The sequence below is a fragment of the Trachurus trachurus genome, assembly GCF_905171665.1.
Source record: "Trachurus trachurus genome assembly, chromosome: 14".
Classification (NCBI taxonomy): Eukaryota; Metazoa; Chordata; class Actinopteri; order Carangiformes; family Carangidae; genus Trachurus; species Trachurus trachurus.
Window position 1 is genome coordinate 15,472,541 of NC_139903.1, and position 556,309 is coordinate 16,028,849.

The 556,309-nt window shown below is 41.3% G+C and overlaps 37 protein-coding genes across 49 annotated transcripts; 19 read left to right on the forward strand and 18 right to left on the reverse strand.

Annotated features, from left to right (window-relative positions):
- Positions 1 to 26,625: 26,625 nt before the first annotated feature.
- Positions 26,626 to 32,370, forward strand: cdc23 (CDC23 (cell division cycle 23, yeast, homolog); the record flags this gene model as incomplete). Its single annotated transcript, XM_083987286.1, has 16 exons — positions 26,626 to 26,738; positions 27,347 to 27,419; positions 28,068 to 28,205; positions 28,295 to 28,337; positions 28,441 to 28,546; positions 28,663 to 28,795; positions 28,956 to 29,133; positions 29,223 to 29,320; positions 29,579 to 29,660; positions 29,995 to 30,148; positions 30,279 to 30,398; positions 30,525 to 30,600; positions 30,702 to 30,763; positions 30,925 to 31,003; positions 31,956 to 32,075; positions 32,166 to 32,370. The coding sequence occupies 16 exons, from the start codon at positions 26,626 to 26,628 to the stop codon at positions 32,316 to 32,318; spliced, it is 1,728 nt and encodes a 575-aa protein (XP_083843412.1). The 3' UTR covers positions 32,319 to 32,370.
- A 632-nt stretch (positions 32,371 to 33,002) lies between these two features.
- Positions 33,003 to 40,423, reverse strand: kif20a (kinesin family member 20A). The gene is made up of 19 exons (XM_083986733.1): positions 40,289 to 40,423; positions 39,406 to 39,579; positions 39,001 to 39,126; positions 38,752 to 38,871; positions 38,413 to 38,551; positions 38,145 to 38,320; positions 37,546 to 37,648; positions 37,222 to 37,434; positions 37,015 to 37,126; positions 36,455 to 36,529; positions 36,090 to 36,233; positions 35,815 to 35,983; positions 35,569 to 35,721; positions 35,275 to 35,414; positions 34,934 to 35,036; positions 34,597 to 34,786; positions 34,414 to 34,505; positions 34,184 to 34,321; positions 33,003 to 33,602 (listed from the first exon to the last, which is right to left on the reverse strand). Exons 2-19 carry the CDS (start codon positions 39,571 to 39,573, stop codon positions 33,204 to 33,206), a joined length of 2,760 nt encoding a protein of 919 aa, XP_083842859.1. The 5' UTR covers positions 39,574 to 39,579; positions 40,289 to 40,423; the 3' UTR covers positions 33,003 to 33,203.
- Positions 40,424 to 41,097: 674 nt separating this feature from the next.
- On the reverse strand, positions 41,098 to 45,369 carry LOC310997118 (cationic amino acid transporter 2; the record flags this gene model as incomplete). Its single annotated transcript, XM_083986734.1, has 11 exons — positions 41,098 to 41,240; positions 41,351 to 41,459; positions 41,615 to 41,781; positions 41,883 to 42,016; positions 42,626 to 42,728; positions 43,334 to 43,470; positions 43,676 to 43,898; positions 44,020 to 44,153; positions 44,365 to 44,521; positions 44,673 to 44,828; positions 45,000 to 45,369. 11 exons carry the CDS (start codon positions 45,367 to 45,369, stop codon positions 41,098 to 41,100), a joined length of 1,833 nt encoding a protein of 610 aa, XP_083842860.1.
- Positions 45,370 to 49,313: 3,944 nt separating this feature from the next.
- Positions 49,314 to 53,434, forward strand: casr (calcium-sensing receptor; the record flags this gene model as incomplete). Its single annotated transcript, XM_083986731.1, has 6 exons — positions 49,314 to 49,498; positions 49,586 to 49,892; positions 50,088 to 50,921; positions 51,010 to 51,240; positions 52,065 to 52,188; positions 52,299 to 53,434. 6 exons carry the CDS (start codon positions 49,314 to 49,316, stop codon positions 53,432 to 53,434), a joined length of 2,817 nt encoding a protein of 938 aa, XP_083842857.1.
- A 2,146-nt stretch (positions 53,435 to 55,580) lies between these two features.
- Positions 55,581 to 62,187, forward strand: b4galt4 (UDP-Gal:betaGlcNAc beta 1,4- galactosyltransferase, polypeptide 4). Its single transcript, XM_083986735.1, has 8 exons — positions 55,581 to 55,619; positions 55,904 to 56,009; positions 57,061 to 57,607; positions 58,136 to 58,368; positions 59,341 to 59,528; positions 59,681 to 59,803; positions 59,912 to 60,016; positions 60,129 to 62,187. Exons 3-8 carry the CDS (start codon positions 57,346 to 57,348, stop codon positions 60,262 to 60,264), a joined length of 1,047 nt encoding a protein of 348 aa, XP_083842861.1. The 5' UTR covers positions 55,581 to 55,619; positions 55,904 to 56,009; positions 57,061 to 57,345; the 3' UTR covers positions 60,265 to 62,187.
- Positions 62,188 to 71,881: 9,694 nt separating this feature from the next.
- On the forward strand, positions 71,882 to 84,383 carry arhgap31 (Rho GTPase activating protein 31). 2 transcript variants are annotated; one of them, XM_083986730.1, is made up of 13 exons: positions 71,882 to 72,322; positions 74,668 to 74,770; positions 75,376 to 75,520; positions 76,925 to 77,007; positions 77,120 to 77,227; positions 77,455 to 77,597; positions 77,687 to 77,894; positions 78,028 to 78,149; positions 78,678 to 78,734; positions 78,887 to 79,528; positions 79,628 to 79,776; positions 80,282 to 82,354; positions 83,493 to 84,383. In XM_083986730.1, the coding sequence occupies exons 1-12, from the start codon at positions 72,223 to 72,225 to the stop codon at positions 82,346 to 82,348; spliced, it is 3,927 nt and encodes a 1,308-aa protein (XP_083842856.1). In that variant the 5' UTR covers positions 71,882 to 72,222; the 3' UTR covers positions 82,349 to 82,354; positions 83,493 to 84,383. The 2 variants fall into 2 exon arrangements, with proteins under 2 accessions (XP_083842856.1, XP_083842855.1); XM_083986729.1 differs by having other exon boundaries at positions 80,282 to 84,383.
- Positions 84,384 to 89,957: 5,574 nt separating this feature from the next.
- Positions 89,958 to 90,971, reverse strand: gsx1 (GS homeobox 1; the record flags this gene model as incomplete). Its single annotated transcript, XM_083986330.1, is given in 4 exon segments — positions 89,958 to 90,310; positions 90,425 to 90,823; positions 90,826 to 90,880; positions 90,882 to 90,971. Coding segments are annotated over 4 exon segments (897 nt in total).
- A 33,002-nt stretch (positions 90,972 to 123,973) lies between these two features.
- On the forward strand, positions 123,974 to 128,168 carry LOC310996631 (actin-binding protein WASF3-like; the record flags this gene model as incomplete). The annotated part of the gene is made up of 8 exons (XM_083986062.1): positions 123,974 to 124,106; positions 125,588 to 125,722; positions 125,837 to 125,990; positions 126,076 to 126,193; positions 126,299 to 126,483; positions 127,083 to 127,298; positions 127,388 to 127,692; positions 128,011 to 128,168. The coding sequence occupies 8 exons, from the start codon at positions 123,974 to 123,976 to the stop codon at positions 128,166 to 128,168; spliced, it is 1,404 nt and encodes a 467-aa protein (XP_083842188.1).
- Positions 128,169 to 130,445: 2,277 nt separating this feature from the next.
- On the forward strand, positions 130,446 to 136,966 carry LOC310996984 (V-type proton ATPase catalytic subunit A-like). The gene is made up of 15 exons (XM_083986548.1): positions 130,446 to 130,553; positions 131,119 to 131,216; positions 131,795 to 131,923; positions 132,231 to 132,445; positions 132,537 to 132,674; positions 132,751 to 132,902; positions 132,986 to 133,148; positions 133,282 to 133,390; positions 133,611 to 133,733; positions 134,070 to 134,184; positions 134,578 to 134,641; positions 134,752 to 134,955; positions 135,752 to 135,846; positions 135,938 to 136,109; positions 136,196 to 136,966. The coding sequence occupies exons 2-15, from the start codon at positions 131,135 to 131,137 to the stop codon at positions 136,286 to 136,288; spliced, it is 1,854 nt and encodes a 617-aa protein (XP_083842674.1). The 5' UTR covers positions 130,446 to 130,553; positions 131,119 to 131,134; the 3' UTR covers positions 136,289 to 136,966.
- A 2,394-nt stretch (positions 136,967 to 139,360) lies between these two features.
- Positions 139,361 to 144,563, forward strand: zdhhc23a (zDHHC palmitoyltransferase 23a). Of its 2 annotated transcripts, XM_083986804.1 has the most exons (5): positions 139,361 to 139,546; positions 140,441 to 140,594; positions 141,945 to 142,586; positions 143,315 to 143,482; positions 143,955 to 144,563. In XM_083986804.1, exons 2-5 carry the CDS (start codon positions 140,476 to 140,478, stop codon positions 144,226 to 144,228), a joined length of 1,203 nt encoding a protein of 400 aa, XP_083842930.1. In that variant the 5' UTR covers positions 139,361 to 139,546; positions 140,441 to 140,475; the 3' UTR covers positions 144,229 to 144,563. The 2 variants fall into 2 exon arrangements, with proteins under 2 accessions (XP_083842930.1, XP_083842931.1); XM_083986805.1 differs by lacking the exon at positions 140,441 to 140,594 and having other exon boundaries at positions 139,362 to 139,546.
- Positions 144,564 to 150,524: 5,961 nt separating this feature from the next.
- Positions 150,525 to 152,237, forward strand: LOC310997377 (lipocalin; the record flags this gene model as incomplete). The annotated part of the gene is made up of 5 exons (XM_083987052.1): positions 150,525 to 150,656; positions 151,464 to 151,603; positions 151,703 to 151,782; positions 151,906 to 152,019; positions 152,122 to 152,237. The coding sequence occupies exons 1-5, from the start codon at positions 150,564 to 150,566 to the stop codon at positions 152,235 to 152,237; spliced, it is 543 nt and encodes a 180-aa protein (XP_083843178.1). The 5' UTR covers positions 150,525 to 150,563.
- Positions 152,238 to 153,174: 937 nt separating this feature from the next.
- LOC310997140 (zinc finger Y-chromosomal protein 1) lies at positions 153,175 to 163,005 on the reverse strand. Of its 2 annotated transcripts, XM_083986786.1 has the most exons (8): positions 162,531 to 163,005; positions 159,824 to 159,920; positions 159,330 to 159,644; positions 157,948 to 158,097; positions 157,552 to 157,680; positions 157,325 to 157,459; positions 157,012 to 157,155; positions 153,175 to 156,222 (listed from the first exon to the last, which is right to left on the reverse strand). In XM_083986786.1, exons 2-8 carry the CDS (start codon positions 159,888 to 159,890, stop codon positions 154,919 to 154,921), a joined length of 2,244 nt encoding a protein of 747 aa, XP_083842912.1. In that variant the 5' UTR covers positions 159,891 to 159,920; positions 162,531 to 163,005; the 3' UTR covers positions 153,175 to 154,918. The 2 variants fall into 2 exon arrangements, with proteins under 2 accessions (XP_083842912.1, XP_083842913.1); XM_083986787.1 differs by lacking the exon at positions 157,325 to 157,459 and having other exon boundaries at positions 153,176 to 156,222; positions 162,531 to 162,601.
- A 293-nt stretch (positions 163,006 to 163,298) lies between these two features.
- LOC310997111 (diamine acetyltransferase 1-like) lies at positions 163,299 to 165,508 on the reverse strand. The gene is made up of 6 exons (XM_083986724.1): positions 165,170 to 165,508; positions 164,999 to 165,050; positions 164,807 to 164,887; positions 164,609 to 164,710; positions 164,442 to 164,482; positions 163,299 to 164,352 (listed from the first exon to the last, which is right to left on the reverse strand). The coding sequence occupies exons 1-6, from the start codon at positions 165,233 to 165,235 to the stop codon at positions 164,185 to 164,187; spliced, it is 510 nt and encodes a 169-aa protein (XP_083842850.1). The 5' UTR covers positions 165,236 to 165,508; the 3' UTR covers positions 163,299 to 164,184.
- Positions 165,509 to 166,872: 1,364 nt separating this feature from the next.
- On the reverse strand, positions 166,873 to 170,385 carry prdx4 (peroxiredoxin 4). Its single transcript, XM_083985923.1, has 7 exons — positions 170,063 to 170,385; positions 168,549 to 168,666; positions 168,328 to 168,444; positions 168,026 to 168,148; positions 167,775 to 167,905; positions 167,606 to 167,640; positions 166,873 to 166,997 (listed from the first exon to the last, which is right to left on the reverse strand). Exons 1-7 carry the CDS (start codon positions 170,283 to 170,285, stop codon positions 166,947 to 166,949), a joined length of 798 nt encoding a protein of 265 aa, XP_083842049.1. The 5' UTR covers positions 170,286 to 170,385; the 3' UTR covers positions 166,873 to 166,946.
- Positions 170,386 to 171,586: 1,201 nt separating this feature from the next.
- On the reverse strand, positions 171,587 to 180,675 carry pdha1a (pyruvate dehydrogenase E1 subunit alpha 1a). The gene is made up of 11 exons (XM_083986762.1): positions 180,539 to 180,675; positions 179,503 to 179,571; positions 179,228 to 179,401; positions 178,902 to 179,028; positions 178,671 to 178,762; positions 177,497 to 177,589; positions 176,714 to 176,869; positions 176,281 to 176,352; positions 176,126 to 176,193; positions 175,432 to 175,540; positions 171,587 to 173,728 (listed from the first exon to the last, which is right to left on the reverse strand). Exons 1-11 carry the CDS (start codon positions 180,584 to 180,586, stop codon positions 173,564 to 173,566), a joined length of 1,173 nt encoding a protein of 390 aa, XP_083842888.1. The 5' UTR covers positions 180,587 to 180,675; the 3' UTR covers positions 171,587 to 173,563.
- Positions 180,676 to 181,845: 1,170 nt separating this feature from the next.
- Positions 181,846 to 192,752, forward strand: map7d2a (MAP7 domain containing 2a). Of its 5 annotated transcripts, none has more exons than XM_083986334.1 (17): positions 181,846 to 182,697; positions 184,172 to 184,264; positions 184,733 to 184,828; positions 184,941 to 185,018; positions 185,541 to 185,704; positions 185,919 to 186,015; positions 186,752 to 186,841; positions 188,640 to 188,746; positions 188,867 to 188,982; positions 189,101 to 189,492; positions 189,584 to 189,731; positions 189,826 to 189,988; positions 190,076 to 190,180; positions 190,305 to 190,355; positions 190,563 to 190,602; positions 191,272 to 191,965; positions 192,447 to 192,752. In XM_083986334.1, exons 1-17 carry the CDS (start codon positions 182,664 to 182,666, stop codon positions 192,703 to 192,705), a joined length of 2,727 nt encoding a protein of 908 aa, XP_083842460.1. In that variant the 5' UTR covers positions 181,846 to 182,663; the 3' UTR covers positions 192,706 to 192,752. The 5 variants fall into 5 exon arrangements, with proteins under 5 accessions (XP_083842460.1, XP_083842459.1, XP_083842461.1 ...); XM_083986333.1 differs by having other exon boundaries at positions 181,846 to 182,465; XM_083986335.1 differs by having other exon boundaries at positions 181,846 to 182,465; positions 184,733 to 184,819.
- A 4,644-nt stretch (positions 192,753 to 197,396) lies between these two features.
- LOC310997623 (uncharacterized protein) lies at positions 197,397 to 205,784 on the forward strand. Of its 2 annotated transcripts, none has more exons than XM_083987392.1 (10): positions 197,397 to 197,476; positions 199,061 to 199,122; positions 199,490 to 200,218; positions 200,542 to 201,186; positions 204,000 to 204,112; positions 204,246 to 204,357; positions 204,445 to 204,523; positions 204,828 to 204,893; positions 205,007 to 205,156; positions 205,272 to 205,784. In XM_083987392.1, the coding sequence occupies exons 2-9, from the start codon at positions 199,082 to 199,084 to the stop codon at positions 205,145 to 205,147; spliced, it is 1,926 nt and encodes a 641-aa protein (XP_083843518.1). In that variant the 5' UTR covers positions 197,397 to 197,476; positions 199,061 to 199,081; the 3' UTR covers positions 205,148 to 205,156; positions 205,272 to 205,784. The 2 variants fall into 2 exon arrangements, with proteins under 2 accessions (XP_083843518.1, XP_083843519.1); XM_083987393.1 differs by having other exon boundaries at positions 199,490 to 200,188.
- Positions 205,785 to 206,349: 565 nt separating this feature from the next.
- Positions 206,350 to 208,880, forward strand: LOC310996843 (SH3 domain-containing kinase-binding protein 1). The gene is made up of 5 exons (XM_083986341.1): positions 206,350 to 206,471; positions 207,621 to 207,731; positions 207,817 to 208,016; positions 208,153 to 208,216; positions 208,326 to 208,880. The coding sequence occupies exons 2-5, from the start codon at positions 207,630 to 207,632 to the stop codon at positions 208,362 to 208,364; spliced, it is 405 nt and encodes a 134-aa protein (XP_083842467.1). The 5' UTR covers positions 206,350 to 206,471; positions 207,621 to 207,629; the 3' UTR covers positions 208,365 to 208,880.
- A 174-nt stretch (positions 208,881 to 209,054) lies between these two features.
- Positions 209,055 to 215,440, reverse strand: LOC310997175 (lipase member H-like). 2 transcript variants are annotated; one of them, XM_083986836.1, is made up of 12 exons: positions 215,270 to 215,440; positions 214,872 to 215,094; positions 214,288 to 214,372; positions 213,315 to 213,685; positions 213,124 to 213,232; positions 211,675 to 211,776; positions 211,482 to 211,571; positions 211,229 to 211,396; positions 211,007 to 211,096; positions 210,118 to 210,226; positions 209,854 to 210,027; positions 209,055 to 209,770 (listed from the first exon to the last, which is right to left on the reverse strand). In XM_083986836.1, the coding sequence occupies exons 3-12, from the start codon at positions 214,343 to 214,345 to the stop codon at positions 209,686 to 209,688; spliced, it is 1,356 nt and encodes a 451-aa protein (XP_083842962.1). In that variant the 5' UTR covers positions 214,346 to 214,372; positions 214,872 to 215,094; positions 215,270 to 215,440; the 3' UTR covers positions 209,055 to 209,685. The 2 variants fall into 2 exon arrangements, with proteins under 2 accessions (XP_083842962.1, XP_083842963.1); XM_083986837.1 differs by lacking the exon at positions 214,288 to 214,372.
- Positions 215,441 to 216,448: 1,008 nt separating this feature from the next.
- Positions 216,449 to 222,499, reverse strand: LOC310997174 (lipase member H-like). The gene is made up of 11 exons (XM_083986835.1): positions 221,399 to 222,499; positions 220,808 to 220,892; positions 219,514 to 219,884; positions 219,312 to 219,420; positions 218,429 to 218,530; positions 218,225 to 218,314; positions 217,961 to 218,128; positions 217,740 to 217,829; positions 217,477 to 217,585; positions 217,218 to 217,391; positions 216,449 to 217,134 (listed from the first exon to the last, which is right to left on the reverse strand). Exons 2-11 carry the CDS (start codon positions 220,863 to 220,865, stop codon positions 217,050 to 217,052), a joined length of 1,356 nt encoding a protein of 451 aa, XP_083842961.1. The 5' UTR covers positions 220,866 to 220,892; positions 221,399 to 222,499; the 3' UTR covers positions 216,449 to 217,049.
- A 906-nt stretch (positions 222,500 to 223,405) lies between these two features.
- Positions 223,406 to 228,035, forward strand: LOC310997176 (choline-phosphate cytidylyltransferase B-like). The gene is made up of 8 exons (XM_083986838.1): positions 223,406 to 223,624; positions 224,778 to 224,886; positions 225,204 to 225,320; positions 225,543 to 225,694; positions 225,779 to 225,857; positions 225,950 to 226,092; positions 226,181 to 226,369; positions 227,619 to 228,035. The coding sequence occupies exons 1-8, from the start codon at positions 223,544 to 223,546 to the stop codon at positions 227,853 to 227,855; spliced, it is 1,107 nt and encodes a 368-aa protein (XP_083842964.1). The 5' UTR covers positions 223,406 to 223,543; the 3' UTR covers positions 227,856 to 228,035.
- A 2,298-nt stretch (positions 228,036 to 230,333) lies between these two features.
- Positions 230,334 to 236,539, forward strand: LOC310997628 (palmitoyltransferase ZDHHC20-A-like; the record flags this gene model as incomplete). Its single annotated transcript, XM_083987399.1, has 13 exons — positions 230,334 to 230,451; positions 231,607 to 231,633; positions 231,731 to 231,825; positions 231,913 to 232,033; positions 232,603 to 232,672; positions 232,791 to 232,823; positions 233,038 to 233,158; positions 233,649 to 233,781; positions 233,873 to 233,999; positions 234,086 to 234,172; positions 234,268 to 234,350; positions 234,486 to 234,532; positions 234,634 to 236,539. 12 exons carry the CDS (start codon positions 230,334 to 230,336, stop codon positions 234,527 to 234,529), a joined length of 1,059 nt encoding a protein of 352 aa, XP_083843525.1. The 3' UTR covers positions 234,530 to 234,532; positions 234,634 to 236,539.
- Positions 236,540 to 238,301: 1,762 nt separating this feature from the next.
- Positions 238,302 to 240,958, forward strand: LOC310997665 (organic solute transporter subunit alpha-like; the record flags this gene model as incomplete). Its single annotated transcript, XM_083987447.1, has 8 exons — positions 238,302 to 238,377; positions 238,649 to 238,800; positions 238,924 to 238,997; positions 239,490 to 239,648; positions 239,766 to 239,877; positions 239,986 to 240,132; positions 240,627 to 240,732; positions 240,813 to 240,958. 8 exons carry the CDS (start codon positions 238,302 to 238,304, stop codon positions 240,956 to 240,958), a joined length of 972 nt encoding a protein of 323 aa, XP_083843573.1.
- An 11,526-nt stretch (positions 240,959 to 252,484) lies between these two features.
- Positions 252,485 to 267,795, reverse strand: phldb2a (pleckstrin homology-like domain, family B, member 2a). The gene is made up of 17 exons (XM_083986088.1): positions 267,686 to 267,795; positions 265,188 to 265,311; positions 263,309 to 264,273; positions 262,708 to 263,046; positions 259,579 to 259,713; positions 259,210 to 259,347; positions 258,215 to 258,361; positions 257,379 to 257,489; positions 257,213 to 257,302; positions 256,947 to 257,075; positions 256,022 to 256,121; positions 255,145 to 255,340; positions 253,832 to 253,922; positions 253,600 to 253,746; positions 253,262 to 253,481; positions 253,027 to 253,112; positions 252,485 to 252,790 (listed from the first exon to the last, which is right to left on the reverse strand). Exons 2-17 carry the CDS (start codon positions 265,240 to 265,242, stop codon positions 252,650 to 252,652), a joined length of 3,090 nt encoding a protein of 1,029 aa, XP_083842214.1. The 5' UTR covers positions 265,243 to 265,311; positions 267,686 to 267,795; the 3' UTR covers positions 252,485 to 252,649.
- A 10,181-nt stretch (positions 267,796 to 277,976) lies between these two features.
- Positions 277,977 to 286,311, forward strand: gabrr3a (gamma-aminobutyric acid type A receptor subunit rho3a; the record flags this gene model as incomplete). Its single annotated transcript, XM_083986091.1, has 9 exons — positions 277,977 to 278,119; positions 278,788 to 278,900; positions 281,075 to 281,142; positions 281,234 to 281,457; positions 282,367 to 282,449; positions 283,154 to 283,291; positions 284,557 to 284,709; positions 285,048 to 285,241; positions 286,012 to 286,311. The coding sequence occupies 9 exons, from the start codon at positions 277,977 to 277,979 to the stop codon at positions 286,309 to 286,311; spliced, it is 1,416 nt and encodes a 471-aa protein (XP_083842217.1).
- Positions 286,312 to 288,954: 2,643 nt separating this feature from the next.
- Positions 288,955 to 300,764, forward strand: LOC310997378 (adhesion G-protein coupled receptor G2-like; the record flags this gene model as incomplete). Its single annotated transcript, XM_083987053.1, has 15 exons — positions 288,955 to 289,010; positions 291,172 to 291,258; positions 293,772 to 293,821; positions 296,490 to 296,691; positions 297,069 to 297,234; positions 297,325 to 297,489; positions 297,700 to 297,822; positions 297,925 to 297,970; positions 298,054 to 298,157; positions 298,257 to 298,381; positions 298,561 to 298,932; positions 299,072 to 299,355; positions 300,091 to 300,192; positions 300,357 to 300,497; positions 300,661 to 300,764. The coding sequence occupies 15 exons, from the start codon at positions 288,955 to 288,957 to the stop codon at positions 300,762 to 300,764; spliced, it is 2,127 nt and encodes a 708-aa protein (XP_083843179.1).
- An 879-nt stretch (positions 300,765 to 301,643) lies between these two features.
- sms (spermine synthase) lies at positions 301,644 to 308,319 on the reverse strand. The gene is made up of 11 exons (XM_083986098.1): positions 308,148 to 308,319; positions 307,013 to 307,133; positions 305,752 to 305,839; positions 305,580 to 305,644; positions 305,291 to 305,466; positions 304,959 to 305,115; positions 304,602 to 304,689; positions 303,866 to 303,980; positions 303,482 to 303,561; positions 303,136 to 303,251; positions 301,644 to 303,032 (listed from the first exon to the last, which is right to left on the reverse strand). The coding sequence occupies exons 1-11, from the start codon at positions 308,191 to 308,193 to the stop codon at positions 303,002 to 303,004; spliced, it is 1,083 nt and encodes a 360-aa protein (XP_083842224.1). The 5' UTR covers positions 308,194 to 308,319; the 3' UTR covers positions 301,644 to 303,001.
- A 7,793-nt stretch (positions 308,320 to 316,112) lies between these two features.
- On the reverse strand, positions 316,113 to 361,191 carry LOC310996666 (ryanodine receptor 1-like). Its single transcript, XM_083986107.1, has 106 exons — positions 360,998 to 361,191; positions 357,048 to 357,167; positions 356,866 to 356,964; positions 356,724 to 356,744; positions 356,494 to 356,568; positions 356,256 to 356,334; positions 356,062 to 356,174; positions 355,871 to 355,970; positions 355,685 to 355,781; positions 355,316 to 355,390; positions 355,055 to 355,211; positions 354,771 to 354,935; positions 354,508 to 354,629; positions 354,233 to 354,419; positions 354,006 to 354,141; positions 353,805 to 353,900; positions 353,570 to 353,688; positions 353,336 to 353,469; positions 352,963 to 353,204; positions 352,115 to 352,307; positions 351,797 to 352,013; positions 351,625 to 351,729; positions 351,381 to 351,484; positions 351,214 to 351,297; positions 350,962 to 351,121; positions 350,706 to 350,853; positions 350,412 to 350,617; positions 350,162 to 350,336; positions 349,867 to 350,075; positions 349,395 to 349,753; positions 349,169 to 349,298; positions 348,895 to 349,055; positions 348,644 to 348,806; positions 348,466 to 348,552; positions 348,126 to 348,352; positions 347,271 to 347,709; positions 346,619 to 347,191; positions 346,320 to 346,520; positions 345,784 to 345,895; positions 345,527 to 345,670; positions 345,095 to 345,368; positions 344,889 to 345,003; positions 344,647 to 344,779; positions 344,456 to 344,550; positions 344,243 to 344,378; positions 343,948 to 344,134; positions 343,732 to 343,843; positions 343,495 to 343,615; positions 343,077 to 343,246; positions 342,754 to 342,974; positions 342,579 to 342,669; positions 342,332 to 342,472; positions 342,080 to 342,243; positions 341,911 to 341,989; positions 341,625 to 341,714; positions 341,397 to 341,537; positions 341,237 to 341,314; positions 341,082 to 341,157; positions 340,856 to 340,979; positions 340,307 to 340,422; positions 340,117 to 340,184; positions 339,888 to 340,009; positions 339,684 to 339,733; positions 339,441 to 339,501; positions 339,204 to 339,330; positions 338,978 to 339,089; positions 338,807 to 338,888; positions 338,594 to 338,724; positions 338,183 to 338,503; positions 337,420 to 337,660; positions 337,192 to 337,279; positions 337,007 to 337,099; positions 336,391 to 336,405; positions 333,620 to 333,790; positions 333,427 to 333,486; positions 333,163 to 333,297; positions 332,881 to 332,993; positions 332,671 to 332,767; positions 332,451 to 332,560; positions 332,287 to 332,338; positions 332,110 to 332,184; positions 329,793 to 329,892; positions 329,619 to 329,698; positions 329,450 to 329,526; positions 329,267 to 329,340; positions 326,642 to 326,722; positions 326,452 to 326,540; positions 325,927 to 326,055; positions 325,744 to 325,848; positions 322,477 to 322,558; positions 321,057 to 322,375; positions 320,795 to 320,877; positions 320,348 to 320,507; positions 320,156 to 320,242; positions 319,750 to 320,019; positions 319,476 to 319,606; positions 319,286 to 319,328; positions 319,066 to 319,196; positions 318,907 to 318,967; positions 318,642 to 318,788; positions 318,426 to 318,560; positions 318,175 to 318,331; positions 318,012 to 318,076; positions 317,832 to 317,932; positions 317,657 to 317,708; positions 316,113 to 317,401 (listed from the first exon to the last, which is right to left on the reverse strand). Exons 1-106 carry the CDS (start codon positions 361,040 to 361,042, stop codon positions 317,306 to 317,308), a joined length of 15,222 nt encoding a protein of 5,073 aa, XP_083842233.1. The 5' UTR covers positions 361,043 to 361,191; the 3' UTR covers positions 316,113 to 317,305.
- A 2,103-nt stretch (positions 361,192 to 363,294) lies between these two features.
- nfrkb (nuclear factor related to kappaB binding protein) lies at positions 363,295 to 373,222 on the forward strand. The gene is made up of 25 exons (XM_083986108.1): positions 363,295 to 363,427; positions 363,551 to 363,752; positions 363,854 to 363,981; positions 364,067 to 364,238; positions 364,413 to 364,517; positions 364,617 to 364,690; positions 364,772 to 364,853; positions 364,952 to 365,147; positions 365,232 to 365,343; positions 365,432 to 365,558; positions 365,656 to 365,733; positions 365,818 to 365,894; positions 366,007 to 366,053; positions 366,933 to 366,993; positions 367,421 to 367,595; positions 367,690 to 367,796; positions 367,906 to 368,029; positions 368,217 to 368,296; positions 368,495 to 368,691; positions 369,218 to 369,488; positions 369,582 to 369,752; positions 370,394 to 371,122; positions 371,791 to 371,897; positions 372,151 to 372,286; positions 372,406 to 373,222. The coding sequence occupies exons 1-25, from the start codon at positions 363,302 to 363,304 to the stop codon at positions 372,544 to 372,546; spliced, it is 3,825 nt and encodes a 1,274-aa protein (XP_083842234.1). The 5' UTR covers positions 363,295 to 363,301; the 3' UTR covers positions 372,547 to 373,222.
- Positions 373,223 to 373,349: 127 nt separating this feature from the next.
- On the reverse strand, positions 373,350 to 375,404 carry tmem45b (transmembrane protein 45B; the record flags this gene model as incomplete). Its single annotated transcript, XM_083986104.1, has 5 exons — positions 373,350 to 373,461; positions 374,323 to 374,465; positions 374,622 to 374,806; positions 374,919 to 375,131; positions 375,215 to 375,404. The coding sequence occupies 5 exons, from the start codon at positions 375,402 to 375,404 to the stop codon at positions 373,350 to 373,352; spliced, it is 843 nt and encodes a 280-aa protein (XP_083842230.1).
- A 1,757-nt stretch (positions 375,405 to 377,161) lies between these two features.
- On the reverse strand, positions 377,162 to 377,795 carry gng8 (guanine nucleotide binding protein (G protein), gamma 8; the record flags this gene model as incomplete). Its single annotated transcript, XM_083986106.1, has 2 exons — positions 377,162 to 377,290; positions 377,712 to 377,795. 2 exons carry the CDS (start codon positions 377,793 to 377,795, stop codon positions 377,162 to 377,164), a joined length of 213 nt encoding a protein of 70 aa, XP_083842232.1.
- Positions 377,796 to 383,032: 5,237 nt separating this feature from the next.
- On the forward strand, positions 383,033 to 393,042 carry LOC310997380 (bromodomain-containing protein 8-like; the record flags this gene model as incomplete). Its single annotated transcript, XM_083987055.1, has 15 exons — positions 383,033 to 383,051; positions 383,592 to 383,688; positions 384,615 to 384,684; positions 384,822 to 384,871; positions 385,017 to 385,139; positions 385,900 to 386,038; positions 386,589 to 386,771; positions 387,487 to 387,511; positions 388,384 to 388,490; positions 389,135 to 389,461; positions 389,858 to 390,126; positions 390,805 to 390,897; positions 391,006 to 391,074; positions 391,276 to 391,558; positions 392,983 to 393,042. 15 exons carry the CDS (start codon positions 383,033 to 383,035, stop codon positions 393,040 to 393,042), a joined length of 1,914 nt encoding a protein of 637 aa, XP_083843181.1.
- Positions 393,043 to 395,841: 2,799 nt separating this feature from the next.
- Positions 395,842 to 402,816, reverse strand: dnajc18 (DnaJ (Hsp40) homolog, subfamily C, member 18). The gene is made up of 8 exons (XM_083986092.1): positions 402,305 to 402,816; positions 401,365 to 401,539; positions 400,732 to 400,877; positions 399,093 to 399,299; positions 398,866 to 398,978; positions 398,498 to 398,607; positions 398,215 to 398,387; positions 395,842 to 397,750 (listed from the first exon to the last, which is right to left on the reverse strand). The coding sequence occupies exons 1-8, from the start codon at positions 402,429 to 402,431 to the stop codon at positions 397,626 to 397,628; spliced, it is 1,176 nt and encodes a 391-aa protein (XP_083842218.1). The 5' UTR covers positions 402,432 to 402,816; the 3' UTR covers positions 395,842 to 397,625.
- A 3,537-nt stretch (positions 402,817 to 406,353) lies between these two features.
- ppp3ca (protein phosphatase 3, catalytic subunit, alpha isozyme) lies at positions 406,354 to 430,082 on the reverse strand (the record flags this gene model as incomplete). The annotated part of the gene is made up of 14 exons (XM_083986090.1): positions 406,354 to 406,532; positions 408,018 to 408,068; positions 409,155 to 409,252; positions 409,450 to 409,534; positions 410,213 to 410,290; positions 410,424 to 410,549; positions 412,076 to 412,170; positions 412,304 to 412,381; positions 418,331 to 418,470; positions 418,579 to 418,724; positions 419,161 to 419,272; positions 419,394 to 419,518; positions 423,489 to 423,689; positions 430,028 to 430,082. 14 exons carry the CDS (start codon positions 430,080 to 430,082, stop codon positions 406,354 to 406,356), a joined length of 1,569 nt encoding a protein of 522 aa, XP_083842216.1.
- Positions 430,083 to 439,477: 9,395 nt separating this feature from the next.
- On the forward strand, positions 439,478 to 457,726 carry cxxc5a (CXXC finger protein 5a). 2 transcript variants are annotated; one of them, XM_083986102.1, is made up of 5 exons: positions 439,478 to 439,672; positions 439,796 to 439,853; positions 447,206 to 447,301; positions 447,406 to 448,212; positions 456,998 to 457,726. In XM_083986102.1, exons 4-5 carry the CDS (start codon positions 447,424 to 447,426, stop codon positions 457,040 to 457,042), a joined length of 834 nt encoding a protein of 277 aa, XP_083842228.1. In that variant the 5' UTR covers positions 439,478 to 439,672; positions 439,796 to 439,853; positions 447,206 to 447,301; positions 447,406 to 447,423; the 3' UTR covers positions 457,043 to 457,726. The 2 variants fall into 2 exon arrangements, with proteins under 2 accessions (XP_083842228.1, XP_083842229.1); XM_083986103.1 differs by having other exon boundaries at positions 447,206 to 448,212; positions 457,001 to 457,726.
- Positions 457,727 to 504,165: 46,439 nt separating this feature from the next.
- Positions 504,166 to 520,987, reverse strand: LOC310996661 (uncharacterized protein). 3 transcript variants are annotated; one of them, XM_083986100.1, is made up of 8 exons: positions 520,903 to 520,987; positions 519,628 to 520,139; positions 516,459 to 516,603; positions 514,350 to 514,452; positions 513,440 to 513,478; positions 513,302 to 513,343; positions 511,568 to 511,850; positions 504,166 to 505,372 (listed from the first exon to the last, which is right to left on the reverse strand). In XM_083986100.1, exons 2-8 carry the CDS (start codon positions 519,812 to 519,814, stop codon positions 505,146 to 505,148), a joined length of 1,026 nt encoding a protein of 341 aa, XP_083842226.1. In that variant the 5' UTR covers positions 519,815 to 520,139; positions 520,903 to 520,987; the 3' UTR covers positions 504,166 to 505,145. The 3 variants fall into 3 exon arrangements, with proteins under 3 accessions (XP_083842226.1, XP_083842225.1, XP_083842227.1); XM_083986099.1 differs by lacking the exon at positions 520,903 to 520,987 and adding an exon at positions 520,221 to 520,331; XM_083986101.1 differs by lacking the exon at positions 520,903 to 520,987 and adding an exon at positions 520,261 to 520,314.
- Positions 520,988 to 523,720: 2,733 nt separating this feature from the next.
- puraa (purine-rich element binding protein Aa) lies at positions 523,721 to 527,906 on the reverse strand. Its single transcript, XM_083986105.1, has one exon. The coding sequence runs from the start codon at positions 527,868 to 527,870 to the stop codon at positions 527,013 to 527,015; it is 858 nt and encodes a 285-aa protein (XP_083842231.1). The 5' UTR covers positions 527,871 to 527,906; the 3' UTR covers positions 523,721 to 527,012.
- Positions 527,907 to 556,309: the final 28,403 nt, after the last annotated feature.

A 556,309-nucleotide genomic window follows, 5' to 3' on the forward strand; every position in this document is an offset into this window, starting at 1 on the left:
GTGGCCTTAATGATAAAACACTGCCAATGAATAAGTCTGCCAGTGGACAGGGCGGGCCTGTCAGCGTAAGCATAAAAGGTGATGAGTGAGAGCTTTGCTCTGTTAAACCTTCATGCTCCAGGATGCACAAGGCTCAAGAAGAGGTCTGTGAATATAAAACATTGCTCTGGGCTAATTAAGTGCTGGTATAAAAGCGGCCGTATACCCACTCCGTTTTGCAACAAATAATAAAAAAAATAATGAACGAAAATGATTTGCTCCTGAATCAGAAAGCTCAGTTTCAGTAAATTGTTTGCAGTTAAAGATGTGACTGGAATCAAAATGTCTGTCAAGAAAACTCGGCTTTTAATCTCTGCTTGTTATTTTACCAAATGAATATCAACTGTCTGGGAACAAGCAGAAGTTCAACGAAAATAACTCATGACTCAGCTGTGAACAGCTTTACATGGCAACAGCTTCAGAACCAGACATATTGGATTTGAAGTTACTGTATGAGTTTAGTGTCTCAACAATGTCACAAAGTTACATGAAAAATGCTAATGAGTCGTTAAGAGAACCGGAGTGGGTGAAAAAAACTAACATATAGGGCCCTAGTTTGCTGGCGCAGCGCAGGTGGCGCAAGGTAGCGCAGCCGGTCTAATGCAAGTTTCGACCAGCGCAGCCTAGCGCAAAGTCAGATTGGAAGATTGGCAGATCGCGCTGCGCTGAGATAGGCGTGGCCGCGCAGCAGGGGGAGGCGTCACAGATTCAGCTTGGTGCAGTGGAAGTTTCGTCCGAAAATGTCCCGCCGAAGTTGCGCTGAAAGCTCGCCACCTCCAACCAGGTCTAGTCTCAGCGCAGCGCGGAGCGCAGCAGGTGCAGTGCAAGTTTGGCTGACTGACCTGCAGTGCACACACGTCACCAAGACCTCACAGGCAGATTTCCACAGTTCCAGACACATTTCAATGCAATAAATATCCACAATAACCACTATTTAATGCAACTAATGGAATCAACACGTGAATTTATATCTATATAGATTGTCCCGTCACATCTGACGTCAGATCAAAGCAGAGATCAAAGGCTGTGGCACGCGTAATGGAAACTCCACCTGAATTAACACAGCAGGGACGAACTGGCACTGAAAAGCAGCTGTGGATGTCCCAAAAGCAGGACTGAGGGTGAATGACTGCATGTCGCTGCCGTGTTGAGATACCACTCTGCCCTTGTGATGATCGCTTTATTTATTTATTTATTTACTTATTAATTTATTAACGCCAGCGACCGCATCAGGCAGCCGTAATGAAAAACAAAACACAAATCTTCATCTCTCTTAGTCCACCACCACTGCCTCGGTATCAGATAGTCAGTATATAGCCTACTACAGTATACTCTCTATCACAGAAAAAAAGAGAAAAAAAGAGACGGACAGAGAGAGAGAGAGAGAGAGAGAGGGAGAGAGAGAGCGTCCTTTACGCGGATTTCATCCGTTACGCATGGTGTTTGTTTATCTTTGTCTCATCATCTTGCACAGGGTTTGAATAAATGTGAGTTTCTTTATTAGTTTATTAGTTGTTGTTTCTTATACTATTGGGCAGGGGTTCTCAGTGTATCAGATCAAACCTGATTAAGGATATTTGTATTATTATTAGTAAACTCATTGTTGGTCACTCTGAGCTCGGACCTCCGGGGAAACAGCTGTTTCCTCCGGGGAGAGGTTCGGCCTCTGGCGTCGCTGTTTCCTCCGTCCATGTCAAAGTATAAAATGACAAACTTGCAGCGCGCATCACCCGCCGCGCAGTTAAAAGTGAGGAGAGGAGCTCCTTTGATTGGTGAAGATCTGACTCGGCTGTGTCAAACCCACTCCACGCCTTTCTCTCCTCCTCCTGTCTCCCTTCCGCCCTCTCTCCTCCCTCTTTGCCGTTTGCGCCGGTGGGAGGGACGAGGGGAGGGATTGCGCTGGCGTAAGTCTGACTGCGCGGCCCACGAATCTTGCGAAATGGACCTGGGCCACACCCCGTTGGCGTGGCGAAGCTGCGCTGACGTTAGACTTCACCTGGTCGACGAAACTAGGGCCCATAAAGTCTTTTGTGGTTCCAGAGAATTCAGCAAGACTTCAAGTTCAACAACTGTAATATATATTGGTATATTTATGGAGGTTAACTAGACCTGTGCAGAATACTCCTCGTCTCTGCTTGGGGTTGTGTGGGCAGTTGTATTGCATTGTGGGTAATATAGGCACCAGGTTTAAGCAAATAAGAAGACTGAGTGGAATAAAAAGGGGGATATTGCTGATTCTGGTGCATTGATTTAGATCCTGTTAATGGTGAGTCCAGACGTGGAATATGAGTGTAATCCGCAGGTAGCAGTTACAGTACAGGCTGAAGAAAACCCTGAGGGACTGAATGGAAGTCAATTTAATGTCCTTTGGTTCTGTATCATAGGTTCAGTAAACTACAATGTTATTATAAACTACATTCCCTCTTCAAATTAATACGACTCCTGTTCACTACCAGCGTCCAATCCGCATCAGCTTGAAGCCACAGTGTCATAAACAGTTCAAATCAAAAGCTGGACCACTGGTGATGAGTAAGGATCTTCAGCCAAAAAAAAAAGAAAAAAAAAGGTGTGTGCACTATTCAACACTTCACACTCGCATGATTTTTATTCTGCACCACTGTTGCCATATCTGCAAGTTATCAAAACAAGTTCCACTTTTAGCCAACAGGCACTTTTATCAGATACTTGAAGACCTGCTTTGAATAGATTACCATGCATGATGAAGTCTGAGTTTTAGAAGTCTGAAGATAACTTGCTTTGCATTCGGTCTTAAATTCATTTTCTCTGCCTTGTAAACACCTGTTGGCAAAGAAAATCCCAAATTCTCCCTCAACAGCACATCAAAATATCTCCCATATCTCAGTAAATTTTAAAGTTTTATCAGTGTGTCTTTGCTTATACACTGTGTACTCTTACTGTTTCACCCTGAAACGTCATATTTTTGTGTGAGACATAGGCCTATAGAAATCTGCCAAGCTGTTGTGAAGCCTTTTGATAAAGCTCATTAAAACCTTGTCTCTTTGTTTTTTTAAATAGTGCATTTATTGTCATTGTGAGTGTCTCAGTATTAAGATTAAGATCCTATTATCTCATAGCGTGGTGAATGTGCAGGTCACAACTTGTCCACCACAGCGTTTTTGAGTTTTTTGGTTGTGTATTTGCTGAGTTTGATGAGCAAAACCAAGAAATTCCATTAGCCTCCGTAGTGTAGCTGCGCCGCTCGGTATTCTTCTCCCCCGATCTAAAAGCAGCTTGGACCAACAATTAAAGGTAACGAACCTACTGCTATTACTAGGGGGATTATGGCGATGGGCCAATTTTCAAAAATGTTGAACTATCCCTTTAAGTCCCTAAAGGTATTTTTAGAGCTTTTCTTATGTTACCTTCCCTTGAGGTGTTTTATGTCTCTCTTAAATGATTATGTGCCGGGGTTTTTTTGTTTTTTTTTTGCTCTTGATAGTTTAAATCATTCTGTCTGTTAATTCTCTTTGCTTTGAAATGTTTTGACTCTTGTAAGTCTTCTAGTAGTTTTGACTAAGTTTTTTGAAAAGCGGTCTCTGAATACAGATTATTTAAATACTATTATAAAAGTACATCTTCACAGAGCTGCTACCGTGTCTGTAAACTCTCAGTGACTCTTTGTAGTATTTCACCTTGAGCTTTTAAATCCACTTTGAGATTTGAAGCGCTTATATCCATACACTGTTTTACACACACACACACACACAGACACACACACAAACATGCACAGACACCACACTCCACTGTTACCTATGCATACACACAAAATGCAACTGTTATGACATTATAGTAAATGCCAGCCAGTGTGTGTGTGTGTGTGTGTGTGTGCGTGTGCGCGCGCGTCTGATGATGTCACTGCACTTAATTCTGTTAGTCATGACGGCTCTTTGTTCTTCCAAATATATTGGCGCAGTCACTTTACAATCAGATCCACACTGATATACTGTGAATAGACACAACCACTTACCAACATACCCCTGAAAAAAACCTATAAAGAAAGATACATTGAAGTGCATTTTATGTGTAGTGGTTTGTGAGTCTCTCATTTAATATTATAAAAGTCACTTGAGGGCAGATGTCAGCTGATTTCCAACTGGCTTTTTAGCCCTTTGAGTGGAGCGGGGCCAGTGGTCAGACTTTTAAAGCCTACAGTCTGGTAGGGTGAGGTTTACACAAAAGCACTTCCTCCCTATTGAAACATGTACAATGGCAGAGGCCCTTTTTTTGAGACTTTTGCTTTGCGGGTAAATTATGCAACTTAATGGATTCATCTGCTGAGATGGATCGGATGGAGAGAACACAGCGATGTCTGGGAATGTGGAGAATTACAGCAGGATGAAGGGATATAAAATGGGGGCAAAAGAGGGGAGAGAGAAGGGGAGATGGGATATCTCAGAGGTATGATATAACTGAGGGCTTTAAAACTGTAAATCCTCCCCTCTTGAGGAGATGTGCTTTTTTTTTCTCCCGCTCATCACAACTTAAGACTTACAGTTATAAACAGATGTAAAAATGATGCACTCCAACAGACATTACACTCTACTATATAAAAACTAAAACCACTTACAGTATATAGAATAGACTCTCTTATAAAAACATAAGAAAATACTGATGGCGAGTCAATGGTGTGGAGGGAACTCAGTTTTAATAACAGGAAATGATCATATGAATTACCTGTGAGCTAATGTCTTTCAGCCTCTGCGTCATTCAATTTCCTCGCTATTGATCTCCCCTCAGTGACAATGCTGCTTACATTATAAATGCTAATTCAAATATTTCCGGTCACTCGGAGAAAACTAATGTTCATCTCCCCCAAACGGCATGAACGTGTTTACAGACTTTACTATGCAACCCGACTATTCACACTTGCAAAGCTGAAGCACCCCCTGGCAGGGTCAGGATATCAGTTGTTATTTTCTATTAATATTAAGTTTCCTCATTCAATTTTTATGTTGTATTTTTACAGGTTGTGCTTCTACGACCCGTCTACTGCACCTGTAAAAAAAACAAACATGTTTTGTCGTCTGAGACTTGACTGTGTATCACACCCCAACATTATAGTGTAAGGCAGTGTAAGCATCTTGAGAGTTTTACCGACACTAAAAGATGAAGGTAAAGAAGATGTGGCTGCCAGACCAGCAGAGAACATGAGCAGAGCGTCAGAAAATAGAAAACTTTTTTCATCTTCCTTGTGAAAATGTCGCTTCAGGTTCAGCGGCTCTGTTGAATTCTTACTTTGTACATAAATGTGATGATGTTATTCAAATGCAAATTAGCACATGATGTAATTTGCTATAGCTGAAGAGCCAGTAGCTTACATCATTGGAAGACAGCTGGCAATTTGGTGGGGTGCAATCCTCTTGACAGTCGAGATGACAAAACAAATTTCGAACGATGAATAATATCAAAGTGAAATATTTCCAAAATAAACAAGCCAAGTAATCAAACCTAATGGCGGCAGCAACACTGATGTGAGGATATTAGACTAAATGATGTGCACGTAAATCAAGTGACATTGTGACTGTGTACTTTGTGTGTGTTCTACAAAATTGATATCATGTGAAAAAAATAACCTAAAAAAGAAAATAACAACCGTAAATCTGAAAGATGTAGAAGTCGCCATAAGGATAATAACTTTGTATCTGGACAGAAACATTTAAATCTGACAACCATGTCTGCAAACAGTGTTTGAAAACCGGAGGAGATTTGCTGAAACTTCTGTGGGACATGTTTGGTAAATAAAACGCAGCTGAACGTCAGTGAAGTGTTGTGACAATAACGAGCCCACAGAGCGGAGGTGAGGCGACGAGGGCGGACGTTAAAGGACGGAAAGACACGAGTCGCAGAAAGAAAGAGAAGTGACGGAAGAACGAGTGGTCAACCTGTCTTCTGTTTATTAAATGAAACCGGCGTTGGATCAAGACGTTGGGCGAGAGCAGATAGAGGGAGTTGCAGAGGATTAAGAGTGGTATTAATTCTGACCCATAATCTCTCTGCCTCTGTAATTGAGGTCGCACATCAGGGGAGGCTGAGTTTGGATAGCAACCGGCTTCCTGCTTTACTAAGCTCCAAGGAGGGAGCAAACAGACACAGAAATGAACTGAGGTGATGTGATCCCTCCCACACCTCCTGACTGCAGAGTTGGTGTTTAGAGACAAAGTGGAGGGAGACAGTCGGGGACACACCGAGGACGACCTCAGTAAAGTCCTTCAGACCTTTAGAAGAAGAAGTCTACTCAAATTAATCAGACGCTGAAGAGCAGCTTGGTCAAAGTTTTGACATTTTAAAAGATTATTAGAAGTGAATCATTATTTTTTCAAATATGATGTTAATGAAACTCAAGGGTGGTTTTTACTCTATAATACAGAAAGATCATCCAGGATTTTAATGATTAAAACTGTTTTCAAATTTAGTTTTGACCACAATCCCAAAGCAAAAACAAAAAGCCCAAAACAAGCAGACATACCATACAAATACTCCCCTCTGGATAAAACCGGCCTTGCAAGCCTTCCTCCCATAACAAAGAGGTCAAAACAAGAAATAAAGAAATGTATCCAAAGACACTTAACCTGTCTTGGTCTATTAAAGAAATATCAAACGCAGTTTAGCAAGTTCGTATGTGGCCCCAACCCGCTGATTCTCCTCGCTGCGTGCCTTCACTCTCTCTCTCAAGCCTGTGAAACTTCCCTCCTCTATTCACTCTGTTCTTCTGCATCTGTCTGAGATCAATATTGTAATAACTGGAGAGGAGGCAGCCCCATCATAATCAATAAGAGCAATGTATAGCTAGGCAGAGGTAGACAGAGAGAAATCATTCTGCCCAGCAGCAGAGCTGAATGTTTCTGACACCTCATTCATTACACTATTGAATAATCCATTGGCTCTGTCACAGCCACAGAAGAACAGTATAAGCTCCGGTGCGAACACATCTGCAGGCGCTCGCAGCGGGAGCAAACCTACAGAGAGCTTCATATTTCCTTTGATTACACAGAAGATCCATATGAGTTTAAGATGATATTAATGCATCAGCGGGGGCCGAGTCTCTGATAAGTCTCAAGACTGTCAGAACCAAGTCCCAAGTCAAGCCTCAAGTCTGGAAGTCAATGCTGCAAATATGTTTCAGCATTTTAAAGCAGCTGATAAAGTGAGGCACATCACAGTGATGTGCTGTCTTGTTTATCTCTCACTGTTTTGGGGATTTTAGCCTGAGACATGACTCTTGTCTCAAGTCCAATCTAGTAAAGCGAGACAAGTCTCAGAGCCGTCAAGTCCGATCAACTCTTTCCTCTGATTCAAGTCTCAAATCTCACGTCTACATCTCGGCAAGAAACTGTGATTGAAAACAGAGGACAAATAAATACTCTCTTCATATATGTGTGTGTGTGTGTGTGTGTTATTATTATCATTACAGTGACAAAATTGATACTTTCCATTTAAATAAATGTGTGTTTGGTTATCATCTATCACACAGCTACTTAATACAATAGTGACTGAGACTGTCCCCCGCTGATTAAAGTATTGCACATTTTCAACATTATAAACTGGAAAACTGTGGCGACATTCACAGAAAACACTCTTGCAATAAGTGGCTGCTAATAAAAACCAAACATTTCCCACTGCTGCAGCTTCACATTAAAAGCTTGTTTAAAAACTTGTTGATTTTCGTAATGAAGTTCTCACAGGAGTGCGGTGTGTACGTTAGAGGGCTCAGCACTCACCACTATTGTTGCATCCACAAAGCAACACAAGCGTGCTCCGACAGACAGTGGATCGGTTTGAAACATCCCAGCTGGCCTGCGATGGAAGAAGTGGGAGTTCCTCACAGCGAGCGGTTAGATGGAGAGCTGCAGGTGACAGGCTGCACACCTCCAACTTCTCACCCAGGTAACCAACTACTTTCACTGTGCCCTGCTGTTCCGCGGACTCACACTGTGTGTGCAGCATAAAATCACATCACAGTTGCTCACTGAATGATGGGAAAAGGCCAATTACTGCCTGGCTTCTTTATTAAAGCGACAATAATTTGTTTTGCTGCTCCTCGAATTCTGTGACCTGTAGTATTTAAATATATTTACTGTTGCCAATAGTAACCAGCCACTTCAGGATACAAGTGGTGTGGCAGAGTAATGTAAAACCTGACAACTAGTGCATTTTCTGTGTTCTCTGCATAATAAAGTCCAAACAGAGAGAAGATATGACACAATATTATTGATATTAACTGTTTTATTAATACCTCTAACTATCTCCTCACATTACTTTATCTTTCAGGTGCAGTAGCTGAGTCAAATGAAGGAAAAGGGGGGCACTTCAAGGTCAGCAAACCTCGATCTGTAACCCCCCCCCCCCCCCCCCCCCCCCACACACACACACACACACCCCTGCCCCCGCTCACCGCCCAACAACAACTCTGCAGATATTTGCTGTACTTCATCTTTTCAGTCTCCTCTCGCAGCTTGAGATGGCGGCAGCATGCTGAGGAGCCATAGCTTGGAGTTTCAGCTTTCAAAATAGCTATTTCATTCTTTACAACTTTATCCATTGACAGCGACATCAGTTCACTAAACCCCGAGGAGTGAAAAAATCCATGCACATTAGTGGCTTATTACTTGCCACCAAAACACTATAACCTGCCTCTATAGTTTCTGGGGACGAGCAGGACATTAACAGATGAGGTGATGTTATCAAAGTGGCTCTGGGAACATTTTTTTTTTTTTTTTTTGCTTGGTCTTCAGGTCTAATTTAGTCTTGCTGTCTTGCTTTGGTCGCAGGTCAAAATTATTGCATGCAGTCGACTCCCACCTCCACTGAAATCATTCCACCCTGAGCACAGACGCCGAGGTGGGAGGAGAAACACTTTTCACATAAGATGCAAAGTCACTAGCTCCAACCCACATGCATCTGACAGACAGGACGAAACTCTTCTTAAGCATTGCTCTTGGAGGGTCTGTCAGTTGACTTTGGTGTGCTTTAAACTCAGGGCTAATAAGAAAGTGCTGTTGGGAATTTGTGTGCATGACAGCTAAGCAGAATGAGAGGCTTTGATTAGCTACGGGGCCCATGCAAAGGACTCACAGCGCAGAGACCAGTGGTAGACCTGAAGTGAAGGGGAAGAAAGGTTCGGATGCCGCAGAGGTTCAAGAGGGTTTAAGCAAATCACAGCGTACGAGCCGCATCTTCTATACGACTACAGTACATGCGTAATTTGAGGTCAAATATCCATTAAAGGGATAGTTCACCCTAGAATTATATTTCGCTCATTATCTACTCACCCTCATGTTGACTAAGGGCTGGAAGAATTATCAGAGTCCACCGTCCCTTCTCTTAGTTACAGGGGGTCTCGGCGTAGCAGTGCATTTCAATGCAACGGTTGCAAAGGGACACCGGAGCTCTTCGTAAAAAAACACACACAAAAAAACATCCAAATACCTCCATGATGCTCGTATGTAATGTCCGTCTTGTGCTGAAGCCCCAAATTGCGTAATTGTCCCGAAAAAAAATTAAATAAGTCTATATTTTAAGCTTGTTTGTAGCGGAAGCTTCTCGTCTTCTTCTTCTTCTCCTCTTCCTGGTCCGTCCAAATATCGCGTGATTTGCGATTTTGCTTCAGCACAAGACGGACATTACATACGAGCATCATGGAGGTATTTGGATGTTTTTTTGTGTGTGTTTTTTTACGAAGAGCTCCGGTGTCCCTTTGCAACCGTTGCATTGAAATTCACTGCTACGCCGAGACCCCCTGTAACTCAGAGAAGGGACGGTGGACTCTGATAATTCTTCCAGCCCTTAGTCAACATGAGGGTGAGTAGATAATGAGCGAAATATAATTCTAGGGTGAACTATCCCTTTAAACGTCTCAAGGTCAAACATATTCCTCGTGTATCGCGGTGACATGCTGTAACAAACGCATCAGCAGCGCGATCGTGTCAAACACGACCGACACCTTAGCAACATTTCAGCCAATCACAACACGTGAAATCAATTGAGGATGTCAAACTGGACTGTGGTGCAGAACGAAACGCAAGTGATTATTGTCAGGGTAACATGGGATCGGCGTGTACTTCTCTCTCTGTAAACAAGCTTTGACAGTACAGAGGAGAGCGTCCTCACTTATAAAAACAACCTGAACATATGAAATGTGGCAGAGAATGATTAGAAAACATCAGGGAGCCTCAATAGGAGCCCGGTCTGGTCCGGTGGGTGTTGTTTTCAGTCTATTTCACACTAAGTGGAACTCATTAAGAGGCTGTGATTCATTTTGATTGGCTGGTGCAAAAAATTATACTGTGACCATTTGGAGAAATAAAAAATAAAGCAGCAATAACGGAAGTTCAGAAATCATCTAATCCATTCAGAACTGAGCACCAGCGGTTTTAGATTATTAATTGATACATAAACAATATTCATCTCTAAAGTTGCAGTTATGTGACACCTTTCTAAGCTTATTAATGATGAACTGTTGTCCTCATTGTGTTCACATCATCTTCAATCTATCTGCTTCCACAAAGATGATGATGACTTTAAGGCTCATCACAAATAACTGTGAGAAGTATCAACACACAGTATTGACTGAAACAATGAAAATAAGAGCAAACACATTATCACTTTTGTCACTGAGTTCAGAGTACTAATGCCCCAGCAATTATCATGCCCATAGCTTTGGTGGAAGAAAATGTTCTTATCTCTTTGAGCATGAAAATTGAGTTTTTCATTGTTTTGTTTTTTGTTTTTTTCCCCTCAGTCTGTCTCACTTGAAATGATAAATGGACTTCCAGAGATTTTCTCGTGTTACTGGTTACTCACAACACGTTACAATATGCCAAATCCACCCACTTACTCATACACACACTCATGGCAACGTGGGCTTCAGTATTTTACCCAAGGACACTTTGACACACAGCTTGCAGGAGTCGCTGACCCGCTAATTAGTGGACGACCTGCTCGACCTCCTGAGCCACAGCCGCCTTCAAGTTCCAGGATTACATTGCATCTGAGGTAATAATAAGTGCTAGTTTAGCATCATCCATACAGTCAGTGTTTAATTGAAATGGTTTCTCTTTAACTCTTTGATATGAACAGTGATTATTAATGTTTATTTTAGCATCAACACCTGTAGGCTGCAAGGATATGATATAAGCGGAACAAACTCTCTAGCTTTCCGATTTTATTAAGTATGAATACAAATATAATCAGCCACCCAGCTGAACTCCATCTTCTACAGATTCAACACGAATGACCTCAGGGGAGACTGGACCGCAGCCTCCTCCAATCACAGCACAGGTCAGAAGGATGGCCTTCGTCATGCCGCACTCACTGGCTGGGAGCTCGGGGAATGTGCAGCCCAGCAGGAGGATGTGTTGACACAGACACTCCAGCTGTTTGCAGACCCCAGATCCCCACTTAAGGGAAGCAGGTGACTGCATGCCTTAGTCATAATTGTGAAGGCTCCCTAAAACTCTTTTGTTTTTCTTCCTCTAACTATAAGCCATGGTGCCCTACTTGATTTTCAGCCAAAGTTAAAACTGTTTTTTTTCCCCCATTCACAGATATTTTTCTTTTTCTCATCAGTCTTCACCATATGGATTTACAACAGGGCGGGGTTTACTCGGAAAGGGGTGATGTCGCATATTGCATTAGCCAGTGAGGATTTAGCAACATCTGATTCAAAATGTGATGACGGTTGTCTGCTGATATTTCCAGACCATTGTCAGTCTAATCCAATCAAACCACACTAACACGGTTCTGCTGAAGCCGATAAGCTGAAGTTCTGAGTGTTAAACTATAACGTTATATGCCATAACATTCAGCCTCTAATACAGGAACGGAGCAATACTCCCCAATCTTCCAGACGGTCTAACTTGTCTCGTGGATTTCGAATTTCCAGACACCAATATATACAGTATATATATTTTATTATTATTATTTTTATGGAATGCTATAAATCATGAACCACCACTACTTTGCCTTTTCCTCCATTCACTTCTCTATTTATCAGATAATGTTTAGTCAAGTTAACATAATTAAACATTTCTTCTTCCTGGTGTGCTTGGGGGATCATTTCTTGAATTTGAATATACAAAAAAAAGATTTATCCATTCAATCTTTCTTAGAATGACTTACACTGAATCTAACAGGAGAATAAATTGTAGTTCCTAGATCACGATGCAGCATTTATGCCTTATTAGACAGTAGTGCAGAGAGCAGAGAGTGGGGAGGTTTGGGAGAGAATTAGGGTGGGGAGGAAGTGTTAGAAAGGTCATGTTTTGGATTTAAATCAATAGTTTGCACCTGGTTGATTTCTACTTTTTCCCCCCTCTCCCTTCCTCCTCCTCACATCTGTGTCAATTAATCTCACTAAAGAAAAGGTAATTTGTTTTTGCTGTTTTTTTTTCTTTCATGCATGCAGTCTAGCGTGACTTAAGAGCTCCTGACAGAGCAAGTGACAAGATGACAGTCTGGGAAAGGAGCGGAAAGGCAGTGAGAGATTCTTCTGGACAGCTTCATATTACTTGTTATTCCCCTAATGCATAATGATTCTCAAACTGTTTACTCCCTGAGCCTTAATTGGCACAGCTCATGTAGATGTGCAATGATTTACAATAAGGATCAAGAATGCAAATAAAGTCAGATGGGGACATATTTCAAAAGGCACTTTGTTCCTCTGACTCCCCACCACAGCTACCAGTGCCGAAATTTCATTAAAACTAAAAGCATACCCTGCAATTTTAAGGTTTTTTTCCCCCAACACTTCTCACATAGCAACAACGAATAACTGGCTCTATTGTCATGGAAAATATATTTTCAAGCAGCAGTCAATCAAAATCCTTTCTGTGACTTCCTGCTGTCCTCGGTCCGTTACCTTAAAAACAGCCAAAAAAAATTTCAATGTGCAAGAGAGATGAAGAAAAAGTCAGAGGAAAGAGAAATTTAGAGAGCAGCTGTGATTTGGCCCTACAAAATTGTGAGGAAGATGTACAAATAATACGAGATCAGCCAGGCCAGTGAGTGCAGACAGATTGCAACTTCTCAAGGCAAAGCAAAATGAGAGGAGGAAATATGAGTGCAAGTTCGCCAAAGAAAGATGATGCAATAAAGCTCTGACACTACAGAGAAAGATGGAAGGAGAAGAAGTAGATGGATGGACAGAGGGTGAAATAAACTAGAAATCTGTGGAGAAAAAAAAAAAAGTTTCTCAAAAAAATGGTATGCCGACTGTTCAAAACCACGCATTTACAGGAGATAGAAAAACGGAGCAGGAGAAATAGAGAAGTAGACGCAGAGAAGTGGGTGGGTGGCCATCAGTGCACAAGCCCGCAGCAATGAAACATTACGCTGGGATAATGAAGATGGTTCTGCTCGGTCACACTCCACATTAGCCCAGAGTCAGGCCGACCCCAAAGTGTCAACAAGTTAATAGACTGGGTATCACTGACTCTTTCGCACTGCTGCTCTCCACCACAAACTCCAATTATTTACAGGAATTTTGTGGATAAATAAACATAGATACCTCTATGGAAATTGATAACACGGCCTGAGGTACAGGCGAGTGTGTGAGCATTAATAAGTGTGTAGAATTGTTTATTACCATGTGGAGTGTGTGGCCACTGGTGTGATGACACTATTAGTGTTTTATGGTTTTTCTGTGAAGGCGAAAGGCAAAGGTGCAGATGATGTCAGCCGTGAGTCCGGGTACTTGTTTGTCAGAGTGGACAATAATTATTTGTTTATTGTCACAGTAGGAAGCGGAGTATAAAAAAAAGTGTGTTGTTATTTTGTTATCTTAATTTTATGTAAATTCTTTTGATGTTCAGGATGTTGTGGTAGGACATAATGTTGTGAGTTATTATTCTAAAATGAAAATCAGTGGGGTGTCATGTGGTGAAAGAAAGGCAATTTTGTTTGATGGGAGGATGTGACGCTTTGAAAGTGTCAGAAATATCTTTGATTTACTGATACTGGTGCAGCATGAACTCCAACCAAATCACACAGTTAGTAAAATAAAAAAAAATCTTTGATAAAAACAGACAGTCTTAGAATATTAAATATACATGTGAAAAATAGGTAAGTATGGCAAACAAGCTGTTTAAATTTTACATGAAATTAAAATCCAGGGAATAAAGAAAACAACAAAGGTAACAGCAGCAGTGAGTAATGGTTTTTAGTATGGTGGACACTGGACATGCATCAAGAACGTCAGACCACTGTTGAAGTGCGTTTTTTGTTTGTAAATAGGCAATATAGAGTCTGATCTATATTAGGCAGTGTAATGTTTTGTGTTTAAAAGAATGACTTATATGTTTTTGCTGTTGCTGTGCTGTTGTTGTTGTTGTTAGCCTTGGCAGTCTAGAGGAAACTCTGTGAACACAGGATCAGACTTAAATCCTTTACTCACCAAGTGCTGTTTCCAGAGGTGGAAACCATAGACTGTAAAAAGAAGGTGGAAACCCTGTTGTCTGGTTTTCTTGCCATCAGAAGTTAGCATGCTAACCAGCTAGCCTCAGCCCAGTCAATCATTTTCGATACCGTGTCAGAGTAGCATCCAGTCGGCCTTGTGCATTGTCCCATTCCTATAATGAAACAGCAATGTTGTCAATGCAACGCCTATAGTTATATTTTACATCAAATTAAACAGCAGCTGGCCTACAACATAAAAAACATGTTTATATGACCCAAACACAGCCCAAACACTACTCAAATAAACAACTAAACATCAAACTTCATGAAGCACCTCTGTGGACCCAGTCGCCACATTTCTGGCTCGTATACTACTGTACATTACACAAAACACCTCAGCTACCGCTCATATGAAAGAGCCGGCTACAAAGATTGGGACGTTACATAGCAACCGTGGCTAACACAGAAGCTACACAGCAGCACGGCAGAGAGAGAAGACATTAGACAACGAGCAAAGTCGAGCAAACACAGACACTGCTTGGTCAAAACATGGTTGTAACTCTTACCTTTGCTGTTTTGCCGTGAGAAGTTTGTTTTATGGGTAAATCCCATAGGCCTAATAGATCCATGGTAAATCCACAATATTTTCAGTTTGACCTTTGACCGGTGTTACATTTAAATCGGTCCGGGCGCGACGCGGACCTGTCGCACACAACAGCCTGCGCGTCACACATGTCAGGATTCTGCTGATTCTGATTGGCTGCCAGTACTGTCAATCACATCACTCGAATCAACCAATCCGCTGCAGAGATAGAGCCCGGCCGGCGTAACTGCATCCAAATAAGCAGGTCACTGCAGCTTTACACAGAAGGACACAGAGGGCCAAGTAGTTGTTATTAGTCCCGGTTGATTCTTTTTCATTTAGTGGCAGGTGGTTCCAAGTTGTGCCAAAAATGGGCATTTTGGAAAGCTCGCCTGAATATTTTGTAGTAAAATCTCAATAATTTTGTACTGCTTCACTTTATCAGAAATAACCACTGTAGACTGTTCGTACAATCATTTGATAGAGGTTTTGAGCTTTAGCTGCATCATTCTGAAGGACACTCATCCAAAATATGATTTTTTTTTTTTTACACATCTCAGCAATTTCTCAATTTTTCCCTGTACTATGACACCAAAAGTATTTACTACAAATCTACAAATAGACCTTGAGATATACTCAAAGCTCTGTTGGCACACTACACCTGAGCCTCATGACATGACTTATGATTGATTTAGGCCTTTTTGGTCAAGAACCATATTTTGGGGAAAAAATGTGTTGGTGGCCAGTGGAAAAGGGATCACTAAAGTTATTAAATTTTATATCTCTACAAATCAAAATTATAAGACAATCATAAGTCATGAGATGTCATTGAACTTGAAGTCTGTTGCATGTCCTCTGTGAGCTTATGTTTTAGCCGTTGGTGACTCCGACCAGAGGAAATAGTCATTCCTTTTTTTGGGCTGAACATTACTTCCCCAATAATGTGCCATGATTCAGTGCTCGACTCTGTACACAATACGGGCGATTTATTGTGATGCATTCCAATGACATTACGATGAATACTAGCCCGACTAGCGCTGTCCTTTATACGGCACTTTTAACCCAACGCCTTGAAGCCATGAATTTTAATTCAAATCAATGATGAATATACCATTCTTTTGGCCTGAATGCTTCAGACACCACACAACAAACACTCCAACAGTGTGTGATGTTGTACAAAGCTGGGAGCTATGTAACAGCCCCATGGCACATCTATGAATACTGAATTAGTCCTTATCAGGAAGTGTTTCCGTAATTTTTTAGTAAGATGTGCTTACAGTGAAATATGTCATGGTAAGATATAAAATCAAAGTGTAACTGCAAGTGAGTCTTACACTCACAAATACAAGGCACTCTAAATCTTTGTTTATTTTTGTTCACACTACAGTAAACATTGAAAGGAGGCAGCCATAAACAAACCAAGCATCTCCACGTTTTTATTTGAGCAAAATTAAATAGAGGGAGAGCTCTTTAAGACAATTTGCAACCCTCTATCTCAAGCAATTAGGTGAAGAAGGGATTGACAGCAGCCGAAAGCAGATGCAGAAATGTGACAGGCAGCCAGGCACTCTCCAGTGTGGTACACCCAATGCGCCTAATACGTTGGCTTGTAGATAACTTTACAGATCAGCTATGATTATGTTGCTTATTAATTCAATCAGTCAGCTCCGGCTGGCTGCTCTTTTATTAGTGCAGTCTTTTACTAATTTACTCTACAAAGGCAGATGTTGAGTGATGCAAGGAAAGGGAAAGAAAAAGAGAGAAAGAGAAAGAGGGAAGACAGAAGAGACCTTTGGCAAACTCTACAGTAATTGCCTCAAGTCATTTAAAAAAAAAAGGGTTTTGAGGATGAAAAATTGATCCATAGATCTATTTAATCAAGAGCTGACTCAAGAGTTGTCCTTTAGAGCAGACAAGACAGAAATAAAATGGGACGCTATAGGTTTCAGATTTTACATTTCTGACATTCAGAGCAGTTCCACATATCAGAGACCTTTGCCTCTCTCAGCAGGTTTCTATAAGGATTCTGCATCACCGTGTCATGAAGACTAAACACGTCCTCTGAAAGCCACCAGAGATCTAGCTGAGTATTCCTTTTTTCTTGTCTTTTTAGGCATAAGAGATTATAGTAAGATCAGGCTTGAATTATTTGCAGTATCAGACTTAAAGCCTAAATCTTAAAAACAACCTGAATCCTAAAATCATTTAAAAATCATAATTACATCACACGAGAAAAACCCTTTTGAAGCTGTGTAGTTCGAGGCTTTTAAGAAAATGAATTTATGTATCGCTTCGAGTTACATATTTCTATTTCCTTTGCTTCTGAGACATGAGAAAGACGCTGTAACCACATCCCAGTTGCATCAGAAAATGACAAGCTGCACAATACAGTGTTTGGACCATGTTGTGGAGTGTGTGTGTATGTGTGTGTGTTTGTCTGTGTGTCGATATGCAGTGCAATGTGCTGCTATGATATTCTGGTGTTCTTTCTTTTCATTGGTTTGTAAAACCACAACACCATAAAATAAACTCACTTCCCAGTGTTTACACATGAAATATGGATTTCTTGTCCTCTTGTCGTCCCTCTCTCCCAGTCTCCCTTTGTTAAGTGTGAATTTATCATATTAACTTACAATGGCATACCATGTTCTGTTAAAATGCACATCAATTTAAATAATATCCAAAAGACTGATTCATTGATTTGGCTGTTTTTTTTTCACACATATGGAGGTTTTACATGAATTCCATCAAATGTTTAGAAAACACTGTGAAGAAGCTTTTTATCTTTCCTCAGGAGAATCAATGTTTAATCATTTCTCGACATTGTTATGGTAAAGAAATTCAGATACGCTGCTCGATCCAGGTGGAATAATTCAACAACAGAGGCTGAGGCTCAAAAATGTGGCGTATCAAAAAAAATGTTCTGAATATTTAGGTGAATTTGTCAGCCGTTTGAATGACAGGTTCTGTATTAATATTGTAACTGTTGAATTCAAAGCCTCTGTCTGCACACCACCAAGGTCTATAAGCCATTCATGTAAAACAATTAAATCAAAGTTTGAAATAAAAGCTCATCCATATGCTGTTGTTTGAACTTCATTAACAATAACATAAGCCATCAGTCACAGAAAACAAAAACAGGAGAATATGACTTTCCCTCTCTCAAGGTAAAATACTGTATGTATCTTAAACTCCATAATTATGAAGAATAACTTTAAAGTTAGTTTTTCCTCACCTCATATATGAAGATGTCACTCAAAATGAAAATTATGACTTGATATGCAGTCGTACATTGCACAAAGCAGTGAGTCTTTTTTGAAATTAGCTGTCTAACCATCTTAATGATTCTTTTGTCCTTGTTCAACATCGTTTTTTTAATTATTCTGCCTGGTTGTTAATTAATTTTGTTTCAAGGCCACTGTGTGCATTTAAAAAGCTTGAAACAAAGAGTGAGACAGAGAGAGAAGGAGCGGGGGAAGTATTTTGGTTTTCCAACGAATCTATCTTCCTCAGCTTTTTAAAGCTCAAAGTGTTTCGCCATGTACGAGCATGAATAACGCCAACAGCAGTCTGAATCGGGGGGATAAAATAGTGGCATAATGGGGACTCAGTGATGTTTCGCATCTCTTCGAGGCTTGATGAGGTCTCCAACACGCGGCTTCTTTTGGGCCTTGCCCTTGATCTAAAAAAAAAAGGAAAAAAAGAGCAGTCAAGATGGTGCACACATCTCCACTAATACGACATATAATGTGATGTCCTCATGTCAGAGAGTTCATCAAAAGTGTCCCAAGCTGCAGGGAACATTGCTCAGTTTGTGTTCTTGAAGCTCTCCCTGAGAGGAGCAGCATGACATGGTCATACAGTCCCAGCACAGCCTGTGGAGGCAGGAGCTAAACGTCAGGGCTTGACATGACACTCTGCTGTTTTGTCCACAGGGGCATGTCATCTGTCGCTTGTTGTTTTGGAGCTCAAACAGCAGCAGCTCGGTGTGGTTAATGGTACCAAACACAGGGCGAAGTGTGGGAACCTTCCACTGGAGAGATGAGGTGATCCAGTCCACAAAAGAAGGCTGTGGCCGTCTATCAGGATACTGTTCGCTACAATGGGACTGAAGAAGAATGAACTGTGTATGAGCTGCCGCCGAGGCGAAGGATCTGTTAAATGCTGCAGTACATAACCATGAAGCAAGCAACCTCACCTTTAGATTTAAAGGGTATTTCAGTTCAACTGTCAGCATGAAAAATAGAGCAGTCTTGAGGGGTCATTTCAAGCTCCGGCACAGTTCACAAGAATTTATTTTACAGCTGAATAGTAAAACCTTGAAACATACAGACCTCCTTTTTAGGTCCTGGACATATTTATATTTAAATATACATATTATTACATAAAGATGCACACAGATTAAATTAGCTGAAACATTTGGACTAGCTTGTTACCTGGAGAAAGCATAGGAAATAGGAGATAATAATAAGGAATCCAAAGGGTTAAATAAATTAAATGAATAGATAGGAGGATTCAAACTCTTTATTAAGATAATCTGTACAGTAGATGTAAAATATGTTTTACTTTCCTCTTGTAAGAAATTTGGTCATACATTTTTTTTGTATCTTAATTTATTGTTTTGTTGATTTATGTTTGTTACTATCTGCAAAACAGGAGTTATATATATGTATTTTGATAATAATGTTAAAACAACGTGACATTATGAAACGGGTAGCTTGAACTGAACAACTGCTAGAGCTTTGGAGCAAGTTTCATTTAATTGTTTAGCTGTCTGATCGTCAGCTTTGCTGTTCTGGTTAACTCTCGGGATTGTTTCCTGCTGCAGCAGACCACTGTATCCAGTTTTTTTTCTTCTTCTTCTTTAGAAAAACCTCAGTACACACTACCTGCTCAGCACCAAACAGCTGACAGACACAGTGAGCAACTATCTGGTGAACACAGTGGAGCAGTTAGCAGCTAAAGAAGAAGATATTTCCCTCAGGAGTAGGAGGAGACCATAAAAAGAGCTAAAAGAGAGCGAACACTGGATTTATGTTGCACAGATCAGCTGAAAAAGTGGCGACATGTCACATCACAGCTTCTGCACAATTACATCAGACAGATAGTTTTTAATAATTTTAAACACAATGCGTGATGTTCAGCCTGACAGAGTTGATACTTTTAGAAACTTTGGTAACAAAATTTGAATTCTGACATTGTTTGGCTCCATAGCATGGGTTCGTTATATGTTTTTTTTTATTAATATATACTGTATATATCTATGAGTGACCCACCAGCAGGTCAACCCAGCAGTGCCAGTTACTGAAGCTAGAAGGGTCAAAACTTTAACCTCAGTGTTGATTTCTGGAGTTTTGGACGTCTTGGAGGGGAGGTGGTCTTAAAACCTCATATATACACGTTGTCACTGATGTTTAGGAGATCCAAATAAGCTGTTATGACAAGTTGGTTGGTTCATCATATTTCCATTGATCTTGGATGCCATCATCATCTGTCTCTGTTCCAGCAGTGGCCAAGAAACACTTTGTTATCTACCACTAATAAAACCATGGAGCTATTCCATTAGAAATGACCTGTCTCACAATACAAGATCAGCTGGGAAAGGAATAACAGCAACACGCACTGTTGATCCATTTGATTAATTACCTGAGAGCACTGCACCAGTTGTTTGAGAGAGCAGAGAACATGCAGCTGGGTTATAAATTCGTAACCTTTCTCAGGAGAAGAATTGATATCAGAATTCATGTATAAAGCCATGAATCATAAAATATTAATAATGTATTTACATTTCCTTGAGTGCAGGAGCCTAGCATTCCCTTCCGAGCACCGTGCTGCCATTTCTGACCTGGCCTGAACTACAGCTGTTGCTAATGATGTTTATGACTGGCTTATTACACGTCTGAATTCATCTATGCTCTGCAACTTCTGGAGTTGACCATGCAGGGGCCCTGTGATGTGAATTGGTGACTCTGAGTGATTTACTATAATTTGTTATGAGCAGCTGGCTACATGAGTGCAACCAGCAAAATCCATATCGCTCACAGAAAACCAAGAGTATGAAGGGTATCGTGTTACAGGAAATGATAACAGCAGTGTAAAAGCGTGTTGCTGACAGAGATTTTCCATATGAAATAGACGGTTATACTGTATGTTCCCAGTGTCCTGTGGAGTTAGGTAGAGGGTTGGGGGATGGCAGGGGGCTGCATGTAACATTAGATTTATTGTGTCTGCTCCCACTCCTTTCAGCACCTGTCCCAAAAGGCAAATTAATCCCATACCTCTCTCCCCCTCAGTGCACTGACATGACACATCTGTCTCAGCCATTATCCACTGCTTGACATGTTTCTGGGACACATCACATGCCACCTTGACATGGAGGATGTGGTTACTGCACGGCTCTGCCTGAGAACAACTTAAATGTTGCGCTTTTTTCTGTTTCCTTTCTTTATTTCTTGTTTTTTTGCAAACCTCCCCCGCCCCATCCTCTCTTCCTCTCCTCTCTCCTCATATAACCTCAATCAAAACACTTTCTTCATGGTAGAGAACAGACAACAGTTGAGTAGAAAAATGTCAGATTACCCTGCAGGGGACAGCCTATCTCTACACATTGAGGTGGAAAGAAAAGATAAATTGCTTCGGCATCATGTCTTGATTCGCATGCTTTCCTTTCTCTTTGGAGAATATATACATTTTATGTCGTGATGATACAAAAAAAGGCCGCCAAATACAATCCAGCACAGACCAGTGCGTGACTGTGTCCCTGTGAAGGCAGTGTGGTGCAGTGCCCAGTGCTCAGGTGGTGGCTGCCCTGATGAGACATGGCTGTTGGCTGTTCTCAGTTCAAGTAAACAACGTCATCAACAGCCAATCCCAGGGTCGTGCACAGGGCCCTGATCAAGACCACAGGGACCGGGCCTGCCCGTAAAAGCCACATTTTCACGCTTACTTACACAAATGTAACAGATGTACAGAGATGTTTGAGAATATTGCTTTTTTTGTCGTTGTTGTTGTTGTTGCTGCTGCTCTGAAACAAGTTTGCAATTCCAGCCTTTTCAGCTTATGTTATTTTCAAATTCTGTGGTTCTGTCTTCCCCGGCCATTCAGCAGGATGCTAACCTACTCCACTGTCTAATGTTGCTTTGATATGCAACTGCAAAGAGAAAATAGAAAAGGATAAAAAAAAAAAAAAAAAAAAAACAGAAAGTAACACTATCCAGGCTTTTTTATTCTAGTAATGAGTGGGTAGTGAGACATATGAAAACTCAATACATTAAGCTGATTGGAACCTTTGATCTCCACCTTTGAAGAGATAAATTGAGCAGTAGTCTATTTACTTGTATTATTTATACACAGAGAACCTGCACTTATCACATGCACACACTTTAGGTATTACCGGAGTATTTGGGTAATAAAAGAACACAGCAAATCAAAATGACATACACTCGGTGAAATGATCATGCACTATATTGACTCAGCTTTGAGTCCCCACTACCACCACCCCATACACACACACACACATACACATAATCTAGCACATTGTTGGCACATTTTCTCTTTCAATTACACAGCTGTCTCAAAATTCTGTCTCAGCAGCTCCATCACGCACTTTACTGCCCCATACCTGCAGGAGGTGCATGTGTGTGTGTGTGTGGGTGTGTGTGTGTGCGTGTGTCGGTCGTTTAAGTGAAGAAACTACAGAGGCAAGGAGAAAAAAAGACATCAGAAATGCGTGTGTATGCGGCTGTGTATGTGTAAGGAAGAGAGGAAGGGCTGAGTGAATGGGATGGACTATATGGCCCATCTCTGCGCCTCTTTCAACCTGCTCAGTGAGCCATGTGCCTGGCCTTGTAAACTGCACTGCTACTTGATTACTTTGTCAGTCTTCTTAAGTGGCTTTTGCTCTGTGGAGAAAATAGGGAGACATGTCCGACAGAGGATGTCCAACCACGATGTGGGGGAGGAGAGTGGAAACACTGCTGCATCCAAATGAAGGGAAATTATATTCTGCTATATCTTCTAAAAAAAAATAAAAAAAAGAGGCGTCATCGACCACATCAAGATTTTATTTTTGACATAGTGGATCTTATGTGTCGTATCAAGCCAAACAAGCAGAACCTCAATATCAGGCAGCACTCCAGTAGAGGACCCGTCCTCTCTCTCTCTCTCTCTCTTGAAAACTATTCTGTGTCATCCTCACTTCCTCTTAAGAAGACCCTGGGGGACCAGAGACAATTAATTTCTCCTCCCAAATTCCCAGTTCAGTTCTTTGGATAAAATTCAGGCAATTAAGAAGGACATTTCAAACACACCACTCCTAGGGTAACTTTCAGAGAGGGAAGGAAGGATGTGGATGGTCAACTTTGTTGTCAGATTTGTAGGGGAATTGTGATGATGCTGCAGGTTATTGTAGTCCTGCATTTTCAAGGAGAACACATTATCTAAATGACTCCTGTTTGTGCTGATGATACGTTAAAAAGTTTTTAATGATAGGTTTTAATCTGTCACACCCTTAATACATTAGGCTGGGTATAGACTGTCTTGTGCCGTGGTGAATCCAGTTAGACAGTGCCACCCTGTGGCAATACTAGGTAATCAGTTATATTATAATTATACATTATATATCTCTACAACACATCCCCTTATGCTTAATGCCTGCTCACTGAATGTGGTTCCTGCCCACCAAAGTATTAGAAGAAATAAGAGGAACTCAACAAATGTGCACACTACACACCAGTTGAATAACTAAAGTGACACATGCTGCAGAAAAGTGAAAAACAAAATAAAAAATACATAAGTTTGACAAAGTTACTTTATGAAAACATCCTGAATCTTACAGTTGAATTTGTTCAGAATAACTCGGGTTTTAGACAGATTTGCTGCATCACTGATACATTTGTTAACAGGCGGAATTAAAGTCATGCTCCACTTTCATTGAAGGAATGTGGCTTCATTATCTGAATGAATGAGAAATCTACACCCCTCTGTGTATCCTGGAAAAACATTACTGCTGTAAAAACCTCTTTATGTTTCACTGAGACTTTTACTCTCTACAGCATGCATGAATAGATCTGAAGAGGACATTATTAAACACTAGATAAAGACTGTACAGACCAGTCTTTTGAAATGAACATTATGCTCCCATGTAGTTTCTTGTGATGAATAAATGTGGCAAGGGTAGGCTATATTTAAAAAAAAAAAAAAGGCACTGCATGCTATTTCTTCTCAGATTTCAAAGCTCATGTGTCAGTGACATGTGAGAGTCTAGTGAGCTTGCATTGCCCACTTGCATTCCTTTTGTTCTGTTGCTCTATTGATGGATAAGGCAACTGTGGACGTCACTCAGTAGGAGGTCTGTGAATGAAAAACACTTTGTGGTATCTGCAGTCTCTGTGTACATGAAAGAGATGACATGTTTCTGGCTCAAGGCTCACAAGAGAAGCATCTCGGCCAAACAATACTTAAAGAGCGTGCGTGCGTTCTACCAGGATCAAAGTTCAGTTCCCAGTTGCCATTTTGGTTTTAGTGCCACTGCCAGCTCAGCATGTGAGCACCTGTTAGTCTACTGTTTCAATGATGCGTGCTGGTCCGGGCTGTAGCCTATTTATCAGGCTCAACACATTGTTTTATTTGAGTCTTTGGAGGAGTTGGGGTTATAAAGCTCCAGTCTGAACCTTATGCTATTTTCATTTCACAAAGGCCTGTGTTGCTTTAACTCAAATGGGACATATGAATCACTATTGTACCAAGAGAAAAAGTGAGGATTTGAATACAGCACGTAAAGAAGCTGTACTTGTACCTCTATGCAGTGCTGCTGATTTTGACGGACAGGAACATGATGAGTCCTGTCATCTCTGCACCAGTGAAGCACGGCCAAGCATAGAGGCCAGTGGCAGGAGTTGGGCAGGCAATCAACTAAGACACGTTACTGTACAAGAGAGAATCATAATGTCCCTGCTCTTTCACAACTCACTACCGAGTTGGATATTGATGAAATAATTTACCGCTATTTCTGTCCAAGCAAATGCAGATAATATTGACAGAACATGGGCTGGGTTTAGCAGAGCAATAAAGAGCCTTTCTAAAGACATAAATAATGACCGACTGTTCAGCAGCTCTGATAATATAGTGCATTTTCTGACCTCAGCCTTACATCATCAAGGCGTTTGTCATCACTTGTCTTTAATGGGTATGGACTACGTCAAGCACCACGGCCTCTGGATCTGTTTTATCACCCTACTTATATACAACTGACATCTCATACCACAAACCTGATGATCTGCATGTTACTATCTGTAATGTTTGACAAAATCTGATGAACCCACTCTATCCTTCACTAAGTTGTGGAGTTTGTGGACAAATTATGCAGCATTAAATCACCAAAGAGCAGCCCAAGAATAGATTGTGGGTTAGGTTTCTGTTTGTGTAAATACAATAGGAGCACAATATTTTTTATTATTATTATTATTATTATTGCAGTGCAAATACCATAGGGCCTACCTCCACTGTGCATAGTGAGTTTACAGCTACCAGAGAAGTTAATTTGTTTGTAATAATTGCTCCAAAAATATATTCAAACTAAAGTTTTTCATATCAAGATGTACAGGAAACACAAAACACTTGACTTGGTTTGAACGCAGACATAAAACAATAATATGATTGAAAATGAAATTCCTATTGACTTGTTCAGTTCCAGCCCACCACTTCTGTTGTTTTAACCCTGATCCTTTGGGTCTAACCTCAGAAAGCCAGGGATAACCCCACTCCACAGTAGGGATAAGCCCTGGGGTAATAGTGGGGATTTCCCACATTTGAAGTTATGAGTGTGAAATAACTGTAAGCTCAGGGCTAAAAGAGCTGTAAGCCCTGAGCTAACAGAGGTCGCAGCCTGGGGCTAAATATAGAGGGTGATGTTTCATGTCTTTATGAACTAGCCTATATGATTTCAGGTAGAGAAAAAAGCAGTAGCCTAGCCTACCATAGCTGTTTTAAAAGGACACAGTTATGTCTATACACACACACACACACACACACACACACACACACACACACACACACTAATTCTCCGTGGGATAAAGTCATTTCCTGTTCTCCCCTCCTTGAAGAGTTTCAATGGTTGAGCGCTGAAAGAAAACTGGGCCTTCTTCATTAAAACCAGACACACCATCAGCTTGTTACTGCAATGTATTTAATGTATTTATTTAATGACAAAGAACAGGACCTTGATATTGTGTTCATTATAGTGGCTGAGAGATGTGCAATACCTCTGTGCTTATAGCATGATTTTTCACATTATATGTTTTTATTGAAAATTGTGTTCTTCTACAGCCCATGTTTGATAATGACATCTATAGGAAAGATACAAAACTTGTATAATATATTAAAAGACATGGATATACGTAGCTGCGACAGAAATGCTGGTTTGTATGCGAAGGTAATGAGAAGTTAGCTTTATGCTGTCCTTAAAAAATATATACTAGCCTACCTGTAACCTTGACGCTTTTATTTTGATAGGACCAGGAAGTGATGTCACCCCCGGTGGGCGGGTCTACCGCTTTGTAACATCCACCAATAACAGAGCTGCTTGATAAAATATGAAAATGGCGGCTCTCTGTATTGAGTTTGGAGATCTGGTGCAGATCAAGAAACAGCTCATATCTGTGATATCCCTCTGTAAAGAAAGAGGACTGCTGCACAGCGCCAAGTGGTGAGACTGACCGTCGCTAATGTGGCACAAGCCGGCTGTCTGTCTGCTTTGTTACCGTGGTAACGAACAGCGAACGTTGCCAGGTTACCCTGTTGTGTTAGCAACGTTAGCAGCGCTGTTGACAAGTGTCGCTTCACCAGTTTAGCTAACGCTGTTTGCTGAATGATAACAATTAAAACACCGATTATTAGCGCCATGTTTCAGCTAAGTGCGTCAACAAGTGATTACTTTAGTTTTAAATTCAACAATGTGTTCGCTGTCAAGTGTAAGCAGGGAGTAAAACACTGTGAAATAACGTATAACATTGCTGACTATGTATCACACAGATGTAACTTTACAGAGCTGTTGTTACCACTCCACATTATTTATTATTTCAAAATCATCACTTGGCTCAACTTCAGCCTGTCATTGATTTTTGTAGATAAACAACCACAAACTGGACGAAAGCTGAGTCAAAAAGAAAGCTACTTAGTGGTGGTGTTTTGTTTTACAGCTGCAAGGAACATGCTGGTGTGGAAACACTAAAACCTTTAATCTAAAAATTAACCTAATAAACCTAATTATAATGTCACAGTTATGTCACGTGCTTTTCTGTGTTTACACCTCAGGGCTTCTGAGTTGGCATTTGCTTTGGCTCCTCTTCCCAAGGATGAATTACCCCCATCAGCTCCTTTTACTGAGGTTAGTGCACTCTCATGGGAAGAGGACTTTTCTGAGTTGTTTTCATTATATCACTGTGTGCGTGTGTATTACTTTGCAGAAATATGTATGCTGCAGTTCCTACAAACCAGCTGTATAATAAGAGTCACTTTCATGCTGCACAATTCATTTTGAATTGACCTCTTTATTCAAGCTGTATCATATGAAATATTTAAACTCAATCACATGGCTGGCAATATCCTAAATGTAGTGTTTTTTATTTTATTTAATGCACTTTTTCCCAAATCCATCCTTGTCCTCTGCTAATTTTTTTAATCGGATGGATCACAAATATGTACCATCTTAAAAAATCTGAGTAGCTCCCAAGAACAGCTTAGGCATCAGTCAAGAGGTGGATTCACTGGGGTCATTTTGACATAGGAGGGTGTGTCAGCTTGTTTGGGTCAACTGTGTGAATTGTGATAATTGCAAAAAGTTCTGTTGCTTATCTGTCCACCAGATGTCATTTGGACACAGACGTTACTTAGTGTTAGGATCAATACACTGTTGGTTTGATCTTTTTTTATGGGAATTAACAACAGTTTAAAAAGGTAGCCTATCAACTGAACATGTTCAAATGTTTTTCTGGTTTGGATGACTTTTCTTGTCCATTGTTTGTCCAAAACACAGGAAGATGCACAAGACCTGGATGCACTTACACTGGCCAAATCCTACTTTGACCTGAAAGAGTATGACCGCTCTGCTTACTTCCTGAAAGGGTGCTGCAGTCAGAAGGCTTATTTTCTCTATATGTATTCTCGCTATCTGGTAAGAGCCTGCATATATCTGACATGCTCATATTCAGTAAATGACAGAAAACTTGAACCACTTTAAAAAGTATTATTCTTTGTCTCCAGTCAGGGGAGAAAAAGAAAGACGACGAGACAGTGGACAGCCTAGGTGAGGACTTGACTTTTAGGAGCAAAAAAAAGGAGAATACAAATATTTTTGTGACTCTTTAATACTAAACCTGTTTGTGTTTTTTTTTTGTGTATGGTCCTAGGTCCCCTGGAGAAGGGTCAGGTCCGCAATGAGGCCTTGAGAGAACTGAGGGTTGAGCTCAGTAAGAAGCATAACGCAGGAGAGCTGGACGGCTTCACCCTTTACCTGTAAGAACATTTCCTCTGGTGTGTGCACACTTTCACAGATTATGCAGAAGAGTAGACAGAGGACTCAAACTATACGATGTGTGTGTGTGTGTGTGTGTGTGTGTGTGGGAGCACAGGTATGGGGTGGTGCTACGAAAGCTGGATCTGCTGAAGGAGGCTGTGGAGGTGTTTGTTGAGGCGATTCACGCACTTCCTCTTCACTGGGGAGCCTGGCTGGAGCTCAGTAACCTTGTCACCAATATTGAAATGGTAACAAGCTCTGTCTTTACACATTTTAAAATAATTTTTACATTCTGTAGTGTCATTGTCATCTTCACTTTCATGAGCCGAGGAACTCACTGTTTTGAAACTAAACGTAGCATTTCAGAGCAAACTTGAGACAATCTTGTCCTCTATGTTTTCTCCTCAGCTGAAGTCACTGTCTCTACCAGACAGCTGGATTAAAGACTTCTTCATGGCCCACATGTACACAGAGCTGCAGATGATCAAAGAAGCGTTGCAGAAATACCAGAATCTCATCGAGGCCGGCTTTTCTAAGAGCACTTACATCATCTCCCAGATTGCCGTGGCCTACCACAACATTAGAGGTTTAACTTCTACCTCCTCAATAAACCTTTAGAAGAATATCATGTTGGTGGGTTAAGTCTTACAGTCTCGTGACTTTCCTTCATTCCAGATATTGACCAAGCTTTGGCTCTGTTCAACGAGTTGAGGGACCAGGATCCGTATCGCATTGACAACATGGACACATTCTCCAACCTCCTTTATGTTAAGGTGAGTTCACTGCTTGTCATGTGATACCACGGTAGACGTTGACAGTTGTCTTGTTCCCTCAGCTGACGGGGTGACTTGGAGCTTTAAATATCCAGTAGGTGTACGGTGTCAAACACAAGGACACATTTTCACTCGCCCTTCATTTTACCTTTGAATCATGTCTAGGGTTCACAAATATTCAGCCTTCAATCTATGTGAAATAAGGTTATGATTAATAGACAGTTTGGTTCTGTGGCTCATGGTAACATGTTTCCACAGAGCATGAAGCCAGAGTTGAGCTACTTGGCCCACAATCTGGTGGAGATCGACAAGTACAGAGTGGAGACGTGTTGTGTCATTGGTAGGTATCAGCTCATCGGATCAAATGCCACTCCTCCTCACTATTCACAAATCATTCACAAAAAATGATCAGAATTCACTTTATACATAAACTGCATCATAATTTATATAACCTGATATTTCTCTTTTAAAGTAGTTAAATATTTAGTTACTACAGTACTAAGCTTGTTTTTCTCTGATGTAAATCCACATTTCTTTCAATAGAACAATAAGGCTGCATAAATACAAAATTACTTTTCTTTATTCTTCTTCGTTTTGAGGGCTGTAGCCTTTAGATACTGTGAACAAAACCAACTGCTGCAGCAACAAGTGCTAATGATGTGCCTTATTCACAGGTAACTATTACAGCCTGCGCTCTCAGCATGAGAAAGCAGCTCTCTACTTCCAGCGAGCTCTCAAACTGAACCCTCGCTGCCTCGGTGCCTGGACCCTCATGGGCCATGAATACATGGAAATGAAGAACACTTCAGCCGCCATACAGGCCTACAGGTCAGACTGAAGGTGGTGTGTGTCTGGTTGAGGTTTTATTTATCACCAGAGAGTGGAGTTCAGATCAGTTGAATTCATATCAGGAGCATTGTTCCCTCATGTTTTCTGTTGTTGTTTTCTGTTCTATCAGACATGCTATTGAAGTGAACAAGCGGGACTACCGAGCCTGGTACGGCTTAGGTCAGACGTATGAGATCCTCAAGATGCCTTTTTACTGTTTGTACTATTACCGAAAGGCTCACCAGCTCAGGTACGGATTTTATAAGTGTTTCCCTTAATCAAAGTATTTTCTGAAAAAAAAAAAGTTAACACATGCAACAATCATAAACCGTAACAGGCACTGTTTGCTTTGACATGAGATGTTTTTCTGTGGTAGACCTAATGACTCGCGCATGTTGGTCGCACTGGGTGAAAGCTACGAAAAACTGTCACAGCAAGTGGAAGGCAAGAAGGTCTGAATTTTACAAGTCTCCTGGTTTGTGTAACAACATCCACCAAGGTCTCTTTATTGTTTTGATTCAGACCATGACACACTTTCTTGTCTTTTATCTAGTGCTACTGGAGGGCGTACTCTGTTGGAGATGTGGAGAAAATGGCTCTACTCAAACTGGCGAAGTAATTGTCTTTTTGTGGTTTAAAAACATAGCATTGATCACATTTTAGTTTCAAGTTTAAGAACCAAATGAAGATCTGATCTGCAGCTTCTTGCATCGTCTTATTTGTGCAAGCGACAGAAAAAGGTGTAAGATGTGAAATCTGCTTGTTTGTTTGTTTAGGCTCCATGAACAGCTGAACGAGTCTGATGATGCTGCGCAGTGTTACATGCTTTACATCCAGGACATTTTCTCCTGTGGGGTAAGAATCTTAAGCTCCATGAATACATGTGACAATTTAAACACTGAGATATTTGAGACAACATTTGTTTTCTAACTTCTGGGTGAATGTTGGAGAAGGTTTTTTTTGTCCTCTTTGAACAGGACAGTTACTCTGTGCACAAAGTCAGGTCTATTTAAAAAAAAAGAAGAAAAAAAAGGTTTTATTGTGGGTGGAAGAAGTTGACTCACTTGCACAGAACATCTAATCATCTCATCTATAGCCTGAGGGACAAATTAACTCTGAACTCATCCAACTTGACTAATGCTCTTACTGCTCATAGCAGTGATTCCCAGACTGTGGGCAGCGCCCCCTGGTGGGTGATAAAACTACTGCAGGTTGGCTGTGAGCAGCTAATTTACAATAAATACAGGGTTCCCAGTGTCCTGGGAAACATGGAAACCCGGAAAATGATTGACCAATTTTCCAGTTATGGAAAACACATGGAAAATGAGAAAAAAGTTGGGTGAACATGTTTTTGAGTTGTTCTATGATGTCATAATTTCTAAGCATGTAAGAGATTATTTCATAGATAAGTTAGAGCCATAGCCATGCACATCTTTAAATCAGACTTCTGGAGGTGAGAGAGGAACAAACATAGAAACAACACAGCACAGCAAAGAACACTTCTCCAAAGCATGAATGGGACGGGGGATGTATTGGTATATGGTGTAATAACATCTTTGTCAGACTGTAGCAGCTCAAAGTGTCCTGGAAAAGTTCTGGAAAAGTATTTCAAGAAAAGAGTGCGAACCCTGAAATAGCCTACATAAAGTTTTTTATCTACATAGAGTTCAGATTTATAACAAGTTGGGTCATGGCATTCATGAGTCTGGGAACAGCGGATTAATGTCTGTGGTTTTGGAATGAGATGGTTAACAATCAAAAATATATTCATTTGTCCACATACTATGATGAAATCTGGTCATTACAGGAACAGCTGGAGCATGCTGAGGTGAGCACAGCCCTCAGGTACCTGGGTCAGTACTATTTCAAGAACAAGTGCTACGACGAGGCGTCCCTCTGTGCTCAGCGCTGCTGTGACTACAACGATGTAAGTGTGACCGTTTAATCTGAGTTCCCTGTTGTTAAAGTAAAACCAGTAACTAGTACAACTAACAGTGTTGGTGGTCTTTGTCTTTAGGCCCGTGAAGAGGGGAAGGCTCTGCTGAGGCAGATCTCACAGGTCAGAGATCAGATTGACACGTCGTCGGCCGATCTGTTCGCTCAGCTCTCGAACAACAACACACCAGTCAGGAGGGTTTCTCCTCTGAACCTCATCTCCTTCACTCCCTGACGTTCAACGGCCATGAAATGGACAATTTGTGTATTCTGAGACATGAAACTTGTTGGAGGTTTGATAGACATTAAAATCACGTTTGTTTGTAAAATTTGTAATTCTCATCTTTTGTCCAGGATAAGGTAAGATTTTTACTGCAAATATAAACAAAACAATTTTAATAAATGCAGGTTATTATAGCCTGATTTCATACTTTTAAAAGACAGATTGAAATACAGATGCTGTGTTTATCATTTATTGCTTGGTTAATGCAAAAAGCACAACTGAAAAGGATCCTTCATAGCACAGACAGCGAGTACAAACAGGAGACGCTTTGAACTATTTACACAGACAGACACAACATATAGAAGGAAAGCACATGAACAAGGCACAGTCCCTGCCATAACAATGCCATATATAGTTGAAATAAAGCAAACCACATATGATAAGATTGTTTGTATTTTGTACAGGACATAAAGGATGTAGTGACTTAAATGCAGACATGACTATTAAAAGTAAAAGGAAAAAAAAGGAAAACAATTTAAAAATGTTTCTTGTTTTTATTGTAAAAACAACAGCACTTGCAGCAAAGGCATGTTGAGGTGTTGCAGAAAATGTTAATTACACACACACACACACATGCATCAATACCATGCCCATAAATATAACTCTGAGAAACTTAAATAACTCAAGAGCACCTAACTGACCTTAGTAGTATAAAGCACACTCATTTAAAGCATTAACTGTTTAACTGGCATGAACACTATAACTGTATTATTTGGCATTACAGCACTGCAAACAGTGAGCGTATAAAAAAAACAGTATAAAATACTATAAAGTTACCAGCGAGTGTGACTTCTGCTTTTGCATAATATCTGGATAGAGACAGAGTCCATGTGAAGCTCAGTACTTCCCCCTGAGAGTGCGCGGGGTGGGGGCCGGGCTGCGAGGTGGAGACTGCTGACGAGACCTCAGGATCCGTGTGTAGGGGGTAACGTTCGCCTCCTCCACAGCCCGAGCGTTGTGTTTACGTGTCGGAGTACGCGTCGGGAAGAGAGACTGGAAAAACTGCCGCTTCTGTGGAGGCCGGTTTTCTGCATCGCCTGTGGTGGCGGCGGCAGCAGCCCCGGCCCCGCAGCCCCTCTTCTTACAGTAATCTGGTGCGGTGGAGGTGGGGGCAAAAAAGCCAGACGGGGGCAGCTGGGGCTGGACGGCCTGCATCTCAGCCAGCGTCTCCCCCTTCCGCCTCAAGTCGGCTTTGACCAGCATCAGGCTGGTCAGGAGCTCCGCCAGGATCTGGTCCTGAGAAGAAGTCAGTGAACAGGGTTAGACCAGACCAGAGAGGGGGAGGTGGAGGACCAGGGGGGAAGAGACAGAGTGAAGCAAAATGCAGCTCTTGAACGTGCTTCAGCACAAAACACCAGGTGCAGATGTTAGGAACCAAGATTTAGTTTAAAAGCTGGATGTGCATCAAGATTGTTAGTGAAGTGTTGAGAGGGAGAAAAACAAAGAATTTTAAATTGAGATTCAGACTTTAGACAGATGCCGCTTTAAAATGATGATAATGAAAATTATATTTATGCAACTGAGAAAAATAAACCTTTATTGGGTAAATTACATTTCAAGCTGGGGGTATTTAAAATAAACTGATGAAAACGATCATCCACAAAATAAATAGTTTGTTAATCAAGTTTTACAGTTGCATTATTTAAGTTAATGAGTGCCAAACTTTTCCCTCATCACATTTATTGTTTGTTAATTTATAACTGTTCTGTCTTATTGACTATTTGTTGTTCCTGCTCCCAGGACACAGAAGATAAAGCTCCTCACATGACGATCTATGTCTATAAAACGATTATACGGTGTTAAACGTGTGGTTGTACCTGTTTGGCCAGTGTGTCATCTGCAGCGCTTAACGCCTGCCGCAGTCGCTCCCCTCCTGTGTTGCGACAGCAGGCCCGTTCTCCGGACTGCAGGTCGACGCCCAGTCTCTGCAGGTCCAGACGCAGCTGACGCAGGTTCTGTTCAGAAAGAGTCAGAGCTTCAGTCTCTGAGGTTGGAGACTCGCATGCAGAAAAATAAAACGGTTTGTCATGGTGCAGCAGCAACTGACCCGTTGACCCTCCTCAAGTTTGCGATCAGCTGCGGCGGTGACGGCGCTCGATGAGCCCGGTACTTCCAGCTGCATCCTGAGCTTCGTCAGCTCTGCACAGACAACAGAACCGGACAGTCAGATGCCAGCACCGGTATGTTATCATGAACACGTCATCAGAGCAGTTTTTCCGTCTTAACGCACCTTGTGTTTTGGTGAGGAGCTCGGCGCGGCACTGGTCAAGCTCAGCATGTAGTTTACCGACATCCGTCTGAGCAGTGAGACGCTCAGAGCGTCGAGGGGCGTCTCCCTGTGGCACCAACACGGAGGTCGATTGAGCTTCTTTGTTTTTTTCAAGAGCAGCAGACAGAGCCTCAATCTCCTGGTCGCGCTCCTGAGAGGAATGAAGGAAATAGATCAGTGAAACACACATGGATACTCTAAGATGACACTGTGGACGCTAACTGCATTTGGAAAATATTGTAGATATTACAGACGATGTGAAAACGATGCAAACTTGAGGCTGATCATGAACGCCCACCTTCAGCTCCTGGCTGTAAAATATTTTCAGATGTTTCTGCAGGTTGGTTATCTTGTCCTCGTATCTCTCTTCGATCAGAGCCCGCTCTGCCTCCAAGGTCTCACTGTGAGGTTGAAAACATCACGGCTTAGCAGTTTACATACTGACCTCAAACTTCAACATCTTTTGTCATTAAAGATTTAATGATCTTCCAATTCCACGTTCTTCTCTAATTATTTTACTAAAACTAAAATCAACTTCGTTCAAGAAAGAATTGCTGGTTCCACATTGAAAACATTGTTAGAAAGGATTCTAACACACGTCCTCAATGCAACAAAGTACACACACACACACACACACACCTGAAGCCTTCTTGCATCCCATTGATGACCTCCATCATCTCAGAAACCACCTGCTCTCTCACGTTGGCTTCAAGAGCCTCTTTCTCCTCCCGCTGACGCTGCACCTCTCTCTTCAGGACATCGATGGCCTGCAGCAGAGCCTACAGGACACGCAGTCATCATCAAGATGTTCATCTCATACGCACAACACTGCTGCGGCAACATTTTATCATTGTTTTACAGATGAATATGTTCTGCCAAATAATGAAAAAGTGGTTGTGCAGATAAAAACTGTAAATTTGTAGGAAACGTTACATCAGTGTTCAACATGGTGATATCTCCGTCTTCGGTATCACTCTCGTCCTCGTCCTCCTCCAGCACCGTGCTGTCGTTACCGGCTCCTGGCGGCTCACGCAGCAGGGACAGGATGTAGGCCACCCTGGTCTTTGTGGACGGGCCATGGACGAGCTGAAATAGTGAGAGGGATATTTTTACTTGATCTCATCCCTGAAATCGATCACTGCCTGTCACTGAAGTCCAATGTACAGCAGCGTTTCTTACTTGGGTGGCAATGGCAGAGAATTTGAGGGCTTGCAGGGTCTCGTCATAGATGGAGGCACATGGGTTGATGTTGACGACCATGCAGGAGGTTCCTCGGCCGCAGAAGAAACCCTGCAGCACCCGGGTCAGTTTGCTGTCCCTGAAGGGAACCACCTGGGGGGCCCTTGATCTGTGGAGACATGAGAAAGAAATATGTTATAATCCAAATAACTGTAACCAGTCAGATCCGTCTCTTGGCCTCTTGCCTTCATTCAGACTTCCACTTAAACACGTACTTGTTGTTCTGGTTTTGTCTCAGAGCAGCGATGCAGCGGCCCAGTGTCAAGAGGGACGTGTTGATGTTGCTGGCCTCCTTCATCCGTTCACCATTACGCTGCTCTTTACAGCGCTCAGACCCGGCCAGATCACACACAGTCAGTCTGAGGAAAGAGATACACCTTACTTTTAAAAACTCCACATATACCAAAATCAATGATGAAGTCCATGAATATCACAGTTCTGTCAGTGCCTCAATTTAATAATTCCTAATATACTTTATCAAACATTCAACATGACACAGCCTTGAACAAGCAAGAAAATTGTGAATTAAAAGAAAATAATTGATCGCTTATGTCAGGTGGGAGAACATTAGATGACGTACTCGCTGATGTGCATGGTCTGGCTGGACTCTGCCTCTGGGCGGACGTGCAGGACACGGATGGAGAAGATGCTGTGGCTGTGTAGGTGATAAATTTAAGAGATGATCAGATCACGATGGTCCGTTTGGTTGAAGAGATCAAAACACGTTTTCAAGTCAAAGTCAAAAGTCAAAATCATTTATTGGTCTCCCGAAGGAGAAATTTCTCTCGGACAGAGAGCAGTGCTGCGTCACAACAAAGACAAAGACAGTACAGGGGAAAAGCAGCAGAGAAGTACTAAAAACATACAATAAAATCATTAAAGTGCAATATGCCCCAGAAAAGTACTAGTGGCAGATGTGTGGACACGCAAACATACATACATATCATCACACAAACTGCTCATTCATAAAGTTAATGGACAGAGGGATGAACGAATTTTGAGGCGATTATACCTGCAAACATTCATACATATCATCACACGAGCTGCTCATTCATAAATTTAATGGACAGAGGGATGAATGAACGAGTTTTTGAGGCGATTGTGCCTGCAAAAGGTACACGACGTGGAACGCACTCCTACCTGCGGCTGGAGTTCTGGTTGAGATGAGTGCTGGCGAAGCTCTGGTTACGACGTCCGGCCCTCAGAACCCTCCACGCTTCCTCGGCACTGCGGACCTGGATCCAGCTCAGATCTGACATGGAGGCGGAAAAAAAAAAGGGGTTTTATTATGTTCATTTCAAGTAGCGCTTAAACTATTTCAAATGTAGAATTACTCCTGTGAACAACCTTTCACGTAGGGGTTGCCCAGCTTGTCGTCACTGAGCCGCAGCGTGACTCTCTTCCTCGGCTGCAGCGAGGGAGAAGCATCCAGCAGATCGTACAGGAACTCGTTGTAGATCTCATAGAAGGACACCCAGATGGAGAACTGCACCCCCTCCTCCAGGTTGTCCTCTCCACTGTGTGACAGGCTGTCCGGCTCCAGACAAACGCTGTCTGTGTCTGGAGAGACAGAGAAAGTCGGGATCAACATTCAATTACTGAACTGTGATATGAATTTTAATAAAAGCCTATTTTGACAATGCCCAGCTCGACATCGGCGGTCGCCCTCACCTTCCAGCTGGCTGGCGATGTTACTTGTAGTAGAGGAGAGTCCTCCGATGCCGCTGTCCCAGGTCGAAGTGGTGCCACCACGACGAGATGTCAAATTCTCGTCCTGTAACACAAACAAGGTCTCATGAGATGGCAGCAGCTGAAACTGTTTTCCCACACTGTTTGATGTCCAAATCGTTTCTTTAAAAGGTTTTTTTTATTAAATTTTGTTTTTTAAGATTTCAGAAGTTGACGGGACAAATAATTGCAGATTAGACACAGACAGCATTTTCAATAAGATAATTATTTCCATTATTTCCATACTGGACTGATACAAAGGTTCAGCTCAGTCAATTTCAGATGGATTAAAAAAAAGAAGAAGAAAAAACATAATCAAAGCTATGCTCACTATTGCTGAGCTGAGGTTTAATGAGAGAGAATCTGTATCATTTTCTAAGTTCAGTTGAAAATATAAAAAAACAAAAACAAAGCAGAAATATAACAAAAGAAATCATTATGTGTATATACACTTGGCAAGACACCACAGAAACAGTCTGGGACACATTGGAACAAGGAAACAGCATTTTTCATCTCATAATAAAAGAGTTTCTTCTGTTTACCTCTTTGAGCAGAGAGTTTCTGCGGATTTCCTCCACTCTGACCTCATTGGGTTCAAGCTGTCTCACATCCTGATACATGACAGGCTTCAGGTCCATGGCACCGTAGAGACGACCCTGCAGCTTCCTGAACAGAGATGCCAATGCTCGGGGCAGGAGTCCTGCCTGGTGACCAGTGCCTGGAAGTCAAAGCAAAAACAAGCTCATTTCATTAACAACAAACAACAAAATCAAATAATGATGTGTTATTGGCGTGAGAATGAAATCTTACCCTGAATGGTGTACGTCTTTCCAGAGTTGGTGACACCATAAGTGTAGAGGAGCCGGTTTTCTCCATGAAGAACGTCTTTCACCATCTTTTTCATTATGGACTCATAAAACTGCTGCTGTGTGGTCTCTGGCCCAAGGATCTATGAAAGACAGATCATGAAAATGTAAATACAGAAATCGTCTTGTTTTCACCATCACTCGTTGCTATTCACACACATCGGCCCATATTTACCATCAATATTTTCAGCCATATTAAAAAAAGAAGAAGACAGGATCCAATATGATTTCAGGTTGAAATCTAATTGTATATACGTTATTTAGAGACAATGCAGAAGTGTACCTTGGAGAAACTGAACTTGTGCATGCTCTGGGTGATGCCTCTCTCCGCAGTCCTCATGTTCTGAGAGTCCTTCGGTGCTTTGAGAAGCAGAGTCTCTTCATCTTGAACAGCCACACAACCCTGACAGAGGAGTGAGGAACGAGTCAACACAGCTGCTACTAAAACCAGCTAATGTGTTCAGGTATTCATGACCGCAGTGGTCATGAATACCTGAACAATGACGTCTGATCCTGCAGTCGAAGGTCTTACCTGTTCTTCTCCTTTCTCTCTCTCCATCTCAGTGAGTGGACGGATGCGCAGATACACCTTCACCTTCTCAGTGTTTCCGTCATCACCACTTCCTTGTCTCACCAATCCAGGTTTTGTTGATAGTTTCTAAGCACACAGATTCAAAGCGGTTCAGTGGCTTGACTTTAAAGTATCATGTTAATGTGTTCATACTTAGCCAGTAAATGGATGGAAGAAAACAGCAAGACACTGTAAAAATCATAGGGTCAAAACATTCAAACACCAGAGCTTTGCAAATGTTGGCTGAATGTTTTGTTACATCAGAATATACACAGTGTGTACATAAACCTCATACGTTTACATTGGAGCTTTCACTCGATACACTACAGAGACATTATCACTAAGCATACACCTGTCAGCTCTCACCGGTCCTGCAAGGAAAGGTCGTGGGTCCAGTCCTGGAGAAATGACAGAGATCTCAGGCAGACCTGGTCTGCTCAGGCCTCCGTGCTCTGCTGCTGTAGACTCGAACACAGCCATTTCCTCTTCCTCGTCTGAGGGGCATCCACATGGAGAGGACAGAGACAGCGCCATGGTTACCTGTCGCAAAGGGACAATGTTATTTAATATGACAACATCAAAGGATCTGTGAGCAATCAAAAGTCAATTTGTGATTAGGATACAATGTGAGGAAAATAGTACTTAAAGACTATATAGGCAGCACCTCCCATAGGAGACTATGGGAGGAGGGGATTAGCACAGATCAGGGTGTGTCAAACTGAATGAAGCCCTCTTTGACCTTTAGAGCCAAACAAAACACCTGATCGAGCAGTCAAACAGGAAACTATTAAACAAGCCATCACCTGTCCAGACAGGTTTAACACCAGTGCAAAATTAATCACATTATTGAAACCTATCAATCATTGATAGTTAAAATGGGATACATATACGCTGCACATTATGTAGGACACTGCCTGCACGTTTTAGAAACAACAATGACAACTGTAACACGTGCAGGTTTGTTGAGACTGTTTGTCCTGCAGCTACTTTGAACATGATAAATAAAATAGTGAATGCACACGATACAACACGAGGCAAGAGCGTGAATACATGAAATTAAAAGTTTTACATAAACGTACATGAGTGGCTGTAACGTTATTATTTCACCAAAATTAACATTAACTGGATTAATTTACAGAAACAAAAATTTCTATAACTATGTTACAACCGCATTTTCACTGCGACATGAATCTTTATTGTTGTTTAGCCTGAAGCGACTAACCTGAAAGCGAAGGTAAATCAAACTTACCTCGAAGGTTTCGAAGTTTCCGGTGAAAAAAAATCCTTTTAAAGCTCTTCAGTTGTTGAGAAAAATCTCCAAAACTCAAGAACTCGACCTAAACTCGAGTCCCTGGGTCGAAATTGGACCAAACGCAGCTACCTGGCTCTAACGTAACTACCTCTCTCAGCTGAGCTGCTTCTCCAGGCTGCGTTTGGTTTTTTGAACGATGCCCTCCGCTGCAGGGCAGGTCTCTGATTGGCTGGAGCGTCCTGCCGTCTGCGCTCTGATTGGCTGACACCGCCTCACAGGGTGCGCTGTGTAAACTGTCCCTCCTTAAACTAGGACGCCTTTCGTAAGTTCCTATCACATGTTTTGAATAAAAGTGGTGGCACCTTTTAAAAAATACAGTACGTGGGCCAGGTCTGGGTCGACAACGTTGACTGGATTTAAAACACGAATAATACAATTAGGAATACCTGAAAGAGGGCGAAACGGTTTTTATTTTGTGTCGAGGGTAAAAAAAAAAAAAAAAAGGGAACAGGAAAGAGGGTGGAGATTTTCTTACCCAAAATGTTCAATGTCATATTTACTTCAAATGCATATCAAAAAAGTATTATAATGAATAATAGGATAATAAAAAGTCATACAAATACAGCACTAGGTCACATTGGGTTTTACAAGAAATCCCTGCAACTATAGGTAGTAGGCTATATGAGAAACTGCTAATTTGCATAAATGTGTAATAACTATGAACCATGTCACCTTTAATGAACTGAAAGCATTTTGTTGTCTGTCAGCTACATGTTTTCATTAGTCCATCAATCAGGTCACGTTGTTTAACCATTGTAATCCTGCCCAGGTTCAGTGTTTTGCACTATATTTGTGGTGATGCTGTGGATGCTGACTCGGTTCTGTAAATTTTGAAGCCTTTGTTTCTGCACACTGTGCTTAACACCATAGCAAAAGTAGATGATTAATCCTGTAGAGAGAAAAATGAAAATCAGCTCTGGTTACACTCCCATTGTTTGATATTGTGGCACATTTTGTTTAAATTAAAGTGTGTATTTTGTATGTATATTGATCACATACCTACTGCCATCCACACTGCATAGCGAATCCATGTGTCTGATCCAAGTTGAACCATAAGATAGACATTCACAAAGGTGCTGAAAGCAGGAAGCAATGGCACCAAAGGAACCTGTTCATATACAAAAAAAAAGCAAAGAAAAATAACCCAGTATCCCTATTTGGCACTTCACATTTGCAGGAAATATATTAAATGGCACCAGTTTGCCATTTCACTTTATACCTTCAGGGCTGACATATAAGATATGTAAGATAAATGAGTTATACCATGAAAGCAGCTTCCGTTGTAGATTGTGGTTGTCTCCAGATGATCAGGACACTGAGGACCAGAATCAGTACAATCACAGAGACGCACAGTAAACTCCACCACTCGAGGGCCTGCAGGGACTCTACAGCTCCAGATAGGAGGAGGCTCAGGATGACAGCTAAAAAGACTGAGGAGAACAAAGTAAGTTCCACAGCTTATTAATCAGCTATATCCAGTGTGCAGAATCGAATACAATAGTTGAGAGTGATGTTGAAAAAAATCACTTACTAATTAAAATGGTGAAAACAGACACATTTTTTGATGTCCGTGCGGTGGCCTCTGAAGGAGGATACAATACTCCACTGACTGTGAAGGGCTCTGGTTTGCTGCAGCTTGAATCCTCACTGAGGTTTGTTTGGTATCTGGAAAAGTGAGATATAAATGTACCCTGTATATAGCATATTGACATAACAATGACTTCAACAGGGGGTTTTAATCTTGTTCCTCGGTTATTTCCCGGTTGTAATGTAATGTAATGTTCCCAACACCCACCTGGCCAGTGTCGTCTTATCTAATAACCTTTTGTAATTATCAGCCACTGAGGGCAGGTAATGAAATAAACAGCTTGCTGCACAATATCAGCAAACTGTTATGGTGACAGTTCATTCAACTACAGTGTACAATTACTAATACAGTCTGATAATAACACAGAGAAATGTCAATGGTCCATTTATCTATTTTTCTCATATTAAACACACTGGCATTTTAATTTTACAGCACTTAGTTACTTTATAGGATTATAATTACAATCTGTATTAATACTCAACTGTAAACCTGTTACAAAATGAGGAACATCTTTTAGAGTTTCTAGTGTCACAGTTTCACCTACAGATGCCACAGAGCCCTATTTACATCATAGAGCAACATACTGTATCGCAAAAAAGAGCTCTATCACTAACATTCATAGCAAATATCAAGATTACTGTGACAATTGTATTACTATAAAAACTTGATGATATCTCATACTGTACCTTAAAATGAGGATACATATGGCAACAAGTGTGTAAGCAAAGAGGGTTCCTATCGACATCATGTCAACCAGCGCCTTCAGGTCAAACAGTAATGCCATGATAGCTGAAAAGACACAAATACAGTAAGTTGTATTAACTCAAATCATGTCATCTTATACTCATCCCAATGAATGATATTTAAACCACAACTTCAACCGAGAGTTGGTCCAAAATCCCTAATTGGACATTTAATTCTCAGAATTAATGTAAAGAAGGACATACATATACAGTTATACAGTGATTTACATTTATTATTTTGCAACTATAACTGGAGAATATACTGTGTTTGCTGCTGCTGTTGGTTTTGGACGTGGCTAACACACAAAGACAGGGATTACAGAGACACTGCATTTACAGTCAGTGACTGACTGTAAGGTGTTTGAAGTCATGAGTTCACACATAGTGTTTGTTCTTCTTTACTCAGCCTTGTACTGTAAAGCCTGAAATGGAAAAATGTCCCGTTTGCCAAATATTGTCTCTCAACTAAACACACACATTTAGACGTTTAGAATCAGTGTAGTGTCAGTGAGCGATTCAGCAGTGAGCATGAGGATGAACAACACCCAAGGTCAAAACAGGAAGAGATTTATATAACAAAACAAATTGGGGAGTAAGTAACATTTCCACAAAAATATGGAGAAATGTATAGACTTGTGTTGGAGATTTTACCTGCTACAACCCCTGAAGCCAGAGTCGCTATGACAGGACTTTGTCTGTCACTCATTTTACTGAGAGGCCTGAAGAGAAGGCCGTCCCTGGCCATGGCAAAGAGGACACGAGGCATCGGGAACATTGATCCTAGGAGGCTGCGGGAAAGAAACTCAAATAAATTAATAAATGCAGCAACAACAAATGGGTTGTTTGTCCCAAATCTTCTTGACCTCTATGTAATGGAAAGGTTTTGCTGATAAATTTAAAATACAAATGAACAAACCCAGAGTGAAATAAAAAGATGATTTGACTGGTGGAAGAGTGGGATTTGTACTGTATGTTACACACTGTGTTTCTTACCTTGTTGACAAAGCACAGAGAGATCCCACAGCCACTACATACTTTGCAGGGCCCCAACCGATGTATGTAAAGGCCACAGGCAGTGGGCTGTGAACACTGAGCAAATAGTACGGCATCATAAGAGTCAGGGCGGCAGAGACACCGAAATAAGCCAAGAAGCAGATGAGAAGCGACGCCACAATGCCAAGTGGGATCGACTTCTGAGGGTTTTGAACTTCTTCTCCTAAAGAAAAAAACACACACATTCTAAGTTACTTTAATACAATACTACTGTGTAGCCTACTCTGCCATTACAGTGTATTGCAAATTGAATTTACTGCTTTTATGGACCTCCTTTAAATCACCTGTTGTAGCGATGCAGTCAAATCCGACAAAGGCGTAGAAGCAGGTGGCTGCTCCTGCTAATGTTCCCTCAAAGCCAAAAGGGAAAAATCCTCCACTGCCATATCTGGTGGTGTCATTCAGCAAAGTCTGGTTTCTGCAAAGAGAGTACAAGTTGGCTGATAATAATAATTAGAGCTCATATTTATCCAGGAAAGTGACTTGAATATTTCTAATCACGGAAAATACATTTTACTAAACACAGTGCTTCAAAAAGCTTCAACAACAGTACTGAGTCAGTTCTTGGTTTGGCTTCTGATATTGGGGAAGGTTGTTTTTTTTTTGTTTTTTTTAATAATGAAACATACTCATATCCACTCAGGAGAGAATCTTCACTGATGTACCAGTTGTTGGTGTCGCCCTTTATGAAGCCAGAGAGAATAACAAACAGCAACACCAGGATGTTCACTGCTGTAAAAACCTTATTTACAATGGCAGACTCCTTCACACCAAATGCAAGAATCCCTAGAGACACACATACACAAAAATATATGAAGTTCAATGTGACCTTGAATATATTGTGTATCAAAAATGTATCTAAGCTAACTGTCATATCCACATTTTTTTTCTCAATTTTACACACAAATTACAACACACAGTTAGATCCTAAACTAACCTGCCAAGAGCATAATGAGACCAGCTGCAAAGAAGTCTGGGTAGGGAGCTAATCCAGGTAAATCCATGGCAGCCTGTTTGCCCAGAGAGTTGGTGATGACATTTCCAATCAGGTCGTCGAATGTCCCACTCCACGCTCTGGCTACACTCGATGTCCCTTAAAAACAGAGGAGATCCTGGATGTTCATAAATCTTTTTCTTTTCCTCTCCGTCTTTATTTTAGACTTGAGACTCATAGGACGTATTCACTTCAAAGATTCTTCAAAGATGACAATTAAACATCCATTACATAGTACAAACATATTCAGAGAAACATTATCACTGTCACCTATGACATAAGACAGCAGCAGGTTCCAGCCCGTGATAAAAGCCCATATCTCTCCCACAGTCACGTAGCTGTAGAGATAGGCCGAGCCAGTCTTGGGAACACGGGCTCCAAATTCAGCATAACACAGTCCTGCAAAGACGGAGGCAACCGCTGCTATCAGGAAGGAGATTATGATACTCGGCCCAGCCACGGCTCTGGCCACCTCTCCCGACAGCACGTACACACCGGCCCCCAGTGTGCTGCCGACCCCGAGGGCCACCAGGTCGAGGGTGGTGAGGCACCGCCGAAAGTTTGACACCTCACCCTCAGGCTCTAGAGGTTTCCTACGAGACAGACTCTGCAGGAACATCAGGATCTTTGCACCAGACATCCTATTGATCGAGACAGTTTGTGTTCAGTATTAGGATTTCTCAAAAGAAAGCAGAGTCCACAGACAAACCAGACAAAGTCCCAGTAGTCAGCCTGTGATATTTCATTAAATGAAAGCAGTCCACATTATTTCATAAGAGACTCAACAAACAACTTTCAAAACTTTTTCTGTTCTTTGTTTGGAAAATGTAATTACTTTAAAACCAATTGCTACTATTGATAACTTTAGACACAAAATCTTTTATGGATAAAAACTACATTAGACTGTGTCTTTAGAACTGCATTGCTGGGATTTGAATTGAAGTTTATTTCCAAATATGTATTGATATTAGCAAAGGTCCTTTTCACACCATGTACATGAGATTTTTACAATTTGTGGTATAAAATTGATGCAGTTGCTGGCAGTTTTTGAGCCTCGAGGTCACTGGGAAATTAACAAGATCACCTTTCACACCACATTAACTACACACACAGTGCCTATACTGGTCAAATATCACCTATAAATATAGGCATTTATGGTGTTCATTCCCTACACAGTGTAACTACAGAAATATTGTTGGAAAATAACAAAAAAGAAATAGTTTCTTCTCCTACATTTGTTATTGCTTGTAATTATTTCATGTCATCAGTCAGCTATTTACTGATTCATTATCTTCATATTTAATTTTTTTCAAATTTCATGGTGTATCAGTGATTCATGAATCAGTTAATATCTTTGTATTTAAAGGAAACAGCAAAACCTTTAACTTTGAACTTACTTTTTATTCTAGCTGATCACAACCAATAGACAATAGAAAGGATATTTAGGCAATGATAAATAAAGATATTCTTACCTTTTCAGCAGAAAGCAGCAGTGTGTGTGACCGTGTTTTGATCTGCTCCAGACCAAACTATATGTGAGGATAAACCCAGTCACCATGAACTCCTCACAGCTCAACATTTTTGACACATTATGTTACATTTCAGACATACGTGCTATTTCTGAAAAAGACAAGATCTGAATGATTTGTGAGAGGACACTGCCGGGGCTTGTCAAACAATGTTTTACATTTCACGGGACGACTGATCAAACATTTAGTTGGTTTCCTCATTTATGAGGAGATGAGCATCAAAACTTGTGAAGCTTTTTGAAATGGTTGGTCGCCTCTGCAGGACACTCCTGTATGATTTTTTGGGAAAAATGTGATCATTTTCTAACATTTGACATAAAAAGATTTCCGTCCTATACACAATCAAATGAAAAAATATGCAAACTAAACCTGAAACTCATTTAAATCAAATCATCATGACCTGTATTTCTGTCACATTGAGTCAGTTTTGTCATTTGTAATTTATGCTTCATCGTTTTATTTTTTGCTCCAAACAAAAACACATTAAAATGGTCCATTAATTGCACTTTTAAAATAACTCAAGCCTGAAGCCAGTCCAGACCCAATGTAAAGAAAATACATCTCTCTGTCTCTATAGGCTTGTCAGATAATATGTTTCTGTTTGAATTAAAATTACTTTATAAAGTACAACAATATGGGAACTGCAATATCTGGAAATATCTATCAGTAATAGTTGAATACATATATTAAACCCCTCATCAAAATCCTGCTTTTTTGTGTTTGTTCACTGGACTTATCCTCCACATGAGGGCAGTGTTTTCAGCTCTGTGAATACAAGCTCTGGAAACTTTAAATACTTTCTCCTGTTGCTGATCAAGCAGCTCTAACATACAGTACTGCAGTCTGTAGCATTCATGATGAGCTTTTCTCTATTTAATCAAACCCCTGTTATTTCCACTAGAGAGTTTTCGTCTAGGCGCTAGACATAAAATAGCTCATCGAAAACAAATAGTAAAACTGAAAAGAAAATTTAGAGGTCAGACTTTTATCTTTAACCTCACAGGATCTCATACGTGTGTGATGTCATCATGTCTCGTCTACATATTGTTGGGTTGGGACACGGGTGAGTCAACACGCTGTAAACCAAAATTGTTTCCGTTGGAGACATCTGCTCAGCAACAAATTGAAGACTCGTCCATCTGAGCATGAGGAGACAACTAATTGTTTGAGGAACATAATGGTGCAGACCGTTGCTTCCAGAGGCTCCTGGTAACATGCTGCTGCTGCTCTGCTGGTCAACGCCAGATTGAACCTGCCTGGAAAACTGAGCAGTGGACGTTAAGCACATGTGGCCTCAAGAACGACTTAGTGAAACTACACATGTCCCAAGAGCAATAAGAGCCATGTTTAGATTTCATTGATGAAATGAACATGGTTATGTTCAACTGTGGATGTGTGATTGAAAAGAGATGAGTATATGAGTATATGTGCTTGAAATCATTGTTAAATTAACTTAAAGGCCCCCCAAATAGGAAAATGTAACATCTGTATAGATGAAGGCAGGTACATGGTTGTAACCCTGTAATGTTGTAGTAATAGTAGATCATTACTAGTGAAAGTCACTCTCCAAACTCACTCTCTGCCACTTTGGGTTGTGATGACTTTGGTTGAGGAGGAGTGAACTGTGCGTAGACTTCATTAGCTGAAGGAAATGGACTACCCCTCTCTCTGTTAATGATTCATCTGCAGAAAGGGGTTCAGAAAGAGAAGCTAAAACCATTGTCCAGTAAATTCATTCAGCGCCCTGGATTTTTTGAGAAAAGGCTCAAAAACCAGAGTATAACTGCAGATCGACTGCTTCAAGTGAATTTGAGAGACACCCAGAGCTCAGGTGGTGAGTTTGATCCTGTGTTATTGCCCATGTTTGATGCTTTAATAGTTTTACTGTGGGAGTTGGAAAGCACTAAAAAACAATCATAGAGAACTCCAAAATAGTCAAATAACATTTTAATTCAGTCTATAATTTAAAACAGATGATAATATTACAGTCTTTGATTGTACTTTGTGAGAAAATTGTGAAATGTCATCTATTTTTATTAATTTGGAAGTTGTGTGATGTGATTTGTATTTTCTATTGTTAAGAAGACTCACTTAATTCTGTAACTGGACACTGGATATTACATTATTGTATTCTCCACTATAACTTAATCAAACAACTTTAAGATTTTTTTTAATGCTTTCCATCAAAAATACTGGCAATTAATTTTATTTTATTTTTTACAGTTGTGTCTTGAACATCTCTCAATAATGGTTAATGTAGCAAACAGTGGCTCTTACAGGCATTAGTAACTTCATTATCACAGCTCTGCCCCAGCATTTTTCCAGCAGTATTAGCCAGATGCAGCGAGGCTGCTATGGCTTTTCTCCATGGCGACTTGGTTCGCTGGCCACAGCGTGAGACCAAGCATTTGCAGGAAGGAGGGTCATTAGAGTGTGACTTCACTCTCAGCTCATGTAAATCCTGCTTCTATTTTAGGTACAGATGGATATTTCAAGCAACATGACCGCCCCCGTTACTGAGGCGTTAAATGTTCAAATTCATCTCTTTTTAGAAACAGTGCAAGAAAAGTCACATCAAAAAACAAACAATCCAAACTCTTACAAGATTTAGGTAACTGAGTAGTCTTGCTGGGTAATAACAGCCTTAGGTCATGTTGGTTTCTAAAAACCAATCTGACCTAATTTAAATAGAAAAAGGAGCTCAGTGATTGGAGTTTCACACTACAACAACACAAGAATTATTTAAATTGTGAAAATAATTAAAATATCTTGAATGATCAAGAAAATTCAAAGGAGTCTAGATTATTGTTAACCAAATTAAAATTGTTTAATGTTATAATTAAATGCCCTTTTGATGTGATTGTGGCCATTTTGATTAAATGTCATAACATGTTTGTTTTTTTCATTTCTTTCGACAGGTAGTCATTGTTATCAGTGCAAACATGACTTACACAAAACAGTGCATCAGGCAGATTGGTGGGACAAGATAATACTGAGAATATCTTCACTCTGAGAAGTTGTGAAAAATATTTCTACCCATTTGAAAAAAAGAAAAATGAAGCTGGTTCTGTATTATCTGATACTCTTGGGATCCAGTTATGTCATTTCAAGTTATGGGCCACATCAACGAGCACAGATGACTGGTGATATTTTACTCGGAGGCCTTTTTCCCATCCACTTCGGTATTTCATCCAAAGACCAGGATCTTGCTGCCCGGCCAGAATCTACACAATGTGTCAGGTAATATTTGAGTCTGGTTTGTGTGTTGACAGAAAAATATGACTGTGTTCAGCTCTTTTGAATTCATGCCATGTCATTTTTTTGCAGGTTCAATTTCCGCGGTTTCCGTTGGCTTCAGGCCATGATTTTTGCAATTGACGAGATTAACAACAGCAGCACTCTCCTGCCCAACATAACTCTGGGCTACAGGATATTTGACACGTGCAACACCGTGTCGAAAGCCCTGGAAGCCACTCTTAGTTTCGTGGCCCAAAATAAGATTGACTCCCTGAATTTAGATGAATTCTGTAACTGCACTGATCACATCCCATCAACCATTGCAGTAGTAGGAGCCGCTGGATCTGCTGTCTCCACAGCAGTTGCAAACCTACTGGGTCTTTTTTATATTCCTCAGGTAAGTGACTAAACAGCATCTCTGCCAGTGGACAGAAATTATGTTTGCATTCAATTAACTAGAACATTACACTTCCTGGATGATTTATCATCAACACAATGAAACAAAACCTTGGAGTTGACCAAAGATTAATTAACACCAATGAACGAGACACAATGAAAACCTGATAAATTAACTCTGTCCTTCCTGTTTCAGATCAGCTACGCCTCATCTAGCCGTTTATTGAGCAACAAGAATCAGTACAAGTCCTTCATGAGAACCATTCCTACAGATGAGTACCAGGCCACAGCCATGGCTGACATCATCGAGCACTTTGAGTGGAACTGGGTCATCGCTGTGGCCTCTGATGACGACTATGGACGCCCAGGGGTCGAGAAGTTTGAGAAGGAAATGGAAGAGCGAGACATCTGCATTCACCTAAATGAACTTATTTCTCAGTACTTTCAGGATCATGAAATCCAAGCTCTGGCCGACAGGATTGAGAACTCCACCGCCAAAGTGATTGTCGTATTTGCCAGCGGACCAGATATTGAGCCTTTGATCAAAGAGATGGTCAGAAGGAACATCACAGATCGTATTTGGTTAGCCAGCGAAGCGTGGTCAGGCTCCTCCCTTATCGCTAAGCCAGAGTATCTTGATGTTGTGGCAGGGACCATTGGCTTTGCTCTGAAGGCAGGGAGGATACCTGGCTTCAAAGAGTTCTTACAACAGGTCCAACCAAAGAAAGACAGCCACAATGAATTTGTCCGGGAGTTTTGGGAGGAAACCTTCAATTGTTATTTGGAAGACAGCCCGAGACTGCAAGAAAGTGACAGCACTAGCTTCAGGCCTTTGTGTACTGGTGAGGAAGACATCACAAATGTGGAGACGCCATACCTGGACTACACCCACTTTCGAATATCCTACAATGTGTATGTTGCAGTGTATTCCATTGCACAGGCCCTGCAGGACATACTCACCTGTACACCTGGACATGGACTTTTTGCCAATAATTCCTGTGCTGATATAAAGAAAATGGAAGCATGGCAGGTAAAATACTGCATTTCCTATATGAAAGCAATTTTATACCTAATTTCTTCATAGGCCAATCATTCAAATGTGTTATTCCACCTCTCAGGTCCTGAAGCAGCTCAGACATCTGAACTACACCACCAGTATGGGGGTAAAGATGCACTTTGATGAGAACGCAGATTTGTCAGCCAACTACACCATAATCAACTGGCACAGGTCTGCTGAAGATGGCTCTGTGGTGTTTGAAGAGGTTGGATACTACAACATGCATGCTAAAAGAGGAGCCAAACTGTTCATTGACAAGACAAAGATCCTGTGGAACGGCTACAGCTCAGAGGTCAGTCACACTGGTTTGTTGCGGGTGTTCTCGTCAGTGTGCATTCCTGTGTTTCCTGTTATTTAGAGTGTGTTTTTTCACTCTCCTGGTCTGATATCCTTAGAACAGTCAGCAGGTAATCATAGCAAGGAAGGAAAACATTGAAAGCAGCAGATAAAACTAACATACTTTTTTGTTTGTTTCCATGACTCCCCTTTTTTCCGGGAAAGCATCTTACAGCTAAGATTATCATAGTACAAAGGCCTGAGGTTGTCTTAGCCTTTCGGTTCCATCAACAGATTTTTCTGGCTACTTGGGGCTGTAGAACAAGCAGCAAACACAGCAGTGAAATATCACCGCCTTATGAAATTGTTCTGGTGAGCATGTTTGCAATCAGTTACAAATCTGACAGGAATGGAACAACATTACCAATCAACTGGGGTCGTGTTTGTGTCCACCTGGTGATTGAAAGTCCAATATTCACTCTCTTTATAGCCCTATTTCTTTTCCACCAACTCCTGAGAGAAATTATCTGGCCTTTTAGATGCTAAATGCTCCCATGTGTTCATTAGCTACTTGCTAGCTTTGTTTGGGCAGGTTGCATACAGCTATGTTTAATCACCACCAAAAAGACCATTAAGGGAAATGATAATGAACCTAACCATATATTTGAGGGATTTTAAACCAAAACATTGAAATTCAAAATGCTAAAACTCTTTGTGGCGCTCGATGAAATTACAAAGTTGACACTTTGGGTTCATCGCTACAAGTTATGTGAAGCTTTAAATTGTACATTACTTCCATTTAAATCACTTTTCTGCTTTTTGTCATTTCACATCCTACAGGTGCCGTTCTCTAACTGCAGTGAGGACTGTGACCCTGGCACAAGAAAGGGGATCATAGACAGCATGCCAACGTGCTGCTTTGAATGCACCGAGTGCTCAGATGGAGAGTACAGTAATCATCGAGGTAAATAAAAAAAATCAAACATTAACACTCTCACTCCATGTTATGTTGCACCCTGCTGCTATTACAGTTTTAATACACTATTTTTTTTTTCATTATTATTATTTACACAGATGCCAGTGTTTGCACCAAGTGTCCAAATAACTCCTGGTCCAACGGGAACCACACGTTCTGCTTCCTGAAGGAAATTGAGTTTCTCTCCTGGACAGAACCTTTCGGCATAGCTTTGGCCATATGTGCAGTGGTGGGTGTTGTCTTGACAGCCTTCGTGATGGCAGTCTTTGTCAGATTCCGCAACACCCCAATAGTGAAGGCCACAAACCGAGAACTGTCCTACGTCCTCCTGTTCTCACTCATCTGTTGCTTCTCCAGCTCTCTCATCTTCATCGGCGAGCCGCAGGACTGGACGTGCCGTCTACGTCAACCTGCCTTTGGGATCAGTTTTGTTCTGTGTATCTCCTGCATCCTCGTGAAAACGAACAGAGTACTTTTAGTATTTGAAGCCAAGATCCCGACAAGTCTCCATCGTAAATGGTGGGGATTGAACCTGCAGTTTCTCTTGGTGTTTCTGTGCACTTTTGTCCAAGTCATGATATGCGTGGTTTGGCTTTACAATGCCCCTCCTTCCAGTTACAAGAATCACGACATAGATGAGATCATTTTTATCACCTGTAACGAGGGCTCTGTGATGGCTCTTGGGTTTCTTATTGGCTATACATGCCTCCTGGCAGCTATATGTTTCTTCTTTGCATTTAAATCACGGAAGCTTCCAGAAAACTTCACAGAAGCTAAGTTCATCACCTTTAGTATGTTAATATTCTTTATTGTTTGGATCTCTTTTATCCCTGCCTACTTTAGTACTTATGGCAAGTTTGTTTCAGCTGTGGAGGTCATTGCTATACTGGCATCCAGTTTTGGTATGCTGGCCTGTATCTTCTTCAACAAGGTCTACATCATCCTCTTCAAACCGTCCAGGAACACCATTGAGGAGGTCAGATGCAGCACTGCAGCGCACGCTTTCAAAGTGGCCGCCAAAGCTACACTAAAACATAGCTCAGCTTCAAGGAAAAAGTCCAGCAGCATCGGTGGATCCTCTGCCTCGACTCCATCCTCATCTATCAGCCTCAAGACCAACGGCAATGACTGTGACACAACTTCAGGAAAGCACAGGCCAAGGGTGAGCTTTGGCAGCGGAACAGTTACTCTGTCCTTGAGCTTCGAGGAGTCGAGGAGGAGTTCTCTGATGTGATAGCTTATGGAGTGGATGATGTGTCCAATTTTAGCTTTATCACTCCCATTAATACAGTGTGTTTTGGACTTTATTTTTAAATGTATTTACATGTAGACTTATTCATCTCCCTGTTTTCTTAATATATTTTGTCATAAAGATGTTTCACTAGAGAACAACATCACTCCTGCTATAGACTGTAATGTACCTGAACCCTGTGAATCACCTACAGTATGTAAACTAAGCCTGCTGATAAGAAGAGAACATTTTGTACAATTAAAAATATCACATCTCTTAGTTGTTGAGTTTTTTTCCTTTGAGGAGCTGAGCGTCACTGACTAATTGACTGTGGAGGTACAGTCACTCTGTGTCCAGCACAAAGACCTGGCTGGTGGCACAGAACAGCACTGAACCAGTGGACAGCACATGCTCTTCAGTCGGGTGAGCGAGACCACAGGAAGCATGAGTCACGCTGTAAATACACAATTACTGGATGTCGACTAAATGTTCCATACTTGGTGATTACGTCCTACTGTGGTCAATCACAAGACTACAAAAGAAATGGAAGTGCAATCCCCTCAACATAACACTGTAAAATCCATACCAGCTGAAGAAAACAATGAACACGCTGGTTGGTAGAGGTCTGCAGGACATTTTTAGTGTTTTTTCAGAGAAGTGTCTTTGTTTGCTTTTCACAAGTATCTAACAACTGTAAATAGTGCAGGCCTATCTCACATGTTAATGTCAGTCTTACTATCGGCCCACACCACACAGACATGTCTTCACAGTAGTGAGGAGGTATGGGGAGGCAAGAGGAGGAGATTATTTATTCTACCCCTCCGATTGTTACTGTAACTGTGAAGCTTTTAAGCTTTTAGTATTTCCTGGGTAAAATAGACTTCAGGTGAATTGAGTGATATATAAGAATACAAATAATAAACCTATTGTAACAGTATGAAAGGGGCTGATGATGTTTCTGTTTGAAAAATAAATTCAAATTTTGAACATTTAACTTTTACTTGTTATATTTGTCCATAGGCTATTGTGTGATCATGCTCTAAAAATATAGGTGAAGGATTTGAATTTGGCCAAAGCTTGGACATTTATAGCTCAACAACGCCACCCTAGGATTTGAAACAAAGGAAAGTTAACCAAGGAAACATCTGTAGCAAATTCCACATCAAAGATCTTTCCAAAATGTGGGCCTAATGTCTCCATATATGAAGGAAACTGTTTAAAATAAAAACTGGGTAAAAAGGCATTGGAGGACTGCAGCACCTCCCACATTGTTTAACAAGATGACATGCTGAGACATTCACAATCATGGCTGACCACCTGAGCAGGCTGGAGCAGCTGCACAACTACATCTCCTCTGTTTTGCAGGAGGAAGACGTTTATCCTCAGAGCCTGTGGAGTCCAGCAGAGACCAGCATGATGTCAGTCTGAACTGCAGTAAACAGTGAGACAAGATTTTGGAATAAGTCACCAGGAAGGAAGTACTGAGTGATGGGAACGTGTTAGTGCAGCCACGGTGCTGAGGAAGAGGAGTCAATTTCCTACAAGGGCTCTGTCCTGTAGTTTTTCAGATGAAAAACCACAAGTGAACACACACAAAAATAATTATTTTCCATGTTTTTGTTTCAAATTCCTCTACTTCTTCTTTAAAAGAGCAACTTATGTTAAAACACAAATAGCCTAGTTTTAAAGGGCCTGCACCAGTGATGATGATGGTGATTTTAGCCCCACCGTGGACATATTTAGCAGTGGTTGTTCGAGTAGTAGCGACAATTATTTTGAAACCTATTAAGCGGAAGTACCCGTACAACACATGCTGCATGTTTTTTGATCTTAAACAAGCCATCCTAAAAAATAACATTGACTTCCTGTTTATTTCTGCCGCCTTCAAAATAAAAGCTTTAAAATAAACGACCATGAACGGTGGTCACGGCTAAATGGGAGATACGCATAATCATTTTACATGTTGTCAGATACTTAACATTTATTCTTATGAATACATATTACTATTACTTTTTGCTCCCCTTCGTCAGAGACGTTGTATTGCCTAGATTGGACTTTGCCTTCGTTCACTGTCTAAGCTTTTACTTTGAAATACATCCAGCAGATGTGCGCGTGTGTTTATGTCGCTTGACGGTGTGTTGTCGTTTGGTGCTGGGTTGACAAGCTGTAAAATTTGCTTTTGTATGAGGTAAGCCAAACCACACCTCTGAGTGATGAGGACAGTTCACGCTTTCCACTGAATCAAAGTTGTACTGTGTTTAGCCTCCATCATAGGCGTCCCGCTAAAGCTCATACTTATTTTTTTGATAATTTTTTTATTTTTCATGCAGCACTTTACAGTAACTTAACGGCGCTATTTCCGCATTTGTCAGCAAGCTAACAGCTCGGTAAAAAAAAATCTGAAGTCTATGGGGTAAAAACAAGCGAGTTTATATGGGCACATTAACAGCTGGTTCACGGTGCAAATTACAGCTCGGACAGCCAGGACAGTTTGGAGGAGAAGGAAGGGGAAGGAGGTCGAGTCCTGCCCGGAGTGTGTGCACCAACAACGGCGGAGGGAGGCTGAGCGCTAGCTAAGGTTAGCACGACACTGTCCCCCCAGATAACGTTACAGTATTATCAGCAGCAGCAGCACAGGGCGATGGAGACCAGAGAGGGAAAATATATGGACATGTAAAAGCTTTAACATTATTATTAAAACGTTTTCTTGGTAGAGAAAGCAGCCAAGACATTCAGCCATTAAGTTACTAGTTAAATGTGAGTACAGTAACGGGTGTTATCATAACGGTTATTATAACGATTATAACGGTTCTCAATTAATCTGCCTTCAGATAGGGAGCAGTTTAAGACTATTATTATTATTATTATTATTATTATTATTATTATTATTATTATTATTAGTAGTAGTAGTAGTAGTAGTAGTAATAGCCTGCTGTTCACATAAGTTTTGTTTCATGTTTTGTCACTGTTGATGTTCAAAGCTCAGTTTTGTGCCATTATGATAGTGGTGAAACTACTAGCTAATCGATAGCCTACTTTAAAAAAAAAACTGCTAGTAACTTAGGCCTATTAGTTAGTGGTCGATAACTGATTATCAGTCATTACCATGCATGGGAGAATATAGTAGATGATCTGTTTTTGTGGTTTCATTTAAGTTGATTCATTTGGATTATTGACAGATGTTTTGATAACATTAATAGCCATGAGGCTTAGTTAAAAGCTTCATCAGCTGAAAGCCCTGTGAGATAATAGTAGTTACGTGAGAAGGTTTTAGTTTCATAGAGGACGAGAGAGGAGAAAAGTGAGACTAACCAGCCAGGTGTGTGATACTGCACTTTGTTTAGTGGAACGGAAGAAGACAGGTGTACAGTTACTGAGTATAAAATTACTTTTCAGAAAGGTCCTATCAGCGCTGTGTAAGAGAATGAGTGTCTCTCGACAAAGTTGAAATAAAGACACTTAACCCTGTGTCTTTGTTTGTTTTCTGGGGTAAAGTCTTATCTGGTGCTTTGTTGTTGTTGTTTAAACCTGTTCTGTCAGGGTGTAGTTGCACAAGAGAATGTGGAAGTAGGCTTATCAGATCAAGATCAATGGTTTGTAACACGTCCTCTCTGTTAATCAATTCACAGGGCTCAGAGAACGACAGTTTTTGGCCTCATCACCTGAACCTGGATTTGGAGGATTCAGCGATGGATTTCCACCAATAAGTTTTTGTTACTTCACAGGGATCATTTCATTGATTGACTGTCCAGATCAGCATCATGTTTCATCGCCATGGGATGACTGGTCATTGTGTCTGTGGCTGTCAGTATATTTGCTGAAATGTCCCACATGGAGGAAATATCTTAACTATAGCTCAACAGTGTCTATAGTTTTCATTTTTCACTGTTTCACATTAGCAAAGTCAAGCAGCAATGGGCTTCTGTTCGCCTGTGTGCAAGGTTTTGCGAAGGGGGAAGTATTTTTTCGTGCTCCTCCTCTCGCTCTCGTTGCTGGCTTGGATAGCTACGTTTTCAGGTGAAACAGTGAAATCCGTTCAGGTGTCCTCCGCAACAACCCAAACTTCAGTCAAAGACGACAGCCTGAGGGATAAACTCAACTCTTGGACTGCAGCACCTGCTCGCTTAGATACTCCACCACCAAAAGGCGAATGCCCTCAGGAGTCACCACTGCTACGTAAGTGCACTAACATGCAGAGTGTTATGGTGTGTTACACCAATACACAGAGAGGTTTATTTGAATCATTAACCTGTGAAGTCACGTCAGTTAATAAAGCGAAGAGGTCAGTTTCTCAAAATCGTTGCTGGGACATTGTGCCACTCATGATTGTAAATGATTGAACAACATTTAAAGGTTAGAAAATAATTGTAATTAAAACTGGCAAACCTGTCAAAAAAATGCCGTTTCATCGTGACTGTTGTTTTCTGTGATAAAGAGTTTGATTTATTACTTGCTTAATACTTGCAAATTGGATTTGCAGCTGCGGCACGTTGTCTGTTCTGAATGGGCTCAACAACAAAGCAAAAGAAATAGTTTGAAATTACACAGTTGCGAAGAATGTTTCAAATTGTGTATTCAGCAAAGCCCCATTTAAATGTGTTTTGCTCCGGACTTTATCTGCTTACTGTGTATTGAATCACAAATAGCACAACGATCACATAAGACTCAGATTTCTGTTTATATCTGTTAATTCAATTTCTACAGAGGGAGCAGTGAAGCTGTCCTTTGAGTCCTCTCTGAAACTGAAGGATGTGGAGAGCGAGAACAAAGGAGTGACTGATGGCGAGTATGAGCCCAAAGACTGTGAAGCGAGGCAGAGCGTAGCGATCCTCATCCCTCATCGCAACAGAGAGAGACACCTCCTCTACCTCCTGCACCACCTGCACCCCTTTCTGCAGAGGCAGCAACTACATTACGCTATTTATGTCATCCAGCAGGTACTACTCCGCATTAAGCACATATGAAATCAAATGATCATGTCAGGAGTTGAATCCATAATCATTACAGATATTAGCGGTTGTTTTAGCTTTAGTCAAACAGATACTAATATCAGAGACGTTCTAGGTCAAGGCCACATTCTTAATAATTAATATAATAATTGATTACAGAGAAAACTATGAGAAAAGAAGGGAAATCTTATTTTTAAGAGGTGGGAAGCTCAGGGAGAGCGAGCCTCAGGGTGGTGACCATCTGGACAGGAAGGAGGAGAAAGGCAGAAAGAGGCTCAGCCTGGCTGCTCATGTGCTTGACAGAATAAACAAACAGTCAGACTGGTGCAAAGACCAACATGGCTACAGTGTATATGCTGGTAGAATGGTAACTGTTATGAAGCCTGAAATTGTGAAAGAAAAGGGAGCTGAGTGAAAGTTAAGGTGTGGCTCTGCCAACAGAAAGTTTTTTTCCTCTAAATAATCGACCTATCTGTCAGGCAGCTGTTCTCATATGGGTGTGTTGCTACTGGTGACATCGACTTCCAATGATGCAACAAGTGATGCACAAGGAAACAAGTCAGGAAAAAACTTGTTCACATGCTAAAGGAAAATCATTTGCCTACTGAAAAATGTTCTTAGTAATCCAACGGCAAATGATTATTATCAATCGGCAAACCACAGAGCAGGTAAATGCAGGATTACATGAGAACAAGTTTGTTTAAAAGAGACACATAAAAGCAAATAAATAAATGTATTTATTTATTTTTTGACTTAGTTGTGTACAATATCTAGTTATGTTTTATTTTCTGTGTGGTCGTCTGGTTTCATGGTGCTTTGAAAATAGAATCATTAAATTACTTCAGATTCAATTGGCAGGAATTATATAATTTCTCTGAGCTGCAGCTGTTCTGTACTGTACTGCTGTTCATAAAGGACTATATCAGATGGTGATTTTATTCTGTTTTCTGTTTTTTACAGGCTGGCAGTGCAACCTTTAACCGTGCCAAGTTACTAAACGTTGGGTATCTGGAGGCTCTGAAGGACTACAGCTGGGAGTGTTTCATCTTCCATGATGTGGACCTGGTCCCAGAGAACGATCACAATTTATACGTCTGCGACAAGCAGCCCAAACACTTGGTAGTGGGCCGCAATGCAACAGGATACAAGTGAGTATATGAGTAAATGAGACTGAATTCCTGTCGGTTGAGTCAGCAGTTAAACAATGTGACGTTAATGGACTCTGGCTGCTCAGGCATGATTTAACTTTGATATCATCTTTATACTAAACCATTTTTTCCGTCTGGTCTTCAACTCTCAGGCTGCGTTACAAAGGCTACTTTGGAGGAGTCACAGCCATGACCAAAGAGCAGTTTCTTCAAGTGAACGGATTCTCAAACATTTACTGGGGTTGGGGGGGTGAAGATGACGACCTTCGCATCAGGTACAGTAAGATGGACACAAGTGTAGACAGTGTTTAAGACGATTGGTAGACTGGTGGTGGTGCATAATCCTTCACTCATTCTCTGGTGCTTGTTTCCGTGTCCCGCAGGGTTGAGCTGCAGAAAATGAAAATTGTGCGGCCGCCGGCTGATGTAGCTCGCTACACCATGGTGTTTCATAAACGGGATAGTGGCAATGAAATAAACAAGGACAGGTCTGTAAATACACGGCTGCATCAGCATATTTTAAAGTCAAATAAATGTGTGGATTTTGATTTGTGCTGTAATTTGAATCTTCACCGTGAACCTTTTTTTTTTTCCACTCAGGATGAGGTTGTTAGGACGAACACCACAGGTATGGAGAAAGGATGGACTGAACAGCTGCTCCTATAAGACTCTGTCGGTGGAGAGACTGCCTCTGTATGTGAATGTTACTGTGGACATTGGTAAGCCACAGAGTTGAGATTTCAAACAGAAAGCTGTGACCAAAAATATTTTATGATGTGTTTTCCACAGTATGCCAGGCCTCTGAGTGCAGACGAGCACAAAGTAGGCACACAAAATGCACATTGCTTGGATTAGTTTACATGATTAAAATTAGATTCAAATGGCAACCTCCTTAGCTGGTACATATTTGCACATTTTTGCATATCCTTCCTTATTTCTTTATACTATTACCAATGTTGTCTGAGCAGCTTTCAAAGAACAAAAAGTTTTATTTTTCTTTCAAGGAATGAGCGGCTTAGTTGAAATAACGAAGTCAGCCACAAATATTCCTGGTATTTAAAATAAGTTGCTAAAACATCCAGCTGTTAGACTTTCGTTTATTTATGCATATGCCTTATTATTTGCCTGTGTGATATTTTGCAGCATAAAACATGCTGTTTTATGAAGAGCCTGGAACATATGGACAGTGTGCATTTTGTGTGCTTCATCCTGTGGATACCTGGACCGCCTACAGTCCTTACACACACAGGTGTTGTCACTTACTTTACCTGAGCAGAGGATTTATAAGCCAGATAACAGAGCACCAGTGTAGGTTTGCAAGTCGATACTGTTGATTCCTTTAACTGAAGGCAGTGAGCGACGAGTAGTGATGTTTTATTCAAAATGACATTCAATGAGTAATATGATATAAAGTAAACACTGGATCTGTTCACAAGAATAATATAATAATAAAAATATTATATTTTAGTGCTACTATAATTTATTCAAAATTACAGCAACAGATTTTTACAAGACGTAGACAAGTAGTTACCCCCTCTTAAGGACTTGGATGTAATTAAGCTTTTATTTTCCCTTGACAAAAATAATACAAACAGATTCACTTTTTTAAAGTTTGGTCTAAATTCTGGTGCTCATTCTTAGAGGACAAAGTGAACATGAGTGAAATTGAGTTACATTTAATAATGCTAGATGTCCGCGGCCATCCTCATCTAACACTTGCCGTTAATATTACTGAAAGTGAGTCAGAAATACAACATACTTTTTATGAGTATCTGGGACAACATACAGTTTTACATCAGTCCTTCAGTGGACAATTAATGAACCTTGGGTAGAAAAACTCAAGGATGACTAAAAAGCAATAACAATACATGAAAGAATGATTATATTAGGTGATATTCAATTTCAATATGATATATAGGAATTAGTTATTGATATTGGTTAACTATAGGTTAACTAATAGGTTCACATTCACAGCAGACCTTTTACTTGTGACAGCAGGAAATACAGGTCAAAAAGCTGAAATGGGCTCAGTTACATGACATGCTGCCTTGTTGTTGTTACATATGCATTTCATGCTATCACATTTCAAAATGTCAGCTGTGAAAAAGCTCTAGTAGAAGGCTTAAATTGTTTCTGCTCCTAAATCTCTGGCTGCTCTACAGTAAACCTAAATAATTGTTGCCGTTTAAGCATTACTAACTTGGGCTGCCTTGAGCCAAATGGCTTTAATTACAGAGCATGAGAACTTAAACTCCTTTGACTGAACAATGTTTTTGTGTTAAAAAATAGTTCTTTGAGCCATAATATCAAGATCATTTCTCATACTGCATGTTTATTTTTTATATTAGGCCTTACATGCTTAATTTTTAAGCAGAAATTAATGGGTGATGGGTTCCTATTTATTAATGTAACTTTTTTTATGGTAATTGCAGTCTTTTGAGACCATCGGTATAAATCCTTCTATTATTATATATGAAGAATTTTAGTTGAGAAAAATCTGCATACTTACTTTTTGATCATTGCATGCTGCTTAGAAATGTGTGTCTGATACACTCATATCAAATTTGTTAACATTTATATGCATATATGTTTATGGTAGCTAGCTACTGGTGTGTTACAACTACAATGTTGTGTCTTATTTCCGTCCAACTTACTTCAAGACTGAGCAATACTACAGTATACTATACAGAAGCATAGGCCCAGTTCAGACCTCATATTAACATCTGTCTCAGGTGATCTGATTACAAGTAGTCAGGTCTAAGTACTCATTCAGATTCATTCAGAGATTCAGGAACCAAGATCCAGTCCCTCAGAGTTGGTCTGGACCACATGTGCTCAGATTTTTCCAGCACTGAGAATGCAAACGTGTCCTGGCCACATTGAAGGGCCACCTAGTCCACTGACTTCCGCTGACAGTCTAATTAGACCGAGCACAATTTCATCATGAACCATAAATATTTGTGTATCAGACTGGCTGAAAACAACAGTATGTACCTGTTTCTTTGTATATAACACGAGAAAGTGAGATGCATCGAAGTGAGCACTCATGATCGGATCACTGGAGACACATGTTAATGCCAAGTCTGAACAGGGCCATAGTTACATTTTATTTGAGCCATTCATTATATTTTCATTTTCATAACTTTTTAAACCAGACCTTCATAATAACTACAGGTTGCTCTTAAGAACAACATTTTGTGTGTGTGTGCTCTTAGCACTGTTATACATGTATATTATACCTGACCAACAGTTTTCTATATTGTTTGTGGCCTGACTGATTGTTACATGGCCGCATCTCCACTCATGACTGAACCTTTTGTTTTCTACTTGTTTAAAACTTTGATATGTGAAAATACTCTACATGCACAAGTTACAACTACAACTTCTTTTGTAAAATGATCAAAACAAAGAAAATTTGTGGTAGTGTTGTAGCATCAAACATTTGACTGACATTTTTTTTATTTGTAATTTATATGAATAATTGCATTATATTCAAAGTGATGCCGTATAAACCCGAGAATGTAACCTGGTGGATTCATTTTGAATGTTTGTATGTTGGGATGTGTCATGTTTTGTTTGTATTGAAGGGAGAAGCCTGATCATAATTGAGGAGATTATGCATTTCACTTCTAATAGGATTATTTTCTCTTTAGAAGACATTTAATAAATAGTATTTTTTCTTAGAAACTGTCCTGTGGTTTTTGTGTTTTCAAGGGGAAGCGTCTACAGTTTTGGCATTTAGCTTATCTGATGACAAAGGCACCTCGGTATAAACAGTTTGTTGTATTTATGTCGGTCTGAAGTGCAAAAGTAACAGGCCAGTTAAAGATATCCACTTGTAGCTTGTTACTACCTGTGTCACATCTGATTATTTGGTGGTATTAACTACACTGTATATATCTCATCAGCAGCTTTACATGTGCCCTTTCACATGGATGGCTTCAGGATACAATGAGCCCCCCTCTAAATATCTCCTCCTTGTTCATTTAGAATATATATATAGTATGTTGTATAACAAGCACAGTCCTAGAAAAATGGCAATAGCCTGCAGTGCATAGATTTGACCAGTAGAGGGCCTTGAGAGCACAACCCACTCTTGGAAAAACATCTTAGGTCTCATGTCCTTGTTAATTACAGAACAGTCAGTTTGATTGGCACACAATTTGTGCAACATTAGCTTTATTGAGTCATGGTGACAAACTGATTGTATGTTATTTGGTTAAAAAGTAGGAGGATGCTGAACACAGCATGAACCAGATTAAAGAAAAACAGCAAATTAAAGCTAGAGAAAGATTAATATATATATATACACACTAAAAACAGTTGGGTTAAAAATAACCCAATTTTAACCCAAATGTTGGGTTGAATAAGGACCAACCCAACATTTGGGTTATTTTAACCCAACAGGTTGAGTTATTTTTTTTAACCCAACTTTTGGGTTGAATTATTTAACCCAAGAGTTGGGTTATGTTAACTACAACATTGGGTTATTTTTAACCCAACTATTGGGTCGTGTAATAAGTGCTTGCTCAACCCAATAGTTGGGTTAAAAATAACCCAATGTTGTAGTTAACATAACCCAACTCTTGGGTTAAATAATTCAACCCAAAAGTTGGGTCAAAAAAAATAACTCAACCTGTTGGGTTAAAATAACCCAAATGTTGGGTTGGTCCTTATTCAACCCAACATTTGGGTTAATGTTGGGTTATTTTTTTTAACCCAAATGTTGGGTTGTTAAAAACTACAGAGAGTGCTCCAAACTTTTCTACCAAGTGACACCACTGTCACAGAAATAAATGGCAGTGGTGTCACTGGTTAACAAGTTTGGAGCGCTCCCTGCAGACGTAGATTGAAAAGTGGTTAAGTGGTCCTTCAAGTACAATTACTTATCATTAGTACCTCTTTAAAAGAGAAAGGAAACTTCCTCGATTGATTATCTTATGTTTTAATATAAACCTATTAAAAGTAAACGCTTGTAAAAAAAAAAAATAATAATAATAATAATATACACTTTTAACATAATTACAGTGTTTCTCAGTGAAAAAACAGGTAAAACAGTATGATATAGCACAGCACAGAATTTTATTGCAAAGTTCAACTTTACAGTAACTTACCAACAGCCGTGGTTGCCAGAATTTCACCATAACAAATATGGTACAACACATGAGGAATTACAGTTTGTCAGTATAGATTTAACAGGCAGCAACTCCTTAAATGATATCACAAACTAAGACCATTGTGAACCAGAGTAGAACATCATTGATAAACTGAAATAAACTCTTTTTGCATTTACACATTATGTGAAAAACAGGACTGCTCCAATACCTTGTCCAGTACACAGTGTTGAGATCTTGAAAAAACAGCATGTGTCCATATATGAAGGATAATCCATGGTGAAAGAAAATTAACATCATAATAAAATTAGCCACTTGCCCTTGGTTGATCAAGAGTAATGAGTCAATAGCGCAGTCTTGGCTGTAGGGTGCTTAACACGGTGTTCTGGGAAACTGGAACTTCAAGGATTTGCAGTCACCAACTCTGCATGAGACTCCTGTTGTTCATCAGGTGTTTGGACTGGCATGATCCTCTCTGCATTCAGAAAACAGAAACATAGCAAAAGTTAGATTGATGCAGTATCTTAGCATGATGCCCACACAGAGATAAACTCAGCAATCTGTTGCTCCAATGAGCTAGCTAAGCTAACCTAAATACAGATGCATCTCCTCAAACAATCAGACAGTCACCACATTTGGTTCAACACTGCTGTATAAACTTATTAAAAATGATTTTTTTGGCATTTGGCAACTAAACCACTGCTTACCTGTGATTAACCCTGACAAGACTGGTGTCAGAGTCATTGGTCCAGACTTGACTGAAGACAGGTGGGACAGTAGCATGGTGCGATGTTCAGGAAACTGTAACTTGAGCAGGTGGTGTCATTGTTTCTGCTGGAAGATTCCCAGGGTCTCAATCAGGTGTTTACTGTGGACTGGCATGATCCTCTGTATAAGCAGACAAAGAACAACGAGGAAGATTTTTATCAGTCATAACTCAATTTTATCTATTTAATGATTCAATTTACAAATGTACTCACTGCTTAGTGTTGATAATGCTGAAGACAAATCAGTTTGCTGGCCATGCCACATTCCTGCAAAGTTGGCTGCCTTGCATTCTCCAGCTGCACCATGCTGTGGAGAAGGTGAAATTATTTTGTAGTGTTAAAAAGGTGTACAAGGGATGGTACAAAATTGTATGTTCAAATAGACAGTGGTTGAAAACAAAATTGCGGTAACTCATGCTCTACTTCATGGATATCGGACCAAGGACATTTTTAGCCTGGTGTATTTTCCCTCTTCTCCATAAACAGAGTAACAAATACCTTTTACAGTAATGTGTGATGTTGGCCTCCGTTGGGAACTTCTGGAGGCCGCTCCTCCAAGAGAGCAAGGGTCCTCTTCAGACTGTCTCTCTCCATGTGCTAGCTTCCACATACTTTACTCTGATTAGAAAACACAAAACAGTATAACATTAGGCTACAGTACACACAGTTTACTCTCTGGTCTGGTCTCTCATGCTAGTTGGTAATACAGAGGTAGTAACATCCAGACATACACACAAAAAACTGCCTGTTTGCCAAACAAAAGCTGAACATAAAACAGGTTTTCTTTTAGCACAACATGCTAACCTGAGTGCAACAACAACACATAATGCTGGCAGCAGAGGACCAGCCATGAACGGTACTTCACCACCGGCTGTGAGCCACTGACCCACTCTCCACGGCAGGTGAGCCCCCGTGGGGTCAGTGGCTTATTCTGTGATTGAACATCAGTTGTGAACCCTGTTCGCATTTAGCATCAAACACAGGCTATTTTAGAAGAAGGATATCTCCACATCTAACGTTAATTGACTCCAAACTTATCCATGACTGCTGCTATGATAAACTACTAGCGTTGTTAACTCTTTTCTCTTTTTTTGCATTAACATGCGGCAGCAGCATGTAGCTCATCCTCACACATCCACTGTTAGCGTTAGCCTAGCTCATGCGCTAAAGGCCAAAGTAACACAAATATACTCATTTTAAAATACTTACAGTTTATCTGTAGCTTTGCCACGGACAGTTGGTATCGATCCAGCCTGAGAAAGTCCAGTCCAGCGGTGCATGGACCCTTGTAGCTGAAGCAGTCAGACTTTGCCGACTGAAGCTGGGGCAAATAAAATTAACCCATGTCTCTTTGGCTGGGGGCAATATGATGGAGCGTGAGGGTTTGTCTCCAACAGAGCAGCTTTCCGGTTGTGATAGCGCTCCGGCGTCACATAAAAAAAGAGTAAATAACGGATCTCCACAGGTAGCTGTGGTGGTGGGTGGAGACAGCATTTTTCAAATGAACCGGCCGGTTACGTCACAGAATAACCCAACCCTTAACCCAAAAAATGGGTTACTCACTGAAAAGTAACCCAATTACTTGAACAACCCAGGAATTGGGTTAAATTCATAGCCCTATAACCCAGAAAATGGGTTACACCCTGGAAAAATAACCCAACAATTTAACCCAACACCAATAACCCAGAAATTGGGTTACAGAAATAACCCAACATTTTTTAGTGTGTATATATATATATATATATATATATATATATATATATATATATATATATATATATATATATATATATATATATATATATATAGTACAGGCCAAAAGTTTGGACACACCTTCTCATTCAATGTGTTTCCTTTATTCTCACTGAAGGCACCAAAACTATGAATGAACACATGTGGAATTAACAAAAAAAGTGTGAAATAACTAAAAACATGTCTTGTCTTCTTTGTCTTATCTTTCTTCTTTTCTTCTTCCTCTCCTTCTTGCTCCCCCTCCTCTATATCTGACCCCTCCAATTCTAGTTTCTTCAAAGTAGCCACCCTTCGCTCTGATTACTGCTTTTTGCTCTTGGCATTCTCTTGATGAGCTTCAAGAGGTGAACCTGACCTGAACATGGTTTTCACTTCACATGTGTGCCTTGTCAGGGTTCATTAGTGGAATTTCAGTGAGAATCTACAATGTAAATAGTGATGAAAATAAAGGAAATGCATTGAGTGTGTCCAAACTTTTGGCCTGTACTATATATATACATGAGGAAGTTACTTTCCTCATAGAAGTGTATTTTGTCAACAGGACACAAGGGTAACACATCAATGGGAATAAATGGGTTACTGTGCTATTTTATTGTCCAGGATTTGAAAGTGGATTCACTGTTATTTAGGAGTGGTGCATTGTTATGGCTTAAATTGGGTTGAACATTTAGTTGGTGAATGAAATGTGTTCCTCACGTTCCCTCTGTGACACATTGTTGGCACTGTGTCATAGGCAATGGCATCCCAAACATGACCAGGCCAGAAACATACTCCAAATATGGTCAGAGGTGTCTCTTCTAAAGTCACACAGGCTGAGCTGCACAATGGTGGGACATATGTTATCTTATTGGCTTCCTGTACAGATTAGATTGTTACACACAAAATGATTTGTTGAGATAATTACGTCAAAGTAAATAAGAAGTCTAGAAAAGTTTGTGGGTTTAAAATTTGTTTCCAGATGTTTAGGGGTTAGGGGTAATCTTTCAGTTTTAATTTTTTTTTTGTTTTACATTGTAATGAGTTTGCTCATCTTTGAATTAAGTTGTTTATATTGACAGATGTTTAAATATATATATTTTTTACCTTCAAATCAAACAATCTTTCATATAAAGAGTAGCGTTTGTCTGTCTGCCTCTTTTGAAATGTCCACTTTCTCACACTAACAGAAGCTACAGTAAATTATGCTGCAGATCTACCAAGACATTTCAACCCTCTGAGGACATGTACTAAAAGTTAAGGACAAGAATAAACCCTTATTATTCTGATACAATGAAAAGTCTTCTCAGCACGAACAGACTTTTTTTCCCCTTTTAACCAGCGTGCAAAGAAAGAGCGGGATGGACAGAATGATGTCATCTCCTCTTCCTATGGTGCAGAAAGAACGCTTTGTCTTGTCGAGGCCAGACCAAGTCACTAGTTCACATGTGACATTCGCAAAACACTTTCAGCACAAAAATATCAACACTGCATGTCAGAGCGCTTCTATGTTACAAAACAGCCAGTGGTGTTTACCATCTGTACTGTATTGTTTCCTGCTTGTAAATATAGTAACCCTTGTATCTGAGAGTGTGAGAAGTCACTGGTGGGATGTTCATATCTATTTACAAGAGCAAGGGAGCATAATAATCATGAATGGAAAACCAAAATCTTACTGCTTTGGATTGCAAGTAATTTGCAAAGACAGAGAAAGATTTTTTTTCTTTACTTTTTAGACTGATTTAGCAAACCATGCCTGACAATGTCAAATTATTTCATGGCAGTATTGCAGGGCAGCACAGCAGCTCGGTGTGTTAACACTGCGCAGCAACAAGACCCGATCCTATCTCTGGGTGCTCCAGTTTTCTCCCAGAGCACAAAAACATGCAGGTCAGGTGAACTGGAAGCTCAACAGTATGACGCTTGTCTCTTTGCATGTCAGTGGCTTTTGGTCTGAGTCACTAAATGCTGTAGTGGGCTCATCTATTAACCTGAATAAGCACAAGCAGATACAGCAAATGGATGGAAGATGCGTTTTAAAATCAAAAATATTTTTCTGAAGGAAAACATAAAACCCAGGCACGGCCTTTAATTATAAATCTTACCCAGCATACTTAAAGCTGCTAAAATTAACCAATTAACATTTTCTATGAGCACTGGATCACATGACTGTTTACATCTGAGTGAGGCCACTTGTAGCGAACAGGCCACATACAGTCATTATAGACCCAACTGTGCAGCTTCTCTCAGCTGCACTGATCGTTCCAGCGTCTGTCAGCTCATTGTTTTGACTTTCCGGCCTGCGACCGCTGCTGTGGTTCAGTCACACGGCTCTCATCAGCATTGTGTTTTGGACCCAACAGTCAACAGCGACAGACACACACACACACACACACACACAGGTAACTAACAACTACCTGATGAATGTAGTCAAAGAGTCAAATGTTTCCCCTCAGGCGTCAGTGGAGAGCAAAACAGAGCTAAAAGAGAGTTAATACTGGACTTAGAGTCACAGAGTGAACAGAGATATGACTCCAGATGAATGTTAATGTTGTTGTGTTGCTGGGGCGTGGTATAGCTCATTGGTCCTCACTGCAGCGGCCCCTGTTCGATTCCTCCGGCAGCCCTTTGCTGCATGCCATTCCCCCTCTCTTTGTCTCCCCATTTCCATGTCTATCTCAGCTGTCCTGTCAATTAAAGGGATAGTTCAACATTTTGGCAAATTGGCCCACTGCCATTGTCGGTGCAAGCTATTTTTAGAACGGCGGAGCAGAGCCGCGAGCTGCTGAGAGCTACGCTATGGAGGCTCATGGGATTTCTTGGTTTCTCTCATCAAATACACAATCCAACAACTCCAGAACACTTTTGTGGACAAGTTGTGACCTGCACATTCACCACACCATGACATAATAACGGGACGTTACGAGACGCAGTTGTTTTCAAGGTAAATTCATGCAAAACCACTGATCCTGTCAGGGGCAGTTTTTTGGCAAGCAGTCTCTGCATTTGCCTCTAAAACAACTCTTCCGTTATTATCTCATAGCGTGGTGAATGTGCAGGTCATAACTTGTCCACGAAAGCGTTTTGGAGTTGTTGGATTGTGTATTTGATGAGGAAAACCAAGAAATCCCATCAGCCTCCGTAGCGTAGCTCTGAGCAGCTTGCGGCTCTGCTCGGCCATTCTAAAAAATAGCTTCCACCGACAAGGTAACGAACCTGCTGCTATGACTATAGGGATTATGGCAATGGGCCAGTTCGCCAAAATGTTGAACTATCGCTTTAATTGACAGGACAGCTGAGATAGACATGGAAATGGGGAGACAAAGAAAGTGTTGTGTTGCCGTTGGTTGTGTGTTAAGAACTTGTAGGTGATGATGCATCATTGTTTTGTTCAGCATCATCATCTGAGTTTGTGTTTGGGTCATTATTGTGATTCATTTTAGATCAGATGCACCTGCTTTCCACTTCTTGCTTCATCTTATGGGGGGAATCTGTGTCTTTGAAACAACAGCACGCGTATGTCAATGAGTTAATAACCAGCCTGGTTTAGTATTGTTTCACATTTGTGAACCAGAGTCTGCTGATATCTGACTTTGGTATCAAAAGTTTGCTCCAAAACCAAACCAGTTATTCAACAAACATATACTGTATTTGACAGGCTGTTTGTTGGCTGCTTACAGTAGGTTTACAGCCGACAGTTGTGGTGTGAAAATGTAATTAGATAAATGTTAACAACTCAGTAAATTACTGCAGCCTAGTTATGCAGCAGGAGTAGATGATTAGGTCTTAAAATATCACTTCTGGGAAAGTTGAGTTGGCGTCTGTCATGTTCCATGTGAAAAGGGAACATGGCTAAAAATAAGAGGAATATATATCATCACTACTCAGGGTGATCCTCCTCAGGCAGTGCACGACACTGCAGGGATGCAACTGGATCAGATTTGACTCAAACAGGAAGCAGAGACACAGTTACTCTGAGTTCTAAATGAAAAGATGAATTTCTCTCCCGAATGAACATCAACGCTTCACTCTCACTGCATTTACTGATGATGCGTTTGCGATTCAAGTTGCGGCCAAGTGTTAAAAAGAAATAGACGACATGCGTAGCTGTTAGTAACGAGAACCATGTGTCGTCCATCTCCTCATCCACCCACCCACAGCCGCCCCTCCACACACACAATTTCCCCCCATTTCCCATCTGTGCCCTTCAGGCCCTCACTTCAGTCACCTCCCACTTCCCTCTTCCTTCAGAACCCGTCTGTTTTTGTTTTCGAGCTGGGGCTCTTTGCACAGGAAATTGTATACATTGGGAGCATTCAGGAAGGGAGAGAGCAGCTTTCCCGCTAGCTCCGAGTTTGGGCACATGAAAAAAAAATGGATAAAAGAGGTCAGTAATTCCTAAAGTAGGAGAGAAACAGAAGTCAGCTGTTCTCCTCCCCTCACTTCACTTCCCTCCCCTTAACACAGCCTGGACATTTTCAAAAATCCTTGCCATACCGCTGCCACGAATCCAACTCTAAACACAGAATATTTGATAGATCTCACGAAGGGAAATCTGAATTAAAGTAAGAACTAATGTTCCTGTGGGGATCTGTCTCTCCTGATACGTGTCTGCCTCCTCGGCCACAGGGAAACCAGTGACACAGGGAGACTGTGTGGAATGAAGGAAAAGAGGAGGAGATAAAAAAGGAGCAGAGAGAGACTGGCTGGGGGTAAAAAACAACAGGAAACCAACCGATTCGAATGCTGTTTCTGCAAATCTTTCAGAGATAAAGCAGCGGACTGCCACGTCCCAGCCGAGCAAAAGGAACATTGGGTCTTTTTTGTCTGATCATCACTGGAAATAATGACAATCTAAAAGGACTTAAAGTTTAAAATGTGACGTCACTTCTGCTCTCAGCCTCCAACTGTGTGGTTAGTCAGAATGTGAGCGGATGCAGAGTTTTGGGAGCTGATTTCTGGGATTTCTATGTGGCTGCTTTTTTGACCCACAAACTCAACCTTTCCCTCTGGGTCATATGGATCAATCGCTGCGCTTTCAAGGATCGTTTTGTTTTAACCATCTGGACGACTAACTGGAGCCACATGAAGAATAAAGGGACTAAGCAGAAGACCAAAAAGAAAGGAAGTGAAAATGCGTTCGGCTGTGACCTAACAGAACATCTTCAGAACTCAGGACAAGATGGTAAAGTTTTCTCTTTTGCTTTCTTTGAAATCTAACACTTTTTTTTTTACAAGGTGCTATCATCAAACTACACATGATTTCCTCACCAGTTGTTAGACTTGTACTGACAGAGGATTACATTTATGTATGAAAATTGTGCTTTACTGGTCATTTCCCAGATTATCATGGTCATTATAAAGCTTTACTGGCAGATTATGTGGTGAAATTGAGACAAAAAAAAGACAAACTGTGCCTTTATGTAACCGGTAACAGGCTTTGTTCAAAGGTTACATATATGACTTGTCGGTGTACATATGTTTTACATTTAGGAAGGCCATTCATTCTCCCATTGGCTATATTAAATGGTCATTTGTGACTCTGGGTGTGGCTCTTGCATTTTTTGTGTTAATTTCCTACAATGACTATAGTTCCTATGACTATTTCTGTGTCTGACAAAAGGCTAGGCGGTGCTGTTGCTTAAAGTTGCGAGAGAAATAGTGAGACAAGAAAAAAAAATCAAACAAAACGTGTCCTAAAATATCCAAATATGTGGGGGCAGGTTTGTTTGAGAGGTTTCTACATATTCAACCCTTAATGATCCATTTACTTTCTTCTATGTCATCTGTCTTGTTCTTTTCTTTCAACCATCATGTGTGATTTTTTTTAGAAGCACAAAGATATGTAAAAAAGAAAAGGGAAAAAAAGTGAACACAATTCTCCCACGTGCAGAGGCATATGAATAGCTGCGTTGAGGATAACTTTAAGGATGACCTGGACACACACTAAGGCGGGGCGTCCAGGGCAGGAAGTGAGGGAGGAGGTATGAGTCGTACCCCTTTGTTATGAATGTCCAGCAGACATATTGTGTGGACAGGCTTTAATGAGAGCGGCTGAGAACCAATGAAAGCTGCTGACAGATTGACAGAGACAAAAAGTAGATGTTAAGCTTCATATGAGAAACTTTAAAAGTCATCATTAAAATACATATCTTAGCAGAGTATTAAAGTGAACCTGGTGTGTTCTCTACTCTGGTGGGTTTACAGTTAGAGTTGGGATAAATCCTTTTCTAGCATCTGAACCCATCTGAAAATCCAACTCAATGTTATGTTACGCTAATGTTTGTTTACTTTCAGGTTCATAGTGAAATATTGATCAGCGTAAGAGTCAAAAATCTGTGATGGACTTAATAAGGTCTGAACCTCAAACTTCCTGTCTCACACACAAAAAACTGATCATGACTGTGAAATGCTGAGGTCAACGTACAATAATGTTACTGTAAGGTCTGTTTACAAAACCTGACAAAAAGAGAAAGACTGCAGGGCTGTTCAAGTTTTTTTTTAAGCAAACCACTCAGCAGCAGCTGCAGTTTCAGCATTTAATGGAGCATTGAACATCGCAACAGAAACAAATGACTAAACGCCTCTGATCTGCTGACTATGTGTCACATTTCAAGTTGAAATCATTCTCACCTCACATTACCCATTGGTTTAAAACCATGCAATACCTTATAATATCTGTAAAAACCAGAGACCAACTATATTTCAGATAACTCAACCTTTTATGTTTCCTCATTTACAAGTGTCTGTAGTTAAAAGCCTGTTGATCTCATGCTTTTGAGAAAAAGTTACCTTAAAAAGAAAAAGTCAACTTACTGACAAATACAACAATGTCAGCTTTTGTGTTAGCGCTGCAGTTTTACACATCTCAATTTGCGTATCCAAGCATAAGCGCATCAAAAACTGCAGATGATAATGATGATTCAAATTTTTTTCCAAGTTAACCAATATTAAACCAATTGTAAGTTTCATTATTACCTAAAGGGAAGCTGTGGTCTGACCGAATCAGAGCATGTGAGTTAAGACACACAGCAAAGCCACAACTGACTCTACTGAGATGTTTTAAAAAGCGTGGCCAAACATGGTTGTTTACAGAAGGTGATGTACTGGAGCTGAGAAAGCTGTGTAGGTCAGTGGTAACATTTCAAAAGCCATTTTCTATTAGAGGAAATGTCGTAAGTAATACCAGCTACAAGGACTGGGTGTGTCAACCTTCCTTTGAAACAAACAAACCATTTTTAACTTCCTGTCAAAGTCCACCTACAATCAGCGGCCCTAAGGAATAGAAAAGAGCCATGGTGGAGCAAACCCATACCATGAAGTCAACCTTGTGTGCATTGTTCCCACTGGAGCGTTACATTTAAAACCATTTCCTTCTCCCCGTACTTTTAAGATTTCACATGATCCAGTGATCATGATCAAGTCCAACGTGCATAATGTGCAGAGTAAAGAGGCTGAAAAATTCATGTATGACGATTCTCTGACATGTTTCCCAAGCAGATAGTGACTAACACTATTCATTGTCTCCAGTTCCTCAGGTTCTGAAGAATTGTGCAGAGTTTATCGAGGAGCATGGGATTGTGGACGGGATCTACAGACTGTCGGGGGTCACCTCAAATATCCAGCGTCTCAGGTACTCGTGCAAGACGTTTGGTTGTTACTAGTCCATTCCCTCAGCTCCACACCAGTGGAAACTCCAGTAGCAGCTTCATGAGGCAGCAACCCCCCCCCCCCCCACCCCCCAGGTCATTGAAAGTATTATACACAGGATGATACTAATTAAAAAGAATGATTTTTGTAATGACGCATGTGGGTTTAAAATCCTGGACTACAATCTATGTATTGTATGTATGAACTCTGTACTGTACATCCTGTTTGGAGAATGGAGATGTTCCAGTTATTCAGTAAAAATTGATGCTCCGCTAAATCTAATACTGTTATCTCAAATTACGTCCATAAAATTGGTTCCATCTCATTATTCTTCCATGAAGACTAAATAAAATGTCATGGTATATTTAATTTATATATTATTGTTCTCTCAGACCAGGACTGAGCCTGTTTGGTGTCTTTATGCTGTTTATTTATTTCTTCACAATGTCAGCCAACCAGATAGCTTTCAATACTGCAACAGTAGTAGTTAGCAGGCGTTTTAAACAATCAAAGCATTCAGCTACGTGTGTGTGTGCGTGTGTGTTTTGTGTGTGTGTGTGTGTGTGTGTGTGTGTGCTGTGTGTGCAGGCAGGAATTCTGCTCTGAGGCGTGCCCTGACCTTACAAAGGAAGTGTACCTCCAGGACATCCACTGTGTGGGTTCCTTATGTAAGCTGTACTTCAGGGAGCTACCCAATCCTCTGCTCACGTATGAGCTATACAGCAAATTCACCGTGAGTACATTCAAGTCACCTTTGCAGTTTTGTGAAACATCTGATGGTTTTTACATCAGCCTGATTCTCAATCCTCAGTTACATGGAGAATAATAACCACAACATTAGAGGTCAATAAGCAGTATTTACTCCACATGACACCTCTGTATATTTGTGTCAGCACTATACAAACCACATGAGCGTGACTTCATCTCTCTGACTCACTATTGATCTACTGTTTTCATCTCTTCCCTGGAGACTAGAGTGCAATACATAAACAGAAAGTGTGATTTATTATCATTATATAAGATGAGCCTGCATATATTGTAACAGAAAGTCTTATGAAACTGAAAGACTGTTTATGTTTAAGCTTTCATGTGTGTTATGTTTGTGTTTTTTGTGGTCTAGCCTGTTGCAAGGCCGTCCTGACAAATAACAGTTTTGTTGCTCTGCATTATTCAACCGAGGAGCTTGATGTTAGGATGAAAACAGTTTATTTCCAGCCCTTCTGGATCACAGAGAGAGATTGTTACAAATCAAAAGCAAAACCTTCAGAGCACAATGAGATCCTATATGGCCTCCTGTGTGGCCAAAACTGGGATGACACATTATTTATTTAAATACCAAAGAGAAACCGTGTGTGGCTTCATTTTCTGGGTGAACTGCAGATGTGAGAGACTTTAAACAGGAGCAGGCCAGAGGGGAACAGGAATACCAAACTGTAAGACCTGGTTCATGCTCTCTGTGTAGCTTTCTGTGTACCTTGACGGGCCATTTGCATACCTTGGCATTCCTACATCTCTTACTGCTCACGCCCGAAAAACTCCAGCAGTCCAGTGTTTTCGGAAAACTCAGTTCCACAAATGGCACAAGATGAAGAAAAACAAAACTCCAGTTGCTTAATAGTAAAACTCCCTTGTTATCTCAGAGAGAATTAACTCATTCTTAAATCTCTAGATGCCTTGCACACTGAACGACCCCAATGTTTTCATTTCCACATCTATTAGATCTGACACTTTGCTGTAGATTGTGGCCTTTTTGGACAATAGCACAAGACCGCACACGAGCACATTTGGACGACCGCACACATGACTAACAAATGCAACAGCTGTTCGGGCCTCAAATCCATTAGTTTGACTGCACGCTCTCCAGCATGTCTGTCCACATTTGTTCTGCAGGGAAAGCTGGATGGTAGGTGGAGGTCAGAAGGACTATGCAGAGCAAACATGGCGTTACTCTGAAGTTCATCAATACATTGATTGTGAACTGATTTTCTTGTGGAAAGTTTCCTAAAACATGATGATGAACCCAAAATTAAATACTGATAAACATGCCTGTAGGGCACAGTGATCAATCATCCAAATTTTGAAATCCTTTTCACCGGCCTTAGATGTGAATATGGATATGTGTCTGTTTTACATGCAGGATGTGGTCTCAGTCCAGGGAGAACATGAGAGACTTTTATACGTTCAGAGGGTCATCAAAGAACTGCCAGTCCCTCACTTCAGGTGAACTTCTTTCCCTAAGCTCTTTTTATTCTCAACCACTGTCCAACCGACTATCCTGTTTGCTCATACTCACTATTAATGTCATAATAAAGTGTTTAACAACTGTCTTCAGGACTCTGGAGTACCTCACCAAGCACTTGGCCCACCTCGCCACCTTAAGCACAAAGACAAACATGCACACACGTAACCTGGCTCTGGTGTGGGCTCCAAATCTCCTAAGGTGAGTTTTGTTTAATGGACATACTTCAAATACTTCCCTCACATAAAAATATACATATTTTATCAGTTGTTGCTGAAAGAAAAGTGGAGATGTTTTTACAACACATGGGAATTAGTGACTTTTTATGCTATTTAATTCTTTTTCAATGGCTGTTTTGGGAAATATGCAAAGAAAAAGAAGAAGAAAAAGATTTCATCTTCTCTTATCTTCATCTCTTACTGTTTTAGATCTAAAAACATTGAATCTTCATCTGGTAATGGAGACATGGCTTTCCAGGAGGTTCGGATACAACAGTCTGTGGTTGAGTTTATTCTAAACCACACAGATCAGATCTTCAGCAGCGGTCCAGCACAAATCAAACCCAAAGAAGGTATGACATAAAAGTGGTGACATATGTCAAAATTATTACATCTTTTTATAACATCATGTATCTAAAACTGACTTATTCCACTTCTGCAGGACCAAGTCACATGTGTGGGGAGAAGTACGCCACTCTCCCTATCAGTGGCCAGTGTGGGCCGATGAAACTGATGAGTCTGGAAGAAGCTCAGGCTCGTTCCCTAAGTCCAAACCATCCTGTTCATAAAGAACGTCAGCGGGAGAACAGTCTTCCTGATACCAGCACTGCCACGCTCTACCACACTGTCATAGACATATCAGACAGCAAGTACGACAGGTTTAGAAATTAATCTATTGCCTCCCATTGAGTATAATTAACATGTGTTTGATGCACATATGACCACTGTATTCATTGCTGCCAGAACAAGCACTAGAGTTAACCACTGTTATTTGTTGTTTAGGAGAAAGTTTTCTGGAAAATCTAAGAAGTGGAAGTCCATCTTCAACCTGGGAAGGTCGGTGGACTCGAAGGGAAAACTGAGCCGGAACGGTAGTGTGTTCATAAGAGCACAGGGAATGACAGGTAAATGCTAAACAGGAAAGATCACCCATGCACAAGAGATCTCATAAGTGTACTATGTAGTTCCTGCAGATAGTCCACTGTGAATATGCACTCCAAATCCCCCCCAAAAAGAGAAACAGACTTGTTTCTCTTTTTCTCATCATTAAATGTCTGAAAGGGTTTTCTGCACTTATAGAAAAGGCTGCATGTTTCAGTGGCACAGACTATTTTAGATTAGTCACCCACCCAAGATGGTTTAAGAATAATGTAAAGAGTCCATAGGTGATTCCCAGGATTGGAAAACTAAAATTCTGCAGAGGTGGTTTCTTTCTTTCATATTTGCATTTTTCTTTTCTTTTGAGAAATACTACACAGTGCCACCTCTGCAGGTCAGTCAAGTTAGTGAAATTAAGCAAACTGAGGGTGAAATCAAACCTACTCAAGACCATTTCCATGTTATGAAGACTGTCATTCAGACTTCAGGACTTTATTCACTTTAATTGTTTGTTCTATGATTGTGAGATAAAATGACTGGAACTTTTTCCACAGAGAAGGCAGCTCTGCGTCCATCCAGGAGCATGGAGTCCCTGTGCTCCTTACCAACAGGTGGGGATGAAACCTTGATATATATAAATGTGCATGAAAAATGTCATTTAAGCATCGTCTTTGCTTGTTCTAAAATGGTTTTGTTGCATCTGCTACTATGAGCCGATGTTTTTCACATGTTTTATTCATCACCCGTTATATTTATCACACAGATGATGACAGAACAGGAAACAGTCCAGCTGGTGGACCCGGCGGCATTTTTGCTGCAGATGTAAAATCCAGAACACTGGGATCTGACTCGCTCTATGACCTGAGCGAACATGACCAAAGCTGGGAGTTTAAAGGGAAGAGAGATGGCGGGGCGGCAGGTGGTTGGAGCTCCAGCATGAACCAAAAGGAGTCACCAGGTGCTTCTGCAACCCCCCATAAAACACTGCCAGAGCAACTGAAGGTGTTCAAAGGTGATGACCTCAGTGGCTACAAACCCACGTCTCCTAAAAATAGGAGGATGTTGTACTCGGGCTCCTCCCACAACAGCTCGTCTCGGCCTTCCTTTCCTGGAAGCTTCTTCCCGCTGGAGTCTTCGCCGAGACATCAGCGTCGAGCCGTGAACATATCTGAGCCTTTTGCTGTGTCTGTACCCCTGCGGGTGTCAGCCGTTATCAGCTCTAACAGCACACCATGCAGAGGGCCTGCCAAAGAAAAAGCAGCAACTCTGAAACCCTGCAAAGAGACCTCGGAGCAGAGCAACAGCAGTGGAAAGAGCAACACTTTCCCTCAACTGGAACCAAAGAAGCAGGAAGGAGCAGAAAAGAAAAATACAGAGGAGCCAACTTCTAGAGCACCGCCGGAGGGTGACTACATCTCCCTTAATCACATTTTAAAACGCCTTGTTCAGATTAAACATGTTATCAGATGTACTGAAAACTATCTTAAATATGTTACTTTCTCAGATACAAGCAAAGAACCTTTGCCAGAGGGTCGAGCAGGGATGAACACTTCTGAACTGGAACCGCCGTCCCTTGCAAATGCAAGAGAAGGCAAAGATGCAGCGCCATCTCCTGGAAAAGAACCGCAAAAGCAGCCCATAGCTTTACAACTGGTAAATAATTTGCTGTTAAGCTGTTGGTACCACCACTGCCGCAGAATAAGACAGTTCAAAGACAAGTATGGGACAACGGATGGAAATTAGCCTGTGGCTACAATCCGGCTTGTTTACGATTTTATGTTTCGTTCATGAACTTGCACTGTCCCACTTCAAATAAATTGAATTGAATTGAATTGAATTGAAAGAACTTAAAACACCATAAGTAGAGTCAAAAACAAAGTCCACATCAATATTTGGTCAGTTGTTTATGACCTCGCTGGTCTGTCAAAGTCAAATTAAGTTGAATCATTGGAATTTACAGGTGCATAGTCTTCTGAATCCAAGTACTTTTGCTTTAGAGTGCGAAAACACACATTTGTTTGGACTTTCTGAGGTGTATATTATTCAAATTTCAAAAGGCAACACAAGGGTGAATACTGCTCATAGCACATCAGGATGATTATGTTGTAGAAATTATTTTGTTTATATTTAATCTTGTTTATTGTCTGTTCTTTCTCAGCACAAGGAAAGTTCTACTGGGAAAGAGCTGTGGCCTGACCTCCACCAAGAACTGAAGATAACTGAACCAGAAATAGACCTGCTGGACGAGACGTTTAGACCCGTTTTCAGCTCCCGGAGCATTTCTGAGGGCGCAAAGTTGACGATGGATGTTAAGTCAAAGCGAAGCCGCAGTTCTCCGTCCCTGTCTTTGTTATGTAGGGAGCAGTCTTCAAATACCTCTCTAAGTGATCACCTAATCACCACTGGATCAGGCGCTGCAAAGAAACAACCGTCAGAGTCAGATATCTTATTCTCTCTTCACAAAAACTTTGATGCAATCAATGGTGGAAGCACAGAAAAGGCCTGTCCTGCTGATATGGTGAATGAGAGAGGGGAAAAACTTCATCCAAAATTGACACCCTTGAACAAAGATGGACCAGCTTACACCAAGAGACTCCATCTCAATTTAAAGGAAACGTGTTTAGATCAAGTCATGGATCCTTTGGCAGCAGAGAATTCTCCAACTATCGGAGGCTTCTCAGGAGTAGATGATGCTAAGATGTCCCAGAAACATGAAATTCCTCAAGACAACAAAAAAATCTCCTGCGATGGAGCAAAGAAGAGTGCGATTCCTGAGCTGGAGGCCATTCAGAGGCTGTCGGTGTGTCTGCAGGAGCGACGTCGAGCCTTGGAGCTGCCACACCTTGACGACGAAGAAGGATGTGGAGGAAACTCAGAGGAGCTGGATTTGGTGGAGCCCTGGGAGGATCTTAGCTCCACCAAGCAGTGGGTTACCAGTCCTCTCCACTCACCTGACGTGGAGGAGTTGTTTAACCAGCTGTCACCCTTCGGCTCTCGTGTGGACACTTCGAGCCCAGAGGAGGGGAAGAATTTTTCTCCTCCTTCAGTTGATAATAACAAACAACCCGCCGTGAAGAGCACTGAACGCTTCTCCGGAAACATTCCTCAAACGTCTACTAAAGAAACTAAATGGATGTATCTGCCGTCTGCACCCACACGGGTCAACATGAGCAACAATAACACAACGCAACCTCACACAGGAAAATGCAATGCAACTAAACAGAAGAATACAGTGTCATCTCATAGGTTTCACAGACAGATGTCTTACGAGGCAGCTGGTCCAGAGAGAAGAGAGGAAAACTGCTTTTCTAAGCACAGGCCATATTCTCTGAACTTAGACCTGGGGTATAGATGCATCAGAGACATTTCCAATCAGCAAAACTGTAATTCGTCAGAGTTTTCGTCTTGTCAGAGAGGATTACTAACCTCTTCTGGGAAAGTGAACAACGGGCTGCCCTCAGAGTTGGAGTTGTTTCTGAGTGACAGGCAGGCACCTCTACGCCGGAATTCAGCCCCGGTGAGTGTGTCGTCGGTGCGAACGGCCTTCATGATAAAAACATGCCAGGCCAAAGCGGTGCCGGTCATCCCTCCAAAGGTGCAGTACAGTCAGATACCTCACTCCAGACACGAGAAGGATTTTGATGCAACGAAGGAACAAGAGAAGGAAAGTCCTAAACCGAGCACAGAGAAGAGCAACGCTGCACCTCCTCAGGTGATGTCAGACCTAAAGGAGGAGCTAGAGAATAAAGAGCCGGCCCCCAAACACCAAAAACACCCAAATGTTGAGAAATCTGCAGAGTCTGTGAAAACCACATCTACTCCAGAACTGCCAGTCATAACAAGGAGACACACTCCCAGTCTGGAAGTGTTTGTAGATTGTCCAAGACCCAACAGAGGGAACATTCTCCAAAGGCCGTCCTTTAGGAACAGGCAGAGACCTCAAAGTCTCATCCTGCTCAGTCCACCTTTTCCCATCATGGACTACCCACCATCAGGAGATGACGGCAAGCTCCTTTCATCCATCAAGAGCCTGAATGACACATCAGCTAATGTGTTTTCTAAAGAGATGGCGGAGAACTTCAGGACGGCGGAAGGGATCTCTCTTCAAAACAAAATGACTATTCCCAAAAGTGGACAGAGACTGGAAACATCGACCAGCTGCTTCTACCAACCGCAGAGGAGGTCGATGATATTTGACAGCAGGAGCCACAGGCAGATCGAGTGACTGGAGGTGCAGCAATTATAAGAATGGGTGTCCGTAAATAGATACAGAATATTAGGAAACTTGTTGTTGAAAGTAAAAGGAAGGTGATTTGATAGCCTGTTGGAAAAAAAGAGGCTTTTGTTTGCTATGATTCAAGCATTTCTTGAGGGATGAAGTCATGGTTGAAATACTGATTCTTTATGCAAAAATAATGAAGTATTTTAGAAAGAGTTTTGGAAGCCAGTGTTGTATGTGAGAGCCAATGGAGCAATTATTTTTTCACAGTTTTTTTTATTTTTTATTATCCATTGATTTGCTGATTGTTTAGTAGAGCTAATGATAGTAATAAAAATATATTGTTTCAGTTCAAACCCAAACATATTTAGGCTTTGTTTACCATTGTAGATGTAAAAACAACAGATATTCAAATATGAGAAGTTGGAACCAGTGACTGTCACGTTTTTGCACAAAATTTGTGTTAGTGAGTTAGACTACTGTATATCTGAGATATGAGATTCAAATGCGACCCTTTCATCCACTATATGTGGTACTACAGTGCATCACTGTCTGATCTTCTGAGAAATAAAACAAACAAATCAACTGCTGCCATTTGTGATAGAAGGAAAGACTGCCAGACTTTAAACTACATGTCAAAGAAAATGAAGTGTAGTAATAAAAAAATCTAAATCTTGCACTTAAGCCTCTTAATAGCTTTTGTTCAGAGGTTTAGGGTTCGGGTTAGTTAGGGTTTGGAATAGCTACACGTATAATGAGGTCAAGTTTAAAATGCAAAGAAAAAAAATTCAACAACACATGAAGAGGGTTTTCATATTTTGGGAATTTCTTCAATATGTGATGTTAACATACAAAGAAAGAACTAGCCACTGTCCAATAAATGTAGTGAAAAGTACAGTATTCCCCTCTAAAATGTAGTGGAGTGAAAATGTATGTAAATACTCAAGAAAACCTCAAATCCAGCTCTTGGGTAAATCTAGTTACTTTCCATCACTGGTCTCAACCATATCTCACACTTGTTTTGAATGAGGTTTAATCAGTTATCATGGATTAAGCAAGCTCCAATTACTGAAGATGACTGATATGTTGAATCAGTTCCAACTTTACACTGAACCTACTTTTTTTTCTTTTCTTTTTTTCTACACATCAGCAGCCAACACTCATACATTCATTCTGACTTCTTCACGTCTGAATGTTAAGACTTTGGATACAGGAAGTGTACAGTGAAGGTTAACAACAAGTAAAAAGCTGAAGATCTGACAATGAAACTGTTTAACAGCCCTGCATATGATCATGTAGATGAAGATGTTTATTTATCTCAATTACTAAAGTAAACTTGATACCTATGACGCATTATACTGTATGTATCTATTGCCTCTGTGATAAGCTGATGTCAGTGTATTTTTTTAAACTAATATTTAAAACAAAATCTTTCTGATTTGAGTATATCAGAAGCTTAATTAATAGTATTTACTCACAGAAGGACTTTAATGTATTTTATGGCAGTTTTCTACTTTGTTTTTTTTTGACAATAATGATAAGCCAGCATTGTACAAATGAGGAATGATGTTGTCAAAGGTAAAATCCTGGAGCTGCTTGTCTGACTATTCAGTAAGTTTGGACCTTGATGGTGCTTTGAGTCAAAGTCAGATCATAGATGGTATCTCCAGGTTTGTGTCTTTTTTCTTTGCATCTGATATAATTAACTTTTGTGCTAATTTTGGGTGAACATCCATGTAACATAGCTGGGCTGTTTAAAGGATATTACAGTATTTTGATACGGATGTCGCTGAAGTTTCAGTGTTTTATACTGTAGTTTGGATTGGATGAATGATTACAGTGTTAATCAGGAAATGTTTGGATGTTAATGGAGATTTCAATCGGTGTTTTTTATTATTTGTTTTGTAACTTTTGTATACATGTTGATAGTGAGAATGACTGAACAGTGTGTATTCTTTGGAAGAACACAGACATTGAGAATTACAAGACAAGAGTTTTGCCTTCATTGTGAGATGATGGAAGTTTGTCTGAAGTAATGTACATAAGACACTTGAGTTTTGTTACATCAAAAAGTTATGAGAATAAAAAGTTATGAAAGTCATTTTTCTCTGTTAAGATCTCCTTATACAGTATACAAATATACAAATTATTAAAATATACAGTCCCAAGCAGTAACATTCATACTAACTGTACTTGCTAGGTTTTATTTATATAATTACAGTTTCTACTTTGACGAAAAGATGTACAGCAGCTCTTTAGACCACTCTGTGTATTTATTACCAGGGTTTAGGGACCATGAGTCCAGCATCATCAGTGTCATCTATGTCCAAAATTAATATTACAGTGAGTTTGTCAGAATTATAATGGAAAAATCTATTGAGATATAGGTCTCATCAAATGTGGGTTTCCTTATTGATTATAGCGTTTTCCCTAAGTTCAGATCTCTGGCTGCCGATTTAGCAGTGTAACTTTAACTTGTAACGTGTGTGTGTCTAATTTCAGTCCTGGTCTGAGTGACTGTCTGTTGGTTAGTGCGTCTGTTACAAACCGTGGTGGAACCACTGGGGGGTATTTAAAATACTCGGTGAAAGCACTTATTGGCTATTTTTTTCCCCAGAGGACAGAGAATTTCAAAACTTCCATACAGTCCTTCAGCAGCTCACTGAGAGGGGCGAGATAAAAGAGGCCGTGGTGCCGTTGTGTGAATGAGGAGCATTCAAGGGGCCCCCCGAGAGGGTTGGGGCCCTTTTCGAGATCACATGTGATTCTGCACCCAAGTTGCATGTGGGACCTATAGCTGCACGCCTGCTACTTTGCTCTTGTTAATTTGATACAATATAGTAGTTTTAAGTGTAGAAATCTTATTTTAATTTGTAATTAATCAGGAAGTTCCACATAGCATGGCTGTGCAGCCCCATGGTGATGGACTACCTCTGTGTTTGCCACCAGATGACGCTCCTGCTCCACTCTGAGGGACGTGAACAAGCCACAGAACTGCGGTTTAAACAGAGACTCGCTGAAGACGCTCTGTGCTTCAGGTGCTTCAAGTGTGGCCGAGAAGCGACAGTAAACCTCTGAGTGTGTATATGTGAGTGTTTGGACGGAAACACTGCGGCTCTGTGCTGCGTGCTGCAGCGAGCCCATGCTGCTGCGTCTCTGTCTTTGTGTGCGTATATACGCGCAGCGCCCGCTTCCCTTCACTTGAGTGCATGTCTCCATGTTGCAAAGACACCGTCAAGTCCATCCACCACCTCAGAGCAGAGTGCTTCTGCTGCAGTTTGCATTTCAGACGCCTGCAGTTTCCCACAGGGAGGCTGCACCACAGTGATTAGTCTGCACAGTGGGAATCACAAGTCACGGTGCACAACACGTGTTTTTGTTTTAAATAGCCTGATACACACTTAACGCAAAGTGGAAGAATCCTGCATGCAATTATTCTACATTTAAATCTTTATTATACACCCTTATGATAAATGAATTTAAATTGTCTTTAGTTTACCTGCGCCTATCACCACATAAATCTCCATGTTTTCAGCCGTAACTGAGGTCCGTTCACATGTGGACAGCCTGCAGGTGACAGCAGTCAGAGGATGGTTAATAAAAACTCCACTGTGGACCAATTTCATCCAAATGTCGCATGCAGTATTTTGAGCAAAGTTCCCATTCAGAAGCATTCACTTTGGACCAGCCTCGGCGCTTGCAGAGGTTACTTCCATGTCTGCACAGTTCATTATTTCTCGACCTTTGACACTTGATTGTGTATGGGCCGAGAATTAAAAAGGCGTATTCTCAGCGGCACACTGAAAAAGGCAAGCAGAGCACGGTGCGCGCGTTGAATATTCAATTAGAGGAAAGGGGGGAACCGAGGCAAAGTGAAGCTGCGTGCCAGTCCTTCATCTTACATTACTGATTAGCTCTTAAACAGATTATATGCAGCTGAATGGGTTCAAATGTTGCAGCAGAAAACAGTCGCGGTTCAAGGCAATGACGAGTGGTTTCCTTCCCCGCCACTTGAGCAGGCTGAACACACTTCGTCAGCACTAACAGCTCCATAATGAGACATGTTGCTGTTCCACTTTTACCACTTTTTAAAAGGAGAAAAAAAAGAAAATGCAACAAACACACAGAGCAACTGAAACAGGTTCTGGTGCAGGTCGAGTTGTTGGGATAAATCTGGGATATAGGAGAAAAATATATGTTGTATACAGCAGACTGTGGATGTAATATGGAAAAATTGATGGAAAAATTAAATGTTAAAAGTTTGCCATGCTCAGATTTATGTATTTATGTCCATAAACTAGCTCCTTCCAACTGGCTGTACAGTTGAGGATTAAAGAAAAACTTCTTAACGCGACCACACATCATTAAGTCATGAAATGTAAAGTTAAAAGTTATTAAACCATACATTTCTTATTAAAAACATGTTCTTGAAAACTGAAAATACTTTGCCCTTTACCAACAACAACACAGTACTCTGTGTACAGGCGAGTGTGGAAGTCTGGAGCAGCAGCCACTTGTCCTTTCAAAAACGAGAAAACAAACACGTTATAAATGTGCTAAAGTGTTTAAAAGTTTATAAACTATTTTGTTAAAGTTGGTAGGTTAACATATCGGGTTTACTACACGCACTTATTAAGCGAGATAACTTTAAAGCAGTTGAATGTGCAGTGCCACAGCAAGCCACGCGGGTCCAAAAGAGCTCTCATTGAGAAGCCACGTGTCCGTTTCCAAAGCCTCTCCAACTTAACCACCTCCTTTGTACGACTAACCCACATCGGCAGCGTCCCTCCACATAAAGGGATTTGCAATTTCAAGATATTTCAGCTTAAATGTTTTTGACAGTTCCCTCGCTTTTACCTCGGCTTGGTTATTTTAACTGTGCCAAATGGGTCACCTTGGGTTGCTGTCTGCGCGCAAAGGGCTTTTGCGCGCATTCAGTCTGAATTTTTTCCAACTTTCCTTGACGGGGAAACCAGCTGCTGGTCGTGAAAAGACGGCTTATTAATTGTCCTTTGTCATGCAGAATTGCTTGATTTCTAAAGAAACGTACAAAGGCTCTTTTTCAGGATTCAAGTATTTTGTTTCGTGCGTATTTTCAAACCATCGAATCAGCTGCAGCGCCGCGCCGTCTACCAGACTCTCAGGTACTGACTGCCTGCTCCCTTTGTCCCCTTTTAATGCTGTTGTAAATCGTGCAGACTGATTTGTTACAAGCTGTTCTTTTAATCTGATAGATAAGAGACATGTCAAAGAAAAGCCGTAAATAAAAAATTAGCCAGAATAAAGACAAGGGCGAGTCTGCTAGATGGGCGCCTGTTGACTCAAGCGGCTCTCCAGCGTCAGGGGAGCCCTCTCCTCAGCTCCGTCAAGGTTACGTCCACAATTCCCTTTTCTTCTTTTTAAAAAGACACCGTAGTCCTTTTTGCTTCAATGAATTGATCGGCACAAAATTAAGAATAAATAAATTGAGCATTTGGAGCACCGAGCGTATAAGCTCCCCCAGGGCGCATACCCCCGGGCTATTGAATGGATAAAGGGCGCTTTGCAGAGGACGTTGTGAGCAAAATGGGGCTCTATGGTGCAATTAACAAAATGGTCTAATCCCATATCTTAACAAATGCAAATATTAGAGTTTTGTTAAAATGGTTAAGTGAACAATTAAATGAAAGTTTACAAGTGAAACTTCTCATCCAAAAAAGGCACACTGATGCAGATAATGTGCTCTACCCAATTTAAGAACAGTTTTTACTCCCTTTAAAAAAAGAAAGTCCACAGATACATTTCTAAGACGGGAAATACCATTTAAAGCCTGATCAAAAATAATAAATATAGTTTTGAGGGCCAAAGCTTCAGTCAGAGAGCAGCTGTAGCGGTGCGTAAAATAGGCGAACAAAAGTGGAACTATATGGTAAATTCATAGCTTGGTGTTTTTTGCACATGTTTTAGTAATCACTGACATATTTTTTGAACTGCAGTAAAATATAGATATGAACTCTTTTTATTCTATTTTTCACAAGAGGAGCCCAAAGAAGTATTTTTGCCTCACAGACTGAATTTATCTTTGAAAATGGTGTCTGATTTTTGACGTGGCATGCTATTTAATTTCGTAATTTTTTTTTTTTTTTACCATAAAAATCGAATTAAATGCTAATTAATAATCATGTTTTTCTATTTTAGAATAACACTGGCTGAGCTGAAGAGGCTTATATGAAGTACATAACGCACCTGGAGCTCATAAAACCGACAATAAACCTGATCACACTGGTGCGATAACAACGTGAACAATGTGGGTCATTGACACCAAACCAGCTCTTTTCCTCATTTATTTTCATGTTAGATCGATATCTTAAGATATGCACACTGCTGGTGCACCATTATCCACCCGGGGTGATTATTAACTCAGTCACACGAGACGGATCATTTCAGCTGGGATGGGACGTGAAAAGAGCTCCAGAGGACCAGGCAGTGATATGTGTGCTGAGTGTCCCCCGGGGAAAGCACATAAGAGGACCCCATAACAATGTCTTTATCACCCCAGAGTCATAAAGATTATTGAGCATTTGATTTACTCCCTCAGCGCATATGATATGGCCTAATGTGTCTAATGTGTCTAATGTGCTCTTTTGATGCACAAGCACATTTTGTTTGTCTGTACCGAACAGTGCAGGCTGGGAATAAAAAATATACACCTGTTCTTCCCTAATTCCTTTTGGCTCTTTGAGCAAAAAAATATGAAACTCACTCATTTTTCAGTCTTTTTCTCATAGCTTGAACAGCAGCTTTAACTGTATGTGCTAAATATTAAAATATAAATTTTGAATGGCAAAGAACTGAGTCTTAGGTCTGAAGTAACGCACTACACCTCCACGCACGTTCCCACATCCACAGCGCAGTTGGAGACAGTTGAAAGTCTGTGATGATGTAATTCATATGACCATTTTGACCAAACACTATCACACAGTATTTTACCATCATCTGATTCCCTCTCACAACATCCTTCTTTCAATTTTAGTCTCCGCACCGCGAATACGACCGTGCGCCACCGTGCGCACTCACCGTGCGCAAAGACCCAACACGTTCAACTCACACGACAACGTTTTCTGCCGCTCAGAAATATTTTTATTTAAGTATCAACATTTTTAAATAAATAAATATTTTTCAATTACACTGAAGATATAATTTCAGGGTGATCTCAGCAGTGTGACAGTGAGGGAGTTTGTCCCCAGCTTTCCATATTTAAGTCACAGTTCCATCCACATAGAATGAATCTAACCAGTATTCATCATGTATACAAAATACTGTCTTCCCCAAAATACCAATAAACAATGTTGCTATTGTTTTTTTTTTTAATCATTTGGGTTTCTCTTTACAAATATGCCTACCATACTCATCGGATTGGCAACAACAAATGGACCGTTTTCAGAAAAAAACTACATACAAAACGTACAACATGTATACAGCTATACAATAATTCAGGGGAACTCCCTGATTAAATATTCTCTGTCTATGTACAAACATCTGAACACAAGCGGATCAGTCTCTCTCTCTTTTTTTTTTGGCTGTATTCAAAATCATGAGGACCAAAGTCTTTCAGAGGTGAAGGCAGGGGGTGAGTTCAGGGGGAGACGGACAGGTCCACGTCCTCCTTTTCGGACGAGGATGGAGATATGGGAATGTCATCGTCTTCCTCCTCCGAGCATCTGGCCGTCGACAGGGATGAACATTTGCAGTTATGTGAGCCAGTCCTTTGGCCGCTGCTCTTTCCCTCCTTTTTGTGCTTCACTCTGCGGTTCTGGAACCAGATTTTCACCTGTTTCTCGGACAAGTTCAGGTATGTGGCGATCTCGATGCGCCTCAGTCTGGAGAGGTACATGTTGGAGGTGAACTCGCGCTCCAGCTCCAAAAGTTGTGTGCTCGTGAAGGCGGTGCGCATGCGCTTACTGCTCTGAAGTTTGCCACTGCTGTTTTCTGTGAAAATAAAATTGAAAGTCAGCCACTGTGGTTTTGTGAAAACATATTAAATGTGGCTTTGTGCACTGAATAAATCATCGGTAAAGCGGGGTGAAATCAGCCTCTACTTACCGATGGAGATGCAGTGGAACTGCCGCGGGTCTGGGACCGAGTACGCAGCTTGGTATATCCCCGGTGCGTGGCTGAGGTTGACGCTGTTGGACGAGTGTTGCCTCGACAGAGCTGAGTGGCAGTACTGTGAGCTGAAGGGAGGGAAGGACGCCTTGAGGAGCGGCAGCGTCGGTGGGGACGGATGGAGCTGGGACGCGGTCATGCACAGCGGGCAGAAGCACAGCAGCCCGGCTTTCCTGGAGTGGCAGGAGCCCGGCAGCCCGTGGTGCGGGTGGTGCGGCGAGTGCACGGCGTACGGGAATAAAGGTGGGTTGTTCTCATTTCCTTTGTCATTGGCCTCCCTTAAAATCAAGGAATCCACGAGAAAAGACCTCGGCATGTTTGCAAAAAAACTTGTTGCTCGGCTGTGGTTTCAGTGAAAGCCGTGCGCGTCGTTGTGTCGCTCGTGTTGTCAGCCTGCTGCTCTCCTCTGGACGGTGGACAGCGAAGTGGTGCTGAAGGCGCACAGCAGCTCCTTAAATAGTCGCCGTGGACTCGGTTCGGCCATGTGACGGTTACGCTGTAAGCGGCCGAGAGCTCTCAATAGGGTTTTGTGCCTTTCTCTCGGCATTCCCACTGCACGCTTCCCCATTATTTCACTTGTTAACTAAATGAACTGCATAATGTAGTCTATTCTTGTCAGCCCCACCCACGCCGCAAGAGGCGGCACTGCCCATTCTCCCTTTTATCATCACTCTCATTTTATCATAGAGCACAGCTTAAATTTGCGAGAGAAAACGTTTCTGTCACATTCAGAAAGCCAGCGTGCGCATTCAAGTTTTGTTTTAGACATTAAGCAGCCTATTAGGTGTAGAAGTTAGAGACTTAGCCGAGTGTGTGTTACCAGGGCGAGAGGCAGAAACACGCGTGGAAACTTTTAGAAAGATGCACAAGTGTTAATGTGCATAGGCTGCTTATAACAACAGGTAAATTAGAGAATCGTTTCCCAATTGAAAATATGAGAAGGTGCAACCATGTTATTTCTAAAGGGGCTGAATGTGGCGTTTTCCCTCTTTAACTAAACATGCGAATGCAAACTTGTTCATTTTTTTTGCTTTATGTAACTGTGTGTTTATTATTTGTGTGTTATCCATTACATCCCAACGTGCTCGTGTGGCCACTTCCCTGACCGCAAACACGAACGCAACAGCTGAATGTAAAGTTTATGCACAGATCCATTTTAAGGTTAATGTGTCATTTCTGGGCACAAAACAGGGACAAGTCATCGCCTGGAGGCAGCGCTGTTAAAGAGCAGTGATTAATTCCTTTGCTCGGGCCCCTGCCGAGTCGGGGGGAAAGAATATGTAAAAATAACCAGGTTTTCACTCTGCGGCCCTTATTGAATGTCATTGTGGAGGGTTTTCAATGAGAGAGAAAGAGAGTCGAATTAAAGTGTGTGACAGCGGCGGATAGACGCAACAAAGGCGACTCTGTCATAGAGGAGCCCAGTGCGCGGCGCGTGAAGCCCCCGCCTCGCGCTCTGATTGAATTAAGTAATAGGAAAACATTTTCTTTCACTTTAAGGCTTTCTGAACAAGACCTTCAAAGCGACGGGACCCGTAATGTGTGAGTAAATAGTGGAATGTGATTTCTCTTCCTCTTGGAGTTTCTTGTTTTCTCTTCCTATAACAGCAGCAGACAAACACGGAAGTGAGTTTGTTTATTAACTGGCTAACATCTTAAAATGAGCCAACACACACAGACACACACACACAGAGAGAGAGAGAGACCCAACTGGACCCAGTGTTAGAGAAATGACTGTCGAATGAGTTCTCAGTGAGGGTAACTGCACACACAACCTGCGTGTTGCTTTATAATTTAGGTGTGAAGTTTGGTTTTTATAGAAACCAACATGTACTTCTCCCATGTCTGTTTACTGTTAACATGTCATCTAGTTTTCAAGTAAATAAACTGTCCTCAGGCGAATTAGCTGCTGGGCTCCACATGTCCACATGACAGTGTGATGCTATCCGTGTTTGTGCTCATAAAATAGGCCCTAATGTGCTCAGCTTCACACCACTAATCTTCCATAAAGCCCGGACCTGTAATTAGCCTGCGCCATTAAAGTAGGCACAAATTAGGAGCAGTTAAACCCTTTGACGGGATCTAGTTATTCGGACAAAACCCTGTTAATATATCTGCCAGAGCCATTTTCATTTTCGTTTTTTGTGTCTATTAGTCTGTCTTTTCATTTCCTGCCAGGGGGATGAGCCATTAACTAGTCCGTCAATCTTGCTGCAATCTTGCTTTCTGCAACCTGTAAATACAAATCTATCGCTTTTATTCATATTCTTAATGAGGTAATAACTTAATGACATGTTTTCATCCTGCGTTAAAAGCACGGCTATTCACAGGAGGGTGGAACATGTGCAGTCTCAGATTTAAAAACGAATTATGTTTCAAACCTGCAGCTTTTTTTTCTTTTCTTTTTTTTTTACAGCGGTGGAGAGGCTGTGTGCGGTGGCAGCTTGATGCATTGCTCAACATAAAGATGTTATCAAAGGCCCTAATTTTCAAATTATGTATAGCAGTCACCCCGTGGATAGGAATAGAGGTTTCATGGGTCGTCACGCAGGGAGGCTCATCCTAATTTGCAATCCCAACTGGAGACTGACAAATAGTTTTGACCTCCCTCTGGAGGCGCGGGCCAGAAGTGCAAAGAATCTCATTCTCCATAATCACTTGTTACTGAGATAAATAATCGAGGGAAATAGCCCACTCACATTATAACAACTCTATTACATTTTTTTGCACTACTTTCAAGCTAAAAAAAAAAAAAAAAAATAGACATCTATAGCCACTTATAGGTTCATGCATCATCACATCCATATCTGTGTTTTTCTCTCACAAACCAATGACCCAGACTAATTCAGCATAGCTTCATGTGCTCAGTAACTAGCATACAGCTGTGGGTTGGCAAAGCTTCTTAACGTTACTGTTTGATAGGGGGGAAAGCATTGCCCCTGAAATAGTAAATTATTTATAAGATATTAAGTTGGAACAATTGCCATCACTCAAATTCATCCCTGATGATAACGCTGACCAGTGCCTGCTGTGCTGTTGGAGAAGCACATTTTCAGGGGCTTTTATGCAATTATACCCAAAGATCTCGTGCCTGATGACATAAAGAGAGCAGTCTGTTTATGGAGATGTAGTCAATATCTCCTTTTCTTTTTGGTATGAATAATTCATAGTTTAAGACACTATCCCCCCTCACTTAATATGTACACACACTTAAACACCCACACATCTCTAATACAAATGATGGTTTTAGCTGACAGTGTAACAGGATTTAAGGTCCCAGTGGGGTTTGGCCCAGCCGTGGATGGGCGCTGTGACTGTCAACGTGACACAGAGGGCCGGCTGCCCCTCCTAATCTCCCCCTGAGGCAACATCACAGACTGCAGATCCCGCTGCACCTCTATGGACGCACAAAGGCCTGATTATCATTCATATGCTCACCAGAAACACCAGTCCAATAGATAACAGATGACACATAAGTACCAGCTGAATGGTGCAATATGTTTAGGCTGCTGGAGTCTATAGGGACTAATGAATCCTTAAGAGAGAGGGAGGCTGACAAAGAGATGCAGTCAGTTGAGGTACCATAACGTGACAGATATAAGGTTCAACAGGTGAATTTGGACTTGAGCGAACCAGAGGAGTTATTATGCTAAACATTTGTTGAGGGAGGTGTAAATGTAAGAATTAAAAGACGCACCAGCTGCCTCGTGTGTTTTATCATGCTGATCAGTCACCGATAACATCTAGAGGCGTTTCACTGGTTATTTTGGGATGAGGAGATATTTAAGTTATCGTTTCAAGATGATAATTAAATAAAAGTAGCTACTTAACTCGGGGTTGCCTCAATTAAGCTAATCAAACTGCCTTTTTTATTTTACCTGCAGTTATATGGCATCAAGCAAATTTTAAATCAACTCTCCATCCATCTCTCAACACACATGTCTTGTGTTAAAAAAGAAAAGGTTCAATGATGTCATCAGGAGCTTTTCTATAATGTATCATATCAGCAGGTCTTTTGTTTATCATCTTGTTTTGGTTGATGCAACCTTGACAAATTATAGCTTGATTGAAAGCACTAAACTGATGAGTCAGGTTCTAATTACACTGATATCACATATCTATATTTATCTTTTAAAAATGAGTGCATACAAAACAAAACAGTACAATTCAAAAAGCAGTTTAGAAAAAGCCAAAATTTTCTACTACAGTATGTTTGCTCATCTGTAAATTTGAGTCCCTATTCCAAAGATTGATGTTGAGGCTTTGGACAGATCTTCAGAACAAACCAGTATCAGAGCTGCATTCAAAAGAGTTTAAGAGCAGATGCTATTTAGGAGATTATCATTTTCTAAATTGTGCATAAAAAAGGGGGATATTTGTCACATGGGCGACTTATAACGACTGATTTTAGACTGAACAGGGGTTACAGTAATGTCTTTAAAAGCTACACAGAGGATAGGAGGCATCTGGCCAATCACTGAGCTGTAAAGCCATGCACCATTTTTTTTACACCTTAAAGTTTATTTATTTAGTCATTATTATATTATTATGATGTGAGAAGCTACTTTTTATATTTCCCTGGAATTAAAGATCAACACAACAAATTGAGAATGTGGCTTTGCAAGCATGATGGTAGGTTGTACTGATTTTTTTTCTTTGACTAAACCTATTCATTTCAATCCAATCCAGGAACAGTGATGAGACTAGAAAAAAGAAAATACCGGCTAATGAGTAAGTAAACGAACTGTGGTTGATGGGGTTTACAAAATGCTTCAGTAATAACTGTGTCTCTATTTTCATAGATATGAGCCAACAAAGCATTCATGAATTTGATTGGTAGTAAAAATGTTAAATACTGTAACTATACAGTGCTAATGTTGTCTATTTCTCCTTCAAGTGTGTGTGTTTTTTTTAACTTGCTTTCTGATTTTCCTAAACTATGGCCATTTACACTACACTGCAACAGGCTCCCCATTCATAATACAAGAGCAGAGCCAGCCTCTAATCATCAGTGACCTGAGCACAACCATCCAGTCTGATACAGCAAGTCTAAGTGTGCCTCTGTTCACACACAGGCTTCAGTACACTACAACAATTTGTAGGATTAATTCTATGGGATATATTAAATTACATTTACCACACACTCAGCACACACACTTCACCTTAAAAACATGTCCACTAAAAAGCAAGAGCTACGGACTGAAACATCTCTGTGGCATGCGAATGTGACAAATGGCAATTAGAGAAAATAAATCATGGCTCTGCATTTTATACTGACCATACAGTAGGTACGAGCATATAAACATAACTCCTGCTGCATGGTGTTGAAAAACTCACCTTTAATATGATAAATTACTGGACCTAAATCTAGTGTTTCAAATGGAAATAATAATAAGAAAATGACCTGACACAAATTCAGGTTTTTATGCAAATAGAAATTTGTGAAATATAATGGAATAGATGTCAAAAGCAGCAGAGGAAACCTCACATAAAACATAAACGCAGCATGAACACAAAGGCCTTCATTTAGAAATCTGCACCTTGTAATGCCATAAATGACTAACAGGAAAATATCAATAATACAAAAAGAGTGCTGATGTGACAGAAAAGCATATGTTTGTCTTGTTTCACTATTTTACTTATCTTTCTCACCAGTTCTCCCCTGATTGCAAATCTGGTCGCTGAATTTATGCCTCCCTCTGCCGTGTAGTGCCTCTCTGATGTGGTTGAGTCCAGGTCAAGTGCTGTTGCTAGGTGCATCCTCGCAGCTATGCCTGACTCCATACAGCTGGCCACACTGACAGTCTCAGCAGCGACAGGCTCACCAAGGCTGTCAGGTCTGAAAACCAAAACAATAGAGTGTAGTCAATGAATAAGTAATAATCACAGAAAAACAGAGAACATGGGAAGGAGCAGTGCATCTATTCAGATGGAGTCTGAGAGGGAAGACTGGCTTTTAAAAAATAATGGCAAAGGCAAGTTGTTGCTCCTCGAGCTGTAAGTCTTTCTGTGGTAAAACAATAAGGTTTGACCGGCTCGACTTGACGTCACTGCCAAAAACAAATTAAACATATTCATGTTGTGATATGCAGGTTATAACCATTCCCCAGTCTTCTGCTGATAGTTTCATCATGAGCAGAAATCTGAGGTATCACAAATGTTTATGTAGATGGATATAGTAAATAGTAAATAATACTACTTTTATTTATAAAGCAAACCAAGCCACAAGTTTTGAATAGGTTTGAATATTACAGTACATTATTATTAATGTGCGGATGAAGTGGGGTGCGTTTCACCTTTGAGTTAGCCTCCACTATTACCGTTTAAACTTTATATTAGTAAAAGCACAAGAGCAGAGAACAGGTCTTGGAAAAGTTGGACAAAATTAAACTCAAACTGAACCCTGTCTACAACCTGAAAACATGGGCACAACCAACAGCTCAGACCACACATTAATGTCAATAATTATATATCTGTATTGTATTTTCAAATGTTACACAAAAGTTGTTTTCAAGAGAATGTGAAAAGCATTGAGTTCTCATACATGTCTGCACCTTGGAGTTATACTTTATCACCTTTTTAACTTCTAAATTATCCACTTACTCAGTTACTTCTTTGATTAGTGGTTGTAGATTTTCATACACTTTACTCCACGAATCATCATCTGGTAATATTAGCACTAAATTTTGGGCATTTGTGCTGCTACAATTCAAAATAAAGTCAGCTCTCCTCTGACTCACATTCATACTTGAGCTGAAACAATGCCTGCTGTGGACCCTGGCCCGTGTTTGACAAGAATAAATGGGAAATAGATGCAAACCTGATCGTCTGGCCTCTCTAATGAGCCTATTTACATCTAAATGTGATGGTGTTATGGGAACTGAAATGGTCAAGTATAGTTTTTCCCAGAACTTTTTGACTTCACAATGAGACAAATTGTGCAAACCACCACAATTTACTTTCCAATGGCCTCCACACATTCACACAGCAGAACAAAACATTGACTAATCAATGAAGTTTTCAACTGTGTCGTTTGAATGAAAAATAATTAGAAATTGGACTTTGCTCAAAATATTGTTAGGAAAACTCCACAGAGCCATTAGAGGTCTAAATATCTTTGGATGATTTCAAATTCCCTTTTGATGTAAATCCATTGGTTCTGCTATAGATATATCTCAAACTTCACCTTTGACCCCATTCATATAAAAGCCTTGAAATGCTCTTCAAAGGGGTTTGTTACCCTGCGGAGGTCAGTAGGCTATTACGTATGGCTGACTCACATTTTTCCAAATCAGCAGACTTTTGGCCTAGAAATAACAGGTCAAACCAATGAATTTAATGAACTCTCCCAGACACAATGAATGCCTCTTGCCATTTGAACCCCAATAAAGGGATATGGGCAGGTCAGCAAGGCCTTTCAAGGGGTTTGTACACAAATGTGACAGAATGCAGTTGCTTCAGTGTCTGGACTGACAAGTTGTTCAAAGTGCTGGGGATGTCAGTGATAGTGCCTTCATCCACACTACCTCCTTTGTTCCCTATTTTCTGTCTGTTGCTCTTTCATCAACAGTCCCACAAGTACAAAAGCGGAAAAAAAGAAAAAAAAGGCAAAGCGTCTTTTGCGATGTTCTGTTTGCCTCATTTCTCTCGGCCGAGCGTTGTGCTGCCGGCCAACATGTAGGAGAGTTTATTGTAGAGAAAACAAAGCAGAATTACGGCGGCGAACAACCTCTGATGGTGACTCGCTACTCCTCCCTCCTTTTCACCGCTTTACTTTTCTGATCCTCCCCTCTTTCCCTCCCCTCATTCACTTTTCCCTTCACTCATTGTCACTTCTTTCTCTGATTTTATTATTTTTTATTTTCGATGCTTTGATGTTTCCAGTGGGCTCTCTTAGACGGTTAATTTAAACAGGGAAGAAGGGAAGTTTTATCTCAAACTTTATGCAAAAGTACCTGCATCAAGCGTGTGTCCTTGGTGCAGCTGCTCAGCTGTTTTGTAGTCAGATGAGAAAAAAAAACATCTTAAAGCATATGGTATTTGTGTGTTCACTTAATTGAATCAATTGAAGGCCCATGGGAAACCACCGAGGGGGGTAAGGGTTAGAGAGGAGGGAGGTCAGAGAGTTAGAGCGGGTGAAAGGGGGGAGACAAACAGTCCAAAAACTCCTCATGGAGCCATTACTTACTCATTTTCAGCAGTTCATGATGAACTCCTTCTCAGTGTGTTTCTCTAAACAACAGGGTCAGGATGAGCTTCGGGAATACGTCTGAAAAGGAAGCAGAGACTGAAGCTGCTGTGATTCCTGTGAAAGTTTATGGTTTTCTCATTAATGACCTCCTGCAGTTTGGCCCATTTCCTCTCCATTCATCTCACATTAGCCTCTTCTCAGGAGTCACCATTGTTTTGGGATTGTTTTCATTTCTTAGGACAAATGTTTGACTGTCAGCACAAACATCTGAGCGGTTCGGGATTCCTAAACAAAACAGTTTGTTATTCACCCACGAATAACGATGAGACATCTGAACAAACACTTGCATAAAACCAAAAGAAACTAACTTAAAAGAATAAATGAAGACATTTAACTTTTGAATGTTGGCAGAGGCTAAAAATTTCACCATATATGACCTGCAACCACTCGTTCGGGACTGACTGCAGTCTGTTTCCTGGGTGAGAGCAACACTCTCAGGGTAATGAATGAGAAATTTAGGGGCATTTGCATGAGTAAGACCAGACCCCCTGTATGATTTTCATAACCCAATATCCCCTTTTCTTCTCAAATTTCTATTGCAGGCATTGTGATTTGGAGTCAGCTTTTGTTTGATTTGTTTCCCCCACTTTTTGTGTTTGTTGCATTTTACCCCCCTCCCTCCCCTCCCTCCTAATGACCTCTGCGACGGCTTTTTACTCCATCTCTCACTCCGCTTTTGACAAAAACGGGGAATATATGGCTCGGCCTCAACTTTCTCTCAAGAGTTATGACGTCAGCAGTGTGAAAAAGAGGTTTAGGCTAATTCAATGTCCATATATGACCATATATGTGAGTCGGTGTGATGACGGGTCACTGCCCATCTCACGGGGTCCCCCAGTTTTCTGCAGATGCGCTCTATTGAGGAGGCGACACGCGGCGGGACGCTGCTGGGAGGTAGTTACTATTTCTCCATTACCATAGAAACAAACACAGTGGCTTTCAGCTGGTCTAGGCCTGGGGTCCACTGACACCAACTTTCACACTACTCCAAGTCCTGACAAAACCCCAAATGGATCTCAGCACTGAATAATACTCTGAATAGTTCCCAGTTCACTTAGAAAATGAGCTGCCAGCAAAACGCTATGACAGCCCCGTCTGCACACATGACACCGAAACATAAAGAGGCCTCCTCTTTTTGTAATGAACACAAGATGAGAAAAACACTACGGCACTAATATGAAGTGAAGTAGGAAGAAAAGTAAATTAAATACACAGCTGGGAAATACAATCAGCAGTTTAGCAGTGACTAGATGAATGGTTATTTAGACCAAGAGCGGTGTAGCTTGTCGTTGTTGCAAGTTATTCCTCTCACTGCTTGGACTGTCCGCTCTCAGTGCAAAGTGTTTTTACAGGTTGTACAATATAAAAAACATCATATTGCAATTACATTTTGCAGAATTATTTTTGCTTTTTATTTTGACTTAAAAAATATATAAAATTGCTATTGTAACTTTTTGAAATGTTCCTTTAGATCTTGGGAAAAATAATTTCTTTCTAGGGCATCTCTGTAGCAACAAAACACTTGGCCATTTTGCAAAATTAATAATGATGTAATTAACTGTGCAGCCCCACAGGCACAAAAAAGAAAGATAAAAATTTGTCCCACCTAAAAGAAAAGTTTGACATTTTTCAGTCCACAGCCAGCACCTGATTAGCTCAGCGTAGCATTATGACTGGAAACAAGGGGATTGTGACTTTTGGTACAGGAACAAACTAACTTAAAAAACAAACAAACTGTAAACAAAACAAAGTTTTAAAAAAAACTGCAAGCAATGATGCAGCAACAGGTTTGAAATATCTAAATTAATGTTTATCATTTCTAATGGAGAAAACAGCAGGGGGTTAATTTGTCTCTCTGCTCGACTGAGTCCTTGTTTACATCTCACTCTCTGCAGCTGCTCAGATGTCAGTGCCAGAAAGCTGCATTTTTTTTTGGTCCATCCCTAAAGGTTCAGCGTGTAATAATTGGCAAAGTTTATTGGCAAAATCTGACTATACTTTGTATAAGTGTATAATCGCTATAAAATAAAATTTGTTTGGTTTTCGTAGCCTTGTAATTAACAAAAAATAATTATTTTATACATAGATATAGCAAGGGTCTTGCTTTAGAGAGTGTCGCCATCTTGCACCGCCATGTTTGTACGGCAGCCCAAACAGAAACTCCAGCCAGCCAGAGAGCACGTTTCACGAGTTTCAGACAAATTGTAAAATGGTTTGGATCTCCACCTCATCGCTCCATGCTCCTGAAATACCCCCAGTTGTGGTAAACAAGTTTTTTTGTCCTTGAAGGCCACCGTCACTTTGCCGACGAGAGGGGAGGAGCGCTGCAAACTAGAATCTGAACGCTAGATATCACGGTTTTACCCCCATATTGGACCTTTAATGTATGATGTATATATTACATGGTATTGGTAATAATTGGGCATTGTGGAAGGTACAAGGTCAGAGTTCACAATTGATCCCTTCACCCCTGGCAGGTGCAGCTCACAGGAGTGAGGGGAGGCGGCCCCTCATCTCTCCCACCTCTTCACGCTGCTCAGCGAGAGAAAGGGAGGAGTGTAAATGAGTGCTCTCCAAAAAGCCATCACCTGCTCCCTCCACCCTAAAATCCCCACTAACTCTGCCAGACAGAGATATCCTACCGTACAAGCCCAGCTCACATTTCTCCAACTCTGATTAATGAGAGAGACACAGAGAGAGAGAAAGAGAGGGAGAGAGACAGAAAGAGAGAAAGAGAGGGAAAGGGAGAAAGAGGCAGAAAGGCGAAGTCAAAAATTTTAACTATTAGCATCCATGCCGTGATTTTGTTTTTCGTCTGTTTTGTTGTTTGGAGTATGAACGCATTCATCGGCAGCAAAATGTACATTTGTCATGCCTATAGAGGGAATTGAATTGGACTGGAAGGGGCATTGAGTTTGTGTGCACAGAGAGCCCAAGGGTGAGGTTGTGTATTGATGGGTGCCCCTCCCAGCTTCTCCCAGATTCCCCCTCTATTGTGACTTTGAGTGAATGTATCCTCTTGCTAAGGGCACTGGAATGTGTCTTCTCAACTCGTGTGATGGATGGGGCCTTGTTTTGCACTCCTCCGCCCCTCCCTCTGAATCCCTCTTTCTCTCCCTCAGCCTTTGACTCTTTCATCACATCCTTTTATTCGGCACCAATAAAAGTCAGTGATTCTTCATCAGCCGTTGTGCAGATCTGAGGGCTGCTGTTATTTTTCATCAGGAGTGTGTCACACATCACCATTCAGCCCCTCCGTCACACAAATTCAGACACTGGCACAGAGGCAGAAGCAGGTGGAGATACACCATCAATGAATTATTCAAATGAGACACTGGGCATATCCTTTAAATTTAATTTAAATACTTGGTTAATGTTGTTTAGTGGCTCTCTGCTGCCATTTATGCACAAGGGTGATATACTGTTTTAGAACCAGTTACAATAGTGCGCAGCCTAGTAGCAAAATAAATAAATACACCTACTAAATAACACTTATTAGAAGTGTTATTTGCTGATTTAATTGTAGTAATAATGATTTTTTTTATGTCTTTCAAACTATGACAAAACATTGAATGAAAAGGTTGCTAGAATTTGGAAAAATAGTATTGAAAGCTCAAAATTCTGTTAGTTCCACCCCGGATGATGTTAATGATTAAGGATATTATCCTGATATTGATACTGCAAGAATTGTGTAACATAGTGGCAAATGTCAACAAAACCACAAATACAGATGAATCATCTGATGTTTGAGGCTGATGAGAGGTTTCAGGAGACTGACTGTGAATCACAATCTCACTGGTTTGATTCCTGAGTCAGGAGGATTTTTATTGGATGACACTTCCTGTGCCTCTTCTTGTTAAAAATTTAAGGCAGAAAATACAACATTTTCTTACAACTTCCCCTTAAGGCATTGACTTGGTTATTTGTGTTTACTGCACATTTCCTTTGCCATCATCATCATGATATTTATCTGCTGACAGATGTGCTTCAGTTAAGTACATTTACTCATGCTGCTCCACAACCATCCACAGGTTTTGTTGCACTGATTTCATGTCTGGTAACTGAAACAAAGCTATATTTAGCCTTTTCCATGTTGTGTTCCACTGTTAAAGTATACACTGTATGTAACAAGAGGTCATTCAAAAACCGTCTAACTTGTTTTGTTCCACCAACAAAGCTCAGGTTGTCTTTTCGCCTTAGGTCATGTGATTAGATCATGTGACTCATGCAATAACACAAGACGGACAAAAGCAAATACCAGAAAATAAAGTTCTAGACGGCTCTCAAAGGATGATGCCTGACATGTGATACTGTAGGTTTCACAGTATTTCAAGGTTTTGTATGCAGGTTTATCAATTAGACACCAAGCAGTACTTCCTGTTTTATCAATGCAAATTCACTCACCATTCACCAGAAAAGTTGAAAGGACCAAATCTTTTAAGAATACACCCATTATGACAAAGTATATTTTATATATAGAATATTATGTCATCAAATATGCTATTTTTGCACCCCTTGTTCCCATTACTGTCCCCCTTTTTTTTTTTCATCCCGGTTTGTATTGTAACATCCTAAGATACCTCACACTCAGACAACATTTCCCATCAGCAGCCTTGTGGAAAGTAAGAGTGTCTCTATTTAAAAAGTATTATTCAACAGAGTGTTACATAAAAGCTCCGAAAAGGAGTCAGGCCTCGCAAATGAATCATCAGCTCAGTCATCATGTCAAACAACGATCCTCTGGCACTTACAGCACTTTATGACATTTCCCACTATCCAAAAAGACTCATGCACACCTAAATACAGACAGAAGTATCACTTAGATGAATATTAACGCATTTTACTTTCAGCGTTAGTGTTTGGACACGTAGGAATGTCAACACTTACAGCGGTGATTGTAAGCAACCTATTGCAGCTGCTGTAAAGAAGAGAATTTATCAGGTTTAGATGCAGCTATGCTACACTGGTCCAGGTTATGCATTTAACTACTTCAACAAAAAGGTCGGAAGGGAAAACATTAACAGTGGGAAAAAATGTCCAACTCATTGACACAACACATTAAAGATCACAGACAAATACATCCTATTACTCTTATTTGTAATAATGTACCGAAGAGACTGTGATGATTTTAGAATAACTACACAAGTGGAATAAGATCCGAGAATCATATGTCATTTACTGCACTATTTGGTTAGTGCATAAATAAAAATATTTATAAAATGCAGGACAAAACTGCATTTGAACAGAATTTCATGCAGTAAATGTACATATTTCGGACCCTTCACCTGCTGTTTGAAAGGCATCTGCTGAATAAAATGTCAACAATTATGTCTATAAATGTTTGTAAGTCCAACTCAAGCTGATGCTATGTAAAAACTCTCTCCACGGACTTGCAGCTTTATTAGCTACACCTAAATCATTTTTGAAGACACTGGTATTAAGTCTGTAAGGTTTTGATCTCATTCAATCCAAAAAAATATGATGAAGACAGAAGTGTCTTTATGTCTAAAGTGGAGTTAATCTGACCAAAGCATTTATTTAAATCTGTGTCATATGAACCTGAACAACCTGGATGAAAAACAGCCACGTTTCCAGGTGTAATAAAACCGGGCTTTGGTGACAGAGCCGTGGTAAGAAAAGATTAAGTAATGTGGACATGTGGTTCTGACTTTTTCAACTTTGCACATTTCTGTATGTTGTAAAATTATAATAAAGGAAAACAGATACATCAAGTATTAAGAGCTGTTATTAAAGATGACAAAGTGGTAATTTCAGGAGTGACTGGGTACATTTGGGTCTTCATGTATCTACATTTACATGTATCAGATAATACAAGCCCACTACTGCTGCATGGAAACCCAGTCCACTGCCTCAGATGGTCATTAACTCAGTTCATACTGGATGATACTGCAGGTGAAAAATATCTCTGGCGATATTCCCTGAAATTCACAAACATATAATCTTAATGTCTAGTTAAAGTCTACTAATGGTGAAACAGTTTTTATTATTTGGATTAGGTGATGGGGATTTTAATTTGCTGTGGCAGCAGCTGAGTGACGACCAGCAGCTGGATCCTGTCTCTGGACAGACTTCAGGATTTGTCAGTGATCATGTACAGACAGTCATAACAAGAGGAAATTGCATATAGGTAAAAAAAATAACTCATAACAAAAGACATTTTATAATATGATCAGTTTTCACAGAAAACAACTATTAAAGGTCCCATTAGTCAGGTGAGTTTGACCTTTAGATGTTTTTCATCTAGTCATAACACCACATGCACATCTTCTTCGCTTAATATTGGGGTTCACTGAGTTACAATGTACTTTATTATTCAATATTAGTATAATAATAGACTGTACTGTATCTATTGTATGTAGACTTATATTGTAGATATGTAGATGTATTGTAGATATGCAGATTATAAAAAATCCTATGTGAAAGTGCTTCACTTGAACCATTTAATTTATTGTAATTAGAAGAAAGAGTGCAATTTAGTAATCAGTAATCACTCAGAATTCTACTTACTCTTTTACTCTATTTTATTCCTTTTTATTCTATTGTTTTACACTTGAAAAGTGCTGTATACTAATCTTTGAAAGTATGGTTAGCAACAATAAGCAACAACAAAAGCACACAATTGTAAAGAGTATTGGTCACTAACTAAACTATAATATTCTTCACTGGGGAATTGAAATAATTGTTAAAAGTATTTTCACATTCTACCATCACATTTATTTTGTTAATGGGTTTAGTCAACTACAAAACAAGTCAAACCATTTACATATTACTCGCATAATTTTCTGATAAGACTACATTTACTGTACAATGAAGTGATTGTGAACCAACACTGTAAATATCTAACTTACATCAGTATGTCATTTTATTTTTGCCAGCGCCCTCTGCAGGCTGCTGAAATCACCAGTGACGACAGATTTCTCAACACAATGAGCAGTGTCACCTACACACGGGAAAGAATGTTAATTTAGCTTTAGCACTATTTATAAGCTATTTATTGAAAATTGTCTGAGAAACAACATTTTGAGTATTTAAAATATTTTGTCCAGTGATATAAATAAATATATATAAGTTCAAAAGGCTGAGCTTCTTTGTTGAGTATTGTTGCCACAGTAAAATGTATTTTTTACTGTCTGATATTAAAATTCTTGTTCTCAGCTTTTAATTAAATTGACAGACATTTTTGTCACTAATTAGCCTACAGCTGTGGTCATTATTTTATTTTGTCAAACAGCTTTGCTATTTCCAAGTTTCATCCTCAAGTCAACACAAGGACTTCAGCATTTTAATTTGTGTTGGACGTAAGTTGTATTTACTGTGGTGTCACTATCTTTTCCCTCCTCCCTTCAAAACACTCCTCTGACAGTCAGGGTTATGAAGGAGGAGAGGGGGTGAGGGAGGAGCAGCTCCTCTCGCCGTCTCCCTTTCTGCCTCAGTGGACACTTTACTCTGCTCAAGTTCAGGATATTTGGTGTTGTTTTGTCCCACTGAAGCCTGAGGGTCACATGGAGGCAGGGAGCTGTCAACAGAGGCAGATTCAGTGTCGTCCCCCTGCAGCTGCCTCCATCGCCTGCAGCTGCATCACGAGTCCCACTCCCCAAACTTTACACACTTCATTTGGCTGTTTTATTTCAATTTGAAAGTATAATGATCATTTTGAGGGACAACCAGAAAAATATATCAGGAATAAGGAAACAGATTCATTATTCTATTTTTATCTGTCAAATTTACAAAATGAAACATTATTTATATTTTAAGATGTTTTTTATTGTTCACCTGTTCTGACTTTTTTTCTTTCTTTTTTTAATTACAACTTTTACAAAATTGGATCATGTACTTTATTTCTATAGGAACTTTGCCCTCAGTATGTTTTACCTAAAATAAAGGCATACATTAAAACTACATGCAAACACAAATGTTGAATGGTTGAGCTCTCATTGAACAGTTCATATTGTTTAATGTGCTTTAAATATGAATTTGTGGTTAGATATTTCTTAGTCTGCTATTTGATTGTCTCAGTGAGAGTAACAGAGCAAGTTGTTTTAAATGGTATAATAATAATAATAATCATTTATGGTAATTCTTATTTTTACTAAAGCTTATCTCCAATCAATCTTTGCAAGGTTACATACTGTTAACTATTTATTTGAAACATTTACAATCTTTTCTCTCAAAACAAACAGTATTGAAGCTCATATTATTAATATATAAGGAATATTATTATATGAATGAGCACTAGGATTACTCAGCCTTACACACAAAGCGTACTCTAAGATTAAACACCAATTCATATTGGTGAATTAACAAATGATCCTCTACAATGTAAAATGAAAGCAAGAAGCTTTTTTTTTTTAACCGATTATTTACAATTCTGTCATTTAAATGAGATATCATGAGTGATTTACAGAATGAATGTAACCCTCTTTCTGACAATGTGATTAATATTTCAGGCTTAACAGACACTCCAGTTGTTTAGGAGGACTGATGGCAGGCACATCTTACAGATGTTTTAGATGATGTGCGTGTTTATGTGTGTGTGCATGTGTGCCTGTGTGTACGAGGCAAAAGTCTAAATGTGCATTTTTTTAATCAGTCCTGGTCTAACCTCTTGAAGCACAGAAAAATGGCAGAGGCATTAAAAACATAAAAGGGAAAAAGGGCAGTAATGAATTTAGAGGAAAATGGACATTAATGGTATTAGCATTACTCATGTTCCATATAACAAATTATTGGAAATTTGACAAGCACACCAAATTATCTCCTCATGCCTGACGGGAGTGTGGTGAAGTCCTCTCTACCTGCTGAGGAAAGACAATTTCTGCTCATTTTACTATTTTTAACAATAGAACCAACCCATTAAGACAAATTAATGTCATTATCAAGTCTCTATGAAAATGACAAATACCACCGTTTCGAGCAGCTTTAGAGGCTATTGACAATAATGAAATTCGCTGTACAGGTACTGAAAAGAAACACTCCAAGTAATTATTTTCTAGTAGCTTGTTTGTCTGCCATCCGTTCATTTGCTTTCAGCTCAATTATCTGACTCTGTGAGCATGTGGAGGCGCATAGTGCTCTGCGGCCCACAGAGCGAGGGCCCTAATTGGGCAATTACCGTTCTGTTTCGGGGCTTTTAGCTCCAGTGGAGAGTGGAGGGAGACCACGGTGTGTAAAACCATGAGGACCTTACATGCACAAAACCACACATATACACTGTTTAAACAAAAACAAAACCCCACGTCCTCTATACACATAACACAGACCTATATGGTGCAGCTTTAGTGCAGCTTGTGCAACAAACACTAAAAACATAAAAAGTGACAGGAGCTACAGGCCAAAACACAGTCATTTCAGCCACACGTAATGCAGGTGCAACACTGAATTATGTGTATTGTAACTTTTCAAACATGCGATTATGTCATTATAGGGTAAGCTATCTCATGTGCATATGCATTCTTCCAGGTTTCCCTTTGAACACCATCTTACCCGCGTAACCACCAGCTATAAATAGCTGAGAGTACTTACAGTATAACCCTGCTGAGTTTTGGGGGGGGTGGGCCGAGGTAGCAGGGCTGCAGATGGTGTATAGTGACTACAGGGTCAACAGCGGGCACCACTTAAAAGTGTTGTGCATCATCAGAAAGCTGGAAACTAAAAGATTCATTTTGCTGTAAAGCCTTTGCTGTTTGTAGTCGTTTCAAACTGAAGGTAAAAAGTCAAGGAAGTTTGTGATGGATTCCTCAGTCGCCATGTCGATCCTACAGATACTTCAGAAAACACCACAGAAACAAATGAAAGAGAAAACCAGAATAAATGAGCAGAGAAACAAAACCAGTGGGCACTTTGATCCGGGTGAGGGTAACAGGGGTGAGTAAATGGGCTGATGAGTATGAAAATGATGTGAATTATACACTGTGGGCTTCACAGGCACCATATCTAAACCCAATTGAACAGCTATGGGAGACTTTAGCCCAGTTTGTAAAAGCTCTTCACTTCCATGAAGTCCTAATGAGGGAAAATAACTAACATCGCTCAAATAATGATCAACAGACTTCAAGAATGTGAGAATAAGACACGCTGCTCTCAGTCTGGCACCTGTTCATTGAAAATTAGATTCTTTCCAGTATTTCTTTTCAAGCTCGTTTGGTGTTTTCTTTATTTATTCCTTTGCACAGTCAGTCAGAGAAGACTAGCAGGGAGGATTAAAAATGGTCATTAATTGCCATAGACAGAAAAATGGCTAAATCTATGCGACACAACTTGATATTAAGTTGATATTAATTAACCTACAAGTAAAAAGTCTTAAATATCCTTTTTTTTCTTTTTTTTTTTACATAACTATCCATGTTGACAGGACTGATACAGCAGGAAAGACAATGGTGACCGAATAGATTCTGCAGATTTAGTTACAGAATCTTTTAACATCATCTGATGGAAAATCAATCAGCTGCTCCCTGGGCTGTTTCAGAGTGAAATTAAAAAACAAGAAGAAGAAATTAACAGATTTGTATTTGCATCAAACCTTTACAATAAATGATTACAGATGTTGCTGATGTTTGGGGTGTGCATGATCCTGCATCTGTAGTAATGTGCAAAAGAACAAAAAAAACAAGAGCTAATTCTAGACTTTAAACCTGTGAAATAAAAGTTGGCACCTCAACCCCCTTCCCTTCCCTTCCCATCTCACTCCTCGCTAATTTTCATATTATCCCTGCGCTGTGTGCTCTCCCCCTCACTTTAACATTCTGTCACGCGCTCCCCGGATCATGTAGCTTGTGTTAATTAAACCCTCTTTCAGATCATTTTCTTGCTCAAGTGGCCTCAGTGCAGCACCCATTAGGCAGAAAGCTCTGTTATCTGAATTTCCAAATGTAGCTCAACATTTATTAAAGTGAAATTCATCCAGTAATTGCCCGCCTCGGTATGCCCCATGTCTCCCTCTTACCTCCAGGGCCACCTGCTCAGAGACACCTCCAACTATTTACCAGCATGACGCAGGGTAATTAGACCTCTCTGACCCCGTCCACTAAGAGCCCCATAATTGCGTTAATAAAAAAATTAACAGCAGCAGCATGAGGATCATTATGTAAAAATACCCAGTAATGAAGCATTAGCCTTGATTTTATTTGGATTAAAAACAGCTATAGGTATTCAAAGGTTACAGTGTCTGCTAAAACAATATCAGAGGAGAAAGTTTTTTTTTTCTTTTTTCATTAAATCCTGTGGTAACTACAAGACTTGGAAAATGGTCGTTTTCCTGAACCCACCCCACACAAGCTCAGAAGTAAGACATCAGCTACAGACTTGCTTTCACTTGCTGCAATAAATGTTTTTCTTTTTACGAGACCTTGAATGCAACATGAAACCCAAGCTCAACAACAGGACTCTGTTGTTATGTGTAATATGTGGAGAATTATGTTGCTCCTGTCAAAACCTCAAAATATTTCAACTACCATGCCATTAATCACCACAAAGAACATCAGTGAAGGAAGTGCATCTACAAATGAAACAAAATATAACCCATCTTATATAATATTGAGATCATCATGTTTTACATTCAATCAGCTTTGAGGAGATAAAAAACATGAACAACATGATGTTCAAACATCAGGACTACATAGTATGTAACACAGTATAATGGAGCAGATAGAGGAATGAGCCAAGTTCAGGTGCTGGAGATTTTCTTGCCTGAATTTCTTCTTTACATACCGTAAGTAAAGAAAAATAAGTTCAATCAGCCAAATAAAATCCTACTGTGTCTTCATCTATAGTCATGTCAGTGTCAAACTGTGGCAACAGCTTCGTGTCCGCTTCAACCGGACAGAGACATTTGACAGAAAGTTCAGCATCCTTCAGTTTATGTGTCATGGAATCAAAGGGCTTGTTGAAACATTAGGTTTACTGGTGTTGGGTGTGCCTGCTTGTTCTGCATTCTGCAACATAATTTTTGTGACATTTCATGCAGGAAAAAAAGGGAAAAAACTTCATGTTCAGTTTCCAGTTTGTCAAATGTCAAAATTATCTCCGTTCACACAAAAAATCTGAAGATGCTGAGAAGTTATGACGGGCATTTTCTCACTATTTAACTACATTCAGCTCAACTAAACTCAATTAATTTATTCTATAAATCAGTCGACTTATTGTGTTTTATCTATTCATGAAAAACAATGAATTCAATAAGAACATGAAAACAATTGATGTCAGTTTTGGACTATTTTGTTTTGACTTTATTATAATATTAATGTCTGAATTTAATCTAAGTCAAGATCAAATGGTGTCATAAAGGCATTTTAATGTAACTGCTCCATGCTTTGAGATAATCATCTATACAGTGACATCCTATGGGCAAATAGTGCAACTGCAGTTAATTATTAACTCAAGTCTGCATACTCTATTTTGATGCTGCCTGATATTTTACATTTTTGGACTGCATATAGAATCTGTTATCGTCTCTGAGAAATAAAAATCTCTACAGATACCGTTCTGTCAAAGCTGTGGTGAAGATTTAAGATGAGCTGAAGCCAACACACTGAAGATAAACTGCTGATCAATAACAAGTTTGTTTGTCCTTTTATTTTTATTTTATTTTTTTAACTCACTGTGGGAGAGAGAGCTCCTTTTTGAATGTGTACTCACTGCATTAATCTCAGTCTGGACAAGACTAAGCTCCATGTCCTCCTGTTTAAATCCTGTTGTCTGCATGACCATCTAAGCTCTCCCTGGGTCTCTCCCAGAGGTTCAGTTGGGACGTGACTTTACTTTAAGTACTTTGCGTTGTATTTTCATTAGCAACCTGGTAACAAATACATACTTGCACCACTCTAAATACCAGCTAAACATCAAGACTATTTAATTGACATGTGAAGGTATTTTTTACATAATAATCTCTGCAGTTCAGTTACCTTCAGTCCTGCAGATCAGAAGACTTCCTGTGGTTTTCTCACAAACTGCAAAGCCAAGTCTTGCAAAGGTGTGAATACCCATCCGAGGAAGTCCGTCATCCCTTATTTGAAAAAAATGAAAAGAGTATAAAATGACTCAGGATTGACATGGGACAACAGCCACCAATCAGGAAAAAGTTGAAAAAGTCCAACATTTTCCATCCGTGCACTCTCTGCTATGAAATAATGAACAATCATGTTGTGCCCTCACTTTGCCCCTTTCTCTCTCTCACACTCGGCCGTCATGGTCAAGGAGAAACCAACACAGAGGGAGAGTTCACAAACACCAACTTTACAGTTTTTACATTGGTCGCCTATCAGTTGTCATAGTGTGCAAATTGTAGATTGTAAATCAGTTTAAGTTAAAAACAGTTTAACTGACCATCACATCAGGACGCAGTTTCTCTGAACAGGTGATGTTTTCTTTTTGCTGCTGCTGTTGTTTTAATTGGTTCTGGACAATGTGACATGTCATTAAAGATGATGATAATTTTACATACATCATAAACATCTGAAAAAACTGACACATTAAGACAGAGGACAACAGATCTAATTGTGATGAGATCATTAGGGCTGACCCAAAAAAATCGAAGCTTCAAAGCTTCGTTCGTTGCCATGATAATCAATCATGCAGTCCGTGATCGATTTGTTTTTTTTTTCCTTTTTTCCTTTTTGACACCTTTTTGTAACAATTGTCACATTGAAATGAGTAGGCTACTTGGCATCCTGGAAACCTGCCTGATTTTGGAGACATGCAGTGTTTGTTTGCCATACATCCTCGGGGTCTCTTTAAGTTCTAATAAAAAAAAATGCCAGCAGCTGAAGTAACAGACAAGATTAATGCGAGATCAATAACAATTTGTTTCTTGTTTTTTCTGTTGTAAATGTATCTCTCTTTATTTGTGTCTTTGTTCAAGAACAACACTGTTCCCTGTTCAGCGTCTTTAGTTAAAGGCTTGAATAGAGCGCTGGGCCGTGGCCTCACTCATTACCAACTGGTCCTGTTAGTATTTACAGCATCATGGTGGGTTGACCTCACAGTATTCATAGCTTCACACCTCACACCCCATTCACTGTTAGAAAATAAACACGGCTGCACTGGCCCCCGAAAAGGAACCGTTTCCTCTGAAAAGATACAGAAGGTTTTTGTGGCCTAACACAACTTTTTTGTCAGTTTGTCGTAACAATGCGGGATGCTGCACAAGGAAGCAGAATCCCAAACGCTAATGAGGAAATGAGGAACATCGGCCTTTCCCATCTTGAATGCTCTTTCGGGCATCTTTTTATTTCTGATCGGTCAACCATGCACAATCATCCACCTGCTACCTCTAAATGATGGACGTGTTTTTGTTCAGATTCCTCCAAAAAAGAATTTAAATGTGTTTTCAATCATGTGCACTTTGTCCCTGACAACATGGAAAGCACTGGCGGGCCACTGGGGTGCTGGATTGTTGTGTTTGGCAGCCTACAAATACTCGGCTTTGTAAATAATTTAGAGAGTGTTTTTAACATAAAGCTGCTTTACTGACGAGAATAAAAGCTCATAGAATAACACTGAACATGTCTATAGACTATTTTGGAACTGACACAGAGCAAATAAATGCATATTTCTTTAAGTCTTTAATAAAAACACATGCATGCCGTAACGACATAAACAGATTGGAAATGCATTGGTGCATTGTGTTGAATTTTTGTGGCTGCATGTTGATCCCAGTCTCGGGTCAGACTTCTGCAAACAACTCGCTGCTTTTTTATTCAAATGATGGAGTAAATACGTGAGAAGAAGCTCAGTGAGAGGACACCTGTGTGACGAGCAGGTGATGATGACGCTTTATTTAAAGCAGTTGTTTAAAAACACTCGAGTGAGCTGCCTGACGCTGAGGTTAAAGTCACACAAGAAAGCGAAGATTAGACTCTCTTTGTGCTGATCAGCATTAAACATATGAATCTTTTGCTGTTCATTTGACTGTGAAATCTCTGGAATCACCGTTTCTAAAGACCAATGAGTGAAGTTTCTCACTGAACCTGCCTCGGGGAAAGTTACCGACATGCAGAGTTCAACGGACGTGACAAAAAAATTGCAACCACGTGTTTTACAATCCGATTTAAATCAAGAAATAAGATACAGTTTCCGAAATGTTCAGTATTTCGAAACATCTAAGTTAAGCTAATGACAATAGCCTCTTCATTCAAGCCTCTAAAAGGGGCTTTTCCTTTGATGGCCAGACTGAGAGAAACAATTCTGTCAGACCCCCAGCCTCAGCAAAGGCCTACAAAGGGCCATTTCTCAAAGGACGAGGAGTCCTGAGAAATAATAGAAAAGCAAATGTTGAGAAATGAGAGCTTAGAAGACTAGAAAATTTTATAGAATGTGTAAGGATAGTATTAAATGCAATTCCCAGGAGAGAACAGGAAAACAAAGGCCGGCAGAGAGGGGTGTCGGCTGAGGTCAAATTGTGTCAACCTGAGTTACGTTCAGATGAGCGCACTGGAGTTGACCTGTGTACCAAGTGTAAGCCTGCACCGGCCTGTTTAAAAAGCCCGCTTTCATTCCAGCTCCTTGATGTCATTATATCTCCAGTGGGCCATGTGCCTTCAGTTGACAGCCTCCTGGTTTGACGACATTATTTTTTCACAGTCACCCATCGGTGAAAGCGTCCTGAAATGGGCCGCATTTGTGAAATGGCACATTTGTGATCTGGCAACAAATTAGGCTATTCATAAATTCAGAACAATGACAAGAATTCCTGTATTCAGAGTATAACTTTCAAAAGCCGGCTTCAGTGGAGCAGCACATGACTGTGACCCCCTAGGGCTTCAAATTGGTTTAGTTCATTACAATCATTTTTGATGTGATCCAAAAATTAACATCACATTTTGGTGTTTTATAAAACTGAATAAGGAAGAAAGTTTTTGCTGTTTAGCATGACATTCAGAAAGGAAAAGTTGGCAATAAGTGGATTTTAATTTCTTGTTTGTATAAAAAAGATCACTTCAAGTCACTCCTGCCGTTAATGCGCCACAGTTACAGTTTCAGCTTAGTCATCTGATTGTTGCAGTGTTCAAGAATTACATTAAGATTTCAGAGCAAAAAAGGGATTCATGTGCCAAAAATAGAGGACATCACACATACCATGCATACTGGAAGCACTGGATTGAAGACAAGGTTTAGGCCTGTGATGATTAGAAAGATGACATCTCATGACTCTAATGGTCATGCATAAAACACTAAACACTCAGCCGTTCTCATTTACTGTGCCTTGGCCCAAAGAGGATATGAAGGCAGGTCACAGATCTTATGAGAAACTGTGATGATGTTGGAGTGAAAGATCTTAGGAATAAAAAAAAATTGTTGATATCCTCTGTTATACTCAGTAAATTGAAAGATAGTTTAGTTTAGTATGTCATTTGAATAATCTTCCCTGCCTGGAAAATGCAAGTTGGATCTCAAAACATTAACTGTGCCTTTGATAAGATTTGATTTTCAGGCTATAGCCACAGATTTCTGAACTGACAGAAGGTGGTTTATATGTGGACAGAGCCAGGCAAGAACAAGCTTTGACTGTCAGGTACATGACAATTCATTGATAAGAGACTAAATATAAAGTGTAATAAAACTATAGTAAAATAATTGTATCAAAGACTCCACTGACCTATGTGTTACTGAATAAAAAGAGAATTTCTGTTACAAGAAGCCAAGAAATGGCTGGAAAAAAAGGAAATGTTTCAACTTGATAATGATGCTCATTTCATTTAGTTAGGTATCCACCTTGTGGTTGGACAGCAGTACTGCACCCTAGACTGTTTCAGAGAAGGTGCATGTGTCACTATGTTGAACAGTTTTGCAATAACTTCATCACTCTGAATTATTGGCGAACATTGCTGACAAAATATGTAATTAGTTTAATAGATGTTACACTTCAGAGACACACACCGCATTAGCATTGCAGTTAATTATCTGTCCAATTTGCTTTGGTGCTGCTTTTATTTGGCACCGTTTAGAATAAGCGAGGCAAAACACCACTGTGAATGTTGTGATTACTATTGTCTTTGGCTGCAAAAAGCCTCTTGGTGTTGCTTTCTAGGGGGGAAGTCATTTAATTTGTAAATGGTCCACATTAAATTCTGGCTCAGGAAACAAATGATTTCACACTCTGTCTGGAGACGGCGGCGGCGGTTGCTTTATATTCCTTAAGTCGACATTTTGATCTGATGGTGTGAATACAGCTTCAAATTTACCTGGCCGGAGCAATCGGCCACATAAAGTTGCCTGCTCATTTTCTTCTCTTTATATCTCCATTTGAATTGAAGTGCTTGAAACTCTTCATGGCCTCACGTGCCCCCTGAGGTCTTCAGTGATGATGGACTCTTTTTTTTCTTCTTCTTCTTCTTCTTCTTCTTCTTTCAGGCTGCACTTCATGGCCTCGTCTACTTTGCAGAGATATTGTCCTTTCTTCCTGCCACCCAGCACACACGATGAGATTCCTCGGCGCACACAGTCACACAGGCTTTTAGACACTCATTAGCCCCTACTAATACAATAAGTGTCACCTTCCATTACATGGTGCGGGGCTGGATATCAGGATTGGAAACCCACCAAATCTCCACACAAGGGCCACTACCCCCTCACGCACGGTATTGTCTTTCAACCACAATGTCGAATTGTCTTGTCTCTGCTCATTCACCAAAATATAAAACGCAAATATATCCACTAAATATTGATAAATGCGCACACTTAAGTTTTCTTAGGCGTGCGACCCATATTGCAGACTGTCTTTGACGGGTCTAACTGAAGTGCGACACATTCCTCCGTCGTGTGGATCTTTGTGTTAACTTGGGGGTTTTGTTTCAGAGCAGGCAGCTGTTTACAGATCCACCACACCCCACCCTATTCAAGCCTGTTGTCTCGCATATGAACAGCACATGCAGAGTTGTGAAAAATCTTAATTAAGACTCTTAATTCTCCGTGCCGTCGCCTGACCGAGGCTGTGCACTCACGTGAAGCACTGCTGAACACAGCATGAGAGTCGATGCTGTTGCATGGGGCCTGTTGTGTTGTGTTGTTTCAGATGACAGGGTACGAGGGAAATCTATTTGTAATCTTTAAAACTAAAGCAGGTTTAACTTAACTAAGCTTATATTTTATTTATATACATACTTGACTCTTTGACTGATTATTCCTGTGTTTGTTACTACAAACTCCCCACAAGTTTTCTTTTTTTTCCCCATCAATTTGAGTTTACACAATTATAGTTTATTTATTTTCATGTTTTTTATTTCTTGTGTGGAGTTTCTCTCCACACAGAAATAGTCTTTCACATCTTGAGTCTGCAGCTTTACCAAGAGGAGTCTGGTTTTGTTAACCGATAAACAGGATATATGCACATGTTAATTAATTTTCCCCGTTATGCAGGAGAGCTACTGTATGCGGTACATCACCACACACAGATAAAAATATGAAGTGACAAGTGTTTGCCAGTGTAGAGGTGATTTCAGCTCTGGGTTTTGTATGAAGCCCTTTGGTTCTGAGGCTTCTCCCTCTAAGCGGTGGCAAAGGGCATGTGGTCCTCTGCGTGCAGCAGATGCCCCGAAGAGGACTTGCGACAGATGAGTCGAAAATGAGCGTGACATGTGTTAAACAGGCGAAGCCCCGCAACACTGACATTTGACAAGATGATGGGCGTAGGCAATCATTATTGTCTCCACTTAAGCAAGCAGTAAATATTCAGTGCGGAATGCTTTGAAAAGCAAAAGCCACAATACAAATCAGCCTGAACAGATTTTCATTAATGACTGAGGTGTCTGGAGAGAACGAGCACAACAGGCTGGAAAATGAGACCTGGCTTCCACGTGTGCAAATCATGCATTGATATTCAAGATCCATTAGACGAGGCTTAATCTAATGTGATAATTTAAAAAAAAATAATATAATTAAAATTTCACTTCTACATGTCAGCGTCTATGGATTCTTTCTTCAGCCACTTGTACTTGTCTCTGCACCCTAACACACCTTCGACCTCGGTCCTTCCTGCCTGACAAGGATGCCAATGATGGTGAGTCAGGCATGGGGAGGAACATGCCAAGGAGGTGCCCCCCTCCTCGCCCTCCCCCCTTCCCTCCCCTCTACCCACCCTCCAGAACCATTTGGACCACAGGGAATGGGTTAATCACATTAGAGGCCCAGAAGAGAGATGGGAAGTAGACAGTACCGTGACAGCCGGGGTAGCACTGGCACGACTAATCCCGTTAGGCCAAGGAAAAAGGGGGACGCCATCGCGCCTACGAGGCTGAGAAAGAAAAAAACATTTTCCCAGGAATGAGTTCACCTGTATGGTAACACAGAGAAGTTGGTCTGTTGATGCCTATTAGAAGAAACAATCGCACTTGGCACATACAAATGTTTTTTTTCATGCTGGGCACCACTTTATTGTCAGCGCCTGAAAAAAATCGGCAGCAGACAGTGGCATTGCATGAGATCCTCTTTCATGCCACGGTGAAGCAGCCCCTTTCAACCCACTGCTATCAGTCTCCCAAACAGTGAGAAGATGGGGAGGGGTGCTGTAAGAAGGATAGAGCTTACTTCATCTGCCATTGTAAGTGCACCCGAGTTCAACCTTAATGTAAACCTTTGCAGGCAGGATATGAATAGGATGCTCTCTATAAAAATATATCCTGCTGGGTAATCCGGCAGATGGCCACAGCAGCGGACACTACAAGCGCGGCTGGCCACTGCGGGGATAACGGGGAATGTCCGATCAGCAGCCACTCTCCAGCCTGGGAGATGTGGAATCAAGATTCTTAACTCCCCCTGGCAACGCTGGGAAACAGAGCCGTCAGTTTGGATCCATCAAGTTTCCACTTAATCTAGCCCACCATTTTTTTCTCTCCATTTTCTCTTTTTTTGTATCTTCCCCCTTTGTTGCAGGGATTAAGCCAAGTGGTAAAACAGTGATTTAATGATCTTTCCATGGCTATGTGCACCACTTAAACCATGAGACAAACAAGCCAAGGCATTCGAAGAGTCACCCCCTCTAAAGGCGGCTGCTCAGGAACTGTGAGGCTTTTGATACAGCATTAAGCTCTGGCTGATTATTTTTCCCACTGTCGTGTGATGAGCTGCGCTTTGCTATGGGAAAATTTAAGGTTTTGTGTTTTGTAAAGGCCCATTGTAAACAAGAGGAGACGAAAACAGTTGGATAATCACTTGATGATAGCTTTATAATGATGACGTAAGGTGAATTTTAAGGGTTTGTTAAAAGAAGTGTTCCCTGTTACGGCATAAAATCATTCGAAAATTAGATACAAACTAAAACTAATGTTTTTCACATCAATAAAATTCCCTTGTAAAGATGAACCAAACAAACACTCAATGGATTAACATAAAATATTAATAAAATATGTAAATAATATATTTTTAAAGTCTGTTACCTGGGGGTTGCCTCAGTTCAGCAGAAGAGTCTGACTCAACAGGTGCTGCTCCTCTCCATCACAGTCTGGGCTGATCAGCAGATGGACCTATTCAATGAATAAAATGTTTATTTAAACATTTTCAAGATTTGGGTTTTTTGCAACACTCACAACCATTTTTCATAATTCAATAAAATAAATGCATAAAACTCCCAGATAGACAAACTCATGAAAAAGAAAAGAAAAGAAATACACACTTTAGGAAGAATATGAATACTGCTGGTCTGCAGTTCAAGACTGATTACAAATCTCTTGAGTGATGTATTTAGAAAATCTTAAATCATGTAAAAGAGGAGATAATTTAACTCACTGATGAAGTGATCTCTCACTTGTGCTACCACCATGAACCAACAGATGGCACCAAGTGAGAAGTGAAAGGCATCAGGGGACAGCTGTATGTATGGACAACAAATCTGATTTATTCAATTTCTTGAACGTGTTGAGAATTGACATACTTGAGGGTTAGCTTAGAAATATGTAATTTTAGCCTTAAATCCGGAGATTATGATCTGCTGGCTCTGTAACACCACCATGCCTATGGTGCCAACAGTGCAGAATAAAAATGACTTTAGTTTTTCAACACACCAGGATCCTAAATCACCTCCTAACCTGTGGGACCTGTTGCTTCACATTTATCACCATCAAAGGTCCCTTAAAGGTCCAGCGTGTAAAATGGGGGGGGGGGGCGTGACATCCAGCATTCAGAATCTAGTTTGCAGCGCTCGCTCACTCACTCGCACACACCCCTCCCATCGGCAAAGTGACGGTGACCTCCGAGGGAAAAAAAACGTTTTTACCACGTCTGGGAGTATTTCAAGAGCATGGAGCGATGAGGTGAAGATCTAAACCATTTTACGATCTGTCTGCTGTTTCCTACTCATTCTTCTTTCCTTCCACCTTAACGCGAAACATGCTCTCTGGCTAGCTGGATTTTCCGTTCGGGCTGCCGTTCAAACATGGCGGTGTAAGATGGCGACACTCTCTAAAAATTTGCAGGGACTGTGAACTATGTGGACAAGTGAATATTTAATCATTAATTAACTAAAATGATGCACTGAAGCTCATAACAGCTTGTGTGCATGTACTGTATGTACTGTATGTGTGTATGTGCATGTGTGGGTGGGTGGGTGGCACTCCCTCTCACTGGGTAATAACTGGCAAGGCATTGGCAGTGATCAATATAGAGTGAGAGTGGAAAGCCATAATGGGAGGACAAATATCAGGAAGAGCGGCAGGCTGGTGGTCGGTGTGTAATGGATGAGGGGTGTGAGTGAGGTGTGAGTGTTTGGCTGCTGTTTGGCTACACTGTGTGAAACCAGCAGGGTTAATGATGGCGATAATGGGGAGGGTAAGTACTGTATTGGGGTTAATACTTCTGAGCTGGCCAACAGATTATGGCACTGTCTAAAATGTGGAAGAACCCTCAGTAAAATGCTTGGCTCTCCTGCAACAAACCATGCCCTCAAGTGCACATGCACCTGAAGACACAAAGAGAAAACTGTTTTTAAATTACCCATCAAAAGGCCTGAGCATAACAATATTGGATGATCATTTAAAAATGAGGTGGGGATTATATAACATCATATTCCTCAGCATGAAATATAGTGTATTTAATTCCTAAATAATCTGACAGACAATCCGACATGTCATGCATCATTATTTACATGAGTCTGGCTGTTTGGATTTATGGAAATATTATCTGGTATTGTGAGGTGGCTGTTTATCCTGAAGCTGCAATATAAGCATTTTTGGAGAAATTATGGTGTGCCATGTTTTTCTGGTCAGTCAGGTCGATCAAAACCTGTGCATTACATTTTAATAGCCCTTTTCTTTCTGCATCCAAATAATTGTAATTTTTGACAATGTGAATCAATTTTGTAGCAGTAATTGTAGTGTAACTTGTCTTCTGTCATGTTAGCCATTTGCCTGCTTCAGTCAACAAAGCTTTGAGGTCAACAGGTCACAGTGTAATCCCGTGTGAGGCTACTCTGCTGTCTCTTCTTTCACTTACACCAACCTACCTGCATTAATGGATGACATATACAGCCTTCCCAATATGTCTTGTTTGTTTCACGCAGGCAAAAACAAAGACATGTTTTGTAAGTCGACCATGTAAATGGCATCAGAGTGAACAAGAGTATTTCTACATTCCTCATTTCAATTTAAAATCCATTTACTGTCTTTGGCTTTTTGATTTCAATACTCTGGGTTCTGAGGATTTGAGATTGACATTTTGTTCTCCCTATCTCTATCTTCCTTTCCTCTTTTCTTCTTCAAGGTTGTTTTCTTGCATAACATTCACACTTGGAACCTATGGGGAAAAAATGAGTTAACTTGCCTTTTAAACACATCATTGGGTCATGGTGTGCTACTTAATAAAGATTTAAGACCCATATCTGGGTTACACTACTCCCACCCACAATCCAGATGATGCCATCTGTGAGAAAAGAGCAGTGTGTGTGTGTAATCCAGGTCGTCCCCAGTGACATGGTAATGGACTGACTGTGACAGACATACTGTTGTTTATGCAGTGTCAAAAAAAGAATTGGGGGGGGGGGGGTGACTTAAGTTAAAGAGGGTTAAATTAACACACACACACACACACACACACACACACACACACACACACACACACACACACACACACACACACACACACTTCAGAGGATTAATGATGAGACTACAGGGGAGACACTAAAAGGCCTGAGAACAAGGTGTACTTTTGGACCAGATTTATTTAACCATAAGTTTTTGTAAATAGTAAATTAGTTGTTCTACATTGTTTACTGAATTGGATATTGAACATATTTCAGTTTGGGACCCCTCATCAGACAAAACATCAGATTTTATTTTAAGACTTACATTAGGCTGCAGGATGGGCATGTCCCACTGTTAATTCACTCAATGATTTATCAAATAAACAGCCTCTAATCATCACATTAATTGACAATCAAAGTATTCATTCATTGCATCCCTGATTTGATTTGTTGTTACGATAAATAATTATAAATTGCTATATTAATATCAAGTTCATAGAAGGCAGCTAATGACTTATAGTCCATTCAAACCGGACTAACACATCCTGAAATAAAACACTGGATGTCAAATGGCTGGCTTGACGACTGTGATTGGACGACTGGAGTAAATCTGCTGACTAAATCCCCTCCTGGCTCAAGCTGTGATTTGAGACCAGAGAGATTTGTTTTCAGAGTGAATTCTGTCCTGCAGCGATGACTACGGTCACTGCCCAGCTCAGGACTGCAGCAGGCCACCACAGAGTTTGTTTGATTTGGATGAGACAGCTTGGACTCTGGTGTCTCTGCTCCTCCCCGGCATGCTGACGTGAAAAAACCAAAACATACGTTGGAACCGAGGAACGAGCAAAAACCAACGGCAACTCCATGGTAGGACAGATATGCTATGTGTTTTTAAGCATCCGCTGGTACAGCTGTTATGTTATTGTATTACTTGTAGTTGCCTGTTAGAAGAGCGAGGTGCTACTCTGAAGACAGAGCTTGTGCATCTCTGTCTTGCTTAAGTTTCACAATCTCTTGTTACAAGTTTTATTGTGTAAACAACTTTTTAAAAAGATCAGATTTAAAGTTCCTACACTCAATTTATTATGATACTGTCCACACTCCTCACACAAAATGTAAATATGTCCTTCATGTTCAAACTTTTTCAAACCAAAAGGGCTGCAGTCACTGTAATTGTTGCTACACTGTCTGCAAATACATCCAGCTCTTTTTCTAAAAGGGAAAATCTAGTTTTTGTTTTGTGCAAAAAGAAGTTAAGTTCATGTGAAGTGAATCTGAAGGGTCAGACAAGACATAAGTTGTTACATTTTCTGTTTTGTCCAACTATCCAAACCCAAAAACATTTAGTTAACCATAGTGTGCAACAAAAAGTATAATAATATTCACTATTATTGCTTGAGAAATAGATTTGTTGATTATGGATGTAGTTGTATTTGTTTAAAATTGCTATAATTTGATCTTTATTTTGATGTTTCTGCAGCCAACCTGCAGTTTCTCTCTGACTTGTTTGCTTGTTTGGCGAAGAGAATCTAAAAATGATGGTAGTTAGAGTAAGTTGATCCTCTTATTGTTACCAGTGTGCTGGCTCATTCACCACTTAGAATTACTGTCTCTCTCACAATCCATTGCTTCAAGTCTATTTGATAAAAGGCGTGTAAAGTGACACGCAAATTCACTTCAAAAATGACCTCTTTTATCACGATAAGTTCGCTGATTTCAGCAGCTGTTAAAAATGGACAATAACATAATAGGTAGACCACTTTGACAGGTGGTGATGAAGTGTGACATCCACTAGCAAATGGCCCCAATGTACAACACAGCAGATGCGAATATAACAAAATCACAAAAGGTCTCATTTTGATTTTGATCCTGTCAATTACACACTTTTTAAACTTTGACGAATCCAGTGATTAATTACATCAAAAATACATACATTTTCTTATACTAACCAAGACAGGGCCTATGATTGATTGATTATCAGTATGAGTACAGCAAAAAGGTAGGTAAAATATATGTATCATTATCAAAATGAAATTATTATAAAAGTATATTAATGCTGGAAGTCATTATTCTAGTTGAATAATAATTCTGGAATAGACGTGATGTACAGGGTGGTGTGAGGCCATGTTGCATTACCACTGATGTTGCCTCGTGAATATGGATCAGTGTGTTGGTAGTTGTATGATGCCATTTATATTATCCAATGAGTTGTTGTGAGCACTGTCCTCTGTCTCCCAGCAGGTATACCGTGGTCGAGACGTGAGAAGGGGTCATGCCTCTGGTCAAGAGAAACATCGAGCCTCGTCACCTGTGCCACGGCACGGTGCCCGACGGGGTTGGCAACGAGCTGGAGTGTGTAACCAACAACACACTGTCGGCCATCATCCGCCAGCTCAGCAGTCTGAGTAAGAGTTGTTTATATTCAGGATGTTAGTATCCTCGCATGTTGAGAAGCATCTGTATGACCCAATATGACAATACAGCATCGTGTGAACTAATACTAATACTAGCCTCTTTTGCTCAAGCACAAGAACCCATCATAAGTCATGAAATAATCACAGCAGTCAAACAGTTTGTGCGTGTGTTGTCAGACCACGACATATTGACTTACATGTACTTTGCATTAGGAGTGCTTACATTTTCTTAATCCCTGAAAAGATGATTATCAGAAAACAACAACCAAATAACCAAGTGTCATGTCACTGGTCGGCTTTTAACAACTCATGGAGCACATTAAAAACAAACCAATTACAACCCAAGTGTCCGGGCGTGCCCATTTGTTAGTGTGCATCATTATCCATCACTGTAGTCTGTATCAGCATCAATCTACTGTACACTCTAGCCATCCAATTTGCACAGAACCAGAGTGGTTTAAAGTGTTCATTTAATGTGCTGATGTCTGTATAAGCATTTTTGTTGTGTAGGTACTACAGTTGTCACACTGAAATATGAGAGGCAGAGAGAAAAATGTAGTGGGTGAGACTATTTTTGGAAGCAAATTTACTCCTGGACATCTGGCCCTACGGATACTCTGATTAGTGCATGTGCATACGTGTGTGTGTGTGTGTTGTGTGCGTGCGTATGGATTTAGTGAAGTTACAGGAGCTTAGAGCTTACCGTGAAGCTTTGTATCACAGGCAGATAAGACGGAGAGTGAGTGGGCGGAGACACAAACACAGTCAGTCTAATGAGAGCTTCCACATTAAGTGGATCCGAGCCATTTGACGTGGGTCATTCATGCTGTTATGTGTAGGAACCAAACACTTAACGCTAGTGCATAATCCAGATAAATATAATGGATTCATATGCATAAATAAAGAATTCTCATGGTATAACATAGTTGAATATATCTGGCCTATATAGCTTTAAATTAAATGACCTTAGAACTTACTTATACATCCCTGTTTGGTTCTTCCATGATCACCCCCTCCTTTCTCATCCTAACCAACCAGTTTAATCATCTCATCTGAAAAACGAAATATAATTCAACTACCAAGATGTACGTGTACTGGACAAATATGAGTTTAATCCGAGCCTGACCTGGCATTCACTTAAGGGACAAATAGTTGAGGTCATAAATTGCATACCAAAAAAAAACGTACTGTTAACTTTAGCCTCTCTTGGGGAGATGTTCCAGCATTTGGGGAAATAACCACATAACATTTTTTGGTCTTGAGAGGCTGCAGTATTTATCAATTTACACAGTGCAGCCCATACTGTACATTTACTGCCATATTAACGATTTACTGCTAATTTTTCTACCTGGATTAGACACTCGTATCAGATAAAAAACAGATTTAATGTTTTCCTCCTCTTTTTAAAACACTTATTCACTGACATCTCATTTTCTTCCTTCCTGTCTTTTTCGTGTTTGCTCTATTTGCAGGTAAACATGCAGAAAATGTGTTTGGGGAGCTTTTCAATGAAGCCAATACCTTTTATGGGCGTGCAAACTCTCTCCAGGACCGTATCGACCGCTTGGCCATCAAAGTCACCCAGCTGGACTCCAGCGTGGAGGAGGGTCAGTTCACTGGAAATCATCTGCCTCTTGATTTAATATCTTGTTTTCTGCTCTGTCACTCATTCGCTCATGCTTTATATTAACCGTAAAACCTCTGCCTCTGCTGTTTCGCAGTCTCTCTTCAGGACATCAACATGAGGAAGGCATTCAAAAGCTCTACAGTCCAGGACCAGCAGGCTTTGTCCAAAGGCAGCATGCCTAGCTCTGTGGCTGACATACACAGCAGCAGTGACAGGCCTCCCCCCCTCAGCACCCTCACTGCCTACAGGTACAGTAGTACTACACTACATGTGTAGTGGTCGGGTTTCATGTTCAGTTCATTTGTTGAGATTGTTTTGCTTCTTAAACCACAGAGAGGACTCTACTGATGCCATGAAGTTCTACTCTGACCCGTCGTACTTTTTTGACTTGTGGAAGGAGAAAATGCTTCAGGACACGGAGGACAAGAGGAAAGAAAAGAGAAGGCAAAGGGTAAGTGCACACACACTCTGCCACCTTATTTGTTTTTATGCATTCATTTAGCAAAAGATTTTTCACTCTCGTGTTCACGTTCTCCACATCCACTACCTTCCCCAGGAGCAGAAGCGATGTGTGGAAAGCAGCACGCTTCAGCGAGAGGTGAAGAAGGTGAGGAAGGCTCGAAACCGCAGACAAGAGTGGAACATGATGGCGTTTGATAAAGAGCTTCGTCCAGACCACCACCATCCACAGACTCTCCGGCGAGGGGCGTCCTCTGAGGGCTCCCTCTCCCCAGATGGGAGGTCAGTACTTTTTGATGTATTTATTTATTATATAGGTTTTTAGTTCCTAATATTGGTTCTTAGGGTATTTATTGTCTTCTTTTATCTTTTTATCTCACTGGTCCTAAGAAACACTTTCGTTTCTCTGTGTTTTTTACATGTAAAATGACAAATAAAGAACCTGAATCTGAAAATGATGTGCAAATGATAAAAGTGGAGAAAACTCTAAACACTACAAAAACTAGATATTACAATGAGTGTCCTGTCATATTAAGCCTCCTGTAATTCTTCATCCATACGTTTTCTGTCACTTCTTACTTTAAAATATGTTGCAAAGACAATATTTACTGCACCTAAGATGAATAGTTGCATTATGCAGTAGTATGATGCTGCACTATACAAAATCTCTGGAAACATTACTGAAAATTAAAGAGAAAGATTTAGAGGAATAAAATATAACCTGAACTTTAGATCCCATTTTTATAAATAGCACCTAATAATTCAAACAGCTAAAGATGTTGTGTGGAAGCTTAAGTTTTGATTTTGCAACGACAAATCCGCCATCTGGATATGTGTAGGCATCTGCATGAGAAGCTCTCTGTCTTTCATTGTTTACCCAGACCTGACCTTCCAGACTACCCCGTCCCTCCGCTGCCTGCCCACGCCGCTTGTAACTATGCCAAGTCTCATGATTACGTCCCTGGGAACGCACACCCCTCACCACCTGTGGAGCATGAATACCACAGCATTGACATGAACTACAAGAGAGTAACCTACGCCACGGACCAAACTGCCCAACGGATGAACGGTTCAATGCGTCCGCCTGCAGATTACAAGTATGTTTGTTTCATTTGCATAAGAGAAAAGAATTCAATATGATATCACTTTTCCAACATAATTCCCTTTTTATTTCTCTGTCCACCAGCGCTGTCCCTCAGTCTCCTGCCCCGGGCCCCCCCATCCCGTCAGCACAAACAGCCTTCGGTTTCCCTCTGGGTGCTCTACCACCAACACCACATAATGGAGTTTTGCACGTGGGCCCCGGTTACACGCTCCCACCCGTGCCCCCTTCGGGACCTCGTATCATCCCTCCTCCCCCAGGTCCACCACCGCCACCTCTCCCTCCCCCACCTGCACCGTCACATCTACCAGGACACAGTGAAGGCAACAGAGCCGAGAATAAACCTGTGAGAGATGCAAGAAGCGACCTGCTGTCTGCCATCCGCATGGGTGAGTTGGTCTCACACATTAATTGGTCCACGCAAATTTCCGTCAATACGATAAATGGTAATGATGTGACAGTTTTTATAAATTAAATTCAACCATTATTCCCACACTGTACAGCCTACCTATGACACAATACATAAGTTTAGTGATTTGGCCGTTCAATAATATTATGTATTCTTCTATGTTAAATTCATCATGAAATTCTACCGACACTTTTGTTATCTACTGGTGAGGTGAAAGTAGCTATCCTGATTTATCCACAACCTTGTTCATGTTAGATAATAGATTATCTTTATTTAATATATCATATATGCTAATCAGGCATCCAGCTGAAGAAAGTCCAGGAGCAGCAGGAGCAGCAGAACAAAAGGGAACCAGTGGGAAACGATGTGGCCACCATCCTGTCCAGACGCATCGCTGTGGAGTACAGCGACTCTGATGACGACTCTGAGCTGGATGGAAACGAGTGGTCAGACTGACCGGACTCACTTTGTAGTGTAGCATCATGTTGGTAAAGGTTTTGCTATATATTAGATTACGTTTATTGCACATGATGAAGCACGATGTTGAATCACTCTCTGGCTCTATCTTGTGGGCTCTACACAGCATTATCAATATTATCTTGTACTATTAAGATTATCATGCCACATTCACTTTTTATCAGGAAATGCAGCAGTGGGTTTTAACTGCATTATGAATAATGTTTAGTTTTCTACCACTGATTAAATGTGAGCCATCATTAAAGATATTAGTAACTCCTGTGCTTTTCCTACCGAGTCAAATGCCTTCAGAGGAAGGAACATTATTCATGATTTATTTTAAAATAAAACTTGGTATTTGTTTTAATCATTTAAGGAACTACACATTCCTGATAATATTTTGGACTAAATGTACCCCTCCTGATATTAAGTGAGTGATTGATGAAGAACTCTGTTAGATATACAGTCATTTCTACCTCAATTTGTGGCATTTCACTGTCCCGCAGCATGTGTTCTAGCAATGACATTGTTGTTCTGCCATGAAATTATTTTGTCATGAATCGTTGAAAGTTTTGACATGTAATTAAATTTTTTAGTATTTACCATTCATGTTATCAGTGTCTCCCCGTTTACTATCCTTTTCCCTCTCAATCTGTATTCAACACACTCTGATACACTGGATATTATAATCATCTTAAGACTCGGAGCTATCGCATAACATACTGTAGTTGTTGTGGCCCAAACAACAATTCAGGTTTTGAACAGATTCTCAGCAGGTGCTTCTCTAATTGGAAACACCTGTGTGTGATGACCTGAAAGACAATATCAGCACCTGTAGATATATTCTGTCACAGGATTTACAACACTTGGTTTCAACAGTAGGCTACTCTCTCTCTGACCATCAATATGCAGCTGAGTGACACACAAGCACATATCACTCGGCCTCCATCAATACAACTCTGTTTAAGACTCTAGGCCTACTTCGTGGTAGGTAGACATATAACAAGTAGCCTAGCTAACAAATCATATCACACAGGATCTCCACTATGACGTTATCACTGACAGGCATAGAGACGTAACACACAACAGCCAAATTTGATACAAACCAATCCATACCAATGTGTGATCCTTCTGATATAAACAAACAAACAACTCTAAATGCTGTAAGCTTACTTACCTCATGAGTCCATCTTCTTTTTGGCCCATATCCTCGGAAACACCATCACATCACATTAGCAGGCTACAGTCAAGTCTTTGACAATTTGCGTCTCCATTGTCCAAATTGATTACGTTCACGCTTTACATCGTTGTCCTGCACTTCGCTTTTAAATCCGAGGTTAAATGGACGCTCCTCTTTAAAGCTAAGTTTTCACGTTGTTTTCCAGCCGATGAGACGTTAGCATCGTCCTCGCCGGGCTCTTCGCTGATGCTACGTTGCTAACCGACCTACCGACCAACCGTTGAGGGGGAAAAACGTCGAACTGTATCGTATGTTTTCCAAAGTTCAGTTTCTCTGACCTCCCGCATTTTTTCGTCCTCCTCTTTGTTGAGTTGAGCCATCATTTGTTTTTCTTTCTTTTCTTTTCTTTTCTTTTCTTTTTTAAAGACATGGCAAAGCCTCTTCCTAGATCCTGGCGGGCTTTGCCGCTAAATTCCCACGGTCACCTGACCTCACCTCACCTGACGTTACCGACGTTACTCGTCATCATCATACAAATTCTTGAAACGCACGTGACGTCACGTAACACGTACACGTTCATCTGTTAATTTATTTGATTCAATTTGTTGACTCTTTTTTTTCTTTCTTTTTTTGGGGGGTCGGACGTCCATAGGCGCTCTGGATAAACATATCGTTAGAATATGGCTCTAATTCATAGAAATGCTTCTCCGTAGTCAACTGGGTATTTGATTTACTCTTACTACTGTTTAGGCTACAATGTAGCACAAATGTATCAACTGTAGTTACAAAGGTGGTCATACTACACATAGCCTACAATCTAGGTCATATGTCTGACTAGACTGACCACAAAGAAACACTGCATAACAATAAAGAGATAGAACCTAAACAATCCCAAAACTATTCCAGTGTGTTGTTGAATTTTATTTACAGTATATAAAACGGTTTATGAAAACAACAGCAGAGGTCACTAGTGCGCCTGGAGACCGGCGGAACTTTTACTGTCACCTAGGAAACTGCTGCCCTATAGACGCCATGTTGGCTCCGCAGACAGCCAATCGGGTGAGAGCGGAGGAAGCCCGTGGAGCCACAATGGAGATGTTTTCTTCCTGTGACAGTCCGGTGCCTAGCAGGTGATTAGCACAGCGAAGCTCCTCCTCAGCCTGCTTCGCTAGAGACAATCCTGGACTACTGCACAGCAACATAAGGTAAGAAATGTTATGGCAGCGCTATAATACGATGTTTTGGGTTTGCAACAGTTTGAGATTTCGCTCTTGGACCAACGCTGTGTTGATAGTCGATAGTTTAGCTAAACCTGTACAAGGTGATGATGATGGTGATAATAATGGTGAGGACGGCTAGTGTTTGCTAGCTAGTCACCTGACTCATACGCGCACACGCACAAATCAGCTTTGCTGTTAACACTACGTGTGTGTGTAGTAACAAACATAAAGCTGCCATCTGGCTACACCACATATCCCCGTCGACTTTATGTAACCTTACTCCTTCGTGGGCACTGAAGTTACCTACAGCTGACTTCACTCTGCTGTACCTGGTCATTCATTTACCCACTGCACTGTGTTTGTTATGGTGCACAGTCAAATTCCTATTTGATCGGGGTGGTAAAATCGGTGTGTGTTTGAATCTGCACCTAAAGCCTGACCAGTGGCGACTGTCATTGCCATTAGCTGAGAGAAGGTTTGATAATGCGTGATGTGAATGGATTTTTGTTTGCTGATAGTCTTCAAAACATGTCTCTCATTCAATTTTCAGGACAGAAGCTATCAAGATGGATACCTCGAAACTTCCCAGGATCCAGGATGAGGAGCGAGAGAGCGAGTTTGGATATGTACATGGGGTTTCTGGACCAGGTCTGGTTTATTGCACCTCTCTGTAAATCACTAGTTATTATTTATTAGGTATTAGATTTGTCTAAAGCCACTGAACTGTAAATTACTTATTCTAGCTATCACAGGGAAGGAGAGGAATAATAAATGTGTGTATATATACATATATATATATAAATGTTTGTCTTTGGCCTTTTATGTTACTGTGCCGATATGGGCAAAATCATCTGTTGCTCTAAATGTTATTTTAAAGTGCTGCACAATGTGATGTTGAGAAGTAAAGTAACCAGATGCTTATATTTTTCTTTTTCGGAAAACCTGACAAATCAAAAAAAAATTCAAACTAAAATCTATAATTTATCCAATGATAAACAAATATAATATGACATACACATTTTTCTGAAATAGATTTTAGATTTCAACTTTATGCTTGGCCATTCTTATGTATTTTAAACAATTCAATTAATGGTTTTTGAATCAATAATTTTTCAAATCTGTTAAATTATGCCCAAATCCATCATATTACTTGCCCAGTCAATTCCTTGTTGTATTAACTGCTTTGTTTCTCTTTCCTTTTGTTTTCAAACTGGTCCAATCAACAGTGGTGACAGCGACTGCGATGGCAGGAGCAGCCATGTACGAGCTGGTTCGAGTCGGTCACAGTGAGCTAGTGGGAGAAATCATCCGTTTGGAGGGAGACATGGCAACGATTCAAGTCTATGAGGAGACTTGTATCCTTTCTGCTGCTATATTACACTTCTCTTCAAATAAACATGTTAGAAAACACATCAGCGTCCAACTGGTAGCAGCAAAGTCTGGTAGCTCTGAGTTTTTACCATTGCTTTATTTTTGTTGTGTTTTTGTCGTATTTGGTCTGGAGGATGCCACCCTGTTCTTTTTTGATTCTTCTGCAAAATGGTGATGAGCTGGCAGACAAATTAATTTTCCTTTGGGGATGAATGAAGTTATTCGTATTCGTAAGACTAGTGAGTCCAAGTGCTCTCAGTTTGTTTTGTTTTCCTTAACTTCCTGCCACAGCCGGTGTGTCTGTTGGCGACCCTGTCCTGCGAACAGGAAAGCCTCTCTCTGTAGAGTTGGGACCAGGAATCATGGGCTCCATCTTTGACGGTATCCAACGTCCACTAAAGGACATCAATGACCTCACTCAAAGTATCTATATCCCAAGAGGAGTAAACATCGGTGCTCTGAACAGAGACCTCAAATGGGAATTTACTCCCGCCCAGAATCTTAGGGTAAGAAAATGACATGTTCACTGTGGTGTGGACTTGGAGATGTCGCTCTTCTGCTGCTGTTCTGACTAATTTCACATGATTATTTCTCCAGGCTGGCAGTCACATCACGGGAGGTGACATCTATGGCATGGTGTATGAAAATTCCCTAATCAAACACAAGCTGATGTGTCCGCCTCGCAACAGAGGCACCGTCACCTATGTGGCCCCCCCTGGAAACTATGACATTTCTGTGAGTGAGTTAAAAACACTCGATTGTTTGATCACGGCGTCTGTGAAACTGATTTTTCTGATCTTATTGCATTCAGGATGTGGTCCTTGAGCTGGAATTTGAAGGCGTGAAGGAGAAGTTCACCATGGTGCAAGTGTGGCCAGTACGACAAATCCGCCCAGTAACAGAGAAACTACCTGCAAATCATCCGCTGCTGACCGGCCAAAGAGTTCTGGACGCGCTTTTCCCGTGAGTAATTCTCCTTCAAAAATGAAAAAGATGCATTCATTTATGCTGCGAGGGGAAATCTGTAAGGCTTCTGTGCTGTGTAGTTGCGTGCAGGGCGGCACCACTGCTATACCAGGAGCCTTCGGATGTGGAAAAACTGTGATCTCCCAGTCGTTGTCCAAGTACTCCAACAGTGACGTGATTATCTATGTCGGTTGCGGAGAGCGTGGAAACGAAATGTCTGAGGTGCTGCGCGATTTCCCTGAGGTTAGTGGATTCACGCTCAGTGTATAGCTGCACCCTGTTCTGAGACATGTTCACATGAATAAGAAAGGATTTCATGTTTAGCAGTTAAGCGCCATATTTCACGTGTAAAGTCGACATTGTTCTTGCCCAACAGCTTACTATGGAAGTCGACGGCAAGATTGAGAGCATCATGAAGAGAACAGCACTGGTCGCAAATACATCCAACATGCCTGTGGCTGCCAGAGAGGCCTCTATTTATACAGGTACCAACTATTCACACCACAGGGAACAGCCCAGATGTTGATTTAAAATGCTACAGCATTGATTGAACAAAATAAATGATCCCTTTCCTTAAAAATCTCATTTTGAAGGAGACAAAGGGATTCATTACTGCATTTAAGTCAATGCCTCTGTCTCCTTGCTATTTGCAGGTGTTTAGATAATCCATTAAATAAAATGTTTTCTATACGATCTCCTTTGCAGGTATCACATTGTCTGAATACTTCCGAGACATGGGTTACAATGTGAGCATGATGGCTGACTCGACATCCCGATGGGCTGAAGCTCTGAGAGAAATCTCTGGGAGATTGGCAGAAATGCCTGCTGGTATGTTCATCAGTTACATGTGATATTATTAATTTGTGAAGACTATGTTTCATTTCCTTGTGCGTATAAATTGTGTATAAACAGTACCAAACATTAAAAACACCAAATAGACAAACAGACTAGTCAGAATATACAAACAAAACAAAAAATAAAAAAGATCCAGTGCGAGGAGGGACAGAAAGCAAAGCTTATCATGTCCTGCCCCTACATTTACAGTCTCATAAAAGTATTAACATTTTTACATGTGTGTGTCAACAATCCTTAATAAAAAGTCAAGAAAGTATCTGTGACTATTCGCTACCAGCCAGTCACAGCTGTGTGTGTCGTCCTCTGTAGACAGCGGTTACCCTGCCTACCTGGGAGCCAGGCTCGCCTCCTTCTACGAGCGCGCCGGCCGCGTGACGTGCCTGGGAAACCCGGAGAGAGAGGGCAGCGTCAGCATCGTAGGAGCGTGAGTTCACTTCTGTATGAGCAGACATGTTGAAATCAGCTTCAGGTAGCAGTTGAAGTTGTTACCCACTTCTAAGTACACACAAGGCTCCTTCAGTATTCCAGTTACAAGCTTTAAACTTAAAACTCATAGGGTCATGTAACATAAAAACAAGAGGATGGGAGAAAACCATATGCACAAAAGAGACATGATGCATGTTGTAATTCTGAAGCTACGTTGATGGAAAAATAATTGATTCTGGATTTTTGTCCATGCATCATAAATTTCACATTTTTCTTTGAGGCTTTTCATAAGAACAACAGATGAAAGAACAGAACAAACCTAGGCATGCAGCGTAATTATTAATGCATTATTTGGCTCACATCTTCTTTTAACATGACAAATTCTTCATAGTGTGTCGCCCCCTGGTGGAGACTTCTCAGATCCTGTGACTTCAGCCACATTGGGAATCGTCCAGGTAAGCAATAAGCATCCTAAAATTTCACTTTCTTCCCTCATTGTCAGTGTCTCTTCCTTTGTGCTCAACTCTTGAGTGAGTGTCAGTATTTGTCATTTTCCTGTTTGCAGGTGTTCTGGGGCTTGGACAAAAAACTGGCTCAGAGAAAACACTTCCCCTCAGTGAACTGGCTGATCAGCTACAGCAAGTACACACGAGCTCTGGACGAGTATTACGACAAACACTTCCCCGAGTTTGTTCCCCTTCGCACAAAAGCCAAAGAGATTCTACAGGAGGAGGAGGACCTGGCTGAAATCGTGCAGCTTGTCGGCAAGGTAAGGTAGATCGAGAAGACAAGTGAACTGGGGGAAAAAACTCAAATCTGTGCCCTCAGACCTCAGATCCGGTGAAACTTATATAGGGACATTCCTGTTTAAGATCTCATTGACATTCAGTTGTGTGTGTGCTGGTGCCATTCGGTGGTACCAGATGTGTTTCACTGTTTTCAAACTTTACCTATAAAAAAAGAAAAGAAAAAAGAAATAGCCCAGAAATAACAATTAATTGCATCATAATTTCTAGAAATAGCGGTAAATTTCATAGTAATGTGGAGAAATATAGCCAAGAAATAACGATTGATTGCGTAGAAATAGCCCAGAAATATCAGTCAGTTGCAAGGACTTGGTGGAGAGAAATTCTGGCCTTTCCCAAAATATTCAAAGTATGAAAAGCATCTTTTACCTTTATTAAAAACATGACATTACTGTGAAATTAACTGTTATTTCTTGTAATTAATGGCCTGTAAATTAAAGAGTTACAGTTTGTTTGTTTTTTTAATCTTCCTTGACAGTTTGTTGTCATCTTATTTTTCCTTAAACTGAAAATACTAAATAAAAAGTTTTTTTTTTTTTTTTTTACTTTACCTGAGGATATTGACAGATTGAGGGTTGTAATGTCCCAGATTAAGTTAGTGACAATTATGTGTGTGCTCAAAACAGTAATATTTCTTTTCCAATTGTTTTTTGTGTTTTAGAGGCGAGGCTTCTGTCATAGCTGTTAAATTAATCATTTTAACTCAGTACCATGCCAACTGGTCAATCAGCTGCTCTGATCATCTTGTTTTGTTCACAGGCCTCCCTCGCTGAGACCGACAAGATCACTCTGGAAGTCGCTAAGCTCATTAAGGACGACTTCCTGCAGCAGAATGGCTACACACCCTACGACAGGTGAAAACCAAACTCCACAAAAAAATATTTCTCTCCACTGATTCTTGTGTGTAACTGTGAGCATCACACATTGATCTGTGCCCGCACACAGGTTCTGTCCCTTCTACAAAACTGTGGGCATCCTCTCCAACACCATCGCTTTCTATGACATGGCCCGCCACGCTGTCGAGTCCACGGCGCAGAGCGACAACAAAATCACCTGGGCCATGATCAGGGAGCACATGGGAGAGATCCTGTATAAGATCAGCTCCATGAAGTTCAAGGTACACGACGTGACTGTAACGTGACGAGGTAAATAACCTTTTTTTCCTGCTGTTGACCTAATCCCTGTTTATGCTTAATTCTTTAGGACCCTGTGAAGGATGGCGAAGCTAAGATCAAAGCAGACTTTGCTCAGCTGCTGGAGGACATGCAGAACTCCTTCAGGACCCTGGAGGAATGAGCGTCTCTTACCTCGAAGCTCCTCTCCCCAATACCCAACACCCCAGTGCAGTGCAACATATCGCAGATGTAACGGCCCGTGTTCTGAGTGTCTGCCTCTGTCATGTGATCTCCTTCCTTCCTTCCTTCCTTGGTGTTTACGTCCCTTTAAACATTCCACCGCCTGGACAAATTAGCATTTTGTTTTTGTCTTGACTCAGCTTCTGCAGAAACACAGCACTGGAAACCCCCCCGAGACACCTGAATATACGACCAGAGCGTCACTCAGCCCATAACAGAGCACTTACAGATTACTACACCATCATGTTGTGGTTATAATCAATGGGCCCCAATCAGGTGCTGCACTTGAACTCAACTACTAGCTGCAACAAAGAGTGGAAAGGGATGTTTGTTTTCCAACCAGATGTGCCAGTGATGCATACAAATGATTAATCCAGTGGGAACATGCACATGGGTAAAGGGACAGATACACTGTGTTACATCCGGGGGGTTAAAGCATTCTTCCACCTCTTACCTCTTCAGTGTGATAGTGACGTCGTGGATTATGTACTTGACACTATGTAAAAAAAAAAAAAAAAAGATTATGAGAATGAATGAGTCTGTTAGAGTTGTGTTGTAACAGATGTCTCACTGTTATATTCGTGGTTCATTACTGTCGTCTGAAATAAATGTCTGAAACAAGTAAGTTGGGCCAGGAAGTTTTTATTTTTCATGTGCAGAATGAAGTTTTCTTATTAAATCATTTATCATTTTATCTTCTTTGTTTTACATTTGAAGCAGATGAACATGAGTGTGAGACTCGACCTTTGACTGCTGCAACTTCATGAACACACAGATTCTGAGGGGTTGTCGCCTCTGGGTGGCGCTCGTGCTGCTTTAATGCCTTTACCTGTTGAAATTTAGTTTAGTCTATAAATGTATTTTTTGTAGCTGGTAAAATTTAAAGAAGAAGCAAATCAGAAGCAAATATTTTAATCGTTTTTACTTCTTTTTTTTTAACTTATGTCCCATTCCAACACATTTAGTCTGAAATCTTAAATTCCCAATATAATGTAACCAAGTCTGCCATGTTTAGGTTTTACTGTTTAATCAGTGAGGAATACATGTACATGCACAATAAAATCTTAAACTTGAAGAAAAGGGCAATTAAACAGAAGATCTTTTTATAACCTGAAAAAATGGATTTAATTGACTCGGTGTGCACACAAAAACAACACAACGTTGAGAAATGAGGCCTTTGTCAACCTTATCATAGGTGGATAACTTATTATTTTTTCATGGGTCCATGTGAGTGTTTCCTCATTCAGCGAAAACTGCTGTCCTACAGAAAAGCAACGACCACATTTACTCGTCAAGCTCACTTTGTTGCAAATGCAGCATCTCTGCAGTTTGCTGATGTGTAATCTCCATCGCACACCGTTGGCTCGGTCTTTCCTCTACAACTCAACGGCATTAATTCCTCCAAAATAGATTAGAGCCAGTATCTCAGGTTCCTGGCTCCATCAAGACTAATGGAGGCTCAACCCTCAGGAGCAAGAGCAGCAGCTTTTGTCTGCATTGATTCTGTCCATCCAGACAGGCTTCATTGGTCTCATAATATATCAGCCTACAGCTTATAATGCACCTGTCTCCCTCTTACTCTTCAGTCTGTAATGGCCGATGGATTGTGTGTGTGTGTGTGTGTGTGTGTGTGTGTGTGTGTGTGTGTGTGTGTGTGTGTGTGTGTGTGTGTGTGTGTGTGTGTGTGTGTGTGTGTGTGTGTGTGTGTGTGTGTGTGTGTGTTAAGAGCACATTAACACAACTTTATATGGCTTTAACTCGTGGAGGTGGGGGGGAAGGCCGGAGCCGTCACGCTCTCTCCGTGCACAGCATTCATGGCTGTCCTCAAACGCGCAGTCAACGCTGCTTTTGTGTCATCTGATCCATTGTATGCAGTGGCCCTTTGTGCGGCCATTGCTGTAGTTCACCTGTTGTGTGTCACAAGTGAACTCAGTCTGTCCACTTCAAAGGAAACAGACCGATAAAGTACTAATTTAATTATATTAAGTTGCAATTAAGGTTATTGGCAAATACGACATCAGTTCTCCTCTCTTAGAGTGACTTTTGACGACTTGTTTGCTCTCAGCTTTTCCACTTTTTTGTTTGTTTTCAACCAATAAATAAGGTGTGTTATTTTATTTTTAAAGACTGGATTCATGCACCTTGGCTTACAAGCTCCCTGCCGAAGTTCATTAGCAAGAATCTGAATCCAAGTTCCTGAGAGGTGCAGGGCAGCTGATATGTATTTGACCCCGGGCTCTGACCCTGCACAGGGGGTCAGGAGAAAAGAAAACTTCCTCGCAGGGATCACTTATCAAATCGTCACTGTGAATATCGAGTGTGGTCCCAAAGGTCACACAAAGAGATATATGGAAACACAGACTTGTATTAACAGCAACACATTATTTGTTTGTTATCTCCAGTCACACACACACACATAGACACACACACCCTTCCAGAGTTTTCTGTGTGTGAGCGGCAGGATCATGTTGCCAGTGGGTGGAAATATGATCCCGGAGGGTGGGGCTGCCCCGTGGATCATCGCTCGCTCTCTCATCTTTGAGTGCCTGTCATGTTTCTCGTGCACCCTTGTCCAGCTCAGTGTGGATTATCCAGGCTGCTGTTGCACCTCGACATAACCCCTCAGCTGTGGGAAGAGGTATGAAAGACTCCTGGCTCTCTGGCTCCCTCGGCCAATTGAGGTAGCGCCTATATTTACCAAGCATGCCTGAATTAAAGCCTAAAATGGTAAGTGAGAGGAGCTATAAAGCAGAAGTAGGCTGAGTATGCCGGAGGACGACTTGTGAACTATTCAATGATATGTGAGGAAGGTAGTCTTTGGAAAAGTGAGCTGGCAGATGCAACGCCATATCAAACCACTTGTCAGGAGGATTCCAAGTTGCCTTCTGTTGGGACACTTCCATCGTGGGAATCCGAGAAATGAAAACCATCTCACTGCACTGATTGGGTGTCACAGCAGCAGCAGCAGCACCAGAGCAGAAAACCTGCCAGTTTCCCTTTTCAACACAAATGACTGATGAGAAACGAAGCTCCTGTTTTCATTTTTCTCCCTCAGTCATTCACAGCAGGCGCTTGGTGACCAGCCGTCATGTTCTTTATTGTTTTTCTTGTGATGACGGTCACATAACTTCTGCCTGGAAAGAGTAAATCCACGAGTGTTGATGCTTTGGTATTTGTATTTCTGTTGCAGAGACAAAAGGTAAGTCAACAGAGGAATGGTTTATCTTTGCTTTGTGGAGACTGAGTTTACTGTTGACTGCTAATACATTTGAATAGAGTTATGTTTGTGAGAAACTGTGATTATTAAGCAGAAATTACCTGTTTAATTAGGAAACTATAATATGAACCAACGAAAAACTGACTGAAATGTAAAGTTTGTCTCCTTATCTTATAATATATTTCACTGTTGATTCCTGCACAGATGCAGGTCAGGCTCTCTACACTCAAGTTATAAACAGACTAAAATAATAACTCACACTGACAATAACTCAAGTGAATCTCAGAGTGTTGAGGACTTTGGGTTTGTTGGCCCAGATAGTTCGTCCCTGTGGACACAGTGGCCTTGTTTCAACAAATTACATTAGAAGCTCTTGGGGATGTAACAGGACTGAGAATCCTCTGATGATGGAAAAGATTATTTTATAACAAGGAGAAAATCTTTTAGTAACATACAGGTACAAATTGAGTCCATTAGTGGCACGTAGTGTTAACGTAGTGCTTTGTTTTCAGACAGAAAAGTTGGCTGTAGTTGGTTCAACATCTTGTTTATTCTGGATGCAACGTTTGAGACGTACATGTGTCTTTTAGCCATGGGTATGATGATGATCATTTAGATTTAGATTCAGATATACACAGTTTCCTGGATGTTAAGTTTTCTTTTACCATTTCTATCTTTTTTGCTGAAATGTAGAACTAATGTAGGGAGAGGTTAGTGAGTCGGGATCAGATGTTTTACGTGAATGTGTGTGTGCATGTTTAGATATTAATTGTGGATTGTTGTTGGTTGTTCTACTATATTTCTAAGTTGTGTTACACTAATGCTGTTTGAGAGAATAAGGTTTTTAAATGATGGCCTTCTGTGTTGAAATAACAGCGTGTACACTTCACAGTCATCTTTAGCAAGCCATAATGAAATGGGAGAAGTTAAAGCCTCCAGAGCCTGATGATCCTATGTGTTGCTGTGAGTGTGATATCTACCAGTACGGATGTTGCTGTGACTGTGAAGATCTGGATGAAGCCTTTAACAGGTATGAAGGGCTTGAGGGAAAAAGGGTCAGTACTGGAAAATGTTATCCACATGGAAATAGCACTTTTGTTACAATGACTTAAGTTCAGTGTCTCTTTTTAAAGTTTAAGTGATGTGTGATCATTGAGACAGAGTCAGTGATGACAAACCAGAGTGAACAAATGGTCCAGGACTCTTGACCTTCAGCAGGTCTGACAGCTCCATGTTGTGTTGTGATGACATGTGCAATGCAAACTTTGTCTGGCAGCCAAACAAAAGCACAGAATAAAGTGAAATCACAGCGTTAGATTGGCGTTCATCACAAGAAAAATAAATCTCTTGAAATAAAAAGGAGAGACCCTAAAATCTTCTCTTTCATGCCATCAATAATTACACTGAACATCAAGCAGAGTTAAAGGGATAGTTAAACATTTTGGCAAATTTGCCTATCGCCATAATCTTTATAGTCATAGGGGGTAGGTTCACCTTTAATTATCGGTGCATGTTGTTTTGAGAACCGCAGAGCAAAGACGCAAGCTGCTCAGCGAACACATTGGAGGTGAATGGTACAGGTCCCAAGTCTTTTCAAAAATGCAAGTAGTTCAGAGTATTTGCTTCATGTGTGGTAATGTTACATAATTATACATGATTATTTCATAGCGTGGTGAATGTGCAGGTCACAAGTTGTCCACGAGAGCGTTTTGGAGTTGTTGGATTGTGTATTTGATGAGTTTGATGAGGGACAGGGGACCTGTACCATTCACCTCCATTGTGTTAACTGAGCAGCTTGCGTCTCTGCTCCGCAGATCTCAAAACAACATGCACCGATAATTAAAGCAGAAGTAAGCGTAATGTTTGTGTTAATATAAGTCTTAAATGGTTATATCTTCCGACAGCAATCACTTATATAGAGTGTTTGGTCTGAAACACGGGTCTGTCAGTCACTCTGCTCTGCTGTAAGCCGAGGAGAAAACTTTCCTTGTATCCTACAACCTTTATCCAATGAGGAGAGAGAACGGCATAAAGGGGCGGTCCTCTCTGTGTGTGCAGCCAAGGGATGCGCATGAATGTGGTGACGTAGGGACGAGGGTGGGGACTGCTAACTCCATCGGCTGACAGAAAGTTAGCCAAAACGACCGGATCGCTTACTTCTGCTTTAAAACTAATAAACCTACTCCCTATGACTATAAAGATTATGGCAATAGGCAAATTTGCCAAAATGTTGATCTATCTTTTAAAAATAAAAATAAAAGCATCTTTCACTGTCCCTGGTTTTAGAGAGTAGCCTAGTATAACATCTACCTTTTTCAGCCAGTGTAAATACCTGATTGGTAATGACACGTTTGATTACTCTGACCCAATGACTCTGTAGATGGCTGAAAGACAAACCTCCTAAAAGTGGCTGTCAGTCTCCGGTCCTCGGGGCCATGATCGAGAGCCTGGAGATCTCCATGGTCCCGGCCCTGGTGCTGCTGCCCCTCCTGCTCCGGGTGGCGGCGCTGCACTACCTGCTGGGCGTCTCCATCCTCACCACGCTGCCCGCCCTGGTGCTCTGGTATTACTACGCCACGCACCGGAGGAAGAGACGCACCGTCTTCTTCCTCACGCTGGCGCTCTACTCCCTGGCCTACATGTACTTCCTCTTCATCACGGAGATTTTACCACGTGGGGACGTCAGCCAGCTGCAGGTGTGCACCGTGACCGCCGGGATGTTCCTCACCATCGGGTCTCTCATTAACACCAAGAGAGGCCCAGGGTTGGTGAAAGCCCCCCTGCTGCAGAGTACGGAGGCCGACAAGGAGTCCACACCGCTCCATGAGTCTGTCCAGTCGGCCTCCACCACCACCACCTCCACCTCCACCTCCTCCACCTCCTCTGCAGCGGAGTCACAGACAACAACAGTGACAACTAAATGGAGCAGGTGTGCCGTGTGTAAAATAATGCGACCCCCACGGGCTGGACACTGTCGGACCTGTGGATCCTGCGTCCAGCGTCTGGACCACCACTGTATCTGGTGGGTATATGTAAACACTGCTCCTCTGCATTGGGTTTACACAGACATGGAAGGTAATTGAGAAGGATTAAATAACTGCCCTGTAACAATTGGACCATTTAAAGTGCACACAAACACTCACAAAAATGAGTAGAAACTGACATGAATCAGTTGTTGTAGTTGCTAAACAGTAAATAAAAACACATTATTCTCACCGATAGTTTCATCCATCTGCTTCCACCTCTAAACTAAACACATGATGTCCATCTGACATGTCAGGATGAACCACCGATTTTACTTTGAGCACTTTAAAATGGGAACTGTTTTCTTACAAACATGACAAATAGTGAAAACTCAGCATCCTAAAAAGTGAGCTTCAGGAGGAGTTGAAGCAGGTGCACTGTGGTGTCAGGGAAACAAGGATGATAACGGCCTTAAACAGTTGTTTGTTTTAATAGCCATTTGTTTGTGTGCTCTGGGAGGCTGAGATGCCTTCCTGCAGTACACGCTGCCAAGACCATAAAATATTATATCACTTTTATATTAGAATACATCATTCTAAACATCATGCATAATCGTTGAGTTGCCTCTTATGTCAAGTTATTCTTCTTGTTTATTATTCGCTGCAGATGGATACTCCCAAACTGTGATATTATGAAATAATATGCCCAGGGCAGTTTGGTCTAAACTGTTATGTTGTCTTGCATGTGTGTGTGTATATTGTGTGTGTGTGTGTTGAGATGTTGTAGGATAAACAGCTGTGTTGGTCAGGCGAACCACCGTAGTTTCCTGTTGACCCTCTGTGTGTTCGTGTTGACCTCTCTGTATGGGATCTGTCTGGTGCTCTGCAGCCTCTGTCCTCGACAGTACCTCATGACGGCTCTCCTCTACTGCCCCGGCGTCTACGCTCAGTCCAGGTACAGCTCTCTTTACAAACTCCGCCACATGTGTGAGACTAAATGAGTAAATGAGAAGTTTGTATTGTAAAAGTTCCTGAAATAAGAATTAATATTTGTGAAACAGTCATATGTGAAACAATATAAAGATGGTTGCATTTTGAAATTACAGGGTCATTTCTATACAAGTCCCAGTCTTTTGACAATCTGACTTTACAACAAAACTCAAACTTTTTTGCTTGTGTCCTTATTAAACAGTTTTGATTATATTTCCTCATATTTCTGCAATTTTATTATCCATTTTCTTTGGATTGTCCCATGTTGGCTGTAAATTAAGATAATAAGAGAATATATAGTTTTAACTTGGATTGAGCTAACTGGACTCATGCAGGGAGAAAAGGTCCAGTGCTGTAAATGCACTGTGAATGCCTTTCAAACATTATATATATCACTTAACTAAGATGTTATTCTCATCCTCTGTTTCTGTTTACAGCACAGCACTTTGCTTCACCTGTGCCTGGTACAGCAGCATCGTCACAGGTGGTTTGCTTTACCTGTTGGTGGTGCAGGTGTTGAATATCAGCTTCAATGTGACGGAGCGAGAGGCTCAGCTGGCTCTGAGGAACAAAACGGGCCAGAGCCGCCTGTGGGGACTCGTCATCGACACGGGAGAGTATTCACGTGGCTTCTATCAGAACTGGGTTGAGTTTCTCACCATGACAGATGCCTCGGCATCTCCTCGCTCCAGCTTCACTGACTTGGTCTAGTTTCACTTTACACTTTCTAGTAACATCGTGATAACACACTACGGGTCACGTGTGAAGAATTTCATCCCATGTGTTTCTTAGGACATATCAGCTGCCGACATCCAGAGCTTACTGCATTCCAGCCTCTGAGATATGAAATATCAGAAACTGTTTTATCTAAAATAAGTTGCAGGGGAATATTTTTGAAAAGCACACACTCATCCTCGTTTTGAAGTTGTAGCACAACTGTGTACTCATGTAATAAAGCTGCAGGCACTGCCATGTTACTGTACACAATTTCTCTACCTGCACAAAGTGATTATAATTAATGCTGTGTGACTTATTTCAACTGAACAGAAAAAGAAATTAAAACATAAATTATTTAAAAATAAATGAGGAGAGATGTGAATGGTAATTGAATGATAGAAGGCTGAACTGCTGGGTAGATGAAATACCAACAAACTAAGATTTGACCGAGGGACGGTACCAGAGCAAAGTAAATCATGAGCACAACTGAGAGAGTTGGACATCTCAGCTTTACATTGTCAGTCGTTGTCAGAGGGCCCATGATACGAGATTATCACGATGTTGTGATACAATGTTTTTACAATTTAAAAAAATGTAACACTATCTTGAGTATTCTAATAACATGTTGTGATTAATTACATTTTTGAAACTGCATAATGTTCCAAAAGGAAAACTTTGTCAGCATCTGTTTTTATCAAATAAGATAAAGTTCTAGTCTGTTCATCTCGATCAAATTGATTTTATTCTTGCAAAATGGGATTGTTAAACAACCAACTGACCAACACAGTCATAAAAAGTTGCACCTCAGTACCAAAAATTTGAATTCATATTTACAATTTACAGGATAAAAGATTGATACTTAGCGTTCATGCATCAATACACTGTGTCACACAAAATATCACAATACTATGTTGTATTGTAACATTTGTTGTGTCTTCATGAGGAAACTGAGCTTTGTTTCCCACAGATGTATTTAATCAGGCTCAGCTCTGACTTGCATGTGGCAGCATGACTTCATTTTGACCCTGTCCCATTTAAATATGAACGTTTAGCAATCTAACATGTTATATAAAGCATGTTAACACAGGGCTACACATGTAACTGTCACCTTCCTCCTCCCTGACACGAAATTAAAGCATAAATTATTTTTTATGTTTTTTTTTTCAGATGCTGTTGTGGAGACTGTAGATCACATATTGACACTAATGCTGAGTATGTACAGCCATAACTTCCTGGAGCATCTGTACTGTTACCACTGATACAATCTGGTTTTCCTGTTGTATTTACTTAATATTTTTCTCCACAGTGCTCTGGGATATTGATTTTTTTATGGCGTTTGTGTGAATGCTGCTCCTCTCACACTGCCCAGACCTACAGAGTTAAAGACTTGCAGGAGCTGTTTATGTAAATAATCAAATACAGATGATACCTATTTCATTTTATGTACAATATTTACATTTATTTAAGTTTAATAATAACATGTATACTCTTCTCTGATGTCTGGGCTGCAGTGTTTCCCACCATACTCCCACTCATTATTTCTGTTTTTCTTTAAGTCTCATAATGCTCTGCTCTGCAATCGAACTGTTTAAATCAATACATTTCTTCCATTTAAATCACTTAACTGAAAAGGGTTATTTGGCGTCTCCACTCCTCCACAGCAGACTGCACAGAGTATGTTGGTTGGTGTGTATTGTCTTTCCTCTGGTGCCACCCTCAGGGCATTTTGTGCATTTTGCAACACGAGTACTGTCTTGATGTATGATGCTGTTCTGTAATCTCATATCATCTTACAATAATAACAGTTTTAGAAACATCTTACATTAGTGCCGAATGTTGGAGAATTGCAGCTTGATATTCAGCAACAGCAACATATTCTCCAACAAAACTTAATGGATAATAATTTCTATTCTTTTTCATTATATCAGTCCTAAAACATTTACAATAATATGATAGAATTGATTAAACATTGTACTATGTTTGTGTAATTACCACAGACAGTGACGATTACAGTTACATTTGCACAATGTGGTTAATATATGGACCTGTAGTTGATACAGTTGCTCAGAAGTGTTGTCTCTAAACTACCAGATACATGCAAACGCAAATCTGACATCATGTGGCACCTGCTGAGAATGCAAGTCTTTTTTTTTTTTTTTAATTCTAATAATGTCATGCAGGTCAATTGTGAATTGTCTCTGCCTCAAAATATATTAATTCCCCATTATTGTGTCTTGTATGAAAAACCTACAGTCAATTGTCATCACAATGCATACTTGTTTGTCCTGACAGTTCGTCAAAGATGTTTTTTTCTTGTCAAGGCAAAGTAATCCTGAAGACCATGATGACACATTAACATTTAATGTTGTTGTTGGATTGTCAGAGCCCAGTGGCTCTTCATGTTAAACTTTTACACTGTAAACATTACATTTTACACATACATAGCTCAAGAGGAAATTATTTTCATCCATGGCCTGTCCCCTAGCACCACCGTCAGGCCGACATATCAACCTTGAAATCATCTGCTGAATCAGGACTAGAAACTGTCATGTACTGTTGTAACCTCACCGTTAAAGCTGTGAGGACAAAAACATGTGTCATTTCATTCATTTATTTATCTTTTTCTCTTGCCGCCAGTGTGCATACTGTATACTGTATGCAGTATGTTCGTGTGTGTGTGTATGTGTGGCTTGAAGCTGATTTCCACACAGGTTAAATGTCTCAGCTTTAAGACGACAACCGCTTTAGGCAGTGAGCTGTTAACAAAATATTTGGTTCAACTTTGTCAGTGATGAATTACAGTGACTTTAATAGTTGAAGTTCAATAGAGCTACTCTTAAATCGGAGCAACTCTTACATCCACCTTTCCCCAGGTGCTAAGCTTAATTTACACATTTCAAAAATAAATGCCACTTTTATATGATAGCCTATCACTCATCGTATCATTCACATCAGGTCAGAGACACTTAAACTTTCTGTCAGCTCCAGTCGCCTGTGTCCCACTGAGAGAAAAGAACCAGTATAACACCTTAAAACTGCGGAAAAATGAATCGATGAGCCAGTTACACAGAAATAAAACTGTTTTCACCGAGAAAAGGCAACATTTTCTGTCATTATCTGGGGTTTGGTTGTAATTATCTGTTACAGATGTGTGACACTAAGCCTTTTTACACGGTGTGACTATAGGGAAGTGAAGATACAGTCCTGGATAATTAAATGCTCCTGAATAGAAATAACAGGATTCATCATTTTGCCAAATCAGCATGAACTCATTCTCACCCCAGAGTAACTTTAATCATTCTGCACAATCAGCACAATGTTTTAATGAAGGAGCTGCATGTGTGTTCTCTACAGGTCACATGCACACAGCACTTGCCAATGATCAAATGTAAAAGTAATATGTAACATTTCCCTGGCACATTACTTTAAATATTTGTTTTCTGAGTGCAAACCTGTTTAAACTGGTAAGGGTAAGGTATGTAGGTCGGAGAAATACTTGTACTGTAGCATGTGTCTGCCTGCACTGGTCTGTGTCCAACTCATTACACTAATTTATCTCATCAGCACATCTGGATTCATATTTGAATCTGTGCAACGGCGAGAAAGATCCTGCAGAAAGTCGACAGCTCAGCCTTGTATCCAAACCACTAAACCTAATTGGATTGAAAATGTTTGCAACTGTGCAGTTTAACTCAGGCTCCTTATCTTTGTAGAGAGCAGTTATTTTTACTCACTCCATCAGTCATGAAATCAAAACGTGTCAAAATATAATTAGAGCACCAAAATTAAAAATAATAATAATTATGAAACAGAAAGGTCAGTTTCAGAGTGAAATATGTTTTACTGTCTCTTCAGGTCTGTGCTCTTCCTCAGATTTCAGTCCAGAGTCCAGTTCCTCCGGTGGGCTTAGTCAGGCTGGTACGGTGGTGCAGCGGTTTGCAGTGTCACCTCACAGCGAGGGTTCAAACCCTGGGCCTGCATGAGGTCTCTCCATGTGGAGTTTGCATGATCTCCCTGTACCTCTGAGGCTTCCTCCCACAGTCCAAAGACATGCACACCAGGGGAGTGGTGACTCCCCCACCTTCACCCTGAGACCCAACACAAAAAAGTGGTATAAGACACTGAATGGATGGATGGATGGATGGGTGGACCCCAATCAAGGTACAAAAACATCTTTACAAGATACTCGAGAGAAATGGGAGGAACATGAGCTAAATTTCATATTGTATCATATAGCAGAGAGTGGGAATGTTTCTGTCATCTGAACACTCATAAAATACTGTTTAACTTTGTCATTATGGGGCACTGGATGTCGTCTGATGACTGCAGAGGCTTTATATAACAGATAAGAGACAGATTTACTCTGATAAATGATAACTGATACTGACGTCATGGTGGTTTAACACTAACGCAAATAAGTTCTGGGTTCGATTCCTGGGGACTTTCTGGGTGGAGTTTGCATGTTCTCCCCTGGGTACTCCGACTTCCTCCCACAGTCAAAACACATGCACATCAGGTTGAATTTGAATTTGAGTGTGTGCACGTTGTTCGTCTCTATATGTGTCGGCCCTCTCACAGACCGGTCCGAGGTGTTCCCGCCCTCATCTTGTGTCAGCTGACTGGCTCCAGCCCCACAGCGACCCTGCATGGATGTATAGATACTGGATGGATAACAAACCCAAACCTGTGGATGTTTCCACTACTACATGACTGTTGCTACATGCAGCTCATGACCTCTTAAGATTTAGATTAAGATGTACTTTATTTATCCCAGGCTGGAAAATTATTGTGTCACAGCAGCAAGCATTAACAAGTAAGATAAGAGGAAAATAGAATATAAAATATAAGCTACAAATGAGAAATGTACAAATGAATAAAAGGTAGTACGTACAAAAAGCTACATGTACAAAATGTACAACATACTTCATGTAATATACAACACACATACAGTGTTTTAGTTTGAAATGTGATAAACACTGAAACATTCAGACATGTTGCATTAACTCCAAATGAACATACAATACACCAAGTTTTTTTTGTAGTTTGACCAAACTGTTAACTCTCTAGGCTGAGAGATACCTGAGCCATCAAGGAACAGGGGGATGAAGACGGAGTTTAGTGCTAAGAAAAGGTCACAAGGTCAAACTCTATGATATGATTTTGGCTGTTAACCTCGGCCTGGCAGTCAGCAGCACTTACATAACACGGGTGGTATTTGGTTTGTGGCAGCAGAAAAATAGTGTTGTTGCTCTGGGAGATCAACACATTGAACCTTTGATGTTTCATCGGAGCAGTTGGGACTTGAGGCGATGTGATTAGGCGTTTGACAGATGAGTAAAATCATAAAGCAATTCTCTGTTGGCTCCTGCAGAGCCCGAAAAAAGCCGATAAAGCAGCGATGAAACAAACTTGCGTCAAGCTCCATTTAGCAGCTCGGCTGTTCTTGTGCTTTCAGTCATTTTTATCAGCACATGATGTAAAATAATACTCAAGTTTTACCTCCATTTTGTCAGCTGTCATAACCTACTACCCCAGTTTATCTCAATCTACTGATGAAGATCATGTGATGTTATGAAAAGTTCAAGAGCAGTGACTGTAGATGAGACTGTGATGTTGTTTGTTTGTTTGTCCTTTTATTAACTGGAGGTTTACACCAAGTTTTAATCGACTGTAAACCCATAAAAGAGACGCTGCAGTTTCCCAGGAGAGCGTTTCACTTCACCACATGGTGTTGCATGATTAGGAATCCAATCTGCAAGGGCATTTGTGTTGTCACTTGTTTTACTATCGCAACTGCTGACGGTTGAATTTGATTCTGTAGTCTGTGCCACAGAAAGCACTGGAGGGCAGCCACAGCTTTGTTTACCACTTTGGGTTCCTGCTCTTTTATTTTTTAAAGCACACGCTCACATGTGTGAAGCTGCATAATGAAACAGCATTATCAAAAAATCTGAGCTTTCCAACCCCGACGATGTGACAGGCATCGTTTCTCCTCTGTGCACTGTTATGTTGAGGTTATGTCATTTCTTGGCATGTTGCTCCTGCCCATCCACTCACATGCATTCCCCTTTCATACGGTTGATTGACTGCTACCCTGGCAGGACTAAAAGCTTACCTTGTGGCTGCGGGACTGTGTCTGTTTGTCTGAAGCTTCACGTGTTTGAACCCATCCCAGCTCCAGGGTGCGTGTGTGTGTGTGTGTGTGTGTGTATTGGCTGGGAGGGAAAAGGTAACGCCGTGCTCCCCTATATAAAGGGTTGTTCGACAACAGACCTCCAGATCTTCATCCACGCTCCTCTCCCTCATCCTGACTCTGCTCCTCAGTGACTATGACTCTGCTGCTGACAGTGCTGGGAGCTCTGCTCTGCTCCCTCACTGTTTCTTCTGAAATCATGCCGCAGGCAGACTTCAACTTACAGGCGGTAAGACACACTACCATGTAATTTTATATTAGTTAGAATATAGCTTTTTTTTTCTTTTTTTTTACGATTTAAACCTCACATTTGGGTCAGCTGCAGCCAGATGTGGCAGAAGAGAAGAGATTTTGTTGTTTGAGATTTCAGGATCTGTAGTAGCATGTGAAATATCCAAAATTCTTAATTAATTAATTAATTACGGTCGATGCTCATTTTTAATGATGTCAAGAGCACAAAGAAAAATTTAAAGATATTAAACACTTGAAGGCAAACGTAGAATTAGCTAAAAATAGGTAGATGTAAGATTATTTGACGTTGATTGATATATTTGTTTGGAATTCCATAATATTCCGTCACTTTAAGCAGTTGTCTACTTAAATTTGTTGTATATTTGCATCATTTTTGCATAAAGAAACATGGGATTAATGGTAAAAAAAAAAAAAAAAAAAAAGAAGTGAGAAATCAACTTTTTTAAAAAGATGAAATATAATTTCTTCTCAGGAAATGTTTGTAAAAATCTAAATGTGTTAATAGGATGGATGGCCACACTGGATTAAATAGATAAGAGAGCTTCAGTAGATCTGTCTCCTTTTTTAGTAACAGAGTGAGAAGCAGCAGGAACAGATTGATATACTGAACGGTGCAAACACACCACACACTGAGATTGAAGACATAAATTGATTATTAATATAAAACAAAGATCCTCAGGTCTTCATCCTCTGCACCTGCTCCTGGTTATTACCTGAAACATTGTGTAAAAGGAGGTCACAGTGTAAGTTAAACATGGCTTTATTCTGCCTTGTGTACCCGCAGGTGGCAGGAAAGTGGTACCTGATTGGATTTGCCACTAATGCCCAGTGGTTCACCCAGCGCAGAGCCAGCATGAAGATGGGCACCACCATGTTGAACCCGACTGCTGATGGGGACCTGGACATGTCATACGCCAGCCTCTCGTGAGTGCAAAAGGACACACAAGGAGAAAGGAGAGTAAACAAAAAAAAAAAAAAAGTGATGGAAGATGGAAAACTAATATTTGACGGATGTCTTTGCAGAAATGACGGCTCTTGCTGGAGGATGAACAACCTGGCCAAGAAGAGCGATGTGCCCGGGAAGTTCACATACGCAAGTGAGCGTGAGTCCACCTTTAAAGCGCAGACACCGTGCAACACACTCACAATTAAACCACGCGTGTGTGTGTGTGTGTGTTTTTCTGCTTTGACATGATCGCATCTCTCCTCCTCCTCCCTGTGGACAGGCTGGGGCAACATGAACGACATGCGCATGGTCGACGTCAAGTACGACGACTACGCTCTGATTCACACCATCAAGACCAAGGGCAGCGACGTCACCGTGGTCAACAAACTTTACGGTAAAGTCGAGACTTGTTGTGATGCGACAATTTGTTCAGTCCATGTTAAACTTGTGCAGCAGATTAACACAATGTGGTGTGTGTGTGTGCGTGTGACAACAGGTCGTGGAGAGGATCTCAGCGCTGATCTGATGGAGAAGTTCAGGCAGTTCTCCCTGGAGACAGGGATCCTGCCTGAAAATATCGCTGTCCTTCCAAAAAATGGTATTTTTTTCTGATTTAATTTTATTTTAAATAATTTAAAGGAGAAAAAAAAGTGTTAATACGAATATCATCTCTCACTTTAACTCCTCTCTTCTGTCCCATCTCTAGCCGAGTGTCCACCTGCCTAAGTCTCTTTCCTGGTCATCATGTCAGTGATGGCGTCTGAAGAGCTTCAGCATTATTGTGAATCCCTACATCTATCAACAACTGAGAAAATACCTTATGTTCACTTCTCTCTTTCAACTGTTGCATTAAGAAAATATCTGATGCCATTAAACATGATGTAATAGATGCAATACTTTGCTTTTGTACCTCAGCACCATCTTTAAAGATCCTCTGCAGACGTATCCTGTTCATATAAAACACTCTGCCTGGAAACACTGTGCCGGTGATAATTTTTCTGCAAAACAAAAAATCAACTACCTGGTTAAAAAAAACGTTTTCTTTTCTTGAAAAATCCAGGATCTATGAGTATACAATATTGTTTATTTCATAAAAAAGTTTAAGTGTGCGCGCACTGGAGGCTTCAAGTATCCACATTACACATTATACTGAACCACAACTGATATCACAAAACCATGCTTGTACATACTCGTCTCTGAGGTTCCCTGTGGCGTTTCTGTCCTGCAGTGTAGAAGCATGTGGAGTTGTTGTTTTTCTTTTCTCTCCATGTATGGGCTGCTGTTTCATCATCAGGCTCGTGCATGGAGACATGGACACAAGTCGGGTGTGACGTTCAAAGACATTCAGCTACACAGGCAGGAAATAAGAAGCTCCAACACATGGATGTAAACAATTCAGGTTTTGAGAATTTATGACTGGAGGAAAAAACCCTGAATATAAAACATTTGTCAGAACTTAAGGACATGAAATGTTGTTATTGTGTATCAAAACTCCACAGGGCACCTTTAAAACTCAGACTGAAGCTGTTCTGAGCTGAATGTGATCAACTAAAAGACAAAGAGCTAAAATACTTTGCTTTTATTACCTTTTTTAACAAATACGTTGAAGTACATCCATAACAACACAGTTCAGATTTCCTTTTTATCAAGTGTTTACATCTACACGCTTTGTACAGATTTGTATACAAAACAATAATTTACGTCCCATAGAAGTCTAGTTACACTTAACTATACAACAACTTGTAAATGAAATAAATATAAAAACAGAAATGATCACCGGTGATAACAAAAATGTAAAAAGCCATAGTACAAGTACACCACCAGCACCTGTCTTCTGAAGTTGCATCTAAAAAGATATACATTTTCCCTTCCTACTGGCAAAAGTACATCTGTGTTGGCCAAAGTAAAGAGTTCAGTCCATAGGTTGGTAACAGGAGCACCAGATATACTGTATGAGTCCTAATCAGGCCAGAGGGTTATAATGAGACACAGATTTTTTTTCTTTTAAAACCAGTCAGTATTGTTTCATACTGATGCTTATGGATTATTCTCAATTCATATGAAATACAGGTTTGTTCATAGATAAAGAAACCATCTGTACGAACAGCTTGTCATCAGTAATAAGGTCGAAAACTAAACATTTTTCTCCTCATCATCGCATAAATCACCGTTTCAAATTCATGGGATTTCACTCTGCAGGTAGCATTAGTAGATTTAAAAAAAATACTGTGAGCCAGTGTTTCACCTCTGCTGCTTCGGGCGGGGGTGGGGTGGGGGTATGTTCTGAGCAACTTACAGCAAAAAACACTGAGCAACTCAAAACGGAAACATCAGACACGACGTGTGTGTGTGTGTGTGTGTGTGTGTGAGATAATCCAGTGACGGTGTGTGATGACCGCAGTGTGACACAGGTGCATATGTGAACTTTTATTCACTACCATGACACAACCACTACTTTTACTGTGTATTCTGTGTTAATTCGACGTATGGCAGCCCCCTGCTGACAAAACTAAGAATGATTGTTTGTTTTTTTTGTTTTTCCCCTCTCCTCTCGGTGCTGTACGCCACCGTCCGTGTGTTTCTGTGTTTTTGTTAACACAACAAAAAGCATTATGTTACAGAGTGGTGGGGTTCAGAGCACCAGGAAGCACAACAGATGCTTTTTTTGTCACTCTCTCTTTGTCACCATCTCTCTCTCTTTCTCTTTCTCTCACACTCACGGTTACCATACATGAATTGAGTACTGCATTTATCATGATTTTTTTTTTTTAAACCAAGATGGCAAGTGCTACTGGGAAACAGGTTGCTAATCCTTAACTGCTGCATTTAGTACATTTCAACAAAATGATGCAAACGTTTTGCAAACTACACTTCAGTTTTTGAGACAAATAATTAGGACCATTGTGACTGAGAACTGATTGCTGCCTGCAAAAATCAAAAGAAATGTGTATCTACAAAGAGACATCCGCACAATCTGCCATGCACACTGTCACCAGCAAAGGGACATGCAGTTAAAAGTGCAAGTCTACAGAGGGGGTTCTGTTGCTAACTCTTGACGGAGCATTAATGTTATGTACATGTGTATACATTTCCGAACAAACATTAGGCTATCAAAAAAAAAAGAAAAGAAAAAAAAAAGAGCAAAACAACAGAACGGACTAAGTGCAGCACGAACACGCACCACGTTATTTCAGTGTGAGAGGTGCTGTGCTGAGGGGTGCAGTGATTGGGGGGTGTGATGGTTTGCTTCGACATTGTTCTTTGCTGTGGCACAGTATTTGGCTCGGTCAGAGTCACTCCGCCTGCACCACGTCCTTGTGGTGACGCATGATATGCTGGTTCTTCTCCGATGGTCGCCGGAAGCCTTTCGAACAAATCTCGCAGCGGTGCGGATAGTCTTTCGTGTGGATGGAGATCACGTGCCGCTTGAACCCCGAAGCGTCCCCGGTGCTGTAGTCACAGTACTGGCACTGGTAGATTCTCCGTTCTTTCTGTCCTTTGCCGATAACGACAGTCACGCTGCTGGCTAGGCTGGCTGCACTGACTCTAGCGGGAGGACCGGCGGCGGCCGACCCGCTGGGTGCAGACTTTTTAGGCGTCACTACGGGAGTGTGCGTCTCTGTCCTCTTACCCTCGCTCTTTTCGGGAGAAGAAGCCTGTTGCTCCTTTGTGTGGACAGACAAGATATGGCGACTGAGAACAAAAGGGTCTGCAATTTTAAAGTTGCAGTGCCGGCACTGGTGGAGTTTCTTGGTGCGGTGGGAGACCGAGTGCTTCTTGAGTTCAGACGGCCGGTGGAAGCCTTTCCCACAGACAGCACATTTGTGTGGGTAGTCCTTGGTGTGAACAGATATGATATGGCGTTTCAGGTCACTGGAGTTGGAACTTTTGTGATCACAGTGGGCACAATGGTGGGTCTTATTCTCCTCGTGAGTTAGTCCGTGCTGCATCAGCTCCTCCTCCTCGGCGAAGGTCTGGAAGCAGCGCTCGCATTTGTATGGCATCTCTTTGCTATGCTTGGTCTTGATGTGCGTCTTGAGATTGGAGGAATCGGCCGACTTGTAGTCGCAGTACAGGCAGGAGTACGGCTTCTCGCCCGTGTGCGTGCGCATGTGTTTCTTCAGCTCCGAAGGATGCCTGAAGCCTTTCCCGCATTCCACGCAGATGTGGGGGAAGCTTTTACTGTGGACAGCCAACAAGTGCCGATTGAGCAGCCCTTGCTCAGCAGTTTCATAATCGCAGAACTTGCATTTATGCATCTTGGTGGGCGGCGGGGGCGGCTGGTTCTTGGGCTCCCGGTGGTGGTGCTGCAGTCTGTGGGAGAACAGCGCCGACTGCTGGTGGAACTCCTTCCCGCACATTTCGCACTCGAAGGGAGCCTTGCTGCTCAGAGCGTGCATCTCCATGTGGTTGTGGAGGCTGGCTTTCTTGTTGGTGGTGAAGTCACAGTCTGTACATTGGTACTTTTTCCTGGTCAGAACGTCCTGGTGGTGGTTCTTGGTGTGGCGTTTCAGGAAGCCCCGTGACTTGAACTTCTTACCGCAGAGCATGCAGGGGTAAACTGTCAGTGGCTGACCATACGGACCGATGATGATGGCTGGAGAGGGAGGAGGAGATGACAGCTTCAATCACAGTGTTTAAATCCACATACCACATATTCAACACACAAAACAATCCTAATACAAACAACTGATATTAATGGTCGATTTAATCTAGATATTAATAATTATCACTGCTCACGTAATCAATTCTTGATCCTTGTAGGGAAACAAGGAAACAGTGAGGTTATCATTGTTCTGTAACTGCCATGGCTTCACATGTGGGAATAAAAATATCTTGAATGATATATAGATACCATGTAGGTTTAGGGAATCTAAAAAAAAACTAAAAACAGAAACATTTTAAATGTGCAGTGTGGCACAAAAACAAGTCCTCAATATTAGAAGCTTATGTTGATGTATAACATTAAAGTGGTAATTTATAAACAACTTGCCCACAAGATGCAACTGTCAGGGAGGTACAGACAATAAAGTGCTGATAAGCCTGTGCCAAGGACGTTAGATAAGTTTAACTGAGAGCGTCTGGAGAGAAACATCTGAACATGTTGTGCTGGTACGCAGCCTTGCTGACACACCACTACATGGTCACACTGTGTCAATACAGCCTCCTGTGTAATCAGCAGCGGGAAGTGGTACTGCTCGACAAAAGGGGCAAATAACCAAACAAATGGCAGCTGTTAATCTTTGACCACTCAGAAGAAAACACAAGTGAACTAAATTTTCTGTTTTTCTTTCAAATCATTTTGCACTGTGATCACACCTAGTGTTTATTTCCTCTTGATCTTGTTTCTTTTCCTCTTGTTCCCCATCCTCTGTGTTGCTCTTACCTGTCTGCACCTGCCGAGGCTCCGACCGTCTCTTGCTCTTGTTGCGTTGTCGGTTGATTTCGTCGACCCCGTCCGACTCGTCGATGTGCAGCAGTGCGCTGGCTGCACCGTTGCGATTTTCACAACTCTCGCTGTCCTCCGCACCTGTGAGAGGAACAACGATGTGTCTTTACCGCAAAAAACACAAAACAAAAACAAACAAACCAAAAGCAGCATCTTGCAAAGCTTAAAGCTGAGACACTCAGAGGCCTGGTTGCTGCACAGGCTTCAAGTGTTGTTTTTAAAAGCAATTTAATAGACAGGGGGTGCTGACCATAAGCAGCTGCCCAGGCCACAGGCATGAAGTCCTTGCTTAGAGACACACTGTCATACGAGCGGTCGTGAGTTACTGGCTCTTCGCCTCCTACCACCACCTCCATATAAACCTCATCAGTCACCTTCGACCCACCTGTAGATGAGCCCAACATGTACAAAACCAAAACACTTCTGACGTTTAGTTTCATGACAGTGGCCCCCGCTCGTCAGGCGTCGGCGACTCACCGTGGTTTCCTTGATTGTGATGAGAATCCCCGACGGACATGTAGACCATCTTCTCTCTGAGCGTTTGGCCTGAAGACTCCGTTAACGCCACGCTCTCCGTGTCTCCATCGCTGATGTCAACCGATTCTCCTGCAGAATTAAAGAAGAAAAAAAATTTAATCCTTACACCTTTGATGCAAATGTTAGCCCTCAAACTGCAAACAATGAACTACCACAACTTGTCAATGACCTTTAAAAAGAGACTGTTTTTCTAATCCGAAATGACCATTTACAAAAAAATGTTTTGCAAGATAAAAGAAATGATTATATGCACTTTGTGGTTGATGTAACAGAGACATCTAATAGAGGCAATCACTACTACTTGTAATTCAGGGCTGAAGGTTCACTGTGACTCACCCATATCATCCTCTCCTGAATCAGCCTTGAAGATGTACACCTTGATCACCTCCTGCCCATCCTCATCCTTCTCCACTTCCTGGTCCTCCACAGCTCCCTCCACTGTTACCTCCGTTCCGTCCTCAGACACCATTTTACCGGCTTCGTCCACTAGTGAGACACACACACACAAACATACAAACACCATATTTGATTCAAGGTGTTCGAGCTTGTGACAGTGTCAGTTCTGACATCAGGATGTACAACAGCAGCCTCAAATAAGTGAGGCCTTGGCTTCAAACACTATATCAATCTGCTTTTTTTTTTAACAACCGTGGTGTTTTTAATATTTGTATATAACTATTTATAACTTTAATTATTCTTTTGATTATATGCTTTTCTTTCTTTTATTATCTGCTTTTACTATCTGTTGTAACACCTGAATGTCCGATTAATAAAGTATTGTTATAACATGCCAACATGAGTGCTTCATGTATATTTATATTCAGTCTGGAATTAATTGTATAATTTCCCATACTACCGGTATATCTACACATATTGAGCCCAATCTCAGTTAATACATTTGTCTAAATACTCAGTAAATGTCAAATCAAAAGCCTGCGCACACCGACTCCAGATAATATTACCATGTTATTATATCACTAAATGGTAATGACAGTCGATTTCATTTCAGTAGCACTAGTGGAGCAGTCGGCACTGCTGCAGTTATTCCAAAAAGAAAGAGACTGACTTATTGTGCTAATTCTGTGTCCACTCATCACAGATGTTTCACATTCATTTGCTGAAGTAGCTTCACCACAGCAGCGAGGGGACTTGACAGTGTTACCAATGTGTCAACAACACTTCTTCACTGAAAAATACTGTAACCTCTCAACCTTCCCAGAAACTGAAGATGAGGTTCTGGCTAAATCTGACACCTTGACTTAACATTAATTAAAGATCGCTGCCCTTGATGTAAAAATAAAATACATTCATTAACTAACAAAACTTTAAGTGGAAAGACAAAAATCATCGTCTCTGACACAGTAACCTTATACCTTTATAAATCCAATACAAGCACTTTTTAAAATTGTGCCATGTAAACACAGTTCACACTCAAATCTGTCTATCCGTTCACATGTATTATTTTGAATCCATTTCAAGTTTAAGACACAACATGATCTCAGGTGATAATGCACCTGTGATCACTGCCAAGAACACCAGAGGAGGAACTAACTGCATTTCAGCAGCTTATTTACAACACTAACGGTCAGTGCCAGCTAGTGTGAGTGGGTAGCAATACACAACAAAACACAAAACACACGACTGAAGCAGGTCATTTCACAATAATTGCACATTTAACATTAAAATCCAATCCCAGCGCTGCAGAGAAGTAAACTTACAGGATATCATCAGATAATCTCCACAGCCGTCCTGGTCATCCTCCTGCTGCTCTGGGTCCAGCCCATCTTCAGGGATGTCTCCCATGGCAACACCTTCCTCCTCGCCCTCCAGAGCCATCACGCAGGTCTCTACGGCGACATCTTCGTCCTCGTCGCAGTGCACGTACTCAGACACCACATCCTCAACGGCATCCTGGATGACGAGCTCGTCTGGGGCAAATCTGTGAACCGCCATGCCTTCCCCCTCGCCTTCTGACACCAACACAGTCTCTTGAAGCTCCACAACAAACTCCTGCCCGCCGGCACCACCCTCATCTGGAAGAAGCAGGACAACCCGGTTAAACCTCGAGAGCATCTGTATCTGCACTGTGGCCTGATGTTGTTGCTCACATCTCAAAACCACGCTTATCACATCTCACCTACACCCACAATCATTCTTGATGTAATAAAAAAAAAAAAAAAAGAAGAAGCACGATATAAGGATGGCTAATTACCCGATCCGTGTAAGATTATTTTAGGCTCCTCAGAATGTATTGCAAGCCTGGTGACATCCTCATCCATTGTCCTTGCACTGCATTTGTTACTGGACAGCTGAAAGCAGAGGATGAAAGTCTGTGGTGAGCAAAGTTGTTAAATAAAAGAAGAATCATAAAACCCCAGCAATGTCAGACATTCATTGATTAGTTATTGACCATGTTACTGTTACAAATATATCACATCCTCTCACATTATGTCATGTAAATTAAGTGGTTCTTTTCTTTTGTGCTTACACAGTTGACTGGACAAATGCACTGCAGACCGTTTCCTCACACACACGATGTAGGCCTATTAGCAGTGTAGTAATATGTGTTGATATGTGTCTTGTGATGTGTGCACTAGAGCAATGAACCTCAAGTGAATTAATCCACCCCCACACAAGGAAATAAAAAAATAAAATAAATAAAAATCATGTGTTCAAGGTTATTATTGTGATTTAAAACTATATAATCTTTATGTGAATCACATCACACAAATCAACCTCTACTCAGTCAACCCACAGATAGTTAGGTACATTTATTTGTCGGATGCACCAAAGAAAAGCTACAATGAGCTTGTTTACTTTTGCTTATTAAAGAAACGCATGCAGTGTGTCTCAGTGTGGTCAATTTCATATAATGTGAATTACATGATGGAGAGAAAACTGGGATGATGTTGCACAACTACTGCTGCCTGAACAATTACTTCCTCCTATATATAAGAAACACAATGCTGCTTGAATGGACAGACTGCAAACCTCTGGCAACAGCAGGGCTATTAACACATGCCCAGAATAATTGTCATACAGATCCAAGTGTATGATCAAGATATTCTGTAAAATTTGGCCCCTATTCCTCCTGGATTATAGTGGTACTACACAAACAACCATTGTTGTATTTTGATTACATTTTGATTCACATTATTTGTTACTGGGATGCACTATTTATGATGGATAAGTGCTGAGGTGTAAATAATGTTGTGCAGTACAGACATACAACTTCTGGGAATGTCCTTTTGTTGTTGTTGTTGTTGTTGTGTATATTCTGTTTTCTGTGACATGGCCTCCCGCCTTTTTTTTCTAGATGAAATTGTTGGTTTGTTTGCGTTGATTCATATATTTGTGCATTTTGGCATGTGTGATGATGTTGTGCTGCATATGTGTGAAGAAGCAGAATTGTGAATTTGTCTTCCTTAGATGATGTGACAGACCGCTCTGCTTCTGTCGTGCATGGCACAGACTTCCCATCTGATGCCGCCTGGACTATGGTTGTTATATTGTTTGTGTGAAAACTAATAAAAGACACAGATCAATAAATAACACCTAACCATTATAACGTGCTATTCCTGAAGTCCAACAAACTGCTCCGTCTTACATGAAGCCGCAGAACCAGTTTCTCTGTGGTGGTTTTCACATTACATTACAAACTAGACAAGTTTACTTGACTGCACTCACTGTGAAGAAGTGACCAAAATGTTGGAGGGTAGATAAAGATCAGTAACCAAATTAAATCACTTATTACAGAATCAATGTATGCATTGTTGCCTTGTGTCTGCGGCAAAGGAAGTAAACTGATTAAATGACCAGTGGCACAACTGCCAAGACTGCATCATCACTACTTCAGCTACCTGTATCAAGTAACACATTTCCCCCCCAGACAACACAACACAGCACATCTATCACATGGATGCAGGGGAGACAATGTGCGACAGGAGCCTCGCTGTCATACAACCAGGTGGAGGGGGAGTGGGGGGCACAGAGATGTAAACAGTGGTGTGGACGATGCAGCCGGGGTGCCATTTAATTTCCACTGAGTGTACCATCCCCCACCTCTAGGTGAAAAAAAAAGAAGAAGCATAAGATGACAACGGTGTGTCTGTGTGGGGATGCGGGGATCATTCACTACACAGTAACACAAGCAGGCTGGAAACACACGTTTAAAAACCTCCGCGACCTAGCATCTCATTCATGCAACAACACTATACACAGCGTCAAAGCCGTCGGGATGATTAACGGCAATGTCTTCAACTGACCACTGAAGAACCGTTAGCGCCGAATAAACCGCAAAGCAAAGCCCGACTGCCCACACATGTAAATACCCAACAGATAAATGCACCGAGAGACGAGCAAGAGAGAGATTAAACGTAGTAAAGGGGAAAAAATAAAGGGGGGAGGTTGCGTTAGGTCTGCACTAATGTGGCTAAACCGGAGGAGGGCTACAAGCACACTCCTTCTCTACAACCGATTTTCATCACACCAGCATCCGCCATTTTGTTAGCATAGGTTCTGAACGGATGCTAATTCCAACACCAACTCAAAATCACCCCCCGTTGCTGAGAGACGTTACCTGCGCTGCCGCTGGAGCTAAACCGAGTTCCCGGCGTTCTAATCCGTTAGAAACGGCGGCCATCGGTGACGAGCAGCGGACACACAAAGCCCCTTTACCGGGCAGAGCTGGTTAGCTAACCGGACAGGCCCTGAATTGCCAATCACGGCCTCTATCAATAGAGGGCCTGGGCCTGAGAAGAAAAGGCCCAGCCCTTTGCGGCCTCTCTCGGTGAGAATAAAGAAATAAATTCAAACGCTACATTGCATGCAACAACAAAGAGCGGTGGACGAGCACAGATGCAAACATGGCTCTGCAAACGGGCGGAGCGAAAACTAAAAAAAAAAAAAGTCCCGCGTACCAGATTCGTGCTGCAGGGATGGCCTCCGTCCGCTCCTCGGCTTCCCAGGCCGCCTGTTCCCCCAGACTCGGGCAGGATTCAGTCGGGAATTTTGTGTTATTTGGGCGGGCCGGAGAGGAGCAGAGAAGGAGGGGTTAGGGGTTGTTTCTGGAGCTCCGCTGAAAGCAAAGCAGGACGTCTGGAGCCAGATCTTGTCATGCTACAGCCCCCCGCTCCTCCAGCTCCGAGGCCGCCGTCAGCACGACACGTCACAGCCCGAGAGCGGCAGGAAAATGCGGAAGAGTTGCGGTGGAAATCACACCGGCAGGAACCAACAGGCCATGATCTGAAGACTACTACTGTTCAACAGGGCTTTGTCAAACCGTGCCGCCGCCGCCGCTGCTGCAGTGTTAATTATAATTAGTTCATGCTCCGAGGATGGTGTGACTATAGTAAGAGGCAGAGGACTGCTTCAGTTCCCCCGCACACTGCAGACTCTCACAGGCAGCGGTGACTGAGGTGGTCAATGAAAGGTGATTAAACTATGACCTCCACTCGTAGCATCCAACATTTAAACAAACCGCCCACTAGTTATTAATGGAAGACACCATTACTGTATCACTGTCATTCAACCTCTGGATGCACAGACAATTGAGCTGCTTTGATTTATATAACTTTATCACAACTTTAACAAGCAAAAATAATTAGAAAGTTCTGAGGAAGATTATGAAAACTTTTGATGCAAGGGTAAAAATAAAAAAAATAATAAATCCACAGTTTTTTTTTAGGTACAAGAATATATTTACTCAAGCACAATTTGATTTTTCCACATCTCAGAGGAACATATCAATGTTATTTTGTGACTATATTAACTTCACTAATTCATATGTAAGCTATACAAAGTAATAGCTTTGTGATAACACACAATAGTACATATGTTTGATACTTTGATTAAATCAACTACATGTAAACAAGTTTGTTCCTGTTAAAATGTAACTTCAACATTAATGCATCAGCAGTAGCCTAATAATCCAGAATTTTATTACACACAACATTATAACAATTACAGGGACTGTTTTGCTGACAAACTTTAAAAATTAATTGAGGATCATTTTCAACACATGTGTTTTACTTGCGATACAGAGTAGGCTACCTTTACATATGGTCTTGCTACTTAATCAAAACATCTGAAAACTTTAGGGTAATGACTCTAGGGTAATGACTTTCTCTATACTACAATATGTATATATTTGCAATACTACAATCCAAGAGTCACTCTTTATTTCAGAAGTTATTTAATAATGCATTTGTTGTGATGACAATGCAAAACAAAAACACACCATCTGCAAACTTTAGTTACAAGATAAAAGTAAGAAAATCATGAAATAATATTTTTTTCATTTTTGTAACTTTTCTCAAATCTATGTAGAATTTTACATTTACAGGAGTGTAAAAAATCATTCAGATTAAACAATGTTTGCAGTAGTAAAAGCATAGCTATTCTCAAAGTTCAATTTTCATTCACTAATTAGTATAAATTTTAATTTTAGATTAACTGAAATTGGCAAACGCAGTTTATTATCAAAGGTAACAGCTGATTGATAAATCTGGGAGTCAAATCACTGGCCAAACAAAACATCACCAACAGTCAGTACACGTCAATTAGCTGCAAACTCTACTTGGCAGACATTTTCAGCAGATCGTCCTTTTCAATCTCAAAGAGACGCCAGCCCTCTTCAGAGGAGAGGTCAGCTGCTCCTCTTCGCTTGTAGAACTCAATGGACTTTGTGTTGTTTTCTGCTACGATGAAGTGCATGCTGCTGCACCGAGTCTTCACGGCCGTCTAGGGAGAGGAAAAACAAAATGAATTTTAATTACAGGACGATAACTGAACACAGCTGAAATTTCTCTGCAAAGAAGCTTTAACCGTACCTCACTTAAATCCTTCAGGATTTGTGATCCGATGCCAAGACCTGGTGCAAGATTAAATGTACAGGGTGCAATTAGTTTATATGAAATGACCCTCATTACGAAACCTTAAGGCTGCAACTTATTAACCTTTACCACCATCACATAACAGCACATGGCAACAGCCTTACCTCTGAAGTCCTGCATGACATAGAAGTCTTCCAAGTACAGCAGCTTTCCAATCCATGGGTCATATGTGAAGTAGTACATGGCAAAGCCAATCACAGTGTAGCCTGTTTGGAAACACAAAAAGTTGAGCTTTAAGGAAATTGGGGGGGAAATGTGACTCTCGGATTGTGAAGTGCTTTGTATCAGAGATTCGCTCTTACCATCTGAACTCTGCTCTTTTGGGACTTCCGCGACCAAGCAGTGGTAAAACGGATGATCTCCAAAACCATCTTCAAGTAGTTCTGTAAGTGGGATGTGACTTTTTAAGAATACATTAAAACCAAGAACATTTGTTATAAAGATCCAACCAAATACAAATGTAAAATAAGTGTAGACTAAACTGAGCTATGTACCTTTCTCCGTCAGCCTAACCTTCTCCTCCATTTCCTCAAATTTCGCAAGTTCCTTAAACGCAAAAACGAAAGAAAACCAACACATTTTGCTTTAAACTAGAACTACAATTACAGATAGTAGAACAGCAACAATATATTTGCTCAAATACCAGACTTGAACATTTGACCTACCTTTATGAGTCGCAAGATATCGGGCACATCTCTGGGTTCAGCTGTCCGTAATATAAAATTGGCCATTTTCTCTTTTTACCCCTTTTTCCTTTGCTTACAAGTCCTCTGAATGTGAACAAAAGCAAAATTTGTTTCTTCATCCGCTCCTCAGGAGTTCACCCCCCATAAATGAATTGGGAAAACCAGCAGAAAAACATTGGCTGTGTCGCACAGAGTGAAACAACAGCCTCGGTAACTTCTCTTTTATGTATCTCAAGGGGAGGCAAGCTTGCTCATTAATCCATATATGGTCAAAGAGCAACTTTACATCCTCTTTCTTTTCTTCTCAGTTGACTCCTTATCTCCCTGTCATGACTGTACTTCATTTGTATGTTGTTAAAAAGGTAAATATTAACCAGACCTGGAAAAAAACATGACCAGAGCACTTAACTCTCTGTGGACCGGAGTAAAGAAGAGCCCATACGTGAAAGAGGAAATTTAACATTTAAATCTTAACAAATTGCTCCTCAGTGATGCCACACAGATACAGTATATACTGTATATATATGCTTTTGCTCTGTAAACACAGGAGCAACGGTTTGCACTGCTGAGATTTAACAGAAAATCCTTTATTGCTCATTCGACATGGTGCTCATGCTGGATTGTACCTCAAGGAACAGAAAACAAGGAAAGTGAAGTTGGTATTGAGGTTATCAACTGTGCCAGGAACGAGACGGTGATAGATGAACTCCTGAATCGGCAGCTCAGAGTCTCGGCTGTGACTGGAGGACGTTTTAGTGTGACGGACCTTTCAGTTAAATGACATCAAACTTTGTCTGTGATTAACCTCGATAGTCTGCGATGAGTCACTGACCCTTGACTGTTTGGTGTGCAGCTGCGATGTCAACATATCTTTTAGTGACACAGATCAGAGTTGGTGTTTTCATGATGTTCTCTAAAGAGACTCTGTAACTGCATCTGATTGACCTGTTCAACAACATTTTTCAAGGACAAACCTCACTTGCAAACATTAGCTGCAGCTCTAGTACAACTCTAGATAGTCTGCCTGCATTTGCAAGGCCCTGTTACATAATATAGTCAATAAATATGTATCATATTATAAAAAGCAGATTGTTGATAACGTCAGTCATGCATTCTTTGCTAACAGTTCAGTGCTCATAATCAGTGTACCTGTGCTCAACCTGCAGAATTGTTTGATGCATTTCCCAGTGTTTATTTTACTGCACAGTCATTTCTCTATGTCTCTGTCATTTAGGACCAAGTAGGGATGTGATGTTAACTAACTTTTGTGAAGTGATGTTGCAGCATTTTCTCAGAATTTGCAGCTGCTTCTCACACAAACTCCAGTGCAAACTTATTTGATTCTTTCAGCAAATGCTTAAGGAGAGTCATGCGTGACGGGCAGAGCCTGGGGCGAGTTTCCAAGGTAAGACCGGTGAGACGTGTACTCTCTGTAAAGCACTCATTTTACCTTCTAGCAAAACTTAAAACAAACACTGTGACCAGTACAACAAATACTGTGACATTGATGATGATACTTACATTTCTTTCCTTCTTTATAATCAGCTGCTGTTCTAACCGTCTGGCAGCTGCTGGGTGAATTCACATCAATGACAGCTGTTCATTCCCAGTGTGATGCCATGTTTGAAACTTGCAGTGCTATAACTGAACCAAAACTGTCAAGGGAATCAACCAAACAAGCATTTTATGAAAACACATTTTATTTGGGCTTTCAGTAAGTGGTGGACTTCACAGACTGGGTAAACAGAGACGCAGATCAGTTCGATTTATCAAAATACTTCAGCTTGCCTGAAGGATCGGGAATGATCTGTGGGAAAGAGAGAATTGAATTAGTGCACTGGGAGTATTTGATGATAAGTATTTTGATGATAAGAATCACATTAGACAGCAGAAAATATACAACACACCAAAAAACACAATTTGATTAATGTAGAACCCTGACAACAAACGAGACAGATTGTGTGTATCCTGGTTATTGTTTAGTTTTCCATTTCACAATGTAAATTAGCCTGTGGCTACAATCCGGCGTGTTTACGATTGTTTTCGTCCATGAACTCGCATTGTCCCATTTTAAAAATAAATTGAATTGAATTGAATTGAATGTTTAAGAAGCAGTATTTGCCACTGCTCATGTATTTTGCCATAATGCCAGAAATAGCTCTTTTCTGCAGCTTGTTCTGAGACCTTTCATCCTAATTCAGGCAACACTCACAGCTCACTTAACTTCTGTCTTATATCTGCATCTGAAGTCTTTATTTTTATTTTATTTTTTACAAATCAGACAGCGTGTTGCTTACACAAGGGCAGAATGTGTTATTGCTATCTGGACAGAGGCAGACTGGTCTACAGATACATGGCACACTGAGATCTTCCATTATGTGCAGGACAGTAACCAAAGATCTATGTGATACTCACTGTGTCACTGCCTGGTTTCCATCCTGCTGGACACACTGTAAAAAATGACATAAAAACAGCTCAGATGAACAAAAAACAAAAACCCTGCTGCTGCATTACAACATTGTAGCCACAACAATGAATAGATTTCAGATGTTAAACTATAAATTAACCAATGAGCTTCTTGTACCTTCTCCGTGCTTGTCAGTGTACTGGAAGGCCTGGACAAGTCGCAGAGTCTCATCCACAGATCTTCCTACTGGAAGATCGTTCATGGTGATCTGCCTCAGGATGCCTTTGTTATCGATGATGAACAGTCCCCTGAGATGGACACATTTGGACAGGTCAGATTGAAGCAGGATGTAGAGTGTTAAGAGTTATACGTCATTGTGTGTTGTGCACCTCATATAACAAGACTGAATGGATGTAGTGAAAGTGTACCTAAGTGTGTGTCCCTGGTCCTCCAGATAGACTCCGTAGTCCTTCGCAATCTGGTGAGTGAGATCTGACAACAGAGGGATTTTCATTTGTCCAAGTCCACCCTGCTTCCTGGGCGTATTGATCCTGTTGAAAAAGAAGATTTAGAGTGAAGCTCTGAAACACAAAATAATTAAAACACTGGCAAAGAAAAATGTAAAAAAAAAATGTAAAAAAATCATGTAACACCATCTAAACCCTTCTGTAATTATTAGGTTTTGTCTGAAGCTTGACATCACGTAGGTTAATGGGGACAGCGCTCTTACCAGGCCAGGTGGGTGAACTGTGAATCCACTGAGCAGGCGACCACCTCTGTGTTGATGGCCTGAAACTCATGCACGCGATCGCTGAAGGCAATGATCTCAGTGGGGCAGACGAACGTGCTGCAAAAGAAACAGAAAATGTACCGGTGCTCTGTATCCTGTGCAGCATCCAACAATATAAATGATGAGGTGATTCAGTGGCGTGCGCCTCAGCTGTTACTCACAAATCCAGCGGGTAGAAGAAGAAGACGACATATTTGCCTTTGTAGTCCGACAGCTTCAGCTCCTTGAATTCACCGTTGATAACAGCTGTTCCTTCCCAGTGTGGAGCAGGCTTTGAAACTTGAATAGAAAGACACACAAATGTTTCATTGATAAACCTAGGATAAAAAAAAAACTGTAACTATAATATTATTACAGATCCAGTTGGACATACATTTTGAGACTGTTGTTTGTTTTGATTGTGATAATTTTTATGATCAGTGTTTGGTCAATAAAATGTCTGACTCTGAGCACAACACAGTAACTCATGGTCATAGAGTTGTTTTGCTAGGCCAACTATACAAAACCCCCAAAATATTAGAAAATAAATCATATAAAATAAAGAGTGGCAACAATTACACATTTTAAAAGCTGGAACCTGAGAATACATTTTTTTATTTGATTGTTTTTAATTAACTGTTTCAGCTCTATGTACTGCATTTAAAAAAAATAATGATTTCCTGTTTTTTGTTTTTTGTTTTTTTAATGTTTTATGTCAAACACTTGTTATTTCCAGCTTCTCAAATATAAATATTTAATGCTTCTCTTTCATGTCACACATGACAGTAAACTAAATATCTGAGGGGTTTGTTTGTCTGAAGACTTCCAGACCTCTGGCTGTGGGAATTTATAACCTGTTGTTTTCACCATCTACTGATGTTTTATGGCAAAAGTGAATAACACATTATGAATGTTGATCGATAAAGACAATAATTTAAATTGTGAATTTAAAGTTGTGATAAATAAAAGACATACATAATTAATATTTTACTTAAAAAAAAAAAAAAAAAAACTTAACCCTCTTTACCACATTTGGGATCATTCATTTTATGGCAATTCTTCTCCTGAGGTGGTTGGCTCAGTTTTTATTAGTAGCACAGTGAAACACTCAGGTACTGAAACATGGGCTTAATTCTCACACCTCATGACGACACGTGACAAACAGACAAACTGTGTGTTGACCTGAGGTACTACAAACTGACTCTGACTCTATTAGGTTTGTTTACAACACTTCATATCACATGACCTCACAGATGATGACTGGGTGAGGTTGGTGTGAGCCTGTGATAGTTTCTCACTTCTCAGTGTTTCTGTTATTTTAGTCCAACCCACTTTAATCTGTATGAACCAGTGTTGGAGCTGGGCCATGTGAGGGGAGAGGGGGAGGGAGAATGACGTGTCCTAGTAAGTCTGATACAGAGTAAAAGGCCTAAAGTGTTGAATATGAAGTCATATGGTTATGGATTAAACTACTGCACATGGGACACGGTAGAGAGCAGAAGCTGCACGCAGACACACACAGTCCTGCAGAGTTTGTCCTCCAGGCTGAGCTGAGCTGCATGAGGCTGCAGCAGCTGTCACCAAGAGGAGAGGAGAGGAGCCACAACAGGAAACCAGTGCACATTTAACATTAAGCAAACAATAAAGCAGCTGTGAGTGAAAACAAGAGGAAGAGGAGGAGAAGGAGGACACTCACTCTTGGCTTTGCTGAGGTGCAGGGAATGGTCAGACACAGGAACACGGAAAGCCTCCCCGGGATAGACGTGTCCTCCCGCGTAGTTGTGACACTGGGAGTTTTTCGCACCTTCCTCTGCAGATGTGACAGAGGAGGTGGCGAGGAGGAGAAGGAGCGGGAGGAGGAGAGAGGTGCACAGAAGAAGCTGCTGCTGCTTCAGACTCGTGTGGGAAAGAAACTCCATTGTGTCGTCCCTCTGCGAGCACGTAGCCACTGGCCGCCGCTGCGTTTGGTTTCAGCCTCTGGTCAGGAGGAGGATGTTGAGGAGGCTGCCTCTTCCTCCGCTGCTTCTTCTTCAGTCAAGTTGTGCAGCAGCTGGCGTCCTCGTGTTGTTGCATTACCGCCACCTCCTGGAGCTAATTAGCTGCTGATGCTCACTGCTTCACCAACTAGTCATAAATACAGCCAATAAGTAAATGCATGATTGCCACCTGCCATGAACTCCAGATATTTGCAGGTTCTCCTCAGTCTCTTCATGTACAGCGGGGTGTCAAACATGCGGCCCGTGGGCCAGAACCGGCCCTGCAGAGGGTCCAATCTGGCCCCCAGGATGAATTTGTCAAGTGTGAAAATTAGAAATTGCACATATTTTTTATCAAGAAATTTCAGGTGGTTTATAATGTGTTTGGTAAAAGGATAGTTCAGTAACTGTAAACATCTTATTAATGTACTAAAACAGAGGAAAATCTCAATTTTTAAAATATATTTTAAGGTTATTATTTTTCTGGTCCGGCCCACTTGAGATTAAATTGTGCTGTTTGTGGCCCCTGAACTAAATTGAGTTTAACATCCCCGATGTACAGGATCACTGTGGCTTCTTTTTTTTTGTTGTTGTTGCAATATTACCATCCTCATCCTCTTTTATGTTTGAGTCTCCCTTATTATTTTATGTCACAGAAGTTATTGCAGAGGTGCCAAGTCAACTCTATAATCATTTCATGAGAATAAAATTAAGAATAAAGTACACAACAAATCTGAATCTATTCATTCTTCATTCAAAACTACAGGGCTGTAATCATACAAACATCCAGGTGGAGTTACTTATGCAAAAAATGCACATCACATTGTTTATAAATGCTCAGAAATCACAATTATGATCCCTCTGTCTCTCTGTAGTTTCACCACTTCTAAAGCAGCAACATGTCTCGGTCTTTGTTAATTATACTTTGCAGCCTGATCTCAGATGTGCACTTAATTTAGACTCGAACAGACTTCCAAAGACAACTTTAGCAGCGTCCTCATGACCGGTGACTTGGATACTTTATTGAAGTCACTTGACTTGAGCCTTCACACCCTAAATGAGCCAGAACAACCTCATCTCATTGAGGATCAGAAAACGCAAATATTTATTTATCCAAAAAAGGCCAAATGATAATGAAGATAATGAATATGTATGAAAATGAAGAAGCTTTGATCACTATTCATTAAAGCACTTTGTGAGTTTACCAACAGCTTTATACAAACAAAGACGAGTGCACAGACACAGATATCTTACAGTCTTTATTTATTACAGCAGCTTACACATAAATCCAATGTTTCCATGGAGCGTTGCGCTGGGTCGTCTGCCCCCTTCAATGTAACAGTTCACAACAAACACTGTCGCCTTTTGTGTTGACATTTTAAGTTTTAGTCTGTTTTATTATTTAACTTACATTCTGATGTCTTTCAAAAGTACCCACAAGGATTGTTACAAAGCTTATGAATAATAACAACAAGAGAAAACTAACACGGTAGCTTGCTGCTTACAGTACAGACTGACGTACAGGTTGTTTGTATCCTGCTACCTGAGCTGTCACTGCAGTTCTGTCACATGGATGTGTTCAAGAACTTGATGAGAAAAAAACAAAAAAACAGACTGAAATTCAAAATGTCCATGTATCCCTGCACGTTTGAGCCAATAATGTTTCTCTGCTGATGTGTTGAAATACCACACAACACGCATATCGGCACAAAACTCTACAGATACGTCCTGAATAATCCTTAATAACCCAAATTCTCTCCTACATTTGGAAAATTGAAACAGTGAAGCGTCGCTGACTCAGACTTACATTCACCACTGGGTTTAGACTGTGGTCTCATCTGGAGTGTTCGTATTTAGGATAATACACCTCCCTCCATATATACACATCAGATATTGAATAAGAGCTTTTGTTAAGTAAATGAGCTGTTGATGATTGTGTCATGACCCTCAAAAGGTCACCTGAGTGTCTGCAACAGAACCATATGTATGTGATATAAACACACTCTGCATCTGTCCTCACACATCTTGACATGCAGATGTGCAGAGTCGCCTGCTCAGCTCGTAGAGTGCGACACAAACATGAGACGACACGTTCATCCTCTAAAACAACACAAGATCTGCCAGGCACGTGTTTGGTTTGGCGAGATTAATTTAAATATTTCACACCTTTCCCCTTGGTATCTGAACCCTTTCTTACAAACAGTATACAGAGAAGAAAAACATACAGAGACATGTGGTTTATGGCGTTGTTGTAACAAGGGATTAAATAAGAGTAAAAAGACAAAAACGTTTCAAATTGAATTATTTATCATGTACACTTTAGTATAAAGAGTACAAACCCAGATGAGATGAACAGTGACTGATGGACGATTAACACCTCAAATACGACCCGAGATAAACATCAAACAAGCACATTAAGAATCTGCGAAAAGTTTCCACACGAGGCCAAACTTACAAAACCTTCTGAGGTTCAAATGTTGAGTGCTTTATCTAGACAGACCCCTGCTTTGCTTTTCTTTAAATACAGTAGCTTAGATATTTTCTGAAGCTTCCCTCTAAAATCCAATTCTAACTTCCTGCATGTACTTCATACACGAGATGAAGACCTGAACTAACCCACCAACGCCTCTGGTAGTGATTTTAATTACTAGAAATAAAAGACCAGCGATCTGGTAAGTTATGGAAAAAATAAATACATGTGGGACCGAATTTCATGAGACTGGAGGAACTCTGTGATAAAGTAAAATGGCACTTGAGGTTCGACTTACTGCTGCGTCTGTGTGATATACAGTACATGTCCCACTGTAAGGCTTTGTGTTTATGGCCGTTCATGTAATAATTAAAGTAGCGATAAAAACCTTCAAGTCAATAGAAGCTTTTCAAACTGTATAAAAACAAAAAAAAAACTAATGGCTCCTCTACAGGTAGAATAATGACCTCTGATGTCTTTGACTTTGTCTGCAGATATAAACAGGAGCACTGTGAAGAGCAGGGACTGAAGGTTTTAATCATGTAGTGCTCTCAGAACAAATTTGGGAATATGGCCCCTGCTGTTGAAAGACACGGCTTTGAAATGTAATTACTTGATGATGCTTTAAGCTCTGGGTCTGAGGCATAACTTTATGGAGCATTAAATGATGTGTGTGTAAATGTGTGTGGGGGGGTGGGGGCGGTCAATATGTTTAATATGATCGAGAAAGGATGAGAAAAAAAAACAACCTTTAGCTAACAGACTTGAGCTTGGACCATGGGTTCGTGCCGCGCACCTCCACCGGCGGATTGTTGGAAAAGATGTGGTTGCACAGTTCTTCCAGAGGGGGTTCGGGATCTGTGGTGGCATACTGAGCTGCGTCTTCAATTTCCTTCCTCACCGCGATGTCGATCTCCTACAGACACAACGGCAGACAGAGAATTACAGTAATCTGCAGGAAACGTGCACAAAGGAAGAGATCACTTGAAACTAGAAAAAGAGCAGTAGGGAATAGGGATGTCATGATTATACATTTTCTTGGTGCGATTATTGTCAGAGAAATAATCATGGTGTTACTATTATCACGATTATTATGCATTAATTCATTTTACAACACTATGAATGTGTAAAATCAAATATAGTCAAAATATAATTATATTACTCATTGTTTACACAAAATATTTCAAGTATCTGTTATTATATGACCAATTATTTATCCCCCAGGGGAAGTGTTTGAAATAAATTGTCATCTATACCAAATGTTTACATTTATTTTAATCTTTTTTTTTTTTTTTTTTTTTAAATACAAATGACAGGCTAACATTTAATTTCCTACCAATTCAATGTTACGTTAGTTAAATGGACCAGTATCTGAGCATTTACCTTTATTTCGGTGCACATCTGCCGATATGGTTCCGACATAATCTTTTTTTCCGGAAGTAACGGTATTTAGGAAACTTTACAATTAATTAATTGTGGCTTTTAATACCAGGGTTAATTGTGAAAACAAGTAATTGTGACATCCCTAGTAGGGAACATTTTCACACACTGCACCGTGCACAAGTAGATTTTAGATAAATGTGTTCTGCAAAAGATTGATCTAAAAATGAATACCCACTCCTCTGTGTTTGCCTTTGGGCAACTTGCCCTCTACATTATTAGTGCAGTGCTGAGTTCAGCTGAGGCTGAATCCAGTGAGACCGGCTCTCTCCTGTGTTTAAACTATGCACTGCAGGTTTGCAGCTCACTGCAGCAGAAACCACCTCAGCTCCATGTTAAAGCAGAAGTGAGCGATATTTTTGTGTTGATATAAGTCTTAAATAGTTATATCTTCCGACAGCAATCACTTACATGTGTTCGGACCGAAACACGGGTCTGTCAGTCACTCTGCTCTGCTCTGAGCCGAGGAGAAAACTTTTCTCGTATCCTACAATTTTTATCCAACGAGGAGAGAGAACGGCATGCAGGGCTGTGTGTGCAGCCAAGGGATGCGCGTGAATGTGGTGACGTAGGGACGAGGACTGTTATGGTGCGTTCAAGGCAACTCGTAACTCGTGTTTTTCCGACCTGTGAACTCGTACCAGTTCGATCTGGTACGAGTTCACCGGGCGGAAGTTACGAGTGGCCGTTATAGTGCACGGTAAAACAGGTCGGAGAAACACAAGTGGGTTGCCTGGAACGCTACAAAGTCTTAAGTTGTGACTTGAAGCTGTAATTTACGGTTTCAAAAGCGTGCCTGGAACGCAGCATTAGCCGAAACGACCGGACCACTTACTTCTGCTTTAACAACTTTTTTTAAATGCAAAACTGTCACAAACTGGTTATATTTACTAACCAGTAGTAATCCAAATCTCATATAACATTTTAATTGGAAACAAATTGCCATTTATCCCTATATGTTTTTGTCATTTTATTCGCAATCCTTAAAATTACAATACCTAAATTGTGCATCTCACTTCCTCACATAATAACTGTTTCAAAATCTGACTATAACACAGAATATACTAAATTGAATTTCATAATTTTCTAGTTGGGTATACAAATTTTTAAACCTATGTGTCACTAATGTGGTTATCTGGATCCATTTACAATCTTTTATTATCTATATGCGTTTCCTACCTTGAGCTCCTCCACGCTGGCCATGTTGTTGCTGAGCATGCGGTCCTTCAGCATGGAGATGGGGTCACTCTTGCTGCGGACCTCCTGGATCTCCTCACGTGTGCGGTAGCTGAGATGGGGAGAGATTGGTGCAGGGACGTTGTAGGGATTTGCACTAATAGTCATTGTTTTTAGAGCTGACACCAAATTCAAGTGTTGCAGTCTAAGTGTTGGAAAAATCTTGATTGTCAGCATTACATCACTTCTACTGGCCCCTGTTAATGTAATGACGATTGATTTGGTTGCGCAGAATTATAATCCCCACTACACTCGATTGACTTTGCTGTGATTCGTGGTGTGTTATAATAAATATATTTCTTATCACAACATTGAGGAGTTAGTATCAGTTTGAACTCGTCTGTAGGAGCCAGTACCAGTATTAGTGTCTGTCTTCAGGACATTGCAAGGCCACTACAGCGGGGAGGAGAGTACATGAAGACTACTGTGGGACAGCGGCAGAAGCGAGGAGCAGCAGCACAGTGAGGATATTAACATACGTAGGTCAGACACATGTTGCTCATCTGTAAAGTACAGTACAGCACTATATACATCCTTAACTATTTAAAAGAAAAAGTGCCTTTAAAAATGATCCAGAAAGAGTAAAACTGTAACAAATTCAAATGAACAAAAGCCGACAGGAACTGTGATTATTTACCTGACACCGGGGTCACTCATACTGTGTCCATGGTAACGGTACGTCTGAAGCTCCATGAGAATGGGACCCTGGTGAAAAGTGGATGAAGAAAATTTTAGTTCATAAAAACGAAGAGCAAATTCTCAGCTGATCATGAGTCAGTGTTTTAAACTTGCCTTTCCGGACCGGCAGTGATCAGCTGCAAACCTGGTCGCTTCCCGAACACACAGCAGATCCATCCCATCCACCTGAACACAAGAACGATGGAAACACATTACAGTCATTAATGCACTAAACTGACAGGAAAAGAACAGCACTATTCACTATCAACGTGCTCATCACACATCGATTTAATTAGGTATATTAACGAATAACGTGACAAATTGATAAATTCACAAATTCACTTTAAATGAAATCGTGATTTTCTGGAGTGAAGTATCCATTAAATTACTTGTGCAGGATGATCTTATCATCATGAATGTCTCGGTTAGACTGACAGATTAAGACTGAGCTGTGCCACCATACTGTACGTGATTAAAATGAATTATTCTGTGCAGTGAGTTTTATCAGTGGAGAAAAAAGTTCAGAGAAAATGAGTAAGAGCCGTACCCTCAGACCAGGAATGAATTCTCCTCTCTTGAAGTAGTCGGTGCTGGCTGCAGCTCGCTCCACTGAGGTGCCCATGCCATACCTGTTGTTCTCACAGATGAAGATGAGGGGCAACTTCCAGAGGGCCGCCATGTTGTATGTTTCAAAGATCTGACCCTGAGAAGCACACAAAAGATCTTGGTTAAAGATGTTTTTTTAGTCTATTTCAAGTCTATTTATATGGACAGGATTAAAAAGTGTTTTATTTTGTCTTAGTTTAGTTTTCTGCACATTTGAACCATTTTCTCTCCTTAAAACAAACTTTATTTTTCTTTATTTTCTGCATTGAATTTGAAAGGGTGAAATGAGCAGCTGAGGTTGGCTCAGGTACAGGACGTCTATAAGATCAGTAACAGTTCTGATTCAGGAGTGAAACAGACTAAACTTAGAATATTAAACATTAAATATAAAATACCACCCCCAAACCAATCTGCTATTGTTTTGTATTCATAATGTTCAAGGTATCCATTTGTAAAGTTGCTAATACAATGTCTATTACAGGGACACACAACACTTCCCAAAAACCTTTTAAAACGTGTAATTGTTAAATCCACTCTTAGTGTGGTTCAACTACCTGCAACGGTGAAGGAGCCGAGCAGGTTGGAACACGATCATTACATATCAACCACTAACGGTCGTATTAATCCTTCATCTTTATTGAGAGACGATCCCCAACTTTTAAATGAAGCTGGATTTGATCCAAACCAGTAACTGAACAGAGCTGCACCGATTCCTGCACCGTACCTGGTTGGCAGCACCGTCGCCATAGAGACAGACACACAGCTGGTTGTTCTCTTGAAATTTGCAGGCCAGAGCCACACCAGCACCGAGAGGAACCTGAGGAGGATCAACATTATGTCTGGTTATATACACGTTATACTGAGCTTTAACCAGAGGTCCTACACATTTTAAATATCAAAATTCCATACTTTTTCAAGACCCTAATTTCCAATTAATTATTTGTTTTCATTATTCTGAATTTGTATGACATTATGTCACACAATAATTTCCAGAAGATTGTAGCTAATAGTGCATACAAAATATTTAACCCAAATAAATTCACATAAGGCCAAACCCAGATAAGTATTAAGATAAATATATTTCCATACATTAGTTTCCATTTTCCATACTTTTCCAGACCTGGAAATGTATCAATCAAATTCCATACTTTTCCATACTTGTTCGCTATAGTTAAACTATAAAATACAAGGAGCAGCTTCATGCAGCACTGTTAAACTTTGTATGATACAAACATGGTGCAACTTCAGTGGGCTCATCGGTCCAAAGGTTTTAACATTACAACATAAACTCACAAAAAAGTGACATTTGCATCACAGCAGGATCATATGAAACCACTTGGCTCACGTGTTTTGTACAAAGTCATTTTTCTATTTTAAGCCACTTGCCTCAGTCTACACAGTCACTGGACGGTTGTGCATGAACTTGTTGAATGAGTGCAGTTGATTGAACTTTCTGTTTGCAGCTAATGAATGTGGCATCCATGGGACTAATGAGACCAGATAAACGTGTTTATGACCAGTGTCCCATTCAGTTACTCTGGATTTCCACAATATCAGTAAAAAAAATATCAAACCCTGTTCTATTCTGGGTCAGATCTGGATAATTTATTGTAAATTAGATTTTTTTTGGTCTGTATGTTGGTTGACATTGGCCCCCGATAGACATTTATGTCTTTTTAGTTATCTTTGTTCACAGTCCCATCAAACTAACAACATACTGGTAGCACATGTCGACCCATATTTACACTAACTTCCCATCTGAGTCAGTAGTTTTCAAACGAATTATCACTCCTTTCTAAAACAGCGCAACACAGTGGAGGAATAATTGGTTTTAGAGACCAAAGGGGACAAGAAACTTAATGAAGGAACAGAACAAAAACTGGACTTTGGTGATTTACCTGAGCTCCGACAATCCCATTTCCTCCATAGAAGTTTTTACAGTACATGTGCATGGAGCCTCCTTTTCCCTTTGCAATTCCTCCTCTTCTGCCTGTTTATTGGAAACAAAAACACACAGAGTAGAAGATGGTGAGAAAGCTCAGGTATAATTTAAAAAAAATAAAAAATAATAATAATAAAAATGTTCAACTCGACATGACTGCAGCTTAAACTTAAACTTGTGGTCTCACCGGTGAGCTCAGCCATGATCTCCTTCACGGTGCCTCCTCTGGTTAAAGTGTAGCCGTGGGCGCGGTACGCAGTGATCAGGTGGTCTGACAAATTAATTGATGCTTCAATACCAACTGCACAGGCTTCCTATAAAGAGAAAACAAACAGCTTGAAATGTTTTTTATGGACCTATCTATGTATGTGGAGATGTGTGAGATCTAAGTATTGTTACTACTGTATGCATCTTTTCAACACAGACTTTGCTGCACATTATTACTCTGGTAGGGGTAAGAAAGAAACACTCCATCTATTTTCATTCTGTGGAGAAAACTTTAGTTCACTCAACCTGGCCGTCGTACAAGTGGCAAAACCCTCTGATGATCTTCTGCTTGTACAGCTGATCTGCCTTCAGCTCCATGCGCCTCATCGTCTGCATGATGCGGTAATACTGCAGACCCTCGTCACGGGTCAGGACCACCTGAGTGGCCGGGGCCTCGTCCAGCTTGAAGACGTCGCATTTCTAGAGGGAGGAGAAAACAAAACCCGAGGGCTCACAACACAAACCACCATGATGCGACTCATCAGTTTTGCACAACACACAACTCAGAGTCTGACGCTCACCTTTACTTCGAAGGTGGCCTGGGTTGTGAAGTCAGCGTATGAGCGCGCTGACATGACCGCCGCAGCCCCCTGACATGGGAGAGAGGATTATTTTAAAACGACAGATTAAGACAAGATCTCTAAGCAGCTATGTAAGTTAGTACACAAATTGTAAATATCAGTGAAACAAAAGCAGATGTAATCTTATTTTCTTTCCAATAAATTGTCTTAAATTGCAAAAAAAAAAAAAAAGTATATAATTTAGGAACAAATAGGTCAGACAATGTGTACAAAATCATAAAGGTGACCAAAAATTTGCTGGTAGCCTATTTTGTGTTGATTCCACAAGATATTGAGATTTGATACCCAGAACTAATTAGGTATAAGAGGATTCTGGCAGAATACATTCAAATATATATTTTTAGAGTCTCATAACATGTAATTAATATGTTTATTCACGACAGTCCATGTTAATCAATGCAAAAAACACAATGTCACTGTAAACTAAACAAATTGCATTCAAGTTTCATTTTTTTTAAGTGCAGCACAACAGAAAAACATCAGACCATTATTCCTGCTCGTGGAAATGATCATTATAAATAAAAGCAATAGAGTTATTTCAAGCTTAAATCAGTGCTATTCAGAGTAGAGGACCAGCCATGTAAATTTCCTTTAAAAAATGAACCAATTTTTTATTTTTTTAATTACTTTTTCCAGCACTTCACAGATTGGACTGCCTGGTTTCACATACATGACTAAAGCTGCCCGTTTTCTATCCTAACTGCATGAAGAGAAACAAAGGTTTCAACCAGGTGAAATGAAGGGACATGTAAAACTACTGAGGTCTTCACTGACTGGAGCTGTCAGAGTGGTTTTAGTGCAGTTTTCTCTGTGTTTTCTGTGTGTTTTCTGTGTGTTAGCCCGCAGAGCTACACTCGGCCTCACAAGGTCAGAGCCGCGCTCACTCTGCTGCTCTGTTGATTTGTTTCAGACGCGGACTCAAACCTCCTCTCTGGGTTTACACATCCACTCATTAAACTCTGTGTGGGCTACTTACATTTCTCTGGGCGCAGGCTCTGAGCACATTGGAGACGTTGGACAGCATCTTGTGTGAAGCAGCTCTCAGTAGCGCGGCTCGGCTCGGCTCCGTCCTTCTGTCAGACTCTGTCCTTCCGGCTCCGCTGCTCGGCTTCCTCGCTGCTGCAACAGCGGCAGAAAAAACCTCGCTGCTGCCCCCTCTGGTCTAAATGCGGCGTGACCACTGTGTAGGAAAGAAAAACTTTTTTACGCTTTTTAGTTATCTTTTTTTAAATAATAATAATAATTATTATTTTATCATAAAAAAATAATTATTAATTATTAATTATTTTTTTTTTAATAATTTTTTTTTTTTTACCTTTTTATTTTATTTTTTACGAATTCTTCTCCCCATCTTCATTTTCTCCCAGTGTATCGGACTTTACATGATTAATTGATATGGATGAATATCAATTAATGAAGCCCGAAGAGGTCTTTTTTTTTTTTTAAGCATGCTGATATCATCGGCATCTGTGTAAGAATCTACCCATTCAATTTGCATTGTAGTGGAGGAGACCAGAGATGGAATATGGAGTCAGAAATAGATTTGTCCACCATTTCAATCACTTATTTTTAGATGTGAATCTAAAATGTGAACATAGGCTACATTTGTTAAATTTTTAATAATTTAGGGTATTTTTATTGGGGGGGGGTAATGTTTTTCAGAAATTAGGGGGGACATGTCCCCCCCGTCCCCCCCGGGATCTGCACCCATGACATAGCCAATCCTATTTTTCTACATCTTTTCAGTGTGTCCTAAACCAAAAATATTTTTGCTATTCTACTTTTTATGACCTGAAAATGTCAAAGTAAGCTACTGAGTGGTTCCACCAATTCTGACTCAGTAGGGTAGGCCTTCACTAGGGATTTGTTTCAATGTTCATCCATTTTAAGATTTATGTTAGGCTACCGTGCTGCAAGAACTTTGGTTAGAGAACAACTTTTAAAATTAAAATCTGGGTTTAAAATCAGGCTGCATGCTTTTTATTTTATTCTTAGTATTAGCTACTATAATCGTTGTTGTAGTAATCAGGCTATGTGGCAACACACAACACAATAATAAATAAAACTGAATTCATTGAAAAAAATGTAGCTAAAAAGTCTGTGTCTTTGTTCTGTCTGCGATCTGCATTGCATTATTGTTGTTGGTCTACTGTTTTGTTCTGCCCCCTCTTCTTCCCACATAGGACCTTTAATGTTTTTATTTATTACTAGCCATGCTATCATTAGGCTATATCAGTAGTGGTATACTGATATAACAACAACAGGCCTACATTTGAAGTGGTCCTTGTGGTGCTATGGCCTATAGTGTAATAAACAAAGAAGGCTAAATGTATTGCACAGATTCATTATGGCAGATAATAATGTAGTTTGCATTGATCCTAATTGTCATTGCATCCAAGTCGTGGGTTAAATTGCAGAGAGGAAACCTGCATCACCGGTGTGTTAATGGCCTGTGGATCTGGGCGGGCTTACGCAGCGACGCACGGTGTGGTCGATCGGTTGTAAACTCGATTATGTGCGCACCATCATCTCCGCTTCAGTCCCATCAGCAGCAGCAGCGGCGGCAGCAGCATCTTCGTCCTCCTCCATCCATCCACACACACGCACACACACACTCACTCCAACCATCTGCCGTCCTCTCATCCATCTCCACTCCTCTTGAACGACCTGCGGACCGGAGCTGAGTGGTTATGTTGTCGTGTCTGTGCTCCGTGGCTGCATGCCGCTCAGACCGCTGCTGAGGAGAGAGGAGGAGCGGATACCTGCGCTGCAGCAGCATCGGCTTCACTGCAGAGTGTTTTGGGGGGTGATAACAGCCCGTCCATTCATTGATTTGGGCGCATTCTGCTTGTGACAGACAGACACCATGGCGAAAACAGTCACATCATCCGCCGCAGTAGCAGGTAAGAAGTCTGTCCGCCCTGGCACCGTCATCATGCTCCCGGGCTCTGTTGTTGTGTTTGCGCCGCGGTTTAAAGCAGACTCACGAATGACGCAACTGACATTTGCAGCGCTTTATGTGCTTGATGCTGGCTGCGCAGTGGAGATCCGGCTTCACTCCTCTGTCTGTCCGCTCATCTAAACAGTGCAGCTTGTTTTAAATGGACGCTTGTTTGCATGCTACAAGGTGTATAGGTAAATATAGGATTTGTATTTTTTATAAAGTAAAGCCAAACACATGGCCTAATGTTGTTGTTTTTTATTATCACCGAGCAAAACAGATGGTTTCCTCTTTGTGTGGCTCTGCCTCCTGCCATTGTGTGATCTATACGTTTTCTCATATAGATACTGACATTAAAGGTGTAATTTCAGGGTTTCATTTGAAAGCGAAATCAAAGTGTGTGTGTTGCCATTTTCTGCGATGACGCGACTCAATCGGATAAAAGGGTTCAAATGGGTGGAGGGAGGAGGATGGATTGATGCCTGTGCAGGACAGACCCATGGATTACACTGTATGGTTTGGGGGAAAAAACATCAGACCATTGTTTGATGACTTTGTTGGGGTGAAGACTGTTGCAGAGCAGGTTGAAGGTGATGATTTCACTTCACTGGTTTGGACCCTCCACGCCCTGAAAGAGGAGAAAGCAAATCTATGATACAGAGGAGTGACTGTACACTTGACCCTGTCACTAGTTCACTGCTTCATTGATGATATACTGGAAAAAGACGTAAGAAGTACTCACTGATAGAAATATTGGACCAAATCAAGTCAAAGGGAAATAATGAACTGAAAAATTCAGCATTTTACTTTGAATTTTGTTGCAGAAACGTGTGTTTTTATAGGTTTTAAGCTCAGCCGGACACAGAAATAAGATATGAGCAGAGTTCCCCTCACAGCTGTGAAAGCTATACTGTAAATACAGACCTGGATCATTAGAGGTGGACACTGTGGCTACAGAAAAATCAATACGATATGTTATCATGGAAAATTACAGATGCGACAAGTTGAACATGATGAATGAGTACAGTAATATAGTTAGTGAAGTCAAGTTGAGCATAAAAGTTGAGGTGAACGTGAACAAAGTGAAATACAGCAGCAGCAGCAGCACCAGCTCTCCTGACTGCCAAACCATATTTAAGTGGGAGTCAGGGTTGTCTGCCAGCCAGGTTTCAGTGCACAATAAAAGCCCTGACTGAAAAGAGAGTGATTCACTTGATCAAGTAAAGCGAGTGACTTTGTGTTGGCAGTCTAGCCTGACAGTGCACATACTGATTCAGTGAATTTTTTTGGAATTAAACTGTAAATTAAACTCTGTAGTTCACAGAGGTAGAAAGAGACAGCGTCAACATAGTAACTGGGCAACAATTGTCATCTCTCAGTATCTTTATTACATAATATTAATAATATAGCACTCACTTATTTAAAATTTAGTCTGCACTTACTTATTTTGTTGTTCTGAGAGTGACAGATGACAGATTTATTACAGTTCATGAGTAAACGTGTGATGTGTCACTGCCTGTCTCATCTCTGATTTCATACACACACATTCTGTGGCTGTAACGTCTTATAGTCCATTCACACTGTTCACAACCGTTTTATGATATTAAAGTGATATTAATGTGACAATAGAGGATTACAGCTTCTTCTTTTATTTGTTTTGTGTGCCAGGAGAAAAGATGGCACCCCCATCCATTACTCTACTTCCCGACAAGAGATCTCCGACAAACAGTCACAGCTCTCCGGCCCGAACTGGAAAAACTAGTGAGTATTCCCCCCTCCCACCTCCCACCCTCCTGGGTCTCTGTCACATAATTCACACTTTCCCTCCAGGTCGTTTCGTTTGGTTGAAAATCAGTTATTGCACAATCATTTTGGATTATTTCACAACTGCTAGAGAATCATTACAGTCTGCACAGTGCGAGTCTGTAGGCGTCAACGCTTTGCAACAATAAGCAAAAGCTACATTCAGCATATGTGGAGTGAGTATCACATCAAGGACACTTTCCTCTCCTCTCCTGCATACTGCTGCAGTTTGCCCTTGGCATGAGGGGGGGTGGGGGGGTACTTGGCATTTTGCAACACAATGCACTTAACACAGGGCAGAGGAGACGTTTCCCCCTGGTGGTCACAAAGCAGCGCTGCAGCTCAAAGCTGTGGTGCTGATGTCATGCCTCTTTTGGACAAAGCTGAGTGTGCTTCCTTCCTTTCCTTCTGTCGCCGTGTTTCCAGCTCCATCCAACACAGAGAGGAAGCCACAAATAAATGGGCACGCGTCCCCTTCACACTTAACAGCCAACAGCGGTAACAACCACGCAGGTAAACAAAGTAAGTCTCCCTGCTTGTTTGCATCTTTTTACACTGTCCCTTAGTTTGGGTTCATCATTGCCACCACCACAGCCTTTGTTTTTCCTCTGTGACATTTTCATTCATCTTCCAGTTGTGGAGGGTTACATGAAGACGGATGACAGGATGCGATTAGCCAAAGAGAGACGTGAGGAGAGGGAGAGAAGTCTGGGTAGGTGATGTCCTGGTTTTATTTGGCACGAGTGCAAGTAAAGACGCTGATCTCATGAAGGGAGAAGCTCTGATATGCCTGTAGGTCTCAGTTTCCCCCTGCAAAGTTTCTTTTTTGCCTCTACAGTTTAATTGGCTGCGGAGAGAGCTTTGCGAACCAATCGAGGATTCATTTTGAGTTCACTGAGCTGCTGATATGATGAGCATTGTCACATCAGAGAGTGTGGCAGCAACATAGAATAGTCTGCAAAAGTAGGTCTCACACTCAGAGTTAATCCTCTGGCTGCTGCGTTTGACTCATGGTGACAAGGATTTCTCTCTTCATGATCTGGTCTTGAGGTTTCGACTGAGATGAACTCAAATTCACTGCAGAAAAAAACTGGGAAATACATGCACCATTTTTAAAAAAGTAAAATATTGATCAGATTAATGTTGCAAAATTAAAAAAAAACAACTTTTATGTCTACTTTTTTATATATCCTGAGAACCCGTGTCAGAAATATGTGTGTGTGATCTGTGTCAGCGGCCAGGGAGCAGCTGATCAGGGAGAAGGAGCGCAGAGCTCGGCTTCAGTATGAACGCACGGTGGAGGAGCGCTGGAGGCGGCTGGAGGAGCAGAGGCAGAAAGAGGAGCTCCGCAGGGCTGCAGTGGAGGAGAAGAGGAGGCAGCAGCTGGAGGAGGAGAGGGTCAGTTCATTCAAAATGGTCGGTTGCAGGTTGTGACCATTCATGGAAGACATTTTATGAAATGTATCTGTTGCTATATAAAACGATCAGAGTCAGACTCTTCTATTGAAGCCTCCGAATATAAAAAAGTACCTGTGGCATCAGTGTCGTACAGAGACACAACAAAGCCAGTGGTGAAGGGACAGCATGTAAATCAAAGTGGTCTCTGCTTCAGGAGCGGTTGGAGGCCCTGATGAAACGATCTCTTGAGCGAAGCCTTCAGCTGGAGCAGAGGAACAAACGCTGGAGCCGGGGCTGCCCAACAGGAGCAGGTAAGGACCAAGCTTTGTGTTGGATCACATGGAAGGCAGAGGAGTTATACGTACATGTGAATGACCTCAAACACCATCTGTTTTTTTTTTCTCCAGAGGGACTGCATTGTGCTGTATTTTTGTGTGAGTGAGTGAATGCGTATGTGCATGTGTCCTGCAGGTATGGTGACCTAAATCTGTCCACAAAGTCACATTATCGGGACTTGAATTCCTCGTGGGGACACAAAGTCCCCGTAATGTACGGAACCAAATTTTAAGGTGGGAGAAGATGTTTTTTCGGGCCATGGTGAGGTTAGACTGTGAGGAGACGGTAATGTTAGGTTGGGGTTAAGGTTAGACAATGCAATGTCATGGAGAGACAACTATGACTCTGTGTGTGTGTGTGTGTGAACGAGAGCCTCTCTTCTGGCCTGATTACTGCTGACAGCCTGGCTGCTGAAGTACGCATGAGCAGAGACGAGTTCCTGGTTTCCCACAGAGTCAGGATGGAGTTACATACAGCGTCTGTGCCGGTGTCTCGACCACACAAACTAAACTACATGTTATTAACTATTGTGGATCTGTCACTCTGAACCTTTAGCTCTGACAACAAGTCTAAATCTCAGTGCATCCTGACACGGCTGCTGTCACTGTATGTGAACTCCCATCCAGGTCTCTACAGCCGGACGAGGAACTGCTCAGATCAACTGTTCATAATGCTCTGTCTGCTCTGCTCTGCTCCGCTTGCTGCCTATAGGTGACAGTGAGAATGCCCCACTCCCTTTCTCTGCTGCCTCCGCCTTTTCCCATGGCATTGCCTCCCCCCTTCCTGCTGTCAGCGAATCTGGTAAAGTTAAGCCCCCTGGTCCCCCCCTTGCCCTTCCCAACTGTATCTCCCTTCCTGTTCATCCAACAGTTTGACCGTGTTTGTGTTGGTTTGCCTTCGGGCAGGCTGAGACGTCAATTTAAGACCACAGGCAACATGTGTTGTCTCTCTGTGATGCATGTGTGTTGGACTTTAAATGCTTCTCTTTTTTTTAATATTCTATGCTTGTGAGAAATCTTTATGTACTTAAGGCTTTTTCATGTTTGCTGTGTTGTGCTCTACTGCATTGTTGTTGTTTTTGAAAAAAAAAACTGTGTCCATAATAATTGTAGCCTACTAACATTTGTCCTGAATGATCTTAACCTATTTTTTAACGCAAAACCAAGCCAAAACATCCCGATGTTGTTGCAGGACTTTTCATTATCTCCTCTCTTGTGGGGACGAACTCTGCAGTACGACTTCATTTGCAGCACCATGCAGAAAAGGACAGTTAAAACGCAGCAGCACAAGCTGTTTCATAGACCTCAGAGTCTTGCAGGCAGATTAAATCCTCGATGAAACACATCAACACATCAAGCCTCTGGATTAGTTGCCCCAGTAATTACAAAGAGGCCAAAGGGCACTGGATAAAATGACTTGAGAAACATAATGATCTCCGACACAGGGAAGTATTATAGTCACGCAGTGTGTCGACGTGCGAAGGAGTATCTGTGAGAGGCTCGATGTGTAAAAAGCAGCTAAGTGGTGCTGACTCCAGGTCTCAGGAGCCGACAGACAGTTTTGGAGATTAATCGCAAATGACCTAGAATCAAAATATGTTCACCAAAATAGACCCTGTCATCCCGATGAGATGGCTGCACTCTTCAGAGATTAGTCTTTACAGATGGTGACAGAGGGATGAGAAGTTACAAGAGGTGGAAAGAAAAGATGCAATCTGTGTTTAGGGCCTTCGCTTTTGTGATTGTGAGTTTGCACAGCATATCTGTGTGTGTGTGTGTGTGTGTGTGTGTACAGTATGTGGGTGTCTTCATTTGCTGTCGTCGTTGTGGGTGTGGCACACAGTGACAGTTGTTGTTGGGATTCACAGCCGTGGCATGTGCGTGCCTGCATCACACCGCACAGTCGTCTACAAACTCAGGGATTCACTTTTAGTAATGATTAAAAAAAAGACTGTGGCATGAACACACTGCACCATGTCTGACTGTTCAGCTGAATCAGGGACAAACATGTGCTCAATAGCCTGCACTGCCCAGTCAGGGCAAGTCTAATCAAGGGAAATCAATGATGTTGTTTCCTGGCAGAAACACAACAGAAAATCTTTCCCTTCATATCTGTTTGTCAGTGTCAGAAAGTCCAGCAGGGCAGAGCTGATCTGCACAAAGCTCATTGTTGTATTTTTTTATCTATTGCTGCAAAAAATAAACAGGAAAAAGTCCCAGTGTTGAAAGATTTTCTACATTTGAGCTCTTGGTTTGCAGCAAAACGAGGGCTAAGAAACCCAACTAGAGCCACAGAGGAGAAACTATAATCACACAATTAAACAGTGATGCTGATATCGCTAACGTAATTATACTGGAAATCTAATATTGTGGCTCAGAGTGCAGCCGGCTCTCATATTAATCTGTACTGCAGTATCATCTCTGCCAGCCTCAACAGTGAGTTTGTAAGCTTCAGCTGAATGCAACACACACTGTCTGGTCAAGCCCCCCCCCCCACCGCCACCACCACCACCACCCCCTGGCTACTGTATTTATATCCCTCTGTCACTGGTTATATATCAGTATTTGGTTTGATGAGCATCATGTTTGTCATCATGCAGCGCCCTGCAGCCCTCACAGGTCACCTTTCTGCAGCTCGCTCAACCCCGCAGATCACAACAGAGCCGGACTTCAGGGAGGCTCTCAGTCCACTCCCAACACCCCCAAGGTCAGTCCTCACACCTCACACACTGACGCACCAACAACATCACACCTCCAGGAATCAAATATGCAACAGAAACCAGATCTTATTGCCTGAAACGACTCACAACGACACTTGCTTTTACAGAAACAGCGGCTGCGCAGAGACAGAAGAACTGCATCACCAGGTTGTGGATCACCTGTGAGAAGATCTGAATCCCCTGCTAGTCTCACCAAGAACCTGGCTTCTCCTATTTCCTCTAAGTAAGACTACAGGTTTGATGTTTCAAAGGAAGCTGTCAGCTGGGAACAATACCTTGTTTGCACAGCACTATTTTCTGTCCTGTCATGAAAACTTAACATCTGTGTTATCTATGTGCAGGCTGGCAACTAAGATACGTGCCCAGTCTCCTAACAATGCACATCAGTACCATTACTCCCCTACAAGACATCGCCAGAATATATCCACTGATGACAGGAAAGCAGAAGAAAAGAAAGTGGAGAAACCCAGCGAACAATCCAAAGCTGAGACTGCAGGGAAGAAGAACACCGACGTCAACAGCACAAATCCATCTCCACAAGCCGACGGGAATGTGGTCAACGCTGAAAACACTAAAATAAGATCTCCAAAGGGGGAAACTTCTGATAAGCGCCTCAAAGGCGACACGTCTGAAAAGAATCAGTCGCCTGACAGAAAGGATCACATGTCTCCTAAAGTGGATCCGTCAGAGAAGAAGATTCAGAGCAGCGTTGAGAATGGAGACGTGAAAAAAGGTGATGATAGTGGAAGGTTTGTTTCCTTAATCTGCGTTTAGTTTTAAAACATTTGAATAATTCTTACATGCCATCTTTCTGTGTGTGACAGAATCAGCAACATGCACATCTACAGCGAAGGTGGCAGCTGGCACAACAAATGCAGAGGAGGCGACCAGGTTGTTGGCCGAGCGTAGGCGTCAGGCTCGAGCTCAGAAAGAACTGGAAGAGAAAAAACGTGAACATGAGGAAGAAGAAAGGTGGTTCATTGAATACATTGTCACTTAAATACTGTGTTTATAGAACGGCTATGTGTTTCAGTGTATGTAATGAGTGTATGTACCTGTCAATCAGACTAAAGGAAGAGCAGCTTAAGAAGAAACTGGCCCAGGAGCAGCAGCAGCAGAAGGAGGTGAAGGCTCAACAAGCAGAGCAAAAAGAAAAAGAGAAGAAGGAGGAAGATCCTCAAAGCGTGAAGAAGGAGGAGCAGGAGAAGGAGCTACAGACGGACCAAGAGGTCAGAGTGGTTTGTAGGTGAAGTTCTGTCAGTTCTGTTCTGTCTTCAGTTCTGGTTTTAAAACAGATTTTATCTCGAACTCGACAGAAAGACAAAGCCAAAGTCCAGGCTCAGGAAGACGCAGCTCGTCAACGACAAGACAGAGAACTGCTGACGCAGCAGGAGGAGGAGGAAAGGCAGCTGAGGAAAAAGGTAAATCCAAACAGAAAGGATCTCTCAAACACACAAACTGCAACCTGACTGCCATGTTTTAACCTCCTGAATCCTGTTTAGTTCACACAGTGATTACATGCTGGTATGATTTTTTTTTTTGCAGAGAATCGAAGAGATCATGAAGAGAACAAGAAAGGGTGAAGCTGACTTGAAGGTACTGTAAGAGACACCTTCTGCTCTCATACAGTTGACCTGCTGCCTTTACACACCTGCTAATTATGGGATTATTTTTCAATGTTAATATTCAAGCTTTGGCTTTCTGTTACTACCTTTATTAAATTCTTCTGTTGGTGATACTTTGGTTTTGTGTTTTGATTACCACAAACGTTGACTCGATCGTCTCTGTTCTGCATTGGCTCAGACGGAGGAGCAGGTGGAGACGAAGTCCGTCTCGCCCCCAGGTTAGTAAGTTATTCAGTCACGCTGCAGATACCTCAGTTTGCTTGCTGCTCGCGCTCACTCCGCCCCTCGCTCTTTGCCTGGCAGCTGTTGAAATGCAAATAGTAGGACACACACATGCAGTTTTTTTTTTATCTGAGCAATTTTGTATCTTATTTTGAGCATGCACAGCAGAGAGCTACGTTTTTATGAGTTGGCTTTTGTGAAATCTCAATAGGCGGCTGATGCCAATACATTCCCAGCTTTTTTATTATTGTCTTGTTATGTAATACTTCTGCTGCTTGAGGGTTATACAGCATTTTCTGGAATATGGAGCGGCAGCCAAGGACTATTGCTCTTGGTGCTGATAGAGATCCTTTTGCTTTAGAGCAGCATCATGGGAGATGGCTATAAAATTAGCTGCTCTTGAAAATGCCCTTGGAAGAATTATTCAGTCCCTCTCTCTCCAGGGGATTTGCTCTGTAGAGTGTGAGTGAACACTTTGTTTGAACTGTCCTGTGCTAGTACTCTCCTCATTTGGCTTCGTCCACAGTCAGCAGGAATAGACTAAGAGCTGAGTCTTCATTTCAGACAAATTAATTGTTTCTTCCACCGTGAAATTTCATCAATGTTAACACAGGACAGTCCAAATAAAGTGGAGCCCACTCTGATGTTGTTTTTATTCTCCACAGGGGATGTAAAGACGGTTCAAAGTAATGCTCAGGTGAACGAGCGAGCATCCAAAAATGTTGAGTTTCAGGTTAAAGAGCAGGTCACAGCCCAGGTCAACACGAAGGAGGGTGCAACGGTAAAGAAAGAATCAGCAGCAGCAGCAGCAGCAGCACAGGTCAACAGTCAGAAGAGTGTACAAGTTAAAAACAACACTCATCAGGTGATGCCGACACACAACGTCCCTGACAAGATGCTGGACGTCAAGCAAAGCAGTGAGGAGCACGGCAGCCAGAATAACAAAGAAACCAAAGCCTGTGTTCTTAAACAACAGGGGAAGGAGGTGGAGATGAATGTAAACAAGCAGCACAGAACAACTACTGTTAAAGCCACAGACCAAATAAAAACAGAGCCGACCAAGGTGAAAGCCGACGCCAAAGCGAGCCAAAAGGAGGGCGCTGTGATGAATGGAGAGGTGAAGAATAAAGGAAGTGCCTTGATGAAAAACCACGTGACCGATGAGGGAAGCAAACAACAACCAAACCTGCACGCGTCAGCAGCCGAGGAAAAGGTGAAAGGAGGGTCTCAGGTTGAGGTCATCAGAGCCTCGGTGACGCCTGCGCCGGTGGGACACCTCTCGCCGCCCGTCATCAAGCTGGAGCCGCTGGATGTGAAGGGCACAGGGTCAAGTGATGAAGTGCAGTCCATGGAGGTCAGGTGAGTCATCACATCAGGTAGCTCTGGACTGAGACGAGTTAACCCTCCTGTTGTCCTCAAGGAAGGAAGGAAGAAAGGCAGGAAGGACGAAGGGAAAGAAGGAAGGAAGGACAAAGTAAAAGATAGGAGGAAAGAAGGAAGGGGAAAAGGAAGGAAAGATAGATGGAGGGAGGAAACAGATTCATTCAAGGAAGGAAGAAGAAGGGAAAGAAAAAAGGAAAGAAGGAAGGAAAGAACGATGGAGGGAGGGAACAGATTAGGTCAATTGGATCAAAAGAGGAAGGAAGAAGTAAGGACGAAGGGAAGGAAGGAAGGAAAGAAGGAAGGATGGAGGAAGGGAACAGAAGGACAACAGGAGGGTTAAATGTGGTTATTGCTGTGCTTATTTTGAAAAATCAACCGGTGATTTTCAGTGACAAATGCGGTGAAATAGCCTGGATGTTATTAAAAGTCGCTGAGGTTTTTTATTGTTATATTTCAGCCCAGCTTCAAAGGAAGAACTGATCTCAATCCCAGAGTTTTCACCGGTCAACGAAACCCAGCACAGCGGCATGAGCAACACTCGCGCCCTGGAGGACCTGCTGGACCTGACGGGCAGCGTCACCTGCCCCAAACTGTCCACAGAGGGCAACATGGGCGACTGCAACAAGAACCTCATCGGGGGAGTTGTCAGTCCAATGACAGACTCAAAGCTCATTGGGGTGCCGTCCTCAACCTCAAATAAACTTAGCATCAAGTAGTTCACTAACTAACTCTGTCTTTCTCTTGCCCTCTCACTCCCACTCTCTCTCTCACACACTCACGAGGGTGTCGCTTTAGTATTATGCCCCCATTGTTGCTACGTTTATGGGAATAGAGCCATAGAGATTGACTTACAAAAAAAACAAAAAACCTGTAAACTGAAATAATAAATAAATAATGACATAATGGACTTAATATAATTTCATTATAGATATCTAGAAAACACACTATTGATAACATCCAGTAGCTTGGTAGGAATCTTAAATCTTCCCTGCACAGACTCCTTACTGGGTCCCAGTTCAGCCCCATTACTTACGTGATACTACTCAGAGCACCCATGTTTCTACTGAAGCCCTTCAGCCTAATTTATAATACTTATAATACTTCAAAAATGCTCTTCATGCATGAACTGATGACTGATTTGTGTGAAAGTCAGTGGATTTCAAGCGAGGTCTGATGGTAGGATTGTTAATGCACATTTTCTCCTCGAAGCGGTGACTCCCTTTTTTCCTTTTTATCTCTAACTGGGACTTTATAACTGCACGTGGGTGAGAAAGACGAGTGTAAAACTTGTGACTTGAATGTTATTGCACTTTTCTTTTCTTTTTTTTTAAGTGACATTAACACAAATTACATTACTAAACCTTTATTGCAGACTAGAGTGAATCGCTGACTTGAACTTTAGTGCAAAAATATAGTAACTGCATTCACAGAAATGTGTTTTACAGGCAAGAGGCCTTTTTTCAGTGATTCTGAATGGAGCTCTGATGACAAAAAGCTCATTTATGAAACGACTGGGACACGTTGGTCCCTGATGAGTTTCATGATGTTTTGCACTGTGTTTGAGTTGGTGTTTTTTGGTCGTGTCGTGTCGCACAGCCAGAAAGAGTTTGGCTGGGAACATGTGAGAAGGGATTTACAGGTAAATCTTCCTCCTGTTATTTGAGTGAGGAAGCTCTTCAGCCATAAAAGGACCTTGTGTCTGTGTGCTTTTTCTCTCACGCTCTTGTGTTTCTGCATGAAAACATAAACGGTCTTTATGTTTCTGTAGCCTGCACATGGTGAGTTGTGGGCCTGCATTGGCATCACCCTCCTGTAGTTTTAAAGCACCATGAGCGTAGGAGAAGTGAGCGAATGAGAAACATGGACCAGATGGTTGGAACCAAAGGAAATGTGGTTGGCAGCAACAATAGTGGAGCCGTTAATGCGTTGGAGGTGCAGCGGCTGTCTGAGCTCTAATGGTGGTCACCTAGGCACAGCTAATGGATGCATTAATCTATCGGACATAGAGTAACATACAATAGATTCCCATCAATAGATATATCTGGTTATTGACTTGTAAGAGTGAAGTGCACTCACGGGAATGTCTGCTAAACAATCAACTTTGAAATATACCCTGTAGCTATAAAGATGCTGTAGTCTCTTAAGTCTGTTTTGTTGTACCCTGTGGTCCTGTAATAGGAATCAGCCCCTTTAACTTGTTGAGCAATTCATTCAATTGATGACAACTGCAATTTTCATCATGTGTCATATTTAAATGTCATTTCAGTAGATGCCTTATAAGGGGCTGGTTAGTTTCTTCATTTTTGTGGTAAAACACCTGACGGTCTTCTGGCTGTGCGTGTTTATCCTCTCTGTTTGGACACTGGAGTTGTTGTGTGTGACCTGTAATACTTGAACCTTGATTTGAACGCATCATGTTGCAAACAGTTGTTCATGTTACCTTGTCACTTTATGAGGTGACGTTAAGAGTTATATATGTTTTTGAGTCAGTGCATAGCCTGGGCAGGCTTTCTGGATTGTTTCAAGTGAAGAAGCCATGTTGTAACAAACAATACTGAAATTTAGGATTTGCTGTATATTTTGCAACATTCAAAGTCCACTTGTACTCCAACTGCAAACACTCTCTCACAGCCAGACTAACTCTTTAAGTAATGTAATTTCTGTAGACATTGTGCATGGTAAGCATGGTCATGATAATGTTATCCGAAACAATAAAAATAAAAATAAAAAACAACCTCATAATTCTGTGTTTTTGTGTGTTAATCCATGTTTTTGGTGTTACACAGATAACCTGGATAATATGCATCACATATTTTAATCACAAGCATGACACTGCATAAAAGACAAAACAAATCACTCTAGATTTAAACTCAAATTCCAGTAAATGCAGTCTGATAAGATAGCCCTGCTGTCTTGGAGAGTTGCTGGCTCTCTGAAGACTTGGAGGATAATGGATCGAGCTTGTGCTATAGGTGGATATATAGGTGTAAATCTATAAGCAAAGAGGTTTCAGGAACCACATTACACACACATTACACATTACCACATTTACATCCTCTCCACTCCTCCAGGAAGAAAGACTGTGCCTTGTGAGCATGCGATCACCTGGTTGTTTACTTCTCCCCATCCTAACACCCATTTCATCACTATGAGTATATGGTCTGTGATCTTGACTGCTGTGCCAGTCAGCATCCTGCAAGCTGTCCCAGACACATCATATAAACAAGGGGCACGTTCCACGTATAAGTCAACGAATTAAACTATTTTAAGTTAAGTAAAACATCTGGGCTTCTTCAGGCACACACAAAATGAACACCTGAAATGTTTTTTCTCTGTCTTTTTGATTGTTGTAGGCTAAGAGTTGCACAGTTATGTTCAAAGGAAGCTACTTCAGTCTCAGCTGTGTGAAAACCTCTACATTTATTCTGTAGACTTGAAATCTGATCATTCATATAGGGTGAATTCAGGTATATTGGGACAATTTTTGTAAATTCATTTTCTGAGCCATTTTTTGTCATCAAGATTAATAAATAACCCAACAAATGAGATATGTCTGGATTCCTCTAGGTGTCTGCATTCTTTATGTGAAACAATTATGTGCTAAATTCTTTTGTGAGAGCACAGCACTCTATTTTAAAGGTTTTGACACAAAACTATTTTTTCGCAACTTGTTTGGTAAATTGGGACAGTAGGTTTGGTAATTTGGGACACAGGCTTGTGCAATGGGATAATGCATGGAGCTGCAATTACATTAAAAAAGACATGAATAGATTGCTTATTTATGTATATTAGGCCTATAGCCTATTATTTTTATGTTGTGTATTGTTTATAATCTCGTGATTTGTAACCAAATATACAAATTATTTCAACAAACAGCAGATTTAATAGCCTAAAACATATTGTGAGCAGACTATTGACCTCAAGAGAAGCAAGCATGTTTTTAAAAATACATTTATTTTTATATTTTGTTAAATATAAATATATAAAATAAAGATAACTCATCACATAATAAGAGATAAAACAATCTGACCTATTTTTGAACGTCACTTCACATATTCCACATTAACCGCTGATTTGATATTCTGAAATGTACAAAGGTACTTGTTTTCCCTGTATGTGTAAGAATTTCTCACTTTTAAGCATGTAAGATATGACTACACTATTGAAATATTTCAATATAAACCCAGAAACACTGTCCCAAATAACCTGAACACGCTGTCCCAAATTACCATACTACTATTGGTAATTTGGGACAGTAAGAAAATGTCCAAATTAAGAAAATGTAAACATCCTCACAAACCAATGTTTGTTTATTTTAGTACACCAATGCATCACACATCTTAATATAACTTTCATACCTACAGTAAATTAGTCATACAAATGTAATAGCCTTATATTAAATTCCAACAAAAGCACATGCCGTTTTGCTTACCTCCTGATATTTGGGGTCAGCGTCCTGTTTGATGCTGACCACACCCCCCTGTGTGATGTCACCCAAAATATTTAATGTGACTTTTAATGTAGACATCCAAAGGAATGTATTAGCACCTTTAACTTTGCCATAGCCCATTCAAGGCAAGTGGAAGCAGTGTTTTTCCTTATCTGTCCCAAATTACCTGATGTACCAATATACCTGAATTCACCCTAGGTAAACTCATTACACCACAGTGTAATAGATTAAACGACACAGTAGTATAAAAAATAGAATTAGCCTTACCTTAACCAGGAGGACGCCTTGGGCCCATGGATGTGTTATGTTGGGGAACTATGCAAGTCCTAACCCTCCTCCTGGCCATGCATGTGCATTATTGTTTACAACAAAGCAGGTGAGAAATCAATCCATGAAGTGGTGGATAACGTTATTTAAATTACCATATATGATATTACGATGTGTGTATTCGTGTAGTCGTATCTGTCATAAACCATTAGGTTACGGTACGCGTAGCCTATAGGCTACTTGTGTGGCGGTGCTGCAGAAACCGGGTTGGCGGCTCTGATCGTGTTCAGCCAAGAGACACTAGGTGGAAGACAGAGAGCCTCATTCTACTTCTAAAAAGTTACATGTCATTTATTTAACCATCACAATTATTCTTTTAAGATGTTTAAAGATTCTTTTAAGATGTTTTAACTCGGCCTCCAGACAGACGTGTAGTTCACACTCCGGGCCGCAGGTGGCGCTGGCTGCAGCCTCCTGTACATGAAGCTGCTGAGGACGAGCGACTAGCAACAGCTTTTTTTTGGTTTGTTTGTGTTGTTATTATGTATTATAATTATTGTTTATTATCATTATTATTGTTGTTGTTGTTATTATTATGGGAATAGGTGAGTCTGGCTCACACTCCAGCGCAGTAGGGGGCGGTAATGCGCCTTAACGCTGGTGCCGCCCGCCACAAATAACAAAGAGGAAGAAGAAGCCAAGGAGCAGCAGCAGCTGAGTAAAGTGTCGCAGTCGCCCGAAGCTGTGACGGACTCGACGCTTGGTTTTCGGTAAGTTGTTGGACAATCTTAATAATTACACGTAAGGGTCGATTAAGTTGACTCGTCTGTATTTATTTTGTCCAACCTGCCGCTAAGATGGTCCCAATGACTCTGGATGCCATTTTCTGAGAGCAGCGTTATTATTAGCAAAGGAAAACCCCAGGCTGGCTAGTTTAGCTTAGCTTAGCTTAGCTTAACGTAGATAAGACTGCTCGACCCAGTGGTGCTAAATATAAACCAAGCCAGAAAATGTAACCTCGAATCACTTTAAAACTGCTCACTACACACTTGCAGGGTTGTGTGTGCACAGAAAGGACAAAAATAATGTCTGCATCGTGTTGTTTGTCCAACTCGCTGCTGGTCGCTCGGACTAAAGATGGAGGCCGATGAAGGATCAGAGCTGAAACACAATCAGCGGCCTCCATTGAAAACACCCAAGTTAGATATGCTCTTCTCTCATTTGCATTTGCATTTCGTTTCATATGTCTCATAGACTGGTGGTGTTGCCTGGGTTATATTAAACATAACGAGACTGTACACGTCCCTGTATGGTAATGTGGTTGATAACCACCGAGATAAAAAGGAAGAAAGCGGATAAGTTACGCCACCATGTGCAGATAATGTTTTGTAAGTAACATTGAGTTTTTTCTGTCGTGGATTTCAGGCCAGCTGTGGTCTGCAAAAGGTAGCTATTAAAGTAGAGAAGAAAAATTAAGATATTTGGACGTAATGAGCAGATTTCCGGGTTTGCACAGTTCATTTTTTGTTCCTGGAAATTGTTGTTTGCCCAAGACAGACTTGAAGACTTGACTCAGCAATCATTTAAACAATTGAAAGTAGCAGCTGTAATGTAGTGTCAGCTGTTCTCCGAGACACAATTGATTAGATTAGACAGGTGGGCTATTATCTATGAGTAGTATATGCCTTGGGCTTGCTTTTTAGACCTTAACTGTTAAGGACATGCTGTTGTTTAACTTAGTGCTGCTTTTCAAAAACATTTATTAAACGTTTTGGTAATGCAAGGCAATTTATTGTTACATTTCTACTACAACATTGAAACAATGGTGTGTTTTTTTAAGGTAAATTTGAATGATGCGGCTTTTGTGTATTGTTTTCTGAGATTTATTTCTGTAGTTAGAAAAAAAAAAGGTATTTTTTGCCTTTATGTAGATAAGATACTGGAAGACAAGACAGGAAAGTCAGGGAGAAAGAGAGGGGGTGCCACAGCAAATGGCTACAGGTTTGAACTAAACCCATGGCTGCTGCAACAAGGACTATGCAGTACACACTTTGACCAGCATTTACATAAAAAAAAAAAAAAAAAAAGATTAAGCAAATTAACAGGCAGTATGGTAGAAGACTAAAAGAAACTTAATTGAAGGTGATGAGTTTGGTTCTTATTTTGAAATGGTTGTTCAAAAGACTCAAGTACGCAACCAACACCTGGCAAAGTGACTTAGCCTCAGACCATAAATTCCTCGTGTCAGCTGTGGAGTCAGGGCAAGTCGAAGTTTGTTGTCTGCTTCGAATCTACCGTTATATCTGCGTACGGCTGTAAAACTCTGGTGTCTTTTTTTTTGTTGTTGTTCATAGATAATTCACCCACTTCCAAAGATGGTCCGACCACAGTTTGGACCACCGCGCATGAAGCCAAGGTAATATATCTATTGATCATGTCAAATTGACATAATTGCTACATCTTTATGTGTATTTATAGTCGTATGAGACTGATATTACTTATTTTTATTATTATTATTATTATTATTATTATTACTACTATCATCTTTATAATTGTTGTACTATGCAGCTTTTCATATTATTTGGGAGTTTAGTCTTATTTCATGTGTGTTTGATTATTTTATGTGGCTTTTAATGGACCCCAGGAAGAGTAGCTGCTACCAGGTGTAGCAGCTAATGGGGATCTTAATCAAATCAAATCAAATATTGAAGCTTGCTTTTTTTTTTTTTTAATTATGGTGGCATGTGTTGTAATCTTGTCTGTTTTTTCTTTTATCCCATCAGACCATATGGAGATGGTCATGGCGGCATTGGGCGGAGTGAAGGGAATTACAACCCAAACTCCAGAGGCCGAAGAGATACCCAAGGCTACCCAGTGAAGGGGCCTTTTAACTGGAGAGAATCCAGAGGCAGAGGACGACCCCCGGTTGTCAAGAGAGTCCCCCTGATGGGAGAGCAAAGGGAGCCACATTTCAATCACTGGAATTCCCCAAAACAGGATTCATTTCCACCGTACCATCCCAAAATGGAACCACACCACAGCCAGAGGAGGCCGTCTCCATCGAGGCCAAACCGCTCCCCCCATGGTCACCATCAGTCATCCTCGCGCAGCCCTGCGCACGGATCCCCAGGTCAAAGAGGGCCGCCGTTCCACGGCCACCCCTCAGGTCACAGGTCCCCCTCCCCGAGACATTTTCGCGACCACCCAGTTGATAGGAGGCCAGGCGGCGGCGCTACACAGGCCTACCAGGGGTCTTTTAGAGGCCCCAAAAGGCAGACAGGTTCTCCCCATCAGGAGCAGCGGAATCGGGATCCTCGTGGGAATTACAGCCCCAGAGAAAGGCCCTTTGAGCACTCAGGTCATGGCATGAAGCGCTGGAACGAGGCTGGAGCCTTCTCTCATCCACACAATGGAGAGCACAGACCCTCTGGGTCACAGAGGAGCCCCAGAGAGATGCATGGGAGAGGCTCGTGTCCAGAGAGGTACAGGAGTGAAGCAACAATCCCAGCTGGGTAAAATTATTAAAGAGGAGGCCCGAAGCTGGCCCAGTCCTACCAGTCACAGGGGGTCGTAATGGTTACCTCTACTCTGCCCCAGTCCATAGTTATTAGAGGGGATTAATGGGGGTCTGATATAATTGTGGTTTCACCTGCCATTGACAGGAGTGTTACATCTGTAAATGCTCTTTGAAAATTTACTTCTCCTACCTGTTTCATTCTGACATGGCATTATGAAGGGGCAGCATTAAGATAAAAGTTAAAAGTTCCGCCTCCCACTTAACATGGCAATGGATCTCTCATTGTAATGATTTCTCTATTGTTTGATGGATGTGCAGGTGGTCATCTGAGCAAGACTCCAGACGGCAGCGCGGTCCGGTTGAGAGGCAGGGCAGCAGATCCCACAGTAGGGAGAGGGCACAAGATGTCCCTCACCCGCCCCCTTTCAGATCCCCCTCATGGAAAGGAGGCCCGCCACAGTCATCGTCCTACCACAGGGGTCCTCCGGAGAGGCAAGTGGCAGGACCCCGGAAGAGGAGGATGTCAGACATCAGCATGCCCTCCCCAGACCCTGATCTGGAGCATGGCAGTCCCAAACACCTTCGGAGAGAGAGACCTCAACTGCTCAATATCCCCAGGCCCTTTGGTGGTAAACCTTTGTCTCTTAGGGATAAAAGTTACATGGTTAAGAACAGACAAATCAGAGCAGAGTCTCTCATGAGGCTCAGAATACCTCCGTCTGTGAGACCCAGGCCTCGCTTCGGCGACTCCAACTCACGAGGAAATGTCAGCTCTGTTCTTGCTATCAGGAAGAAACGTTTCCAGTCAAATCCTGTTCCCCTGAAAAAGCTGGAGCCAACCAGGAGGGAAAGATCATCACAATCCCCCTCCAGAGAAGACGATGGCAATGGCAGCAAGTCTTCCCGAGATTCTGACACAGAGAAAGAACAGGTGGAGTCTCGCCGGTCCTTGAACGCACACAGGTACGGTATTTTCCTTGTAGCACTGTTCGCAGGGGCTTGATGATGATTAGGAGGTCAAGAAAGAATGTCTCAATGTGAAGGGGGTGCCAGCTGTGGAAAATGGAGATGTCGTGTCGGGCTAAATGTGCTACACTGATTCAGTTGATGAAAAGCTGCAAAAGCTCTGAAAAGCCTCCCTGTCTGCGCGCTGCCTGTGATTCAGATATCTTCCCATCACGTTGGCTGAAGAGAAGGTGCTAAGTTACACAGCATATCAATAAAACCAGCCTGTTATAAAACCTGACAAAATGTTAAAAGCCCTTGATGAGGGGAGTGGAGTGGTTGATCAGTTGATCTCGGCAGTTTAAAGGATTCAACAAGTTGTCAGCACTGAGTGTCTTAAAGAAAGAAATGGTCTACGTCACGTTGTGAAGACGCCTTCATCCACAGTAGAAAACAAAATCTGAAGTTACAGCATTTCGCGTAAAACGGTATACCTGTGTACACAAAACAAGGACACGAGGAAGACGGCATTTAACATGACCTAAACAGAAATCACCACACTGGGCCTTGTTAAAATTTTGACGACCTGTCAGCCATACATGGACCTTGGGAAAAGAGTTGCATCAAATGGATATCAATCACTGAATGATGATTGTACAAGGCACTAAGTAAAAACACGGGACAACAGTCAAGTCAAAGTCAAGCGGCATGTTTGATCGAGGAGTTTCCAAAAACAAAGTTAGTTTAAAATGTCATGTGTTGCACTAATCACGGCATGATCAAGATGGATGATGGTGATTAGTTCGGACAGAGATAATGAAAGCCATAAAACAATGAAGAGGAATTTCTCTTGCTGGATTTTACTAGTCACCATCAGCATTACAGAGCAACATGCATGTGCATTAATTCTCACTGAAACTAATACATAACTCATGCAGAGATTGACATTTCTGACTTCATTATGTATGCACATTAAATTACCAATAATTCAATTAATTTTCATAAAGTTCCACTGTTTTTATAATGGAAGTTAAATAACAAAAACAGTTAAAACCCAAGACAAAGCTTTTTAAAATTATATATTTTTTGGACTAATGGAGCACGCCAGTCACCATATACAGGAGTTTTTTGGTCATCACATTCACCATAGATCCTCATTAATCCGTGAGTCACTCTACCTGTGAGCAAAACCAATTAACATATACCAGAAGAATCGGCTCCTCTGAATGAAATGCACTCTGCACCAACGTGACGTCTCGTGGATAGTACTTCATCAACGAACGAAGAGGAGCCTGCTGCTATGCAGCACTTCATACAGGAGTTGTCTTCTGCACTGCAGTCAAAAGAAGTCTGCAGATGTTTTCCTACTGCTCCAACACACATCAATGTGTCACAGACAGGAAACTATCTTGAAGCAGTTTGATGAAAATCCCAGAGAACATGTCGCTGCTAGATGTCCAGCTCTGTTTCAGCGTTGATGTGAAAGTCTAAAAACGGGCCAAACACAAGTGGAGGAACAAAACAGAACCAAAGGAAAGGATTTGAAATAGATAACGAGATGAGAGGAGATATTGAAAGTGGACTTCATACTGTGTGGGGACAGAAGAAAGATCAGCCTGCTCTTTGAAGCCTTACTATACCACCTTGTTATATGCTTATCAGCATGAAATCATGACAGGCCAGCATGTATGGTGGTCAGTACCTGTGTCTACTGGTGTGTGACCTAATGTTAATAACCAGAAGTATGCATCCTCTGCCTGGGGGAAATCAAAATATACCATAGCTACTTTACACAGCCAATACAAACCTGTATGTCACCCTGAGAAGATGTTGTGATGGACAAATCTTGGCATTTTATCCGACTGTAACTTAAAGCTACTATACAAAGAGGAGAAGAGCACTGCACAGGCTCCTCGACCCTGTCTTTATCACAAGTACCAATGAGTCAGTCGTCAGTGTGACTTCCTTTTCCTAAAGCATGCCCAACGCCTAACATTTTAAAGAGCAGAAGATCTGAAGGAGTAGATGTCTCACTTGAAGGCTCTGCAAAGCCTTTTAAAATTGGCCTTGAAACCTGGACACGTCTGTGGGCAGACACCGGATCATCTCTTAAAACCACCGAGCAGCTTTCGAGAAGAAGCTGACGTAATCGCCTGCCCTCATGTGTTCACTTCAAAACTGCAGACATCTACCAAGGCCCAAATCTCCTCTTTCTCTCTGAGGTGCATGTTGTGAAACCCTGTGGATGATGAGCCCAATAAAGACAACTAAAGGAACAACTAAGAATAACGTGATGATAAGAACCTCTGAACGTCAGGCTGACAGTGAAAACCAGAGTATTGTCCTCCTGCGCTTCTGTGAGAGGGATGATAGAAGATTTGGTGATGTGATCTAGACCGATATCTTAAAAGTCCTCCAAGATTTGCCCACTCTAACAATCACTGAGTAAATGAAGACAGCTCAGATTGATTCAGGGTACAAAAATAGGAGTAAAGGAGCATGGACAGTCCATGGTTTTTGTAAGTACCTATGTGATGCGTGACTTTATGATCATTTATCTGCCTGCCAAACAATGCTGATCATTACTGGTTTAGATTGCATTTCGTCTAAAAGCTGACAGGTCGATTTGACGTAAAAACATTTCTGTACATTGTTTTATTTTTTACTTGCCTGTTCCTCTAAATACTGCGATGCCTTGAATGATTGATTATTGAATGAACTATTAATGTATCCAGAATGCATTAAAGATGTTTGTATACTGCTGATAACCTGATGTGATGCTAGGACAGGAATGCTGATGTCCTTAACACTTCCTTTGTGACACTCCACAGATCTTCTCCCATAGAGAAGCGTGACCTTGTCGTTTTGTCCCACTGGCCGCCCAGGCCGAGCTCGTCCAAGGACGGCTCACCTCCAAAAGAGCACAGCCCAAAGTCAAAGGCCGGTAAGTCAATCACGTTTGTAATCTTTTGTGTAATTGTTTTTGTAATCAATTTGTTTTCCTTTCTTGCTCTTAATGTTTAGGTTTTAATGTTTTAACTTGATGCTATGGGGATTATTTCCAAATTTTTTCTTAGACCGCAGCTCAGATGAAGAGGGTGCATCGAACAGTCGTCTCTCAAAGACAGATGATACCAGATCATCATTTGAAGACAGAAAACGGGGACAACTGGACAGGAGGATATTCAGGTTCATGTCTTTGCACTTTCTTTCAAACTATGGAATGGTTCAATGACTATCATTGTTAAATGCAGGCTTCTTTTTCTTTTTTTGCAGGCCATTTAATAATGTGATGCAGGAGAGCTACAGATCTGGGAGGCCCTTCAGGCGACCGGGACCTGGAGGACCCATGCAGGTGAGAGAAACATCATGTCTCAGTATGTGATGCATCAGTGGGTAGTGTGCAGCAAAGAAATTTGCCATGTTGCATTTTTGAAATGCTTCAAGGGTTTTGTAAATACAATGCATAAAGATGCAAGGAAGCAAACCATCGATAGAGGTTTGCAGCTAAAACATCAAGAACATTTTCTTAATTCAGTCTGTGGGCCACAAAGATCAACACTCAATCATTGTAAACGTATTTTTCGGGCTCCTCGACAGTATTGATTTAATTTAATCAGGAACAAATAAGAATACTAGCTTATTGTTTTGTTTTACAGAGACTCAGAGGTGGCCCAAGGAGGCCAGGTCCTGAACTGACGCCAAATGTGAGAAGACCACTCATGGTATGTATGAGTAACTCTTCAGAGTTTATTACTTCTTATGGAAAATATTAAATGTTTTTTTTTTCTTGATGATTAATTTGTGAATTTTGTATGTGTGTTTATTTTTTGTAAAGGAGAGCTTAGTGCCCCGGCCCTTCCCAAATCAGAGACCAGTGTTCAGAAAAAGTCACAGCATCATGTCCAAATACCGCAACATGAGAGTGCTGCGTCAGCGAGTGCCGTACAACCGAGGACCGAACCAACAACGCTGGTGATAATCTCTGGTGAGAAAACACACAGTGTATGTCAGTGTTATAACAGTGCTATAACAAAGCGTCAGCCTTTGTCAAGCTCTTCAAGAAATGTTGTACTGACAGTTTTGTCCTGATCTTGACACAGGTTCCTTCATCCTGCAGATGCAACACTGGAACACGCCGGGTGGCCTGCACAGCCCTGTCTCTCACTACAATCCCTACGTACCTGTAGATTATTGAAGTGAAGTGTTGTTGCTTACATTTGTTAAATTGCATCTTTGAAGTACTGCAGTCATTTGTTTTAGACTATTTGTAACATATGCCATTGTATTATATTCTACTACCAGCTTTTTTTCTGGTGTATTTTGGGAATTGCTGGTCGCAATCTTGGCAGTCTTCGTTTTACTTGCGTAGTCTTAGCATTATTTGTTTACCAGCACCGATCAATTTCAGGTTTGTTAAGTCCAAGAAATTTTTACTTTAACATCTCTCTTTTATTGTTTGCGATGACGTATCACAAGGTGTCATACTTGACTAGTCCTTGTTGTTCTATTTAGAAACATGTCTACTGACACCGACACTACTTGTAAAACTTGTATAATCACATGTTGAGTTTATTGTTTGAGACCTGAAGTAAAGTTGGATTTAACAAGCTCTATTTGAGAAGAGTCTGTGTTTGATTGTTGAGTTGGACAGAATCAGTCCTGAGTAGTATTTGTTTTTCTTTGTGTTTTGTTTAAGACATGGACTCAGAATCTAGTTTATTAAAATAATTTTGTCTGCCAGTAGAGTTAGATATGCAAATTATGATTAAAAAAAAAAATCCTTGCTACAAACAATATGACTCTTGACAGAAAGGGGTGTAACCTGTGAGAGTAAATCTTTATTGATTTACTCGATTTACCATCCTTCAATACAAATGAAAGAACTGATTTCCCTCTACTTAAGCAGTTTGGTATTTTATGTCCACTGGGTTCGGCTACACTGACAAAATGCTAAACCATGGTTAAAATTAAAGCTGCTAAGCCCCTCATATCCCAATTAAAGCAGCTCCTGAGCTTCCAGAAGAATCATCACCCTTTACTTTCTTTCTCGTGTCTAGTTCAAACATCACTTCTTGTGTAACTGCACCCCAGTTGTCCCTTTAAACACCTCTCTCGCCCTTCGCTCTGCCCCTGTGATATTTGTGAGCAGAGCTGCTCTCCGCTCTGTCCCGAGCTAAACTTAGCCCTGACAGTACCACTCGTCATCACAACATACTCCACAGACCACGCTGGGCTACAATGGATGGTGTCCAGTTACCGCAGATGCTGCTGTATCTCACCGGTGACACTGACAAAACAAGGTGAGTGCATGCACAAGATCCTTCACTGTAACTGACAATAATCTGGTAATTGGTTTAGTATGTTTACTAATGACCTTTCTGTGCATCGGTTCCAGCATGTGTTGCATATATGTTCACGGCTGTGGCCTGAGAGAAAACAGCTACCTCTAATGTAACACCCGAATTTAGTCTGATAAAGGAGTATCGCACTTTACAGACTCAAGTTGCTGAATCATTAATCACAGGAAATAGTTAAAGAACCGGCTCTATTCTTCAGTGGTTGAATCTCTAGAAGGTGTGGCATGAGGTTTGTAGTGAGATGACTGTTGATTTCTGCTCCACTGACTTGCTCCAATCTGTCATTTGTAGATGTAGACTTAAAGACTCTGCAGGTTTTTCTCTCTTTCACTCTCTACACTACACTGTATTCCTCTCTGTCACGATGGGCAGCTATAGCTCAGTCCTCATTCCTGGTAAGCCTTAAGCAACTGTTGCTGTTTGATGTGTCATTTGAAATACTACCACGCTTGAATTATTTATACATGTTATAAAAACAGAACAGAATGAAAGTTAATGCAGGCTCTGGAATTGAAAAAATATATTTTAACATTCATTCTCCGTTTCTCTCAAAGACACTGAAGAGTTTGACTCAATTGTGTCAGTGGCGGAGAAGCTGAATGAGCAGGCAGCTCGTGGCTCAGATGAGAGGTTACAGTCAGAGCTTCAGACTCTGGGAAGTATACAGTACATTTTTAATTAATAACAGTCATCTGACAGTCAAACCATTCCACCACTACTTCATCCAGTGAAATACTACTATACTACTACAATACTACTATAGCTTGGCTCGCATATAAAGACTGTGTGGTGTGGTCTATTTGTGTCCCATCTGTCCTTGGGATAAATTTAACTGCCTCATACACAAACAGCCACGTGCAGCAGCTGGAGATATCGACTTTGACTTGAGTGTCAGAAGGTACTCGCCCTGCATCAATATGAGCTTTAACTTAAATATTTTACTTTCAAGGGCCATCACTACAATCATTTGTTACTAACCTAACACCCATGTGAATTTTTTCATTGTGGGCTCCAAAAGCTGATTTTATTTTCACGCATTCGTAGGGTGAGGTACTGGTAGATCAGCTGTCTCAAACTAGACTGAATTTACAGGTAACACTGATGATGGAGGAGGAAAGAAAAGAAAATCAGAGTGAACACCTGGAAACTTCAACACCTCAGGAAAACTCTCAGGAGATGAGTCAAAATGAGTCGCCCCTGCCTGTAAGAAAAACTTCTTTGCACTAAAAACATTTCTATTGATATTTCAAGTTTTGCTCTGCCTTTAATGCTGGGTTATTCTCCACAGGCAGAAGTGCCCAAAAGTGAGACCTACTCCTCTCTGCTACCAAAGGCTCTGTCTGCAGTGCTACATTCAAACCCAGGCCTCAAATCGGACCCCCAGCCGAGCGGAAACCCAGCCAAACGTGCTTCATCCAACCTGGAACAGCTGCAGACAGAGCTGAGGGACCTGAGGGACCAGTTTGAACAGATGAAGAGTCAACACAAGTAAAAACTTTGTCTCTTTCATCCATGTTCAAATTGGATAAAATGTACTTGCCCAACCTCACATCTCTGCCTCTGCTGTGGTGTCCCACCGTGGAGTTTTCTTACTGTGCTAATTTGACCATATTTTGTGTTTCAGTAAAGAGATTAAACTGCTGATGAACGAGCTCGATGAGGAGAAGAGGATTCGCTTGACTTTACAGGTGTGAGACGCAGGATCTAAATACAATAGCATTATTAACCCATGTAAACTGGACAGAGCCACTGTGAGCTAAGGACAATACACTGATGATGAGTTTTGTTTTGTCACAGATGGAGATTCAGCGTATGAAGAAGCACATGTCGAAATGAGCGGAGTCCTGATTTGACAAAGAGTTCCCCTTGTTTCTGAGTCATCCTCGCTCCTTTTTGATGAAAACATCTCTTCTTTTTTCAAAAAAGCCTCTTTGTAATTTGTCCACTTTTTTTGTCGGAGAGCTGAAAGGCATAGAGGACTGAGTGTTTTTACCGAGTCTTTTCCGACAATGTAAAGATGAGGCACAGCAGGAGCAGACCTGAAATGAGAAAAAAAACTGCCTCATGATCCTGTCAGACCAAAATTATTGGCTGACGAATGTTACTTACACATTCAACGGTCTTGAGGTTTTCCATTAAGAGGAAAAACAGTTTTTTCTCTTTCCTGGGAGAACCCAGGTTTTGAATCACAGCTGATGTGGGAGTGAACATGCCAATTATTTGGTTTTCAGTCATTTTTTCCTTCATCCAGCTTTATAGGAAACACATGACAGTGACTCAGGCAGAGGCGTTTGGGAGTTAGTCCGCAAAGCCGAGGGCTGAGCTGTTATTTTCTAATAATGATGTGATGTAGCGGCACAAACATGAAACTTCTTTCATATTTAATGTGCACATAAGATGTATATATTTAAGAAAACAGTGTAATAGTTTGGCTGAGGTGTCAGTTGATTTATTGGCTGGTGATGTGTAAGATTATGATGTCATTAAAAATGCTGGATTTTGCCATTTGTAGACTTGTTTGTTTTATTATCAATAATTCATGACGGATTCTAAATAAATATAAAGATACTAATTACATTGTATTTTAAAGAAAAACCATGTGCCTGAGGTGACCTGTCATTTGAAAACATCTGGGATCCTTTTTCTAAATGTGTCAGCATTATAATTTTTTGAAACATGAATTAACAACCAATACAATCTGTTAGGCTATGTGATGTACAGCATGCCCTGTTTTAAATTATACTAACAACATAGAGACAGAACAAAACAAAACTTGAAACAGAAAGACCAAAAAACAGAAAGAAAAAACCACAGTAGGCCTAACGAAAAGACACAGTGAAAACTCCTCCAGCTCCCTCACCCCCGGCCCAGAGTCATGCTGCATGTGCAATTTATTATTTAGTGCACCTTTAATTCTTCATCTCTTTCCAAACAGGAAATCACTTGCCTCGATTGAGTAAAAGGCAAGTAGCTAGATATGTTTTCTGAAAAACAAATACATTATACAACACATGTCGCAGTCCAGAAAGACAAATGTTCACATTGTGTCAAATGTCTTCATTGTTTTCCTAGCTTAATTCCTGGAAGGTTAGACAGGTCAGCTGAACCTCTGCCAGAACAAATCAGGACATTTGGTGAAGCGGGGTCGGATTTTGCCTCAGAAGTTGGATTCTTCACAGGGAATGGGCCTGAAGGTGACCTCGGTGTTCTCCTCAAGAATAATATCATATCGACAGAGAGGCCTGTGGGGGACAAACTCCGTATTAATGTGACTCTTCAGCTGGGACAGTGAAGGATTATTAAGAAAGTGAGAATTGCTGCTCACCTCTCCTCGCGATCCAGGTGTGTGAGCTGGATTCGAAGAACACGGAGCTTATGTTTGGACAGGCATATTTTTCCACAGGTGAATGTGAGAGACACTTTGTCTACTGATTGGACATCTTTGTCGAACTGGGCGAACAACGTGGTCTCTTTGTACTGCTGGAACTCTCTGGATTTACTAGTATGAAAAAAAAAAAACATACACATCTCTGAGAAAGAGCAGCAACAGTGGGACAAAGAGAGTTCACAGTGAAATACTAAGACTTACTGGTCAATGGTAGCCACTGCTTCTGTACCGTCATGATGAAGTTTAACAGTAATGTAACCCCAGTGAACATCCTTGTTCCAAACCATCATGTCCACCCTGTAGCAGGACCCTATAGCAATAAACATGAACATTATTTGACATTTAACGTTACTTCCTCTGAGGACTGATACTCTCATGAAGGTAACCCAGCTGGAAATAGGTTCATAAGGGTTAAAATTTAAATAATAATGTTATAAATAGATGGGTATACAATTAGATTAATGTTTATTTCCCCCTGTTGTCATACTTGTGAGTGTGACAGTTAATTAAAATCTCTCATTTTTGCCTGCATAGAGTATAGGGGAGACCAGATTGCATAAAAAGCTGTGTAGCCAATCACAGGAGGGGACGCAGAAAGAGAAGAGGGATCCCGAGTCATCCCGAGTCGTGTCAAGTAGCCATGCAGAGTTGGACACAGAGCATTTCCACAAAGTAAAATGAGTGAAAACTTAGTTGTTGTAACAATTATAAAGTTGTACAGCTGTTAGAGAAACAGTGAAGCGGTGAACCATGTGAGACGCAGCACATCCCGGCTGACTGAGCCACAGTCCTCGTGTCTTGGTAAGATAGCTTTCCCGTGCTAGTCGGCTAGTTGCTGTGTATTAGCAAATATGGTTAGCATTGAAATGATCCCATGAGAGTTCAATATAACAACTCAGTAAACATCACATGTTTATTTGTGGTCTCGTATTTGATGTTTACACTTAATGTTCTGTGTATAATGAATAATTTTACTGCAGAAAAACCAAGTTGTGGCTGGATATTAAAGTGTAATTTCATTAGCCTATATTTAGCTACAAAGCACACTTTTATTTTAAAGGGCTCTGTCTGGTTATGATCTGTTACTTACTGCAGAATGGAGACTTTGGATTTGTGGTGAAGTAAGTTTGTGTTTGGCCCAGTTTTACCAGGATATCTTTCCACTGTATGACATCATAGCCTGAATTTCAGAAGAAGAAAAAAAACAAAACAGCTATGTCACATTTTATAGTAACAAATTAACCTCTGGAGAAATAGTAGATTCAATTTCTATATGTTTTTTTTCTTTTTGATAGATAATAAGGTTACCAACCAAAGACAGGACATCCAGCAGGACCGAACTGGTCACAGTTCATGCACTTCCCATCCAGAAAGTCACTGTAGGACGAGCAGGGGAAGACTCTGCTGGTACACGTTTGCTTCGCAGACTCAAGGTAAAGGCACATTGCTCTTTGGTGGTCACATTTAAAATAAGATCCGCCTGAACAGGGGAAAAATGGAAGGGGGGAACATCTCCATGTTGTTCATAACCTTACAACACAACACCAAGATTTTAAAGACCTTACCAGAAAAGATGGTCTTCGGGCAGCCAGGCTGGTCTGTTCCCCCATTTGCATAAAAGTCAATGTGACCTAGAGGTTCTCTGAAACCCAGGGCTTTGACATGAAGAATATGATAATATACAGTAAATCATCTGCATACTGTGTACCTTATCTAACATATTCAAAATGTATAATACAGAATTTCAGCCAAACTAACAGTCTATATCTGTATGCACGACGTCCACAAATTGGGCATCTGAGGAGTCCAGTCGGTTCTCTGGATGAGCATTTATGAACTGAGGCCCAGCAGGATCCAGAGCTGCAAACATCACATCAACAGATGTCAGTGAATCTTTCACTTTATTCTCAAACCCAAAATCAGCTGATAGGTGCTGGAAATAGCAGGCTTGGGCAGAGAAAAAAAGTAACCCTACTGTAAAAGATTTAGTTATCAATTGTTGTGTTTCCACAAAGTTGGACTTTGTCACAGGTATTAAAGGGATAGTTCACCCTAGAATGATATTTCGCTCATTATCTACTCACCCTCATGTTGACTAAGGGCTGGAAGAATTTTCAGAGTCCACCGTCCCTTCTCTGAGTTACAGGGGGTCTTGGCGTAGCAGTGCATTTCAATGCAACGGTTGCAAAGGGACACCAGAGCTCTTCGTAAAAAAACACGCACAAAAAAACATCCAAATACCTCCATGATGCTCGTATGTAATGTCCGTCTTGTGCTGAAGCCCCAAATTGCGTAATTGTCCCGAAAAAAATTAAATAAGTCTATATTTTAAGCTTGTTTGTAGCGGAAGCTTCTCGAAGCTCCTCTTCCTGGTCCGTCCAAATCTCGCGTGATTTGCGCCGGCGTCAGTGCGGTTACTGCGAATCACGCGAGATTTGGACGGACCAGGAAGAGGAGCTTCGAGAAGCTTCCGCTACAAACAAGCTTAAAATATAGACTTATTTAATTTTTTTCGGGACAATTACGCAATTTGGGGCTTCAGCACAAGACGGACATTACATACGAGCATCATGGAGGTATTTGGATGTTTTTTTGTGTGTGTTTTTTTACGAAGAGCTCTGGTGTCCCTTTGCAACCGTTGCATTGAAATGCACTGCTACGCCGAGACCCCCTGTAACTAAGAGAAGGGACGGTGGACTCTGAAAATTCTTCCAGCCCTTAGGGCCTCGATATACTTGCTGTAAAGTACGCGTACGCGAGCTGCCGCGCGTATCCTGCGTCCGTTTGATGCGTCGCCTGCGACCGAACGCACATATCGACGCGAGGTGACGCGACGCAGGATACGCGCGGCAGCTCGCGTACGCGTACTTTACAGCAAGTATATCTCGGCCCTTAGTCAACATGAGGGTGAGTAGATAATGAGCGAAATATCATTCTAGGGTGAACTATCCCTTTAAAGCTCATGCAGGTGTCACAGTCATAATAAAACATCCTTAACAAGTACAGCTCCAAGCTAAAACTGTAGAACACAAGTGTCCAAAGGTTTTGTAAGTGATTAAATTGTATTTTAGAAATATGTGCTGTATTTCTTCTCCTCATCTGCCAAATCTACAGTAGCCCTGAGAGCCAAGTGAAAAATATTTTTGAAGGCAATCAATTTTCAAGATTTTTTTCCAAAAGAAAAAACAAAAAAAAAATTATCCAGACCTGTAATTCTTCCAATTGACCCATTCAGGTTTGCGCCTACAAAACCTGATATATGAGCTCCCAGACTTTCTCCAATTAAGTGGACGGAGCTCAGAGAGGCACCATGTTCCTGAAAAGATCAGTCAGTTGTTAGTCTTGATAGTTACAACAATCTCCAGTGTTTCAATGACAGTAAAGGTCAGATCTCATACCTGCATCACTTTAATGAAAGCAGTGAGATTGGCTGCTACCTTGTGTGCGTTCTTCACTGCCTTTAAATAGTTCACAGTGGTAGCTCCGTAGTTCCAGTCCACAATTATGAGATTAAGGTCTTTTCTGGCCAACAGCAGCTCTGTGACATCACCTTTCCACACTGGTGGAGACCCCATGAGCTGAAACCCATGAATGACAAAGGTAGTTTGTCTGGACATATTGAATTGGGGATGGACACCAAGGTCGGTGTGGGACAGGAGCGTGCCACAGGTGACATTTTCTCTGGTGTACAGCAGCAGCCTAGTTTTGATGCTGGTGCCAATGAATGCATGACCTAAATTTAGATCCGTAAATTCGTCACAACACTTAGCTGGTGAGAAAAAAAAACAGGTAGAAAGAGATGTTAAGAAAAGTATCAGTTACATACATCTGATTAGATCTTGTTTTGCATAACCTCCAGAGTTTCTGCCCTTATCCTGCCCGTATCCAATTCAATTCTGGGGTGAAACTAGTTTCACTCTTGACCTCGCCCACTACAAAGAAACATCTCATACACTCTTTCTGGGAAAGCTAAAACTTAGGAAATACTGGGTATATCTGACTTGTAACAGCACCATCATGGTTGGTTGCCCAGTGGCCACAGACAAAGTGCAGACATTTTATAATATGTAAACCACTGACACATTTATGGTCATAGAGCCTTACAGAAAAAGAGGATGCGGTGTGTGCACCCACGCCATGTTACACCCAGTTACGACTGTTTGTGTCTGGAGGTTTAGTAATGTCATGGCAGTAATGACTAAATACAGTCCACAAAACCCCCCAAAAATAGTTCATTCAGTCTCAATAAACAACTTGATAATTCAGTTACCAGCTAACTACATGATAATGTAGAAAAACAACCAACAACAATTAAGTTATTCAAACACCTACGGCTACTTGTTTGAAGAGCAATCATATTTAGAGCCTCACCTTTGCATATTTGAACAGCTATCAGCAAGAGTGGTGGCAGATACTGCTTCAGGAACATGCTTCACTTTAGCAGTGGACAAATAATCTGCAGACAGCGTTATCTCAGTGAGACCATTACATGAAAATACAGATTCAGACACTAGCCTATATGGCCCATAATGTAATTAACAACAAACCATATGTCCACAAACACAATAAAAGACGCAGGAGAACAGTAATCTGACCCTTCAGATGTGTCTCTGATACTTTGTAGTTTACTGTAATATTCACTGACCCGTTTAAGTGGTTAGTTACTTATTCACCCTTCCAATGTAATAAAACTAAGGTCATAAATATGTTCAGAAAAACACTTTCCAATCCACTGAACGGCTCATTTTCTCTGGTTTCTTTAACTATTATCAATCTCAGGTAAACACACTGTGATTACAAGTGCAACTGAAGTCTTTGACCTGCTCAGACTCGTTCTTCTCACTGTCCCTTTCTTTAGCTACAGTAGACGCTGCCTCATGTTGACTAAATGGACAGCGTCTCCTCAGATTTAATCTGCACTAACCGGACAAGAATGAGAGAGAGGAAGTTTTTACCTTTGCTGAAGGATGATGATTTCTGGCTGCTCCGTTAAAGGTCCAGAATAATTGAGTGTTTTTCCCTCGACACATTTGGGCAGCGAGATCATAAAATGAAAGGAAGAGTAAAGCAATTCTCCGAGATTATTGTGTTCATAGGTGAAACATTCCTGTGGAGTCACTCCTGCTTTATGTGTCCTCAAACCGGTTAGGCAGCTGTTTCCTTTCATTTGACTTGCATCTGTAAAATAAGATAAACTCTGTTTATTGAGAGCGTTGTTGTACATGGGGCAGAAATAAAAGTGAAAGTAAAATATGTTGGGGGCTTTTCATTCTTACATCATAACAATAACAAGCAGAAATGGGACACAACAGCAGCACAACAGCCAACAAGTAAGGAAAGTAGTGATACTCACGGAGTATGGGCTCACTGGGCTCTCTCTGATGCCGGAGCTGGGAGATGCCACATGGCCACAGGCAGATGAGAAACAAGAAGTTGACAGGCGATACTCAGCGAAGACAATACAGATAAAGTTCTGGACAGAGAAACAGGAAGCTTCCTTCTAAGTGGCTAAGAGGAACTGGAACTCACAACAGACTGAAACGGGAAAAGGCTTGTGGCAAAGCTGGTCCGGGTGTTACGGGCGTACTTGACCTACAGCAGTTGCTCAGACCACAAGGACACCAAAGTAAGCTCCACAGTACAAGTTCATTGCTATTTTTAAGGTCCAAAATAAGTAACAAAGAACACTATTTGGTCAAACTAAAATAGCTTAGCTACCTCCGCTCCCTAACCCTGACACGGTGACACGGACGATCGTCTCTCGCACTAAAACTACTGTATTTGCCAGGAGCGCCATCATTTCATACCCTACATGTCCCTGCAATATTGAGACACTTTTGTTATCGCGATATTGCGGTATTGCCGATACCGTTACATCCCTGCAAGGAGTGAAGGACGGTTTTCATCTCCTGGTTCATTATCTTGGTCTGGCCATTGGATTGAGGGTGTAAACCAGATGACAGGCTGGATGTGGCACCCAGCTGGTTGCAGAACTTCTTCCAAAAGGCAGTAGAGAACTGGGGACCCCGGTCAGAGACGTCATCAGTTGGGATGCCATAAAGACGAAAAACATGCTGGAGAACCAGAAAGGCCGTGTCTGTGGCGACTGGGAGCTTGGAAAGTGGGATGAACCAGCAGCTGAGAGGATGACCTTGTGACCATTGGACGGAGGAAGGCCGGTGACAAAGTCCATGGAGATGTGTGGGTCCATGATAAACTTTGTCAGGTGGTAAAGTGGGACTTGAGGGACTCGAAGGCTTTGTTGGCGGTGTCGGAGCACTGGAAGGGAACCTTTGGGGATGTCAGGGAAGCAGCAATGGTGCCGAAGTTCCTCTGATGAACTTCTTTCATGCTTTATGTGCATGTATTTTTCAACCAGTGTAATAGTTTGACTATGGTGTTGTCAGTTAATTTATTGGCTGCTGATATGTGGGATTATGATATCATTAAAAATTCTGGAGCCATTGTTGAAATGATTCTTTTTTTATTATCAATAATTCATGATGACTTCTGAATAAATACTATATAGATACTAAAGACGTTGTTAAAACAGAAACAACAACAACAAAAAAACATAACTGGTGTGACCTGTCACTTAATCATATCTGAGATCCTTTTTACCAAAAGTGTGAGCATTATAATTTTCCTTCTTACTCTCAAATATCTTAATTGTGAAGCATGAATTAACAACCTGCTACAGTCTATTATGGGATGCATGCCATGCCTCATTTTACATTCCAGTATCAACATAACAACAAACACAACAAAAAACACTTGAAACAGAAAGACTGTACAAAGGACAGAAAGAAAACTTCACACACACGCACGCATGCACGCACACACACACCACCTAGATTCATGCTGCCAAAATCTTCTAAAAAATTTCCAGTCCGTCCTTCAAGTCTAGTTGAGTGCAAGGCAAGTACCAATATATTTTCTCTGAAAAGCAAATATATTATGCATCATACTGTATGTAGCATTGTATCACATTTTATTTCCAGAAACACAAATGTTCACATTGTGTCAGTAAATATTTGCTGTCTATTCAGTCTTTATTGGATTGGTTGGACGAATCAGCTGAATCTCTACCAGAACAAATCAGGACATTTGGGGAAGCGGGGTCGGATTTTGCCTCAGAAGTTGGATTCTTCACAGGGGATGGGTCTGAAGGTGACCTCGGTGTTCTCCTTAAGAACAATATCATATCGACAGAGAGGCCTGTGGGGGACAAACTCCTTATTAATGTGACTCTACAGCTGGGACAGTGAAGGATTATTTAGAAAGTGAGAATTGCTGCTCACCTCTCCTTGCGTTCTAGGTGTGTGAGCTGGATTCGGAGAACACGGAGCTTATGTTTGGATAGACTTATTTTTCCACTGGTGAATGTGAGCGACACCTTGTCCACTGATTGGATGTCTTTGTCGAACTGGGCGAGCAACGCGGTCTCTTTGTACTGCTTGAACTCTCTGGATTTACTAGTATGAAAAAAAGACATACATCTTTGAGAAAGAGCAGCAACAGTGGGACCAGGAGAGTTCACAGTGAAATACTAAGACTTACTGGTCAATGGTAGCCACTGCTTCTGTACCGTTATGATGAAGTTTAACAGTAATGTAACCCCAGTGAACATCCTTGTTCCAAACCATCATGTCCAACCTGTAGCATGACACTAGCAAAAAAACATAAACATTTTTATTTGACATTAAACGATACTTCCTCTGAGGACTGATACTCTCATCATGAAAGTACAATTTACAGAAGAGCATCACCATTCATTACTGAACTGAAATACTGAATCTGTCTACTTATGATCTGTTACTTACTGCAGAATGGAGACTCTCGATTTGTTTTGAAGTAAGTTTTTGTTTGGCCCAGTTTCACCAGGATATCTTTCCACTTAATGACGTCATAGCCTGAATTTTAGGAAAAAATCAAACAAACAAAAAAAAACAGCTGCATCAATACTAACAAACTAACCTCTACGGAAAGAATAGATCCAATTTTTACATGTTCTTTATTTCTGGTAGATAATCAGGTTACCAACCAAAGACAGGACATCCAGCAGCACCGAACTGGTCACAGTTCATGCACTTCCCATCCAGAAAGTCACTGTAGGACGAGCAGGGGAAGACTCTGCTGATACACGTTTGCTTCATAGACTCAAGGTAAAGGTACACTGATCTCTGGTGGTCACATTTGAAATAAGATCCGCCTGAACAGAGAAAAAATAGAAGGAGTCACATCACTATGGTGTTCATATCCTTAAAATACAACAGGAACACAAGTGCCAAGATTTTAAAGACCTTACCAGACAAGATGGTCTTTGGACAACCAGGCTGGTCTGTCCCTGCATTTGGATAGAAGTCAATGTGACCCAGAGGTTCTCTGAAGCCCAGGGCTGTGACATGAACAATATGAAAAAAAGTAAATCATCTGCATACTGTGTAAGAAAACCAGACCTCACATTTAAAACAAGTCAAAATGTATAATACAGAATTTTAGCCAATCTAACCGTCTATATCTGTGTGGAGGACGTCCACAAATTGGGCGTCTGAGGAGTCCAGTCGATCCTCTGGAAGAGTGCCGGTGTACTCAGGCCCAGCAGGATCCAGAGCTACAAACATCACATCAACAGAAGTCAGTGGAGGCAAGGCAAGGCAATTTTATTTGTATAGCCCGTTTTTACAAACAGCGGAGCTTTCCCTTTATTCTCAAATCCAAAATTAGATGACAGCTGCTGGAAATAGCAGGTTTGGGCAGAGAAAAAAAGACCTCGCTGTAAAAGATTTAGTTATCACTGCAAGACCCTGCAGTGTTTCTATCCCATTTCCTCTTAATCACCACTGCCCTGCACACAAACACTTGACCCATCTGACAAACCAGTGATGTTATTTTCCAAATATCTTTTCTTTGTTTCACACAGAAAAGTCCTGATACCAGCATGTTCATTTCCTTTCTTTCCTTTCTTTTAATTTCCTTTACTTTGCTGCCAAAAAAATGAGCTGTAATATGCTCCTGCAATTCCACAGCTCAATTCATTTTGATACATGTGACATAGTCAGACTTTATTAGTTGCAATATCTTTGGAAATTTCAAAGCCAAAACTATAAAACACAAATGTCCAGAGCTTTTGTGAGTTATTAAATTGTATGAAAGAAGCAGTATTTCTTTAACTCATATATTGTCAAACCCACAGAAACCAAAAAAAGGTTAGTGAAAAAATATTTTTGGCATACGATAATTCTGCAATTTAAAAAAAAGAAAGAGAGAAATTATTCTAAAAAATAATTTGTCCTGTAGGGCTTGTGTTCAATTACAACACCTACAGTAACTCCACTAAAACAGATCTTATAATTCTGACTCGGGTAGACAAAGTGAACACGTGCCACTCTTACCTGTTATTCTTCCAATTGACCCATTCAGGTTTGCGCCTACAAAACCTGATATATGAGCTCCCAGACTGACTCCAACCAAGTGGATGGAGCTCAGAGAGGCACCATGTTCCTGAAAAGGTAAGTCAGTCATTAGTCAACACAACTCTCTATGGTGTTTCAATGACACTGATGGCCAAAGATTAAGGTCAGATAACTTTCATACCTGCATCACTTTAATGAAAGCAGTGAGATTGGCTGCTGCCTTGTGTGTGTTCTCTACGACCTTAAAATAGTTCACATTGGTTGCTCCATAGTTCCAGTCCACCACTATAAGATTACAGTCTTTCCTTGCCAACAGCAGTTCTGTGATGTTGCTTAACCACACTGGTGGAGAACCTGTGGGCCTATACCCATGAATGACGAAGGTGGTTGGTCTGGACATATTGAATTGGGGGTGGACAGAAAGATTGGTGTGGGACAGGAGCGTGCCACAGGTGACATTTTCTCTGGTGTACAGCAGCAGCCGAGTCCTGATGCTGGTGCCAAGGAATGCATGACCCAAATTTAGATCCGTAAATTCATCACAACTCTTAGCTGGTGAAAAAGAAGAGAAAGAGATGTTAAGAAAACTGTAGCTACATTACACATTGTGTTTTGATCTTGTTTTGCATACGTTTCTGCCCTTATCCTAATTAAATTCTGGGGTGAAACTAGTTTCAGTCTGGACTTTGCCCACTAGAAAGAAACATGTAATGAAATACTCTTCCTGGGAAAGCTGACAATTAGGAAATACTGGGTATATCTGACTTGTAACAGCACCATCATGGTTGGTTTTCCAGTGGCCACTGACACATATATGGTCAGAAACAGAGGATGTGGTGTGTGCACCCACACCATGTTACACCCAACTACTGTTTGTGTCTGTTGTGTGACATTGGGTTTAGCAATGACACAGCAGTAATGACTAAATACAGTCCATAAACAAAGCCAACCCAAAATAGTTTAAGTTGCATTAACCAATGTGATAATTCAGTTACTACCCAACTACATTATAATATCACCAAACAATCAATAATAAGGTTATTCAAACACCTACAGATACTCGTCTGCAGAGTTTACAGTTTACAGTTACAGAAGTCTGCAACAAGATAATTTTAAGGAGGATCCTCACAAAAACAACTCACAGATGAACAAGGTTCATGTAAAAGAAAAGCCATCAGCTGCTCCGTGACTGTTACACAGTAAATCACATTGCATATAGCGTGGTGCATATGTATACGTATGTCTGTCAGCTGAGGTATGTCTGTACTGAACCAGTGATTTTTGCAAACCACAGAGAAGATCAATGGGCGACGCACTATTCCCTCAAAAAATGTCAGTTCCTCAAATATTACTTAACTGTTTCTAAGGAGCAAAGCTGTTATACACTTACAGGCAAAGATGACTATGTATGTGTGTGCGTGCACGTATTTGTATAAATACATTTACATCTTAGACAGTCATGTTTAGAGCCTCACCTTTGCATATGTGAACAGCTATCAGCAGGAGCAGTGGCAGATACTGCTTCAGGAACATGCTTCACACCAGCAGTGGACAAATAATCTGCAGACAGATTACATCACAAATACATAATTCAGACAATATATGGCCCATAATGTAATTAACAACAAACCATATGTCCACAAACACAATAAAAGATGCAGGAGAACAGTAATCTGACCCTTAGGCTGTGTCTGTCACACTTCACTTCAGCGACCTCGCTAGACTGAATTTACAACAAGAGGTTAGTTACTTGCCCACCAATCTCAAATGTTAGAAAACTAAGGTCATAAATATGTTGAGAAAAACACTCTCCATTCGACTGAACAGCTGCTTTTCTCTGGTTTCTCTTACTATTGTCATGTCAATTAAGGCACTGTGGTTTCAAGTGAAACTGAAATCCGCAGAATAGTAAGATAGTTTTTGACCTGCTTAGACTCGTTCTTCGCACTGTGACCTTCTTTGGCTACAGTAGACGCTGCCACATGTTTACTAAGTGGTCAGTATCTCCTCAGATTTAATCTGCACTAACTGGACAAGAATGAGAGAGAGAAAGTTGGCAGTCTTACCTTTGTTGTCGGATGATATTTCCTAACTTCACTGTCCAAGATCCAGAATATTTTAGTGCTGTCACTGTGCTTGTCACTGTGTTTGTCACTCCACATATTTGGGCAGTGTGTAGAGATCAGGAAGTGAGAGGAAAAACAGTAAAGCAATACTCCCACCCTGCATGCTCTCACATGGATAGCCACACCCCTTGCTCCAGGTTATTGTGCTCACAGGTGAAACATTCCTGTGAAGTCACTCCTCCTTCCTGCGTCCTCAAACCGGTTAGGCAGCTGTTTCCTATACGTCTCCACTGAACTTGACTCACATCTGTAAAATAACTTGATCTCTGTTCATTCAGAGCATTCTTATACATGGGCAGAAATAAGAATGAAAGCGAGTTCTCTTACAAAAATAGACACCCATGTCTCTTGAATTCCCCGAAAATTCAGCCTGGAGCTACTCATTCAAGACGACTCAGACATTTCCAAGAAGTTCAAAATCTCATTACTTCTCCTTAATGTTTATTTTCTGTTAAATTTTAAATTCTGTACGCCCTTACTTCCCGACCTCTCCTGTACAAGTTATTGTCTAAATTTAATAATGTACATTCAAATACATATACAGCAAGTCTGTATATATGTAAATGTATTATATGTATTATAACTGTGTTCTTAAATCTAAATCAAATAGAAATAAATTTAGTGTGTAGGCCTACTAAGGGTAAGGTGTTGTCTGAATAACTTCCAGCTCTCCCCAACTTTTAAGAGATTTGACTGATGTGTAAAGTGAGTGTAAATAAGATAAAAGAGAACACAGATGAGGATAAGATAAAACTGACAAACTTGAAACGTTGCCGGTAGTATATCTGCAAATGTCTTCGGAGGTTCTGTTAATGATCACACATCTGATTTCTGTAAGAAAATGAATTACTCGTGGCCTTAATGTTTGACCGTTATAAATATATCTATGACCATGTATCTGGTTAATGTTCAATGTATATGAAACAAGAACTAACACAACTTGCGGAGTTGTATTGAGGCTTAATGCTGAGTTCAGCAGCCCACATAAAGTTACAGTATTAGTCAGGGAGGGTTTGTCAGAAAAGGTGGGAGCATAGTCTGGCTTTTGGGAATAACGGGGAGGTCCCCCCCCCCCCTCAGATAAAGATTTCATTTCAGTCTTACTTACTCAGTGTGAATTATTTTTTATGGTTTTATTTTTTTCTTTAATGAAAAATCAGCTGCTGGTTCCTGTTTTCCTCATTTAGCTGCTACACTTCTACCTCAATAGCTTGCCTTGTACACTACATCACATAGTTTTGTGGTGTTGAGGGAGCTTAATACAAATATCAGTATCACAGCAAAATTATTAAACCACCATCTCCACCCCATTAATGTTTTTACATAATTAGCATGCTAACATGCTGATTTGCTCAGTTTTAGCATGCTAACATAGTAGTTTTAGCTGCTAGTGGCTAAAATGTCCATATGCATTTACTGTGTTTAAAATTGACTATAATTTTCTGACACTGTTTTAGACCGTACGTGTGTAGCCTACAACAGGATCAAACTTCAGCTGGTGCTACAGTGTAAACAATCCATAAAGCAGCAGCTGGTGTCCAAGACTAAATGTAACAAGTAGGCAGGGCAGCACACTATTGATTTTAAGACATACCCAAACTATACTTGCAACAGAAATTACATAATGTGTAGCATAGCACTGTGGGTAACTTGCTGGGACATATTGTCCTTCGGTGTTTGGTTCCAAAGGCTGACAGTGTAACAGCTGTGAGCACTTACCTTTAAAGTTACTGATGTATCACAGTCTGAGAGGAAATGTGAGAAATGCTACGAAACATGATTTTTTTTTTTTCACTTTTCACTTCAAGCTGGTGTCAGTGATACCAGATCACGAAAAGGGAAACTATTCACAAGCTCAATATTGATGACAAGCACAATCTACTCCCCTGGGAGCCATCGGCAGAGTAGGTTGAACTTTGCCCGCTGCATTTTCACGTCATCAGGATCAGGCAGGCCGATGGGATGTATACTTAAAATCACAGACAGGCTCAGGAATCGTCCCTGTGCAGCGGTCAAGCCAGCCGAGAGGAGAGGCAGGTGGGTACAGCTGGACTGTTAGAGGACAAGGCAGCAGAATAATCCAGGATGGCCGGAAAGAGACGGGGCAGAGGCAACAACGGTCACCAACAACAGACTCCACAGAGCCAGAGGGGAGGCCCTCGCAGGGTGAGTCCTGTTCTGTCAATACCAAACCACCAGCTTCCTTATCATTACACTTCAAATGGCAACCACATGCACATTGAGAGATTCTGAGTGTGCTGAGTCTTGTTTTTGTACATTATTTAAAGACTGTAAACAGGAATGTATTAGTCAGGCTTTTATTTTCTTTTATTGAATATAACAGAGGGGAATGTCTCCTCTTTGTTATTTGACTTGTGCCTGGGAGTGGGGCCGGTGACTAGCTGGGTGGAGTGATATAGAGATGACCTTGATTATTATTCTTAACTGATATTTAGCATTTGTTTGGTATGAAGTGGTGGAAAATGATGGTTAAAAACGGTTTCTATTGTTATTCATTTTCATTTTCTTTGATTGTGGAAACACAACATTTAAGATCTGCATGTTAATTTTTGGAGGGTGTCAAGTGGGGAATTAGTGGAAAGTGATAAGAACCAGGAGAAGAATATAAAACAAGCATTGAGGCATGCTAGTTAGTTGTTTTCATTGAGGATTTCTAAATACATTTTAAACAATCTTATACTTTAACATAAATGACATCACCCGTTTGCATAGAATCAAAGTTCAAAGTATGTTACAACACATCAGATAAAGCTGCGTATACTGTATGTATCTACACAAAGTCCATGACACATCAGGATGCTCATTAGAGTTCAGTGCTGAGACTGATCAGCGTTGTCCTAAAGATATCAAAGCTTATCTTGTTTTGAAAAATTTTCTTTATAAAATGTCATATCTAGAGGGACGTCCCAACCTGCGAATTATCTAATACTTTTTTTTATCAAAATAAACGTATATAACAACTCTGTTTATATAACATTAGTGTAGTTCTAACTCTGCTGCTGTATATTGTTTTCCTGCACTATTTTGTTCTTGAATGCAGTGACACCCTTTTCCTCCCACGTTACAAATACATGCCAGTCAGGTTTAGTGGAAATGTCGCAACTGCCCTGAATACAAGTATGGATATGTTTGATGGTATACTGACAGACTACTCAGTCTGTGCCGTTAGTCTGCACACAATGTGGCTGAAACTCTGAACACAATGGAACAGATTAAACATGTTTTTATTTCTTTGTTTATTTACATATTGATTAATTGGTTGATTGATTGATTTACTTTCTCTGTGTTCTCTGTTCAGTCTGTTCAGGCTCTCCGGGAGCCGGCTGCTTTTGCCAAGTCTACAGGTTGTGAATCAGAGACCCCCCATGAAAAGCTGACCATTGCCCAAGCCCGGAGAGGCACACCAGGTCATAGTCTTCATAGTTTCTGTTTGCATTGCTGATAAATTGTTGTTATTGTTGGTTTGGGTTTGGGTCTTTCCCAGCTAATGACAGCAATATTGTTTTATGGCTAGTTATCTAACTGATAGTTAGGTTGTTATTATTATGATCCTCCCCCAGGGATGTGTCACGCCATATGTATGACACATTAGCAATGAAATGAAAATATTAACATCTTTATTGGCTGTTATCAGTATCAGTATCTGTTTAAAAATTACATATAAGCAAATCCCTTTAAATAACAGTGGGAGTTAAAACTTGGTTTCACATGTCTCATCTTGCAGCTAATCGTCCGGTGCGAGTCTACGCTGATGGGATCTTTGATCTTTTCCACTCGGGGCACGCTCGAGCTCTGATGCAGGCCAAAAATGTGTTCCCCAACACTTACCTGATAGTAGGAGGTAAGATATGAATGTCGCTGCCCCTCTCCAAACCTCACAGTAAAATAACATAAACAGTTTCTCCTTGTGTTTACATGATATGATCCACAGAGCTGCAGTAGCTTTAGAGAGAAGAGTACTATTAACCCTAATCTTAGACTAATGACCGTTATAATAGGGTTAAAATCCTACATTTGTTTTAATCCCAGTTTAAAGGATCATATCACATTTCTGTTTTCCCAGTCTGCAGTGATGAACTCACCCATAAGTTTAAAGGCTACACAGTCATGACTGAGGATGAACGCTATGACGCCCTGAGGCACTGCCGCTACGTGGATGAGGTGGTGCGAGACGCTCCCTGGACACTGACTGAAGAGTTCCTCAAACAACACAAGGTCAAAGGTCACACAGTCAGTGGGACACACAGCTTCTAACAGTGACAACAATGTGTCTGAAACGCTGTCATGTTGCACTCACAGATTGACTTCGTGGCCCACGATGATATCCCCTACACTTCTGCTGGATCAGAGGACGTTTACAAACACATAAAGGAAGCAGGTGAAGATACCTTGTGATGAGTTCCACCTCTGTCATTTCCCATATGACTGAATGGATTTCATGTGCTTTAATTGTCTGTGTTCTCATGTCAGGGATGTTTGTGGCCACTGAGAGGACAGAAGGCATCTCCACATCTGATCTGATCACCCGCATCGTCCGAGACTATGACATCTATGTTCGACGCAACCTGCAGAGAGGATACACAGCCCGAGAGCTAAATGTTGGATTCATTAATGTAAGAGAAATCATTTTTAACCAAAGTAAATCTTGTCTGTACTTGCCTGCACAGGTGGTCATGACCTGTTGTGTGTTTATTCTGACAGGATAAAAAGTACCGGCTCCAGAACCAGGTGGACAAGATGAAAGAGACGGTGCGAACGGTGGAGGAGAAATCCAAACACTTTGTCTACAGAGTGGAGGAGAAGAGCCAGGACCTCATCCACAAGTGGGAAGAGAAGTCACGAGAATTCATCTGCAACTTCCTGGAGCTTTTTGGACCTGATGGAGCCTGGGTAAGTTCACTTTTACATTCATCCACACAACAAAAACACTCTAACAGATAAAGAAACATTCTAGGTTTATTATCTAGTTTATTTTTTAATGGTGTATCATGATGAATCTTGATTGATAAGAATAATGATGATGATTGCTAAATCAGCATTTATTGAGCTTTAGAGGGTCCAGTTACTGTATTTTGTTCACGTAGGACTAAGCTGAGCCAAGCTAATCTAACCAGTGGCTCATTTCAGTATTAGATACTGAAACAAAGCAGAAAGAAACCAAATAAGCACATTTTTCAATAACATGAAAGCAGTCCTTCAGACCCTTTACAATAAAAAAACAGATGCTTCACTCCAAACTAAAGTCATAGATCATGACGTGTGTAACATGTGTTTTCTGTTCATTCATGGTTTCATTGGAACTGGGAGGTTTGTCAAAAGCACCAAAAGCTCATGCATGGAAAACTGTAATAAAATGTTGAATCATTGTCTGTGTGTGCAGTGACAAAACCTGTGGTTGATGTGGGAAATAGTGAAACAATATGTGGTTGGGTTACTAAGAAATTACAATTAAACAGGTGACAGAACATTTAATATATGTATTATAACTTAAAGGGATAGTTCACCCAAAATTCAAATTTCACTCATTATCTACTCACCCTCATGTCGACTAAGAGCTGTGAGAATTTTCAGAGTCCTCCGTGCCTTCTCTGAGTTACGGCGGGGTCCGTGCAGCAGTGTTTGTCCATACAATGGTTGTGAATGGATACCAACTTTCTTCGTCCAAAAAGACACACCAAAAAACATCCAAATACCTCCATACTGCTCGTCTGTAATGTCCCTCTTGTATTAAAGCCCCGACATGAGAAATTGTTCCGAAAAAAATTAAATAAGTATATATTTTAAGCTTGTTTCACTGCTCTTCCTGCGAGATTTGCACTGACCGGAGGAACAATTTCTCATGTCGGGGCTTCAATACAAGAGGGACATTACAGACGAGCAGTATGGAGGTATTTGGATGTTTTTTGGTGTGTCTTTTTGGATGAAGAAAGTTGGTATCCATTCACAACCATTGTATGGACAAACACTGCTGCACGGACCCCGCCGTAACTCAGAGAAGGCACGGAGGACTCTGAAAATTCTCCCAGCCCTTAGTCGACATGAGGGTGAGTAGGTAATGAGTGAAATTTGAATTTTGGGTGAACTATCCTTTTAATAAAACAACATGGTGAACCTCTCTTCTGTCTCTGTCTTTATCCAGCATGCGATTCAGGAGCGGAGTGGCCGTATGCTCCAGGCCCTGTCGCCCTACTCCTCACCCCGAGGCTCCCCCAGCAGCAGTCCCACCAGACGACGACGCTCGATCTCTCCTGACTCCTCCCCGGCCTCTGCCTCCTCCTCTCCTTCCTCTCTCTCCCCTCCTTCCTCTCCATCCTCCCCCCGCAAACCTAAAAAGGGGACACGCTCCTCCCTCAAAAATGCCTCCTCACACAAGTAAAATGAGCTCCTCATGCATGGATCCTCTTGCCTGTGGCCATTAATCTGGTATGTCTAAGGAGGATATTAATAAAATTAGCAAATGAAAAGTAACTAATTTATTACTGGTTTATTCAAGTACAGGTGCAATATATTATGTACATAATGCTGAAAAGAAAATTTAAAGTTGTGCTTTGATGTATTTTGTTTCCTGTCATTTGTTACTCCTCCATATATCCTCATCCTTAAAGAGATGTTATATATTAGGACTCAGCAACTTTATGGAAATAAGAGAAAAGAGGGGCTTACAAGTATGAGGCCTTTATTTTTCTATTTCTACAGTTCCTCAGAGCAAGAGTGAGTTCTTGAGATGCACTATCATTTTTTAAATAAATTGATAATCGTATAATTATTATTATGTAATGTGAAAAGATAATTTGTTTTTACAATATGTTGCGCATAAAAAGAGATGATAAAAATTAATTTGCTTGTGCAAAGGTTGTGTCTTTAGTGTTGGCTTGTACCCAGTTCCCAATAAAACTCAGGGTGGAGCTCTTGTAATCTAATCCTGACCAGTGGGAGATGATCATGAACTCACACCACATCCTTTTTTTCTGTTGTCAATGTGAAACAACCCATAAACAGGATGACTAGACGATTGTGTCGTAACATGTGGTCTGATCTGTAAATGGAACAGGAGGGTACATTGAGAAAGCATTTTGGATTTCCTGGAAATTACTTACATATTGCCATTGCTCCAGAGGGAAGGAGAAACAGAACAGGTTTACTAGGAATTAAAAGACATAATGGATAAATGATACACTGACCTAATTAGAGTTTTAAGAGGTAACAGAAAAACAAAAACAATTGACCAAATAAATGATTGTTTCCACTGTACATGTAATTTGGTAGGCTACAATAGTAAAATGTCACTTTTTATAACTCCTGCACAAAAGTGTGATTTTATCTGTAGGCTACAACCTAAAATGACAACACAACTAGAGAATGCATTTCCTGAAGGAAATGCGGGTGAATGCTGAAAGCTGAATGAGCTGATAAATTGTTGAAACAATGCTGAATTAAAGCAGATATCAGTGGAATGTTTTTGTTAATATAAGTCCTAAATAGTCCTATTTTCCGTCAGCAATCACTTACATGAAGTATTTCAGCCTAAACACGAGTCTCTCCGTCACTCTGCTCTGCTGTAACCCGAGGAGAAAATTTTCCTTGTGGGATACAAGTGTTATCCAATGAGGAGAGAGAACGGCATGAAGGGCTGTGTGTGCAGCCAAGGGATGCGCGTGAATGTGGTGACGTAGCACGAGGACCAATTGATGCCTGACAAGGGCGGGGGCTGCTAACTCATGGTGCGTTCAAGGAAACTCGTACTTTGTGTTTTTCCTTCCTGTGAAGTGGTACCAGTTCGATCTGGTACGAGTTCACGGGTCAGAAGTTACGAGTGGCCGTTATAGGGAACTTTCACAGACAACAGGATGGTAAAAACACGAGCTACGGGTTACCTGGAACGCTACCAAGTCGTAGTTGTGACTTGAAGCTGTAACTTACGGTTTCAAAAGCCTGCCTTGAACGCAGCATTAGCCGAAACGGCCGTGAAGCTGATATCTGCTTTAAGTTAAAGGCCCCATGGCATGAAAAATGTGATTTTGGTTATTTTTTCGTGCTTGGGGAGGTCTTTGGGCCACGTATATACTGTCCCATGCATCAAACTGGTCATAATCGGAGAAACACACACCGCCCATTTGTAGGAACATTCTCTTTAAGACGAGCAGATAGCACTTCCTCCTTTCTGTGATGTCACACACAAGGTAACTCCGCCCACCGTGACCAGTTGTTTTTTTTTTTTGGATGAATGCAGCTTAGGTTTCAGTTACTTGCCTGTGATTGGCCCGACCACATGCCACTTAAAAACAGTCAGCCAATCAGAAGAGAGGTTCTCATTCTCTCTTCTGATTGGCCAAATGACCTGTGCCTGCTAGAGCTCCAGAAAGGGGCAGTATAAACGATATTAAGCAGATCACAGGTACTCAAAACCAATGATACATCTTGTTAGGGATATCAGCAGGTAAATAAACCCAGAGAAAAGTGCACAGCATAGGGCCTTTAAGAAACTGCTGAAGAAATCTTGACAAGATGAAATGATCTGAAGTAAAAAATAATAAAAGTAGAACCTACAAAGGAGGCTGTATGAAATGATTGGAAATTACTTGAATTGTTGAAGATTAGTATGAATTGAAAACCTGAAGTCTATGAAACAATATCTGATCAGACGTCTGAACTGCTCTGTGGTCAGATTGATGTATAGGTTACCATGGCTACCATAAACACACTACAGGTCCAGGAGCAGCTGCGGCTGCGCCGGACCGTCGGTGTCTGGGTGTTGTAGTCCTGTGTGTCTCTGGTTGTAGTCCTATCCTTGGCTCTGTCCCTTAAAACCGTGGATGTGACGTCGCCGTCAGCTAATATCCTGCACGGATTAAAGATGGCGCCCTCTCATGCGCTGAAGTGCTGTAAACGGGCTCTGAATTGGGTACCTGTCCTGTTTATTAACCTGGTCGTCGGCTGGTCATATTACGCTTATGTCGTGGAGCTGTGTGTGTGTAAGTACCGTCACTTTTCTTTATTAAATTTTTTGGACGTGTTTTCTTTCCTCCGGCGGGGTGCGACACCTGCCTCTGTTGACAGTTTCAGCGGTTGCCAAGTTTGATGAGCTTGTTGGAGTGAGATTTAAAATCATCCCCGAGGCTGCATGGATGAGCGGACAAACCTCAGTTTCTGACTGTGTGAAAGGTTCACATCCCCGCAGTCAGTCTCTTGTGTCACTCTCACAGTTCAACTTATTTTTCGATCAGATTTGCAGAGTCCGGGTGTTTTCCACCGCCGCAAATTAATGATTAATAACTTCATCGTGATACTTGTTATGCACCAGGTGACTTGACATAATGGTCTGAAGTTTAAAGAAGACTGTAAAACTGCCTGTGTTGCTGTGTTTTTGTCGGAGCTCTCAGATTTTTAAGTTGTACTTGTTAAAGATGCTTGCTGTTCAGCCTAATAACTGGTACTCTTGCACTGTAATAAAGTAATGCAAAGGGCTTATACCATGTAACAACGGCTTTCTGTACCTAAATTGCTTAATTTAAATGAATTAATTATTGGCAGTATTAGCAGACATTGAAATCACTTAAATGCAAGAACATCGAGTGAAATGATTGATTCAGATATTGATTTTTCAGTGAAATAATTAGTTATACATTCAACACATTCATAAGTCAGTAGTCAGTGAAATAATAAGAAGAATGCATTTGTTTCATATTTAAATTAGTGAATATTTAAATGCATATTCATTTAAGATGACCCTGACTCAGCTCAGCTGGTCTTAAAGAGCTTCAGTGGGCATGAGCATTGCATGTATTTTTTAGTAGATAGGCTAGATATTGATCAGGCACCATCCCCTCCCCTCACCCACAGTGGGTTTTCAGGCTGGTACTGACGTTGCTATTATAAGTGTGTAGACGTACAGCAGTTATGTCTGAAATTCAATGGCTGTGGTCAGGACAGGGACATCCCTGCTGCTAAGACAAAGCTCTCTGTTATGGGTGGGTCACTGCTGGCCGTGCCAGGCTGCTGCCACATGGTCCGAGAAAGGGCTGGTGTGTGTGTGTGTGTGTGTGTGTGTGTAGTGGGGGATGTGTAGCCATTCATTCTTCTGACATCCATTACTGCTCACTAATATATTTTTCCTCTGTTTTATGCAGATACAATCCCAAATAATGCAGAACGAAGTAAGTGATAATGCATAATGCACACTTTTGCACACACAACAAAGATTTTTCCACAGATACAAGTGTCACAAATCAGATGTGTCCTTTCTCTCAACAGTCAGCTACTTGGTCATCTTTCACATTTTCCTCTCCATGTTCATATGGTCTTACTGGAAGACTATATGGTCCAAACCAGAAGGCCCCTCAAAAGCGGTAAGGCAAGAGAGAAATGAAAGGAAGTGTAAACTTCTAAGTGTTATGCATTAGGTTTTCTCTCACTGTCTTTTCCTCTTTTGTCAGTTCTGTTTGCCCAGAGCAGAGAAGGAACTGTATGAGCGAGAGGAGCGAGCTGAGACGCAACAAGAGATCCTGAAGAAAGTGGCAAAGAATTTACCCGTATATACGCGAACAGCGGGCGGAGGTGAGGCCTGCACCACAGCAGCAAAAATATTATAATTCTCAGTAGTTCCTCAAAAGAGACCCACCGTGGGAAAACAATGTTAAGGAACGGTTTTACTGTTGTCACTGTTTGCTTTGGTAAAGTAGGAAGGATGGAGAGATACTGTCTTTGTTTGGCTCATGTTTGTAACTTGTTTTTGTAGAGGTGTTGCTACACCATGTTTTCCCCTTTTGGTTGAATGTGCAACTTCCTCAACAACTTCCTCCATGTTTCTAGAAGATTTGGTGTCTCTGCTGATGCATATCAGCCTGGTCTGTCTTTGTTTACAGAACTTCAGTTATGAGGAAGTGTAATTATTATTATCGCACCTGGCTTATCCATTCATCAACCTACTTAGCTTCACTGGCTCAATTGTAAGGATGGCATATAGACATTGGCAACATTTATTCAACTTACTAAAATATGAAAAGGGCAGTGTTAAAAATGCTGAATATACCTGAAATATTACTTATACAAAAAACAATATTCATAAGTAATAATATTAGTATGCATTGTATTTTAATAATTCTGCTTGTATTTTCTCTGAACAGCCATTCGATACTGTCACAGCTGCCAGGTAATCAAGCCTGACCGCTGCCATCACTGCTCAACCTGTGAAATGTGAGTGTTTTTCTAATTGTACACAAAGTATAATTAAAGCTTGTGTCTGTCATGTAAATACTGTATCTGCTATTTTCTACTAATAGGATGTACGTTGTCTTTATTCTCACCCTTTTAGGTGTGTGCTAAAAATGGACCATCACTGCCCCTGGTAGGATTTCCTCATACAACTCTGTATTTAAACTGTTCTTCAGTTCATCATTATCTAAGTTGTCTCTTTGTGCTGTCCTACAGCTCATTTATCACAGCTTTGTAGTAATATTAGTCAGCTTTTGTCATTTTGGTTACTTATATTTATTTATTTTAGAATCAAGAAACTATGGAGAGATATCGCTGTCTCATGTTTCTGTCATGTTTTCTTCCAGGGTTAATAACTGTGTTGGATTCTCAAATTACAAGTACTTTGTCCTGTTCTTGGCATACGCCTCGCTCTACTGTGTCGTAATTTGTGCTACAGTCGTCCAGTATTTCATCAAATTCTGGACTGTAAGTACCAAAACTTCCTCTTATAATTATTTTGTTAAACTGACATGTGCATACTTTCTGTGGTCTGATGCCTGGACTTGCATCCTCTGAAATACATAATTAATTATGAAACATGATCAATTATTGAATACAATTTAAAAGTGAAGTGGGCTGTGGCGAGGCATGTGATCAGCCACAACTGACTGTATTGTAAGATACAGTATTGACCACTCGGTTTACAAATGTCTCACTGTAGTGCACAAGTGTGTCATGTGATGGCTCATCAGTGGACTCTCTTCAGCATACAGCTTCTCATGAGACAATGGATCCTGTCACGTAGTCCAACAGTGGAGAGATATATTGTGTTAATGCAAAAAGAAAATAAATTAAATCAGACAGGAAACAGCTTGACATGGCCGGTGGTTAAGTAAATAAGGGTTAACATTAAATATTCATTATCACATACAGAGTGACCAGACAAACATTTTGTTCTCTTTTTCTGTCTCTGTAGAAACAGCTGCCCGACACGCACGCCAAATTCCACATCTTGTTTCTGTTTTTCGTGGCGGCCCTGTTCTTTATCAGCATCCTGTCGCTCCTCAGCTACCATCTGTGGCTTGTGGGAAAGAACAGGACCACTATCGGTATCTATAAATAAATATCCTATTGAATTCACCTGCTGATTGTATCTTTTTAAGTCACCACTAACTGTTTTGCTTTTCTATTCCTTCTCAGAGGCCTTTAGAGCTCCTGTCTTTGCAAATGGACCGGACAAAAATGGGTTCTCACTTGGCTTTAGTAGAAACGTAGCTGAGGTGTTTGGAGACCAAGCAAAGTACTGGATTTGTCCTGTTTTCTCAAGGTAAGTTCTACTCAGACCCGATGTAGCAGCAACATTAGCTCCAGATCTGACATGTTCACTAATGCTGACACTATCTGATCTATCAGTCTGGGGGATGGACATTCCTACGTCACCAGGCTGGTGCACATAGACCCTGAACAAGCAAACAGTATCCTCCAGCAAAATGGAAAAAGGCTGGTGTTTTTATTTATTTATTTTTTTAGATTGAATCTGCTTCCTGTCAGTTTTGGTCACAAGGTTATAATCTCTGATGTGATTTTAATTACAGCCTTGCTGATGGGCAGCCCAACCCCAGTGTTACCTCTGGTAACAACATACAACACACAGTGGACGACAGCAAAGAGAAAATTGGTGTGTTACTTGCTTGTGGTTTTTTCACACTATTTGTCATCTTTGCTTGTGTTTGTGGTTTTTACTTTTCTGCTCATCATACAACCTGCAACAGTTCCTGAAACATCTCTTGTGACCCCACTGGTTTCTTTTCAGATGGAGGTCAGATTGTCTCTGTGACAATGGAGAGTGAGCCATAGCCGGTATGTGTTACTAACATGAATACTGTTATGTAAAGTTAGTTTGTGTTCGTCCTGTGTTTTTATTTCTTTTTATTCTTTTATTTCTCTTCTGACCGGCACAGGTCATCAGTAAAGAGCTCATCAACTAAGATGCCTTAAATCAGGAGCATCAGCACCTCCACAGGAGCCGTCCTCCACCCTCATTCTGAGTTTGAACGTGCAGCCACAAGCCACATGTTTTTTTAAATGTCCATTTTAATCATCTACTGTGCTTTACACATAACTGCTACCATACCAACTGAGGGTGTTTTCACACAAACTGGTGCTGACCACGGGTGATGCATTATTTCATTTTTTAGCTACTACGGTTCATGTTCATACATGTTTGTTTTCACTCTGGTCCAAATGCTGCACCACTGGCAGAGCGTCATGTTTTCCTGATGACTCACCGAAAAAAGATGCGTGGTACGTCATGTTTACATGAGTCCAGATTATAAAAATGAAACTCAGAAGTAACGCTAGCGAGAAGTAACGCTAAACTTTAACAGTGAAGACACACATAAAGCAGTACACGAGTACACAGGTTATTTGTAGTGCTGGTCATTTCCTTTCATATTGTTTGTTTTTACCACTCTATATAATAGATTTTGAGAATGAAGCAGCTTTTTTTTTTTTTAAACTTGTGTCGTATACCAGGCAGGTTCATGTAACAAACCGCACCAAAGTTCAACTGAACTGGGTCAACGTAAACACTGCCTGTGTGAAAGCACCCTGAGACTGTACCGAGACTTCTGAACCCTCCAGATTCATCACAGGTTTTGTCTTTGTTTTGAGCCAAAGACATCTTAAAGATGTTTTGTTCCTTTTCTCCCTTGAGCCAATGTCTGATATTTATCCACATGGATTAATCATGTCATACATTTCAATAAAATAATCATCCTTCATCAGTATTAATCCAGCATTAATAACTAAGCCTCAAATCTGGTTATGTTAGATGTAGAGCAGTGGGAACCACTAAAGTGAGCTCTGTGGAACTCAACATACAAAACAGTGACACATATCAGTTCTGTGTGCAATATAATATGTCAGTTTTTCACTCCAAGCACAGTGCAATTATTACGACTGCTAGTCAGTAATCAAAGGATTCAATTTAGTTTACGTGATTGAAAAGATTTGTTTACACTTTTATGTTATTTTTCATTTTCAAGTTTTATACGATGGGTAAATATGCAAGTGATCTAAGCTTGAAATGTGAGGACCAAATCTAGTTTCACTGCATTTCATTCCAAATAATTAATGATACCTAACAGGCCATTGTCAATGACATTGCCATTTTCATTGCACTGTAAATATTTGTAATTTATTTTGCTATTACTTTTTTGTAAATTCATTGCATTGTTTTTCCTTGTATGTTGATTTTATTTATTTGTATTTATTTTCTTTAAAAAAAAAATTCCAGATGACAGATGTTCATGGTTGTCCTCTTACCTCTGTAAAACAGTTTTCTGCTTTTGATCAATCCTTTGCTTTACCCTAGTGTAATATGATTAGATCAAGGGTCAAGGCTTAAATCTGTGTTCTCTCCATTTGTTTTTCCACAACAATGATGATGATAAGATTTATTTGAAAGTTTGGAAAGCAAAGAGCACAAAATGAAAACACAATATAAAGTAATGTTTATACAGGGAAAATCTGCTGCACTGTGTCCATGAGCCTGAACCAGGAGAGCTGAGGTGGACTTTATTTACCAGGGTCGTTGCGATTGTTCCTCTCTGTGCTCCTGGCAGCTGTTTCATTACATTCCATTCACTTCAGTGGAAATGGTGCACAGTGTGGGATTCGCCTCCTGAGCGATCAGTTTTATAACAGTGATGTGTAGAGACTGAGTGGTAGCCCATTTGAATGTACTCACCGTAGTTTAATAACTAATTTCACTGACTGAACTTACTATCTTAGTACACCTTCAGGAAGCTACAGCTGCTATTTAGGCCTGTAAAGAACCGCTTTTTTATTGAGAGAAATATTACATGCAGGGTGATCTTCATTGTTCTATAACAACAAATGTAATGTATGAAAATACAGTATAAAGTGTGATTCTTCATCTTAAACACTTGTTCCCTGTGATTCTTAACACATGAGCAGAATGTAAAACAATATATATATATATATATATATATATATATATATGTATTTTTTTTTTTATTATTATTATATATTTTTTTTTCCAGATTCCAGTCAAACTGTCAAATTAATTTTGTTTGATGTGACTTATTTCTGACTGAGCAATTCATGAGATATCAAAAGTGCTTCCTCAGGTTGGATTCAACATATATATTTTTGTCCTGTGCCGTGGTTTACCAGCAGCTGCCACAGCTGTACTTTATTTTTAGCACTGATTATCAAAATCATGCAGAAACATGCATGAAGCAGAAACCACTGGTTTACTTAAACATGATGTCACAGACCCATTAATTTAACTGTAAAGTCTTTGGTTTCCTATATTTATGGTGGTCGTCAAAACAAAACCACTGCCACTGATATTTGCTGAGATATTAAATTAAATCCAGTGGTGGATCATCCATCCTTAAAGAATTCTAAGAGATGGCACAAGATGAAACAATACCCTCTTAGTTTTCTGTTTTTTTTTCTTCATGCTACATTATATCCATCATGAATGGCACTAGTGTCTAATCCTCAGAGTTCAAGTACAGTGCAGTAAGACAACTGGTGGTGCACAGAGAGTTCACCGTGACATTCGAGATCATTTAAAGCTTGGACTAAGTGTTCCGAGCTGATTTCTTCACTGGCACATAAACACAACCTGCCAGGAGCTACTACTCGTCTCGGTGGTGAAAGGTGAACGACCACAGTGTCATTCAACTCGTCATATCTGTGCAACAGGTTAAGTTGTAAGAGCCTCAACAATAAGGAAACCCATTGAACCTTTAGAGTTCATACTGTACCTTCCTTGAATGGGGTTATCCATGATTATCAAATTCTTAAATCTCTTAAATCCTCTTTGGCGTAATCCGGATATTATTTATTAATATCGGGTGGCCACCCAAAAATCTGAATATTGAGAACAAATGCATTTTCTTTTGCTTTTCTGACAAATGCACTGACATTTGAGGATCATTTCAGTATGAGAAAGAGATCAATATTTCCAAAAAAAAACATTTGTTTGGAATTGTCATTTTATCCAATCTCCAACCTCTGATGCTGACAACACTATTTGCAGTAAAGAGTTCTTTATAATTAGTAATAACATAAGGATTTACTGAGAACTGTGAGGAACACTACAACAAAAATTATAACATGAACACAATAATGTTATATAATTTAACTAAGAAACACTGCATGTCCGCTTACTGACACGTGTATCTCTTTATGTATCTTTATATTTACTGTAAAAGGAAACAACACACCCTGTCAAAGTTCAGCCTTTTAACTAAAACCCTGAACGTGGTGTCATCTTAATTACTGTGACTTCAGTCTGTGAATGAATGAATGAGCGACAGTTACTTATATGGAGAGGTTCTCATAAAGATTTAACCTCTGAACCTGTCATCTCACCTTCACTCCTTAAAAGTCAGCTACAGGGTAAAGTGCACGCTGTTGAATCTGCTACAAGAATCCAACGCTGGACACTGACATGTGGAGGGAAAGCAGATCATCTGAGTAAACCTTGTTGTACAGTCACCTACTGATCGACTTCTACTGAAGGAGATCCATTTATTTTTGTAAACTTCAGTCCATTAGTGAATTTCTCAAGAGGTAGCCTATACCAGCCATGGAGGAAGAACTGAACAGCACCATTGACCCGGCTTGTTTACAGGAGCCTCCGCTGGCCACGGACGTGATAAAGCGTAAGTGACCCACATTACTGCATCCTGCTGGCTGATAATATTTCCTTATCAGCCGCAGTCTGTGCTAATGACGTGAACACACACTCAGCACTTAGTGACTTGTTTGCATCTCTATGCCTGAGAGTCTTGAATGGATATTTCCTCTGTGATCCACACAATCTGATCTGATAGTACCTAAAATGCTACACGGTCATGGATACAAGTAGTCACGTGTCAGTAGTCATGGAATTAAATTAATTTGCACCTGATTTCTATGTATTTTTTTTATCAGAGCTGGATACATTTGGAATTTGCCTGTACTCCATGCTCACCGCCATGTCCTGCATGTCCCTGCTGCTCTACCTGGAGCAGTGTGTCTATATTTATAAAAAACTGTCCTACCCCAAGAAGACAACCATCATGTGGATAAACGGTGCAGCACCAGTAAGCATTCACACTTAATTTGATGGTACAAAATACAGTAGAAGTCCAGTAAGATACAACATTATAACAAAAATGTCACCTGAAAATCAAACCATGCTTTAACAAAATATTTCTCCATGTCAGGTCATTGCCACTATGGCGTGTTTTGGGATGTGGATCCCGAGGGCGGTCATGTTCACAGACATGACATCTAACTGGTAGGTTTTCTCTTAAATACACCTACATTAGTGAACAGGGCCAATTATTCTCATACAGCTGAGGGTTTCTGTCACTGGCTGTGATATGAAATTGAGATTTCTGTCCATAGTCTAGGATAAATGATGATGAGATGAATTGTAACACTTATTAAATTAAACTTTTGTCAAGGTAAAAGTGGATTCATGGACAAAGGATTAAATGCAAACAATCCCCCCTGCACTCACTATGTGATCTCTACTACTATAGTTTTTAGAGTAAGTTTAACCACCAAGGATGAATCATTACATGCACAGATCAAAGATCGTGCCACACCTCTAGCCACCATGTGCTTATTAAAACCAGCTCTCACATGCAAAGACAAGGTGTGTCAGGTGATAAATGAATGGGGGGGCACAGATTTCAGACTGTGAAGTGTGAAAATGAAGTCAATGCTCCATGAGGGTGATAATAACTAAGAATTATTGCACTGAATCTGAATCTTCTCTGTGTAGTTATTTTGCAGTGGTGGTGTATAAAGTCCTGGTTCTGATGATCGAGGAGTTGGGGGGCAAACATACTTTTCTGAAGCGGTTTTCTGGTCAAACCTTTAAGATCAGCACAGGACCCTGCTGCTGCTGCTGCCCCTGTTTACCCCGCGTCCCCATGTCACGGTATAAAACACTAATACACTTATTTATATCCTTTGTATGTCTTTTTATGGACCAGACATTGTCCCTTTTCCAGTAAAGATATCTAAAGTTGGTCTTTTTTTGGTTGGGATCATTCAGGAGAATGTTATTCTTACTCAAACTGGGCGCTCTTCAGTATGCCATCCTCAAGACTGTGCTCTCTGTCCTCTCCGTAATATTGTGGACAAATGGTTACTTTGACCTTTCTGATGTAAGTATTTCAAACACTTTGCTACATATCTGATTGTACAAAAGCCAAGACAGAACAGACAGGACCGAAATATGACAAAATATTAATATTTCTCTGTTTCTTCTCCAGTTAGAAATCACTGGTACAGCTATTTGGATTAACCCGTTCATTGGCGTTCTCACAATCACCTCCCTCTGGCCTGTAGCCATCATCTTCATGAACACCAATGGCCATCTACGCAACATTAATATTATTTGCAAGTACGCCATGTACCAAGTGAGTGACGAACAAACAGTGCTCAATCACAACCTCAATGATGAAAATCTCTAAATAATTTTACAAGAGATTAAAATAGATACTTTGTGTTGCAGTGGTTAAGAGGAAATGTCTTCACTCTCATGCAATGAATTGCTTGATTGCTTTATGACTCATGAAGAGTGGTGCTCTCATTTAGCCAACCTTTGTATCAACATTAGTATTTAGCATTTAGCACAAAGCACAGTCTCACAAAGCCACTATAGCAGCCCTCGCTGAGTCTTACTGTTTGTACACATTTCCTAGCAGTGTCTTATAATGAGTGGGTGAAATAATAAAACGGTTTATGGGGCAGTATCAATTTAAAGAAACATAAACCCACTCATCATGTCGACCAGTCTGCTTGGCTGTGGCTTCAACGCCTGCTCTAATACTGATTCTCAGAGATGCTACAGAGTGCATGTTTAACCTTTAACTGTCTGCATGCAACTGATGAGGAAATGTTTCCTCCTCAGCTAATACTTGTGTTAAGTCAGCTGCAGACATCAATCATTAACATCCTGGCCTTGGATGGGACCATTGCCTGTGCACCTCCCTTCTCTTCTCAAGCTCGAGGATCCAGTAAGAAAAATCTACAAGTATCTTCGTGCATCTCCACCTGATCCTGTGACCTGACCTGTCTCTCTCCTTCTTCCCTGCAGTGCTGAGTCAGCAAATGATGATCATGGAGATGTTCATCATCACTCTGATCACCCGGTTTTTGTACCGTCGCACATATGACACACTTCCCCCTGAGGCGCATGACAACGACTACAACGCTAAAGTTCTCGTGGAGCATGACGTCTGAAAAGAGTGTGAGAGCGTGGACGCCAACACTGCTTTTTTTAATGATCTATCAGGTTATTGAAGTTAAGAGACCATCATCAGTCCGACAAACCTTTTCAGCAGATAACATTTTACCTCATTCTGTCTCTCTAGTTTAAGGGGAGGAAGCTTTTTGTTTTATAATCAAAGGACTACTTAGGTGCCTTTCAACCCTGTTGTACATCTGCTGACATTGGTTTGTATCCTATAGATGACAAAAAAAACATTAATTCACCCAAATTACACAGATTCTAGAAACATGGTGTTAAAGTGTTTAGCCTACATGTTCTCCCCGTTTTAGCACCAGGAATGACATTTCTTTCTCTTATCTCTGGAGTGGAGGCAGAATTGTTAGAGACTGACATTTCTAAACTTGAGGAAGTGAACCATTGTTGTCTGATAGATAACAGATAGAGAGATATTCTTTGTTTTTGTGGAAGACAAAGAATACTCTCAGCAAGAACCACAGTTGAGAAGACAGATATGGTACAACAGTGTTGTCACTCCTTTGATCTTAAGTCTCTGCACAGCAAATGTGTCTCTCTAACAAAATGCTAAATTATTTCTTTAATCTTTAAAAGGTTTGGAAACTGAAAAATTATTAGAGATTTGTATGACAGTGTTTTTAATAGGTTGTCTGTCAGAGAGGACCAGTGCTGTAACTGGGACAAATGCAGAGCGGCCAAAAGGCCGAAAACTCACAAACTGGTCCTTTGGACTGAGATCATGGAGGTTTTTGAATATGTGTGCATGGGAGAACAACATTTTTTACATTTTCCTAGAAATAGTAAATAAAAGCACCTATTTATTTGTGTTAACTGAATCTCTCTCTGTGTGTGTATGCATCAAAACATCATCTGTGTATCCCTCTGATCATTTTATTTATTAAGATTTCAGTTCTAGTGTGCATCTCATGTCGACACATCTCTGTTGCAAATATCTCTGCACCCTGGCGATGTGCAAATGTGCCAAAGCCCTAGAAAGCAATTAAATCTGTACTTTATAGTCCGTTATGCGTACCAGTGTGACTCTATCTTTAAATCTCCCACTGTGTCTTAAGACAGTCTGGAGAAACAGCCAGATTTGTTCACAGATTGCTGACCCACTTACTCAGACTTTTTAGGGCCAGGGGATGCATGTGGATGAGACAGCAGCTTTATTCTCAGACTCCAAACACTTTAAATCTGTCTGCAGCCGAACTGTGACAAGCAACCACAAGAGGACGCACTTGTTCCACCTCAAATCCTCATCCACTAACCTGATAATAAAGAACGACCCCTCGCCTCTTTATGACTCACATGACCAATTTGTAAAAAACACACAGTAATTTAATTTGGGGGGAAACACGCAGACATTACACAAAATAAGTTCTGACAAGTATGGGCCCTGACAAAAAGTAAATTCACTCTTTATTAGGTCTTAGGTTGGACTTATTTCAAAATAGGTAATTTAAGTCATTTACCAATACCTGTGCAAGACAAGCAGAAAATCCATTAAACTAAAGGCCCTTGATGAGCATTAACATCTACTAACAAGATTCTCACAGCTACTCATGATTTAATTAAATTCAGAGCAGCTTCTCATTTAGTCTGTATACCAAAAACCTGAAAATGTGAAATGAATGAAAGTGAATGAAAAAAAAGAAAGCTAGAGCACTGTGTTGATTAGATGAGTGCATTTGACATTATAGACATTAAAAACAACAACATACAAACACACATTTCACAGTGACCGGATGCCTAAATCATAAAAATGCTCAAATTGATATTTACACAAAAGAAATATTGACTGAAAAATCATATCTATACTACCATACTCATCTTTCTTCCTTATCTTTAAAATAAATCAATTCATTCATTTATAATTATGCAATCAGCCTCAATGGCTTCATTGTCCTCAGGACTGTTGTTGACTCTGTGAAGATGTTCAAAAGGTCACGCCCTCCCACAAGACTTTGATAGAAATCATTTACACTTTGCAGGACGCCTTACATTTGTTTTATTTTTCATATTTTCTATAACAAATTTTAAAATTATGTTTTTTTTTAACATATGATGATGTAGGTCAATATGCTAATGATCTCCCAAACATGAACGCAATAAATTATGAGAATGCGGCAATAATTATTCATGAAATTTTGATTTTATGTTGTGTCAAGTTCGGATAGTTTGCCGGGACTAAATAGACTTGGGAAAAAAATGTATAAATGAGATGTTTATGTAAAAAAAAGGATCATTCAGAATTGAAAATCTTCCCCTGTTAATGGACTATTTGTCTTTGGTGTTTATGTAAACAGAGTCATCAGACAGAGAAGGAAGAGAGAGAGGAAGAGAAAGCTGCGTTCAGGGTGGGTTGATGACAGCCCCTGGCTCTGCATTGCTGACGAAAGCTGCTTAGCTCCTCAGTTGCTATGGCAACCGTGGAGAGCAGCCAGACAAAAAAAAAAAAGAGGCAAAGGGGAGGGGCTTTCAAGGGAGAAATAGAGGAGAAAGGGCTGGATGGGAAAGATAGGCTGAGGGAGGGATACAGACAAACGATAAAGAAACGCACTGAGAGACACTGAGGTAAAGCAAGGAGACAGACGGAGATAAAGAGGAGGTCTGGATGTAAATGCTCTCTCTCCACTGGCTGGAGAATAACAACAACTGCAGCAAGTGACTGGAGGATACAGAGAAAAGGGGGAAACAGAGAGAAGATGGATGTACAAACGGATAACATGGACCCCCCGCCTGGGGAATCACAGCCGAGTGGGAAAATCAGAAAAGGATTCAAGCTGTTCGGGAAACGCAAGCCAGGTAACATCTTTTCTATTAGAAGCAAAGGGGATGGGAACAACAAGTCACCTGTTAAGAGCAAAACCCTTGATGGATTATCAGAGAGCGCTGCACCAGATCTGGAGCAGGAGTCGGAGAAGGAGAAGGGACAGGAGGTGAGTCAGGCGGAGAGGGAGCAGGCAGAGGAGGAGCCGCTGGGTGAAGATGGCGTTATGGTTGCAGCTCCTGCTCGCACCTCCATTTCTTCAGCCAGCTCAGCCAAGTCCCTCAGCTTCCTGTCGTTACTGAGGGGCGGCCGGAGAGGAGTCGGGGACCGCAGAGTCCACACTGTGAGCCAGCCCGTGGGTCGGCAGCGTCGTGGGTTGAAGGGTCTCTTTGGCAATGTTAAGTTCCGCTCAAAGGATAAAGAGGACAAGGAGGATGCCCCTCCGAGCCCGCTCCTCATGTCGTCCCGTGCCAACAGCGTGGAAATCATCAAAGAGGATCTCACCCTCACCCCCAAATCCCAGCCTCGATCTCCAGACAGCCTTGAGAGCCAGAGTTGTAGGTCTTTCAAGAGCCTGTTCACCCCACAGAACAGCGCTCCCACGTCCCCGTCAAAGGCCATCACCCCCCAGGCGACAGCAGACAATGTGAGTAGAACTAATGAGTATTTGCCCCCTTTGCCCACCTCCGAGCCGCCGATGATTGGTGATAAGAGCCTGAGCTCCTTGCTGGCAGACATCTCCTCTCTCCTGACCTTTGACTCGATCTCAGGGGGGGGAGACATCATGGCTGATGTGGAGGCAGAGTGGGGTAAAGCCAGCAGCGCCATCAGCACTGGGCTGAGTGATATCTCTCCATCCTCCACATCTTTCTTCTCCAAACCCAGCATCTCCTCTCCGCTGACTTCTACCTTTGTCAGCACTGCAACTACAGCAAAAACCTCTTCTGTAGCCGCCCCCACGACTGCCTCAACTCAATCCTTTACTTCTTTCGCGAAGACAACAACAACTGCAGCCTCCTCTACTTTTGCCAAGCCGAGCACCATCATCACAACGCTGACCAAATCTTCCACTCTGACAACTCAGTCGGTCAAATTGAGCTCAGACTCCACAGCAGCTTCTGCCAGCAGTAAATTTAAATCGACTCCTACGTCCACCGCGACGAAGCTTTCAACTACCCCTGTAACTTTAGCAAGCCTCTCCGCTCCGATAACGTCTTCCTCTACGATAACGATTAAGTCCACCTCTGCTACCGCCACAGCTCCTCCAAACACCCCAGCCACTGTAGTCAAGGCCCCCTCCTCCATTAGTTCAACTCTTACCTCTACCGCCAGCAAGTTGGCATCAGAGATTACAGCACCTCCTCCAGTTACTGCTTCAGTAAGTAAGCCCAGCCCTGTCGCTACTCCTGCTCCGCCTCCTCCTGTGTCAGCTAAACCCCCTCCTCCTCCTGTGTCAGCTAAACCTCCACCTGTAAAACATAGCCCTCCCACCCCTGTTGCTTTTACCCACCCTCCATCATCGACTAAACTGGATTCAGCCACAAGTTTGAACCTGCAAACGTCCACTACCTACAAACCTTTCCTAAGTTCGGCTGCAGCAGAAGCTAAAGCCCCAGTGACGGTATCACCAGCCCCTGCTGTTACAACCAAACCCCCATCCCCTGCACCGGTCGTCTCCGCCAAGATGACGGTTCCTGTGTCATTTACAACCTCTGGCTCGGTATCTGCGGCCCTCTCCAAGCCTGTGGTCACCTCTAGTCCACTGGACCTTAACAAGACCCCCTCCTCCTTTGTTAGTAGTTCATTTTCTACCCCATCTGCAGCTAAAACCCAACCCAGCCCTGCATCTGCCCCTTCTCCGTCATCAGCTTCATTAGATAAGACTGCTCCTCCCACAACTAAACCCACTCCTGCACCCGTCTCTTTAGATAAGACGCCCCCTGCTCCCACACCAACTCCAGCCCCTACCTCTCATGCTGTTGTTTCTACAGCATCTCCTCTACCTCCTGCTCTGGGGCAGATCCCAGTCTCTCAATCTAAAGCTCCCCCTGCCCCTGCTCAAATCCCAATTTCTGTGTCTAAGGACCCCCCTGCTCCTGTTAAGATCCCAGTTTCTGCACCTAAAGTTCCTCTGGAGCCTGTTAAGATCCCAGTTTCTGTTCCTAAATTTCCTCCAGAGCCTGCTCAGATCCCAATTTCAGTATCTAAAGATCTCCCCGCTCCTGTTAAGATCCCAGATTCTTTATCTAAAGTTCCTCCAGAACTTGCTCAGATCCCAGTTTCTGTAGGCCTACCTAAAGTTCCTCTGGAGCCTGTTAAGATCCCAGTTTCTGTACCTAAAGCTTCTCCAGAACCTGTTAAGATCGCAGTTTCTGTACCTAAAGCTTCTCCAGAACCTGCTCAGATCCCAGTTTCTGTACCTAAAGCTTCTCCAGAACCTGTTAAGATCCCAGTTTCTGTACCTAAAGCTTCCCCAGAACCTGTTAAGATCCCAGTTTCTGTACCTAAAGCTTCTCCAGAACCTGCTCAGATCCCAGTTTCTGTACCTAAAGCTTCTCCAGAGCCTGTTAAGATCCCAGTTTCTGTACCTAAAGCTTCTCCAGAGCCTGTTAAGATCCCAGTTTCAGTACCTAAAGGACATCTGGCAGCCGCTGAGATTGCAGTTTCTGTATCTAAAGGCCCTCCAGCGGCTGCTCAGATCCCAGTTTCTGTGTCTAAATTGCCTTCCTCTCAGATCCCAGCATCTGTACCTAAAGGCCCACCTGCTCAGATCCCAGTTTCTGTACCTAAAGATCCACCAGCCACTGTTCAAATTCCAGTTTCTGTATCTAAAGCCCCTCCCGCACCCACCCCTGCTCCTGCTCCTTGCCCTGTCACTTCTCTTCCTTCGGCCCCTGCACCGAGTGAAGCCCAGGCCTCTGTTAAGATGAGAGGGAGCGGAGAAGCATCAATGGATTGGCAACTGACTAGTCCAAGTTGCACAGCTGCCCAGGGGGCCCAGACTGGGCCGTCCAAAACAGAAGAACTTCACAGCGAGTCACTAACGAGCCTCCAGGGCTCCTCCAAAGACAGGAGGACACCAACAGTAAAGGCATCGGGGCTTAGCAAAATACCTGTAGTTGGAGGGGGCAGAGCGGCCAAGCTACCTGTCCGGGAGAGCCAACATGTTGATGAGGAAGTGAGCAGAACCCCGACTACTCCTGTGCTAGAAGAAGAGAGGCCCCATTTCAACTCACATGATGCAGGGAGCAGAGATAAGATCAGTGATGTTGAGGGCAATGCACCCACCTTAAAACACACCCAGGAGGAGAGTCATCAGCCTCCCCAGCAGAAAGTCCTCACCAGTATACCGCGTGACTCAAAGATCCCTGTGAAACACGGCGCACAGTCTCACACTGCCTCCCAAATCCCTCAAGCTAAAGAACCCCCTCGCACCAAGATACCTGTATCCAAGGTTCCTGTCCGCAGGGTTGGAAATAAACCGGCAGCTGCAGGAGGCAGCAGCCAGATGAGAAAATAAAAGAATGGACTGAATCTGAATCAATCAAAGATTACAGATCACGGCTCTGACTGCAACTTTTTTTCCCCCACTATAACTACATGACCACCCGTTTTTAATTCATGTTTCTATACTGTAACTCTTGGCTCGTCTCTCTGTCATCTCTTGGCTTCACTACACCATAAGCAACAGTAACAGAGTCAAGAAGGCCGACAGCACGCAAGCACAAAACATCTCCACAGGGAGCTGGAGCAACAAGCCTGGCTCCTTGGTGCTGAGCCAACTGGACACGCACTCAGGAAAGGTTCAGGGTCACACCTGGACACACAGCAGCATCGGTGACTAAGGATAAGCAAAATATAAAAAAGGTCTTCTGGGAACACAGTCACACACAACATGGGCGAGTGCCTTTCTAAGGGTGCTTTTGCTACGGACTTTCAGAATTTATTCAGTCTTTTCTACAGTACTTTTAACTTTTGTTACTCCCACTTTTTGTAGGAAACCGTCAAATCTTTTTTGTCTTTTCTTTCCAGAAAGTCTCTTTGATAACAACCAGACCCTTTACCTTTGTTTTTTTTTTGTGTCAGGAGAAGAACAGCAGGAGCTCTATAAATAAATGCAACAACCAAATTTACATTCCACACCTATCTCTGGATGTATGTATGTAGCAGAAAACGTGCCATTAATTTTTGCACAAGATGTTGAACTGTACAGCGCCTGTGTCCGCCTGCTCATATGTAACTCAATCAGATCTCACTGTGAACTATGGGAGAGACTGTGGTTTGAAGGAAGAGGAGGGGGTTGTTGGTGGTGGTGGTGGTGTGGGGCAACTCCTTCCAGTGAAATGGACAGGCAGCAGCAGCCATTATGAATGGCACTGTGGACGTTTGAGCGAGACAGGGAGGATGCTGAGATGAGATCTCCAGCTCGTACACTGGCACATCCTTATCCCACTTATACTGTAAGATGAGAACAATATTTCTGTGTATAGTCTCTCATCTATGTTGTTCTGTTTCCTATTTAATCAATAAAACAATATGAGTACTTAGTGAGATGAGATCTGTTGAAGTTGTGAATTATATCCCGTGTTCCTTCCTGTGGCAGTTTGCAGGCAGATAAGACTTAAAAGGATTTACTCACTCCACATTTAGTAAGAATACATAATCTCTTAAGTTAATTTTATGCGGAAGGCAATTGCATAACCCTGTCATCTCTAGAAACAAATTCAAGGATCAGAGGGAAGAGAAATGTCAAACATTTTATATTTTCACTGACAAATCCACACAGAGGATCAACATCTTCCTGCAGCCTGGGCTCAGAGAGTCCTCGCAGGAACATCACTCCAGCATCATCCACCCTCCAAGCTCAGTGACCTGAATAGTGAGCACATGAATGTCAGCCGAGCCCGGCCAATCAGCTGCAAGGGAAACGCTTAACATGCATACCTTATTATCAGGAAAAAGGGTTCGGGAATGTGTGTCACTGCTATTCTTAGTGTCAAACGCACCCAATAGATCTGCTGAATAATTCCCCCCTCGGACTGAGTGGATCGTTTGATCTGGACATTTAATATCGGCTCAGTAGCTCTGCAGAAATGAATAAAATCCAGATTATTATTGGAATAAAAAAGCCGGAGTGAAAAGGAACTCCAATAGCTACTAGTGTTGAGAGTGAAACCTCAGGTTAAGGATAGGAAGCTGATTTGAGTCATGGGGTAACGTTAAGAGACTGGTGTTAGAAATAATGAGTAAAAGGACAAAGGGTAATTTTTTTTCCTGCTTTTTCGAAAAAGCCATTGCGGAGGTGACACAAAAAGACCTCTGTTTAGTTTAGGAAGCCAGAGGCTGCGAGCTGAGAAGAGAAGACCATAATATGCCCGAGAAGAGCACGAGGATTTCACCACATCAGGTGCTGATACAGGCTACACAGGGTGAAACCATCTCCCTGAGAAAAGAACAGTTTCCCCCCCAAGGTCCGACACAACACATGGTTTGCCTCTCGGTAACACCTGCAATTTGGAATTAGAAAGGTTTAAGAATTGGCTCAAACAGCTCGTCGCTTGATAACCATGTCTGTGAGGGCTGAGATTATGAGTGGCTCACATTGTGCCACGGTGTGGTGAATTACATTACGCTCTCCATTACAGGAAACTGCTGATGTGAATATGATTCCTGCAGTTTTAAAGCGGAAAGTGAAACAGACATACTCAGTGAATGCTGCCTTTTGTCAACACCCATTCACATGATTTCCCAGCTTTGTGGCTGTCATGCTTGTAAGTGATAGTGACAACAGCCTTGAGTGAAGTACAAGCAGGGAGCATGTCGGAATAAACTTTTGAATCATACTGCATTGGTATTCTCAGCGTACCTCTGTTTATAGATTGTTTGCGTGTTTCCCTGCAAACACAGTCGCACTGTCTCTGAGCCAGCCCCCTGCCCCAAGTGTGTTACACAAATTACAGCACCCATAATGCAACCAGGCCACCCTGGCTTTCTATGATCTGTTCGTGTTTATGTCTGCTGCTGCCTCTGGAGAGACGACGACGTGCCTCTTTTAGAAACCTAATTTAGCATGCTTCATTCTGCGTTTCCATGCCAACCTCACTAGGTCAACCAGCGAAAGGCTGCGATTGTCCGGAGGAGGAGCTTAGAAACATGAGTGCCTTAATGAGCACATGCACAGTATACATGCTAATAAGACATCATGCAGAGTTTTAATCTGAGAAATGATTTTTTTTTTACATTAATGTGTGTCAATAATAATAACTCTTTGCTGTTATTCTGAGGAAAACTTCACAATATTAGGCTACTATCATCAGTTTGTTGAGGAAACTTGACTCCAGCTGAACCAAAATAACCAGTGGAGCAACATAATTAGTTTATTTGCTCAAATGCTAAATATGTTTACTCAAGTGTCTCATTTAAATACTGCTTTGAGGGACTTGTATTTTACAAGTGTATTTTCATTTTTCCACTACTCATACAAATAGAAAAGCTAACAGCAAACAAAAAACAGAAGACAACTTTCTAATACAATTACAAACTCAATGACTAAAAGAGGTGCTTTTTATGTATATTTTTAAATATACCCTCGAAACACTGCAATGAAGTGTCTGAGCTCCTGTCTCTTCTGGGTGAGGCTGAAGCAACTTTTGAGAGTGTCACAGAAAATAGAGAAAAAGCTGGTGAATTGGTGATTTAACACAATTTAACACAATCTGACAAATAATGATAATACTGATAAATACCACTGCTACTACTAATAATAAAAAGGCTGATGAAAATGTGTGGCAGTGGCATTGTGCAGCTGTATATAATAAGGTCATTGATTCCCATGGCGATACATCACAGTGGTCTGGAAATAATTCCTTCATGCTGGGTTTTCACGGGAAGTTGGACTATTTTGTCATGTTGGGATTTATGAAGCTTCTTTTTTAAGTGGCACAGAAAAGACCTCACTTCTCTGCCTTCTGTTTAACACCAGCTGTTTTTTTTTTGTTTTTTTTACTGTCCTGTGAAATGAAATGTTCATGTTCAACACACAAAATAAGTAGCCATAACATTTCAGAGATATGATTCATAATCCAAATTATTTATTCATGACATGTGTTGAGTATAAAATGCTGTAGCATAGGGTCTACTTAAACCATTATTGTTCACATATGTTTAAATATTTATATAAAAATGTGGTAATTTCTTTGGTTGTGTCTCATTCAGACAGCTTGGAGTTCACCTGATACATACGTCTGTTTACTGAGAAACATCCAGCAAAGGCAACAACTCATCTGCAACACAGTCAGCTCTGCACTCTGAGTGAACCAACACTGATCCAGCACAGGGAAAACACTGAGCCCTGTCAACCAACCACTGCTCCCTCGACCACTGCGTAACTAGTCAGTGAAATATAACACATTCAAGACAAATTAAGCAAAATAATTCTGTGTTTCAGATCCCAGGCGATGATAATTTGCCTATTAAAAGCAACTCTCACAAATGTTCATATCTGATATATGAGCATGAGAGGATATGGATCGCCGAGGCTCCACTTTCACTAACTGCTCATTTATCTAAGTGAGTGTGGAGCAGCCAGTCAGTCTGAGCATTATGTCATACCAGTGCAACCACTCTGCACTGAGGACCTCTGCTGGTGAAAGAGCATAAAGAAACACTTGAGTGTGAGGAACATGCGGGTGATGCAGCACGAACAGCATCACTGCTGCACAACATGACCTCATTTTATCAGCAGCCTATGCTATAGGCTACATAGAGGGAGCTCCATTAGCTGCACAGTGGTAGGTATCAAACACAGCACCATTGTGATTTGGAAAAATTGTCTACTTTAATGAGTAGAGTATTTGGCAACAATTACAAATAATTAATTATAATAAAATGTAAAAAAAAAAATAATATAATAAAAAAGTGCCTGTAATAAACTCTCCTTCACAAATTATATTTGTATGTGTGAAGAAAAGCACAATTCAAGGCACGCTGGAATGAAAGTGATGCAAACAGAAGAAAACTAATAGTGGACATTCAGACCTGCTTTAAATAAAAAGACAAGAGCAGCTTATGCTGGTAGTCTGGCAGCAGCAATCAATATGCTTGAGTTTAACATGTGAAATAATACTCAAACTAATTACACAGGAATATTAATGACAATATAGCAATTATAGATCTGAGTTAACATACCGTACAAATGTGCATTCTTGAAACCACAAATACAGAAGTGGTGATCTAATCTGGGAAAAAGATCACCAGGAAGTTGTGAGTGACCCACCGATAAACTGATGTCGGACTAAGATACGGAAACTCAGACAGGAAATAGAGAGAAGAGAAGAAAAGGAAGGTAAAGAAACAGGCCGACCAACATCATAATCTTTGGTTTGAAAATTAGGGGAAAGGAAATGATATCAGACAGTTTACAGAAAGCCGTCTGTACAGATAAGAATCTGTTATAGAGAGGCAACATCCGTGAGCACAGCACTGTGTAGCAGACGTTCAGTTTCCGATCATTTGACAGCTTCCCTGATTCAGTTTTGCTGAATAAAACCTAAACATGACGTGCGAGCGTGTGAGTCGAGCAGAGATTGGAAAACGTAACAGCTAAAATGTTACAACATTTAATACTGATTCAGCCACTCATGCTATATAAACCAATAAAAAAATAACATACATAGCTTAAATATGAAACCTGTATATAAATCCTTTTCATTTGTTATACACGATTATAATATAAAATGTGCTTCTGAGCATGAATTGTCATCGCAGGCTACAAATACTACAAGTGTAAACAGAAGTTCAATTTTTTATGGACCTGATGATGAACGTCCATCTCAGATCAACGCAACATGTTCGCTAAACACAAAGTTTAGCCAAGAAAAAAAGTTGTGTGGACCCTGATCTGATGCGATAAAAGTTACACCATGAAATGCATATGTCCTTCAGCACCTGTGACAATAACGTCCATCCAGATTCGCATGGCCTCGGGGGACGGAGCCACCATGTAGTAAACCCGATCGTGGGTCTTCACGCTGAACGTCAGCGAGGGGTTGGGACTCTTGGGAAGTGGAAGTGAGTTTGAATTAGAGAGAAAAAAAAGTGAAATAGTAGCGGATAAAGTGGGGTGAGGGGGAGTGAGGTGACGCATGTGTGGAAGGGAGGAAGACAAATGGAGGGAGAGAAGGAGAAGACAAACAGATGTCATCATATTCCGAGGAAAATTGTGCTTAGTGTGGATGAGGCCACATGGTAACAATCATACACACAGACACACACACACATAAATAGACTTACTTTGTGTGCGTTCTTCAAATGGTCGTAATAAACCTCTTCTATGGCTTGGAAGTAAATGACTCCTTTCATCTTGGTCTCATGTTTGTCTGCAGCGGAGAACGTAAACACAAATGTGATCAAAGCCCTTTTTCTCTCTGCATCCTTAAGTGTCCCGGCATAGTTTAAACCTGACATCATGGTTGGAGTAACTTTCGTCTCACATTTTTAAAACTGCACATTTTTCAGACGTGCTCACCTGCAAAGTAGGTGAGCGTCCTGCGATTCTGGTCGAAGACAAACCAGCGTTTCTTCCAGGTCTTTATCTTGCCGCCCATTTTGACCAGGAAGCCTCGACAGGTTTTGTCGGTGATGGCCAGATGGAAGCAGGCGTCTGGGTTGTGTCCTGCGGCCTCGATGTGGCCGTGGAGATCAAAGTCGTCCTTTCTCACAGGGAGGTAACGTGTCAACAGCCGCGACTATGGAAACAAGCAATGAAATGAGATTACAGATGTAAAAAACACAGTGCACTGCTTTGAACCTGACGATGAAAATCAATCAGCTTGAAAAATCTTCGTGTTAGTTATTGTGAAGTACCTGCGATCTTTGTTTTTCCCTGAGCTTCACTTCTCTCTCCACAAGTTTCTGCCTCCTGTTCGTCTCCTCCTGCAGTCGTTTCTCCAGCTCCTCCCTCCTCCTTCGCTCCTCCAACAGCGCCTGCTTGCGCATCTCCATCTCACGCTCCTGCACATCACACAGAGTGAATTGCATCCATCAGTAAACACTCATGTCTGCTTACAGTAGGTGTCAGTGAAGTTTGACACGTTACCCGATGCTCGAGGAGTCTCTGCTTCTCGACCTGGGCCTCACGCAGTAAACGCTCCATCTCTTCAATCTTCACCATGTTGGAGGTACTGGCACTGATGGGAAATAGAAAACACAAATCTCTCATGTTCAAATAGCGCAGAACTCCGCAATCTATCACAACTATCTGACAAAATCTGTCTATTGCTCTCAAGTGCAGCTAATTATTTGTTTATTGTCTTTAATCTCTACACAAGACAGAGCTTTATTTATTTGCTGTTGTATAAAATAAAGATGTCAGCATGTTGGATACAGATGTAAGATGAAAACAGCTGGTACAATATGCACCATTAACAAATGATTAATTATGAGAACAACAGTATTTTCTTTCACCAGATGTGGATCTTGTGGTTTCGGATTATCTTCTCAATCTGCACCTTATTAAACAAACTCATACCACGAATATGTCTACGTTTTTCACTTTTTTCATCTAAACACTTTTTTCCTGATAAAGTGATAAAATGTCAAAAACAAATCCTGGATCTGGATCTTTCAACAGATCTACAGCCCTCCACAAAGTTTGCACTACGTAATCCAAATTACTAATAAATAAACAATCAATCAAACCAAGAAACAGGCACTGCCCTAAACATAACCTCATGGTGGAGGCATGAATACAGAGATTTTAGTTTCAGGTTCGCAGCCCAAAAAAAAAAGACTTTAACATCAGCATTAGGTGAGACTTCCCAAACATACATCAGAAAACATTGCATTATTTAATGTGCATGTGTCGTCTGAATGTCTTTCACCTGACAATGAATTACAGTACAGCCTCTTTAAAAGCCAAAAACATTTACTCTTTCTGCTCGCTCTTCTCTCTTAAAGGTCCAGTGTGTACAATGAGGGGAAAACAGTGACATCTAGCATCCAGATTCTATTATTTATCATTAAAATAGTTCTATTGTTTATTTATGAACATGAAACTCTTGAAACGTGCTCTCTGGTTGGCTGGATTTTCCATTCCGTACAAACATGGCGGCGCAAGATGGCGACACTTTGTAAGCAAGACCCTTGCTATATGTATATATAAAAGAATAATTGTAGGCTATGAAAACCAAACAGATTTTATTTTATAGCGATTATACACTTGTACAAATATATTAATTGGTAGTATATTCAGATTTTGCCAATAAACCTTGACAAATATTACACACTGTCCCTTTAAATACCCTCCTCAGCCTTTTTTTTCTCTATCCCTCAGTTATTTTCTAAACACAACTCCTCTTCATCTTCATGAGACATACAGTATTTACTCTGCACATGGGGTTCATCTCTGACCTGGAGATGTTGTCTGGCGAGCAGGCGGAGAAGCTGGTCTCCAGGCTGTCGGAGCTGTCCACGCTGACGGTGTCTGAGGTCTGGCTGGTGTCCGGGTAAGAGAAGGAGTCCAGGAACACGTTTGGCTCCGACACCATCCTGCTGCAGAAATCGCTCCTTCTCTGTCTGTCTTCGTTCATGTGTGCATGGCTGTTGCCTGCTGACAGAAGAAACATATTACAGCAACCAAGTGGGAATACCCCCCCCCCCCCCCCCCCCCCCCCCCCCGCATCAATAATCTAATATAACGCAAGCACCAAATCACAACAACAAAGCTGCAATTCATTAACTACGTAGTCGGCCAAGCATCTTGTAATCATAATTTTATATAATCTGTTTGCAATAAATGAGCCAAGTAACATCAATCCATCAAACTGGAGAGAGACAGAGGTTTTTAATGAGAACCAAGACAATGTCAACATGATTAGTCATTATACGCAAAACACGTCCAAAAATTGTATTATTAAAATTGTATTCCATTCAATAGAGATTTATTTTCATGGGTTACTTGTTTGCTGGGAAACGTCTATTTTTATCTGAAATGATATAAATTGCAGCACTTCTGTTGAGACAAACAGTCAGATTTGGACTATCTGCTGCCAATTATTGCACCACCACTTTAATCAAATCTTTGTAATTCATATTCAGTACATTTTCCATCAGAAGATCCCATAAAAAACTTTTATTTGACATCTCGCCCCAGCCTTTTTTTCTTTTTTTTTTAAATGACATTTTATGAGTTGCAACAAACATAATCTGTCCTGTTTATAGCCTGAAGTTTAAAGCTGGTCGATACTGTAAAGATAAGATGCAGGCAGCAGTCTCTGCTTTGACTCACTCTTTGGCAGGCGGCGGGTGTTCAGGTCCCGGGTGGAGAGGCTGAAGCCTTGTGGGATGACGCTGCCACAGCTGGAGCTTTGGGACAGAGGCAGGTGAGCCTGAGGGAGCAGCAGCACACCTGGTGGTCAGGACCAGACTCTACAACCTTTACACAACTGCAAACTTAGCTCACTCAAGATGCTGCTGCCTCATCATGAGCTGGATGGGTGTTGCAAGACTAAAACTTGGGCGGACCGTCCTCCGGGGACAAAAAGTTCAAATGTTTCTGGATGGAAATAATGAGGGCAACAAAATCCACTGCTGCTCTGCAGGCGAGGATCAGAACAAGCAGCGATTACAATGTGAGAGTAAACAGGGATAAACTATTAGAAAGAAATTATTTCTATTTAGGATATGTTCAGATCTTCATCCATGGTAACCAGTAGTTCACATATCAGTGAGTTAGTCGACGTACACTATTTCTAGTTCTCTGTGTAGATACATTTGAAAGTCATTTTTCAAGTTAGGGAGTTTTTCTTTTCTTTTCTTCTCAGAAACAGACATTGAGTCAAGCCTTGTTGTATTTAATGTGGTGATTTTACTTGGCACAACCATCATGCTCCTTTCTTCCTCATGTTTCAAGAATTATTGTTTCGAAACTTGTGTTTACTGGACAAACTGACTTGTTTTGTTGCACTTGTACTTTCCCTCCCTCGGTTCTTTGATTGTCATGTGTCAATGGGTGTTTTACACAAAAGAGGACATAAAAATCAGTCCAATCGGTAAAACAAGACACAAACTGCCTATAAATGGAGATGATTTAGATACAACTCTCTGTGGGCATCAATCTAAGACAACTCAAAAGAAACTGAAAAGTTGAGAGAAACAGTAAAAGTCTGAGAGGAATCATTAGAGCTGATTAACGTCTTTGATAAAGTATTAACCTTGGGAGGAAGCGTCCGTCCTAGCGATCTGCCGTAAGAGGCGGGGAGCTGCTGGCTCCTCTTATGAGGTAGGCTGTCAGTCGGGCTTTCTTTGCTGCTTCTTCTCCTTTCCTTCACAGAGTTCAAGTGCTGCAGTGGGCACAGAGATCAGAGGAATCACCCAGGGTAAAAACTCATCAAAACTCCTCATCAGAGACATTCAGACTCAGCGGTGCGCTCTGCTGGTGGAAATATGAACCAGCGCTGTGGCTGTAACCGGCTCCTACCTCTTTGAGGGCTACAGGGATGTTAGTGAACGTCTGCCCCTCAGACAACTCTGCGTACTTTCCTTCCAACGACACCAGTTTTTCTCTCTCCTGTTAAACATCAGCATATCATCAGTTAAATCAAATCAGATATCTATAACGTCAGCATTGCAGACGGTCCGCTCACCTTCTGCAGCATGACGAGCAAATTGTTCTTCTCTCTCTGGAAATTCTCTCGTTCCTGCTGAGCCTGTAAGGTGATCTGTGACGACTGTTTCTTCAGAGTCATGAGTCTTTCCTGCACGAACAGAGGAACACAGGCTCACTGCACAATATCTGGCAGTGCTGAGAAAAGTATGAAGAAAAGAGTTTGCAGTATCTGCTAAAGTCACAAAATACCAGAGGTGTTTTATTTTGAAGGGAAAGCAGAATGAGCAAACAACAAATTCTCATTCTGAATATGAAGGTTTTGTGAGATTTTTGTTTGTTAAAGTAACATCCTCACTGTTTTTTGTTTTCTCTCTCTCTCTCTCAGTGGTTTTGACCTCAACTGGAAAGTCAATAAATTCTTCAGGCCTCTGGTATTGCATGCTTACCATTGCTCGTATTGTTTTTGCTTTGTGCTGCAAATCTCACAATTTCACATCTTAATTTCATTCACAACCTGCAGTCAGATTAATGACAACAAACCAAGATGTCATGACTCATGACTGAAAAAAAGGCCAGAAAAATAAGAAATTTTAAAAGAAATCACCAAAAAGAAAAACCTTTTAAATGTTTTGCAGTGTGTAGATTACATAGATTAGATTGCCGTGTGTTCATAATCATACTGCAGTCCTATTGCTCTAACATTTTCATGTATTTGTTATGATATAAAAATGTATTTTATGAAATATAACTTGTAGCAAACGTCTAGTCACATTTAATTTTTTTTTAGGGTTAATTTTGGTGAAGACAAACAATCAAACAGCAGTAACTGCTCTACAAGCCAAATGCTCATTCATAAAAGCTGACTGGTCGTACCTTGCGTGTGACAGTGAGGCGTTGACACTCTGCTATCTCTCGCAGCAGCTCTTGGCTCTGATTCTCCTTTTCCTCGTCCTGATTGATTTCTCTCTCCAGCTTCTGAAACTCCAAATCCTCCAAACTTTTTGTCTGCTCCTTAGCTTCCTGAGAAACACCACACACACACAGTACATGAAAACACTACACAGAATACAGTAAGCCTTAAGTAACCTTAGGTACAAGGAATGAACTCCCTTAATCTAAAATGATTTGCGATTTTCAATTTGAATTAACTTTAAGTATCCAATTGACCAAAGTTAACACAAAGTTGAAACTATTTGTGTCACACTTTGTGTCTCTCCAAGTGATGTGAGGTTTCAGGTGATTTTAGTTTTTCCCAAATTGGAGTCAGATGCACTGACTTTCTTTTTCTTTTTTTCTTCTTTTTTTTTTTTTACACATGGCAACTATTTGGGTCATTTCCAAGATGTGGGTGTAAAGGATCACAGGGCTGAAACAGAAGTTGTGAATGACAAGAATGACACGTTCTGGGACAATACAAACAGGAATGGATCCGGGTTTACAGAAGAAAAATGTCAAGTAGGATCTAGAGGTGCGAAAAATAAACTTCTGTGAGTGCTGAAAACGTAAAATTACTAAATACAGAAACACATTATTTAAATCACTTCATCCAGATATTTGGTTTCGGTTGGGACGTTTTGGACACTCTTGGACAGTTATGGTGAGGGTCTTTTAAAAGGCCTCTGCAAAGCTCATTTGCAATGAACTCTCTCAGTCTGGGGTTATAAGGATTTCCCTCAGGAAACATAACTTGTTTGTTTTGTTTTAAAGGATAAGCAACTGGAGCCATTTTAGAGGAAGCTGAACTGAGAGTTTGAACTGTGGCCTGAGGAGCCGTGTCTAAATGCCCCTCAATCACCTCTGACCAATATGAGTATGTCCCTAGAGTTTATTATTTTGTAGTTTGACCATTTCACAATTGTTTCTCTTACCTGTGACTTCTCAGTGTGATTCGTCTTCTCAATGCTGTGAATCTTTTCCTTCAGCTGCTCCAGAAGCTCCTTGTCCCTCTGCAGCTGGCCCATCTCCGACTCCTGCTCCCCCTCCAGCAGAGCACACTCCACCTCCATCTGCAGCAGACAGAGGCACAGAGTAGAAAACCTGCCCCTGGATCCATTTAATTCAGAACAGTTAATGCATTTCTCATTTCTCGTGGCTGCATTTTTTAGGCAGCTTCAACTTCATTTCAGTAGCTTGAGGAACACATGCAGCGCTGCACACCACCCGCAAGCCATCAACAAGCCCTTAGTTAGCAGGTTGTTCAGTTGTGTTTATTCACTGCCGTGTGTCGTCTACTGTACCTCGCGGACAGACTCCTCCATCTGGTTGTCCAGGTCTTTGATCTTCTGCTCCAGCTCCTCTATGTTGTTTAGGACTTGAATCCTCTCTTCTTCTATATGCGTTACTTCCTGTTTCAGCTGCGCACTCTTCAAAGCCTGCAGTCACATCAGGAATTCATGTTAGTGCTTTGATCCACAGGAGATATATGTTGAATTAAAAGCTACAGAGACATTTTTTTAAACACAAAGAGCTGTTCATTCCCTTGTATTAACCACTGCCTGTGTTTATAATAATTCACCAGTCAGAGCAGCGTTGAATACGACGACAGCAGCTGCTGTTCTAACTCATCCAAAGTTGGATCGCTGACAACCGGATTCTTTTCTACTTGGCGTAATGGAAATCTCTATCGCTGCACTCGAGTCGTTGCCAGTCGTGCCAAAGCATTCCCTTCTTTTGCACCATCCAGCTCACATCCATTCATACTCTGAGTAGATCCTGTATTCTCAAGTATAGGAGTTTTTGTTTAATAGTTCATTTGGCAGCAGGTTTTGGATTTATAACTTCGCAGACTGGTCGAGAGCTTTCGGTCTTCCTGCTCTTAGGAATGTAAGAGATGGGATGGAGGGTATCTGGAGGCTGTAAACTTTTCTCACAACTGACACAGAGCAGAAATGTGGTTCTCTACTAGGGAATAAGTTTAGCTGTGTTTGAGAGTTGTATTGTTCATATAACGGAGAGGGGTCAGAGACCTGTGCTGATGTGTTAACTACATTTTTTGTTTTCACAGACTTCTTCCATACATTTCGGTTCAGTATCAAGTTGAAAACATCTGGAAAAACGCACCTTCTTAACCAGCCATACACACACACACACACACACACACACACACACACACACACACACACACACACACACACACACACACACACACACACACACACACACACACACACACACACACACACACACACACACACACACACACACACACACACACACACACACACACACACACACACACACTAATTCTCCGTGGGATAAAGTCATTTCCTGTTCTCCCCTCCTTGAAGAGTTTCAATGGTTGAGCGCTGAAAGAAAACTGGGCCTTCTTCATTAAAACCAGACACACCATCAGCTTGTTACTGCTCTAGAAAGGAAAAAAAGATTTTTTACAGAGACAGTAACCCAGTGGCACTCGGACTGAGGAGGAGGAGGAGGAGGAGGAGGAGGAGGAGGAGGAGGAGGAGCAGGAGGAGGAGGAGGAGGAGGAGGAGGAGGAGGCTGGGATCAGTATTTATTACATTTCATATTTGCTAATGAAACATGTTCATTGATTTCTCAGTGTGTGAAGTTAGGACTTCCTCCTGATATGTACAGATGTTATGAGCAGATGAGATCAAGTTGTGGTGACATCAAGGCTGTAAGGAGCTCTTAGGAAAGTCTGATTTCCCGTTTATGTGTCTGAACAACCCACATAAACAGGAAATGTACTAATTATCAGCTACACACGATTAACAGGACTTCAAAAAAGCCCATTCATTTGGGGGAATCTACCTCAGTCGAGTGTTTATGTGTTGAATAATGAAAAAAAAAGGGAAAACACACACGCTGTACGCAAGCTTCGCGTTATGGATGAGAGCTTCATGCGACACATGGTTTCACTTTTCATGTGGATGAATTTTGTTTGAGCCAAGTATATGACAAAATCCATCATGGTGCGTAGGATAATACATTAACCCCTTCAAGCTTGATGGTCGAGCTTTAAAAAATGTAGCTGAAGATGTTTGCACCAGTGTGTTGCATCTAAGATACAAAACATCATTTGTTTGTTTCCCCCACATAGTTCACAAACTGACTCATTTACAATCTTTGCTTCAGTATTCAAAATGAAGTTTTGTGAAAATGTGGAGAGGGAAATGAAAATAACTTAGAAATGGAATTCAAGAACTCATCTTGATATTACAACAGGTAAACAAACAGAGATAAACAAGCGATCAGCAGTCGGATAAACCGCATTCCACAGCTGGGGTGGGACCCATTAGTCCTTCACCACAGCTGGGTCCTCTCCTCACTCACTCACTTCAACACTCGCTCTGGAGCAGGAAGTAGCCGACACAAGTCAAGGACACGGGGCAGATCATTGAAAAGTTCAGCACAGGTTGTGTATGGATGACACAATAGTCATGATGACACATAAAAATGTAGTAGTAGAGGTGTTTTCACAGGTCTTCTTTACATATCACAGGGGTTAGTAATGTATAATGTTCAAACTCCATTTAGCTGCTTCATTGTGAGGGTCTCTGAGGCCAAAACTCATTCGCCCACTCACTCACAGTCATTATTCCCTGAACAACAGACACTGTAGTTTCCTCTAAACTGAGCAGTGAAGCGTTATTTTCATATCTACAGTAGAAAATGCAGCACATATGAAGGAGTGGATATATTTCAGACCACATGACAAACAGGATGTGATCTTGGATGCAGCCACTGTCAAGTCTCACTGGGACACCTGAATGGAGGATGACCATCACTGATGTTATTCATACCTGTGTGTTATTATACACCCTGACAAACAGAAGTAAAATGAGAAGCACAGTGAATATAAGTAGAAAAAAACAAATGAAAGCTGATGCTGCTCCCTGTCTGTTTGTTAACGCACTTATAAATATGTCAGCACTGTGTGTTTGTCATGTTGGCTTGGTTTATGCCTCTATAGCCCACTACTCTGTCATAGGATGTTGACCTACAATATGGACTGTAGTTTGTATTATCAGACATTTTTGTATGAAATTAATCCTTGGTACTATTTTTTGGTCACCTCTGTCTGATTTTTTACCATAAAACAGAAATATTACAGTACCAGCTACTGTATAAATGCATTTTCTGTGATTAAGATGCAACATGTCGGTTTATTTAACTAAATATTCTCGTTACTTCTAGTTTCTTTCATTTAATGTTTCTGTTTTATTCTGTGTGTTTAATTCTGTGTGATTAAAATTAAGTGATTCATGATTTGCTCTTCAAACGACCCATTTCTAACAAAATCCTCCCAGGAACAGTTTTTTCTTTCGTTTAATTCCCTGCTCTTTGCAGTTTCACCCTTCAGCCTCAATGTTTATGAAGATCTGCACGACTCTGGTGAGACTTACTTTGGCTCTGTGTTGGGTGGAGGGGGAGGGGGCGCTGCTGTTCATGCTGATGGCTGGTGAGTGGGACCTGGCCTCTCTGTCTCTGTAGCTGCTCTGCTGACACTGGCCGACCTGCTGCTCGTCTGAGAGTTGGAAATCTCTGGCTTTGGGCCCAAAGCAGCCGTCTGGAGCGGGGCTGCCGGGGGAGTCCGAGAACACCGACTCGTCGTCCGACACCTGCAGCTTCTCCAGCTCCTTGTTGATCTTCTGCAGGTCGGAGACAGCTGAACCTGCTGGTTCTCTCTCCACATGACCCATCTCAGTGCACAGGTTCAAGATGGTCTCCAGACGCTGGCATTCCTGAAAACCAGGATTCATAATTACCACTTAAACTATATATTACTTCACTGTGAAATTAGTTTTTCCTTCTTTCTTTCTTTCTTTCTTTCTTTCTTTCTTTCTTTCTTTCTTTCTTTCTTTCTATTCCAACCAAGGCAATTTCACAATTTGATAATATCATGGCAAATCACAACATTCTTTGATTGGTTGGAAGGGAGCAGGGAGAAGATTTAAAAAGTTATCAAATTAAAAGGGGGCAAACCAAAGTAACGGATAAACTCACCAGTCTCTGCACTTTCTGCTCCCTGAGTCGCTCATCTCTCTGGTGCAGGTGGTAGTCTCTCAGCTCCTCTTTACCATTCAAAGAGCTGATGCTGCCGACCCTCTGTCCTGGACTCAACCCGCCCTTCCCGAAGGACAATCTCCTCTCTCCGAAGCCCAGATCCAGGCCCGTCCCGTCCAGCTCTATGCCCAGAGAGCTCAGCGAGGCCAGACTGGCCCTCCTGGGAGTGCTGGGCATGCTGGCTGGTACCGTCACATCTGGCGGCTGCTCCAGGGAAGAGAGGCTGCGCCGCGCCCCCGCTGACCCCACTCCTCTGTGGGAACCCATTGAGTGGCGTGACGGGAGCGAGAGGGCGGGGGGGTCCGCTGCGTTGTGAAGCCTCGGCAGAGAGCGGCTGTGCATCCCGAGGCTGCTGAGGGAGCCGGTGGAGTACTTCCTTTGCCGGGAGTCGCCTCCAGCTTTGCCCTGAGAGTAGATCCTGCGGCCCATGCGCGGGCTGGACGGCACGCTGGCGGCTCCGCTTTTCATCCTGGGAGAACGAGGTAGCGGCTCGCCATAGGAGGACAGCAGGGGGCTTCCGTCGGCCGCGTTAGAGAGGAGCAGACTGTCCTGCGACTGGTGGCGAGCGTGGGGGTGGCGGAGCAGGCCGTTCGAGCTCAGCTGGCGTTCACCCTGGCGAGGCGACGGAGGCACGCTGCTGCTGGTCATGTAGAAGTTCCTGGAGGCGGACGGAGGCCGGTCGGCGCTGCTGAGGATGGACAGCGTCCTGGTGGACTGGGGGCCGACAGGCGAGGGCACGCTGAGGTACTTGCGGCTGCACTCGGCGGCCCTCAGGCTGGCCTCCAGGGCGCTCTTCCTGCGCTGCAGCGTCTCCATCAGATCCTGTAACTCTGCTTTAGAGCGGGAGCCTCTGAGCAGCGTCCCACCCACTGAGCCACCGCCGCTGTGCTCGATCTTCACACAGTCTGACGAAGAGAAATAGAGAGAAAGAGAGAGAGAGAGAGAGGAGACAGAGCATGACATCCCGTCCCTCTTTGGTCCTTATCACACACTCAGGTTTAATGTAACCTCTTTAATAAGCACCGGCTCAGCAAAGAGAAGCGGTGTCACACATGTGCTGAGTAAGTGGGGGTGGGGGACCGGGGAAGAATGTACGCTCGTACAGTTCTCAGCCCAATACAAACACTGGCTCAATCGGCGGTCAGGCTTCTTCTAAAAATGGAAGAATGCTGGTGGACCAGGACAAACCAGAATGCATCATAGTCTCGACTGCAAAAAAAAAAGCCAGAGGGCATCCAAATATCTTGGCAAACTTTGTGTAGACAGGGCCTTGAGTCATGGGTGACTGGTCAGTGAATAAATACATGATTACAGAGTTCATGTGATATTACAGGACCCCCCCACCCACCCACCCCTTGGCATAAAAGTCTCCATAGCGTATTTGTGTTTTATAAATTAATTCAAATTGCAAAATTTGACTTTCTAACTGCGATCTGGACTCTAGTCGTCTGTCATCACTGTAACAATAATGGAGTCAGACCTCTATTCTCCACTGTCTAGACACAAATAGTTGTAGCGTGACTCTGCTCTCAGCATTTTGGGAACTTTTTTTCCACTGATCATTATTGAAAACATCGGTCAGAGATCCTGTTCCAGCAGGCAAATTTACTGAATTACAGTATCTGTATAACTTTGATGACTAAAAACCTGGAAGCAATGAAAAGTCAACCATCGGACTGCATTGAATTGCAAATCGTGCCACCAGAAAAAAAAACAGAAGAGCGGTGTTGGTTTCTAGATTAAGGAAAATAACGCAACAGAGCAGCAATTTAATATAAATATAATATCAGCAAAAATAAAGTGTTGAATGTTGTCTTACCTGAGCCGTAGCCCAGTGTGGTGACCGCACTCCTCTGAGGAAGCATGCTGTTCATCACACTGACCTCCTCTCTGGTTCAGTCTCAGGATGCAGGATTCAGCTCTGGTCCTGCGTGCTTCGTTCCCTGAGAAGAAAAAATACATACAGTATAATAGCTTCTATGAAACAGATGCATCCTATTTTTATCTAGTGGAAAATAAATGCAGAGTTCAACTTTCACTCCTAACCCCCTGCACTGGTATTCCTGCAAAATCCCACGAACATCTGGATCGGACACAAGCAATGCAGACTTCACAGGAAGTTGAATCTATGCCTCGTGGTCCCTCGACTTATCCTTCAGTACTCGTAACAACAATGCCTCAATTCAAGCAGATATTTCAGATGTGCATATTTAAATGGAAAGAAAAAAAACTTTCCTAAAGACCTAAGTAGGAAAACAGATCCAGAGGAAAGTTTTTTTTTTAAATGCCTGGCTCAGTGTTACCAATAAAAACCCAGTCTTAAAACTCAACCATAATCAATCTCTTAGCCCCAAACTCATGCGTAGTCCCTGAAAGTATTCCCTCAGAGCCTCAGACTCATTGAAGCAGCAGCCAAAGTGTGAGGTTCGGGCTGGATAACTGCTACAGGAGCTGACATGTCCTGCAGCTCATGCTGAAATTATAAGTCCACTGACAGGAGATTGATCCCTGGTTTAGGTAATAACACTAAACAATACAGGGTAAATAGCAAAATACCAAATATTTGCAGGTCAGAGCTTCAATTGTTGCTTCATTTTGAAATCACTATTCAAATGTTTGCTTGAATCACTGAATTAAATACTTAAATACTACTTTTTTCACTGAGTAATTTAAAAAAAGAATTTCTTTCTTTCTTTTCTCTTTTTTTTTTTTTTTTTTTACAAAGAATTGCATAGTTGATTGATCTGGACTGATTATAAAAACAGAAGCCTTCAACCACCAGTTTTTCCAATGAAGATGTTGAATGGAAAGAACAGAAAGAGAACGTCGTACTCTCTCCTCTGAGAAGCTACAAGAAATACATACATGAAATGAATCTACAAAAATGCATCTTCACATTCCAGCACCGAAGGTCATAACACAGAAAAATCACACTGGGTGAAGAATATTAAAGGTTCAAGATTTAAAATAGAGCAATTTTAAAAGTCAAACATTACAGTTTCCTGAATTCACAGACAGCACACACACACACACACATGCACCACAAAGACAGAGACGACCGATCCAAGATTTTCTGCTGCTGCTGTCTGGAGAGAGGGCCTAACAGGAAGTAGGGTATCCTTTTACACAGTCACACAATCAATCAGCATGAGTTCATTCTCCAGCTCTCCTGAGAGAAGCGAGGGGGGATGAAACCCCAGGATCACGTCAGGAGCAGGAGTTTTTACTGCATCACCCAGACTGCAGGCCGACCGGCCGGCCGAGATCATAAACACACAGCGAGATGTAAACAGTGTGAGGGAACAGACACTGATATGTTGGCATCCATCTAATGTGTTACCACACTCTGCAGATAAATACTTTCACAGTGCATGAGGCTCAAGCTGTTGTTGCCTTACAAGTCGCTCATTGTCCAGACGGACACATAATTCATTCCCATGAAAAGACAAAAATCTGATAAGAAACCTCAGAGGTTAGAGAAGGAAAATCCATTAGGGCCGCAGCTAATGATCACTCACATTCTGGATCAAACTGTTCTGATTAATCTTTCAGTCGATGAGAGACAAGACAGTGAAAAGAGCTGTCCTAGTGTCCCACAGCCTGCAGCGATGTCCTCAGTTTGTCTAAATAATAGTCCACAACCAAATATTAAGTAAAGAGTGATATAAAAACAAAGAAAGGACGCAAACCTCCACTTGAGGGGAGTTGTTTCCTTTACTTAATAATGGTTTGGAAGTTTAATCGACCATTAATTTCAGCTTTAAAATCACTGTACTGCCTCATTAACATCAACAACTCAGTCCCTGCACACATTCATAGCCCTGACACACACACACACACACACACACACACACACACACACACACACACACACACACACACACACACACACACACACACACACACACACACACACACACACACAATCAACAGTTGATAACCAAACTTGGCTGTCACCCACTTTTTTTACTGGTTGTGTTTCCAGTCATGTTCAGTGAGTTGAGTTCAGCCTCTTAACAAAAACCACTCTGACAGCTCTGTATCACTACACACACTTTTTCTTCATTTTTTTTTTTTTTTTTTTTGCTTATCTCGTCTGCAGCAGCTCGACACATCAACTTAAACTGATTTCTTTCTGGTACTTCTGTTAACTGTGTGCTCCACATGCTGCACACTTCCCAACATGAAGATAATTCATTGAGGACTTACCTCAGGTCAGCTGCTCCGCTCTGACACAGCGGTGCGAGTTTAACAAAAAAAAAAAAAGAAGAAGAAGAAGCGGTAGAAACTGATGGAGCTGATCTGAGAGCGACTAACCTTTTGTTTTCTTTTTGTTTTTTTTGGTGCTGTCCCAGTCACATAGTTGCAGCGGAGGTTTCAGCCATGTGTTTGTGTGTGTGTAAAGCTGCTGAGGCTCAAGTCCGAGTAAAAACTGCAGAGCGAAGTCTTCCCATGACAAAGGAGCAGGCAGGAGAGTAGGAGACCCCCTCCCTCCCCACCCACCTCGGCTCCCAGCTCAGACTGTCCTCCCCTCCATGAGAGAGAGAGAGAGAGGGAGAGAGGGAGGAGGGAGGAGAGCGAGGCAATAGCGTGTGTTTACTTTTCAGCATCAGGAGCAGCTGCTGCCCCTCTCTGGTTGGGTCGAGAATTACTGTTATGTAAAGAGGCAAAAAAAAAAAAGGCGCAAATGAAGGAAGCATCATCATCATCATCATCATCATCATCATCATCACCTCATTAGCTATAATTATAAGTGTTTGTTGATGTGTTTAATCGCCTCTGGCTCCAGATGTTTGATTTTCCTGTAGTGTGTGACTCTGACCTCTGACCTCTGACCTGCAGCGATCAATAAGCCACAGTATCATGTTTTAATCATGTTTGTGAATGAGAATATCTGCAAGTCACATGACAGCGTCTCATCTCCTGTTTCTAATTGGCTGATTAAACCAAATCTGGTGGACTTGACTTCCTGAGTCTGTTCAATTTGTCCACAGAAAGACGAGACTGTTCTCACACAGGGAGGATGTGTGTGTGTGTGTGTACGGTGTGTGCATGTGTGCGTGTGGTGCTCACAGTTGTAAAAAAATGTTTTCTCTTAGCTTGCTGTTGTAGCAGTAGGCGAAGAGGAGGCGGGTGGAGGCCCCATCCATCGCTGTGTCTGAAACAGAGCCAAACTCACTCCCCCTCTTCACTATGAGGCCAGAGAGTAAAAAAACCCTCACGCTCCGAGACATTCACCGCAACACGGAGCACATCTATGGTCCGATCAGTGTTTGATCTGACATCTTTGGTGAAAAGTGGAAATCTGTAGATAGCCTATATCATGAGTAGATAACATGTGAAAAATGAATTGAGTTCAGACACAAGAATGAATGAAAACGTTTCTTTGGAAAAATCCCCTGATTTCCCAGTGAAAAATCCTGGACCATCATGCAAAAAGACTCCAATTACGTCATAGGGAGGGGGCTGTGGACGGGTTGATTGCTTCCAGACACAGAGCCGGGGTCTTTGTCATAAAAACACACACTAACACACACACATACATAGGAAAATGGTACCTATAAATCTCAGGAGAGTCTCATTTGAAAACTGGGACTTTAAATTTATTGCCAGCACAAACTTTAATTGTCATAAAGCGTTGGAATGTGACTCCGCTTCCTGTCTAAAAAAGAAACAAGGTAAGGGTTTTGAGTAACCACACCAGCGTCCACTGCAAACTGTTGCATGTGTATGCAGTTTTTTGAAAGTGTAGACAGAAACCATGTGTAGAGTGGCTCAGACTGTGGAAAAAGGAGGGAAGAAATGGGGGGAGCGATGGTGTCAGATTGTGGGAGTGGGTGTGTGATCAGCTCTGCTAATCGTTGGGAGGTCTGAGTCACAGCGTGAAAACTCTCAAGTGTCTCCTCCAATCACAAGACGCCGAAGTCGATTGGCAGGGTTTGGAGTTAGATGTGGTTCTCTAATGTTTGTTCTCCTCAGACTGCACTCTGGCCTCGTCTTTTTCTTCACTGTGTTATTGTAATATTATGTTTTAGCTGTTTCTCACCCTGGACTTGGATACTTGTGCTCTCTCCTGTGGCTCAGTGGCACAGAGTTCACACCTTCTCTCACCTGAACTGGTTCAACTGAAAGATGAGACGGTCATATAGCTGCACCTGCGACCACTAATGACAGAATGAGCCGGACTTAAACCCACAGAGTCTGTAGGTCGCCCCACAGTTCATCACCATAAAGAAGAAACATGATGTCGGCCTCATGGATTTTCTCTTTTTACAAATGTTTAAGCATGATTTGAGAACAAAGGTCTTTTTTTACAAACACAATTCACAAAACTAAACACACAAAGTACAAAACTGTTGAAATAATCTGCACTGCAGTCAAAACAAACTTATCAAAATCAAACTATTTTTGCATCAAAGGACAAATCCTTCATTCATAAAACATCAATCAATGATAATCAATGATAAACCAACTACACACTGTTGCATCTTTGCTGTCTTGTCATCGTTGTTCTGAATAAAAAGAGTTCTGCTGAGAGAAATAGTTCAACTCCACAAAGATATGCAGAAACACAAAAACTTTTATTTTTCTACGTAACAAATCAAATCATTTATTCAGTCAATTAATGTGTCAGATGCACATCCTACATTATGGTTGTAGGAACAAAAGAGCTTCCCAAATACATTGTACAGAAAATAAATCTAGAAGGAGAGCAGAAAAGATTACAGAAAGAAAAGGGGATATAAATGATTCAATCGTCCATAACTGAACCATATCCAGCTCTGGACAGAACGTACCTCAGTATCATCACTTGCCTCTTGATGGTCACACACTCACAAAACTCAGCTGGACTGAGAGATGAAGGGTTGAGGTGGAGAGCACTGAGAAACAGTGGGTGATCAACAAACATGTGAAAATTGGCTCAAAGTTCACAAAAAAAGAAAAGAGAGAAAAAAAAAAACACAAAACATGATGTTTGGTTCTTTGTCACGTCACTGAGCCTGTATTTATTGTCTGGTGGTGTGACGTGGCCAGATGTCAGGTTTCTGACCTTCAGTCCATCATCCATACAGACGTATTTTGGTTTTCTTATGGGCTATCAAATCTCAGTAACAGACCAGATCCATCATGGCTCCCTGTAAAACCACAGGTACCTCCAGGTGCATGCTGGTTCTATGCAAACTTACCTATATAAAACCTCGGGGGCCTGTAGCTGTGGACGCTACCATGAGATTTGTCCTTAATTCAGACAGGATGAATGAAAACACTAGTTGGGTTTCTCTGCAGGAGGTAGCTGATAAGTTTCCGTGCATTATCGTCCTCTGCTTATTGCTCATTTATAAACAGTTCAATTATCTGTTGCAGAAGTTCATGGTATATGAAGGCCGGGGTCTATGCATCCAAATCCCTCCATCTCCAGACCACTGGACTGCAGCTCATCACCATCATCATCTCCCTCCATGGTTCCTTCTCCTGGTTTCTCTTCTTCTTCTGGTTTAGCATCTTGTTGTGAAGTCACAGGAATGTTTTCTGCTGTTTCTGCTGAGCCACCTGCCTCTTCATCCTGCGCTTCAAACTGCAGGTGCAGTCTGTGGCATTCAGCTCCATGTTGCATGATTATGTATGAAGCTTTGTGAAGTGCACCCTCATTAAGTCCTGCTCCATTGCATCTGTGTGAAGCAGCTCTGCTCTCCATTGCTGTACCAGGGAGAAAAAAGTGACAGTTTATTCAACAGCCAAGAGATATTGCACACAACATTTCCTTAACTGTTATTTTACTTTTGTCGATACTGAAGCCGGGTTGTGCTGCTGGATCTGTATTTTAATTGCCTTAACTATTTTAGTCCCTCACTTAGTTGGATAGCTCAACATTGCTTTAAATTTCAGTGAATTTATCAAGAAACTAGTAAAATCCTGACTGTTTCAGCTGAGGACAGTGCCACCCTGTGGTCTTTAAACAAAGCAGTTAACTGTCCTACTTGTAACTCTTCCTTGGTTTCTAACTTAACAGAAGTTTCACCATTAAATTCTATGACTATAAACTCCTGCCCATCTGCATTTAATTTTCCATTTCCGGAATGACTAAAATTAAAAGCTGTCCTCCAAAATCGTACTTGTGTTTTGCTTTCACTAATAAAAGCTGCGGCAGAAACATAATCAGTTCAAATGGTCTGAGTGAGTCTGACCCACTTCAAATACAACACAGTTCACACTGAGGAGCACAAAGTCCTATCTTCCATAAATCAGGGTAATTAAGTATATTTTGATGCACATGCTGGATTCAGATGCAGATCCAGATGTTGTTTCATGCACTTTTAAACCCTAAACCCATTTTCTAGCGTTAAAAATACAAACTGATTATAGCGAAGCTTCGGCAGTGAGGGGGATTTGTGCTTCCCAAATGCTCTCTAATTCATACCATAAAATAAGAGCAGACTGTGCTACGAAAGTCAGAGAATTATTTTACAACGTGGACACGGAGGTTTTATTTTTTATTTTTTAAAAGGAAAAGAAAGAAAAAAAGAAAAGTTTTAATCCCTCAGGGACTAAATATGTCACGTACCTCTTTGCCTCACGCAATGAGGGAGGGCAACAATGATGGTGAACAAAACAAAGGCTGCAGAAGCTGCAGTGCACCACCATGACCTCTGCACACTCTGCTCATCCACACCTGCAGACCAAACAGTTTTTTTTTCCAGTTGTTTCTTTTATCCCTGTTACTTTGATTTACAGAGATCACAGAACAATACTCACTTATTGATACGACAGTGATGTTTACGTTGGTTTGAACGACGTGTCTGCTCTGCAGGCCAGAGACGGTGCAGGTGTACGTCCCAGAGTGCTCCTCACTGTCTGGTCTGTGGAGCAGAAGTGATCCATCTCCCCGCAGCAGCAGGTCCTGGTCCAGCTCAGCTTGGCCCTCCCACAGGTTGAAGGTGTGTCTGGTTCTGCTGTCATATCTCAAGATAACTGTGGGCTCACTGGCTGAGGTGAAGGTCCAGGTGAGGGAGAAATTCTGGAGACTGTTTGGTGCAATGCACGGGATGGATAGTGTGTGACCTTCCTCCTGTGTTATATCCTCTGAGAGAGAGTTCACAGACATTTTAAGTGTCAGAAATCGTCCTCTTTACTAAAACTATATCGCTGTATGACCAAAGTTTACCTTGGTTTTTCCGAGAGGCAGTCCACACCTGGGTCTTGTCGGCCGACATGAAAGAGCAGAAGTAAGTACGGTTGGAGATGTTACCCAGAATCCTCAGTGAGCTCTCCACTGTGAGAAGACCCTTGTGGTCTGTGGTTTTAACAGTAAAGTTTTCTGCAGCTTCCTGGGCAGAGGTGGGGTCCGTGGCCCATGTTACCTGAGGGACGGGGTAGATGTTGTGAGAGGAGCAGGTGACCATGTCGTCAAACATCTCCATTATTACAGACTGGATGAGAGCTAGAAGAAACAAAGGGAAAGAAGAAAGAAGGAGAAATAATCAACTCTGCTTGTCTGATTCTCATGTGTTTTGGAGTGAAAGGGATGCTAAAAAAAAAAAAAAAAAAAAAACTCAGGCAATGTGGGATTTGTGAAGCTCGTCACAGTCAAATCTCCTGCAGATGGAGCTTTTCTGCTGTACTTTAATGCCCCGGTGCACCGGCTACACTGTAGGTTAGTAGGGCAGACAGCTAACATGAGCTAAGCTAGTGAGGCTTATTATTATCACAACATTAATAGAATAGCTTTTATTTTGAAAATTGGACAGTGTCTTTACGTCTAAGACACTCCTGGGAGACAGGGACTTGATGTGCTCACAAATTCATGCTTTTTCTATTTGGATATTTTTGGCATCAGTCTCCTCTGAGGATTTGTTAGAAATTCTGCCAAAATTCAACAATCCTATAAATCTGTTATTTAATGCATCAACTCTCTTTCTGAAGAGAGTCCAGCTCACTTCCTGATGCCATAACATTTTTGTAATAAACAAAATGTCCTTCCTGTTTTTAAAAAATACACTCAGTTGCAACACAGAAACTACAACCTGTAATTTAATCATTGTGAGTTTGTATCAGTTTTTTTTTCTGTTGTGTTATTCTGGAAGAGTTATGTGCACCTAATGAATCGGGAATGAGTAATAAATTCATTCATTTATATATGACCTGATAATTAACCATTAAAGGTGTATGTGCCGTTCGCTCTCCAAATGCTTTGCCTCTGCTTACTGGGCAGTGGTGGAAAAAAAAGTGCCAAATGTTCCACCCTGTTGTCACGACCTTGAAAGTAATTTATGAACAGAGACACTTCCGCTACATCAGTTGCAGCCCGTAGGGGGAAACAACCTCAGACATGTAAGGTTAGTAAATTCTGAAATATAGCTGTAAAATCGTACTGACCTTTGACTTCCAGGTTGATAAAGATCTCTTGGTTGACCTTTCGCGTGCTGGTGTAACATTTGTACCTGCCCTTGTCTTGAACCTTGACCCTCCTGAGGAGCAGGGAGGCATTGCCATGAGGGATGTGCGAGTTGAACAAGCAGGTCCTTCCACTGAAGTGTTTGTTCTGGAGTCCAAACTGGTCCTTGTTGTAGTAGTAGCTGTGAACAGGGATCTGCTGCTTGTACCAGTGGATGACCACAGTGCTGGTGGGTCTGAAGCTGCAGGGCAGGATGCAGTCGTCGTGGATGATGCAGGTGACGTTGGTGTCTGGTAATATGACTGTGAGATGGTGAAATGACTGTTAAGATTCAAAGTCACTGTATATTTGGCATATTTCTGATTAAACATCACCAGCATGAAAAAGATCCAAAATGTGTATTCTCTCTGATTTAGGTTTAATAATTTGTATTTTAAATTTGATCATTTCTGGAAAAGTTAGCATCAGTTTGATTTAATTTATGATTTTAACAAGTCAAGAGCCTTCAGACTGACAAAACAAGTTTCATACAGTAAATGTCCAACTCTGAAATTATTACAGTAATTACAAAACCTCCATCAGTAAGAACCATATAACAGTGGCCCAGAGGGCTTAACACACTGCAACTTAAGAAAACACATGCATTCATCAGTTGGACGACACATAATCCAAATTCCAACAACAAAAACAGAAATGTTTCCAATGATGGACTTGTTGTTCAATGGCCAATTGTGACTTTTGTTTAAAGTACTGAATAAGAAGTTGTTTACAAAGATGTTTTCTGAATTTGCAGCACATTTGTGTATGTGTTGTCTTTAAGTTGCAGTGTGTTGCGCTCCCAGTGTCACCATGATATCCATTGACTTTAACACTATTCTATTAATGCAGACATCTCAGATATGTGACCACAGTTCGATGCTGTTTTGAAGAGAAATTCAAAACTCTGATCTGATCAATCTGATTTCCCTGTCTAATAAAGATCTGAGATGTTTGTTTTACTGGAATTGTTTTCTTTTTCACACCTCAACCCTGGTGCATGCTCTATGTTTTACCCAGATGTGCAGCTGTCACAGCTGGGTAACACTTGCAGGGCAGTGAGGACACAGTGCAGCTGTGTCTGCTCCTCAGGAGGTAAAAATGAAGGCAAACAACTTTTGTTTGTGACATTTTTTAAGGCTCCAGCTCATACAACAGCTTAAATACGTCCATATACAAAGTGACATTATTAGAGGTGCTGAGCTGTAACACCATGTCAGAAATAAGGTGCATTTCTTCTTTTGCAAAACACTGGATGAGTTCCAAAGTGGAGGAGACAACAAGCTAATTCACTGCAGGCAAACACATACGTAAGTCATCAGTCACACTGGAGTGATGTGTTTTCTAGGTTATTCATCATGTCAGTTTGGTTTAACACATCAGTATCTCCCATGAATCTCATCCATTAAAGTCCCTTTGGTTAGAACAAACTGTCCATGTGTGAATGTGAGCAGCAGAGGATGGTTGTTACGATACCTTTTGAGTTTGTCAGCAACAATCTCTCCAGGAGGATTAGAAGCACAATCACGGGTCCGTGTGTGTCGGCCATGTCAGACGGCCCGCGCTGAGGTGTTGGTCCTCCAACACTATTTGGCATGCATATGTGTGAAAGCACGCTGGTGTGCAGTGAGCTGAGTCTGTGCGATTCCACTTTACATCCTTCCTAACACTAATGAAACACTGACTAATTAACCAGGCAGGTAAAACTTTAACCATGCTGCTTGTGAATTCTCCACCACACAGCAACTGCACTGCAATAGTTCACAAAAGCACATGAAACGTGTAATGTTGATTTAAATTCACAAAATGAGAGCATGCCATCAGCACTGTTTAAAATATGCTACATAATTGAGCGCAGAAGAAAACAGGAGTAATTGGAAAAAGTTAAACACAACATGGAATGTTTATCTAAACAGGAGGCCTCTCTGTCTCTCTCATACTGAAGTTACAATCACCATACATGTGCTTTTTTTTATCAGGAGTGCTTCAATCTCTGCCCTCAAAGCTTTCCTTTTTTCTTTTCTTCTCTCTTTTCTCTCTCTTTTTTTGTCCTTTTATTCTGTGTCCTTGTCTTGTTTAGTATGATTGTTAGTTGTTTGGGGCTTTGTTGTCTATATGTCTGATTTGTCTGATTTGTATGGACTGTTTGGTAATTTTTAAACCAAATCAAATGAAAAAAAAAAAAAGTTGATCACAAAAAAAAAAATCAAAAACAGTATTGCACATCGAAAACAAGTGCAGCTTTCATTCACTTCTGTTGAAGAATGTCTGTGGTTAATAACATCAAATGTCACAAACAGCTGTAAATCACTATCTGTTACAGATGTTTCCGTTCCTTTGTGTTTAACACACAGCTGGATGAGACATCGGTCCCATGTGACCCTGCACAGACATTACAGTGCAGAAAACAGGTGGACGTGATGGTATTAGTGGTTTAGAGCACACAAACAATTTCAGTAATGCTGGAAAAACCACACTAAATTAGTCAGAAATATATCCATCCTGCTGTTATTATGTCAACAGAAGGTATAGCTGGTATTAAAATGCACTGTACATACTGTGGTCGACATATTTAAAGGACGGTGACCTCTAGAGGGCAATAGAGGAAGCAACACTTCACTTTGCCAATGGCCGCCTGCTGCAGCTGTGAGGTCACATGTCCAAGTGAACCAAGGTCCACGTGCACGACTCTTTAAGATGGCATTGCTCATGTCTGCCCTCAATCAACTTAAATCCCAGATTAAAGGGACAGTGCTACTAGAGTGGAGTCATGCTGTCAATGTTGTGATTTTACTATTGATTCACTGCATGTTTCTGTGTCCGTGCTTCATTCACTACGCATCCAGTGCATCATATGGACACACAAGGACCATTAGCATATTGGAGATTCATCATGTTGAATTTATATCCTACTGTATATGTGGATTGCATCTCTGTAACATCACAGCAGTTGTGAGTTTGTCTCAGTGGTGACAAACAGTTCAACTTCTAACTTATGTCAAGAGCAGCTTGAACTTTGTAGTAGAAGTTGCTCATGAGGAGAGCAACACTGGCTTTAGTCTGGGTGAGGAGGATGAAACCATAACGACAAAGATGGACGAAATAAGAGGAGACCTTATCATTAAAGTTCCTTTCGGGATACTATACTGTTGATCCAGCTGTGGTTTAGATCACGGTGTACTCTGCTGTTGGTCTGGTTTCCATTTTATGACAAAGCTTTTATTTTGTCCACAATGCAGAGGGCCCTGTGGTTTCTGGACTAGATCTAAACCACATGCTGAAAAAAAAGGGAAAAAAAGGAATCTGAACAAACAAAGGATGGTGCAGTTTTATGGCTCCATATCGTCCTGGGCATCATACCAGATACATCACTACAAACTAACACAAACACTGGCCTTGTTCTTCTTTCTAATATTTGATAAGGCTAAAAGTTCAAAGCTGCAGTTGAGAAGTCATATCCTCTTACAGCTGCTCAGGAGCCATAAGTGCTGTGCTTGCAGATGTGGCCCAGACATATGCTTGCATTTGTTTCTTCTCGATGGGATCATTTGCATCCTCCCACCACCGCGCACACTGCGCAACTCGAGGGAAAATCCTGCAGTGTGTAAAAGTAGGCTACAGGCTTTTTATTTTTATCTGGTCAGAATGATGATGAAACTGCTGGTTGTATTATCCCCCCCTCACCCTGCCCCTCCCTCTCTCTCTCTCTCTCCCTCCCTCCCCGCCCACTGCTGCCTCCAGTTTGTAGGTTACTGAAAGATTTCACCAACCACAGATAAGAAGATTAGAGAGGAATTAATGGTATTCCTTTGTCATTATAGGAATAAATTGATATTTGGTTTTAAATCAGAGGGTGGGGACAGTGGGGAGTCGGAGGAACATGTTGTGTCAGGAGATGTAAGCAGAGGGATGGCACAGTGACAAGCAAACTCAAGCCAGGGGGGATGCCTGTGCACTGGAGCTAAGCACTGGATATCTCAGCTGATGTTCACCATGTTACAGGAGATGAGAGAGCAGGATAACGCACAAGTAGCTGGGTGCGGGCGTGGCGGCGCAGAATGAGTGCTGCTGGGACATGGACGTAGAGGACGGGGACAGCTGTGGCATTCCCTGGGTAAGACACTGAGGCAGTGGGAGGAACGTTTGGGTTCCTCTCGTCTTTCCAGCCCCAGTTTAACCATGAGAGTGGCCCCTCTGGCCCTCAGACTGATGTGCTTGGCCTGGTTGTGGCCTCTCACCCAGCTCAACAGCAGCCACTTCCCGAACAAGAGGAGACACAAGGAAATGTATGTCGGCGGGAACACCAAGCAAAAGCAAGGAGGGTGAGCCAAAGTGGGATTTGTTTTTTCTTGTGTGACTTGTTGCTGTATGGTGAAATGATGCAGCCGCCTCTGACCTGTTCATACCTGGCGTCTGCGTTATTGTGGCTTTGTGGGAGGATTTTGAACCGTATGCTGCTTTACAATGTCACAGCAAGTACTGTATGGTTGCGTAATTAATCATGATGCTTTCCATTAATGTCACAGTGGATCAAGGTAAGAGCAGGTCACAGGATCATGTGAGGTGAGAGGTAAGGCAGATATTACGCAGTGATTTGCTGTTGACTGTTACTGAATGAAAAAAACAACAAAAAAACTCACGAATTCATCAATTTTTGGTTCACATCTGTTACTTTCATGTCAGATTTTTAGGAGGACAGTAGAAGTAGACAGATGGGTCAGGGGGGAAAAAAACAGGTGCGGTTTATGAGACAAACGCTAAACAGGCCACACAGTATCTGCAACTGCAACTGTGTCAGATCAGTGTCAACACGACGGAAGTCAAAGAACTCTGATTAGACTGAGGCCTGTGGTTTTAATCTGAGTGCTAAAAGTCCAATTAACATCGCTAACTCCCCCGACCAGATGTCAGCTCTGTTTCATGTCTGTGTCTGTGTCAGAAAGAGACAAAGTCTTTACACAAGCTGTCATGTTTTCTCTTTGGTTGTCAGACGAGTGGATCTTAAGATGAAAAAAATGGACAGCACCAAGTCTCTGCTAATTAAATCTGAGCAGCTGCTTCGGATTGAAGACCATGACTTTGCAATGCGACCAGGGTTTGGAGGTAAACAGAACAAACACACACACAAAAACACACCTCATCTATCTAAAAGAAATCAGTTGAATTTTACCTCTTCATATTTCTCTTGGTCTTTAATTTTCCCATCACATTTTTAATTACCATGTGGATTTTCAGCAATTCAGTAAGGAAAATGTAGGTTACTGTGCTGTTTTTGGGAATTACACCTCCCCCTCAAAAAAATAAAAAAATAGAAAACCCTCAGTGACCCAGATTGTCTGCGGTGTGAGACAATGACAGCAGACAGTAGTACAGATAAAATAATCTGAACTGCAAACCTAATTCTGTGGAGGGTGAAAAAAAAACTGTGTTAGAGGATATTCACTGCTCTAAGTTTTTTTAATAGTCTACAAGCTTATTTTAAATGTAGAATATTTAATAAATCTGGATAGTTTTATAATCATTACTGTATGTAATATATTCTATTCCAGTTTTTCAGAAAACCTTTTTGCTTTTTTTGTATATATTCTTGTACAAAAACCATAAAATAAAACACATTATTACATTGTGAGGGTGTTGGCCTGTGGCCCGTTTACAGACTTTATGTAATGGTGTTACAATGTTAAACAGTTTGCAAACAATAAGCAAAGTGCATGTAAACGGGTGCGTGTCTGGTCTTCCTTTTGCACATGTTTAAGCTCTTCTGTTTCCAGATTCAGGTGCACAAAAATAACAGTCAATGAAGCCACAGAGCTGATGCTGTAGATGTTTGACCCTTTCTGGTTTCTATTTACCAGCTGTTATTAAGATATGCGTGTAGATGTGGCTTAGCAGAAGAAGATGGGCAGACTGTTTTGGACTGCCTTCCTCTTTGTTGTTGTTGTTGTTGGTACATGTTCAGCCTTTGACATTTTGGTCAAAATTCTGTGTCAGATTATTTTTCACTTCACCTGCTCTTTGTTGCTAATGGTGAGTTTCATGCCTCAGCTGCAAGAAATTCAATAATGAAACACAGGACTTTGGCTGCGGGACCCCAGCTGCCTGATATAATCCCTCCCACCTCACTACTCTATTGTTATCATTGACTGATGGTCCTGAGTGCTCACCTTCATTAGATAATGGCACAGAGAGAACAGGATGTTTATAGTACGTTTACAGTATTCAGCCACTGGACAATGACATAAGCATCACTGCACTGACAGAGCATTGGTTATTTATACATTAGTGCAATATGAGGGTATTTAACCCAGTTTATCTGTTATTTAAACATTTGGGTTTATCCATCCAACAAGAAAGGCCCTGTGTTTTCCTCTTGCTCATGTGAACTGATAAACCCACCCACATAATTGTTAACATCAGTGATTGTTTGTTTTGCTGTTTTGCTTCAAACTCTTGCTGATTCAGGCAGTTAAAAAACCTAATAACAGAATATATTTGTTTCATTCGTCTACATAACACACAGGATATTAGATCTATGCAGGTTGTTGCTGCAGTGAGCGAGTTATTCCCAAAGGTCAGATTTCACAAATCAGCTTTGGATCTCTTGCCTGTATGCAAAAGTCTTATTTTGAAAGGATTTGTTTGTGTTTTGCCAAAGCTGAACTCGGATGTTTGCAGTAACACAAACACTGGTAAAATTACACGAATGGAAATATAAATGGTTTCATAAGGTGATTCGGTTGCTGCGAAATTAGTTATCTTCTCAAAATGTTTATGTAGTTTCCCTGAAATAGTGTTTCATAATAGTGTTATGATTCTTATGGCTCATCCAGAAAATGAAAAGCTGATTACAGGTTTGAAATGACAAACATCTCTAAACGCTTTGAGCGTTTTGTAGCATCTCATGTGCGTTTCCGTTTCCCGAGCGAGAAGCAGACTTGACGAGATGAGCATGCGGATTAGTGCTTCACTCAAGGTGTTGAGTATTAACTGTTATCTGTCTTCAAGTGATGCTGTAGCTGTTTAGTATTTTTTTTTTTTTAACTCAGAGATGACATGAAGAACAGCTCAAAGATGAGTCATTTTGATGAACCAGCATGAGTCAGAGGGCTTCACTTCCATTCATTGTTATCTATAAGATGTGGCTTGTATTTTATGGCTCAGCAGTGGGATTTACACATATACGTAATCTCTGGCAGATGTGCAGACAGATGTTTCATGGATGATGTGATCCAACTGTTGCTTCAAGCTGATCCATCACAAGGTTTTACCTTTTGCAGGTTCAGCCATTCCTGTGGGCATTGACGTCCAGGTGGAGAGCATTGACAGCATATCTGAAGTGAACATGGTCGGTATTGACAGTATTTACAGTGTCTTTATACACAGTGTATGTCTTCTTCTCTCTGTTGGGGCTTGAGCAACAATGTCTCTGTTCTCAGGACTTCACAATGACTTTGTACCTGAGACATTACTGGCAGGACGATCGTCTGGCCTTCCCCTCCAGCAACAACAAGAGTCGCACCTTCGATGCACGTCTTGTGAAGAAGATTTGGGTTCCTGACGTGTTCTTCGTCCACTCTAAACGCTCATTCATCCATGATACGACCATGGAGAACATCATGCTGAGGGTTTATCCTGACGGCAACATCCTCTACAGCGTCAGGTAAGTTACTCATGAGGAGATCATTAAACTTATTTATTAAAGTGAGGCCAAACAGTCAGAAAGCATGTCGCCATATATTCAAATTTTCAATTTTTGTTATCGATATATATTTTTAAAAAGATGTTTGAAAATTCACTGCAGTGGAAAAAACTGATGTTTTGAACAGTGTCAAACAGTAGATGGTAGTGTATAGAAACATTTTACTTAATTTTACTTGATTTGGAGAGTTAATTACAAACTTGAACTTAATCTGAATTCTTCTTTAGTCAGATAAGATGTTGTGCAGCAAAGTAACAAAGTAAACAAATTAAAGCCAGTACAATAGTAAAGTTAACACATGGCCACCACAAACTACTGGTCATTAAAGACCAAGTAGCCTACAATTAAAGCAACAAAATCCTTGTGTAATGAAACGTTGATTTTGATTTTACACATGAATTCGGCTTTAAGATCCTACTTTCCAAGGTTACATAGTCTCACTGTAGCCTCCTATATGTGGATGTAAATCTAATTCATTGCATCATGATTTAAACATTAGAAATTAAAATGCTTTGAAAATGTCACCAGTGAAGATATGAAACGTCCCAGTGGATGCTCGCTCCAGGGTTTAGAGAGAGAAACATGAGAGAGCTTATAGATGCTCCTATGAGACTATGACATACTATAAGCTTTCAAGCATCCATCAGATCACTTTCAGCCACAGATGTCGACAATACGACGTCATTCCCTAACAGCTTGTTGTGACCACAGACACTGTAGAGTTTGAGTAATTCACCATCAACTGTTAGAAATCAGTCAAGGTTTGTTTTCTATACTCAGATATAACAAATAGACAATTTTCTGTTAAACACATTTGCTGATGCTGATGATTCCTGTTGTGAGTTTCTTTAACTGTGAGCTGTGTTTTAGGATCACTGTGACTGCACTTTGCTCAATGGACTTCAGTAGTTTCCCTCTGGACACACAGAACTGCTCTCTGGAGCTGGAGAGCTGTGAGTATCAAAAACTACAGTTGTGACTTTGCTGCTTAAAAATATCCGACATGATATTGTCTGTAGGGAAATATGATTAATTTATGTGTTAAATATGCACAGTAATCTACTTTAAATCATTTGCTTGCTTGATATGTTTTACCAGTAAACATGTTACACAACCTTTAATACACTGTTTTGTAATTTAAAGGCGTTGGCTAAAGATAGCCTTTAGCCTATTTAATATCTAAGCAGCATTATGTTGCTGGTTATATGTGAGCATTACACTGATGGCACAGACACACACACACACACTCTATAATACAGTCGCTATTACCATTTTCTTGCATAGCGTAAATAAGACATAATCCTCAATTGGGTCACTGTCTGCCCATTATAAGTGCCTGTTTTTCTGATGTAGGATTTACAAAGGATTATTGTTTCACTTGTTTTTCGCTCTGCTCTGATCTTGAAGTTGGTCGTAACTGGGGACACATTTAGTCTTAGTTTCAATGTCAATTATTTTTATTTTTATCTCACTATTGTGAATAGATAAAGCATGGGTCCTTGTCTCAGAGGAGAGCCAGGGTCCCATTTCTGTGCACTGCCTCCTCTCCTCTGAGAAACATATCCATGATTCTTCTAAGAGAGGCAACATGTGAAGGTGTCCTATACCACTCCTCCCTCCTCCTCCTCCTCACCCCTCCTTCTCTGCTCTCTTGAAGATGCTTACAATGAGAACGACCTCATGCTCTACTGGAAGAACGGGAACGATTCATTAAGGACTGACGAGATCGTGCTCTCTCAGTTTTTTATTGAAGACTTCCAGCCTTCCTATGGGCTTGCCTTCTACAGCAGCACTGGTATGTCAGGTGTCTGTAGCTCTGGGGCCCTCTGAGCTGTGCCTGGTTTAGGGACAATCAGAGGGCTCCTGTTGTTATCACATCTGTCATCAGCCACAACAAAACACCTTTTTTAAACAGTAAAAGTTACACAGCATCTTCGCATATGCATAAACTCTGCTCAATGGATCAATTCTAACTGACATTAAACTATAAAAAAGTTTCTGTTCATAATCGGTAGCTACAGTACAGTGGTCCTGCAGATTTAGTTTAACATAGTGGGAAATATACTTAAAAAATACTTGGGAAATATATTAAATAAAATGATTGTTACCACTCTCACAACTGCAACCAACAGCTAATTAGCCTAGCTTAGCACAATGAATAGAAGCCAAGGGAAACAGTTAGCCTGACGCCGTCTGAAGCTTGCTAAATAGCACACGAGGGTCTGGCTGCAGACCTGAGCCAGAACCAGACTAGTTGAGAGTGTGACGCTGCTTGGTTTTCAAAGATTAAGCCACTGCATCTCAAAGACATAATCAAATTCATTTGTCATTTTTACATAGGCTATTTGTTTTTGCAAATAAATAAATAGATAAATAACAAAAAAGTAAATGAGCACAAACTGTTGAACTGTTCCCTTTAAATGCACGACCAAAGACCGAGGCACTGAATCACTGAGATTTGGTGACAGATGGTGTGTGTGTGCGTGTGTGTGCGTGTGTGTGTGTGTGCGTGTGTGTGTGTGTGTGTGTGTGTGTGTGTAGGCCTACTGTATCAAACAAATCACTTCTTAACTGTATTTCAGTGTCTTGTTTAAATCCTCTTTGAGAGTGTATTAAAACATCTCTAAGAAACACGGACATTCAAAACCTTAGTTTTACACTTCCTAATAACAATGTGTGAGAATCTCATCATGTGCCTTTTTCTACACAACACTAAATCTATTGAAGTATTGCCTCTGAAAAGCTTTTCAGAGTTGTATGATTAACAGATACATCCTGCCGACTTCTACGTCACAGTTTCGGTGGGAGAAAAACAGAAAGGGGCTGGGGAGATTTTCTTCTTCTCGGATCAGTCTCGTTCTGCTCTAAATGGATGTTATATAACTTCAGCTCTAGACAGATCTGGCCTAGAAATTTAATTACTTTCATGTCTGAGTTCTAGGTTCTTCTAGTTGTTTCATAAATGTGAATCTTTCACAATCTTGTGCAGGTGTTTTTCTTTTCGGTGCTCCTATGTCCTGCTCCCTACGTCCACTTTCTGTTTCTTTATCTCTTTTTCAGGTTGGTACAATCGGCTCTACATAAACTTCATTCTCAGGAGGCACATCTTCTTCTTCATGCTCCAGACGTACTTTCCCACAATGCTGATGGTGATGCTGTCCTGGGTCTCGTTCTGGATAGACAGGAGGGCGGTACCTGCCCGAGTCTCTCTGGGTACTGAGTCCAGATGTTAACACAGCCATTACACCAACACGTTGAACACACTGCCTCAAATACATCACGTTATACACAATTTAAAGCAAGATTTTTGTTTGAGAATAACATGAGTTTGCACAAAAAATGTCTCCAAACAAATTGTTTTCTTTTGATTTAAAGGGGTAGTTCACGTTTTATTGTTAAAAGTTTGATGCCTAGCCAGGAACGAGTTAGCTCAGCTTAGTACAAAGTCTGAATACAGGGGGAAACAGCTAGCGTGGACGTATAATCCATCCAAACAGTGGATGTTATTTGTGATGTGACTTTGTTAACTGCTCATGATGTTTTGCTCTCAGGCATCACCACGGTCCTGACAATGTCCACCATCATCACCGGTGTCTCGGCCTCTATGCCACAGGTGTCTTACGTTAAAGCTGTAGACATCTACCTGTGGGCGAGCTTCCTGTTCGTCTTCCTGTCCGTCATCGAGTACGCCGCTGTCAACTATTTCACCACCGTGGAGGAGATGAAGAGGGTCAAAGCGGCACAGGTCATTTATATCATTCATATTCTGCTTTTTACGACTTCTTAAATTTCACACCAGCTTGAGATTGATGACCTTAAAGGGATAGTTCAACATTTTGGCAAATTGGCCCATTGCCATAATCCCTATGGTTTTGGGAGTAGGTGCATTACCTTTAATTGCTGATGCGAGCTATTTTTAGAACGGTGGAGTAGTGCTCAGAGCTAAGCTACGGAGGCTAATGGGATTTCTTGGTTTCCCGCATCAAACTCATCAAATACACAATCCAACAACTCCAAAATGCTCTCATGGACAAGTTGTGACCTGCTCATTCACCACGCTATGAGATAATAGCGGAACGTTATGAGACCGAGTTGTTTTCGAGGCAAATGCAGAGACTGCTTGCCGAAAGACTGTCCCTGACAGGAACGAATATCAGCGGTTTTGCATGAATTTACCTCGAAAACAACCCTGTCTTGTAACGTTCCATTATTATCACGTAGCATGGTGAATGTGCAGGTCACAACTTGTCCATGAAAGCGTTTTGGAGTTGTTGGATTGTGTATTTGATGAGTTTGATGAGGGAAACCAAGAAATCCCAATAACCTTCGTAGCGTAGCTCTGAGCAGCTCACGGCTCTGCTCCGCCGTTCTAAAAATAGCTTGCACCAACAATTAAAGGTAATGAACCTACTGCTCTGACTATAGGGATTATTGCAATGGGCCAATTTGCCAAAATGTTGAACTATCCCTTTAAAAAAAAAGACTAATCCTCCTCTCCTCACTCTGTCCGTGTAGATACCCACCTTCAACACCACCCAGGCTATGGCCTTTGATGGCTGTTTCCATGACAATGACATTGACCTGACTCCTTTCCCAGAGGTCTCCAGCACCCCAAACACAGAGAGGAACACCCAGTCACGAAACTCCAACACCTCAGCGCCCACAGAGGGAACCAGGCTACGCCGCCAACACCCGTTCAGACAAAACCTCCGCTTTATAATGAGCAACAGCTACATGATCGACTCTTACTCCAGAGTCATATTTCCCCTGGCTTACCTGCTCTTTAACATCATTTACTGGAGTATGTATGCATAGTACATTTACTATGTGACAGAATAAATGCTATTTTTTTCTTACTATTTTCACAGTAATGTAACACATAGGCTGCAATAAACTTACAATACTCTGTTGGGGATACAACCTTAAGTGTTTTACATGATGTCTTTTTAAGAAAAAGAAGTGTTCAGTTGTAACTTGGCTGTTGCAATGAATGGACTGTTATTTTTGCAGATGTTTGTGTGTTTTTTTGGCATGCCTGTTTTATAAGAGAAAAAAGTTTTCAGCAAAGAAATATTTACATTTTTAGGACTTTGTTTTATGGTGTGATTACACACAAATCATGTAATTGTATAATCAATGTGTACAATGACAAATAAATGTATGTTCTTGAAGATATGAGTCAAGCTGAACAGAAGCAAAGTATTAAGCCAAAAAGATCAAACCACACTGATATTCAAAGAGTTTAGTAGCTACATGATGCTCTGAACCTTTCGTAATTGATTCTTTTGGCCACTTGGGGGCAGCAGAACATGTTTCGAAAACATCACTGATGTACAGTCTTATGACCTTTTACTGGTGTTGTTGACAAACTCACATCTGGAAGAAGTAGCACAACATTGGATTTTATTTGGAGTCATGTTCATGACTCATTTGGCAAATATTTGAACTTTAAGTTGTGTGTTAAGCTGCTATTAGCTCCCAAGTTAAATGTTCACTGCGGTTTGGGACACAGCAATACCAAACCCAGAAAATGAAAACAATGAGCTTAAAGATGCTGAAGTGAAAATCAGTTCCTTTCATGCACAATTAGTCATTTAGTCTTTCAATGTTAATATATAGGTCAATCTTGGTTTAAAGTTAAAGATTTAATATGTTCACTGACTTTGGAAACAGCTGTTTCAGCAATATTATCTTGCATGGTAAAAAAGATTTAGTAGTTTAGTAAATAGTTGGACAATATGCACGAAGCCTTGTCCTCACGATTACCTGCGATATACTACAGCACAAAAATAGACCACGTTTTAGACTAATTTACGTAAAACAGTGATTAGTAGATGAGGATTATAAAGAAGGGAAAATATGGAGAGAGGAGATTACATGCCTTAAAGTCAGTTATATTCAGTTGCATAACATGTTTCTGTGGTGCATGAAGCCAGCAGGACGTCAGACTCATTAGTGGTGATTGACTGATAATGCGATGAATGTTCGCCTGCTCATTGTCAATATGGAGTCATTGTTTCTAATCGCTATGTACTGTACAATAATGTTGAAGCAATGATTTCACATTTGGTAAATAATATATATAATATTTGCTATCTTTGTTAAAGGTTAGGTTAATTAAATTAAAGTTATAGAGTGAAGACTGGAAGCAGATTGTTTTACTTTGTTTAATCTGTTTGAAAACTGTGCCCTTGCTAGTAATCCGGGGCCCCTGAATCAATACTGAAGTGGGCCCCTGCCCCCTGACTTTTCATGCAACATGCAACTTTGACTAAACTGCAAAAGTGCATTGATGAGTTAATTGTTAAAAGTGCATAAAACCCATGGTGTCATATTTACAAAAACCAAAACAATATCCAGGTAAGTGCTCCTCGTTACACTGTGAGTGGATGAACTGATCCGATCTGGTGAAGCGCTGTGACAGTGTGAGATTAAAACATCACAGACAAATATCAGCAGCAGATAAAGACTGTCAGCGTTTCACATTTTAGAGCAGAGCAGGGACTTCAAAGTCTGTTGTTGATCCTCAAAGAAACTATTTGGATCTGTTCTACCATGTCAACATTTGTCCCAACCCTCAGCTGGAATGAATGGTAGGACATGACAATCTGAGTTATTTTTATCCTCTGGACCCCCTCTACTGTACAAATAAAGAACTACACCTCTAGAATTCAAATCATCGAATTCCACTATGCAAAAAGGTATAAAGTTTACATTTTTTACCCTAATTGCAAGTATAAAAATACAGAGACCAAGTATTAATGGATGAAACCTACCACGATAGTTTGTTTTCTCTTTTAATGCAGCTCTTTACTGCTTGTGTCTGACCTCTGACCTCCTGGAGGAGGGCTGGTGTTTCCTATTTTTGATTCAAATCTATTCAGTCTCTATTCTTAAACAGGTTGGACTTTGATTTGTTTACTATTACAGTGTTTCTTACATCGCAAAACCAGTTGAGCAACTTTGATCTTCTATCAGCCAGGTGAGTATGTGCATTCCTGAACAGCAGGTGTAAAAGACAACAGAGATACTGTACAGTGTCGTTGGAGTGTGACCTCTGCTGACGCAATGGTAAATGTCTTAATGACAGGATGCTTCTTTTCCTTCTTATAGTGTTACTATAGAGACTCTTGTTTACTGTCATGTCTGTCAGTGGGAACACTCACAGGGTTACTGTAGGACACACCCTGAGGCGTAGCTTTACTGTCAGACAGAAACAGACACAGATAAATCATTTGCCTCCAAAAACCTTCTCCACAGGGAAATCGCCAGTGCGCGCTCTCACATTATGGTGACAGTCCATCACAGCCCAGTTCCATTTTTGACTTTGTGTCATGTCAAATAATCATATGAAGTGAATAATCACAGAGACTTGGTCCCAGGTGAAGTGCAGGTTCGTCACGTCCACCTGCCCAGGCTGACGTTTCAGGGGCGTGACACATGTGTCAGCTATTGAACATGCACAAGAAAGTCACAGTGAACTCACACAGCAGCCTGCCAGCAACAATAGCCAGGTTTGTGTCTGTTAAAAGAAGAAAATGTTGATTTAATATTTGTGGCTTGGGTTTTGTTTTCGAGTTTGGATTTATTTTTTTTTTTTTTACCCATGGAAAGTTATGCTTTATGAGAAATTGAGATGAAGTCTGTCTGTTGTGGGGAATCTTCATGCTGCCACATGTTCAGGTAAAGGTGGTGGTGTTCATGTGTCTCCCTGTTCTCGATTTGGATGGACATCTCACTTCGGAAATCACAGTCAGCTCTGATTTGATTCAGGATTATTCTCCTCATACCTTATTTAATATTTTATCATCTATCTCTGTTGTTTGACTGTTTGAGGATGAGCTGTTTGATTTGATTTGTCAAGTGTTAACTCAAGTGATTGTTAATATTCAAAAGAACGTAAAAGCCTGATGATTCTGAGTTTGTCTGTACAAAAACAAGATATCTGGATTTGTTCAGAAAGGCAACACTTTTCCTCTCACACATAACTTGTTCCTAACTTGTCAAGAGTTCACTTCAGGAGTTGTTTGATCAGCTGTTTGCAAAGATTTACCACTCCCTCACTAGAGCTTTTTATTCTTATCCACTCTATTCTTCTATTCTCTCTTTCACAAACAAGGTCACTCCTAACCTTAACAGCTGCTCTGTGCCATAGCATCTCACAGTATCAAGTAGATGGATGGTTATTGTAATTAATTAATTAATATTATTCCTAATGATGTGTTTGGACAGTTTGTTTACATCTTCATTGATGACTTTTCATTTGTAGAATCAGTCTATTATTGTTAACTCCAGATCATGATTTTTTAATAAACATATACCATAAATATAGTATGAAAGCAGGTACTGTAGCAAGGTTCAGAGCGTCATCAGTGTAAATGTACTTTTATGTAATGCATGATAATAGCACAGCTCCAGCGCGGATGTCAACACATCTGAAAAGCTCTGACCTGAGCAAACATTCACCATGGGAACCTGATGTGTCTATAGAGCACAGCATTTACTTTTCTGAACACTTCCCAAAGCTGTGATAAAGCGAATGTGTTTGTTCTTTTGTTTAGTTTTCTCATTTAACTCTAAACTTCACTTAGCCTAATGCATTTAAGTGTTTGGTCTGGTGTTATTCATCTCTTCAAGTAATTACAAGATTATGGTAAAACGACATTGTGACCAGAACAAAAGAGAAACACTTTAACTCTAATGACAGGAAAGGGCCTGTGTTCATTAGCCGTAAGGGTGTGAGGTGTTGCTCAAGAATTTTTTTTCTTCCTGTGACTCATTGTGACTCTACAACAATAAGTTTTAAAAGATTCAAATTACGTCACAATGAAGTCAGATTTTGCCATGTCATGCAAGACAATACCAACTGGAGTTTACATGCTTTTGTTTGTTACGTTACAGGATGAAGAAACCAGACTCTCATGGCAGACACCTACACTGGTTTCAAATGTTACTTGTCCTCCTACTGGCAGGTAGGTTCTCACATCAGCTGTGACAGCTGGAGCCTACTATAGGGAAAAAAAGGAGACGGAAAAAAAAGACAGAAAAATAGTTTTCAGACAATGGAGCAGAGGCGTCTGTCATTCAGTGACCTTATCTGAAGCAACAACTCTGCACCTCTATTTATAAACTGCACTGTATGACACGTCTGACACGCACGTCATGTAACCATAGACTGTAACACACACATACACACATTTGAATTCCTTTCCAATCTATACCATGGCTCGATATTCTTGTTTGTTTCCTTTAAGTCAAAATTTCACAATGTTGCAGCTTTTTTCTCGAAGGAGGAAAACATGATGAACAGGAAGAAACTAAGAAAATTAGGCTACAGTAACAACTTTGCACAACCATCACATGACTGACACTGAGCTCCTTTTAAAGGAGATAAAGGTGTCAAATTTATTCACTTAATAAATACAGTGAATTTGATATTTCTGTTTGTTTTCTTCACTAATTATGAATTATTAATGTGGTCATGATGAACCAGTCACACAAGGGACTGAAATGCATGTTTGAGGAATTTAGATGTGAGCACATTCGAAACAAACCTCTACCATCCAGTATTAGAGCTATAGCTAGATCTCAATAATCAACATACAATCAAACTAATGAAGCTGGATTTTAAATGTCTCTGTGGAGACTGATGATGATTGTTTTTTCTCCCATCAGGTCAAACCTGTGGTCAAACATCTGCTGCTCCCACTTCCACCTCTCCTCTCCCACCATCCACAACAACAGCGACTGCACCAACCTCAGGTAAAAGGAGTCAGCCTACTTACTGCAACATCAGCTGACACATCTGTGAGAAAAGAAATGTCTCTCCTCTGTTTAATGTGTAGAGACAAGTTGGTCTCTTTCTCCCTGTCATCAGTGCTTATGCTAAGCTAAGCTAAGCTAAGCTAACTGGTTGTAGCATCATTGTTCATTTCTCCAAAAGAGCAAATGAGTGTTTAACCATTAAATAAAAGTCCTGCATTCAAAGATTTTACTTTAGTAAAAGTATAACTTTTTTTGGCACATGTGGTGGTAACCATGACCATCACGGTTACACCCCGCCTTTCCGAAGCCCCGCCTTTCCGACAATAGACTTCCATTCATCGTAATAGCGGGGTTTTCTATTTTTTCTAAAGACCCCGCTACTCCGAAAAGGCTATTGGGGGAAAACCCCAGTGCGCAGTGCGCATTGATCCTTTTTTCCTTTTTGGGGTCAAACGGATCATGTGCATAATTAACTGCAAAACAAGCAAATACTTAATATTAATGACATATAACGTTCATTCTGCTTCTAGCCTGTCTAGCCTCTACCTGGTCTTTTTACTAAACTTAACCAACTCCTTTCTGCATTGCCTAAGCCCAACCAAAGCATCTCCCTCAGTCAGCTGTCAGTGCGAGCGGCGGCTGCAGCAGCCTCGCGCCCGTGTGAGCTCAAGCCGGCTTCAGCCGCGCTCGAGCGGAGCAGGGGGGGAGAAAAAGAAAAAAAGTGTACCGGTATTTCTTTTACTGTGTGGGAGATCTCCAACAACGGAGTCGGGGAGAAAGCAAGTGGGACAGATCTGCCCAGTCTCTGAGCAGCGCACGTTTCACAGACAAGCCACAAAGCAGAATGTAAACAACGTCACGCGGTTCAGCACCTTGGACAGCTGCGGGGGGAGGGTGTCGGAGTAGCGGTGTTTCGAAGTGGGGGTATTTCAGAACAGCGGGGTGTCGAAGTGGAGGTGTGTCGGAATGGAGAGCTGTCCCCGACCATCACAGTGCAAATATAGATCCTTTCCTAAACAAAATCATAATAGACGGTTTGCATCGTCTAAATTAAAAATGTTGCTTGGATGCTGTAAATCAAGAATATCTCGGTCTGTGCTGCATTAACAACACTCGTCTCACACTCCTTCTTACAACAGTATACTACTTTCTCAACATTGCTGTGGATGTCGTTGGACCGAGCAAGAATGAATCAGATATTGAGGACTGGGTATGTTGGGAATTGGTCAGACAAGCTGCTAGTTAAAGTGCTGGATTTATGATGCCGTTGTCCTCAGTCCTGTAATTAAAACTAATGAGCATCTTCTGTTCTTTTGCAGCTCTACCAAGTGTTTCAAACCGAGCTGGAGAGCTGTGTCTCTCCAACAACCGCCTCTCCACAAACTACATCTGCAAGCACTGCAAATGAGACCACACCAACAACAACAGCAACAACAACTAACACAAGCACAACAATTTCAACAACACTAAAAAGCAACACAACTACAGCTGCAACATTAACAACAATGGAAAGTAACACAACCACAGCTAACAACACAACTACAGCTACCACCTTAACAACACTGGGAAACAACACAACTACCAGGTACCAAACATTTCTTTTTAAAATGAATGAATGAATCTTCACACGTTTGCATAAAGGAGCAAGTTCTTCATAATTTAGTTATTTCTCTCCTGTGGATCTAAATATATATGAGGAAACATACCTGTGCAGTGTTTTCTGACATGTGTAGGCTACTGTCAGTCTGTCATCCATGTTGTGCTGTTGTCATAGTGAACTCAGGCCTGCCTTTTACCTTTATCCCTTGTGATTTGTGGCTAGTGGCATTGATGAACAACAACCATGGTGGCCACAAAGTGTAGTTACTGTACAAAATGACAACGTATTGAAATGTTCTTACTAATCACCACATAATTTTTGTTTCACGTTCTTTATAAAAACATTCAAGTATTTTTTATGTGACATGCATTATGGTGAGGTATTGGGAGTAAGAGTAAAGCCTGAATAGCTGAAGCTCTAGCAAAACTAAGAGCTGTGAATATTTTCTATGCAGTGATATCATATGTTTGGCCACGATAAGCTCCTGGTAATACCTGACTAGAACATACGAGATCTCTTCTTTCAAAAGTGACATATTGTAGACTTGCTCAGTCTTGTTATTCATAAATGTCTCACTGTGTTTTTCAGCGGACTCAGTAACACAACTGACCTTTTCCAAGTAAGTTACTGTAACAATCAGATTTGTCTGTAAGTTATAGAACAGTAAAGAACGATCATGTGAATCAAGATTGATTTATGTTTTACAGGGACTTGAACTTTCATGCACAAGGAAAACTGCAATAGAGTAAGTAAAAACACATATTGTTGTTCAGTGACTGAATTTACTGTAAATCATCTCTTGGTTGGTGACGCTGACTTGATATTTCAGAAAGACAAATTGCTCTGTGACGTTGCGGCTGAGGAAGGAAGTACCTCTATGTTGTATCCTCCGTACTCTGTGTGTTGCCAGTAAAACGTCCCCCGACATCCACGTCGTGGGTCAAAGAGTCGATAGAACTGGTGAGTGATTAAAACTGAATACTAATGAAACACATCGAGCTCCCTGAAGAGTTCACATAATAAAAATGTACCTTCTGTCACTGAACAGGTCCACTGCTTAATGAGTGCAATAGCAATCCACCGGAGAATAGCAGCTGCATTCATGGCCTGGGTGGTTCATCATGGTAAGACTTTGGATATTTGATATTTTCCATGTTCTTTTGTTCAATGTCCAGACTTATTAAGTTAACAGCAACGCCTTTACATTTTTGTAACATTGCATGAGGTTGTTCACTGCTACGTGCAAAATTGCCATTGAGTGTGGTTATCTTTCAACAGTGAGCATGGGGAGATAGAAAGTGGAGACAACTCAACAGGCTGTAATCTAAGTGAGCGCTATTAATTTTTAACATAAATTTAAGCATAATCTTTTTACCATATGTCAATAATAACATATGCTAATGCTCGGTCTTGAAACAATTTCATTTAGACAAAATATTGTGTGTATATATTCAACCTTATCTTTGCTGTGGTTTCACTCTCACAGGTCTGAACAGGTGCAACTGCACTGGTTACTGCAATAAAACCGGTTAGTTTTAGTTTGTTTTTAATCAAGAAAACAAAGAGACACAATTATTATCAGATCCATGGTTTTAAGTCTTTGATGAGTTACTTTTGCTTCTTTTTTAGATGCATACTACACTCTTCACCTGTCAGTACATGATTCCAACGTAAACCTGTCATACGTCTTGTCCTTGGTAAGTTCTCATGGATACACAGAGTTACATAACTTATTATTGTGTGTGTGTGTTTATCTTGCAATATTCACTTTGCATCAATTCATTCTTCTGGTATAATCCAAATATGATATCTTTACAGATTTCAAAGTTAAGAGATCCACCACCTTGCTCTCCAAGCTCAGAAAGCACAAAGTGAGTTTTACCATTTTTCACCCAGTTACTCATCAGTTGATTTGTGTGGAAATGTTATAGTTTTGCCATGTTATTTTATTTGAGCTAATATGCTTCAATAAAACTTAAACCAACTTAACATGCTTTGTAATGTCCTCTTGTAGTTCATCGTGCCCTTTGTCCATCATTGCAAAAGAATACAAGGTAATCATCTGACATTTTGTCCATATGATCCAGAAATACTGTATGGGCAAATGCAGCTTTATGTCAGTCATCCACTTTGTCTCTTTTTGCACAGATATATCGTTTTATATATAAAACATACAAAGCATAACTTCACACTATGTGTTGATGTGTCATATGTTCACTTGAGAAAAATTGACTGAAATGTGCTTTTCTACTCAGGATGCGCGGGTGACCCGTGGGTACGGAGACACAGAGTGAGTCTGATCACATTAAGATTCACCATTTGTTTGCATTGACATTTTAACAGCGAGTGAAACACGTGCAACTCTGATTCTAGTCTAAACAGCTTCGGAGTGATTTTAGCCTTTTCCCATGAAGTTCCCATCTGCAACGTGTCGGCAGCTGTGGCTGAAGTGTTTCGGCCCGTTGCAGAGATCAGTTTTGACGGCCTGGTGACTCGAGCGGGTGTGTATGTTAACCACAGGGAAACATGTCAACATCAGTTCATACAGTCAAAAGAAAAAAAGAAAAGAACTGCTGGTGTGTCTTGTAAAGCGTCTCATTTGTGTCATGCAGCAATATGTGGAAATTCAGGAGGCGACAATCCACTGACTCCTCCGTTCACATGGATGAATCTGAACCTTCTCCCTGCCATGTTTTGTGCAGCAATAGACAATTCTACCATCCTCACCTGGTTTGTATGATCTTCTCTCTCCACCCTCTCCTCTAGCTACAATATCTTAAATCCATCTTCATAAACTCAGTATTCATGACAGTAACTTGTTAGACGGACCTGTTTGTATTTTACTAGATACACATTTCATTCCTGTTGTTTATTGATGTTCATGTGACCTTTTTTCTTTATAGTCAAAATGGAAAAAATGTGGTTGCCCAGCTGGCAGAGCAATGCCTGCTGAAGCCCTTTACAACTCCCATCCCGATTGTGCCAACCACACAACCCAACACCACCCCCGAGCCCCTCAACACCACCACCGCCGCCACCACCACCACCACCACCACCACCACCACCACCACACCTGTAAATGTAACTTCACCCCCAGTCAACACAACAGCCGAGCCCCTCAACACCACCACCACCGCCAGCACCCCGGCAACAACCACTGAAGCAGGTTTGTATTTGCTGTGGAAATTCTCAGTTGCTTGTTGTTGGTGAATAATGAAATAGAGACTTCTTCCGGCCGGTCGACAAGTTTTTATTTCCTTGCAAGGAAAGGTCAGTCCTCATCCGAGCGGTGATGGTGAAGGAAAGACTCCGGGCATGGGGAGATCTAAGCATTCATACTGTACCTGAGGAACGCCCCTAGAGTGGCAGCCCGTTTCGGGTGTGTTTCACTCTTGGTGTATCCTGCAGGGTTTTGTATCGAGGTGGGAAGTTACAGGGTCTAGGCATCACAATTCACAAATGGTTAAAACGCGAAAGGAAACCTGATATCTTGGTGGAGAAGCATGGTGTGGACACATCTCAAGTGGTTGAAACATTATATTACATTATCCCCTCAGTGTTGTGTGTATCTCTGTGGTATCATTATAGTCTCACTGCAGTGTCCCTTTTTACATGTTGTTGCCTGCAGCTGAGAGCCAGGCCAACGCTCTCCTTGAGCTGACCAGGAACGTGTCGGCACTGAACTCCAGCCAGGTGGATCAGCTGGTGTCTCAGCTGGAGAACCTTTTGTCCGGCCCGAACGTCAGTCTTGCTCTGGGAAACACCTCCGTCCACATTGTCAGTAATCTGCTGGGTGCACCTGCTGAGATTGTGGCCGACTCCTCCAACAGGTTACACACTCATTTATTTCATGTTCTCATAAATATTTTGTCCTTTTGCAGTGGTTTCCAACCTTTTTGGCAACTCAAACCATTTTTATAGTGCATGTTTGGTTACAGATTACCAAACTAGGGGGAGCATAGAGACTGAAATTGGAGCATAAATATGTTCTCTTCTCAAATATACATTTGGGCAGAGATTCTTCAGTTAGTCTCTTTTGTTTTGTTTTTTGAGTTTCATGTAGTGTTCAATACTGAAATTTTGTTATGACTTATTTTCTTTGTGAATTACATAATAACCTACTTTGCTTAGAAGTAGGGTCTGCAGGCAGGCAGGGGTTTGGGAACCAACAGTTGTGACTCATACCAATTAATTTATATTTTATCAGGATTATAAACATCGTCGAAACAGTTGGAGTTAAACTGGTTCTGAACGAGAGGCAACCAGAGGCTGAGACCCTCTTGTCCCCGGCTGTGGCTCTGTCAGTGAAGCCAGCAGATGGCGCTAACTTTCAGGAAACATTTTTTTCCATCTCAGACCCAAGCAATGTTCAGGTATGACATGAATGTTAGGGTTATATAATACAATATTATATGTTAACTTAACAATGCAATACGATATAATAGAATATGATATAATTGCAGGTCCGCGGAGATGCCAGGTTGAGGAGGAGTGTGAGAGCCGAGTCCTCCGTCCCTCAAGGCTCCATTAGACTTCCTCCCACTCTGACGCAGAACTTAACCACTGAGGAGCAACAGCTCGTCTCAAGAGTCCAGTTCAATTTCTACCAGAGGAGCACAGTGTTTCAGGTTCACACATTTAATGGGTGTCCTGTTCAGACTGAGATATACGTCATCATTAGCTGAGGAGAACATTTAGTCTCTTGGCTTTTGATTAGACACAGAAATTTGTAATGTCTGTGTTTTAATGTCACTGTTTCTTTCTTTCTTTTTTTTTTAATGCCAATGAAAACACTGTGTTGTGGTAAGTTGTGTTATGTCTTCATCATGACCATACAGGACAGGTCTCTGGGACAACGCAGACTTAACAGTGGCATCCTGGGAGCGAGTGTGGCCAACCTGTCAATCAGAGGACTGGCGGACGACGTCGTAATTCACCTGAGGAACATGGAGCCTGTTCCAGTGAGTCAGCTGTTTCCACTGAGACAAAATGCATCACGTCTAATCTAAGTCCAGTTAGAGATCCTAAACTGATCCTCTTGTTCCTTTTCCCCCTGACTACAGGCTAATTATGTGGCTACATGCGTTTTCTGGGACTTCACGATGAATGGTGAGTTTATTTGTATTTTTTTTGTCAACAATGTCGATGAGATCGGACAAAGAATAAAACAGGCTTTGTGTCTTTTCTGACAGATGAGTCGGGTGGTTGGAATCCAAATGGCTGTTCAGTCCGAAACAGCACACACAACGAGACAGTTTGTGGCTGCAACCATTTAACCAGTTTTGCAATCCTGCTGGTAAGGAGATCAGTTTCTCACGCTCCCTTATGTTTTACGATTATTAATCTAATCATATCTTAAATCCCAGTTTTAACCACTTCCTCTCTGCTGCACCAGGACCTCGCCAGGCAGCCTATAACCAGTCGTCTCCAGGCCACCATCCTCACCTTCATCACCTTCATTGGCTGTGGAGTCTCGGCCATCTTCCTTTCTATCACCCTCCTCACCTACCTGGCCTTTGGGTGAGTATTTCCTTCTATATGATACAACATCACACATATCTGATACATCTTTATCACAATTTAAGTGAATAAGAGACAACACATTTCATTTTTGGTGCAGACATTTTTATGACGATGATTCATTCTTTCATGTTCATTGTGTTTCATGTTGTTTACAAATCAAATCTTGAAACCTGCAGGAAGTTGCGTAAGGACATTCCCTCCAAAATCCTGATCCAGCTGTGTCTGGCTCTGCTGATGCTCAACCTGGTCTTCCTGCTGGACTCCTGGCTGGCGCTCTACCCGGACGCCGTGGGCCTCTGCATCGCCACCGCCTGGTTCCTTCACTACTTCCTGCTGGTTTCCTTCACCTGGATGGGACTGGAGGCCGTCCACATGTACCTGGCCCTCGTGAAAGTCTTCAACACCTACATATCACGCTACATGCTGAAGTTCTCGCTGGTCGGCTGGGGCGTCCCCATGGTCGTGGTCATTATAGTCATCGCGATTGACAAGGATAACTACGGTCTTGTCTCCTATGGAAGGTTTACGGATGGGACTAGTGATGAATTGTGAGTTTTTTCCTTGGATGCTGTATTTGTAGTTACATAGAAACTACAAACACTCCACAAATATTAAGATACAGTACAACTGAGTAAAACCAGAATAAAACTATATATAAAAAACTAACCCTTTAATTCTCTTCCTCAGCTGCTGGCTAAGAAATGACATTGCCTTCTACGTGGCTGTGGTGGCCTATTTCTGCGTCATCTTTCTCTTCAACGTCATCATGTTCATCCTGGTGCTGGTCCAGTTGTGTCGGATCAAGAGGCAGAACCCACACAACTCGCAGCACCGCTCCACGGTGCAGGATGTGCGCAGCGTGATGGGGATAACCCTCCTCCTGGGCCTCACCTGGGGCTTTGCCTTTTTCGCCTGGGGACCTGTGAACCTGGCGTTCATGTACCTCTTCGCCATCTTCAACAGCCTGCAAGGTCAGTTCACTCTTCACTCGATACGCATGATAATGGGAGCCATTAAAAGCCCAGAGGATGTGGTAACAATGTGTTTACCGGTTGTTTGAACCTGGCAACATGACATCACTGCTGTGAAAAGAGGGAAAAAGAGGCAGGGCAAAGATCCTAATCAGACCAGTTGTAAACATGCCAACATTTTGACCACATTGTCAAAACAAGGTGTGTGTGTACAGTAGATGTCGGCCTGGGAACTAGCTTATGTTGACAAAGGACACTGAATAATAAATAATTTTCTTATTTACTTTTATCTTGTACAACAAATTATGATACTACTTGTTAGCTCATCCTCTCATTAACACGATGAGTAGCCTACAATGTTATGGATAAAAAGAACGAAGAACAAAACTACTATATAACTTGAAGTTGTAATGTAATGGCACCTTTTAATAGGGTGCAGTTTCAGTCTGGTAATGCACAGTTAAGCCCTTAATGCAAGATAACTATACAAACATTTCTGTCAGTGTATCCATATAGAGTTGTGTTGTAATAGCAACAACAGTGCACAGTAAAAGGTGACTCACATTATATACAAATTAAATATGACCTTACCCAGACAGACTGTTCCTGCAGAACACAGGAAGTAGACATTTGTAAGACATAAAGCCTTTTTTTTTTTCGTGTCTCACATCTGTTAAATGCAAACTGATGACAACGTGCATTAAAAATGCTGTTTCTGTTCATTTTTCTTTGTAGGTTTCTTTATATTTATTTTCCACTGTGCGGTGAAGGAGAATGTGAGGAGGCAGTGGAGGACCTACCTGTGCTGTGGCAGAATGAGACTGGCAGAAAACTCAGGTTAGACATGTTCACCTTACATTTGTCTGAGCTTTACATCTTTTTGACCCCTGATTCCTTTTCCTGCCTTCAAAGTTCAACATCCAAGGCCACTATACTATAGATGCACAATGATGGTGACTATGTTACACACCGACTTCATCTTGTGGCGTTTGTTTTCACAGAGTGGAGTCGCACTGCAACACAGAAGACGAAGAAGTCATCCGTGACCAGACTGACATCGCTTCACTCCTCAAACTCCAACAACTCATCCTCCTTCTCTTCTTTTCTTGCCAGCGACTCTTCAGATCACATTAATGGCATCGGTAAGTGAAGACAGTCCAAGTTCTCAATGTCACTGAGACTTCGAACCAATAACTGACAATTAGATCACAAATTCATGGTCAATTTAATAAAGGTCTTGGCTTAAGTAGCAGAACTAGATCCAGTGACTTCCAGCATTGTCTTTTAACTCTGTTGGTGTTGTAGGTAACCCCATGGACGACAGAGCTATCACAGCTGATGAAGAGCCCAGTATGGACGTGATCCTCAACGAGGTCAACAGGCAACGGAGGAGCCGACTAACACACTGATCTAAAATGGGACTCTTATTTTGAAAAACCTGTACATAGTGTATATTAATAAGTAATTTATGAATTGTATAACTTAATGAAGAATGTAAACCTTTAATTATGTATTGCACTTGATTTTTAAACTGTATTCATACAGTACATTCACTTGATTCCAGCCTTTATTCCTGTGTAAAGTTATTTGACCACCATTGAGTGCACAACAGTGTTCACTTAAATACTTATGAGCAAGATGGTGATTAAGTTATCAAATCTCAGCTCCTGTAAACAAACACCCATATTCTGCAGGTAAATCTTACACCTACATCTACATTACATACACAGTAAATGTCAAACATGAAGTCAAGCTCAATAAATACCTCCAGTTCAAAATATTTACTGCTTGGGTTTAGTCAGGTTTAGTCATAAAATAAAATTTAAAAGAGGAGCCAAAGAGCACTTCTGTTTAATTCTGCTCAATGTTCATATTGTAAATGACTGAAGCGTCATCTAAAGGAAATAAATCACAATTACTGCAACTTTTTAGACAAAGGGGCATCATTCTGTTATTCGGTCAAGAAACAGCTGCTACTAATTATCACATCAATGATCAATCTGATATTGATTATTTTCATTCTATTACTTTATTGTTTGGACAATGAAGTGTTTTATTAAAATTTCATTCCGAACAAATTATCCACAACACTATTTATTTTCTTATCAATGAATCATTTCCATCTATTGAAACATTTTCATAACTCGTTGGTTTTAAAATATATAATATCACAACTGTTTTCCACCATTTTTCCTAACAAGTTGTCTTCAAGTAATTCAGTTGTCACTGATTCATATTGATGCTTTTCAAAAAAAAAAGTCAAGACAGTTTTCCCCAAAACATTTTAATTGCAGATGGTCACAAAACTTTTTTTTCAAGTGGGACAGAACAGCATTTGGTGAAATCATATAGAATAAATAAATGTAATTGAGTCCCACAGGGTTGATTGCGCGTAAACGTGCTGTGTACTGTGTATGCAAGCTACATTCACTGTCCGTTACATGCACCTAATACAGTCTTTAAAAAAATCTTTTTAAAATATATCAGGAGAAAGCAAGGTGCTAATAAAACATGACAAAAAACAGCACAAGCACAGAGGCGGCATTAAAGTGGTGGAATTGTTTCCCTTTTAAAACATATTTGGACTTCAACACTTCAGTCTCTCCGGGCGTGATCACATTGCCTTGATACAACCTGAAAGAATCAAATCACATTTGAGCGGCAGTAACAAAAATAGAGCTTAAAAGCGACTCACGTCAGCTGGGCTGAGTCTATAGATTGGCCTATCACACATTTGAGCTCATAACTCAAAAAAAAAAAAACCTAAAGAAAACGAGAGAGAACACACACGCACACTTGTTCTACGATGAGTTACACCTCATTATCAGTGTATCAAATCAGTGATCAACTAACAGCTCCTTCAGAGTACATGCAAATGGACAATCCAAATCAAGTAACACAAATGCTTACGAGTTGTAAGCTGCAACAATGGTAAATGGTAAACAACAGTAAAACACAACCAAAAGAGCAGGAAAGAGAAGGAAGATGAAGGTAGAACAGGATCAATAGATCGGGGATGATGTAACTGTCACTGTATCTCTGAAGATGTGCTCAGACTGAATGGAAAGTGAATTTCCATCTTCACTTATTCACACCAAGATGACCGCTGGAGTGTTTTACAGTCTGTGCCTATGATCCAAAACAATGATACAGATGTAGTCACAGCTGTAACTCACTGATCATATGCACAGACTGATCTTTGTATGTGTGTGTGTATAGTGGTGCTGTGTAAGTGTACAGACTACAGACTTCAAACCAAACTGATTTGACAATGCTGTATTTTTTCCCCTCTTATTTCTAAATAACGATGCATTTATGCAAACTTTTTGGAGAATGCTGTTGATGCTGCAGTGAAGAACCACTGTTAGTCCTCAGGGTCTCACACAAGCTCAAACGTGTCGGTCTAACAATTAAGCTCTTCTGTCAACTCAACGTCTACTCTTAAGACATTTAGTTTTCTTTCTCAATGCACCTTTGAAGTAGGTGAGGTTGCGACATAAACCTCAGCTTAGCTTTCCAAGTTCGTGTTACCTGTAATTTTCATGTCACGTTCAGTCTGAGCACACCTTTAAGGCTACAGCAGGAGCAGGAGATCTAGCGCTTTCACGTTCCAGCTGCTGAGGATTCAAGCAGAGAAAAATGGAGGCTACTTCTTCCATATGGTGTAGAAAACCCATCTGGTTTGGTACAATTAAGGACCGTAAACAACAAAAGTCTGACTGCAAAACTGTTAAATACTGTATGACTGTGTCCCTGTGTTTACACCTGATGAAAGGATACAGCTCCAAGTAGGAGGGCACACACACCACCTCTTTGGAGAAGCCCACGGGACACGAGAGCTTTCCCAGCTGTTCTTCATATAGACTCAGTGCCTCTGTCAGATTCACACTGTTACCCTGACGACAGGAAAAAAAACATATCAAGTTACGCAGTGAACTCAAACTGAATTTTACATAAAAACCCTGAACATAAAGCTAAACAAAAGGAAAATGTCATCCTTCCTGTTTGACACCACTGCAGTTTTCTCCTTCCTTTTAATTATTGCTCACTGAACAAATTTGTGATGAATATATTAACAATACCAATATTAACAGTTTGCAGTCATCACACTCAAGAGGACGCTCACCTGGGTGAAGTACTTCCCGGCTGGGTGCAGGACTTTTATTGACAGGTCTAAGATGAGACGCAGGAACTCCCATGTCGAGTCTTTAAAAACCAGTTCAGAGAGAAAGACATAGGTTGAGAACATCTCTCTGTATTTATGTAACTCATCCGGTTATGCAAGTACAACAAGAGTTCAGAAAGCACTCAGACACACTCGGATGTAATTTTTAAATTAATAAAAAGGTGCAATTTTTGCAGATTAAAGTCTAGTCTAGAAAAAAAATCTAATTGGATGTAAACTAACGGGCAAAGACAGTTTTTACACATCAAGTATGAAAAAGTGAGGGGGTCTGAATATCTTCTGAAGTCTTTCTACATAGGCACTTTATACTGAAAATACAGAAACCTTCTTCTGGCTCTGTGGATATTGGGACTGCAGTGAGGTCATTAATTACGTAGTCAAACATCCGTCCCTCCTGGACGTACTTCTTCAGAACAGGGACACAGTCCTCAACGAGTATCTGTTGATGCACAAGAGGAGGAAAATCCACTCAGCTTAAGTTTCTTTCATTTCATAATTGGTACCACCTTAGAAATCAGGCCAAACCACTTTAGAGGATCAAGTCAAATCTCGTTGACAGCCTGACTACTAACCAATCAGATGGCTGGAAAAACAAGCCATCATTATAGCATTAAAAGAACATTGATTGACAAGTAACAAAGAGCAGTAGAAATCCTTGAGAAGATCAGTAAAGTGCTGTGTTATCAGATTCAGACACTAAATACACAGTAACTGTATATATGTATAATGTATAATGGTCATGTTACATGTCTTCTGTTATGGGAAAATAATGCACACACTGTTGATTACCTCCCACGGTTATAAAAGCAACATTTTGCAGAGGCGTTAACTGCCTTTCTTCTCCTCTCCACTCCTCTGCACCGACAGCAGGAACAGTTTTAAATCACTTTTTAACTTTCTGCATCTTATTCTCGAAAATAAAATTAATCAACATCACTCGCTCTATACTAAAACACTTAGATGATCATAAAAAACATTTTTTCTACAGTCAGTCTGTAAAGCTTCTCGTTCTTCACAGAAACAGAGTTAACAAAGGCTGCTGTGAACCAGCTTCACTCACTTGGTAACAGTCTCCCTTCAGGTTGTCGAGGATATTGCCACAAGTCTTCCTCATGTGCGCTCTGCACCCGTCTATCACCTTCTGGTCGATGTAAACACTTTGTTAAGGAAATGTCAATCAGATGTCAAAATTAAACATTACAAAACTGGTGAACTGATGAGAAGCAAAACTACACTGCCTGATAAAGTTTAATTCTGCCGTCTGTGAGGGAATCATTATCAGATGACTCACTGATCGATGGCAGCAGCCCAACAGCAACAAAACCGATTCAGTAAGGTAAAGTCAACATTATGATGAAGAGATTAAAAAGAAAGAAAGAAAGAAAAACAAAAAAACAGTGCAGAGCCAATAAAGGATATCTCCACCATGGTGATCATCTTTGGCTTTTGTTTGACCACCTCAGCGAGGATGCCTCCATCGCCTCCTCCGAGTATCAGCACCTCTTTTCCAGCGTAATTCTCTTTTCCACTACCTATGATGGCCTGGGTGTAGGCCAGATCACTCTCTGCCAGGTCTGCGAGGCAAATGAGTCATTTCATAGCGATTAACAAACATTATCAGCATATTTAACCGAGGGATAGATCATGTAGCACATTAAATATGTCACATTAACGTTACTTAGAAAAAATGATTGGATCTTGTGACCTTTGTCTGAAATTACAGTGAAGTGTTGCATTGTTTACACTTACTGACGTCTCCATTGAGTACTAGGATATTTCCAAACTGCCGTGAGTGCAATATTTTTATGTTTTGGTATGCAGAATCTTCTTCATACACCACCCGGTCAATGTCATATTCAATCAGTCTGCCGTCAGCTGTGGGCCAGTATCGGTCAACTTTGGCCCCTCGCACAAGGGCTGGGAGCCTTTATGGGAGGTGAACAACACAGTTAATCAATATTACTGCAACATGCAAGGTGCATTAAAAACAATAATCACATTGTTTAAACATGAGAAAAGCCATAAAACAGATACTCACCTTTTAATCCGTGTAATATTGCCTTTTAAGAGAACCTTTAGCTTCTTTTCCAGTGCATTTAAAAGCTGTGAAGTAACAGTCGTCACACATACAGGTGTTATTTTGGCTCTGCAGAAAAGTACGTTAAGTATGTACTTGAGTTTTTTTTTTTTTTTTTTTAAATACCACTTACATTGTCTTGTTGTGCAGATTTATCGTCTTCATAACACTGCAGATCAATGGTGACCAACCCATGGGAGTGCACACGCAGAACAACAAGCCTGAGAAAAGGTAAAAGGTAAACAGATGGAGTGAGGAGGATGTTTCTTGTTTCCTCCTTTGCAAAAAAGTCTTTGCATGGTATGATTTATCCACTGCAGAAGTCTGTACACTCAGAGCTGCTGTGTGAACAACCTCCAACATGTTTGTGCTGCAGGTAAAAGGCGTCTCATCATGTCAGTGGAATAAAAAAAACTCCAACAGCAACAACTGAGACACCAAATCTCAGGTCACCGAGTTAACATTAACAGCAGAGGCCGGATAAATTTTCATTATCAACTCAATGTTTCACTTTGTCTCACATCTGTGATACATTTGATCTCTGCACTGCACATCTGAATGCTACTTTTGTTCCTCCTGCTCCTGTGTATTTCTGAATATCTTTATTTCACAACAAGTGTTGGTAAAACTCGATGAGGAAACTTCCAGGAAAGTGCTTAATTTAACAATTATCTTTGACCATTTCTGGTAATTAATCCGCACCACCCTTTCCCATAAGGGACTCTATCACTCTGATGAAGAAAGAAAGAAAGAAAAGGTCCTTTGTGAATAAGCATGGACACCTTTAGTGAATTGTAAGACATGTGTGATAGCTTTACACTCCAACAGCAAACAGTGGCTCTTTGTGAGTACTGCTGCTGCTGCTGCTGCTGCTGCTGCTGCTGAAGAACAACACCAAATCTTTGTGGTTCATTCAGACCAAACTACTCAAACATCTCACCCACACAGCTTCCTCTCCATGACAGTGCAGAGAGCTGTGGGTGAACTGATGAAGACATTTCCACCATAACAGTTTTCGGTCTTGTTTTGGCTCATCTTCATGTTTGACACACACAGAACATGTGAAATACTGTTATTCCGAGGGCCCTGTTTACCAGATCGTAACTGCAGCCAACTTTCCTTCATGCTCGTGTAACTCATCAGAGTCCGTGTCATGTGACGTGCATAATGTGTGTCATTTCACAGACAGGTCAGTCAGGGCTAGCTGGTTAGCATGCTGACTCTTGCTGAGGATACTTCACAATACATCACTATCTAAAGTGTATGTTTGTGCAATATGTTGAACTAATAGTATGTGAGGTATTCTGAAAATGTTTCATCCACAGTCTAGAGAACCACCGCAGAAAAAAACAAAGCATTAACAGTTAAAAAACGTGAACAAATGCTGATCTTACCGGCCATTCTTGCCTACAAAAGTAGCGAGGTATCCATGTCCATGTGTGTCATGAATAGTCTCTGTCATTTCCTGCTCATGAAATATGGACAGCAGGGCAGGGACCGTGGAAGCGGAGTCAACTGTGGAAAAGCACAGGGTGTGGAGAAAAAAAACTATTAATCCATCTGTTGACATATGGCTATAATATCAACACACCAGTGAGTGTTAACATGTTTAATTAGAAGTCAAGATTTATTGAACTATTCATAGAAATGCCTTCTTAACAATGTGTATTTAAAGTATGCAGGTAGAATGGTTCCTGACATTGTAATAGTGTCAGGAGTATTCTTGATCCTAGATAGATTGTAGCTTGTCAAGGCTGAGCTCATTTGAACATTTCATTTTCTATTAAAAAGAATTACCATCACTCAGAGTCAGAGGCTTAAACACAACACCACTAATAAAGTATTTATATACCACTTCAGACAACAATGAAATTACACACCTTAATATATTGTAGTATTTTGGCGTATTTTTTTTCTTACACAACTGCTTTTGTCACAATAAACATTTAAATAAATGTAGTAATAATTGCATTTAAAATATAACAATTTAACACAATTTAACATATTTAAAATTTAACATTCAACTCATGGTCAGTTTATGATGCTAACTGAATATGAATCACACTTGGGGTAAAAAAAAAAAAAAAAAAAAAAAAAAAACTACAAAAATGGCCAAAGATACGTCATTTCCCAAGCGACAACCACGGGTCGAAAGTAGCATTGAATGTACTTTATTCGCATTGTTAGCCGGAAAGATACTGAGGTAGTCCAGAGCAACGACACTGAACGCACCATAACTACATGTGTAACAACGCACGTCCATGTACAAGACATTAAAATTAAACATTTAACCACAAAGACGGCTTTTAAACCCCAGTATATCCAAAACAATTAAACATGTACGCGCCGTGATCTGCCATGTTTCTTCCAAATCGATAACAGCGGCTCTGGTTTGAAGGGCAATGACAGAGTAGCAGGGTGATGTTAGCAGGCTAGCCCCGTTAGCCAGCACCATAGCACGCAGCCGTGATGCAGTGAGTGCAACCAGGATGCACTGAGTGCAGCAGCGGCTCGTCGCGCTTTTCTTACCTGCCGTGGAGAGGCTGATGTCGAGAGTGTAATGTCGCAGTGCCATGTCTGTGTGCAACCGTCATCCATGCCTGGAATAGGCAGGCTGCGAATATTTATGTGCAGAGACAGAGGGAGGGCCCTGCTACCACTGCTGTAACCAACACGACCCACTGCACTTGCCAAACCAGGCGTGGCTACTGTCTGCGCTGCTAAAGGCGAATGCGGCGACCGAGAGCAGAGAGCAGCAGCTGAGTCGAGAGGGAAATCCTCCTCTGGGAGCTGTACCAGTCCTGTGGGGTCGGACAGTGGAAACAGCATTTGCACATAGGGTACTATACTATAGCTACTGTACATACTGTAAGGAGAATAGTGCAACTGTATTTCAGTCAAGTAGTGAATTGTGCACGAGAACCACATGTATAATAATAATAATAATAATAATAATAATAATAATAATAATAATAATAATAATAATAATAATAATAATAATAATAAGACTTTATTAAGGACACAATCAGAGGTCCATAGGGACTAAAAATACATAAAAGACAGACAATAAAAACATGGCAACAGTTAATGTAAAACAAGCATCGATCACAAACATAGCCATCAATATCAACCAGATACGGTCCCAGAGGGACAGACATCAGCCCTCACATACAGACTGGAGCGCCAGTGGCTCCACAGTCTTGAGGAGAACCTTAATGAGCTCTTCTCACCATCACACAGAAACAAAATGATATCATTTCTAGAGGCTAATAGCCTGCACATAAATTTATACATAAGATTGCGTATTACAGCAGAGCAGTTTGGCACTCCATTGAACATGTACTGTGATGCACTTAATCTATAATTTCCTTGCACCTTGCACATCACTCTTTATTGTTTCACTAATGCTGCCCGTGTGACCTTCAATCGTAAACTGCTGTGGACTTCTGTAAATGCAAAATAAGATTTGAGGAGGTGTAAACTAATCTGAGAACATGTAGCTACTTAAAGAAAAAAATGTTGAACTGAAAAAACAGGTTCCTCCACAACTCCCACCTACAGATAATAACTAGCCTATGTTTACAATGGTGTTTAATGCATCTCCATGGCAGTGTAGCTTAGAAATCATAGACGAGAGAGCACAAAAGAGAAAGAAAGAGAAAAAATATTTATTCACAATGATGTGTAGGCTACCGCTACCTACTGTATATCAATGCTAATGCATACAAATGCAGACAGAGGCTTTCTCAACAGGATGTTGTGTGTTGTTATTATTTGTGATCTGTAAAAGAAAACCTTCTGTAGGCCTGCGGTCAGACTATGTAATAAAATAAATTGACATGCATGACTTTATTGGCAACCACTCTTACTTAAAGTGGAAAGACAGAAATGATGAGACTAACTCAAGGTTCATCTTGCCAACAGCAAAGAGCAGGTATTTGAAGATGTTGTGACCTGTCATCAAGTCAACAGCATTAGTTCAGTAACCCACAAGGCCAAACAAGTCCAAACAGACCTGTCAGATTTAGATTATCTGCATCAAATTGCAGGGACGTCAACATCTACATGAAATCCAATCATTAATTCCTGAGTAATTCACAACGTTGATAGAAAAAGGCCCTACCTGTATGTTCCAATGTGAAAGAAAGTGATAAATAAAATTCCTGTGTCTGCCTCTGTAACTGAATCTGACTGACCCCCCCCCCCGTGCCAGAGTGGCTGAAATGGTGCTGAATATAATGTTTCTGTCATTTAAGTGGTAGAAAAACTTTGTAACCTTTCTGACCGGTGCCACCGTGGTCCTGGTACACCGGAGTTCTACTAAGCTTCAGAGTGTAACTGGTCTAGTGGAGCTGTGGCTGGTCTGCATGGACCTCTGTGGGCTTACATTTGAGTTTTCAACGGGCCAGAGAGACCCAACCAAACCGACCTGACGTGCTAGTTCAGCCCGAGAATGTAGAAATGACACGGTCAGGTCTGGCTGTGCCTTGGGCATCTTCTTCTTCTTTTGAACGGGTTAGGACCGTCGGTCTGACAAGGGGGGCTGCTATTGGCTGCCGGGGGCTGCAGAACTGGCGCGTCCGGTCAGGTTGGTTGGGCCGCTCTGGCCCGTTGAAAACTCAAATGTAAGCCCATAGAGGTCCTCGCAGACTTGGGAGCCCAAACAGCTGGGTCATAACATTAAAAACAGAAAAAAGACCAGCCACAGCTCCCCACAAGACCAGTTTCATACTCTCCATAATGCTTCATTTACCTGATATAATCACAAAATTTTTCTGGGGGGGGGTTGCATTCAGATGGCAGCCCCCCCTACTGAAAACATCTAACAGCGCGCCTGCACTGGTCCCCGCCCCATTCCTCCTGTCTGTGTAATCCTGCACAAACAAATGAGAATACTGAAGCAGACATGGGTAAAAACACAAACTCCTGTCCAAATGTAATGACTATGAATGTATTATTCATTGTGATTCATTACATCTTTGACAGGGCAGGTTTGACATGGAAATATTGTGAACACACCTTAACAAAAAGCAATGTGGATGCATTTATTCAATAACAATCAACAATGACAAAAACAAGTCTGTGCAAGTACAAAAGCACATACTAGCTACACAAACATGTGAGGGTTTGTGCAACGTAGTTAGCATCTTTTTTGTCCTTTTGTTTTGTTTTTATTCTTCCCCTTCACCTCTACTAATGTGCCATGCAGGGACAACAGTGAACCAGGGCTGCCACAACGAACTAGGGCCAACACTGCAACAGTCACCACACACAGGGGACAAGGGATTAGGGGTTGTGTTGTGGAATTGGGTTGATCACATGTGTGTGAGTGTGTCTGTGTGCCTGTCCATCTGTGTTTGAAAAGAGAAAAACACTAAAGATGGAATAATGAAAAGGGAAGATAAGGCTGCACTCGTTCAGAATTGGTAAGCAGCACGGTTGTCTTAGGGTTTACATGTCACACTCATCAACAAGGACATTATGTTTATTTTTTATGTTAAATATGAAGAGTAAAATTACTTTTTTTTCTCCACATGCTGATTTTATTCACAGGGGCTAAATGAGGTCAAATAGACATCACAACATATACAGTATGTTTTTTTAACAAAACGTATCGGCACATGACAGAGCTAGATACTTGAAAAGAAACACTGCACAAGCACAAAAGAGGATGATGCTTAGATTTAGACGAGCCCTAGTAGGTCAGTGTGTCTGTGAGTAAACAAAATATCTGATACAGATCCATTTCCATCCACTCAAAGTCAATTAAGGTGCCAAAGGCAAATTTCCACTGTGTTTTCAAACCATTGGACAATAAAGTCTTCTTATAAGAATAACGCTCCAAAGATATGTAGAAATGCTGCTCAAGTGTGTCATGTTGCAAATCTCACATTAGTAACCATGACATATTTAACATATATGATTTGTAACACATAGATAGAATAATTTTACATTTCACAAACCCTTATTCATAAACACTGATCGCGTCAATAGCTTTATCATTGTACCAGATGACCCATGAGGTGTGGTTTATTAAGTAGCAGATTCATCTAATCAGGCTTATAGGACACAAAACCTCACTGCAGGTTTGTATCTCACACAGGAAAGACACCATTTGAACTCTTAACACACTAACGTTACGGAGTTATTACGTTCTCATGTATACGACCGCCCATCACGGTGACATTGTGTTGCAGCCTGGTTTGACCCGACTACTGAATTGAACCTCAATTCAAAAATAACACCAGGATGGTGTCGGCTGCGTTTCTGAGGTGGTAAAGAGATCAATATTTTTTATGACAATGAATCAAAGGTGTGTTGAAGCTACAGAGAATTATCACTTGAATTTACAGTTCAACTTGAAACTGCTTATTGTGTAGATGTGTAGCTTCTGGTTCATCACTCTCACAGCTCCAATTGCATTGTTTTAGTGAAAAAACGCTAAAAAAAGAAACTAATTGTACACAAACACAAAGTTAGTGTTCACCTTTGTGAATCATTTTGCAGCTAAATAGACAAATGTTTCCTTCGGGAGCTGGTTGAAATCAAAGACAGAGCTAAAATATTTTAATACTGGACATAATGAATGATAATGTTGGTCCATCACTGATGACTATATTAATAATGTAGGTGACAGTTTGCAAACAAATTCACTATATCATCTAAATAGGTGGCATCTCTCCTAAAAAACACGCTTTATTGAAACCTTTGACATGATTCTGTCACAAATCACAACTGCAACATCAGGTAACGTTTCTCAGCATCATCAAAACTGTCCATATTCACAGCAGCAGCAGCAACAGCAGCAGCAGCAACACATCATTAGAAAGTAAACCCACCGCAATCAAAGGAATCAAAATCTGAGTCTGCCACTTCAAAGTCAAAGCTGTTGAAGTGAGGGGAGTCGAGCGCTGTGCTGCAGGTGTGGTAAGCTCCTGCTTGTCCCATGCCGGAGAAATCAGTGTTGAGTGGGAGGTCAGGAGCTTTGGCTTCCAGATTAGCAGATGAGCATGCACCCAGGTAACCCATCGCAGAGGACGCAGCAGCCCCTCCCATCAGTAGATAAACCGCCTTCACCGCCTGAGCGTTATTGATGCTGCCATGACGCAGGCAGCTTGACGAGCGCACACTTCCTCTGTAATTCCTGGTAAGGGGAGAATTCCTCCCTGTTGGGTTCAACGGTTAAAAAAACCAACACACATTGTGCAAGTTATTATTTACACAAACAAACAGACCAGATGAAAAAGAATTGCAATTTACAATTTAAAATTGTATCAATAAACTCTACAACTTGATAGAAAATGTTGGAGTGCACTCACCAGTCTCTCTTGGGGAGGGACAGGTCATGGGTCCTGGGGAGGGGGGCTCCCTGTCACTGATGGGGGGAGTCCCTGGATCTTTGTCAGGGATTTGCTCAGGCACCAGATCATGGAGAGTGATGTGTGGTGGTGGCGGCACCTGGTGTCTCTTACAGGAACTGAGAGGAGACGAAAGACTCTGTAGGAAATAAAATGATAATGACTTTTTTTTTTAAATCAAGGAGAGAATTTCACAGATCTCATCAATGAAATCTATAAATAATAAATATACACAGTGATTTTGCATTATTTTGTATTGTAATGGTCAGTTTTCAACCTTGCAAGCAGCAGACCTCAGAAACCGTGACTTAACTCAGCTGACTTTTCATCTGTGAAAAAGTTTACTATGTAAAATATCTAAACATGGATAAGATGCACTGGAACAAACTTTTATACTGACAGTCGAGGACACCCTGTCTTCTCTTCTAGTGTCATCATGTGGTTCTCATTTGTTATTATTGGATGGATCGGCACAGTGTTTAAAGATCCAACCCCTTCACCAAAAACGAATACATTATTAAGTAACACGTCTTAACTCACCGCTTTCACTTTTTTCAGCATGTTCAGCCATTGACTGAAAAGAAAAGAGGTAAGAGTGGTTATGTCATTACAGCCACGCATATGAAACCACTGATCCATCAATGCATCAAATGAAGTGCATGGCTGTGAAAGAACTGGAAAAACTGGTTGCAGGACTGGAATGAACAGTGTTAGCGTCTCTCAGAGATGCCTGCCCTGTCGAGCACACAACCTCCTACTCAGTTCTATTGTCAGTGGTGTGATTATTACACATTACATTATGGTTATGTGCAATGTGACAGGAGTAAATAAATTAGGGCTCCTTGCTAAGACTTAGATGAAGAGGTTGATACCAATCTCTTGTTTCTCCATTAAACATTAAGCCATGACCAGTTTAAGTTTGCATAACAATTAGAAAAAGGAAAATGAAACTACACCGAACAACCACCATATGAGTAAAAAGTGGTATCAGTCCTTTCATCTAACCCTGTCTAACAGATATTTGGTAATACTGTGACATTGCATCAGAAAACTATAAGATCTAGAGACTATATCCATCTGTAGGAACGAGAGAGAGAGGGAGAGAGAGCACAGTGAGAATCAGACCTGCAGTCTGCAGGAGTTTCAGCCAGCAGCAGCAGGTATTTGTAATGGGGCAGGATCAGGGCAAAGCAACAGTCCCTGCTGCCACCAGATGGTAACTTGGGCAGGTCTAGGATCTCCTTGCCCTCCACAATGGCCTCACAACTGCTCTGCAACAGCACCAGCTGGTCAGGGGGAGACAAGGCGTCGTGGCACACGAAGAGGGTGCCCTCAGCTGTGAGCTGCAGAAACCTCTTCTTCCATTGTTTGAAAATAAATCCACCTGGAAAGCAGGGGTAGGGAGGAGATGGCATGCAGGAGATGCTGCTGTGTAGTAATTAGGCTGTAACAAGCATTTCTAATCACAACCACACCCCCCCCACCCCAAAATAAAAAAACCCAAGCTTAGCGACAGTATTAGGCACGGTCACAGTGATCATTGCTGCAGCGCGAACAGTGTACAGCTGGATTAAAGCATGAACACTCTGTCACTCTGTCATCCCCACAGATTAAATGCAGTCAGATGGTTGGAGGATCAAAGGGCTGGGGTTGTGCGTCTGGACCAATCAGACGACCCGTGTGCACATGATCTAGCATGTTCACACGCAGACATCTGGATCTACACATATACTACGTGCATACTGTAAAAACACATTTTATTAAAGTTTATAAGAGAATTAAAAACCCAAGAGCTGATGAAAAAAAGATGGAGGAGATTGCTGAGGTTGTCTGGGCTACTGAGTGTATTTTTAGCTACAGTTTGAGATTATGTTTTCATCAGGGTGTAGATTATTTATCACTGCTCCATATTTACTTCTTAATATGCATCTGTATTATATACATATATATATATACTGTATATAAATCACTAAATTTAATAAAGTTTGTAATGGATCAATTAAGATTCTTTTATCAAAGTTGTATTTCATCTGAAAACCTCTGTGAACTCTGTAAACAACATCCAGCACTGCTCCAGTTTAAATGAGACCATATTTGTATTTCAATTCTAAGAAAAAATACAAATCAAATATAAGTATAAATATACATTTAAAAGTCAATCAGTATTTATACAATCTGGCAGTCATCAAATTTGGAAAGTAACAATCAGAGAACTGCAAAACTGCATTAAAAAGCTGACGATATGAAATAATTTTAACTCACAAAATGTCACCATGGATGTAACAATGGCCATTTAGTAAAGTAGAAAAGCAACTCACTGTACAACCTGAGTGTCCCACGGTGGATCCCAGCGAGGTTCATGTTAGCAGGCAACGTGTCCTGGTGTAACACAGGCTCAGAGAGAGACGTTTCAGGACCGGATGGGTGAAAAGCACCAGGCTCAATGTTTTAATGCTCAGTCTTAATCCTTATTCAGCTTTAATGCTCCAGAGATGCAGTTCAGCATTGCGCTATGAAAATGGGCTGTGATGATGCTGCACACACACACACACACACACACACACACACACACACACACACACACACACACACACACACACACACACACACACACACACACACACACACACACACACACACACACACACACACACACACACACACACACACACTGATGCTGTGAGAGCCACTGTGTGAAATGACATCAGCAGGATTCAACTGTTTTTGTTGAACATTTCTCTTTAATATAAATTCAGTTTATCATACACAGAATTAAAAGTTAAAAGTCTAAATCAATTTCATCTCTAATCTCTTGGGCTAATTTCCTCCTCTTCAAATCCAAACAGCACAGAAAACAATTCCAGTCACTTTTTATATGGTTGGCGTTTCCGCACGATTCTTGTGGACACAAGATCTCAGAAACATTTTGACTAAGCTTTTTAAAATTTTGGCAGAAACATTCAAAAGGACTCAAGACTTAAGGTGATAGGTCAAGGACGTGCTAACTTCACACAATAGTTTAGGGTTTGTGAATGTGATATTTCAGCATAAATGTCTATTTGGCTACAAGGATGAACTGACTGGATTTTGATGGTCAAAGGTCAAAGGTCAAGGTCACTGTGACCTCACAAAATCTGTTGGTTTTTTTTTGTTTGCCAGAATTCCTCCTGGGAATTCCTTCAGATTGTGCACATTATGAATAGACTTTTATAGGTCAAAGGTCAAAGGTCGACATTATCTGAAAACTTTTTTTTTGCCATTATGCAACTAATTACTATTTTACGACTCTGGATCGCAGGGTGGTAAGTTCTTCTCTTCCACAATGGTCATTAAAATACGAATCGGTCATGTTGAGTACTTTCCTGAACAATTTTATATCTTGTGATCATCTTGCATATTTAAATATCTTTAATCCAGTCAGATTACAACATCAGGGACTATTAATAAAACATATATCGTTACATATTGTGTTAACTTGAACAGACATTTAACTGTAAAAACTAGATATGTTAAAACACATGTAACTCAACTATAGATAAACCTGTGTGACTTTGCTTTATCAATGTCAAATTACAAAATTTTAAAATGTAACATTATCCCAGACTTTAAATTGTCTTGAAAAACAATAAATAACATACCGGTAATTCAAAATCAAATGTGTAAGGTTCACTATTACACAATGAGAGGAAAACAGAGGGAAGAACACAAACAACAACATCACAAAGGAAATACATAATGATCTGACATCTTGAATAAAACTGTTTGTATATAAAGACAGAAAGTGAAAAGTGGACTTCCCACACTACATTCTGTTGTGCACTGAATGCACCAAGTTGTGTTACTGCAAAGGAACTTAATCTCATTCTCACATGAAAAGTTTCATCCTCATCAAATTAAAACTAAATTATGGAAATACATTATGTTCCTGACCTGAACGGGTTATAAAAGCAACGTTTGTATGCAATTCAATATAAGATTAAATAAATGACTTCACCTTAAGAAATCTGTGATTTCCATTTGGACATAAAGATTATCTTTGCTTGCAATTTCTTACAACAACACATCAAAGGCACTGCCATTTTGTACCGTCTGTTGATGTGTTTTTACAGTATGTGATCAAACTGGCTCTGCTTGGAAGTTGCCAAAGCTTATCATTACCTTTCCATTCATCCATCTATCAGCCATACACCTTGCCCGTGCAGGGTCGCAGGTGCATTTTTCTAGACAAAATCAATTACTTGTGGTTTTGTGCTTATCAGGAATGATGGACACAAGTAGATGTTCAATAGGTGTTAAGTTTTCCTCGGTTCTGTGTGAAGTACTTGTTGTCTAGGAAAGTAGATCCTCATATTGTTTTCTGAAACAGTCCCCAGCTGGGAAGAAGTCCCAGCAACGCTCCTGGTACATCTTCCACACGTACGACTCCTAAAACAGCAGAGACAAGAATTCAAACGGGAAACTTAGCATTTTTCATTTATTACGGTCACAGTGGGAGAGAGAGAGAGAGATGGAAAAGAGAAGGAGGAAAAAGGATGGCATGCAGCAAGAGGTCACCAGGAATCTAAGCAGATTGTTAGACTATGTCTCAGCAGCAGTGCTGGTACTGTGCTAAAATGACTCAACAGGTCATCCTGCTGTTGGTGGTCCAGCCAACAATTGTACAAATGTTTTCAGACTGACCTGCCCAGTGTGCTCTGTCTCATCTTTGTTGATCAGGTACATTAAGAAGAACCTGGAAAAGATTCACACAATAATATTTTATCATGTACCTGCACATACAGTATATATAAAGGCACAGACTCGCATATTAAACCTGCACACACACTGTGACACACTGTGCAGAAGAAGTACTCACATGTAATTGGCGAGGTTGTGTTCATCAAAAGTGTGGGTCTCAAAGCCATGTGGCGTTGTGTCAAAGTAGTCACTTCCGATGCCACATATGAAGCATTTTGTCTGCACAAAAATCAGTGATGAGGTTTTTAAAGCATGTTGTGCACACATCAGGTAGAAGTGTAATCCTCAAGTATTTTACCTCCATGTCCTCCTTGACCTGCTCCTGTTGGTCTCTGAGTTCTCCAAAGGCATCAATGATCAGACCTACAGCACATGCACAGGTTATAAACAGTGTTAGTACCAAATAACATGACCTACAATATAACAAAGTGGTTTTTTTTTCAGACCAGCATCGTCTTTACCCTGAATAATAGCCAGCAGGATGACAATGACGAAGAAGAAGAAAGTGATATCAAAGACCACTCGATAAAGCTCGTATTCATCTCCAGCAGGATCCTCGATCTCGTCTCCAATGCCTCCACCAGCTCGTACACCCACGTACATGTGGAACAGGTAACACTGTAGTGAAGTAAAGAAATGACACATCATTTCAGGGGTAGTTCAGAAAAAGTAAAAAAGTGCACTTTTTGTTTTTCGATCAGCAGTGACGTACAGTCATCATGTCATCACATTTCATATCTGGCTCATCTTCGTCCTCACTCTTGTTGTAAAACTTGCGGAAGAAATTGAAGGCGACCACGGTGTAAAGATACACCACCACTGCCAGTAAGCCCACCGTCATCATCAGCTGGGAGAAAACAAGAAGGAAAACAGTTAGTACAATCAAACTGAAGCAAAATGAACACTACTGGATTTCTTCTGAACTTGCCTGTTTGCCATTGTGTGTGACTGAAGACAGGATTGTGCGCAGGGTCTTCACACCCATGGCAATATCCAGCAAGTGGCAGGCATAGAAGAAGTTGTTGTAATGCCCAAGCAAAGACATTATCGTGTACCAACAGAGATACAGGAAAGTCTATAAAGAGACAACAAGGAAGGTTAGTTCACTTCACAGCGGATATTAGAGTACAGTATTTTATTATAGACAGTGTAGAACAGTGTATAATACAGAAATTAAATATGGGTTTGCTTACACCGTCTGTGAACACAACACCAAATTTCCAGATCTGGTACTTAATGTCGATGGCAGTCACCCTAAAACCAAAGAAAATAATTTAATATCCATTTTTAATCAAGGGTTTGACTTTTGAAGAGTTACAGTATGTGACTGCATATTTTATTGTACTACCAACCAAGCAAAAGAGTTGTCAGGTTCTTCCTGTTTCTTCTCATGTTGTTGGCTCACATCCAGAGAGGCTAAATCAACACCCAAGAGTTCGGCGATTCTTTCTCTGCCATAAATGTCACCGTACTTATCCAGAACCTAGACACAGACATTAGATTATACATTAACATGCTCTAGAGAGCCCATTTCGCAACCTTCAAAGTAAAAAACAACTAAACATAACTCACCTTTCGCTTGACAAATTTATCCCAATAGTTGTTTGGGAAAGAGCTGCAAAAAAGAACACAATTTATTGATATATTAATCAAATCAAGGAAGACAATCTGTGGGTATTGGAAGACGTATTCTTGTGAGTCAACCTAATGTTCAGACTACAGCGTTTTGGTTAAGAATCAAATCATTCTTTTATCCACATACGGTGTATTGAGGACCAGTCTGTCCCACTGGCCCTTGATGTCATCATCCTCAGGTTGCTCAGTGATGTAGAGGCCATCAAACTCCAGCTTCCTGGCAAGTTCCTTCTCCCTTTTAAAGATCACCAGAGGAATCTGACAAAAACAATTGACAATACTGAGGCATGTGACAGGAATCAGTTTCTGGTATCAGACAGAACATTGTACAGTGAAACACTTCAAGAACTCTGTGATTTTTTTTTTTTTTTTAGCATCTGGCACTTTTGTGCCCATGATACCTTGAGGCAGTTGTATCCAATGATGCAGATGAATGAGATGACTGTGTGCAGGATGGCAAGGAAAGACAATGTGGGCTGCATGTAGCCAGTGCTCTCCTCTAAATAGAAATAAATTGGCACATCTTCTTCATCCTCGTCCCCTTCACCCATCCCAGATCCCTCAGCTTCTTCCCCTGAACCTTCAAACAACCCAGAGCCCTCGAACATCCCGCTTCCTTCCGACAGTCCAGATCCTTCCATGTCATCACCCTCAGGCGGGGTGTCAGACACCTAAACACAACGGAGCAATGTAGAGAAGAACAGCTTGGTAGTCTACATGAGGAAATCTCAGACAGTTCAAATGGTTATTTCCTTTGACAAATAACAAGCACAATATAATCATTCAAATGCAAAATAATGTTTTTACCTTGTAGAACAGCAGAATGAAATTCAGGGCAAATGCAAGGAACAGAGCCAAAAACCGCAGGTTGTAGAAGTTTCTGGAGAGGTAGTTCTGCAAAACAGAGATGGAAATTTTAATGAGTTGGTGAGTGGACAGTATTGTTGAAATTATGTCAACAAATGACATTTTGGAGAGAAATATGAGCAGCAGTGTCACCATGAATTTATTTCTTTGGGTTTCCAGCTCAGTCCAAATTTGAAAACCTCCTCCCGTTTTCGGCTTCTTCTCTTTTTTTGCTCGTGCTTTCTTTGGTTCTTTTGGTTGCTCTTCCTCTTTGGCCGGGGATTCTTTCTCTGCTTTCTCTCCAGTTTCAACACTAAAAACATCAAATATCAAAATCTGTGATATACAGTCATACTCCCACTGTATTGTACAGTATATACTGGCAATGATATCAATGATGCAGGATTTGGCAGTAGAAATAATCCAGGACATTTACCAAAACTGCAAATTGAAAAATCAATTGTGGATGTAAAATATTCTTATATCTTATGGGAGCCTTGATCAGTCCAGTCCAGTCTGTTATTTACAGTTATGACGGAGAGATAAGTGTTGAGAACATATAAATGTAGATGCAAAAACAGACAAACAAATCTTTCTTACTCGGCCTTTTCAGGCTCTGGAGGAGGCTCCTCAACAGGAACAGGTTCAGGAGGCTTCTGGCTGGCATCGGCCTCTTCAGGTGGCTGTAAAAAACACACCATAGCCATCATGATTTTATGTTTCCTTTTTTTTTAATTTTTTTTTTTACCTTATTTCTAATTTTGTTTGTTAAATATATTATACAACCCTTGATACTTTTCTTGAACTAATTATTACCATGCAAAAATAGTTAGTAATTGAAGTACCCAAGATGTAAGCTTACCATCTTTCTCTTTGTTATGGGAGTTCCTTCAGGAGTTGGAGGTTCAACAACTGCCTCTATACCCATGTCTCCAAGTCCACCTGGAGCATCAATGCCTGGTATCCTCCCACCCTCTTTTTCCTGGGTGTCTTCCTCTTCCTCCTCTCCACTCCCAGTCTCCCCAGTGTCTGTTACCCCTCCGGTGTCTTGTTCTTCCCCTGTCCCTTGCTCCCCAGGTCCATCTCCATGCACATCATCCTGAGTGGGATCTGGCATACTCGCTAAAATCTCAGTCACTGTGATATTCTTAGCTCCCTCCACCAAGCCACCACCAAACAGTGTTTGCCAGATGATCATAAAGAAGCCTTTGCACACGTTGTAAATGAAGTGTAGTATACCCATTAGGATGGTCCAGAAAAACGTGGACAAAGCCACCACGATTTCCTTGAAGGTCATCTTTCGAACTCTGCGATATTGTCTGCGAAGGTTACGGAAGGTGAAAATGCTGAAGAAACTGAACATGCTGTTTATAAAGTCTGCAAAGGCAGAGCTCGATTCAGGCTGCGCTTCCTCTCCACCATCCTCATCTCCTCCTCCATTTGCTCCCCCTGCTGCCACCGCCTCACCTCCACCTTCATCTCCTTCGTCATCTTCCTCTCCCTTTTCCTCTTCTTCCTGCTCTGAAATCTGAGAGGCTATATTCATCTCAAAGATGGTGTCCTCACAGAAGTTGACAAACATCTCCATCTTCTCCGATTCACCACCCTCATTGACCACATCAAAGATGAACTGTCGTTTGGACTCTCTGACCTGAGGCATCTCCCACTGTCGGCGGTTAACTTCACTGATTTCAAAGTAGATGCGCTCGATCTTCCTGCTAGCACCCATTATTTCAATCCGGCCCAGGAAGGGGCGGAAGTAGTTCAGCACACTCTCTGCTTGCTCAAGGAAGTTTTGTAGCCTGGTGTCATGGGGAACATGCTCAGAGAGGTTAGTGAGCAGCACCGCGATGTTGAAGCCAATGTCCTTGGCAGGTTCTTGGAAGCGATTGGCGAACTCCTCATAGTTGATCATGTCATTCTCATCTGCCTCTGAGCAGGACAGTAGGAACTGGATCTCAGAAGGGGAGTACTGTTTCTGACTGTCCATGGCCTTCTGGAAGTCCTTCTTGGAGATCAGTCCTCGCGGGTCTGTGACATAATCACGGTAAGCATCCGAGGCCACGATGTCTTTCAGTTTGAGGAACATGTCGAAGAACTTGAGGATCATCTCAACGTTGCTGGAGGACTCAACCAACATGTCTACCATCTGGCGGGCAATTGTACCATTTACTATGTTTCCTGAGTAATAAAGAGCAAAATTGGTGAATACGTTTGAACAGGACAAGATGGGATGAGATGAAAACTGTTGGGGATGATAAAATAAGACAAAAACGTGTTACCCTCTAAGAGTGACAGCAACATAACAACCATGTCTTTCTGTAGGTCAAGAAGCTCCTTCAGCAAACCAATCTGGCTTGAGTCCTGTGACAATAAAGAGATGCACAAGATCTTACAGTAATGGCGACAGATTATAAATCATTTGAAAATATTAGGGGTCAAATAGATTTATAGAGATGCAATAGTCATTGGTGAAATGGAAAACACAGGTGAAAAGTGTCAAGAGTTATCACACAAAATTATTTTAACATACCGTGAAGTAACCCAAATAACTGTTATGATATGAGGTGTATTACAATCAAAATAATGTGTGTTGAATACACTCAAATACACAACAAAGAGGGTGCTGCAAAAATAAGTTAATTAACAAACCCCTCATGCTGAGAGAATTAACCAAAATGTAAAATGGTTCAACAATCCAAGAATGTCAAAATGTAACTACGTAGTCTCCCCCATCTTAACATAAATCCTGGTTTCAGTGAATGTTAGTTAATTATTCCTGTCTGAATACCAATTACATCTTCACTATAGTAATTATTAAATTTAATAGCTGAACCCATCAATAAATGTCACATATTTTCTTCAATTCTTAATTCTTTTATCTAGAGAAACCCAGCTGATGTTGTCTTCTGTAAAAAAAAAAAACAGAATACATTTTGATTACCATCGGCCGATCTAATTCTCTTCATATGGTTTGTGTTTGGACATATAAAGCTGCGTAATTTGCTCCAGAAGTTTCTATAAGCAGTAGCAGAACTGGACAATAGACTACATTCCAACATATACTGTTATTTGATCAGTGCTTAGACAGTGTTATAGCCAAAGCAACACAGAAGCCACAAAGCAACACACTACAAATGAACAGCATAACTCAGGTTAATCATTAGTGAGTGACAATGGCAACCGAATCGTAACCCCTGTTAAATGTGGGCACACAAAGTGGATGTCACATTAAAATGTATATTTCAACACCAAATAATTTCATATTAAAGTGTAAACTCCAACAGTGGAGGTTAAAAGTCAGTCCCTCTTTCAGGATGTTTTGTAGTCACCATGTTTTCTTGAATAATGATTTCTCCATTTTCATTTGACATCTGTGCTAAAAGAATACAGCAATTTAATGAGCACTGGGATCCAACAACAGTAGAGCAGGGAAATGTTTGGGTCTCACATAATACTATATCTGGTGAGGTAAATCTGAACTTGGCAAAGCTGCTGCTGGAGTTACATCAACTTGATGCTTTTGCAATTTTACAATGCAGACTGTCTTCAGTTCAGTAGTAAGTTCAACCTGTTATGTTCAGTTCAGTTCAAAACCAGCCTATGCAAACACTAAACATACGGTTAATAGCTCAGTGGTCATTGATTTATGATTGATTTATCAAATTATGTTCTGTTTCGATGGCTTTCGGTCTTTAATATGCTTTTAATTAAGAAATAACATACTGGGAATTTGTCACTTAACTGAAAATGACACTTTCAGTCAGTTAGGAAATTCACTGCTGAAAGCTGTTCAATCAGTGACAATTGTAAATCGGTAAAGTCAGTTAATCTCTAATGAATAGTATGACAATACAGCATGTATTGCAATATACTTTTTTGACTCTTCCATGTATACAAAGCCCTGATTAAGACCTTTCAAATGGAGTCAAACCTTATTTCATCTTTAAAAACTGGTGGATATAAAACAACCCGATGAGGAAAACCAACACTTGATAAATTTCAAACTAGTAAACACAATATCACATCAATAGATAAATAAAATGGATACATACTTTACCCTGTATTGACCATGTGGAAAATAGTTTAAATAATGAATGAATAATTCAGTTGTTAAACATTTAAAACATAATTGCATTTTCAAATACTTTTGTGTAGGACAAATGCTTCCTTCCATTTCACAGTGAAACAATGTTTGGCTAGTATAAATTTACACACTAAGGGCCCTATTTTAAGCACAACAGCAAACCCAAGCTTATGCTATTATGACGGCGGATTTGCCAGGTGATATGAAAGGACGCTTCTCTGCAGATGAAATAATCTGCTCATGCACTGAGTGAAAAGCGTGTCTGTTTACTGTTTATTTTAAGAACTATTCCATCATTCCTTTGTGTCATGTATTTACTTTGCTCCTGTTGATAAAATCACCAATCCTCATCTAAAATACCCCCTGTTCGCTGGTGTACCATACCAAATATGGTTACTGCCAAAACAGAACAGCCAATAACAGATGGGATTATCAAAAACATATATATATATACATAAAAAAGAGCAGCACATGGAAAAGTAATTTGTGTTAAATGCCTCTTATGTGTTAGAGTATGCAGAGCTGGGAACGTATTTAAGTGTTCATGGCTTGGCTCTTAACTTGGATGTATGATTAAAGGGTTATGCATGCAAACACTTAACTTATAATAACAGTGTGCTATTAGCCTCAGTTCTCCACTGAGGGTGAGAGCACTATAGAGCAGAAAAGTCATGTGATTTCTCTCATTGACCATTCATAAAGATGCACCATATTGTCTGATATCAAAGTGATTCCACACTTTTGGTCAGGTTGGTTTGTTGAAGAATGAAATTACATTTAAATGCATTTGATATTTTAGGGAAAAGTACAGGTGATATTAGTTACATTAATAATGGCACTGTCGTTGTTTTGAAGCTGAAACTGCAGTGAAATTGGATTCGGCCATCATTAATTTCAACTCGTACACCTGTGATCCTCCATCATCCATTCGAATTAATATGAGGAACCACTTTCAAACCAGCCCATACAGTAAGCACAAATAAATGGTGGAAATCCAAAGTGACTTTACTCTAAAAATGTAATATTCAGGCATACATATGCATTGTATGAAGGCTACCTACTAAACAAAATTTTGCAAGCGTGTTTATTATGAGGCTTGTGACAGCATGCAACATGTAAGGAGCTGCAATATGGGTCACATTGTTTGAATATACATATTATACTTGTGCCCAGTGAGATAAAGTCCACTGAAATCAACAGAAAGATATTTCTGAAGGCTCTGTAATGATCGGATGATTAACTGCAATGTTAACCCTCATTTTCATTCCTCATAATAACCACAGAGAAACAGACAATGAGTCCCAGTTCACAACTGAAGCAACACGAGGCTCTATCACACCCAGTGAAAACCACGCCTGAAAATATCAGTGCACATCTGAAGATGCAGAGAGGCAACACAGTTTGTACAGAAAAGAAAGGGTGTTCATTTGGAAACTATGATCAACTGATTAGTTGGGCGTACCTGTGCCAGCTTCATCATCATGTGAGCAAAGACATGAAGGAACCCCACAATGGCGTCCCACAGCCTGCTGTGAGCCAGGGACTGCTGGTTGCCAGTACATGGGCCCTGAAGACAGAATCTGGGTGTTACACAGAAAACATCCAACCAGCAGGTGTTAAAGCCTGATTCGTTCCAAAATCTTACCTGAATATATTCAGTTAGACTGTTGAAAATCTGTTTTGCCACTGTCATAGCTTTGGAGAAATTCTTTTTGCCCGGATCATCGATAATGTCCTTCCCAGAGTAATACCAGTAGAAATCACTGATAGACTCCTAAATTGAAAAAAGGAGAGTTAAGTAAAATATGCCTATACTGTAGCATAAAAATGATTTATTCTCAAATAACTTGTTTTCAGAGTGAAAAGTTTAACTTTGCATGTACGTAAAACCCTTCTTAATCAGGTTAAAACACCAAATACAAAATACTTACAGTGCTGAAATCATGTGACTCTGGATTTTTTGAACGACCAAATAAAAAACCTTTGGGAACTAAAACATGACTTAAAATCTACGGCACAGTTGGAAGTGCACATCCACTTAATCATTATAAATGTAACTTTTGTGCCAAAACAATCACCAATGTGGTCTTTTTTCTTTTTTTTAATCTCAGACCTTTTGCTTTATCTTAACTAATTTCACTCTTAAGGCTGAATGACTGTGAAGCAGCACCTGGAGTCGGAGGAGGTAATCTACGGTACAGATGATGATGTTGATGGTAGTTGTGCTTCCTGTCTGCGTCCGCAAGTAGTTCTGAAAATCTGCAGCAACATAGAGATCATTGTGTAGTGATAGTAGGAGTAGTAATGCCGTTGGTTTGTATCTAATTTTAAGTGCAATTTGGATCATGAGTCTTTCTCACCGTTATTGTGACCCTCGCAAAGCAGCTGCAAGAAGCGGAAGAGGTCACAGGTGAACTCATCATCTGACATCACTTTCTCATCTACAAAAAAATAGGAAAAAAAGAGAAATGAATGAAAGTGTTAAATTTGTTTAGTTGAGATCAGAATAAATACCTTATTAAAAAGGGCTTACTGATAATCGCTTAAACTGATAATTACTTTGCCTTAGCAAAGCGTATCGGTAATAAAATTAACTTCTCGACTTACCATTGTCTCTAAATGGATTTTAGTAATGGACAGTGTAACTTGTGACAGAGCGTTGTGTTTTTACTAAAAACTAAAGAATGAGTCACAATAATTTGTTTAAATAGTATTAATGGAAGAACTACAAATGTCTAAAGTACAATCAAGTGTCAAACAGGGGCATAAGCATCACATGCAAACGGTTAATGTACAAACAAGCTGCAGTGAAAAATTAACAGTAATGAACAAACAGAATAACAACAGGTATACACTACGTAGACAATAAAAGTACACAAATACAATACAATAAGAATAAATACACAATAAGAAAGACAACATTAAAGTTAAAAAATTGCAGTACTTGGGGGTGAACTGGTCATCTGTAGTGTGTCAGCCCATTAATAAAATAAATTGATTAAAAAACTAAAAACTAAAAAAAAAAAAAACACCATTTTGAAATATACCAAAAAAAAACAAAATTGGGCTTTATACTGCCTATGAAGAATATAACCTGATGCCAATTCACCACTGGTGGTAATGAATACACACACGACAACACAAACACACAGAGACAGAAACATGCAGCGCAAATTAAGTTAAATGTCAGAGAGGTTGGGGCATTGTCCATCAAAATATGGAAGGGAATCCAGCTTCTTAGTCACATCAAAATTACATCTTGAGGAGCTATCTAACTATTTAATCCCTAAAATGAAGGCAGTTTACAAGATAGGAGAATACTACATTCTATTCTATTCTATTCTATTCTATTCATTTATTTATTTTAAATTGAGTAAAAAAAAATATGTGTGTATTGTATGTTCATACTTGATGCAGTGCAATAATTGAAAATGAGAACAACCTCTGAAAATGTGCCTGGAGTTCAAGGATATGGAATGAGGAGCTAAATCACTATTGATAGAAAATGTTTTTTATTTAAGTTTCAGTAGGGTTTCATGAATAGAAAAAGACCAGATTCCTTTCATTGTCTTTTGAGATGAACAAGAAATGTGAGGAGGAACACGAGCTATGAACATGAAAGATGGACAGAGGCATCCAATCCTCTCTTGGCAGAATTTTTATGTTAGGAAAAAGAAGTGATGGAGCCAGAGGGACAGGGGAGGCTGAGAGAGAGAGAGAAAGAGAGAGAGGAATGAGAGGAACAGAGAGGCAGATGGACAGAAACATGATTTACCCCGATCTAGGTTCAAGTCTGAGGACCATGAAAGAAGGGACAAGGGAGAGGTGGCAGTGATCGTGGGGAAGGGAGAGAGGATCAGTGTGTTGACAACAGAAGAGGACTAAGAGATGAGGAGGGGGAGATTAACAACATCCCATGGCAAATTCATTCAGGTAGAATTTCAAATGAACCTCCAGAATTAGATGAAAAAACGTCGGTAAAACAGTAGGTGAAGGCCAATCAACAAGTCAAACTACTAGACATACTAAAGACAAAAAAATACACCTACGTTAAAAAAAAAACACTTAAATCGATTTTTTTTTTTTTTTTTTTTTTACAATCATTCAAGTGTTAATAATATTTAATGTTAGGAAACGTATCATTCAGCTAAATTAAAGTTTGTGCAGTAAATACAACAGATGGAAAAATTTAGAGGAAGATGAATCAACAAATGAGGAATCATTGACTCATGTCTATTTTGGATTGATTGATTTCTTCATTTGATATGTTAATGATGATAATGTGAATACTTTATTTACAGAAAAAAACAAAACATTTCTGCAGTATACTGCAAAGTCTGATGAGGATGTCTCTGATCTACAATGCACACAAATGATTTATTTGGGATTTTTGGGACATATGCAGTCAAGTGAAGACACCCAGACCTCGAGCACACAGACATTTTTTAGTATGATTTTGATTTTCAGTTTATTTTGGTTAAACCTTCTGTGCACAGTTTCCAAACCTGTGTCAACAAATGGTGCACTTCTACATGGTACGAAATTGTAAAATGGGAATAAGTAGGAATTTTTGGGTCTCTGTAAATATGATCATGAAGGGAACGCCTTAATCTCCGCTATTTAAAGATTATCTTCTGTTGCGAACTGGCATGATTCAAATGAAACTGATGTTGAATGTAATCCTTGTTAGCACCTTGTCCTGCTGTCCAGTCAGAGAGGACATCTTTTAGCAGTCACTTCTCTGTAAACAACTTCAACTCTCATTGTTCTGTTTATAATTTCCACTTTCTCACATGGCTGGTGATTGTGCGTGATGTTGTGTAATGAGATGAGAGAGTTAAGTGTGTTCATTGTAATCTGTGCCTTCAAATGAAGCAGATTATCTATTACATGATAATGGCTGTGACGTGATGTTTTTCCTGCTCAGTCTTGGGCCCTAATAGGTGTGGAAATGTGATGGTGAAGAAAAGAGCATGGAGACTTACTCGTGCCCTCCTCTGACACCATGCCCAGCCCCTCAGCCTTGTTCTGCCTCTCAAAGGCATTTAGGTCCAGGACACTACAGAGACAAAAAACAAAAAAACAAAAACAAAAACAAACCCACACTCTAAATGTGAGCACTGTGGTAACTTTACTATTCAAAAGTTGAAACTTGCTTAAAAACTGACCAGCATGTCTGCATCAGTGCTTGGACACTCAAAAAGAAGCCCACATCCTTCTTATCCCTCAGGTACTCCAGCATTTTCTGACAAAAAAAGAAGGTACAATGCATAAAAAGTACTTTTAAAGTAGTTTTAAATTACAAAATGTAATTTGTGACAGTTACAGAGCACACACCTGTTGAACCTCACAGTTCCCACCATTAAGGATCGATATGCCCAGCTTGAGGGTTGTAGACACCATCGGTCCCGTCTCACCTAGAGCAAAAAATATAGTCATAAAGGTTAAGGTGAGGTTAAACAGAACCACAGTGAGGGCAGGGTTGTTGGACAGGATAAGGAGCTAGACTACCTTTGCAGGCACTGATCATTTGCAGGACCATTTCTGCAGCACCACGGTTATGAAGTCTAGCCTGCTGGTACAGAAGCCTTTGTTTCTCCATTTCTTTTTCCTGCGGTGAACACAAACATTATGAGCATCTGGTCTTTTCTACATATATATTTCAGAGAGAATTTAAATGGATAGAAAAGGACTCTTTTGGGCCAGAAATAGAAAATCACCAGATGTTTTAGTGTTTATTCAAAAAGTTGTCCTTTCTATCCATTCACATTCTCAATTTCAGTTCTCATTCACTCACCTTTCACTCAAATCCCTAACTTTTCTTCTCAAATGCTTCATAGAACATGAAGAGCCCAATCATTGAAAAAAACAACCTATTGATAAATCATATACTGTATCACATCATGCTTTTTCCTCTAAAACTTACCGATTCTTCTCTTTTCTGTGTGCAGTAATATTTCATTTTTACCAAAATTTGCATTCTAGGTTATAAATGTTCATCTAGAGTATCTATCTTACTCACACACTCTGTCATCCAACTTTATTAGTCATGGAGTTGTTATACTACTTCCTCACGTTTGCTGGCTGGAGCAAGCGTTAGACTACAGGAAACAGCCCAATGGCCTTAGGCTTTCAGCCGTGTAGCTTACCAAAGTGTCTTTAATGCAGTAGCCGTGCAAATAAGATACTTTGGACAAAAGCTGTATTCCCTCTGCATCGGAGATATTTCTTTGGCATTTCACAGTCATGTGCCTTTGCTTTGACTGAATGCAAAATTTAGAAAAACAAATACATTGCTGTGGCTTTAATAGCCTTTAATTGCTACCTGTGCAAATGCACACAACAATATAATTATACAGTATATTAATGAGTCAATATCTTTGAAATCTCAAATGAATATCTCTGAATTCAGAGAACAAATTTAACATTCCTCTGTTCAGCCACATCACAAATACACTTGTATCATCCCACATCCTGACCCTAAAAACACCCTCCACCCCTCCCTCCCCATGCCCACCCCCCCACCCACCCACCCACCCACATATGCCTCACACTATGTGTCGTGCAGTTGGACCTCACACTTGTGTTGCAGTCCCTGACTGTCCAATGAACCTGATTATGAACTGAATATGATGCATGTGAAATGTCTATGTGTCTGAATATGTAGCATTTAACATTGCATGTTCTACACTGGCTTTCACTGTAGTCTGTCAGTATGCTATGTGAGTGGGGGAAGGGAACATTGATCAGTAGCATGCAGTTATTAAAGACTGTTGTTATGAAGGTGAGAGGGATTACATGGAACAATGGGAAAATAAAGAAACAGAGAGAAAGACAAATGGGACAGAGATATAAAGTGGGAGGAATGAGTATGTGTTAAATAACATCCACAATCATTAACAACAGAGAACATGTTTTAAGTGAACACCTTCACTATCCTTACCTGAATATTTGTATATGTATCATCTTTTAGTATTTTTAACTCCCCACTTTGGTAGCGGGTATTGGCAAAGAACAAAATTGCTTATGTTCAAAAAACAAAAATCTTCAGTATTTTAGCTCCAGCTGCTTAAAACAGTAAAGTCAGCACTGTGTGTATCAATGAGTACAGTGTCTGAGACTCATAAACTTGACCCAAGGAATGCAGTCAAGGCCTGCACAGTGGCAGATGGTGCTGCTTTTCAGAGTAAACCATAAAGTATAACAAGCGCTGCCAACCCACTCCAATTCTATGAGCTGTACAATTTAAGGGATGGACAGTAAAACTTGAGGAATGGACAGTTTGAGCGACAGTTTTCTTACATAACTTCATCAAAAAATGGTTTGCATTGTCCATCAAGCCAAGTTGATACCTGCCCATTATTATTATTTGTTAAGGTCATGAATATTAGTTTGATTATCATTGTGGTTATTCTTGATGTTAATTCTACATTATTAATTGAATTTAATCTAATTAGACCCAATCCAGAATGAAGACACACAGAGACTAGTAGGTCTTTTGTAAATGGTATATGCAAATATTTGCATTGCTTGTTACTGGAGTACAATAACTTTTTGTCTCAAGTTGTTGTGGGGATTTGGGGAAAATATTTCACACGTAGCAATTCCAAAGCACATCTGGATTGGAGCTTTGAGCTTCTAAATCACAATGAATGAAGCACAAACAGAACAAACTGAGGTAATGAGACAACACAAACATAGAGAGAGAAAGAGGTGTGGATGTGAAATAATGTTGTGATGAGGCCACTCAATGCGTCGAGAGCTACCGCTCCTCTGTGTTCCTCGTCCCTAGCCCCTGGCCGCCCATTACCAGTTCTGACTGTCGCACCTCAAAGGACATCTCATCCTCAGCATTTTCCCCCATTTCCTCTCCTCCTTCTTCTTCCTCACCAATATGGCAACTCTAAACAAATGGAGAGATAAAGAAAAATGTTATTGGTATTATGAAGAACACTATCCACACATCAAACCTCAACTCATGGTCAAACCCTCTCATAAGACTCACCTTTGCCATAATATCTGCATAAGCCATATAGAGATGATCTGTGTCAAGTTTACTGAAATGGGAACAAGAGAAGACAACTGGTTAACTCGGAATAACTTATAACTGTGTTAAGTCATTGTAGCATTTCAGGGTCATTTCACTACATCAGCCAGGTTTTCTCAAACCTCTTCTCTGTTAGAGCGGTACGACTGAAATGCAAAATAAGCTGGTGGAGGGGGTCTGGCTTGGTTTCCCTCTCCTCCTCTTCATCTCCTTCCTCCTGCTCCATTGCTTTCTGGGAAGCACAAGGAGAGGACGGATGATTCCCAGCACAAAAAACAACAACAACACAAACAATTATTTTCTAAACAATTCATGATGAAACAGAAATGAGATGCCACTCACAGATAAGTCATCTATCATCCTGTCTTCAAACGAGTAACCCTCAGTATGAAGCCAGTTGCGTTTGTATCCCTCGAGGAACATATTTGAAGCTCTGTGCCTGTAATTCGAATAACAAAAGAACATCAAAGAAAATTACAGGAGACAAAATGGTTTTATACGTCTGCAATAATTATTTTTTCAACATCTCATACTATACATATTGGTTCTGACCTTGGAATATTGTACAGTGGTGTCATCCTGAAGCAGGCAACCACGGCTCTGCGTCTCTGCTTCGACAACAGTTTGTGCCACACCATCTTCTTGGATTTAAAAGGGTGCTCCGTCTTTTACCAGAGAAGGTAGGCATTTAGTAAGGGGGTAAAAAGAGGTCTTATTGTAACTTTTATTGTACAGCCTGAAGTTATTTTTGTGTTTTATGGTCACATCTCTGTGCTGGACACACAGTACTGTATGTGTCTGCTTTAGTTAAGTTGGTTGACAACATTCACTCACCACTTCGAGGTGGTAGAGGACAGCAGAAACCTCCTGCACTCTCTTGACAACTTTCACGGGAGCATCAGCATCTTCGGCCTTCCCTGCCATCTCCTTGTACAGAGCCATCTGCCAGCGCATGGACGGGTTGTCCACCTTCCCACGACACAAAGATACACAGAGATTTCTGAAATCTTTTGTGACAGATTATCTGTCATCTTATTTATATCTGATTCATTGAAAGTTAATAGATCATTGTTGGGACTAACAATTAAGGAATTATACCTTTCCCTGAAGATGAAGATTGTTCTGCAGGAACTCTCGTACTTCTTCATCAGTGTCTCTCTGCAAGATAAAAGGTTTTATCATTTTTCCTCAAGGTGCTGTTGGTTTGGGAGCTAAAACTGTTATGGAGTCGTTATTGTGTTATAGAAATTTAAGTGGATACAGATCAAATTCAGAGTCAGACGTAAACTACCAAAGAGTATCGGATCTTGGCCAAGTTGATCAGCTCCTGATCGGCGGGAGAGCACATGTTGAGACCTATGGGTAGCATCTTTTTCAAGGCAGCCACAATGAGTGAAGTCTGCACTGAGTAACGATCTCCCCGTCTCTTCTTCTTGGTGCGTTCGGCATCCGAGCCTCCACCCTGAGAAAAAGAGACAATAAACCAAAAAGCATTCACAGTATCTCATAAATGCCAGCGGTACGCACCCCAGTTAACACTGCTTTGTATCAGACACATTACAGCTCTGATCCAATCCCAGGCAACCAGGCCACATTAGTAACCGGCTATTTTTTCCTATGATGCTAGAGTGAAGGAAACAACACTAGAGCAAAAATGCAAAAAATTCTTTTGTACATCACAAAAAGTAAAAATAACAGAAGTTTGTCCATACAGTCTTCATTCCTTACATTTCATTTCAGTGGTTTTATTACTACCTGCTCAACATCATCCTACCTTTTTGTGATGACTGAGCTATAACTATACAGTGTTGCAAGCTGTTTATTATCCAGTAACAGTAGCTCTCTCATTGTTGACCTAACCAGCTACAGTTACTGGATGTTGTTATGACACTTGTCTGTCAACACACTGCAAATAAACAGTCCCTATGTTGGGATGGCTACATCTTGCAATTCCCCAAATATAAAAAAAATGATTGTTTCTCTGAGCTCAGACTGGTCAGTAGAGGGTATAGTGAAAATGTGAGGGCAAAGTGGGGATATAACTGGCTTCGGGAAAGGGAAGCTGAAAGGAATGGGTCTTATAAGAAAGTAAATCAGTGAAATTGCATTTTAAAAACATGCAAAAGAAACCCAGTTTTATTCAAGTGACAACCATTTGGCATTCCATGAATAGGATAAATGGCTAAAACAAACACGTGTTTTTCCCAAAGTGAAAACTACATTTTTGTAACAACAAACCTTTGGTGAAAATTTAAAATATTAGAAGTGTTATGGAACAAAATTCGAGAAATTAGAGTGAGACTTGTTAGTTGCAGGCTGTTAAAATCACACACCTACAGTAAAACAAACTGTCTACAGGATGCATCCCTGAACTCCTGCTCTGTCTCTGAGACAGTCCAGTCCTTCTGCTCTTTCTGGAGTCCTCCAAGATGTACAAATGCTGACAGCATAAAATGTGTAAATGGATTTTGTAAAATGAATTTGTAATATGAATGTTTAGTCTATGAACTGCATGCTCTATGAACAGGTCACAGGGTATTTTGGTTTGAGAGTTACTGTAAGCTAAACACTTACTAAACAACTATCAGTGATACTGATACTATTCAGTACTCCTCAGGTATCACATGTTGCTGCTACAGGTGCTTAATATGTTCACTGACTTTTATAAAGTGAGTAATTTTGGTTTTTATATACAGTGGCTCTGATGTATCAACTCTTAGATTCACTTGTAAAATCAGTTACTAGATTTTACAGGCCTGTTAGATAAATTCAGACACATAGACGTAAAGGCTAGAATGGAAAAAATAAAGAAGGGGAGTCACTTCTCTTTTTATTATAGGTGTTTGTTGGGGGGTGAATGAATCCTCGTTCAAGTTCAATAACTAACATCATCATTAAACTCAGTGCATCTGTTCTCTCTGCTTCTGTTTCAATTCAGAGCCAGACACAAGTGTGTTATAGTTTAGAGGAAACAGGGTGAAAAGCACTGTGGGGAATATTTTAGCTAGTAAGTTTGAATTAATGTAATGGTTAGGTTCATGGTCATATTGAGCACAATCTAAGGAGGGAACCCAACAAACACTTCAAGAAATCTCCTTCAGTGACATTAAACATCGAGTCACGTGTTAGTGTGGACACTAGGGAGTGTGAAGGAAACTAAACCATGATGTGCCATGGCATTTCCGGGGAGGAGAGAAGAAAGAGCACAGAGAAGACTAACATCATCCCCTAGTGGCAAAAAGCTGCATTACAAGAGCTACATGTCAACCATCCTTCAACGAAAAGAAACAAAAGACATACTAGAAGACTCCAACTCAACTATGATCAAAAAAAGGGCAAACTCAGTGACAGGATGATGGCACTGTGCTCTCACTGCCGCCGTGGGCTCGGTGTAAAGCCCAGTGCCATGAGCCCAACTCTACAGCTGAGTACTTTCATCAAGCGCCTCCAGACTCCCCCCCTAACACACTGGCAGGACTGGGCACAGCCCTTAGATGGGGTCTGCCTTTTTGTCCAATGATCCTTCGTGAGAATAATGTGTGTGTCTCTCTTAGTGCAGATTCATTACACTTTGTTAAGTCTGTGTGGACATAAATCAGTGGTTTTGTGTGTTTACTGCGTGTCAGTATGCATGTTTAGTCTTGTTGTTGTACAGCTATATTAATGAAAGTGTAAGTGGATCCAGACTCCATCTGTTGCTCCTTTGAAGACACTTCTGGCAAGGATTTTCACATTCTAATAATAAAAATAACTATATATTTATAGCAATGACAAGTTTTGTTCCACTCAGAATTGACTGCAAAGTATTCGTGACTAAGCAGGCACAGCTGCATGTACAGAAACAGCATTTGTCACAGGCACTGATTTAGTTATCTTGGGTCATGTTGCTCTGTGTGGAATGTTATGTGCCTGTGTGTGTGTGCATGAGGAAGTGTGTGACGTCTGTGTTTGTGAGTATATGTGGATCAGATGTGCCAGTGTGCTGGAGAGGTTGATGAAAAGCTCCCCCAAAGTGAGGTGCCATGCGGTCAGCACAGCGGTCGTGCAGGAACAAAGTCTAACCTCTGAGTCCCCGCCCTGGAAACCCAGCCGCAACCCAAAAGAAGAGGACAAGGGACAGCCAAAGAGAGAATATTGTTAACACAACTGCTATTGTTCTCAAAATTGCGAATGAAAATCAAACCTCCAAATGATGATAGCAGGCTTCACTACGTTTAACGAAGCCCAATGAGCAAAAACATAAAAAAAAGAGCAAATGCAAAGTTGGAAACTTTGAAATGCTGTACCTGGTAAAGACGGTGCATAAGTGTCTTTCTGTCTTAGATTACTTTGATGGATTATAATCAGTCATACAGTATTTATATATTTATATATATCTTAAAGTATTTCAGAGGATAATGCAGACTTCAATAAATGACCATTAATGAATGGCTGAAAATGGTTGGTAAATAATGAAATCTTAATATCATGGCCAGGAATTAGAAGGAAAAAAGACGAGAACACGCACAGTTGTACACTTACTTTAAAAATATGCCTGCAATAAAATTTAAAATAATCTAAAATAAAAATTAAATTAAATTAAATCTTTTCTTTATTTAATCTTTATCTGTAGCCTGAATTAGGATCTAACACTAAACGAGCCTCCTTGCAGCGCTGGCGCTGTCTCCCAAAGACTCACCTTGCTCATTTTGCTCTTGCTGTCGGCAGTGAGGAACGACATGTTATTGATCTCATTCATCACCACAAAGTTTTGTTCCTCTCGCTTGAAGTTCTACAATAGAGAGAGAAAAATCGGAAACATGTTGTGAATGATATGAGCTGCTCCAAATGACGGCATTCAAAGGTCAAAATGTACATACTCACATGAGATTTGGACCAGAAAATAAAGACTTCTCCAACCATTCTGAAGAGCTCCTCTGCATCTGGGTCTGGACACGTCAGCCACCTCGCCCTGTCGCAGAGAAAATTACTCAACTGTTCCCCAAAGTCACAACAACTTATTAAAAGTTACACGATCTATGTTGAAATTCTGCACCAGGTAGAATTTACAGTTCAGAAATTTTACAGTTACTGTTGTTGACTTGAGTTTACCTGTTGTTGTCAACATATCGTATAAGCAGAGGGTAGAGGGCATACAAGTCTCTGCAGAGGACAGCAAACTCATCACGTATTGTGCCGTCTTCTTCGTCCCCTTCTGATTTCCCCTCCATCCGCAAATGGTCCTCTTCCGCCACCACCTTGGAAGTGCGTTTCTTCAGCTTTTCCATTGTTGGGATGAAATGAGACTTGAGCATTTCTGGCTTTGCCCTACTGACAATGGGCTGTGAAAACACTAGGAGAGAAAACACGTGGAATCATCTCACTTGTTCAACAACTCGCGCACTTACACATTAAAGGGGACATTATGGAAATATCACTTTTTGAAGGCTCTTTAACATTTATTTGGGTGTTTGTCTTGCCTCTCCGCCCCCAAAATGTGAGAATTGACAAAAAAATCTGTAATTTTCAGGCTCCCTAGTTTGAAATCCACATAGTTTTACGAGCTGTTACCTCAGTTGTCTTCCAGTGATGTCACTAGGATTAGAATGTGCATAATACCACCCCTACCTGGGACCGGTAGAAGGGGCGGGGAAAGCAGTGGTTCATTTGCATTTAAAGGGACAGGCACTGAAACCAGCCGTTCTGAACAAGGCTGTTTTGGGAGTGTGAAAAGAGCTGTGATGTTTGATCCTAATATTTTGACCAAAGCATGTCACAGATATGTCTTTAAGACACCTGGGAACTATTTTAATTTGTGGACAGGGGGCATAATACTGTATGTCTCCTTTAACTCTAAGTTCAAATCGGTGCTCACCGGCCAACCTCTTCATCCAAGAGGCCTCGTCAATACCCAGGTTGTTGACTACAATTTTCATGATGCTGCCCAGCAGCTGATTGAGGTGTTCTGATGTGACATCAGTGCAGAGTCGGCCGTCCATCTCAGGGAAGTTCTCAGATCCTCTCTCCCACCAGCGAGGCAGGTAGTTACACAGCATGGGCAAAGTGATTTCAATCACATGAGGCATTTCAGTATAACGAGCCCCAGACTCTGCCAAGTCCCCTATGTCCTTTAGCAGATGATCCAGCTCTGGGATGTCTGGACATAACTCCTGGACCTCATTGGGAAGGCCCAAGACTGTGGTGGAGAGAAGTAGTGAATCAAAAGGGTGTTCAGAAAAAGGATTCTGTTAGAAAACAAACCCGAGGAAAACTATTTTGCACTCACTGGCTCTCTCTCTGGGCGTCTTTGTGGTGTAGACAGAGAAAGCATTGAATTCATTAAGATGTGGTTCTAAGTAGGCCACTGGCATAGCTGCAGCAAGGTGAGCCAGACACTCTCCAAGAGCTGGCCTCTGTCTGCAAATGTAAAGGGCAAATTAAGAAAAATGCTCCCAAGTTACTTAGACTGGGACTGTGATAAATGCAGATGTGTAGTTACCTCTCAACATGTGGATTCTTGACTGTGCCCAAGGAGTAGATGCTGCACATGATGCGGTAGCATGACATCTGTAGATCATCCACTGTATTCAATCAGTAGAGACAGGTACAGTGGTGTCAGGGTAGGTGATAAAAATAAACTAAATCATGTAAGAGATGTGGAAATACGTACACATGACATCATCTCCAAACTGGTGCTGAGCGACGTGATCGAACAGGGAAGTAAGCACCGGGAGCAAGGCGATGGTAGTGTAGTTAATGTTCTGGGACACGCCTTTAACTTGCTTTAGAGGAGAGAAGCAGAACATGATAATGGAAAAAAGTGTTTATTCAATTGTTTTCAGCAGTCAGTGATAGCTATGTGTTCAAAGTCAGTTCAAATGCTGCCCCTCTCTCACCTGATTGCCTTTGGATACTTTGCCCAGTTTGAGGTTCTCTACCATCTTCTCTATATCATCAGCTGCACTCTCAAAGAACGACCGAAGCCCTGCTTTCACAATCTCAGGCCCCGACTTCATCACTGTCCTGATAAAGTAAACAACAAAAAATAAAAACAAAAAACAAAAACTAAACTAAAAAAATATATTTATCAAAATAATGTTATGCATATGGTAAGAAATGTAAAAATAGTAAACCTTGCATCCAGTGAGCGTGCCAGGATGTGAAGGCAGTTAACAATTGCTGAAGCATCCGTTCCTGCACATAGAAATAAAGCTTTGCTGTTGTACTCTGCATATAATCCATTTCACCTAATACTGTACATGCATATAAAACTGGAGCAACCACACCTGCTCTGAACACAATGCAGTCACACATGAGAAACACAAAAAAGAGTGAAAGGATTCAGAAGGAATGACACTGAGAAACTGACATCTTACCAAACAGAGAAACTCTGTGTCTCACCAGAGCGGACATTTTACAGAAAATACTATGATGAGAAGAAAAGGAAAAGGAGGGAAAGGAAAGGGAAGGAAAGGAACATTTGAGAAAAGGGAAATACTGATAAAAGTGGGAAATTATAAATGTAAAGAAAACATAACAGAAGCTCTCTGAGTGTAATTTCTATATAAAAGAGAGATTACCTTGCAATCATTTCCTTCTCTTTATTGGAAGAATGGCCACCGCTACCCAGAACCTTTGCAGGTGTTGACAGGAAGTAGAGGCAGTGGTTTTTGAAATACTGGTTGATTAGAGGCATCAAGATCTAGGAGAGAGAGATTTCAGAGCAGGTGAGATTTTACAGTACAACAATGACAAGTTACAGTAGGTCCTTAAAAGTGCACCAACATTAGTTTCAATTGGTTGTCTCACCTTAGCAAAGAATTTGATTTCCTGTTCATGAGGTGACTTTTCCACTCGACCACTGCTCACCACAGCCTCTGTAAAACGGATTATGATAATGTTGTATTACCACTGGCAACACAGATCTACTTGAAGTTACACCAACACAACTCTCTGTTAGATGTCACAGTATCTGTTCTTCATCCCTGCCCCACAGTACCAAGATGAGCGATGAACTCCTGGGCAATTTCCATCCATTTCAACAGCTTCTGCAGGAAACCATAGGCAAACCTCTTCTCGATGGATGAGATGTCTGACTCCATGTCTTTCAGGCCCCTAAAGTACCACACAGAAAGTATTGCATAAAAGTTTACTGTACTAAGTACTAACTAAAGAAATAGGTTGCTTGCTAAATGTATATTTCTGTTCTTCTTTCTTGTTTCTTTGTTTTACAAATAAAGTAATTATTAACTTTTTTTATTTTAATTTTCAAGCATTGCTTTGGCAAGAAACTGTGACAGAATGGCAGATACCTTCATCCAGTGAGTGAGTGCTGCAGCATATTATTTTGATTATTAGACAGACACTTTAATATCAGTACAGTATATACGTAACCTGCTTTGCTTTTTTCATGTTCATATCATTTATATATGCGACCATGTGAGAATTATATCGATTAGGAACACACAAGTAACATAACTTGGTAAACAGAAAATGTCACAAAATGAATTTTAATTGTATGAAACAAATACAACTTGCTGATACTTACCTTGTGACAGCATATCCATTAAGCTGCAAGAACTTGAGCAGCTCATAGGCCTTTTCTCTGTCTCGTGCCTTTTCTTTTGCTGTCAGAGTATCATAGGGGACCAGTAGAGGATGTGTTCCACCTCCTACACAAACAGACGCAAAATTAAAACTCTTGAAGAGAGCGGGCAAAAACCAAGTCTCTCATTTTTCATGTGTAAGTTCCTGTCTCTAAAAAACGATCTGACCTTTGGCCTGCAGTTCCAACTTTTTCTTCCGTCCCCAGGTGTTGTGGTAATTTTCTGCTAGTTGCTCTGCCATTGACTGTGAACAGAAATAAATTCTGATTATTGACGAAATGCGAAGATTTAAGGTTATATGCCTCTAACCCCTACTGCCGTACCTGCAGGTCTCTAGAAAGCGCCATGTGTGAGATATCAATGGGCTGTGGACTGTAACCATGGCTTGGATCATAGGTTGCCTAGGACAAAAAGAGGATTTTATGAATTGTACAATAACCTCTCTGGAAAAAGTACGTGTGCATCCATCCAGTTGCTTTTTACCTGAGCAGTCTGTGAGATTTTTCGTGACGCTGCCTTCTTCTTCTCTGACTCTTCTTCCTCTCTAGCTTTATCTAGGTTCCACTCCCAGGCAAGCATGGCTTTGACTGACTCCTTGATTGGCCAACGGTAGATCTCTTTGTCCTGTCAAAAGGAAAATCAGAGCAATCTGATGAAGCGACAGATGAAATAAAAACATGGAAAGATTAACTGCACCATGTGGGAACCTACCTTCTCTGAGAAGGTTTTGTACGGTCGGAGCATGGGATGAGTTTTTGCATTTTCATCCAGCACCTCACCGTATGACCAGTTATTCTGGATCTGCAAACACAACATGTGTTAAGACTGTCGCTCATGCTTACAAATATAATTGCTTTGTTCTTATTTACAGCAAGTTTCTATCAATTTGGCATTATAACTATCCCGCATTTAATGTAAATTTGCTCTGGTCAAACTAACAAACAAGCAGTGTTAGACTATTATGAGTAATAACACTGAATGAACACAGAAGGTCTACCTTTTCAAAGGCCCATTTGTCATGCGTATATTCAGCATATTTGTTTATGAATGGATCCAGTCTCTCAGGGATGATAGTGCTGTGGATCAGAGTACACGTGGCTTTAATCATTGTACAGAGTGATAATGAAACAATGTCTTGAAAGAGACAATGACAAAAATCCTCTCACTTGGTGGTCTCTACCGGTTTTGGGTCAAAGTTTCCCTCTGCATCTACTGATGCCTTCTTCTCTGTTTTGGAGGAGTAGCTGGCATCTACATAGTCTGGAGGAATGGCTCCGGCAATGGCGCAGAGGCAAGGCATTGAAATCTTGAAAATCTCAGGGTCAAATTTCTGGAATCACAATAACAAGGTTTTATAATATGCACGTACACAGTTAATCATCTAGAACAAGAAAAAAATCATTTTGCAGGAGTTCCACCTTGTGTGCAAGTGATTCAAAGATCCCCCAAAACAGTTTGCGGGTCAGATGCAGCTCCTCTTCTGATGCAACTCCAAAGTTGGCCCAGCCATTGGGGAGGCAGTAATATTTCCAACAACGTTCATAGTGATTGGTCAAAAGCTGTAGGACACAAAAATATAAACGTGAAAAATGAAAAATATAATAGCAGAAGAACATCTGAAGTCAACGGGAAATTGGGGCTTTAATAGTTTGAAGGTTCTCATACCTTCAGTGGCATTTTTGCATACTCATTGAGGATGGGCACATCAAACACCAGCCGTCTCAGCAGGTGCTGAAGCATGGATGGACGTAGATGTCTAAAAGAAAAATAGTGAGACTCACTCTCCACTATGAATCAGGAAATAACTCACATTAAATGTTTGTCATGAGGTTAAACCCACTTGCACAAAGCCATGAGGCACTCCTCAATGATGTCTCTTTGGGCCTTTGTGAAGGCTCGGCCACGAGATAGCCGGTAGATTGTGTGCAACATGGAGTCTATCATTATGGCTCGGTGGTCACTTCCAGCAAAGAGCGGGGCGCACTTGGTAATGAGCGGTAACACGGCAGAGCACAGGTAGCGGTTTAATGCGAGAGCCATCTCTGTGGTGCTGAAGCTAACCTGCGGTGAGTTAAACCCAACAGTATGGTTATTATCCTGCTCTCCCCTCCAAGGATGTTATACGTAACACAAACGTATATTTGTTAATTGATTGTAGCTCACCGTGTCCAAAGAGGCAGCAGCCCTCATGTCAGGCAGGAAGCCCACCTCCAGCACATGGAGCAGGAAATCCTGGTTGTCAATACCATACACTCTGTCCAGGAACAGCACCATGGGAGCCTTGTGGTCTGGCACAAAGCTGGCAGACATCTTTGGTTCTATGATGCTGTTGTCTAAACATGACATGAAAAAACATATTGGAAAACAAATTACTAACAATATACTGTATTTAAAATGGACAGAAATTATCTGATCGTAAAACAAGCTTTCACCATACAGCTGTATCCAAGATATGGTGATGTTACACATAGCTTAAGCTTGAATAAGCACTTGTAAGGAAAATAACATTATACTCCATGTGCAGATAAAATGGATAAACATTGATTAGGGTGCAGATCAATATGGCCTCTCAGGTGTTCACCTTTTCCAAAAGAAGGAATCTGAACAGGAAGGCTGATGACTCCTACCAGATCCTCAAGAGGGACCAGAGATCTCAGAATGGCCCTGATCCTCAGAGCCTCTCCCTTACCAGCTTGAATCAACTGCAGAGACAAAAGCTCAGGTTTTCTATAATGGCATTTTCAATAAGATTTCCTTTTATCATAATTTTTCTCTCTTCCAATGCCTGCTTAATAAGTCCAGCTACTAAATAGCTTACATGCATCTCGGGAGCACAGCGTCCCAGCAAGTCAATAAGGGCAGAGTAGAAAGACATGATAGCATTTCCAAGGTGCACCCTGTTCTCCTCATGCTGCTCCTCTCCTCCAAACCTACCAGAAGAAGAGATGGTGGTTATAAATCTTTCTGCTACATGGACGAAATCACTAATTAAATACAATCACAAGACTTTTGAACCAAAACTCGGAGCGCTTACATGGGAAAACGTCTGTCTTTCTTAACACTAGGCCCATCCCTCGCAGGGTCCTCAGATATTTTAATGGCCTCCTCTATAGCAGCCAGTAGACCGTTGCCACCTTCCCCTCTCAGGGCCGGACCAAAGCACTCAGGCCTGCGAATGAGGAGACGAACCACCACGTTGGCATTCTCCTCTACGCTCTCGCCTGCAGTAAGGAAAGAGACACACTGTTATTAATAAGAGAGAAAAAACAGAACCAAATGCACACTAGAATTACCATACACTGCATTTTGTGACAGATTAAGAATCAGACCGTTGACAAATACAGCAAATCGCAGGAAGTCAAGGTATTTCTCTCCACCACATGGATTCCAGCCAATGTCAGGGTATCCTTTAGCCAGCAGCATTGGGCAGCTTTGCAGTCCACATCCAGCTAAATACTTCACCACCTAGAGAGAAATCAGTGTGTTAAAGTGATAAACAATTTTGTGCATTGCTTGTTTTGTGCATACTGACTATGCGTTACCATTTCTAGGTCCTGCTCTTGGAGAGCCAGTGCAAGCTCATTATTGTCGATACATGAGGCGGCAGCCACGTCCAAGGGGGTGGAGCCCCGCATTCCTACACAACAGCACATAATGTAACGTGAGCTTTATCACACTTTTTGCATCATGAATAACAAATCAAGAATTAATGGAATTTAACAAAGACAATCACCAAGTCCAATGCCACTGTTCTGGAGAAGGTAGCTGAGGTGGTCAAACATGGAGCGCTGATTCTGACGACTGATACGACAGAAGTAGCAGAGAAAGCGGCAGCAGTTTGTCACAACTCGAGGGAATCTGATCTCCTGTTGGAAGAAGGAAATGTTACAGATATGAAGTTAAGTAATATATAAAGTTGGTCTTATTGCCTTCTTTTGTCTTCCCCCTGGTGTGTGGAACAGAAAAAAAACATACCTTTGAGTCTCCACCGCCCAGTACGTTAACCATGACCTCCATGACAGTTTCATGCATTCCCAGAGCTCGCATCAAGTTGGGGTGCTGATAGAAAACTTTGTTACTCATGATGTTCCTGAAGAAGATGACAATTAAGTTACTGTACAGTTTCAAAGAATTCAGTTCAAGGTAAGGTGTTCAGAATATATTAATAATATTTGACTAACCCAATGCTTTGAATCATAAGCCTTTCTTCTTCTGGTCCCATCTGGACAATTAGCAGTGAGCGGATCTGGCCCAGGCACTCCAGCAGGTCCATGGTGTCCTGGATTGACACCGCATTGATGGTATAAGCTTTGGGAAGGGCACGCATGAGCTCACCCAGCCCATCATACTGCCTGTGAAGGAGGCTGAACATCATGCGCACAAGCTCAGGGTTCTGGATAAATGACTCCTGGGCCCAGTGGATCGTAGTGTGGGAAATCAGCTCCTGTAAAGTGCCTGGTAAACAGAGAACAAAAGGTGAAGCAGTGGTGCAAAAGATACTAAATCCAAACTATTTACACCAGTGGCTAGTTACTAGAAAGCAAGTTTCAGTTTCTGGGGATGACACAGCACTGCTCTGTCCAACAATCCCCCATTTATAACTTATAACTCACTTGGTTTTTTATCTTCCTGTGGCTCAGGCTCCACCTCGACCTTCTTCTCACGAAATTTCTTCACCTTTTCCAACATACGGAGCAGTCGTCCACGGACAGAATTATCCACTTCTTCCTCTTGTTCTTCTTCTTCAATATGAACACCTGAGAGTAAAGGTTTAAATACAAAATTGTAACGTATGCCTTAATCTGCAATCTGCTGTGTTCATTTTAAATGCTGATCTTGGCCAGACTTGATGATGTAGATGAAAACTGACCACAATGTGCCAGCAGAGCATTATGAAAAGCTGACATGGCTTCTCTGACTTCATCAGGGACAGGGCACTCTTCGTCCTCACTGCAATTCTTGAAATTCATCAGCATGTTGACCTGCGGAACAGCAACAGCAAGAAGCAAGTTATCTTATTTTCAAAGGCCAAAAGGGCTAATATTAACTCATATTAAGCAGATGAGTGAAATAATGAGAGGGATTTTTTCTTTCAGGGCTTTACTCTGTCTCAAAAACAAAAATGAAGTTCTTGCATATATGATCACTGGATGTGACGAGAAGTGATGGCAGGATACAGTGGATATGATGAAGATTTCATAGATATGCTCTGCATTGAATCCAGCTGCACTGACACTTAGGAATTTTGATTTTACTCCAGCTACAATTTGACAATTTTGTACCAGAAGAACAAAATGAAATACATCAATGAACGGAGAAGGCCCTGCAGAAAGGCAGGGCAGGTAACCCTTTTTGAGTATTTGTAACACAAATTGTTCTCGACTCTCTGCATTTGTCTGGGCATACCTGCTCCTGTGGCGGGGACCGAAATTCACGGGTCTTGCGGGCAGTCTCGGCAGCGGTCATGGTGAAGGCCAGCATGAGTTCATTGTAGCGCTGCCTCTGGTTGGACTGGATCTGGTTGACAAACTGGTCTGAAAAGGCGATGATGGCCTCCACTCTGTGACGTAGCTCACAGTCACAGAAATACTGCAGTAGAGTGCACATCTAAAGGGCGAATGCAGAGCGAATCATCTTTACTATGCAGTGTACATTTACAATATTATTGGAAAAGAAATGTGTATTCAAAAAAAGTCGAGAAATACCTGCAGTTTGACGGACTCTGGAAGCTTCATCTGGAAAAGCCCTTGATCCAGATGTTCTTCTTTAGGATCCCCAACTGTCTCTGCAGGTTTCATCTCTTTTTCTGTTTCCTCGGCACCTTTTTCACCATTTGTTGGCTCTGTCTTGTTCGTTTCTTCTTGTGGCATGATGGACTCTGGCTCCTCTAATTCTTCCTCTTCTTCCATTTCTTCCTCTTCCTCTTCACCCAATCCATCATCCTCATATTCTTCTTCTTCTTCAGCCACAGCTTCCCGCTCTTCCTCTATCACTGCTCCTACTTTTGTGACAGCTTTTTGCTCCTTCTCTTCCTTCACCTTGGCATTCTCCTCAGCAGGCTCCTCTGGCTTCTTCCCACTGAAGACTGTGGGCTCGATCATCTTCAGGATGTGTGTAACGTCCTCGTCGTCGAATACACCCATGATGAGGAGGGTGCTGATGAGCTTCAGGATTGGAACAAAATGAAATTCAACGCTGCCTCCTACGGGATCTCTCATGGCTTGACCTCCATCTTGCACAGCCTCAGTCAGCATGTTCAGGGCCTTGGTCTTCAGCACCTGGAGATACGAGCAAACAATGCAAATGATTAATAGTGACTCAAGAGTTTCCTAAAATGCCAAACCTGCTCCACCTCACCTCTAAGGGGATGAATGGACTGAGTGTGTAGATGTCTGGATCTGTTCCCACAAACCCAGTGGATGAGAAATGGAGTTTGGGGCGCAGACACGTAGTGAGGCCGACACCAGGTAAAGCATGGGATTTGATGGTGTACAAAGTGATACTGCGTGTTTGATCCGTCATCGGGACTATGAACTCCTTGTTGGTTCCCAGCCGGTTCCTCTTAGCAGACTCCAGATGCATGCTGATTAGCAGATCATAAAAGCCGCTCCTCATTGGCCCGGGTAGGTAGGTGTTCTCGATGGCGTAGAAGAGCTGAGATTCGTCCACGTGGCTGCACAGAGCGTGAGCCACACGGTTGTTTCCCAAAGCACACACTGAGCCGTACAGCTTCAGAGTATGATAGTGGAATTTCAGCAGGTCCATATGTTCAGACAGCTCCAGGATATCGATACACCTACAGGACATCAAGGGGTCAATTTAATAAGAAACATAAATGCAAATCTTAAAGGGATATTTCAACATTTTGGCAAATTGGCCCATTGCCATAATCCCTATAGTCATAGCAGTAGGTTCGTTACCTTTATTTGTCGGTGCAAGCTATTTTTAGAACAGCGGAGCTGAGCCGCAAGCTGCTCAGAGCTACGCTATGGAGGCTAATGGGATTTCTTGGTTTTCCTCATCAAACTCATCAAATACACAATCCAACAACTCCAAAACGCTCTCGTGGACAAATTGTGACCTGCACATTCACCACACTATGAGATAATAACAGAACGTTACGAGAGTTGTTTTTGAGGCATGGACCAATTTGCCAAAATGTTCAACTATCCCTTTAATCAAATCATAGATGCTGAGTGATGTAGCTCTGACTTGTTCTCCTCTGGGATGTGGAGCGCCATCATGGTCAGTGGCTCCATACACTGCACCACCCAGCCCAGCCTCTCACTGATACGCCCTGTCTCTGGAGCCAGGAAGTGGTTAGGCATGCGGCTCCAGATGACTGGGGTCAACATTTGGATCTCCAGTCTCGGAGGACACTGGGGGACAGGGTTCTTGCGTTCACTCCGAAACATGGCGGCAGAGATTGGCATAATGTTCTGGTGAGATAAAATAAGGAATAAGGAACATGAATTATCCTTTAAGCACGACAGTAAACATAGAAAGTCAGAAATACATGGGATTTGTCTTGATTGTGAGGACTGGTGCTGACCTTGAGTTTGCCAAGTTCAAACTGAATCATATTCTGATTGGAGGGAAGGACAAAGACGGCTGGGAACAGTTTTGTGTTGGGCTCCACCTGCAAGAAGGGAACATAACATGTTTGGTTGCATTAAATGATCAAAGCTTCATAAGAAACTGTATGAATACTTGATTAAAGCTTTCCTCACCTGGTAAAATGTGTTTATCTCTTTTCCATTTGCAGTGAAAGTCATGAGGCCTGTGTCCAAATCAATAAGACAGCCAATCACAAAATCCTCCTGACTGACACGGGTCTGCTGAGAACTGCTGAACTCCCCTCCCCACACCATGTAGCAGTTGCTGCGTTTGATACTGAGGAAGACAAAAAAAAAAACCATTACCCATTGCAATTTCACACTTTTAAATGATAACACACTGCTTTTTCTTCTCAGTAACATACCTGTCATGAATGTTGCCTTTGTCATCTCCCACAGTGACTGTTACATTTCTCACTTTGCTGATGTCAAAATGAAGGTCGTACTGGTGATAGTCAGGTGTGATCCAGCCCACCCACACACCACTGGGCTCCTGCCCCGCAAACACTCGCACTGAATAGTAGTACTGGGAAAGGAAGAGGGGGGTGTTGGGGAAATAAACATTAGTAGAGTCTAAGATGAAGACGATTCAACAAAAAAGGTTAAAAATAAAACATTGTGACTGAGTTATAGTCGTACTGTAGTGGTGTTGAGAATGATGTCCACGTCGTCCCTGTCATCTGGCACCACATCTTCCATTAAGCGGGGCATGGTGGGAACAACGGGTGGTGGTGTGATTAACGCTGCCTTTTTTGCCTTAAATAGGAATCTGTAAATAACAGCAACAATTAATCACAATAAAAGTGAAGACAGTGTCCCAGCTGCAGCCCTCTCACAAGTCGCTCTGCCATGAATCAATACGAACCCTTTCTTCTTGCTTTTCTCAGTTGAGGCATCCTTCTCGTTCTCTCCATTTTTGATGGCAGGGGTCTCTTTAGGCACAGACGACTCTTTCTTCTCCTCCTCCTGCTCTTTGCGACTGGCAGACTTTTTGAGTATTTCAAAGTCAGAGTCTGGGTCCACCTCTACCACCTCATCCTCAGGGATGGTCAGGGCACGAGTAAGAAGAGTGGTCCCGGCTGGGACTTTGAAGGTCTCGTGGAACTCGACTGGCATGCTGAGTCTGAAGAATATCAGATCTGTGTTTGCGTTCTGAGATCCAAATGTCTTGTGTGACACTTTGAGACAAGGGGCACTATCCACTGTCCCATCAACCCGGGAGATCTACAACGTAAACAAAAGAGAGAGAGACAAGGGGGTAACTCGGAGAGTAATGACTTCAGAAAGGGAACAAATACATATTTCATTAAAGCACAGTGATGAATTATGCACAATACCTCAATATGAGGATGATCAGTAGGAACAGCGATGTACTGAGGGAGGCTCTTGCTGAACCACATGGTAATGTCTCTTTTCATGTTGATAGCAAAGGGTTCGAATCCCTCCTGCAGGCCACAGATGGTAAAGTAACGAAGACTGCTGACGTTCTGACCCAAGTTGATCCTTCCGACCTGGGACAGGCCCAGACTGCACACAGGTATGAAGCCTATGGATGATCAATACATGCATGAACGTACATTAAAAACACAAACCTTAATGTCTCCTGCTTGGAACTTTTGTTTTTCCACTTACCTTCCCCGATCTCAATATCCTTAAAGGCCATCTCTGATCCTGAGTCGCTGATCAACATTTCTCCATTGAGTGTAAACATGATGTTCATCTCTAGGAGGTCGATCATACAACCCACCACATCACCAGATTGCCACTGACGACCAAAGGGCTCATTTCCCACATGCCAACGTTGGGCCTGAAAAAAGAAAATTGTTAATCTTAAACTTTGTCATCCTTTACAGGCATGAACAACTGTATGTCTTTCTCTCACCTTGAAACCATTGAAGACATATGCCAACTCATCCGCACCCAGTTCAGTGTCTGCACGGACACTGGGTCTGGCCCAGCCCACTCTCATCTCCCCAACCGTCACAGCCTCAAACTCAAAGTACCACTTCCCCTGTGTGACACCGTAACATTTCTCTGCTCTGAACACTCTGATCTTATCTCCACGGGAGCTGCCTGATCCATGCTCACCTACAGCAACACAGACACATTTGCATTTGGTAGAGCAAATTAATGATACATTTGTACATAACAAACTATACAAATGGTACAAACTTACTGCTCTCTTGGTCAGGTGGTTCTATGTTGTAACCATATCCAATGAGGGTGCGAACAGCTGCGCAAACTGTGTCTCTATTCGTCTTTTTAGTCTTTTCATCCAGTAGGTTGTAAGGAACCAGGCGGGGATTGCGTTTGTTCATTATATCCTACAAAAGAAAAGAAAATGAAACATATGACTGTCATGAAATAAATAACTTTCAAAACATATTTATTATTTATTATTATAGGATCTTCCTAAAAAAAAAAAGGTCTACCTGCACAATACTGTATGTCCAGCCCTGGCGAACTCTGTCTCTTGCCCACACATTGTGTCCGTTTTCTGCCAGTCTCTCCACAAGAGTGTTTTGATTAGGAGTCAGCTTGACATGGCTGAGGTCCAGTGGGGCTGGTTTATATGTATTACTCTGTATGTAACTAACAGAAAATTACAATTAACCACTAATAGTACATGATAAGAGAGGGGACATCACATAATAAATTGAAAAAATGAATATCTTGCAGCTCACGTTTTGGGGAGCTTGGTCCTTTTCAGATTCTCCTCTGCTTTCTCATCTCCCATTCCTACATGACAGCCTAGTGCCAGCAGAGTCCTTTGAAATGAATCATATGAGGCATGAGTCAAACGAGAGGACAAAAGTCCAGCTGTGTTAAGGAAGTGAAGGTACACACTTACTTAAGTGTCTCTCCTGACATGGCTAAATTGTAGTTCTTCTCTGGTTCAGGCAGACTCTGGAAATCTACCAGGCACGGGTGCAGCTTCTTGTTGTCATCACGAAACTTGACAATGATTTTAAAAAGTAGTTTTAAAAAGCAATTTCAGAAAAATGTAGTTTAAAAAACAAACAAATATTTGAAATAAATCGTAAGTGTACACATTATTTTCTACAGGAGAGGGAACCAACACTATAAACACTCACCGGTCCAAAGGTCCATCCTTGTTCAATGCGGGTAACAGCCCATAGCTCATGGCTGTTTTCTGCAAGCTTCTCTCGAATGCGCTCCAAATGAGGAGGAAGTACAATCTGGAAGGATAATAAACTCAGTGTACAGTAGTGGAGAAGGTGACAGAGAGATGGAAAAGGGTTTTACCTGTATAGTGTCCACAGGGCAAGGAGTAAAAGCCGTGTGCGAGAGGGACTGAGTCGGGCCCAACAGGTTGCGAATGCCATCAAAATCATGCTTATACTCCTTGATGGGTTCAATCCGCAAACGGTCCCGTGGCAGCACAGCTTCGTAGCAGGGAGCATAGCCTGGAGGCGGGAGGAACTTGAAATCCCCATGTCGCCCTCCGAGAAGAAACCGCAACCTTCAAGAGATATAAAGTGACATATGTCTCATATCGTGTCATAACTGTAATGTGCTGATTGAGAAAAGTAAATCATTTCATTTCATTTTCAGTCGTCCTACTTAATGCCTGCGGAGAAGCTGACGACGGGGAAGAACAGGCCATCCAGGTTGAAGTTCTCAAACATTCCCTGAACAGGATGCCCGTTGATGCGGAAGGAAATACTGGGCACGCTCAGGTCCAAGCAGCAGCTGACCACGTCCTCTGCTGCCAGGATGTGTTGATTGGGTGTGGCCACATGTCGAGGAACGCGACCTGCAGACACACAGAGCAAATTAACTCATATTTGTCAAAACACATTTGTATTTGTATTTGTATTTTTATTTAGCACATAAAAGATGTATAAAACAGCATATTAAAAAAGTGGAACGACAACGACAAGAGACATACAAAGTATACAGTAGATAAAGCAAATGTGCAGGAGAAACCAAAAAAACCCCTAAGGGCTTGTCAAGTGGTCCTCCATAAGACAAACATTCAACATAAATTTAGTTTACAGAATGAAAAAACAACATAAAACAATTAAAAAAGAGAAAATCAATATTGTGTGGATATTCAGGATAAACATTTGACATTCAGCGTAAGTTCAGTTTACCATCATGTGAAAAACAAAACAATTAGAAAAGGAGAGAGAGAAAAACAAAAATGATGTAAAAAGTATGTGGAATTATGAATCGCTCAATTGGGCCAATAGAAAGTGAATTATTTGTTTCTTAAATGAATTTATACTTGTGCAGTTTCTAAGGTGGATTGGTAGTGCATTCCAAAATGCACATGAAAACTGTAAATGTAAATGCAAAAGAAAAAAAAAGAATGAAAGATAATAAGTGTCCAAATATGAGCTGGCGGTGCTGCCGATGCAGGTCAAGTACATGCAAAAACTACATCAAACAGGTAAAGTGTTCACTACCTGACCAGAGGTGAAGCCCATCAAATCCGTAGGAATAGAGGTCATCCCCGACCCCGTTGCCCCCCCAGCCTTCCCCCCCACCAGGGTAAGGACTGTAGCCTTCTGTCAGAGCCCAACCCACACGCAGGTGATACGGCTGAGCTGTAAGGAATGGCTCCACCTGGTCCACCATCACCTCGAAATACCACTTCTTGTACTGAGTGGATCCTTCACAGGTGCCAAGGAAGATGTTGGGTCTCATGCTGAAAGAGGATAACAAAACCAAACATAAGTCAGAGCAGCTGTTTAGTTAAACCGAGCCTCAGGACACAAGACAACAGTACAGAAAGCATTTTGATCATGTACTGTTGTGACCTCACACAATCTTACCCACCTGGTTACATAATTGATAATGTTGGTTTGAAGCAGGAGGTCACGACCTGGAAGTAGATTCTCTGTGATGAGGTTCTGGTTTGACCTGACAGCCACTCCGTTACACACACACAGAGAACAGAGCACATCCAACACCTGGGAAAGCAACAGAGAAACAAAAATATGGCATTTCTTCCGGTGCTCACTTTTTTTCCCCCAACATACTGATCAAACATTGTTCAAATGTGTTCCTGACCTTGTGATTGCGTCCGTGCTTATCGAGCAGAGAGATGATTGACTTGATGTGATTCTCCTGGATGATATTCAACACCTCTGGACTCTCAATCAGTACACAATACAACACCTCCAGGATCCCTGTCATGAACATGTGACAATACACACATATATAAACACTCGAAGTACATATATTTCACATGGAACGGTAGAAAAGTCATTGAGCATTTAAATGAGTTCCTATTTGTCTTTGGTACCTGAAGACGCCTCCAGACGATCCAGTTTACTGACCAGCCAGTCAAGGTTGTCACAAAACAGGGCACAGTTTGCACGATTGCCTCTGATCAAAGAAGCTTCATTCAAGAGGAGAAGCAGGAGAAGATTGTCAGCACATTGTATTCACGGACAAAATAGATGATGGGATAGGGGAAACATGAATAAATCTAAAATCAAAGTACCTAGTAATTCATACAGTAAATTTACTATCTCCTTCCATGAGTCAGCGGCTTCCTCCCCAGCATACTCAGAGAAGTGGGCTGCCGTGTTGTAGACATTGAGCCGATCCACACAGTCCAGAACGAGAGTTATCATTCCCTGTTCAAAACAATTAACAATTATAACAAACCAGACAACAAATAAATTAACCAACAAACATTTATATTCAAACATGCAGCGGTGGACCAACCTCTTCCTGGAAGAGGTTCTGTCTGTTCTTGAGGGAACGAAGCTTGAACTGTTTCTCCTCGTGCTCCAGCTCCTCCTCCGGGGGGCGGAAGTAGAAAATGAGGTCCTGCAGGGACAGCACCACTGCATCCATGGGCAGAGATGCCGGATTGGCAGATTTGTTTTTCCCACTCAGTGCATCTAGACCTCTGAAGACATGAAAAAAAGCATGGTGTGAAAACAAAGCAAAAACAGTGATGATTTGAACAAAATATAACTGAAGTGGTACTACTATACTTGATGAACTGGTTGAAGAGGCCCGTTGTGCTGAAAATCATTCTAGCAGCTTGAGACTCTTCAGTCTGAGATCTGGCCACTGTCAGTGCATCATCCATGTGACCTTCTTTATGGAGTATGGCCTAAGAATTGAACACAGGATCTCGTAAAACACAAGTATATTCTAAACAGGAATACATTTACACTTGTAATGCTGACTTGTCAGATGTGATTGAGTCAAATTTATAATTTTCTGACCATCTTGATGTATATTTCTGCGTTACCTTTCTCTTTAGAGGACCCAGGCGGGCAGATTTAGCATCAACAGCAGCGTATGTGAGCCAGAGGCCTGATGAAACATGTTGTACGAAGCACAAGGACTCTCCATACTTAATCTCGGGTATGCCCATGCCCTCCACATCTCGCTTCTGGGTCACTTCGATTTTTTCCTGTAGTTTTGATTAAAAAAAAAAAAAGAGTGTGTTCCTCATTAAGCCTGCAAACAATCTCCATACAGAACAACGGAGTCTCAAACACTGTGGCACATCTGTCTTTACATGACACTGACCTTTGAAATTCTGAAGCAGAAAGCTGCCATCTTGGACGCTGCTTTCTCTGGGTCCACCAACAGCAGTCCTTTCTCTTCATCCAGACAAAGGTACCTGCCTGTTGTTATGTGACGAATCCTGAAAGACTGGCCCCATTTAATGTGACCTCCGCTCCAACTACCAACAGGCACAAATGAAATAGCATCATCATCTTGTTCAGTTCCTTGAAATGAATAATTGTGAAGCACATGTTGTTAAATGCAAGGAATCAAGACACTCACGCAATACGTAGCGGCTCAAGTCTCCATAAAGATCGGGCGTGGCTGCAAACGGCTCCTCCTTCATAATGAGCAACTCTGAGAGAAACAAAATAAAAAAAATGTCAAAAATATTTTAATTATTTTTGACTTTTCTCGCTGCCAAACACTTTCCACAGATGTGCTGCACATTGCACGTAACATTTGTCTGTTGCTCCATCATTATGTAGCAATGCAGAATGCAAGCAAGAGACCTAAAAAGAAACTCTATATTCAAATTCAATGGTGTGTTTAATGGCATAAAGTGGCAAAAAGCATAAAGCTGAATAAACAAAACCTGTACAGAGTTTCATTATGTTATAAAAAAGTGTATCAGGAACAGATGTTGCTCACCTGCGCTGGTCGTCCCCTTGGTCAGCTCCTGGCATTGCCAAGCACTCGTCCATGTGGCCATGGAACAGCCGCAGCACGTACCCTCCAGTCAGAAAACCTAGTGGACAAGAGACACATTGCTGAGAAAGAGTGGAGAGAGGCTTTTGTGAAATTTTTTTTTTTTTTTTTAACAGTAAAATTACAAACCTTCAGCTAGCTCACATCCAGACATCACAGGGGTCATGGTCCACAGTGTTTGCATGAAGGAAGCATCTACCATCAAATCCCCACTAGCATAGGACAGATGCTGAAAATAGTGTAGGTGGAAAAACTGGTCAGAGTCCAGTTTAGACAAGAAAATGTCAAGTTACAGTAAAAGTAAATAAAACCGTGGTTACCAGGTATCGCTCCGAAGAAACACTGACAAGAATGAGGTCATCTCCCACCCTGACCTTCTCGCCTTCTGACCTCTGTTTAGAGGCTGGATGGATGGTCCACCAACAGGCCTCTCCTGTGAGGGACACATGGTTTAGAATAAAGAAACCTACACCTATACTTGTTTTGGCAGCAGGGCAGTAAAACTCATAGCCACCTGTAGAATCCTCCTGCAAGCCCACATCAAAAGCCAGTTTGTCTGTCAGTGAGCGTGAGGTGGTCAGACAGCACAGGTACTGCAGCGTAAAGAGAGGGACAACAAATTAGGCTCATGATATGATACATACTCCAAACAATTTAGAGAATAATATTTACAAAAAAAAACTGCTGCTGCTTAAAGGGGGAAAACAGGTTAGAGCAGCGGAGGTCACGTGATTAGTTGCAGATGTGCTCACCATGCTGGAGTGAGTGTGTTTCAGGAGGATGGCATGTCCATAGAGCAGGGTTCGGTGACCTCCCCCTTGTGAGGACTGAGAGACGAGGTAGAGGCAAGTAGAGGGAGAGTCAATTAAATATAAAAAAAATTACATAGAAACAATGTTGTAGTCATGACACAAACTCTCAGACAGAACCAGTGGTCACACAATTCAAGGAACCGGGCAAAGGAAGAATTAATTTGACGTACCCATTTGTCCAGATCGACAGCCTGTGGTTGGGTGGTGAGAGAGTGAAGGAGAGCAAGGCATCAGAAAAAGAAACAAGGTGATGTTACATACATACCATGAAAAATGAGCCAAACCTTAAACCAAACTCTATCTGTTCTTTACCTCATCGACAGACGAGTTGGACAGCATCTCCTGTAACGCTCGCACAGACAGCGACTGCTCCAGAATGAAGCAGCAGATAGCAAGGTCTGGAGGGACATTCTGAAACACAGCACAACCAGTAAACCCGGAGCGTAGCAGCCATTAAAATAGTCTTAAATATGCAACAACTGTCCTTTCGCTACCTGTGCATTTGAGGTGGTCTCAAGGAAACATAAACGATTTCCAAACCCCTCACACGACAGACACAGCTTGATCTGTTCCTTCAGAATAGATGCAGTGCACTGCAACACAACTTGATCGTCCTGCAATGAAAAAACAAGTCCACAGTGAAGGGGCAGGGTTTTTCAAGAAACGATGGGAAGAGCACATGAGAGACTGTTGTTATCAGAAACCTCTTTTTTATTCTACAAGTTCTTCTTCTCCACAAAGTACCTTCAGTAGGACAAGGCCATACTTTCACTGTTTCTGAGCCACAAAAGGCCTCTGTGATCTTTTTTCACATTGCACCGTAGGACTAAACAAAAGTAAACAGATGTTTTTGTGTGGAATTTGCAGCCTTTCCCTTTATTGCATCAAATATTTCTGTTGTAGTAATGTTTCTAGTAAAATATAAACATGAACTACTGCTTTTCACAATGAAACAAATAAATCTTAGATCACATTATTGCAGTGTCAAGACAACAGTAAACTCTGAAACATCCCACTTAGGAAACAATAAGGATGCCCACCACAGCATCTTTGATGGAGTTGATTTCACCATTATGCCAAGTATACTATTACATCACATCAGTCAGTCAGGATGGAGGATGTCATGATTGAACTTGATGAGTTTCTGAAAAAAAATCTGGCTCGTTCAAGTGTTCAGATCATTTTTCCCAAGCTTAAGTTTGGAATTTACAACTGTCCTGAATGCATCGTAAGTCTCACATTTCATGGGATATCAAAATGTCCATTCATGGATTCGATTTTGCAAGCAGCTCATTTAGAGAGTTACAAAAATCTGGGACAATGCATAAATAAATAACCTGCCTTATGTAGCTTTTCCCTGACCTTCACATGTACTTTTTCTCTAACTGCATTTCTCTGGGCCTCCACTGGCCCAGCACTAATCTCCCCTCCTCTCTGGCTCCAAGACACCAGCCACCCCCCCACTGCTCTCTATTTCAGGCAGCTGCACCTGCTGTTCACACGTCCCTTTCTGGAGAGTAGCAGATAGTAAAGATCTGACAGCCAGGAGACAAATTGCCCCACATTCCTGATGTAAATAATGCAATTAGTCAATTTACTAAGGACAGGAATACTCACGATTTCAATTTGACTAAACTCAATTCAAAACTCCATTCTGAGATTTTTTTTTATTTATTTACACATCACACTAAGTAAAACATGTAGTTTTTGAAATAACAGTCAATTGGGTTTAAGATTTATGTTTTATTGTGTTTTAAAAGTTTTAGCTTAATATAGTTAAAGTTGTCTTAACATTTCTGTTGTAATATTTGTGAAGCTGTAAACTAGCAACTAGCAATTCTGCTGCTTTTCACAATAAGGACATGAAATTATTTTGGTACATAATGAACAGATGTTGAAAATTGAAATATGTAAAATTATATTTTTCATATTATGTACATATTCATATTGTGTTAAGTTAAGTCCAAAACTCAGTGGTGGAGTACTCTAAGTGCAACCACTGGCACAAAACAGGTTGCTGTCATCTTTAAAACTGGCATCAATGGGAAGTCAACATAAGAACAGAAGGAAACAAACTTAAGACAAATTTCACTACACAGACAAATTCACAGTCTCAACATTTGGTGGTTATTTGGTGATTTTGGCCTTTGTTTTGAGGCTAAAGCTGCAGTTCACTGAGGCAGCAGTTTTGTAAACCTTTTGTATTTGTATCATTCCCATGTTAGAGTTTGAGGCTGCAGTGTTGTTACAGGGGGATGGTGCAGTCAGATTTGTCGTCATCTGTCTCATGCCTGTAACTGATGGGCTAAAAATACATTTTTCAAAAATTACATGAAACACTACTCCACACAGCTGAAATACATGTCAAGTCAGGAGTTTGACAATAATTCACAAGACAAAAACAAAATCTTATAATAAAGGCACCTTAAAGAAAATCCAGTCAAATATTATGAGATTATAGCGTATGACGGACTGAGTATTATGTTTCTGTCATGTTCTCCAACACCAACAGACTGGCAGACTGACTGAGAGAATGACAGATGCCATCATGAGGCTGCAGCAGCTGAGTGTTTACACCAGTTTTCACCAGACGATTCGCTGTGTAAGAACCGACGACAAAATGTTTTCCTGCTAGCATCTGATAATAAAGACTGCTGGTACTACTTTAGAAGTAAAGGTCCTACATGGACTGAAGTAAGCAGGTGCTGAAATGGGCCAAGCTTTGAACTTGCTAATCCTCACACAGTAAATATAGACTCAGCTGAGTTCAGGGTGAAAGCAACAGACTGACAGTAACTTCAAAACACACAAGTTGACATATTTTTATTTTTGTGCTGTGTCTCAACCTTTGAGACAATGCAAACTAGAAATGTCTTTTTTTTTTTTTTTTAGATTAATTACCTCAAAGAAAGTTAATTTGAGCTATTTACATGTGTTAATGCTTGTGGCTTGTGTGGCTGTAAGGAAGTTTCAAGTGACACTTACAATGCGGCCCATAATCAGTGCCTGGCTTATACTAACATAGGAGCTAATGTTACCACAGTGTTGAGAAACTCAAGTGACACTATTTGGACCATCTACAATAGTTGAGTATCAGTGCTGACTATCCAAATAGCGTGTTACATATAGAAGTCTGCTTGCAAGGCCACAATGCCCTTCTGCAGCCTTTGGCACAGAGCTGTCAAGAGGAAATCTGATAGCTCAGCAGTGAGCAATGGAGCAAAAATAAACCAATTTAAACTGAATACTTTATCGCACACCCTGTATGATCGAGTACATCCAGACGTCAAAGCATAACTTCAATGTGCAACCAAACCTCCCTGTGTAAAATGTTTATATTAGAGGTGTGTGAATGATACCTGAAACACAAACTGTCGCTGCAGTAGAAGAAAAACTGACACCCTGTGGATTCACCTGATGCACCCATATTAAATTTTTCAGAGGGATGAGGTCACTGGCACAATGCACAGTCAGTCAGTGATGAGTTATGGCTTACAAATAGAAATATGAAATACTGTCATGTTAATCTCCATCTGTCGCAGTCGTTTATTTGCAAAGAGCAACAAAATGCAAATAAGTAAAATCAAACAAACACTCAACTTAAGTTCAAGGACGCTTTAATCTATCACATTTATTTTTGTTCAAGGTAGACACAGATATGGGTTAGTAGTCCCTGGGATAAATGGCTAATCTAGGTCAAAACGGTTCTTGACACAAATACAAATAATAGCACACCATCCATGATACTTAAGTTGCTCCTGTTTTCATTCTGAAACCAGTATCAGATCTGGAATCAGATCAAACAGATCAAACATGGTGATAATGCATTAACAGGAAGTTGTTATAGAGTTTCAAACCACAAGCCAAGAAAAAAAACATCCACATTCCCATAAAACCGCAGGGCATATTGCAATTGAGTCCAGGACTTCACACTGCACCCTGACGCCATTGTTGTCTGGCGCCATGCCTCAGCCACAGGTGCAACATTCTGCTACAAGCACCAGTGACCTGATTACAAACTGCAGAAAATGAAGCATGTAACTTCTGACTCAAAGGAAATGTATTATCCTGATGACTATCGATGTAACAACTTTAGTGCCAAAAAGTCCTGAATGAAAATGTTTAAAATTTGTGTTGAACTGCTTTTTTTTGTACAAGTCCATGTGTTAGCTGTCACCTGGCACCAGAGTTTTCTTCTGTGACAAAACAGTAACATGTGAACTACCCACTGGGATATAAATAGATAACAATGGCAACAAAACCAGCCACCTGTCCTTGTCAATCTGTGCTCCAAGTAAAGAGAGTTACCCTTCACAGGGAAAGTCCCTGTCTATTATCTGCTATGAAGTAACCGTTTAGTATACAAAAGTTATAGTACTGCACAACATTTACAGAATGAGTACATTTTAAAACCATTGGAAGAGAGGCAGACAGCATCACTTACTGTACGCAGGAACTGAATCTCTTCCTCATCTGCTCCTTCCGCCATCCTCCCAAGACATTAAAGGCAAAAACCTTGAGAGAAATGGGAAAAAGTTTGACTCAGACTTCTGCAACTCCTGGTGCCTGAACCGCCCGCCACATAAGACAATGTTGGTGAAGGTTTCTGAAGGGTACTGCTGGTGCTGTGCCCCTCTGTGGCTGTGTGATGAGGCAGAGGGATTGACTGTTCATTCCCATTCAGTGCAGCATCATAAAAGAGGTGGAGCAACAAAGCTGACAAAGCTGAGCCAGTTGCTTGAATGTTCCTATGTGAAGGTATCCAAAGTGTTGTCTTGCACTGAGATCTTACAATTATTGCATTAAAGTAAGATATTAACTTTCAACAAGTGAGTAGTACCATAATGCCAACAATTAAAGATTTTGAAAGAAAGCACAGGCAAAAAAAAGTAATGTTACTTTGTAGGTTGTGTTGTTAGTGTTTATCCATGAACCAAAAAATATTAAAGAAATGAAAAAAATAATAGGCTAATTGATAAGTTAGTATGAACCAAACAAACATTAACGTAGCAATTTGTATTCACAGACAAAACATGTCTCTTTATTATTTCTAATACTCATTTGGTATAAATATTTGTATTTATATTTTTTTTCTCACAACACCAGATTCCCTCCAGACACCCAGGGTTCAAGTTTATGTATTCAACTTGCTTTTGCTGCCTGACCAATGATCTACAAGATAAGGATGTGGAGTTTACTGTTGGTCACAGAAAACACATTTTTGCTATAAAAGTGAGAAGTAGGCTACATGAATATTACACAAGTACTGGCCCAGTCGACCGACAACATTAGGTAAGTGGTAAACCTCTGGTGGTCTTACATTACTGTAGAAGTGGTCAACGACGGCCCAGTTTCCTCCCGGGCGGTGTCAGGCCCCTCTCTGACAGCTCACCTGCAGAGTCCTTGATGCTCCACCATCTTCTATTCTGTCAAAGTATATAACATACAAACAGAAAATTAGTATTGTGGTACTCAAGAAAGGGCTTGAGACCACAGGTCTTGGTTTTGTCTTGACTCAGTCGAGATGGACTTTCTTCTCAAGACCAGTCAAGATCACAGCTGCAGTGACTTTAAAAAATCTACTTTTTACTTTTTACTGTCACTCGCTCATTTTTGTTCATGTAATGTATTCAATAATTTTAGGATAACTAAAATTACTCTACAAAAGAGTATGCCCAAGTAACCACCTGAAAAACTTGGTTGCACCAATGTCAAAAGTGGGAAAGACTGCTGCTGTGTTATTCAATTCAATTCTGTTCAATCCAAACTTTGTTTCAATTAAATATGGTATAGATTTTTTTTAAGTAGCCTAAAGTAAATATCAAGCCACATGATTATCATGAGTAATGGCACTGATAAAATGGTCTCACGTTGTTTTGGTCTTCGTCTTGTCTCGGCCACGACCCCCTCAAAGTCTTGGTTTTGTCTTGGTCTTGGTCTTGTCCATGGATCTATTATAATACATCCATGGTCTTGTCTCGGTCCCGGGTTAGGTGGTCTTGGTCTTGACCCCAACACTCACGTTACAGAAAATGTGGAGAAATCAGCTTCATGGCCCCACTAGTTACTAGCGTCAACGTTAACCATTAACCACAGACTGATTACACGAAGTAAGGATTATTATAACTCTTCTCTGGCCCAAAGTTGATATAAAAAAGAAGAAGAAGAAGTAATGGGGAGTTGCGTTAAAGGTTAAACGTTTAAGAAACGATTAATAAAATGTTTGAACTTACTCAATAATCTTCAGTAGAGGGCAGCAACCATAGCAACAGTCCGAGATGGCCGTTGTCCATTTCCCGTAGAAGAAGAAAACGGTGTGTCGGCAAAATAGTTCCCTCTTCATTTCCGAAACAGAAACAGTTGTCGGGTAAGAGCGATTATTAACACGTTTAACCAGCATTACCAGCTTAGTTTTGACGCGCACATTTGTACAATATGCCGTACAGACATAACATGTTTGTGTTGAATTCAGAAAGACGAATTGAAACGCTTTAACTGGCAGCTTTGCTAACTTAGCTGATAGCTTAGCTCGCTAAGTAACATTACGTTGCTGCACAAAGTGGCTAATGTTTTGACATTGGTGAGTGAGTGATTACTAATAGGACATTTGTGCCTGAAGTACAGTTTCTGCCATTGCAATGCTTTACATAAGACGACGTCTGTGAGTTTAAAGACTGGAGGGAAACTCCGCAGATTGAAAACGAGGCTTTACACTCGTCTTTTTCTGTGTGGACAGACTAGGAGAAGGATGGATGCCCTCACACACATGCTTACAGACGCTCTTGATCCAAAAGAGGAAAACGATGGACAGATCACAGAGGAGTGCATGCTGGGGAACTGCAGAGTGAGCCTTCCTGAGGATCTACTGGAGGATGTGAGTTGCCAGGCGCTCAGTTGTGTAATACCTGCTCCTTTCGACGTAAATGAGTGTGTACATGTTAAGACACAACATCGGATATGCATTTATTTTTGCCGTATACATTTTGTTTGTCAACAGCCTGAAATTTTCTTCTCTGTGATGAGCGAAAGCACCTGGAGTGAAGTCCTGACAGATTCTCAGAGGCAGCATCTTCGTCAGTTTTTGCCACAGTTTCCTGACAATAATGTTGTGGAGCAGGACAGCACCATCAGTGACCTGCTCAACAACAGAAACTTTAACTTTGGAAATCCCCTTCATCTTGCACAGAAGCTATTCAGAGGTGCAAACTATTAACCCACGTACTTACCACACAAGTATGTCATGCTGTGCAGATTTTCAAAACATTTTCTGATCATCATGACCCTTATTGTCCAAACCCAGATGGTTACTTCAATCCTGAGGTGGTCAAGTACAGACAATTGTGTGCCAAGTCCCAGAGAAAGCGGCAGTTGTACTCCATTCAGCAGTACTACCACAGGCTGTTGAAGCAGATCCTCGTTTCCAGAAAGGTATTTTTCGTACAAGATTGAAGTTCAGGGCACACGATCGGCCTCCTGCAGTCAGTAATAATAACCAATGTCCTTTCTGCTGTAGGAGCTGCTTGAGTTTGCTGTTCATAACGGTCTGGACATCCCACCAAAAAAAAAGGTACCGACCAAGACTCATGCTGAAATGCGGGAGCCGAGGGTGAGGAGAAGACTGAGCCGCATATTGAAGGAGGTCAAAACTGAGTGTGGAGACAGCAACGCTTCATCTGACGATGACGGTCAGTTTGTTATTTGTTCATTGCCCATACAGTAATAACCATTTATTTCTAAAGCACTTAGCAGGAAGCAGTTTCAATCTGGAGTATAATACGATAAATGTAAGATGAAGATGGAAGAAACAGTACAAGTTTATAAAACAATACAGATTCTTGTCCTTTTGCATTTGTTTGTAGACATATCAATGTGGACTCCAGCACCACAATCGCCTTCCTCGCCGACATCCACTGTTTCACTCAGAGTTCTTCCCAGCCTCTCAACCCAAGACATGAAGACTGCTGGTCAGTGATATCTGCAGTATTCACATGATGTTGTTGCTCTTACTGTATTTTTGAACACAAAACTAACTTTTATTTTAAAATCTTCTTTTTTCTGAACAGAAAAAGTAGAACTAGGCGAGCGGGACTTAAAAGTCATGCTGCAGAATCACCGTGAGAAGAGGAAGCGACAGCCAGTAAGTAAAAAAAAAAAACAAGTACAACTCAGATATATTTTATTTCTCGTATTATATATCACTAATGATTGATTTACTCAGGACCATCCAGACTTGACCACCTCCGATATTCACCTTGGAGACATACTTTCAAGAGCAAACTTTGGTCGTAAGGGGACAGCATGTGAGTAAATAAATAAAAAGCCAATTGATTGATTCTGCTGATTTCATTACTCAAATTATTATGTTCCCGTTTGTGATTCTTTCTATTTTATCTTCCAGCACTCTTTGATCTGTCTCTGCCAAAGAAGAAGATGAGAGATGAGAGAAGGAAGAAGAAAATGAGGACGATAAAAGTAGAATCTGAGGATCCCTTTGAATCTCTTGCAGCTGCAGACACGCCATCTGCTCCACCAGCGAATATCATCAACTCCTTGCCAGATACACCATCTACTCCAATGCCAAACATCAAGGAAGAGTGAGTGTATTCCCATAATTCTGTCAAAAAAAGATGTATTGATTTGTTACATTAGACTAATGTAATGAACCGTTGTTATTGCAGAATTGTAGAGGAGTGTCAGAGCAGCCCGGCTACAGTTGAGGAAATAGCTATCAGTTTCTTCAGCCTGTTGGAAAGCATCTTAAGGGCAGAAACCTTTACCAGCACTTCAATGGTACGCACTGAACACTGAGTCTCACATACACAGTATAGACCTGATCACAGTGCTGAATACAGTGTAACGCGTTGTTTTGTGTTGTCAGTTGGAGGAGAAAGTTCAAATGTGGCAGTCGTCTCCAGCCAGTTCCCTCAACGTGTGGTTTTCGTCTGCCTCCTGCTGGTCTGACTTGGTTCTTCAAGCTCTGCAGTTTCTTGCAGGAGAGACTAAAGGCAAGTGGCAGTGGTCACTCACACTTTAACAGTCAGACTTTATTTTCCACTCCAACTTCTCATGTTTTTGTTTTTTTCTCCTACGTTTGTTAATCAGATGGCATGATGGCACTCCCCAGTGGGTTTTCTCCATTTGTGGAGTTTTCTGATGAATCTCAGCAGTGGAGGTGGATTGGTAAGAACTCTCTGATTTGATGCAGGCCTTAGTGTTTATAGGATGACTCCAGCCATTCAGATTAACATCCATGACTTATTTTAGGTCCCACTCAGGACACAGAGAAAGATCTCAGTGCACTCTGTCAGTTGTGGCTGGACTCCAAGGATTTAGTCGTCAAGGTAATAGAGACTATTACTGTGACACAAACACTGTCTCAACACTCACTTTACAGTTCATCCACTGCAGCTATATACAGTATGTGGTCACAATGCTTTTTTTCTTCTTCCACAGACGGAGAATGACGACATGTTAGAGATGACCTCTCCTACACCAAGAGTGTAAGACTCACTATAAAAGACAAATGTGGCATCATTCTGAAAAATCACATAACAAAATATTTTTTTTAACTCTATTCAAAATATCATTAGCTTGATTGTAAGTGAAGGTGATAGTTATTTGAAGCCTTACATGAACATAATGAAGTACCTTGAGTTTCTGTGTCAAGGTTGTTGAGGTTAACTAATAACTATATATCAAAGGAGGTTAAATCGAAAGCAACTGGACTTAGTTATTTGTCTAGGAAGACGTTTCACCTCTCATCCAAGAGGCTTCATCAGTTCATGTACGCAGCTGACCAGGCTGGGACTGGTCCAACTATCTGGTGTGGAGACTCACTATTTAACCTCTTGTGTGGGCGTTTCACAAGGGTGATGATGTCACTGGTTCCCTTTTGTGCTCCAAGTGCCAACGACAGTAGTTGGAGTGACAGTCGTTGGTGGGAAGTTGGTTTCGACTTCGTTAGTGCCCTATTGTGTTATAACGACAGTCGTTGGAGTCACTTGCCACTTGTGAACAGTAGTTGTTCTTTGAGGCTAGATTGTTGAGTCTCCTGGGAAGGGATGAAAGGGCAGCATTGTAAATTGGGGATAGGTGGTGTCTCAGACCTCCTCCCCTGTTGAGGGTTGGTTTTTCTACTTTTACAAAAATGGCTTCTTTGACTCCTCTTTCAAACCATCTGTCCTCTCTGTCTAGGATTTGGACATTGCTGTCCTCAAAGGAGTGGGCTTTCTCCTTGAGATGTAAATGAACAGCAGAGTCCAGTCCTGAGGAGTTTGCTCTCCTGTGTTGGGCCATGCGTTTATGCAGTGGTTGTTTTGTTTCTCCAATGTAGAGGTCTTTGCATTCCTAATAACTATATAATGTCTCTGTAATGGCAGCTCGACTGATTACGTGGTGCGGCCCAGCACCGGAGATGAAAGACAAGTGTTTCAAGTTCAGGTTTGTTTGTGCTGCTGGAAAATTGTTCTACCACATTTTGTTCTTAAAGGGATAGTTCAACATTTTGGCAAATTGGGCCATTGCCATAATCCCTATAGTCTTAGCAGTAGGTTCGTTACCTTTATTGTCGGTGCAAGCTATTTTTAGAACGGTGGAGCAGAGCGTTTTGGGTAGTTGTTGGATTGTGTATTTGATGAGTTTGATGAGGGAAACCAAGAAATCCCATGAGCCTCCGTAGCATAGCTCTGACCAGCTCGCGTCTCTGCTCTGCCGTTCTAAAAATAGCTTGCACCGACAATTAAAGGTAACGAACCTACTCCTAAAACTACAGGGATTATGGCAATGGCCCAATTTGCCAAAATGTTGAACTATCCCTTTAACTTGGCACGGGCCCTCTGAGCCGACTTGCTTCTTGTTTGTTTTTTAGGAGCAGCAGCGATACAACCAGCCACATAAAGCCTTCACCTTCAGGATGCACGGCTTTGAGTCTGTTGTGGGCCCCGTTAAAGGAGTGTTTGATAAGGAGATGTCCCTCAACAAAGCCAGGGAGCACACACTGCTCCGCTCAGACCGACCGCCATACGTCACCATCCTCTCTCTGGGTTAGACCTTCTGTTTCAAGCTGTGGGCCAAATGAATGATTTAAGTTTGTGCAAAAGAAACCAGTCACACAAACCTGACTTGTTTTCTCTGCAGTGCGGGATGCAGCCGCCAGGTTACCGAATGGAGAGGGAACCAGGGCAGAGATCTGTGAACTGTTGAAGGACTCACAGTTTCTCGCTCCAGATGTCACTAGCGCCCAGGTGTGATTGAGTTTGCATGTTTTTTTGTTTATTTTTTATTACTAGGAGATTTGGGTATTTTGTTTGATGTCACATTTCCTGTGAGTAAGCAGCTTTCCTTTAAACACAGGTGAACACAGTTGTCAGCGGGGCTCTGGATAGACTTCACTATGAGAAAGATCCCTGTGTGAAGTACGACATTGGCCGCAAACTGTGGATTTACCTGCACCGCCATCGTAGTCAAGAGGAGTTTGGTGAGCAACAGTTTGCTTGATCAGAAATGAAAATACTGTCGTTCCAGATCTTGATGTGGAATTTTGGTTATTAGTTTGTGGTTTTTAAAAACATAATGTGTAAAACATCAAAACGTCTTGATCTTGATGATTAAACTGGGTCAAAAATCTTTATTCTTGTGTTCTCCTTTTCTTTCCCCCCATCCAGAGAGGATCCATCAGGCTCAAGCTGCTGCTGCAAAAGCAAGAAAAGCTCTACAGCAGAAACCCAAACCACCGTCTAAGCCTGTGAGTCCACTGCCTCCATTTTACTGCGCAGAGAAACACAGACTCGCTTTTGCTGTTTTCTTGTTTAGGAAACACTCCTGAAGTTGTGCCTCTATAGCCAAGGTTCCTGTTTTCCCGGTTGGAGTTAAATCATGCATGAAATCCAAAGATTAGTTGTTGATTGTGAATCTGAATCTCAATCTCTGTTTTGTGTTTTAGAAGTCTGGAAGTAAAGATGGAGGCAGTAAAACCCCTGGATGTCTGGAGACAGGACAGGATATAGGCTCCAACCCCATGTCACCAACTCCCACAACACCCACGCCAAACACACCTGGAACTCCCAAGTCACCTTTACCCTGCACGGCCACCACACCCACAAAAACCGGAGTCCCAGACACAATGAAAACCAGCCCGGGGTCAGTGTGATGCAAGATCGTACAATATAATAATGATGATAATAATCTTTATTTATAGAGCACCTTTCATGCACGAATGCAGCCCAAAGTGCTTGAACAAAGCAGAATCAGTAACAACAAAAACAACAACAGTTTAAAAAAAAACAACAACAAAACAAAGCAATAACAGTGATAAAAGATAAATCAATCGCTATTAAAAGCCAAATTAAAAAGATATGTTTTCAATTTCTTTTTAAAAATGGCCAATGAGTCTGCTATTCTCAGATCTAAAGGGAGAGTGTTCCAAAGTTTAGGGCCATTAAAACAAAAAGCAGCTTCACCGGTTTTCTTGTGGGACACCTTGGGAACAACTAAAAGACAGGCAGTGGAGGATCTGAGCGTTCTTGTTGGGGCATAAAAAGAAAGGCAATCGGCAATATAAGATGGTGCTAAGTTATAATAATATGAAAAACAAACCCATGTTGCAACTGTGCAATTTGAAATTTGAATGTTCTCTTGTTATTTCCTTCTGCCCCCCCCCCTCCAGTGTTCTTCTTGTGTCCCCTCCCTCGTTGCCCCAGCTGGGAACCATCTTACCCACCAGTCAGGCCGCTCCACCTTCTTCACAGCCGGTGACATCCCAGCATGCGGCTCGGATAGTGAGTCACCTGGCGGCAGGCTCCCTCCCTCAGGTGCGAGTGGTGTCTGCCCAGGCCGGTCTGGGCTCTTCGGCAGGAAGTCAGCAGGCGACGCTGGTACATCAGACCCCCCACCAGATCAGGATGCCAGTGTCAGTGGCAGCCAAAGGCATTTCACAGGTAGCCACAACAACGGTTAAACAGATGATATTTCTGTTTTTCCTTTGCTTATTGTGAATGTGTGATTGATTGTGTCTGTGTTTATGTCGATAGACGGTGGTTTCTGTGCCTCTGAGGACTCAAGCTGGGAGTAGTCCAGTTCAGGTGCCCACCACTCTGTCTGTGTCTGTGGCCAGACCTCAGACTGGATCACCTGGCAGTCCCGCCAACAACCCTGCTTCCCCTGCTGTGCTGCAAGGAGTTGGCAGCCCAAACATCAAACAGGTGAACTATTGACTTAAATGGGGATATTTAATCACTTAGGGCCTTTCTGAGCCGTCTGGGCCGTCTGATCTTCAATTACAAGAATGTCTTAAAGGTCCAGTGTGTAAAATGGGGGCAAAACCGTGACATCTAGCATTCAGATTATAGATTGCAGTGCTCGTGCTAACCCCTCCTGTTGGCAAAGTGGCGGTGGCCTCCGAGGCCAAAAAAAACTCGTCTTCCATGACTTGGGAGCATGAAGCGATGAGGTGTAGATCTAAACAATTTTACGATATGTCTGCTGTTTTCTCCTCCTTCTTCTTTCCTTCTGCCTTCTTTGTTGGTTTATTTATGCTCGCGAAACATGGTTGGATTTTCCGTTCGGGCTGCCAGATACAAACATGACGGTGCAAGATCGCAACGCTCTCTAAAGCAAGACTGTTGCTACATGTTTATATAAAAGAAGAATTATAAAGCTACGAAAACCAAACAAATTTTATTTTATAGCGATTATCCACTTATACTAATATATTCATGGGTAGTGTATTCGGATTTTGCCAGTAAACCTTGCCAATTATTACACACTGGACCTTTAACCAGGCTGAAAGTTTCTGCCATGTTGACAAGATTAATGTGTTGAAACGGTGCTCTGGTCTGTCAAGGTGTCCATCACAGGACAGCTGGGGATGAAGACGGCAGGAGGAGCAGGAATCCCAATAACAGCCACAAACCTGCGCATTCAGGGAAAAGATGTTCTACGTCTGCCACCGTCCTCCATCACCACCGACGCCAAAGGCCAGACGGTGCTGCGGATAACCCCCGACATGATGGCCACTCTCGCCAAATCCCCGGTCGCGACTGTCAAACTCACCCCCGACTTCCTGGGCTCCGCCGCCTCGGGCAGTAAGAGCATATCGGCCACTCTCCACGTGACGCCGCCCCACCCCTCGCCCTCCTCCGCCCCCAGCATCACGTCCTGCACGGGGGACGTACAGACCACTAAGACGGGGCCCGTCACCTCCACGCTGCTGAAGGCCGCGGGAGACACGGCCATACGCCTGATGCCAACGCTGGCCGTGACCACCGACCAAAAAACCAGGACCTTTACCAGCGTGAGCTCCCCCGACAAGAGCGGCCCCACCATCAGGATAATGCCGGGTCTTGGTGTTATTCCACAGAAACAGGGTCAGACCATCACCATGACAACCACCACCGGCAGTAAGACACTTACAGCGAGTACATGCGCTAATGTAGTGACCATGGCTGCCAGCGTCGTTGCGGGTGCCAAGGGGATCACGGTGGCTCCCGGAGTCTCGGGCTCTGCCCTGACGTTAGGAACAGCCACAGCGACTGTGCGACAAGTCCCTGCTACCGTCGTCACTACGCAGACGGTAGGAGATTTATTCACCTCGTGTTCAAGCACTGTCGGGTTATTTATCATATTGATGAGCGTTGTAAGTGTTATGTGTTGTTCTGCAGGTGCAGGGTCAAGCAAATGTTTCTTGAGGTCACTGACACAGAGTTGTTAGGTTTAGGGACAGCACTTGGTCCTAAAGTGATGCACGTAACTATGGTGCATAGTCAAATTTGCCCAAGCCAGGCACCAGGACAAAAAAAATGTATTTGTTTATTTGTGGTTTTGAGCTTTCACAGTTGGATGCAGGTGTGAACTGTGAACTTGTTATAGATGCGAAGTGAATCAGGAAGCAGGTATCTGAACACTGGCTATTAGGTTTGAATGGGAATTTTGACTTTGAACTGGATACTTCCTCACAAAAGCCTCCCTGAATAGTTCATTTATTGTATCACCCATGATTGCATTAGGTTAGGTTAGGTTTAGAAAATTAATTGGACTGTAAATTATGCATTTTAATAACTTGCAGTAAGTACTTATTAATGTGTGTAAGACCATTCACAGTGTGGATTTTGGCTTTGCCAGTTCATAATTAACTTCTCTAATGTGTATATTAATACGAACTGATAAATGACCATATCTCAGTATTGAACAACTCCTGAAAATCACGTGACTTGGGAACAATCTTCTTCTTTGACCCCACAGGGGAAGTTACCTGCACGGATCACTGTGCCCCTCTCTGTCCTCAACCAGCCGCTGAAGAGCAAGAGTGTAGTGACCACACCGATTGTGAAGGGAAGTCTTAATGCAAAGTAAGTCTGCATCTAAAATATATATATTTATGCATTTGCTCTCCCTTCTTGATATAGAATTTATATTGTTTTATTTTAGTATATTGAGATTGAGGGTTAACTTTTATCAGACTACCTTGTTAACTATTTATTTTTACATTTACTGTCCACTGTGGTGTCGGTAAACCTCTTTAGCACCTCATCTGTTTTTCTTTATTGTTTCTAGTAGCCTGACATGTTGAGGTCATTTCTCCATCTTTTTTTTTCTGAGCAGTATCAGCAGCCTGGGCAGGAACATCATCCTGACCACGATGCCTGCTGGAACGAAGCTGATCGCAGGGAACAAACCAGTCAGCTTTGTCACAGCGCAGCAGTTTCAGCAGCTTCAGCAGCAGGGACAGGCCACGCAGGTTTGTTAATGTTTCAGCTCCTTTGATTAGAAAAAAAAGGTAATAATGTCTGTTTCATAATATCTGTTCAATCAAAATATCACCATGAGCATCCCAACTGTTTCTCTGTCTTCCTTCAGGTTCGTATCCAGACGGTCCCAGCTCAGCAGCTCCAGCAGCACATGGCCACAGCTTCTCCCAAATCCGTCTCCACAGTCGTAGTCACAACAGCACCTTCGCCCAAATGTCCACCCGACCCTCCGCCTGCACCTCAGCAGTGATCCCATGTCGTCAGCCAGTAACGAATCATAGGTTCAGTACAAAAATACACGTGCCTGTGTTTGGTTTTCTTCCTACTTTGGATCGTTCTCAAGCTTTTTCTGGATCATTTGACTTCTTTCTGTTCTCACAAGTGAAGTTGTTTTTTTAATAACATTATTGTTACAGCGGGTAATGTGCCTTTATTTCTTCTCAATTTGGGTGATACCGACAAAAGGGAGAAACGCAGTTCTCTCTTGATCTCTGCTGATTTACAAATGTGGCCAGTACATTGGAAGATGTCATTGCTACTTAAATGAATTTAATCTCCTGCATTTTACTCCCCACTTTGTTATAACCAGGTTTCAGGCTTCCCATAGAAACTCTTTTTACTCTCGTTCATGTGTTGACAAATGTTTAAAAAAAAGCCAGTGCTTCGTTGGTATCGAACTTAAATATAACCTCAAAAGGCACAACTTGAAATCAATACTATCACGACCATTTCATTCTGTAGATTTATTTGTCATTTCTTTACATGTTTGATGTAAAACAATATTAACAAATGTGAAGTGAGTTGGACTTAGGTCTGATTTAGTTGAATGTTGTGACCTGTTTATTTGTGTCAATATACATTCTTTGTTCTGTTGCCATGTGTTTCATTTGACACACATGAACCATAACTTTTATCAAACCATAATAACGGATCATCTTTAAACAGATTTTTGTTTTAGATTTATTTACAAAAACAGCAAACAACAGTTTTAAGTCTTACGCACAGATATCAACATAGACAAATGAAATAAAAAATTGAACCAGTGGAAAGAATTCACTCTTCATCCGACTCTTCCAGCAAAGCTTTCTGGCAGTTCGCTTTGGAGGATGTGTTTCTCATTCCAATCTCTATGTCCCGTCCCTTTGTGGAGAATCGCTTCACTGTGCTGTTGGAACAGGAGAAGAAGCTTTTAGAAAAAACATGGAGAACGGACGCTATGCTTCATCCAACTCAAACCTTACTCATCTTTGATTTGTTTAAACTAGTCCTACATGATGCCACAAAACAGGATTCAAAACAAGGACAAATCCTAGTTAATATTTGAATATACAGTATTTACTAAGCCTAAGGGAAATGTGAGGTGAGACGGTTGACGCTACATATAAACAAATTACATGTCTGCTAAAAAACTGTCCATGCTAGAAAAAAAGTTGAGAGATCAGAATCGACTGAAAAGGTTTAGTGTTATCCATATTGCATCAGGAAGAAGGCTGATATAGTGAATAGAAAGCAAACACTTGCAAATTGTCTTTGTGGAGCAGATAATCTGATTGTGGGTAAACTTTTAACCCTTTGCCTGAATTCAATTTTGGTCCAGACTGAGAGTCTTCTTCTGTTCTTGAGTCAAGTCACAGAGCTCGTTCCTTCTTTTGGTGTTGTTGTATCTGCTTTGCCATGAGTCACACGAGCTCATGATTTCTGCATTCCTGCAGGTTAATGAGCTATTGTCTCCTGTTGCCCTTGAAACCTCCACATAGAAAGAACCTCAGCCACGGAGTTATTCTAACTAAAGGGAATTAACCTCTTTTGCCCAGAATATGTTGAGATCACCCATTGTTTCTTCTGCACAGTAAAGAATATGTAGCAGAAATAACAAGGGGAGCTTAATTTGAGTAAATTAGAGAAGATAAAATTACCCAAATGTCTACTGTATTGTCTCTATGTAAACCCTATTGCTATGACACATTCAATAACTATTTATTTTAGTTCTTGACCTTGAAGAAGAGATAATAGATGTAATACTTACAACCAAACCACAGCAGAGGTGCAGGCGACTGAAAGCAGGGCAACGGCTAAATGCCAGCAGAAGCACATTGTGACGAACATGATGTTGGTGTGCAGTTCTAAGTCCCACTGTGGTCCACTTAAAGGGTATAACACAAATCCAATCTGAAATGTAAAAAAACAAAAAAAACAAATTCAGTGTTGAGGAACAGAGATTGAGTATGAAAAGGAGATGTGTGTCAAAGAGTTTAAACTGGACAAGATGAAACTAAATTTATGGGAGTTTCACTAATCACGTTTATCAGGTTTGGGCCTTCTCACCTGGTAGAACCATGAGCCCTGCAGGATGAACATGCACGCCCCGAGCAGCTCCAGGATAATGTTGTCTCGTATGAAGACCTCCAACATGGAGCTGGCCGATCCTCCAAACACAGCCACCAGCAGCAGTGTGTGGATGTGGGCGTCCAGATGTGGCCGATTGTGCACGTGGTAATAGAACAGAAACCCTGGATGATACGGGAGAGGGCAACACACAACACGAGTCAAGCAAACACACACACACCAGGGGGCCGTATCTGTGATGTGAAGGAAACATGTTTGATTAACACTGCAGCTTACCTTCAACAAAAAGAGCCACGGACCGAGTGAGGCGGTCAATGCCAAGTGGCACCAGTTTGGATGCAGTATTGACGATCAGAGCTATTCCAGCGATGCCAAAGAACACATACATGGTGCTGTGCTGCCAGTTCATCAGCTTGACCCAGGAGTGGTTCTCCCTGTCGTAGAGACGAGCGTGAGGCCCGTCCACCACAAACTGTTCAACCATTGAACCTGCACCAGAAACAGAAACGTCAGAAAGATGAGTCTTGATCAGTTTTTAGGTTATGTGCAGATGGAGCGAAGGGATAACTGACCCACAAATGAAGCAAAGATTAGGAGTCCTCCCTCAAAGTAGTTCATTCTTTTGAAGGAAGGTGGAGGAATCTGTCTTCCCTTGGGCTGCGTTGTCCTCCAGTAATGATGGAGAATGTGTTTGACTGTCAACCAGAAGCCGTACAAGAGGAAAAAGGTGCCAGGAATGGCATGGCCACCAAAGTTGGCCATTGTTCGGTCTGAAAACAAAAGGAATGCATTTTAGTAATTAGAAACATGAGAGAAGCAATGTTAATTGTTTTAGCCTGAGGCTCTTACTCCATTGAATGTCAAGGGACTTAACTATGAGGACAAAGTGCGAGCTGATTGCTTTATTTTATGGCAATTTGAGTCAGATAAGGATTGAAAGCAGTCGCATGTCAACTAAATATAAGGAATGAAGAGCAGCTGAAAGTAATACCCTGTCTACCCTGTCTGTTGACTGCTTATACAGTATTTGACATTTATTGCAAAGTACCAAGAGTATTCTTACATCCTGTTATCACATAACCAGATAGAGGCTCTTAGGCTTCAGTATGAGGAAATATAAATTGCTTGGTACTGGATCCTTGATTTTATCTGCATAGTTCATAGAGCGTTTCTGTCCAGGCAACGGCCACACATTTGTCTTACAAAAATAAAATTCAAATCAGACAGAGCTGTTAGCTGCGTGAACATGCTGGCGCCCTGGCTACTGAAGCACTTTGTGTCTCTGTTTTGGAAATACTGTTTGCACTCACTGCAGTTCAACTTTTTAAAAAGGAAAAGTGGAGTAATATGTTTAACACATAATGTTGCCAGTGAGCCCATAACTGTATATGGATTATTATAACACGATGACCCATGATGTCCAGTGGGGACATATTTTCTTGGTTGGATCTGACCAAGTGCCTTTAGAACTGACCAACGAGAGCACAAGAGGCTTCCTGCTTCTTGTGCTCAGCGTCAGTGCGGTCGAGAGTCACAGGTGTGTTTAGCAGCAGCTTATTCAGTCAGACAAGTTTTTCTTGACTAGCCCTGTTTGACCTGGTCTGAGTACACATATCTTCTCTTCACACTTTCTACATATCACTGTCAAATATCAAATGGGACAGATGTGATGCTGATAGACATGGTAGTTTTCAGCAAATACATTGTAAAAAAAAAAAAAAATAGAGCAAATGTAATTTCTATATGTTAACTATTGCAGAACTCCACACACAACAGATACTACTTGTTAAATGTATCTCTGCCTTCACAATTACACTAGATGGGGTTAGGTAACAAAATGAACATACCTTGTTTAATTCCCAAATCCTCGATCAGGAGATACTGGTGAACCTTAGCAGCTGTCAGAGTGAGAGCACTCTGGTCTGTGTAAACTGTTCACACCTGTTGCCTGCACCTCCAACCGGTATTGCCATCATAACATAGCCCCACCCATCATTTGCATTGGTTTCTGACACTAAGGACCTCCCCCTGGCAACAGCTGAGACATTAGGAGGGAAAACAATACCTGGCCATAAGTCATGTTTTTTCAGGTATCAAATAAAAAAAGGTTTCCTGTCAAAGTAAAATGTAAGTAAAGAGTATTTTTTCACCATGTGTGAGCAAAAGATTTAGAATTTATTTAGATATAATCTAATCTATAAAATGCCTTTGTAATTGCTTTTAAAGTAATGTTTTAAACCACTGCAGTGAGAGCATAGGCATACCACTGAGTTAATATATAAACAGTAGTATGCACAGGGAGAGGCCGCAGGCAGCACAGGCATGTGAATGAACTTTGCACCCATGTTCGATAAGTCTTTATTGTGTCATTATCATGTTCACATAAGTCACTAATGTGCTGTTTTAATTACAAAAGTGAAAAAAAAGTGTTTGTTTTTTTTTATTTGCTATTGATTTGACACTGAATTCTCTTGTTAAAATAACAATAAGTGTTCACACGTAGTTGTTTTGTGTGTGAGTTATAGTATTTCACAGAATAATTTCTTCTCCCGAAACGGGTTCTCAGACGAAGGCACTGGGGTCACCAGGGGGTCCTCTTTGGCATGAGCTTCACAGTAGGCCATAAGCTCAGCTGCTGCTTTGGATACCTGCACAAAAATAAGGGGATGATAAGTTAATTAATTATATTAATCAATTTTTAAAACCAATGATTTAAAAACTCAAAACAACTGTCTTCCTCAATGTGACAAGTAGCCTCCTGAAACACAATGGTGGTTATGCAAAGGAGGCCAGTTTAAGTGGTTACTGGTTGGAGTGTTAATATTTGCTGATAAACTACTTGTTGAATATGCACTGCTTGTTGGTACTTGTTTGACAACGGCTCCCCATGTGACAGTAAATTACCTGTGATATGCAGAAAAAGTAAAAAAAGAAAGAAAAAAAAAAAGAAGCTCTTGCTGAATTTTTTAAATCTTCAATACTGAAACAAAGCATCTGTCTATCAGTCTAAAACACTACCAAACATTTCATACTGCTTTAGCTGTATACATCAGTAATGTGGCGACTCACCAGCATCCTCTCTATGTTGACCTCCAGTTTCAATTGTTCTACGGTCTTTCGAGCGTCTGCAATCTTGGCCATGTTGTTAGACATCCTGCCTCGTTCCACCAAACTCAGCCAGCCTGTAGCACAACGTCAAACGTTGAGTTATGAGGCAAGAAATAAGAAACAGTGCACATCACTGAAAGAAAAACCCAGTGGAAGAGACCACAGAAACAGTGGAAAGACAGTGTGTGACAAATTACTGAAGGTATCTCTGCAGTGGTTTCAGTCTGTTTCAATTTGCTTGTTAATTCTGCTCCCTGGGTCTCAGCTGCAAGTGGCGCAGAGAGGGTCTCAGAGGAGCAGCGCAGGGGAGGGGAGGCAGAGCAGTCATCCCCATGGGGGGGTATCCGCTGGCTGTGAATGTAAATACACCTAACACTAACATTAACTTATTGCTCTTGCACAGTTTATCTGTCACAAACTGGAGATGTGGAGCTGCTTTTTAATGTTATCTCCTCACTGCTATTATGTTGTTGTAGCTGCAATAGACTACTGCAAAGAGATTGATCATATTGAACTTATTATAGGCAGTAAATGAAAAACATCATTACAACCAAAGAATCAAGATTTATATGTTTGCTGATTTGTTAAAGTGATAGTAAGAAATTAATTTATCAATTCTATCAGAAAGATTATTTCGATTAGTTGCACTGATATGTAGATTTTTTTTCCCCCATGCATGTGTATAAAAGTCGATTCAAAACAAAATACGCATTTTCCAGTTTCTTAACATTTATCCCTAACCCATAATATATCTGAATTTTACTCACCTTATGGACCAATACACCAACCAACCGCTGAGCTCCTGGAGTGAAAACTCTGCTTGTCTTCAGTATAGGGTCCTCCTCACCAACTTACCGGAACAAATGAAGTGAGATTAATGGCAGGAAGATGAGGAAGGTTCCCTCCTTCAAATAATTAGCTGTGGTTCTGCCCCCAGGATGGGCTCAGTGCAGCAGTTACAGGCAACATGTGGTGTGACCTTCATCGCGCGTCTCCATCACTCCCTCACCTGAGCCGGTAGAGGAGCTTGTGTTCTGAGAGGGAACATTAAATATATATATCTTAAAGGAGATATTTCCAATACAAACTCACAATGATAGTGTATTATGATGTGTAGTGTAATATACAGGTGTGTGTTTTTTCCCTAACACTCAACAACAACTCGAGAAGCTCTCAAGAGAGTAGACAAGGTTGTTTTCCATGCCTATAATTAATTTTCCTGTTTTGAATGAATCCTTAGACGAATCAAATCTCTGATACTTGGGTCTTTTTTTTAATCAAGGAAATTCATTAGGCTCATTGGGCTTATGTCATCCTGAGAGCACAAAATAATGACTAAGCAGTATTTACCACACGTTTTCTATGTGTATCTGAATGTCCAAGATAAAAGTCACGGATTAGCACAGTTAAACCAAAATTCTCCTCATGTCTGTACGAAAAGATCAGACAAAGGATGGGGTATCAGTCTCAGTCTCTACAAAGGGACGGACACATTAACAAGGTGTGGTCTGACACAGGAGGAAAATAATCCTTGGATATACATGTATAGCTTAAACTTCAAAGAACTTTATTTTTCCGTAAGGAACTTGAATCCATCATGTTGTACTTGTTGTTGTTTTTTTTAAGGTTTTAGCGGCAAGTCAGACAGAGCTGAGTCCTGTTGGCAGCCCCCAGCCATCCCGTATAATACAGGATCATCCCGTATTGAAAAATAAAATGCACTGGGCCATACTAAATCAATACAGGGTGCTTAATGCAGCAAGTAGGAACAGGCGAAGAGTTGATTGAGTGTGATTATGTAAAAGAGTCTTGCAGTGGTGTCATGAGCTAATAAAAACAAAACAAACAAAAAAAAAACCTTAAGTTAATCAAAATGTGGGACAGTCTCAATATGCGTGACGTGGGACAAGGGATGAAAATGCTTTGCAATCCGACACAAAGCATGGCACTTGGTCACCTTAAGAGTGGGATTAGGAAGTTCATTAGGAAGTATTATCAGGAAGTGTGATGTAACAATGGTGGAGCTGACAGCTTGTTATTACACAGACATTACACAGGAATTGCCCAAAACATGATATGACACGATGAATAACCTGGTAATAACACTGGATCATCCTGTATAATACGAGATTGTCCTGTATTGAAAAATAAAATGCACTGTCCCTTACTGTGTCAATACAGGATGCTCACCCTACTCTAATGCTACACTATGTTTTCACATGCCTGGTATGACATTACAAACAAAAAAAACCCAAAAGTTTCATGAGACATAGCGGAGAAGTATTAAATCAGAATGACAAGCAAGTTGTCTGTTACTGTCCCTCATTGTCATCATCATAGTTATAAATAAGTAAAAAATGATAATTCATAGTCTATGAAAAAAAGTGGCAATAAAGAGAAAGGGGCCCACTGCAGTATTTTTTCGGAGGGCCCAGAATTTATAGCAACGGCCCTGTCGGTGGGCATTGTGCAGATTTACAATAGTAAGCAATAGCTCTATATGCAGAATGACGGTATCAAGAGGGTGTATGTTCACAAAACACTGGAAAATGTGCAGTAGCCTATGAAAAAAATATATTTTTGTTCAGGCGTGAGTTTCATGTGTTCAGTTATCTCATGTTGAAACAGTCCTCTACAAAGCTGCCAGTATCTCTTGATGAGCTGTCAGCTATTCCACACATCAGCAGGGGGCAAAGTGGCAGTGTTATGGTGTTAAATGTCAGGTGCCTCATTAACATTTGTTTCCCCGTAGTAATTGGTCTCTCTCTGTGGAAGAAGATTCAGGACCACCAGAGATTGCTGCCTCACCTAACCAGCCCCTGTTACCATGAGCCACTAAGTATAATTTGCATTGGTGCACATAATTCCCAGGGGGGATATCCAGAGTCTGCCCCTCTAAGTAAGATCTTTTATAAAGCTTGACAAATATAAACTCTGTCCAGCCAACCTGCTGTTTTTCTCCATTTTCATTTTTGACGGACGCTGCATCATAGGATCAATCAGCCAGAGAGGAGGGCAGAGTGCCTGCATATCCAATCAACAAGGGTCTGCAAGATCAAATATGTGCTATGTGGCCTGGCTCATGTTGTCTCCTTGTTCATTATAAATGTTTCTCATGAAATTCAATAAACAATATTCAAAATAGATAAGAACGGGCACATTTTTAATGGTTTAGAATATGTTATACTCAGCAGCAATAGCCTTATAACATTTAAGTGTCCCAAAACATTGCATACTGACACAAAATGTATATCTAAGCCCAATATATCACTGTTAAAATGTCCCAGAGCCCCTTGTTCTCCCAGATGCCCTGATGTTGTTTTTACTGTATACTGGTTACAAACCAGTTTTTCCAGTGTGAAGCTCCTGCTGCTGCTAAATGTGTGAACGTGTGAGCAGAATTCACAGACTAGGGGAAATATTGTTAGTTTCTGTGTGACTTGGAAATGTTGTTCCAAGGTGATAAAAATGTTTTTGATATTCTACAGATAATAAGTCAAATAGAGTATACTAATTACAACATGATGATCTGTATAGTATTTTGTTTATTTGTTTGAATTGTCTGGCATTTAAAGCTGCTACATAAAACTATCTCTGAATGTATAGGACTTGTACTGTATTTGCTGTATGTTTTGTTAATGCATTTATGCTAGTTATTAATTGGTAAATAGGTATGGTGAACAGATCAACAATTCGTTGGTCAACTTTCTTCAGTAAATAATTCTACAAAATAATTACGACATGATAATCTGTATTGTATTTCATTTATAGATAGATAGATAGATAGATAGATAGATAGATAGATAGATAGATAGATAGATAGATAGATAGATAGATAGATAGATAGATAGATAGATAGATAGATAGATAGATAGATAGATAGATAGACTCACTGAATTGTCTGGCATTTAACAGCTTCCATATAATTACACTACAGGCCAAAAGCTTGGAAGCAAGATAAAATTTGTGTAAAAAACATCATAGTTTCACTGGTATACCTACATAACAAAATAAACATGGTTATAAAGAGTGTAACGAGTCACTTTTCACGATACATACAGAATTAGCAGGTGTAATTAGGTGTAATCTCTCAATTAGAGAGAGGTCTGGAGACTGAGAAGGCCAAACCATTTTCCAAGGTACCCCTTCTCCCTTTTCTGACCTTTTTCTATCATCCTTCCTGTTTCTTCTAGTCTCTTCAGTGGACTTCTTTGTTGGACACCATTGGGCCTACACAATTGTTTCTTTACTCAGACGTTTCTGTCTAGCAATTTCTGTGGTAGTTTGTCGAGATATGAACACAGTTGACATTTATTTGGATTTTTCTATGCAAACTCTTAAAAGCCAAAGAGCTGAAGTGAATAATGCAAACTGTGATTGTTTTTTTTTTTATTATTGTTTTTTTTTTTACTTTTGCACTTAAGCTGCGACTCTTGCACATCTTCACAACCTTTTCTTTTGGCAGCATCAGCAATGGTATGGATCTAGGCTAATCTGTTTACAAGTAGCCTATTATCGACATTTGTGTTTTACAGTCACAAGAAAATGGTCACACAATAGATTTTTATAAATTAATTATATTTAGTTATGGAATAAAATAGCCTGAACACAAAAGTGGCATCACATTATCTTCCCTACATTCCCTACAAAAAAAAAGAAAAAAAGTCTGCTCTACGTATTATTATCGATGTTAGTCTTTTACAACCACAGGAAAATGTTCATATAGGCTACTTGTATTAGACACAAATGGCTAAGTTATCAGAGTTGATGATAATATTGAGCAGCAGCAGCAGCAGTCAGGGTTGTACCATCTCCACTGTGGTGGTGGTGGGCGTGTACCAACACTTCGCTGTTAGCTACACTGATGAATAACTACTGACTACATGAAGCTACATTTTCTCTCATGGCTGTTTGTTACCTGGTAGCTATACAGTCTGTAGAGAGGACAGAGCGAAATTTAACCATTTTTAGCAGCTTTTTTTTTTTTTTTTTTTTTTTTTTCAACAGAGAAAGCCCCATCTGCATCCTCCGAGCTAGCTGGTTAAAACCTTAAGTTACCAAAGACACATAATAATACTGTGACTTTAACGGAGCACGGTTGTCCGTGTGCTAGCTAGAAAGAGAGAGAGAGAGAGAAAAATCCTCAACATCCTCAACGTGACGATCACTGATGTACACGTCCATATTTTTATGTCTCGCCGTCGCTTTGGGACCTCGCCAGCTTCATTAACTGCTGGGTTTTCTATCCACCAAGATGTATGGGATGTCGGGATGACAGGAAGATGGCAAACGGGGTTGCAAGTGAGTAACATGGTCGGTACATGCATATAGCAAATGTCATGACATGCTATCGGTGTGTGTATGTGTGTGTGTGTGTGTGTGTGTGTATGTGTGTGTGTGTGTGTGTGTGTGTGTGTGTGTGAGTGTGTGTGTGTCGTTGTACTGTCCGTGTTAAAACCACTTCCTGCGTGGCAGACTCCTCCGCTCCCTGCGGGGAGCCTGCGAGGATTAATGGCTGTCATCACGAGTTGACAGCTCTGTTTACACAAGTGTCGGTGCTCACCAACAGTGTCGATGTGCTTCTCGTTGTGTGCAGCTACAAGCACTTGTGTGTGTCCACAGGCATGGTGGTGGTGGTGGTGGTGGTGGCAGCTGTAGGTGGCATGAACAAAAAAAAAAAAAAATGAAGCCCAGCACAGGAGATTAACAAAACTGTCGATAGGAAGGGCTGGGAGCTGTAGCAGACAATCAGATAAATAATGCATGACATGAAGGATTCATGAAACAATGTGAAACATGTGTCATGTTGTCTTGTCCCATTTCTCCACCACATCTGCACAGAACACAAGCTGCTTGTCATTGGACCAACAGAGCCATGGTCAGTGAGGGAGAAGCTGTGTTTGGCCACATCTGTCATGAAGAGTGGAGACCAGAACTGGTACTGGTTTTTATTGTATCCCCTTTTTACCATCGAAGTCTAAAACAGATGCCACTAACTCTTTGCTGTGTGCAAAATGACATGTCACAGGTCTATCAAATAGTCACATGCAGTCATTTGTAGCTGCAACATAGCTACATGGATGTGTTAAACTTGTCAGAAGTCACATGCTGCATTAGCTGATTGATATGCAAAACAAACAACATATTGCAGTTGTATTATATATCTTAAATTGCAATATGAGTCATATTTTAGTGCAAATGGTAATTTCTGGATAACCCTTTCATTTGCAGGCCGCTAATTACACAATAATGTCAACAAATAACAAGTAATTGCGTCATAATGTCTAGAAATAGCCCAGAAATAATCATGGTCAATTGCAAGGACTTTGTGGAGAAATATTCTGGCCTTTCCCAAAAAATTCATGCATGAAAAGCATGTGCAGTAACATGACATTACTATGAAATTGACCGTTACTTCTAGGCTATTGCTTGACATTACTACGCAAATTAATTGTTATTTCTTGGCTATTTCTTGACATTATCGCATAATTGTAGAGAATATGCTTTTTAAGCCAGAGCATCTCTGTAGCAGCACCTGGATCCAATGCTTCTATATATTACTATATTGGATATTGCACTTGGTCATAGGGCAATTTTGATATCATAGTGATTCATTGTTGCTATGTAGCAGTGTATTAAGAGTGTATTTGTGTAAATCCTATGATCTCTGACTATGATGCTGACATGCAGGCTTAAATTTTGTCTTTTGCATGAAATTACAACTAAAAGGCTTTCATCGAATAATTACAGACAAACTGACAAAATAGATTGATATGTATTAAGGCAGGGGATACAAATGATTTATGACAATAATTAACCAGGATCAGGACAGGATTACCTTTCAACGTTTCTCCATCTCTGCAGGGTATCTGTCAGCCGAGCCATCAAACCATTTGCAGAGCCTGGACGACCTCCTGACTGGTTTTCTCAAAAGGTATGACAGAATCTGAGCTCACTCAAGTGAAGAGGACAAAGAGCAAAATAACGATCACTGCAGTCGGTTTGCCACTTGATTATTTTCTCCTGTCGTGAAGCTGTTCTCAGTCTTGATTCTCTTCTGGCCTCTCACAGCACTGCGCCTCAAAGTACTCTGAGCTCCTGGAAACAACAGAGGCCCCGAAGTGAGCACATGAATGATTTTTAACCACAATGCACCATGCTTTTGTAGACTTGCAAGCTGTAATAGATTACGTAGCTGCATACTGTTTTACTCATGCATTACCAGTGTGCAGGAAAACAATGTCTGGTGTTTGTTATTAACCTCAGGAGGAAACGTGGTGAGAAAGGTGAAGTGGTGGAGACGGTGGAGGATGTGATAGTGCGCAGACTGACAGCAGAGAGGATTGATGAGCTGAAAAAGCTGATTAAAGAAACACAGGAGAAGCACAGGTACAGGAACATAGCTTCTTTCACCACCATTATGACAAAATAAATATAAACTGCATTAACGAGACTAAAACTGTGCTGTTTTCACAGGAAGCTGAGGAGAGAGGCTGAACTGATTAAATCAGGGCATTTAGATTCCAAACTACAGGAGTTATGGGAAGAAATTCTTCAGTAAGATGCAACAAACTCTGTCTGACCAGTTCACACAGCGATTCAGCATCTCTTTTCCTCTATGGAAAGCCTAGATATTACAAGCTATTTAATAAGAAGCTAAATGAAATGCTCTTGTTTGTGTCTTCAGGAAGAAGAAGCTGGAGGAGGAGGAAGCAGAGTTGAAAAGAAAAACCACGGATGCTGCTTATCAGGGTATTTTCTTCACTTCACTTTAAGTTGTATTATGAGGGAAACCATCAACATAGATTTATGTTTCAGTAATTTTATTGATTGAGCATAAACAGTTTCTTTATTTGAATAAAACAATTAGGATTCAAGTCAAATGGTTCACTTGAAATGTCTTGTTGAAAAGCTCTTTGATAGTCATTGTTGTGGCCTGCTCACTGTAGACATCCATTATTTACCCTAAACTGAATGTGTGACAGATTTTATTCTGTTACTCTAAAGAGATGTACTTGATGAACATTAAAAAAAATGTCCTAGTTGATGGGATGGGACACTCGCCTACTGAAACGGTGGAACGTCAGCTTTTTTTTCGTGTGACTGATAAGAAAATCCTCTCGGTGCTGCTTCTCCCTCCTCCAGCCAGACAGGTGGCAAAGAGCACACCGAAGCGAGCGTCCAGCGTCACCATGCATTCGCCCTCAGGCTGCAGCTCCCCAGGCCAGGACTTCTCACCAGGTGACTCACTCGAGAGCTTAACCCTGGATCATGCAGCTGCAAAAAATGTAAGTCTCTTAAGTTTCAACGGTACCGCCTGTGTTTCTGTTGAGATTACTGCAGCCAGCCGGTTAATTTTACTCGTTAAGAATAAGAATTACTTTATTAATCCCCTACAGGGAAATTCATTTGTCCCTCAGCTCATTTACCATTTGCAGAAGAATTATAAAGCCTGATGGCTGTACTGTAGGTACAAAGGATCTTCTATATATCTCTCCGTCCTGTTTTGAATTCTCTTTTATAGATTTGCTCAAGTAATTTGTGTTTTTCATGTCGTTGAAAAAAACTGAAATCTACATGACATTTTCATGACACACTTTGAAACATATGAGATATCCTGCATATTTATTCTAACTGATGCCAGCCCTCCAGGGATAAAAACAGAATTATGATATACAGTATACTTTTTAAAATGATGGTCTAATGTTGCTGATCGGTACCTCGGAGGAGAAGGAAACACGTCAGAGACACTTAACAGTTGATTATAGGTTAATCAATGAAAGTATTCCTGGATTGGTGGAACAGTATGGCTTCATGTTTCCCTCTCTTTGTATCTAGGCTTCCGGATCGGCCAAGTTAATGACATTTGCCGAGTCTTCTGGTGATGATATCAGCCACGGGTCACTTCTGGATGACCCCACCCAAAAGAAACTCCTGGGCCAGAAAGCCACACCACCACCATCTCCACTCCTGTCAGAGTTACTGAAGAAAGGCAGCATCTTGGCCTCAAATTCCAGACTGGTATGTCGAATGGATTTACCGTTATACCAACAGCGCCAAGCTCTGTAATTAATACGTTAAGTCTACAGGGGCATTCCTTCTTCATCTCATCACTTGTAAAGTTACTGTGCATTTAGGTATTTAATCAGTTCTCCTCTGGTTCTCTTTTGCAGTTTGCTGTGGTTTGTTTGTTTGCTGCAAATGTATTTATAAATCTAGAGCAAGCACAGGAATACTGTTAGATTTACAACACCCAGTCTGTTTTCACCTCAGGATGTCTGAGTGTTTAGGTCTAGACTCAGTTAAAAAAAAAAAGCTGTACACATGCTTCCTCTCAATTGTGAACAGTCATCAGTGGTTCCTGTAGGGCACGACTTTACACTGCAGCCAAGGAGCTGTCAGTCTGTCAGTCTAACAGGGCACTTCTTGAATAGTTACCTTATGGAGTGGCTTGTTTTATGTTTTTTTTTTTGTCTTGTCTCTTTGATGAAACTTGCGGAGCTCTTGTGGATTCCCAACATGTCAGGATAAGTTTATCTTTTACTAGATCTTTGCCTCCTCACATTTTCCCTGGAAATGCTTCTGTTCTGACTCTCAATGCTGTCTGTAAGGACTTCTCTATAAACATACACACAGGTGACATAAGGAATTATACTTAATGTTCACTTTACCTGCATGGAAACAGACCATTTATATGTAAAAAGGTTCAACATGTCTGTATGTTTTTCTCTGTCAGATTGGGGACAGTGATGTGTCCACCGGTAATATAACAGGGACACATGACTTGCAGCTGGCTCCACCTACTCAACCTCTTTCTCAGGCAACAGGTAGTCATTTATTATTTCTGACTGATTAAGTGTATTCTGCCCATTTGAGTCCTGTTATTACTATTTGTTTACAATCACAGTAACAATTCATTTCCCTGGTAAAAGTAAAAAACAGAATATCTGATTACATAAGATTCATTTCAATGAAGATATGATGTCCTCTGTTGATGTAGGAACATGTTTTGTATTTGTTGAATTTAGCAGTTGAATTGTCTATATCAGCTCGCCACTTTTGTCAAAGCTGTTTGTTTATATATTGTCTAGCTGAAAGCCTCCACTTCTTTGTCTGCACTCTCCACTATGATTGCAAATATGTGTGTGTATGTTTGCATGGCAGGTGCGCCGATGTTGTCTCGTCTGCTGGAGGCAGGTCCCACCCAGTTTTCTGCCCCATTAGGTTTCATGGTCAGTGCAGACTCAGCCTCCAGTGCCCCCCTCTCTACTGCCACTCCTCTTCCTGTCGACTCTACTGCTTCAGCAAACGCAGGTCTGCCCACTCTGACCCACATCCAAACCACTCAGCGTGCAATAATCCACAGGCTTCAGCCTCTCCACAACCTCAACATCACTCGCTTTGCTGCTGTAGAGTTTAATGTCAGACCCCGCTCCTCGGCCATTTCTTCTAAAAACCAGCAACTTGAAATGAAATGTTTAAACCGTGATCATTAAATATTCATGAAATAAGGATTAATGATGCTCATTTATGGATTAAAATATCCCCTGTTGTCAGAACAGTGGCACAAGGTCGAGTTTTTGTGTGAAAACCAGTAGAAGAGTTGTTGTGATGGTTCTGTCCGTCTCTGCAGAGGATAAGGTGTCAGGACTCAGTGAGGATGATGTGACTGTGTCCTACATGGGAGATGAGCTGGACCTGAAGACGGTGGGGGACATTATCGCCATCATTGAAGACAAGGTGCCATAGGACAATATATTATACAGTTTATTTTCATGGCACTGAGATTGATAAGAGTTAAAGGGATAGTTCACCCAAAATTCAAATTTCATCATTATCTACTCACCCTCATGTCGACTAAGGGCTGGGAGAAGTTTCAGAGTCCTCCGTGCCTTCTCTGAGTTACAGCAGGGCTCGGTGCAGCACTGCATGTCCATATGACGGTTACGAACGGGGCTCACTTTTCTTCGTCCAAAAAGACACACCAAAAAACATCCAAATACCTCCACACAGCTCATCTGTAATGTCCCTCTTGTATTGAAGCCCCGACATGAGAAATTGTTCCGAAAAAAATTATATAAGTCTATATTTTAAGCTTGTTTGTAGTGGAAGCTCCCAGTGTCTCAGTTCAGTGCTCTGCCTGTGTCAGTGCAAATCGCGTGTACTTAAGCCGGGTACACACATAAGTCGACATGAGGGTGAGTAGATAATGAGTGAAATTTGAATTTTGGGTGAACTATCCCTTTAATGAGATTTTACATGAGAGTAAATTTGACACAATAGTTTAACTTGCTGACATCACAGCCAGATTTTGGGGACATTTTGAGTGATCTGTGAAAGTGAATATTCTTTGAGCTGCAGAGTCATGTTTCTTCTTCCTGCAGGCTGATGAGGCAGCAGAGGCTTTGGATGCAGCTGCAGTTGAGGCCGCTCTGTCCCTGTGTGAGGAGAACGGCCACGCTCTGTCTGGTGCCTGGGAGGCCGTGCCTTTCCAGCCCCACCAGGCTCACCCCACAGGGCCCACAGGGGTCCCGCGGTCCTCGTCTCTTCACTGCAGCCTGGAGGGGAAGACAGCAGCGTTGGAAGTCCAGGATGAAACCTCAGCTTCGCTCTCGTCTCTGTGCAACAGTCAAGATAACTGTCTGGCAGCCTTCCCCATCGGACTAAGGAGTATTCCTCCCGCCTCCTCATCCTCATGCAACCTGAAGAGGGTGGAGCACTGCCACACTGGAGCACCTTCACGGCCTGGAGCAGCGAGAGAGACTGGAGTTGTTCACTCAAAGAGCCAAATTTCATTGGATCTTAGCATAAAATGTGAGAGGGAGAAGTGGGCACAGCAAAGACCAGTTAAATCCCACACAGGTATGCACACCGCCAGTGTAAATGTCACTATTCGGTTGCTTCGTAACATGCATTTTGTGTAATAATTCCCTTCTTATTGTTCATTTTTACTATCTTGGCAGACTCTGTATTAGAAGATAGCCCAGTGACAGAAAGGCATCGCAAGGTACCACACATAGAGCACGTATGATGCATGTGATTGCTGTACTGAACAGCAGTACTACTGCATCCTAACGCAGTTTTTGCATTTTTCTCCGTCTTTGTAGGGGATGAAGGCAGAGAATGGAATAAGTGTTGGGCGAAGAGAGAACGCCTCAGGGACTAAAGTGGACAATGAGGTCAACGGGTCCGAAGTGTGTGGAGAAGAGGAGGGCGACGGAGTGGAGGGATTCTTGTCAGAGCCCGACGGCGAGATGGAGCTTGAACCTGTGGCCAGCGAGAGCGAGGACGGATACAGCCTCCACACGGCTTCTTCGTCTCTGCAGCTGCACACAACCGCAGACTCCATCCCCAGCAGCCCCGCCTCATCACAGTTGTGAGTATCTGGTGCTAACACGGAGATTTCATTTTTTTTAAAGGGATAGTTCAACATTTTGGCAAATTGGCCCATTGCCATAATCCCTATAGTATAAGGAGTAGGTTCGTTACCTTTAATGGTCGGTGCGAGCTGTTTTTAGAACGGCGGACCACAGCCGCGAGCTGCTCAGAGCTACGCTACGGAGGCTCATGGGATTTCTTTGTATCCCTCATCAAACTCATCAAATACAAATGCAGAGACTGCTTGCTGAAAAACTGCCCCTGACAGGAACGCGCATCAGCGGTTTTGCATGAATTTACCTCGAAAACAACTCGGTCTCGTAACGTTCCGTTATTATCTCATAGCGTGGTGAATGTGCAGGTCACAACTTGTCCACCAGAGCGTTTTGGAGTTGTTGGATTTGTGTATTTGATGAGTTTGATGAAGGAAAGCAAGAAATCCCATGAGCCTCCATAGCGTAGCTCTGAGCAGCTCGTGGCTCTGCTCCGCCGTTCTAAAAATAGCTTGCACCGACAATTAAACGTAATGAACCTACTTCTAAAACTATAGGGGTTATGGCAATGGGCCGATATGCCAAAAGGTTGAACTATCCCTTTAAGTCCTGTTGACATGCTGCAGATCAAAATACTGATCATTTTTACTTTCTGTTTGTATTAATTCACAACTATTGTGCAGTTCTGTGTGCAGCGAGGACCTGGAGGCACTACAGGCTCACAAGATCTGGAAGAAAGCCATTATGTTGGTGTGGCGTGCAGCAGCCAATCACAGGTCATAACATGACTCGTAACTTTCTGGATCTCAGATTCTCAAATATTTTCATTATCATTATTTATTTATTTCTCTGTCAGAGATGTAATTTATGTCAACATGTTGTAGGTATGCAAATGTCTTCCTGCAGCCAGTAACAGATGAGATTGCACCTGGATATCACAGTATTGTGCACAGGTGAGCAAGGGGTGTTTTTGCTGTGGTCATATTTCCCTTTTATCATTTGTTTTTATAGTTATTGCTTGTCTTTTCACAAAAATATAAATTTAAATATAAACGTTTATGAGGGATGACACTGCAATATTTCAATTCGATTCAGTTCAATTCAATTCAGTTCAGTCCAATCAGAGTCCTTCTTTCCCCGTCTCTTTGCTACAGGCCCATGGACCTGGCCACTATAAAGAAGAACATTGAGACTGGTTTGATACGGACCACCGCTGAGTTCCAGAGGGACATCATGTTGATGTTTCAGAACGCTGTCATGTACAACAGCCTGGATCATGACGTCTACCACATGGCTCTGGAGATGCAGCGCGACGTCCTGGAGCAGATCCAGCAGTTTCTAGCTACCCAGCTCATCATGGAGACTTCAGAGTCTGGTATCAGCGCCAAGAGTCTGAGGGGCCGTGAGAGCACACGCAAACAGGACTCTACTGACAAGGTGCTTCACTAGAATTTTGACAAAAGCAGAGTACAGAAGAAGAGACAAGGGTGAGACAACAGGCTGACTTAAAGGTAGAAGAAAGTGATGCTAAACTAGATCTGCCAGCTATTTTCCAAAGCATGACGTCAGCTCCCAGGACATTATCCTTTTCAGGCATCAGTCATTTGAAGCCACTCAAATCACAGTGAATATTTTTCTGTCAGAAGTCAATTTAAAGACTTTTTTTCTTGCAAGAATCCATCAAATTCAGTTTTTCCTCAATGTCCACATGTTCATTATTGTTCATGGTCATTTAGTTTTATGATGTCAGTTTATCTTTGACGGCATCAACTAAACTAAAATAAAGACAAAACACTGTATTTCATGCTGGAAAGCAAGAAATCTGTTTTAAAACATGTGTTGTGCTTTGGAAAACGGTGGGCATTAATGTAATTATGCAATAATGTTAAGAACATTACTTAAAAATTATTTAACAAAGCATACAGTAAGTATTTACATTGATATTCTACCTTCAAGAAAGCTCTTGTTTTTTATTTTATTTATTATTTAATCACCTTCATGTTGTTTTGTGTATTATGTATTATTTTTGCATGATATTGTGACTGAGTGAAGAACTTCTAATGTTGATGTTGGAGATTTTGTGCTACAACATGCACAGAGAAACACACACAAGTGAAAAATTAGTCAGCAAGGGTTGCTCAATTATTTTTTGTCTCAGGCCTGTGAACCTTTTGCTTTGTTACTTGATCACTAAGTCGCCTGGTGAAGAAGCAGCAACATAAACCTAAACATGGTAGTAAATATTATTTATAACAAATGGACCATATGAAGCAGGGTTTCACAGTGAACTGATGTTAATTGAAGTCAGTTGTTGACTGGAAGGTAGGATCTGATTGTAAAACTTCATGTTATGCTTTGAAAAATGGTTGATATGTGTCTGTAGTATCGATTGTATGTAGTTTAAGAGCTTTACATGCTGGCATGTTTTTCATATTAAGTGCAATTGCAGTGCAGCAAGGAATTAAATAGTAATTGTTTGAAATGGACACAACAATTAACTGGTTTATTACTAAAATCTCATTTCAGCCTTTCCCTGCACTGAATATATTGTTTTCTATCTTCCTTGGCATTTGTTTGCTTCCCCTTAAGACTTTTGATGCACTTTTTCGTCACCGCTCTGATGCGCATCATTTCCTCTTACAGGACACTGTCTCCATGTCTTCTCCTGCCTTCCTCCTTTCTCTTTTTGTAAGTAACCGTCCTGCAGCCTCTAAAACCTTCTCTCTCTCTTTCTGATCTTTTTCCTCTGAAGCAAACTGAACAAAAAAAAAACATAGAAAAACACATCCACACAGAGTTAAGCTTATCACATACCTCAAGACTAAATATGGTCTAATGTTTTTCCCTTTGTCTAACTGTAGGATGGAGGCACCAGAGGGCGCCGTTGTGCCATAGAAGCTGACCTCAAGATGAAGAAATGACCATGCAGTATGCAAATGTTGTCAGACAGTGACTTCTGAGTCGAATTGACAGGTGTGATACCACAGGACTGAACTTATTCTCTCTCTCTCTGTCAATTGCACAGATTCTCACTCTGCATAATGTGCAGTGTAACCTTTATTTGCACTCTAGATTAAATGGGTAGACTGAAACGTGGAGGCCCATTTCTTCTGAGACAGCCATACAGACATGGATTACATACTGTATAATCCCAGATTACAATGGGACATTCAGAAAGACTAGGTCAGACCTTCCATAGACGTAGCTGCAGATCACTAAGACTTAGCCTGCTCTGAAACTCATCAGGTTGTATAAATGAACATAAACGTTACTCTCAGCCTGCAGATGTGCTGAATTCAAGACGACAGGGGCCTGGTTGAACTCCAGATTAGTTTAATTTTTATCATATGTTAAACCAGAGGCCAAAGACTGATTAAATCTCATTTCTGATAGTCTGAGCCCAAAAACTGAGCAATCAGGGGCAGTATACTAATTTCAGCATTTACATTTCTGGTATTATCTCATTTGAATTTTTTTTTTAGTTTTTCAATTTTAAAATGTTTGTGATGAATTGATTTTTATCTATGGTACCTTCATGCATACTCTCGTTTTCAGTGTTTTTGAAAAAAAAAATGTCATGTTCAAATTCTGTTTTGTGGATTTTAAAATGTTAGATCAATAAAACTGTATAAAGAGCCCCAAACATTTTATGTTTTAAAGCCTTACTTTGCACCAACGTTTTCACAGCACACCACAGCAGGAAGTCTAACTCTTACCAAGTTCAGATTTTTTTTGGCTGGTAATCTTTCCGTGCAGTGTAAATAAATAGTCTGCATTTTGTATTCTCTTTTTAGTCTAAAAGTCTGCTCTGGCTAATTAGGGATGTTGCTGTTAAATCCACCTTGTATCAATGGGGGAGCTTGCAGATGTTCTCAGGTTTATGTTTAGGAATCTGGTGAAAGTGCAGCAGCAACAACACACAAAGCTGTTGAGAGTAATTAGAGTACAACAAGAGAAATAAGTTACCACTGTGTAACATAACATCCTCCTCCACTTTGCTTATGTTCAGTGTTACTTTAATCGGGCTGATCGATAAATAATCAATATTTAGCTTGATGATGCCTCATTGTAACCACTGTCAACTACAACAGTGTCCTCACTCACTTGTGCAAAGTCCCATCTTTACCTTAAGGTTTACACATCATTGTTGAAAGAACTGGGAGATACAGGCCTTTCAATGCAACATGTCCAATTTGCAAGAGCTCTAAAGTGATTGGACACTTGGCTGCCAAATGACTATTGGGCAGCAGCTGCGAGCTGTTTTGTTAGTTCATGGTCTGAAGAGCTCACAAGTACCTCAGTGTTGACTGAGCTCTGTGGTGTCATTTTGAGCGGGAGTTTTCTGCCAGTGTGTGGAGGACAGAGGTGACAGATGTTGTTGGTTTGCCTGAATCAGTAGTCATTGATCATCAACTCACAGTTTTCACAAGCCTCAAACAAACAGGAAGCCCAGACTGTAGGTCGTAAAAATAGACAATACATATATATATATACAGCTCTGGAAAAAATTAAGAGATTGCTCCAAACACAAGCAAATGTCACTCTACTTAATGAGGCACTGATTGAAGAAAGTCTTATTCAGTGAGGAAGAGCATAAAAAACACTGTTGTGATTAAAATTGTGGTTATTCCACCAGTGTTGATTTCTGAAGTTTTCCTAAATTAAAAGAATGAGCGTTGTGTTGTTTTAAAATTAATACGAACATGTTTTCTTTGCATTATTCAAGGTCTGAAAACACTGCATGTTTTTTGTTATTTTGACCAGTTGTCATTTTCTGCAAGTAAATGCTATAAATGACAAGATTTTTATTTGGAATTTGGGACAAATGTTGTCAATAGTTTATAGAATAAAACACAAAAGTGTTGATTTTACCCAAACACATACCTACTGTATAAATAGTGCAGAGAGGTGGAACAAAGTTCAGTGGACTGATGAAACAAAAATCAGTTTCTCTGGACATTTCATCATTTAGCAGGACAATGATCGTAAACAAACGGGTGTGAGTCTGAGTTTGGTCGAGGACTTAGTAAAGACCAGACTAAAAGGTAGAGTGGTTTGAGGTGATGATGACCCCAGTGATGTGCTGACCTTACAGAACTTTTCCACAACATGTTAAACATGACTTTGTTTGACTTGATGTGTGTCTGTCCAATTACCTTTCAGCCCCTTCAGCTTTGAACACTGCTAACAGGGTTGCATCCATCTCAGTTCTTTCTACACTGATGTTAACTCACTGAAATGAAAGCTGAGACCTGGCACTTTGATGCAGCATCAATTATTTTATTTCAAGCTGAACGTGCTGAAGCCCAGAGCCCGAAGACCAAGACGTGTAGCCGCCCAAATACTCGTGGTCTAGACTTGTATTTCTATCCAGACGACTCTAATTGGGATCCAGAGGAAGTAAAGTTAGATTAGTTTGACAGCTCAACTGTTGACTATGTGCCGTCAGAAAAAGTTAGACACACTATCAAATATCTTAGACCAACTTAGGTACCTGATATTCACTCTGGTTTGGAGGCTCCAATAACCATAGGTGTGGGTGGAAGATAGGGCTATCTAAACCCTACATACCAATTAAAACATTATGATGTACAGTTTTCTAATTATATAAGCCTATAGGTTTTCTAACTATAATTTCCTAGCTTTATCATGTTAACAAACGCAAAACCCCAGACCCACCACAAATGAACCAATCAGACGACACAGACATGTTTCCTGGATACATCTTTAATTTTGGCTGAAGTGTAACTGCCACACCGACTTGATACCAAAACCTGATCTGTGTGTATCACAGTTAAAGTTATTATTTTTTTTTTTACATTTTGGTGAGTTACAGTGTGGCCCTGAATATTTTTAAGTAATATTTAGTGTGTCAGTAGTCATGAAGATGTGTTTGCTCAAAAAAATTAAATAAATACGTAACTAATAAAACACTCTCATTAGGGTGCATGCAACAGTTATGATATGGAACACAGGATTCAATATTAACTCAAAAGTGCATCGGATGAACCTGAATGTTTCACATGAGAACAAACAACTAAGGCAGTTTGGCAGACTTAGTGCACAGCAACAAATGGTAAAGACTGTATAGGGTTTGAATGAATCTGCGGTCGACTGTAACGAAATCAAACAGCTTCACAAGGTTAGAATCCGACTCAAGAGGAGACCTGACGAGTAAAAGTCACCAAACTGTCTGTGGGAGAAAAGGTCATGTCCATAGATATCTTAACAAAACAGACTGAAACAATTACTTCTTCATTAAATTTCAGATTTTTTTGAAACAAACTGTGTCTTCTATATAAAACGTTGTATAAATGAAAGTTGCAGGATTTATAAAACACTTACAAATTTGAGCTGAGAAGCATTTTTTTTCCTAGGACAAAAATGAAGCTTGCGTATGGTTTATGAAACAAAAGGTATTGCATGCCGTTTCAGCTCCACTAACCTTCTAGATGCTGCTCTCCAGTTTTATAGCAGGAAAACTGTGCAGGGTGGTGCATGGGCTTTTTGGTTGAACTGACCTCCCTGCTTAGGACAAATCGAAATTACTTCGTCAAAACACCTTTCCCTTTCCCTCCCCACAGTACATAACAGTCTTTTCTCACACTTAAACCTCAAGTGAATGGTTCCTGAACGGCAGCGGCTTAACGACCAATGCAACGTGCATCTAACACAAGCAGCGGTGGGAGCAGGAAGCTCTACTGGAGAGGAGCGCTCGCTTTTTGGCAAGTAAAACCATTCATGGTTAAGATTAAGAACATTATTCTGAAAAAACGTGGTCATATTTAGTAAAGTTTGTGCTGCCTAGTTCTATAGAGACCGAAGTCAGATTGCTTGATTAACCACAGTACAGGTTGTTAAGAGTTATTTCTATCATCTGATTTGTCTGTATGTATCTAATGTAAATAAAAAGGTACTCTGTCATTTCACAGTACAGAAGCTCCCAGATTTGTCCAAAGACTACAGTACTATTGCAGTCACGGTACGTTGTTACTTCAAAGAGAGAAAAGACCAGCCAAGAGGCTCAGGTAACATTCACTCTATTAACTATTAAATAAATACACCTAAGATTTAAGCAAGGACACAAAATCATTCAAGAAAATAAAAGACATAAACTATAAAACCTAAATAAATAAAACATGTATGTGTGAACATACAAGTGCCTTCAGAACCCCAAAGGGAAACCCTCGTATTGTCGTGCCATTTCTATAAGAAAGTTTAAAGGCTCGGACACATCGTACACACATCATACACACTTGCCACTGTGAGTTTGCACATGATGCTGCTACCACCGAAGCCGGCAGCTGACATGCAACTCTATTTTCTACCATCGAGGAGGAGAGAAGGCACATTGTCTCCAGTGGCATAATCTCCCGCCGACTGCGCTGCACCCACAGAGATTTTTCTTTACAAAAAAGTGGCCAGATTGGATAGATTACACACTTCAATAAAACGTATCATTGTGAAGTCTGTTAGAGAAACGAGTTCTCCTCTCAAACTGTCCTCATTTGCCCCTCTGACGCCCGACCAGCCGGTGCAGTTTCTCACAGTGGTCCAGCCTCATCGTCTCCGCCTTCTGCTTTAACCGCTCGTCTCGGTACAGCTGTCCCAGGTTCGCCAAGTCTGATTCTGGAGAGGAGAACGCAAGGACAAAAAGAACAAACCTATTTATCATAGTTACATTATAATAGTATTAATCTTAGTCACTTGCTGGCAGAGGCATCACACTCGTATCAGTTCGACAAATATGACGGCGCAGCCAGAAGCTATTCAAACAACTGGCCTGGCTCTGTCCACCTGCCAGCACCTCTACAGATCATGACGTGTGATATATATCCTGTTAGTTTAATGCCTGGAAACAATGAAGTGAAAATCCACTGGTTTACAGTTTATGTGCTGCAGTGTTTCTTGGGTGAGAGCGGCCAACAGGAAACTCGTGCAAACTCCAGATAAGAGAGTTGCAGATTTATATTCAAAGAACAGTGAATGCGATGTGAACTCGAGGGTCTGATTATCTCAAAAGTTTCCACATAAATCAAGACTTGGGCTTCGTGCACGGACGCTGAAACAGACACACACACACACACACTTACTCTGCTGCTTCTCCTTCCAGCAGCTGCTCTGCAGGTGTTCCATATAGTCGCTCTCGATTGATTTCTCTAGTTCATCCAGCGCAGCGCCGCGGTATTCCTTCTCAAAACTTTTATCCACATAGTACGGCACGCCCATGTGCTGCGTTTCCCTAGACACCACCAGCCCAATGGCCCTGAAATCCAAACACATGGTTCACTTTTATTTTATTCAGTCAGAAGTCCAGTGTCAATCACAGAGGAGCCGGGGGATTGGTAAATGTCACTGATGGTGCGACACACTCACGGCTTATAGAAGAGACTGTAGGGCGGGGTAGTGGCCATCATCTGAGTAAACACTGATATGAGGATTAGCACCAGCACGGGCAGGAGCTGCAGGAGCGCTGTGAAGGTATTCTGTGGGAAGACAGAACAAAGCATATAATAACTGTATGTAGGCTGCTCTCGCACTCTGTATTCATGCCAGTACAGAGTGTGTGTGTGTCTCAGTTAGGAGAGGAAATGAGTGACATTAAGGTAGCTGCAGCCATCATTTTTACTTTGTTTCTCCACTGCACAGTAATGGTTAGAGTAATGCATCTCCTCCAGAGGACCGCAGTATAACGCTGTGTTTGTTTCACAGGGATCTGTCTTTATGTTTTATGAGTCACTGACCTGACTCTGGTTTTCTTCCACCACCTCCTCGCGCCTCTCATAAACACGTCGACGACGAGGCTGGTAGAACTGAGAGTAGGAGGCTCCCTGGTTGGTGTACACGTGGACATTTCCTGTGGAGAGACACACGCAGTCCTGTTATATCTACTTTTTTAAATTAGACAGAAGATCCTACATCATATTTCTAAACAGTGTCTGTTTCCTTCACTAATGATACAGCTGCTCACCTGTGGGAAACCTTCCTCCAAAGAAAATGTTGAAGAGTTCCTCGGGGGAAATGTCAGCCTCAAAGTCTCTGTGGAAGCTCCGGTAGTGTCCATGGCGACCGTGGCTGGGGTGTTGAGGTGCGTTCGAGGCTGTAGACTGATCTCCATACTGATCGTACTGCTGCCTCTTCTCCGGATTGCTCAGTACTGCGTATGCATTGCCTATTGCTGTGGGGAGAGGAGGGAAACAAATGGTTGTGGCATTGAGTGCTATGCAGAATATACAGTATAACACACCATGATATAATTCAATACAATACAGTTAACTCTATTTGTCATCACAGGTCAAAAGGCACATAAAGCAGACATTATTAAAACACAAAAACTGCAAAACAAGTGCAAGACAAACTGTAAATACAGGGGGCAGTCTCTTAAAATAAGTCAGCAGTGTTGTGTTTGCAGTCACCACATCAAGAAAATACTATCATTACCCATAATGCAGGGGTTTCAAGGTCTAACACCACATCTTCCATCACTTTAGACAGAACATGCAGCTGATGGGGACGATGCAACTTAGCATGTTTCTAAAAGAAAGCAATGCTAATTCTCAACTCTTGTCCCTAGTTTGGCTTTTACATATATTATGTAATTTAAACAGCCAATAGCAAAAACTCCACAAAACAGACAACATGATAATATTGCTTATAATATCCTACAGTTGGCTAAAAATACACAGACATACAGTCTAAAAAAAGAGACAAAAAATGCACACTCCGTAGACAAGCAGCTCTTAAACTCAGTTTTAAAAGAAACTGTACGTATGTGTATTTCATTTGGTAATGTGCTGCTGAGTTGACAGGTCTTTATGTACAAAGCTGATTTTCGGAAATCATGTATGTACGAAGCAACATGTTTAAGTTCTTGAAGCTTTTCTTTGCCTAATTTTTGTGTGCACTCATATCCATAGTTTTGAGAAATTCAAATCAATTAAGTTTGATTTGAGTCCTGTTTTTTAAAAAACCTATATTTGTTTACATTTTGGCAAACTTGCTCCAATAAATACACACTGAATTAGTTTATTAGTTGTTCTTTACAGTGTACCCTAACAGGTTCAGACAGCTACCATTCAATTATTGCCGTCCTGAAGAAAATGAAACATTGAGCCTCTTTTTTTTCAGTTATTTCTAAGCAGATTTATGGACATTATTCTGAGTGGAAATCTGAGTTCATCCTTGGAAACATAAACTCATCCATCTAAAAAAGTATGGGTCACTTATGTGTAAGACCTTTGAGGAAAATTGTGAAAGGTTTTTAAACTACCTACACCGCCTCCTGTTTGTCACAACTATTACTACTCCCTTTCACATCTTCATCTCTCCCTCTGCACCTCCCTGTAACTCTCCTGCAGCTCCTTAGGGAGTCGGTAAAACTGGACGATCAGGCTTCTCCTCTGCCCTGCTGAAGTTTGTTTAAACGAGGCACTACTGTACCAGCATGAGGGTGCTGCTCTTAACCCTTAACCCGTCTATGATGACCTCAGCCTTTTGCTCAGACGTGGTATCTGAGCAAAACAATTTCCTTTGTGGATAAAACACAACATTAACTCTGTGTTCTCAGAGAAAGAGGCTAATTTTCCCGTCTCTTCTGCCAAGGCTCATACCTTTGAAAGCATCTGTAGCTCCTGGAGCGAAGTTCTTGTCGGGGTGAAACTTGAGGGCCAACTTCCTGTACGCTTTCTTTAAATCTTCATCGCTGGCATTTTTGGAGACACCAAGGATTTCATAAAAGTCTTTGCAGTTTTTAATCCTGCAAAAACAAAACATTAAAGATGTCAAAATATACTCTCTCTCTCTCTTTAACTAATATGAGGTTACTGAGTGTCCAATCTGCACACAGTTTTTAGTGACAATGTACATTTACATTTACAGAAACCTCAATGTTTTATCAATCAGTGTTTTATCAACATGCAAAGACAGAAGTGGTAACTTAAGGTATTTCCATGTCATGTTAAGAGTTCATTTTTATTTCAAAGACTGTGGTGAACAATACTTGCAATTACTATTACTGTAATTTTGTTCACTTTTATTGGGAAAAACATATTGCTCGGTCACAGAGGGCAGTCTGCAGCAACCTTTCACATACATTTCTGCTGGCAGAGTGTTGTAGCTGTGGGCAGGACACCACAGACAGTCAGGCAGAACATTTACCTACTGGCCAGTTATAAGGTCTAGCTGTCTATCACTCTGTAATTGTGTGAAAAACAAATGCAGGAGTAATAGTAGTCCCTGTGCACCTGTGAACACCCTGCCGTTGGTCGTCGGTGTAGCTCTTCTTGTCATCACTACTACTTGCAGCGTTACCAGTTTCACCGTTTCTGATGTCCTCGTCTCTCCAGCCTGTCGGCGGGGGTACGTGGTTTGCCTCTGGGGCAGCACTGCCTCCGTTCTTGGTGATGGCATCGATCAGCACTACAAACAACAAAGTCTGAGGTCAAGTGGAGGCACAGAGTAACAGGAAAACAGTCATTCAAAATCACATTTACAGGGCATTTATTAGCGGGGCGTCTGGTCAGCTCATTGCATTTTTATTAGGAGTATGCCTGTCTAGGAAAATGTCATTCAAAACTAGTAACCTGTTTGACAGACTGCTGCCAGGTATTGATATTGTACACACCTACTGTTATTATACTTGATATCATAAGTGTATAACAGGTTTTCCTTGACAGGTCTTCCTCGACACATGAGCTGAGTGATACTGACTGTGCATCCAAACTTTTTCACTTCTTGCACAATATATATGCAGCATAACACAAACAGCTGACAGTGATACTTCACTGCCCCACGCAACCTGTGTGCACTCGGATATCCATGTCAGCTCTTAATCATACTGGATGGTGTATGGTGGTACTGCTGCAGAGGCAACAAGGCAAGCAGTTGGAAACACACAATCAGATCTCAACACAGCGCTTCCACTCCGTCTGCGGTGCTGTCGGTGAACTGCAAGGGGGAAGGGAGACCCTAAAAAGCCCCATATTGCTGCATGCACCTTCAAATGCATTAAGTATTAATGCTGAAAAGCTTCTTTCTGCCCCTTTTTCTGAAAACAGCATTTCTCTGCATCCACCCTGACACCTGACAATGCATTTTCTACAGTTCACAGGCTGGGACAGCTGAGCACCGTTAGCTTGACATAACGTTACTGCCATTGCACTAATGTGCGTCAGCTAATTTTACCTCTGGCCCGGGTGCTGGGGTAAATATTCTGGGCTTCATATAACAGCTGCAGCGCCCGATCTTTCCGCCCCGACCGCAAACACAGCTTCGCCTTCTCTATCAGCCGGTCCGCTTCGTCTTTGTCCATTTCAGCGTCACGGGCTTGCTTCAGCCGATCCAGCCGCCGTCCGCAGAGCTGTGTCCCTGTGCAGCGGAGTGTGCGTCAGTCTCATATGGCGAAGAGGCGAAGCCGCTGCGGCGGACGGCTAGCGGCTAACAGCTAGCCGATTAGCTTCGGTTACACTCAGCTGCGTAACGTTACCGCGAGCTCCCGCTGCTCAGAGGTTGTTGTTGTTGTCTGGCTGGTGACAGGCCCGCAGCTGGGCCATGGCCTAGAAATGAAAGTCTCAAAATTTTACCTTGTTTCAATTCTTTTATCTTTTCTGTTTTTTGTTTTGTTTTTTTAAATCAACATTTAAAAGGCTACCGTGTTTAATTTGTCCGAGACCTGAAGCTGTGATGGACAGGAGGTGGAGGCGTTACGGGGTGACGTCATTTCCGGTGATATGAAAACTGTTGAAAATGTAAAAAAAAGAAAGAAAGAAAGAAAGAATATCTATCTATCTATCTATCTATCTATCTATCTATCTATCTATCTGTCTGTCTGTCTGTCTGTCTGTCTGTCTGTCTGTCTATCTATCTATCTATCTATCTATCAGTTTGGAGGTGAGCAGTCATGGTGTTGCCTTCAAGGTATTTTTCTTGTGATTCAAGTGCCCATGAAGGCAAAAAATGTACAAAATAGATAGGTAGGTCTTTTTTTTTTTTTTTTTTTTGCCAAAGCGGTGCACTGATTGTAGCAGCAAAGGGTGGTGGCTAATAGATATTTTAGAATAACTTCATCTTAAATACCCAATAAAACTGCATATTTATCTAATATGAATTATGGTAACATTACAGAAAATGGCAAATTATCTATCTTTCTGTATCGGGCTCATTATGATATGGTCCATTTTGACAACTGTGTAGATGTAAAATGTTCTTGTTGACTTCAGTGAATACAAGTAAGCCATTTATTTATTTTATTTATTGATGAGGTGTATTTGCATGTAAGTCAGGCTGAATGCTAAAATTACCATTAATAATTCCATCAATGGGTTAGAAACAATGCCAAACTTTTTTTTTTTGTTCATGCATATTTTATTCAAGAGTAAAAAAATGTGATTTGTCCCATAGGGCATGCTTACAATGTGTGTATTGTTTAAGAAGTCAAATGCCAAAACATATTTCCATAGATAATAAAAAATGCTGCAAGATAAAATCCATTATATCTGTTTGTTGAAATATGCATGTAGACCATACAAGAACCAGAAACAGAGGAAGGAAAGTAACCATAAGCTAAATTGTAACAATAATAATATCAGCAGTAAATATAACCAGAGTACAATGTTTCCTGTTAAATGTAAGTGCAACACATGATTTTCTTTGTGTCCAATTCATTTACATCTGAAAACCATGCTATCATGCTTTGGCAGCCTGAAAGTTGCTTTTCACTGAGATTATATTCATTCACACTATTGAACAATTTCTGTACATCAGTACAACAGAAAAAAAAAAAAATAAACACAAAGCTTCACACCTCTGCATACAATAAAACAATATAAAATTAAAAGCAGTGGTAATAAATAACAGAATGAAAAATTGACTAAAACAATCAAAGGAAGCCTATTTATAAAATGTATAAAACAAGACAAATAAAACAACAAATATAATTAAAAAATAAAATAATTCAAGTTTACTATTTGAAACACAACTATCACAATTATAATCTCACATAACAATTAGGAACTTTACTGCATGCATTGATGCGTTCCGTACCATAGATGCTGTGTTAAAAATCATTTGTCCATCCTTAATTGACATACCTTTATCATTAAATATAAAGATGGAATATAAGGTAGAAAAAATATGATGCAAGAAAGGAAATTCTAGAAATTCATGTGATAATATGTGCTGCTTGAGGTTGGTATTATTATTTTTTTTAATTTTAAAGAACCAGAGTGTTTCCTGTTTTGATTGTTTTGTTTTTCGGTCAAAAAGACCCCTACAGTGCAATATGGCATTTTCATTTCATCACTTTTCATTAAAGTATTTTGACACAATATTTATTTTAATGATGTGATTTTGTGTTATATTTGGATCACAGTGTGGGGTTCACTCGGCCAGTTTCTCACCTATACTCCACAGTAAAATTAAACTGGCCAAGAACAGTTGATTGAAATATAAGAAATGACACATGATTAAAACACTTAAGATGCGATAGACGCTCCCATGAGCTGTGTCTGTAAAGATTCACTTGAGTTCAGTTGAATAAAAACTGAATTGAATATGGGTGGATTCATTAAGTACATGCCTGGTCTAGACTGTGCTTAGTTGTTATGAGGCAGCAATTTTGATTACTTTAAATGATTCATAGGTTCAGGACGGATCTGAACCTGCTTGACACAATGATTTGTGGTTGTTGAATAGACTTAAAACAAAAAAGATTTTTAAGATGTATGCATTCACAAATTTGTAGAATTTCCTTCTCACTCTGATATAGTACTTTGTGTAGCTCTTAGGCATGAAATCTCATTGAATTTGCAGCAGAGCAAAAAGTGCAAAAACCCAAAGGACGCTAATGTATACTCGAGTGACTGCACATATTATTTTACTTTCTCTTTAGCAACAAGCAGGTGAGAAATAATCAGGTAGTGTGTGACAGCAGAGGACGTCCCAGAGTTCAAAATCACTTCTCGTCTTTTCCTCTGTGGTCCAGAAACAGGCATTAATGCTGCTTTGTTGCCAGTCATAGCAATGAAGAAGAGAAGAGAAAATCACGATCCAAAGCCTCCTTCAGTTGGATGATGCTCAAGAGTACATTTTCCAGAAAAGTGAATTGCATGGTTTTTTGGACGTATGAGGTATAGCTTGATCAAATGCCATGCTTTTCTGATGTGAAATGCTTGCACAATTGGCAGAGAGGAAGAAAATAACTCTGAGGGTGGTCAGGATAAAAATATAACCCTTTGAGATTCACCTACGGACGATTAAGTTGAAGTTGCATCTTTATATGGGATAATGTTGCTCCCTTTGGAGAAATTTTCAGATGTTAAATCCTGGCGTTTAATCTGTGATGCTGAGGTTCCTACAATAATCAGTGGATCCAAATTTTCGAAGTGCTCTTTTCATCCCCTCCCCTTTCTTCCCTCATCCCCTCCAAGGGACTTCTTGCTAGGAGATGACTGGCAACGAGGGAGGTGAGGAAAAGAGTGATGGGCTGGAGAGATGGAGTTTGATCTCAGACTGCAGTGGCTTTGGCGGTCGGGGCAGAGCTGTGAGCGCCCGGTCCTCTTTCCCTCGCAGGATGACGGCATCTTACAACAAGGTAAATCAATAAATTTAAGTCCACTGGTAAGATTGCACTGCAAGTTTAAAGAGGTATACAGTTTGCTTTCTTTCTTTTTGCTTCCTTTCGCACAAAAGTGGTGTGACATGTTAATACTAGCAAAACATGTAGGTAAACAAGATAATTTCCTCAGAAGTGAATTTGTGAGTGATTCATAATAAACACTTTATAAAATAGTAAAATGATTTGTGTGGTATGGATACTGCAATTATGTCTTCTGGCAGGCCCTGTAATGAAGGAGCAGACATTTGTCAGTGCTCAGAACGACACAGCCCCCAGCAATTCAGTCTGTACTGAACTGAGAAAAGGGAACAGCAGGCAGAGGTTTTCAATCTTACACTTTTTGTCAAGCTGCAGCCTACTGGTCTCACCTTACCCCTGCCCTCTGCTGTGAACCCCAGTCCCCTCCCCTCCACCCCCCACCCCCACTCCCCCCCAACCGTGCAATGACACTGTCATGAAAAAAATGACCTTTTTTGCCCGTTTTTTAGATTTTGCTGCAGATTTCATGTTCTGTCTGTGGGCCTGTTTGATTTCTATGTTGTGAGGCCTGAATTCAAGATTTGGCAATGTCTTGCTGCACAGCGCGACAGCGGCACAGTTCGAAGGCTCAGGCAGCAAATCACTGGACGTTGCTGTTGTCGTCTGTGCCGTTCGCCTCTGACATATTCATCTTTCCCATGGAGTGACCCACGTGGTTCACCCCGTCCTTGCGAGGTGGCATGCGCTCGTTGATGCGGTCCAGGCCCTTGGCCTCCTCAAAGCTTGTGATCTTGTGCTGAGGGGAGAACCCGCGGATAGCTGGAAAGAGACAACACATACACAGCGGTCAGACCGTGTAAAAGCACAATCTCATTATATTCCTGTTAATTCATATTTATGGGGCATTATATGAAACAAAAACACAATGTTTTAATTAGGAATAAATTATTCTATATAAATAACCAAACATATCAAATGATACACATATTAAATTATATTTCTTGTTTGTTTTGACCTGCACAAAGTTACATAGCAACATATGCTACTCAGTGATCTCTGCAGTTGACATTAGTGATAAAGCAGCAGCTGCTACAGTTTGACAGCTCATAGGTCCATGGTCCACACACTGTTGTGACAAACCAAGAGTGCAAAATTGTATGTACTGTATAATCTGGTAACTCCTTACTTTCCTACAGTACAGGTGTTGCAGGTTGATGTGTGAAGAATTTACCTGAAAATTTCATCAGATTGAATCCACCCCTTTCAACTGATATCCTCACCCTACATGTTGCACCCTCAATATCCAGTTTCAACAGAAAATACATCAAAATAAAGAAGAAAGTGTTTCTATTCCATGTTTTCCTATATCATCCATATTTGCAACAACGCAGCCAAGTTCAACCCTCATTGTGGTAAATTCAAACAAGATATACTGTACATATAAATAACTATACACCTTTATATGTGTGCGTGTGTATTCAGACTGGTGCTGTAATTTGCTGTCTCCTAGTGAATCTTCTTGCTTGGTGAGCAGTTATTACTTCAGACACATCACGACGACCTGAGGCTCGACGATGCATATTTGATGTTGACGCTACCGCCTGTTTCTTGTCCTCGTGCATGCAACACTTTTTAGAACCAGATGGAGGCCATTTACAAGCCAAACCCAAAACAAAGAGGTATTTTAGTCATGCATGTTTTAGCAGCACTTGACATTGCAGCGTCAAGTTTATTAGTAGTTTATTGCTGAACATGACTTGTTTTAAAAAGATATTCCTATTCTATTTTGCTTTTTGTCTTCTCTTTTCCTCTCAGGTTGTAACGGCTAACTCCAGATGTGAGCTATTGTCATTATTGGTGCTAAGCTTCTCCGTGTTCTTCTCTGAGTAGAGTTATACATATGGATAAGATACACATCTCATCTGTCAGCAAAGAACAGGAGTGAAAAAAGTGTCCAACAACTCATGTTGTCTTCTCTGCTCCTTCCTGCATCAGTGCACGATCCCTCACTCTGCAGACACCGGCGTCGACTATAAGTGGATTTTTCCTCTTCACGCACGTTAGAAACATTCAAAATCCTCACTTTTAAATTCTAAATGGACCCTCTTCCTCTAAGTGCAGCTACTTAGTTTTAATCAACCATACTGCAAAGTCAAGTGCCAACCATACCAGCATGAAACTGTTGTGTGAAATGTTGCTGTGATGAAGTTATTATTGTGTTAGCTGTTGTATGCATGAAGATGTCGGTGGCGGGAAACCCTGGTAATATGTTTCAGACGGGTGGGAGGGGGAGCGCGGGTTTACCTTCTCCGTCCTCATCATGCGGCTCGATGGCTTCAATGGCTTCAATGGTGGCTGAGAGGGGGAGGAGGGAGCAGGTTACTCCTGATAAAGCCATGCAAATGTATAATGCAGCTCCAGCGATAAGGCGGCTCGTGTTAGGCCAGATGAGATACACATGTTCAGTGGCAACGTAGCCAAACTCAGAGCCATGCATTAGTACCATGAGAATTCATGTCAATATGGTGTCACAAAGTTCACATGAACAAGAATGAAGACAGATCCGGAGAGAGACAGTGACAAAGATATTGAGATGGAGAGAAGCGAGGGCTGAGATTTTAGGTCAGAGGACAGAAATGACTTGTTCTGGTTTTGCAGCAGATATTTTAAAAGGATTTATTTCTGAGTCAAATTATCACAGTCTTCTGTGAGCTACATATTGTCATCACGGATATGAAAATACTGGTTGATTTGAACACTGAATCAACATAAGAGTCACAGAGCTGCTGTGGTGTGAGTTTGTTTTTCTTTTTTGGACCATTGTTGTCTGGTGCTCTGATGAGATGAGTTCTAGTTCTAGTGAACACTGTTATGCAGGTGTTAGAGCTTTTACCATGTGACAACTGTGTTACTGCAGACAGACAGACAGAGTTATGGTCCAGTCTGTCATGTTAATAACTTTTTAAAATCACTTCTTAAAACAGAAACTTTGATATGATGTGACCTTCTTAAATATTGTTTTTATTGTCTCCATATTGTCATTTTATTGCTTTTATTGTGTTTGCAGGAAAGCATGCTGTGTGTGTGTGTTTACATTATAGCTTCTCCCTGCAATTGTCTTTACTTATATATCTGCATATTGTTTGCCTCCCTCTATAACTTATTTCTGTCCTGCTTTTGACTTCTAGTGTGCTATATGAATAACGTTACTGTGATATTATTATTATATTATATTATCATACTATTATTATTAGCCCTCTTGTGATTAGAGCACTGATAAAGAGTCTAAAAAAAGCTTGTTGGCTGCTATTAGAGGAGGAGGAGGAGAAGGAGGAGGCGAAAGAAAAAGAGAAAGGTAGAACCCATGGTGGAACTTAAGAAACGTGACAAAATGATTGAGTAAATGATAGAGAGGAGGCTTATGCTGAGCCCTGTACTCACCACTCTGCAGTGTCTGTCTGCCGCCAGAGAGAACCCCACTCGGCAGCATGCCAGTGGGTGTCAGGCCCTTAAGCGTCAACACATTTTCACTCTCCTCTCTGCAGGAAACACAGAGACGCACAAACAGGTCGGAAAACTGCTGAACCCCTCATCAGAAGCAAAAAAACCCTCTTCGGTGTAAACATACGGTGTGCGGATACGATCCCCACTCACTCTACACGCATGTACACACAGAAAGACTTGGCTCTGTTTGGATGTTTGAAAACACACTCTTCTACACAAACGTAAAGTCTACCTGAGAACTGAGAACATTTTGGCCATTTTCCCAATGGCACGGATCTTGTTCTTGATCACCTCCTTGCGAGCTGCAGCTGCATTGGCTGCAAAGACACATTTATACATTGTGTTATGACTGTACATGGTTCAGTGATACAATAGATGCTCTCATTATAAACTCTATGACTCTTTGATGCATGAAATTATCTGATTTTATGTGTTTGTTGATAAGTGTACTAAAATAATATACCATACTACATCTATATATATTTGCATACATTGCATATGATGCAATACAATGCACACTGCTATTAGATGCTGTAACGCATGATTAGAGGATGATATTGTATTCATGTGACTGAGCCTATATCTAGTAAATCAGAAACGTTGTTCATCAGTGTCTCTGATGCAGTTTTAAAACATAAATCTTTATTTTTCTGATGGTTTATAAGCCATTGTCAAGAAGTACTCATTCAACATGCACTAAATGAATCCAGTATTTACAGATGAAGCACCTGTAAAAGGACTATCAAAACCAAAGCATTGTAAAACCTGATTTTCTACTGTGACTCTTGGTTAGAAAAACTTTCAATCTAATTCGGCGCGAGCAAATGGCGCCCTAAATCCTTAGTGTGAACAGTTCAGATGTGAACAGCTCAAGCGTGCAGATCTCATTTCATGAAAGACCTAGTTTAGATTATGCGGTCTGAACTGAACTCGTGATGCACTGATGATAAAAATAAATAATCAATTATTAAACTGTTATTTACAAGACGTCTCACCATCAAAGATCTCATCTTCCTCATTCATGAGTTCATCATCAGAGCAGATGCTCAGCACATTCACCAGCATTTCTGTGACTGGGGAAGAAATAACGAGCAGGAAAGAGGTTAAATCACTCAGCAGTAAACCAAAGAGATAACAGATGAGGATGAAGTCTTGTATTAAAAACACCTGAGCGATATTGGAACTGGATATTGGAAAACTTAATACCTTTCTCTCCAACGAATGGCAGAGACCAGGTGAAGACATCCATGAAGTTTGGCAGCCAGTAAGGATGAGGAGAGCAGTTGAACTGTCGGATGTTCATGACGTTGTTTTCATACTTCAGTACAGCAGCTGTGAAGCAGATGGTGAGACAGTGGAGTAAATTTTTCCTCTCAAATCTCACTTCCCTGTTTTATAACCTGGTGATGTAGTTTTGTTTGGGTTACCCGCGGTTTCTTACACTGTAAAAGTACATAATAAAGATAACACTCAAATGATGAATACTGCCAGCATGTCAGTCTAGATTGATTGATCCAGAGTCCCATAGCTGTATCTGATAAAGACAAAGATTAGAGCTCTGTAGAGCCAACGAGGGCATGAAAGCATCATGAAATATATAGTTCAAAGACACTCTGATGAATAGTGTCATTCTTTAAGAGAAGAAAACAACGACAAGTACATGTAATAATGTGCCGTATATAGTCACACTGCTTATATGCATTATTACAATATGAGACGTAGGGTTGGAAAGTGCCAGACCTTTATTAGCATGCTGCACAGAGGCACAAACACTGCATATTGAAATGCAGGGTTTATCAAAACATAATAACTGACAAACTGCTGTAGCATTTGTGATGAGCATGTTCAAGTGGGAACAAGCGTCACAGACCATCACTGAAAATAAACAGTCAAACAAATATTCAGTGTTATGTTTGGATCAAACTGGCACTGATATCATGACTAAGAAGATTTGGAACATTTTTGTCTTTAAAATAAATAGTGGTATTACTTAGTTGAGCTTGTATGAGTCTCATCAGCTACATGCACAGTTTGAATGACCAAAGCAGATACAGGTCTTTCATTAGCCTGCTAAATATTATCATTATTATGGTATTGATAGAAATGCTTAATATTAACATAGATGTTTTATGACATTTCCTCAACAGAGAGATAAAATACGTACATTAAAAACATTGAATGCAATGAATGGCAGACTACACACAGCACCAAACTGTCATGTTGTTCTACAGTGTCCACTTGCAGTACAAGCACAGGGGAAGAAAATGAGACATTCAACCACTAGATGGCCCAGCTGAGGCCAGGGATTGCTGACACTGTTACATCAAGAGGGATAAAGCCACATGGAGATAGTCAGCGATGCCGACAGTCCCTCCCACGCTCCCCATCTCCCATAGCCCATGGCAACCAAGACACAGATCTGAGAACACAAACAAACGAGGGCTCCCTGTTGCATTCTTATGCCTGCTCAAAGCTAAATGCAGTTACATAAACCCATACATTCCAGTTTGTGCTGTTAAAACCATTTTGATAGATAAGTCAGAGGAGAACACGGTCGTCATTTTATCTGATGCTTTGTTGTGGGTTTAAAATGGCAAAGGTCCCTCTAGTCCAACTCCATTAGGTGTCTGTTTGTTCAACAAGCTGGGCTTTTTTTCTGATTAGATATTCTTGTTTTTCAGGAAAATCAGACCCATATGCAGTTATTTATTTGTTTTTTTTGTTTTTTCAACAGGACTGCTTAATGTCACTTGGGCCTATTTCTGTTATTCTGTGCAAAAATATAACACAGATGCAAATAGAAACAAACTGCAGAACTGCAGATGAATCTGCAAACTGAAACAGAGAGATTTTCTCACCTTTGTTGTTGTAAACATCCAGGTAGTTTGGTGCTGAGAAGATGGTAATGAGGGATGGGAATCCAGTGGTCTGACTTTTGCGGTACATCCGGTAGCTTGAAGGCGGTCAGGTGGAGGTAAAGACAGAGAAAGACAAATCCTGTTCTTATATAAAGTATGTAAATATGTTTCTGTTTGTGTGAGCATGTGTATGTGTGTCTTATTTTGTGTGGTGTAGTGATAACATACCCAGCATCTTGTGCTTCATGCGCTCGAATAATTGATAATAGGTTATTGCTCTGTAGGAACTCGCACACAGCTGGATAACTGGAAAAGAGTAAATAAAAACTGGTTGACTGAAAACACAAGGACAGAGTTAGCAACAGAGTGTGAGTAAAAATCAATTAACAGTCTTACCATAACTTTGATAAGAGATTTTTTTTTTTTTTAAATGTCTATGGCATGACAGAACCAAATGTAAGCCCCAAGTTACTAATTTCATTTTCACTCACTGGAAAATGAGACAACAAAGATCTATCACTCATAAATGCATTTATGAAAGCCTCTGCTGAGGATGATGCAAGGCTGTGAAAAACCCACCGAACCCGCTACCTGTTGCAGTAAAAAACAAACTAACCAACCCAGTAAGCGGCAGTCGGAGCTTCCTGCCCCCTGGCTCCAACCTGACAGGAAATGTGCCCGGGAGCGAGTGAAGCCTGTGAGCTAGCTCAGTGGTCCTGCTTTGGATATACTCTGTATCCAGCACACCCTTTGCAATAAGGACGTCTATTTAAGAAGTCAGTGCTGCAGCTATTCATTTGATCTGCTTCACGCTGTAAACCTTTTGAAGGAATACTTCACTTTTCTGCTTTTCCACTGCTGCTCCCAAATTATACAACTTCAGGCGAGACATGGAGTTCCTTTGTCTGTGCTGCTGCTGACGGTTTTGGGAACACAGTGACTCTGATCAAAGGACTCGCTGCCCACTAACATGCTGGCAATCATTCATTCACTTCAGCTGGGTGAAGTCTGCATGTGCTCTACCTGTATGTCCACTAATCTCTGTTTCTATACAGTATTTTAAAATTCAGTCTTGCAGCGATTTAACTTTCTCAGCTATGGATTGGTTCATACATTGTACTGCTTTCATGCATTGTCATTCAATCATTCAATAGTACTGAGTTTAAGGGGCTGAATTGCTTTGCACATAGACATACTGTAATTCACCCTGTGTCTTTTGTTGTGATATTTTTGCAGTGTGTGCAGTACATTTAAACAAATGAGTGATTTTCGTGAGTCAAATCTGACGTTCAGCTGTTGAGATTCATTTTCCAAAGTAACCAATAACAACACCCAACAGGTCGCCATTTAAAAAGAAAAATGCATGTCAATATCACCTACTTGCTTCAAACACTGATTTAATTGTGATACCGATTGTAATCTTTGGTGCCGTTTATAACTGAATTATTTAATGAAGATGAATAAGCTGTTATCTCTCCACTGGCTGCAGTAGTTATCCATGTTTTTCTGTCCAAATGGACACAGAGGGCAATGGAGAAAGATGACCATATGACTTCCTGTTTGACACTTCAGGAGGATCAGATAGGGAGCAGAGGACTTGTTTCCCACAGAAAACATGAGACCTGTGTCACACAGGAGGGACAAATGATCAGAGCTGGTTGTGCTTCCAGCTGTGTGGATGTAGCTCACCATTCAGCAGCTCCAAAGACAGTTGTTATGTAATGCCTAGAAGGTTGTGTTATATCATTCAGAAACTGTATCATCTTCTCAAACTCCTGGGATAGAGAAAACGATTACAGACCAGAGTTTGATTAGCTCTTTTAAATTGGAACGATTAATGCCCTCAAGTCAACACCCCCTCATTCTGTCACTTACCTAAGTGTCAGGCCTCAACTGCATCCAGCTGCTCTATTCCAAACATGTACCTGACAAATACTATCCTTAGATCCATCAGTCATGGGTACCAACAAATTCAGAAAAGTTAAAAAGTAATTTCCTTTACAATAACTGGTAATGAGAATCAATCCAGTACCGAGGAAATGCCTCCAATACTGCCTACAACACTGTAACTGTGAATCAGCAACTATGTGAGTCTGTGCACACATCCAGATAAAAGAGGCAACAACCTACACAGGAAGTTGTGTTCGTTTGCAGTTAAGAAAATGTCAGCAGTTTGGTAACATGTTGCGCTGTAAAGGTCCAAAAGTGAAAAGGCAACATGTGCAATACGTGAGGCTATATAGTACAAAAAGTGACAAAATTGTAATTCATTCCCAGATTGTTTTTTTCTATGTCTGGGGCTTAAATTAGATCATGAGAGTTAAGATACTTTGGCGTTCATGCAGATGTTCATGTTTAACCATGTTTAACAACAATGGCAGCAGTCACATTATACCCACACAGGATTAGTAGTGTATGACCATTCATCCTTTTTTTATTCAATGCAATGGTATCAGATTGGTACTTGGAATCGGTATTGGAAAAAAAAAAGGCATTGGAACTTCTCTATTGATAATTGCTAGACAGAGCATGAAATACGTCCACCAATGGTTGTGTGTCCTGCCAAAAATAGTGCTGAATAAAGACGAAATGAAGACCACACTCACAGGTGCACTGGGCGAAAGCACTAGCCAAAAGCACCAAATGTAAATCAGACACGGCCTGACTTTGCAGCTGCACTCTATGAATTTGTCGATGCAAGCTTTTTCACTTGAAGTAGTTTAACAGATTGCTCCATAGGAAGTTGCTGGCTACTGGATTTGATGGTTGAAAAACGTTCCTATAGTCTTAATCTGCTAATTACTGTGTGCAATCATCCATATTGACTGTATTCTCAAATTCTGGCTCCAAGCTGTGCAATCCAAATCCAAACAACAGAGACACAGAGTGAACTATTAGCACAATAATAATTCCACTCCATTGTAACTTATTGTTTTTCTTATCAATTAACCAGCCAATTGTTTATTTTTTCCAATCATCTCTTATGTTTTTAGTTGATAAAATGTCAGACTATGCTGCAAATGTCTATCAAAATTTTCCGGAGCCTGAGGTAACATCACCTTGTTCTGTCTGTCCAACAGCGTCAAACCCAAGATATTTCATTTACAATAATGAACTCAAGAAAAATAGCATCTTTGAAAAGCTGACAGGATCGGTCTTTTCCTGATAAATAATCAAAACCTTCAGTAACACTCAGCAGATCCTCCCCAGCAACAATCCTCTTTTCCAGGACTTCCTTACAGTCACTGCCATCCACGGACCCATCAAACTTTCAGAAGTGTTTGAAATATTTAAGCGCTCAAAGGTTTGTGCCGGAAGAAAAACAATGAGCCTGTGGTGCCCTGTGCACCTGGCGAAACTGTGCCATCCTCATATATCTAGGTCACATGGCTATCATTCCCTTGGTGGCCGATATATATAAATGGCAGGAATAGCTGTGTTACACACTAACACGAATATGCTGCACTTTCCACACTATGACTGAGTGCACTCTAAACGCTGATCTCAAATTGTTATATAACCGTTTCTATCTACAGTGCATTCCTAACTTAAAAATAAGGACGATTTTCCATCGCACTTACTAAAAATTGTCTTTTTCATCGCTGCAAATACGTTTTTTTTTTTTTTGTATCTTGTGCATAACACTAGCACAAAAGTCAGGCGAAAGCATAAAAATAAAGATGCCAATGAACGCTGTGTACTAATTTATTTTTTGTCCATTGGAACGTTATGTATTGATTAGTCCGCAGGAACACAGTACACACACATTGCTCGCCTGCGGCTCACATTCCTTCTCTCTCCTTTGTGAAAACACACAATTATGTGTCGGTGAGCCTGTGAGTGAGAGAGAGAGAGCACGAGAAATCTGACAAGTGAGTATGAGTGAAAGAGACAGAGAGAGATGGAAGTGCTGCGCTGTAAGTGTGAAACTGAGAGTTTTTTTTCCCTTTCCCCAAAGAAAATCCATCTGTCAGGCTGCTGGTCATCATCTTAATTTGCCCCAATTTACTGTGTAGTAAAAACTCATTGCAGTGTAACCAGTGTTATGTTACACATATAATATTCAGTTAATACAAAGAATTGTAAGAAATTCAATATTATTGCATTGCATTACTGAAATGAATGAGGCTGCTGCTGTGCATGAATATTATATGTAGTATCATACATGTGTATCAAGCTATAGTGAAACTATACAATTCGTTTAGTATTCTGTGGGAGCTAATTTCATCATTTTATCAAAAGCGAGGTCACAAAAATATATATTCTAACTTGAGGGACGATATGTTCATTTGGCCACTGTTACCAAAACAACGATTTAATGTCATAGAAGATCCCTGAGCAGGTAAGTATGGTATTTAACTCTTTACAAAACACTGGATTCCCTGCAATGCTGCATCTATTCTAACACATTCTCCTCAGCGCTCAGGAGCGAGTGCTTATGTGGCTACTTGTGAAAAATGTTTAGTATTGATTTCAGGCAACATGATAAGCCAGTCAAATAACTCTGCCCAATACACCGGCATGTGTTTGCGTGAGCAGTTCATGTATTGCAACAATCCGTCATTGTCAATATGTAGCTTAAAGTCAAATAAGTCATTGAATTTTAATGCCCCCCCGGTTTTCTCTCAACCTGCTATATCTACTTCTATTTCAGATAGAGATTTCCCTACATTTTCCAGAAATCCCCCAGGAGGCTGTGGTTCTCTGTGCTGCATACATACTGTATAGTTGGCAAGAGTCATAATGATGGAGAGGTAAGTTTGAGAGTGAAGGCAGAACAAAGCCATGGGGAGATAGATGACTATTATAGCACCATCCTCCACACATCTACAGAATAATCCTCACTAAGCTCCTCTCTCACTGTGAATACTTGCTGCCTTATCGCTGACCATTTAACACTAGTGAAAGTAGGAGTGAAGACCCCTCACCTCCTTCTTTTTACCTACGCCAAAGAAGGTTATGTTTTCACCCGTGTCTATTTTTTCATCTGCATATTTACACAAAAAGTATTAAAGCGATTGGCACTGGACTTGGTGGAGGAATGTGGCATGGCCTGGGGAAGGATTTGTTCAAATCGAGGGCAGAACTGGATCAATTAATGAGAAATTAAATAATTTACATTGAGTAAATTGATACATAGATACAATGCAGACAGTGTGCATGGTGGAAGTGCACAGACTATGTACAGTACATGACTGTCAGGATGATCTCAGAGTTACATGCTGATCTTACCACTGTGGAGATAAAATGTTAAACAGGAACTTCTGCACTTGATGCTTGAGTGAAGTTGTTTCGTCTGATATCATTTGAAGCAAATGACACTTGACCATGTGCGTGCAAATACAGAGAAATAAGACTCGCAGTTGGCTTATAATGTGAATCTGAACTGCAATTATCCAGCACACACTGTCCAGAATGTCATTTCCTGTTCAGTGGAGGAATAAATCTTCCTGACTTCACTTTTTTGTGTGATTTGAGCAGAGCTGCAGCTCCCACTCAGGGGTCTGTACTGTTCTGAACCTTCATTAAGAAAACTCTCACCACAACTGCCACCTAATCTCCTCTCCTCACCACCACCTACTTCCACTGCTCTCTTCCTCCTCACAGCAATAAAAGGACAGTGCTCACTCCTCCTTCTTTTACATACTCCGTCATGGAGGTTGAGCAGTTGCGTAACACACCCATTCCCAATTTGCCTCGCTATTATGTTTTATGTTTTATTCGGTCCTCTCTCTTGTTCTATTTTTATTTGACTCCAGGTTCATCCAGCTAATCCCTTGTCTGTAACAATCTGTTCTGTGAGTCAAAAAGACAACCTCTTATGAAAAACAGTTGTTAACCACAAAGCAATATGAGACATTTACTCAGACACTATCTACTGTATACGCTCATGCATTCATTTTTCAGTGTCCTTAATCACAGCAGGCTTCCCATGTGCATCTATTGTTTGTTCTGTTTGTTTTTGGTTTCGTCAAGTAGCAATAAATGTTTGATAACTTTGAATAATTTATAATCTTACAATCTATTTTTGACATTAAGAGTTCTGTGGTTTCTGAATAACCTCAAATTTCACCCTAAACTTCAGCAATTTTCCTGAAATGAAATACGATATCATGAGATGCTGTATCCTTAAGGAAATGTGGATTTCAAAGCCTGGTAGTTATTTTCTTAAATATCCGAGGGCTCAACTTCTAATAACCCAGGAGGTCAAGTGGACTGAGGGGGAGAATGGGGAATGAGAAGAATAAAGCTCACCTGTAGAAGTAGGAGCACCCTCGCACTGTGTTGTGGCTGAAATATTCCTGGGTTTTCTCATTGCCAAAGTCTTCCAGAGGATCAGCCCACAGCAGGTCACACATGGGCCCAAAAGCTGGTGGCTCCTTGAACCGATCCAACTTAACACAAGGAAACCAGAATGCAGGTTGTAAAAAGTCACAAACGGCACAAACACACACAACAGATGTAGAGTAAGAGCTGGTAGAGCTGAGGCAGTAGTTTGTTACCTTTTTAATGTCATCTAAGGTGTGTATTTCAGGTGAGAGTCCGCCGTGGACGCACAGGAACTGTTGGTTCATGAGTGCAGCCAGGGGAAGGCAGTCAAACGCATCCATACACGTGTCATATACCTGCTCTGAGTACTTGATTTTACCTGGCAGAGGACAGGGATGTTATCAGTGACTGTTTCCTGGGGCGTTTTCATGTTAAATGTGTTTCTGTGAGTCCTGTGAAACATTTGAAATATGCACATTGAGGTAATGATTATTGTTTTGTGCATTTGTAAAAGGAGGTCTAAAGGTGATCAAAACACTATTCATGATCAGTAACAAGATAATTTGTTAATATATTTTTCTTCCTCTTATGTTTTTTTCATATATGCATGCGTGTGTTTTGATATCTGAAATTTCCAAAGTTTAAACGGTTCATAGATTCAATCCCATTTTGTGCTGTCATACAGAATTAACTTGACAGCCTCAGCAGACAGGTACATTACTTGAAATCTCTACAAAAAGTGCTCCAGGCTTCACATGACATTAGCAAGGCACAGAGAGAGAGACACAATATGATAAACGCTGACAGGTACTCACATTCTTGTTTGAAGGTGAAATATTCTGTCAAATGTCTACATTCATGATTTCCACGAAGTAAAAATAGAGTCTTTGGATAGAGGATTTTCAGTGACCAAAGGTATAAAACACACTGTCGACAACAAACATAAACAAAGCGTTAGTCCATGCAAAATGCTGGAGAAATATATTTTAAAATAACATTTTGCCGCCCTCCACAAACAACACTTTTAATGATATTCTGACAGTGATACCTCAATACTGAAATAGCCACGGTCAACGTAGTCTCCAAGGAACAGGTACCGTGTTGTGGCTGGTGATCCTCCCACTTCAAACAGCTTCATAAGATCAAAGAATTGCCCATGGATGTCCCCACACACTGGAAAACAACCAAAGGACAGCAAACGTTACAGAATCACAGAATCTCACTGAATATCTTTGTCTTCATCTTTTTTTTTTTACATTTTATTTTTGTGTGTGACGGACTTAAAGACACACACTCCTCATGCTCAGCTCATGTCTCTCTTACTGTTGGGTCATTTTGGCAAAGTACATTCAGTGAAACAATCACAGTGGTTGGAAAGGAAAGGAGACACACTCGAAAATTAATGGATATAGTAGTTGTAAATGTATCGTCACTAAAAGTTACAAAGATAAGCCTTTTTCACATCTATTGTGATGATTGTTGTTGCTACTACTAAGCTATCACAGTAAACTATTGACTTGTCATTGATAATAAAGTATGAAACCAAAATTAGTCACCAACACTAGCTCTAGCTAAGGCACTGGCTCTCTATAAAAAAAAAGCATAATATACTGTGTGCTATTTTACGTTTGCTACAACTAATTGTGCTTACTCATCTCTCTAAATCACAGTGCATTGTTCTATTAATCACCTGAAACAATCGGCAAAGCAGCAAAGAAGGCTGCGAGTTCCTGCATCAAGATTTGATATTAAATCTACAGTTACAGCCATACCTCCTGAATTAAAACCCAAAGTATTTTGTGCACTTTGATTTGAGAACATAATACGTTTTCCAAGGTTGTCCTCATAATGAGATGCAGTACCTCTGTGGTCTCTGGCTGAAAGGCCTCTGTCCTCCATAGAAAAATGAGAAGTTCTCATCTAAAGAGGTGAAGAAAGCTCAAGCCCACGGGGAGATACATACTTTTTCATAGTGAACGCTGTGGCTCTGGAGTGCAAACCTACATCTCATTTCCTCGCTGCCTTCAATTTTTCATTATCATCTTGCTCTGTCTCCTTCTCTCCTACTTATCCTCCATCTCCTCTCTCTTTTCTGTCTCCCCTATCAGCTCCACAGTGGCCTTCGCCCACTCAAAGCTTAGAGCAATGTGAGTGGGAGACTGCTTGTGTGACTAAAGCAATCAAACACACACATGCGCATGTACACACACACGTACGTACACAAACACCCGTAGAACAAATCCATGCAAGTAAAGATTCACAAGTGCATAAATGCCTCATAATATATCCAACACACATGCACGCACAACACAACACACACACACAGCTTCAGAGACATTCAAACACAACTCGAGCTCACGTAGATATAAAACAGACCTCCACACTCACAAATGCCCGTACACAACGCTCAGTCCATCATCTATATTTCATGTTTAATACATAAGGCCTCCATTTTCTTGATGGCAGTCAGGCCTGAGACTTCTGCTCCAGTCAATGTGCATTTCATCCATTTGTCACCTTTGTTTCGGCTAAACAATGTATTTGCTTTCAAGTAAGACAATTAGGCCAATGGTATGCTAATTACATGCGTAATTAAATGTATATTTAATGTCACACAGCTTTAGGTGACGCTGAACGACATGGTGAAGTAAACAGAACATCAGTGTGTGGGCTTACAATGCACCAATATCAAATGTTCACAGAGCAAAGGATTTATGGGTATTTCAAGAATTCATCAAAGGATACAAACATGGGGGTGGAGGCCCGATCCGATTCCAGGGTCTGAAGACAGACACTGTCATTAAATACAGCTTATAAAGTCATTTAAAGGGGTTATATGTCACTGACCAACCAAAAACTCGGGGTGTCCAACCTTCACAATATGCCATCTTTACTCCTTCCCCACTTTCCTTTCATTGTGCCAATGACGGACTGACCATAAGGCAAACTTGGACCAATCCTGTCTCTCAACAGGTTGTGCTCCGTACATGTTATGGGACTAGCCTGACTGGAGACCTGCAAACCTCATGTTGAGCTAATGTTAGCTTGGTCATCTGACCTCAGCATAGGGCAGTGGTTGACAGTGGGCCAAACCTGGGCGGATTGGAGAATTATATTTGGGTTCACCTTGCAATCGGATTATGTAACTGGTATTTTGTTTTCTTTGTTTGTTGTTAAGACTCATGACAACAATTTCACATTGATGTAGCGGCGGCAGGAGAACAGGACAAGCCATGAGAGGCTGAGGAACTGAGCAAGGGCAAGAACAGCTAAAGCAGCGACATCAGTAGCTGATAGGGGTGTAACGGTACACAAAAGTCACGGTTCGGTACATACCTCGGTTCAGGGGTCACGGTTCGGTACGGTTTCGGTACAACAGACACTAATTGAATGTAAAACTAAAATCTGTCTTGTGTTATAAAAGTTAAAAGAAAAAAGAATACAAAATAAAACAAGTGCATTAGGAGTGTTATAATGCCATTCATTAATTCTAGAGGAAAAAAAACGTGCACTTGACAACTGGCAACTATTATTCGAATTATTAAATTATTATTATTAAAAACAATATTATTAAAAAAGACAAAACAATAAACTGACACCAATGTTGGTTTACACAGTTAAATTAGACTAGCAGTTACTTTGGTGATGTTTCTGGTCCTGTCTGTGTTCATAAAACATATTAGGCAGCTACACGCACATCCCCCAAAAAACTGAAGACTAGGTGCTGGACCACCAAGAAAGACACAGGTAAGGAAAAAAGGAGACCGCACACTAGTTAAAAGCTCCCGTGACAGTTTAATGTCACTCACACGTTTCGGGCGTCAGCCCTTCATCAGACAAAATGTGTCTGATTATATAAAGTGTGCGGTCTCCTTTTCTCCTCACCTGTCCGTGTTCATGTCAAGAGGCTTAAAAGCTGCGGGATGAGTTGTTGCACACAACTAGTCTTTTTACTTGCACCAGTGATTGACATATCGGGGTGAACATGCGCTACGTGTTTGATGCGTTTCTAGCGACGCACCGCGCATCCGTGAAACATCGCCGACGGACTTTGTCCGGTGGACCAGTCGCGAGCATGGATGTATTATGGTCGCGAGCCGCCGCCGCCGTTTGTTTCATTGAGACGCCACAGTGACATGAATGAAGCAGACAGCTCTCCTCCTCTAACTTCACTCTCTCATCACTTCTCTTCTTCGTCTGCTATGACGGCTGCAGGCAGCTTCGAGGCTCATTACCGCCACCTGGATTCGAGTGAGGACTCAACTTTTTTTTTTTTTAATATTCATTCAGACGTATTCGTCGTGTGACTGTGTGCACCGAACCGTGACCCCCGTACCGTGACGGCACGGGACGAATACATATACCGTTACACCCCTAGTAGCTGAGTTTGAGGAAAGTGTTGAGGAATGAGGTTGAGGATGATTGCAACACAGGCTTATGGCTCTACTTGTTGTTGCTCTTTCTTCATCCTTTCATGTAGAACTGAGGGCAGAGTGGACACTGCATCACTTCTTGAGATATGAAGTGAATTTAGGTAGCAATAACGGCTGGAGCTAGCTGGTTTGCATGTTAACTTGAGCAGATATTTACGTCTTTCGCATAATGTCAAAAATGATGTGTCAAAAACGTTTCTTCGTGTTGTTAAGAATATAAATAAAGACCCAATACACTGTTCAGACTCTTCTGAAAGATATACCTAGTGTTTCTGACAATTCTTTGCTTGTTTCACTTATATGACAAGATAATGATGATTCCACCTGAAAGTGACAGTTTCCTGATGTAAGAACTGATATTTATTCCTCATTCGTGTTTCATCTTCGCTCTTGCTCCAGTCAGGTGCCTTGTTTATTTTTATTCTACAGGTAAAAAGAGTTGCATTGTCAGCCCACATTCTCTCACTCTCTAGCTTTATGCATCATTTTCCACAGTCCTCTTGCTCTCTACAGTCCTGCTCCACTGAAACAATGCTATAAAGAATAATCATTGTTGGTCCAGGTATTTACATCCAATCCTCTGAATTTTCATCTAATGCCACCATCAGTTCAAAGTCTTATGTTAACCAGTTATTTGATGTTCACCAGCAAGAACAACTTCACCTGGCATTAATTAGCAAATGTTAGCATGTCTGTGGTAGGTTTAATACCTGTGACTGGTGCCTCGATGTCCAGTATAGTTTTCTCCTGACGCAGGATTGCTGCTCCCTCACTGACGATACGAAGTGCCACAGCTTCCTCCACACGACCCTCCTTGGTGAGGTGGGCCTTCAGAAGATCCACGCGAGGTTTTCCTTCGCAGTCAAACACTTCCTTCAATGTAAGGCGGTGGCTCAGGGGGAAGGGGACAGCTGAGGACAGAGCACAGGCACATGGTGGCATTTAAGCAGAGCAACTATGGCCGCTGTTAATGCCATCAAGGACACAATTCTCGATTGTTTTTGCCAATGTGGTGAGAGAATAGTGGCAAACAGCATTCAAGGAATGACACAAACAACTTATCATCAAGGAATTCATGCAGAAATCCTATTTTTGAAAACCCCATCCATGTTTTGCCTGGAGGCAATAATGTGCTGCTGCTGTATCCGTCTTTGTTGACAGTATATGTGCATCCTTGGCATGAAAACCATCTTCATAAACATGGCTTTGCTTAGACATAAACAATGTAGCATTTGAAGCCATTAGCAGATCCACATTAAACAGGACAGGACACAGAAATATCTAAAAAAAAAAATTACAGTGCGTCAGTGTCACACACCATTATTCATATGTGCATTGCTGATGATTTATTTACTGTACATTTGTAAAGCAGATAATTAAACAGTGTATAAAGCTTTTACGATTTTAAACTATCGTTATACAGCAGCAAATAAATACTTAAAATATATTCTTAAGGCAGAGGTCTCACTGCTTCTCTGTTCTTTATTAGCATCTGGTGTAGCAGCATGAGTGCATGTTAGCGCGTACATGTGCGTGTTTGTGCATGTGAATTCCTCCAGTTCAACAGATGACCCTCCCTGAAGGTAACATATCCCGCCCACAGGTGAGATGGCGCTGTAACTTAATGTAACGTTACTGAAGAACAGTTCAAGTGAGGACTATCTTTTCCAACCACTTATCCACCTAACGGACCTCTGACAACGAAAGAAAGAAAGAAAGAAAGAAAAGGCACTTGTTAAATGACCATGGACTGGAGACTACTGGGCCATTGGAACACCTGTAAGGATGGATGTTTTTAACGTTACCGGTTCCATGATTGCCTTTCTTTCCGGTTCCTGACCTGCAGCTACAAGTCACGACAATGGCCGCCGTTCCCGAACAGTTAGCTCCATAGACGGCTCCAACTCTGAAGTTTCCTTCCCAGTCCAACCATGGAGCCAACACTGACGGTTAAACGGCTGCAGCTGGACTCGGAGTCGGAACCACCGGCCTTTCTCCTCTTCCATGTAAGTAACCCGACAGTTCAAAGTTGTTACCATCTTTGGTTGTTCCGTCATGTCTGTTTCCTTCATGTGTTTCCTTGGTGGCCGGCTACAGTTGGCATGGCAACGTTAGCTAACTTGCTGTTAGCGAAAGTGTTAGCAGAAGTTGCGTAGCATTGCTTTGAGGGCAGTGCTAGCGTGGGCTAACGGTTGTAGCTGTGTTGTTTTTTTCTGGTTTTTGTATTCACAGTCTGACCTCATCAGCTGTGCGGCTTGTTGTGTGTTTAGTGGCCTTTAGCTTCATGTTGACAGTGACACAAACGCGAAGTGGGAGTTGAAGTCTGAGGTTGGTGGTCCAATGCGATCCAAGTTACATCGCGATAGATAAATTGATTCAGGGATCAGTATGAGAAGATCCTCTGATTTAACACAATCATTTTCTAACACATTCATATCAAATCACAAAAAGGAACTAAAATATCCGTTGACATTTAATTTCTGAGCTCAACTACCATTGAAAAGTACAATAAAATCAGCCTGCTGTTCACTTTAAAGTGCCACACTCTCAATTGAGCGTTACAATTTTCAAATTTCCAAAAGGAAACCGGAAGAACAAAGTTCAAATCTATTTACATAATCAGGATTTTAATGTGAACGCTAATCCTATTTAGACTCTAGAGCCTAATTCTTAATAGTTTTTATATCTTAGTAATTAGCATCGATCAGACCTTTTACCTGTTTTTTACAGTCTATGCCTTTTACCAGGGAAATTTCAAAATAAAGGTCTCACAAAAGATGCCTGTAGCCTACCACTGTCTCAGATATTTTACTATTGGATAAATGCTATTGATTCTGAATTATGTATCAATGTAGATCCATGATTTTGTTACACGGCTAATAGGCTGCTATAGGCCTACAATTAATGGTGAATATTCATTTAGCCTATTCAATAGTGCAAGAATCAGAAAATAAAATCTTCTTTTAGCCTAAATCTAATGTTGGCTAAGTAAACGTTAGCTGGGAAGATCAGTAACTGTAAGAGACTGACACACAAAAAATGTGATTTAATAAGAGTTATTTCAGTACAGATGTGTGATTACTTGTTAAGTATTTTCTGAGTGCTGGATAAAACTCAGCGAACATCTAAGCTCACTATTCATCCAGCACTCTCCCTGGATTGCTAAAGCCCGTGGCCATTAAAATGCACCAGTCACCTACCCAACAGACTGCATGTGAAAGTGTGAAATCCAACCGCAGATCATTACTTCAGTGGCTCAAAGGTTATTCATTTGATCTGCTGCTGATCTCTGTGTACTGTGACTACACGCACTTTCAGGACCCCATGTATTGACGTTAATCTACAGATCATCTGGCTTAACACAGAAAACTCTTTCTAAGTGTCAGTGCTGTAAATAATTCACGTGAAAAGAAAAATAAGTCAGACGAGGTTCAGTTGCAAAATTCATTAGAATGGCTAGATGCACACATGTAGGTACACATAAGACAAGCAGTAGGGGTATGGCTTGCCAGATTTGTGCAGTGAATAGCAAACAGGGCCACTCAGCAGCACCAAATGAAGAGAAGACAAAGAAAAAGTCTCAAAGCTCAGGCTTAAACTGAACATGATCAACATGCTGTTTAATAATGAATGCTTGAATAGAAAAATCTCAAAGTCACTGCTCCTGGGATAATGAGGCAAACCCTAGCGATTGTATTTTAATGGGACTAACATTTTTCACAGTGTGCAGTCAGTGTATCCGTGACTGCGATGTGTGCACTGCTTTGACGCTTTACCAGCTAGTACAAACTCTGAGTCTGCACTGATGAATTTGCAATGTTTTCTTTGATTTGTGCATTAACATAAACAGTACAGTGGCAGTCTGAATGCTTGATAATAGACCTACAGCTTTGCAGCAATGAATTAAATTCACAAACTGATTTTTTTGTTTTCTTTTCTGGAATTGAGATATCTGTCAGAGCTGGCAGGCCAATTACCAGAAAGCAGAGTACGTACTATGGTACAGTTTCTAACAGGCTTAGAGCATCTGTCGAAATTAACTGAAATTTGTGAAGGCGTATAATTTATTTTTCATTATTTATATTAAAAAAAGTGGCTAAATGTGACGCAGACATCCAAATAAAACTTTTTCACACAGAAACCTCTTTTTTTTCTGGCACCGTTTTAACTGTGAAATAAAGAGAAGGAGCCATATGTAGGCTAGATGTTTAGAAGAGGACATTACACTTTTAAAGGCAGAGTGGACTAACAAAGGATTTAGACCAGTAATAACAAAAAATCCAGCAACCAACACATGACCTTAAACAATGTTTTTCCACATATAGCCACAGATCTTCAAGCACACTAGTGTATAGATGTTGGGTGGAGAGATGAAAAAAATGACTTCTGCTCAGCACCCGAGCAGAGTTGAACTATGAAATACTCTATGTTGCCGGGCAACAGCAGCAGCAGCTGACTGTTGGAGTACAGCCAGCGCTGCCACGGAAAACTGCAATTTGCATTGGTGGTTCGCATAGCCTACAGAGGATGCTGTTGGAAAAGCTCTTAGAGTAGAAGACGTATCAAATAGTCAGATCCGATGCCTCAGTCTCAGGATGAAGTATGACTTTACACTTTTCTATGCTAAAACACATTTTCCAACCTTTTCCCCATCCTCCATTCAACAAACAGCTTCGGGGTAACTTCTTCTGTTCGGCCAAGTGTGCATTTGTAATGGGTCTTGTTGTTAACACTCAGATGTCAAGCTTTGACATACTGTCATGACAGCATTGTTGCTTTTTTTTGTCACACACACCCTCCTTAGCTCCACCTGCTGTGATCTGCTTTATGTGATAGCCTACTTGAAGGGTCATGTGACTAATGTAAACCACGTAAGCAGATCTATTCTGCCAAATGCAACTACAGCTGCATCGTTACAATTCATAAATAATTTATGTCAACATAAGTGTGGTTGAATCTAATTTGCATGTTTACTACTGAAAGCCGGGGTAAATATTTTAGCCTGTCTCCTGAATTTAAAGCTGATATATAATGTGTCAGCGTGGTGCTTCTTATATTTTTGCATGATCATTTCAAACTGTTTTAAAAACTTCAAACAATGGATAAAACTGTAACATTTTTACATGCTGCGTTCCTGTCAAGTACACTGACTGTGACAGTCTGGAAAATCAGAACAAATGTTCTTAAAGTCAGTGATATGAATAAAATGATTCTCTACGGTGCTTAAGTAAAGTAAGATACTTCACATATACTTCACAGATCCAGTTAGGGCCACATCCCTGAAATAGCTGACCTGAATATGCCTCTTGATGCCCACAGCACAGTGGTGGTGACAGTGCTGTGGAAAACAAACTGAACACACCAGCACTTATTGTATCTCTTTAGATATGTTCTGTCAGGTTCTAGCATAAAACAGAAAAGATAAGCAGACAGAAACATGCACCTATGTGTGATTAAATGTAGCATGGAGCAACTTGCACTGTTAGCACTTTGCAGGAAATACTGACTGAATGCAAGAAATGTCCTCTTAACTCATCAACATTACCAATTTCTTGATGGCTCCTTTGATAACTTGGTGGATATGACTCAGTTTCTTGCTTTTCTTCTTTGTTTTTTTCCCCACTTTAAAATGTTTTGGAGATCTGGACTAAAAAAAGTAGAAAACAAAAGAGTGAGAGTGACTAGGAGTTAATACAACAATAGCAGCATCTGACCAACATGAAAAAAGGGTCGTTAATGGTGATAAATTCAATGGACTCAACGGTCAAGTGTGGATTTGAAATTTTGAAAAGTTTTCCAGATTACATTATCCTGAATGAAACACATTCATGTGATTTTTTTTTCCCAACCAAAGAAAAAATATTTGAGTGTGTAAAACTCTGTAAATCTCAAATGTTACCTGACCCGCGTTACAAAAGCAAGAAACTGAGTCAGAGTTCTTGGCTGTCCTGTGTTTGCCAACAAAAACCTTTTGTTTGATATATTTTTAAATATGTGAAGGCTTTGCCACAGGAATAACCACAATCGTTTATCTTGGCTGTGAATCCTCGCTCAAAAACCAATAAGTGTATAGTTTTCGACAGTTAGAGGCAGGCATATGATGAAATATGCCATGATATGGTATGAAACGATATGATAAAATGCAAAGTGTGTTTGAGTTTGTGAGAGGAAACTATTCAGATGTCTGTCACAGTGATTATGTGGTCCACTAAGAGTTATGGTCCTGCAGGAAGGACTTGGCCGATTTCTCTGATGATATACTGTCGTTCCTTTCTTGAGGGTCCATAATTGTTAAATAACACTTATTCAGTTCGAAGAGGTTACGCATACAGTAGATTTGTTGTGCCTGCAGTCATTTTCACATGCATTAAGTGCATCTCACTGTGCAGATAATGCTGTGTTTCTCCAGCTCTGTAGCCAAAAGTTGTTAGTGCTGACTGAGCTGCTCGGCCATTACAATAATATACTAAATGTGAATTTATTCATGCACAGTTCTGACTGTGAGCTGATCCATGGTCACAGGGAGCAGGGCTAAATGAGTTATGGCACAACTAAGGGCACTTCATCATCCTCCATTGATCCAAGTTGTATCCTCAGTAAATGCTCTGACAGAGCAGCCTCTAAAAGCCATGTCTACTGATGTGGCTTTTGGGAATCCTTGTAGACCTTTTCTAATGAAATTAAAACATGACTCACTCCTTGTAAAATATTCTCCATATGTCAATTCCATGCCTTCTTCTCCTTCTTCCTCCACTGGCCCTGTCAGAGCCTCTGAAATCCTGCTGCATCACTGCCCCAGCTTGCACAAGCACAGCAATTCAGCTGTTTTTTCCTTCTCTCCATACCCGAGCCGGAGCCAAGATACAGTCGAATCGTGACAGATAGGATTAAAACATAAATAAATCAGTGCAATTTAAAGAATATATATGCATATATGTTCCGTGTCTGCTTCTTCACTGCTGCTGAATCTAAGCTTTATGTCCGTTCTTCGCGGGGGCTGTGCTGTGCAGCAAAGAAAAACCGGACTGTTTATCAACATCAAAGCCTCAGCAGCCCACTACCATCACCATGAGCACAACTTGATGGCCACATACACACCGTCAATGCAGGATGTGAACATAAAGGCCATGTTCTGCTTAACCAGCAAGGAGCAGAAGAAAAAAAAACAATAACAAAAAAAAAACACTTGAGATGTTATGTAATATCTACAGCCATAACCAAGCCGAGAAGAAAATGTAGGCTAACTTACATTTCACCATCCGGTCGGTGGCGTTTAAGACGATGTCAGGGTTAGACATCTTCATGGGCAAGTGGCTGTCTTCGAGGCTGAAGTGTTTTTCTCTCCCTCCTTTTAGGATCTGCTCTCAGTATTTGTTGTCGAATGCGACTGATGCTGTGGCATCACTTGGATGCTGCGCCCCCTCCGTGCGTCGGTGCTGCGCCGGGTAGGACTGCTGCTCCCCAGGCAGGGAATGGGATGGATGCTGGATGCTGTGTAGGAGCTGCTGCTGCTGCTGCTGCTGCTGCTGCGGTGCTAAGCTGTTAATGTGGGGGAGGGTGCACAGAGAGAGAGGGAGAGAGAGGGAGAGAGAGAGATGTGCACTATCCCGACATGGCGGTGAAGGGAACTCCCACGCAAATGTTTCACGGGACTGCCTGATGCTGCCATCAGATGGACGCTGAGACAGGGTTGCCCCCACGCACGCACGAACGCACGCACGGCGCGCCATGTTTTGGTATTCTCGAAATTTTGGTACGCCCGAAAATGAGAAGCTATGATAGCTATAATGGGCCTCGGCTCAAAACGTCTGTAACATTCATAATATAACTAGGCAGGTTCGTTTTGATTGCGCGCGACACCCTTTCCACGTGCACGCGAGCGCCACAGGCAGTTGGATTATTGCGATGATAGCAGGGAAATTTCACTTGGTGGCGACAAACCACCAGAGTTTATGCAAACCCCACAAGTCTGTCACTGCTTTTTTTTTTTTTTTTTTTTTTTTTTTTTAAGTTCATGTAGCCTAATTTCTATTTAGTTTTTTGATAAATGATAGGCTATCATTTACAGGAAATCAATGTAAACATGTTGATGATTGTTGTAAGCCCACATGCAAATACTCATTCAAACTTGACTTGAAACCAAACATCTCTGTAATCATTTCAATTAAATCTATTGGTTGATTTGTGGTTCAGTGCTCGGAACATGTAATACCACAAAGAAAGGCTTATAATGATTTATCACCAACACTAGACCTAATGTAGAACTTAAAAACTTTTACTTTTCATCCCTGCATATTGATTGTAAGGCAACAAACTGCCTGACTTCTCCCACCTTCTGTGCCTCTGTGCACATTCAGTGATCCCAACATCTGGGGAACTCTTACAGGCTAGAGCCATAGTCCTTCATCTTATGTTATTTTCCAATATTTATTTTCCTGTTGAGGCAAATCATATCAACAAGAGTCATCACATTTCAATAGGTGGTCAATTTTAAGGTCCAGAAACATATCACAGCAGGAATCCACAGATTTTGTGGGGTTGCTTCCTGTTGCTGTTCCCCCAGATCATCAGTGGAGGCAGGTGACATCTGCCCTCTGCTCTTTTTCAACTTAAAAATATTTAAATTAGAATTTAAACACCAACAAAACCAAAGTTACAACCATGTCCTCTCCCTCATTGATTTGTGTCACCTGGTCCAGCATAAGTTTGGTGGCTCAGTCCATATTATGTCATGGTTTACACAAATGTAAACCTTTTAAAACCATCAGTGTGTGGAGGCACATGTAGAAATGTGCGGAAACTTCTACGTCTGCTGCTCATTTTTCAATATATCTCAGATAATTTTATGACCTGTAATTGTTTCATATTGAAATAAATGCTTTTTCATAATCAATATGACTAATAACCTAATGGCGTCACAGCATTGCTTACTATCGACTGAATGAGTGGATTTGTCATGGAGTCGTAACCTACTTATGATTATTGGTGTTATAGTCTCACTAGCATCTTTATTACAAGGTGATTCATCACTACTCTCAGCAACACTGATGACATCTGGTATGAAACATGTAGAGACAACTCATTTCAGTGCCTGTGATGCTAACTGGCTTTCACCTTCATCATTACTTCAGCTTTAATTGCGCTGCTCTTGTTTGAGGCTATATCATTTATTTATCTCGTCCTCTCTCCGTAGTTCATGGGCAGTGCTTTACAAATTGCAAGGCAATGAGTTTTGTCAGTAAGAAAATGTGTATCTTTTTTTTCTTAATTAAGATAGACCTCGGTCATGTGATGTAGGAATATTTACTCTTGACATCCGTTGTGTTAATAGCCTATATGCACATTAGTACTACTGATAGTTCGAAACTAGTTTCATTTCAGCTGCAAATGAAAAGCTGTTTTTGTGTCCTTTCCAGTAACATTCAGATTTGTTTAATGGTTCAAAATGATTCACTGGTGGCTGTTTCAATGTGTAATGTGGTGAGCACAGACCTGCGTCACTGCTGGGATTGGATTTCATCACTATTTTACAAATATATCCAACAAACAGATCTCAAGGGCTGCACACAGTTGGGAGGACGCATGCTGTTAAACCAGAATAAAGATGCAAACTGCTGCCAAATGTGTTCATTGAACATACCCTGGGTGATCAGACATGGAGCAGCAGGATAGCTGGTGTGATTTTTGGGTGCTTTGATTTTTCTTTGTGTGAGAAACAGTGACTTATACATGAAGGTGAAGTGCCCATAATGCTCACCGTAACTCTGTATTAGATACTTGATATAGCCAACACTATTTTATTTATTCTTAAGTCACACTCCCAGATGACAGTCTCTGTGACGACCAAACACTAGATGGCGCCCTAGCCCTGATTTTAAGGCTGGTTCTGCTACATGAGGGGCAATATTTAGATTTAGAGACATGATCATCTGAGAAGGCAGTGACACTACGTATTTAGTAGTGCAAGCTACACAGTTGTTGATGTAATTTTGCCATGGTTTTTTGTCCTCATACTGTCAGTCAAGACAATAGAACCACTTGCTTCCTGACAGATGAGGCTGTGCATGTGATTAGTGGCAGGATGAGTAATAAATCTCTAGAAATGGAGCCAGTGTTGCTCATCAGGCAGCGACTCGGCAGCGTGGAGCTGGGAGGCTCACACAAGGTGTGGTGTGACTGACTCAGGCCTGTTCAAGCTGGACGGGAAAGTGCTCCATAAAATCCATAACACCTCAGAGACTCGGTTGATCGCAGAGAGTCCAATACCTGTCCTATAGGTGCCTGTGGGATGTCCTTGAAGTTGCCAATAGTGCTGGGCCGCATAATGTAGGGAGTAATGATGAAAAACAAAGGGAACTGTGTTGAAGTTTGTGCTCTTCTCTTGTTCTCTGCTCAGTATTGGGACCGAATAACCAATGCTCATATGTTGTACACAAAAATAATGATGAATGATAATTCATATTTACAGCCTAAAAAGCCTCACATTGCTTTTGAAATGACAAAGTTTTGGAGGAGCCGATTGTCAACAGAAGGCCCTGTGTTTAAAAAGTGCCTTGAGATGACTTCTGTTGTGAATCGACACTACACAAATAACATTGATTGGAATGTGTGCAAACCAAATTTTAAATGAGGTTTAGTTAAAAAAAAAAAAAAGTGTGGTGTATGGTGTCAATGACCTGTTGGCAGCTACATTAGCTGACCCTCACGTTAAAGGCTGTTTTTGTTGGCATGCTGCTCTGGCACAACTGGAGCAGAAAATGGCACCAAGAAGTTCCCTTCTCCAACACACTGTGGCTTATCCAGCTGCACACTCCCACACAATTAACTCACAGTTATTTACTTTTCTTTTAGGCATATTTTTGGGGCTTTTTATTGCCTTTAATCGATAGCACAGTCGAGAGAGAGACAGGAAATGGGGAGGCAGAGAGGGGGAATGACATGCAGGAAAGGGCTGCCCGATGCGGGATTCGAACTGGGGCCGCCTGCAGTGTGCCTGCAGCTGCCCCATGTAGCCTCAACATGGGGCAGCAGCTCTACCAGGTGAGCTAAACGCCGCCCCCACTTGTAGCCCTGTCAACAATTACAGCCTGCACAGTTTTGTCTGTGATTCAATTTTATCATGAGCAAAATGTCTTGGTTTGAGAATACAAACAGTTCACCAGAGCAAAAGTCATTTTTTCATGGCGCCCTAACAACTCGTTTTCCAAGCTGTTACTTGTTTCTCATTCTGATTGATTAAATATGTTATAACCATTTCCATGACCCCTGTGACCCTGCTTATGTCAGGCCTGGAGGAAGAAAAATGTATTCAAATCTCCACACTTCCAGATAAGGTCATTTGGGTTTAATTGTGGACTAAGGAGTTAATTTTATTCTAAGTGTTAGGGTTAGGATTAGCATATAAATGTTAAAGATGTCCAATACCCACAAATAAATATTTTCACGGTTTTAAGCTATAATGTTAGTCAAATATATAGTTAGTTATTTGTGAATGCAGTAGCGTTTGACTTTCTGCGATATATGCTAATTAACTAACTATGGAGCAACAGCCAGGATGTGGTTAGCTTAGCTTAGCATAAAGACAGGAAGCTGTTAGACACAAGATGAGAAACAGTTCGCTCTAAAAAGGCTTGAAAATACACCTACCTAAGGCTTTGTTATGGTGGTGCTATGGCAGCTACTCAAGTGCAGAAATAAAGACCAGATTAGTTACTCTGCTCTTTATTAGTTAATAAAGAGTGCAGTTTTGTAAAATTGGTGATGAAGATTTCTCTGTGATTTTTTTAAAAACTAATTTTCCCTTGTTTGGCATTTTTGAAAAAATACATCATTTGCTTGGCTTGTGAAGGAAAGAAAACTGGGGGAGTTTGTGAAAAAAAAACAGCATCTGGAACACTCCTCCAACAGCTGGTTAGTTTTGGGGACAGATGATCTATGGCATTTTATAGGAAATGAACTCACCAGGCACCAAGGACCTGCCGAGAGGAGACAGTGGGAACCTTGTTTTCTGCCAGTATGTGATGTTTCACACATTTGTGCCTGGGATAACATGGGTTCATTTTGGAAATGTAATTTTGTTATTTATAACATGATTACATGTAGCTACCCCCTGGACTCCAATGACGACAGGCTTCTCTCTAGACAGTAAAATTGTCAGGAATTAGAAATCACATCTGATTCATGTAGATAAACAGAAACATGGAGGTGATTGTGGGAATGGGCTGATGATGATGTTTATGCACAATGAGAGAGAGCAAAACATTTCTAAGTGTAACCTGGAAAAGAGAGTGTAGAAACACACAAAGCCAGGCTCTCAGAAACATGGGGGAAGTAGAAAATGTGTTACAGTGATCAATTGGAGACTTTACAGGGCCGGCAGCATTCCTCACTATTGGAAAAGCTCATGTTCGTGTCTCGCCCTGCTTTCTTCATCCCTTACGTACCTCTTTTTGGGCCGTCTTCGGGGGCTTTCCTACGGTGCTGGTCATGTGTGCAGCTGGGGATGGAGGCCACGCAACGCTAATCCTCCTCCCCAGCTCAGGAAAGTACCCTGTCTCCCTGTGCAGAACGAAAACAACAAAGAGCCGAGTGTGGCTGCAGCCTCCGGGGTTCAGTGCACCCACCAGAACATGTCCAAGAGACACTGCTTGCTCCCTCCTACCCATCTACCCATGCATGACTCTCCTTCTCTCCCATGCTTTCTCTCTTTGACCCTCTTTTCAACCTATGAAAGACACGTACGATTGCAGACTACAGTGTAATATTCCTGCCTTTCCAGACGAGTGATAGAGGACTTTAGAAGGTCAAAAGAGAGGACACAGAACATAACAAAAGAGCAACCAAATGTGGTCGTGGTGGATTTTATAGAGGTGAATTTATTCCTGTTTGTTATATATTATTCCATGTGATATCGACGGTCTAAAACGCTGGAAGGAAACGTATAGAAAATGTAGAAACAGAAGTGAAACTTATGTCTCCAGTATAGCGGAGAGAAAGAAAAACACCTAGTCTCTGAGCCCAAATGTGAACAAGAACATGTCGTAAGCAAAACCCGGATTAGCAGTGAGGTAGCAGCATTGCATCCTGGGTTATTCCACGTGTTTACAGGTCAACTGTTTTTTTTTGCCTGTCACATTGGGTATAAACTGGTTTTAAAGGGACAACGAGGAGTTTCTATTCGGTTATAAAAAAGTCTCACGTTAATGTGGATGAATCTCCGCTACCCACACTTGTTAATGGGCCCATTTTCGATAAATATATCGTTCTGTCTCTATCGTTATTTTGTTATTATTAGTGGTGGCGGAGATGCTGGTCGATCCGACCAGCGTTTTTTACTTTCGGTTTCGCAACGAGTCATGAGAATAACGCAGCTGAATCGCCGTTTATGGTCGGAACTACGACGGTATGTGAACCTCTTTGAACCTCTGACTTTAATTATTGATGAATGAAAACATGAGTCCGTCTTGCGCCGGTCAAAAGAATTTTACGGTGCGCGCGGAGGCTCATAAATGTAGTGTGAAAACGCTTCGCTTTTCCAAAACTCCTCGTTGTCCCTTTAAGAATAGGCTGTAAAAATCCTCAATGTTGTCAGACTTTGACAATAACAAGTGCAAACCGCCCTGTGTATGGATGTTGCCAAAGGTACAGTATGTAAGAAATCTAAAGCAACTGGCCGTAAAATCCTCCTAATATGTCACAGAGACTCAGGAATAATGTTCATATAACATGATGAACTCACCAACAACAATAGTACAGCCAAAGTATTCGCATTAAAAATCTTTTTTTGCAGACTGCAAATCATGTTTATGTTTTGAATTTACGTGTTTACATGTTGCGCCACCTAGCCCTCTCTCCTAGTCACGGCGGCGTCAGTGGCATTTCAGCCTCCGGTCTGCTTCCACTGAGCTGCCGCTACAACTGGGAGAAAAAATGAGATTGCTGTGTTTTGAATTTGACTGCAGTAACCGTTTTTGGCCACATTCTTACATATGGCACCTTTAAATCAAATTTGACAATTAATTTTCATCTGGTAACGACAGTTTTGCCGGGTGACAACGCGGATTAGCGGTTGCATTTGCTGGTCAAACTTGATCCATAGCATCAACTGTGGATCAACTCAAACGCTCCAGAGTATAAAGAGACCTTGCTAGCATGATGAATATAGAACAGGTTAAAAGATCTCTTTAAAATGTTGACATGTGGTATCAACTAATAAATCCAGCCATGCGTCTACTCTCTCCACTTAATCTTGTTCATTTATGCGAGTCAGTGCCAGTTTTATGTGCAGCGTTTGACACAGTGTGATGTTTATATGCAACTAAAGGTACAGGTGCGAAGGCTGAGGGTGCATCTAGTTTAACACCGGAGTCACAGTGCAGCATTATCCACACCATTATTCACAGCTATTATTAACCGTCCAACCATCAACTCCTCATCCCTACATTTGAAAGAATAGGAACAGGCAGTTTAAATTCAACTCGGTGCCAAAGTGAACGTTAAGCTTATACTTTGTGCAACAGGAACATTTTGTCTGATGTGCTAAAAAACAACAACAGCAAAAAGGTACACAAATATAACATTTCCAACCAAAAATACATGGTGTAATCTCCATGTTCTCATGTGTTTGGAACATGGCAGTGAAACAGTGTCATTTTTATTCAACATTTCACATGGAAGTGCGCTGTTACATCAAGTTCACACCCCGAATTGTGTCTGTTATTTAGATGAGCTATCTGTTTTGAGACTGAAGAGATCACAAACAAAGTGTGAAAAAGACAGTGAACGCACAGGTGGTATGTGACGCTCAGTGTTGCTTTTTTTTTGAATAAGAAATGGATCCTATCTGCAGCATGGTTTTTCCTCTGCCGCTCTTGTTCGTACTGGCGTCCTCTATTGTTGCGGTGTTATTCCTCATCTTTGAGGTAAAAGTACCTCAAAGTACCACAGCAACATGTACACTTTACTGTCTGGGGAGGATTCATTTGAATTTTTAAACAACTGTGTCACCAGGGAGGTACGATCCTTAATGAGACACCCATCACTGTAATAAATGACACTCACTCTTTTATACTGACTGATGGAGTGAAGACAGAAGAACATCATTAATTGGTATTGGAAACAGATGTCATCTCAACACATTTCTTATGTTTGAGGACACAATTGATTATGTTTACTTGATATTTTTTATGATGGATTTGCTCCCAATAAATATAAATCACAATGTATATTAACCTGAAGCAAAATCATTAATCTGGGTGGTGAGTGTTGTACCACATGGGGTCTTTAAAGCATCATAAAATATTACAACCTGGTTTTCTCAACTTGAAAAGATTCTGGTGGTGAGAAGTTTCTAGTTCAGTGCAAAAACTCAGAGGCAAGTTAAGTACACAAGTAAGATATTTAAGATTTGAAGAAATTAATAATGACACTAATCTTAACAGTTTCACACTTAATAAAAGATGAAATGACTACTTTGGGTGCATATCTTTGTATTTACTATGTATGCGTTTGGAGCACAACCTGCGTAATTACGCGTTTGGTGGCTTTTTGACTTTAGTATTTACTAAGTAAGTGTCATGTTTATGAGAGCCAGAGCATATTTGTTTGCAGGGAGGTTGTTTGGCAACTGGCAGAGTTAGTAGAACACCCCCTCCTCTCTCTCTCTCCCTCTCTCTGTCTCTCTCTCTCTCTCTTCAGCTGCCGCGATATTTTCCAGCTCTGGAGCCTCAACCGCACAGCTCGATCGATTCGCATTGATTGTCCCTGACGAGCTGCTCCACTTTCTAGCCAATGTCAGCCAGTCTGCGATCGGGAAGGAGAGAAATGAAGGAAAATCTCTGCCGCCCTGGCGGTGTCATTTCCACACACTTGGCTTGGCCGCCTGCCAGCAGACAGGGCAGCCCAAAGAGGTGGAGTGGACTCTGGGGCTGAGGGAGAGGAGGAGGAGGAGCAGGGCTGATCTCTGTCAGCACCGCACGGCGGATAACCTCTGATCCCTGCATCCCCCCCGGACAAAGAAGCCACTCCTTAAAGCAAGCAAAATATAATATTTATTCCCTACTTATATGTATAGGTAAATCTAAAGCCTGTAACCTAACCTCCAAAAAATCAATGCCCAGACACTAAAAATACATGTAACACAATGTTATGTTGCTGTTTTTGTGCTCATGGCATCTAATCAGAGTCAGAATAGTATTACAATTGTGATGTTATGTGCTCCATTTCTCATATTCAAATAGAATAAAATAACAATAATAATGCAACAAATATTTTCATTTCATGTACCCTGTGATAGATAGATAGATAGATAGATAGATAGATAGATAGATAGATAGATAGATAGATAGATAGATAGATAGATAGATAACATGCCCCAACAGTATAAGTTTGAATTATGTACAGAATTGTTGTTGTTGTAATTATATTATTGCAGATGACTGTAATTGCACTGTAATTATCATCATCAGAGCTGCGTCATTATTAAGGACAGCTCGTGCAGGCAGAGTTCAGTCAGTTTTATTTTGAAGGCGTCCGTCTCTCTCTCTCTCTCTCTCTCTCTCTCTCTCTCTCTCTCTCTCTCTCTCTCTCTCTCTCTCTCTCTCTCTCTCTCTCTCTCTCTATCTCTCTCTCCCTCTCTCTCTCCCCCCTGCTGTCCTGAAACCACACTCAGCCCCGCGGCCTCTCGCGGGTTTATTATGGGCCCGAGCTGAAGCGCGCGCGCGCCGCAGAAAAGTCCAGTTCGGTTTTTCCGCGAAGCTCCAAAAATCTATGAAATGTGTTTGCATGTTCCTCTCTGCAAGCGGGGATGTAGAGGTGGGATTGCAAGGACCGAGAAAGCTGGGGGAACCCACGCGTTCAGCCTCTGAGAAAGTACGCTTTTCTGAAATAACTGACGGTGAATATTTTTTTTCTTTTCACATTTGTCATTAACAGACAGCCACTCTGTGGGATTGTGTTCTCGGAGAATAAGCTCTTTTTTCTGCCCTTTCTTTTTTTTTGTCACCATTCTGCACGGCAGGCTGAGAGACGGACCGCTCGGACTGTGGAAGCCCTCCCCTCTACTCGGATCTGCTTTGGTAGGTGCGAATAAAATGGGCCCGTGTTTGCAAATATGCAGATACATGGAAGAAGGAGGGGGGGGCGGAGGGGTTGGATGTGGTGGTGGTGGTGGTGGAGGGGGGGTCATACTTTGTTGAAGTCTGCTGAAAGTTGGCATGTCATCTTCTTATAGGATCAAGTTATAGCAGGGTGGACAGGGGCTCCTCTGTGTATCTGCAGACCATAGGCTGTGCTGGTACCGCAGAAAGGCGACCGTGCTCATAGATCACTGAGTCCAGACAAAAGACAGCTATTTGGATCTACTCGAAATAAGAATTTAAAAAATAAAATAAAATATAAAAACCTTTGCGTTATAAAGGCGGTGATTGCACTGGAGCGCTGTGCCGGGATGAGGGAGATATTTTACGCGCTGTATAGCAGTTTTTCAAGAACAAATCTTAATTTCTCTTTTATTTAATAAGTCGCCGCCAGCAGCGCTGATACTGATCGAGCTCAACGCTGAGGCAGAAGCTCCGGTGCTTTATTGTGAATCAGCTGTTGGTAATGTTAAACTTGACGCTGCCGGTTAATGAGGGGGAAAAGAAAGGAAAGATCAACGCGCATTAGAGTCGGATCATGCTCACATTTGACAACAGACTGTCTCTGATCGTCACCCTGTTACAGTCTATAATTGAAACTTTTATTTAATCCGCTGCCATCCTGAAATCTGCTAAAGGGATACTATCACAGACGTGAAGTATTCTTAGGCTTTTGGTGTTTATTTATTTTTATATTCCAAATGTCATATTCGTCTTATTTCCCTCCACCTAGCCTATCTCTCTCTCCCTCCCTCTCTCTCTCTATTTGTCTGCGGGCATCATTAGAAAGTTCACAGGTAGCTTTCACCGAGCTACCCGGAGATTTACAGCCAACCCTCCTCCTCCTCCTCCTCCTCCTCTTCCTCCTCCTCCTCCTCCTCCTTTCTGCAATCCGCCACCGGTATCACTGCTCCAAGTGTGTCCATATGTTTGGGAATAATTTGAAGTCACAATGTGCACACGACGTTGCCTGTTTTCCTCCCCTAACTTTTTCTGTGTACACACTCTAATTAGGGAGAATAAGACGCAGCGGGTTCTGGACAGTGGATGAAGCCTTGAGTCTAATTATTTGTCACCACGCTTTTTTAACTTCCTCTGCGTTTGTGCTGTGCTGAGTGTGTGCGCGCGTGCTCGCCTGCCTGCCTGCCTGCCTGCCTGTCCGCGTGCGCGCGCCAGTCGGCAGGAGGTGGGAGGAATAGAGAAGATGTGTTGCTCACCGTAGACAAGCGAACGGGTCCGCAGACAGACGGAGGCGCGTCTGCACACACCGAGAGAAAGAGAGAGGACTTAGTGCATTTGCATCGTGCGCGTGGCCCTGAACTTAACGCGTGAAGTCTTTCCCGCCTCTGCAAAGGTGTCGTCAGCTGCTCCGGAGTTGGTCCCTGACCAAACCGTCTCATAACTCTGCAGGAAATTAGACTATATTTCTTTTTTTCTCTCTCTCTCTCTCGCCGCCTCTAAAGAGATGGCAGCGATTACCTGGCACCTGCGCGTGCAGTGACGTCAGCGAGGGAAACTTATTCAAGAGTTGCGCTCGTGATTCACATGGATGCATGCAGCTGACAGCTCAAGGTGTCACTTTTCACGCCTTGAAATTTGCTCAATTATCAAGTCAGACTTGAGCGATGGTTTTCATTAATGCCACAATAATTAGCTCATTCAATTAAAAATGTAAATAATTCAGGGTTTTGTTTGTTTTTCTTTCGCTGTGGGACATTTAAACACCCACTGACCCTGAATGCTTTCCGCTTTCCCTCCATCACCTATTGATCAAACTAGGCAACGGGCTGAACCATCCAACCGTTCATCCATCAGTCACTGGTCATTGTATTGTAGACTGGCGTGGTGCATCTGTCTCGTGCTTCCTGGTAGAACAGCTGCTATGAAATCACGCACCGCTTTATAAAGATGTGTGTTCAAGGTATCTGTTAGAGTTAGGGACAATTATACACTGAGAGCTGCACGTGAGTGTTAAATGAGCTGTTCATGCTCATACAAGTATGATAACGCCATCAACGTTCACCCAGTAGCTCTGCTGCTGTCTGGAGCTCCTCGTCCTTTACAGTGCTGTGATCCAAACTCATTCACTAATGATTTAAGCTTAAGTTTCTGTAAACGTTCCACACTAAATGAAGACGTCTGCATCGTTTGTATAGCCTGCACCAGGTTTTGTCAATGATTCACATACTGAACATCTGACATATTTATCTGTGGTTGTGAATGGTTTTACAGTGTTTTGACACTCTGTTTACGTCTTATGACCAGCTTCCCTCCAGGTATACACACCACATACAGCAGCACTGACCATAAAAAGACAAATGCATTTTACCAACAGTTATATACCAGACTATGTCTTGGCCGGCACCACCTACTTCCTGAGTCTCTGCCAGTTGCCTGGCAGCTGGTCCTCAAGAAATAGTTTGGCACTTGACCCTTGTTAAATGGTGAATTGTTGTGTTTTTTTGTACATATTAAACAAACATGTTCATTATTGAGCCTCAGAGATGTTGGTGGGTGGATCTTGTTACTTTTTGACAGACCCATGTTAGTTATTTACCCCTGTTTCCACCCCTTTGTGTTCAGCTAAGCTAACCAGCCCCTGGCTGTAGCTCCACATTAAGCATAAAGACAGAGGAGTCGTATCTTTATTCACATCTACATCTCGGCAAGAAAGCAAATAAACACATTTCTCAAAATGCAAAACTTTGCCTTTGAGAGTTTGTCTCAGGTAGTTGATACTGAGCTGAATTTTTCGTGCAAATTATTAGAGTTAATCAATCTACACAAGCATGTTCTCAATAATTTTCTGACAGCATGGACAAGTAGCAAATAGACCGACAGCAAAAACAGAATTTTTCTCAATGGATCAATACAGTAGTCTGTAGAGCAGAGATATCTGGACACTTCTTTTTATCCAAATGCTACATTTCACACTCAAATGACAGTGTGACACTGATTTTTGTGAGGCTGTTTGCATAAAATGTGGGATACATGCTTAAAAGTGACTCTGGGTTCACACCTAGTGGCTGTTAACTGTGGATTTATCAAACCTCACACACTAAGTTGTAGTAATTTGTTATTCACATCTGTCTGAGTTCAGATGAGGTTTTGTTGACAAAGTGTCCACAAAGTTACTGAGCTGATATCAGCTGATTCATCAAAACATTAGTCCAATAAATTCAAAGACTTTCTGTCTGTGAGTGTCTTCACTCAACCAACAGCAACATTTATAATCACATTAAAAGCTTTGTGTTTTTCAGGCTAGTCAATATTCTGGCAGTTGTACCAAATAATTTATTGATCATTAAAACTGAAGCGATTCTCCTCCACTCAGATTTACTCTCCTTTAAGTGTAGAAACAACAAACAGATTCAGTTTGAGCCAGACTCAGCCATTAAAGAAACAGTTCAGAAAGTCATAACACATTCACAGTCCCTCTACAGTTTTGGCCACCAATTATTTTGTTCACCCCAGGCCTCTCAGGCCACACCCGCGCTCAGCAACCTCCAGCTGAGCTCATTGGTTGATCTGAAAAAGGCTTCACACACGTAGTTGTTGGACCATATTGATCACTGTGGCCATCTTTACCCAGATCTTTGGCTCTGGCTGCTAATCCTCTGCAGCAGGTTTGTGCAGATACATTAAAAAGAGGAAAGAAAAAAAAGACCCCGTTATTTGCACCTATTTATTTTCAGGCAGCTTGAGGTGTATGTGTCTTGTAATATGTGACAACTAATTACAGGCCACCCAGAGGAATCTGAGGTTTTGATGTGAACCACAGCATTAAAGCTGGAATATATAACTTTTCCTAATGTAAGTGTTTAAAAACAATCACACCTCTGTTAGAGATTTTTCAGTTCTGTACTTATATTATCCCAAATGTTTCCAGCAATTCCTCAAGCCTAGAGAAATTAATCATGGTTAACTTCATTTGGTTGCCTGTCAATGGCGTCATGCCCCCTCGACACATGTGTCAGTGTTGTGGTTGTCTGCCAGAAGAATTCAAAATTCACTTTTTCTCCATTTTTAAGATACACTTTTTTTTTTTACACCCTGGTCGTTTTCAGCTATGTATTTTAACCGGATGAAGGGTTTTAGTCATCGGATGTCTGGATCTTAAGTTATCAGAGAAAAAAGCCAAACAAATGTTAGACAGCTCAGCTCCCAGCCGCTGGAGACGAACAACATCAGTGAATCACTGATGTAAAACACAAATCTGGATATACGTGGTCTTCCTTCCCAACTAGTCTTCGTAACGGTCTCCTCTCTTCTCAGTGTCTGTCAGGCAAATACTAAAACAGTCGTTTCTCTATTGCAAATCAAATGAGAACAGCTGTCCTCAGTATCTGTCTCTTAATTTTTCTATAAACAAAGTGTAGGTTAGTGTCGCTGTAGTCTATTTATTCGAAAAATCCTCCAATTACTGAAGCCTTTTATCTCAAAGTGACTTCAGTCAGTGATAATAGATATAAATAGTAATTTGTCATATTGACTTCATATTTTGCAGCTGAAACAAAAGCGAGTGTGTATCACTGCGTTGCCATCATACAGTAGGTGTTGCTGGAATTGATAAAAAGCATATCTGTGAAAAGCATCATGTCACATCCGTTCTGTCAGTAATGAAAGCACAGCAGTTGAGATTCTCGTCATTTTATTCTGAAAGACCTGCCTTTTTTTATTTAAAACCCAGCGGTGTCATCAGCGAGGTCAGCTGTTGGCTGATGGGACAATGGTGTCCTGGCTGAATTATTATGTTACAGCTGATCAGTGATATTTTTGAAAGTGTTCATGAGCCGTGATTGCCAACTTCTCCGCTTTGTAGCAGACTTGAGAACTCATTTATTCTAGCTATTGATAATGTGCCAGTTCATTAATTATGTGGAATACTCAAGTCTTTTAGCACATTTACTGTATTTAGATCATTGATGAAGCAGTTGGATCAGAGCTGGATATTCTCCCAGGCCACGATTAATCAGAAAAAAGTGCTGTTGTACAAGTAGCTACTCAGATTTACTTTTGTAAACGCACAGTTTCCATAGAGTTCAATTAGGATCCGACTGGGGAAAAAAGCTCCTTTAGCAACATTAACGTGTTCATAACAGAAACCACTAAATACATTGTCCAGGTCTTATATTACATAAAAGCACACAAATCCTCCTGTATCCCTCGGTCGGTTTGCAGTGCTGTTACACATTCAGCTACAGCCGAGCAGAGATGCAGTAAGTGTTGAGATGCTTTTGGGAAACTGGACCCTGGTCAGTGCTGTAGTGGGAGAAACTGAAACTATGGGGCTGAGGGGCTGCGGAGCTGGCTCTGGTTCACTGGCGCCACATCCCCCTGAGCTGGTGAGAATGTGGGGGCTGTGCTCTTGCCTTTGAAGCTTTACCTCCCACTAATTCTGGCCTTCCAATTTCCACACACTGCACAGACACCCCCCACCCCCCCGCTCCATCCTCTTCCCCTCCCTTTCCCTTTGTTTCCCTTATAAGGACTGGCCCGGCCATTTCCTCAGCTTTTCTGTGGGAGGTGGTATGCTTGTTTGTGAACACGGACAGGTCAGGAGAACAGCAACATAGTTTTGTCTTTCATAGATGAGCAGTCACAGGGAATCTTACGCTTAAAGCCTGTGGATACATGCATCTCTTTTCAGTGGGGAGTCTGCCACTACTGGCCCAGTGAACCCTCTTCAGAAGCCTCACCGCACCATTTAATCCACTATTCCTCCAAAATATATTGTGCTAGAGGTTTGGTCTTTAAAACTAATTAGGTGGGAAATAATTGATTGACACAGTCAAATGGCAGCAACCAAAAGAAATCAAAAGTTAATCAAAGAAAATGAACTTCCTCAGTGCTGTTATGGGCTTTTGGAGAGATTTTCAGCAGCTTTCCAGATGGTTAGGGACTAATACACATTCTGTATCACGAGCTTATACACTTGGATCAATGACCATGTAATTGATGTGCTACATATATTAAGTGTATATGAATGGAGTTTATATGTACAGTGAAACATTCATAGCAGCCTTTTAAGCAGGCTCTACAGGTTATCTATAGAGACATTATTATTGATATCATGTATTGATGATTCAGGAGTTCAATAGGTCAAATACAGAAGTTCACCTGGCCATCATTTCAACACAGGTAGTAGTGATCACATGGTTCAGTGTTGTTGAATGACACAGCACAGCTTCAGGGACTTTTCTGTAATGACAACCACAATGACAACTGTTTGTTTATGTAATGTTGTGTGTGTGTACAGTATGTGTGTGTGTTTTAGCTTAAAGTGACAATGACAGTGGTCCTAACAGAGTCTTTTAGTTAAGAATATAAAACTAATATCAAACGTTAAAGGGCCTTTTAGTTACAATACTTGATAGTTTGTGATTCATGTAGTTTACCAAAGCGATTTCTGTCCTCAATACAACTTAATTAATTAGATTTTTTTCATACGCATAATTCCTTTTCTTTGCTAAGCAATCAGAGAAACACCAGGGGAGAAGGTGTTGATTCACCGGTCAGGAGTCTGTGAAGTCTGATTTGTAGATTGATGTGTTAAAAGACGAAGCAGAGAGGCAATTAAAACTTTTGATTTTCTGAGGTTGAATTATAATTTGCTATCAGCATATCTTGATCATTGGTTTTGGGGCTATAAATGAAAACACTGGGTGACCCCAGTCAAAGAATTAATTTTGAAAGACTAATTTCATTAAGCCTGAGCGTCACTAACTGAGAATGACTGAAAATTAATTTTCATCTCAGTGTCTAATTCGACTGTTTGCATTGTGAATATTACGAAACATCGTTTGACACCTCTCACATTGTCTGAAGACAAATGTGAGAGGTGTCACTTGTGGTGATAATATACTGTATCTATGGAGAATTGTCACATGGATATGATATGGATGTGTTTATATTGGGTTAACAGTTAACATTGTTTGTGGTAACTGCACTGTCAGTCACAAAAAGCAGCTGTTTTCAACCAAAAAACTCTAAAAACTCTGCTGTTAGTTGTTAGAAAATAGCTGGTGAACAAAAACCTTTGGTGGAGACCAAACGCAGAGCTAAAACTGAGTGAATTATGGACTTACATTCATCAGGTGGGCAGAGACACCACATCAACACGACACTCTCATAACATGCATGTTAACTGTCTGTTTAGCTCTTCTTGCACTGACCCAAACCCCAACAAAAAATGGAAAATGTTTCTCTTGAGTGTTTCACTGTTTTTGCTGCAGCGATCGCTAATGAGTAATTTACACACGTCTCTTCTCTCTCTTGTGTAACGTTTCCAGACGGCCCATGGAAGAGCGTGGATGAGGGCTGAGCTTTAGAGCGGGCAGAAGGCTCCGGGGCCTGTCTGTTGTCAGCCGGTTGATTGGTCCATTGAGGTGAGGCGCCACTCTCACCGGGGGCACAGAACGGACCGAGAAAAGGTCTTTGCTCCCCCTCCTCGCTCACCCCTGCCCCCTTTCCACCCTCACCCCCAACCCAGGCACGTACGCTCTGGACCATGTCTACCGGGCTGTCGGAGGGGGGCCGGACAGAGGACCGGAGCAGCTGCAAGCAGGACTCTCCTGTTACAGAGCGCAGGAACCGCAGTGGCATCATCAGCGAGCCCCTCAGCAAGAGCCTTAAGAACTCCCGTACCCTCTCCCAGTATACAGCGGTCTCCTCTGCCACCACCAATGGACACACGGACAATAGTGAGAGTAAGAGCCGCTCGGCCAAGCCTCAGCCGCCCCCGCAGCCCCAGCCCACTGTCTCCGCACTGACGGCAGCCAAGTTGGACCGAACCCTAGAACAGGTTCTGGAGGGACAGAATGGCCTGCTGCACTTTGCCCAGGCAGCAGCACTGTTAAAGCGGGCCGGTATGGAGCACATGCTCCTGCCTGGGGGCATGGGAGTGGGAGTTGGCGGCGGAGATGGAAGCTCGGGGGCTAGCGACTTGGAGGGTACGTCTGTCACGGACGCCGTAGGTGGTCCTGTTGACTTCCCATATGGAGTAGGGGGTGGCTTCCCCTTCAACCCGGGGCTTTTCATCATGACGCCGGCTGGAGTGTTTCTGGCAGACAGTGCACTACACATGGCCAGCCTGGCCGAGTACCCAGCGCAGAGTGAGCTGGCCTCTGCTATCAACTCCGGTAAAAAGAAGCGAAAACGTTGCGGCATGTGCCCACCTTGCCGACGGCGGATTAACTGCGAGCAATGCAGCAGCTGCCGGAATCGCAAAACAGGCCACCAGATCTGCAAGTTTCGCAAATGTGAGGAACTGAAGAAAAAGCCCTCTGCTGCTCTGGAGGTAAGAGAAGAGGATGGTGGTTATGATGTGTCTTTTGCTTTTGTGAGCCGTTCTTCAGGGGTCTCCTGAAATGAGCTGAAAGGGGTTTTGAGCCAAAGAGTCACTACAAAGCTTCAATTCATTTACAAAAAAAACGAACCAGACACCTAGGGGCGAAAAAACAAACAAATGAGCCACAAGTTTATCACCATGGGATCTAAAGTTTAGAGTCAGTCCACAATGAGGAACTGGAGAATTGTTTTCAAATTACCAGAGAGCTCTGCAAACCTCACAGACGAGTTTCTGCTTCACATCCGAAAACCTTTGCTTCATACCTGAATGTCATTCCCCTTTAAGGGAAGTAGTACAGGGGGGCTTGTTTATAGGGTGAGGGCTCCACAAGCAGGGAAATGACAGGTGGTGCGGAGTTCAGTGGATATGTGCAGGGTAAGCATGCACCATGGGGTCTCCTTAATCTGTTCGCCATAACCCCACCATCACCCTTCTCACACCTTTCAATCTAAAGAGAAAGATCTCTGCCCAAAACACCACATGGTTTGTGTTTTTCACACACAGTAGTTCCCCGGCAGCAGAGCCTTTTTGCACATCCTCCTTTGTGCCGACTTGTGCATATGCTGATTGTACAGAAATGTTCAACTGTGTTTGGATACAGGGTGGCAGTAATTGAGAATATGTGTACAGTATGTTTGAGCGCAAGTGTGCATGCGTGGGTATGTTTGTGTATGTTTGTGCATGTAACAAGGCCCATCTGGCTGCAGAGCTGTCATCTGGAGCACCAGGTGTCAGTGCGGCACATGCACCCCCCCCCCTCCCCCCTCCCCCCTCCCGCCCCCACCCCTTCGCCTTTCACTGCCTTTCGCTGTCCTTCTCTCCGGTGACACTCCTGCTCATCTAAATGTCCCTCCAAACTTCCTGTGTGTTACCTCCATCACACTCGGTGGCCTAACTAACCCCCGACCGCGGAGACAGAACGACCAATCATGAAATCAATTTCAGCAGATGTTCCATCTCAAAGGAAATAAACTTTTGGGATCGATGGATAATAGTGTCACTTTGACATTACATAATAAATTGATAGATACGTAACGCAGCGTGAACATGAACCAATGGAGAGGTCCCTGGTCTAATTGACACCAAACGGGATCGGTGCTTCAAACTGCTAATGGCTTTACTTCTTTCTCTTTCTGATGCTGATTGAGGGTGACAGCTTGGACTCTTGTTTGTAGGCTGAAAGGTTGGTTGTTCAATCTCCATGTGCTGACGAGGGCCATCCACACTGGAATGCTCCTTAAAGGGACAGTTTTGTTATTGGACAAACAAAGTGATGAAAACAATTCACAGCTTGCAGAGATTTATAATGTGCTTAAGTGAGATAATCCAGCAAACTGAAGATCATGTCTGGTTTTTATTGAGCAGTGACTGAGCCACAGTCTAGTGTGAAAAGTCTGTGTGTTCACCAACGCTCAACAGTAACAGAATATACAGGACTTGTATTTTGCTCTTGGCAGCAGTTATTATCCTGGAGTAGAAACATTTAGTCCAGTGATTGATTGGCCAATTGGAAGAAAAATAATTGACATCTGTTTTGATAATCAATGAAGTGCTTTGGCGATTCTTTTTTTCTTTTTTTTCAAGCAGAAATTATAAACCAGTGCCAAATAGTATCTGATTTCAGAATCTTAACTGAGAAGGTTTCCTGCTTTTCTTTGTCTTATTTGTCTCAGTGAAAATTTGATGGACATTTGTGACAATTGAATTAATATTTCAGAAGCTAGAAATAATAAGTAGATCAATCAATTTGGAAACAATTGTTAGCCACAGCCCAAATGGTGAGCAGCAATGAAAAGCATGCCTTAGTTGTTGTGCAGTGAATTAGCTACAACATTAACAGAATTGTGGCGTGGCCCTTTAATAGTGTGACGTTCAAGGATCACCACGTGTGAATCCGCCAGGCTTTCTGGCGCGTTTAGGATCAGACCGATGTGTCTGGATATCGGCATGTTGTTTTCCAGTGTTGTGTTCAGCAGCAAATTGATGAGAGGCTTCATTTGTCTCTGCTGATGATTCACCAAAGTGGGGAGATGTGTCAGCTTTGCAATGTAGGTGGTACGACTCGATGTCTGCAACAAAAAGGAATTTAATTCTAATTTATGATTCGCAACTGATGTTGGCATAGCTAGTTAGCCTAATACCAGACGTTCACACCATAGATGCCAAACCCAAGGGGGCTTGAATATTCATGAATGTTGATATAGGTCATCATGTTGCTTGTAACGTCACAGTCTGCTGATGAAAGAAACTCCAGGGTACCATAAACCTGCCAAGCCTCCAAGTACCAAGTATAATAGCAGTCTGATTATTGACTTTAGTAATTGTATGGGCTGTAATTACCTTGCACACAATTTTTACTCCTGACATTTGAGAAGCTCTACAACTCACTAATTTATTTAATGTGTCTGTCAAGCAATTTCCTCTTTTTCAGAGCAAAAATGAGAAGGCAAATCTCTGCTTACAACTAATTTTCACATTTACAGTTTAGTATAACAATATTAGGGTAATGAGTATTTTTAAAGGATAATATAAGTGTGTCTAAAAGGTTGCAGCTGTAGTGTGCGGCGCTGCACTCCTCTACCACACGAGTCCTGGTGGTGTCCACACAGCATCAGTGAAGCTGTCAAAGCAAACATTGTGGAAAAACAGTTTACAGACCAAAACACCTCAACCAGGCCACCAGACATCAATATAAAGGTACAAAGTTTTATTCTTTTTCACTGCACAAAAAACTGAGATTGTTACAAAGAAGTCGGTCCCTGCATTAAATAAAATAAAGGCAGTGGCGATATTAGTGGTTAGAGATCAGTTGCCAGAACAGCAGGTGTATTGAAGCCATTCAATAGATGAAATGTGACATTAAACCAACAAAGATGTGGCGCCTTCACGGAGGTCTGAAGGTTTCTACCGAGCCACAGATGTAGTGAAGGTCACGAGGCAGCGGAAGGGAAAGGCAAGAAACATTCAAACTATAGTGTGTAACTCCTGCACATGATGAACCCAAACCTTAACCTCAGTCACCTGACAACCTGCTGCGAGAAATGAAAGCTTTGTGACAAAATAATCCTCGTAATATTCCTCTGAAGTTGCCTTTAGAAACTGAATGGTCTTACACGCGCTCCTTACGGTATGTTTCAGACAACGAGTTGATTTTAAAGTTTATGACTTTACGCAGCTCATCGTGTTCATGCTGCAGCACTAGTGACAACTGGGCCTTAAGAGAAGACCACTATTCTCATTCAGTCTGCAACCTGTTCCCCCAGCAGCACAGTATCATCATTTTTCTCCCTGAACAGAGCTCTGACAGTTGTACAACGTTTTCAATTTTGCCTGTTTACTTTATTTGTCCTCATGCACTCATACATTTTCTATTAGCAGTCTAGCAGTTGTCTCCGATGGCTTTGTTATTAAGTCAACAGCTCTCGTTCAGGTGCAGGTGGCAGGTGATTAGATCAGAGGATACGGGCCGCGCCGTCAGCCGGCGTGATGTCATCAGTGTGAGTTTAAATGTCAGAGGACGAGATTCATGGATGATGTGCTGCGTCAGGAGGGAAAGTGGTTGAGTGGAGAGTCAGCAGTAAATCCCAAATGTCAATATTGAGTAGATGATGTAAGATTGTCAATTACAGCGTATGGTTTTTATTGCCTTTAAAACAAGGGGTTCTGCAAAAACGAAATTCTTGCTTCCCATCAGCTCCTTTAATGCATATTCAGGGTGACTTGGGCAGCACCTGTGCCAGCAGAGAAGATCCTCCTGGCTTTCTGAGTCCACAGTGAACTGCAGTGAGCCTCAGCTGTGGCTCAAACAGCCCCTGAGTGTCACATTCCCCTTCAATCAAAGGCAGGGCGGCACATCCCCGTCTGCTATGGCTGTTGCACTCAGTGTGCAGCCTCTAAAGGGGCATGACGTCTTATTTAACATGTGTCTTGCGGTCAGTTTGTCAGTTGGTTGTGACTGCTTTCTGGCCCGTCTACGTGTGCGCGCGCATGTGAGCACAAAAAAAGAAAGAAAGAAAGACTGGAAGAAATATATTGGCTTTGCTTTTTTTTTTTTTTTCTTACTGCGTTTGCATCGCGGGGTTACGCTTGTGTGTTTGTAGAAGCCTGTGAGCGTATACGGGTTGGTACACAAGTGCAGTCCAGCAGCAGTGTGCTTATTTTAAGGGTGTTGACGGTTTCCATTGAAAGCTCATGGCAGCTCAAAGAGGAGCGTAAAATTGGCAAGTGAGGGGGAGTTAGCATGCTGAGGCCTTTGCCACCTCATAGCTCACTGGCTGAAGATGTCTGGATTTATTCTGGGAATGCTACATTTGAGAGAAATAAGTGGGAAGGCAGTTCCTCTTTGCCTGTGTCTGAATACCCTCCAGTGGTGTCAGTCTCAGCGACGCTGTTCAACACAGAGCGACAGAAGGAGAGTCAGGATTAGGAAGTTGTAGTGTACCTTGTTTTTACTTGTATGTCACTGTATTACATTCAGGGTGTACTGTGTATGTGTGTGGGCTGTATTTGAAAATATTACAAGACAGGGGGATGAGCCTTTGTACCTTTGTCTACTTATAGAATAATATATTTTGTAATGAAATTCACAGGTTACGTGTTTGTCGTCAGGCTGGGCTAATACCTGAACTCACTCAGGGGCCACTTTGCCAGTATCATACATTGATATGGGAGCTGTGTATTCCCTCATGGTCTCTCCTGCCTCCCAGACACCGTACACCAGACAGTCAGGACAGAGGAGACTCATGCAAACTGACAGGCATGCAGACTGACACTGAGACACATGGATGTGTGGGCAAGTTGCTGGGCAGACAGAGGGACAAGTTGGAGTGGACAGAGGAGGCTGAGGAAGACGAGGAGAGAGAGAGAGAGAGAGAGAGAGAGAGAGAGAGAGCAGTGAGGTAGCCAGGGTGTCGTGCTGTGCACCGCTATCTTGATCAGGAATAGTTTTTACTCTGAAAGACACAGTCAGGTTATTTACAAAACCAAAACAGGCTGTCGTCGACCTAGTGTGCACAGGTTCTGTCATTGTCAAGTGGGGAAAAAACTGTATCTCAGTGAGAAAATGTAAACATTTTCAACATTTAAATGCTATTGAGAAAGAAAATCATTATCCAAAAAGCTGGATTTCCAAATATCTATTAATCTTTAACCAAATTAGCCCAACTCAAAGAGTATTGAGGGATGGTGTGAAAGATTTGGAGCCTTATCTGTAGGATCCATCGTTCATTTCCCAGCATCGTCTCTGGCGTATTTACAACCAGAGCTGGAACAGGAAAATCAATCTGCAAATGTTTAGATGATCGGCTAATCGTTACAGTCATTTTTCATGAGCGAAAACGCCAAACCGTCTTCACCACATACAGTAGTTACAGTAAGTGGAGTAACAGGAGACATCCCATCACTGTGGCCCAGAAGAAATGATGAATATGACTCCTCCACTATTTCTTCAAGTGATTGATTGATTAATCCATAAAAAAAATAATAATCACAGGATTCATAGGATCATATTTGTTAGTTGGAGATGTGTTTACACCGCTGTCATGTTTTAATTAACTAACTCAGGACTAATGGGTCCAGTGTTTTTGCCCCGGCGCACGTTAGAGTATGAATGTATTTACATATCAGTCATACCTGACACAGGAGGAGAGAGCAGGCTCAGGAAAACGCTTCACCTCTTCAGACAGAAACTGAGTGTTTATGCCAACTAGAGGTCACTGGTGTTTTCATTTGCTCATTTTAAAGGATTTTTCTCTGCTTCTTTGCACACAGGAGACAGTTTTACAGCCCACATACAATACAGGGGATGTGGAGATGCTTTGCGTTTATTGTGTCGGTTTGTGTTTTCAGTTTTTTGTTGTTGTTGTTGCTGTTTTTTTTCCTGTGGGTGTCCGTAAGGGAATCCTCACAACTGTGGATGATAAAAGCCATGAAAACAATAACCAGGCTGCTCATTGGTGCCCTGGGGCAAAAACTGAATTCGCGATGGCTTAAACTGGCAAGCGGGAATGTGCATCGGTTAACACCTAACAACATGCGCTGTGCTCTGAAAAGGCTGTTATATGAATGAAGGTGGATGTAAGTCACAGAAGAAGTGGTAAAGCCGCTTTTTTCTGTTTTCTACTTTTGCAGGTCGAGACACTCAAACTGTCGGCGCCATCGCTAAGACAAATGCGCTTTCCTCGTTTGAGAAAACATCCATCGATTATAGTGATTGGCCACTTCACACCCACAGATCCAATCTGTTTGAACCTGTGCAATCAGTGTTGGTGAACGAAGGTTTTTTTTTTTTTTTTTCTATTCCTGAGCGGCTGCCATTTTTTCCATTGATTGCACATGTTTGATAATGAGGAAAAAACAGCTTTTACAGTTCAACCAAGGGACGCCTTGATTTTCCTCCCCACGCATTACGTCACGGTCAGTCCGGCCTCTTCTGACATCTGTGGCAGCGCCAGATGTTGCTGTCCTCTGACTGTCTTCTGAACAGCTGAGTTGTGCTGCAGAAAGGTCATCACGGAGATGGATGAGGGGCTAACTATACTTAACACACAGACCATGAAATAATGTGGCAATATGCTGCCGTTAACCTCCAGGGCTGTGGTTCGTGTTAATATTCATTTCAGCCAAAAAGAGAGAATCTCCAAACATGTGGTACATCCTGCGCCATCTCCATGAAAGCCACAGAAAGATTAAGTGAGTCATGAAAAAAAAAATACGAGCAGCACCATAAACACATTCAATCTAAACTTTCCTCCATCAAACTACATTTACTACTTCTTTGAGAAACTGATAGGAAGTTGAGAAGCTGATGTGAACTGGCACTCACACATGTAGGCAACGAAACAGCACTGTGTTATTCAGTGTCTCTGCTGTCAGATTATTCCTGATTGAGTCAATTTAACAAATAAAGCACAGTGTGGGCTAAATTTGGCTGAGATCACCGGAGTAATTACCTTGTTTGAAGTCTTTTTACCCGAGCAAAAATGTTTCATTTTTGTCAGCAGGAGTTAACTTTCAAAATCAAAGTAAATGAAACCTGGGGAGCGCGAACCCTGCTGTCACTCAGTTTCATGTCCAGATATGAACAATAGCATTCAAAAGAACATTGTACTGCTGATTCAAGGGTAGAGGAATGGTTTAAGTGAGCCTAAAAAGTAATTAGGGCTGGTATTGTTTTTGAACAAACTTCTCTGGACTAATGGGCCATTTGCCTCTGAGTTTACTTTGTTGAGAAACTCATAATTTCAGTGCAGCTGTGCAAGAGAGCCACACAACGAGACACACTAAATGCTAAATCTGAGTATGTTCAGGTTACAAATAATATTTTCCATCAGAATTTTGGGGGGCAGCGTTTTATCTCTGCTGTAACGGCGATACGACTACACCACTGTCAGAGATGTATGACACATGCAGTACATCTTTTCTTTTCAATAAGAAAGGTGTGAGTGTGTTTTTGTGTTTGCACTCCCAGCGTGCATGATTCCTTATTAAACCTTCTGCTGTTGGGGGGAAAAAAAAGTGAATCTGAATCCATCGTGTATGAGAATTTTAGTTTAACAGTCTCACTGTTTGGTGTGATTTCGGGGGTGTATTGTGAGTGTCGGTTAATGTGCCACTGTGTGTGGAGGTGTGTGACTGTACTTGAATACATATTGGTTCGGTGTGAGAGTGTGTGTGGGTGCATAAATGTTTGCCGAGCTCCTCCTGCCTCGCTCCAGGCAGAGCTGGCTAACGGAAGAATCCGTGCTGCAGAATCGAGTTGCAAAAGGGACGCCAGCCGTGCAGCTCCGGGGACCCGAGTGGCTCCTCTATCTCCTGACTGGCAGGCCGCTGCCGAGCCCTGCAGCAGCATGCATGTGTGCCACTCCTGCTCAGTGCAATCACACACACAGATAACCACAGCGCGGGAGGGGAGGGGTAGGTTGGGGTGGGTTGGGGGGGGGGGGACGGAAAACGGCATCATCATTGATGATGGTGTGGGAGAGCAGCGCTGTGGTGGTGGTTAAATAATAAATGTGGCATATCGGGTTTTGTGTGAAGCCAGGACTGAAACCCGTTCCTGTGGTGGTGGTGGAGCTGTGGAGGGAGGGAGGGAGGGAGGGAGGGAGGGAGGGAGAGAGGGAGGGGGCAGCTGATGGACCAGACAATGTAGGACGTAGAGATTTCACACATATTACTCATCTAGGGATAAAGAGCTTGTGCTGCGTTGATTTGCTCTTAAATCAATTCCTTTAAGTCTTTTATCAGATAAAAATACCGAATATTCACCGTTGTGGCTCTTTGCACCTTTGTCTGTTGTGTCACAGTCCCAAATTGGAGATCTGCAGGTTTTGGCTCTTTGTTGTTGACTCTTTGAGCTCCTTGGCTTCTGATAGTGAATTCACCCAAAAAAAAAAAAAAAGCAATTGATTAATCAACAATGATTATTGTTAGTTTCCGCCCCAAATTAAAGAATCAGCAGAGGACGTAGGAGCAGCACAGCAGGATTACTGTATGCTGCTCTGTCAAGGTGTGAAGAAAATTGTAACTTTTGGGATTATGTTTGTGAGAGCTTTGAAAAATGTGCTGGTTTTCATTAACAACTCCAATCTCCTCTCCTCTCCTCCTCCTCCTCCTCCTCCTCCTCCTCCTCCTCCTCCTCCTCCTCCTCTCTTCCTCTTCCTCTTCCTCTTCCTCCTCCTCTTCCTCTTCCTCTTCCTCCTCCTCCCCCTCCCCCCTTGTCTTCTGTTTCTCCAAGAAGGTGATGCTTCCTACAGGAGCGGCGTTCCGGTGGTTCCAGTAGGACTCCTCCTCCTCCTCCTCCACTCCCTACCCAAAGCTCTGCCATCAAGTGCAATGCCAACTCCTGGATTGTCTCCGGAAAACAGACACTGGCTAATAAACAAACAAGCAACAAATAAAATTACAGGAAAAAAAACCAACAACAACAACTTTGAAAAAAACACAAAAAAAAACAACAACAAAAAAACAAAAAACAGAAATGAAGCAGAAAAAAAAAATCAATCGGGTAATGGATGCACCTACTTATTCCTTGAACCAAAAATGAAGCGTAAAGAAAAGCATCTATGGCAACTTTCATTCCCTTTTCTATGTTTCCATTTTGGTACCTTTTGTCCTTTTTCCAGCAGTTTTTTTTTCTGTTGCTTAAACATGGAACTGTTCATTACCAGAAACAGAAATGACGGACTGAGTGTGGACAATCAACTAATTTCTGTGTTTGGTGTTAATGTTGTTCATGTGTGGAAAGATACAGTACTTGTGTAGAGAATGTAAATTTACAGCTATATTTTAAAACTAGTGGCTAATGGCAAACATTATTGTAATTCTTCACCATTATGTTACTTAAACCCTTCGTCTGTTTCATTCATCGGTTTCCACGATTCCTTTCGTCCCAGCGGTTTTCAGACAGATCAGTGGTGCAGGCGAGGAAAAAAAAAACAAAAAAAAAAACAAGGAAGAAAGAAAATGTTTCAAATTGTGACGCCATTGATTTCAGACTGAAACGAACCTGAAAGAGTTGTGTTATTGGGCAGATCTCCAGAGACTCTTCACTGGGTTGAAGACGCTGTTTGCCAGAGCCGTCACTACTGTAATCTCCTCAATCAGCCCTCCTCTGCATTTCCAAACTTTTCCTTTTAGTGAAACTGGCAGCCTTATGTTACTGTGGCCCTACTGAGCATGTGCCAATACTGCTCAGGGCAATAGCACTAAGAGACAGCACTTGCTCTGAGTCAACCCTACTGAACGCACTGAGACAAGATTACATTTTTTTTTATTATTTGTTTGGTTATTTGTTATATTTTGTCATGATTTTGTTATGTTGCTGGGTAGCTACAGCTTTTAAAAATAACCAATCTTTGTATTCGTTTAGAAAATTGGACTGGTTTTGTGAATAAAAAGGAATGCATGTATTCGTGTCAAAATTTACCGTTCTGATGTTTGTCTACTTGTCTATTTGCATGTTTTATTTTGTTTTGTTTTTTGTTTTTGTTTTGTTTTTCAACAGCTGGTTTGGCAAAAACAAATATTGCGTATAAATTTTCCAAAAAATTGGAGAAACTGTTTCCTTTTTCTTTTTATAATTGGATGTTATAAAAAAAAAAAAAGAAATTCTGACAGGAGAAGAACTCATTAAAAGTAAATCAGGCGGTGGTGCAGATCATCGCGATGTCCTTGGTTTGACTGAGATATTTCTCTCACTGCCTATGTAATAACTTCCTATATAGTGGAATGACTGATGGAGCCTTGCTTTGCTAAAATGTAACCAAAATTATTTAAAAGATGTCTGAATAAGAACTATTTTGATTGCAGTGTTTCTTCAAAATGCATGAAACCTCCTGTAAGTCCTCCTAATATTTCTCTCTTTTTTTCTTTTCTTTTTTTTGTGTGGGGGGGCTCTTCTCCGAGATCTCTGTGACATCCACCTCCTCCATGACATGTTACAGCCTGAAAACACTAGCAGGAAATCATTCAGAGTCATGGATTACTAATGGGACGTTTTGTCGTCAGAGCCATAAAGCTCATGATAAAGAAGCCTGGATGGAGAGAGAGTGTGTGTTTAAGGCTGAGTGAGTTAAACATGCAGTGAGTGGAAGGGAAGTGAAGTTTGGATAAAGACTTGGATAAGTAGAAGCAGTGCTGATTTAAAAACCTTTCCAAAAAATGTGGTCAGTCTCACATGGGTCTTAATGTAATTACTGATTCTAATGCCTCAGGTCTGTGACACCAGAATGAATTTCCATTTCCTGCAAAGTGATGATTTTCAGTGATTTTTTTTTCTTCAGCTCCATAGTCACTCTTTCATATCCAGGTGGGGAAGTGGATGCAGATTTCTGCCGCAGCCGCAGCACTGAGTGTTTTTAATTAGTGGATATCCACAGTGGAAGGCCCAGTTTGGTGGGCTTGTGTACGAGCTCGTGATCAGCTTGGCGAGCGGAGGCTTGGAGAGTGTAGCTATATTCCCAGCTTCCCCCCCGGTGACAGTGCTGGGCTAGTGCCATCGCCATGGCGATGGGGGGAGTGTGTGCGTGAGTGCGAGCGAGTGTGTGTGTGTGTGTGTGTGTGTGTGTCTGTCTGGGGGGGGCGGCTGAGGCCTTTCATTATTAATGTGCACCGCGGCGTCCTTACCTCCTCTGAGCCCGCACAGCTCACTGCCTGACCTGCCATCCAAGGGAGAGGGAGTGGGGAGGGGGGACTGAGGAGGCAGAGATAAAGAAAAAGAAGTGAGCCAGAGAGAAAGAAAGAGACAGCACCACTAGCATACAGTGTGGAGGCAAACGGCTGTAAAGTAGAAACACATCCATGGACTTTTTCACATTTATTTCTTTACATTTTCACTTGAAACAATGAAAAAAAAAAAACTAATAAAAATAAGATGATGTGTCAGATTGAGATTTTCAGTTGGAGCCGGGGGGTTTTGGGGTGTGGTTGGAGGTTGAGTGCGGCTCCTGCCCGCTGAGGTGTAGCAGCACCGGGAGTGGAGGAGGTCAGGTGGTGATGGTGGTTTTGCGGTTGTCTCCGTGTGCAGAGGGGTGCACGGCTTGGTGAGCAGGCCTGTCACACTGGGAAAATCCTGGAATCTTATCACCGCCTCACAGACACTGAGCCGCACTGATCTACTCACCCTTGTTGCCAGCAGACATGCCCCCCCCCACCCCCCAACCCCCCCTCGTCTAAATGCCCCTGCACATGCTGGCCCCTTCGCAGCTCAGTTGCCACCTTCTTCCAACGAGGGTGGGTTGTGGGGAAGATAGCAGCAACTGATGCAGCCCACTTTGTTGAGGAGGGGAGGAATGCTGCTTGTAAAATGTGACTAACAGGAACAAAAACATGTGAGTATCCAGGCCAGGCTGCTGGAGAGGCGGCAGCAAGTGACCCCTGATTTACTGGCTCCGCCAAGTCACACACACAGGAACATAATGTGGTGCTAATGTTACAAAACAAAGTGCTATAGGAGTGAGTATAGCCTACACTCACCTCACTCACCTCTGTGTCCTGTGTGGGGATAGACAGCGTGAGGCCCCGTGAGTATGAACATAATCTGATATAGGATCAGATTATGTGGGAACGTTATTATGAGTAAATGAATAGTTGCTATTGAGGGATGCTCTTTTATGTCTGTGTAAGTGGATGAGAACGTTTGACTCATTAGGTTTCATATAATTGAACTTCCTGTTTCACTGCAAATACAAAGATCATATGATGCTACTGTTAAAATGTGTTCATGTTTTCATGTTGCATTATGTATATAGATTATTGATATACTACATTTTTATTCAGGTAAATGTTTTCAACATAAAAACGGTGGAACTTGTCATTGAGCCAGTCTGAAATCTTTCCTGTCAATTTTTTATTTAGATTATTAATGTCTAATTCATAATTAATAACTTTTTTTTTCATTACGACAGTAAACACTCTCGGATCTGCAGTTTTGTTTTTATGTGTTGTGCTCTGTTTGTGCGGACACAGGCTGAAAACAGTGAACCATAGAAATCAGAGCAGCCAATACCCCTGGTGAGTATTGATTATTTGAAATTCATGCATTCTCTATTCAGCTGATTTGATAACCAAGCATGAAAAAAACAAAAACATGAAATGTGGAGGAAGTGCGATGACACATGAGTTTGGAGGTTCACCCCCATGCTGCTGCCACACGGACAAACAAAAACAACAACCTATAGTGATAATAAAGTCAGATGAAATAAAGCGATACAAGAAAGGAGGCTGTCACCCGACTACAGCTTCAGTGCTACTTAGATGCCTTTATGTTTTCCTGTGCTCTATCTCACAAATCCTGTTTTGTTGTTGCAGGATTATTTGGGAGAGGAGCCGATCCCCCTCCTTCCACTACACTTTACCAGACTTCTATTAAAGCTCAGAAACAGCAGACATACAGACATGATGGATGCTGGGCCACTCACAGTATTAATGGTGTGTTATGAGAAAGCTGGCAACTAAAGAAACTGCAGCAAGTCTTTTTTTTCTTACCATGTTACAGATGTGTGTTTTTTCCCCCACAAAGCATCACCTTCAGTATTTATTTGGTTATTTATCGAAACAGTGCAAAGTACAAACAGGGTTTGTGTTGCTCTCTGTTATATGCACAATATAAGTCAGTAGTGTTGTTTGGAGGTCATTTAAAACGTTACACACCGATAAGACTATATATAACTAGATTTCCCCAGTGGGGTCATATTGAGGTAAACATGCTAAATAGCAAAGGATAAATCTCACTTTGGGTATGAATGAGGAAAATGTTTACTCTTCCAGCCGCCAACACCACAGCCCGCCCACACACACACACACACACACACACTCCTCTCCACACACATACAGTATGCCTGTTTGGGACAAAACTACTTTGAGCTTTCTCATATGCTCAAATGAACGTCTTAAACTCACTCATTTATGATAAAACACACAAAACTCTTGCCCGCACAAATCCAGCGTCTTCATCTTTCAAACAGTAGCATGTAGCTGACACATACTGTCGCTAACCTGTAAAGACCTACAGTACAGCCTCGACTCAGGCTGTGTAACCGAATAATATAAATGTCAAACGTGCCGTCTAAATGCTGCTTTAATGAATGCACGATCCATCTAAACCCACAGAGGAGTGTAGCGAGTGTCTGGGCGTTCAGAGTCACACTGAGCTCCCATTTGAAGATCTGTTGTACCTTTTTAACCTGAAGCACTAAACAGATGGAAGCAGGGAAACAGCTTTCTGTGGCTGTTTCTGCTAAAACGCCATTAAAAACATGACAATCTGTGACAATCTCTATTTAGTGGAGAGCTGTTCAGCTGTTTTTTTTAAACTTCTTGGTCTAAGTGGCAACTGTGACAAAAGATGAACATGCTGAGCTCTTAGTGCCGCGCGTGACACTGAAATTGGCGTTGCCGTGAGAAGCTGTAAAACTACTTCCTGTTCGAACCTTTGTTTCCACTTATAGCACATTGACTTCCATTCTTTTCTTCAAAGCGTCTGGCTTTAAATAGAGAAATGTAATGATAACAATTTGACTTTTTATTACAGCTCTTATACTGAAATACATCTAGTAACAATTAAAATGTTGAATTAAAGGTGAATCCACTACAACAGGAAATGATCTGACATTGCCTCTAGGATTTTATTTTATTATCACTATTATTTCTGCTTTAATTTGAAAACTGTACCACAGATTATTGTTAATTCGTATTCTGTCCACAACATGACAATGAAACACATAAAGGAAAAATATTTTAGTGCAGAGACAGTGAAACAAAAGTTGTATTTGTCAGACTTCTCTACTATTTAAATACATTAGTGGGAGGCAGCAGTGCTGTAGGGATGTCTGAGGGCACGATCTCCAGAAAAAAGAAGTGACCTTGCTCGGAGGGACCTTTAAGCCATTTAGTGCTTTTTTCTTTAACCGTGTCACAAAACCTAATCTTGACTCTCCAACATCTGATACAATCAAAACGACTCCCAGTTACTTATTGGGAAAATATTAATCAGCATGGAGACTCACTAAGTTTGTGCAGTTTAGAAAGTTGACAGAAAGCATCTTGTGAGCTGTTTAAAATGTTTATGCAACAATGTTTTATTGATGTTAGATCGGAACTTGTAAATGATCGTTAAAAAAAGTGTTGGTAATATTTATTTAAGCCAATTATAAAACTTCTAATCCAGTATTTGTAGACAAGTGCACCGGGATCTCAGCTTCTTACTCTGAGCGGATGGCTCACTGCCTTGGAGCAACCAGTTAGACAAGGTCATCACTGAATAGTAGCTTCAATATCTGATTTAATATCTATTTGTTTGTGTGTTCAGACGAGCTGAGACGCCCTCCTGTAACGCACACCGCCTAAATCTGCTCCAACCTCGGACAACGAGAGCCAAGGAGTCAGAGCCTGAGCTAAAACTGAATAAATCCATAAATCAGTTTCAAACACACAAGTGTTGACGTATCTCCTTGTCAGTCAATGAAAGACTTGGTGTGAAATGTAGATATGAAGCTTTTATTTTCAACCACTGACTGATTTGTTATTCACCATAGAAAAAAAATGATGAACTAAACAGAGAGTGATACTAAATACTGAAAATCCTGATTCAACTATAAAGCAACGGTCCATATTGGAGAGAGGGGATGCGAAGCTAAAACCAAATAAATGCACACACACACACACACACACACACACACACACACACACACACACACACACACACACACACACACACACACACACACACAATGGACAGAACAAGGGACAGGGTTTCAGATTCAGTCTTCCACTAAATCATGCACAAACAAAAACACTTCCAAACAGACAAAGACATGCACACTCTCCCTTCCCCTCTTTCTTCCTCTCTCTCTCTTTCTCTTTCTCTCTCTCTCTCTTACACACACACACACGCGCGCGCACACACGCACGAGGACACGTAGGAACAGATTAAGTCCAAATCAATGGCTGTGGCTGGACTGGGAGAGAGATTTCACCCAGGGTTCTCGTTAAGGTCTGACACATGCGGCAAATGCTCGGGGGAGTGTTATTACCAGGGTGATGGTTGATAAGACGCTCGTTTCTCCACGGTGCGTCCCGCGGGAAAATGCATCGTGCAGCCATGGAAACCATAAGGCTAGGTGTTATGCTATAATTGGGCCAGCTTTTTTAACGGTGCAGCTGCACTGCCAGGTATGCCACTGTCTTCAAATGAGAAATTATAGTGAAGCCACAGCAGAGAGGATGTGACCGATTTTCTGAAACGTTTTTCTCCCCGTGTGATTCCTGCTTGATCTGTTTGATCAAACAGACTTATACAAAGAGCATGTGACAAAAGGCAATTCTATCAGACAAGTTAAAACACTGCTAAAAAAAACAAAAAAAAACACACCTCGTCCACTAAATGAATTAACACAGCAGATGACAACCATCAACTTGCCCGTGTGACTGGGAGCTACAAAGCTGCACACCTGTCACTGTATGTTTTCAGGTGTTTATGCATCCCACAAAGTCTGCTTTTAATTGCCAGCAAACGTTTTGTCTTCAGTGTGGATCAGGAAGCTCAGTGTAAGATGGAGGGAGAAGACAAGAGAAGAGGAGGAGGAGGAGGAGGAGGAGGAGGAGAAGCAGGGGAAGAAGGTCGTCGGCCAATCCCTGCTCAGTCTCTGTAACTTGGTTGATTACGATCAATTTCCCTGGTATCGATGGCCTCCCCGGCCCTGAGCTACACTCCCTCCTGCACTTTGCATGGTACGTGCTTTGTGTACCATGACATGATTCACACTCCACCACACCTTCCCCAACCCCTGGCTCGCTCTCCCACCTGCAGCCCCCCCTCAACCCCCTCACCCACCCTCCCTTCAGCCCTGGCCTTGAGAAATATCAACAGCTGGGTAACTGTGTCTTCAACACGACGAGGGGCTCAGAACAAAAGTTTCCACGTCCGTGCTCTCAGAGTCAGTTTGAAGTCTGGGTTAATGCAGTATTTTTTTTTTTTTTTTTTTATCCAACTGGTGTAGTTGGTGTTTAAAAAAAGTTTGGGTGGTGTTACTGCAGTAGTGCAGGAAGATGGGAGGTTGATTTTTTTTTTTTTTTTTTTTTTTTTTGTCAGTGCTGCTTAAGGATTGAGCCCTCACCAAAAAACTCTGAGAGACAAGGTGGAAATGATGAGATGAAGTTTGGTCACGATGTGCTGGACCGAAAGCCCCAAATCTGTATTTGTTCTGGGGAATGCAAAACTGTCCTCCCTCCAGCATGTGCGAGGGCGCATCCCACTCGCTCTATCTCTGCACACTTGGCACGCTCTATCCGAATTAATTGCATCTCTGCAAGGGAGAGAGCAGAGATGGATAGAGAGAGAGGGAGAGAGGTTTAGCCCTTCTGTTGGGCTGGTCTTGCTACAAGGGGAGTCATTTAAAATTCTGCCTCCCATGTGGCTCCTGGTTTTCACTTTAATGACCCCCCTCCTTCCCCCTCCTGCTTTTTTACCCCATGACTTTCCTGGATGTGGAGCAGCGAGCTCAGTTTCCTATGGCTGCTCGGCGCCGATGCACATCTTATTTATGCATGTATACAAAATAAATAATGCTTGTTTATTGACCGGCGTCAAGGCCATTAGTGACCAAACACCAGACTCACCTTCGGACTCCTCTGCTCTGCCTTCCTCTTTGTCACTAGACAACAACCCCCCTCCACCTCCACCATCAACCATGCTGCCACGAACCAGCCAACTCTGCTGCTTGTGTTTCCTTGCCAATTACTACATGAGCTCCACCTTTATCTCTGGGAAAATGGCTGCAGCACCTGTTGTCAAGCTGAAGGATCTTTGAATTAGTCTCTCCACTTGATTGGGCCATAAAAGGAAAAAAAAAGATTTGTTCTGGAAAATATTAAAATCTGTTGTTTGTAGCATGAAAACACATCTACAGGGTGATAATAAGTATTATAAGAGATATATTGACTTATTCTGGTGGTTTTAGAGGACCAGCTCTACATGAGAAAGTGTGTGGGACTCTGTCTGTGTGTGTGTCTGTGTGTGTGTAGCAGAGGCAGCAGAAGGCCCTGTGGATGGTTAACTGCCGCAGTGTTTACCGGCGCTACAGTGAGGCGCGATAGGAAATGGCCTCAGTAAGATAAAGCTGAGCTTTCTGCACGGTTCTCTGCAGGGGTCTCTCTCTCTATTTCTCTCTCTCTCTCTCTCTCTCTCTCTCACACACACACACACACACATCTGCGTGCGAGTGTGAGGTGGGGGTTGAGTGGTGTAGGCTGTAGGACAGCGACGGCCCACAAGGTCAGAGTATGGCAGTGTATATGGTTGTTTTTCTCTGTTTTTTCTCTTTCTCAGTGGTGGAGCTGTGTGCTGCCTCCCCGGGTCTCTCATCTGGTCAATACCACCACGCAGCTTCTGACGATCAATGGAGGGTCAATACCTCTCAGACGCCTGCCTCTTTGTGCTCTCACTGATTTAGCTACCACCTACCCAGGCCATCTTTTTTTTTTTTTTTTTTACTTTTTCTTTTCTCCCTCCCTGTTTTTTTATGACCCGAGCTCTCACTTAAACATGTGAACCTGCTGAAATTAGCCGTAAATCTGACGGTCGAAGCACACGTTTTCTGCCAAACATCTTAAACCCCCAGCCTCCTCTTAGGTGTGCCGTATCACCTCTTGTCAGACAATGCGTAAATGTCTTTTCATGACTGAAAGGGAAACAAAAAAGTCTTTATTCTGGAGAGAAACACTGCATTTTGCTGGAATTAAGACTGTGTCTATACAAGCTGCCTCTGTGATAACATTAATGGTTCAGTCAGTTTCAGGGTGACACTAAAACGGGGTCTGCTCCACCTGTAGATGGGGCTAGGTTAAGTCTGAACAGCCCAGAGTCTGATATAATGGAGCTTGCAGCGGCTCATACGAGACAATCAGTCATGCATGCTATCAGCTGACCCATGAGCACACGAGTTACAATCAGACTGACAATAAGTCGGTCTGTTCAAGCCGGAGTGGCTCACACTCATTCCTGCAGCACATTCACAAGTCGCACTGCTGCTACTGGTGGTGATGATGATGATGATGATGATGGTGGTGGTGGTGGTGGTGGTGATGATGATGATAAGTGGTGTTTGTGAGGTTTTCCTGCACCATTCCCCCTCCTGTCTGCACTGCCTCTGCTTTTAACGCACAGAAAACAATCTCCCCTTCATACATGGTCATTTACAGATGTGTCGGTAAATATGTGAAGGTTTCAAGACTTTTTCCTTCTCTTTAAAGATTGTAGGAAAATGATTGCGATTGGGATGGGAGCTGGATTATAAAATTTTTTTTTTTTCCTTTTTTTTTTTAAAGAAAAATTAAAATGTGCTCGACAAGAACCTCCCCCACAATCTCTGAATAATATCCACCCAGCCATCCATTAGATACACCGCTTATCTGTACAGGGTCACAGGGGACGTTATTAGGTGAGGGCGGGTCACCAGTCTATCACAGGACCAACACATAGAGACAAACAACCTCACACACTCACATTCACACCTATGGACACTTTAGAGTTGCCAGTTAGCCTAATGTGCGTGTGTTTGGACTGTGGAAGGAAGCAGGACTGTGCCGCCGCTCTCAGAATAAAACATTTATGGCGAATAAAGGAGAATAAAAGTATAGTTATTCCATATTTGAATAAAGAGCTATCACTAATCTTTTATGGAGAAAAAAAGTTAGACTATCCTCCCTTGAGCAAAAATTAATAAGTCGTAACTCTCCACTCACCAACAGTTTTTGTCCCTTTAACACACATGAACTTGACTCTGAACTCAGATCTTTTATATTTCTATTAGCACTTGTTGCATTAAACCTTCTTCTTTATAAAAAGGCGCTGAGGTCAGGAGGTCAAATCCTACCTGCTTATACACACTGCTTGACATGAATATAGACACAAACTGTATGGAGTGAAAGATTAGACTAATATTGTTTTGGCCATTGTGCTCATTTTCAAAAGGCACACACTGGCACAATGCGGGACAAAGTATACTATTGAACGTTTGGAGAAGAAAATATATATATTATGCCTCCCTGCTGTCAAAAGCAGTCTGGCACTCCAACAATGTAACGAATCCTTGAAATGATTATACTACTGCAAGGCAATGCTCTGAAAAAATGAATGTTCTGCTGGTTTTCATTTAGAGCCGACCACCTCGCCGACAAAGTTAATATATTATCATCAGGGTACTTGCTTTAGGTGAGTGTTAATTCTCTGTCTTGAAATTACTATAGCCATTAAATAATAGTGCGTATCAGTATGTGGAGGAGGCCTCATGTCACCACAGAGGAACCAGAGGTGTTGTTGCTTGCTTGCTAATATGCGCTCCCCGCTATGGTCTTAATACTTTGGTCACGTTATTTAAAGAAATTTGTCAGTGAATTTCTTGAAAGAAATCATTAGCACTGGTGGTGCAGCTGTTATTAGAGTAAAATTGCTGCAGAAGAATGGCAGCGTGACATCTGTTGTTATTCCATTGTTAGGGTCCCAGTTTTCCCCACTGATCAACAAAACAACTCACGCTCCTCACACACTCCACCAAGAGAAACAGGAAAGGGAACGACGAAGAAAAAAAAAAGCGTGGTAAGACAAACAAGATCTTTGTTCCCCAGCAACTGTAGAAAATAGAGGCTTAACACCAGTGGAACTTATAGTTTTAAGTGCATTTATTCAAAACTAATGCGCTTCACTTCATTATTACAATAATCTGAATGAGCACGATGCAGAAAAGAAACATAGATTTTTCAGCAGCAACTATACCAAACTCCAGCCAACTCAGTATGCCATTAAAAACACCCACAGAGCCATTTGGCATTGTTCTACTGGAAACTCAATATTCTTCACTAAGAAAATTAAGTGGGAATAAAGCAGCAAACAAACAAACAAACTGTATGAAAAACTGTATCTGGACCAAATGTTGTCGCCGGCTCCAAAATTCATTCACTGCAAATTAGCAGAACAACATTAAGAGTAATGAAACCAAACAGGAGCTGTATGTGAACAATAGAGGTGGCATGTTATTTGAAATAAAGTGTGAGGGGTTATCAGGTGACGTGTGTGTGTGTGTGTGTGTGTGTGTGTGTGTGTGTGTGTGTGTGTGTGTGTGTGTGTGTGTGTGTGTGTGTGTGTGTGTGTGTGTGTGTGTGTGTGTGTGTGTGTGTGTGTGTGTGTGTGTGTGTGTGAGTGTGAGTGTGACAGTCACACTCGATAACCTCAGATCAATTTCACAACTTTTTGGGACAATCACTTCGCCGTCTGACACACGCTGAGGCACAGACTGAAGCTGCCGTGTAAATATGTGGAGACGACTAACTTCCTCTCTGATTCTGTCTATTCTGTCGTTTTTACAATCTGACAAAACCACGGAAACAACTACTTTTCAAACCCTGTGTCATCATTAACAGCGCATATTGATGTGCGTGGCATCGTGTGGTGTTAATGAGGCCAACAATTACACAATACTTTACATATTTGTCAAACTGAATCAGTGGTGGAGGCTACATATCTTTCTTTTTTTGCTGTGAAAATTGAGAGCAAAAGCAAAAACATCCAGATGATAATATTTAGTCACAGTAGATATTTTGTCCCTGTGCACCTTCAGCTGGGAACAAGCTAAAGCTGCAGATTTGAAATTTCTACTTGAGAAAAGTGTTTCTTTGTTTCTGAAAGAGGCAGATAAGTGTCAGTGTTGTGTCAGGAACATGAAGCCCTTTTCTTCACATGGTAAACTGTGTCCTAGTGGCCATGGCCGTGGCCGTCCACTGATCTGCTGGACTCCAGTCTGCATGTTGAAGTGACCTTGAGCAAGATACTGAACCTTTAACTGCCCACGAAGTATCACTGGTGTGTGTGTGGTTGAAAAGTGCCATATGGAAATAGTTGTTTTTAATCTCTGAGGACTAAAATGTTGTGTTCAATAAAAAAAAGTTTGAGTGGCAGAGTGCAGGATAAATATAAATGTAAGAGCAACTTCTGAGAAGGCGGATATTGTATTGCAGGAGCTAAAAGGCTGTTTACACTAAGGTTGAAAACACAGTTATCACCTAACAGAGTTTAAACCGACTTGTGTAACATGCATCCTGTAGCGGAGGTCTTGAACTGCCAATGAGTTTGATGAATGTACTTTAGGTACTTCAGGTGTTTGGCTGGGGTTGAATGAAGAGCAGAGCTGTTAATGTAAAGAATCAAAAAAACAAACACCTGCTGCAAGTTTTTTTTTTTTACATTTTCAATATTAAGAAACCAAAGAAAGAAAAATCTACATAGGCTATAATATTATAATGTATGATATTAATAATATGCTTTTGAAAATGATTTCTCATGAATGCTCTAAAACCTGCTGCACTACTGTTATGGTCCTTTAAGGCTGTTGAACCTTTAGCACAGAACGACACCTACACTATTGTCTCCTTCTCCTTGGTTTTTCTCCCTATTGAACGACCAACACAAACTGATCCATTAAAGTGAATCACTCATTATCACATCAGCCTGCCCGGTCTTACCTCCACCTCCTGACACACTCTTGACCTCACCTTTGCCACAGATGCAGCAGCTGTACTCAGCGTGGTGGTAAAATGCAGGTGTCAGAGCTACTGCTGCTGCAGCTGCTGAGGCCACTCGCCATAAAAGCATCACACTGCCCACATTAGTCAACACTTCAGTCAGTCAGTCAGTCAGCCAGTCGACCGTCCACCAGTCAGCCAGTGGAGCTAATGAAACCTCCTAGAGAAGAGGGGGGGGGGGGTCTGACAGCAAATTCAGTCATCTTTGGCCTTTGACCTTAAAGCTTGAGCTTGTTTACAGATGTTTTTAGTTGGATTTCTCCTTTGGTTGCCAACACCGTACGGCTGCTAAAACACAGCTGGTTGTTGTGGAAAGATTTATTAAAAATGTGCTTTGCTAACATGCAGGCAAATTCAGAGTCAAGTAGATAACAAATTACAGTAGAGTCTTTCGCAACAACAAAGAAAAAAATAAAATGGATATGTTTTATCTGAATCAGTCAAATCTTGGTGAATATCTGTGATGATTGTTATTGAATCTGTTCCAGCATGGTGGTTAAAAAAAAAACACAGTCATCAGTGTGAGACAGGTAATCAAATATGGTGTCGCACCCATTGAATCTCCAGCAGCAGTTGACTAACATCCCCTCTCCCAAAGTGACGGATGATTGGGAGGCCCCTGCGGAGCCCAGTGACATTATGGTAATTGTCATTACTGGGGTTGGAGTGCGTGCGTGACTGACGCCATTAGAGAAAGTGCAATTACAGTAGGCTTTGGTGACCTTGCTGACTAGTGGAGGTCAGGGCTTCTCATTAGAGTGTGGTGGAAGGCAGCCCAGTGTCTCCACTGTGCCAATCAATAAGAGCGTAGCTTGGTCGGCGCTAATCATAGCTTTGACGGAGCCTCACGCCCTGCCACCCCCCCACCCCCCTACCGCCGCACATCCCCACCTCTATGCCTCTGCTCCACTCTTATTACCAGAGGACTAGCACCTTTTATCACTCCACCACTTAATGACAAAACTGGCTTAAACTTGAATAAAATGCATACCTGGCAAAAAAAAAGAAGAAAAAATGCACATGCTAAGAAATGTATAGAAACCAGCACAGATTGATATCGTTTTACTGAAATAAACTCTGATGATTTTAATGTAAGTAATTTGCAGGTAACCTTTAAACACTTTCTACAGCAGCTGCTGAAACACTGGATTATGTTACACAAAGTTGAGAAACGTACGATTTGAGCTGTCAGAGGTGTGATTGGATCTCACCAGTGCGTTATGAAAAAACTTGGATTTCATTTCTATTGGCCCAGACCGTACGACCAGTGGGTGGTTTCAAAACGTCCTCTCAGATTAGTCTCAGTGTGCAGCTGTGAGTGATGTACATGAGGTGCTTAAGAAAAAAAGACAAAAAAGAATATGGTTTTGGAAAAAGTCTTTGAGTTTTAGAGAGTGAGGTGATGTAATCTATTGTGTGACGACCCTCCCACTGTCTTGGAGGTTGTCCTCGGAAACCCTAGTAGCCAGTTGAGACAGACATGAGGTCCTGTCGGTTGATGCAGTTCAGCTGGGCCCTCAATGCTATAAAAGCTGGGCCGTGCATTCATTTTCTCCCTCTACCTTCCATCTGCTGACATCCTTTTTCTTTCAAAAATATTTTTATGAAATTATTAAGAGATAAAACAAGAACACATATAACAAAACAAACATACATTTGGCTCACATATTCAAATTTGTACAGACGAGTGATTCAGGAGTCACATCTTATACAAATACTAAATTAATTTACTAATATAAAATAGAATTAAGGGTATATTGTTATGTATGATATATTTACATGTTAAAAACAAAAATAGAAAAATGTCATTTTTGAGGTAAACCCTCTTGCAAGAATGGTGGAAATATTAAGCCAAAGCTTCATCTTTACTGTGTAGTTTACACGTCGGATAGTCCAATGCAACATTCAAATGTTAATGCAGACACGACATCTTTATGGTTTTGCTTTTGCACATCCACACCTCCACAGCCAACAGACCACTCATCCATGCCTGGCGTTCACTGTAACTCCTGCAGACTTCCACATGTTTGTTTAATGTAGTTTAACTTTGTGCAGTCTCCCTGCCTGTCACATTCACTGAGCCAGTTTGTGACAGTTGGTATCAACGTATTATTCAGCCTTTAGATGCTCTCAGGTCTTATTATCAGAGAGACTTGGTAAACAGCACTATTTTTCTCTGTTTTTTTTAAAATAAGAGCAAGGTCTGGTCTGAACGAGGACATCTGTATTGATTTGTGTTTATTTATAAATCTCTTCACCAACATTTATAAGCATATTTGTCCCTCTTGAACTGAAGGGTTGGAACATATTAGAGAGGCTGATTCTTGAATCACTGCATACTCCCTTTGTTGCATGTTTTAGTCTGTGTGGCTATAAAGCATCTATCAAACTTAATCAACTGACACAATATATCAAATATTAGATGAAAATAATAATGTTTTTCTCCTATTTTGGAGATTAACATAAAAGTTACATGTGTCCTATTAAGACAGAGTAAAATTTGACCATGTCAGTTTTTGGAGTTTGTTGGGTAGGGGCTTTGTTGATATTATTTCAATACAGGTCATTTATTAGACTCCACTTCAGTTGAAACCACCAAAAGCAAATATCTAAAGTGCGTCATACAAGCTGTGTTTCAGTTCAGAGGCTGTATTTTAAAGACAGGTATCGTTACAGCGGCGCCACCCGGCTGTCCTACGCCAAACGCCCCTTGTTTTCTTGGTCGACGAAGAATCGACGAACTTATCCCAAGATTCACTGTGTGACGTTTATGAAAGACAGCAACATCAACAGACAATCCAACGACTGCACCTTTAGTGTTGAATTTCAGCAGCTACTATTGAAACTGTTTCAAGGACCTTAAAATATTACATTTCTATGAAAAATGTTTACATGTTGTCAAGGTTGCCAGGCGTCATCTATATCCATATTATGTTCTCCTTGATTGCACCGATTACATGATCTGGTGATTTCCTGCTTCAATTCTTAACCCCATAATAACTGTGTTTACATATTTTCTCTCAGTGTGTAACATGAGAGTGAGTGGGTCGGTTTGTGAATGTGAGACTTTTCCACCCTGCCTCCATATTCAGCTTCTGTCTGTCATTCATAGAAAGTGATGGGGAACGACCATACAGCTGCTGCCCACACAACACACACACAAACTGTAGATAATAGCAGGTATCACGCTCTGTATCTGATGAGGTTTCGGAGGGAGATTTATTTTTGTCACTCCTGCATCAGTGCTAAAGCGCAGCATTTACTTGCAGGGGATGACAGAGGAGTCACAGCCCTGACTAACACACCTCCTGTACCTCAGTGCAGTGGGACTGTACAATGTAGGCTACAACATTTATCCACTGCACACGTTGCAGTCAGGATGTCTATTTAAAGTGTCGAAATGTAGCTTTGTGCTGCTGCTGCTGCTGCTGCACGCATCGTTTCTTAAAATTGCTGCTGCAAACGTAAAACATTTCATAAGCAACACCTACGCACTGTTATTAACGTATATAGGATCTGTTTCTAATTCGGTCACGTCCTGTTTATCTAAACCTCAGCAGTCAGGACAGAGACACGGAGAGCTGACAGGACTGGTCGAAAAGGTTCAAACATCAGACTTGTCCCAGGACATGACTGACCCCAGCAGTTTTTTCCAGTCTGTCATTAGACCAGATGAAGCCTGAGTGAGTATGATGAGGAAATGATAATACCTCTGCATCGTGAGTGTGAGTGTGTGTGTGTGTGTGTGTGTGTGTGTGTGTGCAGCGGTGCGCTCTGTCCACGCTGGTGTGAGCTCTGCAGTGTGGCTCCAGGGCAAGCAGTCAGGCAGACAGGCTGTGAGCCGGTCGTCTACAGAGATGGAGGGGGAGGTGTCCCCACCCGGGTCTTGTCATTCTCTACTCTGTTTTATCTTCCTTCCACTCTTTTCTCTCTTGCTCCGTCTGACTTATTTTTCCAGGTCTGAGTCAGATGGGAAAACACTATGTTGCATCTATGGCCTCCTCCCGGTGTCTGTGCAACTCTCACTCGGCCCCTCTGAAGAATGAAGGAAGACCTATAAAGGTTTTTCTTGTTGTTGCTGTTGTTGTTCGGCAGTGGCGACTGGATTCGTAGCAAAGGTGTACAACTAGCATCCCATGGCTATTGTGGCTTTTAGTGCCTTGTTTGCTAAGAACTAGCTTGAATCATTTTGTGAACAAGAACAAGAGACAGTGGGATCATGATATTTTTTAGCCATTGCTCGCTCACACGCGGCTCCAGGGACGGCAGTGTTGGTCCGTCGATCCAACGCTTTGGTCCGGGCTCAAACAATTCAACAACTATTGGATGAGATTCATGAATCCAACTCACTTTGGTGACGCCTTTAACTTTTCACCTCAAAAAATGTAAATTGTTCCAGTATTTTGGTTTTAGCATGCTAGCACACCAGCGATAGATAGATAGATAGATAGATAGATAGATAGATAGATGCTAACTTGGCACAGTCCAGATATTGATTCCCTCCATTATGTCGGTGTGTTCGGTGGTGGTTCACAGTTGTTTTTCAAACTCTTTTTTTTATGAAAGCACCTTGAGATCGCCTCAAGCTCTTCTATCCCAACTCTCTCTCTCTATTACCCGCACACCCACACACACACTTTTCTAACTAATTTGTGTTCCTCTACCTCTATTGCTTCTACTACTAAAATGTTAATTTCCTAGATTAATATTTATGCATTGCCATTGATCACAGATTGTATTTGAAGCCACTGATTGATCAAAAGTGGTTTTGTGTCTCACCGTCGTAACTTCAGTAACCTCTTGTTTGGACTTCCAGCTCTGCTGTGGTTCAGTTATGGTTTTACAGGATGAGGATGGTGATGTGCTGTCAACAGTTTTATGAAAACACCAAAACCAACAACACTTTATTCTGCAGTACTTTCAGTACTTTCAGACTTCACCAACCAGTTTCTGGCTCTCGGACCAAAGCGCTGGTTCCTACTGAAATGTAAATCAGGTGAAAAACAAAGTTTCGTTTTAAAATGCTGTTCATTAATTTCCCAATAGCTGGTTACCTTAATTTTTCTTTACTGGAGCTGGAGCAAAGAGTGTGTTTGTTGGAGTTCATTTTCAGCTGTAGCTTTAGTGTGCTCGAGCGACAATTTATGGCAGCTGGAAGGTGTTGGGTGGGATTAATCCAAAAACACTGTGCAGTGCTTATGTTCATGTTTATGAAGAAAACTATCACCCAGTGCAGTGTGTGGTTCAGTGGTGTGTTTTTTTTGTGTTTTTTTTTTTTATAGTTTCTGAAAATCAATGGAGCTCTATGGCACAGAGGAGAACAGATACATGAGGCTTTGGCCACACAGCAGGAAACATTTTTAATGGAATTTATTAACAATCAGGAAGATGATGTAGAATAAGTCCAGACTTCTCCTTTAGTGCATACCTGATACACGGTAATGCAAAAAGCATGGATGTTGGTTGCATATTTTTTGTGATCAGCTGAGGAAATCAATAACTTGCTATAAAAACACAACAGATGCTCAAATCACATGTGACATATGCACATGTGTTTAAAACCAGAGGTGATTTAACATCATTATGAATTCTGTTACCATTCATACCACACATAAAGATGTAAATAATGAGATTGTTGAACCTCAAACATGCAGCACTGTGTTGTTTCTGACAACTGTACTAACTTATACTGTGGAATAAAATAGTATTTACTGTGTACCAATAACAAGAAAACTACAAGAAACTACACTTGTAATTAATTTGCCATCTTTTCACTCTGGACAAATCTAACAAAGCCTTTCTAATAAATATAATCATCAGCCATGTTTAGATTTGGTTCTACAAGGACTTGTGAACGATAAAAAACTAAATAATGTCCTTAATGGACGTTGACTTTTACCAATTATTCATCATCTCTGTGTGAAAACATTGGTGGTCATGGGATTTCAGCAGTTTTAAAATCAATTTCAGCAAACGCATGAAAAGTTTAATTCACAGTCTCATGGTCCTCACTGTCATTTATCATGAAGACAAAAAGATAACACCAAGTGTGTGTACCTCATTGATCTGCAGGAGTGTGCTTATTAAAGCTTATGTATAATGTGCACCCTGCAGAGGAGGGCCATTCATAAAGATTATATGAAAAGGTAAAAACCTCACAGCCCAGTCAAGCTCAGAACTACACTACATGTTGAGAGGCAGTCTCATTTCTTACCTGCAACCATTAATGAGGGTATAATTGTGTTTAAGACGCAGCTCTCAGACCTTTGTGCTCGCTTTGTTGTCGATGTCTGTGCATCGCCCCGTCCCCTGGCTGCCTGTGGTTGCTCTTAATGGATTGTAAACCCTGGTGCAAGCACACAGCGCTGCCGAGGAAGCCGCACCCCCCCTCCCTCCCTCCCGTACCTCCAGGCGATGCTCCAGCCCTGCACGCTGCTGCTGCTCGTACTCTACGCTCTGCTTCTTCCCCCTCTTGCTCGGCCCTTCCTCTCCACCCAGACCCAGCTATTCTCCCCGGCCCCCCAAACGCTGGAGTGACCTTCCCTCCATGGCCCTCAACAGCAGAGTCACTGCCTATATTTGGATATTAGCATAAAATCACCTTCCCATTTATTCGCCCCTCAACCGTTCTGTGTACTGAACATTATTATTATAATCTGCTTTTGTTTTGAAGCTGAAGTTTCTTCTTACATACTGGCCAGTCCAGTTTAGATGTGGTCTTTTCACTTCATGAAATTTAAGCTGAGTCATCTTATCTTTTGCAAGATAAAAGTGTAAATTAAACACCTTGAATATAAATTGCCCAATAGCTGATACAAAAGCAATCAAAGGCAAAGACAACACAGTTTCCTCTGAGGACTAATTCAGCTCCGAGTGTCTTGGATGAATGTCTCCAGGACAAAAATAGCAAATCCAGTTTCCCTTTGACTGTCAGACTTTAAATTCATAACATTAAATAATAACTGATATCGTCTAAAGAAGACAAATGTGACTTTCACCACTGCTGCATCAGAGTATTAGGAGGGAGCTCAGAAACCCCATAAATATCATGGAGCAGGTGCTCAGGGTAGTATATAGTGAGAACGCCACCAAAGCCAAAAGCCTGCTCAACAAGGCAATCAGACTGGAGAGTCAGGTTGCCAACAATGACGCACACTACAGGAAAAGACTCAACAGTTCTCCTTCCCCTCAGTCGCCAACAACTTCAACCCCCCCCACCCCCCACCCCCTCATTGTCTCGGACCATAAATCTCTCCCCCTGCAGAAAGCAGAACTCTTCCATTTCACCACACACGACGTCCGCAGCAACATTGGTTTATCTTTAGATCATCTTCAGTCCGATCATCTTATCATCGGTGTTATACCTTCTCTGAGGGTTGTATGTTAAAGTTTTGTAAATGTCACGTGTAGCCCACCCACCCCCACAGAGCAGCTCAGGTGAAGCTTTTAAAGGAAAAACACCAACAACACCTTTTGTCAGTAAGAATATAACACACTGTAGATATTCATCTGTCTTTATGATTTCTTTGTTTTATTTGCCAGACTTATAAAAAACGTGGTGCAGCGAAGCGAGGCGGCAGCCCAGTCGAGTTTTATTTGTACAGCATCAGATGACAACAGAAGTAATCTCAGGGCACTTTTCATACAGAGCAGACCCTCCTCTTTATTACAGAGACATTACAACCCCCACCGTGAACAAGCACTTGGCCACAGCGACAAGGAAAAACTCACCCTGGCTCAGGATGGACGGCCATCTGCCTGGACAGACACGCAGCACTGGAGGAAGGTAGAGGAATTCTTTATTCACTGTAATGAACATTTAAGAAACAAAAAGTGATTGAAACTCAAAATGATCGTGACACCATGACAAGTTCAGGGCTGCAAAATGAAAAATTTTTGAGGATTAAAGATGCCATTGATCAATCAAGCTGATTTTAAAGTTTAAAAGCCTCACATACAAATAATGTTATACTCAATATAAAACTGTAAGCTTGAATCTGTATCACAATGAACAGTAAATGAAGACTTTATCCCGTATCTAAACATATACTGTACAAACTTATAATAAATAACAATAAATAACAATGTACAGAAAAACACTGTTGTATAATCATTGTCCTCCATGATGCACCGTTCCCTGCGGATGCTGTCCAACATGATCTTAGATTGGATGTTGAGTGTCTGAATATGTTGTGAGGATGTAAAAAGTAAATGGACTTGCATTTATATTGCACTTTTCTAGCCTGAACAACCACTCAGAGCACTTTACGTTACACATTCACCCATTCACACACCTTTATCCTGCTCTTTTACCTACATAATGTGCGTTTTTTTCCCCCCCATCCATCAACTATCTACCATTCACACACCAAGTTTCAGTTCAGTGTGTCTCGCCCAAGGACATGTGGACCGAATGAGCCGGGGATCAAACCACCGATCTTCTGATTAGTGGACAACCCGCTGAACCTGCTGAGTCACAGCCGTTAAAACAGTTTCTGACTTCATGACAAACATGTTGTGAGCTCCAGTAGCTCCAGGTGAAAATGAGCTAAACTTAATTATATGCATATGGAGAGGATCTGCGCTGAGAAATAACACATGTGTGTGCTTCAGTGTTGGGCCACGTCGGCGTCGCCACCAGGAGCCACTTTAACTGCCACATTAGGTCCATAATCTTCTCAGAGTTTCTTTATTTTCCACTGTGACCAGTTTGACCATTTGCAGCGGCATCGCAGCCTTTACACTGTCAGCGAGGGAGGGAGAGGGGAGGAGAAATTGCCTGGACTGAGTGGGTTTGCTTTTCAGTAGGGGAGACAGATGCTTGTTTACTGGCCTCATTATGTCAGCAGCTGTCCTGAGCAGGTCACACTGTGGTCCTGTGTCCACCTACTGAGACCCATAAGTCCAGCACCTGACAATGGACACACTGTAAAGCCTTTCAAATATGAGAACAACTTGAGAGGCTCTTTGTTTAAATTGCTGTCACCTGGCCTCGGTGTGTCTCGGCGTAATTGCAGGCACAGACTAAATAACGACTTAATGTATTCAGTCATTTAAAGATGTGATCTGTGTTCATAATCTCACAGAAAACACACAATACACGACCGAAAAGTTTGGCTTGATGAAATGGATAATTTTGCATTTTTGAAAACTGTAATTAAAAAGATTAACGATAATTAAGAAACAAAAGCCTTGTCATGTCCTGTGTGTAAGAAAAACAAAGAAAAACAAACAAAAAAACATGTTTTTTCATATGTTGATCTCACACTAGCTGCTTTTAATTGATTCTTCCAGTGCTTAAACACAGAGAGGTGTTAGATTTGCTTCATCTAAAAATTACATTTTACACACTCAAATAATAGCTGTTTGGTTGAAACTCTAACCATTTCCTCTTGTTTGGCACTTGTTTGGCACTTCCACAGATTCTTCATTGTTTTTCTGTTCATCACACCCACAATTTGAATTTGGTCTATGTACAATACAAATTAAATGTATATAATCTAACACCTACTTATTTTTGTTTGCACACAGCATCACTCCAGCCATGTGTTTTTGCCCCAAATGCATACATGAATGTGTTGTTTTTCCTCTCTGCAGTCCCCACATCTATAATCCCTTTTATTGAAATCCGTGTCACCTGCCGCCTGCGCAGTCCAGCACCCTGAAGCATTAGACGGCTGGCATAGTGACGGGCACTGCAGTGAGAGGAGGGAGAGGCAGAGACATGACCATAATGTCTTTCATTTAGTTGCGATTTCAGGCTTTTAAGATTTAGACCAATTAGTGGTTTATTTCATGTGTGAATTTAACCAGAAGGCTTCAAGCAACTTCGCAGCAGGGGCTGCAACACAGATATTAAGTGGAGGGACCTTAATTTTCACTGACAGTGGTACCAAATATCACTGTGAGCTTGACATCCCCCCGTTGTTATGGCAGCACACTGTCACCAGGGCTGCCCACACTGTTGGTCAGGAGGATGGAGTCATGGTGGGCATCTTGGCTGGATGCATGTTGCCTGTTTTTTCCTCTGTGAGTACATTAGCACGGCTGCTTCCTTTAAAGCGCATGGCAACACAAGACAGAGCCTTGTGTTTGGGGACGGATTGAGATGGAGAGGGTGAGGTAGCCCACGCCACCAGGGAGGTGGAGAGAGAAGACAGAGTGAACGAGAGAAAGGAAAAGCCAGAGGGAGAGAGGAAGAAGGGAGGATTGAGCAGAGGGAGTACGAGGCAATTTTGCAAACCTGTGACACATTAATTATTAAAAACTCAGGCTAAACGCATAAACTCTCCCTCCTTGTTCATTCTCTCTCCTCCTTTCTTCACTCTCACCTCCTGCGGAAAACGGTCACATGCACTCCAGATTTCTACGCACATATAAACACACACACACACACACACACACACACACACACGCACACGAAACCCAACGAGGTGGCATGTGATGCTCATAACATGAAGTGGAGCATGTCAAAGGGGCTGAGGAAGGTGTCGGGCGCGAAGGCCTGCGAAGAGTGGGAGAGCAGAGGAAGAGGAGCCAGAGAGGAGGATGACGTGAGGCAGACAAACACGAAGGGATGTGGCTACGGCGTGAAAAAAGAAACGAGCGAGTGCAGCTACAAAGTGAGAGTAAGCTATAAACAGCAGGACAATGAGAGAGAGAGAGAGAGAGAGAGAGGGAGCAGGGGAAGGGGAGTAAAAAGGAGACGCTTGCGCATGTGTTGCATCTTCCTGTAGGTGGGGGATTTTTGTTTTTAAGAGCTAATGAGGCCACTGACACAGCAGGAGCATGTGATCTCACCTTGACACGGGCAGATGATGGGGCAACGAGGGTTTTGTATTTAAATATTAAAAAAGATGATGTGTTATCAATGACAGCAGCTTAATTCAACCTTTACTTGGAGAGCAGCATATATCTTCCACACAGTCTGGTTTAGCTGCTGATCATTAATAGGTGCTCAGTCCATTTGGCATTCTGCGTTCTCTAATCAATTGGCTAGATTGTTGCAACGGCATAACAAGAGTGTGCCTCAGTGCAGTGTGTGTGTGGTGTGGTGTGGTGTGTGTGTGTGTGTGTGTCTCTGTGTGTGTGTGTGTTGAGGCAGGCACTGCTTGAGCGGTCACTCTGCCCCTCAGGCGATGGTGTGTGTTTGGAAGGGAATGGATCCTCCCGCAGGAGTGCTGGGAGGAGATGTGTGTCAATGTCCCTACAATACTTTTGCTGCAGTCTGTCCTCTCACACAGGAGTCGGGTATCTGTGAGCATACGTAAACACACACGCACGCATACACACACACACACACACACACACACACAGACACACACACACACACAGCAGGGAAAAAACAAGAAGAAAAAGCCAAGGTTTGAATAGACGATTATAAAGTTGCACCAACAACCAAAGAGATTTGTTAATCAGACTGCAGGAGGGTTGTGATTCTCTTTGTTATTAATTTGCAAAACCTGGAGCCTACATTACCCACGATGCATCTTGACCACCGACAGTTGTTTGGCTAAGGATTCAGGTGTTGCACTATAGCAGCGGCTAATGTAGCCCCGAGCCTCTGGCCTCAAGCAGAGGCGAAGAGCTGGCTACTGAAGTCTGGTCAGCTCAATTCTTTCCAACTGGAGCCATAAGAGGCTTTGTGCTGTTTTGTTTTTTTTTCCTTTCTTTCTTCCCACATATGCTGTAATTCTCCCCGAGACCTGTAAACAGACTTTGATGTATTAAATCGATGATTTTCAGGCAATTCAAAATTTTAAATTACTTTAAAAATTCAGGAGCCAATAATCCAGACACTTTTGTTCACCATGTGAAAGTCATAATATGATGAAGATAAATCCAAAGTAGATGTACCTTCTCTCGCCTGTATAGCAATTAACATACCAACAGGAGAGTAAATATAAATGTTTTGCCACTTTGTCTCATTAAACTTCTGTCATGTTTCTGTAAAATTGGAGCAGCAGATTGGAGAAATTTGAGAAAATGAAATGAGTGACCTCCCTGAGCTGAAGTGAAACAGACTTTCTGAACATTTCAAAAAAATAAAAAATCTCAACAGTTTTGTTGTTTTTCCAGTTTCCTGAAGTATTTTTCCCAGAATTGATTAGTTTTAGCTGTGGTGGTATTGTTCTTTTGTGCAGCCTCATTTCACTCTGTCTGAAGACAAAAACAAACAAATGCACTTGTTCTTATAAAATATCCAATATGCTAATGTGCATACAAATGACCGTATATGCACCTTCATATCACAATGGGCACCTTTGCATCACAATGGGCACCATTAAGTCACAATGGCTACCTTGATGCTCGCAGCAGGATGTATGACATTTCTCTGATATCAAGAGCGACAAATGTCTTCTTTGTTTTCCAACGTGAATTAGCATAAGAAGTCCATGATGCTGAATTAGTGCCGGGCCTCACCGTGTGCAACACATACTCTGGATCTATGTTCGATGAGTCTGCTTCCAGTTTCGCTCATGTCGTATACTTTCTGAGAAATCAGTTAGCTCCATTCGTCCTACGCTGTGAAATTTGACATCGGAAGTTCAAGATAAACTTCACAGCGGCTCCTACGTGTAGAAAATGTGCAGCTCTGACCTTAAAAGCCACAACAAACATGAAAAATAACAAGGTCGAAGTGGTGACACACGACTTGTCGGAGGCAGATTTTCATGTGTCTGACCTCACCAGACTGGAAATATCTTTCTGCTTTGCCTTTGAGAGCTTTTGTTATGTGAAATGTTGATCCACAAAAGTGCAGACACAGCTCCAGCTGTCACCAAAGAGTGCAATCAACTGGCAACGTGACCATGATCAGACTTTATAATGATGATCGTTCCTCAAGAAAATATTCTACATCTGAAAATGTCTCACTTGGATTTACAGAAACCAACATTTTTCATAAAGTAAAAAAAACACCTAAACTTTAAAATGTCTTCTTTCTTCTTTTACTTTTACGTTGCCACCTGAATTGTCGCCTCAGTGAAGAAGAGTCCGCAGCCATTACCTGTCCCTAGTCCTACTGCACTGCACTGTGCAATTTTGCCAATGGTAGCAGTAATGCCATGTCGACTTTTACGCATGAGAAAAATTCAGACTTGGGTGCCGGCCAGTTGTTCAGGCACTTCACTTCACCTCAGAGCTTCACATCCTTTCATGTGTCACGGCTCCAGCTAAATGGATATGGAGACAGGGCCTCGTGAGCAGGGCGGTGCCGCGGTGGTCACTTAAGGGACAGTGGTAACCAAAATAAATAAATAAAAAAACAGCAGTGTGGCCATTTCAGAGTAATTAGATGTGATCAACAGTAACCTGCCAAAATAATTACCAAGAATTTCACACAGCTCTGTTATCAAAGACAGGCACAGTGGGTTGACACAATTTCGTGTGCAAATTGATAAACAAGCTTCCTCTGTATATTTCTCCCCATCACTGTCACCCAGTCCCACATGTCACTGGTGCAGCCGTCCGCTCTGCTCCTCGCTATTTAACTCCGATTAAGACATCTTATGAAATCAGCAGTTTTCTGTCACACTGACAGACTGAACCTATTTACCATTACAATGCTACACATTTACAGCATTCAAATTGTCCCCACGGACCTAAAGTGAAGGTCTGTCAATCTGAGATTATTCCAGGTGTCGGAGACCCATGGGTTACCGTGGTAACAAATGTTTTTCATTGACTTTAATGTCAAAAAAAAAAAAAATCCCCCGTGGAGTTCACACAGTCTGTGATTATCTGTCCTGCTAAAAACACAAAATTCTCTGTGATGAATTGGTTTTAATTTCCACTGAACTCAGACCTGCTGTGTGCAGATCAGCTCATGAGGCTGCAGAGACTGTGAACCTAAACTCACCGTCACCGTTTACACTGTAAATGTATATGACATGAAAGATTTGACTGGTGGAGCTTGACTGGGGTTTGCTCTCCGACTGAGAGAAAGAAATGCATGAGACAAGAAAATCAAGGAACAACTGACCCTGAGACGACACAAAGTCTCCAGCGCCCTGAATGAAATAACCTGATTTGGGAAAAACAACAAAAGTTGTTGTTAAGACAAATTCAATTAATAAAACGAGTCATGTTTTCCAAGAAAATGGAAGGAGATTATTAGGTAACTCTTTATTTGTATCAAAGTGGCCAAAGCACATGCCACGTCAATAACACGTGTCCATGTCTAAATAGAGTTATACAGTACAGTACGTAAGCCTCAAACCTCTGCAGACCATGACTCAGTATAGAGACAAGAATGAGTCAGCATGAGTCATATTTTGAAATCGTGCCACAATGGACAAATCTCACCTGAAACTGTGATAATGCCTCATACTACGTGCTCAGCATCTTTGTCATTGCGTGTCTGAGTCTGACACGCAGGACTCCATGGCTGATTTAACAAATCCACATGTTGTTGAACTACGGTGGCTGCCCATTACGCACGCACACACACACACACACACACACACACACACACACACACACACACACACACACACACACACACACACACACACACACACACACACAGAAAGGCTGGGTGAGGTGCAGTCATTATGCTGTCACACGTCGATGCTGCACCTACATTTTCACTTACGCTTGGGCTGCAACACCTCAAATAATCTCCATACTCAATATCAATCTTAATAACGCTCGGTGACAAAAGGTCATCAGGTGGCTGCTGACTAGAAACAATCCACAATGCAGGTCAGAAACACGAGGTGAGGACGACGGAGCCGGCTCCACCTGCTGATAAAGGCTCTGAGATGAGGTTGATTATTGCAATGATTATTTTTTGCCAAAGTTCAGAAATACCGTTCAGCTTGAGTCCTTCCAGTTTATTTCTTTCTTCCTTTTTACGCAGCCTTGTTCATGTGCTTTTATCAAACCCATCACTGAGACCACTATAAGTCGACATCCTCACATATCTGTCATCACTACACTTCCACAGGATGCAGTCTGCTCCACTGTCAGGCCTGTTTTCCTTCATATAGTGTTTGACATCGTCTGTATCTACACATGCACCACAGCGTTTCAAGTAGACAACGTGGAGAGAAACTCTTGTGTGTTTATTATCGGCTGTGACGTCACCCACAGGTTTCTGAAGCTCAGAGTTCGGCCATCTTGTCTGTACCCGACTCTGCCGACACTTGGCCCACACTCACCTGTCACTTAAAGTGACACTCCTATAATTTTGCAGAACTTTGAGCCTCAATAAAAAATTTAACTAGTGAGTTTTATGAAAAGGGTAACATTTTATAATAATTACACACTATTAAGCATTAGTTAAGCATTAATAAATACTGAATTCTTCATTTATAACGCATGAATACTCATTAGTATGTAGTTTATAAATACAGTTAGTGCTTATCAATGATGAGTAAAACATTTTCAACTGTGTTTATAAACTACATACTAATGAGTATTAATGTGTTATAAATGATAAATTCAGTATTTAATGCCTAACTAATGCTTAATAGTGTGTACTTATTATAAAGTGTTACAATGAAAACTAATGGTACCACGTTTATTTCTGCTGTAAAGTTGGACCATTTGCCATTACGCAGTAGTGCAGTTTTTGGTACTTCAGTATTGAGCCCATTGGTTTTTACATCTTGTTGCTGTGGTTACAAGTTTTAAGGCCATAGTATTTTTAAAATAGACAACAAATTCATCATCTAAGGATTTTTTTTATTTTTTATGTTTTATTTATTTTCTGACCACAATGGGCCACATAGGGAGCTTAGAGATTAGAGTTGAGAAAAGTAATGAAGCAGTGATTTGGTGTTAAAGATACTGATTAAATGTAATTTATTTGTCACCAGAAAACAGTGATGTAAAATAATACCACTCATATTTCTTATTTGAACCTTAACACTTATATCAAAAGACAACAGATACACATCTAAAACTGACTTTTTGCATTACTGAGACACTTTTTCCCTTTTGCACATGACATGTGAAAACATCTCCAACAAAATGAGGCTGCTGTAAAGTCACGGGACCTTAAAGCACCAGTCAGACACATGGCAGCTGTTACAATGGTGATCGCTGCTGTAAGATGTTTATACTGTAGAAATGTAAGTTTTTACCTCAGTCAATGTGAGTGGGGACAATTAAAGGATGATGAGGGAGTCGCTCAAACGATGGGTGCTGATTCAAAGAGGAAATTGTAATAGAAAGTAACAGATTTATGATTAATAGACAGATCAATAAAAAAAATTACCTGGTGTTGTTGCTTTGTCAATGGAAAAATACTCACTCAAGAATAATTTCAAGGCATAATTTCCAGATATCTATTGTCACATATTCACATTGTAAGAGAATCTCAGGACCACATCGTGTGAGGTGTTTGCTTCATTCCTGAGGTTTTCTTTCCAGCTAAGAAATATTGCTTCACTTAGACAATTATATAATTAAGCTTTTATTTTATCCAATATTTCCTATTGTAGCTCCCTCTGTATTTGTCTGACTGGCCAGGTGACCTGTCCATGGTGTAGCCCACCTTCACACAATGTGAACAGGGTCAACTCGGCCTTGACCTTTGTGGAATTTTTTCTCTACATGGATACAGTAATGTGTCAAAGGAATAGTCAATGTTTGGATAGGTTTACTTACGGTAAAGATTATGGTCAGGGGGAAAGTACAGTGCAACACACTTAAGATCAGCAGACCTTCATCATGGTCATGGTATAATATATATTAATATATTATGATAGTAAATAAGTGGAGTTGCAGCAGATCAGACTTTTTTGAGACCTTTGTTTTAATGCTAACAAATATGTTTATGTTTCTAAGTGTTATCACATTTCATTAGGTTCAAAGAAAAGTTTTGTGTCCTCATCGTCAACAACATTGTCATTTTGTGACTTTACAGCCAAGCCAGGCTTGTTGTTTCCCCTTATTCCCAGTCTTTTATGCTAAGCTATGCTAACAGACTAATTTCTTCCCAAATGAATCTCAGCAAGGAAGCAAAGTGAACTTCCCGAAATGTCAGACTCTTCCTTTGAGTATTTGAACATGTTTTCCCGTCACCGCTTTTCTTTCCTCTGATGCCCCTCTGAGGAACAAACACCTCATAAGATCCTCCCTTTTTAGCTCGTCATGCATGGGTGACTCTAACAGACACATTGTGCTTGGACAGTGTCGCCGTGGCTCTCTGAGGGCTCTGCCTCTGTGGTCCTGGTCTCAGAGGACACGATCTCTCAGGACGTCTTGCTCTGGCAGTGTCTGTGTCTGAGGACTCGGGGAAGGAGGGAGAACAGTCTGAAGTGAATTTGTTCATCGATGCTACAGCTGTTACTCTGTCGATTTAAGACGTTATTTTTTAAAATAATATTTCTGTTGTTGTATATTTATTATTTTGTAAGCATAATGATTTTCTGACTTGAACACCGATACTTAGGATGCACATAGCAAAGATATCTGCTCTGTCCATGTGGCCTGGGAGGATGGTCTCCCTGGCCCCGATAGCCCGGCTCACCATGGCAACACTTACCACTGTGCTGGCCCTGCAGCTGCATTTGTCTTCTGCACACTGCATGCAAACCAGGCTTCCAGCACCGCTGACACATATACACCTCATAAAGAGTACACACATGCTACAGCCACACACACTCTCACAGGCACATACACACACACAGGCACATACACACACACACGCACACCTCAACACACACTGCCAATAACTTTCAGTTAAAGTCAAAGCAGGAAACTCTGTGTATCAGTGCTCACTTAGTAGTTATCACTATTATTGTTATTTTTGTGGAATAATTTCACAGCGGTAATAGGATAAAAAAAAAGCAACTGGCAGCAAATAACAGAAATTATTTTCAACATATTTGTTTGTTTTTTTTAAGGTGTTTCATTTTTTCTCGTGTAGCCTATCTCTTGAGAGTATTTTCTTATCAAGGATGAAAAATAAAGAGTTGAATCAATCTTTTTGTATTTTGTTCAAAGTGCTTGGGGTTTTTTTTTGGTTGGTGACACTGAGCAGGCAGCTGTCTACAAGCTGTGCTGCAGCCACCACACTTCAGACCACAGGGGCCACCTGCCGCTCTCTGGCTAGAAAATCATTAAAATCTGTCTACTCACCTGGACCTTTTTTAACAACTTGATGAACAACACGGGGACACCTAAGGTACTTGGCCAGAGTTTCACTTGCTGCTTATACTAGATGCTAAATGCTCTGTTCTACCTGTATCGCCTATCTGTAGCTGCAGATCTATGTGCGCAGGTTTCACTATTCTAGATTACATGTAATTCATAGACTTGCATTAGTACCTTCTCTCTCATCTAGTCAAGAAAATAATATGACATTGGGGTGAAAGACTGCTGCGCTATCCTATGATTTTCACCTGTTGGCTCATGGATGGACTGTAATGATATTTCCGGCACACTCTCTGATATTAGACTATTCTTGCTCGTGTTGTATAATTATGATGATGCTGAACCTTTTAGTTCAGACAGGTCATGTAACTCAAACAAAGCACCAGACACTTTTAAACACTTCAGACAGGCAGGCTGTTTATGTTGTCATCTCCTCATTCATCCTGCCAGCTATTATTGGTTGTGCTGTTTTTCTCTGCCAGCCCTTTTTTCTTCTTCTTCCGTATTGTTTATCAATAATGTAATTGCATGTGTATGTTTGTTTGTGGGGCTTCTTAGTTGAAATTTTAAATGATGAGAAAAGCGACTAATAGGTTTTTGTTCTCCAAAAGTTGGTGTTCCCACAGACTCCCACCCACATGTAAACTCTATAACATTTTGTGCAGCAAATGGCTGAAAATCTGCACTCTGGACTGAAAAGGTTCTAAAGTGTAATTTGTACCTAAGAAATCTGACCCATTTTTTTAAAATGGGAGACGTTTTTGTTAAAGTGACTGAAGTGAAGAATTAATATATATCTTCCATGCTGAAAGTCTATGTGCCTATAATATGAAAGAAACTCTTTATATTCTTTATACACATTTATCGTGTTTATTAATGTGTTTGCTTAAGAAGAAGTTTAGCTTGACTGACAATGATAGTTAAACAGGTGTCAACAAAACTTTCAAATATGCACACATCCAAATCAAACTCTACCTTTTAATCCAGTGTCATTAATATTTGTATTTGTAATAGTTTTCTATAGCATTACATTCACACACATTACATACATTACATCCAGTAGCCTATATTACTATGGATTTAAGCTTTACTATTATTTCTTTTGTAAGAAATAGTGTAGGATGGAAAAGTTATTTCTCTTCATTTGCAAAGCAACTTGAATTCATGTTAATTATTTCAATTTCTAAAAGAGTGGGTAAAAAGTGTCAAAACTGTCCACAGAAACTTCTCAAACCACTCCTGAAGCATCCACCCTCCTCTGTCCATCTGTAGCCTCAATATGTTTCAAACAGGCATATTTTTGCCAAAATATGGATAAATACACAGATGGACCTACGTCAAGTGTTTGGCTCATATATTGGACTACTGCTTCAGTTTTGTACTAAAGCACCAACACTTTTTACCAGAACACACAGTACCGCTGCTGGAGTTACTGATCAGACGACGGCTCTTCTGTTAATCACTCAAAATAATCACATGACACTTTGAAGACCGAGGCTGGTGAACAATGGCAGAGGATCACAGCAGATAAAACGTTACGACTGTACAGAAAATAACACATAACATCTGTAGAGGAGGATATTGAAAGAATGAAAATACAAACAATTTCAGCATTTTAGCTTCTGGTTCACCACCAGTTGAAAACTGTATTGATAGGAAGCTGGAAAAGTGACAACACAATGATAAAATGTCTCTAAATCTAGAGAACTCAGTCAATATAATGTTTACAACATAAACATTGTAGGCCTTCGCTTATTGCACTTCCTACCACATTTTTAATACTAGGAAACATAACTTTAATTGTAACCAACTGAAATATAGGCCTACTACTTGTGTGACCTAAACAATTTTTTCAAAGAATTTTGTATGGTCTACTTTTTCTGTTCTCATAATGTTGTAGTGTAGCCAAACAAATTTTAAATTTAATTTTAATTGTATTAGAATAAATTGTGTCAAGCATTTTCAAGTCTCTTTTAGCCTAACAAACTAAAAACAAACTTATCTTGTTTTGTAAAATGTGGAAAGATTCAGTGAAAGTTTTCATACATTATAATCATCTATTGTTTATTAGGTCTATTGTATAATGAGATTTACTTTCCACTCTATTGTTAAATGAAGTGAGTTTTATCATTATTCTTTATTAGGATCTAGCTAATGTTGATGGACACTTTACTAGGGTGAGGGTCCACACAAAACTTAAAGAACAAAATAAAATAAAACATAACATGAAAACATGACATTAAAATGGACAAAAACTTATGAAAAAAAGCACTTTTTCATTTTACTCTACACATTAAAGCAGAAGTGAGTGATATATTTGTGTTAATATAAGTCTTAAATAGTTATATCTTCCGACAGCAATCACTTACATAGAGTGTTTGGACTGAAACACGGGTCTCTCAGTCCCTCTGCTCTGCTCTGAGCTGAAGAGAAAACATTTATCGTATCCTACAGTTTTTATCCAATGAGGAGAGAGAACGGCATGCAGGGCTGTGTGTGCAGCCAAGGAACGCCGTGAATGTGGTGACGTAGGGACGAGGACTGTTATGGTGCGTTCAAGGAAACTCGTATTTTTCCGACCGTGAAGTGGTACCAGTTCGATCTGGTACCAGTTCACCGGTCGGAAGTTACGAGTGGCCGTTATAGTGACTTTCACCGGTAAAACAGGTCGGAAAAACACGAGTGGGTTGCCTGGAACGCTACAAAGTCGTAAGTTGTGACTTGAAGCTGTAATTTACGATTTCAAAAGCCTGCCTGGAACGCAGCATTGGCGAAAACGACCGGATCACTCACTTCTGCTTTAATTAACAGTTGTATGTTTATGTTTGCATATACACACCTACATACATATGTTGTGTATGACTTGTCACTCATCTTGATTACGGGTGAAAAAATGCTGTTTTCTTTAATTAACGACATTATCACTAATTTGAATACTGACTGAATACAATGAATAATGTGTTTCTACTGGATGGAGAAGATGTTGCATGGATTACAAACAAGAACCCTTGTTGCATGGACCAAATATGAACACAGTGGTGCTGGTGAAGTGGCTGGTAGGCTGACTACAGATCAGGCCATGGTGCATTTTTTATGTCCTTCCAAAGAAGGTATGATCTAACACCACCCATCACAGTGGTGCGATGAACATTACAAGACCACAGCTTCACATCTGTGTCTTGCAGTAGGCAGCACACGGTCAGTGTTGAGACGTTACTTTGAGTGCTTTCAGACTCTTATGAACTAGTTGTATGAAGATGCTGAGATGATTTTATTAAGTTGGTTTTATTTACAAAGGCTGCTCTGCACACACCACTGACCATTTCCCAAACCCTGACCTGAGTCTTAACCCAGTGGGGGAAACTTGAATCACTCGGATCTTGAAACAACAAAGCCCACATGGTCTCAGATTTCAGTTTTGAACAAGCCCAGCACACTGCCTATATAATCAAAAGGCCTGTCTTACTCTGTTATCTTCCTGGTTTACACCTCTGAATGACAAGTCTCTGTATCGCACCTCAAATTCCTGATTCAACAAGACACGCAGTACATATCATGTGTCCCTCTCCAACAGTAAAATATGATCAAATGCAGGTACTTTTATAGATTATTTGATTGAGCATAGCTGGAGATCAATCTATGAATCGATAGCTACTACTTGATCAGAGGCGGTGGAACTAATATGGACACAGCATGAAGTTGGGGGGGCCGGCTTGATTCGCCCGACTTATATATCGTCTATACTGCTCTGTGTGTGTGCATCATACATAAATACATACAGTATGTACATGACCAACTGCCAAGGTCCTCTTAAAGTAGATCAGACACACTAACAGACACACACACACACACACACACACACACACACACTGAGCCCCTGGTTTGTCCCCCTGCCCACTTCCTCTGCAGCCTATGGTGTTTCCGCTGGGGTGAGACAGTGCCAGCTCCCTCCCTCTGCTTCCCAGTGGGGTCCTGCCTCCCGGCATCTGTCAGGGCAGCTGTCTCTCCTCTCCACTCTGCACTGCACCACACTATGCCAGGCCTCCACACAGGATCCTGAGCTACTCACACATTTCATTAATACGTGCCAAGGCAGGATAAGACATGTCTTCATAGTTTTATTGTGTAAAGTCAGAAGATTTTCCTCAAATCGAGGAGCCAGATTTAATCAATTGATTTGGAGCACTGAATTACCCCGAACGGCGGAGAAGACAGCACTCGAATTAAATACACTTGTCAAATCCAGGGCTAATCAAATCTCGCCAAACTCATGTGTGTTTGGTGTTTCTTTTAAAACACCCCTCAGTGACAGCAAGACGTGTCCATACCTCCACCCTGTCAAAGTGACAAAGTTTTACCACACCACACTGGCCCACATGAATCTTGTACTATTAAAAAAGACAAATGAGTTTCAGATAAAGCAGGTTAACATTATGTACAAATCATTAGAATAAGACTTTTACATGAAAAATGCTTTAACCCTCCACTCAGATTCTGGTATGAATAAATGAAACCCAGCAGAAGCTGCTGTTTTCTGTTCTCTCTGTGGAAACGTGCACACTGACTGCCCTCATATTATTCAATTGCATTTGTTATTCATATGAATACACCTGGAAAGAGTCTGGAGACATAACAGCCAAACAGGGGAGAAGAAAAAAAAGAAAAAGGCAGAGAGCAGAGATGAAAGAAGGAGGGGTAGCTCAGGTCCAGGTGTGCCAGAAGCTTCAGGAAGTAAACATACAGGCGCTGAGCTACACAGGTGCTGAAAAATGATCCTTTTCCTAGCGAGGCCCTGCAAAGCAGAGAGGGGTGTGTGTGTGTGTGTGTGTTGGTGGGATAGGGAGAAGAGGGGGTAGCTGATACTGAAACCAGGAGATTAATAGACAAGCAGGGGGACGTTGGAGCAGAGAAAGTTGTCCATGACTATAGTTTTGACTGCGCGGCTGGAATGAGCCCAGCATCAGCAACCTCCTCTCATCTTCCTCGCAAATATTCACAAAACACACAAAAACCCCTCTCCCTCCCCTCCCGTGTAACAGGCGCACTGTGCACTCTCACAGGTAGCATGCACATTCACACTCGCGGTCTCGCATGCATGGAAACACAAAAACGCGAGTGCATACACAGACAGAAACACAAACGTCTCAGCTCCACCCCCCTCTCCCCTCAGGGTAGAGGTCCATCCAACACAGATGTAGCCCTGATTAATTGGGCGCAACACAGGGAAGTGGGTCTGGAAACTACCTGGCAATTTCCTGCAGCCTATCCTCCCCCCGCCACCTTCTTTCTACCTAAACACCCCCTCCTCCTCACATTTGGATCACGTAAGTCAGCAGGTGGGCTGCTGGGAGGAGTGTCTGCCGTGTGGCGTTGATATTCTGCCTGCGTCCAGCTTGCTGGGCGCCCTACATTGCAGGCACTCCCTCTGGCAATGCCTGCCTTGGCTCTGGGCTGAGTGCTGGAAATGCTGAGAGTCTGACAGACTCCATGGGCGCACACACAGGTACACACACACACACACACACACACACTCTCTCTCTCTCTCTCTCTCTCTCCCTCACACGCAGAGAATGGACTGCTCTCCACTGCCCAGCAGAGCACATCATAGAAAGAGAGAAAGACGGGGTAACGAAGGGAGAGAAATGGAAAAATAGAGATGGTGGAGGCAGAGAAATGGATGGACATACTGTATTTACCGCACACTTTTTCAGTAAAGCATGTGGATTACCCAGCGGAGCACAGGGAGGCTTTTTAATGAAAGCACAGGAAGGGGGCAGCAGCTGGTGGCATGTGTTTGAGCCGGGAGGATAAGACCCCTTGCGCAGGGCTCGCCAGCCCCCCCACTCCCCCCACTCCCTTTCTCGCTTTCCTCATCTCCTAACGCCCCCTTCATCCTACCGTCCTCCTCCTCCCTCCTCCTTCCTCCCCCCACAGAGAATGAAGTCCTTTGTCCGTTCCACTACTGCCCGTCCTGGAGTTGGGCCTGAGCCGCGGGGGCCTGCTGGTCAGCCAGCACCAGAACCAGAGCAGAACCAAGTTGAGCTCCTCACAGCCCTGGCTGCAGCCTTCCTCTGCAGACCAACACAAGTCCCCAATCACCCTGTGCTGGGAGAGGAAAAAGAAAAATGAGCAAAACAGAAAGAGACATCAACAGAATGGTTGGACAATACCAGCGAGAGAGATGGACAGAAGGAAAAACACAGGACTGTGGCCAAAACTACAAAAGGAAAAGGCAGAATTTCACTCTAAAGTTGCTGCAGCCACACCATGTCTCCGGCAAAGGAAACTGCCCAAATGAACAAAGGAGTAAATCATTGTGTTAGAGACAATCCCTCATATTTCTACATGTTACTAATTCAGTTGATTCATTTAAAACAAGTCCTCCAACCAAAGATCTCCCACTGGAGCGTCTCCTGATGTGGCTCCTCTACAGATGGTTGTGTTCATGAAATGGTCATGAGCTGGTCGTTAGTTAACACTGTGGTTTGGGACCTTTGTTGTCATGGTTACAATGTTATGTACTCAGGTCCATAGGAGACACACAACACAGGGAAAGACAACACATTACACATAATAAAAGATGATACGCTAAAAGTTCATAATTAATATCCACCATAAAGTAGACAGTTCTACACCAATGTCTCCAACATGGTGGCTGGTATCGGTTCTTGATATTAGTCATACATAATAATTTCATTCTTTGAGGCATCAAGTCGGCAGATAAATCTATACATAAAATTTCACAAGAACAGTTTAGAGAGTATTGTTCATTGCACTGAGCCATTTAGGTCTCTTCAGTAATATTCTCAAAGCATCATTATAAGCTACTTACAGTCTCTGCATGCTTGCTTTCTTATGATTTGTCCATGAATGTGCAGTGTACGGGTGTACAGTACACTTTAAACAGAGACACCTTCACATTGTCTGAACATGATTGAAACCTGCAAACAAGAATATTTGCCTGTGCATTCAACTTGCATACAATAACACAGAGCTGGGATCGTTTCGCGGATTGTTCATATGTTGGTTAAAAGAAGCAAAACAATGACGGCTTTTGGTTTGATGCTTGAATCGAAGCCTTGTGCATCAAACGTCCTGCGTTGTGTGAGCCCATCCATCCTCCTCCTCCAACCTAACATGGACTCGCTCTTTAAACGTCACCTGACTTCCTCCTTTGCTCGTCATAAACTACGGATGCTAGAGGTCACCTCGCAATAAAACGTAACTGTGGGTTGTAAGAAGCTGCTGGCACAGACGACCTATGGGTTCGCCTTTGATTTGCAGAGGTGCAGCGCGTCCTGTGTGGACAGCTGAATCTCATCAAGACCAACTGAAACCCAGTGCAAAGTTAATAAGTAGATATAAATATTTATTAGATATGAAAATGTAATTGTAAAATATGTAAACACATCATAGCATAGTGTAATCTAATGAATTCTGAGCAACATTAAAACAAAACAATACTAAAAACACAGCGAGAGTCGGTATATTGCAGCATTACTCATCCCCTGTAAACCTCCTTTACTCATTTCCAAATATTTGTCCCCCATAAATGTTCATACAGTCGATTCATAAAAAAAGAATACACATATCAGAGAAACACAATAAATAAGTAAATAAACAGAAATAAAAAGAATAGTAATAAAAAAGAAATCTCACTCAGAGTTTAGCAGAATAGTGAAGAAGGAAACAAGTGATGGACGGATGAGTGAGGAAAACTCTTGGGTTGTGTACTGGTTCAAATGAAACGAGGTGAACGCTGGAGGATCAGTCTGGTGCTGTATCACGTTGCTTCCACGGAGTTATGTGTGTTCAGTAAGAGCAGATATGAGGGGCTCCACTTATCAGAAAGGCTCGGTGCACAAAAGACCTTGTGTGTATTTCAGTAAATGGATCTGCTTCACCTTGTTACCCCGCAGAGCCTCCATCCACCTATACTTCTGAACATTCACACATAAAAAGTGCCGTCATCCAGTCTCGCCAAGTGCTCGATATTTCCCATTCTTGATGGACCATCAGAGTAGAAGGAAGGAGAAACACTGAATAAAGGTAAAATTCTTGAGATCCTGATTTACTTGAGTATTACTTGAGTATTTTCAGGGAAATTTTTGATGATCCTGTGTTTCTTCAACCTGTAATCTGACATATATGCATATACATTTTTGTTTTGTCATTGCTTCTGCAGGAAACCAGTCTCCATTCATTCATTTGCTCCACCACGCCGGCTACAAGTGCTCCTGCTAACTGCTGAAGTCTTCTTGTATCGATTTCAGACTCGCTGCTGCTGTTGCTTCTGGTAACGTATCAGTTCCTATGCACCAGAGAGGCTTATTCCCAGGAATAAACATGTACTGTATACCCACTACTACCAGCTGTTGAGAAACAGCAAAAAAACAACAAACGCTAAAGCTTCCCTTGACTCTCTGTTACTGTGCTCAAATAATGAGTCTTTGAAAACGGCAAAACAGATATAAGTATTGCTTTTGATTTGATGCAGCAAGCAGTTAAAGGGCTATATTTTTGGATCTCAATTTCTTTTCTACATCCCTGTCTTACGTAAAGAGGTGAATTGATATTTTGGAGTGATATCCTCTTCGGCAGGAAGCCCGGTCTACAGGGTTGGCTGCAGAACAGCAGCCTGGAGCAGGTGGGTTGTGACTCACTGGAGGGGGTTTGAACTCGGTTGCTCAGGTTGAGAGACTTGTCTCAGTACCTACTCTAATACGCCGGACTCCCTGTTTGCAGTAATGCCCAGTATAATTCATTTCCTGTGAACCCGGGTGAGCGTGGATATCATTACAACCAATAATCATCTGGTTGCTCAGAGAGACACAGTACTACTGTCTATCTGCAATGCTTCGGTGTGGTGCAGTGTCTGACTCAGATGTACCAATGGGCCATCTCACGCTGTGGAAATAAGATAAACATAACTTATTCCGGGCACTGTCGCAATTATGTTGCCACTAAATATAATTTTATATAGAGCATGACATCATTGATAAGGCCCAAACATAAACAGGGGATAACAGTGATTTCTCTCAGTCCCAAAAGTATTTAAATATTCATCATGTTGGTCCCCCATGGTTGAGATCCTTCATTTCATAAATGTCCATACAGTTTTCAATATATGTAGCTAATATTTAGATTGTTAAACTGTAAAACAATGTATTTTGTTTTTTACGAGCGCTGGGTGCAATGAAATGTGAAAAAAGGGAAAGTGAAATAAAAAAAACACAGAGTTCAACGTGCAAACTTAGACACTTGGAGACTGTTGAGAATAATGGTAAGAAAAGAGATTCACCACTCGTTTTTATTTCAGTAACGCAAACATAGATGGGCCATGAAATGGAAATTAATGGCTTTACAGGGGTGCATTTTCCTTGATCTGTGGGTTTAATAACTCAAAGCAATGCTAAATTGACAATAAAGGTGATTATAATACACAGAATTTAAAAGTAATTTCAATTCAGCTTCAAGTGGTCTTAAACTTAAGGGGGTTCAAACTCACATGTCAAGGATTTCACTCGTCTGAATGGTTATTCTATTGAATGAACAAACCCTTTATGTGTCCCCCTGTGTTATCTCACAGTGTGTGTACAGGTACATGCAGGTATGTGTGGGAACATTCTTCTGTAATCTGGATAAGTGTGATAATTGTTCCCTGATCCCTGAACCCTGTGTGGATCTTCCTGCTTTGTTATTGGAGCCGTGCGCTTGGGTGTTGAATCGAACTCAAAACTTTTATGACTAACCGCGCTGGAGTGTGTTTTACTGCAGTAGACAATGTGCATTTAAACTAAACCAGGGCTGCTAATGAGTGTTAGCTCGCTCTTCCTCTGTCTCTCTTTAGAAATCAGGGACCTATACAGACTTGAATTCTTTGCTTCTTGTCGCACGTCGACACCTCGTCCCTCCGTTCCCCGGGCTGGTGAACTGACCACCTTAGAGGCAGCTACAATGATCATGTGCCTGTGACATCTATTCTTGGCAACCACAAATGATGGATTGGTCACAGTTTGAAGGGGGGTGGGGGGGGGGGGTAAGCTGGCACTGTTGGTCCTGTGACTCAGGTGCTGAGGGTGCCCCCTAGAGACCGGGGGAGTCATTACTAGTCCCTGATGATAATGATGATCCACAGTGGTTTTTATTTTTTTTCCATGGCTCTTAAGGGTCCTTTCACACATGCTTCCTGAAAGAGTATTGAATCCTTGCCCTCCTGCACATCGGAGCATGGCAGGCAACAGCATCCACGCATGGCAACACCAGCCCAACAACCATCTCCTAGCAACGCATGTCCTCTGCCCCAGGAGGAATCTGGAGGTCTCTGCTGTAGTCACACCATGCATTTCCTGGAGGGCAATCAGATTTTTTCCTCATCTCTTCTCTAACTCCCTCACTCTCTTCACCCTACCTCACTCTGCTTCGCCAATACTTCATTCCAACTGGCTTAGCTGTTCTGGATCGAGTCTTTTTTTTTCTTTCTTTCTTTCTTTCTTTTTTTGGGATGAAAATAACAAGCCCACAATTTCTTTTAAATAGGGGGCAAAATAAATTCAATTCTTACTAACTGTGAGGCAAAAGGCAAAGATTATAATTAAAGAGAGAAGATTAAATTTCTTTTTCTTTTTTTAAATTACTTTCTCAATTTTAGACATTAATCAAATGTATAAAACACTTGGATGTAGGCTATTTAACCCAAAGAGAAAGTTTCACATGACCTTGCATGACCTTTGCATCGACACCAACCAAAACAACAGAACCGCAAACTAAAATAAAGCAAAACAAACAACAAAAAAACTTCAACGATGCCTTCGTGTCACAGGAGCTATACCTCATCAATACAGCCTCCACACGCAACTACTAACATGTTTCCCATTCGTGCAACTCCCCTTCCTCCCAGCCCCGTCGCCACAAACCACCGTTCCCACAGTATTCCCATGACTCCCGGCTGCCCCCCCCTCCTCATCCCTCTCTCTTCCCTCGAAGGGCCCAGACTTCACCAAAAGGCAGGAGGGCTGCGTTGGCGAGCAGCGAGCAGCTCTAGCCCACCTTCCTCACATCTGAGAACCTCTGTGAAATCCTAATCCCCAGAGTAGGGTGAAGCGCAGGCCCAGCTTGCCTGACCTCTCTGGTTGCCATGGATACAGCGCACTATAAATAAAACAGAGGGGGCTTTTTTTTCAAGCAGTTTGGCAGGGCTGTGTGGCCTGCTCACTGGTGGGGCTTATTTTCTCTCTCCCTCCCTCATTCTGTCTCTTCTCACTCTCATTCTACTCCCCCTTTCACTTATTCTCTCAATCACCCAGAGCCCGTCCTCTTTCTGTCTCGTGCTTCCTCCTTTTCCTCGTCCCTGTTGCTCATTCAACACTTTCATTCAACCCCTTCAAAACAGAACACCTGTATTTAGTTCAATACCTGTACGTTTTCCTATTTATTCATCTCACTTCTGCAAAAACACATCACTTGAACACTTTAAGTTCAAATTAAAGAAGTAAACACGGAGGCAACTTGTTTATTTAATAGTTGTTTAATTTAATAGTGAGAGAAACACACAAAGAGCCACGCTCAACAGAGGCCAAGTTGGTACAAAAGAAAAAAAAAAAGATGATCTATTTTCTCGGTGGTGGCAGAAAGGCATTAAGAGGCGAGGGAGGTTGGGTGTGCTAGCGCACAGAATCAGGACTGCGTTGCAGATTTTTGTCTGGCAAGGCAAATCTCGGGAGGCTGGAAAATAATTTGGTCATGGCTGTGGGAGGTTGTTGGGAGTGGGAGGCGTATGGGTGATGTGGGGGAGAAGGTTTGAGGGGTGACTGGTTGGTGGGAGGAGGAGGAGGGGTCGGGTTTTGACCGTCTCGCTGTGGTGAAAACATGCTTGACACTTCATTCCTTTCCAGTTAATGTGGTGCGGACTGCAGGATGTTAACCCTCTGCCTGCCTTTTGATGCTCGGGCTCGACTGTTGCACAATACCCCGCTCCCCACAGCACTTCCTGCTCTGCAGCGGTTCAGGGCTAAAACATTCCTGTAGTGTAACAGTCTTATGGAAGTCCTGCCAGCCCCCTGCGGAAGTGACGCTTACAGTATCTACATTATATTCTAGTATCACGTCTGTATTAGCTGAGCGTTGACACTGCGAGACAATAAGACGGGCCCTGCTGCGCAATCCTGAGGAGCTGTCATGGTGATTTTGAAAATTTGACCATCACATGCCAGATAACTCTTTGTCTGGGAGAATCTGGAAGAGTTAGCCACATTTCCTGGACCATCTGCCTCGTATGAATTACACAAAAGACAAGAAGACCAGCACCAGAAAACATCCACAATGTTGCCTGGGAGACAGAGGTCACATGAGAGGATGAGTCACAGAAAACCCAGAACTATACCCCAGAAACCAACACTATTGAACGCCGGCCTCACATCAAGGTGCTCTTTACAGTTTGGCGACACGCTGAAGGATTAGTGTCGTGTCAGTGCATAAACGACAGAGAGACGCTGCCCTTGGCTAAAGACAAGTATACAGTTAAACTTAATGGGCCCAGAATCTGATACCTCAATAGGAATCCACCTCAGTGCCAGCCGCTGTTCTTTACCAGCAAAACACACACTCACACACACACTGTAGCTACTATTAGTGTACATCAACCTGTGTCTGACCATCTACTACTGGTGTGTTGGATTGTGTGTGTGTGTGCGTGTGTGTTCATGCAGACTGGAGAGTAGGGAGTTAATGCAGGCAGGACTGTGGCAGTCCTCCTGCCCCTCAGCCAGATTAATCATGCAGGAGAGACACAGCAGGCCCCCGTTCATTCTGCCTGGGGGTGAAGCTGTGCCCGCATGCTCTCCGTATCACATGGCCCTGGCCCCCCCACTCTCCCTCCCTCCCTCCCTCCCTGCTCTCCTCCTCTCTCGCTCTTTCTCTCTCTCTGCTGGGGTTGCTGTGGATGGGGTTGCTGCTGGTGGTGGTGGTGGTGGGCCAGGAGGAAGGTGAGGGGGGGGGGTGTTGGACGCCACAGCACGCACTATAGCTGTCTAATATAAGCTCCCCACTTATTTTATTTTCCTCTCTTTCCTCTTCACTTCCCCTTCTGTGGGTGTGAAGCAAGTGAGGCAAGGGGAGAGAGAGAGAGAGAGAGAGAGAGAGAGAGAGAGAGAGAGAGAGAGAGAGAGAGAGAGAGAGAGGGGAAACAGGCGTCCATCTCTCCTGCAAGGAGACAACAACAGCCTCTTTTTTATCTCCCGTCGGAGGGCCCTGACGACAGCAGTGGCCAGGCTCAGTGGATGAGGAGAAGTGTGTGGGGCAGAAGGGGTGAGGGGGGGCAGTGGTGGTGGTGGTGGTGGTGGTGGGGTGGGGGGCATACCAAGGGACTCGCCACAGATATCTCCTGGAAACTGCCCGACGATGTCTCTGCGCATCAGAGAACAGCCACGGCCATTGTTTGGGCTCGTTGGTAGACAGAGATCCAGGCAGCGTCGCACAGTTGCGTGCTTCAGCATTTTTCTTTTTTCTCCTCCACATTACACGAGCACCAGTGCGTGCACACACCAGTAGATCCTTTAATGTTTCACCTTGTGTTACGTTGCGAAGCTTCGACTTGAGGAGCCTTCTGTAAACGAGACAGTAAACAGTATATGCATGTATATGTGTGTGTGCTCTGCCTGCTTCCTGCTGCCTGTTTGTTAAAGCTTTTTTAACAAGTGAACATCTGTCTGACAGCGACACTGGTGCCTACCTCTGTGTGGGCTACAGATACAACATTGTTTTCAATGCACGCTTTGCCGCCAGAGTCTTATCACTTTGTCCGTGAGACGAAGCAGAGCCTAGAGGTCAAGTGTAGCTTTGTTGGTCTTTTTCAACTGTATCAAAAAAGCCTTTGACAGAACCCAGAGAGAGAGTTAAGCATCGTCTCTGAATATGCTATAGGTGCATAAACTCCTCGCTCAAAGGAAGCAATGGTTCTACACATGTCATGGTGTTCGGGGTTTTCAGTTTCTTTTACACCTAACACAAGTGAGGTTTCTCCACCCTGAGACTATATTGAGTGGCAGAAATGTAATGGTGCTACAACAGCAACCAGCCTGACTTTAAGATGTGTTTCCCCAGCTGGGAAATACAGTATGAACTGGTGACAGTGGAGAGGTGAACAAGGCCCCCCAGTTTCACCTCTTCAACAACAACCGTCAACAAGCATTTGAAAATATTTTTGATATCTATCCAATACCTAATACATCACATGCCCTGCATGTGTTTCCTCTGAGTTTGACCTGAAGATGTAAAATGCCATCTTGCTAAATCCTGCTGTACAAAGTTAGAGCACCAAATTGTCCTGACTTCAGTTCACGGCTGATTTTCCTATAGGAGAGGTATGTAAGAGAACAAAAGTTGCATTTGTTAAGAGAGCAGTTTGTCTCTGAGGTGTTCTTAATATCTTATTGAAAAAAAGCCCAAACTTCTTTTTTCTCCCTTTCAGAATAAGCTTAGGTCAAGTGGAGGCACATCTGGTCTCAGATACAGAAAAGCTCCTCATTCAGCCCAACTAAAACAATAACTGGTAATGATGCTTGTAAAGGTTTGCTCAAAAGAAAACCACAGTGATGGCCACAGTACAAGAGTGCGAGTTCGTGAATGCAGCCTGTTTAGAGAAGAAAGGGATAAATTGGCGGCCTCTGAAATTCTCAAACAGCCGCACAACTGACTATTGCTGCAATAGTCGGCTCTGTTAACACATGCTACATGCAGACTTATACATTAAAGTCCCCCTATAGAGAATAGAGTCACTCCGGTACCCTACCTTACTGTGGAAGTGTATTATGATGCAGGTCTACTGTTGCACTACCACTGTAGTACAATGAAACACCACCATGCTGTGTGTATTTCTATACATCTGAGCAGACATGTGTGCATTCATGTGTGTTGGTGCATGTGTATGGATCTTGCCTTCCATCTTCTCTCCTTTGAAAAGGAGGAAGTGTGTGAATTTTCAATTATATATTATATCCCCTAACCAGATTTCATAAAATGGACTTTATACTGTCAAGATAAATTACAAAAAGATGATACATTTTTGTTTATAAAGATTGTGTGGGGAATTTCTCACTCCATCGTAAATCACTGTGCAATGCATCAGTGTATACAATGCCTGAGTGTTGTTTTTTTTTGTTACAGTGGAGATTTTCTTTAAACAGATTAGCCAGCTGCCAAACATTAACCACGATCTGCAATGGAAATCATGGATACAAATGTGAAAATATGCCTCACAATTTTAGCATTGCCAAATATTTAAATGTCATTTGCAAACCCGGGGAGCTCGCTTTGCTGGAAATTAGGCAAGAAATGTCTGAGCGAGGTAATGACACGCTTTTTGGGGGGGCGGTGGTGCTGGGGGATGTGCAGCCCTGTTGAAAAGCTCATGAACATTTTACATTGGCCCTGATGGAGCACGCTCATCTATCTGCTGAGGCTGTACGTTCAAATGATGCATATAGATATTTTCCATGAAGTATACACAGACTGTGCAACATGTCAGTGCTGTGTGCTGTTGGTCTGCAACTGTGATAACAGCAGTGAATGGTTGATTTTAAAATGTTTGAAGTCAGACTAGAAGTCAGAGACAGAGCAAGAGAAGAGAGAGAAACACAAACAAGTGGATTTTTTTTTAAGATAAAAGATTTACAATTTATACAATTTTATTGTTTCTTTGATTTCACCATACAAACTTGACATCAAACGGTAAAGATGCCTCTCATTTTACAAGTGAGCATTGTAGTAGCGTTAAATATCCCATTACAAAACGTCTTTCTCCCTATAGAAAATGTAAAAAAACAAAAACAAAAACAAAAAACCCACAAATCTCTAAAAAAGAGCTGAAAAATCTGGGGAAGAATAACACAGAGCTGGATAATTTGGCAGCTACTGTCTAACTTGCCAGGATTTGATCCACTGGGAGTGACAGATGAGGCATTTGGCACTGTCATTGGTCCACAACAGGTCGCAGTGAGGCTCCTGCCAGGTGGCAGAGGGAGACATACATTGCATTGTGACAAATAAACAACCCTACACTATTCCCAGAGAGAAGACAGCACGATGAAGGAGGACCCTACTGTACCTTATTTCACCCCATTCTGCCTGCCCGAGCCCATTCTTTCATTCAAGAAGACAGAAATTAAAAGAGAAACACTGCATGAGCAAATGCAACCTGTCTCATAACAGAACAACACAAATGAATTTGTAAGTAAATAATATTGTGTGCACAGGCTTTGTGAACTGGACTAAAAGCTGTGTGCAAGAACGAGGGTGTATTTTTCCACATATTACACAAAGTGGAAAGAATCAGCAACAAGTGAATACATGTGACAGTCATCAATTCCCTGGCAAATACATGAAAGGTAGAAGAATTGTTTGATAAACAAAACAAATATTCAATTGCAATCAATTGCTTTGGAATTTCTTCCCCACAAAGTGTTTACAGTACTGCAGCATCACAAATAAAAGAACCATTACGTTCAAGCATTTCCACTGCTAAACTCTGAGTGGTTGTGAGCATTTCCATCTCTGAGGGCCACCCTCACAGTTCTCCATCCCTGTAGCCTGCTGCTGGCTGATGCTCCACAATACGTGTCTGGTATTGTCCAGTTTGGTTTTTCTCTGAATGGCGTGGATGCGTGAAACCGTGCGGGCGTCTGTTGTGCAATCGGCGTGTGTATGGATTACCTGACGGTGGGCGTGGTTGTTAGACGCAAGTGGCCCGGCTTGGTGGGGAGAGGTGGTTTGACGCGGGAGGGGGGGGTCTGCTGCGAGGGGGGTAGAGTGCTTTCGTTGCTGAAGTTTTTCATCAGCTGAGCCACCCGGCCACGCCCTGCGCAGGTCGGCGCGCTCCCCGATGAACCGGCCTCCTCGGGGGCCGCCCTCCGAGACGCCTCTGATGCACCAGTAGCTGTGAGGAAAAGAAGAGAGGATGAGGTTTTCTTCAGAGCTGCAACAATCTACCTGCCATGTACCGCGCAGGTGTTGAGTTCGATATTTTCTTTTCAGGTTTTTATTCAAACAACAAAAACGTACTTCTCCTAATTGTAAAAAAAAAAAAAAAAAAAAAAAGGAATTGCAGTGTTTTTATTGCCAATATTTGAAAAGTGTGTGTATTCAAATTTGTAGCTCTTTTATGAATTTTGTTATTGGCATGTTATAGTAAGTGTTCACTCTGTATCTACTGTATTTCCTCTCTCTCTAAAAGACAGGATGGTTTTCTGGGCTGCACCTGTCACAGTGGGAACTTGTTTACTGTAACCACAGCGATCAGCGTCTTGTTGCATCAGGAAACACGTCGCCTGTGATAAACAAAAAATTAGACTGGGAATCTTTTTTTTTCAATGAGAACCAGTTGAATAATTAACAATGATAATTAGGTATAAAACTTGTGTGCTACTGTTGTAGAAGCTGGAATTCAGTCCTCTCACACTACCTGATCACCCCCCTCTCTCCAAACACTGTGCCTGGATCTTTCTTCACTCTTTTCTACCTTTTTCTTCCCCTTTTCATTCGCCTCCCTTTATCCCACTCTGGCTGAGCAGAGGTCATCCTCAGTGGAGGTAGGGACACAGCTGGGTGTAGTTGGTGTGTATGTGTGTGTGTGTGTGTGTGTGTGTGTGTGTGTGTGCTTGCTGAGGTACTGTGTTGGAAGAGGGTGTAATTGAGGGAGGAATGGAGGGAACAGGAGTAACGGAGGGGAGGGAGGGCCACAGGGACGGCAATGGAGAGCAGACAGACGCTGCTCAGACACCAGAAGGCTTGAGGAGCCACATATTTTTAGCGTCATCCCTGGGGGACAGAGATATGTGAGAGCACCCGCGTGCACGGCTGAAGACACGCACGGACGCACGCACGCACGCACACACACACAAAATAAAGTGAAAACAGGCACAAGCGTGCACACACAGTTTCTAACAGTTGAATTTCAAACGACACACACACTCACAATCTCATGTTTCATTCACGTCCATGCATGTTCACGCACACACTCACTCACACACACACACACACACACACACAAACATGCACCCTAGCACAGCCCTCCTGCTCATGGATTCAGTCACGCATGCAGCCATCTCTGACTAACACCACGGCACAGCACAGAGTCACACACACCGAGGTGGGGTACAGCCAAAACCGCACAGGCACTCCTGGGGCCGGGAAACCTTTAGAGCTCTTGATGTCTTGCAGGCATGAAAGGGAGAGACCCAAAGTAGCCTTTAAGGTGCTGTTATTGTTTATTGTTGTTTACTCTCCTTTTCTCTCCTCGCCCTCCCTCCCTCCCTCCCTCCCTCCCTCCCGCCCCTCCTCTCTCTCTGTGGCTCTAACACCTACCTTCCTCCTCATCTTCCTCTCCCTCTGTCTTGCCCTGCCTTCCTCTGCCCCCTGACCTGCGGTTCCTGCGTTAATGTCCTCTCGCTGCGCTGCGTGGGCTTGCCTCTGATTGTCTCGTTGTGTTGTGTGGTCACCACGGAAACCTTGGATAGGCTCCAGCTATTGAGGCTAACACACATTCAGGCACGCACCGAGTGCACACACACACACACACACACACTAACACACACACAGATACGCACAAACACAGACACAGGCAGGCGCGCGCACACACACACACACACACACACACACACACACACACACACACACACACACACACACACACACACACACACACACACACACACACACACACACACACACTCATGGTCAGAGAGTTTTTTGAGCTCAGAGCCTTGGTGCAGGTCTGAGTGGAATGCTTAATAGAGACAGAGATAGAAAGGACAGGGAGAACTGGTATTATGGCCCTGGACTGTTGTAAAGGAATAATGGGAACATATATGTATCTTTTGAGAGCATAAGCTTGAAGCAAAACCCTCGCAGGTAACCTGACTAACCTGTCTTAACACACCCAAAAAAAAAAAAAAAAAAAAAAAAAAGCCTTTCTGTCTGTAACTCTGCTCAGCAGCTGCACTCGTCTCTTCGCCCTGTCAGCAGAAACTGTCATTAAAGCTACCTGCAAAAACACCTATTAAAAGGAAAGAGAATCTCTGCATTAAAGCGCTCGTCAGGATTGATTAATCTCCCATTTCAGCTTTTGGGACGCCACTCCTCGCATCTCAGCGCAGCTCGTAAATGTACAGGCAGGACAAAGGAGGGGTGGAGGGGTGGGTGGGGGGGAGCAGTGTCACTGACCAGGCTAGCACAAAAATTAAAGACCAATCTATCTCTTTAAAGACCTCCACGTCGCTCTGGCAGAAGGAGAGGAGGAGGGTGGAGGGGCGGCTGAGGTGGGGAGGTGGGGGGGCAGAAGTGGGGCAGAGGGCAGAATTCCCGAGGAGCACGTCTGTGGACTGAAGGGCAGGGAGGAGAGGAGGTGTGTGTGTGTGTGTGTGTGTGTGTGTGTGTGTGTGTGTTGGAGGGTGGGTGGGTGGGGGGCTCCTGTGTGGGGGCTGGGGCCCCTGTCACTTATCAGCTCTGGCTGAGCGTCGCCCAGGGCTAGAGTCGGGAAGCAGCGCTGGAATGTGTGTCCTTCCCTCTGAAGGTGAAGAGAGAGGAGAGGAAAGCCGACCGACAGACAGAGAAGGGTTTATAAACATGAACACACACACACAAACACACACACACACACACACACGAACATACACCGCCAGCTGCTTGGGTTTGATACGCTTTCATGCTCATGCACTTATGCTCAGATCATGACACACGCTAACACAACACACATTTCTGCATCTCTAGGTTCAGTTGCAGACTCTTGACGCTCTCCCACTTATCTCAAACATCCCTCATAATATGTCGCTCACTTTCATTTTTATGCAGACGACACAACACACAACATCGAAGTTATCCGTCCTCATGTTCAGGTTTTACCAATTCCCAAAAAAAAAAAAAAAAAGAGGTCTTGTGGACAGAGTTGGTTGATATAAGCCGATATAAATACGGAATTTCTTCCCTCTTTGCCCCCAAAAGCTTCAGTTGTTGCTACGAGATGGTTTTGAGATGTTCAGTTTGCACTAAATAAGGTTCTGTGGACTTTGACAGCTCAGAAAATGCTTCATGTAGTAGAAACTCAGGTTGATTATCTGATCATTTTCACTGAGAAACTAAATATCACACACCTATCACATCACTTTCCCAATTTGAGATTACAGTACTCATCCCTGTGGTTTTCAAGAGATGTGACAACTACATCTTGAGAATATCCAGAACTTGACACAGTGTGTTTGGTGATACCTCTTACCCCACCCCCCCCTGGGTGACACAGAGAAAAAACTATTAATATTTGTCACACACCGCTGTTCAATCTCAGGTATGGCGTCTTGAATCCTCACGTCAGGAGGAGGCTTTGTCTATCTTCTGCGGCTAAATGCACAACAGCAGATTATTAAGTTCATCTTTTACAAGTGTTGCGTGGGCCACAGTCGCTGCCCACAGGACGCAGGAATCCTTGTCATTAACCACATTCAAAAGAAAACAGCTGAGGCGCTTGAGCCTTATCCTAGTCTGCCTCCCCCTCCCCTTGGACCGAGCTTCCTGCCATTGTCAAGAACAGACACTCTGTCAGTATTTTTTTGTCCAGAGTCAAGACACATTTATTCAGCACTGTGCTCAGCCCACCTCAACTCCCACCACACCAGCTGTTCCTTTCCCTTTCCTTTCCCTTTCTTTCCTTTTCCCTCCGTTATTTTCTGCCCTGGCATTGCCCACTGATCTCATATCCAGTCACTAATGTGGGCGCAGGCAAACACACACACGCACGCATGCACACACACATGCGTGCGCGTCTTTTGGTTTAATTTTTTCTATCCAGGTTTTTTGGTCATTTGGCCATTTAAAAGATCTGAACTCCCTATACATGCCTCCACACAGTTTTTTTTTTTTTGACTGAATTATTGTGAAAAATCCCTTAAAACATGGTTTGATTCTGATATTCAATGTTCAGTTCAGGCAATAAGCCGTGAACGTGGTTTCAAAATGATTTCCAGGATTTTTGTCTCTTTGTGACATTATTAAGAGCTTGTTAGCCTTCCTGTGTCTGGCTTTATGAGAGATTAGCTCGGCTGCTAAAATCTACATGGAACAGCCAGGAATGTTCAGAATGAACCAGACACTGGAGAGAAGGAGGAAAAAAACACACACTCAACCTTCAGGTAGGATACCGGCTGTCATTGGGCCATTCATTAGGAGATTACTGTTGTAGTGCTGCTTTTTTCTGACTGAAAATAACTCTGATATTATGAAGGCAATTTGTGTAACTCTGCATTCACTTCAAATTACACTAGTTACGCATGAGCATGACATTGGCCTAAGTAACCTCTCACAATCAGTGTTTAAAAGAATAAAATCTTCTACTTGAATGTACGAACCCTGGACGGGAAACTTTACTGTGCTTTTAGGTTTCTCTGCTGTTTCCTAACAGAGAAAACTGAAGCTCTCGTGTTGCAGGGGAAAGTGTATGTGTATGTGCATGAGTGTGTTCCTTAACTTAGATGTAGGATGAGCATTTTTCCAGCAGAGGGACCTTATGGAGATGAGATTTTTCTATTCAACTACACTTTTTTTCAACACTTTCACTGTTTTCCACTGGATGGTGCTAATTTCACCCTCACACTTTCCATTTTTTCTACATAACTGGGTCACTATATGGTGAATGAGTGTTTAGTCGATTCATGAAATCTGCTGCTGTGCTCAGACAGGAAGTCAAGGAAGCAGGCTTTCAATTCAAACAGCATTCAATCTTCAGCACAATGTAGTGTGGAAGTTAATGGCGATCATGTTCATGGGGAGGACCAACATGACTACCATGAAAAATCTGAATCTGTCCACACAGTGAACATCTGGATAGACAAAGTCAGAGACATACAAGTGGCTAGGGCCAGAGGACTGACACAAGGAGGACAAAAGGACAGAAGAAACAGAATGAAATATGAAAAACTGTTTGCCTTGGTGCATTATCAAGTTGATGGTTATTAGTACAGCTCAAATGCTAATAATGATCAAATAGTTCAAAAGGTAAACTGATGGTGTAATTTGTAATTTGCATGATTGCAATCATGCAGCTCAATCCAAAACAACATGAATCATCTATTTGATAATATATATGTTACTAAACTAAACAAAGTGAAAATATTAAGTATGAAGGTATTTCTGTTTCTGTAAAATTATTTGTTTACTCAATATCATTAGTGAAGTGAATGAGGGCTGCCATCATTCTTTGGTTTCTGAATTAGGTACAGACTAAATAACAGATAATCTCTATAAATATAAAGATTGTTTTCATTTTAATAGTTGAATATCAACAGTAACTGTATAAAAATATATCTGTTGTGAACAAAAATCGTTCACAGTTAATTTATGATCTTTTTTATCTAAAATCGCTCTGCAGGATCCACATCTGAATCAACTGACAATGTCCCTTCCAACGCTGCATCACAATAGGAAGCCACCAAACAGGCAGGTGTGCCAGGGCAATGTGGTACAACCACACAAATCCCAGTCACATAAGCTTTTTCCCCTCTAGGCTGGCCTCCTTTTACTCTGCCAGTCCATAAAGATTCCAGCGGGCTGAGGCACTATTTGGCGAACACATTAGGTTTGGGGAAATAAATCCTTCTTCCTTGCTGCAGCACTGAGAAGCCCATCTAGTATGAACTTTGTTCAGACTGGTTGTGCTCAGCTCTCCACAGCCATTATTACTCTCAGAGAAGAGAAGAAGCAGTGGAAAAGGGATCTCTTGCTGTCTCAGTGGCTTGTTGTGATTTTCTCGTGAGCTATCTGAAATGCTGTTGACTTAATTTTCAACCCACGCCTGTGTCCTCCTGTCTTTCTCCAAAATGTCAAGAGACACAACAGAAGTTATACTGTAAGATTCATGCATATGCAAATTTCTGATGACGTCTCTATTAGCTGTGTTTATCCACCGTGACACTGTTAACATTGTTGTTCCTGTATATCTCTTAATTAACCAGCAATAGAAAGACCCCAGGGACTCACTCATCAAATGGACAAAGAGGATTTCTTTTAAATAAAATATTTATAATAATATATATATATTTTTTTTGACCCAACATCTACCTTTACCCATGATGCTATGCTCACTCACCGTTGCCACCCTGTGATTCCTGGGTCTTCTGAGGTTCCTGCGAGCACAGGACCCTCTTGGTGGTTCCAGAGTCTATTTTGACAGTACTGCTGGGGGAAGAGTACGGGGTGGCGCTGGCCAGCCTCAGATTTGTGAGGCCGGGTCTCGTGTTGACAGAGCCTGGTGCCGCATTTGCAGAAGCCGGTCTCACGTTGACAGGGCTAACTCTCACGGGAGGCCTGGAGCAGATGGAGGACTGGGGAACCGACTTCTCCACAGTCGCACTGGCTGACTTCAGCTCAGGCTGCAGAGGGAAGAGTGACAAAAGAGGACAGACGAGTGCGATCAGTGTTGACAGCTAATTCACATACAGTGGAATTACTGTCATGTTTGATTAAATCATTGGATAAATGATTCACCAAATTACAGTTCTCCAGTGACTACACTGCACCATAATGAAACACACAGAACTATGACCACTGATTAAGAGTTTAAGGATGTGTGGAGAGAAAATTATAAGGTGACTTGGAAATCAAGCTGCCTTGCTAATCTTCCCTTCTGATCTTACGCCTTCTTAATCAGCAATCTCAATCTCCTCCTCTATCAGACTCACTCCTTCCCGCTCTAAATCAACTGGAGGAAACCTGCAGCGGCGCTAGCAACAGCCACATCTGCAGCAACAAACCAGCCCCTTCCTGTTTCCAGGAAGAAATCGTTGAATGTTAAAAAAAACAAAAAAAACAAGGCATTCAGCAAAAAATAATGAATCTTGAAAGAAGGAGGCTTAGATTGTGAATGCTTGGCTGTCAGACTGGGCAAAGCTCCTAAGGTGTGGATGTTCATTGCCACATCAGTATGGGTTGGCCAGAGATGTGTTGGGGCCTGTAACAGAGAGTCTGTTATAGATATAAGACGTGAGGGAGAGACATTTCCTTCTGTGGCAAAGAGGAGGGAAAACCAGAGAACAGAGGAGAGCTCACGCGCCCAAACCTCAGGAGACTATCCCACAATCCCATCCATCTGCGACTGACGCATTCTCTATCTCTGGCGTTTTAATTCCCTGATCAAGTTCATCAACCATCTGTTCTAGGGCAGTCCAGAAATCCTGCCTTGCCTCTGTGATTCAGCTGTTGTTGCGGCGCGTGTCACCTGCACACACACACACACTCACACTCACACACACACACACATAAACACAGAAAGAAAAAGAAAGCGAGAGCGGATATAGAGCACACACACTCCGCCGCCGACAACCCAAGGCTGGAGCGATGATGGAGCCAGTGGGAGGACAGTTCAGTTCAGCTGTTCCCCAGAGAGAGCTATGAGGGGTGCGGCAGCTCAGACGTGACAGCGCACGGAGAGGGAGAATGCTGGGAGAAAGATGATCTGCACAGAGGCTGGGAGTGAGGGGACAGCTGGCCTAACCACCATTTCCTGTTACTCACAGAGGGTGGTGGAGCTGCCATGAAGAAACACGTCGGCACTCTGAAGCCACATTTCAAGGAGTGGAAGAGTGAATGAAGCCCTGTGTTGTTAATCACACCTTACTGAGATAAATGGGGCTGTTTTATAAAAAAAATGTGTTGGTCAGTGCAGATGGCACCAGAAAAAACTAAATGTTTTTGCCTTGAAAAAATCTCTACTTTGTACCAAAAAACCAATAAAACAGTTTGGAAGCTTAAACTGAATCACAGAAATGATAAAAAACAACAACAACAAACAGTCCTCAGACAACAGACTTTGATTCACAAATACCTTTTCTGCTGCCGGGGGTGATGAATGCTCACTCACTGACACCTGTGGGTTTAACAAAGACATTACATGAGTGTTATAGGCCATGATGCAACCCGAGAGCACAGAGCTCAATTATAGCAGGCAGTGGCTCGAACTCACCGGCAGAGGGAGTAAAGTGCTTGTCTCCTCACATTTCCCCTGTTGGGAGAGAGACAGTGCCATGTTAGATGATACTAGAGGTGACACGTCATCCTCCTTAACTTTTGGGTCAGCTCAGCATGAGCGTGGAAAAGAGAGCAAGTGGGAAGGGAGTTGGTTAATTCTCATCAAAAATTTGAATATTATCAATGAATATAGCGATTAAAAACATATCTGTGGCAATGTGGCTGCAGGAAAACCGGTGACAAGCCGGGGTGCTAGTTATTTCCACTGAGTAAGCAGCTTGCAGATTCAGCTCAGAGCACCGTCGTGGTCAGGCCAGATGAGACCATCCACCCCGGCTCGCTCTGGCTCCGTGTGTGCAGGGTTGCCATGACAACGCAGCAAATCTCTTTTTAAGATAGCGTGAAAAAAGGAGGCACCCCCCCCACCCCCCCTTACCCACACACCCCTCCAGCTCTAAAATCAACAGCTCACACACAGCCAAGTGCGTACACAGACGCACACACCCAAATATATCACCACCCTGGAAATGATCCTCACTGAGTGAATATTTCTGACAGAAAATAGAGGTTCAAATTAGAGCTAGATAAATTTAAAAATGGGGGGTGATTGATTGTTACCAGCTCTTTTCAAAAGCTTGACTGATAGTTTTCACAAATTACACTGCAGGTATAAGAGAGGTGGAAATGAAGTGATGGAAATGTTATGTTAGAGATGGAGGGGTTTGATTTGAGGAGATGAGACAATAGATCAGTGAGGAAGTGAAGGTAGGACAAAGGGATGCTAGAGAAGATTGGTATAAATTCATCTCACAGACGAGTGATTCCCTTTATGTGATAAAATTATTGCTAGTCTAGGAGACAGTAATTTCACAAGCAGGGAAAAAAATCTATCAGCAACTACACACCTTTAAATTCAGTGCGATTCCAGGTTGTGTTTTAGGAGGAAGGTTCTCTCTCTCTGTTCTGACAGGTTCTGTGGTTTTTCTGCTCTTCAAGATAGTTTGAACGCTGCAAAACATAATGAGACCATGTCATATCTCTTCACATGTACAGTCAAACAAACACCATCCAGTGATGGAGAGTTAAGACAACCCGGAAGTGGCAAAAAGTCCCCCTTCATAATAGATAATGGGTGATGTTTTTCTTTCCTTCTTTTTTTTTTCTTCAATGGAATATATGACTGTAAGCATAATTAAGGGCGTGGTCGCTTTTCCGTGACAGGTGGGTGCCGTGAGAGTTGATGATTACTCGCTCAGGGTCACCAGCATACTTGTATTTATATGCATTTGTACGTGCTGGTAATTTTCAATAAAGTTTTTTTTTTTTTTTTTTTTTTAAGTCGCTCGGAGTCTAGCTGCTAGCAGTGCGCTCAGATTGACGTCGGTTAAACGAAGTCACAGAACATGATTTGTGGCTTTTTTGGGGTCAGTGAATTTATCAGTGAATTTATCAATCAAATATTGTACAAATAACAAAGCTTGCTGTGCTGCTGGTTCCTTTGCTCACCTACCTGGCTTGTTAGTTTGTTAATTAGCAAGTAGCTACGACAAATTAGCCTGAGTGTGCCCAAAAGCGAATCTTTGCTAACGACGACGGTTTACGTTTGCAGCGTAACAAATTCACGTTACGTACTCGCCCCGCCTCTTTGCCCATATTTGGATGAAGCCAGGATTTTGGCGGTGAAATCGAATGAGGCTCTAAATACAGCTCTGACTGAAGCAGGTACCAGTACCAGGACAGGTGAGTCCATGAGGGTTTCTACGGTTCTCTAGCTGTGAAATCACCGGGGGCATGAGAGGTCGACAACTGACATAATGAGCTATTTGTGCACATTTTTGCAATAACGCAGATTTTTGCTCATTTTGCCTGAGGGAATATCTGTAACTTAACCTAAAGTTCATAGCGCTGAGATACGGCCGGGGTTACCTTGGTTGCTAAGGTTCTCCCGGAAGTGTAAAAACTGTAAACAACGCCCAGAACAGGAAAAAATAGACAAACTGCTAACAAAAGGCAACAACAAACAATAAACCCGAGCCCCCTGGTGACTTAGAGCCAAACATTTGAGTAGTTATCTGTCTTATGAGCATGAACCTGGCCAGAGTGTAAAAATGTGTGGCAATGTGTTGTAATCTGTGTGTGTTTGTATGTGTCTGGTGATACGAAATGTGAAGAAATGGTCATGTGAAAAAGAATTTCCCTAGAGGGACAATAAAGGTCTAAAGTCTAAAAGTCTATAGTGAAACATGCTATCATCAGATCTGGGCCGTCATTTTTAATTTGTTACAAATACACTGTATGCAACATGTTGGTCTCAGCGGGGACTTTGAGATTGGACCTGAGCTTTAGGTGACAGCATGCTGGGTTTACAGTCTGACAATATGATACAATAGGGCCTAGGCTAAAGACAGGTGACATATTAACTGAAAAAAATTTGATGTCTTCATTCTTTTTGCACACAAAATAAATAAATTGTGTTTTAATTAATGAGTGGAGAAACCTAAGGATGATTGTGATCAGATTGTCATGTTCCTAGTACAGTTGCACTGCACATAGACCACTTTCAAAACATGAATGCAACATTGATAGTTCAGTGATGCAGAAACCATAGGCACTAGTCTCTCAAGATGTGGAAATAAAGTTGTATTGCCAGATGAGCAATCATCCATCTTATTCTCCACAGTTGAACCAGTACTACAATGGTAGCTACAGACCTGGATTGTTGACCTCTAAAGTGAGGGCATGCCGGGGCTCTGTAGTGCTGTAGGGGCCATTATGCTGGTATGGTTTGGGTCATTTTACTCACTCCCTCTTGGTTTTTCGCTTTTGTCACCAATGTAGTAATAAAATTCATAACAAAAACTCCTGATAACCCCTTGAATCACAGCTTCACAACACAGAGAGTCTCTAAATGAAGCACTAATAGAATTTCTTTCCATGTTATTCACTGCTTGTAACCTCACGCATCACTGTCTGTTTTTTTTTGTTGCTTTTTTAATATTACAAAAGTGTATTACTATGTGTTGTTCTGAAGATTTGGTGTCTTCTTTTCTCCAAATCCTGAGCAGATGAATTTGGAGCTCAGCTCATCCACCTCCCCGATCACAATGACTGCCACATCTCCATCCCGGCCGAGCAACCAGCTCACACTCTTACTGCTGGCTGTGGGAGACACAACACATATACACAAATGCAAACTTTTAGTTAGAAGGCTATTGAAACTTTGAATTTGAAAGTAAGTCTCCATCACTCAAGGTAGTGTTGAAAATGAATATTGACTAAATTGGAATGTTTTACAGGAAGATATATTTAATCAGTTTGTGTGTGCCCTTTTCAGTTATTGGCTCAACATTGATCAACTCTGTCTACTTTCTCCCATCCTCTTATCATTTCGAAATTCCAGACATAATTTGTAAACAACCATTTCCAAAACACAGTTTTGATAAGCAATTCAGATTTCGGAGATAATCAGTTGTAGCTCTGGCCATTCTGGGTGAAAACTGTATAAAGTTTGATAGTTCTGATAAGTTGAGAGAGTTGCACTGGTTCACAGAGACTTGAGCAAAAGCTGGTGACCAAGCAGCACTTCACAAATGTATGAGGCACCATCTTTGTGGATGATATGAGTTGACATGGGAAATCCCTGTCTTACACACACACAGATAGATAGTTATGAATGTGTATATATTAAATACCTTCAGCCCAGTCCAAACTTCTACCCTAAGAAATATCAATGCGATCTTGTGTTACATGATCTCTCTTGGCCTCCTTATCTGTCCGTCTTTGTGAAGACATTGAGTCCTCATAAGCCTGGAGGCACAAAGTCACACACGCTCACACACATACAAACATGTTGCTGCCTTGTGACTATGTTTGGGAGCACAGAGGAGCTATTTTATAGAGATAACCCAGCTGCTGCTGGCTCACAGGGTGAGAGCTTGTTGGGTTGGAAACAGGATAACATGCTTTCATAGTGAACTGGTTTTGCCAGCCTGCCCTGTGGATCACATTCCAGCAGGGCATACCAGGATGACTATGAAAAGACAGCAGCCACCTTGGTAAACAAGGTGGAAACCGACAGTTTCACCACTACAATGTTTTCAAGTTTGGGTGACAATTAGGAGACGTCATAATATGCTAGGTCTTAGTGTAACAAACAGTGTTAAAGCATTATTACAATAACGTAGCTTGCAAGAGTATTCTCCACTTTTTCGTCAAAGTTAACACAATAATGTTTCTAAAAAGAAAGGAAATTGGTGTCTCCATATTCGAAGTGTGCAAATCCAAAAAAGTATGTGAAAGACACAGAAACTTAGCAACACAGTTTGTTTATCTGCGTCATGTGAATGTCACCAGTTTGCCAACAACATGAACACATAAATACGTCAGGATATAGTGATGCAGTATGTAAACACTAATTATAATAAGGTCAGCCTAACCACAGGAAAAGTCCCATGATCAGAGGGGGCTACAGGCTAAATGTGAGCTGTTAACAACAGCTGAGAGAGACGCCGGCTCAGTCTATGCATAAAACCAACTTGGCATGTGTGAGCTCTCCGACAAGGCCAACCTGATAAAAATCAAAATGTCTTTGTTTTTCAAACACATACATTTCCTGTGAGCTTCCTGTTTTGCCCAATACTGATTGTTTGAAGGATTGAGTCCTGACTCACTTCCTATTTTTACACAGAAACACTAACTATCCACCATTTCCTCTGCACTACAGATGCGTAGCCTGTGTGGAGAACAGTTTGGACCATGTGATCGCAGCCCGCAGTCTCCATCCAGCCTCCTAAGGACAGCTGCATTGGTCATTAAGAGATAGAAAGAGCACTGTTCCTCTACTCTGCACCACAGCTGATAGTAAGTGCTTTGTTATTAGCCAAGATCACATTACTATGTCAATCAGAGTTAATGCACCAACTGCAGTATACTGTTAATTGGCTTTAAGTCATATTCCAGTGGGTTTCACCCAGAAGTCCTTTTTGGGAATATAAAAATTAATTAAAAAATATGTTGTCTAATGCAATTTATTATGTCAAAGTCATTCTATTATCACTTTCTATTTCACATGCTTACTGCAAATCCAGACAGTCAAGATGCTATAGTGTACTGGGTGCTAAACCTGTTTCAGGACAAAGTTGCGGCCTCTTGGGTCTCTGGTTGTTTTGTTTTGTCAGACTGCTGCTCACCTTTGAACAGGAGCCAGTTCCTGATAAACCTATCCACATTGTCTGTGTATGACAACGTTTTCATATGCTAATTATTTCCCCTCAAATTCACATTCCAGACATGAATGACATCTGTGACTCGTAAATACTCTTCTCTGTTGTCCTAAGCTCACATTGTACTGTGTGACGACTGGGAACAAGGTGATCTAGGTGAGCACCTGAGCGCAAACCTGTGTGTTTGTGCGTGTGAACACACCACCGCCACCACATACCTCACATTCATGGTTGCGTTCATAAGGTTTCCTGTAAGTGCATGTCTTTTGCAATCCACTCAGGATGAACTGTTTATCAAAACGTTCTCTCTGCTTTGCTTACGTAAATGGTAACATCATCTGTGAGTGTGATGTTAACATCCAGTCACCAGCATCATCAATCTGCTGTAATTTTGCTGAAATTGAGATATAAATAGTACTTCATATTAGTGAAGTGTAATGATCTTTGGTTTCTGTGTGTATATCATTCAGGATGTAGTTATTGTCTCAATTTCCACAACACCTTAATATAGAGCAGCTGGTGTTTGTTAGTCCAAGTTTGTCTTTTAGAAAACTTTAAACTTTAAGCCACATGGACTTCAGGTAAATGCTGTTCCTGTGTTGGCAAGCAGCTGTTGAGATGACGGGGAACACGAGTCGCAGCAGCTACACCATATCCAGCAGCATAGGATGTCTGTCACAGCCAGTGCACACATGCATCTGCAGTGTGCTTCTCAAGCTTCACAACTCTCTACCTAGGTAATTCACAGCACCCTATACAAACATCTTGACTGAATGGATTCATTGTGTAATCCTTAAAAGGAGAACAGATGGTTTTCTGTCAAAAAAAAGCTTTGTTTAGAAGTGTGACGGTCAGTATGCTTGAAAAACCTGAATCCTCACCATGTCACACCGGATAAACAGGAAGAAGAAAAGTTAACAACGGTGAGGTAGTGAAGATGGCGATGGGTTGGCATGGTTACCTTTCTTTGGCTTTGTTCGCTTGCACTCGGCGTCCCCCCCTTCTCTCTCCAGCTTCTCCTCCCGCTCTTTCCAGCGCCGCACCTGCTCCTGGCGCATTTTTAGGAACAGCGTCTTTTTCTGGTCCTCATTAAGAGCGTTCAGCACATCGGGGTCAATGTACATGTCCTGTAAAATCTGCTGCAGCATTTTTGATGCCTGAGTGGCGGATTGACTTGGTACCACCTGGCCACGCAGTCCGAGGGAGGAGGCGCTGTTCTTCTTGAGGTGGACAGTGAGCGTTGGTTTATAGTCTCATGTCGTCTGATGAAGACTTTCACAGCTTCTTTACCGTCAAATCTTTCTTCTTTACCCTGATGAACTCCTCTTCAAGAATCAAGGCTCATTCTCAAACACACACACACGCACGCACTCACACACAAAATCCTGTTTCCTCTCTGTGTTGTGCTGACAGTTTCCTCGCCCTGCTAACATATCAGTTTCCTTTGACTTTGGAGGTCATCACTGGGACAATCTACAAGAAAGAAAAAAAAAGAACATTTTGAACAAACAGTCAGAAGATTATATGTATGTTCCCTTTTCCTCAAGATCTTACATGTTTCTCAAAGTTGTAGTGTCCAGTGTTTTTCTACCACCTTTCTCTCATCAAATCAGAAACTTTGCCTTTTAGCCATTCCTTTGGAGATTCGTTTTCAGACGGCTGTCTTGCCCCTCCCTTCATGAATACGGAAGAGCCCAAACCCTGTTTCCAAAATGACAGAAAGACTCTGGCCAAAAAATGGGAGGAGATTCCTAAGGAATGGGACTGTTTCTGTCATCAGTGTCCCACCCCTCCCTCCTTCCCCTCCCTAGCACACATCCCTTCCCAAAACCATGTTCCTTTCTCCCCCCACACACACAATCCCATGAGATAGCGGCTCCGTTTTTAACACGGTCAGTTTCAGGTTGTAAGAGAAGAAAACACACACACATACACACTGGGTCATAGCCCAGGACAGCATGAGCCGGTTTCTCTCACAAAGGAGATTGAAATGTAGTCCTCCAATCACAGTGGGTCGTTAAACAATGGCTACCACATAAGCAGCACTTGGAGGGAAAGAAAGCTTGTCTCAGACTGAGAAGTGTCTCACTGGTGTAGCACAGATTGTTGTCTGCTAAACACATGGTAGGGTGCAGAGCAGGAAACCCGGGGGAAAGGGGGAAGTGAGGAGAGAAAAGAAGTGATACAAAAGAAAAGGGAGTTGTAAGAGAAGGGTAGAATTTGTTGAAGTACTCACAGTGGGATGTAGACAGCCGCTCCACAGCAGAGTATGCTAACTAAGCTGAGAGAGTCAGAGCGCCTGTGGGTCCGTCTTGTCTTTGTGTGTGTGTGTGTGTGTCTGTCTGTGTGTGTGTGAGTGTGTGTGACTGAGCTGATGACATCACAGCATTCCATAATCTCTCTCCCTCCCTCTCTCCCCTCTCTCTCTTTCTCTCTGACACAAACACACACTCACACAGACACATTTCATTTAAAAAGGGGAAGAGAGCAATTCAGGAAGTTGACATCACACATTACAGATGCTGTAAAAAAAAAAAAAAAGTGACTTAGAGAGTGAGAGGGGAAAGTCCTAAACCTAAACTTTCAAGGTCCACTCACAAAACTCTTCATCAACACTGAAGGCGAGAAGAATAAAGTTTGTCCCACAATACTAACTCATACAGAGTACATACAACCTGCAGTTGTTCCTTCACACAAATGCAGTGCCATGCAAAGGTTTTAGGTACTAAAAATAAAGTTAGGATGCCATCATAGATACGGCAACGAGCTTCATATAAAAAGCAGTAAACAGAAATAAACAGCAGCAGTTTTCCTAGCCACAGCTGTGCACAATTTTCCAAAGTGCTTGTTAGTGGATTGAGGCTTCCTCATATCTTCTGGCTCTCCGTGTAATCCCAGGCTAACATGATGATGTCTTGCTGAAGTCAAGGCTGGTGCTTACAGGGACATACCATGTCTTGCTGGTCTCCTTGTTCTTCCTGATGCTCTGTGACTGAGCTTATATTTTTAGTTTCGTTGTCATGCTTCTGGTTGAATTTTAGACAAATTAGAGGCCTGCCTTATACTGCCTTCGCATACTTAATCTGTTATTGCTTAAATATCATAGTATGAAAAAGTAACAGTATCTTATTCATGGCACACACAGTATACAGTGTATACTATGTATTGTACAACAAATATTCTCGTGTGCTGTCCCTTTAAATGATGACTTTTAAGTTTAAGGTGATGTAGATGCATTTTTAGAAAAACTTAGGTAATGTAAATGTCACCTTTTCTCCAGGGAGGTTTATTTTAACCTTCAATTGTAAGTTAAAACAGTAAAACATAAGTTGTCTTCTTTATTGTCTTTGATGTGTTTTAGGTACATATTCTATGTATGTAGAGGCTCTGTTTAACTGTACCTTGTTTGTTCCTGGGGGCATCAATCTACATAGATGTTTACCTTGCCTGTGGTTAATACTACCATATTACAGGCAAAGGCTTATATCTCCTCTGGGGCTCTTCTGCAATTCCCTCTGTTCCTGAGTCATCATTTTTAGGTAAAGAGCATCCTCTAGTGGGCAAAGCCAGAAGTGCGGCTATGCATTACGTCACCACTAAAGCCTATTTTACTGCTTCAGAATATACAGCACCAATTTGCAAAGTTAAATAGAAATGGAAGCAATGCGTAAGTGAAGGCAGCATTTCCAAACATATGCTGTCATCTCTTGGCTCTCTAAAGCTCAGCAATGCCACCGAACAAATAAACATGCATGCAGATGCTCGAACACAAAGGGTAGAAAGCGGCCGGATGTTGTACACTGAAAAAGGCTTTTTATAATATTCATCGCTGTCAGGGAGTGCTCAGGGGATGGTGACCATGCTGCAGCAGCATCTAAGAAATTAATTTGATCAAGTAGTTTTCTCTCGGCTAGCAGCCTGGCTGTTGGATCTGACCAAACCTGTTATATTAATCTTCTCTAGCAGCATTCCTGTAATAATTGCTGTTGTGCTAAGTAGCACACCTGGCAAACTATATTGTGCATTGAAATGAAAGGCTTTATCTTGCTTTTATCAATATAATACCTTGCGTCTTCACAAATACTGAAAGTGCTGGTTTGACTGAATACAATTCTTCATCATTTATGATGCAGGGCACTTGTGCTTCCCAAGCTGTGATGACCCTAAACCAAGCCTCTTTGTAGGCTCTAAGATGAGGAACAAAGTCAGAGCCCGAGCTGGCATCTGGGTTTGACAACATCTCACTGAAGCACATCTCTTTCAGTTTTTTCACCCTTCTTCCTGGCCTGTGTGGGGCCCACAGGCTGAGAGACTATCTGCTTCACAACAAAGCCTTAACATAAAAATGTACCACAACATGCCTTTGAGCATGTCCAGACTCTGCACTCTGACCTCCCAGAGAGGGAATGTAATGTACATTTTCTAAAGTTGTTTCCACTGGTAAATGGTAAAGGAGAACACACAAGAAAGATAAAAGTAATAAAAATCTTCTCAAAGTTAATGGCTGTGGAAAATCAGGCATGAGGCTCTGAAGCTGCTGATGATTTAGTGAATGATAACATCTGGACTATTTTTAATATACCATAATTACTGTATTTTATAGAATTTTGTATTAAACCAGACATTTGACTTGTTGCCTAAAAGTTGAAGATAGCTACACAGTTAATAAATATGTAAAACCGTAAAACTAAAGTCTGCTTATATTTTGAAGCAGTTTTTCCTTGGCTTTGACTTAATGGCGCGTAACAACACGGAATATCCCAAAACCTTTGTCAGAAAGACAAAAAACAAACTACACAAAATGTAACACATGCAGGTAGAGTTGTTCTGTCATGATCAGTTAGCTCTGTTTCATGTATTGTTTCATAAGCAGTAAAGCTCACAGAAGAGCAATCTTGGTGTACAGGTAATGACAAATTGCATAGTCAGGGTTTTTTTTGAGACCAAAGTAATGCTTTATTTTACAGCCTGTTATTACACATACAGTACTAATGTAAAAATCTCTAAGAAGACATGAGTCATCAGGTACTTGTCATTGCAAAGTTTGTATTTTAAAGGCTGTAAAATTAAGCTTAAGTAATTAGTATCATTGCAAATGTAGAGTTAGACATTTTAGACAACACTACATCAAAATTAAACATACTCTTCATCAGTGAACTCCAGACATTTTGGAAGGTTTTTTTTTCTTTTCAACAAGAAATGAAACATGAAAAACACATACAGTTTCAATGCAGATTTTCCCTCATGGGTAAATTAAATTTATTTTAAAATTTGTCAAATGTACATAAATTATATTTAATGCATCAAAACCAAATGAGCAAATCAAATATCCTCTTTTTAAAAAAAAGAGGCAACAAAAGAGAGAACGACATTCTTTGTTGAAATCATTTTAAACAAGTATTGGTCAGGCATTTCATTAACCTGGGAAAGCAAAGTGCTACACACAACAACCACTGAAGACAGTTCACCATACACCTTAATGAGGATTGGACTGAAGCACCTTTTCTTAGCTTAAAGCTAAAATGGAGATTTCATTGTTTCTGAAGTTTTCCTTTTCACAAACTCCACTGTGTTTATAGTCTACCTTCAACATAAGCCACAAGCCAAGTTTACCCTTTCCTTAGGGAGAGGCATACTTACAGTGACATTGTTCTATTTCAAGTTAAAGTACTTATGTGAACTGCTTGACCCAACAGGCTGCTAAGACCTTGGTTTACTATATTTTCCTCCAGGATGGAACTTTGAGTGCAAATAAAGGCATACAACTCCTTCATGAGAAATAAACATGGAATTCAGCCACATGCTTTCAAATAGTAATCATATATTTAATTGATATACATATATTGCCACCATTGGCACATACGATATTGCACACAGTGATGAAATGTTGCACAGAAAAAATAGATATATTTTTTTGTGGGCGAAAACATTCCAAAATTACAAATAATGTGGAATAATGCTGAAAAGGTAAAACTACGTAAAACAAAAAACAAAACAAGACATGCTTGCTACTCCCCATTAATTGAGCAACTTACAACTTACACATAACTATCCAAGCCATACGACAAGCATTTCAAGGAGGGGGCGTGCCAAAAACAATTTACATCGTTTCAGGCAACAACCAACAATGTTCCCAATCAGCCCCTGCTCTTCCTGCTAATGCGCTTGGCTAGTGAAGAGCTAGCTCTTCTGCATCATCTTGCATCTAGGTGACCACCCCCTTCCATGTTTACATGTAGGCCGATACCTGGATGGCTGGGAAACGGGGATGGCAATGAAGGGAAGAAGGAAGGTAGCAGAAAATAGTTAAGAATTCTGCTCCTGTATTTCTTAAGAGTTTGTAACAAACCCTTTTAGCACCACGAGTCGTGCGCTAGCACACAAGGGAGCTGAGACACAAAAATGGAAGAAATAAAGAGGAAACGACAACAAAAGAGAAGCCAAACTGCGATCCAAAGCACCAGGCCAGCGTGTAAGCATGCGGAGTGTGTAAGGCACCAGGTTGTTTATATGCTGAAGAGGATGCTCCCAATCACGTATCATTTAGGCTATACCAGAGGCTCCAAAAATAGGTGGTCAAGGACAGTCTAGTTTGCTGGTTTCCAGTCAATCTAAACATGGGAGCAATCATTTAGTTCAATGCTGAGGTAAATCTGACATTATCTGATTGTTGCCAGTTTCTCTGGAGTTCACTGACAGAGTTTATAAAACTGCTATCACACATCTATGAGATGCGACTGAACTGGATTAGAACCAGTTATTTTCCGTGTGGCAGCCCAAATATTTACAATTAGACCAAAACAGAATCTCATCACCCCTGGTAGATATCTGGGCTCAGAAATCTAAAGTAGAGCTATGAGTATCCAAAGTAGCCCCACTTAAGTTCACACCTTCGGATCTTAAACTCGTAGGGATGGGCACATCCAATGACACACAACTGGAGGTTCACCGACAGGTGCATTGAACCCTCTACACAATGGCTTATCCAGCCATGCTCCTCAGTGTCCCTCCTCATAGTGTGATGGTGATATTGTAATTACAGTTCGCAAGATCGCTCTGTTTACAATCACGCTCTGACAGCAACTTCCACTACAAATACACCAAGCCTTTGGAATCACTCAGTACCCAAACTTGAGATTCGCACAATATAGGCAGATAAAGATACATATAGGAGGGTCCTTGAGCCAATATTTTGGGAGACCAACGAAATCTTAGTGCAGATTAACATGCAGCAACAGCACTCCTTGGCACCATTTAGACTTTTATGACTGAAAAGATCATAAAATGTTTCTGTTTCAGGTGTACTAACCAATGACGCTCTGCTGAATTTGCCTCTTTTTTCTTTTCTTTTCATCTTTTTTTTTTTCCTCAGACCACTCGCCAATCAACACAGTATGTGTGGGAAGTTTTTTCTGATAAAGTAATCTGCAAATCAGGCCATTTGCTACATGTTGTCACTGCATTTCCTCTATCAAATACACATTTAGTACCTTTAAAATGAACACATTGCATTAACAACGAGACACAAAGGTAGTCTATAATATATCCATCTGCATGGCAACAATTTCAACTGAAACAAAAATTACAATATTAATATTTCTTTGAATGCCTCTGGCAAATGTCATCACGTCAAGATGCATTGACCAGTTCAATATATATTTGATTTTTATGCAATGCATATTGCACAACAAATAGAGCACTTATTTCATTTCATGAAAATGCCTATATTCCTTTTTATACTGCATGACATCTAACCAGTTTCCGAAGCAGGCCTAGCCCTCATATGATTTATGTGTAAACACATCTCTACTCACAGGTAAAGGTAAATAGGATGGCAAGTAGTACATGTGACAACCTTTTACAAAGTTTTTGAATTTTGGTTTTAAAAATTAAAATATCTGATTTGTGCTGAAGTCATTAGCTCACATGAAAAGGAAACGTTTTTTCATCGGAACTCGGCAATAATTCCATTTGAACATTGCAAACACTTTTTTTTTCTTTTTTTACAATAGCTTTAACTGGTACAAAAGTTTTCTGTTAATAAGGGAAATAAACACTCAGTTCAATATTGTTTGTCAAGTAGGAAACAATGTTCAAATATAATGTTATTACTTTGTTTAGCAGCCTGTTAACTGTATTAATGGTGGATAAGTGGGGTAACATCCAGCGATGAGTGACAACATGTCATAACTGTCAGGTTGTGGAGGTTTCTTATATTGTGGGTGATGCTCCCTTGGAGTTAAACCATTACAGTTAAATCTTTAGATTTCTTTCTTTATACAGTAGAGTTTTAATTATATTTCTCTTGTTATTTTTCATTACTCTTGCATGTTTATGCTCTCTATATCAATCCTCGTCTCCATCGTCCGCCTGCATCTCCTCTTGTTGCTGCAGCTCGCATGCCCTTTTCTCCCGCTGTTTCTCCTGGATCTTCTTCATCTCCTCGGCATATTTACAGAAAGTATTCCCAAATTTGGACCATACTTTGTAGGGCACGGTAATTGAGTTGCGGTACGTTGGCTTCACCTCGCTTACCCTCATGAACACACCGTACTTATTGGATCCGACGTCGAAGAAAAAGCGTTTGTTGTCCACAGTCAATGATGACCCTTCGGGCAACTCTGCAGGTTCGTCCTCTACACCGTAATCGTCAATAAGTTTAGCCAAAGCGTCACGAAACTCAATAAGTCCCTGGGCAGGCAAAGCGATCGTCTGGCCTTGCGTGGATCCCAAACCGGGCCCCCGGTTAACGGTCTGTCGGATCCTCAGGAACCGTCCCCTCTGGTTCTCTTTCAGATCCATGTAGTATTTCCGATTTTCTCGGACCAAGAACTCGCTTTTGAGCGCTCGCCTGGGCTCGTCTTGTACCAATCCCGGGTTGCTCGGACCCAGCTGGGCATAATGTTCGATGAAGTCCCCTAAGTAGTCACGGAACTCGACCGCCACGGACATGGAGAGAGTCAGGCGGCTCTTGTTTCCACCGGCCCCGACTTCTGCTATCTTTAAGAAGCGGCCTTTTGCGTTCTGCTTAACGTCCAAATAGAAGCGTTTGTTTTGGATGTCAACTCGCTTCGACGCCAGCTCCTGTGTCTCATGCTGGAGCCCGGAAGCCGAGCCCGCCCCTCCTGTCGCTAGGTGCATGGAACCGAAGCCTGGGCCCGGGGCTGCTCCTCCCTGCTCACTTCCACTGTCTCTGTCCGCCATGATGCTGCCTGCCTGCCTTCTCCCTCTGTCTGCTGCAAAGCCACGGCCAACCACAGCCAACGCCGGAGCTCTCGCGAGATCTACACAGAGGTATAAAACGAGGGGAGACGTTAATGCAGAGGGAGGAAGGTGTATTTTATCATCCGACTGGTCATAAGACAACACGATTGTGGTGAAACGAAACTATCAGTTGCTCAGAACAGACGCATCCCCCTCCCCACCCTGGTTATGAATTGACGGACCTCTGGAAAATAAGGTGTTTTTCCATCTGGAAAGACCCTAGCTTGCCCTCTGTTTTAACATGAGATGGGGGGAAACACTGATCCTTCCATAGAAGCACTTGTAAACAGCATTTCTCCGTGTATGGTAAACGTGCTATGATTCTTTAAAATAACGATTTTTAATCAACTCACTCTTAATGTTTATTTGAAGCTGAATAGTTTTGTCTAGCAATCCAAAATTGGGCCAAAATAATTGATTTGCACGTCATATTTGGCAATTCACAAGAAAACAGGTCATGGCAATTAACCTAAATCCCATAAGTCTCACTAGCAGCAGCACTATAATATTATATCACAAATATGTATTTAATAGGCCTCTGGTTAGTGGTCTAATGACCATTAACCATAGACCTATTAAATGCATTTTAAAACATGTTATAATAGCCTATAGCCTATTATTAAAAAAACAAAAACAACATGACAGAAGCTTCTGTCCACAATGGCACAGTAATCCCAGTCTAAGTAGAAAATCTAACTTTTATTAGCTTTATTAGATACCATGCACTACAAAGACAACTTGATTTATTTCAATTTCAAAATTTTTTTTTAAAAATGACGTTCCTCTTGAATTAATCAGCATCACGTTATGTGTGCACTTTGCTAACTTAAATTCAGAGCCACTCTCCAGGTGTGGTGCAGTCAAAACACGTCGGAGAAAGGCAATGACGCTTTAATCTATGGGTTTTTAGTTAAGGATGGAAAGATGGCAGCATCCTAACATTGCGTTAACTAGTTAATGTGATAGCAAAGTTTTTCTATAGCCTTCTTAGCTCTACTTAGAAATAAAGTTAGCTATCTAGTCTATAGCCTTCCTATTAGCTACTCACCCCTGAAAGCGAGAGCAGGTAAACCCCGATAGTTTCCTCCTGAGCTGTAGCCTATCTGCGACCAGTCTGAAGTCAATTCAGGAGCAAAACATAAATCAAAATGTTCCCAACTTTTAAAGACACACCCCCAGCACGCCAATCCATTAAAAGACGCTCCAAACTCTCAGTTGCGCCAAATTATAAAGCGCCACCTGGATCAAAAATTGCAGCGGGACTGTCCAAGTATGTGCGAGCTCATGAGAGGCACGAAGGGGACATTGTGCCTACCTAAAATCTTTGGCCTTGGTGCGGCTGTCAATCAAGTCATTATTCACCTATGTTCTGACCTAAGCCCTCACCTTTGTCAGGAGAGTCACCAGGCTGCTTTACGTGTGTCTTTCTAACCGGATCTCACTCAGGTGTCTAATAAGTCTGTCTGTCTGCCCCGGGTTCTGAGCCCTGCGCCCTGCGCCCTGCGCCCTGCGCTGTGGTGCGGAGGCTGCTGCTCTCCGGCCTGCAGCCTCTGAACCGGCCGCATGCTGCCGTCGCATTTAACAAGTTTGCTGTGTTGGAGCAGCTTTTTCCCCCCACAGCCACATGCCATGCATTAGAAGTGCTGCTGAAAAATCTGCGTTGGACAGACCTGCATGCAAATAATACACAAAATTAGACGTTTATAACCAGCATAGACTGACATTAAAGAGGCCGAATATCCCCATGTTTATTTAGGCCAATAAACCAAGCCAAAAAATAGGATATTAAACACCTCATATGATATTTGAAACTTAAAATTAAATAATTTTATTGTAGTTTTCAATGTATTTCTGCTATAAAAACATTTCAAAGCATATAGGTTTACCTGTTATTGGTCACTTGTGCAAATAGTGTTCCCATACTGCAGATACTTTAATAAATCTTCCTTCTTGTCCATCTGGAAACAAATTTGATTGTGCAGACCTTTCACTGGAGGCTTAGGCCACACAGGCCTAGCCTATATTTAAAACCTTTTTTTTTTTTTTGCATTTAGCCAAAATTCGTTTACATCAAATTTCTGTTTTGCTGCTGTCGTCCACATAATATCTGAGCATTTTAATATTTCTTTTAAACAACTTTATGATTTTCTGGGAAATAATTACAAAAAAAAAAAAAAAAAGATAAACGAAGCCATTGTTCTAGTTTTTTAATTGCAAGAAGGGAGCCAGACTTTTATTTCAGTCATTAAACCAGAAGTTTGTGTGAATGTGAAAAACTGAGAGACTTTTCTTGTAATTCACCCGGGCCTTTACAAGCTAATGGAGTGATAAATGCAGTCAGTGAAGTCGGATTAAAATATTCATGGAAGAAATGCCATAAAAAGTTTACATTAAAATTTCGCATAGATTTTCAGCATTTGTGTAACAGTTGAGACTGCACTGCAGCCTGATACAACTTTGTATTGTGCACAGACTTTTATTGCAGGCACATCCTCTGTCCTTCATAACTTGATTGAAGTTTGCTGGTTAGGCGTTTAAACGCGATGGGCAGCAGCTAAACACTCAACTCGAATTATAACTCGCTCAGTCAATATATTCGTTATGCATTTAACATCAAATTGTTTGAACAACCATCCTCAAAATGTATTTATATTAGAACAAGTCGTTATGATGAATGGACCAATCACCTATCTTGCTTTGAGATTTTTTGTGTGTGTTGTTTGCACATTTTTCTTCACGAAGGAACAGAAATATATCACATTTACAGAGTTATCAAGAAACAAAAAAGTGACTTACTTCCACACAGTAGGCTACATGCGTCTTCAAGGCCTTAGTGGAGTTCAGTAAAACAAAGGTTGGCTGGTCTGTCTAAAACACTTTAACACCTCAAATCTGGCATAATTTATAGTTCCTTTTTATTTATAGATGTTTACGGCCCTCGATTATCGCCCCACATTGAAAAATGACGACAGACAGATTATTTAAAATATTTTTAGATGTCCAATGATACTTTGACACTTGCATATAAATTAAAACTGCTGACTAATCTCTTCTAAATAAACAAATTAATAAATTAAGGAAGGTTTTCACAATCCATTGCGTACAACATTGAATAAAACGAAAGTTAATGATCGTAGAACATAAAGAAAGAATATCCAGTGGACGAATATGTTCAATGATATTTAGGATGATGATGAGAGGCAGTGGTGAACTGTTGACCGGAAAATATTAGGCTAAGACTAAAACTACAAAATAAATGAATATCGTATGAACAGAGGTAAAATATTTAAATTAATTGCCACAACAACTCTTAGCCTTATCACCAACTCTAAGCCTTATCTTGTATTAGCTACATATAAGAAAGTTATATAGGCTGCTTTTATTGAAAAGCAGTAGTCGGAAATAACTTTTACTAGTTTGGTTGATTTTTTTTTCTGTACCTTTCTTCTTGAGCCTTGATTTTCGTTTATTTTATGAAAGTTTTAATAAAACATGCTCTGATTTTATTCCCCCACGGGTCGGCGGCCTACTCATCATCACTCCTACACCTGCTGCTGGAGGAAACTATGAGCAGAAATGGGTAAAAAAAGAAAAGAAAAAGAAAATAATTAATGTCAAATGTGACAAAAAATATAGACGAACTCCTATTCTCTTATGTTAAACGTGTTGTATGCATGGACCTTTTATGCAATATAGCCTATAGGAGCTTATCTTGAACATGGTCAGTTTTCCTTGCAGTTACGTTACTTCATTGCACAGCCCATGCTTTTTCTAATTCTTTGCCTTAATGTGTTTCTCTTGCGATGCCTTCACCGCTCTTTCTTTTTTCTTTTTGTTCCCCAGGAGGACAGATGCGATAAATATGAATCTGCAAAAAAGGTAGGTAATTCCAATAGAGCACATTCAATTGAAATTCACATGTTGTTTCAGTGTCATATAGGCTATCTAATGTGAAGCCTGTTGTCTAATATTATATTTCTTCTCTTCAATCGTCCACTGAAAAAGTTTAATATGTCAGCTGTCTCTGTTTTCCAGAGACTCACCACAGGATATGTTTTATGTCTGTAATAGTTTATACAGACCCGTTTGTCAGCTGCTCCGATGGAACACAAACCTGTCGGTTTCATGAATCTATCACCAGTATCTAGGCTACTTGTCCTCTTTAAGACCTATTTATTTTTACCCATGAATATGAATAAGAAAGAGCACTTGAGTTCGGATGCTGAGGCCACGTCCAACGCAGATATCAGCCTGAAAAAGGTGTTGTCGCAGTTTGGAAAAAGGCCGCAGCAGTGATCAGCTCACAAAGTTTTGTCCTACATCCCAACACAGGAATGCTGCGGCGCCGGTCCAAATGCAGCACTGTTAGTATTTCTGATCAGAGCACGGCCGTTTGCTGCACGTTATGCTTTCTGCAGGAGCTCTGCGAGGCAATGACACATGCTTGTCTGCACGTTGGGACACTTAAAATGCTGCAGGACAACAATAACAATCCGAAATGGCATATGTAAATAAAGCGTCATTCCACCGAGCCGCAGATCCCAGAACCTTACCTACCTTCCCCCGCTCTGTGTGCAGGCGGAGCGCCTTACAGCCTCGACGGCGTGCCGCAGGAGACGAGACCAGGCAGAAGACACATGTGAATATGCTCGGAGGCCCTTTTATGACAGCACGGCGGACACACTGCTTCGGCTTCACAAGATGGACAAGAAACGGCGAGTCGTGGCACGGAGAGCGACACACGCACAAGTTGAACGCCGCACGTTTCACCTCTGATGTCAACACGCACTGTGGGAACTCGGTGGACGCGCGCCCTCTCTTGGCGGAGTCGGGGAATTGCAGCTTTGCCTTTTAATGGTAACAGGTAGGGGCAACACTAGGGGGGAACTGTAATGGAGGGCAGCATCGAAATAAATAAGTGAGCATTGCTTCTAACAATATTAGGGTTCAAGTTAAATTTTCTTAATTTACAGCTGTGTTGAACCTTTCTGGGAATCAATGTGAGATTCGTGCACATTATTACCCATCTGTCAGTGCTGTGTTGATGTTAAAAAGTGGTGTTTGAAAAGCACATCTATAGCATCCACACAACCTCACCTCACGCTGTAATAACAACTGATTATATGCCTGTGTTGACATCTCTCTATAAGCGTAATGTACAGGCCTTGTATAGATTTCAGCACCACGGAGAGCAGCAGGTCTGTGAGCTCTGCAGCGCAGCAGGCTGTCAGATGACAACGCGAGCAGGGGGCTTCATGTGTGGTGATGGGTGCATTTGTTTCTTCTGAGAGTCCAGTGTGCACCTTTATAATTAAATAGATAGACAGTATAATCAGCGATTTGGCAGACTGTAGATCGGCGCTAACACGATTGTTCCAGTCCTCGTCGTTCTTTTTGGACAGAACTACTCAGCAAGTTAGTGCCACTGCTGTTTGATTTACAGCAGCGTTTACAGCAAGTATGTGTCAGATAGCTCATAAATACACTGTGGTCAGCAGATGTCGCTCTTTTGAATACTGCCAGTAGCCTACAACATCCTGTATCCGCATTCTATTTGGTATTTAGGCTAAACCAAACCAAACCAAATCAAACCTTATCTGTCAGAACTTGTCTTATTATTTCACTATTTGTGATAATCAAACGTGGCAATATTCACATGTTTAATTTTAGGCTATGTGACAAAGTGCTCTCTCATAGGATGTGAACACATGTTATAATTGTATTAAAAAAACACACAGTGAAGCGACACTTTTTTAGTAACATTTCTCCATCTAAAGTGGTTTAAATATATTTTTTATTTCTTTAGACTCCGATGTTGCAGCTGTTTTAGCTGTATGGATTTGATGCGGTGCTTCAACATCAGTTTTTTCAGAGGCAGAGCAGCGAATGTGACCTGAATACAGGGCATGACTTAATGGGATGAGACGCAAAACTCATTCAAAACAGTCTCTTGAAGAATCTGAAATGCTTTCGCAGCCTTAGTCATCGCAGCCATATGATTTCTCTAGGCCCACCGGAGTATATGCGGCTGCATTTTCAATGTGAACCTGTTTCATTTTTTGGAGTAATGCCTTGGCTACAGAAAGAGATGCGATTTTGAGGAGGGACAGTCATGGATTTAGGATTTCGTTTGCTTCGTTATAACGTGAGATCAACGCTGATAAAACACCATGGAGTGATTGACACACAGTAACTGGGTTTAGGGAGTGAGGAGATCGACCTCTCGGTCCATCGGTTGCCTGTATCTCAGTGCTTCAATCCTGCGTTTTTGTTGACGGAGCCCCTTGGCAATCGGCATTATTTTCTCTCCGTCTGTGGCTAGTGGGGGAGGCGGAGAGAGAGCCGCGGTGGAAGGCGGCGTATTAGCGTTATAGCTGCCGATTAGAAATGCTGTTTTATTTTTTGGAATGAAACGTGGCTTTTGTTTTGCGACCGGATTACCAAACTTGTGCTCCACTGCAGCATTTTGCGTCTTTTTTCCCCTCCGCTGCAGATGATACAGAAAACCACCATAGCGGTTACCCCACCACTGCAATTTTTGGGCAAAGATAAGAGTGGCGTCGTCTTGCAGTTAAGGCTACTATGGCAGCATAGGGGGCATCTTCTGGGGGGGAGTGGAGAGAGAATCCGCCAATTCCTTGCTTAGCGTATCTACAATGCCTTATTATTAGCTGACAGCAGTGACTGGATTTGAAACCCAGCATCATCCCGCGGTTTCCCCCCGTTTCAAAGCTGCTCTTTACCCACTGAAAATCACTCGAAAAAGCAGCGGATCCCGATGGCATGGACACTTATGCAAGGTCTGCCGCGCTGCCGTGCTACTGGAGCCTACTTGCTGTCTCTTCATTCAACCCAGCTCCATCGCCATCGCCCCGCAGCCGAGAGAGCCCTGCCGCAACGCGACCAGCGACCACCGAGCCAAAGCAGGCGGCATGAGGCTTGATTCAGTACATTTATCCATGCTGGTCATCGGGGTCTCATTCGCCTGCTACTCCCCGAGTTTGAATTCCCTGCAGGACCAGGCTTACAAATCCGCCGTGGTGATCGAGGGCAAGGTGCAGTCTACGCCTGTGAACGTCTCCGCGGAGCCGTACCGTGTGAATGTCAAAGTGCTGGATGTTTGGCCCCTAAACAGTGGGGGTCTGGAGCGAGAACAGCTCGTCACCGTGGGGGAATTTGGATCTGAGGCTCCGTGCACCAAAGTGAAGAAGAACCACAAGTACATTTTTTTCATGGACCCCACTGACGAGCCCTTGGTTTTCAAGGCATCGTTTGCGCCTCTGGACACGAGTGCGAAGAACCTTAAAAAGGATGTTGGGAAGATCTTGTGTGAGGACTGCGGTAAGTTAATGTATTGTGGATTACCGGTGAAGTCCAACCCGGAAGAATGAACGGTCTGTTAACAGCCCCCCACCCCCCCTACCCTCCCTCCGGCTTAGGGCTTTTTGGTAACAGGCGCTCTGGTGAATTGTGGTTATTATGGCCACAGCATGGTTTGGAGTCAGTGGGTACCAGATAGGTGCCTAAGGGGCGTCTATGCAGCAATTTTCGACAACTCTCGCAGGCTCCCATAGCCCACATGATCAATCAAACTCTCTTTCTCGCTTTCTCTCTCCCATTCTCTCTCCCCTGAACTGCATCAGACATGCGCCTCGCACTGTTGCTTGTGAGGAATTGCAGTTTGTGTGTATCTAACTATCTGCATCCTGCAAACCCGCATTATACTTTAAACGTTTCGGGCACTTCATGCAGCGCAGCTTTTACTATCCTGGCCCATTTAAGCTTTTACGCAAATGTTGCAGCTTCTTATATGTTCACTGAGCACATGCATTTCATGAACCCGGTACAATTTCAGGACCAGGGACAGCGGCCTGTATCACGTGTGCCCTATGCAAACTGGTTCCTTGGCTATATTTAGGCTCACGCCCTGCTTTAATGCTTTAATACCCTACACTTTGGCATAGCCTATCATCCTGTCCTGTATATAAGCACAACCATACTCCGTGCAGGCAAAAGGGCTAGCACTTTGTGTTTTAGTCCTAGTCTGATATCAGTGAGGTTGTTCTTGAACATATCAAATGATCAACTTTACCACCCATCACTTTAGGTTTCACCTTTTTCCCATTATATTCAGGCTCAAGAAGTTCAGGAATCTATTTTGGTCAGTAGATGTCGCCCTCAGGGAGTGAGTTTAAATCACATCAGGCACATTTTATTTGTACTAAGGTGTTATTTATTTATTTTTTAGTATATTAATATCACTGATGATATTCAAGCCTATTGTCTCTGTGGACAATGCTCTGTCACTCTCGCCTTCCCTCTCCCACATGGCTTGTTGTAAGAAAAATCAAGGCAGATAATTTTTAATATAGGCTATGGAACTTTTAGACTACAATAGAGTACAATGAAGTACAATGCAGCATACTGTTGCACAGATGCTGGTGCAGTAGGCTGCACACAAATACATCAATTCATGTGCATGAATACACTGACACACATTATTTTTTTTAAAACTCTGCACAGTTTAGTGACAGAAATTATGGCGTGTACTGTAACCAGACATGTGAGAGCAATACGGCTCAAATGCCACAGAGAGTTTTCTTGCTCTTCACTAGGGCAAATTAGTCTGTGCTACTTTAATTATGAAGTAGTGTCAATGTCTGTAACTGGATCTTAAACACCTCTTGGTGCTTGTCATGGAGCCGCTCCTTTACATGTGTCTACAACTGATGTCCCATGCTGGTCAGCCTCCAGCACAACTTCAAGTTAAAAGGCTGCTTGTCTTCCATACTTTTTAATGTATTGAGTCAATGAGAGCAGAGCACATATCAGACATATACTAATAAACATCATTTATATAGTTGTACGTCCATTCAAGTGTTGTGGCCTGGAACATGATGTCTGCGCTTTGCTGCTGCCTTCTTAAATCCGCTTACCCTGCACTCGCGAGACACAAATGCTCCCCTCTCTCTCTCTGATTTTGTTACACTCACTCTGGCTTTTAAACTCATCATCCCATTAGAGAGGTTGTACAAAACGGACCATATTACGTCTTGAGTTTCTTGAACAGCCCAAACCCCTCCGCCCCTTAGCGAAGTTTATTAATGATGGGATCAAACTGGCCTAGCCACTTCACCGAGTTACCTGAGAGAGTTGCCCCGCCCGATTCCTGACCCTCCGTAGGGGCCTTTTTTAAAAATTAGTTTGAAGTACCAAACAACATAGCTGATGTTGGTCTTGCAGGCCATTGTAGTTGTAGTCACTTAGTGTAATCGATTCTTTTTTGAACCCCCCACCCCCACACCCTCCCCAGTCATGCCATTTATAACATAGCCTTTCATTTACACAGACAAACTCTCAGCCCATTGACATCCTCTTTTCATTTTGTGCTGACTCAAGATCAACATTGTTCTGTTAAGGACTTCTTTCTCTGATATGAAGTTTTCCAACATTGTATCAATGCATCTGTGTTATTGGCCATTATGCCCTGGCCTTGAACCTTAAATTGCTGCATATGCACTTTTGTCTAGGCTCATGCAGTGAGTTCAGGCTCCCTGAGCACACCTCCTTTACTTGCCTAAAATCCCTCTCTCAGAGGGACAAAATCTCCCAAGTGTGTGAACCATGGGACTGAATGTACCTACTCCACAGCTCTCAAAGTGATGTAGTTGTTGTCTACTTGTTCCTAAGAGCCGTAGGACTCAAGACTCAGTCAGCTGGGAGTTCTGACATACTAAATTTGTGACATAGATTACAAACATGCATCAGTAGCAACATACTGCAAAACAGGCTCATGATAAGTTATTAAATGTAGCCCTCATTCTTGTTACTTGCTGCCAGCAAATCATATCATAGCTTGTTAAAACTGCAACGATTGTCTTTGACATTATTTTACTGTACATAAAAGTATATCATAGACTATAACTATTTCAGTCAAGTACTGTATCTTAGCATTAACACTTGACAACAAATATTTCATGGAGGTCGACTGCTACTTTGTCACTGATGATGACAAAACACTGTCACCTTTTACAAGAGGTCTGCCTTATAACACATAGGCACATGTATATTTCACCCATACTTCTTCCACTGTGAACCATATGCAGTATACGACTGTAGCCACCTGAAATGACATTAAAGGAAGGCTAACAAGTTGGTGCTTCCCTTTGCTGTCAGACTAGCCTAAATTCTTCATTGTATGGATCACACAAGATTCTGGTGCATGTTAATAACTGAATCACATGATTTCTGCAGATTCGTAAAAAAAAAAAAAAGGTCCAAAGTGTGGCAAAGAACTACTAGTAGCCTAAACTGTTTACATAAGGAAGGTCGCCTTAGCTTAGCATTGATTCATGGTGTTGACACCAAATTCATCAGACTTTGCTGTGTTTTCCAGTTTTTAACTGTACTGCAGCCTCATATCCAAGTTTTTTGCTGACAGAAGTAGGACCCATTGTGACCTTCTACTATTGTAGCACATCTGCCTCCAGGTTCATCAGGTAGACTCTGGGATGTTTTCTGCTCAGAGGTTGTAAAGAGTGGTTATCAGTGTAACCCTAACCCTTCTGTCACCTCCAATCTGTCTGGCCATCTCCTCTCTTCTGACCTCTCTCCTCAATAAGGTATTTATGTTCACAGAGCTGTTGCTCGCTCGATGCCTTTTTTTTTTTTTTTTTTTTTGATTGCACCACTCTGAGTAAACTTTTAGACGCTGTTGTGTGTGTGTAAGAAAATCCCAAGAGATCAGCAGTTTCAGAAACACTCAAACCTGGCACCAACAGTTGTGCCACAGTCAGTCAGTTTTTTCCCCCCTTTCTGATGTTTGATGGAAAGTTGACTGAGGCTCCTGACTTATGTCTATACAGTTTTCTGCACTGCATTGCTGCCATGTCATTGGCTGTTTGGATAATTACACAAAGAAGCAGATGTACAGATGTTCCTAGTAAATTGCTCAGTGAGTGTATGACGGTAGGCTTCATGTGGAACCACGAGACCTTTGTCATTAAAAAAAGAATCACTTTGGGTATTGAAAGAATATTTTTATAACTGAAGGATTGCCAAAATTAGCACATCCTGATTGTCTTCTATTACCAAACCTTAATCATGTGCTGTGTTATATTCTGTATGTTGTTTTATTTATTTTTTAACAATTAAAATATGAGATGAGATGACAGGGAGGAAAATTAGAGGGACCATATTTTCAGTTGGATTTGAGTCAGCTGTGGTGCACAAACTGCAATTTCAAGTATGTCACATCCATCTTTTATCTTAACATAACAATAGCACTTTTGTGTCGCTTATGGCTCAGCCCAAATCAAAGGTCTGTATAGCGACACACATGTGGTAGGTGAGGCTTCTGACTTTCTGTCTATCCACAGACTCCATGAAGGAGACCCTTGTAATTGCAATTTGCGTGTGTGCGTGTGTGGGTGTATTGAGACTGGTTGGAGCACTGTAGTAAAAGACAGTGAAAATCAGTGCAACACTTTTGCACAAAAAAAATGGTCATTACAGTCGAGGAGTAACACATCGCGCTGAAACCGCCTTCGTACTTCTCATTAACAAACGTGCAAATCTTTTTTTCTTCTTTTTTTGTGGGAGTTTTAATTCATTGCTCATTACGGCCATATATAGTAAAGTAAATTAATGTATCGGTGTTGTGCTGTTATGGATGCACACTCGATCACTAATCTGTGACTGTGAAGTCCTACTCTATGCAGGTCGCAGCTGCTGCATTGAGGTGGTAGACAGGCAGATTTTTGCCTGGGGCGATGCATCCTTCTGTGAATTGAGAGAGTTCCTTAGAAGAGCTAGACATAGAACATGAATGACAGCTGCTGATGGCTACTGGGTTCTGCACTTACCCCACAAGTCTTGTGTGGCGGCAGTATGAATCAACATGCATCTACAGGTTGGTCATTATACCCTAATAGCACCCTCAAGGGCAATCCAGCAAACAGTTGTTGATTGTGACAAAGGTGCTCGTTTACTGTCGTGAACAGGATGTGTGTTTGTTTAGATAAGGATGATTGAAGTGTTTTCAACTGTCAGTGCTGTAGTGTCTCTAGCCCAGGGCAGAGGTGCAGACTGATGAGACTGACCAGCTGGAAGCATGAATTGTTTCATTGGAGGTTATACTGTATGTTAGTGGGGACTGTTTTCTATCTTCACTGGGTTATTTATGTAGAATTTCTGCCCTGTTCAATCTCTGCTCGGCTACTCTACTCTGACAAGATAGCTTGATGTATATTTATAAGATGTATGAAAAAAGGGCATGGCCATTTGCAGTAATTGGCTGCTCATTTTCTTGTCCTATTAGGCACTTTCTCACAATCACTCATACTTGTACTCCACATTTCTAAAGAGAGACTTTTACAAGCTATTATTATGACAGAGCGAGCATACTGGGTGTCTATCGTCTGTGTCGACAAAAGTCACAGTTCTGCAGTGACAGACCAGTTTTCACGGTAGAGTTGAGGTTTACTGATTCAGGGAGTTGATACCTGTTTGCGGGGTACAGCTGTTACAAAGCAGATGTGTGATGAGAGTGACTTTTTGTTTTTGTCTTTCAGTCACTGGGCTTTACCCCTTAAAATATCAAATCAGGGCGATGCCAGCAGGTCGTGTGTCTGTGATGTAACACTGGGTGGCAACAATGACAAAGTGTTTACGCCTGTGACGGAGAGAAAAACAAAAGCAGCCAGCCTCTGTCTCTCCACAGTTTTGAGTTTAGTGTGTTGTCAGGCAGTAGTATTGTGTGAGCCAATACTTTGTCGAGTTTACTCCAGTGTCAGCTGATTCATTTATTCTTTAAAGCACAGTGATGCTCTTAAGAGTGATGCACGTCTGTTGAGGTTAGATGACTAATATGGGAGTGAGGAATTCAAATTCCTGCTCTGCTCCAGCTTTGGTGTTCTCAGCATTTTCTTTGAAGTGCTTTACATCCAGCAGTCCTTTAAAACTGCACCGGCCCAGGCTTTGTAAAGATTATGCATATTATAATTCAGAAACATTTTTAGTTCATATTTTCTGATCAGGACTTAAACCACATGCAGCATACTGTATATATTTAATTATCATAGGCCTACCTCTTATATTCTCTTCATATTCTACAGTTTTATACTGTAATTTCTGTCATGGTTTTTTGTGTGTTTTAAGTGTGATTTCATCTATTTTGTTTGTACGTAAACAAATGCATTGACAAGTGCAGATGTCATTATGTGTGCTACTGCACAGTAAGTAATAAGTAAGTAAGACTTATAAAGAGCATAATACAACTGAATGGTTGAGAACTAATTGCTTTGGTGCAGAGGGATGTCACAACAAGCTGACAAACCTACACAATGACTGCTTTTTTATAGTTTACATGTTAGCCAACCGTGTGTATGTGCATATTCCCGGTCACTGAGATCAGCCGTTACTGTGTTCACAAACAGCTGTCCTATATGTTCTGCTAACATAGAGCAACATCAGCATTCATTTCGGAGCTACCCTGTGAATGTACCTCCATACACACTTGTGTGTTTTGCTAGATGGTTCTTCATTATCTAGCTAGTTGTTAACTGCCTGCCATTTGTTGCTGGGCATGTGTACATGGTGGTATACATTCAGCTTGCTGAGATATTCTCAGTAAGAACAGCTGCCTGGTGAAGCAGACCAGTGACAAGAATTTTGCATCCAACTATGACATGCTTAATTTGTGCGGACAAATCTGTTTGGACATAAAGTCGTCTTTATGACAGCTAAAATAATCTCATGCAGTCACACCTGTCTTGTGAAGTTTGCAGTGGTTTAGAGAACTAATGGTACAATAGTTATTTGGAGAAGAGCTCAGAGGAAACAAGCTGTAGTTCTACTTGACACTAATAAAATAATGCAACGGAGAATCCAAAAACGGAAATGTGGTTAAATGTACCAGGTCTGGGCTCAGGTTAATTTCCAAATCACTGTCAATTGAATGTCTGCATGTCCCATAACTTTAACTACTTGTGACTTGTGATGGTAATACAAGCACAGGTGTGAGTGCGCTACATCAGTGTCCATGCTCACTTAAATGGACTGCAGCCATTATTAAGGCTGTTCGTTACACAAAATGTCTGCCTTGAGAGTGGCCTGAGCAGCTTGTCTGGTATTTCACACCAGCTGACCTCTGACGAATACAACCAGAATGTGACACTTCCACAAACATGGGAGAGTGACAAGTATCCTGCCAACATCTGAATCATGTGACGATCGAAATAAAAAAAACAGTTTGAGATTCATCAGTGATTTTATTTTCTCATTAGTTTTTTTTATTTTTTAAAGAAATATTTCATTGTTCAAACATTGCTCCAAAGTTCATGTTGAGCTTAGAGTATTCCAGGACCAGGAACTGGTTGCATGGAGATTTCCAGGATTACATTCCTAAAAGACTTACAAAAAAAATGAGAGTCAAAACAAAGTTATGTTTTGATAGAGTACCGTAAGCCAGAAAACCTAGGATTATACTGAACATACTCTTATTACCACAAATTTCCACTTGTGATGGATTAACTCCAGAGCTGTCTGTGATGCAGGGAAAGCTCTGGACAAGACACGAAACTGAGTTGTTATCACTTCCTAATTCTACTTTAATGTGCTGCACCACAAAACTAAAATACAACCAGTTTAGTTCTACATGAGCAGTTTAGCCACTCTATTGTGACAGATACTGTACTTTCTACAGTTTTGAATGTCTGTTTAACATGCCCTTTGATTTCACACACACCAAAGCAATGCTTTGGATGATTATAAATTTCCATGCTGTAATACAGAATTATGTCTGGGCTCATGGAGAATAATGGGCTTACTCTAAGTTCAGCTGGATAAGAACTACGAGAACAGGTCTGCAATGTAATGCAGTTTAAGGCTTGTGATTTTTTATATCAAATTCATCTTATGCTCCACATAACTGCAAATTGTTACAGTGGGATTTTCAAAGAATTATAATTATTTATTAGATGTGAAATTGGGGAGAATTGGCAAGTGGTACCAGCAAAAAGAGGTGAACAAGGGAAAAAGGGAACAGATTGTTTGTTTTCTTATTTAAAACCTGATTTGTTAAAATCTGCACATGACAGAAATGTCAAAATATACATTGTGCATTTAAAACCTTGTCGTATCTCCGGCTTGTATAGACAATGACATTATATCATATCCGTTCTTCTTATGAATATGCATTTAGCATATTGATTCATTCATTGTAACATATACTATACTCTTCTTGTGTTTTATGTGTACCACTCATTTTGTTGTTTCTAGTGTCAGTGATGCATGTCACCAGCCACAGAGCACTGCTACAAAACTGCATCAGCCATCAGATGGAGGAGCAGGATTGGGTCGGCTGGTGGTGGTGTGAATGCAGATTAGATTTACAATTAGTACATAATGTCACAACCAATAATCTCCATTAATCTCTGGCATAAATTCACAAAATGGGATAAAAGCTGCGTTTGGATCAGCAAAACTATTTGGTACACAAGCTTACTATGTTCAGAGAGGACACGCCAATATACTGTATGTCTCATGGGTTTGTGGCAAAAAATGCACTTGCAGTTTGTCTAATGCTGTATTACGTCATGTGATCAAAATTTGGTACGTCCACTAGCTGCTGCTAATATCAAAACAATAAATAGCAGGCCCGTCAGTATAATATTTTATTTGTTTATGTATTTTACACATTTCTACATGTCTACAGTATTTCAATTACTGTACTAACTAAGGTATATATATATATTTCTATCAAATTTAATAATTCAACTTTATTGTATATTTTTTCAGTTACAGTTTTGCACATTAATTCCTTAAATCTCAACATTAAGTTGAACAGGAAACAGTCAGACTGTCACTGGTTGTTCACTGGAATGAAATATATTTTTCTAGTTGCAGACCTAACATAATTTTTCTACACTGATGGAAAACAGCCATCGTCCTTAGTTAGTTTAGTTATTTTTGACTGTGTCCATTTATCACTATAGACTGCTGTTACTGCTGCTTGTGCAGTAACAAGTAAACGTATACACTTTACACTACAACTATAAACAACAGTATAACTGAGATGAAAAAGAATTTACAGTAAATGTCCCACTAAACATTTCAGCAGTAAAACATTACAGTTTATACCCAGCCTCTCTCAGCCCTTCCTGAAGAATGTTGCCTTCACCACAATGAGGCAGTATATGATCAGGATCAGGAAGCAGGACAAACACCGAAAAGTTGAAAGGGATGAGTCCGTTGGGAATGTCACAGCAGTTGTTAGACTCTCTGCCCCTGTGGCTGGAGCTGTGTCAAAAACACTCAAAAGCCCACAGTCACTGCACAGTCAGGGGGATACGTACAGGATAACAACTGTGAAAGTCACTCCCTATAGGTCCAACTCTGGAGTTTGACCTATGCTGTTAATACTGCAGTCGGCTGTTAAGTGTTTGTGAATAAAGTGACCGTAATGGTGCGTCCTAGGGGAAAAGCAATCGTGTACAGTGTTTGACCGTGGCCAGAACGCTGCTCATCATTTACTCTGAGCAGCTGTGTGGATTAAAACATACATGTCTGCCTGTAGTGCTGCACAGTCCCACAAAACAAGTCATCAGTGACATTTAAATAAAACATTTTAGATTAAATTGATGCGTCGCAACCATGGGAATACAGTTTTCTTTCTTTTTTAATCACAAGTGGTACATGCCAAGTTTAAACGGCACTACAGACAAATCATGAAAGACCATCTACAGTGAAATGAAATGCACAAAATCTCAGGAAAATGAACTGATTTATAATTTGGCCTATTGATTTTCCCCACCTGATATCCCTGTTTAATATGTTTATATATTTGTCCTGCTCTTCATCACTTGTGTCTCACTGCTTTGTGAAGGCAGGTTAACTTTACTCTGTCTTTTGAATCATTCAGTAATTTGCAGCTATCTTGGGCTGCAATGCTCCTCATTCACAGGCTGCAGCCAGTGCATGTAATTAAATATTTAAAGCGTTTTTTTTTCTGTGCGCAGCATGAAAGGTTGTCGACAAAATTAACCCTTTGAAGCCATAAATAGTATCAGCACCGGACCAGAAGGGCCAGAGGGGCCAGAATAAAAAATGTTCATCAGTCATTGGTAAATGTGAAAGCTAATCAGATTGTACTGTACAACACCTGTCGGCATACAGAGATCTTTTTATGCTGCACAGTTCAATCATTCACCATCATTAATAAACCATTAGTGTGCTCCTCTTTTGGCGTGGCATATGTTCAGAGAGTCATTTCAGTTTTTTTTTTGCCTTAAATTGGAACTATATTCACATTCACTTTATGTGCTGAAAAGACTGACTGACTGACTGACTTGAATGTAAAAAAAAAAGCTGCCAATAATTTGTCGCAGGGCTATTAACCTTGTTTCATATGCATTAGGTTTTGTTTACATCTATTGACAGCTTCATTATTAACCCTGATAAGTCTGGTAATCCAGCTCTGGATCAATGCATGTAAATGGCACAACTCTGAGAAACCCAGGTAAGCTCATTTTTCAATGATCCGAAACCTGAATAAGCAGCTTGACTCCCTCCAATATTAAACTGGTTACTGTGACACGTACAATAACCCCACCCCCCACCCCCCAACTCTTGGTACGTGTTGTTTCTGCAGAACCAAACTGACACGGGGCTGAATTCCCATTTGATAGATAGTTTTTAGAAACAGTATAATTGCCTGTAACATCAGGCTTGTTGTCAGGAGTGTCAGCATCGCACAATTACTGTTGAGATCAACATTGTTTTGGCATGTTGGTGTTGAAGGAACCTACAATTGCTCAGTCCAAGGAGGGAGGGTGAAGCTGCCGGGCACACATTTCATGCTCTTGTGTTTGTAGATCTTTGTAGCTGTGGGCAAAGCACCAAGAAAACACATTCCATAATATTCCATGAGCAGGTTTATAGATGACAACGGGGATCCTCAATCACGGGGCATCAAAGGTTTGTGTAAACAGCTTAAGGACTTCAGTGTCAACCTCAGCTACAAGTTTATTTATAGTACACTGTCTGTCACAACAAGTATGTGCATTGTCTTGTTGCCAGTGTCATGTAATGACCTGAAGGAGGATTACAATTTGAGCAATGTCACAATTTCTGTCATTGCAGGTGAAACACAGGTGAAAGCAACCGTGAATGCATCACATTGTTCTCGAAAACAGTGTGAATATGTTTTAGCTGGAGGTTCAAAGTATAAATGTCTTCTCACTCAAATGGAAAAGGCCAACGAAGATTTCCAAAGTTGTAGCAGAATTACTGCAGCTAATTATTGCTCAATTGCAACTGTGTTTGCAGGACACGATGAGCTGTGTTATGCGTGCGATACATACATGTCTAACAAGTATTCACTTTCAAATGCGTCCAACATTGCAGCGTAACCTCGTCAAAGTGTCAGGTAGATTCTCAGGAAGCAGCATGACACTGAAGGACAGTGCAGGAGATAACCTTTCACTGCAGACTCTCTCTCTCTGGCATTCATTTACTATAGGCCCCGGGCCACCACAGCTTCACCCTCATCATGCACCAGTTCCTAGTCTTCACCTAGTTCTATCTGTAGATTTGAGCTTGTGGTGTTACATCACTATTTGGTGGCAGATCTACAAACTTATCAAAGAGATATTGCTGTTGTAACAGAGGAGACAGAGCTTGGACTGAAACTTGCTTGGTCCTTATATTCAGTAACAAAACTACGTTAACCTAAACACTCTTTAAACTATACATTTATATCCTTTTTATTTAAAACATACATGAACTGTTTGTCTGTATCGAGTTTGATGTCTTGTGAGCAATTTTAGCACCTTTCCTCCCAGCTCAGTGTCGGTGCCTTTCAGTGTTTGGGTGTGTTGTTCTTTGGGTAACTGTATGGATTTGACTAAAGTGCATTTGCTATAATTTTGTGTTGGCAAGCATATGCATGTTTTCATGCGTCACTTATAAGATGGCTAGCTTCAGACGCTTGTCTACATTTCTGCATTGATTCAAACATGACTATAGCCGTGTAGTCCCGGAAACGAAATCATACGTCGTTTTTTGAGCGTTTGCCCCATAACTATCAGTTATAAATGTCCAGAGAAACCTGACAGTGTCCATGACAGGAACTTCAACAAAACGATAGGGAACAAAAGGACCATGGGAAGGGCAACTGTGTTTGTGTGCAGCGTGCCGAAGTGTTGAAAAGAGGGGCTGCCGGCACTCCCGCTGGGCGCCTCCCGGTGTGTTTAAGGGACGTGTCCGGCCATGTTCACCCCACACACACAGCACATATCCTGAGAGAAGGTTTGTTTCCTCAGGTATGTTGTAGGTGTGGATTGATGTGTGTCTTAACATGAAAAGACTTTAAACAGAATGGAATGGCTTGTTAGCTGTGTTTGGAAGTGGACCAAGCCGAAATCTTGTTTCCCTCAACGGCGAAGGGGTCTCCTGCTTTGACGCAGAGGTTTTGTTTCGGCGGAGTTAGAGAAACACACATTCGTGTCAGAGCGGAGATGGATTTCCTAATTCTGTGGCCTGTGCTTGAGTGTTACCATCCTGAATGTTACACAGAGGAGGAGCTGATAAAAGATTATGACACTGCTGACTCATAGAAGAATCGGCTTGTAAACAACTTGACACACTCATTCCCGATAATTTACAGTACGTATGTGGATATTTAGACACATTTCAGTTGACCATTACGCCGATATAAGATGACCACATCCTTGACACGCACTCTCGCGGTGACTCTTGCTTGCCGTGTGAGTGTTCCTAAAGACTGTGACGCCATCAGGTTGTAAAGTCCTGGAGCTTTTCCAGGGCGAATGATTTTGGGGAAGATAGCGTAAGATAGTAAACCCCCACAGGGGTTTCATTCATATTCATTAGAGACATACTTCAACTTCATAAATAACACACCTCAGTGGTTGGATTCACATGCAAAATACAGTGCAGGACAAAAATATTGTTGAGAATTATTAAATTTTAAGCTCTGATAATTAAAGATAAGCTCTGCGTGTCTGTCTGTGATTACTCTTGCATGTATGCGAGCGGGGGTGTGTGTGTTTTGGTAGTAGGCTGTTACTCTATCCTTTACCCTTGCTTTCTTCTGACCTTCCACCAGTGCTCCTGCTCATTATTGTGTTGCTCTAATCTGTAGGGGACAGGACTGGGTGCAGAAGTGTATTTATCTTCCTGCACAAATAGGACCTCTTTCCGTCTGGTCCCTGCTCAGCTTGTTGTTGAAAGATAGTGAGCAGCGTAGAGCAAGCTTCAGTATGTGCGTGTGTGCTTGTGTGTGTGGGTGCTTGTGTGTGTATATGTGTGTGTGTGTGTGCACACGGGTGAACTGAGATGTGTCCCAGCTGGCCCACAGACCAGCACACTAACCATCACCTCACTGCAGCAAATGCAGACAAAAGAGGAATATATCTCCCTTGTGATATTGATACCCCTTAACTCTGGGGGTGTTTTACCCTAAATGAGAAAGCAAAATTCCTCACCGAGGTCTGTTGTACTTGTAAAAGCCAGTAAGATCAGTGTTACAGAAAGTCCCTGTAGCGTGAGCCCTGTAGCCCCATTTCCGCTTTTTCTCCATCACATCTGTTGGGATGTGTACTTTTGCTACGCATTGTCTAGGCATGTTTCTTTTCATTCCCTTGTTTTCTCCATGACATTAGACTTGCAAGCAGGCATTTATCATACTGAGAATGGCCACAGGCCAGGAAACCACTAAGCAAGCCAGTGTTACAAAACAACACAAAATGTACCTGAAAAATAATACAAAGGCGGCTTCTCACATTTTCTTGTCAGAACGCTATTCAGAAAGAACTGTCGGTCAAATGACCTCAGTTTTGTCTTTCACTCACTGTCCCGTACCCCTCTGTCTCAGCACTTCAGTTTTACTAGCAAAGGTTAGTGTTGAATTATTACTACACGGCTTTTTGAGCAACAATTTATACTCTGCTGGCTAAAGCTCAACTATTAGATTTTAGGCTAATGCTTTGGTACCGCGCCTCCTTCACTAAGCTGCTCACGCTGGCGCGGCTTGCCTATTTAGAACTATTACAGCTTTAGCTAGCTTTGACCTCCTTCTTAGTACGCGTGTTGTCCGTCACCGGTGCGCTTGCTGATAAATTCGACTGCTCCTGGAGGGGTGGAGAGGGGTTTTGTGGGCTTGTGCCGTCATTCTGTCGCTCTAAGATGACCCACCACAGCCCTGGCTTCCTGTCAGCCATTTCTGTCCTGCCAGCACAGTGTGAGGCCATCCTGGCACTGTCAACTGGGACCACTCTTTTGCCCACTTATCAAGTTCACTCAATTTGAGACCGCCTTGATGTGGGCTTATGCCGCCAAAGCATGATCTAAGCTTACACATGCGTAGTGGCCTGTTTTCCAGGAAAAGCCTACATTGGTGAAAAACAAACAAAGAGATAAGAAAGCCTCTTGATAAGCTCGAGCTCAGCCACAAGAGGCAAAAACAGAAATGCAAATGATTTGACCAAGAAGCTGGTTTCACTCTGTGTGAAACTCCTCACAGTGTCCTCATTGTGACATGTTTGTGTTGCTCTAAAAGCACATTCTGGAGATAAAGGACAAGTGCAGAGCGCAAAAGGAATTTGATTTGATGCGAAGAATGCAAAGCAGAGAGCGGATGCACGTATGTTTTTGAATGTGTGGGGGGGGCGGCTGCTGATAAGAGCACAACCTTCCCGTGTTTTCCCTCGTGTCAATTTACATTTCTGCAGTTTAAAGTAGATTTTTCACCACGCATGACAAGTTAATTGATGGATTCATTTACACTGAAGTGACATTAATCATTAAATGATTTAAATCCATGTTTTAATGTACACGCAACATATGCAATATGCAATTTGCTTGAAAAAATAATGAAACTTGAGGATTCATTTTTAATCTTCCCTGACATAGCTTATAAACAATACAGCATTATCTTGTATAGGGTTGGACCATGTGTCTATGATGCACTCTGACTGTAATTGATTGCTATTATATGTTAGTACAATATAGTTTCCGATGTTTGAAACTATACAAATGTATATATACACATATAAAGTTGTGTCACTTGGTTTTAGAGAGAAAAGTGTGCGCAATGGAAGAACACACACCACGAGCCTGACGTTGTGTTTCAGATGTGGTCTATTTTGTAAATGAAGTATGCTTTTCTTTTCTTTTCTTTTTTTTTTTTTTTTTACAAGGAAATGGTTTGTATTAGGTACAGCATGAGTGGAAAACAGGTCCATTTTGAACGCATCAATGACCCATGTGTTTCTTGTATTTACATGGGGATGCACCTGTGTGTTTGTATGCGTATGCGTATGTGCGTGTTTGAGGGGGTATGTTTGTATTTGAGTGTGACAGTGTATACTTTGTCGGCCCGAGGACACTTAGTGTTGAGTGTGTGTTGCTCTCTCTGGTGAGAGCACACATATGTGTTTGCGTGAAGACCTGGTTCTATGTGGGTGTGTGTTTGATAAACTGTGAGAGCATGTGGGAGACTGTTTGTCTATTCATCTGGGTGAGAGCAGGAGAGAAAGAGCAGAATGAGGAGGTGGAAGAGATCTGCTTCCAGCCTCTATCTTCAAGTCAATCTGCTCACAGTCACACAAACCTCTTTATCTCTCCCTTAGACAGAAGGGAGGGAGACAGAAAAGCGAAAGACAGGCAGAGACGCAGAGACTCCAAAAAAAATAAATATGTAAGAGGAAAAATACAGAGGCAAAGACAGATAGGGAGATTCAATCAGACAGCCTTAAGAAGATAGAGCGGATTTTTGTTTAAGAGGATCATCAAAGACATGCTCAGACAGCATCTGTCATTAGAAATATTTCTGCTATTTTAGTATCAGAGCAATGAGCTATTATTGTCCATCTGAGAGGCTATTTGATATCTATATAGAAAGTGAAGGTGTCACATCACCACCAGTGTTCAGCAAGAAGAGAATTATTTTACAGTGTTCAGTGCTTCAGCCAAAGTGGAAGCTGAGTGGCAATTGACATCGTCTGCAGCTTCTTTTTAAATTACACCTTATGCACGCATGCACGCACGCACGCACACACATGTACAATACATTTAGTGCACATGTAATCTTTCGCACGCACACGACCACACACACATCATCACATCGCCATAACTGAGGCGTTCATGTTCACTCATGAATCAAGGAAAAACACTGAATTGTAACTGTGCGTAGGTGTATTTGTCTGTCTGTCTCTCCGTCTGTCTCTCTTTCTTTCTGTCTGTCTGCAGAACAAGCATAAAAGGCAAAAAAAAATAATGATAAATCATCCTGAGCTTAATTGTAGGTCTGGCACAAATGGATGGCTGTCATTCTCTAGTGCCGCTCTGGCAACCGTCCAGATGAGGAAGACGATCAGTGAGAGTTTGGAGGCACAGAGATCACATCTGGCTACAGGGCTGTGGTGTGTGTGTGTGTGTGTGTGTGTGTGTGTGTGGTGTTTGGCCTGTCATTGCAGTATCATGCCCCATTGGCTGATGAGTTGCTATGCTCATGCCTTGTTCCTCTCAGCCCCCAATCGGGCCTGTCACAATATGAATCGCCGTGGTTGTAAGTCGATCAATCAGTGATCAGACGCATCGGTTCAGATTGCAGCCAGCGCGGAGGAGGACGGGCCGCTGCGTGTTGTGTTGTGTTGTGTTGTGTTGTTGCCGGTGAAACCTGGATAGTGACGGAGAACTGGAGAAACTGAGAGGCTAAAGAGCTGAAATCTCATTTTCTCAGTTGCCTTGAGAGTGGAGCATGCTCAGTGCTGATGTTTGTCATCTCTCCCTCTCTGAGATGCTACTGCAGTGCTTCCCAGCAGGCTTGGCACAGGCTTACTCATGGACATCTCTCTTCTGGAGCGATACAGCGGCCAGGCTGCAGCTGCTCAGTGGAAACCTCACTGTGTTTCTTTGTTTCCACTCTCTGTCTCTCGGTTTTCCCTCCGTCTTCGTTGCTCCCCCTTTCTTACCTTCCTTTTTATTTTTTTTATTTCTGCCTCTCTCACTCGTCTTCCCACTGTATTTCTTACACATTATCGCCTAGTTTCTCGCTCGCATCCTCTCTTGTTTCTCTCCCCCTGTCTCTCATCCTCACTCCGCCCTTCCACATCTCTCTCTCTCTCTCTCTCTCTCTCTCTCTCTCTCTCTCTCTCTCTCTCTCTCTCTCTCTCTCTCTCTCTCTCTCTCTCTCTCTCACATACTCTAGTTGGTACCCTTAAGACTGTGGTTACCATGGTGACAGCTATGTGCTGCGGAAACGTCAAAGAGCTGAATCCACCCAGGATCACTTCCTTGTTTAACACTTAAATTCTTTCTTGCTGTTCCTCCTTGATTTCCAGCAGCTCTCTGTAAATACCAAAGAGTCACGTTTGATTTAAATTCATCCATCCATTTGCTCGATTAAATAAATGAGGCACCGAGTTTGATTCCTGCATGCTCTCTGTCTGTCTGTGATCCTGCTCTCAGCTGTTGCTGTGCAGAGTCATTAGTACCATTCAGATTGGGAATCTCACTTGACCTTGCCACAGCTGACCTTGAGAAAATAGCCCCTTCCTCAGGCCTCCAGATGTCACTGACATTGATTTGTGTCTTCAGCATCTCGTCACATGCTTCTCATCCTTTGCCCGTTATTCATACGGAACGCCACTTGCACAAACACACATGGAAAGCAGCAAGCAGATTATATTCATACTTGGAAACGTGTGTTTTTACGCAATCTCTTTAGAGTGTGCGCTAGTTTTTTGTATCGGTAATAAGACAGCCTGTCTGTGTTGCTCCAACAACACACCTCAGCGTGGTCAGCTGAGGAAGCAGATGCCTTGTTAAAAGGTGAATATCAGCAGGTGGGGCTGTTTACTGTCATCTGATGAAGAGGACATTATTTTCACTCTTTTGCACTTTTTACCCACTGTCCTCTCCTCCTCCTCCCCCTCTCCTTTTCTCTCTGTCTCTTTCTTCCATGTTTCTCTGAGAGGTTGTGTTCTCTCTCTCTCTCTCCCTGCCCTTGCCTCACCTCTGAGGCTAAAGTCTACACATATGTGTTAAAAGCAGTCACTATCCCCTACTTTAAGCCCCCCCACCTCCTCCCTCCTCCTCCCACAACCATATACACTTTGTTGGCAAAAAAGCAGGCAGATGTAAACAACATAACCTAATGGCTGTTTAAAGCCATTATGTCTAAAAAGATAAACTCTTGTGCCTGTGAAAGGGCAGGAGTGCCGTTGAGCGGTATCAATGTGATGATGTGCAGGTATGCTGTTGTTAGGAGAGAGCTGCTCAACTCCATCACACAGGAAAGCTGTCTCCCCTGCTCTGGGAGCAGTGAGGAGGGATTAGGAGGCAGGCGGAGATGGGGCCTGTGAAGCATTTATGAGCAGGGCATACAAAGGATCCATGTCAGAACTTTTAGGGGTTGGCTCCACTTTTTTTTTTTTTTTTTTGGATGTACTCTTCAAGTCATGCTCCTCCCACACTGGCCCACTGTGCCCCTCCACCTCCAGACCCCAATCCAAGGACGGCCCACGGCTGTTGAAAAACAGCAGATGCTTTCGAGGAGACTAGAAAAAAAGAGAAAGAGATTTAGATGCACATGTCCGTGACCATATTTGTGCCTGGGTGGGAAAAATGGAGTTCATTTCAGACTCTTGTTGTGCCCTGTAATCGTATATACAGCAGCTCTGCCTTGTTCAGAGCTTATCACACACAATCTAGTTGTGGCCAAAAATACAAGCTAATTTTCCAACAGTATGCAGTCTACTATGACACTCTCTCTGTTCCCCTTTGTGTGTGTGTGTGTGTGTGTGTGTGTGTGTGTGTGTGTGTGTGTGTGTGTGTGTGTGTGTGTGTGTGTGTGTGTGTGTGTGTGTGTGTGTGTGTGAATGCATTTTTTTTGCATGTCCATGTTTTATGTAACACTGGAAAGTTGGATGCAGATGTGGAAAGTAGTGATCTTTAAACATTTCTTGCACCCACATTGATATACTGTAAATCAAAAAAAAAGGAAAAAAGAAATTGATCAGAGTTCAACAAGTTTGCAAAAACTTTGAAACAAGAGCATCGAATGACCAACTTACTCCCAAGGTGCCAGTGCTTCCTCAGTAATGTGGCGTACACCTCCATAACTCATGTCAGACACTGTTATATTTCACTCCTTCACATCTTGTGTGGCTCTGCTTGAATCCCCCCTCCGAAAGTCTTTGTCTCTGTGCAGCTGAGCTACAACCGTAGATTTTCAGGTAACATCATGAGGAACTGATGTTGATTTACACATTTGGCAAACATGTTGACACATCAGTCATATCAGTACGATGTTAACAGAAAACATGTGTCTCCTGCCAAAGTATTCAAGCTTGCACTACAGTATCCAGTCATTACATCATAATTAAAATAGCACAGTATAGCGCGTGGTCAAGGTTAGGGGAAAGCATGAGTCTGGTTTGATGGAGAAAATGTTCTCACTGACTTCAGACACAATGTGTTAATGTACATGTAACTAAATACATGTTCTTTCCCTAACCTCAACCAAAGCCCTTTTGTTGCATAAACCAAACCACAGACGGGACTCCACTGTCTCTGTGACAGTCTTGAAATATGTTCACCATCCACCCACCACAGCCACCTCATAGCAACATCATTGTAGTTAATAAATGTAGCTTCATTTAGACCCAAAAATGTAAAAAAAAAGAAAAGAAAAAAATGGCGTTTCTACATAATCCAACCAGCAATTTTGCATTTACCGTTGCAATTTGGTTGTTCAGTGGTGTACTCTCTAGGAGATGTGATTGCCTCCAGAAGAAGCATGATGAGAAATGATGTGAGAGCCACAAAGAAAACCAAATCTTGTACTAAATCTAAAGCCCATCATCCTGAAAGTCAGATTTTTTTTCTTCTTCTCCGTACGTCACAGATACTCACCTTTCTGACACATACATAAACTACATGCCCACCCACAGACACACAGGCCTGGGAGCGAGTCTCATCTTGTAGAGTGGTGGTGGAGGAAGTGAGTGTTGAGATTGGGGGGGAGTAGGGAGAGGAGAGGGGGGTTTAGGGCGGGAGGGCAGCAGCTCCCTGACACGCCGTAGCCCCTGCCAGTCCTCACTTACTTCTGCTGACAGATTTGATCATCGAGAACAACCTCTGGGAGGGCAGACGGGAGGAAAGAGCGGTTCTTTTCCGAACTAGGAAAAGCACTACGCTGGACCTGATTGACGTGTCAGACCTTGGCCTTGGTTTGACCCCTTCCAGTTTTCTTGCCCACAGATGAAACTCGGGCTGTTGAGTGAGCTCACCTGTTAGGACACCACCCTTTCTGCCCCCCCCCCCCTCTCCAATCCCTGCTGCCGACGACGCCTTCTCCCAAGTAACATCAAGAATCCTCTGAGGGCTGGAGTGAGAAAAACCTCGGGAGGGCCCCGCAGATGACTCATCTAGTGATTTCTTTCGTGTTTTTTTTTTTTAAAGACATGAGTTTCATTGAGAGTCTGAGTGCTGTTGTTCCAACATATTTTATTTTCCTGCCACTTAGCAGGACAGTGAAGTTCAGTCAGCATGAAATTAGAAAACCTTTTTTCTGACATAGAAGCTTAAAATAATACTGCGATCATCATGTAGTTAAAGTTTTTGACTATGTCAAACGAAGATAAACAGATTAGCAGCAGCAGTTAGTGTCGAAGTCGTGCTTGTATTAGATATTGTTTCACACCGATGAGTAAAATATCCCCGACAGGCGTTTTGTACTTGGTGTTTTTTCTACCTCTCCTCGAGCCACACGCGTCGCCCCGCTGGCATTCAATTCAGTGCTGTCCCATCTTTATCTCAAGTGTCTCCCCTTGCCCTATTTTCCTTTGTGCTGTGTGAATACAAAAATACAGTAGGAAAGGTGACCTGCCCTACCACCTTTCAAAAAAAACAACAACAAAAAAACCCAACAGATTTGTATCTATGCATCTATCATCTATTACCAGTATCTCAAAGCTAATAAACAGGCTTTTAGTCATGGTTGTAAATCCTTAACTGCTGCATGGACATTGATCAAGCCTGGCGAATGCTGATAAGTGTAAGAGAGAGATGCAACTGCGTACATGCTGGGACTTGCCCGTAGTGCTGAGAGGGGAACTGACAGACAAAAGAGGTGAGAAAGGGGAGCAGCCAGGGAAGCCAGAGATGATTTTGTGTAATTTTTTTGCGAGGAGCAGTCTGTCACAGATTGTGATCTGACATTCTGTACCTCACACACCACTCTCCTACACATGTATCCACAGAATCTGTACCCAGCAAATCAGAACCAGATGTGAAGTGTTTTGGGACCCCCCCCACCCCCTCGACACCCCCCGATCACGATCATCAACCTG

What these genes read in the sequence shown, in the direction of transcription:
- kif20a (XM_083986733.1), bottom strand. Translation starts at nt 39,573, where the DNA reads ATGGCGCTGTCTCTGTCCTCTCCATGTGGATGCCCCTCAGACGAGGAA. An exon ending in ACAAGTTCAGTTTCTCCAAG is followed by an intron (nt 38,552 to 38,751) that starts GTACACTTCTGC and finishes TGTCTTTCATAG; the next exon opens with ATCCTTGGGCCAGAGACCAC. An exon ending in AGACAAAACCAGAACAACAA is followed by an intron (nt 35,984 to 36,089) that starts GTACGTGTTTAA and finishes ATGTCTCCACAG; the next exon opens with ATCAAGGGCCCCCCAGGTGG.
- b4galt4 (XM_083986735.1), top strand. Translation starts at nt 57,346, where the DNA reads ATGGGCTTCTGTTCGCCTGTGTGCAAGGTTTTGCGAAGGGGGAAGTAT. An exon ending in CGCAATGCAACAGGATACAA is followed by an intron (nt 59,529 to 59,680) that starts GTGAGTATATGA and finishes TTCAACTCTCAG; the next exon opens with GCTGCGTTACAAAGGCTACT. An exon ending in AATGAAATAAACAAGGACAG is followed by an intron (nt 60,017 to 60,128) that starts GTCTGTAAATAC and finishes TTTTCCACTCAG; the next exon opens with GATGAGGTTGTTAGGACGAA.
- arhgap31 (XM_083986729.1), top strand. Translation starts at nt 72,223, where the DNA reads ATGAAGAATAAAGGGACTAAGCAGAAGACCAAAAAGAAAGGAAGTGAA. An exon ending in AGCTATACAGCAAATTCACC is followed by an intron (nt 75,521 to 76,924) that starts GTGAGTACATTC and finishes TTTTACATGCAG; the next exon opens with GATGTGGTCTCAGTCCAGGG. An exon ending in ATAGACATATCAGACAGCAA is followed by an intron (nt 77,895 to 78,027) that starts GTACGACAGGTT and finishes TTTGTTGTTTAG; the next exon opens with GAGAAAGTTTTCTGGAAAAT.
- LOC310996984 (XM_083986548.1), top strand. Translation starts at nt 131,135, where the DNA reads ATGGATACCTCGAAACTTCCCAGGATCCAGGATGAGGAGCGAGAGAGC. An exon ending in CTCCCGCCCAGAATCTTAGG is followed by an intron (nt 132,446 to 132,536) that starts GTAAGAAAATGA and finishes TTATTTCTCCAG; the next exon opens with GCTGGCAGTCACATCACGGG. An exon ending in CCACATTGGGAATCGTCCAG is followed by an intron (nt 134,642 to 134,751) that starts GTAAGCAATAAG and finishes TCCTGTTTGCAG; the next exon opens with GTGTTCTGGGGCTTGGACAA.
- zdhhc23a (XM_083986804.1), top strand. Translation starts at nt 140,476, where the DNA reads ATGAAATGGGAGAAGTTAAAGCCTCCAGAGCCTGATGATCCTATGTGT. An exon ending in CTGGACCACCACTGTATCTG is followed by an intron (nt 142,587 to 143,314) that starts GTGGGTATATGT and finishes GAGATGTTGTAG; the next exon opens with GATAAACAGCTGTGTTGGTC. An exon ending in GGCGTCTACGCTCAGTCCAG is followed by an intron (nt 143,483 to 143,954) that starts GTACAGCTCTCT and finishes TTCTGTTTACAG; the next exon opens with CACAGCACTTTGCTTCACCT.
- LOC310997140 (XM_083986786.1), bottom strand. Translation starts at nt 159,890, where the DNA reads ATGGATGAGGATGTCACCAGGCTTGCAATACATTCTGAGGAGCCTAAA. An exon ending in TCACAATCAAGGAAACCACG is followed by an intron (nt 157,460 to 157,551) that starts GTGAGTCGCCGA and finishes GCTCATCTACAG; the next exon opens with GTGGGTCGAAGGTGACTGAT. An exon ending in GCCTCGGCAGGTGCAGACAG is followed by an intron (nt 156,223 to 157,011) that starts GTAAGAGCAACA and finishes CTCCCTCTCCAG; the next exon opens with CCATCATCATCGGTCCGTAT.
- LOC310997111 (XM_083986724.1), bottom strand. Translation starts at nt 165,235, where the DNA reads ATGGCCAATTTTATATTACGGACAGCTGAACCCAGAGATGTGCCCGAT. An exon ending in ATATCTTGCGACTCATAAAG is followed by an intron (nt 165,051 to 165,169) that starts GTAGGTCAAATG and finishes TTTGCGTTTAAG; the next exon opens with GAACTTGCGAAATTTGAGGA. An exon ending in TGTCATGCAGGACTTCAGAG is followed by an intron (nt 164,483 to 164,608) that starts GTAAGGCTGTTG and finishes ATCTTGCACCAG; the next exon opens with GTCTTGGCATCGGATCACAA.
- prdx4 (XM_083985923.1), bottom strand. Translation starts at nt 170,285, where the DNA reads ATGGAGTTTCTTTCCCACACGAGTCTGAAGCAGCAGCAGCTTCTTCTG. An exon ending in GCACCTCAGCAAAGCCAAGA is followed by an intron (nt 168,667 to 170,062) that starts GTGAGTGTCCTC and finishes TTTCTATTCAAG; the next exon opens with TTTCAAAGCCTGCTCCACAC. An exon ending in CACTGACAAGCACGGAGAAG is followed by an intron (nt 167,641 to 167,774) that starts GTACAAGAAGCT and finishes CATTTTTTACAG; the next exon opens with TGTGTCCAGCAGGATGGAAA.
- pdha1a (XM_083986762.1), bottom strand. Translation starts at nt 180,586, where the DNA reads ATGCTGTCCAACGTCTCCAATGTGCTCAGAGCCTGCGCCCAGAGAAAT. An exon ending in GAGCCTGCGCCCAGAGAAAT is followed by an intron (nt 179,572 to 180,538) that starts GTAAGTAGCCCA and finishes CTCCCATGTCAG; the next exon opens with GGGGCTGCGGCGGTCATGTC. An exon ending in ATGGGATTGTCGGAGCTCAG is followed by an intron (nt 177,590 to 178,670) that starts GTAAATCACCAA and finishes GATCCTCCTCAG; the next exon opens with GTTCCTCTCGGTGCTGGTGT.
- map7d2a (XM_083986333.1), top strand. Translation starts at nt 182,429, where the DNA reads ATGGCGAAAACAGTCACATCATCCGCCGCAGTAGCAG. An exon ending in TCCTGCTGTCAGCGAATCTG is followed by an intron (nt 186,842 to 188,639) that starts GTAAAGTTAAGC and finishes GTCATCATGCAG; the next exon opens with CGCCCTGCAGCCCTCACAGG. An exon ending in GTGCAGTCCATGGAGGTCAG is followed by an intron (nt 191,966 to 192,446) that starts GTGAGTCATCAC and finishes GTTATATTTCAG; the next exon opens with CCCAGCTTCAAAGGAAGAAC.
- LOC310997623 (XM_083987392.1), top strand. Translation starts at nt 199,082, where the DNA reads ATGGTCCGACCACAGTTTGGACCACCGCGCATGAAGCCAAG. An exon ending in CGGTCCTTGAACGCACACAG is followed by an intron (nt 201,187 to 203,999) that starts GTACGGTATTTT and finishes GACACTCCACAG; the next exon opens with ATCTTCTCCCATAGAGAAGC. An exon ending in GACCTGGAGGACCCATGCAG is followed by an intron (nt 204,524 to 204,827) that starts GTGAGAGAAACA and finishes TTTGTTTTACAG; the next exon opens with AGACTCAGAGGTGGCCCAAG.
- LOC310996843 (XM_083986341.1), top strand. Translation starts at nt 207,630, where the DNA reads ATGATGGAGGAGGAAAGAAAAGAAAATCAGAGTGAACACCTGGAAACT. An exon ending in AAAATGAGTCGCCCCTGCCT is followed by an intron (nt 207,732 to 207,816) that starts GTAAGAAAAACT and finishes TATTCTCCACAG; the next exon opens with GCAGAAGTGCCCAAAAGTGA. An exon ending in CAGATGAAGAGTCAACACAA is followed by an intron (nt 208,017 to 208,152) that starts GTAAAAACTTTG and finishes TTTGTGTTTCAG; the next exon opens with TAAAGAGATTAAACTGCTGA.
- LOC310997175 (XM_083986836.1), bottom strand. Translation starts at nt 214,345, where the DNA reads ATGTTCCTGAAGCAGTATCTGCCACCACTCTTGCTGATAGCTGTTCAA. An exon ending in GCAGTGGCTACCATTGACCA is followed by an intron (nt 210,028 to 210,117) that starts GTAAGTCTTAGT and finishes TTTTCATACTAG; the next exon opens with TAAATCCAGAGAGTTCCAGC. An exon ending in CACCTGGATCGCGAGGAGAG is followed by an intron (nt 209,771 to 209,853) that starts GTGAGCAGCAAT and finishes TGTCCCCCACAG; the next exon opens with GCCTCTCTGTCGATATGATA.
- LOC310997174 (XM_083986835.1), bottom strand. Translation starts at nt 220,865, where the DNA reads ATGTTCCTGAAGCAGTATCTGCCACTGCTCCTGCTGATAGCTGTTCAC. An exon ending in AGCTGTTCACATATGCAAAG is followed by an intron (nt 219,885 to 220,807) that starts GTGAGGCTCTAA and finishes CTTTTTCACCAG; the next exon opens with CTAAGAGTTGTGATGAATTT. An exon ending in CTTTCATTAAAGTGATGCAG is followed by an intron (nt 219,421 to 219,513) that starts GTATGAAAGTTA and finishes TTACCTTTTCAG; the next exon opens with GAACATGGTGCCTCTCTGAG.
- LOC310997176 (XM_083986838.1), top strand. Translation starts at nt 223,544, where the DNA reads ATGGCCGGAAAGAGACGGGGCAGAGGCAACAACGGTCACCAACAACAG. An exon ending in CACTTACCTGATAGTAGGAG is followed by an intron (nt 225,321 to 225,542) that starts GTAAGATATGAA and finishes CTGTTTTCCCAG; the next exon opens with TCTGCAGTGATGAACTCACC. An exon ending in AGTTCCTCAAACAACACAAG is followed by an intron (nt 225,695 to 225,778) that starts GTCAAAGGTCAC and finishes TTGCACTCACAG; the next exon opens with ATTGACTTCGTGGCCCACGA.
- phldb2a (XM_083986088.1), bottom strand. Translation starts at nt 265,242, where the DNA reads ATGAACAGCATGCTTCCTCAGAGGAGTGCGGTCACCACACTGGGCTAC. An exon ending in ATCACACTGAGAAGTCACAG is followed by an intron (nt 258,362 to 259,209) that starts GTAAGAGAAACA and finishes GGTGTTTCTCAG; the next exon opens with GAAGCTAAGGAGCAGACAAA. An exon ending in AGAGACTCCTCGAGCATCGG is followed by an intron (nt 253,747 to 253,831) that starts GTAACGTGTCAA and finishes TGTGATGTGCAG; the next exon opens with GAGCGTGAGATGGAGATGCG.
- sms (XM_083986098.1), bottom strand. Translation starts at nt 308,193, where the DNA reads ATGGCACTGCGACATTACACTCTCGACATCAGCCTCTCCACGGCAG. An exon ending in AGTACTCAATGGAGACGTCA is followed by an intron (nt 305,116 to 305,290) that starts GTAAGTGTAAAC and finishes TTTGCCTCGCAG; the next exon opens with ACCTGGCAGAGAGTGATCTG. An exon ending in ATGATCACCATGGTGGAGAT is followed by an intron (nt 304,690 to 304,958) that starts ATCCTTTATTGG and finishes AAGTGTTTACAT; the next exon opens with CGACCAGAAGGTGATAGACG.
- LOC310996666 (XM_083986107.1), bottom strand. Translation starts at nt 361,042, where the DNA reads ATGGCGGAAGGAGCAGATGAGGAAGAGATTCAGTTCCTGCGTACA. An exon ending in AGAACCTCTTCCAGGAAGAG is followed by an intron (nt 354,142 to 354,232) that starts GTTGGTCCACCG and finishes TGTTTTGAACAG; the next exon opens with GGAATGATAACTCTCGTTCT. An exon ending in TGATGATGAAGCTGGCACAG is followed by an intron (nt 322,559 to 325,743) that starts GTACGCCCAACT and finishes TTATTGTCACAG; the next exon opens with GACTCAAGCCAGATTGGTTT.
- nfrkb (XM_083986108.1), top strand. Translation starts at nt 363,302, where the DNA reads ATGGATGCCCTCACACACATGCTTACAGACGCTCTTGATCCAAAAGAG. An exon ending in CTGAGGATCTACTGGAGGAT is followed by an intron (nt 363,428 to 363,550) that starts GTGAGTTGCCAG and finishes GTTTGTCAACAG; the next exon opens with CCTGAAATTTTCTTCTCTGT. An exon ending in GCAGCCCAAACATCAAACAG is followed by an intron (nt 369,753 to 370,393) that starts GTGAACTATTGA and finishes TGGTCTGTCAAG; the next exon opens with GTGTCCATCACAGGACAGCT.
- dnajc18 (XM_083986092.1), bottom strand. Translation starts at nt 402,431, where the DNA reads ATGGACAAAGACGAAGCGGACCGGCTGATAGAGAAGGCGAAGCTGTGT. An exon ending in CCCCAGCACCCGGGCCAGAG is followed by an intron (nt 401,540 to 402,304) that starts GTAAAATTAGCT and finishes TGTTGTTTGTAG; the next exon opens with TGCTGATCGATGCCATCACC. An exon ending in TACAGTCTCTTCTATAAGCC is followed by an intron (nt 398,388 to 398,497) that starts GTGAGTGTGTCG and finishes TTTGGATTTCAG; the next exon opens with GGCCATTGGGCTGGTGGTGT.
- cxxc5a (XM_083986102.1), top strand. Translation starts at nt 447,424, where the DNA reads ATGTCTACCGGGCTGTCGGAGGGGGGCCGGACAGAGGACCGGAGCAGC. An exon ending in AGCCCTCTGCTGCTCTGGAG is followed by an intron (nt 448,213 to 456,997) that starts GTAAGAGAAGAG and finishes TGTTTCTCCAAG; the next exon opens with AAGGTGATGCTTCCTACAGG.
- LOC310996661 (XM_083986100.1), bottom strand. Translation starts at nt 519,814, where the DNA reads ATGCTGCAGCAGATTTTACAGGACATGTACATTGACCCCGATGTGCTG. An exon ending in GCGAACAAAGCCAAAGAAAG is followed by an intron (nt 516,604 to 519,627) that starts GTAACCATGCCA and finishes TGTCTCCCACAG; the next exon opens with CCAGCAGTAAGAGTGTGAGC. An exon ending in GGAATCACAGGGTGGCAACG is followed by an intron (nt 505,373 to 511,567) that starts GTGAGTGAGCAT and finishes TTTTCCTCACAG; the next exon opens with CTACTGGTGCATCAGAGGCG.
- puraa (XM_083986105.1), bottom strand. Translation starts at nt 527,870, where the DNA reads ATGGCGGACAGAGACAGTGGAAGTGAGCAGGGAGGAGCAGCCCCGGGC.